Genomic DNA, 424,223 nt, shown 5'->3' with positions numbered 1-424,223 from the left:
TCTCCCCTTCGCTCCTCCAATCCCCCAGCTTAGTTTCTCCCCACCTCCCTTCTTCTCCTCCCCCCCCCTCCCCCTCATCCTCCTCCCCCCTCCTCCGCCTCTTCCTCCTCTCCCCCCCCCTTTCGCCTCATCCTCCTCTCTCTTCCCCCCCCCTTCGCCTCATCCTCCTCTCTCTTCCCCCCCCCCCTTCGCCTCATCCTCCTCTCTCCCCCCCTCTTCCCCCCTCCTTCACCTCATCCTCCTCTTCCCCCCCCCCTTCGCCTCATCCTCCACTTCCCCCCCCCCTTCGCCTCATCCTCCTCTTCCCCCCCCTTCGCCTCATCCTCCACTTCCCCCCCCCCCCTTCGCCTCATCCTCCACTTCCCCCCCCCCTCGCCTCATCCTCCTCTTTCCCCCCCCTTCGCCTCATCCTCCTCTTTCCCCCCCTTCGCCTCATCCTCCTCTTTCCCCCCCCTTCGCCTCATCCTCCTCTTCCCCCCCCTTCGCCTCATCCTCCTCTTCCCCCCCCCTTCGACTCCTCCTCCTCCCCCCCTTCGACTCCTCCTCCTCCCCCCTTCGACTCCTCCTCCTCCCCCCCTTCGACTCCTCCTCTTCCCCCCCTTCGACGACTCCTCCTCCTCCTCCCCCCCTTCGCCTCATCCTCCTCTTCCCCCCCCTTCGCCTCATCCTCCTCCTCCTCCCCCCCTTCGACTCCTCCTCCTCCCCCCCTTCGACTCCTCCTCCTCCCCCCTTCGACTCCTCCTCCTCCCCCCCTTCGACTCCTCCTCCTCCCCCCCTTCGACTCCTCCTCCTCCCCCCCTTCGACTCCTCCTCCTCCCCCCCTTCGACTCCTCCTCCTTCCCCCCATCCTCCTCCTTCCCCCATCCTCCTCCTTCCCCCATCCTCCTCCTTCCCCCATCCTCCTCCTTCCCCCATCCTCCTCCTTCCCCCATCCTCCTCCTCTTTAACTACAATGTCTGCATCATCCATCTCCTTTGTGAAGACAGAGACAAATTACTCACTAAGAACCCTGCTCACATCTTCTGCATTCACCCCTAGGTTCCCTTGTACGTCTCTGATAGGCCCTACCCTTTCTTTAGTTATCCGCTTGCTCGTAATGTACTGATAAAACATCTTTGACTGGCAGGTAAAATCGAGGAAAACCCAGCTAACTGGGTATTGGGGATAGTGTTGTGGCCCTTGCTGATCTGTCAGTCACAGTACCACACTGGGGGACTGAGCCAGCAGGAACAGGTGTCTATTTGAAGATTTCTAGTTGGTGTCAGATCCTCCAACCCTTACCAGTGGGTTTGGAATTGTGTGAAGATGTACATTGGTTTTTCCCCACACTCTCCTTTTGGATAAGACATTAAACTGAGGCCCGTCTGCCCTCTCAGGTGGAAGAGCAAGTGAGTTCTTGGGGCCAATATTTATCCTTCAAACAATATCAAAAGAACAGATAATCTGGGTCATTATCACATTGCTCTTCGTGGGATCTTGCTGTGTGCAAATTGGCTGCTGTGTTTCCTACATTACAACAGTGACTATACTTCAAAAGGACTTAGAAACATAGAAAAATAGGAGGAGGAGGAGGCCATTCGGCCCTTCAAGCTGCACCACTGTTCTATACAATCATGGCTGATCATCCAAACTCAGTACCCTGTTCCCGCTTTCTCCCCGTATCCCTTGATCCCATTAGCCTTAAGAACTATATCTAACTCTTCCTTGAATATATTTAATGTTTTGGCCTCAACTGCTTTCTGTGGTAGAGAATTCCACAGGTTCACCACTCTCTGGGTGAAGAAATCTCTCCTCATCTCAGTCCTAAATGGCTCAGCTCTTATCTTTAAACTGTGACCCCTGGTTCCGGCTCCCCCGCCATAGGGAACATCCTTCCTGCATCTAGTCTGTCCAGTCATAGAACATAGAACAGTACAGCACAGTACAGGCCCTTCGGCCCACGATGTTGTGCCGACCCTTTAACCTACTCTAGGATCAAACTACCTACATACCCTTCATTCTACTTTCATCCATGTACCTGTCCAAGAGTCGCTTAAATGTCCCTAATGTATCTGCTTCTACTACCACCGCTGGCAGTGCATTCCACGCACCCACCACTCTCTATGTAAAGAACCTACCTCTGACATCTCCCCGAAACCTTCCTCCAATCACCTTAAAATTATGCCCCCTGGTGATAGCCCTTTCCACCCTGGGAAAAAGTCTCTGACTATCCACTCTATCTATGCCTCTCATCATCTTGTACACCTCTAGCAAGTCACCTCTCATCCTTCATCGCTCCAATGAGAAAAGCCCTAGCTCCCTCAATCTTTCTTCATAAGACATGCCCTCCAGTCCAGGCAGCATCCTGGTAAATCACCTCTGCACCCTCTCTAAAGCTTCCACATCCTTCCTATAATGAGGCGACCAGAACTGTTAGAATTTTGTAGGTTTAATTGGCTGTGAAACACTGGGACACCCTGAGTTGGTGATGCTATAGAAATGCAAGGTTCTTTTCACCTGTTCCCTCTCCCGTTCTTTCCCTTCCTCCCTCTCCCCAGACATGTGCTGTTGACCTGCTTTTGTGCTTAATTCTGCTGTCTTCTCCATGTTCTATATTCCAGGACTCTGGTGCTTTTCTCTGTGTTGTTGACGACTCCAATGAGCACATGATGTCAGTCTGGGATTGCGCTAAGGGTACGAAGCAGGCAGAGATTAAGGTAGGTTTGTTTTTTTAAAAGGGTTTGGGGTTTGGGTCTTTGTGCAGTGACGGCAGGGTGTGCACTCGAGCTGAGGGTTAAGAGGGAAATCTCCTGGGGCGGTGACTCCGGAGAGGACCACACTTCACACAAGGGGCTGGTGTATCTCTCACCACCCAACCTCCTCACCCCTCGCAGGGAGGGGAGCAAGAGGTGGGACACCTGGGCTCTGTTAGTGAAGGGCTGCCCTCTGGTGCTGAGGGTGCTTGGAATGGGATTGCATGGCTCTGTTGTCCCCTTTGAGCTAAGGTAGGCTGGTGGGGAGGTGGGGGGAAGTCAGGGAGTAATCAGCCAGGATCTTCTCCCTCCCCAATCAATGTCTAGCGCAACCCTTACTCAGCACATGTGGTGGCCGAAGGAGGATTGGGATCAGCTGCGATGCCTCCCATGGTCAAATAGCCCATTATTTATGCTCATTGGGAAAGAGCAACGTTGGAGGGCAGATGGTGCCTATAGGAACTGTACCATTTGTGGTGGAGTGGACAGGGGAGTCGGTGAGATGTGAATTCAGACCCTGTTAACGAAGCTAACTTGGTGTAAGGTTTATGTTTGATCTGTCTGAGCTCTGTGCCGGGTCCAACAGCTTGCTGCCATCACAGAGCGGTGGGATAGGTTTATTTAGTTAGGTAACCCCTGGCAACGGGTAAACATTACAGAGATTTGAAGAGGTGGAACATTGAAGTTAGGTAATGTTGTTTCTATTCAAGGTGTGAAGCAGCTCGATTCTCCAAGTGGAATTCGTTCAGCTGTATGAAGGGAGGAGGGGTTGTCTGCTCTCGTGAGCAGCCTGACTTCTCTCAGTGACACCTGTGCATTGAGTGTGAACAATGCTGTTAGTGTGCACACTAGAACTTCCACACTATCGGGCAGTGACGGGTCAGATGCCCGCGATTTTCTGCCCATTAGCTTTGTTCGGGAGTCGGTGGGTCTTTCTAGAGGAATCCCAGTAGTCGTTGATCTGAATTCCTACTCCTTCTCATCCTTACACCACTCTCCGAGTCCCGTCGTTAACGACAGTGGGGAGCCTGGGAACAAGAGAGATGTGTGGGCACTGTGTGGGACTGAATGACCTTGTGTGTGATGCAAGCACATCACATGTGATGTAAGTTAACTTACGCACAGCAGAGATCAACTCTGTATGGCTTGCAGGGAACGCTGGGTCCCCGGCAGTGTGCGTACAAGAGGTCCTGGCAGTGAGAGAGTGTGTGCGTGTCTGTGTGTGTGTGTCTCTATTGAACAAGGATGTGATTCTCCCGGGATGTGAAGGTCCCCACAGTCAATGGCCAAGAGCTGCTGCCTCTCTGACAAAACCGTGAAGGACTTTGATAGGGTAAATAAAGAGAAACCGTCTCCACTTAGGGGAGGGTCAGTAACTGGAGGGGGAGATGAGAATATTTTTTACACAGCGAGTTATTGTGATCTGGAACGCGCAGCCTGAAAGGGCAGTGGAAGCAGATTCAGTTGTAACTTTCAAAAGGGAATTGGATAAATATTTGAAGGGGAAAAGTTTGCAGGGCTGTGGGGAAAGAGCAGGGGGGTAAGTGGGGAGTGATTGGATAGCTTTTTCAAAGAGCTGGCATATGCTTGATGGGCTGAATGGCCTCCTGTGCTGTGAGTCTAGGTTGGGGAATGGGAGAGATGGTGAATGTGCAGCAAATGTCTCTGAAATTATGTCCAGATATTGATCACCATCCCCTCTGTGTCCTCGCTCCGACAGACCACCAATGAGTCCGTGTTCGAGGTTGAGTTTCACCCGACTGACAGCTCGAGTGTTGTCACCTGCGGGAAATCGCACGTTTACTTCTGGACCTGGAGCGGCTCCTGCCTGACCAAGAAGCAGGGCATCTTCGGAGTGAGTGACGTCAGACAGTACTCCGTAACTAACAGTTACTCCTGACGAACTGAGCACTGAACAGGAATCACTGCCCCCAGGACTGACTGTGTTTGTGTGTAGACATTCCAGCTCTGCTTGACGCCCTGTTTTTCAGGCAGACATTTGAATTGTGTGGGGAAACAGCAGGAACCACTCCAGCTAGTGGGGGAAACAGGGGAGGGGGTGCCGTTCCTTTCTGGGTAGCCATGGAGCCGGGGTGGGGGGAGCCGCTCCAGATAGTGGGGGAACTGGGGGGCCACTCCAGATAGCCGTGGGTGGAGGAGATGCTTTGGCTACTTGGGGGAACAGAGGAGTCTGCTCTAGATAGCAGGAGGAATGGGGACTTCTAGATAGTTGGGAACGGGAGGGGTGATCATTGTGGATAGCGGAGGGGGTGGGGTGCTCCGGTTAGCAGGGGGGACACTCTGGGTAGTGGAGGAACAGGGTGGTGGGGGAGGGGTCTCACTCCCAATAACAGGGTGGGGGGGCCCGCTCTGGATAGCGGTGGAACAGGGTGGTGGGGGCGGGGTCTGGGGGAGGGGTCTCACTCCCAATAGCAGTGGGGGCTGCTCTGGATAGTGGAGGAACAGGGTGATGGGCACACTTTGATCTGTTGGTCGAGACTGATCAGAATGTGATTGTGATTATCTCCTTTGTGCGTTTGTTCTGTGTCTCACATGGAACTATGTCCCTCCCCACTGACTTGGCTTAGATTGCATTTGGGAGCCAGAGGGCAGCAGGAGCTAACTGACTCCTTCCCAGTGGGTCTGCTACCTACTGGGTCAGGGAGCAGCAGAATTGGACAAGGTCTGTACTCCTCACTGCTGTCACCCTGCTGGAAAGCCCATCAGTGTGGGGTGGTGGACAGGATCAGTCTTGGTCGTGATACCCTCATGCAGTCGAGTAGCCCCTGACACCTGCTGAGCTGTCCTGGCTTAATGGGCAGGCTGGTGAAGGGATATGTGAGGAAAATCCGCCCTCTATTGCCAGTACTGCAGAGACCGCACCTGGGAGTTTGTGGCTGAATTTGTTTCCTCCTTCATTTTACAGAAATACAAAAAGCCCAAATTTATTCAATGCTTTGTGTTCCTGAAAAACGGGGATGTATTGACTGGCGACTCGGAGGGGAATATCCTCCTCTGGGGTAAAGCAGCTGCAGACACCAAGACACTGGGCAAAGGAGCAAAAGGTAATTGGCAGCAGGCCCCAGAGCTGGGGTCTATACTTGTTTGTGTGAGTGACACAAACACACACTTCTGACTGACTCGTCAGAAATGAATCTCGCACACTTTCATCAAATGATGGGTGTGAGCATGTGTTTTACAATTAGCAGGGCTTAACAGCAAGATTTAGTGAATTGTTTCCATATGTCTGGATGTCTCTTTCATGGTGTGAAATCGGGTGGTTACAACATTGAACCTTCAGTGTTAATTTCACTCAGTGCGTAGCTCTCTCTCTCACCTCAGAAGGTTGTGGGTCCAAGCTCCATTCCAGAGATCTGAGCACTAAACCCAGGCCGACGCTGCCAGTGCAGTACTGAGGGAGCACTGTGCCATCGGAGGGTCAGTGCTGAGGGAGCGCCGCACTGTCGGAGGGTCAGTGCTGAGGGAGCGCCGCACTGTCGGAGGGTCAGTGCTGAGGGAGCGCCGCACTGTCGGAGGGTCAGTGCTGAGGGAGCGCCGCACTGTCGGAGGGTCAGTGCTGAGGGAGCGCCGCACTGTCGGAGGGTCAGTGCTGAGGGAGCGCCGCACTGTCGGAGGGGCTAATATTTATCCCTCAACCAACATCACAACAAAAAAATGATCTGGGTCATTACAATTTTGTTGTTTGTGGGAGCTTGCTGTGTGCAAATTGGCTGTCATGTTTCCTACATTACAACGGTGACTACACTTCAAAAATACTTCATTAACTGTTATACACTTTATGATGTCCAGAGAGGGTGAGAGGTGCAGTAGAAATGTGAGTTTGAGTGGTCAAGTCCCAGGATCCCCTGTTAACTCTCCTTGGTACTGTTGCAGAGACCTATCAGATCGCCAAACAAACCAAGGCCCACGAAGGCAGCATTTTCACACTCTGCATCATGAGAGATGGTACCCTGCTCAGTGGAGGAGGGAAGGACCGAAAAATAATCCACTGGAACCCCAGTCTGACAACTGAACGGGAGACCGAGGTGAGACAGATAAACAGAATTAAACTGAGAGGGGGAATGAGGGAGGGAATGAGTAAGAGGGAGCAAGAAGGGAATAAGGAGGGAGGGAGCGGGTGAAGGAGTGTTCAAGCGAAGGAGGAAGTGAGAGGAATGAGGAGTGGGTGAAATGAGTGACTGCACTGCAGAAGTACTTGATTTGTCTGTGAAGGGCTTTGGGCAGTCCTGAGGTTGTGAAAGTGACTGTGAAATGGGAGTTCTTTGTATTGCAGATCCCGGAGCGATATGGTGCAGTGCGTACTATTGTGGAAGGACGAGCTGAGGACCTCCTGATTGGAACCACACGGAATGCCATCCTGAGGGGAAGCTTCACTGAGCCCTTTACTCCCATTGTGCAGGTCAGTGCGTAGCAGAGAACCCAAGACTTCAGGCCTGCTAAAAAGCTGTTAATGCTGAGGAGTCAATTGGAAATTTCAAAACTGAGATTGATAGATTTTTGTTGAGTAAGGGCTTTCGGGTTAAAGAACCAAAGAAGTTAAAGAAAGTTGGGATGCAGATCAGTCGTGATCTAACTGAATAGTGGAACAGGCTGGAAAGTGGCTGAATGGCCCTCTCCTGTGCGTGTGTGTGCGCGTGCGTATGTGCACGTGGAGTACTGACCTGTGTTTTGTGGCTCACTTGCAGGGTCACACTGATGAACTGTGGGGATTGGCCACTCACCCATTCCGCGATCTCTTTCTGACATGTGCGCATGACAAGCAGGTGTGTCTGTGGGATCAGGTGCAGCACACACTGGAGTGGAGCAAAACGCTGGAGGTGAGAGGGGAAACAGTGTACTCGCTCAGTCTGACGTGAGCAGGGCCAGAAGATGTGCATGCCATTAGAAGAGGGACAGCCAGAGTCTAAAATTGGCCCGAGATCCTGAAATTACAATGAGAGCGATCCATCTGCATACTGGTGTCTGTGCTGTCCCTCCTGGGAACAGCCACTGTCTGTGTTTCTGTCGGCGCCTGTCTCTGTGCATCTCTCTCTCTCTGTTATAGCTGCATCTGTCACGACTTCTCTATTGATAATCCAACTCCTGGCTTCAATGGCTGAGATCATTTGACAACTTCTGGATTCTTTTCATGTGTTACGTGAGTGTGATGGATATGTTTCTTCTATATTTCAGATGGATATGTTTCTATGCATCACTCCTGCCCTCCATCCTATCAGAGTCCGCCACTTTCCCTGTGTCTGCAATTGCTTACAAACTGTTAAATCTCTTACTACTTCCAGTTCTGATCAAAGATTACTGACTTGAAACATTAACTCTGTTTCTGTCCTGACCTGCTGAGTGTTTCCAGAATTTCCTGTTTTTATCTATACTCCAGATCTATTTTTGTCCCTCTCTCACAGACTCCTTCTGTGCGTGCTCTCCTTTCTGTCTCTCTTTCTCCTTTATCACATTCCTCTTTTTCACCCACCAGCAGGAATCAGAAGGTAGTGAACAGGAGCAGGAACCCTGACCAGTTTCCCTAATCTGTGTCTGAGATGCTGAGGCTATTTATGCAGCAATAATGTTTTAACTTACTGCTCATTCCTGCACTCCTACCCTGGCCCTGCAGCTGCTTTCTGGCCTGCTTCCTTCTCCAGGTTACAATAAATTGCCTGATGGATTAGTATGTGGGACAGGGGGATGGTGGTGAGGAAAAACTTGCCAAGCCAGCTTGTGGCCAAGTCATCTGTGTGCAGTAACACAACAGGATATGAGCTCCCTCTTGTGGCTGAACCAAGCGGCTTCTCCCCAAGGTGCTGCCGTCAGGTCTGAATGACACCCATCTATTTTCTTCACTGCTGCTGTGTAGGGGTGGTGTCTGCTTGTTGCTCTCCCCGTTTTACTTTTGGTGCCGTGGCTCAGTGGGTAGCACTCTCACCTGACTGAGTCAGAGTGTCATGGGTTCAAGGCCAGCACCAGAGACTTGAGCACAACAATCCACAGGAACAGGAGGAGAGGCCATTTAGTCCCATCAGCCTGTCCCACCATTCAGTGGGATTTTTTATTTATTTATTTGTTTAGAGATACAGCACTGAAACAGGCCCTTCGGCCCACCGATTCTGTGCCGACCATCAACTACCCATTTATACTAATCCTACACTAATTCCATATTCCTACCACATCCCCACCTGTCCCTATATTTCCCTACCACCTACCTATACTAGGGGCAATTTATATTGGCCAATTTACCTATCAACCTGCAAGTCTTTGGCATGTGGGAGGAAACCGGAGCACCCGGAGAAAACCCACGCAGACACAGGGAGAACTTGCAAACTCCACACAGGCAGTACCCAGAATTGAACCCGGGTCGCTGGAGCTGTGAGGCTGCGGTGCCGCCCAGATCATGGCTGATCTGTGACCTAACTCCTAAATCCAAAGCAACGCATCCCAGTGCCAGTACTATGGGAGTGCTGCACCGTCAGCGGTGCAGTCTTTTGGGTGAGACATTAAACAGAGGTCCCATCTGCTCTTTCAGGGAATGTAGAAGATCCAATGACACTATTTTGAAGAAGAGCATGTGAGTTCTCCCTCTGTGTCCCGGCTATTTATTCCTTAAGCAACATCACCATATATATATTAAAAAAAAATTACCTAGTCATTATCTCATTGCTGATTATGGGAGCTTGCTGTGCGCAAATTTGCTGCCATGTCTCCTACATTACAACAGTGACTACACTTCAGAAGTACTTCATTGGTTGTGAAGTGTTTTGGAATGTCCTGAGCTTCCTGCTATATGGCCTGTGTGTTTAATGGTTCTACTTGTTCTACAGGAGACTGGGCTGTGTGCTGATTTTCACTGCAGTGGAGCAGTAGTGGCTGTTGGGCTGCAGACAGGCAGGTAACTTCCACATCTGCTCACTTTCAACCTGTGTCTCTGTATTTTCACCGTGCCAGCTGATACCAGAAGGGACCTTATCTTGTCTCTTACCTTCTGAGTGAAGACCCTCTGGTTCATTCTTTTCACCCGTCTGATTGCCCACAGGCTGACTGCAACTGGGTAGCGGTGGTGTTTGGTGATCACATACTGTCCCAATGGGGTGGATGAATTCAATCTGACTGAGATTTGCTCTCAGCATGATTCAATCTCCCCATGGTCAGGCCTGAATGTCAGTAGCAAAGGCTGGGTCAGTTATCTCGTTCAGGGGTGAGACTGATTCTCATTTCACCTACATAAGAAATATACTACTTATCTGTGTCACACTCTCTCTTTCTCTCTCCTCTGTTTCCCCCCTCCTCCCTCCATGTGATATTTTATTTATTTTCCTTTTCCCTGCAGGTGGATGGTTCTGGACTGTGAAACAAAGGACCTGGTTTCCAGTGCCATTGATGGAAACGAGCAGCTCTCGGTGGTGCGTTATTCCCCAGGTAACGGATTGCAACGTTCACTGTGGACTGTCCCTAACACTGACTCGCATTTTGGCACATCAGGATCTTGCTGTGTGGTAAAGCATGCAGATCCCCCCATTGACCCTGTGACCTTGTAACCGGCATGGTGGGTTGATTTGTAGTAATGGAGAGTCAGGGAGCTTTAGGTGGACTAGCTGATGGGGAGGGGGATTTAGTGTGCCTATCCAGTGCTGGGTCCACAGGGTGAATTGTTCCCCAGGTGCTGAAGTGATGCAGTTCCAGGGACAGTGAATAGTTTAGACCCACGTGAGACAGATTGGTTTTACCTTGCTGATGAATTGTTGTTAATTCCCCCCACCCATTCCATTCTGATTTTTCCCATACCCCACCTTTCTCTCCTGAAGAATCACTGGGTCATCCTCGATTACTCACCCACGTATGCGCCCTGACGGTGAGTGTCCACACCCTGTATGTTTTGCTGGGGGGCGGTGAAGGTATTGAAACCAATCAGGAGCAGGAACCCAGCTGACTTCCCTCCTCTGCTTCCCCCCAAGTTTTTGCATGTGTATTAATTTTTTTATTCCAACAGATGGTAATTTCCTGGCAATAGGATCACATGACAACTACATTTATCTCTACACTGTCACCGAGAGCGGTCGGAAGTATTGCCGGTTTGGCAGGTGCATGGTAAGACCAGTGGCCGCCAGTACCAGTTTATATTTAACTTGAATTTTTATGATGTATTTTGGTGCTTCCTCCTTTTTGTAATCATATTAACTCATTTTCTTCTTCTGCTTAGCCTAACCATGAGATACATTTAGATGGTATGTGCACTCGAAGCTCCTGGGCCACTACTAATGTCTCGCTATAACCAGCCCAGGAGCAATGCTTCGCATCTTTTATCCTTCGTTCTCCCCACCCTCCCCCCCCCCCTCCCCCTTTTTCTGTCTGGGAAATGCATCCTCAGCTCATCTCCCTTAGAGTTCCGCTCTAAGCAGAGGCAAAAGTGCTCCTTTTGTTCACTGCTCCGTCTACAAAACGTACATTTCCCCCCACCCTCGCCCCGCCCTCTCGTTTCCCTCCTGAGGCATTGACAGCAGCTTGGGATGCCCTTCTGCGGACTCATTTGGCCCTGACGCTTTGCCCAAGTAGCCATCCTTTATTGTGTATGTCTAGGTAGCAAAGTAGTGGCAATGTTATCTGGTCCATCACAGGCAGGAGAGTGACGCACCTTCCCTTAAGCGTAATCTCCCTGTTGTGGATTAAGCTATGACTATAAAATTTTACAGGGAACTGATTATTCACAGGGCAGAGGTCAGCTGGATTGATATTTGACCCTTGGTCAATGCAGAACAACAGTTTGTATTTATATAACACCTCTACTGTAGTCAAATATCCCAAAGTGCTTCACAGGAGAGTTAGCAAACAAAAGTTGACACCGAGCCACGTAAGGAGATACTCGTTCAGATGACCAAACAATTGGACAAAGAGGCAGGTTTTAAGGAGCATTTTAAAGAAGGGGTTTCAAAGGCCTGATGTGGTCTGGCTCCTGAATGGACATTCTTGACCCACTTTATTGTCTAAATGCAAGATGATGATGCTAGTGCATTATTGCCAGCATGAACTTGATGGGCCAAATGGCCTCCCTTCTGTGCTGTAAATGACTCTATGACTCTCTGTGCAATGGTTGGTGTTATTTGTGATCATGACTCAGCTGTAACCGTGTCCTCTCTGTTGCTTATTCAGGGTCATTCTAGCTTCATCACTCACCTGGACTGGTCTCAGGACAGCCACTTTATCATGTCCAATTCCGGAGACTACGAGATCCTCTACTGTAAGTGAAGAGCTTCCAGATCACTTGGGCTGCTGCTAACAGCAGGATTTGGGGAAGTGCAATGCCATCAAACCCATGTTATAAAGGAAGGTGGGCTAAAGTGTGGCGAGTCGAAGAGACTTAGCAGTTGGCAGGAAAAAAGACAGAGGGGCAAGGGGAGAGCCAACTGTGTAACAGCCCTGACAATCAAATTTTTCTGCAGCACCTGTGGAAGAGCCTGTCACTCTAGAATTGGCCTTTATAGCCACTCCAGGCGCTGCTCCACACACCACTGACCACCTCCAGGCGCTTACCCATTGTCTCTCGAGATAAGGAGGCCAAAGAAGGTGCTGCCTGAATGGTTTTGTGAATAAATGCACCACACAGTGTTGACTGCCCCTCCTAGTCTGTGGCAATGCAGTCAGGGCAGCAGTAATGGTGCTAGGCTGAGCTAGGGAGTAGAGGAAGGGTTCCTGCTGTGTGGGGATGTGAGGATCAGAGGTGATTCTTCTTGAAAAATCAGCACTCTTTCTGCCACACCTCTGCGAGAAATAATGCCTTCAGGATGGAGAGGGGGTGCGTTTACACGAAGTAGGAAAAGTAAAGGATCTCTTGTGGAGGGACCCAATGGCTCAGTGGGCAGTCCGGTAGGGAATGAAAGCTCCTTGAGTATTCTCCAGTCTGCTGAGTTTGTATGTTGCAGTTGATGGGGGAGTTCAATTGGCCTCCGTCTCTCCGATGATATCAGAGGATTCCCTCCCAGACCTGACTGGAAACAAAGTGGGAAACTTTGTCTTTTTAAGGAACCAAGCTCTGCCGGTGGTGACTCTGAGTGACTTGTGAGTGTTGACATACTGTTTTACAGGGCACATCGGGGGAGGATGTAAACTAATCAGGAACCGTTACGAATGCAAGGATCTGGAATGGGTCTCGTATACCTGTGTCCTGGGATTCCATGTTTTTGGTAAGAATCCTAGCTGTAGGTTTGGGGGGCTGGTGGTTGCAGGACAGGGAATGAAGGGAATCCCATGGCCAGTGGGTGGGGGGAGGAGAAGATTAGGACTTCCACTTCATTTTTGAGATTTATTGAAGCAGGAATTCATTTCAGTGCTAGGTGAATCTAACAGAAAGTTTAAGCAGCCCCGACTTCAAGCCTGCCCTAGTTATGGGGTGTACTGAAACCAGTCAGACATCCAGGTATGTTTCAGAAGCCAGGGCTCTGCTATTAAGATGTTTTCACAATGGAGTGTTACAGTCAGCTGCAGGCGCATTAGTCCCTTGCACTGTCAAATGCAAACCTGCCTTGGAGAGGGTGCAGAGGAGATTTACCAGAGGAACTAGGGATGAGGGACTTGTTATGCAGAGAGACAGGAAAAGCTGGGATTGCTCTTCTCACAGCAGTGATTTAATAGAGGTGTCCATAATAATTAGGAGTTTAGATAGAGTAAATAAGGAGAAACTGTTTCCAGTGGCAGGAGGGCTAGTAACCAGTGGACACAGATTTAAGGTAAGTGGTAAAAGAACCAGAGGAGGAGATGAGGAGTCAGAGAGCTATAATGGCGCAGAGGAGGCCATTTGTCCCATCAAGTCCATGCTGGCTCTCTACAGAGCAATCCAATCAGCTTTATCTCGGTAGCCCTGCAAGTTTATTTCCTTCAAGTGCCCATCCAATTTCCCTTTGAAATCATTCATCGTCTCCGCTTCCACCACCCTCATAAGCAGCGAGTTCCAGGTCATTACCACTCGCTGCGTAAAAAAGTTCTTCCTCACCTTCCCCCTGCATCTCTTGCCCAAAGCCTTAAATCTGTGTCCCCTAGTCCATGTACCATAAGCTAATAGGATTAGCTCTTCTTTGTCAACCCTATCTGAACTTGTCAGAATCTTGTACACCTCTATCAAGGGACTAATGCGCCTGCAGCTCCCCTCAACCTCCTTTGCTCCAAGGAGAACAAACCCAGCTTCTACAACCTAACCTTGTAGCTAAACTCCCTCATCCCTGGAACCACTCTGGTAAATCTCCTTTGCCCCCTGTCAAGGACCTTCACATCCTTCCTAAAGTGTGGTGACTAGAACTGGAAGCAATACTCTCGTCGTGGCCAAGCCAGAGCTTTATAAAGGTTCAGCATAACCACCCTACTTTTGTACACAATACCTTTATTTATGAAGCCCAAGATCCCATATGCTTTGTTAACTACTCTCTCAATATGTTCTGCCACTTTTAAAGTTCTATGCACATGAACCCTAGGTCCCTCTGTCCCTGTATACTCTTTAGAATTGTACCATTTAGTCTATATTGCCTTTCCCTATCCCTTTTGCCAAAATGCATAACCTCACCTTTCCCTATTAAATTCTGCCAATTGTCTGCCCGTTCTCCTGGCCTATCTATATCCTGTTGCAGTCGATTGTTATCATCCTCCCTGTCTGCCACATCTCCAGGTTGGTATCATCGGCAAATTTTGAAATTTTACTCTGTATTCCAATATCGGTCATTTATGTGTGTCAAAAAAAGCAGTGATTCTAGCAATGAACCTTGGGGAACACCACTGTTGCCATCCTCCAGTCTGAAAAACCTCCATTTACCACAAAATGCTTGTTTTCTGTCCTTAAGCCAATTTTTTTATCCAAGCTGACACTGACCCTTCGATTCCATGAGCCTCAATTTTGTTAACCAGCCTTTTATGTGGTACTTTGTCAAAGGCTTTCTTAAAATCCATATAGACAACATCCATTGCTTTTCCTTCATCAACTTTCTCTGTTACTTCATCAAAAAAGTCAATTAGATTAATCAAGCACAATCTACCTTTCACAAATCTGTGCTGGCTATCCCTAATTAACTCCGACCTCTCCAAGTGCCTTTTGATTTTTTTTCCTTGATTATTCTTTCTAAAACCTTACCCACCACAGATGTTAAACTGACCAGCCCATAGTTACTAGGAATATCCTTACACCCTTTCTTGAATAAGGGAGTCACATTTGCCACTCTCTGATCCTCTAGCACCTCCCCCGTATCCAGGGAAGATTAGAAGATTTATGGAAAGCCCTTCTGCTATCTCCAGTCCCACTTCCTTTAGAAACCTGGGATTTAAGCCATCCAGACAAGGCAACTTATCCATTCTAAGCATAGCCAGCCTTTCAAGTACATCCTGCCTATCAATTTTCACCCCATCCATTACCTCTACCATCTCCACATCTACTGATATTTTGTCAGCATCATCTTCCTTAGTAAACACCAGTACTAAGTATTCTTTAAGTATTCCAGCCATGCCCTGGGCCTCTAAGCATATATTGCCCTCTTTGTCCATAATAGACCCCACTCCACCTCCTACTACCCGTTTTCTATTTACATGCTGGTATGTTAACTGCCATTCTATTCTCATATTCTCTCTCTGCCAGTCATATTTTCCTCATTTGCCCCTCTCAAACTTACTTTATTTGGCCTGGTTCTCACTTGAAATATTCACCTGACATGCATCATATAACATCTTTTTTTGTTTCTCTATATTCTCTATCTCCCTCGACATCCATGGAGCCCTGGCTTTGGTTCCCTTATCTTTCGCCCTTGTAATGTACCTAGCCTGAGCTTGAAATATCTCCTTAAAAATCACCCATTGTTTCATGAGTTTTTCCTGTCAATCTTTGGTTCCATTTTACCTTCAGTAGATCCCCTCTGATCCCATTGAAGTTAGCCCTCTTCTAATTTAGAAGTTCTACTGTAGATTGTTCCTTGCTTTTCTCCATTGCTAATCTAAACTTTATGATACAATGATCACTCTTACTCCGTGTTATCCAACAGACACTTGGCCCGCCTTATTTTCCAGCGCCAGATCCAGCAATGCCTCCCTCCTAGTTGGACTGAGAACATACTGGTCAAGGAATTTCTCCTGAACACATTTCAGAAATTTCCCCCTGCCCTTTTCCTTTACTCTAACATTATCCCAATGGAAATTTGGGTAATTGAAGTGCCCCAGTATCACTACTCTATGGTTCTTGCACATCTCTCTGATTTCTCTACAGATTTTCTCCGCTATCTCTCTCACTATTTGGAGGCCCATAGATGCCCCCAGTAGTGTGCTCATCCCGTTCTTTGCTTCTCCACTCTAACCAAATGGATTCTGTCTTTGCCCCCTCAAGGATATCCTCTCTTTCCAACACTACAATGTCTTCCTTAATCAGTACTGCCACCCCACCTCCCTTTTCTTACTTCCCTATCTTTACTGAACACTTTGTATCCTTGAATATTAAATGCCCAGTCCTCATCATTTTTAAGCCATGTTTCTGTTATTGTCACTACATCATAGTCCCACTCAGCTATATGTGCTTGTAGCTTGCCGATCTTATTCACCACACTTTGTGCATTTACATACATGCATTGTAAACTGTCTTTGTGTTTCTCATAGTCTTCCTTAGTCTGCTCCTATCTCTAGTACTGTTCAACACTCTCACAGTATACACCTTATTCCTCTTTTCTACTTCTATATTCTGGTTCCCATCATCCTGCCAATTTACTTTAAACACTCCCTAACCAAACTAGTGAACCTCCCTGCGAGGACATTGGCCCCAGTCGTGTTGAGTTGCAGCACGTCCCTTTTTAAATAGGTGCCTTCTACCCCAGAACTGATTCCAATACCCCAAGAATCAGAAGTTTTCCCTTCTGCATCTTGCCGCAAGGTATGCATTCATCCTCTCTATCTTCTATATCTACTCCTCGCTAGTGCGTGGCACTAGGAGTAATCCAGAGATTAGAATCTTAGAGGTCCTACTTTTTAACTGAAAATCTGACTGCAGGATCTCGATACCTGCCCTCTCTATATCGTTGGTACCGACGTGTACCAAAACTTCGGGCTCACTCCCTTCCCCCTGCAGAATCTTCTGCTGCCTCTCCATGATGTCCTTTACCCTGACACCAGGGAAGCAACACACTATGCAGGACTCACGATGATGGTTACAGAAATGCCTGTCTATCCCCCTAACTATGGAATCTCCTGTAATGACTGCATTGCTACTCTTTGCTGTTCCCTTCTGTGCCATCCCTTACCCATTGATGCCATCATCTGGACTGCACTCCTTCAAGTTGTTAATTCTCCCACCGGTTTGAGAGTGGCACACACCTCGAAGACTCCTGCACTTTCTGCCTCTTCCTACTCTTCCGGATGGCCACCCATCTACTATCCTGAATTCTCAATGCCTGTGGGTGACCAGCTCCTGGAACATACAATCCAGGAAACTCTCCGGCTGCCTGATGCTCTGCAATGACTACAGCTGCCCCTCGAGCTTGGAAATCCTGAGCTTGAGCTCAAGCAGCTGGAGACAGTTCCTGCACACATGGTCCCCCAAGACACATGAAGTGTCCTGAAGTTCCTACATTGTGCAGGAATTACAAGCAACAGGTCTTAGCGCCCATCAATGATCTAAGAGAAGTATCTCTCTTCCCTCTTTTATAATCTAGTTGTTGTTTGGCATCCTTCCATCTATGAAAGATGATGGACATGCAGCAAACAATCTGTTTAGGTGGGGTGTCTTGGTGCACCTTTTGCTGATGCCTGTGAAGGCCAATCCTTGAGAGGCAGGTTCTGCCACATGTGCTGTACATGAAATTGCCAAATGACGCTGTGAGTTGTTGTTTTAACCAAATTGGAATTTATTAATTAATCTAAGCTGTAAATTTAATACTTTCTGGTGCTATTTTAAATGACTACCCTGGATTAGAGGAAGAAAAAAAATCTCTTTAAAAACTTACTAACCAATCACCTACCTGCTATCCTCTGATGCCACTCCTCTTTTTTTGTCTGGAAAACACCGTGGGAGGTCCACTCTTTTCCCCGTTCTGATTTATCAGCCTCTACTGCTGCCGGGTCTCACTGCCTCCCACTCCCGCGTTCGGACCGCTCCTTGTTTTGCGAAAGATCAGAACAGCGCCTCTTCCCTCATTGTGCTGAATTCTCTCACTGACCAAATCCCCAGAGTTATGTACTCCGTCGCAGCAGTACTCCATTGAGTTGGACTTCTTTGACGCAGTGAGTTGTTGTGATCTGGAACGTGCTGTCTGAAAGGGCAGTGGAAGCAGATTCAATAATAACTTTCAAAAGGGAATTGGATAAATACTTGAAAAGGAGAATTTGCAGGGCTATGGGGAAAGAGCAGGGAGTGTGGGATTAATTGGATAGATATTTCAAAAGTCAGCACAGGCACGATGGGCGAATATGTGATTCTGTGAATGAAAGCTGCTATGGTCTAGACTGTGAACTCTTTTTCAGTGGTTTGAGAAACGATGGGAGCCATTTCCTTTTGCTTTGTGTCTTGCTGCAGGAGTGTGGCCGGACGGTTCTGACGGGACAGACATCAATGCGCTGTGCCGTTCACACAACGAGCGTACGGTGGCCGTGGCCGACGACTTCTGCAAGGTTCATCTCTTTCAGTATCCGTGTGCGAAACCCAAGGTCAGTTGAAGCGGCTGGAAGTGTATGTTGGGAATTTAGGGGCAGTGGGTCAGAGAGATGTGCCTTTGTGACTTGTAGGAATAGGAGGCCATTCAGCCCCTTGAGCCTACTCTGTCATTCTATTAAATCACGACTGATCTGTACCTCAACTCCATTTACCTGCTTTCACTTCATAATCCTTCAATACCCCTTGCCCAACATAAATCTATTGATTTCAGCCTTGAAAGCTCCAACTGTCCTCCAGAATGCACAGCCTTTTGAAGGTGAGAGTTCCAGATTTCCATTACCCTTTGTGAGACAAAGGCTTGATCTGCAATCATTCCGTATGATTCTGTCTCTGCTGCTTGCTTTATAATGAACAAGGACAGAAACCCGTCTTAATACTTTCATCCTTCCCCTGATAGCAGTGTGATCGAGGAGTGGAGAGCCAGTGCACAGAAGAGTGGTGAATTAAGGCACAGCAGCACTGAGTGTTAGGATGCAGCCTTGCACTCTCTGGACACAGAGACCATGCTCATTGCGGTGGGGAGAGGCCAAGCTGCCAGAGTTTAGACTGACAGTGTTATTGGTGCAGGGCCAATACCTGCCCCTCCTGCCCAAGAGTAGTGCCTGCCACAGACGGAATTGAGAGAGAACAGAAAGGGAAACGTTTGCATGACCACAGAATACATCTTTCCTGTTTTGCTTTGTGTGGTGGAGAGGCTGTGGATGGAAACAGATCTTCATCCGCACACTCTGAGGAGAGTCTTGCACTATCCACCATTCCACATTTTAAGCAAAAGTAGCTTTATAATGGGATGATGTGTGCCCCCACTACCCCCCACCCTGGTTCAATGGGTATACACATTGCCATGTGTGGTACTGAGTCAGACAGACAGATTTTTAAAAATTCTTTCATGGGATTTGGGCACCCTTGGCATGTGCAGCATTTGTTGCCCATCCCTAACTGCCCTTGATAACTGAATGGTTTGCTTGGCTATTTCAGAGGGCAGTTAAGAGTCAACCACATTGCTGTGGGTCTGGAGTCACGTAGGACCAGACCAGGTATGGACGGCAGATTTTCCTTCCCTAAAGGACATTAGTGAACTAGATGAGTTTTTACAACAACGGATGATAGTTTCATGGCACCATTACTGAGACAAACTTTTATTTCCAGCTTTTTATTAATTGAATGTATTAATTAATTGATTTTAAATTCCACCAGGTGTCATGGTGGGATTTAAACCTGTACCCCGGGCATCAGCATGGGCCTCTGGATTACTAGTTCAACATTACCACTTTGCCACCATCGGGACAGTTCTGGCTCTGCGCTGAGTTAGCTGATCTCTGCGAGGGCGGACATAGTGGTTACTGCTATTGTGCAAGAAACCACAGTTTTCTGTTCCTGACCCAGTGACCCTTGCTGGAGATGTGGACATCTGGTGCTGAGGTTAGGCTGGACTCTGATGCCTTCCACAGTTCAATAGGCTGCTAGCACCGAAGGTCTGAGCCCATGCATATCAAGTGTACCAGAGGGCAACCAGTGCCTTTGGAACTGAACCAGGGGCTGACTGGAGCCTTTAGGAGAGGGGTAATAAAAAGGCTGCAATGAAGCATTGCAAACCGCTTTTCTTTCTGTGACTAGACTCTGTTCCCATCATTCCTGGAACTCCATGTTTTAATCCCTCCAATCAGGTTACTGCCTCTGCCACTTATCAGAGTCACAAATGATATCCTATGTGACTTTGACACAGGTAAACTTTCTCTCCTTGTCCTTCTCGACCTGTCTGTATCCTTTGACATTTGACCACACCATCCTCCTCCAATGCCTCTCCACTGTCATCCAGCTGGTTGGGACTGCACTCACCTGGTTCCATTCTTATCTAAACTTAGCCAAGAAAATCACTTGCAATGGCTTCTCCTGCTCCTGCACCGTTGCCTCTGGTGAACCCCAGGATCTACCTTTGGCTTCCTCCTCATCTACATGCAACCTCTCAGCGACATCATCCAAAAGCACAGCATTAGTTTTCAATGTATGCTGACAACACTCAGCTCTACCTCACCACCACATCTCATAACTCCGCCATTGTTGCTAAATTATCAGACTGCTTATCTGACATCCAGTATTGGACGAGCAGAAATTTCCTCCATGAAATATTAGGAAGACTGAAGCCATTGTTTTCAGTCCCTGCTCCAAACTCCATTCCCTAGCTACCAATTCCATCCTTCTCTCTGGCAGCAGTCTGAGATTAAACCAATTTGTTCACAACCGTGGTGTCACATTTGACCCCGAGATGAGCTTCCGACTTCATATTCATGCCATCACTAAGACAGCCTGTTTCCACCGCTCAACTTCATCCCTGTCTCAGCTCATCTGCTGCTGAAACCCTCGTTCATGTCTTTATTACCTTTAGACTTGACTATTCCAACACACGCCTAGTTGGGCTCCCACATTCTACCCTCCGTAAACTTGAGGTCATCCAAAACTCTGCTGCCCGTGTCTTAACTCGCACCAAGGCTTGTTCTTCTATCACCCTTGTACTCGCTGACCTACATTGGCTCCCAGTCAAGCAACATCTTGATTTTAAAATTCTCACCTGTGTTTTCAAATCCCTCTATGGCTTCACCCCTCCCTATCTCTGTAATCTCTTCTAGCCCATTAACTCTGAGATATCTGCACTTCTCTAATTCTGGACTCTTGTGCATCCCTGATTTTAATCGCTCCACCATTGGTGGCTGCGCCTTCAGTTTCCCAGGCCCTAAGCTCTGGAAGACCCTCTCTACACCTCTCCGCCTCTGTAACTCACTTTCCTCCTTTTAAGACACTACTTAAAACCTACTTCTTTGACTGAGCTTTTGGTCATCTAACCTAATATCTCCATATGTAGCTCAGTGTTACATTTTGTTTAATATTGCTCCTGTGTAGCACCTTGGGATGTTTTATGTTAAAGCCACTATATTAATATAAGTGTAGACTTTGTAGTTTTGCTATAATGATCACTGTGATAGTTGCTAAGGCTGTTTAAAGAAAGGCATACAAGATCCTGCACTTTTTAAATCGAGGCATAAGAGTACAAAAGCCAGGATTTATCCTATACATTTAGAAATCTCTGGTTAGGCCTCAGCTGCAGTATTCTGTCTAATTCTTGGGACTACACTTTCGGAAGAATGTCAAGGGCTTGGAGAGGATGTAGGTGAGATTTACTGGAATAGTACCAGGGATGAAGGCCTTCAGTTATCTGGAGAAGTTGGGATTGCTCTGCTTAGAGCAGAGAAGGTTAAGAGATTTATATATTTCTGGTCTCTAAACAAGTTTATTTGGTTTTAATGTAGTTGCAGTCATCACTCTGTGGCTGCAGGGGGTACTGCTGAGCTTGCAGGTTGTTCCTAACACTGCCCCGAGCAGGTACTCGGTGTCACAGCAGTCCATTGCAGTTCTGTCCATTGTTTACTGTTTGTATGGGCTTCATGAACTGGATTGACAGGGCTGCAAGTTTGGACATTACCATTTTATGTGATAAGGGGAAGGTGGGGGTGTAAAATGTGACGTAACCACAACTACTTGTATTTATATAGCACCTGTTAATGTAGAATGATGTCCTAAAATGCTTCACATAGATGTTACCATAAATAAAATGAAGGCTGATCCAAAGGAGATATATGGGATGATCTAAAAGTTTGGTCAAATAGATGGGTTTCAAAAAGCCTCTTCAAGGTGCAGTGGAAGGTGGAGGGAACTCCTGAGCGCTAGGCCTAGGCAACTCAATGGTGGGGTTGGAGGAGCAGAGCGTTCTCTGGAGGTTGTGGGGCTGGAGGAGGTTAGAGATAGGGAGGGGAGAGGCCATGGAGGGATTTAAACATAAGGATGAGAATCTTGAATTGGAAGCATTGGACTGGCAGGCAGTGTGAACAGGGCTGATGGGTGTGAGGGACAGGATAAAGGCTTTGGCTTGGTGGGGAACGGAACTGTGAAGAGGCAGCAGAGGCAATTGAATGCATGGTCTCAAACTTACTTAGGGACTAAAGATCACAATGTGTCTACTCCCATAAAACAAAGGAATGGGAGATGACAAGAGACATCACCATTGACCAGTATCTCCTGAGATAGCTATTGTTAGATTTATACAGGATATCGTCATGAACCTATTTACCCTATTGTTATGCATCCCTTACTTTTAATAAAAGTTTGAGGTCTAGGAAACATTGAAACATCTGGTTAATACCCTTTTAAATTAAGTCAAGGAGATAATAAAATGCAACTCTTTTATGAAATGCATATGACGTATAGGTACCAATTATTCTCAACCTACCAAGGACCCCTTCAGGAGATTGCAAGAGGTGCTACTTTGACTACTGATGCTAACTTCTGAGGCTTGATCAAAGTCCCCAAGGAGCTCCAGTGTATTGTATCTTTTTTTTTAATGTCTCTCCCTACCTACATCTAATTAATCTATCCCTTCAATATGTCTGCGCAATGTCCTCCATTTCTTCAAAAGCAAAATACTGCGGATGCTGGAAATCTGAAACAAAAACAGGAAGTGCTGGAAATACTCAGCAGGTCTGGCAGCATTTGTGGAGACAGAATCAGAGCTAATGTTTCAGGTTCTGACCTATCACAGACCTTCCCTTTTGTTGTTGTTCCCCCTCCTCCCCCTTTTCACTTGCTCAAAAACTATCACATTTCTAATTTCTGTCAGTTCTGATGAAAGGTCATTGACCTGAAAGGTTAACTCGGTTTCTCTCTCTACAGATGCTGCCAGACCTGCTGAGTATTTCCAGCATTTTCTGTTTTTGTTTTGAACCTCCATTTCTTGTTCATTGTACTTACTAATGAGAATCTGTGGGTATCAGTTATGACCCTGTATTTACAGCTGTTACCTGAAAAATTCTCAGATACTTGGAGAGTCTGACCCTTTGTTATTTTCCTTTGCTCATAGGCACCCAGCCATGTGTATGGTGGACATGGCAGTCATGTGACTAACGTCCGTTTCACGCACAATGACACGCACCTGATTTCGACAGGGGGCAAGGATACAACTGTGATGCAGTGGCGAGTGATGAACAGCAGCCTTGAACGCAGTACTTCCATCTCATCCACCTCTATATCCTCACTGGACATTCCATCAGGCAGCAATGCTTGAAGGGTTTAACAGGCAGACTCTCTCTCTAGCTCTCGTTTTTTTTTTTTCTCTCTCTCTCATTTGCCCCCACCCCACCCTCTCTGAACGTCAAAGGTGATAGGGTGCACAGGTTCACTGGTTATGCAGATACAAGGTGAGGTGTTTCTTGATGAGGACCATTCTGAGATTCTGTAAATACCCTGTACACGTTTCTCAGCTTCTGCCTTCTTTACATCCTCATCTTGCCCCTCTTATGGAGCAGTGGTGGGGGTAACCTTGATACTGGGTTTCATTGTAAAACATTTTTTAACATTGACTCTTTGAGAAGAAAAGGCGGGCTGAAGTTTAGTGGATTTGTGAATGTTCAATTGTAGAAATGCTGGGGAAGTGTGCTAGGGACACCTAGTGGTAAAAGGGGCAACCTTAGATTGTTCTGTTTGTTCATGCAAGTTGGAGTTGAAGGTTTAGCGTGCATCAGTGGGATGTAACCAGACTTCGAATTAGGCTCAGATCAAGGCAGTGGAATTGCAAAATGATGTAAAACAAGGTTTGATTGTGTGCAAGATGGGCTTGATATATAAAGAGTATTGCAATGAATGGGATGTCTGCCTTTTGCAGTTTTAGGGAGGCAATCCCGTGTGTTTGCACTTATTGAAAATAAGGTTAAGTAGCAGGGGATGGTGTTAAGAGCACAGTGTCGCAGCGGTGGGACGTGAAGGTTCGTTTTCCTCCCCAGTATGTTCAGCGTGGCTCCTAATGGGCAAGGAAAGAGTAGCAGCCAGCTGTTTCCCTGTAGGCAGAGGGAGGGACTTGGGTAAGCAGCTCCCGTGGTGTAACCAAGACACTTTTTTTTTGATTTGTTGTCTTAACAAACAATCTTTTGCAAATTTTTTCATTGTGGTAGTTTTCATTTTAAGTCTGTGAAGTAACTAGAGGCAAATGGACAGGTAAGCAAATGAATTACTCCTAGTCCTCTGCCATTCACTGGGTGCTACAGCTGGGTGAGACTAGACTGACCCTCCCCGACTCGCTGACCTCGCCATGCAGGTCATCGGCATCTCTGTGGGGAGTCGAGGGAGACCTGTGCTTGCATTCCAGCAGTCAAAGGCACTGCAACTCCATCTGATACCTTTCCTGGATGTCATTTTTAAAAGTGGTAGTTCTCTAGTCTTTTATAAATGTTGTGTTCTTGGAAGAATTGCATTTTTTTATGGAAATTAAATAATTGGAGCCAAGTATTGTTACAAGGACCAAAGCACCTTACTCACAGACTAGATGATTGTAAACAGTTCTGAACTGTACAGAAAATGTATTTTTTTCTTTGAAATAAAGCCTGAATTTAATCTTGTTTAAATGCTTGCCAGCATTTACAATTGCCTGCACCAGAGGACTGGTCATCTAGCTTCTTTGTTATTCAGGTTGACTTATCCTTGAGCTATAAGGCTGCAAAACCATACCCAATAGGAACAAGAAGCAGTCATTCAGCCTTTGGAACCTGTTCTGCCAGTCAGTTAGCTTGTGGCTGATTTTTATCCTTACTTGTCCCATTACCATCTCCTTTTGCTTTGCACCATCATCTCTTTATCATTTAATCTCTCTTGCTTTCCACCCTATCACAGACCTTCCCTTGTGTTCTTTCTTCCCCTCACCACGCTTCCTGTCTCTGTACCTGCTTAAAACTTGTACCTAGCGCAAAGGAAGATGGTTGTGGTTGTTGGAGGTCAATCATCTCAGCTTCAGGACATCACTGCAGGTGTTCCTCAGGGTAGTGTCCTAGGCCCCAACCATCTTAAGCTGCTTCATCAATGACCTTCCTTCAGTCATAAGGTCAGAAGTGGGGATGTTCACTGATGATTGCACAATGTTCAGCACCACTCGCGACTCCTGAGATAATGAAGCAGTCAGTGCAGAAATGCAGCAAGACCTGGACAATATCCAGGCTTGGGCTAATAAGTGGCAAGTAACATTCGTGCTACACAAGTGCCAGGCAATGACCATCTCCAACAAGAGAGAATCTAACCATCTCCCCTTGACATTCAATGGGATTACAATCGCTGAATCCCCCACTATCAACAACTTAGGGGTTACCATTGACCAGAAACTGAATTGGAGTAGCCATATAAATACAGTGGCTACAAGAACAGGTCAGAGGCTAGGAATCCTGCAGTGAGTAACTCACCTCCTGACTCCCCAAAGCCTGTCTACCATCTACAAGGCACAAGTCCGGGATGTGATAGAATACTCTCCACTTGCCTGGATGGGTGCAGCTCCAACAACACTCAAGAAGCTCGACACCATCCAGGACAAAGCAGCCCGCTGGATTGGCACCCCATCCACAAACATTCACTCCCTCCACCACCGACGAACTGTGGCAGCAGTGTGTACCAGCTACAAGATGCACTGCAGCAACGCACCAAGGTTCCTTAGACAGCACCTTCCAAACCCGTGACCTCTACCACCCAGAAGGACCAGGACAGTAGATACATGGGAACATCACCACCTGCAAGTTCCCCTCCAAGTCACACACCATCCTGACTTGGAACTATATCGCCATTGCTTCACTGTCGCTGGGTCAAAATCCTGGAACTCCCTTCCTAACAGCACTGTGGGTGTACCTACCTCACATGGACTGCAGCGGTTCAAGAAGGAGCTCACCACCACCTTCTCAAGGGCAATTAGGGATGGGCAATAAATGCTGACCTAGCCAGCGACGCCCACATCCCATGAATGAATAAAATACAAAAAAAACTCCAACTTTTTCCAGTTCTGACAAAAGGTGATTGACCTGAAACTTGAACTCTGTTTTTCTCTCTCTCCATGGATGCTGCTTGACCTACTGAGTATTTCCAGCATTTTCTGTTTTTATTTCAGATTGATTTCCAGCATCCACAATATTTTGCTTTTTATTTGAATTCCATGTACCTGCCTTGGTTCCGTAACCCTCAGCTTTTGAATCATAGAAATTAACAGCATGGAAGACGGCCATTCGGCCCATCGTGCCCGTGCCGGCTGACTAGGAGTAATCCGCCTAATCTCACTTTCCAGCTCTTGGTCCATAGTTTTGTAGGTTATGACACTTCAAGTGCATATCCAAGTCCTTTTTAAATATTATGAGGGTTTCTGCCTCTACCACCCTTTCAGGCAGTGAGTTCCAGATCCCTACTACTCTCTGCGTGAAAATAGTTCCCCTCTAAACCTTCCATCTCTTATCCTAAATCTATGCCTCCTGGTTATGGACCCCTCAACCATGCAGAATAGGGCCTTCCTATCCACTTTATCAAGACCCCTCAATTTTATACACTTAAATTAGGTCTCCTGTGTTCCAAAGAAAACAACCCTAGTCTGTCCAGTCTTTCCTCATAACTAAACTTCTCCAGTCCAGGCAACACCCTAGTAAATTTCCTCTGTACCCTCTCTAGTGCAATCATATACTTCCCATAGTGCAGTGACCAGAACTACATGCAGTACCCTAGCTGTAGCCTAACTAGTATTTTATACAGTTCCAGCATAACTCCCAGTTCTTATATTCTATGCCTCAGCTAATAAAGGAACGTATTCCATATGTCATTATCAACCTGTCCATCCACCTTCAAGGATCTGTGGACATGCACTCCATGTTCCTCTACACTTCTCAGTATCCTATCACTTATTATGTATTCCTTGCTCGTTTGCCTTCCCCAAATGCATTATCTCACACTTCTCTGGATTGAACTTCATTTGCCACTGTTCCACCCACCTGATCAGTCCATTGATATCTTCCTGCAGCCTACAGCTTTCTTCTTCATTATCAACAACACGGCCAATTTTTGTATCGCCTACAAATTTCTGAATCATACCCCCTTACATGTAAGTCCGAACCGTTGCTATATATCACAAACAGCAAGGGACCTAGTACTGAGCCCTGTGAAACTCCACTGGAAACAGCCTTCCAGTTACAAAAACACTCATTGACCATTACCCTTTGCTTCCTGCCTAAGCCAATTTTGGATTCAACTTGCCACTTTGCCTTGGATCCCATGGGCTTTTACCTTTGTGACCAATCTGCCATGTAGGACCTTCTCAAAAGCCTTGCTAAAATCCACGTACACAACATCAAAAGCACTACCCTCATCGACCCTCCTTGTTACCTTCTCAAAAAAATTCAACCGTGTTAGTCAGACACAACCTTTCCTTAACAGATCTGTGCTGACTGTCTTTGATTCATTCGTGTCTTAATGAGGATTTATCCTCTCCCTCAGGATCTTTTCCAATAATTTTCTCACTACTAAGATTAGGCTGACTGGCCTGTAATTACACGGTCTATCCCTTTCTCCCTTTTTAATTAATGGTACAAAGTTAGCTGTCCTCCAGTCCTCTGGCACCACACCTGCAGCCAGAGAGGATTGGGTAACGATGGTCAGAGCCTCCGTTATTTCTTCTGTTGCTTCCCTTAACAGCCTAGAATACATTTCATCTGAACCTGGGGATTTATCCACTTTCAAATGTTAAACCCCTTAATACTTCCCCTTTCACTATGTTAATTCGTGGGGGTGAGGGGGGGTGGTGGGGAGAGGAGAGTGTTCCGGATTTCCACTCCCCTTTGTGTGAAGAAGTGCTTCATGACATCACTCGTGAATAACCTAGCTCTAATTCTAAGGTGATGCCCCCTTATTCTGGACTTCCCCACTGGAGGAAATAGTTTCTCATTAACTAATTGATATGTTAATTTCTCCATCTCTCAATTCACAGTTCCGTTTGCTGGTGTGCAACATGCCAGTGCCGTGATCTTGGCACATTCTGTTCCTGGGTGGATGTCTGTGACCTCCACTGCCAAGTGTTTTCAGTAATTAAGTGAGCTGTAATTCAGTGATTAATCAGCCCCCGTGCTGATTTTTACATAGAATTACATAGTGTACAAAACAGAAACAAGCCATTCAGCCCAATGGGCCTCCTCCTACCCCTCTTCATCTCACCCTATCAGCAAACCCTTCTATGCCTTTCTCCCTTGTGTGTTTATCCAGCTTCCCCTTAAATGCATCTATGTTATTCGCCTCATCACTCCCTGAGGGAGGGAGTTCCACATTCTCCCCACTCTGGGTAAAGAGATTTCTTCTGAATTTCCTATTGGATTTATTAGTGACTATCCTATAATTATGGCCCCTAGTTCTTGTCACCCCCGCAGTGGAGATATCTCTGTCTACCCTATCGCACCACTTCATAATTTTAAGACCTGTGTTAGGTCAACCTTCTCTTTTCTCTCATCTGACGACAGGATTGGGCTCAGTTGTGATGTCCACCACGATGGAACAGTCTCATTCAATGAAGAATAGATACTTAGGTGAGGCAAGCTGCCCCAGTGGAACCCCACTCCAGCTCCCTCAGGAGGAGGGACGAAATTGGGTAGCTGATATGTTTTTAAGTTCCCAAATGGCTGCATATTGGGAGTTAGAGGAACCATCCGCTGTCCATATGCATTCAGGCTCTTAGGCTGGGAATTCGAATCATTGAATCTTGCAGCACAGGAAGAGGCCATTTGACCTATCATGTCTGTGCCAGCTCTTTGAAAGATCTATCCAGTTAGTCCCACTCCTCCCCGCCCCCCCTACTCTTTTCCCATAGACCTGCAAATTTCACTTTTTCAAGTATTCATCCAATTCCCTTTTGAAAGAATGCTTCCACCGCCCTTTCAGGCAGTGTATTCCAGATCACAACAACTCACTGCGTAAAAAATAAAATTCTCCTCATCTACCCCTCTGGTTCTTTTGCTCCATATTTATTCATTGAGATGGTGGAAGAGACCTTTCTGATCATCTGCTTGAGTCTACTATTGAAGAGCACTAAGTGAAAAAAAAACAAAAGCAATACCAGCGTGAAGAGATGCACATAGCAGTTTTACACAGCAAAAAAAAAAATATATATAGTAGTGTAGTGTCTGTTATTTGACAAGTATGCCACATGCCTGGAATAATAACCCAGAGAAGGTGAGTTCAAATCCCACCGTGGCCAGTTTGAGGATTGAATTCAGTTTTACAAAATCTGGAAATAAAAAGCTGGGATCAGTAAAAGTGACCATGAAGCTGTCCAATTTTTGTAAAAATCCAGCTAGCTCACTAACAACGCATCAGAAGTATTTAATTGGCTGTAAATGCTTTGAGATGTACTGAGGTCATGAAAGGTGCTATACAAGTGCAACTCTTTTGATCTCCTTAACCAGCCTATATGTGACTCCAGTCCCATGAAGTGGCTGAGCAAGCCACTTGAGTTGCCTCAAAATGTTCCAAGAAGGCGGCCCACCATCACCTTTGCAGAAAAACTCAGGGATGGGCAATAAATACTGGCCTTGCCAGCCATACCCACATCCTGAGAAAGAATGCATTGTTAAAAACCAGACAGGTGGGTGACAGCTATATCCAGAGCGATGTTTACTGACACTTGTCAAGTTTGGCAATGCAGAACAGCAAGTCGAGTTGATTTTTTGACTCTAAAAGGTTGTGTTAAAAAAGCATTTTCATTCCATTTCTGTGAGACCTTTGATTTGTGAGTGGCGCTGTGGGAGGGGAGTGAAACTTAATCTCTGAGGATCCTGTCTTTTGTGTTCATAACTCTATTACATAAGCACGACAGATAGGCAGGAGCAGCTTTCTAATGAGCCCTTTCAGGCCTCACTGGGAAAGAAAAAATGTCCTGCCACGAATGGTGCGTGGGCGTCTCATCCAAACAAGACATTAATCGTGGTATTCGGATGGTATTATTAAAAGATACTGAGTTCGATGAGATTTCCCACTTAACAAAGTGACCTGTCGTCCTTTTATAGTTTTCGAATGAGAAAGCTTTTTTTCTTTTTTGTGATGAGAGTGAGAAGTGTTTTTTTGAGGTAGTTTCCTTCACTGCCTGATTTTGCCTGCTTCTGTCAGAAATCCTGCTCCTCAGCCTGTATCAATCTCACTCTGTTATTGGGAGATATACAAGAATGGGCACAGAACACAGGCAGGACCCAAATTTGAATAATTTCCTTCCCCTCTCTTCCCAATTTTCTCTGTCCTTTCCTGAAAGATTGATTCCTTGTGACATGGTCCTCTGGCACCTTGCCAAAGTGACCATTATTCACATAGGCAGGTGATCTACCCACAGAGGAACTTGCAGCCAACCCTGACCTGACATCTACATACCTGCAGTACCAGGAAGAGTCAGTGGGTAGTGATCAAGAACAGGAACCCTGGCTATCTTGTTCCTATTCCTTTTCCACCCAGGCTTTGAAGCCAGATACAATGTTCTGATCTCCACCCCAGTCAAGATAAGTTGACTCAGTAAAAGTCAAATCTGGACACCGTCCTGATGTGCCTGACTCACTGTCTAAAGCCACTGAGGTATTTGGTATCAGTTTTTTAAGTTATTAATTTATTTTTTCTTCCACCCCACATTTTTGCCAGTTTAATGCACAGGAGTTTCCTGTGGGGGGAGGGGGGTGGAATTACTATTTAGTTTCCTTAGGGACGGATCCCTTCATTTACCTCAGTGACATTCGAGACTAACAAACTTGTTCTAATCGACAGGCATGAAACACTGCCTAAATTTGTGCTTTGGTTAGTCACTACGCACATATGCTGCACACCTGGGCTCAGAGTGGTGACAATCTCAGAGAACAATGTCGTGGGCAGTTAACACTACAACACACAACCCTTAAGTATAAAACCAATTACTTTTGAAATCCCTCAAATATAAACCATTTGCAGACAGCAGTTGCCACCTTATACCATCTGACAATTGATAGAAGCAGAGACTTGCAAATTCTGTTTTCAAAGAGGTCTGTATCTGCTGATGATGTAAAATGGGGAAAAGCTCTGGAAATTTTCAATCTGTGACATCTGTTCCCAAATGACATGAGCAGGGACCACCTCTTGATCTACAATAAAGTGCAAGGTAGTACAAGGTGTCAGCTTTGGCACATGAGTAGCACTCACTCTCTCACCTGAGTCAGAAAGGTGTGGGTTCAAGCCCTACTCTAGGAATTGAGCCCCATAATCCACGCTGACACTCCCCAGTTCCAATATTGAGGGAGCCCCGCACTGTCGGAGTGGCAGCGCTGAGGGAGCGCCGCACTGTCGGAGTGGCAGCGCTGAGGGAGCGCCGCACTGTCGGAGGGGCAGCGCTGAGAGTACTGAGGGAGTATCCACTGTCACGGGGCAGTGCTGAGGGAGCGCCGCACTGCCAGAGATGCCGTCTTTTGAATGAGACATTAAAACCAAGGTCTCCGTCTGACCTCTGAGGTGCACATAAATGATCCCACAGCCACTATTGGAAGAAGAGCAGAGGTATTCTCCCTGTGTCCTGACCAATATTTATCCCTCAACCAACATCAATAAAAGATTATCTGGTCAGTCTCTCAAAGCTGATTGTGGGATCTTGCTGTGCACAAATTGTCTGCTGCATTTCCTACATTACAACAATGATTACACTTTGAAAAGTACTTAACTGTCTGAGTTTTCTGGGATGTCCAAAGGATGTGAAAGCTGGTATAGAAATGCAAGTTCTTTCTCTTTAAAGCCCACATATTTTTATGATAATTCCTACATCAATAATGGACTTTTGCTGCTCGGGTTAGAACGTAGCATTTTTTTCAGACAACAACCTCAAAAAGCAGACCCTTTGTGGTCAACAGCTGGAACCGAGGGTCGGAGAGCTGTAATGCTAGAGATGCGGCTCGGGTCAAACTCCGTATGTTGGCTCAAAGCACTGAAGTGCTTCCCTGTTTGTGTGCTTTGCCAAACCCTCTCCCTGACTCAAGGATCCGCAGCAAGGTTCCAGAAACACTGGCTTTCTGATATTTCAGTCAATTGCCCAAATTTTGGGCGAGAGATGAAACAGTGAGTTTTGGTAGGTTATCAGACTATGGCTGAGCCACATCCTGTCCTCACTCGTCATCCGTATGCCTGTATTTCTCAGCAGGGCCACTGAATAGTAACACAGGAACAGCAGGAGGCCATTAATGTCCTTTAGGGAAGGAATTATTTGTCCTTACCCGGTCTGGCCTACCTGCCACTCCAGACCCACAGCAACATAGTTGACACTTAACTGCTCTCTGAAATGGCCTAGCAAACCACTCAGTTGAAAAGAGCAATTAGGGATGGGCAACAAATGCTGGTCTTGCCAATGACACTGACATCCCATGAAAGAACTTAAAAAAAAAATAGAGACCCTTGAGCTTGTTCCACCATTCAATCAGATCACGGCAGCTCTGTAACTCAACTCCATCTACCTGGCTTTTCTTCAAACCTCTTGATACCCAAACCCAGTCTCAGTTTTGAAAGCTTCAGTTGACCACCAGCATCCACAGCCTTCTTGGAGCAGGGAGTTCCAGATTTCCACTCCCCTTTGTGTGAAGAAGTGCTTCTTGACATCACCCCTGAACGGCCCTGGCTCTAATTTGAAGGTTCTGCTTCCTTGTTCTGGACTCTCCCACCAGAGGAAATAATTTTTCTCTATCGACCCGATCGAATCCTTTAATCATCTTAAACACCACAATCAGATCATCCCTTAATCTTCCATTCAACTTGCCATTCGCACAGGTTGATAAAGCTCAGAAGATGGCCATTCAGCCCATTTGTCTGTGCCTGTGAAGGCACTTTCCAGCTGACTTACAGCTTTAGACCCAGTGTCATCAGCACAATTTTTTCTGGAATGATGTTACTGCCCCCCTTTCCCACTCCTGTCCCGTGGCAAACGGACTGCACCCCTAAATGTCTCCAGCCCAGGTTGGGGTGGGTATCAGCTAACCCTGGGGCTATCAGTAGCTGTGACTGTCAGTCTGGGTGTGTGTGTCTTTGTCAGGGTGAGTGTGTGAATCCCTGTCAGTGTGCGTATGTCAGTGGGTGAGTGCTAGTGTGTGGGTGTCAGTTTTTATGAGTCAGTGTCAGGATGTGTGTGTCAGTATCAGTGTGTGGGTATCAGGCTATATATGACAATGTGTTTGAGTGTCAGTGTCTGTGTGAGTATGTCTGTGTCACTGTGAGTGTGAGTCAGTGAGTGTGAGTGTGTCAGTGAGTATGTCATTGTGTGTGCTTGTCTGTCAGTGAGTATGTCACTGTGTGTGTGTGATTATCAGTGTGTGTATCAGTCAGTGGGTGTCAGTGTGAGTGTCAATGCTAGTCTGTAACTGTCAGTGAGAGTCAGTGTGAATGTGTATAAGTCAGTGTGTGTCTATCATTGTCAGTGTGCGTGTCTATTGGTGTCAGTCTCACTCTGTCAGTGTCTCAATCTCACTCTGTCAGTGTCACTCTGTCAGTGTCTCAGTCTCAGTGTCACTCTGTCGTTGTCACTCTGTCAGTGTCTCAGTGTTGGTGCCACTCTGTCAGTATCACACTTAGTGTTGGTGTCACTCTATCAGTGCGTCAGTGTCACTGTCAGTGTCACTCTGCCAGTGTGAGAGTCACTCTCGGTGTCACTCTGTCAGTATCTCAGTGTCACTCTGTCAGTGTCAGTGACTGTCAGTGTTACTCTGTCAGTGTCTCAGTGTCACTCTGTCAGTGTCAGTGACTGTCAGTGTCACTCTGTCAGTGTCACAGTCACTCTGAAGGTGTGAGTGTCAGTATCTGTTATGACCGGATGAGAAAGAGGTCCAGGATTCCCTTTCAACCTTCACCTAATGTAACAGGTTTTATTTTTAATCACACTGTGGTTTGCTTTCCAATTATAAGAAACCAGCACAAACAGGACTTCTTAGGTTTAAAGAAGAAAGATTGAAATTTATTAATCTTAAACTCTAATTCGGTTGATGCCTACGGATACACGACGCACCAACGCTAGCATGCATACGTGATATACACATGCAAATAGAGACAGAAAAGAGCAGAAGAAATAAAGTGGAAATGTTTGAGGCAATATCTGAAGAGTTGTTGTTACAGTTCTTCGAGCTCACTGTAGAGTCCTTGATTGTAAGTAGGACTTGCTTTTCGTTGGGGCCCAGTATTGTTCTTAAACCTTTTTCACTGTAGGAGACTTTTCTCTCTTGGGGTTCATGTGTCTTCAGTAGGTTTTTGGAGTTCCATGAGAAAGAGATGGAAGCAGACAGGAGAGTCTGTGGTGAGCCAGCCAGGAGAGGTCTTTTCAATCCAGGAGCAAAAAGCTTTCCCCTAGGCTCTCAGTTCAAACTCTGCAACAGCTAGTTAGTCATGCGACTAACTGGTCTGACCATGTCTGTTTGTGGATTGAATTGGAGCAGGGAATAGCTCCTTTGTCTACAAGCACTGTCTGTTAATATGTAAAAAAAAAATTCCGCCAAGGTCTGGCAATTCTTGTAACAGGCCTTCTATTCTTCCCAGCAACAATTTGAAATTTAATGTCCATGTGGTGAAATTAATATGCCTCATTCTTGGCAGGTGGGGGCCTGCATGACACCTCCACACCCAGGGGAATGAAATGCGATTTGAGAAAAGGCACATTTCATTAAAAGGGTTGAGAAAAATGTAAGATACAGAAAAAACATGCATTTCTCTCATTCATAAATCCTAAAGCTTTTTAAAATGCCTGTCTTTTCTTGGTGCCAGTGCTGCTTTAATTTCTCCCTTTTTGGAATCCCAGTAAATATGTGGTTCTTTGGGGAAGTTTTTCTTCAGTTTGCCCATTCCCATGACTGCATAGGGTCTTTGTTCCTGTTGAGGTCTGCCAAGTGGGTGGTGGGGGGGGGGGGGGGGGGGGGAGGTGGAGTTAGATTTAACTAGCCCTAAATTGGAATTTTTTTCCAAGAGAGTCAGTAGTGGGCGGGTCTATTCTGAACTTTCAGTGCTTTTCCTGACTTATGCAAAGGCTTTTGACTTCAGGGGATGGGTGGTTCCCTTTTTCTCTGACTGTGGGGGACAATTCTTTGTTAATCTCCCCTTTGCTCTCTGGGACACTGCTGCCTGCAGGTATGTGTGTGGACTCTACTGCACTCCTCTGTGGCACTTCAACTAGGTGAGGCATCACACTCACATTTTCTCTGCCCCCTAGAGGTCTTTCTTTGCCTCTGCAGGTTCCTGTAAATGCTGTTAGCAATTCTGGTGGGGGGCTTCTTGTGTCTGCATTTACGTAGGAGGATGTGGGGTCTAACTTTTAAAATTTTCCGGGGTTGGCTGACCGGACAGTAGGGGTTTTCATCCAGGATTCCTCCCGAACTTCCTTTAACCTGCCCGCTTGGTCACTTTTTCCCCTTCCCTTTCTAAGCTTTTGTTTGCAGACGACACTAAGATTGGTGGAGTAGCAGATAGTGAAGGGGACTGTCAGAGAATACAGCAGAATATAGATAGATTGGAGAGTTGGGCAGAGAAATGGCAGATGGAGTTCAATCAGGGCAAATGCGAGGTGATGCATTTTGGAAGATCCAATTCAAGAGTGAACTATACAATAAATGGAAAAGTCCTGGGGAAAATTGATGTACAGAGAGATTTGGGTGTTCAGGTCCACTGTTCCCTGAAGGTGGCAACGCAGGTAAATAGAGTGGTCAAGAAGGCATACGGCATGCTTTCCTTCATCGGACGGGGTATTGAGTACAAGAGTTGGCAGGTCATGTTACAGTTGTATAGGACTTTGGTTCGGCCACATTTGGAATACTGCGTGCAGTTCTGGTCGCCACATTACCAAAAGGATGTGGATGCTTTGGAGAGGGTGCAGAGGAGGTTCACCAGGATGTTGCCTGGTATGGAGGGCGCTAGCTATGAAGAGAGGTTGAGTAGATTAGGATTATTTTCATTAGAAAGATGGAGGTTGAGGGGGGACCTGATTGAGGTGTACAAAATCATGAGAGGTATAGACAGGGTGGATAGCAAGAGGCTTTTTCCCAGAGTGGGGGATTCAATTACTAGAGGACACGAGTTCAAAGTGAAAGGGGAAAAGTTTAGGGGGGGGATATGCGTGGAAAGTTCTTTACGCAGAGGGTGGTGGGTGCCTGGAACGCGTTGCCAGCGGAGGTGGTAGATGCGGGCACGATAGCGTCGTTTAAGATGTATCTAGACAGATACATGAATGGGCAGGAAGAAAGGAGATACAGACCCTTAGAAAATAGGCGACATGTTTAGATAGAGGATCTGGATCGGCGCAGGCTTGGAGGGCCGAAGGGCCTGTTCCTGTGCTGTAATTTTCTTTGTTCTTTGTTCTTTTGCTAGCCATGTGCCTGCCTGTCCCCTTTTGTTCTTGGCAGGGGTCCCTTACAGTTCACCAGCCCTCTCTTGGAGGGTCCTCCTAACATTGGTACAGAATCTAGGGGTGCAAGTTTCACTGTAGGTTTGGGTTTTCCCTCAACCTGCCACATGTGGCAACACCTGCAGTACTCCACCATATCTTTGTGGAGTTCTGGCCAGTCGAACTGCTGTCTTATACGGGCTTTGGTCTTTCGTCTACCAACATGTATAGCCACTGTAGCCTTCTTAATATTACCTCTGTGGCACCACTGTCCACTCCTTGCTCTCAGGTCTGTGAGTAGAACTCCATTTCCGCATCAGTACCTCATTCTTTAAATAGTAGCAATCAGGGACTCCCTCTGCTTCACTTTCAGACTGGGCAGCCTGTGCTAACTCTCATAATAATGGTTCGGCTCGCTGAGCCTCAGCCAGGGAAAATCCATTTAATTCATTCCCTGGGTCTCCTAACTTTCCAAAGAAAGTTTCAGACAGACAGACCTGGTCATCAGTGTGTCAGTGTGAGTGTCACTCTGTCAGTGTGACTCTGTCAGTGTGTGTCAGTGTCACTCTGTCAGTGTCTCAGTGTCACTGTCAGTGTTACACTGTCAGTGTTTCAATGTCAGTGTCACTCTGTCAGTGTCAGTGTCCATCTGTCAGTGTCTCACTTTCAGTATCACTCTCAGTGTCAGTGTCCATCTGTCAGTGTCTCAGTTTCAGTGTCACTCTGTCAGTGTCAGTGTGCCAGTATCAGTGCCTGTGTTAGTGTGTGTCAGTGTCACTCTGTCAGTCACTCTGTCAGTGTCAGTGTCTCAGTGTGTGTCACTGTCACTCTCTCAGTGTCAGTGTGTGTCAGTGTGACTCTCTCAGTGTCAGTATGTGTCAGTGTCACTCTGTCAGTGTTACTCTGTCAGTGTCTCAGTGTCAGTGTGTATCAGTGTCACTCTGTCAGTGTCAGTGAGTGTCAGTGTCTCAGTGTCAGTGTTTGTCAGTGTCACTCTGTCAGTGTCTCAGTGTCAGTGTGAGTGTCACTGTCACTCTCAGTGTCATTCTGTCAGTGTCACTCTGTAAGTGTGTGTCAATGTCACTGACAGAGTCTCAGTGTGAGTGTCACTCTGTCAGTGTCACTCTCTCAGTGTGTGTCAGTGTCACTCTGACAGAGTCTCAGTGTCAGTGTCAGTATGTGTCAGTGTCACTGTCACTCTGTCAGTGCCTCAGTGTCACTCTGTCAGTGCGTGTCAGTGTTACTCAGTCGGTATCTCAGTATCAGTGTCACTGTCAGTGTGACTGTCACTCTGTCAGTGTCACTCTAAGTGTGTGTCAGTGTCACTCTGACAAAGTCTCAGTATCAGTGTCACTCTGTCAGTGTCACTCTGTAAGTGTGTCAGTGTCACTCTGACAGAGTCTCAGAGTCAGTGTCACTCTGTCAGTGTGTGTCAGTGTCACTCTGTCAGTGTCTCAGTGTCACTGTCAGTGTCAGTATGTGTCAGTGTCACTCTGTCAGTGTCTCAGTGTCACTCTGTCAGTGTTTCAGTGTCAGTGTCATTCTGTCAGTGTCTCAGTGTCACTCTGTCAGTGTCTCAGTGTCAGTGTCACTCTGTCAGTGACAGTGGCAGTGTCTCAGTGTCAGTGTCTCAGTGTCAGTGTCACTCTGTCAGTTAGTGTCTCAGTGTCAGTGTCTCAGTGTCAGTTCAGTGTCAGTGTCTCAGTGTCAGTGTCACTCTGTCAGTGACAGTGGCAGTGTCTCAGTGTCAGTGTCTCAGTGTCAGTGTCACTCTGTCAGTTAGTGTCTCAGTGTCAGTGTCTCAGTGTCAGTTCAGTGTCAGTGTCGCAGTGTCAGTGTCACTCTGTCAGTGTCAGTGTCACATTGTCAGTGTCAGTGTCACAGTGTCAGTGTCTCAGTGTCAGTGGAAGTGTCTCAGTGTCAGTGTCACTCTGTCAGTCTCAGTGTCAGTGTCACTCTGTCAGTGTCAGTGTCTCAGTGTCAGTGTCACTCTGTCAGTTAGTGTCTCAGTGTCAGTGTCTCAGTGTCAGTTCAGTGTCAGTGTCACTCAGTCAGTGTCACTCTGTCAGTGTCTTAGTGTCTCAGTGTCAGTGTCACTCTGTCAGTGTCAGTGTCACAGTGTCAGTGTCTCAGTGTCAGTGGAAGTGTCTCAGTGTCAGTGTCTCAGTGTCAGTGTCACTCTGTCAGTCTCAGTGTCAGTGTAACTCTGTCAGTGTCAGTGTCACTTTGTCAGTGTCAGTGTCTCAGTGTCTGTATCACTCTGTCAGTGTCACTCAGTCAGTGCCAGTGTCTCAGTGTCAGTGTCTCGTGTCAGTGTCACTCTCTCAGTGTCAGTGTCACTCTGTCAGTGTCACTCTCTCAGTCTCAGCGTCTCAGTGTCAGTGTCACTTTGTCAGTGTCTCAGTGTCAGTGTCACTGTCAGTTAGTGTCTCAGTGTCAGTGTCACTCTGTCAGTGTCACTGTCAGTGTCAGTTCAGTGTCAGTGTCTCAGTGTCAGTGTCACTCAGTCAGTGTCACTCTGTCAGTGTCTCAGTCTCAGTGTCTCAGTCTCAGTGTCACTCTGTCAGTGTCAGTGTCACTCTGTCAGTGTCAGTGTCTCAGTGTCAGTGTCACTCTGTCAGTGTATCAGTGTCAGTGTCACTCTGTCAATGTCTCAGTGTCAGTGTCACTCTGTCAGTGACAGTGGCAGTGTCTCAGTGTCAGTGTCACTCTGTCAGTTAGTGTCTCAGTGTCAGTGTCTCAGTGTCAGTTCAGTGTCAGTGTCACTCAGTCAGTGTCACTCTGTCAGTGTCTCAGTGTCAGTGTCACTCTGTCAGTGACAGTGGCAGTGTCTCAGTGTCAGTGTCACTCTGTCAGTTAGTGTCTCAGTGTCAGTGTCTCAGTGTCAGTTCAGTGTCTCAGTGTCAGTGTCACTCTGTCAGTGTCACATTGTCAGTGTCAGTGTCACAGTGTCAGTGTCTCAGTGTCAGTGGAAGTGTCTCAGTGTCAGTGTCACTCTGTCAGTCTCAGTGTCAGTGTCACTCTGTCAGTGTCAGTCTCTCAGTGTCAGTGTCTCAGTGTCAGTGTCTCAGTGTCAGTGTCTCAGTGTCAGTGTCACTCAGTCAGTGTCACTCTGTCAGTGTCTTAGTGTCTCAGTGTCAGTGTCACTCTGTCAGTGTTAGTGTCACATTGTCAGTGTCAGTGTCACAGTGTCAGTGTCTCAGTGTCAGTGGAAGTGTCTCAGTGTCAGTGTCACTGTCAGTTAGTGTCTCATTGTCAGTGTCACTCTGTCAGTGCCACTGTCAGTGTCAGTTCAGTGTCAGTGTCTCAGTGTCAGTGTCACTCAGTCAGTGTCACTCTGTCAGTGTCTCAGTCTCAGTGTCTCAGTCTCAGTGTCACTCTGTCAGTGTCAGTGTCTCAGTGTCAGTGTCACTCTGTCAGTCTCAGTGTCAGTGTCACTCTGTCAGTGTCAGTCTCTCAGTGTCAGTGTCTCAGTGTCAGTGTCACTCTGTCAGTTAGTGTCTCAGTGTCAGTGTCTCAGTGTCAGTTCAGTGTCAGTGTCACTCAGTCAGTGTCACTCTGTCAGTGTCTTAGTGTCTCAGTGTCAGTGTCACTCTGTCAGTGTCAGTGTCACATTGTCAGTGTCAGTGTCACAGTGTCAGTGTCTCAGTGTCAGTGGAAGTGTCACAGTGTCAGTGTCTCAGTGTCAGTGGATGTGTCTCAGTGTCAGTGTCACTCTGTCAGTCTCAGTGTCAGTGTCACTCTGTCAGTGTCAGTCTCTCAGTGTCAGTGTCTCAGTGTCAGTGTCTCAGTGTCAGTTCAGTGTCAGTGTCACTCAGTCAGTGTCACTCTGTCAGTGTCTTAGTGTCTCAGTGTCACTCAGTCAGTGTCACTCTGTCAGTGTCAGTGTCACATTGTCAGTGTCAGTGTCACAGTGTCAGTGTCTCAGTGTCAGTGGAAGTGTCTCAGTGTCAGTGTCTCAGTGTCAGTGTCACTCTGTCAGTGTCAGTGTCACTTTGTCAGTGTCTCAGTGTCTGTATCACTCTGTCAGTGTCACTCTGTCAGTGCCAGTGTCTCAGTGTCAGTGTCTCGTGTCAGTGTCACTCTCTCAGTGTCAGTGTCACTCTGTCAGTGTCACTCTCTCAGTCTCAGTGTCTCAGTGTCAGTGTCTCAGTGTCAGTGTCACTCTGTCAGTCTCAGTGTCAGTGTCACTCTGTCAGTGTCAGTGTCACTTTGTCAGTGTCAGTGTCTCAGTGTCTGTATCACTCTGTCAGTGTCACTCTGTCAGTGCCAGTGTCTCAGTGTCAGTGTCTCGTGTCAGTGTCACTCTCTCAGTGTCAGTGTCACTCTCTCAGTCTCAGCGTCTCAGTGTCAGTGTCACTTTGTCAGTGTCTCAGTGTCAGTGTCACTGTCAGTTAGTGTCTCAGTGTCAGTGTCACTCTGTCAGTGTCACTGTCAGTGTCAGTTCAGTGTCAGTGTCTCAGTGTCAGTGTCACTCAGTCAGTGTCACTCTGTCAGTGTCTCAGTCTCAGTGTCTCAGTCTCAGTGTCACTCTGTCAGTGTCAGTGTCACTCAGTCAGTGTCACTCTGTCAGTGTCTTAGTGTCTCAGTGTCAGTGTCACTTTGTCAGTGTTAGTGTCACATTGTCAGTGTCAGTGTCACAGTGTCAGTGTCTCAGTGTCAGTGGAAGTGTCTCAGTGTCAGTGTCACTGTCAGTTAGTATCTCATTGTCAGTGTCACTCTGTCAGTGCCACTGTCAGTGTCAGTTCAGTGTCAGTGTCTCAGTGTCAGTGTCACTCAGTCAGTCACTCTGTCAGTGTCTCAGTCTCAGTGTCACTCTGTCAGTGTCAGTGTCTCAGTGTCAGTGTCACTCTGTCAGTCTCAGTGTCAGTGTCACTCTGTCAGTGTCAGTCTCTGAGTGTCAGTGTCTCAGTGTCAGTGTCACTCTGTCAGTTAGTGTCTCAGTGTCAGTGTCTCAGTGTCAGTTCAGTGTCAGTGTCACTCAGTCAGTGTCACTCTGTCAGTGTCTTAGTGTCTCAGTGTCAGTGTCACTCTGTCAGTGTCAGTGTCACATGGTCAGTGTCAGTGTCACAGTGTCAGTGTCTCAGTGTCAGTGGAAGTGTCACAGTGTCAGTGTCTCAGTGTCAGTGGATGTGTCTCAGTGTCAGTGTCACTCTGTCAGTCTCAGTGTCAGTGTCACTCTGTCAGTGTCAGTCTCTCAGTGTCAGTGTCTCAGTGTCAGTGTCTCAGTGTCAGTTCAGTGTCAGTGTCACTCAGTCAGTGTCACTCTGTCAGTGTCTTAGTGTCTCAGTGTCACTCAGTCAGTGTCACTCTGTCAGTGTCAGTGTCACATTGTCAGTGTCAGTGTCACAGTGTCAGTGTCTCAGTGTCAGTGGAAGTGTCTCAGTGTCAGTGTCTCAGTGTCAGTGTCACTCTGTCAGTGTCAGTGTCACTTTGTCAGTGTCTCAGTGTCCGTATCACTCTGTCAGTGTCACTCTGTCAGTGCCAGTGTCTCAGTGTCAATGTCTCGTGTCAGTGTCACTCTCTCAGTGTCAGTGTCACTCTGTCAGTGTCACTCTCTCTGTCTCAGTGTCTCAGTGTCAGTGTCTCAGTGTCAGTGTCACTCTGTCAGTCTCAGTGTCAGTGTCACGCTGTCAGTGTCAGTGTCACTTTGTCAGTGTCAGTGTCTCAGTGTCAGTGTCACTCTGTCAGTGTCACTCTCTCTGTCTCAGTGTCTCAGTGTCAGTGTCTCAGTGTCAGTGTCACTCTGTCAGTCTCAGTGTCAGTGTCACGCTGTCAGTGTCAGTGTCACTCTGTCAGTGCCAGTGTCTCAGTGTCAGTGTCTCGTGTCAGTGTCACTCTCTCAGTGTCAGTGTCACTCTCTCAGTCTCAGCGTCTCAGTGTCAGTGTCACTTTGTCAGTGTCTCAGTGTCAGTGTCACTGTCAGTTAGTGTCTCAGTGTCAGTGTCACTCTGTCAGTGTCACTGTCAGTGTCAGTTCAGTGTCAGTGTCTCAGTGTCAGTGTCACTCAGTCAGTGTCACTCTGTCAGTGTCTCAGTCTCAGTGTCTCAGTCTCAGTGTCACTCTGTCAGTGTCAGTGTCACTCTGTCAGTGTCAGTGTCTCAGTGTCAGTGTCACTCTGTCAGTGTCACTCTGTCAGTGTCTCAGTGTCAGTGTCACTCTGTCAATGTCTCAGTGTCAGTGTCACTCTGTCAGTGACAGTGGCAGTGTCTCAGTGTCAGTGTCTCAGTGTCAGTGTCACTCTGTCAGTTAGTGTCTCAGTGTCAGTGTCTCAGTGTCAGTTCAGTGTCAGTGTCACTCAGTCAGTGTCACTCTGTCAGTGACAGTGGCAGTGTCTCAGTGTCAGTGTCACTCTGTCAGTTAGTGTCTCAGTGTCAGTGTCTCAGTGTCAGTTCAGTGTCTCAGTGTCAGTGTCACTCTGTCAGTGTCAGTGTCACATTGTCAGTGTCACAGTGTCAGTGTCTCAGTGTCAGTGGAAGTGTCTCAGTGTCAGTGTCACTCTGTCAGTCTCAGTGTCAGTGTCACTCTGTCAGTGTCAGTCTCTCAGTCTCAGTGTCAGTGTCTCAGTGTCAGTTCAGTGTCAGTGTCACTCAGTCAGTGTCTTAGTGTCTCAGTGTCAGTGTCACTGTCAGTGTCAGTGTCACATTGTCAGTGTCAGTGTCACAGTGTCAGTGTCCCAGTGTCAGTGGAAGTGTCTCAGTGTCACTGTCTCAGTGTCAGTGTCACTCTGTCAGTCTCAGTGTCAGTGTCACTCTGTCAGTGTCAGTGTCACTTTGTCAGTGTCTCAGTGTCTGTATCACTCTGTCAGTGTCACTCTGTCAGTGCCAGTGTCTCAGTGTCAGTGTCTCGTGTCAGTGTCACTCTCTCAGTGTCAGTGTCACTCTGTCAGTGTCACTCTCTCAGTCTCAGCGTCTCAGTGTCAGTGTCACTTTGTCAGTGTCTCAGTGTCAGTGTCACTGTCAGTTAGTGTCTCATTGTCAGTGTCACTCTGGCAGTGTCAGTGTCAGTGTCTCAGTGTCAGTGTCACTCAGTCAGTGTCACTCTGTCAGTGTCTCAGTCTCAGTCTCAGTGTCACTCTGTCAGTGTCAGTGTCTCAGTGTCAGTGTCACTCTGTCAGTCTCAGTGTCAGTGTCACTCTGTCAGTGTCAGTCTCTCAGTGTCAGTGTCTCAGTGTCAGTGTCACTCTGTCAGTCAGTGTCTCAGTGTCAGTGTCTCAGTGTCAGTTCAGTGTCAGTGTCACTCAGTCAGTGTCACTCTGTCAGTGTCTTAGTGTCTCAGTGTCAGTGTCTCAGTGTCAGTTCAGTGTCTCAGTGTCAGTGTCACTCTGTCAGTGTCAGTGTCACAGTGTCAGTGTCTCAGTGTCAGTGGAAGTGTCTCAGTGTCAGTGTCACTCTGTCAGTCTCAGTGTCAGTGTCACTTTGTCAGTGTCTCAGTGTCTGTATCACTCTGTCAGTGTCACTCTGTCAGTGCCAGTGTCTCAGTGTCAGTGTCACTCTGTCAGTGTCAGTGTCACATTGTCAGTGTCAGTGTCACAGTGTCAGTGTCTCAGTGTCAGTGGAAGTGTCTCAGTGTCAGTGTCACTCTGTCAGTCTCAGTGTCAGTGTCACTCTGTCAGTGTCACTCTCTCAGTCTCAGTGTCTCAGTGTCAGTGTCTCAGTGTCAGTGTCACTCTGTCAGTCGCAGTGTCAGTGTCACTCTGTCAGTGTCAGTGTCACTTTGTCAGTGTCAGTGTCTCAGTGTCTGTATCACTCTGTCAGTGTCACTCTGTCAGTGCCAGTGTCTCAGTGTCAGTGTCTCGTGTCAGTGTCACTCTCTCAGTGTCAGTGTCACTTTGTCAGTGTCTCAGTGTCACTGTCAGTTAGTGTCTCAGTGTCAGTGTCACTCTGTCAGTGTCACTGTCAGTGTCAGTTCAGTGTCAGTGTCTCAGTGTCAGTGTCACTCAGTCAGTGTCACTCTGTCAGTGTCTCAGTCTCAGTGTCTCAGTCTCAGTGTCACTCTGTCAGTGTCAGTGTCTCAGTGTCAGTGTCACTCTGTCAGTGTCACTCTGTCAGTGTCTCAGTGTCAGTGTCACTCTGTCAATGTCTCAGTGTCAGTGTCACTCTGTCAGTGACAGTGGCAGTGTCTCAGTGTCAGTGTCTCAGTGTCAGTGTCACTCTGTCAGTTAGTGTCTCAGTGTCAGTGTCTCAGTGTCAGTTCAGTGTCAGTGTCACTCAGTCAGTGTCACTCTGTCAGTGACAGTGGCAGTGTCTCAGTGTCAGTGTCACTCTGTCAGTTAGTGTCTCAGTGTCAGTGTCTCAGTGTCAGTTCAGTGTCTCAGTGTCAGTGTCACTCTGTCAGTGTCAGTGTCACATTGTCAGTGTCACATTGTCAGTGTCACAGTGTCAGTGTCTCAGTGTCAGTGGAAGTGTCTCAGTGTCAGTGTCACTCTGTCAGTCTCAGTGTCAGTGTCACTCTGTCAGTGTCAGTCTCTCAGTCTCAGTGTCAGTGTCTCAGTGTCAGTTCAGTGTCAGTGTCACTCAGTCAGTGTCACTCTGTCAGTGTCTTAGTGTCTCAGTGTCAGTGTCACTCTGTCAGTGTCAGTGTCACATTGTCAGTGTCAGTGTCACAGTGTCAGTGTCTCAGTGTCAGTGGAAGTGTCTCAGTGTCAGTGTCTCAGTGTCAGTGTCACTCTGTCAGTCTCAGTGTCAGTGTCACTCTGTCAGTGTCAGTGTCACTTTGTCAGTGTCTCAGTGTCTGTATCACTCTGTCAGTGTCACTCTGTCAGTGCCAGTGTCTCAGTGTCAGTGTCTCGTGTCAGTGTCACTCTCTCAGTGTCAGTGTCACTCTGTCAGTGTCACTCTCTCAGTCTCAGCGTCTCAGTGTCAGTGTCACTTTGTCAGTGTCTCAGTGTCAGTGTCACTGTCAGTTAGTGTCTCATTGTCAGTGTCACTCTGTCAGTGTCACTGTCAGTGTCAGTGTCAGTGTCTCAGTGTCAGTGTCACTCAGTCAGTGTCACTCTGTCAGTGTCTCAGTCTCAGTGTCTCAGTCTCAGTGTCACTCTGTCAGTGTCAGTGTCTCAGTGTCAGTGTCACTCTGTCAGTCTCAGTGTCAGTGTCACTCTGTCAGTGTCAGTCTCTCAGTGTCAGTGTCTCAGTGTCAGTGTCACTCTGTCAGTTAGTGTCTCAGTGTCAGTGTCTCAGTGTCAGTTCAGTGTCAGTGTCACTCAGTCAGTGTCACTCTGTCAGTGTCTTAGTGTCTCAGTGTCAGTGTCACTCTGTCAGTGTCAGTGTCACATTGTCAGTGTCAGTGTCACAGTGTCAGTGTCTCAGTGTCAGTGGAAGTGTCACAGTGTCAGTGTCTCAGTGTCAGTGGAAGTGTCTCAGTGTCAGTGTCACTCTGTCAGTCTCAGTGTCACATTGTCAGTGTCAGTGTCACAGTGTCAGTGTCTCAGTGTCAGTGGAAGTGTCTCAGTGTCAGTGTCTCAGTGTCAGTGTCACTTTGTCAGTGTCAGTGTCTCAGTGTCTGTATCACTCTGTCAGTGTCACTCTGTCAGTGCCAGTGTCTCAGTGTCAGTGTCTCGTGTCAGTGTCACTCTCTCAGTGTCAGTGTCACTCTGTCAGTGTCACTCTCAGTCTCAGCGTCTCAGTGTCAGTGTCTCAGTGTCAGTGTCACTCTGTCAGTCTCAGTGTCAGTGTCACTCTGTCAGTGTCAGTGTCACTTTGTCAGTGTCTCAGTGTCTGTATCACTCTGTCAGTGTCACTCTGTCAGTGCCAGTGTCTCAGTGTCAGTGTCTCGTGTCAGTGTCACTCTCTCAGTGTCAGTGTCACTCTGTCAGTGTCACTCTCTCAGTCTCAGCGTCTCAGTGTCAGTGTCACTTTGTCAGTGTCTCAGTGTCAGTGTCACTGTCAGTTAGTGTCTCATTGTCAGTGTCACTCTGTCAGTGTCACTGTCAGTGTCAGTGTCAGTGTCTCAGTGTCAGTGTCACTCAGTCAGTGTCACTCTGTCAGTGTCTCAGTCTCAGTGTCTCAGTCTCAGTGTCACTCTGTCAGTGTCAGTGTCTCAGTGTCAGTGTCACTCTGTCAGTCTCAGTGTCAGTGTCACTCTGTCAGTGTCAGTCTCTCAGTGTCAGTGTCTCAGTGTCAGTGTCACTCTGTCAGTTAGTGTCTCAGTGTCAGTGTCTCAGTGTCAGTTCAGTGTCAGTGTCACTCAGTCAGTGTCACTCTGTCAGTGTCTTAGTGTCTCAGTGTCAGTGTCACTCTGTCAGTGTCAGTGTCACATTGTCAGTGTCAGTGTCACAGTGTCAGTGTCTCAGTGTCAGTGGAAGTGTCACAGTGTCAGTGTCTCAGTGTCAGTGGAAGTGTCTCAGTGTCAGTGTCACTCTGTCAGTCTCAGTGTCACATTGTGAGTGTCAGTGTCACAGTGTCAGTGTCTCAGTGTCAGTGGAAGTGTCTCAGTGTCAGTGTCTCAGTGTCAGTGTCACTTTGTCAGTGTCAGTGTCTCAGTGTCTGTATCACTCTGTCAGTGTCACTCTGTCAGTGCCAGTGTCTCAGTGTCAGTGTCTCGTGTCAGTGTCACTCTCTCAGTGTCAGTGTCACTCTGTCAGTGTCACTCTCAGTTAGTGTCTCAGTGTCAGTGTCACTCTGTCAGTGTCACTGTCAGTGTCAATTCAGTGTCAGTGTCTCAGTGTCAGTGTCACTCAGTCAGTGTCACTCTGTCAGTGTCTTAGTGTCTCAGTGTCAGTGTCACTCTGTCAGTGTCAGTGTCACATTGTCAGTGTCAGTGTCACAGTGTCAGTGTCTCAGTGTCAGTGGAAGTGTCTCAGTGTCAGTGTCTCAGTGTCAGTGTCACTCTGTCAGTGTCAGTGTCACATTGTCAGTGTCAGTGTCACAGTGTCAGTGTCTCAGTGTCAGTGTCACTGTCAGTTAGTGTCTCATTGTCAGTGTCACTCTGTCAGTGTCACTGTCAGTGTCAGTTCAGTGTCAGTGTCTCAGTGTCAGTGTCACTCAGTCAGTGTCACTCTGTCAGTGTCTCAGTCTCAGTGTCTCAGTCTCAGTGTCACTCTGTCAGTGTCAGTGTCTCAGTGTCAGTGTCACTCTGTCAGTCTCAGTGTCAGTGTCACTCTGTCAGTGTCAGTCTCTCAGTGTCAGTGTCTCAGTGTCAGTGTCACTCTGTCAGTTAGTGTCTCAGTGTCAGTGTCTCAGTGTCAGTTCAGTGTCAGTGTCACTCAGTCAGTGTCACTCTGTCAGTGTCTTAGTGTCTCAGTGTCAGTGTCACTGTCAGTGTCTCAGTGTCACTCTGTCTGTGTCACTCTGTCTGTGTCACTCTGTCAGTGTCACTCTGTCAGTGTCACTGTCAGTGTCTCAGTGTCACTCTGTCAGTGTCACTGTCAGTGTCTCAGTGTCACTCTGTCAGTGTCACTGTCAGTGTCACTCTGTCTGTGTCACTCTGTCAGTGTCACTCTGTCAGTGTCAGTGTCACTCTGTCAGTGTCACTCTGTCAGTGTCACTCTGTCAGTGTCAGTGTCACTCTGTCAGTGTCTCAGTGTCACTCTGTCAGTGTCACTCTGTCAGTGTCAGTGTCACTCTGTCTGTGTCACTCTGTCAGTGTCACTCTGTCAGTGTCACTCTGTCAGTGTCACTCTGTCAGTGTCAGTGTCACTCTGTCAGTGTCACTCTGTCAGTGTCAGTGTCACTCTGTCTGTGTCACTCTGTCAGTGTCACTCTGTCTGTGTCACTCTGTCAGTGTCAGTGTTACTCTGTCATGTCACTCTGTCAGTGTCAGTGTCACTGTCAGTGTCACTCTGTCAGTATCACTCTGTCAGTGTCAGTATCACTCTGTCAGTGTCAGTGTCACTCTGTCAGTGTCTCAGTGTCACTCTGTCAGTGTCACTCTTTCAGTGTCTCAGTGTCACTCTGTCAGTGTCACTCTGTCAGTGTCACTGTCAGTGTCACTCTGTCAGTGTCACTCTGTCAGTGTCACTCTGTCTGTGTCACTCTGTCAGTGTCACTATGTCAGTGTCACTCTGTCAGTGTCAGTGTCACTCTGTCAGTGTCACTCTGTCAGTGTCACTCTGTCAGTGTCTCAGTGTCACTCTGTCAGTGTCACTCTGTCAGTGTCTCAGTGTCACTCTGTCAGTGTCACTGTTAGTGTCAGTGTCACTCTGTCAGTGTCTCAGTGTCACTCTGTCAGTGTCACTCTGTCAGTGTCACTCTGTCAGTGTCACTCTGTCAGTGTCTCAGTGTCACTCTGTCAGTGTCACTCTGTCAGTGCCAGTGTCTCAGTGTCAGTGTCTCGTGTCAGTGTCACTCTCTCAGTGTCAGTGTCACTCTGTCAGTGTCACTCTCAGTCTCAGCGTCTCAGTGTCAGTGTCACTTTGTCAGTGTCTCAGTGTCAGTGTCACTGTCAGTTAGTGTCTCAGTGTCAGTGTCACTCTGTCAGTGTCACTGTCAGTGTCAGTTCAGTGTCAGTGTCTCAGTGTCAGTGTCACTCAGTCAGTGTCACTCTGTCAGTGTCTTAGTGTCTCAGTGTCAGTGTCACTCTGTCAGTGTCAGTGTCACATTGTCAGTGTCAGTGTCACAGTGTCAGTGTCTCAGTGTCAGTGGAAGTGTCTCAGTGTCAGTGTCACTGTCAGTTAGTGTCTCATTGTCAGTGTCACTCTGTCAGTGTCACTGTCAGTGTCAGTTCAGTGTCAGTGTCTCAGTGTCAGTGTCACTCAGTCAGTGTCACTCTGTCAGTGTCTCAGTCTCAGTGTCTCAGTCTCAGTGTCACTCTGTCAGTGTCAGTGTCTCAGTGTCAGTGTCACTCTGTCAGTCTCAGTGTCAGTGTCACTCTGTCAGTGTCAGTCTCTCAGTGTCAGTGTCTCAGTGTCAGTGTCACTCTGTCAGTTAGTGTCTCAGTGTCAGTGTCTCAGTGTCAGTTCAGTGTCAGTGTCACTCAGTCAGTGTCACTCTGTCAGTGTCTTAGTGTCTCAGTGTCAGTGTCACTGTCAGTGTCTCAGTGTCACTCTGTCTGTGTCACTCTGTCTGTGTCACTCTGTCAGTGTCACTCTGTCAGTGTCACTGTCAGTGTCTCAGTGTCACTCTGTCAGTGTCACTGTCAGTGTCACTCTGTCTGTGTCACTCTGTCTGTGTCACTCTGTCAGTGTCACTCTGTCAGTGTCAGTGTCACTCTGTCAGTGTCACTCTGTCAGTGTCACTCTGTCAGTGTCAGTGTCACTCTGTCAGTGTCTCAGTGTCACTCTGTCAGTGTCACTCTGTCAGTGTCAGTGTCACTCTGTCTGTGTCACTCTGTCAGTGTCAGTGTCACTCTGTCAGTCTCACTCTGTCAGTGTCACTCTGTCAGTGTCAGTGTCACTCTGTCAGTGTCACTCTGTCAGTGTCAGTGTCACTCTGTCAGTGTCACTCTGTCAGTGTCAGTGTCACTCTGTCTGTGTCACTCTGTCAGTGTCACTCTGTCAGTGTCACTCTGTCAGTGTCAGTGTTACTCTGTCATGTCACTCTGTCAGTGTCAGTGTCACTGTCAGTGTCACTCTGTCAGTGTCACTCTGTCAGTGTCAGTGTCACTCTGTCAGTGTCTCAGTGTCACTCTGTCAGTGTCACTCTTTCAGTGTCTCAGTGTCACTCTGTCAGTGTCACTCTGTCAGTGTCACTGTCAGTGTCACTCTGTCAGTGTCACTCTGTCAGTGTCACTCTGTCTGTGTCACTCTGTCAGTGTCACTATGTCAGTGTCACTCTGTCAGTGTCAGTGTCACTCTGTCAGTGTCACTCTGTCAGTGTCACTCTGTCAGTGTCTCAGTGTCACTCTGTCAGTGTCACTCTGTCAGTGTCTCAGTGTCACTCTGTCAGTGTCACTGTTAGTGTCAGTGTCACTCTGTCAGTGTCTCAGTGTCACTCTGTCAGTGTCACTCTGTCAGTGTCACTCTGTCAGTGTCACTCTGTCAGTGTCTCAGTGTCACTCTGTCAGTGTCACTCTGTCAGTGTCTCAGTGTCACTCTGTCAGTGTCACTCTGTCAGTGCCAGTGTCTCAGTGTCAGTGTCTCGTGTCAGTGTCACTCTCTCAGTGTCAGTGTCACTCTGTCAGTGTCACTCTCAGTCTCAGCGTCTCAGTGTCAGTGTCACTTTGTCAGTGTCTCAGTGTCAGTGTCACTGTCAGTTAGTGTCTCAGTGTCAGTGTCACTCTGTCAGTGTCACTGTCAGTGTCAGTTCAGTGTCAGTGTCTCAGTGTCAGTGTCACTCAGTCAGTGTCACTCTGTCAGTGTCTTAGTGTCTCAGTGTCAGTGTCACTCTGTCAGTGTCAGTGTCACATTGTCAGTGTCAGTGTCACAGTGTCAGTGTCTCAGTGTCAGTGGAAGTGTCTCAGTGTCAGTGTCACTGTCAGTTAGTGTCTCATTGTCAGTGTCACTCTGTCAGTGTCACTGTCAGTGTCAGTTCAGTGTCAGTGTCTCAGTGTCAGTGTCACTCAGTCAGTGTCACTCTGTCAGTGTCTCAGTCTCAGTGTCTCAGTCTCAGTGTCACTCTGTCAGTGTCAGTGTCTCAGTGTCAGTGTCACTCTGTCAGTCTCAGTGTCAGTGTCACTCTGTCAGTGTCAGTCTCTCAGTGTCAGTGTCTCAGTGTCAGTGTCACTCTGTCAGTTAGTGTCTCAGTGTCAGTGTCTCAGTGTCAGTTCAGTGTCAGTGTCACTCAGTCAGTGTCACTCTGTCAGTGTCTTAGTGTCTCAGTGTCAGTGTCACTGTCAGTGTCTCAGTGTCACTCTGTCTGTGTCACTCTGTCTGTGTCACTCTGTCAGTGTCACTCTGTCAGTGTCACTGTCAGTGTCTCAGTGTCACTCTGTCAGTGTCACTGTCAGTGTCACTCTGTCTGTGTCACTCTGTCTGTGTCACTCTGTCAGTGTCACTCTGTCAGTGTCAGTGTCACTCTGTCAGTGTCACTCTGTCAGTGTCACTCTGTCAGTGTCAGTGTCACTCTGTCAGTGTCTCAGTGTCACTCTGTCAGTGTCACTCTGTCAGTGTCAGTGTCACTCTGTCTGTGTCACTCTGTCAGTGTCAGTGTCACTCTGTCAGTGTCACTCTGTCAGTGTCACTCTGTCAGTGTCAGTGTCACTCTGTCAGTGTCACTCTGTCAGTGTCAGTGTCACTCTGTCAGTGTCACTCTGTCAGTGTCAGTGTCACTCTGTCTGTGTCACTCTGTCAGTGTCACTCTGTCAGTGTCACTCTGTCAGTGTCAGTGTTACTCTGTCATGTCACTCTGTCAGTGTCAGTGTCACTGTCAGTGTCACTCTGTCAGTGTCACTCTGTCAGTGTCAGTGTCACTCTGTCAGTGTCTCAGTGTCACTCTGTCAGTGTCACTCTTTCAGTGTCTCAGTGTCACTCTGTCAGTGTCACTCTGTCAGTGTCACTGTCAGTGTCACTCTGTCAGTGTCACTCTGTCAGTGTCACTCTGTCTGTGTCACTCTGTCAGTGTCACTATGTCAGTGTCACTCTGTCAGTGTCAGTGTCACTCTGTCAGTGTCACTCTGTCAGTGTCACTCTGTCAGTGTCTCAGTGTCACTCTGTCAGTGTCACTCTGTCAGTGTCTCAGTGTCACTCTGTCAGTGTCACTGTCAGTGTCAGTGTCACTCTGTCAGTGTCTCAGTGTCACTCTGTCAGTGTCACTCTGTCAGTGTCACTCTGTCAGTGTCTCAGTGTCACTCTGTCAGTGTCACTCTGTCAGTGTCTCAGTGTCACTCTGTCAGTGTCACTCTGTCAGTGCCAGTGTCTCAGTGTCAGTGTCTCGTGTCAGTGTCACTCTCTCAGTGTCAGTGTCACTCTGTCAGTGTCACTCTCAGTCTCAGCGTCTCAGTGTCAGTGTCACTTTGTCAGTGTCTCAGTGTCAGTGTCACTCTGTCAGTGTCTTAGTGTCTCAGTGTCACTCAGTCAGTGTCACTCTGTCAGTGTCAGTGTCACATTGTCAGTGTCAGTGTCACAGTGTCAGTGTCTCAGTGTCAGTGGAAGTGTCTCAGTGTCAGTGTCTCAGTGTCAGTGTCACTCTGTCAGTGTCAGTGTCACTTTGTCAGTGTCTCAGTGTCCGTATCACTCTGTCAGTGTCACTCTGTCAGTGCCAGTGTCTCAGTGTCAGTGTCTCGTGTCAGTGTCACTCTCTCAGTGTCAGTGTCACTCTGTCAGTGTCACTCTCTCTGTCTCAGTGTCTCAGTGTCAGTGTCTCAGTGTCAGTGTCACTCTGTCAGTCTCAGTGTCAGTGTCACGCTGTCAGTGTCAGTGTCACTTTGTCAGTGTCAGTGTCTCAGTGTCTGTATCACTCTGTCAGTGTCACTCTGTCAGTACCAGTGTCTCAGTGTCAGTGTCTCGTGTCAGTGTCACTCTCTCAGTGTCAGTGTCACTCTCTCAGTCTCAGCGTCTCAGTGTCAGTGTCACTTTGTCAGTGTCTCAGTGTCAGTGTCACTGTCAGTTAGTGTCTCAGTGTCAGTGTCACTCTGTCAGTGTCACTGTCAGTGTCAGTTCAGTGTCAGTGTCTCAGTGTCAGTGTCACTCAGTCAGTGTCACTCTGTCAGTGTCTCAGTCTCAGTGTCTCAGTCTCAGTGTCACTCTGTCAGTGTCAGTGTCACTCTGTCAGTGTCAGTGTCTCAGTGTCAGTGTCACTCTGTCAGTGTCACTCTGTCAGTGTCTCAGTGTCAGTGTCACTCTGTCAATGTCTCAGTGTCAGTGTCACTCTGTCAGTGACAGTGGCAGTGTCTCAGTGTCAGTGTCTCAGTGTCAGTGTCACTCTGTCAGTTAGTGTCTCAGTGTCAGTGTCTCAGTGTCAGTTCAGTGTCAGTGTCACTCAGTCAGTGTCACTCTGTCAGTGACAGTGGCAGTGTCTCAGTGTCAGTGTCACTCTGTCAGTTAGTGTCTCAGTGTCAGTGTCTCAGTGTCAGTTCAGTGTCTCAGTGTCAGTGTCACTCTGTCAGTGTCAGTGTCACATTGTCAGTGTCACAGTGTCAGTGTCTCAGTGTCAGTGGAAGTGTCTCAGTGTCAGTGTCACTCTGTCAGTCTCAGTGTCAGTGTCACTCTGTCAGTGTCAGTCTCTCAGTCTCAGTGTCAGTGTCTCAGTGTCAGTTCAGTGTCAGTGTCACTCAGTCAGTGTCTTAGTGTCTCAGTGTCAGTGTCACTGTCAGTGTCAGTGTCACATTGTCAGTGTCTCAGTGTCACTCTGTCAGTGTCACTCTGTCAGTGTCACTCTGTCAGTGTCTCAGTGTCACTCTGTCAGTGTCACTCTGTCAGTGTCTCAGTGTCACTCTGTCAGTGTCACTGTCAGTGTCAGTGTCACTCTGTCAGTGTCTCAGTGTCACTCTGTCAGTGTCACTCTGTCAGTGTCACTCTGTCAGTGTCTCAGTGTCACTCTGTCAGTGTCACTCTGTCAGTGTCTCAGTGTCACTCTGTCAGTGTCACTCTGTCAGTGCCAGTGTCTCAGTGTCAGTGTCTCGTGTCAGTGTCACTCTCTCAGTGTCAGTGTCACTCTGTCAGTGTCACTCTCAGTCTCAGCGTCTCAGTGTCAGTGTCACTTTGTCAGTGTCTCAGTGTCAGTGTCACTCTGTCAGTGTCTTAGTGTCTCAGTGTCACTCAGTCAGTGTCACTCTGTCAGTGTCAGTGTCACATTGTCAGTGTCAGTGTCACAGTGTCAGTGTCTCAGTGTCAGTGGAAGTGTCTCAGTGTCAGTGTCTCAGTGTCAGTGTCACTCTGTCAGTGTCAGTGTCACTTTGTCAGTGTCTCAGTGTCCGTATCACTCTGTCAGTGTCACTCTGTCAGTGCCAGTGTCTCAGTGTCAGTGTCTCGTGTCAGTGTCACTCTCTCAGTGTCAGTGTCACTCTGTCAGTGTCACTCTCTCTGTCTCAGTGTCTCAGTGTCAGTGTCTCAGTGTCAGTGTCACTCTGTCAGTCTCAGTGTCAGTGTCACGCTGTCAGTGTCAGTGTCACTTTGTCAGTGTCAGTGTCTCAGTGTCTGTATCACTCTGTCAGTGTCACTCTGTCAGTGCCAGTGTCTCAGTGTCAGTGTCTCGTGTCAGTGTCACTCTCTCAGTGTCAGTGTCACTCTCTCAGTCTCAGCGTCTCAGTGTCAGTGTCACTTTGTCAGTGTCTCAGTGTCAGTGTCACTGTCAGTTAGTGTCTCAGTGTCAGTGTCACTCTGTCAGTGTCACTGTCAGTGTCAGTTCAGTGTCAGTGTCTCAGTGTCAGTGTCACTCAGTCAGTGTCACTCTGTCAGTGTCTCAGTCTCAGTGTCTCAGTCTCAGTGTCACTCTGTCAGTGTCAGTGTCACTCTGTCAGTGTCAGTGTCTCAGTGTCAGTGTCACTCTGTCAGTGTCACTCTGTCAGTGTCTCAGTGTCAGTGTCACTCTGTCAATGTCTCAGTGTCAGTGTCACTCTGTCAGTGGCAGTGTCTCAGTGTCAGTGTCTCAGTGTCAGTGTCACTCTGTCAGTTAGTGTCTCAGTGTCAGTGTCTCAGTGTCAGTTCAGTGTCAGTGTCACTCAGTCAGTGTCACTCTGTCAGTGACAGTGGCAGTGTCTCAGTGTCAGTGTCACTCTGTCAGTTAGTGTCTCAGTGTCAGTGTCTCAGTGTCAGTTCAGTGTCTCAGTGTCAGTGTCACTCTGTCAGTGTCAGTGTCACATTGTCAGTGTCACAGTGTCAGTGTCTCAGTGTCAGTGGAAGTGTCTCAGTGTCAGTGTCACTCTGTCAGTCTCAGTGTCAGTGTCACTCTGTCAGTGTCAGTCTCTCAGTCTCAGTGTCAGTGTCTCAGTGTCAGTTCAGTGTCAGTGTCACTCAGTCAGTGTCACTCTGTCAGTGTCTTAGTGTCTCAGTGTCAGTGTCACTCTGTCAGTGTCAGTGTCACATTGTCAGTGTCAGTGTCACAGTGTCAGTGTCTCAGTGTCAGTGGAAGTGTCTCAGTGTCAGTGTCTCAGTGTCAGTGTCACTCTGTCAGTCTCAGTGTCAGTGTCACTCTGTCAGTGTCAGTGTCACTTTGTCAGTGTCTCAGTGTCTGTATCACTCTGTCAGTGTCACTCTGTCAGTGCCAGTGTCTCAGTGTCAGTGTCTCGTGTCAGTGTCACTCTCTCAGTGTCAGTGTCACTCTGTCAGTGTCACTCTCTCAGTCTCAGCGTCTCAGTGTCAGTGTCACTTTGTCAGTGTCTCAGTGTCAGTGTCACTGTCAGTTAGTGTCTCATTGTCAGTGTCACTCTGTCAGTGTCACTGTCAGTGTCAGTGTCAGTGTCTCAGTGTCAGTGTCACTCAGTCAGTGTCACTCTGTCAGTGTCTCAGTCTCAGTGTCTCAGTCTCAGTGTCACTCTGTCAGTGTCAGTGTCTCAGTGTCAGTGTCACTCTGTCAGTCTCAGTGTCAGTGTCACTCTGTCAGTGTCAGTCTCTCAGTGTCAGTGTCTCAGTGTCAGTGTCACTCTGTCAGTTAGTGTCTCAGTGTCAGTGTCTCAGTGTCAGTTCAGTGTCAGTGTCACTCAGTCAGTGTCACTCTGTCAGTGTCTTAGTGTCTCAGTGTCAGTGTCACTCTGTCAGTGTCAGTGTCACATTGTCAGTGTCAGTGTCACAGTGTCAGTGTCTCAGTGTCAGTGGAAGTGTCACAGTGTCAGTGTCTCAGTGTCAGTGGAAGTGTCTCAGTGTCAGTGTCACTCTGTCAGTCTCAGTGTCACATTGTCAGTGTCAGTGTCACTCTGTCAGTGTCTCAGTCTCAGTGTCTCAGTCTCAGTGTCACTCTGTCAGTGTCAGTGTCACTCTGTCAGTGTCAGTGTCTCAGTGTCAGTGTCACTCTGTCAGTGTCACTCTGTCAGTGTCTCAGTGTCAGTGTCACTCTGTCAATGTCTCAGTGTCAGTGTCACTCTGTCAGTGACAGTGGCAGTGTCTCAGTGTCAGTGTCTCAGTGTCAGTGCCACTCTGTCAGTTAGTGTCTCAGTGTCAGTGTCTCAGTGTCAGTTCAGTGTCAGTGTCACTCAGTCAGTGTCACTCTGTCAGTGACAGTGGCAGTGTCTCAGTGTCAGTGTCACTCTGTCAGTTAGTGTCTCAGTGTCTCAGTGTCAGTTCAGTGTCTCAGTGTCAGTGTCACTCTGTCAGTGTCAGTGTCACATTGTCAGTGTCACAGTGTCAGTGTCTCAGTGTCAGTGGAAGTGTCTCAGTGTCAGTGTCACTCTGTCAGTCTCAGTGTCAGTGTCACTCTGTCAGTGTCAGTCTCTCAGTCTCAGTGTCAGTGTCTCAGTGTCAGTTCAGTGTCAGTGTCACTCAGTCAGTGTCTTAGTGTCTCAGTGTCAGTGTCACTGTCAGTGTCAGTGTCACATTGTCAGTGTCAGTGTCACAGTGTCAGTGTCTCAGTGTCAGTGGAAGTGTCTCAGTGTCAGTGTCTCAGTGTCAGTGTCACTCTGTCAGTCTCAGTGTCAGTGTCACTCTGTCAGTGTCAGTGTCACTTTGTCAGTGTCTCAGTGTCTGTATCACTCTGTCAGTGTCACTCTGTCAGTGCCAGTGTCTCAGTGTCAGTGTCTCGTGTCAGTGTCACTCTCTCAGTGTCAGTGTCACTCTGTCAGTGTCACTCTCTCAGTCTCAGCGTCTCAGTGTCAGTGTCACTTTGTCAGTGTCTCAGTGTCAGTGTCACTGTCAGTTAGTGTCTCATTGTCAGTGTCACTCTGTCAGTGTCACTGTCAGTGTCAGTGTCAGTGTCTCAGTGTCAGTGTCACTCAGTCAGTGTCACTCTGTCAGTGTCTCAGTCTCAGTGTCTCAGTCTCAGTGTCACTCTGTCAGTGTCAGTGTCTCAGTGTCAGTGTCACTCTGTCAGTCTCAGTGTCAGTGTCACTCTGTCAGTGTCAGTCTCTCAGTGTCAGTGTCTCAGTGTCAGTGTCACTCTGTCAGTCAGTGTCTCAGTGTCAGTGTCTCAGTGTCAGTTCAGTGTCAGTGTCACTCAGTCAGTGTCACTCTGTCAGTGTCTTAGTGTCTCAGTGTCAGTGTCTCAGTGTCAGTTCAGTGTCTCAGTGTCAGTGTCACTCTGTCAGTGTCAGTGTCACAGTGTCAGTGTCTCAGTGTCAGTGGAAGTGTCTCAGTGTCAGTGTCACTCTGTCAGTCTCAGTGTCAGTGTCACTTTGTCAGTGTCTCAGTGTCTGTATCACTCTGTCAGTGTCACTCTGTCAGTGCCAGTGTCTCAGTGTCAGTGTCTCGTGTCAGTGTCACTCTCTCAGTGTCAGTGTCACTCTGTCAGTGTCACTCTCTCAGTCTCAGTGTCTCAGTGTCAGTGTCTCAGTGTCAGTGTCACTCTGTCAGTCTCAGTGTCAGTGTCACTCTGTCAGTGTCAGTGTCACTTTGTCAGTGTCAGTGTCTCAGTGTCTGTATCACTCTGTCAGTGTCACTCTGTCAGTGCCAGTGTCTCAGTGTCAGTGTCTCGTGTCAGTGTCACTCTCTCAGTGTCAGTGTCACTTTGTCAGTGTCTCAGTGTCAGTGTCACTGTCAGTTAGTGTCTCAGTGTCAGTGTCACTCTGTCAGTGTCACTGTCAGTGTCAGTTCAGTGTCAGTGTCTCAGTGTCAGTGTCACTCAGTCAGTGTCACTCTGTCAGTGTCTCAGTCTCAGTGTCTCAGTCTCAGTGTCACTCTGTCAGTGTCAGTGTCACTCTGTCAGTGTCAGTGTCTCAGTGTCAGTGTCACTCTGTCAGTGTCACTCTGTCAGTGTCTCAGTGTCAGTGTCACTCTGTCAATGTCTCAGTGTCAGTGTCACTCTGTCAGTGTCACTCTGTCTGTGTCACTCTGTCAGTGTCACTATGTCAGTGTCACTCTGTCAGTGTCAGTGTCACTCTGTCAGTGTCACTCTGTCAGTGTCACTCTGTCAGTGTCTCAGTGTCACTCTGTCAGTGTCACTCTGTCAGTGTCTCAGTGTCACTCTGTCAGTGTCACTGTCAGTGTCAGTGTCACTCTGTCAGTGTCTCAGTGTCACTCTGTCAGTGTCACTCTGTCAGTGTCACTCTGTCAGTGTCACTCTGTCAGTGTCTCAGTGTCACTCTGTCAGTGTCACTCTGTCAGTGTCTCAGTGTCACTCTGTCAGTGTCACTCTGTCAGTGCCAGTGTCTCAGTGTCAGTGTCTCGTGTCAGTGTCACTCTCTCAGTGTCAGTGTCACTCTGTCAGTGTCACTCTCAGTCTCAGCGTCTCAGTGTCAGTGTCACTTTGTCAGTGTCTCAGTGTCAGTGTCACTCTGTCAGTGTCTTAGTGTCTCAGTGTCACTCAGTCAGTGTCACTCTGTCAGTGTCAGTGTCACATTGTCAGTGTCAGTGTCACAGTGTCAGTGTCTCAGTGTCAGTGGAAGTGTCTCAGTGTCAGTGTCTCAGTGTCAGTGTCACTCTCTCAGTGTCAGTGTCATTCTGTCAGTGTCACTCTCTCTGTCTCAGTGTCTCAGTGTCAGTGTCTCAGTGTCAGTGTCACTCTGTCAGTCTCAGTGTCAGTGTCACTCTGTCAGTGTCAGTGTCACTTTGTCAGTGTCAGTGTCTCAGTGTCTGTATCACTCTGTCAGTGTCACTCTGTCAGTGCCAGTGTCTCAGTGTCAGTGTCTCGTGTCAGTGTCACTCTCTCAGTGTCAGTGTCACTCTCTCAGTCTCAGCGTCTCAGTGTCAGTGTCACTTTGTCAGTGTCTCAGTGTCAGTGTCACTGTCAGTTAGTGTCTCAGTGTCAGTGTCACTCTGTCAGTGTCACTGTCAGTGTCAGTTCAGTGTCAGTGTCTCAGTGTCAGTGTCACTCAGTCAGTGTCACTCTGTCAGTGTCTCAGTCTCAGTGTCTCAGTCTCAGTGTCACTCTGTCAGTGTCAGTGTCACTCTGTCAGTGTCAGTGTCTCAGTGTCAGTGTCACTCTGTCAGTGTCACTCTGTCAGTGTCTCAGTGTCAGTGTCTCAGTGTCAGTGTCTCAGTGTCAGTGTCACTCTGTCAGTGACAGTGGCAGTGTCTCAGTGTCAGTGTCTCAGTGTCAGTGTCACTCTGTCAGTTAGTGTCTCAGTGTCAGTGTCTCAGTGTCAGTTCAGTGTCAGTGTCACTCAGTCAGTGTCACTCTGTCAGTGACAGTGGCAGTGTCTCAGTGTCAGTGTCACTCTGTCAGTTAGTGTCTCAGTGTCAGTGTCTCAGTGTCAGTTCAGTGTCTCAGTGTCAGTGTCACTCTGTCAGTGTCAGTGTCACATTGTCAGTGTCACAGTGTCAGTGTCTCAGTGTCAGTGGAAGTGTCTCAGTGTCAGTGTCACTCTGTCAGTCTCAGTGTCAGTGTCACTCTGTCAGTGTCAGTCTCTCAGTCTCAGTGTCAGTGTCTCAGTGTCAGTTCAGTGTCAGTGTCACTCAGTCAGTGTCACTCTGTCAGTGTCTTAGTGTCTCAGTGTCAGTGTCACTCTGTCAGTGTCAGTGTCACATTGTCAGTGTCACAGTGTCAGTGTCTCAGTGTCAGTGGAAGTGTCTCAGTGTCAGTGTCTCAGTGTCAGTGTCACTCTGTCAGTCTCAGTGTCAGTGTCACTCTGTCAGTGTCAGTGTCACTTTGTCAGTGTCTCAGTGTCTGTATCACTCTGTCAGTGTCACTCTGTCAGTGCCAGTGTCTCAGTGTCAGTGTCTCGTGTCAGTGTCACTCTCTCAGTGTCAGTGTCACTCTGTCAGTGTCACTCTCTCAGTCTCAGCGTCTCAGTGTCAGTGTCACTTTGTCAGTGTCTCAGTGTCAGTGTCACTGTCAGTTAGTGTCTCATTGTCAGTGTCACTCTGTCAGTGTCACTGTCAGTGTCAGTGTCAGTGTCTCAGTGTCAGTGTCACTCCGTCAGTGTCACTCTGTCAGTGTCTTAGTCTCAGTGTCTCAGTCTCAGTGTCACTCTGTCAGTGTCAGTGTCTCAGTGTCAGTGTCACTCTGTCAGTCTCAGTGTCAGTGTCACTCTGTCAGTGTCAGTCTCTCAGTGTCAGTGTCTCAGTGTCAGTGTCACTCTGTCAGTTAGTGTCTCAGTGTCAGTGTCTCAGTGTCAGTTCAGTGTCAGTGTCACTCAGTCAGTGTCACTCTGTCAGTGTCTTAGTGTCTCAGTGTCAGTGTCACTCTGTCAGTGTCAGTGTCACATTGTCAGTGTCAGTGTCACAGTGTCAGTGTCTCAGTGTCAGTGGAAGTGTCACAGTGTCAGTGTCTCAGTGTCAGTGGAAGTGTCTCAGTGTCAGTGTCACTCTGTCAGTCTCAGTGTCACATTGTCAGTGTCAGTGTCACAGTGTCAGTGTCTCAGTGTCAGTGGAAGTGTCTCAGTGTCAGTGTCTCAGTGTCAGTGTCACTTTGTCAGTGTCAGTGTCTCAGTGTCTGTATCACTCTGTCAGTGTCACTCTCAGTCTCAGCGTCTCAGTGTCAGTGTCTCAGTGTCAGTGTCACTCTGTCAGTCTCAGTGTCAGTGTCACTCTGTCAGTGTCAGTGTCACTTTGTCAGTGTCTCAGTGTCTGTATCACTCTGTCAGTGTCACTCTGTCAGTGCCAGTGTCTCAGTGTCAGTGTCTCGTGTCAGTGTCACTCTCTCAGTCTCAGCGTCTCAGTGTCAGTGTCACTTTGTCAGTGTCTCAGTGTCAGTGTCACTTTCAGTTAGTGTCTCATTGTCAGTGTCACTCTGTCAGTGTCACTGTCAGTGTCAGTGTCAGTGTCTCAGTGTCAGTGTCACTCAGTCAGTGTCACTCTGTCAGTGTCTCAGTCTCAGTGTCTCAGTCTCAGTGTCACTCTGTCAGTGTCAGTGTCTCAGTGTCAGTGTCACTCTGTCAGTCTCAGTGTCAGTGTCACTCTGTCAGTGTCAGTCTCTCAGTGTCAGTGTCTCAGTGTCAGTGTCACTCTGTCAGTTAGTGTCTCAGTGTCAGTGTCTCAGTGTCAGTTCAGTGTCAGTGTCACTCAGTCAGTGTCACTCTGTCAGTGTCTTAGTGTCTCAGTGTCAGTGTCACTCTGTCAGTGTCAGTGTCACATTGTCAGTGTCAGTGTCACAGTGTCAGTGTCTCAGTGTCAGTGGAAGTGTCACAGTGTCAGTGTCTCAGTGTCAGTGGAAGTGTCTCAGTGTCAGTGTCACTCTGTCAGTCTCAGTGGCACATTGTCAGTGTCAGTGTCACAGTGTCAGTGTCTCAGTGTCAGTGGAAGTGTCTCAGTGTCAGTGTCTCAGTGTCAGTGTCACTTTGTCAGTGTCAGTGTCTCAGTGTCTGTATCACTCTGTCAGTGTCACTCTGTCAGTGCCAGTGTCTCAGTGTCAGTGTCTCGTGTCAGTGTCACTCTCTCAGTGTCAGTGTCACTCTGTCAGTGTCACTCTCAGTCTCAGCGTCTCAGTGTCAGTGTCACTTTGTCAGTGTCTCAGTGTCAGTGTCACTGTCAGTTAGTGTCTCAGTGTCAGTGTCACTCTGTCAGTGTCACTGTCAGTTCAGTGTCAGTGTCTCAGTGTCAGTGTCACTCAGTCAGTGTCACTCTGTCAGTGTCTTAGTGTCTCAGTGTCAGTGTCACTCTGTCAGTGTCAGTGTCACATTGTCAGTGTCAGTGTCACAGTGTCAGTGTCTCAGTGTCAGTGGAAGTGTCTCAGTGTCAGTGTCACTCTGTCAGTGTCAGTGTCACATTGTCAGTGTCAGTGTCACAGTGTCAGTGTCTCAGTGTCAGTGTCACTGTCAGTTAGTGTCTCATTGTCAGTGTCACTCTGTCAGTGTCACTGTCAGTGTCAGTTCAGTGTCAGTGTCTCAGTGTCAGTGTCACTCAGTCAGTGTCACTCTGTCAGTGTCTCAGTCTCAGTGTCTCAGTCTCAGTGTCACTCTGTCAGTGTCAGTGTCTCAGTGTCAGTGTCACTCTGTCAGTCTCAGTGTCAGTGTCACTCTGTCAGTGTCAGTCTCTCAGTGTCAGTGTCTCAGTGTCAGTGTCACTCTGTCAGTTAGTGTCTCAGTGTCAGTGTCTCAGTGTCAGTTCAGTGTCAGTGTCACTCAGTCAGTGTCACTCTGTCAGTGTCTTAGTGTCTCAGTGTCAGTGTCACTGTCAGTGTCTCAGTGTCACTCTGTCTGTGTCACTCTGTCTGTGTCACTCTGTCAGTGTCACTCTGTCAGTGTCACTGTCAGTGTCTCAGTGTCACTCTGTCAGTGTCACTGTCAGTGTCTCAGTGTCACTCTGTCAGTGTCACTCTGTCAGTGTCACTCTGTCTGTGTCACTCTGTCTGTGTCACTCTGTCTGTGTCACTCTGTCAGTGTCACTCTGTCAGTGTCAGTGTCACTCTGTCAGTGTCACTCTGTCAGTGTCAGTGTCACTCTGTCAGTGTCTCAGTGTCACTCTGTCAGTGTCACTCTGTCAGTGTCAGTGTCACTCTGTCTGTGTCACTCTGTCAGTGTCAGTGTCACTCTGTCAGTGTCACTCTGTCAGTGTCACTCTGTCAGTGTCAGTGTCACTCTGTCAGTGTCACTCTGTCAGTGTCAGTGTCACTCTGTCAGTGTCACTCTGTCAGTGTCAGTGTCACTCTGTCAGTGTCAGTGTCACTCTGTCTGTGTCACTCTGTCAGTGTCACTCTGTCTGTGTCACTCTGTCAGTGTCAGTGTTACTCTGTCATGTCACTCTGTCAGTGTCAGTGTCACTGTCAGTGTCACTCTGTCAGTGTCACTCTGTCAGTGTCAGTGTCACTCTGTCAGTGTCTCAGTGTCACTCTGTCAGTGTCACTCTTTCAGTGTCTCAGTGTCACTCTGTCAGTGTCACTCTGTCAGTGTCACTGTCAGTGTCACTCTGTCTGTGTCACTCTGTCTGTGTCACTCTGTCAGTGTCACTATGTCAGTGTCACTCTGTCAGTGTCAGTGTCACTCTGTCAGTGTCACTCTGTCAGTGTCACTCTGTCAGTGTCTCAGTGTCACTCTGTCAGTGTCACTCTGTCAGTGTCTCAGTGTCACTCTGTCAGTGTCACTGTTAGTGTCAGTGTCACTCTGTCAGTGTCTCAGTGTCACTCTGTCAGTGTCACTCTGTCAGTGTCACTCTGTCAGTGTCTCAGTGTCACTCTGTCAGTGTCTCAGTGTCACTCTGTCAGTGTCACTCTGTCAGTGCCAGTGTCTCAGTGTCAGTGTCTCGTGTCAGTGTCACTCTCTCAGTGTCAGTGTCACTCTGTCAGTGTCACTCTCAGTCTCAGCGTCTCAGTGTCAGTGTCACTTTGTCAGTGTCTCAGTGTCAGTGTCACTGTCAGTTAGTGTCTCAGTGTCAGTGTCACTCTGTCAGTGTCACTGTCAGTGTCAGTTCAGTGTCAGTGTCTCAGTGTCAGTGTCACTCAGTCAGTGTCACTCTGTCAGTGTCTTAGTGTCTCAGTGTCAGTGTCACTCTGTCAGTGTCAGTGTCACAGTGTCAGTGTCACAGTGTCAGTGTCTCAGTGTCAGTGGAAGTGTCTCAGTGTCAGTGTCACTGTCAGTTAGTGTCTCATTGTCAGTGTCACTCTGTCAGTGTCACTGTCAGTGTCAGTTCAGTGTCAGTGTCTCAGTGTCAGTGTCACTCAGTCAGTGTCACTCTGTCAGTGTCTCAGTCTCAGTGTCTCAGTCTCAGTGTCACTCTGTCAGTGTCAGTGTCTCAGTGTCAGTGTCACTCTGTCAGTCTCAGTGTCAGTGTCACTCTGTCAGTGTCAGTCTCTCAGTGTCAGTGTCTCAGTGTCAGTGTCACTCTGTCAGTTAGTGTCTCAGTGTCAGTGTCTCAGTGTCAGTTCAGTGTCAGTGTCACTCAGTCAGTGTCACTCTGTCAGTGTCTTAGTGTCTCAGTGTCAGTGTCACTGTCAGTGTCTCAGTGTCACTCTGTCTGTGTCACTCTGTCTGTGTCACTCTGTCAGTGTCACTTTGTCAGTGTCACTCTGTCAGTGTCACTGTCAGTGTCTCAGTGTCACTCTGTCAGTGTCACTGTCAGTGTCTCAGTGTCAGTCTGTCAGTGTCACTGTCAGTGTCACTCTGTCTGTGTCACTCTGTCTGTGTCACTCTGTCAGTGTCACTCTGTCAGTGTCAGTGTCACTCTGTCAGTGTCACTCTGTCAGTGGCAGTGTCTCAGTGTCAGTGTCTCAGTGTCAGTGTCACTCTGTCAGTTAGTGTCTCAGTGTCAGTGTCTCAGTGTCAGTTCAGTGTCAGTGTCACTCAGTCAGTGTCACTCTGTCAGTGACAGTGGCAGTGTCTCAGTGTCAGTGTCACTCTGTCAGTTAGTGTCTCAGTGTCAGTGTCTCAGTGTCAGTTCAGTGTCTCAGTGTCAGTGTCACTCTGTCAGTGTCAGTGTCACATTGTCAGTGTCACAGTGTCAGTGTCTCAGTGTCAGTGGAAGTGTCTCAGTGTCAGTGTCACTCTGTCAGTCTCAGTGTCAGTGTCACTCTGTCAGTGTCAGTCTCTCAGTCTCAGTGTCAGTGTCTCAGTGTCAGTTCAGTGTCAGTGTCACTCAGTCAGTGTCACTCTGTCAGTGTCTTAGTGTCTCAGTGTCAGTGTCACTCTGTCAGTGTCAGTGTCACATTGTCAGTGTCACAGTGTCAGTGTCTCAGTGTCAGTGGAAGTGTCTCAGTGTCAGTGTCTCAGTGTCAGTGTCACTCTGTCAGTCTCAGTGTCAGTGTCACTCTGTCAGTGTCAGTGTCACTTTGTCAGTGTCTCAGTGTCTGTATCACTCTGTCAGTGTCACTCTGTCAGTGCCAGTGTCTCAGTGTCAGTGTCTCGTGTCAGTGTCACTCTCTCAGTGTCAGTGTCACTCTGTCAGTGTCACTCTCTCAGTCTCAGCGTCTCAGTGTCAGTGTCACTTTGTCAGTGTCTCAGTGTCAGTGTCACTGTCAGTTAGTGTCTCATTGTCAGTGTCACTCTGTCAGTGTCACTGTCAGTGTCAGTGTCAGTGTCTCAGTGTCAGTGTCACTCCGTCAGTGTCACTCTGTCAGTGTCTTAGTCTCAGTGTCTCAGTCTCAGTGTCACTCTGTCAGTGTCAGTGTCTCAGTGTCAGTGTCACTCTGTCAGTCTCAGTGTCAGTGTCACTCTGTCAGTGTCAGTCTCTCAGTGTCAGTGTCTCAGTGTCAGTGTCACTCTGTCAGTTAGTGTCTCAGTGTCAGTGTCTCAGTGTCAGTTCAGTGTCAGTGTCACTCAGTCAGTGTCACTCTGTCAGTGTCTTAGTGTCTCAGTGTCAGTGTCACTCTGTCAGTGTCAGTGTCACATTGTCAGTGTCAGTGTCACAGTGTCAGTGTCTCAGTGTCAGTGGAAGTGTCACAGTGTCAGTGTCTCAGTGTCAGTGGAAGTGTCTCAGTGTCAGTGTCACTCTGTCAGTCTCAGTGTCACATTGTCAGTGTCAGTGTCACAGTGTCAGTGTCTCAGTGTCAGTGGAAGTGTCTCAGTGTCAGTGTCTCAGTGTCAGTGTCACTTTGTCAGTGTCAGTGTCTCAGTGTCTGTATCACTCTGTCAGTGTCACTCTCAGTCTCAGCGTCTCAGTGTCAGTGTCTCAGTGTCAGTGTCACTCTGTCAGTCTCAGTGTCAGTGTCACTCTGTCAGTGTCAGTGTCACTTTGTCAGTGTCTCAGTGTCTGTATCACTCTGTCAGTGTCACTCTGTCAGTGCCAGTGTCTCAGTGTCAGTGTCTCGTGTCAGTGTCACTCTCTCAGTCTCAGCGTCTCAGTGTCAGTGTCACTTTGTCAGTGTCTCAGTGTCAGTGTCACTTTCAGTTAGTGTCTCATTGTCAGTGTCACTCTGTCAGTGTCACTGTCAGTGTCAGTGTCAGTGTCTCAGTGTCAGTGTCACTCAGTCAGTGTCACTCTGTCAGTGTCTCAGTCTCAGTGTCTCAGTCTCAGTGTCACTCTGTCAGTGTCAGTGTCTCAGTGTCAGTGTCACTCTGTCAGTCTCAGTGTCAGTGTCACTCTGTCAGTGTCAGTCTCTCAGTGTCAGTGTCTCAGTGTCAGTGTCACTCTGTCAGTTAGTGTCTCAGTGTCAGTGTCTCAGTGTCAGTTCAGTGTCAGTGTCACTCAGTCAGTGTCACTCTGTCAGTGTCTTAGTGTCTCAGTGTCAGTGTCACTCTGTCAGTGTCAGTGTCACATTGTCAGTGTCAGTGTCACAGTGTCAGTGTCTCAGTGTCAGTGGAAGTGTCACAGTGTCAGTGTCTCAGTGTCAGTGGAAGTGTCTCAGTGTCAGTGTCACTCTGTCAGTCTCAGTGGCACATTGTCAGTGTCAGTGTCACAGTGTCAGTGTCTCAGTGTCAGTGGAAGTGTCTCAGTGTCAGTGTCTCAGTGTCAGTGTCACTTTGTCAGTGTCAGTGTCTCAGTGTCTGTATCACTCTGTCAGTGTCACTCTGTCAGTGCCAGTGTCTCAGTGTCAGTGTCTCGTGTCAGTGTCACTCTCTCAGTGTCAGTGTCACTCTGTCAGTGTCACTCTCAGTCTCAGCGTCTCAGTGTCAGTGTCACTTTGTCAGTGTCTCAGTGTCAGTGTCACTGTCAGTTAGTGTCTCAGTGTCAGTGTCACTCTGTCAGTGTCACTGTCAGTTCAGTGTCAGTGTCTCAGTGTCAGTGTCACTCAGTCAGTGTCACTCTGTCAGTGTCTTAGTGTCTCAGTGTCAGTGTCACTCTGTCAGTGTCAGTGTCACATTGTCAGTGTCAGTGTCACAGTGTCAGTGTCTCAGTGTCAGTGGAAGTGTCTCAGTGTCAGTGTCACTCTGTCAGTGTCAGTGTCACATTGTCAGTGTCAGTGTCACAGTGTCAGTGTCTCAGTGTCAGTGTCACTGTCAGTTAGTGTCTCATTGTCAGTGTCACTCTGTCAGTGTCACTGTCAGTGTCAGTTCAGTGTCAGTGTCTCAGTGTCAGTGTCACTCAGTCAGTGTCACTCTGTCAGTGTCTCAGTCTCAGTGTCTCAGTCTCAGTGTCACTCTGTCAGTGTCAGTGTCTCAGTGTCAGTGTCACTCTGTCAGTCTCAGTGTCAGTGTCACTCTGTCAGTGTCAGTCTCTCAGTGTCAGTGTCTCAGTGTCAGTGTCACTCTGTCAGTTAGTGTCTCAGTGTCAGTGTCTCAGTGTCAGTTCAGTGTCAGTGTCACTCAGTCAGTGTCACTCTGTCAGTGTCTTAGTGTCTCAGTGTCAGTGTCACTGTCAGTGTCTCAGTGTCACTCTGTCTGTGTCACTCTGTCTGTGTCACTCTGTCAGTGTCACTCTGTCAGTGTCACTGTCAGTGTCTCAGTGTCACTCTGTCAGTGTCACTGTCAGTGTCTCAGTGTCACTCTGTCAGTGTCACTCTGTCAGTGTCACTCTGTCTGTGTCACTCTGTCTGTGTCACTCTGTCTGTGTCACTCTGTCAGTGTCACTCTGTCAGTGTCAGTGTCACTCTGTCAGTGTCACTCTGTCAGTGTCAGTGTCACTCTGTCAGTGTCTCAGTGTCACTCTGTCAGTGTCACTCTGTCAGTGTCAGTGTCACTCTGTCTGTGTCACTCTGTCAGTGTCAGTGTCACTCTGTCAGTGTCACTCTGTCAGTGTCACTCTGTCAGTGTCAGTGTCACTCTGTCAGTGTCACTCTGTCAGTGTCAGTGTCACTCTGTCAGTGTCACTCTGTCAGTGTCAGTGTCACTCTGTCAGTGTCAGTGTCACTCTGTCTGTGTCACTCTGTCAGTGTCACTCTGTCTGTGTCACTCTGTCAGTGTCAGTGTTACTCTGTCATGTCACTCTGTCAGTGTCAGTGTCACTGTCAGTGTCACTCTGTCAGTGTCACTCTGTCAGTGTCAGTGTCACTCTGTCAGTGTCTCAGTGTCACTCTGTCAGTGTCACTCTTTCAGTGTCTCAGTGTCACTCTGTCAGTGTCACTCTGTCAGTGTCACTGTCAGTGTCACTCTGTCTGTGTCACTCTGTCTGTGTCACTCTGTCAGTGTCACTATGTCAGTGTCACTCTGTCAGTGTCAGTGTCACTCTGTCAGTGTCACTCTGTCAGTGTCACTCTGTCAGTGTCTCAGTGTCACTCTGTCAGTGTCACTCTGTCAGTGTCTCAGTGTCACTCTGTCAGTGTCACTGTTAGTGTCAGTGTCACTCTGTCAGTGTCTCAGTGTCACTCTGTCAGTGTCACTCTGTCAGTGTCACTCTGTCAGTGTCTCAGTGTCACTCTGTCAGTGTCTCAGTGTCACTCTGTCAGTGTCACTCTGTCAGTGCCAGTGTCTCAGTGTCAGTGTCTCGTGTCAGTGTCACTCTCTCAGTGTCAGTGTCACTCTGTCAGTGTCACTCTCAGTCTCAGCGTCTCAGTGTCAGTGTCACTTTGTCAGTGTCTCAGTGTCAGTGTCACTGTCAGTTAGTGTCTCAGTGTCAGTGTCACTCTGTCAGTGTCACTGTCAGTGTCAGTTCAGTGTCAGTGTCTCAGTGTCAGTGTCACTCAGTCAGTGTCACTCTGTCAGTGTCTTAGTGTCTCAGTGTCAGTGTCACTCTGTCAGTGTCAGTGTCACAGTGTCAGTGTCACAGTGTCAGTGTCTCAGTGTCAGTGGAAGTGTCTCAGTGTCAGTGTCACTGTCAGTTAGTGTCTCATTGTCAGTGTCACTCTGTCAGTGTCACTGTCAGTGTCAGTTCAGTGTCAGTGTCTCAGTGTCAGTGTCACTCAGTCAGTGTCACTCTGTCAGTGTCTCAGTCTCAGTGTCTCAGTCTCAGTGTCACTCTGTCAGTGTCAGTGTCTCAGTGTCAGTGTCACTCTGTCAGTCTCAGTGTCAGTGTCACTCTGTCAGTGTCAGTCTCTCAGTGTCAGTGTCTCAGTGTCAGTGTCACTCTGTCAGTTAGTGTCTCAGTGTCAGTGTCTCAGTGTCAGTTCAGTGTCAGTGTCACTCAGTCAGTGTCACTCTGTCAGTGTCTTAGTGTCTCAGTGTCAGTGTCACTGTCAGTGTCTCAGTGTCACTCTGTCTGTGTCACTCTGTCTGTGTCACTCTGTCAGTGTCACTTTGTCAGTGTCACTCTGTCAGTGTCACTGTCAGTGTCTCAGTGTCACTCTGTCAGTGTCACTGTCAGTGTCTCAGTGTCAGTCTGTCAGTGTCACTGTCAGTGTCACTCTGTCTGTGTCACTCTGTCTGTGTCACTCTGTCAGTGTCACTCTGTCAGTGTCAGTGTCACTCTGTCAGTGTCACTCTGTCAGTGTCACTCTGTCAGTGTCAGTGTCACTCTGTCAGTGTCTCAGTGTCACTCTGTCAGTGTCACTCTGTCAGTGTCAGTGTCACTCTGTCTGTGTCACTCTGTCAGTGTCAGTGTCACTCTGTCAGTGTCACTCTGTCAGTGTCACTCTGTCACTGTCAGTGTCACTCTGTCAGTGTCACTCTGTCAGTGTCAGTGTCACTCTGTCAGTGTCACTCTGTCAGTGTCAGTGTCACTCTGTCTGTGTCACTCTGTCAGTGTCACTCTGTCTGTGTCACTCTGTCAGTGTCAGTGTTACTCTGTCATGTCACTCTGTCAGTGTCAGTGTCACTGTCAGTGTCACTCTGTCAGTGTCACTCTGTCAGTGTCAGTGTCACTCTGTCAGTGTCTCAGTGTCACTCTGTCAGTGTCACTCTTTCAGTGTCTCAGTGTCACTCTGTCAGTGTCACTCTGTCAGTGTCACTGTCAGTGTCACTCTGTCAGTGTCACTCTGTCAGTGTCACTCTGTCTGTGTCACTATGTCAGTGTCACTCTGTCAGTGTCACTCTGTCAGTGTCAGTGTCACTCTGTCAGTGTCACTCTGTCAGTGTCACTCTGTCAGTGTCTCAGTGTCACTCTGTCAGTGTCACTCTGTCAGTGTCTCAGTGTCACTCTGTCAGTGTCACTGTCAGTGTCAGTGTCACTCTGTCAGTGTCTCAGTGTCACTCTGTCAGTGTCACTCTGTCAGTGTCACTCTGTCAGTGTCACTCTGTCAGTGTCTCAGTGTCACTCTGTCAGTGTCACTCTGTCAGTGTCTCAGTGTCACTCTGTCAGTGTCACTCTGTCAGTGCCAGTGTCTCAGTGTCAGTGTCTCGTGTCAGTGTCACTCTCTCAGTGTCAGTGTCACTCTGTCAGTGTCACTCTCAGTCTCAGCGTCTCAGTGTCAGTGTCACTTTGTCAGTGTCTCAGTGTCAGTGTCACTCTGTCAGTGTCTTAGTGTCTCAGTGTCAGTGTCACTGTCAGTGTCTCAGTGTCACTCTGTCTGTGTCACTCTGTCTGTGTCACTCTGTCAGTGTCACTCTGTCAGTGTCACTGTCAGTGTCTCAGTGTCACTCTGTCAGTGTCACTGTCAGTGTCTCAGTGTCACTCTGTCAGTGTCACTGTCAGTGTCACTCTGTCTGTGTCACTCTGTCTGTGTCACTCTGTCAGTGTCACTCTGTCAGTGTCAGTGTCACTCTGTCAGTGTCACTCTGTCAGTGTCACTCTGTCAGTGTCAGTGTCACTCTGTCAGTGTCTCAGTGTCACTCTGTCAGTGTCACTCTGTCAGTGTCAGTGTCACTCTGTCTGTGTCACTCTGTCAGTGTCAGTGTCACTCTGTCAGTGTCACTCTGTCAGTGTCACTCTGTCAGTCAGTGTCTCAGTGTCAGTGTCTCAGTGTCAGTTCAGTGTCAGTGTCACTCAGTCAGTGTCACTCTGTCAGTGTCTTAGTGTCTCAGTGTCAGTGTCACTGTCAGTGTCTCAGTGTCACTCTGTCTGTGTCACTCTGTCTGTGTCACTCTGTCAGTGTCACTCTTTCAGTGTCACTCTGTCAGTGTCACTGTCAGTGTCTCAGTGTCACTCTGTCAGTGTCAGTGTCTCAGTGTCACTCTGTCAGTGTCACTGTCAGTGTCACTCTGTCTGTGTCACTCTGTCTGTGTCACTCTGTCAGTGTCACTCTGTCAGTGTCAGTGTCACTCTGTCAGTGTCACTCTGTCAGTGTCACTCTGTCAGTGTCACTCTGTCAGTGTCAGTGTCACTCTGTCAGTGTCTCAGTGTCACTCTGTCAGTGTCACTCTGTCAGTGTCAGTGTCACTCTGTCTGTGTCACTCTGTCAGTGTCAGTGTCACTCTGTCAGTGTCACTCTGTCAGTGTCACTCTGTCAGTGTCAGTGTCACTCTGTCAGTGTCACTCTGTCAGTGTCAGTGTCACTCTGTCAGTGTCAGTCTGTCAGTGTCAGTGTCACTCTGTCTGTGTCACTCTGTCAGTGTCACTTTGTCTGTGTCACTCTGTCAGTGTCAGTGTTACTCTGTCATGTCACTCTGTCAGTGTCAGTGTCACTGTCAGTGTCACTCTGTCAGTGTCACTCTGTCAGTGTGACTCTGTCAGTGTCACTCTGTCAGTGTCTCAGTGTCACTCTGTCAGTGTCACTCTGTCAGTGTCAGTGTCACTCTGTCAGTGTCTCAGTGTCACTCTGTCAGTGTCACTCTGTCAGTGTCTCAGTGTGACTCTGTCAGTGTCTCAGTGTCACTCTGTCAGTGTCACTGTCAGTGTCAGTGTCACTCTGTCAGTGTCTCAGTGTCACTCTGTCAGTGTCACTGTCAGTGTCTCAGTGTCACTCTGTCAGTGTCACTCTGTCAGTGTCTCAGTGTCACTCTGTCAGTGTCACTGTCACTGTCAGTGTCACTCTGTCAGTGTCTCAGTGTCACTCTGTCAGTGTCAGTGTCACTCTGTCAGTGTCACTCTGTCAGTGTCACTGTCAGTGTCTCAGTGTCACTCTGTCAGTGTCTCAGTGTCACTCTGTCAGTGTCACTCTGTCAGTGTCTCAGTGTCACTCTGTCCGTGTCACTGTCAGTGTCAGTGTCACTCTGTCAGTGTCACTCTGTCAGTGTCACTGTCAGTGTCTCAGTGTCACTCTGTCAGTGTCTCAGTGTCACTCTGTCAGTGTCACTCTGTCAGTGTCACTGTCAGTGTCAGTGTCACTCTGTCAGTGTCACTCTGTCAGTGTCTCAGTGTCACTCTGTCAGTGTCTCAGTGTCACTCTGTCAGTGTCACTCTGTCAGTGTCAGTGTCACTCTGTCAGTGTCTCAGTGTCACTCTGTCAGTGTCACTCTGTCAGTGTCTCAGTGTCACTCTGTCAGTGTCTCAGTGTCACTCTGTCAGTGTCACTGTCAGTGTCAGTGTCACTCTGTCAGTGTCTCAGTGTCACTCTGTCAGTGTCACTGTCAGTGTCTCAGTGTCACTCTGTCAGTGTCACTCTGTCAGTGTCTCAGTGTCACTCTGTCAGTGTCACTGTCACTGTCAGTGTCACTCTGTCAGTGTCTCAGTGTCACTCTGTCAGTGTCAGTGTCACTCTGTCAGTGTCACTCTGTCAGTGTCACTGTCAGTGTCTCAGTGTCACTCTGTCAGTGTCTCAGTGTCACTCTGTCAGTGTCACTCTGTCAGTGTCTCAGTGTCACTCTGTCAGTGTCACTGTCAGTGTCAGTGTCACTCTGTCAGTGTCACTCTGTCAGTGTCACTGTCAGTGTCTCAGTGTCACTCTGTCAGTGTCACTCTGTCAGTGTCACTCTGTCAGTGTCAGTGTCACTCTGTCTGTGTCACTCTGTCAGTGTCAGTGTCACTCTGTCAGTGTCACTCTGTCAGTGTCACTCTGTCAGTCAGTGTCTCAGTGTCAGTGTCTCAGTGTCAGTTCAGTGTCAGTGTCACTCAGTCAGTGTCACTCTGTCAGTGTCTTAGTGTCTCAGTGTCAGTGTCACTGTCAGTGTCTCAGTGTCACTCTGTCTGTGTCACTCTGTCTGTGTCACTCTGTCAGTGTCACTCTTTCAGTGTCACTCTGTCAGTGTCACTGTCAGTGTCTCAGTGTCACTCTGTCAGTGTCACTGTCAGTGTCTCAGTGTCACTCTGTCAGTGTCACTGTCAGTGTCACTCTGTCTGTGTCACTCTGTCTGTGTCACTCTGTCAGTGTCACTCTGTCAGTGTCAGTGTCACTCTGTCAGTGTCACTCTGTCAGTGTCACTCTGTCAGTGTCAGTGTCACTCTGTCAGTGTCTCAGTGTCACTCTGTCAGTGTCACTCTGTCAGTGTCAGTGTCACTCTGTCTGTGTCACTCTGTCAGTGTCAGTGTCACTCTGTCAGTGTCACTCTGTCAGTGTCACTCTGTCAGTGTCAGTGTCACTCTGTCAGTGTCACTCTGTCAGTGTCAGTGTCACTCTGTCAGTGTCAGTCTGTCAGTGTCAGTGTCACTCTGTCTGTGTCACTCTGTCAGTGTCACTTTGTCTGTGTCACTCTGTCAGTGTCAGTGTTACTCTGTCATGTCACTCTGTCAGTGTCAGTGTCACTGTCAGTGTCACTCTGTCAGTGTCACTCTGTCAGTGTGACTCTGTCAGTGTCACTCTGTCAGTGTCTCAGTGTCACTCTGTCAGTGTCACTCTGTCAGTGTCAGTGTCACTCTGTCAGTGTCTCAGTGTCACTCTGTCAGTGTCACTCTGTCAGTGTCTCAGTGTGACTCTGTCAGTGTCTCAGTGTCACTCTGTCAGTGTCACTGTCAGTGTCAGTGTCACTCTGTCAGTGTCTCAGTGTCACTCTGTCAGTGTCACTGTCAGTGTCTCAGTGTCACTCTGTCAGTGTCACTCTGTCAGTGTCTCAGTGTCACTCTGTCAGTGTCACTGTCACTGTCAGTGTCACTCTGTCAGTGTCTCAGTGTCACTCTGTCAGTGTCAGTGTCACTCTGTCAGTGTCACTCTGTCAGTGTCACTGTCAGTGTCTCAGTGTCACTCTGTCAGTGTCTCAGTGTCACTCTGTCAGTGTCACTCTGTCAGTGTCTCAGTGTCACTCTGTCCGTGTCACTGTCAGTGTCAGTGTCACTCTGTCAGTGTCACTCTGTCAGTGTCACTGTCAGTGTCTCAGTGTCACTCTGTCAGTGTCTCAGTGTCACTCTGTCAGTGTCACTCTGTCAGTGTCACTGTCAGTGTCAGTGTCACTCTGTCAGTGTCACTCTGTCAGTGTCTCAGTGTCACTCTGTCAGTGTCTCAGTGTCACTCTGTCAGTGTCACTCTGTCAGTGTCAGTGTCACTCTGTCAGTGTCTCAGTGTCACTCTGTCAGTGTCACTCTGTCAGTGTCTCAGTGTCACTCTGTCAGTGTCTCAGTGTCACTCTGTCAGTGTCACTGTCAGTGTCAGTGTCACTCTGTCAGTGTCTCAGTGTCACTCTGTCAGTGTCACTGTCAGTGTCTCAGTGTCACTCTGTCAGTGTCACTCTGTCAGTGTCTCAGTGTCACTCTGTCAGTGTCACTGTCACTGTCAGTGTCACTCTGTCAGTGTCTCAGTGTCACTCTGTCAGTGTCAGTGTCACTCTGTCAGTGTCACTCTGTCAGTGTCACTGTCAGTGTCTCAGTGTCACTCTGTCAGTGTCTCAGTGTCACTCTGTCAGTGTCACTCTGTCAGTGTCTCAGTGTCACTCTGTCAGTGTCACTGTCAGTGTCAGTGTCACTCTGTCAGTGTCACTCTGTCAGTGTCACTGTCAGTGTCTCAGTGTCACTCTGTCAGTGTCTCAGTGTCACTCTGTCAGTGTCACTCTGTCAGTGTCACTGTCAGTGTCAGTGTCACTCTGTCAGTGTCACTCTGTCAGTGTCTCAGTGTCACTCTGTCAGTGTCACTCTGTCAGTGTCTCAGTGTCACTCTGTCAGTGTCACTGTCAGTGTCACTCTGTCAGTGTCACTCTGTCAGTGTCTCAGTGTCACTCTGTCAGTGTCACTGTCAGTGTTTCAGTGTCACTCTGTCAGTGTCACTCTGTCAGTGTCACTCTGTCAGTGTCTCAGTGTCACTCTGTCAGTGTCACTCTGTCAGTGTCTCAGTGTCACTCTGTCAGTGTCTCAGTGTCACTCTGTCTGTGTCACTGTCAGTGTCAATGTCACTCTGTCAGTGTCAGTGTCACTCTGTCAGTGTCTCAGTGTCACTCTGTCAGTGTCACTGTCAGTGTCAGTGTCACTCTGTCAGTGTCACTCTGTCAGTGTCTCAGTGTCACTCTGTCAGTGTCACTGTCAGTGTCAGTGTCACTCTGTCAGTGTCAGTGTCACTCTGTCAGTGTCACTCTGTCAGTGTCTCAGTGTCACTCTGTCAGTGTCACTGTCAGTGTCAGTGTCACTCTGTCTGTGTCACTCTGTCAGTGTCTCAGTGTCACTCTGTCAGTGTCACTCTAACAGTGTCAGTGTAACTCTATCAGTGTCAGTGTCTCAGTGTCACTCTGTCAGTGTCACTCTGTCAGTGTCTCAGTGTCACTCTGTCAGTGTCAGTGTCACTCTGTCAGTGTCTCAGTGTCACTCTGTCAGTGTCACTGTCAGTGTCAGTGTCACTCTGTCAGTGTCTCAGTGTCACTCTGTCAGTGTCACTGTCAGTGCCAGTGTCACTCTGTCAGTGTCTCAGTGTCACTCTGTCAGTGTCACTCTGTCAGTGTCACTGTCAGTGTCTCAGTGTCACTCTGTCAGTGTCACTCTGTCAGTGTCTCAGTGTCACTCTGTCAGTGTCACTGTCAGTGTCACTCTGTCAGTGTCTCAGTGTCACTCTGTCAGTGTCACTGTCAGTGTCAGTGTCACTCTGTCTGTGTCACTCTGTCAGTGTCACTCTGTCAGTGTCACTCTGTCAGTGTCTCAGTGTCACTCTGTCAGTGTCACTCTGTCAGTGTCAGTGTCACTCTGTCAGTGTCTCAGTGTCACTCTGTCAGTGTCATTGTCAGTGTCACTCTGTCAGTGTCACTCTGTCAGTGTCACTCTGTCAGTGTCTCAGTGTCACTCTGTCAGTGTCACTGTCAGTGTCATTGTCACTCTGTCACTGTCACTCTGTCAGTGTCAGTGTCACTCTGTCTGTGTCACTCTGTCAGTGTCAGTGTCACTCTGTCAGTGTCACTCTGTCAGTGTCACTCTGTCAGTCAGTGTCTCAGTGTCAGTGTCTCAGTGTCAGTTCAGTGTCAGTGTCACTCAGTCAGTGTCACTCTGTCAGTGTCTTAGTGTCTCAGTGTCAGTGTCACTGTCAGTGTCTCAGTGTCACTCTGTCTGTGTCACTCTGTCTGTGTCACTCTGTCAGTGTCACTCTTTCAGTGTCACTCTGTCAGTGTCACTGTCAGTGTCTCAGTGTCACTCTGTCAGTGTCACTGTCAGTGTCTCAGTGTCACTCTGTCAGTGTCACTGTCAGTGTCACTCTGTCTGTGTCACTCTGTCAGTGTCACTCTGTCAGTGTCAGTGTCACTCTGTCAGTGTCACTCTGTCAGTGTCACTCTGTCAGTGTCACTCTGTCAGTGTCAGTGTCACTCTGTCAGTGTCTCAGTGTCACTCTGTCAGTGTCACTCTGTCAGTGTCAGTGTCACTCTGTCTGTGTCACTCTGTCAGTGTCAGTGTCACTCTGTCAGTGTCACTCTGTCAGTGTCACTCTGTCAGTGTCAGTGTCACTCTGTCAGTGTCACTCTGTCAGTGTCAGTGTCACTCTGTCAGTGTCAGTCTGTCAGTGTCAGTGTCACTCTGTCTGTGTCACTCTGTCAGTGTCACTTTGTCTGTGTCACTCTGTCAGTGTCAGTGTTACTCTGTCATGTCACTCTGTCAGTGTCAGTGTCACTGTCAGTGTCACTCTGTCAGTGTCACTCTGTCAGTGTGACTCTGTCAGTGTCTCAGTGTCACTCTGTCAGTGTCTCAGTGTCACTCTGTCAGTGTCACTCTGTCAGTGTCAGTGTCACTCTGTCAGTGTCTCAGTGTCACTCTGTCAGTGTCACTCTGTCAGTGTCTCAGTGTGACTCTGTCAGTGTCTCAGTGTCACTCTGTCAGTGTCACTGTCAGTGTCAGTGTCACTCTGTCAGTGTCTCAGTGTCACTCTGTCAGTGTCACTGTCAGTGTCTCAGTGTCACTCTGTCAGTGTCACTCTGTCAGTGTCTCAGTGTCACTCTGTCAGTGTCACTGTCACTGTCAGTGTCACTCTGTCAGTGTCTCAGTGTCACTCTGTCAGTGTCAGTGTCACTCTGTCAGTGTCACTCTGTCAGTGTCACTGTCAGTGTCTCAGTGTCACTCTGTCAGTGTCTCAGTGTCACTCTGTCAGTGTCACTCTGTCAGTGTCTCAGTGTCACTCTGTCCGTGTCACTGTCAGTGTCAGTGTCACTCTGTCAGTGTCACTCTGTCAGTGTCACTGTCAGTGTCTCAGTGTCACTCTGTCAGTGTCTCAGTGTCACTCTGTCAGTGTCACTCTGTCAGTGTCACTGTCAGTGTCAGTGTCACTCTGTCAGTGTCACTCTGTCAGTGTCTCAGTGTCACTCTGTCAGTGTCTCAGTGTCACTCTGTCAGTGTCACTCTGTCAGTGTCAGTGTCACTCTGTCAGTGTCTCAGTGTCACTCTGTCAGTGTCACTCTGTCAGTGTCTCAGTGTCACTCTGTCAGTGTCTCAGTGTCACTCTGTCAGTGTCACTGTCAGTGTCAGTGTCACTCTGTCAGTGTCTCAGTGTCACTCTGTCAGTGTCACTGTCAGTGTCTCAGTGTCACTCTGTCAGTGTCACTCTGTCAGTGTCTCAGTGTCACTCTGTCAGTGTCACTGTCACTGTCAGTGTCACTCTGTCAGTGTCTCAGTGTCACTCTGTCAGTGTCAGTGTCACTCTGTCAGTGTCACTCTGTCAGTGTCACTGTCAGTGTCTCAGTGTCACTCTGTCAGTGTCTCAGTGTCACTCTGTCAGTGTCACTCTGTCAGTGTCTCAGTGTCACTCTGTCAGTGTCACTGTCAGTGTCAGTGTCACTCTGTCAGTGTCACTCTGTCAGTGTCACTGTCAGTGTCTCAGTGTCACTCTGTCAGTGTCTCAGTGTCACTCTGTCAGTGTCACTCTGTCAGTGTCACTGTCAGTGTCAGTGTCACTCTGTCAGTGTCACTCTGTCAGTGTCTCAGTGTCACTCTGTCAGTGTCACTCTGTCAGTGTCTCAGTGTCACTCTGTCAGTGTCACTGTCAGTGTCACTCTGTCAGTGTCACTCTGTCAGTGTCTCAGTGTCACTCTGTCAGTGTCACTGTCAGTGTTTCAGTGTCACTCTGTCAGTGTCACTCTGTCAGTGTCACTCTGTCAGTGTCTCAGTGTCACTCTGTCAGTGTCACTCTGTCAGTGTCTCAGTGTCACTCTGTAAGTGTCTCAGTGTCACTCTGTCTGTGTCACTGTCAGTGTCAATGTCACTCTGTCAGTGTCAGTGTCACTCTGTCAGTGTCTCAGTGTCACTCTGTCAGTGTCACTGTCAGTGTCAGTGTCACTCTGTCAGTGTCACTCTGTCAGTGTCTCAGTGTCACTCTGTCAGTGTCACTGTCAGTGTCAGTGTCACTCTGTCAGTGTCAGTGTCACTCTGTCAGTGTCACTCTGTCAGTGTCTCAGTGTCACTCTGTCAGTGTCACTGTCAGTGTCAGTGTCACTCTGTCTGTGTCACTCTGTCAGTGTCTCAGTGTCACTCTGTCAGTGTCACTCTAACAGTGTCAGTGTAACTCTATCAGTGTCAGTGTCTCAGTGTCACTCTGTCAGTGTCACTCTATCAGTGTCTCAGTGTCACTCTGTCAGTGTCAGTGTCACTCTGTCAGTGTCTCAGTGTCACTCTGTCAGTGTCACTGTCAGTGTCAGTGTCACTCTGTCAGTGTCTCAGTGTCACTCTGTCAGTGTCACTGTCAGTGCCAGTGTCACTCTGTCAGTGTCTCAGTGTCACTCTGTCAGTGTCACTCTGTCAGTGTCACTGTCAGTGTCTCAGTGTCACTCTGTCAGTGTCACTCTGTCAGTGTCTCAGTGTCACTCTGTCAGTGTCACTGTCAGTGTCACTCTGTCAGTGTCTCAGTGTCACTCTGTCAGTGTCACTGTCAGTGTCAGTGTCACTCTGTCTGTGTCACTCTGTCAGTGTCACTCTGTCAGTGTCACTCTGTCAGTGTCTCAGTGTCACTCTGTCAGTGTCACTCTGTCAGTGTCAGTGTCACTCTGTCAGTGTCTCAGTGTCACTCTGTCAGTGTCATTGTCAGTGTCACTCTGTCAGTGTCACTCTGTCAGTGTCACTCTGTCAGTGTCTCAGTGTCACTCTGTCAGTGTCACTGTCAGTGTCATTGTCACTCTGTCACTGTCACTCTGTCAGTGTCAGTGTCACTCTGTCTGTGTCACTCTGTCAGTGTCAGTGTCACTCTGTCAGTGTCACTCTGTCAGTGTCAGTGTCACTCTGTCAGTGTCACTCTGTCAGTGTCAGTGTCACTCTGTCTGTGTCACTCTGTCAGTGTCACTCTGTCTGTGTCACTCTGTCAGTGTCAGTGTTACTCTGTCATGTCACTCTGTCAGTGTCAGTGTCACTGTCAGTGTCACTCTGTCAGTGTCACTCTGTCAGTGTCAGTGTCACTCTGTCAGTGTCTCAGTGTCACTCTGTCAGTGTCACTCTTTCAGTGTCTCAGTGTCACTCTGTCAGTGTCACTCTGTCAGTGTCACTCTGTCAGTGTCTCAGTGTCACTCTGTCAGTGTCACTGTCAGTGTCACTCTGTCAGTGTCTCAGTGTCACTCTGTCAGTGTCACTGTCAGTGTCAGTGTCACTCTGTCTGTGTCACTCTGTCAGTGTCACTCTGTCAGTGTCACTCTGTCAGTGTCTCAGTGTCACTCTGTCAGTGTCACTCTGTCAGTGTCAGTGTCACTCTGTCAGTGTCTCAGTGTCACTCTGTCAGTGTCATTGTCAGTGTCACTCTGTCAGTGTCACTCTGTCAGTGTCACTCTGTCAGTGTCTCAGTGTCACTCTGTCAGTGTCACTGTCAGTGTCATTGTCACTCTGTCACTGTCACTCTGTCAGTGTCAGTGTCACTCTGTCTGTGTCACTCTGTCAGTGTCAGTGTCACTCTGTCAGTGTCACTCTGTCAGTGTCACTCTGTCAGTGTCAGTGTCACTCTGTCAGTGTCACTCTGTCAGTGTCAGTGTCACTCTGTCAGTGTCACTCTGTCAGTGTCAGTGTCACTCTGTCTGTGTCACTCTGTCAGTGTCACTCTGTCTGTGTCACTCTGTCAGTGTCAGTGTTACTCTGTCATGTCACTCTGTCAGTGTCAGTGTCACTGTCAGTGTCACTCTGTCAGTGTCACTCTGTCAGTGTCAGTGTCACTCTGTCAGTGTCTCAGTGTCACTCTGTCAGTGTCACTCTTTCAGTGTCTCAGTGTCACTCTGTCAGTGTCACTCTGTCAGTGTCACTGTCAGTGTCACTCTGTCAGTGTCACTCTGTCAGTGTCACTCTGTCTGTGTCACTCTGTCAGTGTCACTATGTCAGTGTCACTCTGTCAGTGTCAGTGTCACTCTGTCAGTGTCACTCTGTCAGTGTCACTCTGTCAGTGTCTCAGTGTCACTCTGTCAGTGTCACTCTGTCAGTGTCTCAGTGTCACTCTGTCAGTGTCACTCTGTCAGTGTCACTGTCAGTGTCTCAGTGTCACTCTGTCAGTGTCACTCTGTCAGTGTCACTCTGTCAGTGTCTCAGTGTCACTCTGTCAGTGTCACTGTCAGTGTCACTCTGTCAGTGTCTCAGTGTCACTCTGTCAGTGTCACTGTCAGTGTCAGTGTCACTCTGTCTGTGTCACTCTGTCAGTGTCACTCTGTCAGTGTCACTCTGTCAGTGTCTCAGTGTCACTCTGTCAGTGTCACTCTGTCAGTGTCAGTGTCACTCTGTCAGTGTCTCAGTGTCACTCTGTCAGTGTCATTGTCAGTGTCACTCTGTCAGTGTCACTCTGTCAGTGTCACTCTGTCAGTGTCTCAGTGTCACTCTGTCAGTGTCACTGTCAGTGTCATTGTCACTCTGTCACTGTCACTCTGTCAGTGTCAGTGTCACTCTGTCTGTGTCACTCTGTCAGTGTCAGTGTCACTCTGTCAGTGTCACTCTGTCAGTGTCACTCTGTCAGTGTCAGTGTCACTCTGTCAGTGTCACTCTGTCAGTGTCAGTGTCACTCTGTCAGTGTCACTCTGTCAGTGTCAGTGTCACTCTGTCTGTGTCACTCTGTCAGTGTCACTCTGTCTGTGTCACTCTGTCAGTGTCAGTGTTACTCTGTCATGTCACTCTGTCAGTGTCAGTGTCACTGTCAGTGTCACTCTGTCAGTGTCACTCTGTCAGTGTCAGTGTCACTCTGTCAGTGTCTCAGTGTCACTCTGTCAGTGTCACTCTTTCAGTGTCTCAGTGTCACTCTGTCAGTGTCACTCTGTCAGTGTCACTGTCAGTGTCACTCTGTCAGTGTCACTCTGTCAGTGTCACTCTGTCTGTGTCACTCTGTCAGTGTCACTATGTCAGTGTCACTCTGTCAGTGTCAGTGTCACTCTGTCAGTGTCACTCTGTCAGTGTCACTCTGTCAGTGTCTCAGTGTCACTCTGTCAGTGTCACTCTGTCAGTGTCTCAGTGTCACTCTGTCAGTGTCACTGTTAGTGTCAGTGTCACTCTGTCAGTGTCTCAGTGTCACTCTGTCAGTGTCACTCTGTCAGTGTCACTCTGTCAGTGTCACTCTGTCAGTGTCTCAGTGTCACTCTGTCAGTGTCTCAGTGTCACTCTGTCAGTGTCACTCTGTCAGTGCCAGTGTCTCAGTGTCAGTGTCTCGTGTCAGTGTCACTCTCTCAGTGTCAGTGTCACTCTGTCAGTGTCACTCTCAGTCTCAGCGTCTCAGTGTCAGTGTCACTGTCAGTTAGTGTCTCAGTGTCAGTGTCACTCTGTCAGTGTCACTGTCAGTGTCAGTTCAGTGTCAGTGTCTCAGTGTCAGTGTCACTCAGTCAGTGTCACTCTGTCAGTGTCTTAGTGTCTCAGTGTCAGTGTCACTCTGTCAGTGTCAGTGTCACATTGTCAGTGTCAGTGTCACAGTGTCAGTGTCTCAGTGTCAGTGGAAGTGTCTCAGTGTCAGTGTCACTGTCAGTTAGTGTCTCATTGTCAGTGTCACTCTGTCAGTGTCACTGTCAGTGTCAGTTCAGTGTCAGTGTCTCAGTGTCAGTGTCACTCAGTCAGTGTCACTCTGTCAGTGTCTCAGTCTCAGTGTCTCAGTCTCAGTGTCACTCTGTCAGTGTCAGTGTCTCAGTGTCAGTGTCACTCTGTCAGTCTCAGTGTCAGTGTCACTCTGTCAGTGTCAGTCTCTCAGTGTCAGTGTCTCAGTGTCAGTGTCACTCTGTCAGTTAGTGTCTCAGTGTCAGTGTCTCAGTGTCAGTTCAGTGTCAGTGTCACTCAGTCAGTGTCACTCTGTCAGTGTCTTAGTGTCTCAGTGTCAGTGTCACTGTCAGTGTCTCAGTGTCACTCTGTCTGTGTCACTCTGTCTGTGTCACTCTGTCAGTGTCACTCTGTCAGTGTCACTCTGTCAGTGTCACTGTCAGTGTCTCAGTGTCACTCTGTCAGTGTCACTGTCAGTGTCTCAGTGTCACTCTGTCAGTGTCACTGTCAGTGTCACTCTGTCTGTGTCACTCTGTCAGTGTCACTCTGTCAGTGTCACTCTGTCAGTGTCAGTGTCACTCTGTCAGTGTCTCAGTGTCACTCTGTCAGTGTCAGTCTGTCAGTGTCAGTGTCACTCTGTCTGTGTCACTCTGTCAGTGTCAGTGTCACTCTGTCAGTGTCACTCTGTCAGTGTCACTCTGTCAGTGTCAGTGTCACTCTGTCAGTGTCACTCTGTCAGTGTCAGTGTCACTCTGTCAGTGTCACTCTGTCAGTGTCAGTGTCACTCTGTCTGTGTCACTCTTTCAGTGTCAGTGTTACTCTGTCTGTGTCACTCTGTCAGTGTCAGTGTTACTCTGTCATGTCACTCTGTCAGTGTCAGTGTCACTGTCAGTGTCACTCTGTCAGTGTCACTCTGTCAGTGTCAGTGTCACTCTGTCAGTGTCTCAGTGTCACTCTGTCAGTGTCACTCTTTCAGTGTCTCAGTGTCACTCTGTCAGTGTCACTCTGTCAGTGTCACTGTCAGTGTCACTCTGTCAGTGTCACTCTGTCAGTGTCACTCTGTCTGTGTCACTCTGTCAGTGTCACTATGTCAGTGTCACTCTGTCAGTGTCAGTGTCACTCTGTCAGTGTCACTCTGTCAGTGTCACTCTGTCAGTGTCTCAGTGTCACTCTGTCAGTGTCACTCTGTCAGTGTCTCAGTGTCACTCTGTCAGTGTCACTGTCAGTGTCAGTGTCACTCTGTCAGTGTCTCAGTGTCACTCTGTCAGTGTCACTCTGTCAGTGTCACTCTGTCAGTGTCTCAGTGTCACTCTGTCAGTGTCACTCTGTCAGTGTCTCAGTGTCACTCTGTCAGTGTCACTCTGTCAGTGCCAGTGTCTCAGTGTCAGTGTCAGTGTCTCGTGTCAGTGTCACTCTCTCAGTGTCAGTGTCACTCTGTCAGTGTCACTCTCAGTCTCAGCGTCTCAGTGTCAGTGTCACTTTGTCAGTGTCTCAGTGTCAGTGTCACTGTCAGTTAGTGTCTCAGTGTCAGTGTCACTCTGTCAGTGTCACTGTCAGTGTCAGTTCAGTGTCAGTGTCTCAGTGTCAGTGTCACTCAGTCAGTGTCACTCTGTCAGTGTCTTAGTGTCTCAGTGTCAGTGTCACTCTGTCAGTGTCAGTGTCACATTGTCAGTGTCAGTGTCACAGTGTCAGTGTCTCAGTGTCAGTGGAAGTGTCTCAGTGTCAGTGTCACCGTCAGTTAGTGTCTCATTGTCAGTGTCACTCTGTCAGTGTCACTGTCAGTGTCAGTTCAGTGTCAGTGTCTCAGGGTCAGTGTCACTCAGTCAGTGTCACTCTGTCAGTGTCTCAGTCTCAGTCTCAGTGTCACTCTGTCAGTGTCAGTGTCTCAGTGTCAGTGTCACTCTGTCAGTCTCAGTGTCAGTGTCACTCTGTCAGTGTCAGTCTCTCAGTGTCAGTGTCTCAGTGTCAGTGTCACTCTGTCAGTTAGTGTCTCAGTGTCAGTGTCTCAGTGTCAGTTCAGTGTCAGTGTCACTCAGTCAGTGTCACTCTGTCAGTGTCTTAGTGTCTCAGTGTCAGTGTCACTGTCAGTGTCTCAGTGTCACTCTGTCTGTGTCACTCTGTCTGTGTCACTCTGTCAGTGTCACTCTGTCAGTGTCACTGTCAGTGTCTCAGTGTCACTCTGTCAGTGTCACTGTCAGTGTCTCAGTGTCACTCTGTCAGTGTCACTGTCAGTGTCACTCTGTCTGTGTCACTCTGTCTGTGTCACTCTGTCAGTGTCACTCTGTCAGTGTCAGTGTCACTCTGTCAGTGTCACTCTGTCAGTGTCACTCTGTCAGTGTCAGTGTCACTCTGTCAGTGTCTCAGTGTCACTCTGTCAGTGTCACTCTGTCAGTGTCAGTGTCACTCTGTCTGTGTCACTCTGTCAGTGTCAGTGTCACTCTGTCAGTGTCACTCTGTCAGTGTCACTCTGTCAGTCAGTGTCTCAGTGTCAGTGTCTCAGTGTCAGTTCAGTGTCAGTGTCACTCAGTCAGTGTCACTCTGTCAGTGTCTTAGTGTCTCAGTGTCAGTGTCACTGTCAGTGTCTCAGTGTCACTCTGTCTGTGTCACTCTGTCTGTGTCACTCTGTCAGTGTCACTCTTTCAGTGTCACTCTGTCAGTGTCACTCTGTCAGTGTCACTGTCAGTGTCTCAGTGTCACTCTGTCAGTGTCACTGTCAGTGTCACTCTGTCTGTGTCACTCTGTCTGTGTCACTCTGTCAGTGTCACTCTGTCAGTGTCAGTGTCACTCTGTCAGTGTCACTCTGTCAGTGTCACTCTGTCAGTGTCACTCTGTCAGTGTCACTCTGTCAGTGTCAGTGTCACTCTGTCAGTGTCTCAGTGTCACTCTGTCAGTGTCACTCTGTCAGTGTCAGTGTCACTCTGTCTGTGTCACTCTGTCAGTGTCAGTGTCACTCTGTCAGTGTCACTCTGTCAGTGTCACTCTGTCAGTGTCAGTGTCACTCTGTCAGTGTCACTCTGTCAGTGTCAGTGTCAGTGTCACTCTGTCTGTGTCACTCTGTCAGTGTCACTCTGTCTGTGTCACTCTGTCAGTGTCACTGTCAGTGTCTCAGTGTCACTCTGTCAGTGTCACTCTGTCTGTGTCACTCTGTCTGTGTCACTCTGTCTGTGTCACTCTGTCAGTGTCAGTGTCACTCTGTCAGTGTCACTCTGTCAGTGTCAGTGTCACTCTGTCAGTGTCACTCTGTCAGTGTCACTCTGTCAGTGTCAGTGTCACTCTGTCAGTGTCTCAGTGTCACTCTGTCAGTGTCACTCTGTCAGTGTCAGTGTCACTCTGTCTGTGTCACTCTGTCAGTGTCAGTGTCACTCTGTCAGTGTCACTCTGTCAGTGTCACTCTGTCAGTGTCAGTGTCACTCTGTCAGTGTCACTCTGTCAGTGTCAGTGTCACTCTGTCAGTGTCAGTCTGTCAGTGTCACTCTGTCTGTGTCACTCTGTCAGTGTGACTCTGTCAGTGTCACTCTGTCAGTGTCTCAGTGTCACTCTGTCAGTGTCACTCTGTCAGTGTCAGTGTCACTCTGTCAGTGTCTCAGTGTCACTCTGTCAGTGTCACTCTGTCAGTGTCTCAGTGTCACTCTGTCAGTGTCTCAGTGTCACTCTGTCAGTGTCACTGTCAGTGTCAGTGTCACTCTGTCAGTGTCTCAGTGTCACTCTGTCAGTGTCACTGTCAGTGTCTCAGTGTCACTCTGTCAGTGTCACTCTGTCAGTGTCTCAGTGTCACTCTGTCAGTGTCACTCTGTCTGTGTCACTCTGTCAGTGTCAGTGTTACTCTGTCATGTCACTCTGTCAGTGTCAGTGTCACTGTCAGTGTCACTCTGTCAGTGTCACTCTGTCAGTGTCAGTGTCACTCTGTCAGTGTCTCAGTGTCACTCTGTCAGTGTCACTCTTTCAGTGTCTCAGTGTCACTCTGTCAGTGTCACTCTGTCAGTGTCACTGTCAGTGTCACTCTGTCAGTGTCACTCTGTCAGTGTCACTCTGTCTGTGTCACTCTGTCAGTGTCACTATGTCAGTGTCACTCTGTCAGTGTCAGTGTCACTCTGTCAGTGTCACTCTGTCAGTGTCACTCTGTCAGTGTCTCAGTGTCACTCTGTCAGTGTCACTCTGTCAGTGTCTCAGTGTCACTCTGTCAGTGTCACTGTTAGTGTCAGTGTCACTCTGTCAGTGTCTCAGTGTCACTCTGTCAGTGTCACTCTGTCAGTGTCACTCTGTCAGTGTCACTCTGTCAGTGTCTCAGTGTCACTCTGTCAGTGTCTCAGTGTCACTCTGTCAGTGTCACTCTGTCAGTGCCAGTGTCTCAGTGTCAGTGTCTCGTGTCAGTGTCACTCTCTCAGTGTCAGTGTCACTCTGTCAGTGTCACTCTCAGTCTCAGCGTCTCAGTGTCAGTGTCACTGTCAGTTAGTGTCTCAGTGTCAGTGTCACTCTGTCAGTGTCACTGTCAGTGTCAGTTCAGTGTCAGTGTCTCAGTGTCAGTGTCACTCAGTCAGTGTCACTCTGTCAGTGTCTTAGTGTCTCAGTGTCAGTGTCACTCTGTCAGTGTCAGTGTCACATTGTCAGTGTCAGTGTCACAGTGTCAGTGTCTCAGTGTCAGTGGAAGTGTCTCAGTGTCAGTGTCACTGTCAGTTAGTGTCTCATTGTCAGTGTCACTCTGTCAGTGTCACTGTCAGTGTCAGTTCAGTGTCAGTGTCTCAGTGTCAGTGTCACTCAGTCAGTGTCACTCTGTCAGTGTCTCAGTCTCAGTGTCTCAGTCTCAGTGTCACTCTGTCAGTGTCAGTGTCTCAGTGTCAGTGTCACTCTGTCAGTCTCAGTGTCAGTGTCACTCTGTCAGTGTCAGTCTCTCAGTGTCAGTGTCTCAGTGTCAGTGTCACTCTGTCAGTTAGTGTCTCAGTGTCAGTGTCTCAGTGTCAGTTCAGTGTCAGTGTCACTCAGTCAGTGTCACTCTGTCAGTGTCTTAGTGTCTCAGTGTCAGTGTCACTGTCAGTGTCTCAGTGTCACTCTGTCTGTGTCACTCTGTCTGTGTCACTCTGTCAGTGTCACTCTGTCAGTGTCACTCTGTCAGTGTCACTGTCAGTGTCTCAGTGTCACTCTGTCAGTGTCACTGTCAGTGTCTCAGTGTCACTCTGTCAGTGTCACTGTCAGTGTCACTCTGTCTGTGTCACTCTGTCAGTGTCACTCTGTCAGTGTCACTCTGTCAGTGTCAGTGTCACTCTGTCAGTGTCTCAGTGTCACTCTGTCAGTGTCAGTCTGTCAGTGTCAGTGTCACTCTGTCTGTGTCACTCTGTCAGTGTCAGTGTCACTCTGTCAGTGTCACTCTGTCAGTGTCACTCTGTCAGTGTCAGTGTCACTCTGTCAGTGTCACTCTGTCAGTGTCAGTGTCACTCTGTCAGTGTCACTCTGTCAGTGTCAGTGTCACTCTGTCTGTGTCACTCTTTCAGTGTCAGTGTTACTCTGTCTGTGTCACTCTGTCAGTGTCAGTGTTACTCTGTCATGTCACTCTGTCAGTGTCAGTGTCACTGTCAGTGTCACTCTGTCAGTGTCACTCTGTCAGTGTCAGTGTCACTCTGTCAGTGTCTCAGTGTCACTCTGTCAGTGTCACTCTTTCAGTGTCTCAGTGTCACTCTGTCAGTGTCACTCTGTCAGTGTCACTGTCAGTGTCACTCTGTCAGTGTCACTCTGTCAGTGTCACTCTGTCTGTGTCACTCTGTCAGTGTCACTATGTCAGTGTCACTCTGTCAGTGTCAGTGTCACTCTGTCAGTGTCACTCTGTCAGTGTCACTCTGTCAGTGTCTCAGTGTCACTCTGTCAGTGTCACTCTGTCAGTGTCTCAGTGTCACTCTGTCAGTGTCACTGTCAGTGTCAGTGTCACTCTGTCAGTGTCTCAGTGTCACTCTGTCAGTGTCACTCTGTCAGTGTCACTCTGTCAGTGTCTCAGTGTCACTCTGTCAGTGTCACTCTGTCAGTGTCTCAGTGTCACTCTGTCAGTGTCACTCTGTCAGTGCCAGTGTCTCAGTGTCAGTGTCAGTGTCTCGTGTCAGTGTCACTCTCTCAGTGTCAGTGTCACTCTGTCAGTGTCACTCTCAGTCTCAGCGTCTCAGTGTCAGTGTCACTTTGTCAGTGTCTCAGTGTCAGTGTCACTGTCAGTTAGTGTCTCAGTGTCAGTGTCACTCTGTCAGTGTCACTGTCAGTGTCAGTTCAGTGTCAGTGTCTCAGTGTCAGTGTCACTCAGTCAGTGTCACTCTGTCAGTGTCTTAGTGTCTCAGTGTCAGTGTCACTCTGTCAGTGTCAGTGTCACATTGTCAGTGTCAGTGTCACAGTGTCAGTGTCTCAGTGTCAGTGGAAGTGTCTCAGTGTCAGTGTCACTGTCAGTTAGTGTCTCATTGTCAGTGTCACTCTGTCAGTGTCACTGTCAGTGTCAGTTCAGTGTCAGTGTCTCAGGGTCAGTGTCACTCAGTCAGTGTCACTCTGTCAGTGTCTCAGTCTCAGTCTCAGTGTCACTCTGTCAGTGTCAGTGTCTCAGTGTCAGTGTCACTCTGTCAGTCTCAGTGTCAGTGTCACTCTGTCAGTGTCAGTCTCTCAGTGTCAGTGTCTCAGTGTCAGTGTCACTCTGTCAGTTAGTGTCTCAGTGTCAGTGTCTCAGTGTCAGTTCAGTGTCAGTGTCACTCAGTCAGTGTCACTCTGTCAGTGTCTTAGTGTCTCAGTGTCAGTGTCACTGTCAGTGTCTCAGTGTCACTCTGTCTGTGTCACTCTGTCTGTGTCACTCTGTCAGTGTCACTCTGTCAGTGTCACTGTCAGTGTCTCAGTGTCACTCTGTCAGTGTCACTGTCAGTGTCTCAGTGTCACTCTGTCAGTGTCACTGTCAGTGTCACTCTGTCTGTGTCACTCTGTCTGTGTCACTCTGTCAGTGTCACTCTGTCAGTGTCAGTGTCACTCTGTCAGTGTCACTCTGTCAGTGTCACTCTGTCAGTGTCAGTGTCACTCTGTCAGTGTCTCAGTGTCACTCTGTCAGTGTCACTCTGTCAGTGTCAGTGTCACTCTGTCTGTGTCACTCTGTCAGTGTCAGTGTCACTCTGTCAGTGTCACTCTGTCAGTGTCACTCTGTCAGTCAGTGTCTCAGTGTCAGTGTCTCAGTGTCAGTTCAGTGTCAGTGTCACTCAGTCAGTGTCACTCTGTCAGTGTCTTAGTGTCTCAGTGTCAGTGTCACTGTCAGTGTCTCAGTGTCACTCTGTCTGTGTCACTCTGTCTGTGTCACTCTGTCAGTGTCACTCTTTCAGTCTCACTCTGTCAGTGTCACTCTGTCAGTGTCACTGTCAGTGTCTCAGTGTCACTCTGTCAGTGTCACTGTCAGTGTCACTCTGTCTGTGTCACTCTGTCTGTGTCACTCTGTCAGTGTCACTCTGTCAGTGTCAGTGTCACTCTGTCAGTGTCACTCTGTCAGTGTCAGTGTCACTCTGTCAGTGTCACTCTGTCAGTGTCACTCTGTCAGTGTCACTCTGTCAGTGTCAGTGTCACTCTGTCAGTGTCTCAGTGTCACTCTGTCAGTGTCACTCTGTCAGTGTCAGTGTCACTCTGTCTGTGTCACTCTGTCAGTGTCAGTGTCACTCTGTCAGTGTCACTCTGTCAGTGTCACTCTGTCAGTGTCAGTGTCACTCTGTCAGTGTCACTCTGTCAGTGTCAGTGTCACTCTGTCTGTGTCACTCTGTCAGTGTCACTCTGTCTGTGTCACTCTGTCAGTGTCACTGTCAGTGTCTCAGTGTCACTCTGTCAGTGTCACTCTGTCTGTGTCACTCTGTCTGTGTCACTCTGTCTGTGTCACTCTGTCAGTGTCAGTGTCACTCTGTCAGTGTCACTCTGTCAGTGTCAGTGTCACTCTGTCAGTGTCACTCTGTCAGTGTCACTCTGTCAGTGTCAGTGTCACTCTGTCAGTGTCTCAGTGTCACTCTGTCAGTGTCACTCTGTCAGTGTCAGTGTCACTCTGTCTGTGTCACTCTGTCAGTGTCAGTGTCACTCTGTCAGTGTCACTCTGTCAGTGTCACTCTGTCAGTGTCAGTGTCACTCTGTCAGTGTCACTCTGTCAGTGTCAGTGTCACTCTGTCAGTGTCAGTCTGTCAGTGTCACTCTGTCTGTGTCACTCTGTCAGTGTGACTCTGTCAGTGTCACTCTGTCAGTGTCTCAGTGTCACTCTGTCAGTGTCACTCTGTCAGTGTCAGTGTCACTCTGTCAGTGTCTCAGTGTCACTCTGTCAGTGTCACTCTGTCAGTGTCTCAGTGTCACTCTGTCAGTGTCTCAGTGTCACTCTGTCAGTGTCACTGTCAGTGTCAGTGTCACTCTGTCAGTGTCTCAGTGTCACTCTGTCAGTGTCACGGTCAGTGTCTCAGTGTCACTCTGTCAGTGTCACTCTGTCAGTGTCTCAGTGTCACTCTGTCAGTGTCACTGTCACTGTCAGTGTCACTCTGTCAGTGTCTCAGTGTCACTCTGTCAGTGTCAGTGTCACTCTGTCAGTGTCACTCTGTCAGTGTCACTGTCAGTGTCTCAGTGTCACTCTGTCAGTGTCTCAGTGTCACTCTGTCAGTGTCACTCTGTCAGTGTCTCAGTCTCAGTCTCAGTGTCACTCTGTCAGTGTCAGTGTCTCAGTGTCAGTGTCACTCTGTCAGTCTCAGTGTCAGTGTCACTCTGTCAGTGTCAGTCTCTCAGTGTCAGTGTCTCAGTGTCAGTGTCACTCTGTCAGTTAGTGTCTCAGTGTCAGTGTCTCAGTGTCAGTTCAGTGTCAGTGTCACTCAGTCAGTGTCACTCTGTCAGTGTCTTAGTGTCTCAGTGTCAGTGTCACTGTCAGTGTCTCAGTGTCACTCTGTCTGTGTCACTCTGTCTGTGTCACTCTGTCAGTGTCACTCTGTCAGTGTCACTGTCAGTGTCTCAGTGTCACTCTGTCAGTGTCACTGTCAGTGTCTCAGTGTCACTCTGTCAGTGTCACTGTCAGTGTCACTCTGTCTGTGTCACTCTGTCAGTGTCACTCTGTCAGTGTCACTCTGTCAGTGTCAGTGTCACTCTGTCAGTGTCACTCTGTCAGTGTCACTCTGTCAGTGTCAGTGTCACTCTGTCAGTGTCTCAGTGTCACTCTGTCAGTGTCACTCTGTCAGTGTCAGTGTCACTCTGTCTGTGTCACTCTGTCAGTGTCAGTGTCACTCTGTCAGTGTCACTCTGTCAGTGTCACTCTGTCAGTCAGTGTCTCAGTGTCAGTGTCTCAGTGTCAGTTCAGTGTCAGTGTCACTCAGTCAGTGTCACTCTGTCAGTGTCTTAGTGTCTCAGTGTCAGTGTCACTGTCAGTGTCTCAGTGTCACTCTGTCTGTGTCACTCTGTCTGTGTCACTCTGTCAGTGTCACTCTTTCAGTGTCACTCTGTCAGTGTCACTCTGTCAGTGTCACTGTCAGTGTCTCAGTGTCACTCTGTCAGTGTCACTGTCAGTGTCACTCTGTCTGTGTCACTCTGTCTGTGTCACTCTGTCAGTGTCACTCTGTCAGTGTCAGTGTCACTCTGTCAGTGTCACTCTGTCAGTGTCAGTGTCACTCTGTCAGTGTCACTCTGTCAGTGTCACTCTGTCAGTGTCACTCTGTCAGTGTCAGTGTCACTCTGTCAGTGTCTCAGTGTCACTCTGTCAGTGTCACTCTGTCAGTGTCAGTGTCACTCTGTCTGTGTCACTCTGTCAGTGTCAGTGTCACTCTGTCAGTGTCACTCTGTCAGTGTCACTCTGTCAGTGTCAGTGTCACTCTGTCAGTGTCACTCTGTCAGTGTCAGTGTCACTCTGTCTGTGTCACTCTGTCAGTGTCACTCTGTCTGTGTCACTCTGTCAGTGTCACTGTCAGTGTCTCAGTGTCACTCTGTCAGTGTCACTCTGTCTGTGTCACTCTGTCTGTGTCACTCTGTCTGTGTCACTCTGTCAGTGTCAGTGTCACTCTGTCAGTGTCACTCTGTCAGTGTCAGTGTCACTCTGTCAGTGTCACTCTGTCAGTGTCACTCTGTCAGTGTCAGTGTCACTCTGTCAGTGTCTCAGTGTCACTCTGTCAGTGTCACTCTGTCAGTGTCAGTGTCACTCTGTCTGTGTCACTCTGTCAGTGTCAGTGTCACTCTGTCAGTGTCACTCTGTCAGTGTCACTCTGTCAGTGTCAGTGTCACTCTGTCAGTGTCACTCTGTCAGTGTCAGTGTCACTCTGTCAGTGTCAGTCTGTCAGTGTCACTCTGTCTGTGTCACTCTGTCAGTGTGACTCTGTCAGTGTCACTCTGTCAGTGTCTCAGTGTCACTCTGTCAGTGTCACTCTGTCAGTGTCAGTGTCACTCTGTCAGTGTCTCAGTGTCACTCTGTCAGTGTCACTCTGTCAGTGTCTCAGTGTCACTCTGTCAGTGTCTCAGTGTCACTCTGTCAGTGTCACTGTCAGTGTCAGTGTCACTCTGTCAGTGTCTCAGTGTCACTCTGTCAGTGTCACGGTCAGTGTCTCAGTGTCACTCTGTCAGTGTCACTCTGTCAGTGTCTCAGTGTCACTCTGTCAGTGTCACTGTCACTGTCAGTGTCACTCTGTCAGTGTCTCAGTGTCACTCTGTCAGTGTCAGTGTCACTCTGTCAGTGTCACTCTGTCAGTGTCACTGTCAGTGTCTCAGTGTCACTCTGTCAGTGTCTCAGTGTCACTCTGTCAGTGTCACTCTGTCAGTGTCTCAGTGTCACTCTGTCAGTGTCACTGTCAGTGTCAGTGTCACTCTGTCAGTGTCACTCTGTCAGTGTCACTGTCAGTGTCTCAGTGTCACTCTGTCAGTGTCTCAGTGTCACTCTGTCAGTGTCACTCTGTCAGTGTCACTGTCAGTGTCAGTGTCACTCTGTCAGTGTCACTCTGTCAGTGTCTCAGTGTCACTCTGTCAGTGTCACTCTGTCAGTGTCTCAGTGTCACTCTGTCAGTGTCACTGTCAGTGTCACTCTGTCAGTGTCACTCTGTCAGTGTCTCAGTGTCACTCTGTCAGTGTCACTGTCAGTGTTTCAGTGTCACTCTGTCAGTGTCACTCTGTCAGTGTCACTCTGTCAGTGTCTCAGTGTCACTCTGTCAGTGTCACTCTGTCAGTGTCTCAGTGTCACTCTGTCAGTGTCTCAGTGTCACTCTGTCTGTGTCACTGTCAGTGTCAATGTCACTCTGTCAGTGTCAGTGTCACTCTGTCAGTGTCTCAGTGTCACTCTGTCAGTGTCACTGTCAGTGTCAGTGTCACTCTGTCAGTGTCACTCTGTCAGTGTCTCAGTGTCACTCTGTCAGTGTCACTGTCAGTGTCAGTGTCACTCTGTCAGTGTCAGTGTCACTCTGTCAGTGTCACTCTGTCAGTGTCTCAGTGTCACTCTGTCAGTGTCACTGTCAGTGTCAGTGTCACTCTGTCTGTGTCACTCTGTCAGTGTCTCAGTGTCACTCTGTCAGTGTCACTCTAACAGTGTCAGTGTAACTCTATCAGTGTCAGTGTCTCAGTGTCACTCTGTCAGTGTCACTCTGTCAGTGTCTCAGTGTCACTCTGTCAGTGTCAGTGTCACTCTGTCAGTGTCTCAGTGTCACTCTGTCAGTGTCACTGTCAGTGTCAGTGTCACTCTGTCAGTGTCTCAGTGTCACTCTGTCAGTGTCACTGTCAGTGCCAGTGTCACTCTGTCAGTGTCTCAGTGTCACTCTGTCAGTGTCACTCTGTCAGTGTCACTGTCAGTGTCTCAGTGTCACTCTGTCAGTGTCACTCTGTCAGTGTCACTCTGTCAGTGTCTCAGTGTCACTCTGTCAGTGTCACTGTCAGTGTCACTCTGTCAGTGTCTCAGTGTCACTCTGTCAGTGTCACTGTCAGTGTCAGTGTCACTCTGTCTGTGTCACTCTGTCAGTGTCACTCTGTCAGTGTCACTCTGTCAGTGTCTCAGTGTCACTCTGTCAGTGTCACTCTGTCAGTGTCACTCTGTCAGTGTCTCAGTGTCACTCTGTCAGTGTCATTGTCAGTGTCACTCTGTCAGTGTCACTCTGTCAGTGTCACTCTGTCAGTGTCACTCTGTCAGTGTCTCAGTGTCACTCTGTCAGTGTCACTGTCAGTGTCATTGTCACTCTGTCACTGTCACTCTGTCAGTGTCAGTGTCACGCTGTCAGTGTCACTCTGTCAGTGTCTCAGTGTCACTCTGTCAGTGTCACTGTCAGTGTCAGTGTCACTCTGTCTGTGTCACTCTGTCAGTGTCACTCTGTCAGTGTCTCAGTGTCACTCTGACAGTGTCACTGTCAGTGTCAGTGTCACTCTGTCAGTGTCACTCTGTCAGTGTCTCAGTGTCACTCTGTCAGTGTCACTGTCAGTGTCAGTGTCACTCTGTCTGTGTCACTCTGTCAGTGTCACTGTCAGTGTCTCAGTGTCACTCTGTCAGTGTCACTCTGTCAGTGTCAGTGTCACTCTGTCAGTGTCACTCTGTCAGTGTCTCAGTGTCACTCTGTCAGTGTCACTGTCAGTGTCAGTGTCACTCTGTCTGTGTCACTCTGTCAGTGTCACTCTGTCAGTGTCACTCTGTCAGTGTCTCAGTGTCACTCTGTCAGTGTCACTGTCAGTGTCAGTGTCACTCTGTCAGTGTCACTCTGTCAGTGTCTCAGTGTCACTCTGTCAGTGTCACTCTGTCAGTGTCAGTGTCACTCTGTCTGTGTCACTCTGTCAGTGTTACTCTGTCAGTGTCACTGTCAGTGTCAGTGTCACTCTGTCAGTGTCACTCTGTCAGTGTCACTCTGTCAGTGTCTCAGTGTCACTCTGTCAGTGTCACTGTCAGTGTCACTCTGTCAGTGTCACTCTGTCTGTGTCACTCTGTCAGTGTTACTTTGTCAGTGTCTCTGTCAGTGTCTCAGTGTCACTCTGTCAGTGTCACTGTCAGTGTCTCAGTGTCACTCTGTCAGTGTCACTGTCAGTGTCAGTGTCACTCTGTGTCACTCTGTCTGTGTCACTCTGTCAGTGTCACTGTCAGTGTCAGTGTCACTCCGTCAGTGTCACTCTGTCAGTGTCTCAGTGTCACTCTGTCAGTGTCACTGTCAGTGTCAGTGTCACTCTGTCTGTGTCACTCTGTCAGTGTTACTCTGTCAGTGTAACTGTCAGTGTCTCAGTGTCACTCTGTCAGTGTCACTGTCAGTGTCAGTGTCACTCCGTCAGTGTCACTCTGTCAGTGTCTCAGTGTCACTCTGTCAGTGTCACTGTCAGTGTCAGTGTCACTCTGTCTGTGTCACTCTGTCAGTGTTACTCTGTCAGTGTAACTGTCAGTGTCTCAGTGTCACTCTGTCAGTGTCACTGTCAGTGTCTCAGTGTCACTCTGTCTGTGTCACTTTGTCTGTGTCACTCTGTCAGTGTCACTCTGTCAGTGTCTCAGTGTCACTCTGTCAGTGTCACTGTCAGTGTCAGTGTCACTCTGTCAGTGTCACTGTCAGTGTCAGTGTCACTCTGTCAGTGTTACTCTGTCAGTGTCACTGTCAGTGTCACTGTCAGTGTCTCAGTGTCACTCTGTCAGTGTCACTGTCAGTGTCTCAGTGTCACTCTGTCTGTGCCACTCTGTCAGTGTCACTGTCAGTGTCACTCTGTCAGTGTCACTCTGTCAGTGTCACTCTGTCAGTGTCAGTGTCACTCTGTCAGTGTCTCAGTGTCACTCTGTCAGTGTCACTCTGTCAGTGTCAGTGTCACTCTGTCTGTGTCACTCTGTCAGTGTCAGTGTCACTCTGTCAGTGTCACTCTGTCAGTGTCACTCTGTCAGTGTCAGTGTCACTCTGTCAGTGTCACTCTGTCAGTGTCAGTGTCACTCTGTCTGTGTCACTCTGTCAGTGTCACTCTGTCTGTGTCACTCTGTCAGTGTCACTGTCAGTGTCTCAGTGTCACTCTGTCAGTGTCACTCTGTCTGTGTCACTCTGTCTGTGTCACTCTGTCTGTGTCACTCTGTCAGTGTCAGTGTCACTCTGTCAGTGTCACTCTGTCAGTGTCAGTGTCACTCTGTCAGTGTCACTCTGTCAGTGTCACTCTGTCAGTGTCAGTGTCACTCTGTCAGTGTCTCAGTGTCACTCTGTCAGTGTCACTCTGTCAGTGTCAGTGTCACTCTGTCTGTGTCACTCTGTCAGTGTCAGTGTCACTCTGTCAGTGTCACTCTGTCAGTGTCACTCTGTCAGTGTCAGTGTCACTCTGTCAGTGTCACTCTGTCAGTGTCAGTGTCACTCTGTCAGTGTCAGTCTGTCAGTGTCACTCTGTCTGTGTCACTCTGTCAGTGTGACTCTGTCAGTGTCACTCTGTCAGTGTCTCAGTGTCACTCTGTCAGTGTCACTCTGTCAGTGTCAGTGTCACTCTGTCAGTGTCTCAGTGTCACTCTGTCAGTGTCACTCTGTCAGTGTCTCAGTGTCACTCTGTCAGTGTCTCAGTGTCACTCTGTCAGTGTCACTGTCAGTGTCAGTGTCACTCTGTCAGTGTCTCAGTGTCACTCTGTCAGTGTCACGGTCAGTGTCTCAGTGTCACTCTGTCAGTGTCACTCTGTCAGTGTCTCAGTGTCACTCTGTCAGTGTCACTGTCACTGTCAGTGTCACTCTGTCAGTGTCTCAGTGTCACTCTGTCAGTGTCAGTGTCACTCTGTCAGTGTCACTCTGTCAGTGTCACTGTCAGTGTCTCAGTGTCACTCTGTCAGTGTCTCAGTGTCACTCTGTCAGTGTCACTCTGTCAGTGTCTCAGTGTCACTCTGTCAGTGTCACTGTCAGTGTCAGTGTCACTCTGTCAGTGTCACTCTGTCAGTGTCACTGTCAGTGTCTCAGTGTCACTCTGTCAGTGTCTCAGTGTCACTCTGTCAGTGTCACTCTGTCAGTGTCACTGTCAGTGTCAGTGTCACTCTGTCAGTGTCACTCTGTCAGTGTCTCAGTGTCACTCTGTCAGTGTCACTCTGTCAGTGTCTCAGTGTCACTCTGTCAGTGTCACTGTCAGTGTCACTCTGTCAGTGTCACTCTGTCAGTGTCTCAGTGTCACTCTGTCAGTGTCACTGTCAGTGTTTCAGTGTCACTCTGTCAGTGTCACTCTGTCAGTGTCACTCTGTCAGTGTCTCAGTGTCACTCTGTCAGTGTCACTCTGTCAGTGTCTCAGTGTCACTCTGTCAGTGTCTCAGTGTCACTCTGTCTGTGTCACTGTCAGTGTCAATGTCACTCTGTCAGTGTCAGTGTCACTCTGTCAGTGTCTCAGTGTCACTCTGTCAGTGTCACTGTCAGTGTCAGTGTCACTCTGTCAGTGTCACTCTGTCAGTGTCTCAGTGTCACTCTGTCAGTGTCACTGTCAGTGTCAGTGTCACTCTGTCAGTGTCAGTGTCACTCTGTCAGTGTCACTCTGTCAGTGTCTCAGTGTCACTCTGTCAGTGTCACTGTCAGTGTCAGTGTCACTCTGTCTGTGTCACTCTGTCAGTGTCTCAGTGTCACTCTGTCAGTGTCACTCTAACAGTGTCAGTGTAACTCTATCAGTGTCAGTGTCTCAGTGTCACTCTGTCAGTGTCACTCTGTCAGTGTCTCAGTGTCACTCTGTCAGTGTCAGTGTCACTCTGTCAGTGTCTCAGTGTCACTCTGTCAGTGTCACTGTCAGTGTCAGTGTCACTCTGTCAGTGTCTCAGTGTCACTCTGTCAGTGTCACTGTCAGTGCCAGTGTCACTCTGTCAGTGTCTCAGTGTCACTCTGTCAGTGTCACTCTGTCAGTGTCACTGTCAGTGTCTCAGTGTCACTCTGTCAGTGTCACTCTGTCAGTGTCACTCTGTCAGTGTCTCAGTGTCACTCTGTCAGTGTCACTGTCAGTGTCACTCTGTCAGTGTCTCAGTGTCACTCTGTCAGTGTCACTGTCAGTGTCAGTGTCACTCTGTCTGTGTCACTCTGTCAGTGTCACTCTGTCAGTGTCACTCTGTCAGTGTCTCAGTGTCACTCTGTCAGTGTCACTCTGTCAGTGTCACTCTGTCAGTGTCTCAGTGTCACTCTGTCAGTGTCATTGTCAGTGTCACTCTGTCAGTGTCACTCTGTCAGTGTCACTCTGTCAGTGTCACTCTGTCAGTGTCTCAGTGTCACTCTGTCAGTGTCACTGTCAGTGTCATTGTCACTCTGTCACTGTCACTCTGTCAGTGTCAGTGTCACGCTGTCAGTGTCACTCTGTCAGTGTCTCAGTGTCACTCTGTCAGTGTCACTGTCAGTGTCAGTGTCACTCTGTCTGTGTCACTCTGTCAGTGTCACTCTGTCAGTGTCTCAGTGTCACTCTGACAGTGTCACTGTCAGTGTCAGTGTCACTCTGTCAGTGTCACTCTGTCAGTGTCTCAGTGTCACTCTGTCAGTGTCACTGTCAGTGTCAGTGTCACTCTGTCTGTGTCACTCTGTCAGTGTCACTGTCAGTGTCTCAGTGTCACTCTGTCAGTGTCACTCTGTCAGTGTCAGTGTCACTCTGTCAGTGTCACTCTGTCAGTGTCTCAGTGTCACTCTGTCAGTGTCACTGTCAGTGTCAGTGTCACTCTGTCTGTGTCACTCTGTCAGTGTCACTCTGTCAGTGTCACTCTGTCAGTGTCTCAGTGTCACTCTGTCAGTGTCACTGTCAGTGTCAGTGTCACTCTGTCAGTGTCACTCTGTCAGTGTCTCAGTGTCACTCTGTCAGTGTCACTCTGTCAGTGTCAGTGTCACTCTGTCTGTGTCACTCTGTCAGTGTTACTCTGTCAGTGTCACTGTCAGTGTCAGTGTCACTCTGTCAGTGTCACTCTGTCAGTGTCACTCTGTCAGTGTCTCAGTGTCACTCTGTCAGTGTCACTGTCAGTGTCACTCTGTCAGTGTCACTCTGTCTGTGTCACTCTGTCAGTGTTACTTTGTCAGTGTCTCTGTCAGTGTCTCAGTGTCACTCTGTCAGTGTCACTGTCAGTGTCTCAGTGTCACTCTGTCAGTGTCACTGTCAGTGTCAGTGTCACTCTGTGTCACTCTGTCTGTGTCACTCTGTCAGTGTCACTGTCAGTGTCAGTGTCACTCCGTCAGTGTCACTCTGTCAGTGTCTCAGTGTCACTCTGTCAGTGTCACTGTCAGTGTCAGTGTCACTCTGTCTGTGTCACTCTGTCAGTGTTACTCTGTCAGTGTAACTGTCAGTGTCTCAGTGTCACTCTGTCAGTGTCACTGTCAGTGTCAGTGTCACTCCGTCAGTGTCACTCTGTCAGTGTCTCAGTGTCACTCTGTCAGTGTCACTGTCAGTGTCAGTGTCACTCTGTCTGTGTCACTCTGTCAGTGTTACTCTGTCAGTGTAACTGTCAGTGTCTCAGTGTCACTCTGTCAGTGTCACTGTCAGTGTCTCAGTGTCACTCTGTCTGTGTCACTTTGTCTGTGTCACTCTGTCAGTGTCACTCTGTCAGTGTCTCAGTGTCACTCTGTCAGTGTCACTGTCAGTGTCAGTGTCACTCTGTCTGTGCCACTCTGTCAGTGTCACTCTGTCAGTGTCACTCTGTCAGTGTCACTGTCAGTGTCACTATCAGTGTCTCAGTGTCACTCTGTCAGTGTCACTGTCAGTGTCAGTGTCACTCTGTCTGTGTCACTCTGTCTGTGTCACTCTGTCAGTGTCACTCTGTCAGTGTCAGTGTCACTCTGTCAGTGTCACTCTGTCAGTGTAACTGTCAGTGTCTCAGTGTCACTCTGTCAGTGTCACTGTCAGTGTCAGTGTCACTCCGTCAGTGTCACTCTGTCAGTGTCTCAGTGTCACTCTGTCAGTGTCACTGTCAGTGTCAGTGTCACTCTGTCTGTGTCACTCTGTCAGTGTCACTCTGTCAGTGTCTCAGTGTCACTCTGACAGTGTCACTGTCAGTGTCAGTGTCACTCTGTCAGTGTCACTCTGTCAGTGTCTCAGTGTCACTCTGTCAGTGTCACTGTCAGTGTCAGTGTCACTCTGTCTGTGTCACTCTGTCAGTGTCACTCTGTCAGTGTCTCAGTGTCACTCTGTCAGTGTCACTCTGTCAGTGTCAGTGTCACTCTGTCAGTGTCACTCTGTCAGTGTCTCAGTGTCACTCTGTCAGTGTCACTGTCAGTGTCAGTGTCACTCTGTCTGTGTCACTCTGTCAGTGTCACTCTGTCAGTGTCACTCTGTCAGTGTCTCAGTGTCACTCTGTCAGTGTCACTGTCAGTGTCAGTGTCACTCTGTCAGTGTCACTCTGTCAGTGTCTCAGTGTCACTCTGTCAGTGTCACTCTGTCAGTGTCAGTGTCACTCTGTCTGTGTCACTCTGTCAGTGTTACTCTGTCAGTGTCACTGTCAGTGTCAGTGTCACTCTGTCAGTGTCACTCTGTCAGTGTCACTCTGTCAGTGTCTCAGTGTCACTCTGTCAGTGTCACTGTCAGTGTCACTCTGTCAGTGTCACTCTGTCTGTGTCACTCTGTCAGTGTTACTTTGTCAGTGTCTCTGTCAGTGTCTCAGTGTCACTCTGTCAGTGTCACTGTCAGTGTCTCAGTGTCACTCTGTCAGTGTCACTGTCAGTGTCAGTGTCACTCTGTGTCACTCTGTCTGTGTCACTCTGTCAGTGTCACTGTCAGTGTCAGTGTCACTCCGTCAGTGTCACTCTGTCAGTGTCTCAGTGTCACTCTGTCAGTGTCACTGTCAGTGTCAGTGTCACTCTGTCTGTGTCACTCTGTCAGTGTTACTCTGTCAGTGTAACTGTCAGTGTCTCAGTGTCACTCTGTCAGTGTCACTGTCAGTGTCAGTGTCACTCCGTCAGTGTCACTCTGTCAGTGTCTCAGTGTCACTCTGTCAGTGTCACTGTCAGTGTCAGTGTCACTCTGTCTGTGTCACTCTGTCAGTGTTACTCTGTCAGTGTAACTGTCAGTGTCTCAGTGTCACTCTGTCAGTGTCACTGTCAGTGTCTCAGTGTCACTCTGTCTGTGTCACTTTGTCTGTGTCACTCTGTCAGTGTCACTCTGTCAGTGTCTCAGTGTCACTCTGTCAGTGTCACTGTCAGTGTCAGTGTCACTCTGTCAGTGTCACTGTCAGTGTCAGTGTCACTCTGTCAGTGTTACTCTGTCAGTGTCACTGTCAGTGTCACTGTCAGTGTCTCAGTGTCACTCTGTCAGTGTCACTGTCAGTGTCTCAGTGTCACTCTGTCTGTGCCACTCTGTCAGTGTCACTGTCAGTGTCACTCTGTCAGTGTCACTCTGTCAGTGTCACTGTGTCAGTGTCACTATCAGTGTCTCAGTGTCACTCTGTCAGTGTCACTGTCAGTGTCAGTGTCACTCTGTCTGTGTCACTCTGTCTGTGTCACTCTGTCAGTGTCACTCTGTCAGTGTCAGTGTCACTCTGTCAGTGTCACTCTGTCAGTGTCACTCTGTCAGTGTCAATCTGTCAATGTCAGTGTCACTCTGTCAATGTCAGTGTCACTCTGTCAGTGTCACTGTCAGTGTCAGTGTCACTCTGTCTGTGTCACTCTGTCAGTGTTACTCTGTCAGTGTCACTGTCAGTGTCTCAGTGTCACTCTGTCAGTGTCACTGTCAGTGTCTCAGTGTCACTCTGTCTGTGTCACTCTGTCTGTGTCACTCTGTCAGTGTCACTCTGTCAGTGTCACTGTCAGTGTCTCAGTGTCACTCTGTCAGTGTCACTGTCAGTGTCTCAGTGTCACTCTGTCAGTGTCACTCTGTCAGTGTCACTGTCTGTGTCACTCTGTCTGTGTCACTCTGTCTGTGTCACTCTGTCAGTGTCAGTGTCACTCTGTCAGTGTCACTCTGTCAGTGTCACTCTGTCAGTGTCAGTGTCACTCTGTCAGTGTCTCAGTGTCACTCTGTCAGTGTCACTCTGTCAGTGTCAGTGTCACTCTGTCTGTGTCACTCTGTCAGTGTCAGTGTCACTCTGTCAGTGTCACTCTGTCAGTGTCACTCTGTCAGTGTCAGTGTCACTCTGTCAGTGTCACTCTGTCAGTGTCAGTGTCACTCTGTCTGTGTCACTCTGTCAGTGTCAGTGTTACTCTGTCATGTCACTCTGTCAGTGTCAGTGTCAGTGTCAGTGTCACTCTGTCAGTGTCACTCTGTCAGTGTCAGTGTCACTCTGTCAGTGTCTCAGTGTCACTCTGTCAGTGTCACTCTGTCAGTGTCACTCTGTCAGTGTCAGTGTCACTCTGTCAGTGTCTCAGTGTCACTCTGTCAGTGTCACTCTGTCAGTGTCTCAGTGTCACTCTGTCAGTGTCACTCTGTCAGTGTCACTCTGTCAGTGTCTCAGTGTCACTCTGTCAGTGTCACTCTGTCAGTGTCACTCTGTCAGTGTCTCAGTGTCACTCTGTCAGTGTCACTCTGTCAGTGTCTCAGTGTCACTCTGTCAGTGTCACTCTGTCAGTGTCTCAGTGTCACTCTGTCAGTGTCACTCTGTCAGTGTCACTCTGTCAGTGTCAGTGTCACTCTGTCAGTGTCTCAGTGTCACTCTGTCAGTGTCACTCTGTCAGTGTCTCAGTGTCACTCTGTCAGTGTCTCAGTGTCACTCTGTCTGTGTCACTGTCAGTGTCAATGTCACTCTGTCAGTGTCAGTGTCACTCTGTCAGTGTCTCAGTGTCACTCTGTCAGTGTCACTCTGTCAGTGTCACTGTCAGTGTCTCAGTGTCACTCTGTCAGTGTCACTCTGTCAGTGTCTCAGTGTCACTCTGTCAGTGTCACTCTGTCAGTGTCACTCTGTCAGTGTCTCAGTGTCACTCTGTCAGTGTCACTCTGTCAGTGTCTCAGTGTCACTCTGTCAGTGTCTCAGTGTCACTCTGTCAGTGTCACTCTGTCAGTGTCACTCTGTCAGTGTCAGTGTCAATCTGTCAGTGTCTCAGTGTCACTCTGTCAGTGTCACTCTGTCAGTGTCTCAGTGTCACTCTGTCAGTGTCACTCTGTCAGTGTCACTCTGTCAGTGTCTCAGTGTCACTCTGTCAGTGTCACTCTGTCAGTGTCACTCTGTCAGTGTCTCAGTGTCACTCTGTCAGTGTCACTCTGTCAGTGTCTCAGTGTCACTCTGTCAGTGTCACTCTGTCAGTGTCAGTGTCACTCTGTCAGTGTCACTCTGTCAGTGTCAGTGTCACTCTGTCAGTGTCTCAGTGTCACTCTGTCAGTGTCTCAGTGTCTCAGTGTCACTCTGTCAGTGTCTCAGTGTCACTGTCAGTGTCACTCTGTCAGTGTCACTCTGTCAGTGTCACTCTGTCAGTGTCTCAGTGTCACTCTGTCAGTGCCACTCTGTCAGTGTCACTCTGTCAGTGTCTCAGTGTCACTCTGTCAGTGTCTCAGTGTCACTCTGTCAGTGTCACTCTGTCATTCTCACTCTGTCAGTGTCTCAGTGTCACTCTGTCAGTGTCACTCTGTCAGTGTCACTCTGTCAGTGTCTCAGTGTCACTCTGTCAGTGTCACTCTGTCAGTGTCTCAGTGTCACTCTGTCAGTGTCACTCTGTCAGTGTCTCAGTGTCACTCTGTCAGTGTCTCAGTGTCACTCTGTCAGTGTCACTCTGTCAGTGTCACTCTGTCAGTGTCTCAGTGTCACTCTGTCAGTGTCACTGTCAGTGTCAGTGTCACTCTGTCTGTGTCACTCTGTCAGTGTTACTCTGTCAGTGTAACTGTCAGTCTCACTCTGTCAGTGTCACTGTCAGTGTCAGTGTCACTCCGTCAGTGTCACTCTGTCAGTGTCTCAGTGTCACTCTGCCAGTGTCACTGTCAGTGTCAGTGTCACTCTGTCTGTGTCACTCTGTCAGTGTTACTCTGTCATAGTAACTGTCAGTGTCTCAGTGTCACTCTGTCAGTGTCACTGTCAGTGTCTCAGTGTCACTCTGTCTGTGTCACTCTGTCAGTGTCACTCTGTCAGTGTCTCAGTGTCACTCTGTCAGTGTCAGTGTCAGTGTCACTCTGTCAGTGTCACTGTCAGTGTCAGTGTCACTCTGTCTGTGTCACTCTGTCAGTGTTACTCTGTCAGTGTCACTGTCAGTGTCTCAGTGTCACTCTGTCAGTGTCAATGTCAGTGTCTCAGTGTCACTCTGTCTGTGTCAGTGTCACTCTGTCTGTGTCACTCTGTCAGTGTCTCAGTGTCACTCTGTCAGTGTCTCAGTGTCACTCTGTCAGTGTCACTCTGTCAGTGTCACTCTGTCAGTGTCACTCTGTCAGTGTCTCAGTGTCACTCTGTCAGTGTCACTGTAAGTGTCTCAGTGTCACTCTGTCAGTGTCACTCTGTCAGTGTCTCAGTGTCACTCTGTCAGTGTCACTCTGTCAGTGTCTCAGTGTCACTCTGTCAGTGTCACTCTGTCAGTGTCACTCTGTCAGTGTCACTCTGTCAGTGTCTCAGTGTCACTCTGTCAGTGTCACTCTGTCAGTGTCTCAGTGTCACTCTGTCACTGTCACTCTGTCAGTGTCACTGTCAGTGTCTCAGTGTCACTCTGTCAGTGTCACTCTGTCAGTGTCACTGTCAGAGTCTCAGTGTCACTCTGTCAGTGTCACTGTCAGTGTCAGTGTCACTCTGTCTGTGTCACTCTGTCAGTGTTACTCTGTCATAGTAACTGTCAGTGTCTCAGTGTCACTCTGTCAGTGTCACTGTCAGTGTCTCAGTGTCACTCTGTCTGTGTCACTCTGTCTGTGTCACTCTGTCAGTGTCACTCTGTCAGTGTCTCAGTGTCACTCTGTCAGTGTCAGTGTCAGTGTCACTCTGTCAGTGTCACTGTCAGTGTCAGTGTCACTCTGTCTGTGTCACTCTGTCAGTGTTACTCTGTCAGTGTCACTGTCAGTGTCTCAGTGTCACTCTGTCAGTGTCAATGTCAGTGTCTCAGTGTCACTCTGTCTGTGTCAGTGTCACTCTGTCTGTGTCACTCTGTCAGTGTCTCAGTGTCACTCTGTCAGTGTCACTCTGTCAGTGTCACTCTGTCAGTGTCACTCTGTCAGTGTCTCAGTGTCACTCTGTCAGTGTCACTGTAAGTGTCTCAGTGTCACTCTGTCAGTGTCACTCTGTCAGTGTCTCAGTGTCACTCTGTCAGTGTCACTCTGTCAGTGTCTCAGTGTCACTCTGTCAGTGTCACTCTGTCAGTGTCACTCTGTCAGTGTCTCAGTGTCACTCTGTCAGTGTCACTCTGTCAGTGTCTCAGTGTCACTCTGTCAGTGTCACTCTGTCAGTGTCACTGTCAGTGTCTCAGTGTCACTCTGTCAGTGTCACTCTGTCAGTGTCACTGTCAGAGTCTCAGTGTCACTCTGTCAGTGACACTCTGTCAGTGTCTCAGTGTCACTCTGTCAGTGTCACTCTGTCAGTGTCACTCTGTCAGTGTCTCAGTGTCACTCTGTCAGTGTCTCAGTGTCACTCTGTCAGTGTCACGCTGTCAGTGTCAGTGTCACTCTGTCAGTGTCTCAGTGTCACTCTGTCAGTGTCACTCTGTCAGTGTCTCAGTGTCACTCTGTCAGTGTCTCAGTGTCACTCTGTCAGTGTCACTCTGTCAGTGTCACTCTGTCAGTGTCTCAGTGTCACTCTGTCAGTGTCACTCTGTCTGTGTCACTCTGTCAGTGTCACTCTGTCAGTGTCTCAGTGTCACTCTGTCAGTGTCACTGTCAGTGTCACTCTGTCAGTGTCACTCTGTCAGTGTCTCAGTGTCACTCTGTCAGTGTCACTGTCAGTGTCAGTGTCACTCTGTCAGTGTCACTGTCAGTGTCAGTGTCACTCTGTCAGTGTTACTCTGTCAGTGTCACTGTCAGTGTCACTGTCAGTGTCTCAGTGTCACTCTGTCAGTGTCACTGTCAGTGTCTCAGTGTCACTCTGTCTGTGCCACTCTGTCAGTGTCACTGTCAGTGTCACTCTGTCAGTGTCACTCTGTCAGTGTCACTGTGTCAGTGTCACTATCAGTGTCTCAGTGTCACTCTGTCAGTGTCACTGTCAGTGTCAGTGTCACTCTGTCTGTGTCACTCTGTCTGTGTCACTCTGTCAGTGTCACTCTGTCAGTGTCAGTGTCACTCTGTCAGTGTCACTCTGTCAGTGTCAATCTGTCAATGTCAGTGTCACTCTGTCAATGTCAGTGTCACTCTGTCAGTGTCACTGTCAGTGTCAGTGTCACTCTGTCTGTGTCACTCTGTCAGTGTTACTCTGTCAGTGTCACTGTCAGTGTCTCAGTGTCACTCTGTCAGTGTCACTGTCAGTGTCTCAGTGTCACTCTGTCTGTGTCACTCTGTCTGTGTCACTCTGTCAGTGTCACTCTGTCAGTGTCACTGTCAGTGTCTCAGTGTCACTCTGTCAGTGTCACTGTCAGTGTCTCAGTGTCACTCTGTCAGTGTCACTCTGTCAGTGTCACTGTCTGTGTCACTCTGTCTGTGTCACTCTGTCTGTGTCACTCTGTCAGTGTCAGTGTCACTCTGTCAGTGTCACTCTGTCAGTGTCACTCTGTCAGTGTCACTCTGTCAGTGTCAGTGTCACTCTGTCAGTGTCTCAGTGTCACTCTGTCAGTGTCACTCTGTCAGTGTCAGTGTCACTCTGTCTGTGTCACTCTGTCAGTGTCAGTGTCACTCTGTCAGTGTCACTCTGTCAGTGTCACTCTGTCAGTGTCAGTGTCACTCTGTCAGTGTCACTCTGTCAGTGTCAGTGTCACTCTGTCTGTGTCACTCTGTCAGTGTCAGTGTTACTCTGTCATGTCACTCTGTCAGTGTCAGTGTCAGTGTCACTCTGTCAGTGTCACTCTGTCAGTGTCAGTGTCACTCTGTCAGTGTCTCAGTGTCACTCTGTCAGTGTCACTCTGTCAGTGTCACTCTGTCAGTGTCAGTGTCACTCTGTCAGTGTCTCAGTGTCACTCTGTCAGTGTCACTCTGTCAGTGTCTCAGTGTCACTCTGTCAGTGTCACTCTGTCAGTGTCACTCTGTCAGTGTCTCAGTGTCACTCTGTCAGTGTCACTCTGTCAGTGTCACTCTGTCAGTGTCTCAGTGTCACTCTGTCAGTGTCACTCTGTCAGTGTCTCAGTGTCACTCTGTCAGTGTCACTCTGTCAGTGTCTCAGTGTCACTCTGTCAGTGTCACTCTGTCAGTGTCTCAGTGTCACTCTGTCAGTGTCACTCTGTCAGTGTCACTCTGTCAGTGTCAGTGTCACTCTGTCAGTGTCTCAGTGTCACTCTGTCAGTGTCACTCTGTCAGTGTCTCAGTGTCACTCTGTCAGTGTCTCAGTGTCACTCTGTCTGTGTCACTGTCAGTGTCAATGTCACTCTGTCAGTGTCAGTGTCACTCTGTCAGTGTCTCAGTGTCACTCTGTCAGTGTCACTCTGTCAGTGTCACTGTCAGTGTCTCAGTGTCACTCTGTCAGTGTCACTCTGTCAGTGTCTCAGTGTCACTCTGTCAGTGTCACTCTGTCAGTGTCACTCTGTCAGTGTCTCAGTGTCACTCTGTCAGTGTCACTCTGTCAGTGTCTCAGTGTCACTCTGTCAGTGTCTCAGTGTCACTCTGTCAGTGTCACTCTGTCAGTGTCACTCTGTCAGTGTCAGTGTCAATCTGTCAGTGTCTCAGTGTCACTCTGTCAGTGTCACTCTGTCAGTGTCTCAGTGTCACTCTGTCAGTGTCACTCTGTCAGTGTCACTCTGTCAGTGTCTCAGTGTCACTCTGTCAGTGTCACTCTGTCAGTGTCACTCTGTCAGTGTCTCAGTGTCACTCTGTCAGTGTCACTCTGTCAGTGTCTCAGTGTCACTCTGTCAGTGTCACTCTGTCAGTGTCAGTGTCACTCTGTCAGTGTCACTCTGTCAGTGTCAGTGTCACTCTGTCATTGTCTCAGTGTCACTCTGTCAGTGTCTCAGTGTCTCAGTGTCACTCTGTCAGTGTCTCAGTGTCACTGTCAGTGTCACTCTGTCAGTGTCACTCTGTCAGTGTCACTCTGTCAGTGTCTCAGTGTCACTCTGTCAGTGCCACTCTGTCAGTGTCACTCTGTCAGTGTCTCAGTGTCACTCTGTCAGTGTCTCAGTGTCACTCTGTCAGTGTCACTCTGTCATTCTCACTCTGTCAGTGTCTCAGTGTCACTCTGTCAGTGTCACTCTGTCAGTGTCACTCTGTCAGTGTCTCAGTGTCACTCTGTCAGTGTCACTCTGTCAGTGTCTCAGTGTCACTCTGTCAGTGTCACTCTGTCAGTGTCTCAGTGTCACTCTGTCAGTGTCTCAGTGTCACTCTGTCAGTGTCACTCTGTCAGTGTCACTCTGTCAGTGTCTCAGTGTCACTCTGTCAGTGTCACTGTCAGTGTCAGTGTCACTCTGTCTGTGTCACTCTGTCAGTGTTACTCTGTCAGTGTAACTGTCAGTCTCACTCTGTCAGTGTCACTGTCAGTGTCAGTGTCACTCCGTCAGTGTCACTCTGTCAGTGTCTCAGTGTCACTCTGCCAGTGTCACTGTCAGTGTCAGTGTCACTCTGTCTGTGTCACTCTGTCAGTGTTACTCTGTCATAGTAACTGTCAGTGTCTCAGTGTCACTCTGTCAGTGTCACTGTCAGTGTCTCAGTGTCACTCTGTCTGTGTCACTCTGTCTGTGTCACTCTGTCAGTGTCACTCTGTCAGTGTCTCAGTGTCACTCTGTCAGTGTCAGTGTCAGTGTCACTCTGTCAGTGTCACTGTCAGTGTCAGTGTCACTCTGTCTGTGTCACTCTGTCAGTGTTACTCTGTCAGTGTCACTGTCAGTGTCTCAGTGTCACTCTGTCAGTGTCAATGTCAGTGTCTCAGTGTCACTCTGTCTGTGTCAGTGTCACTCTGTCTGTGTCACTCTGTCAGTGTCTCAGTGTCACTCTGTCAGTGTCTCAGTGTCACTCTGTCAGTGTCACTCTGTCAGTGTCACTCTGTCAGTGTCACTCTGTCAGTGTCTCAGTGTCACTCTGTCAGTGTCACTGTAAGTGTCTCAGTGTCACTCTGTCAGTGTCACTCTGTCAGTGTCTCAGTGTCACTCTGTCAGTGTCACTCTGTCAGTGTCTCAGTGTCACTCTGTCAGTGTCACTCTGTCAGTGTCACTCTGTCAGTGTCACTCTGTCAGTGTCTCAGTGTCACTCTGTCAGTGTCACTCTGTCAGTGTCTCAGTGTCACTCTGTCAGTGTCACTCTGTCAGTGTCACTGTCAGTGTCTCAGTGTCACTCTGTCAGTGTCACTCTGTCAGTGTCACTGTCAGAGTCTCAGTGTCACTCTGTCAGTGTCACTGTCAGTGTCAGTGTCACTCTGTCTGTGTCACTCTGTCAGTGTTACTCTGTCATAGTAACTGTCAGTGTCTCAGTGTCACTCTGTCAGTGTCACTGTCAGTGTCTCAGTGTCACTCTGTCTGTGTCACTCTGTCTGTGTCACTCTGTCAGTGTCACTCTGTCAGTGTCTCAGTGTCACTCTGTCAGTGTCAGTGTCAGTGTCACTCTGTCAGTGTCACTGTCAGTGTCAGTGTCACTCTGTCTGTGTCACTCTGTCAGTGTTACTCTGTCAGTGTCACTGTCAGTGTCTCAGTGTCACTCTGTCAGTGTCAATGTCAGTGTCTCAGTGTCACTCTGTCTGTGTCAGTGTCACTCTGTCTGTGTCACTCTGTCAGTGTCTCAGTGTCACTCTGTCAGTGTCACTCTGTCAGTGTCACTCTGTCAGTGTCACTCTGTCAGTGTCTCAGTGTCACTCTGTCAGTGTCACTGTAAGTGTCTCAGTGTCACTCTGTCAGTGTCACTCTGTCAGTGTCTCAGTGTCACTCTGTCAGTGTCACTCTGTCAGTGTCTCAGTGTCACTCTGTCAGTGTCACTCTGTCAGTGTCACTCTGTCAGTGTCACTCTGTCAGTGTCTCAGTGTCACTCTGTCAGTGTCACTCTGTCAGTGTCTCAGTGTCACTCTGTCAGTGTCACTCTGTCAGTGTCACTGTCAGTGTCTCAGTGTCACTCTGTCAGTGTCACTCTGTCAGTGTCACTGTCAGAGTCTCAGTGTCACTCTGTCAGTGACACTCTGTCAGTGTCTCAGTGTCACTCTGTCAGTGTCACTCTGTCAGTGTCACTCTGTCAGTGTCTCAGTGTCACTCTGTCAGTGTCTCAGTGTCACTCTGTCAGTGTCACGCTGTCAGTGTCAGTGTCACTCTGTCAGTGTCTCAGTGTCACTCTGTCAGTGTCACTCTGTCAGTGTCTCAGTGTCACTCTGTCAGTGTCTCAGTGTCACTCTGTCAGTGTCACTCTGTCAGTGTCACTCTGTCAGTGTCTCAGTGTCACTCTGTCAGTGTCACTCTGTCAGTGTCACTCTGTCAGTGTCTCAGTGTCACTCTGTCAGTGTCACTCTGTCAGTATCTCAGTGTCACTCTGTCAGTGTCACTCTGTCAGTGTCAGTGTCACTCTGTCAGTGTCACTCTGTCAGTGTCAGTGTCACTCTGTCAGTGTCTCAGTGTCACTCTGTCAGTGTCTCAGTGTCTCAGTGTCACTCTGTCAGTGTCTCAGTGTCACTCTGTCAGTGTCACTCTGTCAGTGTCACTCTGTCAGTGTCTCAGTGTCACTCTGTCAGTGCCACTCTGTCAGTGTCACTCTGTCAGTGTCTCAGTGTCACTCTGTCAGTGTCACTCTGTCAGTGTCTCAGTGTCACTCTGTCAGTGTCTCAGTGTCACTCTGTCAGTGTCACTCTGTCAGTCTCACTCTGTCAGTGTCTCAGTGTCACTCTGTCAGTGTCACTCTGTCAGTGTCACTCTGTCAGTGTCTCAGTGTCACTCTGTCAGTGTCACTCTGTCAGTGTCTCAGTGTCACTCTGTCAGTGTCTCAGTGTCACTCTGTCAGTGTCACTCTGTCAGTGTCACTCTGTCAGTGTCTCAGTGTCACTCTGTCAGTGTCACTGTCAGTGTCAGTGTCACTCTGTCTGTGTCACTCTGTCAGTGTTACTCTGTCAGTGTAACTGTCAGTGTCTCAGTGTCACTCTGTCAGTGTCACTGTCAGTGTCAGTGTCACTCCGTCAGTGTCACTCTGTCAGTGTCTCAGTGTCACTCTGCCAGTGTCACTGTCAGTGTCAGTGTCACTCTGTCTGTGTCACTCTGTCAGTGTTACTCTGTCATAGTAACTGTCAGTGTCTCAGTGTCACTCTGTCAGTGTCACTGTCAGTGTCTCAGTGTCACTCTGTCTGTGTCACTCTGTCTGTGTCACTCTGTCAGTGTCACTCTGTCAGTGTCTCAGTGTCACTCTGTCAGTGTCACTGTCAGTGTCAGTGTCACTCTGTCAGTGTCACTGTCAGTGTCAGTGTCACTCTGTCTGTGTCACTCTGTCAGTGTTACTCTGTCAGTGTCACTGTCAGTGTCTCAGTGTCACTCTGTCAGTGTCACTGTCAGTGTCTCAGTGTCACTCTGTCTGTCAGTGTCACTCTGTCTGTGTCACTCTGTCAGTGTCACTGTCAGTGTCAGTGTCACTCTGTCAGTGTCTCAGTGTCACTCTGTCAGTGTCTCAGTGTCACTCTGTCAGTGTCACTGTCAGTGTCTCAGTGTCACTCTGTCTGTGTCAGTGTCACTCTGTCAGTGTCTCAGTGTCACTCTGTCAGTGTCACTCTGTCAGTGTCTCAGTGTCACTCTGTCAGTGTCACTCTGTCAGTGTCAGTGTCACTCTGTCAGTGTCTCAATGTCACTCTGTCAGTGTCACTCTGTCAGTGTCAGTGTCACTCTGTCAGTGTCTCAGTGTCACTCTGTCAGTGTCAGTGTCACTCTGTCAGTGTCTCAGTGTCACTCTGTCAGTGTCACTGTCAGTGTCTCAGTGTCACTCTGTCTGTGTCACTGTCAGTGTCTCAGTGTCACTCTGTCTGTGTCAGTGTCACTCTGTCTGTGTCACTCTGTCAGTGTCACTGTCAGTGTCAGTGTCACTCTTGTCAGTGTCTCAGTGTCACTCTGTCAGTGTCTCAGTGTCACTCTGTCAGTGTCACTGTCAGTGTCTCAGTGTCACTCTGTCTGTGTCAGTGTCACTCTGTCAGTGTCTCAGTGTCACTCTGTCAGTGTCACTCTGTCAGTGTCTCAGTGTCACTCTGTCAGTGTCACTCTGTCAGTGTCAGTGTCAATCTGTCAGTGTCTCAGTGTCACTCTGTCAGTGTCACTCTGTCAGTGTCTCAGTGTCACTCTGTCAGTGTCAGTGTCTCAGTGTCACTCTGTCAGTGTCAGTGTCACTCTGTCAGTGTCTCAGTGTCACTCTGTCAGTGTCACTGTCAGTGTCTCAGTGTCACTCTGTCTGTGTCACTGTCAGTGTCTTAGTGTCACTCTGTCTGTGTCAGTGTCACTCTGTCTGTGTCACTCTGTCAGTGTCACTGTCAGCGTCAGTGTCACTCTGTCAGTGTCTCAGTGTCACTCTGTCAGTGTCACTGTCAGTGTCTCAGTGTCACTCTGTCCGTGTCAGTGTCACTCTGTCAGTGTCAGTGTCACTCTGTCTGTGTCAGTGTCACTCTGTCAGTGTCACTCTGTCAGTGTCTCAGTGTCACTATGTCAGTGTCTCAGTGTCACTCTGTCAGTGTCACTGTCAGTGTCTCAGTGTCACTCTGTCTGTGTCAGTGTCACTCTGTCAGTGTCTCAGTGTCACTCTGTCAGTGTCACTCTGTCAGTGTCAGTGTCACTCTGTCAGTGTCTCAGTGTCACTCTGTCAGTGTCACTCTGTCAGTGTCTCAGTGTCACTCTGTCAGTGTCAGTGTCACTCTGTCAGTGTCTCAGTGTCACTCTGTCAGTGTCACTGTCAGTGTCTCAGTGTCATTCTGTCTGTGTCACTGTCAGTGTCTCAGTGTCACTCTGTCTGTGTCAGTGTCACTCTGTCTGTGTCACTCTGTCAGTGTCACTGTCAGTGTCACTCTGTCAGTGTCTCAGTGTCACTCTGTCAGTGTCACTGTCAGTGTCTCAGTGTCACTCTGTCTGTGTCACTGTCAGTGTCTCAGTGTCACTCTGTCTGTGTCAGTGTCACTCTGTCTGTGTCACTCTGTCAGTGTCACTGTCAGTGTCAGTGTCACTCTGTCAGTGTCTCAGTGTCACTCTGTCAGTGTCACTGTCAGTGTCTCAGTGTCACTCTGTCTGTGTCACTCTGTCAGTGTCTCAGTGTCACTCTGTCAGTGTCAGTGTCACTCTGTCAGTGTCACTCTGTCAGTGTCAGTGTCACTCTGTCAGTGTCTCAGTGTCACTCTGTCAGTGTCTCAGTGTCTCAGTGTCACTCTGTCAGTGTCTCAGTGTCACTCTGTCAGTGTCACTCTGTCAGTGTCACTCTGTCAGTGTCTCAGTGTCACTCTGTCAGTGCCACTCTGTCAGTGTCACTCTGTCAGTGTCTCAGTGTCACTCTGTCAGTGTCACTCTGTCAGTGTCTCAGTGTCACTCTGTCAGTGTCTCAGTGTCACTCTGTCAGTGTCACTCTGTCAGTCTCACTCTGTCAGTGTCTCAGTGTCACTCTGTCAGTGTCACTCTGTCAGTGTCACTCTGTCAGTGTCTCAGTGTCACTCTGTCAGTGTCACTCTGTCAGTGTCTCAGTGTCACTCTGTCAGTGTCTCAGTGTCACTCTGTCAGTGTCACTCTGTCAGTGTCACTCTGTCAGTGTCTCAGTGTCACTCTGTCAGTGTCACTGTCAGTGTCAGTGTCACTCTGTCTGTGTCACTCTGTCAGTGTTACTCTGTCAGTGTAACTGTCAGTGTCTCAGTGTCACTCTGTCAGTTTTACTGTCAGTGTCAGTGTCACTCCGTCAGTGTCACTCTGTCAGTGTCTCAGTGTCACTCTGCCAGTGTCACTGTCAGTGTCAGTGTCACTCTGTCTGTGTCACTCTGTCAGTGTTACTCTGTCATAGTAACTGTCAGTGTCTCAGTGTCACTCTGTCAGTGTCACTGTCAGTGTCTCAGTGTCACTCTGTCTGTGTCACTCTGTCTGTGTCACTCTGTCAGTGTCACTCTGTCAGTGTCTCAGTGTCACTCTGTCAGTGTCACTGTCAGTGTCAGTGTCACTCTGTCAGTGTCACTGTCAGTGTCAGTGTCACTCTGTCTGTGTCACTCTGTCAGTGTTACTCTGTCAGTGTCACTGTCAGTGTCTCAGTGTCACTCTGTCAGTGTCACTGTCAGTGTCTCAGTGTCACTCTGTCTGTCAGTGTCACTCTGTCTGTGTCACTCTGTCAGTGTCACTGTCAGTGTCAGTGTCACTCTGTCAGTGTCTCAGTGTCACTCTGTCAGTGTCTCAGTGTCACTCTGTCAGTGTCACTGTCAGTGTCTCAGTGTCACTCTGTCTGTGTCAGTGTCACTCTGTCAGTGTCTCAGTGTCACTCTGTCAGTGTCACTCTGTCAGTGTCTCAGTGTCACTCTGTCAGTGTCACTCTGTCAGTGTCAGTGTCACTCTGTCAGTGTCTCAATGTCACTCTGTCAGTGTCACTCTGTCAGTGTCAGTGTCACTCTGTCAGTGTCTCAGTGTCACTCTGTCAGTGTCAGTGTCACTCTGTCAGTGTCTCAGTGTCACTCTGTCAGTGTCACTGTCAGTGTCAGTGTCTCAGTGTCACTCTGTCTGTGTCACTGTCAGTGTCTCAGTGTCACTCTGTCTGTGTCAGTGTCACTCTGTCTGTGTCACTCTGTCAGTGTCACTGTCAGTGTCAGTGTCACTCTGTCAGTGTCTCAGTGTCACTCTGTCAGTGTCACTGTCAGTGTCTCAGTGTCACTCTGTCTGTGTCAGTGTCACTCTGTCAGTGTCTCAGTGTCACTCTGTCAGTGTCACTCTGTCAGTGTCTCAGTGTCACTCTGTCAGTGTCACTCTGTCAGTGTCAGTGTCAATCTGTCAGTGTCTCAGTGTCACTCTGTCAGTGTCACTCTGTCAGTGTCTCAGTGTCACTCTGTCAGTGTCACTCTGTCAGTGTCAGTGTCTCAGTGTCACTCTGTCAGTGTCAGTGTCACTCTGTCAGTGTCTCAGTGTCACTCTGTCAGTGTCACTGTCAGTGTCTCAGTGTCACTCTGTCTGTGTCACTGTCAGTGTCTTAGTGTCACTCTGTCTGTGTCACTGTCAGTGTCTCAGTGTCACTCTGTCTGTGTCAGTGTCACTCTGTCTGTGTCACTCTGTCAGTGTCACTGTCAGTGTCAGTGTCACTCTGTCAGTGTCTCAGTGTCACTCTGTCAGTGTCACTGTCAGTGTCTCAGTGTCACTCTGTCTGTGTCACTGTCAGTGTCTCAGTGTCACTCTGTCTGTGTCAGTGTCACTCTGTCTGTGTCACTCTGTCAGTGTCACTGTCGGTGTCAGTGTCACTCTGTCAGTGTCTCAGTGTCACTCTGTCAGTGTCACTGTCAGTGTCTCAGTGTCACTCTGTCTGTGTCAGTGTCACTCTGTCAGTGTCTCAGTGTCACTCTGTCAGTGTCACTCTGTCAGTGTCTCAGTGTCACTCTGTCAGTGTCACTGTCAGTGTCTCAGTGTCACTCTGTCTGTGTCAGTGTCACTCTGTCAGTGTCTCAGTGTCACTCTGTCAGTGTCTCAGTGTCACTCTGTCAGTGTCACTGTCAGTGTCTCAGTGTCACTCTGTCAGTGTCAGTGTCTCAGTGTCACTCTGTCAGTGTCTGAGTGTCACTCTGTCAGTGTCACTGTCAGTGTCTCAGTGTCACTCTGTCAGTGTCACTGTCAGTGTCTCAGTGTCACTCTGTCTGTGTCAGTGTCAGTGTCTCAGTGTCACTCTGTCAGTGTCTCAGTGTCACTCTGTCAGTGTCACTGTCAGTGTCTCAGTGTCACTCTGTCAGTGTCACTGTCAGTGTCTCAGTGTCACTCTGTCTGTGTCAGTGTCAGTGTCTCAGTGTCACTCTGTCAGTGTCTCAGTGTCACTCTGTCAGTGTCACTGTCAGTGTCTCAGTGTCACTCTGTCTGTGTCAGTGTCACTCTGTCAGTGTCTCAGTGTCACTCTGTCAGTGTCACTGTCAGTGTCTCAGTGTCACTCTGTCTGTGTCAGTGTCAGTGTCTCAGTGTCACTCTGTCAGTGTCTCAGTGTCACTCTGTCAGTGTCACTGTCAGTGTCTCAGTGTCACTCTGTCTGTGTCAGTGTCACTCTGTCAGTGTCTCAGTGTCACTCTGTCAGTGTCACTGTCAGTGTCTCAGTGTCACTCTGTCAGTGTCACTGTCAGTGTCTCAGTGTCACTCTGTCTGTGTCAGTGTCACTCTGTCAGTGTCTCAGTGTCACTGTCAGTGTCTCAGTGTCACTCTGTCAGTGTCACTGTCAGTGTCTCAGTGTCACTCTGTCTGTGTCAGTGTCACTCTGTCAGTGTCTCAGTGTCACTCTGTCAGTGTCACTCTGTCAGTGTCTCAGTGTCACTCTGTCAGTGTCACTCTGTCAGTGTCACTCTGTCAGTGTCTCAGTGTCACTCTGTCAGTGTCACTCTGTCAGTGTCTCAGTGTGACTCTGTCTGTGTCACTCTGTCAGTGGCACTCTGTCAGTGTCAGTGTCACTCTGTCAGTGTCTCAGTGTCACTCTGTCAGTGTCTCAGTGTCACTCTGTCTGTGTCACTCTGTCAGTGTCAGTGTCACTCTGTCAGTGTCACTCTGTCAGTGTCTCAGTGTCACTCTGTCTGTGTCACTCTGTCAGTGTCAGTGTCACTCTGTCAGTGTCTCAGTGTCACTCTGTCAGTGTCACTCTGTCAGTGTCTCAGTGTCACTCTGTCAGTGTCAGTGTCACTCTGTCTGTGTCACTCTGTCAGTGTCAGTGTCACTCTGTCTGTGTCACTCTGTCAGTGTCAGTGTCACTCTGTCAGTGTCACTCTGTCAGTGTCTCAGTGTCACTCTGTCAGTGTCTCAGTGTCACTCTGTCTGTGTCTCTCTGTCAGTGTCAGTGTCACTCTGTCAGTGTCTCAGTGTCATTCTGTCAGTGTCACTCTGTCAGTGTCTCAGTGTCACTCTGTCTGTGTCACTCTGTCAGTGTCAGTGTCATTCTGTCAGTGTCACTCTGTCAGTGTCTCAGTGTCATTCTGTCTGTGTCACTCTGTCAGTGTCAGTGTCACTCTGTCTGTGTCACTCTGTCAGTGTCAGTGTCACTCTGTCAGTGTCTCAGTGTCATTCTGTCAGTGTCACTCTGTCAGTGTCTCAGTGTCACTCTGTCTGTGTCACTCTGTCAGTGTCAGTGTTACTCTGTCTGTGTCACTCTGTCAGTGTCAGTGTCATTCTGTCAGTGTCACTCTGTCAGTGTCTCAGTGTCACTCTGTCAGTGTCACTCTGTCAGTGTCAGTGTCATTCTGTCAGTGTCACTCTGTCAGTGTCTCAGTGTCACTCTGTCTGTGTCACTCTGTCAGTGTCAGTGTCATTCTGTCAGTGTCACTCTGTCAGTGTCTCAGTGTCACTCTGTCAGTGTCACTCTGTCAGTGTCAGTGTCACTCTGTCTGTGTCACTCTGTCAGTGTCAGTGTCACTCTGTCTGTGTCACTCTGTCAGTGTCAGTGTCATTCTGTCAGTGTCACTCTGTCAGTGTCAGTGTCACTCTGTCAGTGTCACTCTGTCAGTGTCAGTGTCACTCTGTCAGTGTCTCAGTGTCATTCTGTCAGTGTCACTCTGTCAGTGTCTCAGTGTCACTCTGTCTGTGTCACTCTGTCAGTGTCAGTGTCATTCTGTCAGTGTCACTCTGTCAGTGTCTCAGTGTCACTCTGTCTGTGTCACTCTGTCAGTGTCAGTGTCACTCTGTCTGTGTCACTCTGTCAGTGTCAGTGTCATTCTGTCAGTGTCACTCTGTCTGTGTCTCAGTGTCACTCTGTCTGTGTCACTCTGTCAGTGTCAGTGTTACTCTGTCTGTGTCACTCTGTCAGTGTCAGTGTCATTCTGTCAGTGTCACTCTGTCAGTGTCTCAGTGTCACTCTGTCAGTGTCACTCTGTCAGTGTCAGTGTCATTCTGTCAGTGTCACTCTGTCAGTGTCTCAGTGTCACTCTGTCTGTGTCACTCTGTCAGTGTCAGTGTCATTCTGTCAGTGTCACTCTGTCAGTGTCACTCTGTCAGTGTCAGTGTCACTCTGTCTGTGTCACTCTGTCAGTGTCAGTGTCACTCTGTCTGTATCACTCTGTCAGTGTCAGTGTCACTCTGTCTGTGTCACTCTGTCAGTGTCAGTGTCATTCTGTCAGTGTCACTCTGTCAGTGTCTCAGTGTCACTCTGTCTGTGTCACTCTGTCAGTGTCTCAGTGTCACTCTGTCAGTGTCACTCTGTCAGTGTCACTCTGTCAGTGTCAGTGTCACTCTGTCTGTGTCACTCTGTCAGTGTCAGTGTCACTCTGTCTGTGTCACTCTGTCAGTGTCAGTGTCATTCTGTCAGTGTCACTCTGTCAGTGTCTCAGTGTCACTCTGTCAGTGTCACTCTGTCAGTGTCAGTGTCACTCTGTCTGTGTCACTCTGTCAGTGTCAGTGTCACTCTGTCAGTGTCACTCTGTCAGTGTCAGTGTCACTCTGTCTGTGTCACTCTGTCAGTGTCAGTGTCATTCTGTCAGTGTCACTCTGTCAGTGTCTCAGTGTCACTCTGTCTGTGTCACTCTGTCAGTGTCAGTGTCACTCTGTCTGTGTCACTCTGTCAGTGTCTCAGTGTCACTCTGTCAGTGTCACTCTGTCAGTGTCAGTGTCACTCTGTCTGTGTCACTCTGTCAGTGTCAGTGTCACTCTGTCAGTGCAACTCTGTCAGTGTCAGTGTCACTCTGTCAGTGTTACTCTGTCAGTGTCAGTGTCACTCTGTCAGTGTCACTGTCAGTGTCAGTGTCACTCTGTCAGTGTCTCAGTGTCACTCTGTCAGTGTCAGTGTCACTCTGTCAGTGTCTCAGTGTCACTCTGTCAGTGTCACTCTGTCTGTGTCTGTGTCACTCTGTCAGTGTCAGTGTCACTCTGTCAGTGTCTCAGTGTCACTCTGTCAGTGTCACTCTGTCTGTGTCTGTGTCACTCTGTCAGTGTCAGTGTCACTCTGTCAGTGTCACTCTGTCAGTGTCTCAGTGTCACTGTCAGTGTCACTCTGTCTGTGTCTGTGTCACTCTGTCAGTGTCAGTGTCACTCTGTCAGTGTCACTCTGTCAGTGTCTCAGTGTCACTCTGTCAGTGTCACTCTGTCAGTGTCTCAGTGTCACTCTGTCAATGTCACTCTGTCTGTGTCAGTGTCACTCTGTCAGTGTCACTCTGTCAGTGTCACTCTGTCAGTGTCTCAGTGTCACTCTGTCAATGTCACTCTGTCTGTGTCAGTGTCACTCTGTCAGTGTCACTCTGTCAGTGTCTCAGTGTCACTCTGTCAGTGTCACTCTGTCAGTGTCAGTGTCACTCTGTCTGTGTCACTCTGTCAGTGTCAGTGTCACTCTGTCTGTGTCACTCTGTCAGTGTCAGTGTCACTCTGTCAGTGTCACTCTGTCAATGTCACTCTGTCTGTGTCAGTGTCACTCTGTCAGTGTCACTCTGTCTGTGTCAGTGTCACTCTGTCAGTGTCACTCTGTCAGTGTCTCAGTGTCACTCTGTCAGTGTCACTCTGTCAGTGTCTCAGTGTCACTCTGTCAGTGTCACTCTGTCAGTGTCTCAGTGTCACTCTGTCAGTGTCACTCTGTCAGTGTCACTCTGTCAGTGTCAGTGTCACTCTGTCTGTGTCAGTGTCACTCTGTCAGTGTCACTCTGTCTGTGTCAGTGTCACTCTGTCAGTGTCACTCTGTCAGTGTCTCAGTGTCACTCTGTCTGTGTCACTCTGTCAGTGTCAGTGTCACTCTGTCTGTGTCACTCTGTCAGTGTCTCAGTGTCACTCTGTCAGTGTCACTCTGTCAGTGTCACTCTGTCTGTGTCAGTGTCACTCTGTCAGTGTCACTCTGTCAGTGTCTCAGTGTCACTCTGTCTGTGTCACTCTGTCAGTGTCAGTGTCACTCTGTCTGTGTCACTCTGTCAGTGTCTCAGTGTCACTCTGTCAGTGTCTCAGTGTCACTCTGTCAGTGTCTCAGTGTCACTCTGTCAATGTCACTCTGTCAGTGTCACTCTGTCAGTGTCACTCTGTCAGTGTCTCAGTGTCACTCTGTCAGTGTCTCAGTGTCACTCTGTCAGTGTCACTCTGTCAGTGTCTCAGTGTCACTCTGTCAGTGTCTCAGTGTCACTCTGTCAATGTCACTCTGTCAGTGTCACTCTGTCAGTGTCTCAGTGTCACTCTGTCAGTGTCACTCTGTCAGTGTCACTCTGTCAGTGTCAGTGTCACTCTGTCTGTGTCAGTGTCACTCTGTCAGTGTCACTCTGTCTGTGTCAGTGTCACTCTGTCAGTGTCACTCTGTCAGTGTCTCAGTGTCACTCTGTCTGTGTCACTCTGTCAGTGTCAGTGTCACTCTGTCAGTGTCTCAGTGTCACTCTGTCAGTGTCACTCTGTCAGTGTCAGTGTCACTCTGTCAGTGTCACTCTGTCAGTGTCTCAGTGTCACTCTGTCTGTGTCACTCTGTCAGTGTCAGTGTCACTCTGTCTGTGTCACTCTGTCAGTGTCTCAGTGTCACTCTGTCAGTGTCACTCTATCAGTGTCTCAGTGTCACTCTGTCAGTGTCTCAGTGTCACTCTGTCAATGTCACTCTGTCAGTGTCACTCTGTCAGTGTCACTCTGTCAGTGTCTCAGTGTCACTCTGTCAGTGTCACTCTGTCAGTGTCACTCTGTCAGTGTCACTCTGTCAGTGTCTCAGTGTCACTCTGTCAATGTCACTCTGTCAGTGTCACTCTGTCAGTGTCACTCTGTCAGTGTCTCAGTGTCACTCTGTCAGTGTCTCAGTGTCACTCTGTCTGTGTCACTCTGTCAGTGTCAGTGTCACTCTGTCTGTGTCACTCTGTCAGTGTCTCAGTGTCACTCTGTCAGTGTCACTCTGTCAGTGTCACTCTGTCTGTGTCAGTGTCACTCTGTCAGTGTCACTCTGTCAGTGTCTCAGTGTCACTCTGTCTGTGTCACTCTGTCAGTGTCAGTGTCACTCTGTCTGTGTCACTCTGTCAGTGTCTCAGTGTCACTCTGTCAGTGTCACTCTGTCAGTGTCTCAGTGTCACTCTGTCAGTGTCTCAGTGTCACTCTGTCAATGTCACTCTGTCAGTGTCACTCTGTCAGTGTCACTCTGTCAGTGTCTCAGTGTCACTCTGTCAATGTCACTCTGTCAGTGTCACTCTGTCAGTGTCACTCTGTCAGTGTCTCTGTGTCACTCTGTCAGTGTCAGTGTCACTCTGTCAGTGTCACTCTGTCAATGTCACTCTGTCAGTGTCACTCTGTCAGTGTCACTCTGTCAGTGTCTGTGTCACTCTGTCAGTGTCAGTGTCACTCTGTCTGTGTCAGTGTCACTCTGTCTGTGTCACTCTGTCAGTGTCAGTGTCACTCTGTCAATGTCACTCTGTCAGTGTCAGTGTCACTCTGTCAGTGTCTCAGTGTCACTCTGTCTGTGTCACTCTGTCAGTGTCAGTGTCACTCTGTCAATGTCACTCTGTCAGTGTCTCAGTGTCACTCTGTCTGTGTCACTCTGTCAGTGTCAGTGTCACTCTGTCAATGTCACTCTGTCAGTGTCAGTGTCACTCTGTCTGTGTCACTCTGTCAGTGTCAGTGTCACTCTGTCAATGTCACTCTGTCAGTGTCAGTGTCACTCTGTCTGTGTCACTCTGTCAGTGTCACTCTGTCATGTCACTCTGTAGTGTCAGTGTCACTCTGTCTGTGTCACTCTGTCAGTGTCACTCTGTCTGTGTCACTCTGTCAGTGTCAGTGTCACTCTGTCAATGTCACTCTGTCAGTGTCAGTGTCACTCTGTCTGTGTCACTCTGTCAGTGTCAGTGTCACTCTGTCTGTGTCACTCTGTCAGTGTCAGTGTCACTCTGTCAATGTCACTCTGTCAGTGTCAGTGTCACTCTGTCTGTGTCACTCTGTCAGTGTCAGTGTCACTCTGTCAATGTCACTCTGTCAGTGTCAGTGTCACTCTGTCAATGTCACTCTGTCAGTGTCAGTGTCACTCTGTCTGTGTCACTCTGTCAGTGTCAGTGTCACTCTGTCTGTGTCACTCTGTCAGTGTCAGTGTCACTCTGTCAATGTCACTCTGTCAGTGTCAGTGTCACTCTGTCTGTGTCACTCTGTCAGTGTCACTCTGTCAGTGTCAGTGTCACTCTGTCTGTGTCACTCTGTCAGTGTCAGTGTCACTCTGTCAATGTCACTCTGTCAGTGTCAGTGTCACTCTGTGTCACTCTGTCAGTGTCACTCTGTCTGTGTCACTCTGTCAGTGTCACTCTGTCTGTGTCACTCTGTCAGTGTCAGTGTCACTCTGTCTGTGTCACTCTGTCAGTGTCAGTGTCACTCTGTCTGTGTCACTCTGTCAGTGTCAGTGTCACTCTGTCTGTGTCACTCTGTCAATGTCACTCTGTCAGTGTCAGTGTCACTCTGTCTGTGTCACTCTGTCAGTGTCACTCTGTCAATGTCACTCTGTCAGTGTCAGTGTCACTCTGTCTGTGTCACTCTGTCAGTGTCAGTGTCACACTGTCTGTGTCACTCTGTCAGTGTCAGTGTCACTCTGTCAATGTCACTCTGTCAGTGTCAGTGTCACTCTGTCAATGTCACTCTGTCAGTGTCAGTGTCACTCTGTCTGTGTCACTCTGTCAGTGTCAGTGTCACTCTGTCTGTGTCACTCTGTCAGTGTCAGTGTCACTCTGTCAATGTCACTCTGTCAGTGTCAGTGTCACTCTGTCTGTGTCACTCTGTCAGTGTCACTCTGTCAGTGTCACTCTGTCAGTGTCAGTGTCACTCTGTCTGTGTCACTCTGTCAGTGTCAGTGTCACTCTGTCAATGTCACTCTGTCAGTGTCAGTGTCACTCTGTGTCACTCTGTCAGTGTCAGTGTCACTCTGTCTGTGTCACTCTGTCAGTGTCACTCTGTCTGTGTCACTCTGTCAGTGTCAGTGTCACTCTGTCTGTGTCACTCTGTCAGTGTCAGTGTCACTCTGTCTGTGTCACTCTGTCAGTGTCAGTGTCACTCTGTCTGTGTCACTCTGTCAATGTCACTCTGTCAGTGTCAGTGTCACTCTGTCTGTGTCACTCTGTCAGTGTCACTCTGTCAATGTCACTCTGTCAGTGTCAGTGTCACTCTGTCTGTGTCACTCTGTCAGTGTCAGTGTCACTCTGTCAATGTCACTCTGTCAGTGTCAGTGTCACTCTGTCTGTGTCACTCTGTCAGTGTCACTCTGTCTGTGTCACTCTGTCAGTGTCAGTGTCACTCTGTCTGTGTCACTCTGTCAGTGTCAGTGTCACTCTGTCAATGTCACTCTGTCAGTGTCAGTGTCACTCTGTCTGTGTCACTCTGTCAGTGTCAGTGTCACTCTGTCTGTGTCACTCTGTCAATGTCACTCTGTCAGTGTCAGTGTCACTCTGTCTGTGTCACTCTGTCAGTGTCACTCTGTCAATGTCACTCTGTCAGTGTCAGTGTCACTCTGTCTGTGTCACTCTGTCAGTGTCAGTGTCACTCTGTCTGTGTCACTCTGTCAGTGTCAGTGTCACTCTGTCAATGTCACTCTGTCAGTGTCAGTGTCACTCTGTCAATGTCACTCTGTCAGTGTCAGTGTCACTCTGTCTGTGTCACTCTGTCAGTGTCAGTGTCACTCTGTCAATGTCACTCTGTCAGTGTCAGTGTCACTCTGTCTGTGTCACTCTGTCAGTGTCACTCTGTCAGTGTCACTCTGTCAGTGTCAGTGTCACTCTGTCTGTGTCACTCTGTCAGTGTCAGTGTCACTCTGTCAATGTCACTCTGTCAGTGTCAGTGTCACTCTGTGTCACTCTGTCAGTGTCAGTGTCACTCTGTCTGTGTCACTCTGTCAGTGTCACTCTGTCTGTGTCACTCTGTCAGTGTCAGTGTCACTCTGTCTGTGTCACTCTGTCAGTGTCAGTGTCACTCTGTCTGTGTCACTCTGTCAATGTCACTCTGTCAGTGTCAGTGTCACTCTGTCTGTGTCACTCTGTCAGTGTCACTCTGTCAATGTCACTCTGTCAGTGTCACTCTGTCTGTGTCACTCTGTCAGTGTCAGTCTGTCAATGTCACTCTGTCAGTGTCAGTGTCACTCTGTCTGTGTCACTCTGTCAGTGTCACTCTGTCTGTGTCACTCTGTCAGTGTCAGTGTCACTCTGTCTGTGTCACTCTGTCAGTGTCAGTGTCACTCTGTCTGTGTCACTCTGTCAATGTCACTCTGTCAGTGTCAGTGTCACTCTGTCTGTGTCACTCTGTCAGTGTCACTCTGTCAATGTCACTCTGTCAGTGTCAGTGTCACTCTGTCTGTGTCACTCTGTCAGTGTCAGTGTCACTCTGTCAATGTCACTCTGTCAGTGTCAGTGTCACTCTGTCTGTGTCACTCTGTCAGTGTCACTCTGTCTGTGTCACTCTGTCAGTGTCAGTGTCACTCTGTCTGTGTCACTCTGTCAGTGTCAGTGTCACTCTGTCTGTGTCACTCTGTCAATGTCACTCTGTCAGTGTCAGTGTCACTCTGTCTGTGTCACTCTGTCAGTGTCACTCTGTCAATGTCACTCTGTCAGTGTCAGTGTCACTCTGTCTGTGTCACTCTGTCAGTGTCAGTGTCACTCTGTCAATGTCACTCTGTCAGTGTCAGTGTCACTCTGTCTGTGTCACTCTGTCAGTGTCACTCTGTCTGTGTCACTCTGTCAGTGTCAGTGTCACTCTGTCTGTGTCACTCTGTCAGTGTCAGTGTCACTCTGTCAATGTCACTCTGTCAGTGTCAGTGTCACTCTGTCTGTGTCACTCTGTCAGTGTCAGTGTCACTCTGTCTGTGTCACTCTGTCAATGTCACTCTGTCAGTGTCAGTGTCACTCTGTCTGTGTCACTCTGTCAGTGTCACTCTGTCAATGTCACTCTGTCAGTGTCAGTGTCACTCTGTCTGTGTCACTCTGTCAGTGTCAGTGTCACTCTGTCTGTGTCACTCTGTCAGTGTCAGTGTCACTCTGTCAATGTCACTCTGTCAGTGTCAGTGTCACTCTGTCAATGTCACTCTGTCAGTGTCAGTGTCACTCTGTCTGTGTCACTCTGTCAGTGTCAGTGTCACTCTGTCTGTGTCACTCTGTCAGTGTCAGTGTCACTCTGTCAATGTCACTCTGTCAGTGTCAGTGTCACTCTGTCTGTGTCACTCTGTCAGTGTCACTCTGTCAGTGTCACTCTGTCAGTGTCAGTGTCACTCTGTCTGTGTCACTCTGTCAGTGTCAGTGTCACTCTGTCAATGTCACTCTGTCAGTGTCAGTGTCACTCTGTGTCACTCTGTCAGTGTCAGTGTCACTCTGTCTGTGTCACTCTGTCAGTGTCACTCTGTCTGTGTCACTCTGTCAGTGTCAGTGTCACTCTGTCTGTGTCACTCTGTCAGTGTCAGTGTCACTCTGTCTGTGTCACTCTGTCAATGTCACTCTGTCAGTGTCAGTGTCACTCTGTCTGTGTCACTCTGTCAGTGTCACTCTGTCAATGTCACTCTGTCAGTGTCAGTGTCACTCTGTCTGTGTCACTCTGTCAGTGTCAGTGTCACTCTGTCAATGTCACTCTGTCAGTGTCAGTGTCACTCTGTCTGTGTCACTCTGTCAGTGTCAGTGTCACTCTGTCTGTGTCACTCTGTCAATGTCACTCTGTCAGTGTCAGTGTCACTCTGTCAGTGTCACTCTGTCAATGTCACTCTGTCAGTGTCAGTGTCACTCTGTCTGTGTCACTCTGTCAGTGTCAGTGTCACACTGTCTGTGTCACTCTGTCAGTGTCAGTGTCACTCTGTCAATGTCACTCTGTCAGTGTCAGTGTCACTCTGTCAATGTCACTCTGTCAGTGTCAGTGTCACTCTGTCTGTGTCACTCTGTCAGTGTCAGTGTCACTCTGTCTGTGTCACTCTGTCAGTGTCAGTGTCACTCTGTCAATGTCACTCTGTCAGTGTCAGTGTCACTCTGTCTGTGTCACTCTGTCAGTGTCACTCTGTCAGTGTCACTCTGTCAGTGTCAGTGTCACTCTGTCTGTGTCACTCTGTCAGTGTCAGTGTCACTCTGTCAATGTCACTCTGTCAGTGTCAGTGTCACTCTGTGTCACTCTGTCAGTGTCAGTGTCACTCTGTCTGTGTCACTCTGTCAGTGTCACTCTGTCTGTGTCACTCTGTCAGTGTCAGTGTCACTCTGTCTGTGTCACTCTGTCAGTGTCAGTGTCACTCTGTCTGTGTCACTCTGTCAGTGTCAGTGTCACTCTGTCTGTGTCACTCTGTCAATGTCACTCTGTCAGTGTCAGTGTCACTCTGTCTGTGTCACTCTGTCAGTGTCACTCTGTCAATGTCACTCTGTCAGTGTCAGTGTCACTCTGTCTGTGTCACTCTGTCAGTGTCAGTGTCACTCTGTCAATGTCACTCTGTCAGTGTCAGTGTCACTCTGTCTGTGTCACTCTGTCAGTGTCACTCTGTCTGTGTCACTCTGTCAGTGTCAGTGTCACTCTGTCTGTGTCACTCTGTCAGTGTCAGTGTCACTCTGTCAATGTCACTCTGTCAGTGTCAGTGTCACTCTGTCTGTGTCACTCTGTCAGTGTCAGTGTCACTCTGTCTGTGTCACTCTGTCAATGTCACTCTGTCAGTGTCAGTGTCACTCTGTCTGTGTCACTCTGTCAGTGTCACTCTGTCAATGTCACTCTGTCAGTGTCAGTGTCACTCTGTCTGTGTCACTCTGTCAGTGTCAGTGTCACTCTGTCTGTGTCACTCTGTCAGTGTCAGTGTCACTCTGTCAATGTCACTCTGTCAGTGTCAGTGTCACTCTGTCAATGTCACTCTGTCAGTGTCAGTGTCACTCTGTCTGTGTCACTCTGTCAGTGTCAGTGTCACTCTGTCAATGTCACTCTGTCAGTGTCAGTGTCACTCTGTCTGTGTCACTCTGTCAGTGTCACTCTGTCAGTGTCACTCTGTCAGTGTCAGTGTCACTCTGTCTGTGTCACTCTGTCAGTGTCAGTGTCACTCTGTCAATGTCACTCTGTCAGTGTCAGTGTCACTCTGTGTCACTCTGTCAGTGTCAGTGTCACTCTGTCTGTGTCACTCTGTCAGTGTCACTCTGTCTGTGTCACTCTGTCAGTGTCAGTGTCACTCTGTCAATGTCACTCTCAGTGTCAGTGTCACTCTGTCTGTGTCACTCTGTCAGTGTCACTCTGTCAGTGTCACTCTGTCAGTGTCAGTGTCACTCTGTCTGTGTCACTCTGTCAGTGTCAGTGTCACTCTGTCAATGTCACTCTGTCAGTGTCAGTGTCACTCTGTGTCACTCTGTCAGTGTCAGTGTCACTCTGTCTGTGTCACTCTGTCAGTGTCACTCTGTCTGTGTCACTCTGTCAGTGTCAGTGTCACTCTGTCTGTGTCACTCTGTCAGTGTCAGTGTCACTCTGTCTGTGTCACTCTGTCAATGTCACTCTGTCAGTGTCAGTGTCACTCTGTCTGTGTCACTCTGTCAGTGTCACTCTGTCAATGTCACTCTGTCAGTGTCACTCTGTCTGTGTCACTCTGTCAGTGTCAGTGTCACTCTGTCAATGTCACTCTGTCAGTGTCAGTGTCACTCTGTCTGTGTCACTCTGTCAGTGTCACTCTGTCTGTGTCACTCTGTCAGTGTCAGTGTCACTCTGTCTGTGTCACTCTGTCAGTGTCAGTGTCACTCTGTCTGTGTCACTCTGTCAATGTCACTCTGTCAGTGTCAGTGTCACTCTGTCTGTGTCACTCTGTCAGTGTCACTCTGTCAATGTCACTCTGTCAGTGTCAGTGTCACTCTGTCTGTGTCACTCTGTCAGTGTCAGTGTCACTCTGTCAATGTCACTCTGTCAGTGTCAGTGTCACTCTGTCTGTGTCACTCTGTCAGTGTCACTCTGTCTGTGTCACTCTGTCAGTGTCAGTGTCACTCTGTCTGTGTCACTCTGTCAGTGTCAGTGTCACTCTGTCTGTGTCACTCTGTCAATGTCACTCTGTCAGTGTCAGTGTCACTCTGTCTGTGTCACTCTGTCAGTGTCACTCTGTCAATGTCACTCTGTCAGTGTCAGTGTCACTCTGTCTGTGTCACTCTGTCAGTGTCAGTGTCACTCTGTCAATGTCACTCTGTCAGTGTCAGTGTCACTCTGTCTGTGTCACTCTGTCAGTGTCACTCTGTCAATGTCACTCTGTCAGTGTCAGTGTCACTCTGTCTGTGTCACTCTGTCAGTGTCAGTGTCACTCTGTCAATGTCACTCTGTCAGTGTCAGTGTCACTCTGTCTGTGTCACTCTGTCAGTGTCACTCTGTCTGTGTCACTCTGTCAGTGTCAGTGTCACTCTGTCTGTGTCACTCTGTCAATGTCACTCTGTCAGTGTCAGTGTCACTCTGTCTGTGTCACTCTGTCAGTGTCACTCTGTCAATGTCACTCTGTCAGTGTCAGTGTCACTCTGTCTGTGTCACTCTGTCAGTGTCAGTGTCACTCTGTCTGTGTCACTCTGTCAGTGTCACTCTGTCAGTGTCACTCTGTCTGTGTCACTCTGTCAGTGTCAGTGTCACTCTGTCTGTGTCACTCTGTCAGTGTCTCAGTGTTTTAAGGGGACAAACTCTCCCTTGCCGCCTGCCGGTGTCCCCGCGGTGAGGGGTGAGAGGTGAGGGGTGAAGGGTCGGGCCCGCGGTTGCCTGGGGTGACGGGTTTAACCCGTTCGGCGCCGGCTTCCCGGAACTGGCCTGACTGACGTCACAGGGGGATCGCGAGGAAGAGGAAGGGAGTGTGTGAGAGAGAGAGAGAGAGAGAGTGTGAGTGAGGGAGTGAGTAACCGGGCCGGTGGAGAGAGACATTACCATCCATACACTCACCCAGGTGGAGGGAGGCCGCGGGCGCCGGCAGCAGAAACTCGACTTCAACCGACTTTCAATTCCCAGAGAGAGAGAGAGAGAGGGGGGAATGGGGGTAAACTTCACTCCCGCAGCTGCCGTGTGAGGAGAGCGGGCGGGGGGCCGGGGCCGGGGGTCGGGGGCGGGCGGGGAGCGGAATATCGCGGCTCCGGTAGACGCGGCTGTGAGGAGAGGCCGTTCGGCCAGCCGGCGGACCGGCGACTGAAGCGGGGAACGGGCGCTCCCGGGGTCGGCAAAGCGGGGCCACTCACCCACTCCCGCCCGCCCGCCCGGGTCAACCTTCCAGCGGCGGCGGCTCGCGCTCCGGGGAGGAGTGAGGGGTGAGTGGGGGAAGGGGGGGGGGGGATTGCATCGATCGCTGCTGCTGGGAGAGGAGGGGGTGAAACCCTCTCCTCTGGAGTTCAGGATCCGAAAGGGGAGGAGGAGAAGCCGGGTAAAGGAATAAGGAGGAGAGAGAGAGAGTGAGTGAGTGAGTGAAGAGGAGGGGACGGGGAGGGGGTGGGGTGTGAGTGTGGGGGGGTGGGGGGGTGGTGGGTGGTGAAGTGTCCCTGAGACCGGAGCGGCGCCGGGCACACCGAGAGAGAGAGAGAGATGGCAGCCAACATGTACAGGGTCGGAGGTGAGTGAGAGCCCAACTGGGCACTGTCTGTCTGTCTGTGTTTGTGGGGTTTGAGGGGCTGGGGGAGAAGGGAAGTGAAAGCAGCAAGGAAGCAAACTTATAAGAAGAGGCCAGAGCTGGAGGAGAAGGAAATGAGTGACTTGAGGCAAATTGGGGTCTGAGACTGGGTGGGGGGAGGGGAGCAGCACATTGGGGTCTGAGACTGGGTGGGGGGAGGGGAGCAGCACATTGGGGTCTGACACTGGAGGGGTCGGGGAGGAGCACATTGGGGTTTGAGACTGGAGGGGGGTTGGGAAGGAGCACATTGGGGTCTGAGACAGGAGGGGGGTTGGGAAGGAGCACATTGGGGTCTGAGACAGGAGGGGGGTTGGGAAGGAGCACATTGGGGTCTGAGACAGGAGGGGGGTTGGGAAGGAGCACATTGGGGTCTGAGACAGGAGGGGGGTTGGGAAGGAGCACATTGGGGTCTGAGACAGGAGGGGGGTTGGGAAGGAGCACATTGGGGTCTGAGACAGGAGGGGGGTTGGGAAGGAGCACATTGGGGTCTGAGACTGGAGGGTGGGGGTGGGAAGGAGCACATTGGGGTCTGAGACTGGAGTGGGGTGGGAAGGAGTACATTGGGGTCTGAGACGTGGGGATGGGAAGGAGCACATTGGGGTCTGAGACTGGAGGGTGGGGGTGGGAAGGAGCACATTGGGGTCTGAGACTGGAGTGGGGTGGGAAGGAGTACATTGGGGTCTGAGACGTGGGGATGGGAAGGAGCACATTGGGGTCTGAGATTGGGGGGGTGGGAAGGAGCACATTGGGGTCTGAGATTGGGGGGGTGGGAAGGAGCACATTGGGGTCTGAGATTGGTGGGGGGGGTGGGAAGGAGCACATTGGGGTCTGAGATTGGGGGGGTGGGAAGGAGCTCATTGGGGTCTGAGATTGGGGGGGTGGGAAGGAGCACATTGGGGTCTGAGATTGGGGGGGGTGGGAAGGAGCACATTGGGGTCTGAGATGGGGGGGTGGGAAGGAGCACATTGGGGTCTGAGATTGGGGGGGTGGGAAGGAGCACATTAGGGTCTGAGATTGGGGGGGTGGGTGGGAAGGAGCACATTGGGGTCTGAGATTGGGTGGGTGGGAAGGAGCACATTGGGGTCTGAGATTGGGGGGGTGGGTGGGAAGGAACACATTGGGGTCTGAGATTGGGGGGGTGGGAAGGAACACATTGGGGTCTGAGATTGGGGGGGTGGGAAGGAACACATTGGGGTCTGAGATTGGGGGGGTGGGAAGGAGCACATTGGGGTCTGAGATTGGGGGGGTGGTGGGAAGGAACACATTGGGGTCTGAGATTGGGGGGGTGGGAAGGAGCACATTGGGGTCTGATTGGGGGATGGGTGGGTAGGAGCACATTGGGGTCTGAGATTGGGGGGGGGTGGGAAGGAGCACATTGGGGTCTGAGATTGGGGGGGGGGTGGGAAGGAGCACATTGGGGTCTGAGATTGGGGGGGACGGTGGGAAGGAGCACATTGGGGTCTGAGATTGGGGGTGGGCGGGTGGGAGGGGGCACGTTGGGGTCTGAGATTGGGGGGAGTGGTGGGAAGGAGCACATTGGGGTCTGAGGGTGGGGGTGGGAAGGAGCACATTGGGGACTGCGATTGGGGGGGGGTGGGAAGGAGCACATTGGGGTCTGAGACTGGAGGGGGGGTGGGAAGGAGCACATTGGGGTCTGAGACTCTGGGGAAGGAGCACATTGGGGTCTGAGACTAGGCGGAAAGGAGCACATTGAGGCCTGAGACTAGGCGGAAAGGAGCACATTGAGGCCTGAGACCAGGGGAAAGGAGCACATTGGGGTCTGAGATGGGGGGGTGGGAAGGAGCACATTGGGGTCTGAGATTGGGGGGGTGGGAAGGAGCACATTAGGGTCTGAGATTGGGGGGGTGGGTGGGAAGGAGCACATTGGGGTCTGAGATTGGGGGGGTGGGTGGGAAGGAACACATTGGGGTCTGAGATTGGGGGGGTGGGAAGGAACACATTGGGGTCTGAGATTGGGGGGGTGGGAAGGAGCACATTGGGGTCTGAGATTGGGGGGGTGGTGGGAAGGTACACATTGGGGTCTGAGATTGGGGGGGTGGGAAGGAGCACATTGGGGTCTGATTGGGGGATGGGTGGGTAGGAGCACATTGGGGTCTGAGATTGGGGGGGGGGTGGGAAGGAGCACATTGGGGTCTGAGATTGGGGGGGGTGGGAAGGAGCACATTGGGGTCTGAGATTGAGGGGGGCGGTGGGAAGGAGCACATTGGGGTCTGAGATTGGGGGTGGGCGGGTGGGAGGGGGCACGTTGGGGTCTGAGATTGGGGGGGGGTGGTGGGAAGGAGCACATTGGGGTCTGAGGGTGGGGGTGGGAAGGAGCACATTGGGGACTGCGATTGGGGGGGGGTGGGAAGGAGCACATTGGGGTCTGAGACTGGAGGGGGGGTGGGAAGGAGCACATTGGGGTCTGAGACTCTGGGGAAGGAGCACATTGGGGTCTGAGACTAGGCGGAAAGGAGCACATTGAGGCCTGAGACCAGGGGAAGGGAGCACATTGAGGCCTGAGACCAGGGGAAAGGAGCACATTGGGGTCTGAGACTGGAGGGGGGTTGGGAAGGAGCACATTGGGGTCTGAGATTGGGGGGGGGGGTGGGAAGGAGCACATTGGGGTCTGAGACTGGATGGGGGGTGGGAAGGAGCTCATTGGGGTCTGAGACTGGAGGGGGGGTGGGAAGGAGCACATTGGGGTCTGAGACTGGATCGGGGGTGGGAAGGAGCTCATTGGGGTCTGAGACTGGAGGGGGGGTGGGAAGGAGCACATTGGGGTCTGAGACTCTGGGGAAGGAGCACATTGGGGTCTGAGACTAGGCGGAAAGGAGCACATTGAGGCCTGAGACCAGGGGAAGGGAGCACATTGAGGCCTGAGACCAGGGGAAAGGAGCACATGGGGGTCTGAGACCAGGGGGAAAGGAGCACATTGGGGTCTGAGACCAGGGGGAAAGGAGCACATTGGGGTCTGAGACCAGGGGGAAAGGAGCACATTGGGGTCTGAGACCAGGGGGAAAGGAGCACATTGGGGTCTGAGACCAGGGGGAAAGGAGCACATTGGGGTCTGAGACCAGGGGGAAAGGAGCACATTGGGGTCTGAGACCAGGGGGAAAGGAGCACATTGGGGTCTGAGACCAGGGGGAAAGGAGCACATTGGGGTCTGAGACCAGGGGGAAAGGAGCACATTGGGGTCTGAGACCAGGGGGAAAGGAGCACATTGGGGTCTGAGACCAGGGGGAAAGGAGCACATTGGGGTCTGAGACCAGGGGGAAAGGAGCACATTGGGGTCTGAGACCAGGGGGAAAGGAGCACATTGGGGTCTGAGACCAGGGGGAAAGGAGCACATTGGGGTCTGAGACCAGGGGGAAAGGAGCACATTGGGGTCTGAGACCAGGGGGAAAGGAGCACATTGGGGTCTGAGACCAGGGGGAAAGGAGCACATTGGGGTCTGAGACCAGGGGGAAAGGAGCACATTGGGGTCTGAGACCAGGGGGAAAGGAGCACATTGGGGTCTGAGACCAGGGGGAAAGGAGCACATTGGGGTCTGAGACCAGGGGGAAAGGAGCACATTGGGGTCTGAGACCAGGGGGAAAGGAGCACATTGGGGTCTGAGACCAGGGGGAAAGGAGCACATTGGGGTCTGAGACCAGGGGGAAAGGAGCACATTGGGGTCTGAGACCAGGGGGAAAGGAGCACATTGGGGTCTGAGACCAGGGGGAAAGGAGCACATTGGGGTCTGAGACCAGGGGGAAAGGAGCACATTGGGGTCTGAGACCAGGGGGAAAGGAGCACATTGGGGTCTGAGACCAGGGGGAAAGGAGCACATTGGGGTCTGAGACCAGGGGGAAAGGAGCACATTGGGGTCTGAGACCAGGGGGAAAGGAGCACATTGGGGTCTGAGACCAGGGGGAAAGGAGCACATTGGGGTCTGAGACCAGGGGGAAAGGAGCACATTGGGGTCTGAGACCAGGGGGAAAGGAGCACATTGGGGTCTGAGACCAGGGGGAAAGGAGCACATTGGGGTCTGAGACCAGGGGGAAAGGAGCACATTGGGGTCTGAGACCAGGGGGAAAGGAGCACATTGGGGTCTGAGACCAGGGGGAAAGGAGCACATTGGGGTCTGAGACCAGGGGGAAAGGAGCACATTGGGGTCTGAGACCAGGGGGAAAGGAGCACATTGGGGTCTGAGACCAGGGGGAAAGGAGCACATTGGGGTCTGAGACCAGGGGGAAAGGAGCACATTGGGGTCTGAGACCAGGGGGAAAGGAGCACATTGGGGTCTGAGACCAGGGGGAAAGGAGCACATTGGGGTCTGAGACCAGGGGGAAAGGAGCACATTGGGGTCTGAGACCAGGGGGAAAGGAGCACATTGGGGTCTGAGACCAGGGGGAAAGGAGCACATTGGGGTCTGAGACCAGGGGGAAAGGAGCACATTGGGGTCTGAGACCAGGGGGAAAGGAGCACATTGGGGTCTGAGACCAGGGGGAAAGGAGCAGATTGGGGTCTGAGACCAGGGGGAAAGGAGCAGATTGGGGTCTGAGACCAGGGGGAAAGGAGCAGATTGGGGTCTGAGACCAGGGGGAAAGGAGCAGATTGGGGTCTGAGACCAGGGGGAAAGGAGCAGATTGGGGTCTGAGACCAGGGGGAAAGGAGCAGATTGGGGTCTGAGACCAGGGGGAAAGGAGCACATTGGGGTCTGAGACCAGGGGGAAAGGAGCACATTGGGGTCTGAGACCAGGGGGAAAGGAGCACATTGGGGTCTGAGACCAGGGGGAAAGGAGCACATTGGGGTCTGAGACCAGGGGGAAAGGAGCACATTGGGGTCTGAGACCAGGGGGAAAGGAGCACATTGGGGTCTGAGGCCAGGGGGAAAGGAGCACATTGGGGTCTGAGGCCAGGGGGAAAGGAGCACATTGGGGTCTGAGGCCAGGGGGAAAGGAGCACATTGGGGTCTGAGGCCAGGGGGAAAGGAGCACATTGGGGTCTGAGGCCAGGGGGAAAGGAGCACATTGGGGTCTGAGGCCAGGGGGAAAGGAGCACATTGGGGTCTGAGGCCAGGGGGAAAGGAGCACATTGGGGTCTGAGGCCAGGGGGAAAGGAGCACATTGGGGTCTGAGGCCAGGGGGAAAGGAGCACATTGGGGTCTGAGGCCAGGGGGAAAGGAGCACATTGGGGTCTGAGGCCAGGGGGAAAGGAGCACATTGGGGTCTGAGGCCAGGGGGAAAGGAGCACATTGGGGTCTGAGGCCAGGGGGAAAGGAGCACATTGGGGTCTGAGGCCAGGGGGAAAGGAGCACATTGGGGTCTGAGGCCAGGGGGAAAGGAGCACATTGGGGTCTGAGGCCAGGGGGAAAGGAGCACATTGGGGTCTGAGGCCAGGGGGAAAGGAGCACATTGGGGTCTGAGGCCAGGGGGAAAGGAGCACATTGGGGTCTGAGGCCAGGGGGAAAGGAGCACATTGGGGTCTGAGGCCAGGGGGAAAGGAGCACATTGGGGTCTGAGGCCAGGGGGAAAGGAGCACATTGGGGTCTGAGGCCAGGGGGAAAGGAGCACATTGGGGTCTGAGGCCAGGGGGAAAGGAGCACATTGGGGTCTGAGGCCAGGGGGAAAGGAGCACATTGGGGTCTGAGGCCAGGGGGAAAGGAGCACATTGGGGTCTGAGGCCAGGGGGAAAGGAGCACATTGGGGTCTGAGGCCAGGGGGAAAGGAGCACATTGGGGTCTGAGGCCAGGGGGAAAGGAGCACATTGGGGTCTGAGGCCAGGGGGAAAGGAGCACATTGGGGTCTGAGGCCAGGGGGAAAGGAGCACATTGGGGTCTGAGGCCAGGGGGAAAGGAGCACATTGGGGTCTGAGGCCAGGGGGAAAGGAGCACATTGGGGTCTGAGGCCAGGGGGAAAGGAGCACATTGGGGTCTGAGGCCAGGGGGAAAGGAGCACATTGGGGTCTGAGGCCAGGGGGAAAGGAGCACATTGGGGTCTGAGGCCAGGGGGAAAGGAGCACATTGGGGTCTGAGGCCAGGGGGAAAGGAGCACATTGGGGTCTGAGGCCAGGGGGAAAGGAGCACATTGGGGTCTGAGGCCAGGGGGAAAGGAGCACATTGGGGTCTGAGGCCAGGGGGAAAGGAGCACATTGGGGTCTGAGGCCAGGGGGAAAGGAGCACATTGGGGTCTGAGGCCAGGGGGAAAGGAGCACATTGGGGTCTGAGGCCAGGGGGAAAGGAGCACATTGGGGTCTGAGGCCAGGGGGAAAGGAGCACATTGGGGTCTGAGGCCAGGGGGAAAGGAGCACATTGGGGTCTGAGGCCAGGGGGAAAGGAGCACATTGGGGTCTGAGGCCAGGGGGAAAGGAGCACATTGGGGTCTGAGGCCAGGGGGAAAGGAGCACATTGGGGTCTGAGGCCAGGGGGAAAGGAGCACATTGGGGTCTGAGGCCAGGGGGAAAGGAGCACATTGGGGTCTGAGGCCAGGGGGAAAGGAGCACATTGGGGTCTGAGGCCAGGGGGAAAGGAGCACATTGGGGTCTGAGGCCAGGGGGAAAGGAGCACATTGGGGTCTGAGGCCAGGGGGAAAGGAGCACATTGGGGTCTGAGGCCAGGGGGAAAGGAGCACATTGGGGTCTGAGGCCAGGGGGAAAGGAGCACATTGGGGTCTGAGGCCAGGGGGAAAGGAGCACATTGGGGTCTGAGGCCAGGGGGAAAGGAGCACATTGGGGTCTGAGGCCAGGGGGAAAGGAGCACATTGGGGTCTGAGGCCAGGGGGAAAGGAGCACATTGGGGTCTGAGGCCAGGGGGAAAGGAGCACATTGGGGTCTGAGGCCAGGGGGAAAGGAGCACATTGGGGTCTGAGGCCAGGGGGAAAGGAGCACATTGGGGTCTGAGGCCAGGGGGAAAGGAGCACATTGGGGTCTGAGGCCAGGGGGAAAGGAGCACATTGGGGTCTGAGGCCAGGGGGAAAGGAGCACATTGGGGTCTGAGGCCAGGGGGAAAGGAGCACATTGGGGTCTGAGGCCAGGGGGAAAGGAGCACATTGGGGTCTGAGGCCAGGGGGAAAGGAGCACATTGGGGTCTGAGGCCAGGGGGAAAGGAGCACATTGGGGTCTGAGGCCAGGGGGAAAGGAGCACATTGGGGTCTGAGGCCAGGGGGAAAGGAGCACATTGGGGTCTGAGGCCAGGGGGAAAGGAGCACATTGGGGTCTGAGGCCAGGGGGAAAGGAGCACATTGGGGTCTGAGGCCAGGGGGAAAGGAGCACATTGGGGTCTGAGGCCAGGGGGAAAGGAGCACATTGGGGTCTGAGGCCAGGGGGAAAGGAGCACATTGGGGTCTGAGGCCAGGGGGAAAGGAGCACATTGGGGTCTGAGGCCAGGGGGAAAGGAGCACATTGGGGTCTGAGGCCAGGGGGAAAGGAGCACATTGGGGTCTGAGGCCAGGGGGAAAGGAGCACATTGGGGTCTGAGGCCAGGGGGAAAGGAGCACATTGGGGTCTGAGGCCAGGGGGAAAGGAGCACATTGGGGTCTGAGGCCAGGGGGAAAGGAGCACATTGGGGTCTGAGGCCAGGGGGAAAGGAGCACATTGGGGTCTGAGGCCAGGGGGAAAGGAGCACATTGGGGTCTGAGGCCAGGGGGAAAGGAGCACATTGGGGTCTGAGGCCAGGGGGAAAGGAGCACATTGGGGTCTGAGGCCAGGGGGAAAGGAGCACATTGGGGTCCGAGGCCAGGGGGAAAGGAGCACATTGGGGTCCGAGGCCAGGGGGAAAGGAGCACATTGGGGTCCGAGGCCAGGGGGAAAGGAGCACATTGGGGTCCGAGGCCAGGGGGAAAGGAGCACATTGGGGTCCGAGGCCAGGGGGAAAGGAGCACATTGGGGTCCGAGGCCAGGGGGAAAGGAGCACATTGGGGTCCGAGGCCAGGGGGAAAGGAGCACATTGGGGTCCGAGGCCAGGGGGAAAGGAGCACATTGGGGTCCGAGGCCAGGGGGAAAGGAGCACATTGGGGTCCGAGGCCAGGGGGAAAGGAGCACATTGGGGTCCGAGGCCAGGGGGAAAGGAGCACATTGGGGTCCGAGGCCAGGGGGAAAGGAGCACATTGGGGTCCGAGGCCAGGGGGAAAGGAGCACATTGGGGTCCGAGGCCAGGGGGAAAGGAGCACATTGGGGTCCGAGGCCAGGGGGAAAGGAGCACATTGGGGTCCGAGGCCAGGGGGAAAGGAGCACATTGGGGTCCGAGGCCAGGGGGAAAGGAGCACATTGGGGTCCGAGGCCAGGGGGAAAGGAGCACATTGGGGTCCGAGGCCAGGGGGAAAGGAGCACATTGGGGTCCGAGGCCAGGGGGAAAGGAGCACATTGGGGTCCGAGGCCAGGGGGAAAGGAGCACATTGGGGTCCGAGGCCAGGGGGAAAGGAGCACATTGGGGTCCGAGGCCAGGGGGAAAGGAGCACATTGGGGTCCGAGGCCAGGGGGAAAGGAGCACATTGGGGTCCGAGGCCAGGGGGAAAGGAGCACATTGGGGTCCGAGGCCAGGGGGAAAGGAGCACATTGGGGTCCGAGGCCAGGGGGAATGGAGCACATTGGGGTCCGAGGCCAGGGGGAAAGGAGCACATTGGGGTCCGAGGCCAGGGGGAAAGGAGCACATTGGAATCTGGAGTTTAGTCGAAATAGATTCTGAGATTGGCTGTATGAAACAAACTAAGTCTGTGTTCAGGTGTTGTTGAAAATGTGGTGTGAAGTTGGGGTATTGAGTAATTCGGTTATCCGAGATGGGGTTATGGTCTGCAATTGGGCGATGAGCAAAAGGAGTTCAAATGTTGGGTAATCTGCCAAATAAAATGGAGTCACAGCCAAAAAGGGAATTGGAGGTGGGGAAAAGGTGTCGGAGATTTGGGAAAGTTGGAAAAAACCCCACTAGGCAAGAGTAGGCAACAAGAGGGTCTGAAAGTGGGGCAGAGAAAGAACAGAATCCAGTAAATGTAAAATAAGTCTGAAGATTGGAGGCTAAAATTGCCAGAAGCTTGCGAGCATGCAGTTATTAGACCATGTGGGCCAGTATGGCAGAGAGGTGAAACTGCTGGGGTGATCATTTCAGGATGAAAGTACAGAGAATTCAGGGTGGAGGGGGCATGTACAATGGTGGGGGGAGGTAGAGAGAGAGAAAGTTACAAGTTTATAAAGCAGTAGATCAGCAAGGCAGAGCAAGAGTTGGAAAGCTGATGAGAATCGAGGAAGCAGCAAGCCAGAGTCTTTAGAACTCCATGAACTCTGGAGAGGAATTCAAGAGTTTTGTGTGTGTTTGTGGAATATGATAGAGTAAGGTTGTCTTTTGAAAGAATCCTGTCACAGATCCAAGCCAATTATCATAAAACAAGGTACGAGTTCCCTACATTCAGAATAGTTGTGGCTTCGAGTGACCAGCCCTGAATGTTTTAATGTACCTGATCTCTTTCCACCACCTAAATCCAAACAAAATAAGAGTGTCTTAAGAGTCTGCCAGGTATGGGGGAAGTGGGTGGGTGGGAAATTAAAATGCTCACTTGGCAGAGACAACTTGACAAAGCTTGGGTGGGCTTCACAGTCAAGAGGGTGTCTGCAGTTTGACCAAGTTAAGATTATATAATCGGCCCTCGGTGGTATTGCAGCCTGAGCTAAGGCCCCAGTGATCCACAAGAGAGAATCGGGAAATCGAGGGGTCGTTGGCTTTGATCCATGATGGGATTCCAAAGATGAGGTGCACGTGAAGACTAAAACAGCCTGGCGTCATTTCAATCTGTCGGCCTTAGTCTGAAAGGATAAAATAATAGACTCTCTTAATCTGAGGCCATTGATTAGAGAGAACTGGATTCCCAGGCTGCTTTTTCCTTTTCTCCAAGGCACTGGATTTGTGGACTGTAATTGGTCATGCAATGCTATGATGCTTTCTCCTTTGGAATTTTGGCCTTTATTGCTGGGGGGTTGGAGTTTAAAAATAGGGAAGTCTTGTTACAACTGCACCGGGTGTTGGTGAGGCCGCACCTGGAGTACTGTGTACAGTTTTGGTCCCCGTATTTAAGAAAGGATATACCGGCATTGGAGGCAGTTCAAAAGAGATTCACTAGGCTGATTCCTGGGATGAAGGGGTTGACTTATCAAGAACGACTAAACAGATTAGGCCTTTATTCATTAGAGTTTAGATGGTGATCTGATTGAAACGTGCAGGATTCTGAGGGGGCTCGATAGGGTAGATGTTGAGAAGATGTTTCCACTAGTGGGGGAATCTCAAACTAGAGGATATAGTTACAGAATAAGGGGGCACTCATTCAAAACTGAGATGGGAAGGAATTTCTTCTCTCAGGGGGTAGTGAATGTCTGGAATTCTCTACCCCAGAGAGTCGTAGAGGCTCGATCACAAAGTATTTAAAGAGGAGGTCGATAATTTTTTGAAATATCGGGGAGTTGAGGTCTGGGCCAGATCAGCCATGATCGTATTGAATGGTGGGGCAGTCTTGAGGGGCTGAATGGCCTACTCCTGCTCCTATTTCTTATGCTCTTTCCCCACCCCACCCCACCAACAAAACCATCGCTTGCATTTCCTTTTATTAGTTCTGGGGGGGGGGGGGAGGAAGCTTGGGTTCTTTTTACACATGGACATACATGACTACCATGTACTCTCCCAGGAGAAGCAAAAAACCCAGGGTCAATAAGGGGAAATAATAGGCTAGAAGCTTCCTCTCCGCACCCCCCCCTTTCCAGGATTGAAATCCTGTCTAGGAGATCACATGGATCGAGTGTTATCCATGAAGCCCTTGCCTTCTATATGATGCAATCTTGGACCCAGAGAAGAACCAGTCCGACTCCCTCCTGAAGGCAGGGACGCATTTAAAATACTTCTTGGTAATTTAATTTTTCTCCTCTCACCCTTCTCCAAGGTGTGTGGTTCCACAGATTCCTGTCATGCTCCCCCACTCTTTGCGAGCTTTGCTGAGCATACGCAGCTTGCATTTTTAATGCAACCTTAACATAGCAAAAAGCCCCAGGGTGCTTTGCAGTGTAATCAGACAATTTGACACTGAGCCATGTAAAGCAATATTAGGACACCTGACCAAAAGCTTGGTCAAAGAGAGAGGTTTTAACAAGTGTCTTAAAGAGGGAGGGAAAGAGAGAGGCGGAGAGGTTTAGGGAGGGAATTTCAGAGCTTTTGGCCCCCAGGCAGCTGAAGGCACGGCCGCCAGTGGTGGAGTGATGGCAATTGGTGAATGCTCAAGAGGCCAGAATTGGAGGAGTGTAGAGATCTCAGAGGGTTGTGATCCTGGAGGAAGTTACAGAGATAGGGAGGGGCGAGGCCATGGACAGATTTGAACACGTAGGAGAGAATTTTAAAATCGGGGCCAGATTAGGAGTCCACGTAGGTCAGGGAGTGCTGCGAACTTGGTGTCAGTTAGGATGCAGGCCAGCAGAGATTTAAATGGGCTGAAAAGGGTGGAAAGCAGGAGTCCAGTAGCTCAGGCCCAATCTTGCCCGACTTGAGCATAGGTGTACCTTTCACCCAGGATCACTGGCTCATGAACCATTTTATTCCTGTCCTCCTTAGAACAGGAATAAAAAGGCTGATTGTAGTATTCCTGCTGCTGCTCTGGCTGAAATTGACTGGCATAATGCAAACCTAAACATCTAAGCTAGGCTTTGGTAGCCTAATTGGTCTGTTGCACATCAGGCTGTACACTTACACACTAAGCAGTCCAGAGAAGTGGTTGCATTGTCTTTCATTTCTTTTGAAACAGTCCATCCACATGTCATACCGCTTCAGATGTTTGGCCATTGTGGAAATCGTACTGCGGCATGTGTATACTTGACATTTCTAATGTTTGCAGGAAAGAAAAAATCTCCTGTTTATACAGTGTCTTTCACAACCTCAGGACGTCCCAAAGTGCTTTGTAACCAATTAAGTAATGTAGGAAAAGTGGCAGCCATTTTGTGCACAGCAAGCTGCCACAAAAAGAACTGTGATATTGACAGATAATCTGTTTGTTGATGGCTAAATATTAGCCGCAGGGCACCGATGCTAACTCCCCTGCTCTTCTTCCAATAGTGGCCATGTGATCATCGTCCGCTTCCTGGGGGCCTCAGATTAACATCTCATCCAAAGGACGATCTTTCGGCCAGTGCAGTGCTGCACCTTGGTGCAGCCCCTCAGCCAGGGCGGCGCTCCCTTGGTGTGGCCCCTCGGCCAGGGCACACTCCCTCGGTGCTGTCCCTCGGAGAGGTCCCTTGGCCAGGGCGGCGCTCCCTTGGTGCAGCCCCTCGGCCAGGGCGATGCTCCCTCGGTGCTGTCCCTCAGAGAGGTCCCTTGGCCAGGGCGGCGCTCCCTTGGTGTGGCCCCTCAGCCAGGGCACACTCCCTCAGTGCAGCCCCTCAGCATTGCCCCTCACCCCACCCTGGGAGCGTGTTGGTATTTACAGGGGGTCCCCGGGAGTGTCAGTATCTGCAGGGGGTCCCCGGGAGTGTCAGTATCTGCAGGGGGTCCCCGGGAGTGTCAGTATCTGCAGGGGGTCCCCGGGAGTGTCAGTATCTGCAGGGGGTCCCCGGGAGTGTCAGTATCTGCAGGGGGTCCCCGGGAGTGTCAGTATCTGCAGGGGGTCCCCGGGAGCCTGTCAGTACATGCAGGGGGTCCCCGGGAGCCTATCGGTACATACAGGGGGTCCCCGGGAGCCTATCGGTACATACAGGGGGTCCCCGGGAGCCTGTCGGTACATACAGGGGGTCCCCGGGAGCCTGTCGGTACATACAGGGGGTCCCCGGGAGCCTGTCGGTACATACAGGGGGTCCCCGGGAGCCTGTCGGTTCTTGCAGGGTTCCCCTGGAGCCTGTCGGTATTTACAAATGGTTTGTGGGACCCTTGAAACATAGTGAATAATTGGAAACCACTGCTGTTGGTGTTGACAGAATTCCAGGTAACCCTAGATAAGGCCTTTATTTCCCTCTTTGCACATAATCCATTCTAATATTTCCCAGGTCAACAACAGGCCTTTTTAAAATGCAACCCTTTTTGGCATTGCTAGAGGTCTTTCTGGAGTCAAATCTGTTGCACTAGCAATGGGCCTTTGTTTAACTGAAGCATTCGAAACAGGGAGAGCCCGGGTTTCATGCTCTCCCTGCTTGTTGGCCAAACTCGGATGGAGCAGCGATGGGGCGTAGCTGGTTTGAGTCTTCCCCTGACAGCTGTAGGTTCATACTGCACAGAAGTAGGCCATTTGGCCCATCGTCCCTGTGTGGTTTTTTGAAAGTGATATAGATCCAATTAGTCCCACTCCCCATTGCACTTTCCTCATGGCCCTTTTCAAGATGGAGAGGTTTTAATAGAGTAGATAAAGAAAAATTATTCCCTCTGATGAGTGGGTCGATAACCAGAGGTCATAGATGTCACCAAAGGGGAGATGAGAAATGTTTGCACTCGGTTATCAGAATCTGGAATACGCGACCTGAAAAAGGTGGCGGAAACTGATTCCATAAATAATTTTTAAAGGGACTTGGGCAGATCATTGAGGTTGAGGAACTTATAGGGTGACTGACAGTAAGTGAGGGTTTGGTAGTAAGTACAGCTGCTCTTTCAAAGAGCTAGCACTTGCGCGGTGGGCTGAATGGTCTTCTGTACTGTAAGTTTCCATGATTCTGAGTTTATATCCAATTCCTCTTTGAAAGTTACATTTGAATCTGTTTCCACTGTCCTTGCAGGCAGCGTGTTCCAGATCACAACAACTTGCTGTATTTTTAAAAATTCTCTTCGTCTCTCCCTCTAGCTCATTGTCAATTATCTTAAATCTGTGTCCTCTGGTTACCGACATTCCTGGCACTGGAAACAGTTTCTCCTTATTTACTCTATCAAAACCCTTCATAATTCTGAAAACCTCTGTTAAATCTCCTTTTAACCTTCTCTGCTCTAAGGAGAACAATCCCAGTTTCTCTAGTCTCCATATTAACTGAAGTTCTCGTTCCTGGGATGATTCTAGTAAATCTCCTCCACACCCTCTCCAAGGCCTTGACATCCTTCCTAAAGTATGGGGCCCGGAATTGGACACAATACTCCAGCTGGGGCCTAATTGGCTCAGCATAAGTTCCTCTCTAAGTTGACTCCAACTGGGAGTGGATGTTGGGAGCAGGGCGGGTTCTGGCTGACATTATACCCATGCTTGACAGTCGAATGTTGACTCTATCCTAGGCACATTTGAATGGTCACTTGGGCGAGAATGGGTGTTGCTTGTGGAACCATGAGTCACTGCCTTGGAAAGCAGAGGAAACGATTGTAGGGGCGGGAGGAGGGGAATGCATGTGCAGCCCGCAGTAATTTGTGCGTTTATGAAATACAGAAGTGCTTCCGTTCCACTTGTTGCTTTTCCCCATGTGTGACACTGAATGCGACAGTGGGGTGTTATGACAGAGCTGTGTGTGTGGGGGGGCGGGGTGCAGGGCATGCTATGTCACTGCTTCAACAGCATGGGGTGTGTTGTGATGGTTTTGTTCTGAGGGGCAGTGAAGTCTGAAAGAGGGCTTCCTGTAATTGTCACGGCACGTGAAATGGTTGATTTCTTGTGCAGCACAGGCCCCTTTTGGAGGGCTCAGAACATCCTGAAGCAAACGCAGGATGAGTCGAGGCGTGTGTATGGGTTTTTTGTGCCCATGTTGCTATGTGCCTGGGTGTGCTGGAGCACCTGTTTCCCGAGGTGTGGGATGGGATGGTGACTGTCCCTGTAGAGTCATCTTTATTGAGCCCAGCCAGCTGTTGGCTTTCATTTCTGTTTTTAAAATAAAGAACCACACACTCTGTCTTTTGTTGCTCTCCATACCCTCAGCTGCTGCTGTACAGACAACCTGTGAAATAACATTTTCTTGGTAATTTTTTTCTTCCATTTCCTTCATGCCCCATTTTCTCTATTCTCCTGAAGATTTTGGTGGGTTATTCCTTTGGCACCTCACGTGCCATTCATGTGCAGGCTGAGACAGTGTGCGTCAGCAGGCTGTTCAACTGTTGAGGGCATCGCAGCTCAGCCTGAGCCTGCATTCACCTCCAAAACCATGTACCCACGGAGGCCACTAGATTGTGCTCGGGGTGGTGGCCCTGGGTGGATATTCTTCCTAACCTCGTTCACCAAATCCACACACCACCCTGCCCCAGTGAAGGGCACTGATCCCAATTGTATCAAACAGAAATGCCCAGACCAAGATCAGCTAACTCAACATAGACCTAGACTGAGTTGTGAAACTTCCTGTATGCTTCAGTTCCCTCCTCTGCAGTACACTTGGTTGAAGTGTTGTGAGGGGACGATTATTTTTAATGTACTGTCAGTTGTTACATTTCTCATTTAAAAAAAAAGTTTTGTCCCTTTCTATAGTCACTGTGCCACCCTTAGGTGACTTTGCTCAGACATTGTGTGCTGTGCACAATGTCTGGCTCACCTCACTAAAGCAGCTGTAATTGCTTCTCTGTCCAGCGGTGAGGATGTGAAAGGGAGCAGCCCAGAGGAGCACAGCTCAGGTTTCCATACCGATAGCTCACAGCTTGAGTCAAAAGATTGCGGGATTTGAGCCCCATAAACCAGGCAGACACTCCCAGTGCTAGCACCAAGTGAGTGCTGCACTGTCGGAGGGTCAGTACTGAGGGAGCGCCGTACTGTCGGAGGGTCAGTACCGAGGGAGCGCCGCACTGTCGGAGGGTCAGTACTGAGGGAACGCTGCACTGTAGGAGGGTCAGTACCGAGGGAGCGCTGCACTGTCGGAGGGTCAGTACCGAGGGAGCGCTGCACTGTAGGAGGGTCAGTACCGAGGGAGTGCTGCACTGTCGAGGGTCAGTACCAAGGGAGCGCTGCACTGTCGGAGGGTCAGTACTGAGGGAACGCCGCACTGTCGGAGGGTCAGTACCGAGGGAGCGCCGCACTGTCGGAGGGTCAGTACCGAGGGAGCGCCGCACTGTCGGAGGGTCAGTACCGAGGGAGCGCCGCACTGTCGGAGGGTCAGTACCGAGGGAGCGCCGCACTGTCGGAGGGTCAGTACCGAGGGAGCGCCGCACTGTCGGAGGGTCAGTACCAAGGGAGCGCCGCACTGTCGGAGGGTCAGTACTGAGGGAACGCTGCACTGTAGGAGGGGTAGTCTTATGGATGTGACAGTAAGCCAAGGCTTAGTTGGCTTTCAAAGGTCCTCTGGAACCTGTCACAGGAGACAGAGTGTTCTCCTGTTATCCTGGCCAACATTCAACCCCCTAGCAACACCTCTTTTCAAAAAAAACTTGGTCAACTATCCTAATGTCTCTTTAGCTTGGCATCAAATCTTTGTGTGTGAATTACATTCCTCTGAAACGGCTTGAGACATTTGACTGTTAAAGGCACTATATCAATGGATGTGGTTGTTGGTTAGGGCACTTCCTCTTCCCAATCCAGGATTGTTCTTCGATTTAAAAAGAGTAGATGAGTGGATTCTGAGTCTCTGGCACCTTTGTAACACTTTGCTGGGTCAGGGTGTGTAAGAGTGTTTCCCAGATGACTCACCGTGCTAGCTTGTTTATCCTCCACACTCATTGCCCCTGGAAAAAACGCTGGCTCAGAGGAGAAATTCCCTTGTGGAGAATTAGTGTGAACTCATTCAATGTCGAAAGGCCATGATTGAGAATTCAGATTATCTACTGGGTCCAGTTACATCAGCCTCTAGGTGTATCTTGCTGGCCTTGACGTTTGAGTATTGGTTGGATATTCGACCATGGGCAGGCAATCACAACTGAACTTTATCCTGCCCTTGCCCAGTGTCCACATGTGCATGCATTTCCTCCATTAAATTATTTTCTCCCATCTTCTGCCTCCGTATGTTGTACCCCTTCCCAGGCCAAGTGTCATAGAATTACATAGCACAGTGGGAAGTCATTCGGCCCATCGTGCCTGTGTTGGCTCTTTGAATGATCTATCCAATCAGTCCCACCCCCCCCCCCCCCCCCCCCGGCTCTTTCTCCATAGCCCTGCAAATTTCTCCTTTTCAACTATTTATCCAATTTCCTTTTGAAAATTACTATTGAATCTGCTTTCACTGCCCTTTCAGGCAGCGCGTTCCAGATCACAACAATCTGCTACGTTAAAAAAAAACTCATCTCCCCTCTGGTTTGTTTTACCGATTATCTACAATCTGTGTCCCTCTGGTTACTGACCCTCCTGCCACTGGAAACAGTATCTCCTTATTTACTCTTTCAAAACCCTTCATGATTTTGAACACTTCTATTAAATCTCCCCTTAAACTTCTCTACCCTTAAAGAACCACCCCAGCCCCCCTCGTCTCCACAAAACTGAAGTTCCTCATCCCTGCTATCATTCAACAATGCAACATTTTTTTTTTACATTTCTGTGAGCTGATCTATCAAGGTGTGGATCTGGAGTGTGGCAGGAGGGATTAGTAGCTAACCTAGTCTGTCATTAAGGCCACTGCTCAGATACTCTATGGGGAAGTGGTCTGAGTGGGCCCTGATGTCAATTAGAGGCTAATTATAGTTGGAGGTTTCTTGAGGTTGACAGCCACTTGGCTACTCTTCTCACTATATCAGCATCCCTTCAAGGTCAAAAAAAACAGCAGGACATAACTGTTTCTTGCTCTTTTTGTATCTTTTTAAATGATTATTCAATTGTGATTGTGTTTCATACAAGGTCGACTAATGTTTTTAGATAAATGATGGAGAGATAGGCTGGGAGAGAGATGAGCAGCTTGAGAGAGGCAGAGGAATGAATGGAAAGAATGCAGCAGAGGTGTGCAAATAATGGCCTATTGAACACATTGACCCACCATCTAGCTCTCAGACCTGGCAATTCAGTCCTTTATACACTAATATTTTTTCCTGGTTATTTTGTCCTGCGGACTTTGTGGACCCAGAGATAAGAAAAGAGGTACTCTGGGTCTTCCTGCCTCTCTGGGGTGGATTAAACCCTAAACTGGCGGCCCACAGTCTTGGTCAACAGCAGCTTGAGATATCAGCAAGTGAATGGAAAAGTGGATTTTGATCTTTGCAAAAGTGGTTTGTGAGGCTTCATGTCACGTACTTAAACAACCAAAAAGTTGGTAAGATATACAAGCTGCGGATAGTTTCCTCCCTCATCTCATCGGTTTCTCTACTTCTCCCGACTCCACTAAAAACTCATCTCTATGACCAGCTGTTGGCTAACCCACCCCCTGCAGTGGTTCAGTGGGTAGCACTCTGTCTCTTTCTCGCCTCTGAGTCAGAGATTCAAACCCCGTGTCAGAGTTTTGAGTACAAAATACAGGCCAGCAATCCCGATGCAATGCTGAGGGAGCACTGCACTGTGGAGGGTCAGTGCTGCAGAGGGTCAGCACTGACAGGGCACCTCGCTATTGGAGGGTCAGCGCTGAGGGAGCGCTGCGCTGCAGAGGGTCAGCACTGACAGCACCGCGCTATTGGAGGGTCAGCGCTGAGGGAGCGCTGCGCTGCAGAGGGTCAGCACTGACAGGGCACCTCGCTATTGGAGGGTCAGCGCTGAGGGAGCGCCGCGCTGCAGAGGGTCAGCACTGACAGGGCACCTCGCTATTGGAGGGTCAGCGCTGAGGGAGCGCTGCGCTGCAGAGGGTCAGCACTGACAGGGCACCTCGCTATTGGAGGGTCAGCGCTGAGGGAGCGCCGCGCTGCAGAGGGTCAGCACTGACAGCACCGCGCTATTGGAGGGTCAGCGCTGAGGGAGCGCTGCGCTGCAGAGGGTCAGCACTGACAGGGCACCTCGCTATTGGAGGGTCAGCGCTGAGGGAGCGCTGCGCTGCAGAGGGTCAGCACTGACAGGGCACCTCGCTATTGGAGGGTCAGCGCTGAGGGAGCGCCGCGCTGCAGAGGGTCAGCACTGACAGGGCACCTCGCTATTGGAGGGTCAGCGCTGAGGGAGCGCTGCGCTGCAGAGGGTCAGCACTGACAGCACCGCGCTATTGGAGGGTCAGCGCTGAGGGAGCGCTGCGCTACAGAGGGTCAGCACTGACAGGGCACCTCGCTATTGGAGGGTCAGCGCTGAGGGAGCGCTGCGCTGCAGAGGGTCAGCACTGACAGCACCGCGCTATTGGAGGGTCAGCGCTGAGGGAGCGCTGCGCTGCAGAGGGTCAGCACTGACAGGGCACCTCGCTATTGGAGGGTCAGCGCTGAGGGAGCGCCGCGCTGCAGAGGGTCAGCACTAACCGGGCACCATAAGAACTAGGAGCAGGAATAGCCCCTCAAGCCTGCTCCACCATTCCATACGGTCATTGCTGATCTCATCTCGGCCTCAACTCCGCTTTCCTGCCCGTTTTCCATAACCCTTCAACCCTTTATTAATTAAAAATCTGTTTATCTGCTCCTTAAATTTACTCAATGTCCCGGCATCCACCGCACTCTGGGGTAGTGAATTCCACAGACTCATGACCCTTTTGAGAGAAGTAATTTCTCCTCATCTCTGTTTTAAATCTGCTACCCCTTATCCTAAAACTATGACCTTTTGTTCTAGATTGTCCCACCAGAGGAAACATCCTCTCTACGTCTACTTTGTCAATCCCTTTAGTCATCATATATTCCTCAATTAGATCTCCTCTCATTCTTCTAAACTCTAGAGAGTAAAGGCCTAAAGTGCTCAATCTCTCTTCATCAGACAAACCCCTCATCCCTGGAACAAATCTAGCTATCGGAGGGTCAGCGCTGACGGGGCACCGCACTGTTGGAGTCACAACCTTTAGATGAGGCTTTAAACTGAGTGCCCTGTGGGACCTCTCTGGTAGTCATAAAAGATCTCGTGGTCACTATTGGAAGAAGAGCAGGGGAATTCTTCGGTCCTGCAGCCAATATTTATCCCTCAACCAACATCACTAAAACAGATGATCTGGTCATTATCGTATCTGTGTGGAATTCCACATTTCCTACGTTACAACAGTGACGACACTTCAAACTGAAGTACTTCATTGTGCAGTGTTTAGGACTTCCTAAGGTTTAAAAGACTCTGTAGAAATGAGAATCTTATTCTATTTTTTTCTTCCTCTTCCTTTTATTCCTTCTTTCTGACTCTGAAATGACTTGGTCATGTGTTTTATCTACATGAAACATGCTGTGCAAGATGTAGTAGTGTATACAGTCAATGTGCTCGTTGGCATGCCACCCCTGCAGTGTGACTTGTCTTCCAAGTGACCCCATTTTTCAGTGGATTGGAGCTAGGGTTTGAGTTTTCTGCTGTGTTCACTCACTCTAAAACATTTCAGTCGAGCCATCATAGTTTTATGACTTAGTAAACTGGGGTGGGATGTGTCCTTCTTATTTTGTTGCCTAAAAATTAGATGTGCTGGCAATAGGCCAGGAAAGGGGGCCAGTTTACGCTTATTACTTTCATTAGGAGGTGTCTTGCATCAGCACAGGCACAACCCCTCTCCCCCACTCCTAGCTGCTAGGCAGCCTGTCTGAGGGGCACAGATCAGCACCGATGTGGGTCTGGGTGCTGGAGAACCAGCATGCAGTGGGCCATACTGTCGCCATTTCTGCTGTTTCCGATGACAGCTCAGTGATGAATTTATTGTGCAAGTGTGTTTATCTGGTGTCAGCTGTGACTCGATGAGTAGCACTCTTGCCTCTGAGTCAGAGGTCATGGGTTCAAGTCCCACTGCAAAGTCAGAACCATTTAATCCAGACTGACTGAGGAAGTCAGCCTCACAGCTCCAGCGACCCGGGTTCAATTCTGGGTACTGCCTGTGTGGAGTTTGCAAGTTCTCCCTGTGTCTGCGTGGGTTTTCTCCGGGTGCTCCGGTTTCCTCCCACAAGCCAAAAGACTTGCAGGTTGATAGGTAAATTGGCCATTATAAATTGCCCCTAGTATAGGTAGGTGGTAGGGAAATATAGGGACAGGTGGGGATGTGGTAGGAATGTGGGATTAGTGTAGGATTAGTATAAATGGGTGGTTAATGGTCGGCACAGACTCGGTGGGCCAAAGGGCCTGTTTCAGTGCTGTATCTCTAAAACTAAAAACTAAGTGCTGCACTGTTGGAGATGCCATCTTTCGGATGAGGTATTAAACCTGGGCCCCATCTGCCCTCAGGCGGGCACAACTGAAAGAGCAGGGGAGTTCTTCCCCGTGTCCGGTGTCCTGGAGCCAGTATTTATCCCTCAACAGCATCACTGAAACCATTATCTGGTCTGCTGATGTCCTCAGGATGTCCCAAGCACTTTACATTGGCCCTGGGATCCTTTATACCCACCTGAGAGGGCAGATGGGGGTCTCCGTTTAACATGTGATCCGAAAGGCGGAAAACTGAAGAGGGCCATGATAAAAGGTTTCAACTCAATGGGTGAATGCTTTATCGGAGGTATGACTGAACTGAATAGGCCAGGAAGGTCCCAGATTAGATCCCTAATAGTGGGGTGTTAGCTGACCTCAATTTGGCAGCTGTAGGAACACAGTCACTGGCCTTAGGGTTCCCGAGAGAGAGAAAGAAAGGGAAACTGGTCACAGGTCTTGCTCCTGACCTCTGATCAAGTGACCCCGCCCCCCCCCCCCCCACCACCACCACCAAACCTGACTCGTCCCGGTTGGAAAGTCCTTGTGAAGTCAGGGTGGAGGTGGCATTGAGCTTGACTGTCTTGTGCCCCACCAGCACCCCCCCAAGAGTGTAATGTGGAAACTGAGGCTCGCGCTTGAGGAATGGCAATAAGGTGAGGTGCCAGTGGGCTTCCTGTGCATCCTCAGCAAATTGCCACTTGCTGAGGAGTAGAGGGGAGAATACCTTCCCATTCTCCTGAGTAGCTGTGATGCTGGTGAAGGAGAGAGTTTGGAGATCACTGTTCATTCTGTGAGTGGACAAAGGGGAGAAATCACTTTATTTATATTATGCTTTCTAATCCTGTACTTCATCTCTTCCAGATTATGTTTACTTTGAAAACTCCTCGAGTAATCCGTACCTTATCCGAAGGATAGAGGAACTGAACAAGGTACAGAATTTACATTGCTTAGTAGGGATTCGGTGTGTGATGAGAGACCTGCATCAGCACAGCAAGAAATGTTGTGGCTGTGTGGGGTGATGTATTTTTTTCCATCTCCTGCCTGTATAATTTCCCAGGTGAGACGGCTGGGAGGCAACCTTCCCCCAAGTGCCACCCTGAAACCAAGCACTGATTCCCTCATCAAGTAGAGACCATGTAGCCCTCCAGAGAAGGAAAGAGAAAGACACAGTGCATCAACAGTATTGTGTTTTCAACAAACATTGAAATTTAGCTCTGCTTGATCCTCACCTGGTGACCACATCGACTTTTCCAAGCAAGGGTCACTTGGTATTGGGAACCTCGGATTGTTTCTTTCTTTCATCTTCTAAACCAGGAAAGGTGAAGAAAGAACTTGCATTTCTCCAGCTCCTTTCACCACCTCAGGACTTCCCAAAGGGCTTTACAGCCAATGAAATGCTTTGAAGTGGGTTCTTATAGGATGATGTCTTTCGGATGAGACGTTAAACCAAGGCCCCGTCTGCCCTCTCGGGTGGGTGTAAAAGATCCCACGGCCACTATTGGAAGAAGAGCAGGGGAGTTCTCCCCGGTGTCCTGGGGCCAATATTTATCCCTCAACCAACATCGCTAAAAACATCGCTAAAATCTGGGTCATTATCACGTTGCTGTTTGTAGGATCTTCCTGTGCACTAATTGGGTACTGCAATTCGTACAACAGTGACTATTCGTGAGTACTTCAGTGGCTGTATTGTGGTTTAAATATCTTCAGACCTTGCTTAAAAAAAACACCAGTTCTGATGACAGGTCACATAGACCTGAAATGTTAATTTTGTTTTTCTCTCCACAGATGCTGCCTGACCTGCTGAGTATTTTCAGATTTTCAGCATCTGCAGTATTTTCCTTTTGTATCATTGTTTGTTTGTCTTGTTCCAATTAAACTTTATAAGGTGAATGCATTGATAGAGTCCACGTCTGTAGCATCATGTTCTTCTCCTCTTCCACCCAACAGACAGATACACACCCTCTGCCTTTGCCTCCCATCTCTGTCAGCTCTATCACTTTCTGTCCCTCTCACTTCTCTCTGCCTTTGCCTTTGTTTGTCACTTTCTGTGTCTGTCTCTCCCTCCTCCTTCTCCCCCCCCCCCCCCCCCCCCACCCCACCACCTCCGCAGTGATTAGTGTGTTACTGCTGCTGAAGATCCATTCATAAGATGCTAACATGCTGAAGTTTGAATCTGGGGGCTTTTCTGATCTGTGTAGCTTATCTCTTTCACTGCCTGTACAAGCTGGTCTATCAAGGCAGCGGAAAATAAGGTTTTAATATAAGAAGTAAGACTGGACTGGGAAATTTTAAATTATTTGCTGTTCATTTTGTAGCTAATGTTTTCCTGGTGACTCAGCTGGTTACCATTGGCCTCAGTGCCCCTGAGATAGGAAGGGGAATGTTTACCAAATACTCCACTATCCACGAACCCTACACATGTGTACACTGGGTGAAGCCAGGATTAGTGATATCTTATGGCAAAGCATAGGCAAGCTGCTGGAGGGTACCTGCTGCTTCTGGTGCCAAACACTCTCAGCCAACACCTTTAGGAGAGGTGAACATTGACTGACTAAATTAACGCCCTTCGTTATCGAGTGAAAGGTTAAAGGAAAAAAAATTAGCATTTCGTTGGTGCCTTTCACGACGTCCAGACATCCCAAAGCACTTTACAGCCAATGAATTACTTTTTGAAGTTTAGTCACTGTTCTAATGGAGAAAGTGTGGCAGACACTTGTTTACAGCAAGTTCCCCAAACTGCAATGTGATAAAGATTTGCTGATCTGGTTGAGGGATAAATATTGGCCCCAGGACACCGGGGAGAACTCCCCTGCTCTTCTTCCAATAGTGACCGTGGGATCTTTTACACCCACCCGAGAGGGCAGACGGGGGCCTCAGTTTAAAAACTCATCCAAACGATGGTACCTCTGGCAGTGCAGCACTGAGAGTGTTGTCCTGTTTTATGGCACATAAGTATCTAGAGTGGGGTAACAAGGGAAGCAAACAGACCTGAAAAGTCTGAGGTTGCTCTGTGCCAAATTAAGCTGATCTTGGCCGAGTGCTACAATTCGCTTTGGTGCTCCTGAGCTAGGGCGTGGAAAATTATCCATAGGTCACTGTCCAGTGGTCTCTGTGGAAAGTGGGCAAGGAAGATGAGGGATCCGGCTGAGTTATGATGCTGCCCATGGTCGAGCAGCCTGTTGACTTGTCTGGGCTTTTGGTTATACGAAAAGCACTTGGCTATAGAGCACTATCTCAGCACATCTCAGGGAATTTAAAAAAAAAATTTACATCAAAGGGGTTGCTTTGCTTTTGATCTAGAGTAACATTTGTTCATGAATTACATTGATCTGTTTCTGTGCTATGGATTCTTTCAGCCCAGCTGCTCCATGCCAGTATTTATGCTCCATACAAGCCTCCTCCCAACCTTCTTCATCTTACCCGAACAACATATCCTTCTCTTCCTTTTTCCTTCATGTATTCATCTAGCTTCCCCTTAAATGTATCTATATGATTCGCCTCAACTACTTCTCTGTGGGAGCGAGTTCTGCATTCTCACTGTTTGCTGGGTAAAGAAGATTCTCCTGAATTCCCCATTGGATTTATTAGTGATTATCTTATGTTGCTAACCCCTAATTCAGGAGAAGAAATGTTTTACCTATATCAACCCTATCGAACCCCTTTATAGTTTTAAAGACCTCTATCAGGTCACCCCTTGACCTTGCTCCAGTCTGTGCATTCTTTCCTGATTAGTTATAACTTCAGTTTTGGTGAGCACTTTAATGGCTCACTTATTTGCTCTCGACCACTGTCTCTCTACTTTGCTGCATGCAGTCCCTCCAGTCACCATCTCACTGCTGCTCTAATGCCAGCTGACAATGTTCCCAATTGACTTGCTGCCTGGCTTTGTTATTCCTGCAGTGAAGTAGGATGAGTGGGAAGCATGTCGATTGGGAATTTATTTCCTGGGGAGTTGCCTTGATCTTGCTCCAACCATTTTGTGGCACTACTTGTCATCAAACCCTTTCCATTCTGGATAAAGTAAAACTTTTGGACTCGGACCTGAACCCAAACCTCAAAAGCGGTCTCCCACTGCACTTTTCCATTTTGTGAACCAGCTAGCCGTTCACTTCTCTGGGTAAAGGCCCATTGAGTGCTGAATAAGGGAGCAGTTTTACAGCTCATGTTGACTCTGAACTGGAGTGAGACTCATGTAGGATTCTTGCAGCCAGCAGAGACGTAGAGAATTGCATCCTCACTGGTTAATGACCAGATAATCTGTGTTCGTGATGTTGGTTGAGGAAAAATATTGACCCAGGACATTGGGGAGCACTTCGCTGCTGCTCTTCCAAGTACTGCCAGTGGGAACTTTGACATCTGCCTGAGATGGCAGAAGACGCCTCAGTTTAAGGTCTAACCTGAAAAAATGGCTCATCTAAAGTTCAGCACACCCTTGGTACTGCACTGGGAGTGTCAGCCTGGATTATGTGCTCAAGTCTATGGAGTGGGGCTCAAACACAAAACCTTTTGCCTCGGATGTGAGAGTGCTACCCACTGAGTTGTGTATATTGAGTGGACGAATTACACCGTGTGACTTTACCGATGCTACCTCACGCAGCAATCTAACTGTATTTGATTTTGTTTTAAGCAGACCGGCAGTGGCAACGTAGAAGCCAAGGTTGTGTGTCTGTATCGCAGGAGGGACATTTCCAGCAACCTCAACGGACTAGCGGACAACCATGCACGTGAGTACCTTGCACTTTATTTGGGATACATGGGAGGCTAGGGCAGAATAGTCCCGCAGAATCAATGTTGTAAGGAAGCTCAAATATCATCTGAACCAGAGGTGAAATTATTTTTAGCGGAGTTGCATCCATGTCCTAAAGTTAAGGCTAGCCTGTTAATGCCGTGAAAAAGGCTTTATTTAACCCCAGAAGGATTTCATAGCTGACATGTGATATTAAGCTGCAGTTTATTGAGACAAATAATGCACTCTGCCAGTGTTTCTATGGTGTAAACAGGAATTTTTAAACTTCTGGGCACCACGCATCAGGGAGGATATGTTAGCCTTGGAGCAGGTGCAACAGAGGTTCACAAGAATGATGGGGTTAAATTATGAAGGCAGGTTGCACAGACTAGGCTTGTATTCCCTCAAGTAAAGAAGATTAAGGGGTGATCTAATTGAGGTGTTTATGATGATTAAAAGATTCGATCGGAAAGTAGAAAGAAACTATTTCCTCTGGTGGGGAGAGTTCAAAACAAGTGCGGCAAACCTAATAAGATCATAAGAAATAGAATCAAAGAATTATAGAAAGTTTAAGGAGCAGAAAGAGGCCACTTGGCCCATCGTGTCTACGCCGGCTGAAAAATGATCCGCCTATTCTAATCCCACCTTCCAGCATTTGGTCCGTCGCCCTGCAGATTACAGCACTTGAGATGCATATCCAGACTCCTTTTGAATGAGTTGAGGGTCTCTGCCGCAGCTACCCTTTCAGGCAGTGAGTTCCAGATCCCCAACACCCTATGGGTGAAAAGGTTTCTCCTCATCTCCCCTCTAATTTTTCTACCAGTCACTTTAAATCTATGCCCACTGGGCACTGACCTCTCTGCTAAGGTAAACAGACCCTTCACCTCCACTCTATCCAGGCCCCTCACAATTTTGTACATTTCAATCAGATCTCCCCTCACTCTTTGTTCCAAGGAGAACAACCCCAGCCTATCCAATCTTTCCTCATAGCTGCATTTTTCCAGTCCTGGCAGCATCCTCGTAAATCTCCTCTGTACCGTTTCTAGTACAATTACATCCTTTCTGTAATGAGGTGACCAGAACTGCACAGTACTGAAGTTGTGGCCTAACCAATGACTTTTCAGTTCCAGCATATTCTCCCTGATCTTGTATTCTATACCTTGGTTAATAAAGGAAGGGATTCCATATGCCGCCTTAACCACCTTATCGACCTATCCTGCTACCTTCAGGGATCTGTGGACATTCACTCCAAGGTCCCTCACTTCCTCTACACTTCTCAGTATTTTCCCATTAATCATGTATTCCTTTTCCTTGTTTGACCTCCCCAAATGCATCACCTCAAACTTCTCCAGGTTGAGTTCCATAGGAGCAGGAGAAGACCATTCAACCCCTCGAGCCTGTTCTGCCATTCAATAAGATCATGGCAGATCTGATTGTGGCTTTAGCTCCACTTTCCTGTCTGTCCCCCATAACCCTTGACTCCCTTGTGGATCAAATATCTATCTAACTCAGCCTTGAATATATTCAATGACTCAGCTTCAACTGCTCTCTGGGGAAGAGAATTCCAAAGATTAAGAACCCTCAGAGAAAAAATTTCTCCTCATCTCTGTCTTTGATGGGAGACCCCTTATTCTGAAACTCTGTCCCCTAGTTTTAGATTCCTCCACAAGGGGAAACATCCTCCAAGCATCTACCCTGTCAAGCCCCCTCAGAATCTTGTATGTTTCAATATGATCACCTCTCATTCTTCTGAACTCCAATGAGTATAGGCTCAACCATTCTTCGTAACACAAGCCCTTCATCCCAGGAACCTTAAAATTGTTAGGAAGCACTTCTTCACACAGGGTAGTGGAAATCTAGAATTCTCTCCTCCAAAAAGCAGTAGAGGATGAAGGAAATTTTTGTTTTATTCATTCATGGAATGGCTAGGCCAGCATTTATTGCCCATCCTTAATTGCCCTTGAGAAGGTGGTGGTGGTGAGCTGCTTTCTTGAACCGCTGCAGACCATGTGTGGTAGGTACACCCACAGTGCTGTTAGGAAGGGAGTGCCAGGATTTTGACCCAGCGACATTGAAGGAACGATATAGTTCCAAGTCAGGATGGTGTGTGACTTGGATGTTCCCATCCACCTGCTGCCCTTGTCCTTCTAGTTGGTAGAGGTCGCTGGTTTGGAAGGTGCTGTCTAAGGAGCCTTGGTGAGTTGCTGCAGTGCATCTTGTAGATGGTACACATTGGAAATTTGAAAATTTCAAAACTCAAATGAATAGATTTTTTGTTGGGTAATGGTATTAAAGGTTAGGAACTAAGATGGGTCGATGGAGTTAAGTTACAGATCAGCCATGAACAAATTGAATGGCGGAACAGGTTCGAAGGGCTGAATGGCTTCCTCCTGTTCCTATGTTCCCAGTGCTTGTCATTGCTCGTAGGAGTGTTACGCTATATCTTGCATTTCGTTGTACAGTGTCTTCTGTTCAGGAGGACCTGCATTCCTTTTAAGATTGCACAAACGCAGTAAGCAAAGTCAATACTAGATTAATTGGTCCAGGAACTTCGCAAATGTCTGAATCTCAGTTTCAGCTCAGAAGCACCAGCATTCAAAGACCATTTCCCATCTGTAACAAAGTGTAATGTCTGTGTGGGCAAGATGCATCATTTTTTAAAAAATAATGAAGTTAACTATATAAATGTATAGATGTGGCACTGTTTATACTCCAGTGACAGTTATTTTTCTCTGAAATCACTTCATCTCGACTCCATTCTATTTTCCAATTTTTAAAAAGAAATTCTGCTGAATATAATGTAAAACCAAAATCACTCCTCACTGTTGGCAATGTGAAGAAAGGGTTTTCATTCCATTGAGCAGTCATCTAGTTTATCATGCTGTCCCTTCAGTAAAAACAGGAGAGGCTCCAGAAGAGTGCTCAATGTAAGGGTGGTGGCTTGAGTGAAATGCTGACTGTAGGTCAGCAAGTTCTGACCAGTTATGGACCGTGGTTTTATGGCGGGAAAGAGTTTTGCAATTGTCGCTTTTGATTCTGCTCTTTAAAGTTGAATGATAAGAATTTTGAGAAGTTACAAGAGGATGAGAGCAGGGCCAATGGTTAGACTGCATCACTGGAACTTCTGCAGCTTTCCCATGTTATTCCAGATCCCTCATACTGTCAGCCACAGTAGCTCCTCCCATTCTAGTTGCCTCTTCTCACTCAGCCCCACCCCCGTATCCCTCCCTCTATTCCCATCTTCTTCGTGTTTGTATCAAGCTTCCCCTTAAATGCATTAGTGCTTTGTGCTTCAGCCACTCCATGTGGCAATGAGTTCCATATTCATACCTTACGTGATGTTAATCCAGCTCCCTCACACTCACATGGTAACCTCTCATTCCAGCGTCCCATGTTACTGACTGTATCTCTACCAATAATCCAGCTCCCTCACACCGTCATTCAATAACCCCTCTCCCCCCAGCCCCCTGTGTTACTGACTGTATGTTTACTCGTAATCTAACTTCCATGCCCTGTAACTCAGTAACTCCTTCAAATTTGTTCCCAATTTATATTAGCATCACTGTTCAAACCGAATTATCTTTCAAAAGATCAGGAACAAATGAATATTTCTTTGACATGTTTTAAGTTGCGATAGGGAGGGGGATAGGAAAGGAGGGAGCCTGGCAATTTTGGTCAAACAAACTATTACAGCTGTGAGAAAGGATGTTATTTTGGAAAGTTCATCAAATGAGGCCATGTGGATTGAGTGAACTAATAAAAAATTTGGGAAGATATGGTAAATCAAGAGTTAGAGACAAGACAAGAGAGAAAGGTATTAATATGGGAAATGATAAACAGACCGTGATAGGAAGGGACAGAGTGTACAAATCTAAGAGCAAATCAACAGATAAGGCTAGAGGTTACAAAAATATTAAAAGGACGAAACTAAAGGCTCGGTATCTGAATGCATGTAGCATTCGAAACAAAACAGATGAACTGAAAATGCAAATAGAAATAAATAAGTATGATCTGATAGCCATTACAGAGACATGTCTGCAGGACGACATAGATTGGACCTGAATATTGAAGGGTACATGGCATTTAGGAAGGATAGGAAGCTAGGAAAAGGTGGAGGGGTAGCTCTGTTAATTAATGATGGTATTAGCACAATAGAGAGGGATGACCCAAGTTCAGGAGACCAGGATGTAGAAGCAGTTTGCGTAGAGATGAGAAATCATAAAGGCAAGAAGTCACTTGTGGCAGTGGTGTACAGGTCCCTAACATTAACCACACTGTAGGACGGGGTATAAAGTAAGAAATAATGACAGCTTGTCAGAAAGGTCCAGCGATAATTATGGGGGATTTTAACCTACATATTGACTGCAAAAGTCAGATGGGCAGAGGCAGCCTAGATGAGGAGTACATAGAATGTTTTGGGGGTAATTTCTTGGAACAATACGTTCTGAAGCCAACCTGAGAGCAGGCTATACTAGACCTGGTATTGTGCAACGGGATAGGATTAATTAACGACCTCATAGTTAAGGCATCCCTAGGTAGCAGTGATCATAATATGATTGAATTTTACTTTCAGTTTGAGGGAGAGAAGAGTGAGTCCAAGACTAGTATTTTAAACTTAAATAAAGGCAATTATGAGGGCATGAAAGCAGAGCAAGCTAAAGTGAACTGGCAAATTAGCTTAGGGATAGGTCAGAAGAGATGCAGTGGCAGACATTTAAGGGAATGTTTCAGAATACACAGGATAGATAAGAGAAAGAAAATTTCTAAGGGTGGGGCCCGCTATCTGTGGTTAACTAAAACAGTTAAGGATAGTATCAAACTTAAAGAAAAAGCCTATAATTGTGCAAAGATGGGAGGCGGGTCAGAAGATTGGACAGAATATATAAAACAGCAACGAATGACTAAAAGATTGATAAGGAAGGTAAAATTAGAGTACGAGAGAAAGCTAGTTAGAAATATAAAAACAGTACGAGTTTCTATAGATATTTAAAAAAGAAAAGAATTAACAGTGAGCATTGGTCCTATAGAAAGTGAGTCTGGGGAATTAATAATGGATAATAAGGAGATGGCAGATGAATTGAACAGATATTTTGCATCGGTCTTCACTACTGAGGATACAAGTAACATCCCAGTATTAGCTGTAAGTCAGGAAGTGGAAGGGAGGGAGGAACTCGAGAAAATTACAATCACCAGGGAAGTGGTACTGAACAAATTGTTGGAGCTGCAGGCTGACAAGTCCCCGGGTCCTGATGGACTTCATCCTTGGGTGTTAAAAGAAGTGGCCAGTGAGATAGTTGATGTGTTAGTTTTAATTTTCCAAAATTCCCTAGATTCGGGGAAAGTTCCGTTAAATTGGAAAATAGCAAATGTAACTCCTTTATTCAAAAAGAGAGGGAGACAGAAAGCAGGAAACTACAGGCCAGTTAACTTAACATCTGTCTTAGGGAAAATGTTAGAAGCTATTATTAAAGACGTTATAGCAGGGCATTTAGAAAAATTCAAGGTAATCAGGCAACGTCAACATGGTTTTGTGAAAGGGAAATCATGCTTAACCAATTTATTGGAGTTCTTTGAGGCAGGTACATGTGCTGTGGATAAAGGGGAACTGGTGGATGAATTGGACTTAGATTTCCAGAAGGCATTTGATAAGGTGCCACATCAAAAGTTATTGTGGAAAATAAAAACTCATGGTGTGGGCGGGTTACATATTGGCTTGGATAGAAGATTGGCTAGCTAACAGGAAACAGAGAGTAGGCATAAATGGGTCATTTTCTGGTTGGCAAGATGTAACGAGTGGTGTGTCACAGGGATCTGTGCTGGGCCCTCAACTTTTTACAATTTATATAAATGACTTGGATGAAGGGACCAAAGGTATGGTTGTTAAATTTGCTGATGACACAAAGATAGGTAGGAAAGTAACTTGTGAAGAGGATATAAGGAGGCTACAAAGGGATATAGATAGGTTAAGTGAGGGGGCAAAAAGACCTGGGAAGTTGTCCACTTGGCAGGAAGAATAAAAAAGTATATTATCTAAATGGTGAGAGATTGCAGTGCTCTGAGATACAGAGGGATCTGGGTGTCCTAGTGCATGAATCGCAAAAGGTTAGTATGCAGGTAACAGCATGTAATTAGGAAAGCTAGTAGAATGTTATAGTTTATCGCGAGGGGAATTGAATACAAAAGTAGGGAGGTTATGCTTCTGTTATACAGGGCATTGGTGAGACCACATCTGGAGTACTGTGTACAGTATTGGTCTCCTTATTTAAGGAAGGATGTAAATGTGTTGGAGGCAGTTCAGAGAAGGTTTACTAGACTAATACCTGGAATGGACGGGCTGTTTTACGAGGAAAGATTGGACAGGCTAGGCTTGTATCCGCTGGAATTTCGAAGAGTAAGAGGTGACTTGATTGAAACATATAAGATCCTGAGGGGTCTTAACAGGGTGGATGTGGGAAGGATGTTTCCCCTTGTGGAAGAATCTAGAACTAGGGGTCACTGTTTAAAAACCAGGGGTCGCCCATTTAAGACAGAGATGAGAGAAATTTTTTTTCTCTGAGGGTCGTGAGTCTTTGGAATTCTCTTCCTCAAAAGGCGGTGAAAGCAGAGTCTTTGAATATTTTTAAGGCAGAGGTAGATAGATTCTCGATAAGCAAGGGGGTGGAAGGTTATCGGGTCGGTGGAAATGTGGAGTAATCAGTTCAGCCATGAACTTATTGAATGGCGGAGCAAGCTTGAAGGGTCCAAATGGCCTACTCCTCCTAATTCGTATGTTTGTAAAAAGGGGCAATCACACTGCTGTGAATGTACTATGGACCCCCAAACAGTCAGAGGGAGATAGAAGAGCAGATATGTAGGAAAATCTCTGAGAAGTGCAAGAACAATAGGGCAGTAACAGTAGGGGATTTTAACTACCCCGATATTAACTGGGATAGTTTTAGTGTGAAAGGAATTGAGGAGCAGAATTCTTGAGGTGCATTCAGGCGAACTTTTTTGCCCAGTATGTGGCAAGTCCAACAAGAGAGGGAGCAGTTTTAGACTTAGTTTTAGTAAATTAAGATGGGCAAGTGGAAGGAGTGGCAGTGGGAGAGCATTTTAGCGGTAGCAATCATAATTCAGTCAGTTTTTAACATAATTATTGAAAAGTACAAGGATAGAACAGGAGTTAGAGTTAGGGGCAAGGCCAATTTTACTCAGCTGAGGAGTGATTTAGCAAAAGTGGACTGGAAATAGCTACTTGAAGGTAAATCAGTGTCAGAGCAGTGGGAGGCATTCAAAGGGGAGATTCTAGTGGTTCAGGGTAAACCTGTTCCCACAAAGAAAAAGGGTGGGACGCCCAAATCTAGAGTGCTACAGATGTCAAGGAGCTTACAGGGTCAGATAAGGCAGAAAAGGAAAGCTTACGTCCAACACTGAGAACTCAATACTACAGAAAGCCGAGAGGAGTACAGCATGTGGAGAGGTGAAATCAAAAAGGAAATTATTAGGAAAGCTAAGAGAGGGCATGAAAAAATATTGGCAAGCAAAATCAAGGTGAACGCAAAGATAGTTTATCAATACATTAAGAGTAAAAGGATAACTAAGGAGAGAGTAGGGCCCATAAAAGACCAAAAAGGTAACTTATGTGTAGGGGCGGAAGATGTTGGTATTGTTCTTAATGAATACTTTGTGTCTGTCTTCATAAAAGAGGGAACAATGCAGATATTAAAGTTAAGGAAGAGGGGAGTGAAGTATTGGATGTGATCAACATAGGGAGAGAGGATGTATTAATGGGATTAGCATCCTTGAAAGTTGATAAATCACCAGGGCCAGATGAACTGCACCCCAGGCTGTTAAAAGAAGCAAGAGAGGAACTAGCATAAGGTCTGACCATCATTTTCCAGTCCTCACTGGATACAGGTGTGGTGCCGGAGAGTTGGGGAACTGCTAATGTTGTACCTCTGTTTGTTTAAAAAGGGAGCGAGGGATAGACCGATTAATTACAGGCCAGTCAGTCTAACCTCAGTAGTGGGCAAATTATTGGAATCTATTCTGAGAGGCAGGATAAACTGTCATTTAGAAAGGCACAGATTAATTAAGGATATTCAGCATGGATTTGTTAAGGGAAGATCTTGTCTCACCAACTTGATCGAACATTTTGAAGAAGTAACAAGGAAGGTTGATGAGGTCTACATGGATTTTCGCAAGGCTTTTGACAAGGTCCCACATGGCAGACTGGTTTTTAAAAAAATAAAATAAAATCCCATGGAATCCAGGGAAATGCAGCAAGGTGGATACAAAGTTGGCTCAGTGGCAGGAAACAAAGGATAATTGCTGACTGATGTCTTAGTAACTGGAGGGCTGTTTCCAGTGGCGTTCCACAGGACTCCGTATGGGTTCCCTGCTTTTTGTGATATATATTAACTATTAAGACGTAAATGTCGGCATGATCAAGAAGTTTGCAGACGACACAAAGATTGGTCGTGTGGTAGATAGTGAGGAGGATAGCTGTAGGCTGCAGGAAGATATTGATTGTCTGGTCAGATGGGCAGAAATGTGGCAAATGGAATTTAACCTGGAGAAGTGTGAGGTGATGCATTTGGGGAGGTCAAACAAGGCAAAGGAATACACGATTAATGGGAAAATACTGAGAAGTGTAGAGGAAGTGAGGGACCTTGGAGTGAATGTCCACAGATCTCTGAAGGTAGCAGGACAGGTTGATAATGTGGTTAAGAAAGCAAATGGAATCCCTTCCTTTATTGGCCGAGGTATAGAATATAAGAGCAGGGAGGTTATGCTGAAACTGTATAAATCATTAGTTAGGCCTCAACTTGAGTACTGTGAGCAGTTCTGGTCACCTCATTACAGAAAGGATGTAATTGTACTAGAGAGGGTACAGAGGAGATTTACGAGGATGTTGTCAGGACTGGAAAAATGCAGCTATGAGGAAAGATTGGATAGGCTGGGGTTGTTCTCCTTGGAACAGAGAAGGCTGAGGGGCCCGGATAGAGTGGAGGTGAAGGGTCTATTCACCTTAGCAGAGAGGTCAGTGACGAGGGGACATAGATTTAAAGTAATTGGTAGAATGATTTGAGGGGATCTGGAACTCACTGCCTGAAAGGGTAGTTGAGGCAGGAACCCTCAACTCATTCAAAAGAAATCTGGATATGCAGCTCAAGTGCTGTAATCTGCAGGGCTACGGACCAAATGCTGGAAGGTGGGATTAGAATGGGTTGTACATTTTTTAGCTGGCGCAGACACGATGGGCCAAGTGGCGTCTTTCTGTGCCGTAAGCTTTCTATGTGGTGTTTTTGTAACTATTTTATGATATGGTATTGTTATTGGGGTTGCATAGGTGGGACCTGAGCTGTAACTCATATTTTGCTCTCTACTTGTCTGAGTTTTGATTTGTTATGCAATTAAGAACCGTTGTGTGCTTCACATGTGCCAGAATCTAATGGCGGTGTCAGAACGTGCTTTTAAAAGTCTCTGAACGTTTACTGAACGGAGGTTTAGTCTTATTTAAAAAATAAATTTCCATGTTAACTCTCACTGGCAAAGAAAAGTGCTGTGCTAGTTATGGAGATGAGCTCCTTGTGTTGCCAGTGCTCCTAATCTGTGGCTCTACCATCCCTCAAATGCTAGCGACTTTGTTCAGGACTAGTATCTTTGTGGTAAAGCAGTCAGTTACAGTTTCCGTGTGAACACTTCTCTGTGAACATTCCTTCTTATCGAGCTCGGACATTGAAGCTTCCCATGTGGGGTAGGGGATCCTCCGGTTTTAACTGGAGCCCATAAGGCTGGACGTGGTAGGTCTCTGATCTCACTGGCTCAAGAGGTCAGTTTGCTGATGTCGCAGAGTACTGTCAATTTCAGAAGAGGTGCCCGTCAACATTTAACGACACTCCTTCTGCGTGAATCTGCCCTTGTAGGCTTTAACACTGATCAGAGAGCAAGGTAAAAAAAAATTTGAGTGGTGAATAAATTCTCCTCTACATTTCCCCTCATTGCTTATCTTTCCTGAACAATCTTGCATCCCCACCTACTAGGTGATGTGAGGTCATGACCTGTGGGGAAAATTCTACCTCTGATCTAATTACCTCCGTACCATGAAGCACCTAGCCCCTGTTCTGCACCAGCCACATGAAGGAAAAGCTGTGACTAGGAGCTTGCTGAGTGGGTGGCACAGCTGCATCAAACTCCAAGCTACTTTGTCACTGTGTCACCAGTGAGAGAACGGATGGTTTAAGTGATCAAATCGAGTGGTGATGAAGCAGTAAGTCGAGGTGTGGGTGGTATAGAGGTGTCAGTCACGGCTCAGTAGGTAGCACTCTTTCCTCTGCGTCAGAAAGTTGTGGGTTCGAGCTCCACTCGAGACAACACAATTCAGGCTGACACTCCCTGTACCACTACTGAAGGAGCACTGTACTGTTGGAGCTGCTGTCTTTCAGATGAGACATTAAACTGAAGCCCCATCTGGCTCCTCAGCCAGACGTAAAAGATCCCACGACAACTAAACGGGCCATTATCATGTTGCTGCTTGTGGGATCATGCTGTCTGAAAATTGACTGTTCTGTCTCCTACATTACAACAGTGACTACACTTCAAAAATAAATTAGTTCATTGGCTGTTAAGCGCTTTGGCTGGTGAAAGACGCTGTATAAACAGGAGTTCACTGATTTGTCAGAGGAGACAGTGGCAGCGCAAAAACTGCTATGCTGAGCTGTGGAAAGGGTTCACCATGCGCTGTGTTAGCGGAATGTGAGGGATAGATGATCAGGAGTGCCTCACGAGTTGATCAAAGGCCTTCTGAACCAAGAAGAGCGGCAGCTGAAAATGTGGCAAGTGGGTTTTGGGAGGGGGTGGGGGTTGTTGGTCGTGGTGTGTTTGTTTCAAGAGGAACTGCACAGGGTGCATTGCCCAATCTCTTTGGAGAATTGGTTGCTGCCTGAGGCGGGGTGTTGGAATGTTTAATTGCAGGGGAGCCTGCTCTTAAAAGGCAGCCTGTTTGTGAAGCCTCTCCACGGCCCTCCACTCAATGCAGCCCTTTCTTGTGGTTTACTGCTAGTCATTCCTGAGGGAAAAACAAAAATGCTGGATCCACCCTTTGGCTGTGGAAGGGGGCAGGTGGCAGGCTGCCCACATAGTGTACTCAAGGTCTAGGCTGGGCCTTTGTGGTAGGGAGGAGTCGGCAAACAGATGGCAAGGCAAGTCTCTTGTTTGCCTCTGGGGGGTATGGAGGTTCCTCCAACAGGCTGGTGGGTGAGGGTATTACTCAGTTCAGCCGCACAGCCCAGCAGACTCCACACCACCCTACCCCTCCGCCCCCATCCAAGGCAAAAAAATGTGCTGGTACCCTGCTTCTGATTGCTCTCTAGAGATTCACGGTTTCCCCCATTCCCCCAGCGCCACCTCTGCTGTATCCTGCTTTTTCTTGGAAAAGGATGGGTGTCAAGCGAGGAGGAAACCATACTTGGCAGTGGTGCCTCTCACATGGTTGAGCAGCCCATCAGCCCACAATCAGCAGGTAGGCTCACACATGAAGAATGGGCCACATGGGTGAGGTATGAGAGGGTGGCTATGGAAGAGGGTTGCCAGCATATGTAATTTTTCCCATTTTAATATGACAGTGTCCTGATGAGATATGAACTAGATAATCTGTTAGTGATGTTGATCAAGGGATAAATATTGGCACCAGTGCACCAGGGAAACTCCCAGGCTCCTCTTTCAGCACAGGCCTCGGCAGCGCGACATTCCCCTCAACACCGCTCCTCTGGCAGCAGCGCGACATTCCCCTCAGCACCGCCCTCACGGCAGCGCGACATTCCCCTCAGCACCGCCCTCACGGCAGCGCAATATTCCCCTCAGCACCGCCCTCACGGCAGCGCGACATTCCCCTCAACACCGCCCTCACGGCAGCGCGACATTCCCCTCAACACCGCTCCTCTGGCAGCAGCGCAACATTCCCGTCAGCACCGCCCTCACGGCGGCACGGCATTCCCCTCAACACCGCCCTCACGGCAGCGCGGCATTCCCCTCAACACCGCCCTCAGGGCAGCGCGGCATTCCCCTCAACACCGCCCTCAGGGCAGCGCGGCATTCCCCTCAACACCGCCCTCAGGGCAGCGCGGCATTCCCCTCAACACCGCCCTCAGGGCAGCGCGGCATTCCCCTCAACACCGCCCTCAGGGCAGCGCGGCATTCCCCTCAACACCGCCCTCAGGGCAGCGCGACATTCCCCTCAACACCGCCCTCAGGGCAGCGCGACATTCCCCTCAACACCGCCCTCAGGGCAGCGCGACATTCCCCTCAACACCGCCCTCACGGCAGCGCGATATTCCCCTCAACACCGCCCTCAGGGCAGCGCGACATTCCCCTCAACACCGCCCTCACGGCAGCGCGATATTCCCCTCAGCACCAACACTGGGAATGTTGGCCTGGTTTATGTGTTCAAGTCTCTGGATGAGGTTTGAACCCAGGACCTGGCTCCAAGGTGAAATGCCGGTTACTGTGCCGTAGTTGATGCCCAAGAAGTGTAATGAGTTGTTCTTGCTAAAGGCCTTCTACCCGACCCGAACGCGACAGGACCAGACGACATGTCGGGGTCGGGTCGGGCTGCTCTTCTGGGTCCCACCTTTGGGCTCTGGTCCGGGATGTCTAGCAGGGAAACTCTGAGTCTGTGCAGTGAGCGTCGCTATGACATCATCACACTCCTGCTGCAGCTTCCTGAAGATTGGGAGTCGGAAGGTAGGTAAAGGGAACATTGCTGGGGTCGGGCGCGGGGGGAAAATGGAGGGACTCGCGTTGGGCTCGGGTCTGATGTGGTTCCGTCACGTTCGGGTCGGGTTTTTTTTGTCACTTGAGCAGGCCTTTACTTCTCGCATCCTGAATGATCATACCCCTTCAGACAGAGAAAAGATCTCATAGCTGCTTGCGGGAATCTTGCTGTGTGAAGAATAGGTACCATGTCTACCTATGTAACTGTCAGTGCACGCAAAAAATATTTGTTGTGTCAAGTGCTTTGTAATGTTACATCGTTGAGATACAATAACCACATATTAATTGTTTTATGGTGATCAGGAGCAGGAACACTGCCTGACCTCCTCCTACCCCACCCCACCCACTCGCCATTCCCAATAGATACTGGGCTAATTGCAATGATAGAGAGAAACTTTCCTCTGGTGAGATGAGTCCAGAACAACTGAACCTTCAAATTTAACTTTAACCTTAACCTTAAAATTAGAGCTAGGCTGTTCAGGGGTGATGTTGCAATGCACCCCTCACTATAAAGGGGCGTGGAAATCTGGAATTCTTGGCTGCCCCCACCCTCCTCTTCCCCTCCCACCCCCACCCCCCCCCAAAAAACTGAACTGCTGTTAAAGGGTCACTTGAAACTTCCAACCTTGAGGTTGATATATTTGTGGAAACAAGGTTGGTTAAATGGAGTTAAGGTTCAGATTGGCCATGATCTCATTGAATGGCCTTCCCCATGTTCCTAAGTCATTTCACAGCCACTCTGACTGAGACTAGCCCATAGGCAGCATAATTCGTTTTTAATTTGTTTTAAAACCCAAGGATCTTTCTTCTGCCACATTGCTGTGCAAGAGCTGGGTAATGTGGCTGCGATTTTATCAAAAGTTTTTTTTAATGTGTGTCCATATGTATGAATTTGGCCTAACCATCAGCCTCAAGAAAACGAACATCATGGGGCAGGATGTCAGAAATGCTCCATCCATCAATATTGGCGACCACGCTCTGGAAGTGGTTCAAGAGTTCACCTACCTAGGCTCAACTATCACCAGTAACCTGTCTCTAGATGCAGAAATCAACAAGCGCATGGGTAAGGCTTCCACTGCTATGTTCAGACTGGCCAAGAGAGTGTGGGAAAATGGCGCACTGACACGGAACACAAAAGTCCGAGTGTATCAGGCCTGTGTCCTCAGTACCTTGCTCTACGGCAGCGAGGCCTGGACAACGTATGCCAGCAAAGAGCGACGTCTCAATTCATTCCATCTTCGCTGCCTTCGGAGAATACTTGGCATCAGGTGGCAGGACTATATCTCCAACACAGAAGTCCTTGAAGCGGCCAACATCCCCAGCTTATACACACTACTGAGTCAGCGGCGCTTGAGATGGCTTGGCCATGTGAGCCGCATGGAAGATGGCAGGATCCCCAAAGACACATTGTACAGCGAGCTCGCCACTGGTATCAGACCCACCGGCCGTCCATGTCTCCGTTATAAAGACGTCTGCAAACGCGACATGAAATCGTGTGACATTGATCACAAGTCGTGGGAGTCAGTTGCCAGCATTCGCCAGAGCTGGCGGGCAGCCATAAAGACAGGGCTAAATTGTGGCAAGTCGAAGAGACTTAGTAGTTGGCAGGAAAAAAGACAGAGGCGCAAGGGGAGAGCCAACTGTGCAACAGCCCCAACAAACAAATTTCTCTGCAGCACCTGTGGAAGAGCCTGTCACTCCAGAATTGGCCTTTATAGCCACTCCAGGTGCTGCTTCACAAACCACTGACCACCTCCAGGCGCGTATCCATTGTCTCTCGAGATAAGGAGGCCCAAAAAAGATATGTAGAAATTAATATAAAACTCTGAGCACAAAGCGGAATGTCTGTAACCTAGTGCAAACCCTCAGCTGCTTCTGTGCTGCGTGTTTTCCCTTAACTTGAAATAAGACAGTTGACGTGCTGTCACAGACTTGTGCAGTGATGCTACAGTTTTTAAAGAGAGCGTCTCACAGTACAGGAAGCTAGAGGTTGTGATGTGTGAGGCCTTAACTGGTCTACATGAAGCTCATATGCACTTTGTGTGTGGACTGTCTGTAGGTTGAGGCCCACGCTGGGAATCGCTACTTTTAGCATCATTCTCAGGCTCGTTAAGGGTTAATAGAATAAAGGACTTTTTTTTTTCAAACGTACATGTGGAGGCGGGATGGGTGGGGTTAGGGCACAAATCATAAGGGGTTTCAAGATCTCACCGGCAGGGGCTGTGCCTGACTTTGTGTGCCCAATCTGTCAGCTACAGGAACATAAAGGGTTAAAGACACATTTGTCAAGAGGTTCCGCCCAGATTAAACAGGGTTTCCTGATCAAGGTCAGCACGGGCCTTTGTTGCTCTAATGTCCGTATTTTTAAAAATCCCCTTCCTTAATATAAACGTGCCTGGCACGGTTACACTAGTGAGCTGTCAGGCGAAAGCATGAAGTTTGAAGGGGGGAGGGGATAACACTCCATTGTTACATTAACCTCTCCTGGATTTATAAATTAAAAAAATCTGCTCCATTAGCAGGAGCCAATTGCTTATGGTGATCAGGTTTGATTGCTAACCCAATTGTTTTCCAAACCCCCGGGGCGCCGCCCCCCCCCCCCCCCCCCACAACCCCCCCACAACACCACCTACCCTGTCTTCCCTCTCCGGGGTTCTGCTCAGCCTAGCCTTTCATATCCATGTCGGGGAGGGACCTCAATCCAGGCCTCACCCAGAGTACGCAGCTTTTCCAGCGTAATAGTGATCAGGAGTTGGAATCTTGCACTGGCTACTTTTTCCTCTAATCATCCCCCTTTCTCCCCCTCAAAGCCCTGGGGCTCTGAATCCAATTATTCTGCCTCTCACCAAAGTGCTACTCTTCCTACTTCAATTTAAAAATTGATGATTTTTTAAAATTTACTATTCACTATGTGGGTGTCGCTGGTAAAGTTGACGTATTGCCCTCGAGGTGGTGGTGAGCCACCATCTTGAACTGTTGTAGTCTGTGTGGTGAGCAGTTTGGTATAGCTGAGTGACTTGCTGGGCTGTTTCAGAAGCAGTTAAGAGACAAGCACATCACTGTGGGTCCAGAGCTGTTTCAGAAGCAGTTAAGAGACAAGCACATCACTGTGGGTCCAGAGTCATGTATAAACCTAAAGGGCCTTCAGTGAACCAGATGTACGTTTATGACAATCTGGTGGTTTCATGGCCACCATTACTGCTGCTAGCTTTTTACTCCAGATTTATTTAATGAATTGAATTTAAATTTCCCAGCTGACATGGTGGGATTTGAAGTCATGTCTCCAGATTACTCGTCCACTAAAGTAACCACTGTGCTATTGTACCCGAAAGCATCGGTGCTTTGGAGCAACTCTTTCTTGCTGGTGTTTTATGTTAGAGATCCCAATTGGGAAGGGAGAAGGAATGTCAGAGTGAGTCAACCCCCATCCTCTTATGAGTACTTACAGCACTGTGTAGAGGAAGAGCCCCTGCTTCTCACTGCTTGGGTGCTGGAGTGAGCCAGTGTTGAGAGCGCAGAGGCATGCTATTGCACTTTTTGCCTTGTGGTGTGGATTGTTAGGTCTGCATTCTCTTTAGAATCAAAAATGCTAATACTTGAAATAACCAAATCCAAAGAAGGGTCTTCTATTTCTACAGTGTCTTTCACCACCGCAAAGTGTTTCAAAGCATATTAAGTTCTTTTGCAGTGTAGTTACTGTTCTAATGTAACAAATGGGACAGCCAATTTGTGCACAGCAAGCTCCCACAAAGAGCAATGAGATAATGACCAGATCATCTATTTTTTTTAATGAAGTTGTTTGAGGGATAAATAGTGGCCATGGGGTCTTTTACATCCACCTGAGGCGGCAGACAGGGTCTGAGCTTAACATCTCATCTGAAAGACAGTCCTTACTACAGTGTAGCACTCCCTCAGTGCTGGTGCTGGGAGTGTCAGCCTGGATTATGGGCGCATGCCTTTGGAGTAAGACTCAAACCCTCAACTTCTGACTCAGAGTGGAGAGTAAGAGAGTGTCATCCACTGAGCCACAGCTCACACCAGCAGTGGGAATCTGGGATCTTTCTGTGAATGGTCCTGTACTATGCCACATTATAGTGTGTTCCACCATATCAGTGAATCAGACAATATAAAGATTCTGGTATGTTGTAGAAGTGTCCCAAGTCTTTCTCAGTCTTACATCTGTGATCTGTCTATATTACACACAAACTAAGATATTCCTGACCATGTCCTGTGGAATTATGTTTTAAATTTAATTCTCTTGTAAACTGGTAACTGTATCCAAGACAATACAATGTTGAACCTGCAAAGTGGATTCATATATTTACGGACTAGAGAGGACAAAATGACTCTAGAAACATTTTTTCAAGGATGATTTAAGAATTGAGGTTTGTAGCGATCAGAAAGACTGAACGGGCAATGGCTTTTTCCTTTAGAAAAGAGGAGACTGAGGGGTGGCCTGATAGAGGACTTTAAAGTTATGAATACTATCACTAGGGTAGACGCAGAGAAGATGTTTCTACTTTTTGAGGGAGACCAGAACTAGGAGCCATCAACATAAGACAGTCACTAATATATCCAATAGGGAATTCAGGAGAAACGTCTTTCCCCAGAGAATGTGAAACTCGCTACACAGGGAGTAGTCAAGGCAACTAGCATTTAAGGGGAAGCTGGATAAACACAAGGGAGAAAGGAATAGAAGTATATGTTGATGGGGTGCAATGAAGTAAGATGGGAGGATGCCCATATGGAGCATAAACAACTAGTACCTGTTGGGCTGAATGGCCTGTTTCTGTGCTGTAAATACTCTAATTCCTGTTTCTCTATCGCTTTCTCTCTCGCTTTCTCTCTCGCTTTCGCTCTCGCTTTCGCTCTCGCTTTCGCTCTCGCTTTCGCTCTCGCTTTCGCTCTCGCTCTCTCGCTTTCGCTCTCGCTCTCTCGCTCTCGCTTTCGCTCTCGCTCTCGCTCGCTCTCTCCGCTCTCGCTCGCTCTCTCTCGCTCTCTCTCCTCGCTCTCTCTCGCTCTCTCGCTCTCTCTCGCTCTCTCTCGCTCTCTCTCGCTCTCTCTCCTCTCGCTCTCTCTCGCTCTCGCGCTCTCTCGCGCTCTCTCGCGCTCTCTCGCGCTCTCTCGCGCTCTCATCGCGCCTCTCTCGCGCTCTCTCGCGCTCTCTCGCGCTCTCTCCGCGCTCTCCTCGCGCTCTCTCGCGCTTCTCGCGCTCTCTCTCGCGCTCTCTCTCTCCTCTCTCGCGCTCTCTCGGCTCTCTCTCGCGCTCTCTCTCTCTCTCTCTCTCGCGCTCTCTCTCTCTCTCGCGCTCTCTCTCTCTCGCGCTCTCTCTCTCTCTCGCGCTCTCTCTCTCTCTCGCGCTCTCTCTCTCTCTCGCGCTCTCTCTCTCTCGCGCTCTCTCTCTCTCTCGCGCTCTCTCTCTCTCTCGCGCTCTCTCTCTCTCTCGCGCTCTCTCTCTCTCGCGCTCTCTCTCTCTCGCGCTCTCTCTCTCTCGCGCTCTCTCTCTCTCGCGCTCTCTCTCTCTCGCGCTCTCTCTCTCTCGCGCTCTCTCTCTCTCGCGCTCTCTCTCTCTCGCGCTCTCTCTCTCTCGCGCTCTCTCTCTCTCGCGCTCTCTCTCGCTCGCGCTCTCTCTCGCTCGCGCTCTCTCTCGCTCGCGCTCTCTCTCGCTCGCGCTCTCTCTCGCTCGCGCTCTCTCTCGCTCGCGCTCTCTCTCGCTCGCGCTCTCTCTCGCTCGCGCTCTCTCTCGCTCGCGCGCTCTCTCGCTCGCGCTCTCTCTCGCTCGCGCTCTCTCTCGCTCGCGCTCTCTCTCGCTCGCGCGCTCTCTCGCTCGCGCTCTCTCGCTCGCGCTCGCGCTCTCTCGCTCGCGCTCTCTCTCTCTCGCTCGCGCTCTCTCTCTCGCTCGCGCTCTCTCTCTCTCGCTCGCGCTCTCTCGCTCGCGCTCTCTCGCTCGCGCTCTCTCGCTCGCGCTCTCTCGCTCGCGCTCTCTCGCTCGCGCTCTCTCGCTCGCGCTCTCTCTCTCTCGCTCGCGCTCTCTCTCTCGCTCGCGCTCTCTCTCGCTCGCGCTCTCTCTCTCTCGCGCTCTCTCTCTCGCTCGCGCGCTCTCTCTCGCTCGCGCTCTCTCTCTCTCGCTCGCGCTCTCTCTCTCTCGCTCGCGCTCTCTCTCTCTCGCTCGCGCTCTCTCTCGCTCGCGCTCTCTCTCTCTCGCTCGCGCTCTCTCTCTCTCGCTCGCGCTCTCTCTCTCTCGCTCGCGCTCTCTCTCTCTCGCTCGCTCTCTCTCTCTCGCTCGCGCGCTCTCTCTCGCTCGCGCGCTCTCTCTCTCGCTCGCGCTCTCTCTCTCTCGCTCGCGCTCTCTCTCTCTCGCTCGCGCTCTCTCTCTCTCGCTCGCGCTCTCTCTCTCTCGCTCGCGCTCTCTCTCTCGCTCGCGCGCTCTCTCTCGCTCGCGCGCTCTCTCTCGCTCGCGCTCTCTCTCTCTCGCTCGCGCTCTCTCTCTCTCGCTCGCGCTCTCTCTCTCTCGCTCGCGCTCTCTCTCTCTCGCTCGCGCTCTCTCTCTCTCGCTCGCGCTCTCTCTCTCTCGCTCGCGCTCTCTCTCTCTCGCTCGCGCTCTCTCTCTCTCGCTCGCGCTCTCTCTCTCTCGCTCGCGCTCTCTCTCTCGCGCTCGCGCTCTCTCTCTCGCGCTCGCGCTCTCGCGCTCGCGCTCTCTCTCTCGCGCTCGCGCTCTCTCTCTCGCGCTCGCGCTCTCTCTCTCGCGCTCGCGCTCTCTCTCTCGCGCTCGCGCTCTCTCTCTCGCGCTCGCGCTCTCTCTCTCGCGCTCGCGCTCTCGCGCTCGCTCTCTCGCGCTCGCGCTCTCTCGCTCGCGCTCGCGCTCTCTCGCTCGCGCTCGCGCTCTCTCGCTCGCGCTCTCTCGCTCGCGCTCTCTCGCTCGCGCTCTCTCGCTCGCGCTCTCTCGCTCGCGCGCTCTCTCGCTCGCGCTCTCTCTCGCTCGCGCTCTCTCTCGCTCGCGCTCTCTCTCGCTCGCGCTCTCTCTCGCTCGCGCTCTCTCTCGCTCGCGCTCTCTCTCGCTCGCGCTCTCTCTCGCTCGCGCTCTCTCTCGCTCGCGCTCTCTCTCGCTCGCGCTCTCTCTCGCTCGCGCTCTCTCTCGCTCGCGCTCTCTCTCGCTCGCGCTCTCTCTCGCTCGCGCTCTCTCTCGCTCGCGCTCTCGCTCGCTCGCGCTCGCTCGCTCGCGCTCTCTCTCGCTCGCGCGCTCTCTCGCTCGCGCGCTCTCTCGCTCGCGCGCTCTCTCGCTCGCGCGCTCTCTCGCTCGCGCGCTCTCTCGCTCGCGCGCTCTCTCGCTCGCGCGCTCTCTCGCTCGCGCGCTCTCTCGCTCGCGCGCTCTCTCGCTCGCGCGCTCTCTCGCTCGCGCTCTCTCGCTCGCGCTCTCTCTCTCTCGCTCGCGCTCTCTCTCTCTCGCTCGCGCTCTCTCTCTCTCGCTCGCGCTCTCTCTCTCTCGCTCGCGCTCTCTCGCTCGCGCTCGCGCTCTCTCGCTCGCGCTCTCTCTCTCTCGCTCGCGCTCTCTCTCTCTCGCTCGCGCTCTCTCTCTCTCGCTCTCGCTCGCGCTCTCTCGCTCGCGCTCGCGCTCTCTCTCTCTCGCTCGCGCTCTCTCTCTCTCGCTCGCGCTCTCTCTCTCTCGCTCGCGCTCTCTCTCTCTCGCTCGCGCTCTCTCTCTCTCGCTCGCGCTCTCTCTCTCTCGCTCGCGCTCTCTCTCTCTCGCTCGCGCTCTCTCTCTCTCGCTCGCGCTCTCTCTCTCTCGCTCGCGCTCTCTCTCTCTCGCTCGCGCTCTCTCTCTCTCGCTCGCGCTCTCTCTCTCTCGCTCGCGCTCTCTCTCTCGCGCTCGCGCTCTCTCTCTCGCGCTCGCGCTCTCTCGCTCGCGCTCGCGCTCTCTCGCTCGCGCTCGCGCTCTCTCGCTCGCGCTCGCGCTCTCTCGCTCGCGCTCGCGCTCTCTCGCTCGCGCTCGCGCTCTCGCTCGCGCTCTCTCTCGCTCGCGCTCTCTCTCGCTCGCGCTCTCTCTCGCTCGCGCTCTCTCTCGCTCGCGCTCTCTCTCGCTCGCGCTCTCTCTCGCTCGCGCTCTCTCTCGCTCGCGCTCTCTCTCGCTCGCGCGCTCTCTCGCTCGCGCTCTCTCTCGCTCGCGCTCTCTCTCGCTCGCGCTCTCTCTCGCTCGCGCTCTCTCTCGCTCGCGCTCTCTCTCGCTCGCGCTCTCTCTCGCTCGCGCTCTCTCTCGCTCGCGCTCTCTCTCGCTCGCGCTCTCTCTCGCTCGCGCTCTCTCTCGCTCGCGCTCTCTCTCGCTCGCGCTCTCTCTCGCTCGCGCTCGCGCTCTCTCTCGCTCGCGCTCGCGCTCTCTCTCGCTCGCGCTCGCGCTCTCTCTCGCTCGCGCTCTCTCTCGCTCGCGCTCTCTCTCGCTCGCGCTCTCGCTCGCTCGCGCTCTCGCTCGCTCGCGCTCTCTCTCGCTCGCGCTCTCTCTCGCTCGCGCTCTCTCTCGCTCGCGCTCTCTCTCGCTCGCGCTCTCTCTCGCTCGCGCTCTCTCTCGCTCGCGCTCTCTCTCGCTCGCGCTCTCTCTCGCTCGCGCTCTCTCTCGCTCGCGCTCTCTCTCGCTCGCGCTCTCTCTCGCTCGCGCTCTCTCTCGCTCGCGCTCTCTCTCTCTCTCGCTCTCTCTCGCTCGCGCGCTCTCTCTCGCTCGCGCGCTCTCTCTCGCTCGCGCGCTCTCTCTCGCTCGCGCGCTCTCTCTCGCTCGCGCGCTCTCTCTCGCTCGCGCGCTCTCGCTCGCTCGCGCGCTCTCGCTCGCTCGCGCGCTCTCGCTCGCTCGCGCGCTCTCGCTCGCTCGCTCGCTCTCATGCTCTCGCCCGCGCGCTCTCATGCTCTCGCCCGCGCTCTCTCATGCTCTCGCTCGCTCTCTCTCTCTAGGAGAGTTTGAAGAAGACTCGAAGCAGCCAGTGCTGGTGGATCAGGAACGGCACCAACTGAAACACAGAGAGCTGTTCCTCTCACGTCAGTTTGAGTCTCTCCCTGCCACACACATCAGGTAATTGAGGAGCTTCGAGAGATGATCATCGATTGCACCAATGGGAGTTGAGTCCAACAGTTGGGCAGAATCTCACTCTGTGTCTAGTAACGAGTGTGTTATTGTGAGGTTCCTAGTCAGTTATTTGAAGCAATTTAAAAGCAAAATACTGCGGATGCTGGAAATCTGAAATAAAAGCAAAGTGCTGGAAATATTCAGCAGGTCTGGCAGCATCTGTGGAGAGAGAAGCAGAGTTAACGTTTCAGGTCAGTGACGCTTCATCAGAACTGAAAGGTCACAGACCTGAAACGTTAACTCTGTTTCTCTCTCCATAGATGTTGCCAGACCTGCTGAGTATTTTCAGAAGCAATTTGTTTGTTTTACTTAAGCTGGTGCCAGAGGTGAATAATTTCATGAGAGACATTTCACACAGCACAATTTGAAGCCATTTGTTTGTAGCTATGATTACTTCCATGAGGCATTGGGTTTCCAATCTCACCAACGGGGAGTCATAAAATAAAGGCGCTTGCTGGAAGGAACGTTCCTTCCTCCTCAGTGGAACCAGTCACTGCTCCTAATCGTTATCCAGTAACCCTTACTTTTAGACGAAGATATGAAAAGGATGGACAGGAAAAGACCAGCTTGGACCATCCACACAATTGTGAAGCATTAGAATACAGACACACCCCACCCAGCTCTGAGCCATGTCATCTCCTGTAAGAGACGGAAAACTAGATAAAAACCTAGGCCAATCGCAACTGGGTATTTCGTCTCTGATCTCCTTAGACAATCAAAACTCACCCTGGCCCTGATTTATATTATGAAGATGCCTGCCTCTTGTACCAGGTGATCTCCACTCCAGCCAGAAACAGGCTCAGCTCTCACTTGAAGATATTCAGCAAATCGGTGTCCACTGCATGAGCCAGTAGCCTGTTCCAGAAATCCACTATTCTCTGGGGGAGAAAAGCCACCCCTGACATCTCACCGAGTTCTGCACTTGCATAATGTAAGTGTGACCCTGGTCCACTCCAGCTTATCCAGTTAAAGTAATTGGTTTGCATAAATCCAATCTAATCCCTTCATAATTTTATAAACCTTGATGCAATTGTTTGGGTTGAGGCTTCTGTAAGCTATACAGACACAACTCATTGAACCTGTCTGGGTAACTCTTTAAAACTGAGAATTAATCTAGCACCCTTTCCAAAGCCTCAATATCCCCCCAACGTGTAGAGAAATTAAAACTGGACGCCATATTCTAACTGAGGCCCAACCAAGATCTTGTACAAGGACAAAATGGTATGTTTTGTTTTGTAGTGAGTTGTCCTGAGAGTACAACTCGAACCCAGTTCATTATAATTTCATAGCATTCGTCATAGACCTTTAGAGAGTGAAGCACTAAAAACCCCTTTCATTGCTGGCTTTAATTCCTTTCCCTGCAGGGTGTACATAGGCATTTGATCTCTCCATGTGCATAACATGATCACTTGCTAAACTCTGACCCAATCCCTCAGCACTTCTCAATCTGCATGCCCTAGTAGAGCATCCTCTACAGTCCTAACTCTTGCATGCATCGAGTTATTGTCCACAAACTTGCAGATCATTCCCCCAACGCCTACATCTAGATGATAAGTGAAATAATAAATAGCAAAGGTTCTAAAGCCGAACCCTGCAAGACACACTAGTAATCTGCCTCCAAGCAGATCTGAATCCATCAACAACTGCTTTCTGCCTGCAGGCATTCAGCCAATTCTCAGTTCACCACAGAAGATCACGCCGGTCTTGAAGGTGGTACTTTTATCTAAACCTTTCCGAGAGTCCAGGTAGACAATGTTTGATCAGGTTACCCTCATCCACTAATCTTTGAACAATTCAATCAGACATAACTCATGACATTCTTTACCAGAAGCTATGTTGGGTGCACCTGATCTGTCCTCCTCTGTCTATGATCATATAGTGCATCCCTAATCATATCTTCAACCATTTTACTGATAAACTAATGAACCTATACTTATCAAGTTCTGCCTTATCCCCCTTTTTAAAAATTGGAACTGTGTTAGCCTCCTCCCAGTATAAAGGAACAGTCCCTGACTCCAGCGAGTTATTAAAGATCTGGGAAAGGGGTTCATACATCACCTGCCACATCTCCCTGAGGCCCCTCAGGTAGACGATATCTGGGCCAGCAGCTTGATCTAGTTTATGGTTCCTCATTCTTTCTAGATCGATATTCTCATCCATTTCAATAACACTTTTACTATTAGCACTGCTGTCAGTTAAGCATTATCTTTAAGATTGTGAAGACTGAAACAGAAAGATTTATGGTTCAGACAGAGGCCATTCGGCCCATCATGTCTATGCCAGCTGAAAAAGAGCTATCCAGCCTAATCCCACTTTCCAGCTCTTGGTATGTAGTCCTGTAGGTGACGGCACCTCAGTTGCATATCCAAGTGTTTTTGAAATGCAATGTAAGTTCTGCATCTACCACCTTTTCAGGCAGTGAGTTGCAGACCCCTATCACGCTCTGGGTACAAAAATGACACCTCGACTCCCCCACCCCACCCCCCCCAAATTCTTCTACCAATTACTTTCAACCTAAGTCGTAGTTATTGCACTCTCTGCTAGTGGAAATAGCCGATGCAAAGTACTCATTTAGTATCTCTCGTGTTCCCTGAGAGTCCTATTCTAACATGTCCTTGCATATCTTTCAATGGATCAATATTGGATTCAACTGTGATGCTTAACGTAGCTAAATAACTTGCTGACAATCAATGTCTAGGCTGACATATGAACCATAGTTTCCTAGACAAGATGCAGGTATGTACCCGTTGAATCGACAAGAGGCAACACCCTCCAGAGGGAAGAGAAGGAAACGAGGTAAGTTGCTTGGTGTCTAATTGTGCCATTGTTTTGTTTTTCAGGGGGAAGTGCAATGTGGCATTGCTGAATGAGACTGAGAAGCTGAGCGAGTACCTGGATAGAGAGGTAATTCTCAGTTTATGGTCACGCTGTCATGTGTTTAGTACAGCTTAGGGACTGTAACAGTCATTCTGCGTTAGTCTTAAATATTACCCCAATGCCCGCCTCCTCCAGCCCTCCAAGATCTCCGTGCTCCCCCAGTTCTGGTCTCTTGTGCATTCCTGATTTCAATGACTTCACCTTTGGTGGCCATGCCTTCAGTTGCCTGAGCTCTGGAATTCCCTCCCTAAACCTCTCTGCCTCTCTCTTCACCTTTTAAGATGCTCCTTAAAACTGACCGCTTTGGTCAAACTTTAGCACACCTGTCCTAATATGTTCTTATGTGCCTTAGTGTCAAATCGTTGTCTGATGACACTCCTTAGGACGTTTTACTCTGTTACGGGCGCTATATAAATACATGGTGCCGTTGTTCCTGCATCTGATCTAATGCTGATCTCTCTCCTTTGACTGGAGCGGTGTTGTGCAACACAACTTTGTCTCTTGCCTAATGTAATTCTCCATCATCCTTCAGCAAATCAGTATGGTCATTATTGCCACTGGGCATATTGGTGTTATACATTAAAGGAGAGATCACCATATCTATTTCTTTCATGACCCTCTTAATTCATCACCTCAAAGATGACCCACCCAGGGCTTCACCTTCATGTTAATCAACTCTCAATGCTCTCCACACATGTCCCAAGTTTGAAAGTTATAAAATGTGTCCTCTTGATTGTACTGCTGGCTGTTAACTTTCATGCTCAAGTGCATACAGTTCCAAAATGACAGATGCCCACTACTATCTCTTAATCATAGTGACATGATGCTATAGTATCGATCTGTCATTCTGTGATCGTTCTCTAAAGTATACATCCTCAAAAGTGCTTGTTTAGCTTTCAGTTCTTTCTGTGCTGCTTTAGGACTGTTTCTACTACTCCCTGGTGTTCGACCCCTTACAGAAGACACTGATTGCTGACCAGGGGGAGATTAGAGTTGGGCCCAAGTACCAGGCAGACATCCCAGATAAACTGGCAGAAGGTAATGTTGCAGAGGATGGTGCGTGTGTGCACGTGTTTGTGTGTCCTTCTACATTGCCCCATTCACAAAAGAATGCCCTTTAGTGTAATAGCCATCCCATGGTCTCTCTCAGATTAGGGAGAATTTGTGTGTTGTGGGAGTGTGTGTGTGTTGGTGACAGAGAAGAACAGATCCTGCTGGAATCCGCCTCATTCCCTTCATTCCTCTTATTTTTCATTTTGCTATTGTAGGCGAGTCCGATAACAGGAACCAGTTGAAAATGGAAACAAAGGTATGGGACCCAGACAATCCGCTGACAGATCGGCAAATCGACCAGTTTCTCGTTGTCGCTCGGTAAGTCTTCGGCTTTAAAAAAAAAAATGAAAGAAGTTGCATTTACCTTGTGCGCTTCACAACTTCGGCATCTCAAAGTGCTTTACAACTGACAGTGCAGCACTCCCTCAGTACTGTACCAGGAGTGTCAGCCTGGATTGTGTGCTGAAGTCTCTGGGGCTTGGGCTCACAATGTCGGAAGGGAAAACGCTACCCATTGAGCCATGGCTGATGCGTGGATTTGTTGTAATCTAGGCTCCAACTCACTGTATCAGGCATCCTGGGCTGGGGGAGGTGGAGGGTGGGAGATTTTTGGAGCAGCATTGGTTGGGGGCAGGTCACTTGACCTGTTCCCTTGGCTGTGAATGGAGACCAAAGAAGGATGCAGTTGAGATTTTTTTTTTCTTTAAAATGGTTGAATTTGGAGGCTCCTGCTGTGGACTGTGATTGTGTTTCCTGTGTTACTTAACTCTCTCGTTTTCTTTTGACAGGGCAGTGGGAACATTTGCCCGTGCTTTGGACTGCAGCAGCTCGATCAGGCAGCCAAGCTTACACATGAGCGCAGCCGCAGCATCCAGGGACATCACTCTGGTAATAGGCTTGGCAATCCGGGAGGGATCTCAGGACTGTAGTCATCAGCGATGTTTAATGTACAGTTTTTGGAACAGTGGCCAATGGATTTGAGATTGTCCCAGACTCTGCAATTGGCCACCATGAACATCTAATGGCTGCTAAGTCTTGGGCCACCCAAACTCTGTAAATAGCCAGCACAAAAACCAAATGGCTGGCAGTCTGGGGATCTAAACTCCTGCATTATTTTCAGTTATTCTTAGTGCCTTTTCTTTAATCAACCCAGTCTCATATCCCTTCCCCCTGACCACGCCGCTCCAGTGTAGTGATCACTGCAAACTGCGGTGCAGGAATTAAACAGCTGTGCCTCATTCTCTCGCTTGCTGCAGTCCTTGGATCACTTCTGCTTTGTTCCTATAAGAGCTCGGGCTGAAACAATCCAAAGACCTATAATCACTAAATCAGATTATGTGAAAGCAACAGTTCTCACTTAAAATATCTTCATTCTAAATCTGCGGAGATCGAGCATCCGGTTGGTGTCTTGTTTGATCACAACGAGCAGTTTAATAGGGCGACCTGCTGGTCATCTGTGTGTTCTAGACCTCCACCAAGTAACACTTCCATACTGCTTGTATTCCAGTTCCACGCCATGGATACGCTACAACGTAACTGCTACGACCTCGCCAAATCGATGTCAACTCTAGTTCCGCAGGGAGGCCCTGTACTGTGTCGGGATGAGATGGAGGAGTGGTCATCTTCCGAGGCCATCCTTTTTGAAGAGGCACTAGAAAAATACGGCAAGGATTTCACAGACATCAGACAGGACTTTGTAAGTCCCCTCTCTTTGATCCTTTGCATCATGCGCAGTGGCTAAGAAGGCCTCCTGCATAAAGTATGGCAGCTGTCGAACCAACCATGATGAATGAGGGAAAGACGGAGGCAGGGAAACCCTTTGCCCTCCTTTCCCCTCCCCTAACATTAAATTACATTACCTCTAGAGTTGTGTCTCCATCAAGCACAACAATTTACGTTTCTATACTACATCTTTAATGTAGTAAAAAGTCCCAGAGCACTTCACAGGAACATGTCAAACAAAATTTGACACCAAGCCTCGTAAGGAGCTATTAGGACAGATGAGAGGTAGGTTTTAAGCAGCGTCTTAAAGGATCAGGGAGAGGTTTAGGGATGGAATTCCAGGGCCCAGGCAGCTGAAGCCACAGCTGCCAATGTTGGAGTGATGGAAATTGGGGATGCACAAGAGGCCAGGATTAGAGGAGGTTAGAGATCTCCAAAGGTTGTAGGGCTGGTGAAGGTTACAGAGATGGGGAGGGATGAGGCCATGGAGAGATTTGAAAACAAGATGAGAGTTTTAATATTGAGCTGTTGCAGGATCAGGAGCCAGTGTAGGTCAGTGGACACAGGGAGGATGGGCAAGTGCGAGTTAAGATATGGGCAGCAGAGTTTTGGATGAGCTGAAGTTTATGAAAGGTGGAAGATGGGAAATCCTGAGCTGCCTCTGCTAAGAGGACTTAAGTAAACTGACTGGTTAAAGAGCATGAGTGTGAAACATTAGATAAGATAAGCATAATGAGGGAGGAAGTGCTTGAGGGTCTGACATGCCTGAAAGTGGATAAATCGCCAGGACCGGATGTTTTGCATCCCAGGCTGTTAAAGGAAGCCAGGGAGGAAATAGCAGATGCACTGAGGATCATCTTCAAATCCACACTAGATACAGACAAGGTACCAGATGATTGGAGGTCTGTGAATGTTGTACCATTGTTTAAAAAGGGTGCGAGGGATAGGCCAAATAATTATAGGCTGGTCAGTCTGACCTCGGTGGCGAGTAAATTGTTAGAATCTATTCTGAGGGACAGGATAAACTGCCACTTAGAAAGGCACGGATTAATCAGAGATAGGCAGTATGGATTTGTTAAGGGCAAATCATGTCTTGCTAACTTGATTGAGTTTTTTGAGGAAGTAACAAGGATTGATGAGGGTAGTGCAGTGGATGTGGTCTACATGGATTTTAGTAAGGCACTTGACAAGGTCCTGCATGGCAGACTGGTCAGTAAAATGAAAGTCCATAGGATACAGAATTGGCTCAGTGACAGGAAACAAAGGGTAGTAGTCGATGGATGTTTTTGTGAATGGAAAGCGGTTTCCAGTGGAGTTCCACAGGGCTCAGTGTTTGGTCCCTTGCTGTTTATGGTATATATTAATGATTTGGACTTAAATGTGGATTGGGAAATTTGCTGATGACCGAAAAATTGGCCGTGTAGTTAATAGTGAGGAGGAGCGTCATGGACTCCAGAATGATATCAGTGGTTTGGTTGAGTGAGCAGAAAAGTGGCAAATGGAATTCAATCCAGAGAAGTGTGAGGTAATGCATTTGGGGAGGGCAAATAAAGTGAAGGAATACACAATAAGCGGGAGGATATTGAGAGGGGTAGAAGAAGTGAGAGACCTTGGACTGCATATCCACAGGTCCCTGAAGGTGGCAAGACAGGTAGACAGAGTGGTGAAGAAGGCATATGGAATGCTTTCCTTTATTGACCGAGGTATCGAATACAAAAGCAGGGATGTGATGCTGGAACTGTATAAAACGCTGGTTAGGCCACAGCTGGAGTATTGCGTACAGTTCTGGTCACCACATTACAGGAAGGACATAATTGCTCTGGAGAGAGTACAGAGGAGATTTACAAGAATGTTGCCAGGGCTTGAGGGTTACAGCTATGAGGAAAGATTGGATAGGTTGGGGTTGTTGTTCCCTGGAATTGAGGAGACTGAGGGGTGACTTGAATTCACTGCCCGGATTGGTGGTGGAAGTAGAAACTCTCAATTCTTTTAAAAGGTACCTGGACATGTACCTAAGGTGCTGTAACCTGCGGGGCTACAGACCAAATGCTGGAAGGTGGGATTAGTTTGGGTGGCTAGATTATTCGGACGGCATGGACACAATGGGCTGAATGGCCTCCTTCTGTGCTGTATTTTGTTCTGTGTTCTACTCCGCACATGGAGTCAGTCAGCTAAATATTGGTGACTACTGCCTGGTTGCCAGCGGACAGAGAGGGAGGGGGAAGGCATCCTGTCTCTCTAAATGATTACCTTATTTGCCGCCATAACAGTCACTGCACTTCAGGGTAATTCATTGTATCTGAGACCTTCTGGAAGGTGAGATAAGGCACTGCATGCCATTCTTTTCTCTCTTGCTCTTTTACACACCTTCACTCATGTTCACTCTCTCTCCCATATTCACTCTCTCTCATATGCTCACATGCGTGCTCTCATACCGTCTCACACTATATCTCTCCTTCTTACTCATGCTATTGCTCTCCGTGTATATGTCTCATCTTTTTCTTGCTGTCTGACTCAAACTCACTCTCTTTTTTCCCCCTCCCTCTCTACCGCACTCTCACTCACTTACGTTCATATTATTTGTCTCCTTGTTGCAGCTACCCTGGAAGTCACTGGCCAGTATAGTCCAATTTTATTACATGTGGAAGACCACAGACCGATACATCCAACAGGTGAGAAGGAGCTTTCAATCCAGTAACATACTGAACGTACAGCTAAAATAGGTATATTCTACAAACTGGTCTTCGACAGCTCTTGGTGTGAAAGGGATCAAAGGATACGGGGGGAAAGCGGGAACAGGTTACTGAGTTGGATGATCAGCCATGATCATAATGAATGGTGGAGCAGGCTCGAAGGGCCGAATGGCCTACTCCTGCTCCCATTTTCCATGTTTCTATGAATGTTTGCCATTAATGGGCAAGGTCACCATGCTTGCACCCAACTTGACAAATGATGCTCATGAGATTTTGCTTTGTGTCAATGCTTAAAACATAAGAACACAAAAAAAAATAGGAGCTGGAGGGAGCCATTTGCCCTTCGAGCCTGCTCTGCCATTCAGCAAGATCATGGCTGATGTATCTCAGCTCCACTTTCTCATATTATCCCCATAATCCCTTAATTCCCTTCGTACTCAAAAATCTATCAAACTCGATCTTGCATATACTCAACGACTGAGCATCCACATCTCTCTGGGATAGAGAATTCTAAAGCTTCACAGCCCTTTGAGTGAATCTTCTCATCTCAGTCCTAAATGGCTAACCCTTTATTCGAAGACTATGACCCCCATGTTTCAATTCAATTGCCTCTCATTCTTCTCAACTCCAGGGAATATAAACCTAATCTACTCAATCTCCCCTCATAGCACAATCCCCTCATCCCAGGCTTAATGCAAAAAAGGGATTCTTTCAGTCGCAATTACTGGGTTTATTTTGGTAATTCCTCCCACGCATTCACCTTTTATTTAGGGCTGCCTTGAGTCTGTCATGTATCTTCTACTGAGAGTAGAGGTGACGGGCAGTGCCAGATATCAGTCTGTACCTTCTTCAGCCATGCCCAGCTTCTGGACTATGCCCCCTTGGGCAGGCATACTGTGTATGATATTGACCAAGCAAACTGTTCTTCTCTGTTTTCCCACTCCCCATCTGCTTCCCTTCAGCTGAAAATGCAGAGCCCTCCTTAACCTTCTCTGAAGTAGCTCCGTCCTGCACTGTCAATGCCCAAGTTGGCCTCTGCAAGCTTGCGCAGGAACTGTTCCGAGCTGGGATCTCCAGCAGTGTTGTGAACTGCTGTGTGGGGACTTGGTCGCAATTGTGAGGCAGTGTGTCACTTCATAAACTTTCTTATCCTTGAATAGACTTCCTTTCCTTTTGTTACAGAAAAGGCTGAAAGTAGCTGAAGCCGACAGCAAACTGAAGCAGGTCTACATTCCTACCTAGTAAGTGGCCATCCGCCCTGTTAGTGTAGTGTGTGACCACTCTGGCAGGTAGTAAATTTTTAAAAACAAGAATGACTACATTTCTATAATGCCTTTTACAGCCTCAGGAGATCCCAAAACACTTCACAGTCAATAGAGCCCTTTTGAATTTTGTCATTTTTGTAATGTAGGAAACCTGGCAACCAATTTGTACACAGCAAGATCCCACAAACAGCAATATGATAATAACCAGATAATCTGTTTTATTAGTGATGTTGGTTGAAGAATACGCGTTGGGCCCAGGATACCAGAGAGAACTATCCTGCTATTCTTTGAAATAGTAGCAGTGGGATCTTTTACATTGACTTAAGATGGCAGACCAGGTCTTGATTTAATGTCTTGTCTGAAAGACTGCCCCTCCGACAGCGCGGCCCTCCCTCGGTGCTGCCCCTCCGGCAGCGCGGCCCTCCCTCGGTGCTGCCCCTCCGGCAGCGCGGCCCTCCCTCGGTGCTGCCCCTCCGGCAGCGCGGCCCTCCCTCGGTGCTGCCCCTCCGGCAGCGCGGCCCTCCCTCGGTGCTGCCCCTCCGGCAGCGCGGCCCTCCCTCGGTGCTGCCCCTCCGGCAGCGCGGCCCTCCCTCGGTGCTGCCCCTCCGGCAGCGCGGCCCTCCCTCGGTGCTGCCCCTCCGGCAGCGCGGCCCTCCCTCGGTGCTGCCCCTCCGGCAGCGCGGCCCTCCCTCGGTGCTGCCCCTCCGGCAGCGCGGCCCTCCCTCGGTGCTGCCCCTCCGGCAGCGCGGCCCTCCCTCGGTGCTGCCCCTCCGGCAGCGCGGCCCTCCCTCGGTGCTGCCCCTCCGGCAGCGCGGCCCTCCCTCGGTGCTGCCCCTCCGGCAGCGCGGCCCTCCCTCGGTGCTGCCCCTCCGGCAGCGCGGCCCTCCCTCGGTGCTGCCCCTCCGGCAGCGCGGCCCTCCCTCGGTGCTGCCCCTCCGGCAGCGCGGCCCTCCCTCGGTGCTGCCCCTCCGGCAGCGCGGCCCTCCCTCGCCGCTGCCGCTCCGGCAGCGCGGCCCTCCCTCGCCGCTGCCGCTCCGGCAGCGCGGCCCTCCCTCGCCGCTGCCGCTCCGGCAGCGCGGCCCTCCCTCGCCGCTGCCGCTCCGGCAGCGCGGCCCTCCCTCGGTGCTGCCCCTCCGGCAGCGCGGCCCTCCCTCGGTGCTGCCCCTCCGGCAGCGCGGCCCTCCCTCGGTGCTGCCCCTCCGGCAGCGCGGCCCTCCCTCGGTGCTGCCCCTCCGGCAGCGCGGCCCTCCCTCGGTGCTGCCCCTCCGGCAGCGCGGCCCTCCCTCGCCGCTGCCGCTCCGGCAGCGCGGCCCTCCCTCGCCGCTGCCCCTCCGGCAGCGCGGCCCTCCCTCGCCGCTGCCCCTCCGGCAGCGCGGCCCTCCCTCGCCGCTGCCCCTCCGGCAGCGCGGCCCTCCCTCGCCGCTGCCGCTCCGGCAGCGCGGCCCTCCCTCGCCGCTGCCGCTCCGGCAGCGCGGCCCTCCCTCGCCGCTGCCGCTCCGGCAGCGCGGCCCTCCCTCGCCGCTGCCGCTCCGGCAGCGCGGCCCTCCCTCGCCGCTGCCGCTCCGGCAGCGCGGCCCTCCCTCGCCGCTGCCGCTCCGGCAGCGCGGCCCTCCCTCGCCGCTGCCGCTCCGGCAGCGCGGCCCTCCCTCGCCGCTGCCGCTCCGGCAGCGCGGCCCTCCCTCGCCGCTGCCGCTCCGGCAGCGCGGCCCTCCCTCGCCGCTGCCGCTCCGGCAGCGCGGCCCTCCCTCGCCGCTGCCTCTCCGGCAGCGCGGCCCTCCCTCGCCGCTGCCGCTCCGGCAGCGCGGCCCTCCCTCGCCGCTGCCGCTCCGGCAGCGCGGCCCTCCCTCGCCGCTGCCGCTCCGGCAGCGCGGCCCTCCCTCGCCGCTGCCGCTCCGGCAGCGCGGCCCTCCCTCGCCGCTGCCGCTCCGGCAGCGCGGCCCCCCCTCGCCGCTGCCGCTCCGGCAGCGCGGCCCCCCCTCGCCGCTGCCGCTCCGGCAGCGCGGCCCCCCCTCGCCGCTGCCGCTCCGGCAGCGCGGCCCCCCCGGATGCTGCCCCTCCGACAGTGTTGACCTACCACTGAGCCATTCTGACACCTGTGAAAACATAGTTCAGCAAGTCTTGGTGCCTTCAGGTAAGGAGAGATTATCGGTTGCAGAACAGGGGAGTCTGATTGAAAAAGTTCTGATTCAGCGGTTCCTGCATCAAAATGAATGATCGCCTGGGACCTCGAATCAGGAATGATAACACAGAAGGAGCCCATTGAGCTGTCTACATAGTCCCATCCCCCTGCTTGTTCCTCATACTTTGTAACATTTTTATTTTCTTTCCTTTTCAAAGCTATTACGGATTCTGCTTCCCTCATCGTTTCGGCCCAGTTATTCTTTGTTCTAACAACACCGAGTTTACAACACAACAGGCTATTTGACTCAACTGATCTATGCTGCTGTTAGTGCTCCACACGAACCTCCTCTTGCCCTATCAGCATAACCTTCTATTCCTTTCTCCTGACCTTGACGTCCTCTGTGTAGGACACGCAGCCTGGACATGATATTCTGACTGCAACCTAACTAATCGTTTGCACAGATAGATCGCTCTTGCAACTTGTCCTCCCACTTTAAAGATTTGTCCAGCTGAATCATTATCTCTCTGCTCCTCTACTCCCTTCCAAGCTGTATTATTTAATGTGTCGCTCTTCTCATTTTTAAAAATTTCTTTCATGGGACATGGGCATCGCTGGCAAGGCCAGCATTTGTTGCCCATCACTAATTGCTTTTGACAACTGAGTGGCTTGCTAGGCCATTTCAGAGGGCAGTTCCTGTGGGTCTAGAGTCACATGTAGGCCAGACCAGGGAAGGATGGCAGATTTCCTTCTCTAAAAGGACATTAGTGAGGCAGATGGGTTTTTATGACAATCGATAGTTTTATGACACCATTACTGAAACTAGCTTTCAATTCCAGATTTTTTAAAATTAATTAAATTTATTAATTAATTGAATTTTTTTAATTCCACCAGCTGCCATGGTAGAATTTGAGACCATGTCCCCAGAGCATTAGTCTGGGCTTCTGGATTACTAGTTCAGTGCCATTACCACTATGTCACCATCTCCTCCAAAATGTATTATTCTGCATTAAATTTTTTCAGATATCTATCTGCCCATCTGTCTTTTCTAAAGTCCTAACATCTAACCACACTTCCTATTTGTGTCATATGCAAATTTTATAGTGTCCCCCTATACCCTGGATTATTTCTATAAATATCAAGGAGAGCAATGATTCCACCACTCTTTGCATTGTTCCAGTCTCAAAAGCATCCATTAACCATTTAGTCAACTTGCTCTCCTGGGCAACCTCCCATCTTCCATCCTCTGTAAATTTTAGCTCATCCAAAACTCTGCTGCCCATATACTAACTTGTACCAATCCCATTCATTCATCATGCCTGTGCTCACAGCCTCATTTGTACCCCTCAGATTTAAAAGTCTTATCCTTGTGTTCATGCCCCTTCAAGGTCTCGCCCTTCCTTATCTCTGTAAACCCCTCCAGCTCTACTCTTGGTAATCTTTACATTCCTCCAACTCTGGACTCTTGTGCGGCCCTGATTTCCATTGCTCCACCATTGGTGGCCGTACCTAAACTCTCTGACTTACCCTCTAAACCTCTCCACCTCGCTCTCCTTTCAGATGCCCCTTAAAACCCACTTCTTGGACTAAGCTTTTGGTTGCTGTCCTCATATCATCTGTGGCTTGTTAAAAATTTGGCTGGTTATGCTCCTATGACGCAGCTTGGGATGTTTTACTGAATTAAAGGCACTATATAAATGCAGGTTGTCATCCTATCTGTCCTTAAATTGCCAATGCTTTCTAAGTGAATATCAATTTTATTCCATATTGAGGCCTCTGGAAGCTTATTCACCAGCGATGTTGGGCTGACTGGTCTACCAGCTTTGGGTATATGAGTTGCACATTTTTACTTGCTGAATGTTTCTTTGTGTGCTGTGTAAACAACAGAGGTGAGATAATTTTCTCTCTTTTTCTCTGCCTGACCCCTCTCTCCCTCTCAGGCAATCTCACTTTCTTCAAATAATCCATTTATTTTCTTGTTCTACAGCACGAAACCCAACCCTAATCAGATTATATGTGTTGGGTCAAAGGGGGGGATGATGAACGGAGCGACGGGATACCAGAAATCTGCTGCTGGCCTGACCTGCGAGAGCTGTCACAGTAAGTGGAGACAAACTGCTGTCTGTTTCAGCATGGCTGGCGTTCACATGCAATCTGGTGTTGAGCAGGATCACAACCAGGCCAGAACTTCTGCATTTTTAATCCATTTAAAGCTGGTGCAGGAGCAGAGAGGCTTGGGGGTTCACATGCACAAATCTTTGAAGGCAGTGGGACAAGTTGATGAGGCTGTTTTTTTGTCCCCTAATTCTAGACACCGCACTTTAGGAAAGATGTCGAGGCCTTGGAGATGGTGAGGAGGAGATTTACTGGAATGGTCCCAGGAATGAGGGACTTCAGTTAATATGGAGAGACTGGAGAAGCTGGGATTGTTCTCCTTAGAACAGAGAAGGTTAAGGGGCGATTTAATCGAGATGTTCAAAATTAAGAAGGGTTCCGATAAGAGTAAATGAAGAGAAACTGTTTCCAGTGGCAGGAGGGTCGGTAACCAGAGAGAGACAGATTGAAGAGAATTGGTAAAACAAGCCAGAGGAGAGATGAGAATTTTTTAATGCAGCAAGTTGTTGTGATCTGATAGGGCGGTGGAAGCAGATTCAATAGTAACTTTCAAAAGGGAATTGGATAAATACTAGGGAAAACATTTGCAGGGGGATGTATGGGGAAGGAGCAGGGGATGTGGGTCCAATTGGATAGCACTTTCAAAGAACCAGCACAGGCTTAACACGATTAATCTGTATTACTGAACTCTGTGACTGACTTGCTAAATTGGAAACTATAATTTACCGTATTTACCTGCATATGGCCTGCAATGTAATCTTGTACATGGAGAACACCCCTGAGCTTCTCTTGACAATTATCAACATGTGACCTATATTCAAGCAACTATAGTAGACAAGGTTCAGCAAGAGCTGGGACTAGTATTTATTTATCGGACTAGGAACATCTTGTTCTAAAAAAGCGGGGAGTCTCTGGGATTATGTCTTATAATTTCACTTGGTATTCAGTGAATGCATATGTGCTGCAGGATGCCATGTTGAGTGTTGCAGTTGAAGGATGTTGGGTCCTTACTCTGTGCCCATCCCAGCCTCTGCTTCCCTGGCTTAGGTGAGGGAGCAGGAAAGAGCCAGGCTTCCCCACTCCTGATCTGCTGTCTAGTCATTGTAAAATCTGAATGTTGGGTGAACATGGGGTGGCGGGGAGGAGGATCCCAGTGCTGTTGTAATGCTACCTGTGGTCAAATAGCTCCAGACACTTACTAGTTAGACTCCCCTAGGAAGATTGCAGAGAACTCTATCATGGTGAGCTTGGTACCTATTTAAAGAGGGCAGAGGAGTGGAAAATGTTGTGGTTGATTAATGCACAAAGCCATTGTTTTCTTGGTTGCCAAAATACTAACCCCCGTTGAACTGCTCTGTTCCTCCAGCCACGCAATCTCTACAGTGGTATGCCTGGGGTCCTCCCAATATGCAGTGTAGGCTTTGCGCTTCCTGTTGGATCTACTGGAAGAAGTACGGTGGCCTAAAGACACCAACAGCACTGGACGGGGAAAAGTCACGACCACCTTCAGTAAGACTGCAACGAAATTTCTACCACTTTTTTTCCAGAATAAAATTCAGCTGTTTCTTTTCCTTTGTACTGAGTAACGGGCATGCGGTCGGTTAATACTTTAACTACCAATTGATCTTCCATGATATTGCTAATTGGTAAGAACTTTCTCCCTGTAACTGCCTTTCTGCTTATCTTTCACTTTTTTTTTGACTCCTCTCTTTTTGCCTTGCACGCTTTCTGTCTCTCTTTCTCCTCTATCATTCTGATTGCCTCATGCTCTGTTTTTGTCTTTCTCTTTCTCCTCTCTAGCTATCTTTCTGACTCTCCAGCTGTCTCTGCCTCTCTCTCGCTCTCTCTCGCTCTCTCTCGCTCTCTCTCGCTCTCTCTCGCTCTCTCTCGCTCTCTCTCGCTCTCTCTCGCTCTCTCTCGCTCTCTCTCGCTCTCTCTCGCTCTCTCTCGCTCTCTCTCGCTCTCTCTCGCTCTCGCTCTCTCTCTCGCTTTCTCTCTCTCTCTCTCTCGCTCTCGCTCTCGCTTTCTCTCTCTCTCTCCCTCTCGCTTTCTGGAGTGTGCACTCTCACTCCTCCGGAAAGCTGGGAAGAAAGAGAAAAGGAGAAAAGAAAATCTGGAAATGCAGATCAGTCCACACCTGACTAAAAGAAGACTGAAGTTACTTTCTGGTGAAGGTGCATCCCTAAACCGTTAAACTCTTTCAGATACAGAGCATCCTGCTGTACACTTCTGGCATTTCATTTTAGATTTCCAGTGCTTGAAATTTTTTCTCTTTATCTTCCTTGTGTGTTTTTTTTGTCATTATCTTAAAGCTCATTCCCTGAATTGCAGCCTTTCAAACTCTCCATGCTTTTTGTTTTGTTTTTAGGAGCCAAGGTCAAAGGGGCCGTTTGGCCGCCAGGATCCTCAGGGTTTGCTGTCGTATAACAGCTCCAAACTCCTAGCCAAAAACCGGCAGACGTTCCTCCTTCAGACAACCAAGCTGACTCGCATTGCTCGGCGGCTCTGCGATGACATCCTGCGACCGCGGAGGGCGGCGAGACGCCCGTATATCCCCGTTAACATTGGCGCCATCAAAACAGAGTGTAAGCAGGTCTCGCCTTTCAAGGGGTAGACAGGCTTCACCCACTTTAGATAAAAGATGTCCCTTCATTCGCAAAATTTCTTGCCATTGATTTCAGTAGTAACTTAATGAGGCTGAGCAGGCTGGGGCCCTTTTCTCTAGAAAAGGAAAGGCTGAAGGGGAACCTAATCGAGGTCTTTAAAATTGAAAGGGTCAAAGTAGAGAAGATGTTTCCACTTGTGGGGAAAACTAAAACTAGTGACCATAAATATAAGATAGTCACTAATAAATCCAATAGGGAATGCAGGAGAAACATTTTTCTTTTACCCAGAGCATGTTCCTATTTGAGGCATGAAAATTCTGTCCTTTCTGTAAGACAGCCTTGAATGAAAAATGATTGATTTGATTTAACATGCCCACACCACTGTGTACGCTGTAATCAAGTAATTCACCCTGACCCAGGAGCTTTGGTGAGAGAGTTAGGGGTACTTGAATCACAAGCTTTCACGGGAGAATTAGGATATTGTAGGGACAAGCTTTGGTGAGAGAGTTAGTGTACTGGAGGAATAAGAACAGGACGTAGCCATTCAGTCCCTCGAGCCTGTTCGGCCATTCGATTTGATCACAGCTGATCTGCAACTCAACTCCATATAACTGCATTTGTTCCATGCCCCTTGATATATAACAAAAAAATCTATCAACTCTAGAAGCCGTGATTCCTTTCTACCCACTCCCCCCTCTCCCCCCCCCACCCCCCACCCCTCTCCACCACCTCTCCAAACACCACCACCACCGTTGCTGAGATTTGACCCTGGTTCTGTTTTCCCCGCAGGCGCTGTCAGACTTCCAAAGGCAGCAACAAAACCACTCAGGATCCGGCCTGCTGCACGGCCAACGTTAGCTAATATCATGAAGGAGTTGGGGGAGTTAGGTAAGTCGCAAAGAAAAGTTTGAACCATGAGGTTCGGAACTTCCTCATCCCTTTTTATTTTCTCATCCTCTCGCCATTCTGGGACAGTGCACTTCCTGACCTTGTCTTTGAGTTATGGGATTTGTGAGCTCAAGCCTAGCTCCTGTCTTTGATCATATATTTTTATTTATTTAGAGATACAGCACTGAAACAGGCCCTTCGGCCCACCGAGTCTGTGCCGACCATCAACCACCCATTTATACTAATCCTACATAATCCCATTCCCCTCTCACATCCCCACCTTCCCTCAATTCCCCTACCACCTACCTATACTAGGGGCAATTTACAATGGCCAATTTACCTATCAACCTTCAAGTCTTTGGCTGTGGGAGGAAACCGGAGCACCCGGTGAAAACCCACGCGGTCATAGGGAGAACTTGCAAACTCCGCACAGGCAGTACCCAGAATTGAACCCGGGTCACTAGAGCTGTGAGGCTGTGGTGTTAACCACTGCGCCACTGTGCCGCCCGATATTAATCTAGGCCCCAAAGTCCCAGTGCACTCAGCGGAGTGCTACATTATTGGAGGTGTTGTCTATGACAATTAAATGAAGTATTTTTTCATTCAGTGGCTAACCCTTTAAATCCAGTCATATTAATAAGTAATTTAGGAGGAAAAAAGGAAGCAGGTTCAGATTCTGTACCAATAGGACTGCAAATTTCATCAGTTACTTGCTGGAGAGAGGAATCATTCAAACTGAAGCAGTACTGTGTGATGGTTTAAGTTTGTACAGGACTAACCCCTTGTATTGAATTTACATGGTCGGACATTCAAAAATCCAGAAAGATTCAGTAATATTCTGGGATATAAAAATGCAGATTTTGTTCTGAATGTTGGAATCGGTTTAAAATCGTTTGGAAAAGGGTAAGTGTGGTTCAATGTTAAAGGAGCAAAAACAAGTGGTCTTTACTTAAAAGCTATTTGTAAAGTGTTAGTTTAGTTATGCAGTGCAGCACTGAGGGAGCGCAGCTCTTTCTCAGTGGCAGCACTGAGACAATGTTACACAGTCAGAGGGTCAGTACTGAGGGAGTGCTGTGCAGTTGGAGGGGCAGTACTTAGGGAGTGCTGCACTGTCAGGGAGAAGACAGGACTGAGGGCAGCTGCACTATTGGAGGGTCGGTACTGAGAGGAGTGCTGTATGTTGGGGGTGGGGGGGGGGGGGGTGGTGCAGTGGGTGCAGTACCGAGGGAGCACCACTCATCAGGGGGTTCTGTCTTTTGGGTGAGGCATTAAGCCAAGGCCCCATCTGCTCCCTCGAGGTGGATGTACAAGATCCCACAGCCACTATTGGAAGAAGAGCAGGGGAGTTCTCCTGGTGTTCTGTCCCTGAACCAACGCTGCCCAAAAATAATGATGATTTAGTTGCAATTAATTTGTGCACAAAACGCTGTGACGCGTTCCCACATAGCCGCAGTAATGAATCGGATGTATGTATAAATGCAGGGTTTTTCCTCCTTCGAAGTATTTCACGCTGAGTATGTTTGATTTGCAGCTGCACGTGGTCCATTGAAGCCTAGGATTCTGAAAGGTAGTGAGACAAACAGAACCATCCTAAATATCAACCGTGGGGTGCTGTCTCTGCTAGGAAAACGCACCTTCAGCAAACAAAACGGGGTTGAAGGTAAGTTGCAAACTTGTGGCAACGACTCGTGAAGTGTTTGCAGGCGAGCTCGCCAAAGGTCAGGATTCTGTTGGAGTCATCATGGACTCGGCTCCTGTCTGACCTAATGAAATTGTTGTTGCTATGTAGTAGTGTTGGAAAGGATGGGTTTGTTAACCTCTCCAAACAAAAAGGTTTGTAAACATTGAATATTAGGTGTCACAGATTTATTAAGTTTGCAGTACTTAAGGTAATACTAATGTTGTGACCTGTGGAGAAGTAGGACGAGAATAAACAGTGCACTCCTCCCACCTCGGTCGTAACATATTAATATTTTAATACCGAGGGGGGAGGAGTGCACTGTTCATTCTAGTCCCACTCTCCACAGGTCACAACATATCTCAAAATGTTTCCACTTACTATACAGTCAATTATCTGCTCTGTTTTTCCCAGAATAGAACACACTAATCAGGTTTCTTTAATGAACAACAAAATTATCAATTTATTATAAAATAAGTCTTAACTAGTAATGAAATCAAGCATAAACACACAGATTTAAATTTTAAAGTGCCCTTTTTACCTTCATCCCTTCACGTACACTCACGCACACAAACACACATATACACCGGTTAACCAAGAAAATAAAAGGGATTTTAAAAATAAATTCAGAGCTCTGTTACAGACAAGAAAAAACACAGGCAGATTTACTTGCTCATTTTGAAGAAAACAGCAGAGGAGATATGTTGTTCCAAAACTGGCATACAGTCTAACTGCTGAGTACACGTAGACAGGTCACTGAGATCTTTTAGAACAGTTTTCAAGCGGCGTTGAGAAATAATTTTAACAGGCTTTCTTCAAAGACAGGAAACGAGATGAATTAACACAGTGGACTTCTCTGGGTCTTTAGAGAGTTTCTGGAAAGTGAGCTGAGTTGTAGCCCTCTCTCCTTCCTTGACTCTTCAGCAGCAGACTTGAATTTAGCTCACTCCAGAAGGTAAAACACACACTGACACCCAACCAAAAAGCTTGTGAGTTTTCTGCCCATCCCAGATGCTCTCTGCCGTGGCTGGGTTTGTCCAATCAAGGGTCGCTTGTAACTTGTCTGCCCCTGTTACCAGAGTTTCTGTTCTATCTTTAACTTGAAACATGTGACAACCATGTAACATTGTTGCCAAACTGGCTCCCTTGATGACTCTCGAAAAAAAACTGGTCCAACATTTATTCAGTTTGACTATGAATTCCTTTAAACATATTTTAACAAAAAAAGAGAATCACTTTATAACACTTGCAACAGAGCTTGTGTGTTTCTGAAGACTCAAAGATTGTTGCATATCTGAGCTCAATATTTTAGTGTTTTGCCAATCCAACATATGTGTTCCAACACTCATCGTTTACACCTTTTTGCCAAAGGTTAGAATGCCAGGAGAGATTATACAAACTCGGGCTACATTCCATGGAGTTCAGAAGGTTAAGGAGTGATTGAATCAAAGTTTTGAAGATATTAAGAAGAACAGATAGGGTAGATAGAGAGAAACTATTTCTGCCAGTAGAGAGCCTAGGACCAGCAGACATGGTCTAAAAATTAGAGTCAGACCTTTCAGGAGTGAAATGAGGAAACAATTCTACACACAAAGGGTGGTAGAAGTTTGGAACTCTCTTCCACAAATGGCAATTGATGCTAGATCATTTTAAATCTGAAATTGTTTAGATTTTAGTTAACCAAATGTGGTGAAGGATATAGGGCAAAGACGGGTATGTGGAGTTAGGTCACAGATCAGCCATGATCTCATTGAAGAGTGGAACAAGCTCGAGTGGCTTAGTTTTTATGTTTCTTTCCTCGTGCCAATCTCCGCAATCCTGAATTACATAATACAACTTCATATATCGAGAATTTTAAGAAGCCTGTCCTTTATCAATAAGTTCACTTTTAATGAGTTATTTTCCATAGACTGGTACAACTCCCTGATTTTGTTATCCTGTCAATAGTTTCACTCTAGTTACATATAATTGCTATTCCACCAAGTGAAGCCACTAATTTTTTTTTTTATTTAGAGATACAGCACTGAAACAGGCCCTTCGGCCCACCGAGTCTGTGCCGACCAACAACCACCCATTTATGCTAACCCTACAGTAATCCCATATTCCCTCCCTACACTAGGGGCAATTTATAACAGCCAATTTACCTATCACCTGCAAGTCTTTGGCATGTGGGAGGAAACCAGAGCACCCGGAGAAAACCCACGCAGACACAGGGAGAACTTGCAAACTCCACACAGGCAGTACCCAGAATCGAACCTGGGTCCCTGGAGCTGTGAGGCTGCAGTGCTAACCGCTGCACCACTGTATCATTAAATCTGTATCATTCCATACCAATCCCCTGCTTCTAAAAAAAAAATGTTTCCTTTTGCAGAACTTCTCAACTGGTTAAAGCTCTCTGCAATATATGGATCAGTGTGCACTGGAATATCATTTAATTAAACTGACCATTGCTTTTAAGGTCAGTCTTAATTCAACAGCTCAGTGGTCACTGCATCGAAATTGACTTGTACTTCCTTAACGGCAAAAACTAAAGGTTACTATTATCATGCAGAGAGAAATCGATAGCAGTATAACATTAGCAGACTTCAGGGCTGTCTGTTTTACCCTTCCCTTATCGTATTTTAACAGTAGTAAGGCAGAATATCCTGCAGTGCTAGGATTGGAACACAAATCTCTCTCTCTCTCTGTCTGTATGTCTCTGTCTCTCTCTCTCCATCTAAACAAAAGAGATGGCAACCTGAACTGCCTGATTACAGATACTTATTTTTAAGTGACTGCACAGCCTCTGGTTTGTGCCGCTTGGAGTGAGAGTTGGTTCATTGTCCGTTGTGTCCAGGTTTGTGCATGAGGCAGCGACAAAGAAAATAACCAGGATGCTGAGGTATACGCACAAGTCAAATTGCTGGAAACCTTATGGGAGTCGTGCAGTGCCCTGGTTGGCGGCAACTCTGGTGGCAGCGATGTAAGGGTAGGATCTAAACTCTAGAGGCAGTACAGAACAGAACCGCTGGCCTCCTTGGGGTTTGAGCCCTGCGCAAACTCGTATCCTCCTGTTGATCCTCCAAACTTTGGGGCCTCCGATCCAGGCCGTAAGTGCAGGGATTGATTGGTGTGCGTGGTTTAATCAGGGCCCCTCAGTTAAATCGAGCACTTGAAACAAATTGCATGCTTTGATTCCCCAAACAGAAAGGGACTCACCAGCATTGTCTTGTTGGAGAGATCTCACCTCACCTTCCATACAATTTTTAAATGTGTCTTTTAGCGGGTTGGACTGAGGAGGGTGTCAAAGGTGGATTTGAGGGAATGATAAGAGGATCTTTTAATCTGTTTACCTTTCTTAGTAATTTGCTTTGTTTTTTTGCTTAAGTGCTAACATTTCTTTTCCCATTTTTCCCTGCTTTTCAGGAGCCCCAAGTCCCATTCATATAAGGCAGATGGTAAGTGTTGGACGACTGTCAGCATAACTTTGTGCAATGTGTTACATAGAAACATGGAAAATAGCAGCAGGAGTAGGCCATTCGGCCCTTCGAGCCTGCTCTGCCATTCATTATGATCATGGCTGATCATCCAACTCAGTAACCTGTTCCTGCTTTCGCCCCATACCCTTTGATCCCTTTAGACCCAAGAGCTATATCTAACTCCTTCTTGAAAACATACAATGTTTTGGCCTCAACTGCTTTCTGTGGTAACGAATTCCACAGGTTCACCACTCTCTGGGTGAAGAAATTTCTCCTCATCTCAGTCCTGAAAGGTTTACCCCGTATCCTTAGACTATGACCCCTGGTTCTGGACTCCCCCACCATCGGGAATATCCTTCCTGCATCTACCCGGTCAAGTCCTGTTAGAATTTTATAGGTTTCTATGAGATCCCCCCTCACTCTCCTGAACTCCAGCGAATATAATCCTAACCAACTCGATCTCTCCTCATACGTCAGTCCCACAATCCCAGGAATCAGTCTGGTAAACCTTCGCTGCACTCCCTCTATAGCAAGAACATCCTTCCTCAGATAAGGAGACCAAAACTGCACACAATATTCCAGGTGTGGCCTCACCAAGGCCCTGTATAATTGCAGCAAGACACCCCTGCTCCTGTACTCGAATCCTCTCGCTATGAAGGCCAACATAACATTTGCCTTTTTTACCACCTGTTGGACCTGCATTGTTACCTTCAGTGACTGGTGTACGAGAACACCCAGATCTCACTACATATTCCCCTCTCTGTTTATAGCTGTTCAGATAATCTGCCTTCCTGTTTTTGCTACCAAAATGGATAACCTCACATTTGTCCACATTATACTGCATCTGCCATGCATTAGCCCACTCACTCAACTTGTCCACATCACCCTGAAGCCTCTCTGTATCCTCCTCACAACTCACCCTCCCACCCAGTTTTGTGTCATCTGCAAATTTGGAGATATTACGTTTAGTTCCCTCAGCTAAATCATTAATATATATTGTGAATAGCTGGGGTCCTAGCACCGATCTCTGCGGAACCCCACTAGTCACTGCCTGCCATTCGGAAAAAGACCCATTTATCCCTACTCTTTGTTTACTGTCCGCCAACCAATTTTCTATCCATCGCAATACACTCCCCCAATCCCATGCGCTTTAACATTACAAGCTAATCTCTTATGTGGGACTTTGTCAAAAGCCTTCTGAAAGTCCAAATCAACCACATCCACTGGCTCCCCCTCATCAACGCTACTAGTTGCATCCTCGAAGAATTCTAGTAGATTTGTCGAGCGTGATTTCCCTTTTGTAAATCCATGCTGACTCTACCCAATTCTACCACTGTTCTCTAAGTGCTCTGCTATAAAATCTTTGATAATGGACTCTAGAATTTTCCCCACTACCGACGTCAGGTTGACTGGTCTATAATTCCCTGCTTTCTCTCTCCCTCCCTTTTTAAATAGTGGGGTTACATTAGCTACCCTCCAATCTGTAGGAACTGTTCCAGAGTCTATAGAATCTTGGAAGATGACCACCAATGCATCCACTATTTCTAGGGCCACTTCCTTAAGTACTCTGGGAGATTTATCGGCCTTCAATCCCATCAATTTCTCCAACACCATTTCTCTACTAATACTGATTTCCTTCAGTTCCTCCCTCTCACTAAGCATTGTGTTCGCCAACATTTCTGGTATGATATTTGTATCCTCCTTTGTGAAGACAGAACCAAAGTATGCATTTAGTCGGTCAGCCATTTCTTTATTCCCCATAATAAATTCCCCTATTTCTGACTGTAAGAGACATAGATTTGTCTTCACCAATCTTTTTCTCTTCACATACCGATAGAAGCTTTTACAGTCAGTTTTTATGTTCCCCGCAAGCTTGTTCTCGTACTCTATTTTCTTAATCAATCCCTTGGTCCTCCTTTGCTGAATTCTAACCTGCTCCCAATCCTCAGGTCTGTTGTTTTTTCTAGCAAACTTATATGCCTCTTCCTTGGATCTAATGCTATCTCTAATTTCCCTTGTAAGCCATGGTTTGGCTACCTTACCCGTTTTACTTTTGCGCCAGACTGGGATAAACAATTGTTGCAGTTCATCCATGCGCTCTTTGAATGTTTGCCATTGCCTATCCACCGTCCTCCCTTTAAGTAATGTTTCCCAATCCTTCATGGCCAACTCGCGCCTCATACCTTCGTAGTTTCCTTTACTAAGATTCAGGACCCTTGTCTCAGAATCAACTACGTCACTCTCCATCTTGAAGAATTCTATCATATTATGGTCGCTCGTCCCCAAGGGGTCTCGCACCACTAGATTGTCAATTATTCCCCTCCCTACACAATACCCAGTCTAGGATGGCCTGTTCTCTAGTTGGTTCCTCAACGTATTGGTCCAGAAAATCATCCCGTATACACTCCAACAATTCCTCCTCTACGGTATTGTGACTAATTTGATTTGCCCGATCTATATGCAGATTAATGTCACCCATAATTACAGATGTTCCTTTATCGCATGCAATTTCCTGTTTAATGCCATTCCCAACATCACCACTACACGTTTGGGGATCTAGATGCAACCCCCACTAACATTTTTTGTCCCTTAGTGTTTCTCAGCTGTACCCATACAGATTCCACATCGTCAGAGCTGATATCTTTCCTCACTATTGCGTTAATTTCCTCTTTAACCAGCAGTGCAACTCCACCGCTTTTTGTCTGTCCTTCTTAAATACTGAATATCCCTGGATGTTCATTTCCCATCCCTGGTCACCTTGCAGCCATGTCTCCATAATCCTGACTATGTCATTCCTGTTTACATCTATTTGCGCGATTAATTCATCCACTTTATTGCGAATGCTCCATGCGTTAAGGCACAAAGCCTTAAGGCTTGTCTTTTTAACATTACTTGTCCCCTTCCCACTATTTTTCACTGTGGCCCTGTTTGATTCTGACCCTTGATTTCTCGCCTTTCACTTTTCTTATTCCCCTTACTGTCTTTTGTTCTTGTCTTTGATCCCCCCTCCTCTGACTCCTTGCAAAGGTTCCCATCCCTCTGCCATTTTAGTTTAAACCCTCCCCAACCACTCTAGCAAATACACCCCCTAGGATATCAGTCCTGGTCCTGCCCAGGTGTAACCCGTGCAGTTTGTACTGGTCCCACCTCCCCCACAACCGGTCTCAATGCCCCAGGAATCTAAAACCCTCCCCCTCACACCATCTCTTCAGCCACGTATTCATCCGATATATCCTGCTATTTCTACTCTGACTCGCACGTGGCACTGGTAGTAATCCTGAGATCACTACCTTTGAGGTCCTACTTTTCAACTTACTTCCTAACTCCTTATATTCTGCTTTTAGGACCTCATCGTTTTTTATACCTACGTCTTTGTACCAATGTGTACCACGACCACTGGCTGTTCACCCTCCCCCTTCAGAATGTCCTGTAACAGCTCTGAGACATCCTTGACCCTTGCATCAGGGAGGCAACATACCATCCTGGAGTCTCTTTTGCAGCCACAGAAACTCCTATCTATTACCCTTACAATTGAATCCCCTATAACTATTGCATTCCCACACTTTTTACCCCTCCCCAATGTAGCAGAGCCAACCGTGGTGCAACGAATTGGGCTGTTGCTGCTTTCCCCTGAGAGGCCATTCCCCCCAACAGTATCCAAAGCAGTATATCTGTTTTACAGGGGAATAGCCACAGGAGATTCCTGCACTGCCTGCCTAGTCCTCTTGCTCTGCCTTGTGGTCACCCATTCCCCTCCTGCCTGTGGGTTCTGAGCCTGCGGTGTGACCACCTCTCTATACGTGCTATCCACAATACTCTCTGCCTCGTGGATGCTCCACAGTGTCCCCAGCTGCCGCTCCAGCTCCGAAACCCGGGCTTCCAGGAGCTGCAGCTGGAGACACTTCCTGTACACATGCTGGTCCCGGGCACTGGAAATGTTCCTGGCTTCTGACATGGAGCATGAGGAGCGCAACACGGCTTTGAGTTCTCTTGCCATGACTTAACCCTTTAAATTAAATTAAACCTTCTGGAAAATCTTAATGTCCAATAATATCAGTTACTCGAGGGCCCTTCTTCCCTGGTCCTCGTTACTACAGAACTCCCTAAAAAAAAAACAACTACTTACTATATTTGAAAGAAACTTTAAACTTTTTTTACCTGAGATACTTACCCAGCTATTTAGAGCTATTCCCTAACAGCAGTGACTCACCAACCGATCACCTTGCAGCTCTCCTGTGACGTCACCGTTGGCTTTTTTTCAAATTCTGGCGCACTGTTGTGACATCTCAATAGACTGACCTGGAAAACCAGCAGCTATGGCGCTCAATATACAGAGAAGTAGATGATAAACGGTGAATCTCCTCCCTCAGTATCATGGTTCCATTTTAATTAAATGGATTATCCATCACCTTTAACTATTCAAACATAGAGCATGTCCTACAATGTAGACAATAAGGCAGAAATTATTGAGCTTCGGATGATACAACGGATCCAAGCTAGTCACTGAATTATCCTGTTTACTGACCTTATCTCTGCATAATCAAGCTCCTTCACAAAGTAACCCCTGCTCCCCACCTGCCCCCAGCACCCTGTGTTACTGACTGTATCTCTACTGATAATCCAGCTCCCTTACACTCACTCAGTAACCCCCCTCCGCCCCCCCCCCCCCCCCAGTTCCCTGTGTTACTGACTGTATCTCTATCTGATAATCCAGCTCCCTCACACTCACTCAGTAACCCCCCCTCCGCCCCCCCCCCCCCCAGTTCCCTGTGTTACTGACTGTATCTCTACTGATGTTAATCCAGCTCCCTCACACTGTCACTCAGTAACCCCTCTCTCCCCAGCTCCCTGCGTTACTGACTGTATCTCTACTGATAATCCAGCTCCCTTACATTCACTCAATAACCCCTCTCTCCCCAGCTCCCTGTGTTACTGACTGTATCTCTATCTGATAATCCAGCTCCCTCACACTGTCACTCAGTAACCCCTCTCTCCCCAGCTCCCTGTGTTACTGACTGTATCTCTATCTGATAATCCAGCTCCCTCACACTCACTCAGTAACCCCCCTCCGCCCCCCCCCCCCCAGCACCCTGTGTTACTGACTGTATCTCTACTGACGTTAATCCAGCTCCCTCACACTGTCGCTCAGTAATCCTCTCTCCACCCCCACACCCCCCCACCCCTGCAGTGTCCTGTGTTACTGACTCTATTTCTACTGATAATCCAGCTCCCTCTCACAGTCGGTCTCAGTATCTCCTCTTGGCCAGCATATAATGTATTTTCTTTCAACAATCAATGAAATTCAGTTTTGGAAAGATTGCAGAATCCAAGCAGTTTGTTTTGTTAAACAGGAGCAACAATAGTGGCACAATGGATTAAATCCTTTTATGTTAACCTGTTTAAGAGTGCACTATGTACAAATTGTTTAGCATGCATTGCCCCCGAAGGGAATTTCCTTCTGGGGTGAGTTGGTGTTTTCACACCCAATCAAAGGAAACACCTTGGAAGTCAATATTCTGCTTTCACACTCGATGTAACCGTGGGACCGACCTGATTCTGGCTTGCAGGAATATGGCTTTTCAATGTGACTTATATCTGTTTCTAAATTGATGAGTGGTGTGCTTGCACACGCTTGTAGAACAGAGCAGTTCCAAGCTGAGCGCAGGGCTCTGGGAGAGGCAGGGGATAGACCTGCCACAGACCGTCCTTTCCAAAAGCAAGTTGGTGCATTATTGTGCACCTCTCATCATACTTCTCTGTCATACTGTTGAAAATTAAGGATCTTGCAGAAGAATAGCAATGACCTTTTTAACATATAATTTTTATCTGCTCAACTAGGTTAGAGTGTAAAGAGCTAAAATTGGCCTCTGCACCCCTTGCTTGGGGGAGTGTCAAGGTTGCTGCACTTTTCCAATGATGTTTATATGTGTTGCTTCAGGAAAGCTTTGCCATTCAATTGAGATATCTCCCACAGTCAAACAACCTGCCTCCTCTCACTGTCTCACCCATGCTGTACCTGCTCTGGGAGTGTTTGATGGTACAGTGTAAAGGGAGCTTTACTCTGTATCTAATCCCATGCTGTACCAGCCCTGGGAGTGTTTGATGGTACAGTGTAAAGGGAGCTTTACTCTGTATCTAATCCCATGCTGTACCAGCCCTGGGAGTGTTTGATGGTACAGTGTAAAGGGAGCTTTACTCTGTATCTAATCCCATGCTGTACCAGCCCTGGGAGTGTTTGATGGTACAGTGTAAAGGGAGCTTTACTCTGTATCTAATCCCATGCTGTACCAGCCCTGGGAGTGTTTGATGGTACAGTGTAAAGGGAGCTTTACTCTGTATCTAATCCCATGCTGTACCAGCCCTGGGAGTGTTTGATGGTACAGTGTAAAGGGAGCTTTACTCTGTATCTAATCCCATGCTGTACCAGCCCTGGGAGTGTAAGGTGCTGCCAGTGATTCATGAAAAATAGTAGGCCTTGTATTCTTCACTTCAATTAGCAGAAAATCAAAATTCATAATTCTCCTACCCATTAGCCAATACAATACAATTTTCTCCATGTGGCTAATGAGGATATGTGGTCATGCCCAGGAGCATTTCTGCATTATTATTCCTTTTAAAAGGGTGTGCAGGAACAGACAGCTAGGGATTTCCCTACAATCTTTGAAAGTAGCAGAACAAGTCGATAGGCTGTCCAATTCTGGGCCCCATAGTTTAGGAAGGTTGTGGGGGCCTTGGAGAGGGTGCAGAGCAGGTTTACCAGAATGGTCCCGGGAATGAGGGACATCAGACGTGTGGAGAGACTAGAGTAGCTGGAGTTGTTCTCCTTAGAGCAGAAAAGGTTATGGGGAGATTGAATAGGGATGTTCAGAATTTTGATGGCTTTTGATAGATAGGGAGAAACTGTTTCACTGAGAGGAGGGTCAATAACCAGAGGACACAGATTTAAGATAATTAGTTTTTTTTAAAAAAACAGAGGGAGATGATAATTTTAAAACACAGTGAATCATGCTGATCTGGAATGTGCTGCCTGAAAGGCAGTGAGAACAGCTTCAATAGCAACTTTCAAAATGGAATTGGATAAATACTTGGAAAAGGAAAATATGCAGGGCTTTGGGGAACAAACAGTGGGAGAGGGACTAATTGTTCTGTGTTCAGTTTTGGGCACCACACCTTAGGAAGGATATAATGGCCTTGGAGAGAGCAAAGGTTTACCAGGATGACACATAGACTTCAAGCGTTAAATTACGAGGAAGGATTATACAAAATAGGGCTGTATTCTCTAGAGTTTAGAATGTTAAGGGGTGATTTGATTGAAGTTGAAGATAATAAGTGGAACAAATAGGGGAAATAAAGAGAAACTATTTCCACTGCTTGGGGAGTGTAAGACTTAGGGACAGTCTAAAAATTAGAGCCAGACCTTTCAGGAGTGAAATTAGGAAGTTAGAAGTTTGGAACTTTCATAAATGGCAGACTGTTGGGTCAATTATTAATTTTAAATCTGAGATTGAAAGATTTTTGTTATGCAGAGGTATTGTGGAATATGTAATATAGGTGAGTACATGGTCACAGATCAGCCTTGATCTCATTGAATAGGGGAAACAAGCTCGAAGGCTGAACAGCCTCCTCGTCGAATTGGATAGCTCTTTCAAAGAAACAGCACAGGAACAATGGGCAAAATCTCTGCTGTGATAATATGTATGATTTCAAACATGCTCTCAATTCCTGTACTCAGTTAGTGATCCAAAGTTTCATATTTAAGGGAGGAAGTGTTGCTTTTTTGATCAAGTTGGAAGTATCAAAGTAAATGATCAAGCAATAAGAAAGATGCTAAGGGTGCTGCACATTGGTGTGATTGTTGATTTCACGTTAGCCCTCCTGAAACAAAACTGACAAAATGTTTGTCATGTTTAGTATGAATTCAGGCAGGATCAAAATTAAAATGGTGTGGGTAGCTGGCTGGGCAGACTGGGCAAGTTAATCTGATGAGTTGCTGGTCACAAAAGCCCCAGGTTTGATCCCTGGTCTGTGCCTTTCAATCAGGGAAGGGGTGCTGCTGTATGTTTACAATCATTGACCTCAGTGCCCCCGGATTAGGGGCTGGTGGGGGTGGTGTCAGTGTTCAGTTATCAGCACTGTAAAATGTGCAGGTATTCATGTTGAGTAAACTCTGAAGCTCTCCACAGTCAGATAGTCTTCTTTTGTCCCTCGCCCACGTGCCCTCTCCCTCTCTGGCCCTCAGTCCCTCTCCCTCTCTCCCTCTCTGGCCCTCAGTCCCTCTCCCTCTCTGGCCCTCAGTCCCCCTTCCCCCCCGCCCTCGCCCCCTCTCTGGCCCGCACCCCCTCACACTCATTCCCTCTCCTTTCTCTCTTCATTCCCTATCTTTCCCCACCGCCCCCCCCCCTACTACTTCACTCTGTCTCCTCTGTCACTCACTCATTCGCGCCTACGCATGAACTGTCTCATTTTCTCTCCCTCTTCTCCCCCTCTTTCTCTCTCCCCTCTCCTCCCTTCTTACATTTCCGTCCTTGATTCTAGTGTCCCAGAGTATCATGTCTCAATTTTATCTGAATTCACCTTTTTAAAAAAAAATCTGGATTCTGGGACCACACTTCAGGAAGGATGTGAAGGCATTAGAGAGGGTGCAGAAAAAATTCACGGGAATAGTTCCAGGGGTAAGGGACTTTAGTTATGTGGATAGATTGGAAAAGCTGGGACTGTTGTCCTTGGAGAAAAGAACTACATCGGGCCAAGTAGCTGTGACACCTCTTTAATCTCTCGCGAGACAGAACAAGAAGGTTTGAGATTCATTAATAAGTTCTGGTCACCGCATTATAGGAAGGATGTGGAAGCTTTGGAAAGGGTGCAGAGGAGATTTACTAGGATGTTGCCTGGTATGGAAGGAAGGTCTTACGAGGAAAGGCTGAGGGATGTGAGGTTGTTTTCGTTAGAGAGAAGGAGGAGGAGAGGTGACTTAATAGAGACATACAAGATAATCAGAGGGTTAGATAGGGTGGATAGTGAGAGTCTTTTTCCTCGGATGATGATGGCAAACACGAGGGGACATAGCTTTAAGTTGAGGGGTGAAAGATATAGGACAGATGTCGGGTAGTTTCTTTACTCAGAGAGTAGTAGGGGCGTGGAACGCCCTGCCTGCAACAGTAGTAGACTCGCCAACTTTAAGGGCATTTAAGTGGTCATTGGATAGACATATGGATGAAAATGGAATAGTGTAGGTCAGATGGTCGGCGCAACATCGAGGGCCGAAGGGCCTGTACTGCGCTGTAATGTTCTAATTCTAATATTACAGAGATTTGATAGAGGTATTCAAAATCATGAGGGTTGTGGACAGAGTAGATAGAGAGAAACTGTTCCCATTGGCGGAAGAATTGAGAGCTGGAGGACGTCGATTTAAGGTGATTAACAAAAGAAGCAATGGCGACATGAAAAGCTTTTTTTTAATGCACTGTGTGGTTAGGATCTGGAATGCACTGCCTGAGAGTGAAGTGGAGGCAGGTTCAAACATGGCTTTCAAAAGAGAATTGAATCATTATCTGAAGGGAAAAAAATTGCAGGACTACAGGGAAAAGGTGGAGGAGTGGGACTAGGTGAGCTGCTCTCGCAGAGAGCTGAAACGGATACGATGGTCTGGATGGTCACCTGTGCTGTAACCATTCTATCATTCTGGAATTTTGGTGGATACTGTCTCATTTTTATCTATCTGAAGAGTGTTGCACAACGTAACAGCTACTTAACCAATGAAAAAACAGACTAGAATTCATGTTCAGTTCTGCCTTGATGTCGTCGCTTTGATGGATATCTTCCAGAAGGGATAAAAAAAACTCATCAACATGTAACACGTGCCTTGCCAGTTAGCTGACTCTGTTTATGGGTACTGATTGGGCTAACACTTTAATTAATATAGTCTTAATAATTCACCCTCTTAGAACTAGCAAGAAAAGAAAGCTCTAATTTTGGTGAAATGCATTGTGACTGTTGCAGACGACTAGCCCCCACTCAGCCAGTGGCAGACCCTTTTCTGCTGGGATGAAGACAGAGCGAGGTGGCACTGAGCCAGCATTTAAACGGCAGAAATTGAACCCTGGAGATGCCCCTGACCCGATTGTCTTCGTGGCAACAGACCATACCAGGTGTGTACCATGAGATTGAGGGGAGGGAGGGGGCTTAGGAGAAGAGGGGGACAGTCAGATCTGATGGAAGGGAAAGATCCTCGACTTCCTTCCTTGAATGTGGCAATGGGTGAATTGAATATTGGGTGGGTAGAGGTAGAGGTGGAGGTTATTCATTGACCCAGCCACACAAAGCCATTTTAGCTGGGTTATGAGGTTACGGCCAGTGGGTTTTTCCCGACTTCCGATGTGGAAGTCGCCCCTTTTGAGCTTAGTTTTAATGTCCCCTTCATTATAAGGGCAGCAGTTTGTACACTAGAGTCAATTTTTACAACTGAACCCTTGCCCATGGCATGCAGTCCCTGTAGAACCGCAATGAACACGATGAGGCCATTCAGCCCCTCGATACCTGTTCTGCAATTCAGTTAGATCACGGCTGATCTCTACCTACACTCCATTTACCCACCTTTTCTCAGTATCCCTTGATACCCTTGCCTGGCAAGAGGGCACTGATTTAACATACAAACATATGAATTGAGAGCAGGAGTAGGCTGCTCGGCCCCTTGAGCCTGCTCCGCCATTCAACAAGATCACGGCTGATCTCATTGTAACCTCAACTCCACATTCCCACCTACCCCCGATAATCTTTCACCCCCTTGCTTATCAAGAATCTATCTACCTCTGCCTTAAAAATATTCAAAGTCTCTAATTGGTAAAAGAGTCAGAGGGGAGATGAGAAATGTTTTGCTGTGATCTGGAATGTGCTCCTGAAAGTGGAAACAGAGTCAAATGTAACTTTCAAAAGGGAATTGAATAAATACTTCAAAAGGAAATAAAATGCAGTATTATGGTGAAAGAGCAGGGGGATTGGTTCAAATTGGATAGCTCTTTGAGAATGGGCACAGGCATGATGGACTGAATGGCCTCCTGTGCTGTAAGATTCCATGATATCTAGAGCAAGCACATAAGTAACTCGCGCTCACCCTAGGATAAACAAGTGCAAAATATGGCCATCGAGATCAGAAGGTAGAGTCTCCCTACACAGCAGATATTTGGGGATATTTTTAAAGTCGCTAGTTTTTAAAAGTAGTTCTGTGTTGCACAGGCGATTCCTAGGTTGCTCCCATAAATATGTAGCTTGCACCCCTAGGGTTCAGATTGTACTGTAGATGTGATGGCTGTTGATGCTGTCAGTTATTCCGGGTTCAGTTCCAGCCTGTGCTAACTCGAGCAGCATTCTATTGTCACAAGTGCTCACTTACAGATGCCCATTCTTCACACGTGTGAGGCTAAAGAACGAGTGCCAGCAGGCAATTCAGTTGTGGAGGGGACATAAAAACAACAGCATTTTGCATTTATACACTGCCTTTAACATAGTAAAACATCCCACAGCACTTCATAGGAGCATAATAAGATGGGAAAAAATGAACACTGAGCCAGAGGAGGAGAGGTTGGGACACGCAACTAAAAGTTTGGTCAAAGAGGTCGGTTTTAAGGGGTGTCTTAAAGGAGGAGAGAGAGAGGCGGAGAGGTTTAGGGAGGGAATTCCAGAACTTAGGGCCCAGGCAGCTGATGGCACGGCCACCAATGGTGGAGCAATGGGAATCAATGACCTTTCATCAGACCTGGTTCTGATCAGTCCTTATCAGTTCTGATGAAAGGTCATCGACCTGAAACATTAACTCTGTTTCTGTCCACACATGCATCCTGACCTGCTGAGTATTTCCAGCATTTTCTGTTTTTGTACCCATTCACTCAGACTTAGCAGTAGAGGTCACTCAATCACAGTCAAGCGAGGGAACCCTGGCTGCTTTTTCCCCCTCCCTCACGTGGAGATGCTGTGGTCAATTGTTGCATCTAAACCATGCAACTGAGGTCAGCTAACGCAGCACAGACCAGATATCAAACCTGTCCCAGTCGCTGTGGCTTGTAGGACAGTATTTCCCAACTCAGCCATTGGGCACGTGTTATGTCAAACTAACTCCTATTGAGAAGGTAGCCAAATGACAGTCACCCTATGGCAGGGATGTGAGGTTTGTATGGAGACGTATAAATAAAACCGAAGCACAGAAGGATGCCATTCAGCCCGTTATGTCTCTCCTGGCTCTTTGCAGGAGCGATTCAAAGCTCTTCCAACTGCCCACTCTTCCTGGCAGGTCTTTATCCAGTCTTCCTTTTACCAATTGCAATGGCCTCTGCCTTAACCATTCTGTGTGCATAACATCCCATGCTACAACAACTCTCATTGTGAAGAACTTCCTCCTAACCCCTTCTCCCCCCACCACCCAACTAACCACCCCCACCCCCATCCCCCTGACCTCCCAGCATCAGTGATTTCCCAGCCAGAAGTTACAATCTTTCCATATTCACTCCATTAGATCCCTTCACCATTTTAAAAACCTCTATAAACTCTTCTATTTCTTTTCATTCATGGGACGTGAGTGTTGCTGGCAAAGCCAGCATTTATTGCCCATCCCTAATTGTTCTTGAGAAGTTGATGGTGAGCTGCTTTCTTGAACTGCTGCAGTCCGTATGGTGTAGGTACACCCACAGTGCTATTAGGGAGGGTGTACCAGGATTTTGACCCAGTGACAATGAAGGAACGGTGATATATTTCCAAGTCAGGATGGTGTGTGACTGGGGAATTTTCAGGTGGTGGTATTCCTATGCGCCTACTGCCCTTGTCCTCGTAGATGGTAGAGGTCATGGGTTTTGGAAGGTGCTGTCAAAGGAATCTTGGTGAGATGCTGCAGCCGCCTTGGCTCCAGTAAAAACAGTCCCAGTATCTCATCCTCTCCTCATAACTGTAGTTCCCCATCACTGGCATTGCCCTGGTGACTCCAAGCCAAGCCTTATGTCCTCAGAGTTTAATGTTTCTTCTATAATGTGATGCCCTAAACAGTGCACATCGTCTAACTGGAGCCTAACCTGTGCTTTCTACAAATTTATCATTAATTATTTACTCTTGTACTTTATGTCCCATTTATAAAACCCCAAATTCTGTTGGCCCTTTTTTATATGGCCTCATCCACGTACACTTTCAAGCATTGGGTTATGTAGAAGTCCTGACTACATTGGAGGGAGCAACCTTGGTTGGCTAAATGGCTTTTCCCCATTCCATGGTTTCTTGCGTTAAAGGCTGCTCTGCCTGACCATGGGAATGGCTGCTAAAACTCTTAACGCCATCCCATGTTTGGATGTAGTGATAATCACTTGCTGATTTAGGCATTAAACTGTGGAGAATTTGTGACTTGTCCATCAGTACGTGCTCCCAGCTCCGCCACTGGTGAAACATGTGTCCTTGTTACAGTTATCTCCAGCTGCCCCCGGATATATCAGCCATTATTTAGGGGGACAAATTGCAACAGAGAATTGAACCAACAAAAAAGTCCAGTTTCTTCTTATAAGTATGACCTGCCAGCTTAGGAACATTGGAGCAGGAGTAGGCCATTCAGCCCATCGTGCCTGCTCCACCATTCAGTTAGAATATGACTGATCATCTACCTCAATTCCACTTTCCTGCACTATCCCCATATCTATCCAGATATCTATTGATTTCTGTCTTTAATATGTTCAGTGATTGAGCTTCCACAGCCTACTAGGGTAGAGAATTCCAAAGATTCACAACCCTCTGAGTAAAGAAATTCCTCCTCATCTCAGTCTTAAATGGCCTACCCCTTATTCTGAGACTATGTCCCCTGGTTCTAGTCTCACCAGCCAGGGAAACGTCTTATCTCCACCCACCCTGTCACTCCCTGTAAAAATATTGTAAGTTTCAATGAAATCACCTCTCATTCTTCAAAACTCTAGAGAATACAGGCCCAGTTTCTGCAATCTCTCCTCATAAGAAAATTCCGCTATCTTAGGGATTAGTCTGGTGAATCTCCGTTGCACTACCTCTATGGCAAGTATATCCTTCCTTAGATAAGGAGACCAAAACAGTACACAATACTCCAGGTGTGGTCTCACAAAGGCTCTATACAATTGAAGCAATACATCCTTACTCCTGTACTCCAATCCTCTTGCAATGAAGGCCAACATACCATTTGCCTTCCTAATTGCTTGCTGTACCTGCATACTAGCTTTTGGTGACTCATGAACAAAGCCACCCAGGTCTGTTTGGAGACCAACATTTTCCAACCTCTCACCATTTAAGAAATACTCTTTCTGTTTTTTTTCTACTAAAGTGAATAACTTCACACTTGCACCCATTATATTCCATCTGCCATGTTCTTGCCCATTCAATTAGCCTGTCCAAGACACCTTGAAGCCTCTTTGCATCCTCCTTACATTCCCCCCTAGTTTTGTGTCATCAGCAAATTTGGAAATATTACAATTGGTCCCCAAATGCAAATCATTTATATAAATTGTAAACAGCTGTGGCCCCAGCCCCGATCCTTGCAGTACCCCACTAGTAACAGCCTGCCATCCTGAGAATGACCCATTTATTCCGTCTGTTTCCTGCCTATTAACCAATTCTCAGTCCATAACCAGTATATTACCCCCAATCCCATGTACTCTAATTTTGTTTACTAACCTCCTGTGTGGGACCTTATCAAAAGCCTTCTGAAAGTCCAAGTACACCACACCCATTGGTTCTCCTTTATCAATGCTACAAGTAGCATCCTCAAAAAAACTCCAAGTTTGTCAAACATGATTTCTCTTTCATAATTCCATGTTGACTCTGCCCAATCATATCATTATTTTCTAAGTGTCTAGTTATCACATCCTTTATAATAGATTCTAACATTTTCCCTACTACTGACATCAAACTAACATCTCTAGTTCTCCATTTTCTCTCTCTCTCCTTTCTTAAATAGGGGGATTACATTTGCTACTTTCCAGTCTGCAGGAACCTTTCCAGAAGCTATAGAATTTTGAAAGATAACCACCAATGTATCCTTATCTCCATAGCCACCTCCTTCAACACTCTGGTCCAGAGGATTTATCAACCTTCAATCCAGTTAATTTTTTGAGTATTACCTCTTTATTAATACTAATTTCTTTCAGTTTCTCATTTTCACAAGTCCTTTGGTTCCCTAGTATTTTTGGGATATTTTCTGTATCATCCTCAGTGAAGACAACCACAAAGTAATTGTTTAGTTTCTGCACAATTTCCTCATTCTCCCCCACAAACGCTCCTGTCTCCGCCTGGAATGGACCTACATTTGTCCTTGTTAATCTTTTCTTTTTCACAATCCTAAAGAAAATTTACAGTCTTTATGTTTCTCGCTAGCTTACATTCCTATTCTCCCTTCCCTTTCTTTATTAGTTTCCTGGTCATCCTTTACTGGATTTTTTTTCTGGCACCCTTCTAAGCCACTTCCTTGATCTAATGCAATCTTTTGTTAGCAACAATTGATTCATCTTTCCTATTGGCTTTTTGTGTCTTAGAGGAATGTATATTTGTTGTAGACCATGTAATACTTATTTAAATACTAGCCATTGCCTGACTACTATCAAATCTCTTTTCCCAATACATGTACCCAACTTGCCCCTCACACTTTCATAGTTTCCTTTGTTCAAATTTAAGACCCTAGTTTCAGAATGAATTATATCACCTTCAAACTTAATGTATAATTCTATCATAATATGGTCACTATTTCCCAAAGGCTTCTTTACGGCAAGGTTATTCATTAGGCCTTTCTCATTACATAATACTAAATCTAAAATAGCCCAATCCCTAGTTGGTTCTACATACATATGAATTAGGAGCAGGAGTAGGCCACTCTGCCCCTCAAGAAGATCATGGTTGATCTGAATGTAACCTCAACTCCACATTCCTGCCTACTCCCAATAACTTTTCACCCCCTTGCTTATCAAGAATCTATCTACCTCTGCCTTAAAAATATTCAAAGACTCTGCTTCCACCGCCTTTTGAGGAAGAGAATTCCAAAGACATATGACCCTCTGAAAGAAGAAATTTCTCCTCATCTCTGTCTTAATGGGCGACCTCTTATTTTTAAACAGTGACCCCACGTTCTAGATTCTCCCACAAGGGGAAACATCCTTTCCACATTCATCTGCAACTTCAGAAACCCATCTCATACACACTCCAGGAATTAATTTTTCACAGCATTAGTGCTGATTAGGTTTATCCAGTCTGTATGTAAATTTAATTCGCCCATTATTACTGTATTACCCATGTTACATGCACCTCTGATTTTTATACCATGCCCAACATTACCATGACTGTTTGGTGGCATATAAACAACTCCCACCAATGTTTGCTGCCCCTTGCTGATTTTTATCTCCACCCAAACTTGTTGGTCATCTTGGTCCTTCAATCTAAGATCCTTTTTCACTAATGTACTAATCTCATCCCTTATTAAGAGTGCTACCCCACCTCCTTTTCCTTTCCGCCTATCCTTCCTAAATGACGAATATCCTTGAATATTCAGTTCCCAGTCTTGGTCAACCTGTAACCACGTCTCTGTGATGGCAATTAAATCATATACATTTACCACTGTTTGCGCCTTCAAATCACTCACCTTGTTGCGAATGCTGCGTGTATTCCGATAGAGTGCCCTTAACTTTGTCTTTTTAAATTATTCTGCATTCTGATCCTATTTGATGCTTGCTTTAGCTTCGTCTGTCTTCTAATTTTCCTTCCTATTTTTCTACTTCCTGTTACCAGTTTTGCTTCCCTCCAATCTGAGCTCCCTCTCAGGTTCCCATCCCCCTGCCAATTTAATTTAAACCCTCCCCAACAACATTAGCAAATCTCCCTGTGAGAATGTTCATCCCGGTCCTGCTAAGGTGCAACCCATCATCTTGTATAGGTCCCACCTGCCCCGAACTGGTCCCAATGCCGCAGATCTGATGCCCTCTCTCCTACATTAATTCTCTAGCCACAAGTTCAATCGCTCAATCCTCCTATTCCTATGCTCACAAGCATGTGGCACTGGGAGTACTCCTGAGATTACTGCTTTTGAGGTTCTGCCTTTTAATCTCTTTCCTAGCTCCCTAAAATCTGTTTTCAGGACCTCATCCCTCTTCCTACCTATGTCATTGGTACCAATGTGGATCACGACCTCTGGCTGTTCACCCTCCCCCAGAAGAATGCTTTGTGATATTCTTGACCCTAGCACCAGAGAGGCAACATACCATCCCGGAGTCACATCTCCAGTCGCAGAAACACCTGTCTGTTCCCCTAATTTATGAGGAGATTACATAAAGTGGGCCTGTATTCCCTAGCATATCAAAGAATGAGAGGTGATCTCATTGAAACTTACAAAATTCTTAGAGCATGAGAGGATATAGATAGGATGTTTCCTCTGGCTGGAGTCTAGAACCTGGGGACACAGTCTTAGAATAAGGGGCAGGCCATTTAATACTGAGATGAGGAATTTCTTCACTCAGAGGGTGGTGAATCTTTGGAATTCTCTATCCCAGAGGGCTGTGGAAGCTCAATCATTGATCGTGTTCAAGACAGAAATTGATAGATTTATGGGTACTAATGACATCAAGGGATATGGGGATAGTGGGGAAAAATGCCGTAGAAGATGATGATCAGCCATGATCTGTTTGAATGGCGGAGCAGGCTCAATGGGTTGAATGATCTACTCCTGCTCCTAATTCCTATGTTCTCCTGTGCAGCTGAGCCACCATGGTGCCACAGACTTGGCTCTTGCTGCACTCCTCTGAGGAACCATCGCCCTCACTAGTATCCAAATGGAAAACCAGTTAACAAGTGAGATCGTCTCGGGAAAAAAAAGTGGCCATGTGGTTGATAGCAAGGGGTTAGCTGTAGGCTGCAGGAAGATATTGATGGACTGGTCAGGTGGGCAGAAAAATGCCAAATGGAATTCAACCCGGAGAAGTGTGAGGTGATTTGGGGAGCTCAAATAAGGCAAAGGAATACATGATAATGGGAGAATACGGAGAGGTGTAGAGGAAGTGAGGGACCTTGGAGTGAATGTCCACAGATCTCTGAAGGTAGCAGGACAGGTTGATAAGTGGTTAAGAAGGCAAATGGAATCCTTTCCTTTATTAGCTGAGGTGTGGAATATAAGAGCAGGAGGTTATGCTGAAACTGTATAAATCATTGGTTAGGCCACAACTTGAGTACTGTGTGCAGTTCTGGTCACCTCATTACAGAAAGGATGTAATTGCACTAGAGAGGGTACAGAGGGGATTTACGAGGATGTTGCTAGGACAGGAAAAATGCAGCTATGAGGAAAGATTGGATAGGCTGCGGTGGTTCTCCTTGGAACAGAGAAGGCTGAGGGGCGATCTGATTGAAATGTACAAAATTGTGAGGGGCCTGGATAGAGTGGAGGTGAAGGGTCTATTCACCTTAGCAGAGAGGTCAGTGACTAGGGGGCAGAGATTTAAAGTGATTGACAGAAAGATTAGAGGGGAGATGAGGAAAACTGTTTTCCACCCAGAGGATGGTGGAGGTCTGGAACTCACTGCCTGAAAGGGTAGTTGAGGCAGAAACCCTCAACTCATTTAAAAGGTGTCTGGATATGCACCTCAAGTGCCGTAACGTGCAGGGCGACGGACCAAATGCTGGCAGGTGGGATTAAGCTGGGTGGCTCGTTTTTCGGCCGGCACAGACACGATGGGCCAAATGGCCTCTATCTGTGCCGTAAACTTTCTCTGATTCTATGACTCCTGCACTACCTGCCTGGTTCTCTTAGACTGCTTGGCACCACCTCTCTAAACATGCTATCCACGTGGCCTCTGCCTCGCAGGTGCACAACAGTGACTCCAGCCACTGGTTGAGTTATGAAACCTGGAGCTCCAGATCTGCAGCTGGTGACATTTCCTGCAGATGTGTCTATCTGGGACACGTGATGCCTCTATGACTTCCCACATGAACAAAGAACAAAGAAAATGACAGCACAGGAACAGGCCCTTCGGCCCTCCCGACACCCTCCCACGCATAGAGATAGTCGGTTCCATGCAGGTCCACCACTGCTCCCAACTCCCTCCCACACATAGAGATAGTCGGTTCCATGCAGGTCCACCACCACTCCCTCCCACACATAGAGATAGTAGGGTCCATGCGGGTCCACCACTGCTCCCGACACCCTCCCACACATAGAGATAGTAGGTTCCATGCAGGTCCACCACTGCTCCCGACACCCTCCCACACATAGAGATAGTAGGTTCCATGCAGGTCCACCACTGCTCCCGACTCCCTCCCACACATAGGGATAGTCGGTTCCATGCAGGTCCACCACTGCTCCCTCCCACACATAGAGATAGTACGTTCCATGCAGGTCCACCACTGCTCGCTCCCACACATAGAGATAGTAGGTTCCATGCAGGTCCACCACTGCTCCCGACACCCTCCCGCGCATAGAGATAGTAGGTTCCATGCAGGTCCACCACTGCTCCCGACTCCCTCCCACACATAGGGATAGTCGGTTCCATGCAGGTCCACCACTGCTCCCGACACCCTCCCGCGCATAGAGATAGTAGGTTCCATGCAGGTCCACCACTGCTCCCAACTCCCTCCCACACATAGAGATAGTCGGTTCCATGCAGGTCCACCACTGCTCCCAACTCCCTCCCACACATAGGGATAGTCGGTTCCATGCAGGTCCACCACTGCTCCTGACTCCCTCCAGATAAATGGAAGGCCCTGAGTCTGGGTGTTCTTTATCCACTCCAGGTAGTAGGTTCCACGCATGTCCGCCACCACTCCGACTCCCTCCAGGTAGGGATGCAGTAGATAACTGCCTTTCTGAAGAACAAATGCTCTAGATATAAGGGAGTTAACATAGAAATAGCTGCTTGGATTTGGTAGATGGCAGAGTATTAAAGCATTTTCAAATTGTATTATCCAAAATTCTTGTGCTTTCTCAGATCATGGTACAGAGTGTAAGCTGCTTGGTGTCAGCAGAGATGTACACTCCGGGTCTTGGAGTCTTCCTGGTTTTTCCTGCCTCCAGCTGGTTAATTGTGTGCATTACAGTCTGTTATTAGCTATTAGTCTGCAGCAGGTGATGTATTCTTTATCGGGATGAAAATTAACAGCAGTCGTTTTGTCTGGAGCCTCACCCTGTTGCCAATTCTCCATTTTTTGCAGTTTGCTCAATCCAGCTTCTCCTGTCTTGATATTTATTTCTTCCTTTGTAACTGTTCTCCCCCCACACCCTTTTTCAGGACTTGCCTCTTTGTCAGCAGATCTCTTCCTCTGGTTTGAGAGCGTGCTGAGGTGGGCTGGCTGATGAGTTATTTATTTCCCTGTTACTGTCCTGTATCAGACAACCCCTCCCCAGTGAGGCTGGAAACCTCTCATGGGGCTAATTGTGGGAGTGAGCTTGTAGTTCACAGTGATTCAGGGTGCCAACACTTGAGGATTACCCTGGACTCTCCAGGAATCGAAGGTTCATCTCTAGGACATTGCTACAAGCAGCACCCAGGAGATAAATCATGAGGGCAGTAAACAAACTACGTGGCTTTTGTTTTTCAATTCTTTAAACACTTTTTAAGGTTAGGATAGTACATTGGACGAGTGCCTTTAGAAAGAGATCATCCTTTGGATATGCAAGTAATATATACATATGCCATTTCCACACATAGTTTTACACGGGGTCATTGGGTGTGGTAGTGTCGTGATTATGTTACTAAACTACTAACCCAGAGGCCTGCGCTAATAATCCAGAGATTGAGAGTTCAAATCCCACCATGGACAGTTTGAGAATTTGCATTTAGTTTTTTTTTTAAAACTCTGGAATTAAAAAGCTGGTATCAATAAAACTGATCTTAGGCTGTTGGATAACGGTTAAAAACTGGACTGGTTCACTTGAGGGAAGGAAATGTGCCATCCCTATCCAGTCTGGGCCTATATGTGACTTCAGTCCCGTTAGATTTTCTTTTTGTTTGATGGGATGTGAGCACTGCTGGTTAGGCCAGCATTTATTGCCCATCCCTAATTGCCCTTGAGAAGGTGGTGGTGAGCTGTGTTCTTTGAGCCACTGCAGTCCAAGTGGGGTAGGTAGACCCACAGTGCTGTTCGGAAGCGAGTTCCAGGATTTTGACCCAGCGACAGTGAAGGAACGACGATATGGTTCTAAGTCAGGATGGTGTGTGACTTGGACGGGAACTTGCAGGTGGTGGTGTTCCCATGCATCTGCTGCTCTTGTCCTTCTAGGTGGTAGAGGTTACGGGTTTGGAAGGTGCTGTTGAAGGAGCCTTGGTGAATTGCTGCAGTGCATCTTGTAGATGGTACACACTGCTGCCACTGTGCATCGGTGGTGGAGGGAGTGAATGTTGAAGGTAGTGAATGGGGTGTCCAATCAAGCAAGCTGCTCATTCCTGGATGGTGTCAAGCTTCCTACGTATTGTTGGATGGAACCTCACTCATCCAGGCAAATGGAGAGTATTCTATCACACTCCTGACTTGTACCTTGTAGATTGTGGACAGGCATTGGGGAGTCAGGAGATGGATTACCTGCCACAGAATTCCCAGCCTCTGACCTCTTGTAGCCAAAGTATTTATGTGGCTGCTCTAGTTCAGGTTCTGGTCAATGGTAGCCACCCCCCCCTCCAGGATGTTGATAGTGGGGGATTCAGTGATGGTCATGCTGTTGAATGTCAAGGGGGGATGGCTAGATTCTCTCGTTGAAGATCGTCATTGCCAGGCACTTATGTGACGCCAATGTGGTTGGCTCATAAATGTCCTCTGAAGCGTCAAAACGGCTAGCAGTGGTTCCAGAAGAAGGCAGCTCACAGCAACAAGGGATGGGCAACAAATGCCAGCCTTGCCTGCGATGTCCACATCCCGAGAATGAATTATTTTTAAGTGATTTAAGAGCAAGGCTGTCGCTAGTTGCAGTGGCCATGGCACTGAAGACTAGCTAGCGAGGCCCAGAACGCTGGGACCCTCCGGGTCGGGGTATGGCCCAGTGAGGGTGACTGTACAACCTGAGCCATTGATGGAGCTTTTTTTAAGTGCCTTTTCCATTTTCTCCCACCCACAGCCCCCCAATTCCCATCTTAGGCCCCCCCCCCCCCCCAGCACATCCATTGCGGGGTCTTACTTTCACACTGGTGTCATCCTCCAATCCGCATCCTCCATACTCCACAGCAAAGCTGCCCGTCTCGCTGAGTCCCAGAAAAGCCACATGTTCACACAGGTGATGGTGTCCTGATGCTGCTGACAGTCAGTGCCGCACTTGGTTCCCAAGTTCCACCATTTAATTCTACCCTGAATCTAAAACTGAAACAAGCTAACCACTTAATGCTATCCCTCCAAAACAAAAACCTATTCACCTGCAGGGATGGATGGGTGGAATCCTGGTGTGTAGAGAATACAAATCATCCAAAGAATGAAGATTACCCCAGTTAGATAATCTATCTCTCCAGCTGCTGGTTTTGGGGTGACTTTGAAAAAGAAAAATTATGTCCTGTTGTTCCCTGTCTTGCTTTTTCCCACCAGGCAAATTGCCCAAGATAGGAAATTCACCATTTTCAGGGATCTCTGCTGCAGACATCTCATGGAGTAGCAATGGTGCACAAGCTCACTTCACTGTGTTGGGGTTTTTAACATAAGATTAACTCCTTTTTGTTTCTCTCTCTTGCAGGATGATTCGGAAAGCTTTGAGCCAGTCGGAGATGAGGAGAGCTGCACGGAGACCATCTGTGCAAGTTAAAGTGAAACTCACTAGTTCAACTCGCTCAACTGCCCTAGAAGAGCCCATTGTCCTGGAGGACTGAACATTGATCTTTTTGCCATGCATATGTGTGTGCGCACACGCGCACACACACACACACACACACACGCACACACACACACAAAAACATGTATGCCCTTCTCAAATCTTCAGGGAATTCACATGGAAACAGAAAATATCCTCACAACTTCCCCCTTTCGGTTTTCTGACTGGACTGTGGGGCTGCACTCACTGTCTGCTCTGCCAATCAGAGCATACCTGATAAATGCACGATGTGTAAAGCAATGTATATAAATCATACTGCCTGATTCCGAGCTTTTTTAAAATGTTATTGCATTTTCCCTGATCTCTTTTTCCCCCCCCCTTTTTACTCCTGGAGGGTATAATTGTAAACCCTTAATAATGAATTTCTGGATGATTGCGTTTCGGGAAGGACTTGTAATGACTTTTTAAAAAAAATAATACTGAGTTGAAAGGTAGAATTGACCGGTTTGATATCAGGATTATTGATATGTGGTGATGACATTTTGTGTGCTTTTTTTTTTTTTTCTTCCTGCTTTTTAAACTCCTGCTTGCCCAGACTACCCAAGAAAGGCTTCCTTCCACCTGTTCGGTTGTGGGTCGAACGGTTCCAGGGTCTTTTTATTTTTTTGGACTGCGCTGTCTGGAACCTTTTAGAGAGATAAAACCGGAAACCAAGATCTTTTTTTTTGTTTAAAAAAAAAAGAATTAAAGTTGTTTTTTTTTCCACTCTACCTATTGTCTCGTGATGCAAAGGCATTGATTGTTGCGATTTGAGAAGGGTTCATAGAAGGTCATTCAGCCTATCGTGACTGAGCCCAGTTTTTAGGTGAATTCTGCATTAGCATTGTGCTGACCCTCAAAACGCAATTTCCTGATTCAGCTCCTCCTATGTGGTTTAAGTGTTCGTCTACATTCAAAATCACCACTTACTCAGTGGCAGGATGTGAAAACCTAGGATAAGATGGGGTTCTGCGAATCTTACTACCATTTTCCCTCTCTCTTTGTTTCCCTCATAGGAACAGGAGGGAGCCTTTCAGTCCCTATTCCTCCATTCAGTTAGATCATTGCTGATCTGTATCTTAACCCTATCAACTGCTTTGGTCCCTTAATCCCCTCACCCAACAAAAATCTGATCAATCGCAGTTTTGAAATTCTCAATTGGCCCCCAGCCCCAACAGCATTTCTGGGGGAGAGAGTTCCAGATTTCCACTCCCCTTTGTGTGAAGTGCTTCCTGTCATCACCCCTGAATGGTCCTGGCTCTGTAAGGTTCTGCCTCTTTGTTCTGGACTCCCTCCAGCAGACAAAATAGTTTCTCTCTATCGACCCGATAGAATCCTTGAATCATCTTAAGCCCCTCAATTAGATCATCCCGTAATCTTCTATGCTGTTCTGTTTTAATAGCAAATAGGACATATAATTCCTTATCTGTGGTGGGCCCTGCTCGGGTTCAGCTCATGATCAACATGGGGGGAACAGCAGGTCAAGAAAAGAGAGATTTGGGGAGCTTGCAATATTTTAATTTAAAAAAAAAAGAAATCTGCACAATTTGCTTGAATCGTGATTTAAATGTTAGCTGTCTGCTTTTAGAAGCTAAGACATTGACCTTCCTGTGTCTCAGTGGTGGGGACTGTCTCTCGTGATGTACGAGAGGCTGGCTGGGGCAGACTGGATGGTGAGAACAACACCAACTACTTTTATGTAGCACCTTTAAAACAGTAAAATGTCCCAGGGTGCTTCACAGCGTAAATAAAACAAAATTTGACACCAAGCCACATGGGATAGGGCAAGCAATGAAAAGCTTGGTCAAAGAGATAAATTTTAAGGAGTATCTTAAAGGTGGAGAGGTTTAGGGAGGGAATTCCAAAGTTTAGGCCTCTGACTGAAGGGGAGGAAAGTTGGAAGGGAGCAGGGGGTGGGGAGAGGGCAAGGGTCAGTCTTGTGCTGTAGGTAGAGTGTTGACGCTTTGCACTCACATCGTCATGGGCTCATTGTTAAATGAACTTTTCTCTTTTAGTTCTAGAAAGTTCTGGAATAGAAGTGGGGTGTTTCTGACCCCACCTTCGTTCTACACACTATTGTGGCTTAGTTCTCATGCTGGTGATTGTGGAGAGGAGAGGGAGTTTGATATATTAAAACCGATCATTTTACTTCCTGCTGTTGCAACTTTTCAAGTAAATCCTGACATGCAGTCACTTGCTGTAAATATACTTGGCAGCTTGTGTAGAATCCTCACAGAAACGGGCAAGTACAGGGTTTGTCAGAACTTTTATTTAAAGTCCCAATAGTGTTTCCTGCAACTATTGAGCAGAAACTATTTGCTAGTTATTGATTAGTGTAACATTCGGTGCAGTTACCATGCCAAATCCACCAGGACTTGATTTGCTGTCCAAGAGAGCAGTTTAAAAAATGATTCCCAGAAGCAAGCATTCCTTTCTTCCAACTAAAAGTCGCATCTTGTGAGCACACTAATCCAAATAATGCAGAAACATAGGATTTTGCAGCATAGGAGACCATTCGGCCCATCATGTCTGTGTTGGCTCTGTGAAAGAGCTATCCAATTAGTCTCTTTCCCCGTACCTGTACAAATTTTTCACCTCCAGATCACAACAACTCACTGCTTAGAGAAAATCTCCTCATCTAAGCAGCACATTTCTAGACTGGTGTGAAAGCTGCGTTTTTTAAAATGTCCTCATCTCCCCTCTGGCTCTTTTGCCAATCAACTAAAACCTGTGTCCTCTGGTTACTGACTCCTGCCAGCGAAAACAGATTCTCCTTATTTACTCAATCAAATGTTCCTTCAACCTTTTCTGCTCTAAGGAAACCAACTCCAGCTTCTCCAGTCTCTCCATATAACTGAAGTTCCTCATTCTAGTAAATCTTCTCTGTACCTTCTCCAAGGCTTTCCTAAAGTATGGTATGCAGAAATGGACACAATACTCCAGCTGAGGACTAACCAATGATTTATAAAGGTTTAGTACAACGTTCCTGCTTTTATACCCTATACCTGTGTGTGTTTTTTTTTAAGTGCCCTTCTCAACTTGTCCTGCTACCTTCAAAGATTTATGAACATAAACCCCAGGTTTCTTCCTTCCTGCGCTGGTGGCATAGTGGTAATGTCACTGGACTAGTAATGTAGAGGCCCAGCTAATGCTCTGGCAACATGGGTTCGAATCCCACCACAGCAGATGATGAAATTTGAATTCAATTAATAAATCTGGAATTTAAAAACAGTTGGTGAAATGGTCTAATGGTGAAACCATTGTCAATTGTTGTAAAAACTCATCTGGTTCACTAATGTCCTTTAGGGAAGGAAATCTGCCGTCCTTACCCGGTCTGGCCTACGTGTGACTAGACCCACAGCAATGTGGTTGACTCTTGCATGCCCTCTGAGATGGCCTAGCAAGCCACTGAGTTCAAGGGCAATTAGGGATGGGCAGTTAATGCTGGCCTAGCCAGCAATGCCCACATCCCATGAATGAGTAAAAAAAAAGACATTTTCTTTTTCCCCACTTTCCTACTTGCCTGCAGATGCTGACTGGCTAAGATCCAGTTTGTTTCATGGGTGTCCGTATGTATTCACTAGCTCACTCTAGTGGTCATTCTTGAACTGAGAGCGTAGGCAAGAGAGTGGGCATGTGATGGTGGGGCCAAACATAACCACCCAAAGTACATTCAAGTGGGCCAAAGTCAGGACCCTGGCCGGTGGGATTTCCTTCCTGATGCTCACCTCCTCTCCCCCCATCTTATCCAATGGGCCAAGCGTTGCCCTGTCATCAGCTGTCCCTCAATTTAAGGATGATTTAATGTCACTAGTTTCTAGCATAGGTCTTCATGTGACTGAACAGGCCGATTCTCGACCTGCAGATCTTTGGGCACATGGGGCAGGACGTCCCACGAAGTAGTGGGATCCAGAATGAAGGATTGGCTTCCTTTTCTTTCCTTCTCTACTGCTGCTCTGTTTCATCATTAAGGTGTTTTGGCTCAAAGCATGATGCTTGATGGACAAGTTATTGCTATTTTGAACAATTGGTAGCAAGCCTGCCACGCTTCAAAGAGAGCTTCAGAGTGTCATTGAAGCTTTTTCTTTGTCCTCCCCTGGAATGCTGGCCATTTGAGAGTTGAGAAAATATGACCTGGCCAAACTCACCAACCACCAAACTGGGGACCTACCTTGTCTCTGGCTCAGTACCTCAGGGGCTAGTGGATTAACAGATTTATTCCTCAATCAACCACAACAATATTTTGTATTCATATAGCACATTAAATATAGTGAAACATCCCACAGGAGTGTCATTATTGGCACTGAGTCAAAGGAGGCGATATTAGGACTGGTGACCAAATGCTTGGTCAAAGAGGTAGCTTTAAAGGGCATCTTAAAGGAGGAGAAAGAGGTTTAGGGAGGGGATTCCAGAGCTTTAGAGCCCAGGCACCTAAAGACACAGCCGCTATTGGTGGGGCAAAGAGAGTCAAAGATGCCAGGATTGGAAGTGTGCAGTGATCTCAGAGGGTTACTGAGATAGGAAGGGGGTGAGGAGGCCATGGAGGGATTGGAACACAAGCATAAGAATTTTAAAATTGAGGCGTTGCTAGAGTATGAGCCAGTGTAAGTCAGCGAGCACAGTTTGAGATGGGGGGGGATACAGGTAGCATAGTTTTGGATGAGTTCATCCAACATCTGGATGGGATATTAAAGGGTTTGGAGAGTGGGATTAGACTATGTGGGATATTAAATATATGGAAACCATTTGAGAAGTTTGATCTTTGTGAAATTTATGCGACATTCATGTAAGAGTGTTCGGTTTTTAGTATATCCTATTCTGTGCTGGTTTTTATTTTCTGTTTAATCTTTCACGGAGGTGGGAAATTGCATCTTGGGACAAATTGATTAAAACAGTGGAGTGTGTTTCTTGCACTTTGAGTTATTTGGTCATACTTCATGATTTAGCTACATGCCACAGGAGAAAGCATCATTACAGTTAGAAAGTAATCCTTAACACATGGGATAGATTTTCAATATACCACTTGGCATGAAAATTGCTTTGCAAATTCTCCACCTGTTCTAGATGTTTCCCAATTTTAATTTCTATTGCGATAGAGGGCAGCTGTATGTGCATGGACAATGTCCCCCATCCTGTGGAGGATGTCAACAAGGGCAGCATGTAGATAATCAATGGGGGCGTGAGGGGGGCAATGACAAATCATCAACCAACTCTCACTGTGCAAAGAAGGTTTTGCATTTAGACAGAGCCTTTCACCTCCTTAGGATGTCCCAAAGCGTTTTACAGCTAATGAAACACTTGTTGAAGTTTGTCACTGTTGCAAGAAATGTGGCAGCCAATTTGCGCACAGCAAGATCCCACAAACAGCAATGTGATAATGACCCAGATCATCTGTTTTTAGTGAGGTTGGTTGAGGGATAAATATTGGCCCCAGGACACTAGGGAGAATTTCTTCCAGTCACAGCCATGGGATCTTTTACAGTCACCTGAGAGCAAAAGGGGCCTCGGTTTAACATCTCATCTGAAATATGGCACTTCCAACAGTGCAGTGCTCCCTCAGTACTGACTCCGACAGTGCAGTGCTCCCTCAGTACTGATCCTCCGACAGTGCAGTGCTCCCTCAGTACTGACTCCGACAGTGCAGTGCTCCCTCAGTACTGACTCCAACAGTGCAGTGCTCCCTCAGTACTGACTCCGACAGTGCAGTGCTCCCTCAGTACTGACTCCAACAGTGCAGTGCTCCCTCAGTACTGACTCCGACAGTGCAGTGCTCCCTCAGTACTGATCCTCCGACAGTGCAGTGCTCCTTCAGTACTGACCATCCAACAGTGCAGCGCTCCTTCAATACTGACCCTCCGACAGTGCGGCACTCCCTCAGTACTGACCCTCCGACAGTGCAGCACTCCCTCAGTACTGACCCTCCAAAAGTGGAGCTCTCCCTCAGTACTGACCTTCCGAAAGTGGAGCTCTCCCTCAGTACTGACCCTCCAACAGTGCAGCACTCCCTCAGTACTGGCAGCGGAGTGTGTCAGCCTAGATTATGTGCTCCACTCCCTGGAGTAGTACTTGAACCCACAATCAGTGGTGAGAGTGTGATATTCACCAAGCCAGGGCTGACACCACCTAGGGAGAGGAGAGGGTCCGAGGACAGATCGTCAGAGTAATCTCAACATTAATTGTGACGTACTGTCTGCATTGGGAGAGGGGAGGATTTGAGGCCTGCAATGGACTTCCCACAGAGCTGGATAGTTGTCAAGGTGTTGGAGGCCCTATCCAAATGCGGCAGAGACACCAAACAGGGATAATGCACCGCGGTCAGATTGGGGGATAATTGATCACCGGTTCGAGGTTTAAATGTGTTGTGTTGTGGCGCAGTGGTTAGCACCGCAGCCTCACAGTTCCAGCGACCCGGGTTCAATTCTGGGTACTGCCTGTGTCTGCGTGGGTTTCCTCCGGGTGCTCCGGTTGCCTCCCACAAGCCAAAAGACTTGCAGGTTGGTAGGTAAATTGTCCATTATAAATTGCCCCTAGTATAGGTAGGTGGTTGGGAAATATAGGGACAGGTGGGGATGTGGTAGGAATATGGAATTAGTGTAGGATTAGTATAAATGGGTGGTTGATGGTCGGCACAGACTCGGTGGGCCGAAGGGCCTGTTTCAGTGCTGTATCTCTAACTAACTAACTTAAATGGCGGCTGCTTGTATTCACACACAAGTCTCTGCTGCTTCTGGGTGCCGAAGGACACTCTCGTTAAAGGGTTTAAAAACTTGATGTTTATGTAACTTTGCTGTCTGTCTTATATTTGCATATTTCATCATTTATTTGCCTGAAGTCAGAGTCTGGAATTCCAGTGAGTTGTTTGATGTCAAAGCAAGTAGAGTGAGTCAGCCATTTTGTTATGTTTGTCACCATTTTGTTGTTTCTCTACCACCTTGTGTGTTTAATAAACTTAGTCTCATCTCATCATACTAATTTCCATAATTGCAAGTGAAATATTTCTTGCAAAAATGTGTGTGGGACTTTATTTTTTTAAATTTCTTATTTTATTATTTCTCTAAGAAAACCTCTCTCTAATGGTTTTCTTGGTCTTTTTCTCTCAGGTATAGACTTTGCTACTGCAACGTTCGACGGATGGAGACTACCTCAACCCAAGTTGTCAACAGGCTATCTGACCTCGGGGGGCATCACATGTCAGCCCAATCCTGCTCTCAACCAGTGGCTACCAACCGCACTTTCTTAGCAAGGATCCCTGGATAGTGTTCAGAAGCAGGAATCTTGTCTGCTTTTTCCCCTCCTTATTCAAGGGTCAGTTATAGTGCTCCCTACTTTGCCCCATCTGGCATCATTGAAGGCTGGGGGTTGAACCTGGTTTCTTCCTGCTCTGTAAGGCTCAGTCAGTAGCTGTACTGAGGTAAATTCTGTTTAGAAAGAGAGAGCTCATGCAAGTGGGGAATAAAACAGTTTTTAAATAAATAAATAAGTTCCACGCTGAAAATAGAAGGTTCAGAGGGGAAATGAAAAAACAAACACGAAGCAAAGGGAGAGTATGAGAAAAGACTGGCAGCTAACATAAAAGGGAATCCAAAAGTCTTCTATAGGCATGTAAGTAATAAAAGGGTGGTAAAAGAAGGATTGGGGCCGATTAGGGACCAAAAAGGGGATTTACACTTGGAGGTGGGGACATAGCTGAGGTACAAACTAAATGAGTACTTTGCATCTGTCTTTACCAAGGAAGAAGATGCTACCCAAGTCATAGTGAAAGAAGAGGTAATTGAGACTAACAATTGATAAAGAGGGGGTTTAGATAGGCTGGCTGTACTTAAAGTTGATAAGTCACCAGGACTGAATGAGATACATCCAAGGATTCTTAGGGAAGTAAGGATGAAATTGCAGAGGTACTGACAATAATCTTCCTTAGATACGGGAGTGGTGCCAGAGGAGTCGAGAATGTAAATGTTACACCCTTGTTTAAAAAAGGGGGTAAGGATAAACTCAGCAACTACAGGCACTCAGTTTCACCTCGGCAGTAGGAAACCCCGTAGAAAAGATAATTCAGACCAAAATTAACAAGTCACTTGGACAGATGTGAATTAAATAAGGAAAGCCAGCATGGATTTGTTAATGGCAAATCGTGTTCAACTAACTTATTTGATTTTTTTGAGGAGGTAACAGAGATACTTGATGAGGGTTGATGTGGTGCACGTGGACTTGCAAAAGGCACTTGATAAAGTGCCACATAACAGGCTTGTCAGCAAAGTTAGAGGAATAACAGAGACAGTGACAGTATGGAATTGAAATTGGCTGAGTGACAGGAAGCAGAGAGTAGGTTGTTTTTCAGACTGGAGGAAGGTACATAGTGGGGTTCCCCAGGGGTTCAGTGTTAGGACCCCTGCTTTTCTTGATATATATTAATGACCTTGACTAGAGTGTAGAGAGCACAATTTCAAAATTTGTGGATGACACAAAACTTGGAAGTATTGTGAACTGTGAGGAGGATAGTGTTAAACTTCAAGAGAACATAGACAGGCTGGTGGAATGCCTGGACAAGTGGCAGATGAAATTTAGGGCAGAAAGGTGTGAAGTGATTCATTTTGGTAGGAAGAACGAGGAGAGGCAATTTAAAACAAAGGGTACAATTCTAAAGGGGGTGCAGGAGCAGAGGGACCTGGGGGTATATGTGCACAAATCATTGAAGGTGGCAGGGCAGGTTGAGAAAACGGTTAATAAAAAATACAGGATCCTGGGCTTTATAAATAACAGCACAGATTACAAAAACAAGGAAGTTATAATAAACCTGTATAAAACCCTGGTTTGACCTCAACTGGAGTTTGTGTCCAGTTCTGGACACCACACTTCAGGAAGGATGTGAGGGATTAGAGAGGGTGCAGAGAAGATTCACGAGAATGGTTCCAGGGATGAGGAACTTCAGTTACATGGATAGATTGGAGAAGCTGGGGCTGTTCTCCCTGGAGAAGAGACAAAAAAGATGAGTTCAAAATCATGGACAGAGTGACAGGTTGTTAAAGGAAGCCAGGGAGGAAATAGCAGATGCGCTGAGGATCATCTTCAAATCCTCACTAGATACAGACAAGGTACCAGATGATTGGAGGTCTGTGAATGTTGTACCATTGTTTAAAAAGGGTGCGAGGGATAGGCCAAATAATTATAGGCCAGTCAGTCTGACCTCGGTGGCGAGTAAATTGTTAGAATCTATTCTGAGGGACAGGATAAACTGCCACTTAGAAAGGCACGGATTAATCAGAGATAGGCAGTATGGATTTGTTAAGGGAAGGCCACGTCTTACTAATTTGATTGAGTTTTATGAGGAAGTAACAAGGATTGTTGAGGGTAGTGCAGTGGATGTGGTCTACATGGATTTTAGTAAGGCATTTGACAAGGTCCTGCATGGCAGACTGGTCAGTAAAATGAAAGCCCATGGGATACAGGTGAATGTGGCAGGTTGGATCCAGAATTGACTCAGTGACAGGAAACAAAGGGTAGTAGTCGATGGATGTTTTTGTGAATGGAAAGTGGTTTCCAGTGGCGTTCCACAGGGCTCAGTGTTGGGTCCCTTGCTGTTTGTGGTATATATTAATGATTTGGACTTAAATGTGGGAGGCATGATTGGAAAAGTTGCTGATGACAGAAAAATTGGCCGTGTAGTTAATAGTGAGGAGGAGCATCATGGACTCCAGAATGATATCAATGGTTTGGTTGAGTGGGCGGAAAAGTGGCAAATGGAATTCAATCCAGAGAAGTGTGAGGTAATGCATTTGGGGAGGGCAAATAAAGTGAAGGAATACACAATAAACAGGAGGATATTGAGAGGGGTAGAAGAAGTGAGAGACCTTGGACTGCATATCCACAGGTCCCTGAAGGTGACAGGACAGGTAGATAGAGTAGTGAAGAAGGCATATGGATTGCTTTCCTTTATTGGCCGAGGTATAGAATACAAAAGCAGGGATGTGATGCCGGAACTGTATAAAACGCTGGTTAAGCCACAGCTGGAGTATTGCGTACAGTTCTGGTCACCACATTACAGAAAGGACATAATTGCTCTGGAGAGAGTACAGAGGAGATTTACAAGAATGTTGCCAGGGCTCAAAAAGTTGCAGCTATGAGGAAAGATTGGATAGGCTAGGATTGTTTTCCTTAGAACATATAAACATGCGAATATACGAATTAGGAGCAGGAGTAGGCCACTCGGCTCTTCGAGCCTGCTCCGTCATTCAACAAGATCATGGCTGAACTGATTACTCCACATTTCCACCTACCCCCGATAACTTTTCACCCCCTTGCTTATCGAGAATCTATCTACCTCTGCCTTAAAAATATTCAAAGACTCTGCTTCCACCGCCTTTTGAGGAAGAGAATTCCAAAGACTCACAGCCCTCTGAGAGAAAAAATTTCTCCTCATCTCGGTCTTAAATGGGTGACCCCTTGTTTTTAAACAGTGACCCCTAGTTCGAGATTCTCCCACAAGGGGAAACATCCTTTCCACATCCACCCTGTCAAGACCCCTCAGGATCTTATATGTTTCAATCAAGTCACCTCTTACTCTTCTAGATTCCAGCGGATACAAGCCTAGCCTGTCCAATTTGTCCTCATAAGACAACCCACCCATTCCAGGTATTAGTCTAGTAAACCTTCTCTGTACTGCCTCCAACGCATTTACATCTTTCCTTAAATAAGGTATATACACAGTATTCCAGATGTGGTCTCGCCAATGCCCTGTATAGCTGAAGCATAACCTCCTTACTTTTGTATTCAATTCCCTTCGCGATAAACGATAACATTCTATTAGCTTTCCTAATTACGTGCTGTACCTGCATACTAACCTTTTGCGATTCCTGCACTGGGGCACACAGATGCATCTCAGAGCTCTGTAGCCTCTCACCATTTAGATAATATGCTTTTTTATTCTTCCTGCCAAAGTGGACAATTTCCCACTTTCCTACATTATACTCCATTTGCCAGGTCTTTGCCCACTCACTTAACCTATCTATATCCCTTTCTAGCCTCCTTATGTCCTCTTCACAACTTACTTTCCTATCTATCTTTGTGTCATCAGCACATTTAGCAACCATACCTTCAGTCCCTTCATCTAAGTCATTTATGTAAATGGTAAGAAGTTGAGGCCCCAGCACAGATCCCTGTGACACACCACTTGTTACATCTTGCCAACCAGAAAATGACCCATTTATGCCTACTTTTTGTTTCCTGTTAGCTAGCCAATCTTCTATCCATGCCAATGTGTTACCCCCTACACCATGAGCTTTTATTTTCTACAATAACCTTTGATGTGGCACCTTATCAAATGCCTTCTGGAAATCTAAGTACAATACATCCACTAGTTCCCCTTTATCCACAGCACATGTAACTCCCTCAAAGAACTCCAATAAATTGGTTAAACATGATTTCCCTTTCACAAAACCATGTTGACGTTGCCTGATTACCTTGAATTTTTCTAAATGCCCTGCTATAATGTCTTTAATAATAGCTTCTAACATTTTTCCTGTGACATATGTTAAGTTAACTGGCCTGTATTTTCCTGTTTTCTGTCTCCCTCTCTTTTTGAATAAAGGAGTTACATTTGCTATTTTCCAATTTAACGGAACTTTCCCGAATCTAGGGAATTTTGGAAAATTAAAACTAACGCACCAACTATCTCACTGGCCACTTCTTTTAACACCCTAGGATGAAGTCCATCAGGACCCGGGGACTTGTCAGCCCGCAGCTCCAACAATTTGTTCAGTACCACTTCCCTGGTGATTGTAATTTTCTCGAGTTCCTCCCTCCCTTCCATTTCCTGACTTACAGCTAATACTGGGATGTTACTTGTATCCTCAATAGTGAAGACCGATGCAAAATATCTGTTCAATTTATCAGTCATCTCATTATCCATTATTAATTCCCCAGACTCACTTTCTATAGGACCAATGTTCACTTTGTTAACTCTTTTCTTTTTTAAATATCTATAGAAACTCTTACTATCTGTTTTTATATTTCTAACTAGCTTTCTCTCGTACTCTAATTTTACCTTCCTTATCAATCTTTTAGTCATTCTTTGCTGTTTTTTATATTCTGTCCAATCTTCTGACCTGCCTCCCATCTTTGTGCAATTATAGGCTTTTTCGTTAAGTTTGTTACTATCTTTAACTGTTTTAGTTAACCACGGATGGCGGGTCCCACACTTGGAATTTTTCTTTCTCGTTGAAATGTATCCATTCTGTGTATTCTGAAATATCCCCTTAAATGTCTGCCACTGCATCTCTATTGACCTATCCCATAACCTAATTTGCCAGTTCACTTTAGCTAGCTGTGCTTTCATACCCTCATAATTACCCTTATTTAAGTTTACAATACTAGTCTTGGACCCACTCTTCTCTCCCCCAAGCAGAATGTAAAATTCACACATATTATGATCGCTGCTACCTAGGGGCGCCTTAACTATGAGATCATTAATTAATCCTATCTCGTTGTACAATACCAGGTCTAGTATAGCCTGCTCTCTGGTTGGCTCCAGAATGTACTGTTCCAAGAAATTATCCCGAAAACATTCTATGTACTCCTCATCTAAGCTACCTCTGCCCATCTGATTTTTCCAGTCGATATGTAGGTTAAAATCCCCCATAATTATCGCTGTACCTTTCTGACAGGCTGTCATTATTTCTTCCTTTATACCTGATCCTACAGTGTGAGTAATGTTAGGGGCCTGTACACCACTGCCACAAGTGACTTCTTGCCTTTATGATTTCTCATCTCTACCCAAACTGCTTCTACATCCTGGTCTCCTGAACTTAGGTCATCCCTCTCTATTGTGCTAATACCATCATTAATTAACAGAGCTACCCCTCCACATTTTCCTAGCTTCCTGTCCTTCCTAAATGTCATGTACCCTTCAATATTCAGGTCCAATCTATGTCGTCCTGCAGCCATGTCTCTGTAATGGCTATCAGATCATACTTATTTATTTCTATTTGTGCTCTCAGTTCATCTGTCTTGTTTCGAATGCTATGTCCATTCAGATACAGAGCTGTTAGTTTGTCCTTTTAATATTTTTGTAACCTCTCGGATTATCTGTTGATTTGCTCTTAGATTTGTACGCTCTGTCCCTTCCTGTCACAGTCTGTTTATCATTTCCCACATTAATACCTTCCTCTCTTGCCTTGTCTCTACTCCTTGATTTACCACATCTTCCCAAATTTGATCCCTTGCCCCCATTATTCAGTTTAAAACTCTCTCGACTTCCCTAGTTATGCGGCTTGCTAGAACACCGACTCCAGCACTGTTCAGATGTAGACCGTCCCAACGGTACAGCCACCACTTTCCCCAGTACTGGTGCCAGTGCCTCACGAACTGGAACCCACTTCTACCACACCAGTCTTTGAGCCACGCATTAATTTCTGGAATCTTATTTGCCCTATGCTAATTTGCAATAATCCAGAGATTATTATCTTTGAGGTTCTGCCTCTTAATTTGGTGCCCAGATCCTCATACTGACTATGTAGAACTTCTTACCTTGTCCTGCCTATGTCGTTGGTACCTACATGGACCATGATGACTGGATCCTCCCCATCCCACTGTAAGTTCCTCTCCAGCCCTGAGCAGATGTCCCGAGCCCTGACACCGGGCAGGGCACACGGCCTTCTGGACTCTCACTCTCACTTAGAACAGAGGGAGCTGAAGGGTGACTTCATTGTGGTTTACAAAGTTGTGAGGGGCTTAGATACAGAAGACAGGAAGGACCTGTTTCCCCAGCGGAGAGGTCAATTACCAGGGGGCACAGATTTAAGGTGACTGGTAGAAGGATTAGAGGAGATATGAGGAAAATCTTTTCACCCAGAGGGTGTTTGGTGTCTGGAATTCACTGCCAGGATCGGTGGTGGAAGCAGAAACCCTCAATTCTTTTAAAAGGTACCTGGACATGTATCTGAAGTGCTGTAACCTGCAGGGCTACGGACCAGGTGCTGGAAGGTGGGATTAGATTGGGCGGATGTTTTTTCGGCCGGCGCAGACACAATGGGCTGAATGGCCTCTTTCTGTGACGTAATTTTTCTATAGTTTTAGTAGATAGGGAGAAACTGTTCCTGTTGGAGGAAAAGTTGACAACATGAGGAAAAACGTTTCTTTACGCCATGAGTGGTTAGGATCTGGAATGCAGTGCCTGAGAGTGAGGTGGAGGCAGATTCAATCGAGGCATTCTAAAGAGAAGTGGATAATTATCTGAAGAGAAAAAAAATTACAAGGCGACAGGGAAAGGTGAGTTGCTCTGTACAGAGCCGGGACAGATAAGAATGGTCAAATAGCCTCCTTCTGTGTTGTAACCATTCTATGATTCTAAGTCATCAGATGTGTAAGGCTCAATCATTGAGGTTGAGAGCATAGAACAAGGCCATTTGGCCCATTGTTCTTCTGCCAGCTCTCTCCTTAGTCCCATTCCCCAGTTGCTTTCCCTCCTCTTTCTCCCGTCTGACCTGTGCTGCAGTTCAGCGTCACTACTGTTTGTAAAATCTACGATTCTATCTGTTTTGTTCTCCTGTGGCTTTAGATTCAGCATTCCTGAAATGTTTCTTGTATTTAAACTATGGATGTAAAATCTGTGCTCCAGGTGAGGCTTGAACTCACAACCTCAGCATAGCTCACAAGTTGCACTGTTGTATAAGTACCGTGCGCTAACCAATTGCGCCACTGGAGCACATAGTTTTGGTTTAATTCTGTTCATGTATAACAGGCTCAAGTGGCTGTACATCATCTTCCAATTCTAGTGTAACAACTCGAGGGGCTGAATGGCCTGCTTTTATTATTTGTTCAGTTTCTGGTCAATGGTAACCTCCAGCATGTTGATAGTGGGGGATTCAGTGATGGTAATGCCACTGAATATCAAGGGGAGATGGTTAGATTCGCTCCTGTTGGAGATGGTCATTGCCTGGCACTTGTCAACCCAAGCCTGAATATTATCTCAGTCTTGTTGTCTCAGTGTTGTAACAGGTATAAAAGGGCTGAATGGCCTCAACCTGGTCTTCTGACAGTTTTAAATCTGAAGCCGTTATGCTTTTGGAGAGGGTGGGGGGCACGGGTTAGACATTCGAACTTTTATAAACTGCTGAAAATAATTGCATTTGGAAGATAATGGAGATGTTTGATAGAATTACTATCACATTTACTCCCTTTACCAGCTGGGTGTGCTGGCTGCCAATGGAGTGTGTGACTGGGATCATAAACAGTCAGAGCTGCAGGACCCAGTATTTTACTGAAGTGGTAAGTGTTTTATATCATCTCTGATCTCAGGGTAGGGCTGTCACTTTAATGATGTGGGACGGGGCACTTGTGGTCTGTTGTGCAATTTTATGACAATGCATTTAATGCCAGACCCTCTGCCCCATTATCTGTACATAGTCACAGTCCAGTAAAACCTATGCTCTAGGTGAGGCTCAAACTCACAACCTCACTAGCTGCATTGCTATGTAGATACCACACACTAACCAATTGCATCACTGGAGTAGATAATGTTTTATATCCTCCTGTTCCTATGTAACTGGCTTGAGAGGCTAAATTGCCTCCTCCTGTTCTTGTCTAGCAGCTTAAGCTACTGAATGGCTTCCTCCTGTCCCTATGTAATAAGCTGGAGGGGGCTGAATGACCTCCTATTACTGTGTAACAGACTCGAGAGACTGAATTTTAGTATTGGTACAGTATATTAATAGTGGTCATCTCCCTCCAAAACAAGTATACCGTTTTGGATACTGTTGAGGGAGATGGTTCACCAGGGGAAGGCAGCAGTAGCCAGGTCCATGGCACCGTGGCTGGCTCTGCTGTTCAGAAGGGCGGGAAAAAGAGTGGAAGGGCTATAGTCGTAGGGGATTCGATTGTAAGGGGAGTAGATAGGCGGTTCTGTGGTCGAAAACGAGGCTCCCGAATGGTATGTTGCCTCCCAGGTGCACGGGTCAGGGATGTCTCAGATCGGCTGCAGAACATTCTAAAGGGGGAGGGTGAACAGCCAGTTGTCATTGTGCACATAGGCACTAATGATATAGGTAAAAAACGGGATGAGGTCCTACAAGCAGAGTTTAGGGAGTTAGGAGCCAAGTTAAAAAGTAGGACCTCAGAGGTAGTAATCTCAGGATTACTACCAGTGCCACGTGATAGTCAGAGTAAAAATGAAAGAATAGTCAGGATGAATGTGTGGCTTGAGAGATGGTGCAGGAAGGAGGGGTTCAGATTTTTGGGACATTGGGACCGGTTCTGTGGGAGGTGGGACTATTACAAATTGGACGGTCTACACCTGGGCCGGACTGGAACCAATGACCTTGGAGGTAGTTTTGCTAACGCTGTTGGGGAGGGTTTAAACTAATGTGGCAGGGGGATGGGAACCAATTGAGGTCAGTTGACAGTAAGGAGGTAGTAACAAAAGCCTGTAAGGAACTAGATAATGAAGTCAGTGTGACTAAGGGGAAGAGCAGGCAGGGAGCAGATGATGAATATAAAGGGACTGGTGGTCTGAGGTGCATTTGTTTTAATGCAAGAAGTGTAGTAGGTAAGGCAGATGAACTTAGGGCTTGGATTAGTACCTGGGAGTATGATGTTATTGCTATTACTGAGACTTGGTTGAGGGAAGGGCATGATTGGCAACTAAATATCCCAGGATATCGATGCTTCAGGCGGGATAGAGAGGGAGGTAAAAGGGGTGGAGGAGTTGCATTACTGGTCAAAGAGGATATCACAGCTGTGCTGAAGGAGGGCACTATGGAGGACTCGAGCAGTGAGGCAATATGGACAGAACTCAGAAATAGGAAGGGTGCGGTAACAATGTTGGGGCTGTACTACAGGCCTCCCAACAGCGAGCGTGAGATAGAGGTACAAATATGTAAACAGATTATGGAAAGATGTAGGAGCAACAGGGTGGTGGTGATAGGAGATTTTAATTTTCCCAACATTGACTGGGATTCGCTTAGTGTTAGAGGTCCAGATGGAGCAGAATTTGTAAGGAGCATCCAGGAGGGTTTTCTAGAGCAGTATGTAAATAGTCCAACTCGGGAAGGGGCCATACTGGACCTGGTGTTGGGGAATGAGCCCGGCCAGGTTGTTGAAGTTTCAGTAGGGGACTACTTTGGGAATAGTGATCACAATTCCGTAAGCTTTAAAATACTCATGGACAAAGACGAGAGTGGTCCTAAAGGAAGAGTGCTAAATTGGGGGAAGGCCAACTATACCAAAATTCGGCAGGAGCTGGGAAATGTAGATTGGGAGCAGCTGTTTGAAGGTAAATCCACATGTGATATGTGGGAGGCTTTTAAAGAGAGGTTGATTAGCGCGCAGGAGAGACATTTTCCTGTGAAAATGAGGGATAGAAATGGCAAGATTAGGGAACCATGGATGACAGGTGAAATTGTGAGACTAGCTAAGAGGAAAAAGGAAGCATACATAAGGTCTAGGCGGCTGATGAAAGACGAAGCTTTGAAAGAATATCGGGAATGTAGGACCAATCTGAAACGAGGAATTAAGAGGGCTAAAAGGGGTCATGAAATATCTTTAGCAAACAGGGTTAAGGAAAATCCCAAAGCCTTTTCTTCATATATAAGGAGAAAGAGGGTAACTAGAGAAAGGATTGGCCCACTAAAGGACAAAGGAGGAATGTTATGCTTGGACTCAGAGAAAATGGGTGAGATTCTAAACGAGTACTTTGCATCGGTATTCACCGAGGAGAGGGACATGACGGATGTTGAGGTTAGGAACAGATGTTTGATTACTCTAGGTCAAGTCGGCATAAGGAGGGAGGAAGTGTTGGGTATTCTAAAGGGCATTAAGGTGGACAAGTCCCCAGGTCCGGATGGGATCTATCCCAGGTTACTGTGGGAAGCGAGAGAGGAAATAGCTGGGGCCTTAACAGATATCTTTGCAGCATCCTTAAACACGGGTGAGGTCCCGGAGGACTGGAGAATTGCTAATGTTGTCCCCTTGTTTAAGAAGGGTAGCAGGGATAATCCAGGTAATTATAGACCGGTGAGCCTGACGTCAGTGGTAGGGAAGCTGCTGGAGAAGATACTGAGGGATAGGACCTATTCCCATTTGGAAGAAAATGGGCTCATCAGTGATAGGCAACATGGTTTTGTGCAGGGAAGGTCATGTCTTACCAACTTAATAGAATTCTTTGAGGAAGTGACAAAGTTGATTGATGAGGGAAGGGCTGTCGATGTCATATACATGGACTTCAGTAAGGCGTTTGCTAAGGTTCCCCATGGCAGGCTGATGGAGAAAGTGAAGGCGCTTGGGGTCCAAGGTGTACTAGCTAGATGGATAAAGAACTGGCTGGGCAACAGGAGACAGAGAGTAGCAGTAGAAGGGAGTTTCTCAAAATGGAGACGTGTGACCAGTGGTGTTCCACAGGGATCCGTGCTGGCACCACTGTTGTTTGTGATATACATTAATGATTTGGAGGAAAGTATAGGTGGACTGATTAGCAAGTTTGCAGACGACACTAAGATTGGTGGAGTAGCAGATAGTGAAGGGGACTGTCAGAGAATACAGCAGAATATAGATAGATTGGAGAGTTGGGCAGAGAAATGGCAGATGGAGTTCAATCAGGGCAAATGCGAGGTGATGCATTTTGGAAGATCCAATTCAAGAGTGAACTATACAGTAAATGGAAAAGTCCTGGGGAAAATTGATGTCCAGAGAGATTTGGGTGTTCAGGTCCACTGTTCCCTGAAGGTGGCAACGCAGGTAAATAGAGTGGTCAAGAAGGCATACGGCATGCTTTCCTTCATCGGACGGGGCATTGAGTACAAGAGTTGGCAGGTCATGTTACAGTTGAATAGGACTTTGGTTCGGCCACATTTGGAATACTGCGTACAGTTCTGGTCGCCACATTATCAAAAGGATGTGGATGCTTTGGAGAGGGTGCAGAGGAGGTTCACCAGGATGTTGCCTGGTATGGAGGGCGCTAGCTATGAAGAGAGGTTGAGCAGATTAGGATTATTTTCATGAGAAAGACGGAGGTTGAGGGGGGACCTGATTGAGGTGTACAAAATCATGAGAGGTATAGACAGGGTGGATAGCAAGAGGCTTTTTCCCAGAGTGGGGGTTTCAATTACTAGAGGACACGAGTTCAAAGTGAAAGGGGAAAAGTTTAGGGGGGATATGCGTGGAAAGTTCTTTACGCAGAGGGTGGTGGGCACCTGGAACGCATTGCCAGCGGAGGTGGTAGATGCGGGCACGATGGAGTCTTTTAAGATGTATCTAGACAGATACATGAATGGGCAGGAAGAAAAGAGATACAGAACCTTAGAAAATAGGCGACATGTTTAGAGAGAGGATCTGGATCGGCGCAGGCTTGGAGGGCCGAAGGGCCTGTTCTTGTGCTGTAATTATCTTTGTTCTTGTTCTTTGTTCCAGTGGTAAAGTAGATTCGTTTTGGTAAAGTTTAGTATTAGCAGTAGTAAGGTTATTATTACTATTGGTAGGGTTATTAATCATAGAGTCATAGAGTTATACAGCACAGAAACAGGCCCTTCGGCCCATCATGTCCATGCCAGCCATCAAGCACCTATCTATTCTCACCCCATTTTCCCGCACTTGGCTCGTAGCCTAGTATGCTATGACGTTTCAAATGCTCATCTAAATACATCTTAAATGTTGTGAGGGTTCCTGCCTCTACCATCTCTTCAGGCAGTGCGTTTCAGATTCCAACCACCCTCTGAGTGAAAAATGTTTTCCTCAAATCCCCTCTAAACCTCCTGCCCCTTACCTTAAATTTATGCCCCCTGGTTATTGACACCTCCACTAAGGGAAAAACTTGCTTCCTATCTAACCTCTCTATGCCCCTCATAATTTTGTACACCTCAATCAGGTCCTCCCTCAGCCTTCTCTGCTCTAAGGAAAACAACCCTAGTCTATCCAGTCTCTCTTCATAGCTGAAATGCTCCAGCCCAGGCAACTTCCTGGTGAATCTCCTCTGCACCCTCTCCAGTGCAATCACATCCTTCCTATTGTGTGGTGCCCAGAACTGTACACAGTACTCCAGCTGTGGCCTAACTAGTGTTTTATACAGCTCCATCATAACCTCCCTGCTCTTATATTCTGTGCCTCAGCTAATAAAGGCAAGTATCCCATATGCCTTCCTAACCACCTTATCTACCTGTGCTGTTGCCTTCAGTGATCAATGGACAAGTACACCAAGGTCCCTCTGACCCTCTGTACTTCCTCGGGTCCTACCATCCATTGTATATTCCCTTGCCTTGTTAGTCTCCCAAAATGCATCACCTCACACTTTTCAGGATTAAATTCCATTTGCCACTGCTCCGCCCACCTTACCAGCCCATCTATATCGTCCTGTAATCTCAGGCTTTCCTCCTAACTATTTACGACACCACCAATTTTTGTGTCATCTGCAAACTTACTGATCATACCTCCGATATTCACGTCTAAATCATTAATGTACAACATGTGGTATAAAGGCCTGCTCGGGTCTGCAAAAAAACCCCCAAGCCGAGCCCGACAGAACCACATCCGACCCCAGCTTGACCCGACCCGACCCGACCCAATTCGACCATCAGTTAACCTACTTTCCGTTTTCCACTTTGTTGCTGATCTGCACAAGCTTAAACTAACTGTAACAAAACCACCTTTCAGGTTCAAACATTACATTAATATTGGAGCCACTTACCTGTGATAGAGCGTGTCCAACCCGGCCCGAGCCCAGCCCGAATGCCAGACCCGGAAGGGCAACTCGACCCGACCCAAACCCGACTCGTCATCGGGTCCTGTTGGGTACGGGTTAGGTAGCAGGCCTTTACTGCGGTACCCCACTGGTCACAGGCTTCCAATCACAAAAACAGCCCTCGACCATCACCCTCTGCCTCCTGCCACTAAGCCAATTTTGGATCCAATTTGCCAAATTGCCCTGGATCCCATGGGCTCTTACCTTCTTAACCAATCTCCCATGCGGGACCTTATCAAAAGCCTTACTGAAATCCATGTATACTATAATCAACTGCTTTACCCTCATCTACACATCTAGTCACCTCCTCAAAAAATTAAATCAAGTTAGTTAGACATTATCTCCCCCTGACAAAGCCATGCTGACTATCCTTGATTAATCCCTGCCTGTCCAAGTGGAGATTAATCCTGTCCCTCAGAATTTTTTCCAATAATTTTCCCTCCCACCGGCCTGTAATTACCTGGTTTATCCCTGCTACCCTTCTTGAATAATGGTAACACATTCGCTGTCTTCCAGTCCTCTGGCACCTCTCCTGTGGCCAGAGAGGATTTGAAAATTTGTGTCAGAGCCCCTGCTATCTCCTCCGTTGCCTCACATAACAGCCTGGGATACATCTCATCTGGGCCTGGGGATTTATCAACTTAATTAGTAGCAGCAGGGTTTATTAGTGCCAGGATGTAGTTGTAGTACCAAGATTTATTATCTAATAGGTAGATGAAAGGCAGGGATGCTCCATCGTCTGCAGTGCACACCCTGTGCTATGTGGGAACTCCTGGATGCTTCTCAGGTCCTGGATAACCATATGTACAGGAAGTGTCGTCAATTGCAGCAGCTGTAGCTCCAGGTTTTGGAACTTAAATTGCAGTGGCGACACGGCGGTGCATTTTGGAGGATGGGAGCTTCGTGGATAGCACATTTATTGATGTGGTCACCCCACAGCTTAAGAGTATGCAGGGAGAGAGGGAATGGGTGACTACCACCAGTCAAGAAGAAACAGGCAGGTAGTGCAGGAGACCCCTGAGTGCATCTCACTCTCCAACAGATATTCAGATCGAAATACTGAGGAAGGTGATGGCTCATCTGGGGAGTGCAGCCAGAGCCAAGGCCATGGCACCATGGGGGGCTCAGCTGCACAGGGGTGTTCAGGGAAGACTGGAAGAGCGATAGTGGTAGGTGATTCAATAGTCAGGGGAACAGGCAGGCGTTTCTGTGGCTACGGACAAGAATCCAGGATGGTGTGTTGCCTCCCTGGTGCCAGGGTCAAGGATGTCACTGAGCGGCTGCAGAGCATCCTGAAGGGGGAGGGTGAACAGCCAGCAGTCGTGGTCCACATCAGAACCAACGACATAGGTAGAAAGAGGGATGTGGTCTTGCAGAAAGAGTTTACTAAACTAGGTAAGAAATTAGCAAGCAGGATCTCAACAGTAGTAATCTCTGGATTACTCCCACTGCCATGCTCAAGTGAATATAGAAATAGAAGGATAAGACAGATGAATGCATGGCTGGAAAGATGGTGCAAGAGGGAGGGCTTCAGATTCCTGGGACATTGGGACCGGCTCTGGGAAAGATGGAACTGGGACCTGTACAGGCCGGACGGGTTGCACCTGAACAGAGCGGGGACTGAGTTCCTTGTGGGACGTTTTGCTAGTGCTGTTGGGGAATGTTTAAACTAGTTTGGCAGAGGGATGGGGACCTGAGGGTAGACTCAGCTGAGACAAAATCAGAAATGAAAATGGAAGGTGGAAAATTAATGGATTAGTCTGGAAGATAGAGGAAACGAGGGTTAGAAAATAAATAAAAAAGAGTTTGGCAGGGCTGAAGGGTATCTATTTCAATGTAAGGAGTACAGCAAATAAAGCAGATGAGCTGAGGTCACAGATAGACCTGTGGCAGTATGATATCATAGCTATTACAGAAACATGGCTTAAGGAGGGACAGGAATGGCAGGGGGATAAGAAAGGAGGGGGAGTGGTAAGTGGTTTAAGAAACAACTACAGCTGTGAGGAGGGATGATATGTTGGAAGGTTTATCAAATGAGGCCGTATGGAGTGAGCTAAGGAACAAAAAAGGGACAATCACACTGCTGGGAGTGTACTGTAGACCCCAAACAGTCAGAGGGAGATAGAAGAGCAGATATCATAGAACATTTACAACACAGAAAGAGGCCACTTGGCCCATCATGTCTGTGCCAGCTGAAAAACATTCCACCCATTCTAATCCCACCTTCCAGCATTTGGTCTGTAGCCCTGCAGATTATGGCACTTGATGTGCAGGCAAATCTCTCAGAAGTTGAAAACAATAGGGCAATAATAATAGGGGATTTTAACTATCTCAGTAGTAACTGGGATAGTTTTAGTGTGAGCAGAATTGAGGGAGCAGAAATCTTGAAGTACATTCAGGAGAACATTTTTGGCCAGTATGTAGTTTTAGACTTAGTTTTAGGAAATGAAGATGGGCAGGTGGAAGGAGTGGCAGTGGGAGAGCCTTTTGGTAGTAGTGATCATAATTCAGTTTTAACATAATTATGGAAAAGAACAAAGATAGAACAGGAGTTAGAGTTCTCAATTGGGGCAAGGCCAATTTTACTAAACTGAGGAGTGATTTAGTGAAAGTGGACTGGTAACAGCTACTTGAAGGTAAATCAATGTCAGAACAGTGGGAGGCATTCAAAGGGGAGATTCAAGAGGTTCAGGGTAAACACGCTCCCACAAAGGAAAAGGGTGAGACGGCCAAAACTAGAGTTCCGTGGATGTCAAGGAGCCTACGGGGTCAGATAAGGCAGAAAAGGAAAGCTTATGTCCGACACCGAGAACTCAATACTACAGAAAGCCAAGAGGAGTACAGAAAGTGGAGGGGTGAAATCAAAAAGGAAATTAGGAAAACAAAGTGAGGGCATGAAAGAATATTGGCAAGCAAAATCAAGGTGAACTCAAAGATAGTTTATCAATACCGTAAGAGTAAGAGGATAACTAAGGAAGAGAGTCGGGCCCATAAAAGACCAAAAAGGTAACCTATGTGTAGGAGTGGAAGATATTGCTATGGTTCTTAATGAATACTTTGCGTCTGTCTTCACAAAAGAGGGAGACGATGCAGATATTGTAGTTAAGGAGGAGGAGTGTGAAGTATTGGATGTGATAAACATAGAGAGAGGAAGCATTAATGGGATTAGCATCCTTAAAAGTTGATAAATCACCAGGGCCAGATGAAATGTACCCCTGGCTGTTAAAAGTAAGAGAGGAAATTGCAGAGGGTCTGACCATCATTTTCCAGTCCTCACTGGATACAGGTGTGGTGCCGGAGGATTGGAGAATTGCTAACATTGTACCTTTGTTTGTTTAAAAAGGGAGTGAAGGATAGACTGAATAATTACAGGCCAGTCAGTGTAACCTCAGAAGTGGGCAAATTATTGGAATCTATTGTGAGACACAGGATAAACTGTCACTTAGAAAGGCACAGGTTAATCAAGGATAGTCAGCATAGATTTGTTAAGGGAAGATCTTGTCTGACTAACTTGATCGAATTTTTTGAAGAGGTAACAAGGAAGGTTGATGAGGGTAGTGCAGTTGATGTGGTCTACATGGATTTTAGTAAGGCTTTTGACAAGGTCCCACATGGCAGACTGGTTAAAAAAAAAAGCCTATGGATCCAGGGAAATGCAGCAGGGTGGATACAAAATTGGCTCAGTGGCAGAAAACAAAGGGTAATTGTTGACGGCTGTTTCAGCGACTGGAGGGCTGTTTCCAGTGGTGTTCCACAGGGCTCAGTACTGGGTTCCCTGCTTTTTGTGGTGTATATTAACAATTCGGATGTAAATGTAGGGGACATGATCAAGAAGTTTGCAGACGACACAAAGATTGGCCGTGTGGTAGATAGTGAGGAGGATAGCTGTAGGCTGCAGGAAGATATTAGCAAAATACTGCGGATGCTGGAAATCTGAAACAAAAACAAGAAATGCTGGATTCACTCAGCAGGTCTGGCAGCATCTGTGGAAAGAGAAGCAGAGTTAACGTTTCGGGTCAGTGACCCTTCTTCGGGTTCCGAAGAAGGGTCACTGACCCGAAACGTTAACTCTGCTTCTCTTTCCACAGATGCTGCCAGACCTGCTGAGTGAATCCAGCATTTCTTGTTTTTGTTGCAGGAAGATATTGATGGTCTGGTCAGATGGGCAGAAATGTGGCAAGTGGAATTCAACCTGGAGAAGTGTGAGGCGATGCATTTGGGGAGGTCAAACAAGGCAAAGGAATACACGATTAATGGGAAAATACTGAGAAGTGTAGTGGAAGTGAGGGACCTTGGAGTGAATGTCCACAGATCCCTGAAGGTAGCAGGACAGGTCGATAAGGTGGTTAAGAAAGCAAATGGAATCCCTTCCTTTATTAGCCGAGGTATAGCATATAAGAGCAGGGAGATTATGCTGGAACTGGAAAAATCATTGGTTAGGCCACAACTTGAGTACTGTGTGCAGTTCTGGTCACCTCATTACAGAAAGGATGTAATTACACTAGAGAGGGTACAGAGGAGATTTACGAGGATGTTGCCAGGACTGGAAAAATGCAGCTATGAGGAAAGATTGGATAGGCTGGGGTTGTTCTCCTTGGAACAGAGAAGGCTGAGGGGAGATCTGATTGAAATGTACACAATTGCGAGGGGCCTGGATAGAGTGGAGGTGAAGGGTCTATTCACCTTAGTAGAGAGGTCAGTGACGAGGGGGCAATTTGGTAGAAAGATTAGAGGGGAAGTGAGGAAATTTTTTCCCCCAGGGGCTGGTGAGGGTCTGGAAGTCACTGCCTGAAAGGGTAGTTGAGGCAGAGACACTCAACACATTCAAAAGGAGTCTGGATATGCACCTCAAGTGCTGTAACCCGCAGAGCTACGGACCAAATGCTGGAAAGGTGGGATTAGGCTGGGCGGCTCGTTTTTCAATGGGTTCAGACAGGATGAGCCAAGTGGCCTCCTCCTGTTCCTGTGTAAAAGGTTTGAGGGGCTGAATGGCCTCCTCCTGTTCCTGTGTAAAAGGTTTGAGGGGCTGAATGGCCTCCTCCTGTTCCTGTGTCAATTATAAGCCTGAAGCAGTTACGTTTTTGGAGTGGGTGGGGGCGGGAAAAACATTTGAACTTTGATGAACTGGTGGGAAATAACTACATGAGAAAAAAAAATTGGAACATTATCAGATGTGTTTGATTAGAATAACAGCCCCATTTATTCCCTTTACCTGCCGGATTGTGTCACAAGTACTCCGCTACTAATGGATTATAAACTCCTTAAAAGCGACAGGACCCAGGTTCTTAGTGAGGCGCTAAAGTGTTGAATGTGAGAAGTATTTGCGCCTGGTGTTTTATACATAAGGTCTGATCTCAGGGCTGGGCTGCTCCTTTCAGAAACCAGGTAAAGGGTTAGGGTCAGGCACTGAGCAAGGTGGGAGCGGCTTGTGCTGGGTGAAGTGGGCAAGGTCTTGCAATTTGATTGCAATGTTGCCGATTGTAAAGAGTGCAGTTAATGTCTGACTATCGGCCTGTAATTGGGTTTGATTGTAGCTCCAGTGGCGCAATCGGTTAGCGCGCGGTACTTATACAGCAGTACAGTTTAGTCGAGCTATGCCGAGGTTGTGAGTTCGAGCCTCACCTGGAGTATAGATTTTACACCATTAAACCATCATGAAATTAACTGCAGCCAGCAACGATCTTTGACCTTTCTTTCCCCCGCCCCCCTCCTCAATCTGCCAGCTTGCATTTTATATTTCTGTGATACTTTCTTTTTTAAAGCCACGTGTGTTTGAAGTTTTTCCTTTGGCTGCAACGGGAGAGGAAAATAAAAGGTCGGGAGGGATGCGAGGGAAGGAGCAAGAGAGCTTGAGAGGATAAGAGGGATATAGGAAAGGCGAACGGGGAAAAGAAAGTAGCAGGAGGAAGGTGGCAGAAATATAGAAATAAAGACTTGCATTTATGCAGCGCCGTTCACTGCCATGGGACCTCTCTGCAGCCAATCAAAATGCGCTTTGTTTAAATGCACTGTTGGAATGGAGGAAACGCGGCAACCAATTTGTGCACAGCAAGATCCCACAAACTGTACAATACAGACATTGATGTGATAAACGACCAGATCCTGTCTTTTTCAGTGATTTTGGTTGAGGGACAGAGAGACAAAGGCAGACAGGATTAGTAAAGGAGGAGAGAGAGAGAGGCGGAGAGGTTTAGGGAGGGAATTCCAGAGCTTAGGGCCCAGGCAGCTGAAGGCACGGCCGCCAATGGTGGAGCGATGGGAATCGGGGGACGGACAAGAGGCCGGAATTGGAGGAGCGCAGAGGGGGTGATGGGTGAACGGGGACTTTGTGCGTGTTGGGATAAGGCCGGCCGAGTTTCAGAACGACTTCAAGTTTATGTCCTAAATTCCCCTCTGCCCTATCAAACACTTTGTTCTCTTCATCCTCTCCTTCACTTGCTTTAAAACCTAATTCTTTTCTAACCTTTGCCAGTTCTGATACAGGGTCACAGACACGAAACGTTAACTCTGCTTCTCTCTCCACAGATGCTGCCTGACCTGCTGAGTATTTCCAGCACTTTCTGTTTTTATTTCAGATTTCCAGCAACTGCAGTATTCTGCTTTTATTATTATGTCAAAAAATTAGTTTGGGAGGCCAAACCTGCCCACTACTCAAAGGTGCTGATGCGTAGACAGGATCAGCCTAGCTGGTGATGCCCAATGGTCGAATAACCCATTGACATTCTTCACCCCATTGTAAGAACTGTCACCCGGGGGGAGGGCAAAACATGGCAACTGTGCCCTAGGAATAGGGAACGCATGCAGGAGAGACTTGTAGGATAACACAGCACAGCAAGAGGCCACACGGCCCATCGTACCTGTGCCAGCCCTTTGAAAGACCTATCCAATCTAGTCCCATTTCCCCTCCATAACAACCCCCCCCCCCAACCATCGTCTCTCTGAGCAATATATAATCTATACCATCACATAACTATTTATTTTGATGCTTTATTGTTCAATAAGAGAGCCCCTAAGGTGGGGTGGGGAGGTAATATGAGGCTGGTTGCTAGGGCAATGATGTAATAATAGTTAATTCCCACCCGTTGCTATAAATACTAGTGAGATAGGCCCAGAGGCAGCCAGTGAGGCCAGTCCGGATATGGAGGGAGCTGGCAGCATGGTGACACTGTCCCTTTAACAGAGGCAGCGAGCGCGAGAGGGAGAGAACCCGCTGTTGCGAATTGTAGCCTATCCCCCACCCTCCCTTTGCTCCGCCCCCCCTCCCTTCCCCACGTGGGGGCCGGCACCAGCGCGCCTGCGCCTTCCACCCGCTCTGGGCAGACGCCTGTCCATCAGAAGCGCGAGCCCGGCGACGCGGCCGCTGATTGGCGGCATTTGAATTTGGCGGGTTCAGGGCGGGCTCCGCCCCCTTCACGCCCTCCTGCTTTTTTTTTCTGGCCCCGCCTCCCAGTCTGGCCCCGCCCTCCCCCCCTGGTGGAGTTCCCAGGGCGCGAGTGGATACATTGTATATGTAGCCAAACAAAAAAAAAAGATACATTGCGGGAAGCGGAGCCGGAATATTAAATATTAGTGAATTAAAGTGTAGAAAGTGCAGAGAGCTTCAGAAAAAGAAGATTGAGAGGAATCAGAGCAGCAGCAGCCCGACCCCGGCGGAGATGAACGGCGCCAGGCTGGAAGAACTTCTCCTGCAGGTAACAGTGAGGAGGGGAGACAATCCGCGCCACAATCCAAATATTGCAAAAGATTGACTCCATCTGCAGCAAAGCCCCCGTGCATTGGCTGAAATGCAGCCCCGGGACGCCGGCAAACTCTTGCACTTTAAGCGCGGGAGCCTCCGGAGGCGCCAGAAAAGGAACTTGCAAAGTGAAAGTTTGACTGATTTGTTTTTCCTCTTCTGGTTTGCAGTTTGTTGTTATGCTGTAAATTTCTGCTACTTCCATTTAACCAAAGTGTGGGGCTTGGCCTTTGTTTTTGTTTTGATGCTGTGTTCTCTGTGTAAGAGGGCTGGGCTGGTTTGTTTATGAGCCCAGCCTGTGGTCCATGTGCAAACTTCCCTGAAGTCAGTATCTCGGGATAAACTGCTGCCTGTCTGATAGAGAGAGAGAGAGAGAGAAAACTCTGCTCCGAGTACTGTGTAAATTTAGCCGTTTGCTGCTTTTAATGTCACCTTTTAAGAATTGAGGGTATATTGAAATTAAAATGTCTAAAACTGTTAATAAAGAAATAACCTACGTCTCTCCAGCTCCTTTCACCCCCTCACAGGACGTCCCAAAGCCCCTCACAGACAATGAAGAAGTTTCTGAAGTGTGGTCACTGTTGTAATGTAGGAAACAAGGCAGTTAATGTGCGCACAGTAAGATCCCACAAACAGCAATGTGATAATGACCCGGATCATCTGTTTTTACTGATGTTGGTTGAGGGATAAATATTGTCCCCAGGACACCGGGGAGAACTCCCCTGCTCTTCTTCCAATAGTGGCCGTGGGATCTTTTACACCCACCCGAGAGGGCAGACGGGGGCCTCGGTTTAATGTCTCATCTGAAAGACGGCATCTCCGACAGTCCGGCGCTCCCTCAGTACTGACCCTCCGACAGTGCGGCGCTCCCTCGGTACTGACCCTCCGACAGTGCGGCGCTCCCTCGGTACTGACCCTCCGACAGTGCGGCGCTCCCTCGGTACTGACCCTCCGACAGTTCAGCACTCCCTCAGTACTGACCGTCCGACAGTGCAGCACTCCCTCAGTACTGACCCTCCGACAGTGCAGCACTCCCTCAGTGCTGACCCTCCGACAGTGCAGCACTCCCTCAGTACTGACCCTCCGGCAGTGCAGCACTCCCTCAGTACTGACCCTCCGGCAGTGCAGCACTCCCTCAGTACTGACTCTCCGACAGTGTGGCACTCCCTCAGTACTGACCCTCCGACAGTGCGGCACTCCCTCAGTACTGACCCTCCGACAGTGCAGCACTGCCTCAGTACTGACCCTCCGGCAGTGCAGCACTCCCTCAGTACTGACCCTCCGGCAGTGCAGCACTCCCTCAGTACTGACTCTCCGACAGTGTGGCTCTCCCTCAGTACTGACCCTCCGACAGTGCGGCACTCCCTCAGTACTGACCCTCCGACAGTGCAGCACTCCCTCAGTACTGACCCTCCGACAGTGCGGCACTCCCTCGGTGCTGACCCTCCGACAGTGCAGCGTTTACTCTGAGTGTCGATCTGGATTATGGGCTCAGATGTCTGTATTGGAACTTAATCCCCATGGCCTTCTGAGTCGGGAAGAGGGAGGGAGAGAGAGAGAGAGAGTGTGACCCACTGAACCAAGTTTGCCGATTGCTCGAGACAAGATAAGCTGAATGGGCTCTCTGTGTTGTTTTGATTTCTGATCGATACGCCTGCTAATCTCTCTCTCTCTGTCTGTCTGTCCCTCTCTTTGCTTCCCCTCCAGACATACCCAGCTGACAGCCTGTTACTGTGCGTCCCGCAGTGGGACACCCCCTTCCAGCGTAGCCGATGCTCTCCTCAGGACTTCTCGCTGTCGGCCAGCCTATGCCCCCAGTTCCAGATGATGGGGGTCACCACCTCAGGGTTCCGCACCTACCCGCACCTGTACAAGACCGAGCTGTGCCGACGCTTTGCTGAGTCTGGGGGTTGCAAGTACGGAGACCGCTGCCAGTTTGCCCATGGACTCCACGAGCTGCGTCTGCTGCCTCGCCATCCCAAGTACAAGACGGAATATTGCCGCACCTTCCACACGCTGGGCTTCTGCCCCTACCAGACCCGCTGCCATTTCATCCATGAGGAGGGGGAGCGTCGCATCCCCCCACCCCAGCTGGACACTCCTGCCCGCCGGCCTCACTGCGGGCAACTGGGTGGGGGCATTAGCGCCTGGCACCCTGTCCCCCAGGCCAGGGCTCGCTCGCCGGCCTCTGATGGGGTCTCCTCCTCTGCCTCCGAGACCCCCGAGCGTTGCCCCGGTAGCCCCTCTCCCCCCGCAACCACTGCCACCTCTTCCTGCTGCCACAACAACAACAACAACTTCATCACCAACTGTGGCATCACGGAGCTCCTGGTTCCGCTGGCACTGAAGCTGCGGGCACTGGAGGGCTCGGAACCCATCTCTCCCACCGGCTCATCCCTCTCCTCCGAACGCCAGTCTCCCACAGCTCCAGATTGCTCTCTCGACCCCAGGGGCCCTGGCGAGGAGGTCGGGGGTCACCAGTCGGATCCCCCGTTGAGCGCAGAAGCCGGAAAACGTCTTCCTGTCTTCAGCCGGATCTCGACGAGGAGCACCTGAGTGTGATGCACAGTGACTCTGTCAAGCTGAGGACTGTTAGACTGTGGCTGTAGGGTAGATATTAATTATTTTAGTTGGGTCGTTAGTTTCTTAACTTAAAAATGTTGTTAATTATTTGTAGCAAAGCTCCCCGTGCGATTAAAGGTGAGGAGAGTTGCGTTTGTTCATCTAGTGTTGCTTTGAAGTTTTGCTTTTTTTTTCTGTTTGTGTCCCAGCGTGAAAAATTTGTAACTGGTGGAGGGAGGGAACGAGGGAAAGGGACTGGGGAGTGGGGGAGAATTTTCACAGTGAAGCAAATATTGGATAATCCCAACTACCTCTTTTCTCTAACTTTGAGATGTGAAGAATTTTGTTGAAGGGGAGGATCCCTCCCCTCCCTCTCCCTTCCTCCTACCCTTTCTGTCTTGGGTTTTGAGGCCTTTAGAGTTTGGAAGGGTGAGCAGCACGGTTGGGGGGAGGTTTGTGGGGAATTGCTTTCCAAACATTGGCTGGGTGGGAGGCAGTGCGGGAGGAGGAGACTGATTCTGTCCCAGGTCCTGAGGCACACTTGCGGCCCTGATCTAGATTTGCAGCTGTCCCCAGCTGCAGGTCCCCTGACTCCCCCCAGTGTTGGTCGGGTACCAGCGAGTGATTCAGGGAAAGGATCACTTGTCAATGAAAGGATTTTAATCCTTGCACGTCTCAAATCGCCCGGTCAGTTTGTCTTTTAAAACTGACAGCGAGCGTGTGCGTCTGTATATATTTGTAGATTTTTAAAAATCTCTAATCAATGTTTCAATGTTCCCTTTGTGACTTGTGAAACTATGGAAACCTTATGGTCATTGGATGGGGGAGGTTTTATCAGTTTTTCCCGTTTCCACTGCGGGTCAGGCTCTTGCAGATGAATCTGGGCAGCCGATGTCGGGTTAGAACACTCGGGTTGGGGAGGGAGTTGATTCTAGCTGCTGCTGGGGTTGGTTAACCTGTCGAGGGGGAGCTGTCCGTACCCTGGTAAAGTGTTGGTGTGTGATTAAATCCAGCAACGGACTGGGAATTGGCTCCCTGGAATCCGTTAAACACAAACGGAGATTCTCCAAACTCTGAGGGGTGTCCCTGCTCGGGTGGTGGTCTCAGGGTCTTGGGAACCCCCCCAACCTCCACCCAAGTACAGGGGCTGAGGAAGTGATTACCCACTTACTGAGGAGAAACTTTCGCCGATGGAGTGAAACGAAAGTCTTCCTCTCTCCCCCATTCTGCCCAAACTGGGAAGCTTCCCCTGGAACAAATGGCACTATTGTACAAAGGGAGGTGGGTGGGGGGTGGGGGGTGGTGGTTGTTCAGCTTTGCAGCCAGGGTCAGGGATTACCCAGGCTCGTGTTGTGTGATCCCACAGCCTCTGGGTCACCTTATACAGTTGATGGGAGTGTGTTTCTTTAAGAGTTTTGTCTGTACGTTCCACCTCCCAAAAAAAAAACCCTCCCCACCCCCCACCAAACAACAGAGACAGAATGATGGGTGACCACTGTGATAATCGAGGGGCTTACGGGGCCTCTTTTGCGGCCCTATTACCTGGGGCTTCACGATCCCCCACCTGATGGTTGTGGGCTGGAACCAGAGGTTTTAATAGCACAGGGAGGGGATGATGGGGAAATACGAGTGCTGGGGAAGCTGCTAAACTGTGAACCCCCAGATCTTGGAAAGGCTGAGCTGCCCAACGAGATGATGCTAAATGTTCACTAGGTTGGCGTAGCAGCCAGGCCTGGACGTTTATAATTAATTTATTATAATATCATAATCTATTAAATCGAGTGAGCTGGAATCTTGTACACTTTGACCTGATTTAATTACCCGCTCCCTCCCTGACCCTTCCTACCTCGTGGTCATTTCTCCCACTTGCTTCCCCCTTCATTTCTCCATTAACCTAGTGACCCGCCACACACACCCACTGTGTCTGTATCCTGCTCCCCTGTGCTCCCAGAGGTAGCTCTGCAGGGTTTTCTGTGACGGATACTGTCCGGACACGGACCCCCTCCCAACAGCCCCTGTGCAAGGAGCTTGCTCTGACCCCTTCTCCCCAGGTCTGCTGTCTGTTGGGCAGCTCACTTGCACAGGTTGTGAATCTGGATCGTAATCCTCCCTGACAGCGAGCAGAGGAAAGGTTGAGTGTTGATAAGACCTTTCGACAGGAGCCTTCAGCTGCACGGAGGAATGTAGGGAGCATTTTAAAAACATCCACCTTCCCTTTTTTCTTCGTTTCTTTCAGGCATGTGTCTCATTTTCCCCTTCCCCTCCCAAACAGAGCCCCTGGCACGGCGCTGCCTCCTGTGTGTAACCCTCCGCAGAGCAAGTCGATCTGAATTGTCCCAGGCCAGTTGTAAAACTGACGGGAAGAATGGAGCAGAAACTCTTGACACACCAACTTGTGGCCTTTCAATGATGAAGCAGCTAATGTGGGATCTTCCTTGTTTAAACTGGTTGCAGTTCCAGTTCCTGCCTTTAGGGAGTGCTGTTGTCTGAACCCACTAGCGACACCTACAGACAGACAAAGTTTGTGCTGAATTTTTAAATACTGAACAGAACTGAACCATTTAGAACAAAACTTGATGCAGTTGGTTCCTTATCGTATATTTATTTTAAAGAAAAAAGAAACACTCAATTGTGCCGTGTCCTTTGCTGAGAGATGGGGTTGATTTAAAATTCTTGGGACAGTGTTTGGAGTGTTTATTTAAAAAAAAAATTAGGGAAAATGAACTTTCCCTTTTCAATTTGCCTGAAGGTTTGTGATTTTTAAAAAAAATAAATAAATGAAGTATTTGAGGAAGATCTTGCAAAGCAAGCTCCAGTTACTTGTCCTCTGGTTAATGGGATTTGTTTAGCCCACTGTGTGGGACCCTTGACTGTTCTTGTCGGAAGCTGGGAGTTTGGGAAGGGATCAGTGTGTTGCTCAGTGACCCTTTGGCCAGTTTTTGGTTTTACTAAATATATGTTTTAAATGGAAGATAATTTGGTTGCACTAGGGCGTCCTCATCATTACAGCTGATGGAATATCTAGTAGGAACAGGAGGAGGCCATTCAGCCCCTCAAACCTGTTCTACCGTTGAGTTGGATCATAGCTGATCTGTATTTTAGCCACATTTACCAGCCTTGGTTCTGCTCGCCCGTTGAGAGAGAGTGACGTCTCGGTCTCCCGCACAAAGTTGACAGGTGAACATTAGCGAACAGAAACGCTTGATCCTTGTTTTTTTTTTTAAAATACTGTGCAGTCGGATTCCTGAGACGAGGGTTATTCTTTTCATGGCCCAAAATCTCATTGGTTTCGGACGCTGAATTATTCAGCCCCTCCCTCCCTCCCTCCCACTCAATCCCCTCCTCCTCCCTGACCCCCCCACCAAAAACAGAGGTGGAGAGGTGTCAAACTGAAGATTGCTTCCAGTTCCAGTGTACTTCCAAGTGATTTAGTTTGCAAGTAACCTGGTGGAGGATTATTTGAATATTGCTGTTCAGACTTCTCACTGATGTGTGTCTGTCACTGGCTGTAAGGTTAACTGCTGCCCACATGGGAAGGGGGTTGGGAGATTGCAATTCTCTTCAACCCCCTTCCTCGGGACAGAAGGAAACTTGCAATAATTGGGACAATCCCTGCCTTCAGTTGGTTTAATCCAACCCTAAACCCAATCTAGTGCAGCCTGGGGCCACTAACAGATTCCAGGAGCTGTCTCTGAGCAGCAGCGCTGGCTTAAACCCCAACCAAAGGGGTGACGAGAGATGCTTTTCCCAGTACTAAGATCACACCCTGAGCTTGGAGGGAGACAAATCTCCATCCCCTAAATTGAGAGCTGGCTGTCGAGATGCCGTTGTCGAATTATAGACTGATTTACGGAATGTGTTAATCGTTCTACTCTCTGTGTGTTTTTACATTTATATTCTAATGATTAATTTAAAAAGATAATTGTATTTATTGTTAAGAGACAGAATCTTTTTGCTGCCCTGATTCCTGGCCTTGTTTCTGTTTCCATGATTTGGACATTTCCACTAAAATGATCAAATAAAATGAAATTCATCCAATCGTTGACATTCCCAAAGCGTCTGCTTTTTTCCTCTCTGGGAGGGGGAGGGATTATTTCCACTGATTGGAGAATGGGGATCAAGGGTTCTCACTGGAATAACCAAGAAGGAAGATTCGTGAACCAAGCTATTAGACCATGGGATGCTTCACTGCAAGGAGCTGAGGCAGTGACTGGAAGATGGGATAAATATTTGACATAGATCTGGAAGGAATCGTATTACAGGAGAGAACACCACAGGCAGGAGCGACCGAATGGCCTCCTCCACTCACCTTTATTCAGTAGGTAAGAAATATTGGTGCTGAACATAGATACAGGAGACCCAATCTTTGGTAAGACTAGTGTTCGTCTGTCATCTCCATGCTCTGAAACTCTTCCCCTAAACTTGTCCATCTTTCCATCTCCTCCTGGTCCACCAAGATCTGTTTCATTGATGTCGGGTTCCTCCAATCCCAATATCTCCAGATCTCAGAATAAGTTTTACGCTCCTGTGAATCGCCTTGGGACGTTGAAGGCTTTCAGCATGTTCCATGCTAGAACCATCTTAAACCTAGACCCCGCTGTTCTCAGCTGTTTCCAGTAGTAAAGCCACTTTTCCCTTGTGTGATGCAATCATTTCTGCCTTCACTGCTTTGTGGCAAATTGGATAAACACTTGAAAAGGGAGTTATTTGCAGGGCTATGGGGGATGTAGTGGGACTAATTGCATAGTTCTTTCAAAGAGCCAATACAGGGACGATGGGCTGAATGGCTGCTCCTGGGCTGTAATGTTCTGTGATTCGCTGGGCCATTTTAATGAATTGTGACCTTGACGCGTTGCCGATTCCTCGGCCAAAGAGTTGATGAGGATGATCTGGATTCGGGGCTGAATCTCGGAACGTTCTGAGTTGGGGAGGAGAGAGTGGGCCCACCTCGCCCGCAGACCCCCCTCAATTGCCCACCCTCATCCCTCACACTCAACCCATTCGCCCTCAACCTCTCCCACCCTCATTCCCCCCCCACCCTCGCCCGCCCCTACCCTCGCCCACCCCTCCCCCTCGTCCCCCTCACCCACCCCTCCCCCTCGTCCCCCTCGCCCACCCCTCCCCCTCGTCCCCCTCCGCCCACCCCTCCCCCTCGTCCCCCTCGCCCACCCCTCCCCCTCGTCCCCCTCCGCCCACCCCTCCCCCTCGTCCCCCTCGCCCACCCCTCCCCCTCGTCCCCCTCGCCCACCCCTCCCCCTCGTCCCCCTCGCCCACCCCTCCCCCTCGTCCCCCTCGCCCACCCCTCCCCCTCGTCCCCCTCGCCCACCCCTCCCCCTCGTCCCCCTCGCCCACCCCTCCCCCTCGTCCTCGTCTCCCTCGCATCCCCATCCCCCTCCCCTCGCATCCCCCTCCCCTCGCATCCCCCTCCCCTCGCATCCCCCTCCCCTCGCTTCCCCCTCCCCTCGCTTCCCCCTCCCCTCGCTTCCCCCCCTCATATCTCCCCCCTCATATCTCCCCCCCTCATATCTCCCCCCCTCATATCTCCCCCCCTCATATCTCCCCCCCTCATATCTCCCCCCCTCATATCTCCCCCCCTCATATCTCCCCCCCCTCATATCTCCCCCCCCTCATATCTCCCCCCCTCATATCTCCCCCCCTCATATCTCCCCCCCTCATATCTCCCCCCTCATATCTCCCCCCTCATATCTCCCCCCCTCATATCTCCCCCCCTCATATCTCCCCCCCCTCATGTCTCCCCCCCCTCATGTCTCCCCCCCCCTCATGTCTCCCCCCCCCTCATATCTCCCCCCCCCTCATATCTCCCCCCCCTCATATCTCCCCCCCCTCATATCTCCCCCCCCTCATATCTCCCCCCCCTCATATCTCCCCCCCCTCATATCTCCCCCCCCTCATATCTCCCCCCCCTCATATCTCCCCCCCTCATATCTTCCCCCCTCATATCTTCCCCCCTCATATCTTCCCCCCCTCATATCTTCCCCCCCTCATATCTTCCCCCCCTCATATCTTCCCCCCCTCATATCTTCCCCCCCCTCATATCTTCCCCCCCCTCATATCTTCCCCCCCTCATATCTTCCCCCCTCATATCTTCCCCCCCCCTCATATCTTCTCCCCCCCCTCATATATCTCCCCCCCTCATATATCTCCCCCCCTCATATATCTCCCCCCCCCCTCATATATCTCCCCCCCTCATATATCTCCCCCCCCTCATATATCTCCCCCCCTCATATATCTCCCCCCCCTCATATATCTCCCCCCCTCATATATCTCCCCCCCTCATATATCTCCCCCCTCATATATCTCCCCCCCTCATATATCTCCCCCCCTCATATATCTCCCCCCCTCATATATCTCCCCCCCTCATATATCTCCCCCCTCATATATCTCTCCCCCCTCATATATCTCCCCCCCCTCATATATCTCCCCCCCTCATATATCTCCCCCCCCCACATATCTCTCCCCCCCCACATATCTCTCCCCCCCCACATATCTCTCCCCCCCACATATCTCTCCCCCCCCACATATCTCTCCCCCCCCACATATCTCTCCCCCCCCCACATATCTCTCCCCCCCCACATATCTCTCCCCCCCCCCACATATCTCTCCCCCCCCCTCATATATCTCCCCCCCCCACATATCTCTCCCCCCCCACATATCTCTCCCCCCCCACATATCTCTCCCCCCCCACATATCTCTCCCCCCCCACATATCTCTCCCCCCCCACATATCTCTCCCCCCCCCACATATCTCTCCCCCCCCCACATATCTCTCCCCCCCCCACATATCTCTTCCCCCCCCCCACATATCTCTCCCCCCCCCCCCACATATCTCTCCCCCTCCCCCAGTCCATGGTCCGCTGCCCCTTTAAATCCTCAGGCATCCTTTCCACATGACGGACATTCCGTCTGGGCCAATCAGAGCGCCGGCGGCAATCCCGCCCTCCCGAGGTGGTCAGTGATTGGTTCGCGGTCGAACCGGAAGGAGTTTCCCTCACCGCCCTGAACTGTTATTGAGGGAGTGAAAGGAGCGCGAGCGGGGGGTTTGGTCACTAGTTAGTGAGAGTTTATCACTAGTTAGTGAGAGTTTATCGCTAGTTAGTGAGAGGGCAACCAGTCCGCGGAGGTTTGGTTAATACTAGTTAGTGAGGACTCGGTGTGGAAGGAGTTGACTATTTAATGTCAGGGTCTAGTTACTGAGTGGTGAGAGATGTATTAATAGTTAATTAATAGTTAACTAATAGTTAGCAGGGTTTATAACTGCTGCTTTTAACCAGTGTCTCTGAGTCATGTCCGACAGAGAGGAGAGGAAATTCGCCGACATCACCAAAGAATCGGTCAAATTGATGGCGGAGAGTTTGGGCCTGGAGCTGGGGGAGGAGGTCAGCTCCCTCCTGGCTGAGGATGTGTGTTATAGACTGAGGGAGACCGCCCAGGTAGGAGATTAACCCATAACCCAGTGAGAGAGATTAACCCGTAACCCAGTGAGAGATTAACCCATAACCCAGTGAGAGATTAACCCATAACCCAGTGAGAGATTAACCCGTAACCCAGTGAGAGATTAACCCATAACCCAGTGAGAGATTAACCCGTAACCCAGTGAGAGATTAACCCATAACCCAGTGAGAGATTAACCCATAACCCAGTGTGAGAGATTAACCCATAACCCAGTGTGAGAGATTAACCCATAACCCAGTGAGAGATTAACCCGTAACCCAGTGAGAGATTAACCCGTAACCCAGTGTGAGAGATTAACCCGTAACCCAGTGAGAGAGATTAACCCATAACCCAGTGAGAGATTAACCCGTAACCCAGTGAGAGATTAACCCATAACCCAGTGTGAGAGATTAACCCGTAACCCAGTGAGAGATTAACCCGTAACCCAGTGAGAGATTAACCCGTAACCCAGTGTGAGAGATTAACCCGTAACCCAGTGTGAGAGATTAACCCGTAACCCAGTGTGAGAGATTAACCCGTAACCCAGTGTGAGAGATTAACCCGTAACCCAGTGTGAGAGATTAACCCGTAACCCAGTGTGAGAGATTAACCCGTAACCCAGTGTGAGAGATTAACCCGTAACCCAGTGTGAGAGATTAACCCGTAACCCAGTGTGAGAGATTAACCCGTAACCCAGTGTGAGAGATTAACCCGTAACCCAGTGTGAGAGATTAACCCGTAACCCAGTGTGAGAGATTAACCCGTAACCCAGTGTGAGAGATTAACCCGTAACCCAGTGTGAGAGATTAACCCGTAACCCAGTGTGAGAGATTAACCCGTAACCCAGTGTGAGAGATTAACCCGTAACCCAGTGTGAGAGATTAACCCGTAACCCAGTGTGAGAGATTAACCCGTAACCCAGTGTGAGAGATTAACCCGTAACCCAGTGTGAGAGATTAACCCGTAACCCAGTGTGAGAGATTAACCCGTAACCCAGTGTGAGAGATTAACCCGTAACCCAGTGAGAGAGATTAACCCGTAACCCAGTGAGAGATTAACCCATCACCCAGTGCGAGAGATTAATCGACAACCCAGCGCGCGAGAGATTAGTCGACAGCCCTGCCTGGGAGCGATTAATCGACAGCCCTGCCTGGGAGCGATTAATCGAGAGCCCGGGGTATGAGGAGGGGTGGAAAGTTTACTGTCTGCACCGTCTGCTCAGTGTGAAGAAGGCAGGGTGACCACAGTGATCACAACATCCCTCCAGAGTGACAGCACTGACCTTCAATGTATCTGTAAAGCAGCCGTCTCTCACCGGCCTCATTGTTGCCTCTTTCAGAATAGCGCCCAGTTCATGAAGCACGCCAAGCGCAGGCGTCTGACTGTCGAGGACTTCAACCGGGCACTGCGATGGGGTAACATCGAGGTAGGTGTGGGGAGGGTGGCATTGCTGGGGTACTGAGGCTGAGTCACCCACCAGATCCTACCAGATTGAATCAGTTTAGGGGCGGGGGTGACCAGGGCTCCCAACTCCTAAAAGAAAGACTCCCATTTCTCCAGTGCCTTTCACCACCTCAGAACAACGCAGCCAATGAAGGACTTTTTCGAAGTGTAGTCACTATTGTAGGAACTGTTGTACTGTTCCCTCAGTACTGCATTGGGATTGTCGGCTTGGATTATTGGCTCAAGTGTCTGGAGTGGGGGCTCGTACCCATGACCTGACCTGGAGGTGAAAGTGCTACCCACTGCTGCTGGGGTTGTGCCTCTGAGGCTGTCGGACTCGGCTGTGATGTCCAATGTGGTGAAATAGCCGGTTGACTCTCACTGTGCAGATTGACCTGGGTGAATAGCGAGCATTTTATCTTTAAGTTGGGGTTGGCTTGATGGCTAGACTGATGCAGAAAGACAGCAACAGCATGGGTTCAATCCCTGTGGTTACGACCAAAGCGGGAGGAGTGCACTGTCTTCCTCTCGTTCCACTTCTCCACGGGTCACAACATATATTTAAATGTTTACCCAGTTACTAATGCAGCCAATTATATACTCTCTTTTTTAATTTCAGAATAAAATCCACCAACCAGGTTTCTTTAACAACCAACATTATTAATTTATTATAAAACAGGACTTATATAGTAAAGATGCAAAGCACTAACACACAGATTGAAAATATGAAAGTTCCCTTTTAGATTAGCTCAACACACACACACCGGTTAAAGAAAAAATAAAGAAGTTTTCTCTGCAGAGATCTCTTTACGAAAAAGACAAAAAAAACTTTGGTCAAATACTTGTTAATTCTTGAAGGAAAAGGATAAGATACGGAATGGTATCAGTTGTTCCTTTATTCTGGCATCCAAATACACGTAGACGGCTGTACTGGGATCTTTTTGGAGCAGTTCTCTTCAGGCAATGTCGAGGATTAATCTGACAGGCTTTCCAGGAGCAATGAGGCATCAGGGGTTTCAGCTATCACACACTGATTGTCAGGGTTTCTTAGAGGGAAAGGATGAAATAAAAACAAGAAATGCTGGAACCACTCAGCAGGTCTGGCAGCATCTGTGGAAAGAGAAGCAGAGTTAACGTTTCGGGTCAGTGACCCTTCTTCGGAACTAGGGAACAGGGAAAGGATGAGCTGGTTTCTTCTCTCTTAGCAGGCTGACCCCCAACTGACTCAAAATAATATCCAAAATGAAACCAACTCTTGACCACCATAAATCTTGACATGTCACATCTCTGGAAACAAGCCCTCCTAGTCATCAAGGCTCCTGTTGTTTATTTTGCTTAAGACATGTGACATCCGGTAAGGGTTGTTTTCAAACAAAAAACTCAAGTCCTTCCAGAGACCCTTTTTTAAAAAAAAAAGTCCAGCATCTATGTAATCTCTTCGGTCCTCCAAAGGAATCCATTTCCACAATTTTAAAACCCGAGTTCTCACCATCTATTAAAAAATGGAAGTACTTTTATAACACTGTACCGGTTGTGCTAGTTCATGGAGGCCTGACTCCTCATCCTGCCCCGCACTTGCGGAGCGATGCCCCTCAAGCTGTACGTTTCCGACTGTCCGTCTCTAATGGAGAGAGATGACTACAGCTAGAACAGTTTTTAATTTGATGCTCCTCTCGCTAGTAACTGCCCTGTTTGTGTTGCTGTTTTCAGCCTGTGTGTGGTTATGGTGCCTCAGACACGCTCCCATTTCGCTGTGTTAAGGAGGGAGAGCTGTTTGTCGTGGAGGATCGGGAGGTCAACCTGGTGGAGCTGGCCCTGGCCACCAACATCCCCAAAGGCTGTGGCCAAACCGTAGTCCGAGGTAGGGAGGCTGGTGGGAGTGGAGAGGGGGATGGGGGGGTGGCGGGGGGTGAGGGGAGTTGAGGTGGTGAAAGCAGGGTTGATGTTTTGGCGTGTTGATAATGTGCTGACTGATATCTCTCTTTCCTGTCTTTCTGTTGCTGCTTCTCCAGTTCAGGTCTCCTATTTAGACAGTAAAGGAAACCAGGAGCCTCAGGGAGTGGGTGAGTATATGTCACAGACTGCTTCCTTACTCAAACAGGCAGGACGTTGAATGTAATTTCTAACTTAGCAGAAATTATTAAATAATACAGCACAGAAACAGACATTCAGCCCATTCAGTGGCAGGAGGGTCGGTAACCAGAGAGACACAGATTGAAGATAATTGGTGAAAGAACCAGAGGGGGAGATGAGGAGAATTTTTTTTACACAGTGAGTTGTTGTGATCTGGAACGCGCTGCCTGAAAGGGCGGTGGAAGCAGATTCAATAGTAACTTTCAAAAGGGGAATTGGATAAATAGTTGAAAAGGAGAAATTTACAGGGCTGTGGGGGAAAGAGCAGGGGGGGAGTGGGACTGATTGGAGAGATCTTTGAGAGCCAGCACAGGGACGATGGGCTGAATGGCCGCCTCCTATGCTGTGTGAATCTGTGAAAAGTAATTGACTAAGACTGTTTTGTTCCGCTACAGTCCCTGTGGCAGTTTCCACCCTCTCCGATGAGCTCATGAAGTATTACCAGCAGGTCACAAGGGCAGTTCTAGGCGATGACCATCAGCTGATGAAGGTGAGAGGTCAGCATGCGGCTGAGGGGAAGATGTTCAAACATCTACTGAGAGCAACACAAACCAATCAAACTATTAATACCCTGTCTCTAACCCTCGTACTGTACCTGTCCTGGGAGTGTTTGATGGGGACAGTGTAGAGGGAGATTTACTCTGTATCTAACCCCCGTACTGTACCTGTCCTGGGAGTGTTTGATGGGGACAGTGTAGAGGGAGATTTACTCTGTATCTAACCCCGTGCTGTACCTGTCCTGGGAGTGTTTGATGGGGACAGTGTAGAGGGTGCTTTACTCTGTATCTAACCCTCGTACTGTACCTGTCCTGGGAGTGTTTGATGGGGACAGTGTAGAGGGAGATTTACTCTGTATCTAACCCCCGTACTGTACCTGTCCTGGGAGTGTTTGATGGGGGACAGTGTAGAGGGAGCTTTACTCTGTATCTAACCCCGTGCTGTACCTGTCCTGGGAGTGTTTGATGGTGGACAGTGTAGAGGGTGCTTTACTCTGTATCTAACCCTCGTACTGTACCTGTCCTGGGAGTGTTTGATGGGGACAGTGTAGAGGGAGATTTACTCTGTATCTAACCCCCGTACTGTACCTGTCCTGGGAGTGTTTGATGGGGGACAGTGTAGAGGGAGCTTTACTCTGTATCTAACCCCGTGCTGTACCTGTCCTGGGAGTGTTTGATGGGGACAGTGTAGAGGGAGCTTTACTTTGTATCTAACCCCCGTACTGTACCTGTCCTGGGAGTGTTTGATGGGGACAGTGTAGAGGGAGATTTACTCTTTTTTTTTTTTTTTTAACCCCCGTTTTTTTTTTTTTTTTTTAAACAAGGTGACCTTTATACCCCAGGCCCCTTTTATATTTTTCACATCGACGGGGCCTTTATCCCTCAGGCCCCCTTTATGTACATATTTACAGTTTTAAAATAACTTTATTAAAACAGATAAATAAACAAAAAACTCAAATTAAAATGCCATTCTCGGCGTCGACGATGCACTCCAGTCCCTGCGGTGCCCACCGGTCGCGGAAGGCCTCAAGCGTACCGGCGGACACCGCATGCTCCTTTTCCAGGGACACCCGGGCGCGAACGTAACCGCGGAAGAGGGGCAGGCAATCGGGGAGGACGGAACCCCCGACGGCCCGCAACCTGGACCTGTGAATTGCCACCTTGGCCAGGCCCAGGAGCAGACCGACGAGGAGATCCTCCTCCCGGCCCAAGCCCCTCCGCACCGGGTGCCCAAAGATCAGGAGCGTGGGACTGAAGTGCAGCCAGAATTTGAGGAGCAGCCCCTTCAGATACTCAAATAGAGGCTGCAACCTCGCACACTCCGTATAAATGTGGAACACGGACTCGTCCAGGCCGCAGAAAGTACAGCTGGCCTGGGAGTCCGTGAACCTACTTAAAAGCCTATTGCACGGGACTGCTCTGTGCAGCACCCTCCACCCCAGGTCCCCGATGTAAAGGGGGAAGACTCCCGCGTAGAGAGACCTCCATCGGGGTTTCCCCTCGCCGCCAGTTGGCAACGCGGACCGCCAGGGCGTGTCCGGCCGGCTGACGAGGGCGAGGAAGTGGAAAGTGTGCAGGAGCAGCCCGTACAGGAAACCCCTCCGCGCCGATTGGAATGGCACGGAGGGCATTCCCGAGAGGCGGCTCGGGTTGTGCGGGACCGGCTCCCGAGGAGGGTTTCGGGGCCTGGGTCCGATGAGCAGTTCCGGCCCAGCGGGGGTCAGCTCGGCCGGGATCGCTCCGCACTCCCGAGCCCCCTCGCCACCCGCAGTGAGGGGCGTCCCGGGGGTTTCGGCTACTCCTCCGCCCGCCGGACCGTCCCCGGAGTCGGCCGCCCGGACAGCCGAGGCGCTCTCCTCCGCCGGCGGGGGAGCGCCCTGACTGGAGGCGACCATGTTCCAGACTCGGAAAAGATCCCGGTAAAAGACAGGCAACTCCCTCAGAGAGGCGCGGCTAACGGACTCCACCGGGAGCTGCGTGTCGTCTTGAAGGCAGTGACACTGGCGGAAAAAATACGTCGCCAGCGCACACCATCTGGGAGGACGCTCGACGTACAGGTATCTCTGCAGGGTCCGAAGGCGGAGAGTCGCAGCCTGGGTGCGGACGCACACCAGCGACTGACCGCCCTCCTCGATCGGGAGACTCAGGACCGCGGCAGAGACCCAGTGTTTCCTCTTGCCCCAGAAGAAATCGACGAGTTTCTTCTGGATCTTGGTGGCAAATACAGGGGGCGGGGCCAAAGTGACCAACCGGTACCACAGCATGGAGGCCACCAGTTGGTTTATGACCAACGCTCGGCCCCTGTAGGAAAGCACTCGGAGCAGTCCTGTCCAGCGCCCCAGCCGAGCGGTGACTTTCGCCTCCAACTCCTGCCAGTTTGCCGGCCAGGCTTCCTCAGCGGGGCTAAGGTGGACTCCCAGATAGAGGAGGTGCGTGGTGCTCCACGCAAAAGGTGTCATCTCCTCCGGCAGGGAGTCCACCCGCCACTGACCAACCAGGAGTCCGGAACATTTCTCCCAATTGATCCTCGCGGAGGACGCGGCAGAAAAGGTCTGCTGGCAGTCGCGCATCCTCCGCAAGTCAACGGGATCTGTGATTGCGAGGAGCACGTCGTCGGCGTAAGCCGAGAGGACGACCCGCATGGCCGGCTCGCGCAGAGCCAATCCCATCAACCTCCTGCGAAGCAGGCACAGGAAGGGCTCCACGCAGATGGTATACAATTGGCCGGACATGGGGCACCCCTGACGCACTCCTCTCCCAAATCGAAGGGGCGCCGTCAAGGACCCGTTAACTTTGACTAGACACTCTGCGGCGGCGTATAAAAGTCGGACCCGGGCCACGAAATGCGGCCCGAGTCCGAAAGCGCGCAGAGTCCCGAAAAGGTAATCGTGATCCACCCTGTCGAACGCCTTCTCCTGATCGAGGGAGAGAAAGGCGACCGACTGACCAGTCCTCTGGGAAAGATGGATCAGGTCCCGGACCAGGTGGATGTTGTCCTGGATGGACCGGCCCGGGACCGTGTAGGACTGGTCGGGGTGGATCATGTGGGCCAGCACGGAGCCCAGGCGGGTAGACATAGCCCGGGCAAAGATCTTATAATCCGTGCTGAGGAGGGAGACCGGACGCCAGTTTTTAAGCAGGCGGAGATCGCCCCTCTTCGGCAGCAGGACGATGACCGCCCTGCGCCACGAGAGGGGCATCTCCCCGGTCGCCAGGCTTTCCCCCAGGACCCGCGCGTAATCGTCCCCCAGGACGTCCCAGAACGCCCTGAGGAACTCCACGGTCAACCCATCCAGCCCTGGGGATTTGCCCCTCGAGAGCTGGTGGAGGGCGCCAGTCAGCTCCGCCAACGTGAGCGGAGCCTCCAATCCTTCGGCGCCCTCCGGGCTGACCTGCGGCAGGTCCTCCCACAAAACTCTGCGCGCATCCTCGCTGGACGGATCCGGAGAGAACAACGCACTGTAATACGTCCGGACCAGGAGGCCCATTCCCTCCGGATCCGTGATGGAGGATCCGTCGTCGGCCAGCAGCTCGACGAGCTGCTTACGGACCCCCCGCCATTTTTCCAGCGAGTAGAAGAAGGGTGAGGCGCGGTCCAAATCTTCCAGGATCTGGATCCGCGACCTCACGTACGCGCCACGGGACCCTATGAGCTGCAGGTTCCTCAGCGCGCCCTTCTTCTCTTTGTACGCCTGCCACAGGGCCGGGTCCGCGACGGCATGACCGAGGCGGGATTCCAAGTTGAGCACCTCCCTCTCAAGGCGCCCGATCTCGGCTTCCCGCCTCTTGGTCGACCCCTTCGCGTACTCCTGACAGAAGACGCGGATGTGAGTCTTGCCCACATCCCACCATAGCCTCAAGGAGGGGAAGCCCCCCTGCTTCCTTCTCCAGTCGGCCCAGAATCGACGGAACGAGTCCCGAAATCGCACGTCCTCCAGCAGCCGGTTGTTAAAGTGCCAGTACGCGGACCCCGCCCGCGTGCGGAGCGGAGTGAACTCCGCCCACACCAGGCGGTGGTCCGAGCACGGCACCAGCCGCATGGAGGCCGCCGAAACGCGGGAGACGTACGCCTGCGAAATGTAGAGGCGGTCGATTCGCGACCCCCCTCCTCCAGACCTCCACGTGAAGGCGCTGGAGTCGGGATGGAGATTCCGCCAGACGTCCACCAAGTTAAGGGAGCTGATCAGTCCCCTCAACTTCTCCACCGACGCTTGGCCGCGCTGGGGACCGGAGCGATCCCCCACCTCGAGGGTGCAGTTAAAATCCCCCCCGAGGATGATGCACTCGCCGCTATCGATGGAGCTCAAGAGAGCGGACACTTCTTCAAAGAAGCGCGCTTGCAACGCGCCGGGCCTGGGCGCGTACACGTTCACAAAGTGGAGCGGCACGCTACCCAGGCGAACGGCGAGGTGGAGCAAGCGGCCCGGCACTAGCTCCTTGACCCCCAAGATCTCCGGCTGAAAAGTCGGGGCCAACAAGATAGCCACCCCACTAGAAATAGGGGTGAGGTGACTCATGTAGACCCCACCCTGCCACTCCAGGAGCCAGGTGGCTTCGTCTCCCGGAACGGTGTGGGTTTCCTGCAGAAAGCTCACCGCGTATCTCCCTTCCCTAAGGACTGAGAGATTGTGAAATCTGCGGTGAGCCCCTCTGCTGCCGTTGATGTTGAGGCTGGCTATGGTTATCTTCATGTCAAAGGTACTTAAAACCCGTCACCAACAGCTCACTGTGAGGAGGGAGTGGAAGTGCACCTGGCCCTCCACTCCCCCAGCAACCCATTGAGGAACACATTAAAACGGCGCCTCTCAACCAGTTTCACGTCCGCGCGCTTACCCGCTATCTTAAGGGCGGCACGGACGGACTGGATGATCAGCGCCAGATTCGACCAACGGTCGAGGGCCAGCTGAACTTTATTGCGGCAACCCCTGCAAGCCGCGAGGAAATCCCGGAGTTCCGCCGTGGGGATGAGAGGAGATTCGGTGGGAGGCACGAGGGACTCCACCACCTCACTGGCGATGGAATCAAGATCATCCTCCGTGCCCCGCACCGAATCCCCATCCTCCTCCGGGTCGTCACCGCCAGCGGCCAACACATCCACCACACACTGTGGGGCGGACGTCCCGGCCGCGCCAGCTGGTCCCGCCTCCGTCACGATCCCACCCCCAGGATCGATGGCGGAGGAGTCCTCTCTGGGTTCTATTGTGAAACTGGAGCCTGTAGGCACCAGCGGCTCAGGACCCCCCTCCACCTCCGTCCCCAGGGCAATGAGTGGTCCAGGGGAGACAGAAGTTCCCGACTCCGGGAAACCAGCCGGAGCCGAGATTGGAGGCGGAGGGAGGAGGCTATCTCCCGCTCCGCCAGCACCCACAGGCCCAGCAGGTGGGGCAGCATTCTCAGTTATAACTGGGTCGGGTGTCTCCTGGTTGGTGGTGGACTCCGGCTGGGAGGCCCGACCCTCTGGGGCCTCGCCCTCCCCTTCATTCAGGACACCCGACCCAGTAGCAGTGGCAGAATGGGCGGCTTCCCCAGGCTCCCCCACCACAAGCAGGGCCCCACTTACTCCTTCAGGAGGGGCCTCATGTACCGGGGCCATCCCCTTCCCTCCATCCTGAGGAATTGGGAGCACCTGCCCGGACTTTGCAGCCTTGGTGGTGGCGGTAGGGGAAACCTGGGGACCCGAAACAGGAGACAGCTCCCCTCCAACAGATGGGCCCTGCGCCTCAGGGCCCCTTGTTACCTCTGTGGAGGGGTGCCTTCTCCTCTTTTTCCCAGTTGTGTGCGGAGGCTCAGAGACCTCCATATCATCAGAGGCCTCCACCTCCACACTCTCCTTTTTTTTATTCACCCTGGGCCTGAGCCCAGCCCTGGGGCAAGTTGACTTCCCGAGATCGGGCCTTGGGCTGAGCTCAGGCTCGGGTAGTGTCACGATATCCAGGGGACGCGCCTCTCGATGTTTATTTCTCCTCCGCGCCTTCCTTCCACTTGGACGGTCACCCCCCTCCCTGCCGGAGGCCGTGAAAACCACAGCCTCCGGTACCGACTGAATGGTATCTGGTGGTGGTGTAGTGGGGGTGGGAGGAGGTGCAGCGTCGCCACCCTGGGCCGCTGAGTTGGAGTTGGCAGCCGGGAGGTTGGGGCAGTTCTTACGAACATGCCCCACCCCCTTACAGACATGGCACCGCACCCCGTCCAAGGTCCAGAAGACGCGGTAGGCCGTCCCCTGGAATTCGACATTGAAGTGGCCCTCTGTCACCTCCTCCCGCGCCAGCTGCATGAATAACTGGCGGCGGAAGGAGTAGACGTGTCGGAGGCTGTTCTCCCGAAGACCGAGCGGGACTGGGGTGAGCCCCGTCTTTACCTCCCCCAGATGGTGCAGGTGGGGAAGGAGGAGCTCACCAGGGATGAAGGGTGGGACATTGGATAAAATGAGCCTTTGCGCAGTGGCCTCCAGGGGGTCCACTGGCAGAAAGGTCCCGCCCACGGTGAGCCCCTTGCTCAGAGCCAGGGACACCGCCCGCTCGGTCTTCAGGAAAAACACTGCCTTCCCGTACATTTTAGAGGCTGCAACAATGGCCGAAGGGCCGACAACCTCGGCCATTGCTTTCACGCATGCCTCTATAGACATGTTCGGGTGGACGTAGCTCTTGACCCCATGCTTCGTTGTTAATAAAGCAAAAGGTGACGGGGCAACAGGTGCAGCTGCAGCAGCCGCAGCAGCATATGAACGGGAAGGCCCCGCCACCGGCGAAGAGGGGCTTGCCATGGGGTCTAAGAGCTACGTCCACCCCCAAGAAACAAAACAAATTTACACAATTTTAAAAAAAAAAGCAAACTTTAAACAAGGTGGAGTGGGAGTAGAGGAGGATGGGGTAGGATGGTAAAGGAAATGGGGAGGATAGGTGACTGAGGCGACTGAGTGGAGGAAGGGAGAGAAAGGCTGAAAAGGATGTTTGATCCAACTGCCAGTTGGAGCACCTTTATAACAATTAGTCCAAAACTGTTTGTTGTCTTCCAGTTGGGCGAGGCTTCTTCGCCCGGGACGGCTGGAGCCGCCCGGTACTCTCCTCTTCTGATTTTAACAAGACAGTCTTCACCCGGGCAACTCCAGCTGTCCCGAGCAGGCAGTTGGGGTGGGGAGGGAGCTCCCTGTGTGCAAACACCAATACAAACACAGGGGCCCCTACTGGATTGGCTGCCCCACCCCTGAGTCTTCAGGCCTCTTCTCCCTCCCCCAAACAGTTTAAACTTAATAGTCTTTCAGGTGCCCTGACACCCACCTCTCCAGAAAAATTGCAGCCTTCCTTGATGGTTTCCCTCCACTCTGTATTCACCTTTCTCCAGTCTCTCTCTCTCTCCAGTTGGTGCAGTCTCCACTCAGTATTCACCTTTCTCCAGTCTCTCTCTCCAGTTGCTGCAGTTTCCAGTCTCCACTCTCCTCTCCCCAATTGCTGCAGCACAGGTGCAGCTGCTCCCCCTGATTGCTGGCAGGAAGTGCTCCAAATTGACCAGCCAATCCCAGTGCTGTACCTGTCCTGGGAGTGTTTGATGGGGACAGTGTAGAGGGAGATTTACTCTGTATCTAACCCCGTGCTGTACCTGTCCTGGGAGTGTTCGATGGGGACAGTGTAGAGGGAGATTTACTCTGTATCTAACCCCGTGCTGTACCTGTCCTGGGAGTGTTTGATGGGGGACAGTGTAGAGGGAGCTTTACTCTGTATCTAACCCCCGTACTGTACCTGTCCTGGGAGTGTTTGATGGGGACAGTGTAGAGGGAGATTTACTCTGTATCTAACCCCCGTACTGTACCTGTCCTGCGGAGTGTTTGATGGGGACAGTGTAGAGGGAGATTTACTCTGTATCTAACCCCCGTACTGTACCTGTCCTGGGAGTGTTTGATGGGGACAGTGTAGAGGGAGATTTACTCTGTATCTAACCCCGTGCTGTACCTGTCCTGGGAGTGTTTGATGGGGACAGTGTAGAGGGAGATTTACTCTGTATCTAATCCCGTGCTGTACCTGTCCTGGGAGTGTTTGATGGGGGACAGTGTAGAGGGAGATTTACTCTGTATCTAACCCCGTGCTGTACCTGTCCTGGGAGTGTTTGATGGGGACAGTGTAGAGGGAGATTTACTCTGTATCTAACCCCGTGCTGTACCTGTCCTGGGAGTGTTTGATGGGGACAGTGTAGAGGGAGATTTACTCTGTATCTAACCCCGTGCTGTACCTGTCCTGGGAGTGTTTGATGGGGGACAGTGTAGAGGGAGCTTTACTCTGTATCTAACCCCCGTACTGTACCTGTCCTGGGAGTGTTTGATGGGGACAGTGTAGAGGGAGATTTACTCTGTATCTAACCCTCGTGCTGTACCTGTCCTGGGAGTGTTTGATGGGGACAGTGTAGAGGGAGATTTACTCTGTATCTAACCCCCGTTTTTTTTTTTTTTTTTTTTTTCTTTTTTTTTCAAGTAATGCTATCTCCTGAGCAAACAGCTCAAAACCCTCAGAGTGTTTGATGGGGACAGTGTAGAGGGAGCTTTACTCTGTATCTAACCCCGTGCTGTACCTGTCCTGGGAGTGTTTGATGGGGACAGTGTAGAGGGAGCTTTACTCTGTATCTAACCCCGTGCTGTTCCTGTCCTGGGAGTGTTTGATGGGACAGTGTAGAGGGAGCTTTACTCTGTATCTAACCCCGTTTTTTTTTTTTTTTTCTTTTTTTTTCAAGTAATGCTATCTCCTGAGCAAACAGCTCAAAACCCTCAGAGTGTTTGATGGGGACAGTGTAGAGGGAGCTTTACTCTGTATCTAACCCCGTGCTGTACCTGTCCTGGGAGTGTTTGATGGGGACAGTGTAGAGGGAGCTTTACTCTGTATCTAACCCCCGTACTGTACCTGTCCTGGGAGTGTTTGATGGGGACAGTGTAGAGGGAGCTTTACTCTGTATCTAACCCCCGTACTGTACCTGTCCTGGGAGTGTTTGATGGGGACAGTGTAGAGGGAGCTTTACTCTGTATCTAACCCCCGTACTGTACCTGTCCTGGGAGTGTTTGATGGGGACAGTGTAGAGGGAGATTTACTCTGTATCTAACCCTCGTGCTGTACCTGTCCTGGGAGTGTTTGATGGGGACAGTGTAGAGGGAGCTTTACTCTGTATCTAACCCCCGTACTGTACCTGTCCTGGGAGTGTTTGATGGGGACAGTGTAGAGGGAGATTTACTCTGTATCTAACCCCCGTACTGTACCTGTCCTGGGAGTGTTTGATGGGGACAGTGTAGAGGGAGATTTACTCTGTATCTAACCCTCGTGCTGTACCTGTCCTGGGAGTGTTTGATGGGGGACAGTGTAGAGGGAGATTTACTCTGTATCTAACCCTCGTGCTGTACCTGTCCTGGGAGTGTTTGATGGGGACAGTGTAGAGGGAGTTTTACTCTGTATCTAACCCCGTACTGTACCTGTCCTGGGAGTGTTTGATGGGGACAGTGTGGAGGGAGATTTACTCTGTATCTAACCCCGTACTGTATCTGAGCCATTGTGTGTGCGTGTGCGTACGTGTGTACACGTGTGTACGAATTGTCCTCATTGTGATGAGGATGTGAAGATGCATTGTTTATAAAGGTTTGTTCTCACTGTGCCATCCTTTCTGCCACAGGTGGCTCTTCAGGACCTCCAGTCAAACCCAAAGATCGCGGCTCTGCTGCCCTACTTTGTCTACGTGGTCAGTGGGGTAGGTATGGTGCTTGACCTGTGGGTGTCCCAGTACTGAGGTCAGTCTCTGTGGAGCTGCACTTCTACCATGTGCAGGGTCACTGGGCCTGTGTCCTGCACATGCTCAGTTTCACCATGTATCAGATCAGTAATTTCAAAATGAGAAAGTCTCCCAAGCCAATGAAGTGCTTTTCCAGTGTAGTCACTGTTGTAATGTTGTAAACACTACATTTAGATCCAAGTCAGGATGGTGTGTGCCTTGGAGGGGAACCTGGAGGGGTACTGACCCTCCAACAGTGTAGAACTCCACATGAATTAGGAGCGAGAGTACATCCCTTGGCCCATCGAGCCTGCTGCACCATTCAGAAGAATCATGGCTGTTCCTGCTGATCTTATGATTGAACTCCACTTTCCCGCCCGCTCGCTATACCCCTCAATTCCCTGAAAGACCAAAAATCTGTCTATCTCAGCCTTAAATATATTTAATGATGGAGCATCCACAACCCTCTGGGGTAGAGAATTCCAAAGATTCACAACCATTTGAATAAAGTAATTTCTCTTCCTATCAGTCTGAAATGATCGACCCCTTATCCTGAGACTGGGCCCCCGTGTTTTAGATTCCCCGACCAGCAGAAATAATCTCAGTGTCTACCCTATCCAGCCCCTTGAGAATCTTATACGTTTCAATGAGATCATCTCTCATTCTTCTAAACTCCAGAGAATACAGACCCAAGTTACTTAGTCTCTCATCGTAGGACAACCCCTCATCCCAGGGACCAATCTAGTGAACCTTCGCTGCACTGCCTCCAATGCAAGTGTGGAATCAGAGGAGATAGGGGAAGCGTTAAATGAATATTTTGCGTCAGTATTTACAGTAGAGAAAGAAAATGTTGTCGAGGAGAATACTGAGATTCAGACTAGTAGGCTAGATGGGATTGAGGTTCACAAGGAGGAGGTGTGAAAATAGATAAGTCCCCTGGGCCAGATGGGATTTATCCTAGGATTCTCTGGGAAGCTAGGGAGGAGATTGCAGAGCCTTTGTCCTTGATCTTTATGTCGTCATTGTCGATAGGAATAGTGCCGGAAGACTGGAGGATAGCAAATGTTGTCCCCTTGTTCAAGAAGGGGAGTAGAGACATCCCTGGTAATTATAGACCTGTGAGCCTTACTTCGGTTGTGGGTAAAATGTTGGAAAAGGTTATAAGAGACAGGATTTATAATCATCTTGAAAAGAATAAGTTCATTAGCGATAGTCAGCACGGTTTTGTGAAGGGTAGGCCGTGCCTCACAAACCTTTATTGAGTTTTTCGAGAAGGTGACCAAACAGGTGGATGAGGGTAAAGCAGTGGATGTGGTGTATATGGATTTCAGTAAGGCGTTTGATAAGGTTCCCCACGGTAGGCTATTGCAGAAAATACGGAAGTATGGGGTTGAAGGTGATTTAGAGCTTTGGATCAGAAATTGGCTAGCTGAAAGAAGACAGAGGGTGGTGGTTGATGGCAAATGTTCATCCTGGAGTTTAGTTACTAGTGGTGTACCGCAAGGATCTGTTTTGGGGGCCAATGCTGTTTGTCATTTTTATAAATGACCTGGAAGAGGGTGTAGAAGGGTGGGTTAGTAAATTTGCGGATGACACTAAGGTCGGTGGAGTTGTGGATAGTGCCGAAGGATGTTGTAGGGTACAGAGGGACATAGATAGGCTGCAGAGCTGGGCTGAGAGATGGCAAATGGAGTTTAATGCGGAAAAGTGTGAGGTGATTCACTTTGGAAGGAGTAATAGGAATGCAGAGTACTGGGCTAATGGGAAGATTCTTGGTAGTGTAGATGAACAGAGAGATCTTGGTGTCCAGGTACATAAATCCCTGAAAGTTGCTACCCAGGTTAATAGGGCTGTTAAGAAGGCATATGGTGTGTTAGCTTTTATTAGTAGGGGGATTGAGTTTCGGAGCCACGAGGTCATGCTGCAGCTGTACAAAACTCTGGTGAGACCGCACCTGGAGTATTGCGTGCAGTTCTGGTCACCGCATTATAGGAAGGATGTGGAAGCTTTGGAAAGGGTGCAGAGGAGATTTACTAGGATGTTGCCTGGTATGGAGGGAAGGTCTTACGAGGAAAGGCTGAGGGACTTGGGGTTGTTTTCGTTGGAGAGAAGGAGGAGGAGAGGTGACTTAATAGAGACATATAAGATAATCAGAGGGTTATATAGGGTGGATAGTGAGAGTCTTTTTCCTCGGATGGTGATGGCAAACATGAGGGGACATAGCTTTAAGTTGAGGGGTGATAGATATAGGACAGATGTTAGAGGTAGCTTCTTTACTCAGAGAGTAGTAAGGGTGTGGAACGCCCTGCCTGCAACAGTAGTAGACTCGCCAACTTTAAGGGCATTTAAGTGGTCTTTGGATAGATATATGGATGAAAATGGAATAGTGTAGGTCAGATGGTTTCACAGGTCGGCGCAACATCGAGGCCGAAGGGCCTGTACTGCGCTGTAATGTTCTAATTTCTAATCCTTTCTTAAATGTGGAGACCAAAACAGCACACAATATTCCATATGTGGTCTCATCAAAACCCTGCACAATTGTAGCAATACTTCCTTATTCCTGAACTCCAGTATCCTCGCAATAAAGGTCAATATGCCATTTACCTTCCTAATTGTTTGCTATACCTGCATGTTAACTTTCTGTGTTCCTTGTACAAGCACACCCAAGTCTCTTCAAACATCGACACAAGTTCCGCACCTTTTCAAAAATATTCTGTTTTTCTATTCTTGTGACCAAAGTGAATAACTTCACACTTCCCTACATTATACTCCATCTGCCATCTTGTTGTCCACTCAATTAACCTGTCCATATCTTTGTAGCCTCTCTGTGTCCTCCCCACAGCTTACATTTCCACCGAGCTTTGTATCATCAGCAAACTTAGATACATTACTCTCCGTCTCTTCATCCAAGTCATTAATATAGATTGTAAATAGCTGAGGCCCCAGCACTGATCCTTGCGGCACTCCACTATTTACTGCCTGACAACTTGAAAATGCCCCGTTTATGCCCACTGTCTGCTTCCTGTCTGTTAACCAATCCTCTATCTACGCTAATTGGATTGCGGGGGACTCGAAACCTCGACTTTCTGACTCGGGCAAGAGAGTCATGGCTGACGTGTAAGTGTGCTCTCTTCAGAACTGCGTAGCACAGAGGAGTGATGCGGGAGTGGGGGAAGTCTCTAGTCGTTGCCTTACATCTAGACCGTGACCCAACCACTTGCACCCTGCCCCCCCCCCCCCCCCCCCTCCCCCTCCAGTTGTTGTGAGAAGGTGGTGGTGAACTTACTCCTCTAGCTACTGGTGTCTGGTTTGACAAACCGAGTGGTTTGCTCGGCCACTGCAGTTCTACAGTTATAGTTCAGCCATTAGAGTCAAGCATGTTGGTATTGGTATGGAGTCAGGTATAGGCCCAGTCTGGGTACAGGCAGCAGCTTTCCTTCAGTGACAGTCGGACAGTTCATTATCACTTTTACTGATCCCAGATTTTTAATTACAGATTTTTGAAACTGTTGTGCTGGGGTTTAAACTCTGCTTCCCTGGATTATTTTATTAGTTTCGGCCTGTGCGTTACTAGCCCAGTATTAACTGCTGCTCTCCTGTATCCTGGTTCTGTTCAATCCCGGCCTGGCTTAGTACCGCACAGGGCCCATGCACCTGTCTGAGGGGAGGGAGAGATGAGGAGTGACTCCCTCACAGTGGGAGGCTCCTGGTTTCAATACTCGTGGTGATCACCCTTTTCTGTCTTCGTTTGAACAGGTTAAGTCGGTGAGTCACGACCTAGACCAGCTGAATCGGCTACTGCACATTGTGAAGAGTTTAATCCGCAACCCCTACCTCTACCTGGGCACCTATATCAAGAGCCTGGTCTCCAGTGTCATGTACTGTATCCTGGAGCCTCTCGCAGCCTCTATCAACCCATTGAATGATCACTGGACCCTCCGAGACTATGCTGCTTTACTGCTCAGTCATATCTTCTGGTGAGACACATCGATGCTTCCTCCTCAGTTCAGATGTGGTGTTTCCCTTTATGTTGTGTTCTCTGAATATGCAAGACCACCATTTCATAGACTCTCACAGCACCGAGGGAGGTCATTCGGCCCATCGAGCCTGTGCTGGCTCTTTGAAAGATCTCTTCAATCAGTCCCACTCCCCCCTGCTCTTCCCCCATAACCCTGCAAATTTCTCCTTTTCAACTATTTATCCAATTCCCTTTTGAAAGTTACTATTGAATCTGCTTCCACCGCCCTTTCAGGCAGCTCGTTCCAGATCACAACAACTCACTGTGTAAAAAAAAAACAAATTCTCCTCATCTCCCCCTCTGGTTCTTTTACCAATTCTCTTCAATCTGTGTCTCTCTGGTTACCGACCCTCCTGCTACTGGAAACTGTTTGTTCCTCCCTAGGTACTCATCAAAGCTTACTATCTTGTATTGATATTCCCGAGTTCTGGTCTCCCCCACAAGTGGAAACATCTTCTCTACGTCGACTCTATCGAACCCCCTTCATCAGTTTAAAGCCCTTGATCAGCCCTGTCACGACCCAGTGAGAAGGGGTCGAGGGTTCCCTCTCAGCCTTCACCTGGTCTTACCGTAACAGGGTTTTATTTTTAAACACGTCGTTGTTTTAGCTTCCCCCTCAGTGAATCCTTGTTCACTGCTTTCCAATTGTAAGACAAAGAAACCAGCCAAACGGGTTTTCTTAGGTTTAAAGAAGAAAGGCTGAACTTTATTAAACTTAAACTCTAATTCGGTTGACCTACGGATACGCGACGTGCCCATGTGAGCATGCATACGCGATACATACATGCAGAAAAGAGCAGAAGAAATAAAAGTTAGAGGCAATATCTGAAGATGGTTTTAATTACTGCTCTTCAAGCTCACTGTTGAGTTCTTGATTGTAGGAAGATCTTGCTTTTCGTTGGGGCCCAGTATTCTTCTTGAACCTTGTTCGATGTAGGAGACTTTTCTCTCTTGAGGTTCACGTCTTCAGTGGATTTGGAGTTCTGTGGGAAAGAGATGGGAGCTGATAGGAGAGGCTGTGGCGAGCCAGCCAGGTGAGGTCTTTACAGTCCAGGAGCAAACAGTCTCTCTCGCCCTGTCAAACCGTCTGTACAATTCAAAAAAAAAACTCAGGTTGCCCGGCAGGTTAGTCATGTGACTAGCTGATTTGACCACATCTGTTTGTGGATTTGGCCATCTTAGCAGTCATCCTGGAATGTGAGCTTCTTCACCTTCAGTGTTTGGTGATCAAAGTCCATTATGGGTTGAAAGCGTCAGGGAATGGTCCATTGTCTCCATAAGCACTGTCCATTAGTATGTAAATGTTTTTTTCCAGCCATGGCTGATCTGTTTAACAAGTCATTTCCTCACTCCAGCAACAGTTTATACAATGTTCATATGACAAAATTAATATGCCTCATTCTTGGCAGGTGGGGTCTGAATGACACCCCCTCAGCCTTCTCTTTTCTCAAGAAATGAGCCCCAGCCTGTTCATTCTTTTCTGGTAGTTACAACATCACAGTTCTGATATATCATCCTTGTAATTTTTTTCCCACCTTCTCCAGTGACTCTATATCCTTTTCAGAATACAGAGATCGGAACTGTGCAAAGTATTCCAAGTGTGGAAATGGAGACCAGAACTATGCACAGTTCTGTACACTGTGGCCTAACCAAGGTTCGATAAATGTTTAACACAGTATCCATGTTGTTTGAAGCCTGGTGTGTTTTCTGCTGGTAGGTGGCACGGAGATTTGGTGAGTGGCCTCTACCACCAGATACTGCTGACCCTACAGAAGGTGCTGATCGATCCTGTCCGACCCCTGTGCTCACACTACGGAGCGTTAGTGGGACTGCATGCGCTCGGCTGCAAGGTGAGGAGCTCTGACTCGCAGACTGCGCGGTGGCCAATGAGGGGGGTGTGACCACCTCAGTCCCCTGTCCCAGCAAATTCACTGTCCCCATCAAACACTCCCAGGACAGGTACAGTACGGGGGTTAGATACAGAGTAAAGCTCCCTCTACACTGTCCCCATCAAACACTCCCAGGACAGGTACAGCACAGGGGTTAGATACAGAGTAAAGCTCCCTCTACACTGTCCCCATCAAACACTCCCAGGACAGGTACAGCACGGGGGTTAGATACAGAGTAAAGCTCCCTCTACACTGTCCCCCATCAAACACTCCCAGGACAGGTACAGCACGGGGGTTAGATACAGAGTAAAGCTCCCTCTACACTGTCCCCATTAAACACTCCCAGAGATTTGGGACAGGAGGAGACTTTCAGTACCTCATTTTGGACTGGATTTGAACCCAAGGATGAAAATCTGAGCCATGGATCCTCCCAGTGTTTGGTGCTTGTGTGCTCGATGTGATTGAGAGACAGAGGGAAGGACAGCAGTGGACATCGTCCAGCAGTAACATTTCTTTGGACTGTGTGTGTGGATTCAGGAGGACTGCTTACTGGGGACTGAGTTCCCAGTGAGTCCCCATGGGTCAGTGTGTCTGTTGGTTATTTTGCACGTGCGTGTACTCGGACCCTGGCTGACTGGGTCGCCTGTCCCCCTCGATTATCTTGTCGCCTCTCTCTAATGCCTCCTTGATTTGCAGGGCAAGCAGCCAGTGGTATCTTGGCTGAGCGTCTGTGTCTAACAGTTTCTTGTGTTGCCAGGCAGTGGAACGTGTCCTTTACCCCCATCTCCACGCGTATTGGCCGAACCTTCAGGCAGTGCTGGACGACAACTCTGTGTCCAACGCGCAGGTCAAAGCGGACGGTCACAAGGTCTATGGAGCCATCCTGGTAGGTACCAGCTTCAATAATGGCCAATACCATTACAGGGTTGGATTGGGTCAGGCTGGCCGTGGTAAATTGCTTTCCTCGCTTCCCACCCCCCACCACCACCAATCAGGCCGTGTTGTTCCGCTAACCTAATCCATGGTCTGTTTCTCTAGGTGGCAGTCGAGAAGCTGCTGAAAACCAAGGCGTCGGTGGAGCTGCCGGCCGATAGCGGGAGTGGTCAGAGCTCCCCGGGAGGGAGCCCGCTCCGAGAGCCTTACACCGAGTTCGGTTTTGGCATCGCCAGCCACCTGCTGCAGGCAGGCGGAGTCCCGGGGCTCGATCAACCCCCCTTAGCTGCCTCTCCGCCACAGATGTACCGTGAGCTATACGCCTTCTTTGGAGACAGCTTGGCACTCCGCTTCGGGACGGGTGGTGGGATCTCTTCGGCTGCTGTGTCCGCCATGGGCAAGGAGTTCAACAACCAATCGGCCGCGCTGGTTACTGACCCGAAGGCCCAGAGGGGAGCGGTCAACGGCACAGACCAGGGGCGCAAGATGCCACAGCTGACCATGAGCCTGGCGGTCAGCCCGGTGGAGGAGGGAAGCCCCATGGCGGAGCAGCCTGCCCGGCCCTCGCTGCAGCGGGCAAACCTCACACCCAAGCCCAAGTCGTCGGGGCGCCAGCCGCACGAGCGGGGCCTCCTCCACCAGTGCGGCGCCCTAGGGGTCAGGGAGGCCTTCCAGAGGTCACGGCTTTCAACCCGTGTAGGACACTCAACCTTCCTGATCGCTGGGCGGCAGATGGGCAGGAGGGTCAAAGGTCGCCTCTTCCAGACCACCTTCCCCCTCTACCACGGTCCCAGCCTGGCGTCCAAGTACGGGCAGAGGCTGCCCATGATCGGGCGCATCAACAAGCCAGTGAGAAAGTGGCTGAGGGCTGACTACTCCCTCTACCTTCCCATTTAACTCAGTCCCAGCACCAGTGGCCAACTGTGGGCCGGGGGGTGGGTGCAGGGAAACTGGGATTGGGATACTGGGGAATATCCGGAGGATTCCAGCAACGCTCTGACATCTCCCACCACCGCACACACAGACACTTTCTGCCCACCCCCACTTCCTCCCTCTCACACACATACAGGTGTTTTCTGACCCACTCTCTCACTCTCCGACCTGCCTGCCCTTCTCTCGCTCTCACACACACACACATTCTGATTCCCCCCCCCCCCCCCCTCACACACTCTCACTCACACACATACATTCACTCACTCTTTCCAACTCCCTCAAACACACACTTCCAACACAATCACCCCAAGAGTAGCGGTGTATTTATAAAAGTGTCCCCGCTGCTGCATATTTGGAGACAGCAGCCTCTCGGATCTGCCTAGGCCTTTGTCCGGGGGAATTCCGGGGATCGGGAATGTGATTTGCAGCAGAGGTTCTGAAGGGAAAGGCGGCCTGCGTCTGGGAGAAAGCTGCTGTTTTGACTGGAGCAGCAGATGGTAATAGAGATGCTGACCATTGCTGTACTTCCCTTCCCCCCCTCCCACCCTGGCCTCCAGCTTCTGTTTTGCAGCCCCGACTCCTATCCTGTGTATATAAATTTGTTGGAAGTCAGGGGGAAGGTGTCTGCCCTTGGTGGGTGCAGGGGAGTTCAGACTGAGGAGGGGCTGACTCAATGCGGTTTGGATGTGCTGTGACTATCAGTCAATCAGTACCTACTATGTAGTCTGTTACCTCCCTTCCCAGTGACACTGCTGGTTGAGATGTGACCTCATTGCCATACAGCCCACTGACCCAAGTCTCCTCCTGTCTGAGGAAACCTTTCAGCCCTGGCAAAGATTGAATTTACTTTGTTTTGACTGACAGGAAAAGACAGAACTTGGATTTCTGTAGCGCCTTTCACCACCTGAGACCTCCCAAAGAGCTTCATAGCCAATGAAATACTTTTTTGAAGTGTGATCACTGTTGTAATGTAGAAAACGCAGCAGCCAATTCACACACAGCAAGATCCCACAAACAGCAATGTGATAATGACCCAGATCATCTGTTTTTAGTGATGTTGGTTGAGGGATAAATATTGTCCCCAGGACACCGGGGAGAACTCCCCTGCTCTTCTTCCAATAGTGGCCGTGGGATCTTTTACACCCACCCGAGAGGGCAGACGGGGCCTCGGTTTAATGTCTCATCTGAAAGATGGCACCTCCGACAGTGCGGCGCTCCCTCAGTACTGACCCTCCGACAGTGCGGCGCTCCCTCAGTACTGACCCTCCGACAGTGCGGCGCTCCCTCAGTACTGACCCTCCGACAGTGCGGCACTCCCTCAGTACTGACCCTCCGACAGTGCGGAACTCCCTCAGTACTGACCCTCCGACAGTGCGGAACTCCCTCAGTACTGACCCTCCGACAGTGCGGAACTCCCTCAGTACTGACACTAGGGAGTATGAGTGTGGATTATAGGTTCAAGTCTCTGGAGTTCTGCCCTCGTCTTCGTTCCTGGGCTACAGGTTTGTGTCGTGTGTTGAATTGGAGGACTCTGTCGACTGGTAACACCACCTCATTACGATGGATCCCCAGTATCTTAACTGAGGTATGTCATGGAAATAAATTGCCAGGGATGCAGCCATTCAAGTTGGTGGCTGAGAGAGATTGACATTTCAAGAGGGAGCTCCTTCCCTCCCCTCTTTATAGAAGGGATTGACTGATGAAAGAACTTGAAGCTGAAATATTCACCTGTCGTCTGGTCCTACTTGGAGTTTTTTTGTATCTTATTGTAAAATGGTTCGTTATGTACTGGTAAAGGCTGATAGACTAAGTACACCTCAGTTGTATTATTAAACAAGACTTGTTCAATCTCATTGTATATAAATATAATTCAGTATATTAGCTTATATAATACATTTGGATTGACTCTGTAAGTGTGTAATGTTTTTGCTGGCTTGGTTTTGCACAATGTGTGATTGGATGTTAAAATGCTGCAGTTTCTGATCGATAGTCTGGAGCTGACCCACGTTGTACTGAGCTTTCAGCACGTGTTTACTTAACAGTTCGAATTGGCCAGAAAGGGCCGTGCCTTTAAAAAACAAAATACTTGGTACATGCATTATACTACATAACAATCCTCTCTTTATAAAACATAGTGTCCTAATCGCACCATGTCCTGTTCACCCATCATCCCTGTATTCACTGACCTACACTGGCTTCAGTCCCACAACACCTCCATTTTAAAATCCCTGCCCTCCTGTTCAAGTCCCTCCTCGCCCCCTCCCTATCTCTGTAACCTCCTCCAGCCCCTACAACCCTCTGTAACCTCCTCCAGCCCCTACAACCCTCCCTATCTCTGTAACCTCCTCTAGCTCCTACAACCCTCCCTATCTCTGTAACCTCCTCCAGTCCCTACAACCCTCCCTATCTCTGTAACCTCCTCCAGCCCCTACAACCCTCCCCATCTCTGTAACCTCCTCCGGCCCCTACAACCCTCCCTATCTCTGTAACCTCCTCTAGCTCCTACAACCCTCCCTATCTCTGTAACCTCCTCCAGTCCCTACAACCCTCCCTATCTCTGTAACCTCCTCTAGCTCCTACAACCCTCCCTATCTCTGTAACCTCCTCCAGTCCCTACAACCCTCCCCATCTCTGTAACCTCCTCCAGTCCCTACAACCCTCCCCATCTCTGTAACCTCCTCCGGCCCCTACAACCCTCCCTATCTCTGTAACCTCCTCCAGCCCCTACAACCCTCCGAGATCTCTGAGCTCCTCCAATTCTGGCCTCTTGACCATCCCCCGATTCCCATCGCTCCACCATTGGCGGCCGTGCCTTCAGCTGCCTGGGGCCCTAAGCTCTGGAATTCCCTCCCTAAACCTCTCCGCCTCTCTCTCTCCTCCTTTAAGACGCTCCTTAAAAGCGACCTCTTTGACCGAGTTTTTGATCGCCGGTCCCTAATATCTCCTTATGTGGCTCGGGGTCAAATTCTGTCTGATTTACGGTCCTGTGAAGCACCTGGGGATGTTTTACTGCATTTAGGTGGTCTGTAAAAATGCAAGTTAACTATCATGTATATTATTTATATATATATATATATATACACACTATATGCACATATTTTTATATACATATATACACACACGCACCCATATATTTTAAATATATATATATATATATATATATTTAGACTAATTAATTGTTCAGTAAATGGCTCATCAAAGTTCAGCCAATCAGATTAATCTTCTGGAGCTTTGCACAGATGCTGGGACTGTAATTGATTAACAGTCTGCTTCAGGTGACACTCCAGTTCTGGGCCAGTGTATGGACATGAAAGCTCCTCATTCAGCAGGTCTCTGACAGGAACCGTTTAGAGGCTGTTCTGACGTTCAGGTAAGCTTGCTCTCCTTGTAATGTTCATTTTTAATGTATTGTTAGTAATTTTATGTCCTGTAGTAAAGTTCAGAAACTTAGAGAAAGCACAATGGTGGTGAAAGCCTTTGAGAAATGTTTGAAGTGTAGGCTGATATTTGACTTTGGAGTGCATCACTTTGAAGCTTGATCCTCTCTCCTGATAGTCACTGGATAAAAGTAGGAGCAGGAATCCTGAACGTTTTCACCCTCTTCTAGTCTCGGGAATGCCTATGTTATGCTGCCTGGCCTGCAATCCTCTTTACTCAGGATAGTCTGGGGCTGGAATCTGCTTCAGCTTTACCAATGGAAATAGCAGAGCTATCTTTTTCAAGCTTTTCAATTCCAAGCTGGGATATTCATTATTACTTTGTATTCTTTCTCCTGTGTGGTGCTTAGTACTGTGGGCCATCATCCTCTGTAGCTGGGTTATGTAACAGAGGTCAGACACCTCTGCTGTCCTGTGTCCTAACTCACACCAAATGTGCTGTAACCTGCAGGGCTACCGACCAAATCCTGGAAGGTGGGATTAGGCTGGGAGCTTCTTTTTTTTTCTGGCTGGTGCAGGCATGATGGGCCAAGTGTCCTCTTTGTGTGCTATAAACTTTCTATGATTCTAAGTCTTGTTCACCCATCACCCCCTGTGCTCGCTGACCTACATTGGCACCCAGTCCGGCAATGCCTCTTTTAAAATTCTCATCCTTATGTTCAAATCCTTCCAGACACCTTGCCCCCTCCCTATCTATCTCTGTAACCTCCTACAACCCTCCCTACTTCTGGAACCTCCCCCAATTCCGGCCTCTTGTCCATCCCCCGATTTCCATCGCTCCACCATTGGCGGCCGTGCCTTCAGCTGCCAGGGGCCCTAAGCTCTGGAATTCCCTCCCTAAACCTCTCCGCCTCTCTCTCCTCCTTTAAGACGCTCCTTAAAACCAACCGCTGACTGAGCTTTTGGTCGCCTGTCCCCAATATCTCTTTATGATGCTCGGGGTCAAATTCTGTCTGGTTTATGCTCCTGTGAAGCACCTTGGGGATGTTTTACTGCTTTAAAGTTGTGATATAATTACATGTTATTGCAGGGTGATATTTAGGGAGGGATCCCAAGCTGGCTGCTGGGAATGATGGGTTTCCTGGGGAGAGAGCAAAGGCAAAGAACATAATCCACATGGGAAGGTTTGAGAAAGGAAAAAACTTATTTTAAAGACTGAAACTGTTCAGTGAAAAATGAGTTGCATTTATATAGCACCTTACACAGCCAATGAACACCTTTTATTTCAAGTGTGACTGCTGTTTGTAGGCTAAATAAAAACCAAAACCACAATAAAGCAGGAGTGCATGAACCTTTTCTCTGGGTGAGGCATTCTGTGCTGTGGAACTACAGTTCAGTGAGTCAGTCAAGCTTGTGATCAGGGGGTCACTGGGTGGGGCTAAGGATCAGGGGTTAGTGGCTCAGTTAGGCTTGGGGTCAGTCTCCGGGTCAATTGATCTGTCAGGGTCAGGGGATCAGGGCTGCTCTGGTCAAAGGGTTTTACAGGAGACGGTGGTAATGTTATTGGACTGGAAAGGAGGCACTGCTAGACCTGGTCCTTGGGAATGAGGTGGACCAAGTGTCAGTTGGGGAAGATTTAGGGGACAGTGATTCTTTTATCATAACATTTAGGTTGGCTACAGAAAAGGACAAAGAACAAACCAAAGTAAGAATAATGAACTGGGGGAAAGCCAACTTCAATGGGGTAAGAATGCATCTGACCCAGATAAATCGGAATCAAAGGTTGGCAGGCAAAATGATAACTGAACAATGGGCGATCTTTTAAAGAGGAGATGCTTTGACTGTGCCCAAACTATATTCCCACAAAGGGGAAAGGTAGGGCAAACAAATTCAGAGCACCCTGGATGACGAAAGAGATGGAGAAAAAGTGTGCTTATGAAAGTTTGGGTTCCGCCAGGACCTCTCAGCTCCTGACCTCATTACAGCCTTGGTTCAAACATGGACAGAAGAGCTGAACTCAAGAGGTGAGGTGAGAGTGACTGCCCTTGACATCAAGGCAGCGTTTGACCAAGTATGGCATCAAGGCAGCCTCGCAAAACTGAGGTCAAGGGGGAAACTCTCTGCTGGTTAGAATCATATCCAGCACAAAGGAAGATGGTTGTGGTTGTTGGAGGTCAATCATCTGAGCTCCAGGACATCACTGCAGGAGTTCCTCAGGGTAGTGTCCCACGCCCAAGCATCTTCAGCTGCTTCATCAATGACCTCCCTTCAATCATAAGGTCAGAAGTGGGGGATATTTGCTGATGATTGCATGCTCGCACCTCAGATACTGAAGCAGCCCATGTGCAGCTGCAGCAAGACCTGGACAACATCCAGGCTTGGGCTGATAAGTGGCAAGTAACATTCGTGCCACACAAGGGCCAGGCAATGACCATCTCTAAGAGAGAATCGAACCATCTCTTGATGTTCATTGGCAGTACCATCGCTACCTACATTGCCAGCATCATTACCTCCACCACATGGACTGCAGCGGTTCACAAAGGCAGCTCACCACTTTCTCAAGAGTATTTAGGGATGGGAAACCAATGATGACCGAGTCAGTGACGCCCACAACCCATGAAAAAAACAAAAAGAATTGGAGGTGCGTGCAGTACCGCCTCTGCACCACAGGAGGGCGCTGGCGGGTTGTCTGACGACACCACCTGGTGGCCATATGTGTTTATTGCACTTCCGGGTTAGGCCCGGATCCAGGGCCTGAGTCTCGGGGTGGGAGTTCCCTGCAGCCTCGGCCTAAAGCTGCATGTAATGATTTTTAAACTTGGTTCACTGAGTTTCAGGGTCTGTAAAGGGGGGGAGGGGGAGGTTGCGGTTGGTGCAGAGGCTGTCACGCCCTCGCTGTCACGCTTGGTCCCTGTGCCAGTCGTGCCCCTTCTGTACCTGTTAATTCGTCTTAGCCTCAGTTACAAGCAAGTTGTTACCTTTTGTTATTCTTTGCATTGACCGCTTTTAGGAAGGTTGAATGATGGAACGAGGTCCGCGTTGGGCAGAACCTCGCAGAGGGGGCACAGGGCATCGGCACGGCAGACGACCGAAGCAGGTGGGTTTGAGTTTTGAGCAGCAGTGGTTCTGTCGGTATCAATGTCTGAGGCTCACTCACCGGTAAACATTCCATTTAAACATTGGCAGGATCCAGATGTCCAGTTATCCAAAGCCCTTTCCTACATCCTACGACACGGAGCGACTGAACTGGGATTTGTGATGGGCAAAGGTAAAGAGCTACTGATTGAGAGAAGGGAAACAAGGGGATACGGAGCGAGAGAGACGGGACGGTTATTGACTCAGAGACCCTGAGTGCTTCACCTGCTGAGCTGACTGTTCTTGACTTTCCTGCAGATGGGTTCCTGAATGTGGATGAGATTCTGCAACACCCCCACTACAAACGTTACTCAGAACAGGACATTCAACGAGTGGTGGAGACGAACAGCAAGCAGCGTTTTACACTGCGCTTGCACCCCGAGACTGGGATGCTGCAGATCCGAGCCAACCAGGGCCACACTCTTCAGGTAACCTTAATATTAATTGTGGGTGCAGTGTTGGTGGTCAGGGAAGCAATTGGATCAGCAGCATGGGTAGCTGATGGGTCCCAGACCATTAGTGAAGATGGTGAGATTTGACCTGAAGTAAGTTTGTCAGCCTTGTCCCTGTTTTCAGTGATGTGAGCCCATCACCACACACCGGCCCACTTCATGGCAACACAAGTCCAAAGCTGGTGATAATTTTCGTTGATGGGGACAGTGTAGAGGGAGCTTTCCTCTGTATCTGACCCTGTGCTGTACCTGTCCTGGGAGTGTTTGTTTGAGGGGAGGGCAGTGTAATAGTTTCTCAGCTGTGGTGAACGTGCTTTAATAAAACTAATGTTGCCGTAATCTCTGGTTTGTTTATTTTGATCTGTAAGGTGGCGGAGTTGGAGCTGATCCCGATCTCCCTGGATGCTGGGAATGTTCCAGACCAGGCTGTCCATGGCACCTACCTCCGACATTGGCCCTCCATTAAGGCCCAGGGACTGCGATGCATGTCCCGCGCACACATCCACCTGGCACCAGGACTGCCTGAGGAAGGGGAGGTTGTGAGTGGTGAGTGGGGGTCAACGGCAGGGGTGGTGTCAGAGGTTCGGGACTATGATGGGATGTATGTAGTATCCACACCAATGGCTGCAGTTACTGAGTAGGCTCCTCCACTGTTAGAATTGTCTATCTTGCATTGTTGCTTAGTGTGTTTCAATAAAGTGCTGTGATGATGTTACACCCTCTGCCTGTCACCTTTCTTCCAACCCTGCAGGTATGCGGAGTAACTGTGATGTGGCCATCTTCATTGAGCTGAGCAGAGCTCTGAAGGGTGAGTTAGGGCAACATGTGCTCACTCTTGTTTTAAAGACCACTTCCCCACATCCTTCTCGGGAATGATTTTTTTTGTGGAAATGTTCTTGTTTTGCAGACAGGATTCCATTTTACTTCTCCACCAATCAGGTGATTTTAACTCCAGGGAATGATGAGGGTGTTTTGCCTCGAAAATACTTCCAGAAAGTTCTGCAGTTAAAACCAACCAGTGAGTTCTTGAAACGGGACAGAAAGTGATCGTAACAACCAAGGCACATTTTTGGGAGGGTAGTTGTGGTGGAACAGTAAAACATTTGTCGTACATTCAGGGAGTGTGGGGTTGAGTAGTGTGCAAGAGCCTGCTATGTATCTGTACAATTCCAAAAAATTCACAACCATTTGAGTGAAGAAATCTCAATCGTAAAAGATCAACCTCAGGGAGGCTATACTGTCACCTGGCAGTTACCCAGCCACAGGGAAGGGCATTGCAAATTTGGTTGAATTTTTCAAGGTGAGCAGATGACAGTTAACCAGTTGATGTAGTATACATGGACATCAGTAAGGCCCTGCCTGGGTACTAGCCCATGGGATCCAGGGCAATTTGGATCCAGCATTGACTTTGTGGCAGGAGGTGGTCGCGGGTCATTTTTGTGAGTGGAAGCCCGTGACCAGTGGTGTGCCACCAAGACCCTTGTTGTTTGTAGTGTACATTAATGATTTAAACGTGCATATAGGAGGTATGATCGGTAAGTTTGCAGATGACACGAAAATTGGTGGTAATGCAGTGAGGAGGAAAGCCTTAGATTACAGGATGATATAGATGGGCGGAGCAGTGGCAAATGGAGTTTAATCTGAGAAGTGTGAGGTGATGCACTTTGGGAGGACTAACAAGGCAAGGGAATATACAATGGATGGTAGAACCCTAGGAAGTACAGAGGGACTTTGGATGTATGTGTCCATGGATCACTGATAAGGTGGTTGGGAAGGCATATGAGATATTTGCCTTTATTAGTCAAGGCACAGAATATAAGAGCAGGGAGGTTATAATGGAGCTGTATAAAACACTAGTTAGGCTACAGCTGGAGTACTGTGTACAGTTCTGGTCACCACACTATAGGAAGGATGTGATTGCACTGGAGAGGGTGCAGAGGAGATTCACCAGGATGTTGCCTGGGCTGGAGCATTTCAGCTATGAAGACAGACTAGAGTTGTTTTCCTTAGAGTGGAGAAGGTTGAGTGGGGACCTGATTCAGGCACACAAAATTATGAGAGGCATTGATAGGAAGAAACTTTTTCCCCTTAGTGAAACTGTCAATAACTAAAGGGAAGGATTTGAAGAAAAATGTTTTTACCCAGAGGGTGGTTGGCCTGAGGGAACACACTGCCTGAAGGGGTGGTAGAGGCAGGAACCCTCACAACATTTAAGTATTTAGATGAGCACTTGAAAGGCCATAGCATACTAGGCTATGCTGGAAAATGGGATTAGAATGAATAAGGGCTTGTTGTTGGCTGGCACGGGCCTGTTTCTGTGCTATGTAACTCTGATGGAGGGTGTGTGTGTCTGCAGCAGGCTTGCTTTGCAGTGCTATGCTTTATCTTTCAGGACAGTTGCTGCCCTTGGACTGATGAGAAAAGCTTCACGCAACAGGGTCAGATAAAGTTATTAAAATCTCTTGTTTTCATCATCTGGTTCTATTATTGTAACAAAGCAAAGAGGTTTATTTCATTGTCAGACAAGGTTGGTTAAGGATAGAGATATGAATAGAATGTCAGTTCAATTCTAATGGGTGATTTGTCAGGGACAGTAAACAAGCCACACACAGTTTAAATTTTTTAATTGTATCCATTTATCAAAAACATCCAAAACAGGAGATCAATCATCACTAACTGACATTTTAAAAACTTTTCCTTCAACTGCTCAGTAACTTTGAGGTGGAGGCGGAGGGCAGGAACGAGTGGAGACCCAGTTGAGATGAGGTGTGAAAAGCTGGAGGGAGGGGGAGGGGGGGGGGGGGGCGGGTGCAGCTGCTTTAAACACCCAGACCGAACATTACACCCAGTCCCTGCACCAGGGCACCAGCAGCTACTGAGTGGAAAAGGAAGGAGGGGAAGAAGGAAGGGAGAGTGTTTGGGGAAAACACACAAGACAGGGCACTAACAGAACACTCAAACCCATTGGAAAATCCAAGCAGAAAAATAATTCACTCATTCTGTTTTGCAATTTCACTGTGAAGTCGGATACATTTGGACGATAGAGTCATTACTCACATACTCGAACTGTGTATGGGGATATTCATAAAAACTAGAGTGCAGGGCTAAATCAAAGAATTAAAACTGTCCGCACACAATCTCACCAAGAAATCACCATCATGATCAGACTTTGTCGTCGAGCAAATGTTGCTAAATTTCCTGAACCACCAGGCGATGGTTTTGCCTCAGAGAAATACCAGGTACTGAGAATTCTGAGGCTGGGCTTCATCTAAAACCCAAAACATTTTTCTAGCACCCCCCCACCAACTTACAGCTCAGAAGGGGGGGGGGGGGGGGGCGAAGAACAGGAATACTTACAGGGATGAAATTTGGCTACTGATTTGCTCACAAAGGGATGGGCAAGCACGGTCAGGGACATCACTCACAGGGTGGGGCAGAAGAAAGTGAAAGCACCCACGCACCACCCAAGCAGGTGTCATGCTCAGCATCAACTCCCTGACATTAAATCCTACTGTGAAGGCACCCGTCCTAACGTGCAGCAGTCAGGGCACCTGCGGGAATCCAAGAGCTGGCTTCAGCCTTGCTACTGCTCAGTGAATAAAAACTGCCTGCAGCTAAGTGGCAAATAAGGATGAGCAAGAGAGCTCGTGCAGAGGGAGGAAGAGACAGAGTTTGAGAGAGTGTGTCCATCAAGGCAGGACATGAGAGTTAATGCTGGAACAGAAGCAGTGCAAGGCAGCCACACAGGAAGAAAGCATGGCGAACCACACGCAGTGTGTCCTGGAGAAACAAACAGTCTTGCAGCTTAACTGCATGTGGCATCAGCAGGGTTAGAAGAGAAGGTTTGCAGTAACTCCAAGGCAGGCTTAGTTTTCTTGCTGCTGGCTAGTTGAAGAAATTATAGGAGGAAGTCGAAGGGAATGTGGCAGCTCCCAAACTCCATTCATAAACTTCAACAGTAAAACCCCAGCTTTCAAATCCCCATTGTTTGCCCAGATGCTGATTAGAACAGCTGAGTAACCCTACTGGAGAGAGAAAAAGAGAGAGAGAGATCGATTGCAAGAGAAGAGAGATGTGGCGAGTGGACAGTGGATTATCGGATATACAAGGTCCAGTCAACAGCGATGTTCACAGCAGGTTTCCGAATTGTTAGGACTGAGGTCTCTGCGTTGTGTTCAAAGTCTAGGCTCAATTCACTTCCATCTGCAGGAGAATGATAAACATCTCAGACAACAGATCACCTGAAAAAAAATTCGAAACTGGAACTGCAGCACTGGGTTCCTTACCTGAGAGTTTAATGACAACAGAAGAGGGTCTTCTCGCTCCCAGAACTAACACTCTCTCTATCCATGCAGCAGTATTATAGTGGCCATTGGGATCAGCACATCTGGAATAAGATTAAACAATTCAACACCGAGCTTGATACAGTGGATTGATGCAGGGTTCGACAGTCTGGGTGTGTAACTGGAGGAGACAAAGTACCTTTGCTCAGAGCAACTTCAGTCCGAGCTGTTACTCGGCCACCCAGGCAGCTTCCAGCAGTGGTGGCAGCACAAGGAGGCTCGAACTGGTGTCAGCTCACTAGGATAAGTGGCAAAGAGCTGAGCAGCTCTCACTCCGTCTCTGAGCAGCGCCACGTGGCCCCTCTCCCTCCCCTCACTCCGTCTCCGAGCAGTGTGGCCCCTCTCCCTCCCCTCACTCCGTCTCTGCCCAGTGTGGCCCCTCTCCCTCCCCTCACTCCGTCTCTGCCCACTGTGGCCCCTCTCCCTCCATCTCTGCCCAGTGTGGCCCCTCTCCCTCCCCTCACTCCGTCTCTGCCCAGTGTGGCCCCTCTCCCTCCCCTCGCTCCGTCTCTGCCCAGTGTGGCCCCTCTCCCTCCGTCTCTGCCCAGTGTGGCCCCTCTCCCTCCCCTCACTCCGTCTCTGCCCAGTGTGGCCCCTCTCCCTCCCCTCACTCCGTCTCTGCCCAGTGTGGCCCCTCTCCCTCCCCTCACTCCATCTCTGCCCAGTGTGGCCCCTCTCCCTCCCCTCACTGTCTCTGCCCAGTGTGGCCCCTCTCCCTCTCCGTCTCTGCCCAGTGTGGCCCCTCTCCCTCCCCTCACTCCATCTCTGCCCAGTGTGGCCCCTCTCCCTCCCCTCACTCCATCTCTGCCCAGTGTGGCCCCTCTCCCTCTCCGTCTCTGCCCAGTGTGGCCCCTCTCCCTCCCCTCACTCCGTCTCTGCCCAGTGTGGCCCCTCTCCCTCCCCTCACTCCGTCTCTGCCCAGTGTGGCCCCTCTCCCTCCCCTCACTCCATCTCTGCCCAGTGTGGCCCCTCTCCCTCCCCTCACTCCGTCTCTGCCCAGTGTGGCCCCTCTCCCTCTCCGTCTCTGCCCAGTGTGGCCCCTCTCCCTCCCCTCACTCCGTCTCTGCCCAGTGTGGCCCCTCTCCCTCCCCTCACTCCGTCTCTGCCCAGTGTGGCCCCTCTCCCTCCCCTCACTCCATCTCTGCCCAGTGTGGCCCCTCTCCCTCCCCTCACTGTCTCTGCCCAGTGTGGCCCCTCTCCCTCCCCTCACTCCATCTCTGCCCAGTGTGGCCCCTCTCCCTCTCCGTCTCTGCCCAGTGTGGCCCCTCTCCCTCCCCTCACTGTCTCTGCCCAGTGTGGCCCCTCTCCCTCCCCTCACTCCATCTCTGCCCAGTGTGGCCCCTCTCCCTCTCCGTCTCTGCCCAGTGTGGCCCCTCTCCCTCCCCTCACTCCGTCTCTGCCCAGTGTGGCCCCTCTCCCTCCCCTCACTCCGTCTCTGCCCACTGTGGCCCCTCTCCCTCCCCTCACTCCGTCTCTGCCCAGTGTGGCCCCTCTCCCTCTCCGTCTCTGCCCAGTGTGGCCCCACTCCCTCCCCTCACTGTCTCTGCCCAGTGTGGCCCCTCTCCCTCTCCGTCTCTGCCCAGTGTGGCCCCTCTCCCTCCCCTCACTCCATCTCTGCCCAGTGTGGCCCCTCTCCCTCCCCTCACTCCGTCTCTGCCCACTGTGGCCCCTCTCCCTCCCCTCACTCCGTCTCTGCCCAGTGTGGCCCCTCTCCCTCTCCGTCTCTGCCCAGTGTGGCCCCTCTCCCTCCCCTCACTCCGTCTCTGCCCAGTGTGGCCCCTCTCCCTCTCTGTCTCTGCCCAGTGTGGCCCCTCTCCCTCCCCTCACTCCGTCTCCGAGCAGTGTGGCCCCTCTCCCTCCCCTCACTCCGTCTCCGAGCAGTGTGGCCCCTCTCCCTCCCCTCACTCCGTCTCTGCCCAGTGTGGCCCCTCTCCCTCCCCTCACTCCGTCTCTGCCCAGTGTGGCCCCTCTCCCTCCCCTCACTCCGTCTCTGCCCAGTGTGGCCCCTCTCCCTCCCCTCACTCCGTCTCTGCCCAGTGTGGCCCCTCTCCCTCCCCTCACTCCGTCTCTGCCCAGTGTGGCCCCTCTCCCTCTCCGTCTCTGCCCAGTGTGGCCCCTCTCCCTCCCCTCACTCCATCTCTGCCCAGTGTGGCCCCTCTCCCTCCCCTCACTCCGTCTCTGCCCAGTGTAGCCCCTCTCCCTCTCCATCTCTGCCCAGTGTGGCCCCTCTCCCTCTCTGCCCACTGTGGCCCCTCTCCCTCTCCGTCTCTGCCCACTGTGGCCCCTCTCCCTCTCCGTCTCTGCCCAGTGTGGCCCCTCTCCCTCTCCGTCTCTGCCCAGTGTGGCCCCTCTCCCTCCCCTCACTCCATCTCTGCCCAGTGTGGCCCCTCTCCCTCCCCTCACTGTCTCTGCCCAGTGTGGCCCCTCTCCCTCTCCGTCTCTGCCCAGTGTGGCCCCTCTCCCTCCCCTCACTCCATCTCTGCCCAGTGTGGCCCCTCTCCCTCCCCTCACTCCGTCTCTGCCCAGTGTGGCCCCTCTCCCTCCCCTCACTCCATCTCTGCCCAGTGTGGCCCCTCTCCCTCCCCTCACTCCGTCTCTGCCCAGTGTGGCCCCTCTCCCTCTCCGTCTCTGCCCAGTGTGGCCCCTCTCCCTCCCCTCATTCCGTCTCTGCCCAGTGTGGCCCCTCTCCCTCTCTGCCCACTGTGGCCCCTCTCCCTCTCCGTCTCTGCCCACTGTGGCCCCTCTCCCTCTCCGTCTCTGCCCAGTGTGGCCCCTCTCCCTCTCCATCTCTGCCCAGTGTGGCCCCTCTCCCTCCCCTCACTCCATCTCTGCCCAGTGTGGCCCCTCTCCCTCCCCTCACTGTCTCTGCCCAGTGTGGCCCCTCTCCCTCTCCGTCTCTGCCCAGTGTGGCCCCTCTCCCTCTCCGTCTCTGCCCAGTGTGGCCCCTCTCCCTCCCCCCACCGTCTCTGCCCAGTGTGGCCCCTCTCCCTCCCCCCACCGTCTCTGCCCAGTGTGGCCCCTCTCCCTCTCCTCACTCCATCTCTGCCCAGTGTGGCCCCTCTCCCTCTCCTCACTCCGTCTCTGCCCAGTGTGGCCCCTCTCCCTCTCCTCACTCCGTCTCTGCCCAGTGTGGCCCCTCACTCCATCTCTGCCCAGTGTGGCCCCTCTCCCTCTCCTCACTCCGTCTCTGCCCAGTGTGGCCCCTCTCCCTCTCCTCACTCCGTCTCTGCCCAGTGTGGCCCCTCACTCCATCTCTGCCCAGTGTGGCCCCTCTCCCTCTCCTCACTCCGTCTCTGCCCAGTGTGGCCCCTCTCCCTCTCCTCACTCCGTCTCTGCCCAGTGTGGCCCCTCTCCCTCTCCTCACTCCGTCTCTACCCAGTGTGGCCCCTCTCCCTCTCCTCACTCCGTCTCTGCCCAGTGTGGCCCCTCACTCCATCTCTGCCCAGTGTGGCCCCTCTCCCTCCCCCCACCGTCTCTGCCCAGTGTGGCCCCTCTCCCTCTCCTCACTCCGTCTCTGCCCAGTGTGGCCCCTCACTCCGTCTCTGCCCAGTGTGGCCCCTCACTCCATCTCTGCCCAGTGTGGCCCCTCTCCCTCTCCTCACTCCGTCTCTGCCCAGTGTGGCCCCTCACTCCGTCTCTGCCCAGTGTGGCCCCTCTCCCTCCCCTCACTCCGTCTCTGCCCAGTGTGGCCCCTCTCCCTCCCCTCACTCCGTCTCTGCCCAGTGTGGCCCCTCACTCCGTCTCTGCCCAGTGTGGCCCCTCTCCCTCCCCTCACTCCGTCTCTGCCCAGTGTGGCCCCTCACTCCATCTCTGCCCAGTGTGGCCCCTCTCCCTCTCCTCACTCCGTCTCTGCCCAGTGTGGCCCCTCACTCCATCTCTGCCCAGTGTGGCCCCTCTCCCTCCCCTCACTGTCTCTGCCCAGTGTGGCCCCTCTCCCTCCCCTCACTCCATCTCTGCCCAGTGTGGCCCCTCTCCCTCCCCTCACTGTCTCTGCCCAGTGTGGCCCCTCACTCCGTCTCTGCCCAGTGTGGCCCCTCTCCCTCCCCTCACTCCGTCTCTGAGCAGTGTGGCCCCTCTCCCTCCCCTCACTGTCTCTGCCCAGATTGGCCCCTCTCCCTCCCCTCACTCCATCTCTGCCCAGTGTGGCCCCTCTCCCTCCCCTCACTGTCTCTGCCCAGTGTGGCCCCTCTCCCTCCCCTCACTCCATCTCTGCCCAGTGTGGCCCCTCTCCCTCCCCTCACTGTCTCTGCCCAGTGTGGCCCCTCACTCCATCTCTGCCCAGTGTGGCCCCTCTCCCTCCCCTCACTCCATCTCTGCCCAGTGTGGCCCCTCTCCCTCCCCTCACTGTCTCTGCCCAGTGTGGCCCCTCACTCCGTCTCTGCCCAGTGTGGCCCCTCTCCCTCTCCTCACTCCGTCTCTGCCCAGTGTGGCCCCTCACTCCGTCTCTGCCCACTGTGGCCCCTCTCCCTCCCCTCACTCCATCTCTGCCCAGTGTGGCCCCTCTCCCTCCCCTCACTGTCTCTGCCCAGTGTGGCCCCTCTCCCTCTCTGCCCACTGTGGCCCCTCTCCCTCTCCTCACTCCGTCTCTGCCCAGTGTGGCCCCTCACTCCGTCTCTGCCCAGTGTGGCCCCTCTCCCTCTCCTCACTCCGTCTCTGCCCAGTGTGGCCCCTCACTCCATCTCTGCCCAGTGTGGCCCCTCTCCCTCTCCTCACTCCATCTCTGCCCAGTGTGGCCCCTCTCCCTCCCCTCACTCCATCTCTGCCCAGTGTGGCCCCTCTCCCTCTCCTCACTCCATCTCTGCCCAGTGTGGCCCCTCTCCCTCCCCCCACTGTCTCTACCCAGTGTGGCCCCTCTCCCTCTCCTCACTCCATCTCTGCCCAGTGTGGCCCCTCTCCCTCCCCCCACTGTCTCTACCCAGTGTGGCCCCTCTCCCTCCCCTCACTCCGTCTCTACCCAGTGTGGCCCCTCTCCCTCTCCTCACTCCATCTCTGCCCAGTGTGGCCCCTCTCCCTCCCCCCACTGTCTCTACCCAGTGTGGCCCCTCTCCCTCCCCTCACTCCGTCTCTGCCCAGATTGGCCCCTCTCCCTCCCCTCACTCAGTCTCTGCCCAGTGTGGCCCCTCTCCCTCCCCTCACTGTCTCTACCCAGTGTGGCCCCTCTCCCTCCCCTCACTCCGTCTCTGCCCAGATTGGCCCCTCTCCCTCCCCTCACTCAGTCTCTGCCCAGTGTGGCCCCTCTCCCTCCCCTCACTCCGTCTCTGCCCAGTGTGGCCCCTCTCCCTCCCCTCACTCCATCTCTGCCCAGTGTGGCCCCTCTCCCTCCCCTCACTCCGTCTCTGAGCAGTGTGGCCCCTCTCCCTCCCCTCACTCCATCTCTGCCCAGTGTGGCCCCTCTCCCTCCCCCCACCGTCTCTGCCCAGTGTGGCCCCTCTCCCTCCCCTCACTCCATCTCTGCCCAGTGTGGCCCCTCTCCCTCCCCTCGCTCCGTCTCTGCCCAGTGTGGCCCCTCTCCCTCCCCTCACTCCGTCTCTGAGCAGTGTGGCCCCTCTCCCTCCCCTCACTCCATCTCTGCCCAGTGTGGCCCCTCTCCCTCCCCTCACTCCGTCTCTGAGCAGTGTGGCCCCTCTCCCTCCCCTCACTCCATCTCTGCCCAGTGTGGCCCCTCTCCCTCCCCTCACTCCATCTCTGCCCAGTGTGGCCCCTCTCCCTCCCCTCACTCCATCTCTGAGCAGTGTGGCCCCTCTCCCTCCCCTCACTCCATCTCTGCCCAGTGTGGCCCCTCTCCCTCCCCTCACTCAGTCTCTGCCCAGTGTGGCCCCTCTCCCTCCCCTCACTGTCTCTACCCAGTGTGGCCCCTCTCCCTCCCCTCACTCCGTCTCTGAGCAGTGTGGCCCCTCTCCCTCCCCTCACTCCGTCTCTGAGCAGTGTGGCCCCTCTCCCTCCCCTCGCTCCGTCTCTGCCCAGATTGGCCCCTCTCCCTCCCCTCACTCCGTCTCTGCCCAGATTGGCCCCTCTCCCTCCCCTCACTCCGTCTCTGCCCAGTGTGGCCCCTCTCCCTCCCCTCACTCAGTCTCTGCCCAGTGTGGCCCCTCTCCCTCCCCTCACTCAGTCTCTGCCCAGTGTGGCCCCTCTCCCTCCCCTCACTCAGTCTCTGCCCAGTGTGGCCCCTCTCCCTCCCCTCACTCAGTCTCTGCCCAGTGTGGCCCCTCTCCCTCCCCTCACTCAGTCTCTGCCCAGTGTGGCCCCTCTCCCTCCCCTCGCTCCGTCTCGGCCCAGTGTGGCCCCTCTCCCTCCCCTCACTCAGTCTCTGCCCAGTGTGGCCCCTCTCCCTCCCCTCACTCAGTCTCTACCCACTGTGGCCCCTCTCCCTCCCCCCACCGTCTCTGCCCAGTGTGGCCCCTCTCCCTCCCCTCACTCCATCTCTGCCCAGTGTGGCCCCTCTCCCTCCCCTCGCTCCGTCTCTGCCCAGTGTGGCCCCTCTCCCTCCCCTCACTCCGTCTCTGCCCAGTGTGGCCCCTCTCCCTCCCCTCGCTCCGTCTCTGCCCAGTGTGGCCCCTCTCCCTCCCCTCACTCCGTCTCTGCCCAGTGTGGCCCCTCTCCCTCCCCTCGCTCCGTCTCTGCCCAGTGTGGCCCCTCTCCCTCCCCTCACTCCATCTCTGCCCAGTGTGGCCCCTCTCCCTCCCCTCGCTCCGTCTCTGCCCAGTGTGGCCCCTCTCCCTCCCCTCACTCCGTCTCTGCCCAGTGTGGCCCCTCTCCCTCCCCTCGCTCCGTCTCTGCCCAGTGTGGCCCCTCTCCCTCCCCTCACTCCGTCTCTGCCCACTGTGGCCCCTCTCCCTCCCCTCACTCCGTCTCTGCCCAGTGTGGCCCCTCTCCCTCCCCTCACTCCGTCTCTGCCCAGTGTGGCCCCTCTCCCTCCCCTCACTCCGTCTCTGCCCAGTGTGGCCCCTCTCCCTCCCCTCACTCCGTCTCTACCCAGTGTGGCCCCTCTCCCTCCCCTCACTCCGTCTCTGCCCAGTGTGGCCCCTCTCCCTCCCCTCACTCCGTCTCTGCCCAGTGTGGCCCCTCTCCCTCCCCTCACTCCGTCTCTGCCCAGTGTGGCCCCTCTCCCTCCCCTCACTCAGTCTCTGCCCAGTGTGGCCCCTCTCCCTCTCCGTCTCTGCCCAGTGTGGCCCCTCTCCCTCCCCTCACTCCGTCTCTGAGCAGTGTGGCCCCTCTCCCTCTCCGTCTCTGCCCAATGTGGCCCCTCTCCCTCCCCTCACTCAGTCTCTGCCCAGTGTGGCCCCTCTCCCTCTCCGTCTCTGCCCAGTGTGGCCCCTCTCCCTCCCCTCACTCAGTCTCTGCCCAGTGTGGCCCCTCTCCCTCCCCTCACTCAGTCTCTGCCCAGTGTGGCCCCTCTCCCTCCCCTCACTCCGTCTCTGAGCAGTGTGGCCCCTCTCCCTCCCCTCACTCAGTCTCTGCCCAGTGTGGCCCCTCTCCCTCCCCTCACTCCGTCTCTGCCCAGTGTGGCCCCTCTCCCTCCCCTCACTCAGTCTCTGAGCAGTGTGGCCCCTCTCCCTCCCCTCACTCAGTCTCTGCCCAGTGTGGCCCCTCTCCCTCCCCTCACTCAGTCTCTGCCCAGTGTGGCCCCTCTCCCTCCCCTCACTCCGTCTCTGCCCAGTGTGGCCCCTCTCCCTCCCCTCACTCCGTCTCTACCCAGTGTGGCCCCTCTCCCTCCCCTCACTCCGTCTCTGCCCAGTGTGGCCCCTCTCCCTCCCCTCACTCCGTCTCTACCCAGTGTGGCCCCTCTCCCTCCCCTCACTCCGTCTCTGCCCAGTGTGGCCCCTCTCCCTCCCCTCACTCCGTCTCTGCCCAGTGTGGCCCCTCTCCCTCCCCTCACTCCGTCTCTGCCCAGTGTGGCCCCTCTCCCTCCCCTCACTCAGTCTCTGCCCAGTGTGGCCCCTCTCCCTCTCCGTCTCTGCCCAGTGTGGCCCCTCTCCCTCCCCCCACCGTCTCTGCCCAGTGTGGCCCCTCTCCTTCCCTTCACTCCGTCTCTGCCCAGTGTGGCCCCTCTCCTTCCCTTCACTCCGTCTCTGCCCAGTGTGGCCCCTCTCCTTCCCTTCACTCCGTCTCTGCCCAGTGTGGCCCCTCTCCCTCCCCTCACTCCGTCTCTGCCCAGTGTGGCCCCTCTCCCTCTCCTCACTCAGTCTCTGCCCAGTGTGGCCCCTCTCCCTCTCCTCACTCAGTCTCTGCCCAGTGTGGCCCCTCTCCCTCTCCTCACTCCGTCTCTGAGCAGTGTGGCCCCTCTCCCTCCCCTCACTGTCTCTGCCCAGTGTGGCCCCTCTCCCTCCCCTCACTCCATCTCTGAGCAGTGTGGCCCCTCTCCCTCCCCTCACTCCGTCTCTGCCCAGTGTGGCCCCTCTCCCTCTCCTCACTCAGTCTCTGCCCAGTGTGGCCCCTCTCCCTCTCCTCACTCCGTCTCTGAGCAGTGTGGCCCCTCTCCCTCCCCTCACTCCATCTCTGAGCAGTGTGGCCCCTCTCCCTCCCCTCACTCCGTCTCAGCCCAGTGTGGCCCCTCTCCCTCCCCTCACTCCATCTCTGAGCAGTGTGGCCCCTCTCCCTCCCCTCACTCCGTCTCAGCCCAGTGTGGCCCCTCTCCCTCCCCTCACTGTCTCTGCCCAGTGTGGCACCCCCCTGCCCTCCTCCACCACTGACTCCCAGAAATTAATGGCCTTATCACAGCAGTCAGCCCCAGTAACCCTTTTAATTTTGAACAGTAATCCACTAGACAATTACCTGGAGCTAAGGGAATTATTAACGAAAATAAATTTCCTGTGTACATATTCCTTTCTCTTTTCAAAGTTGAAAGTGTGGCCATCATCGACAAACAGATCCCCTTCAGCGGCATTCTGGAACAGAAGATCACACATTAGCACTGGGAAGACCAGCGTCCAGGCAGTGCCACATCTTTGAAAGTCTCGTCCTGAATCCACGCTGCAGGGCATTCTCCCCGACCCACCCCAGACCTGTTTATTCAAATGTTCCATACAGATGATATATTATCAAGTCCTGGCTCAGTGGGTAGTTCTCTTTCCGGAGCCAAAACGTCCACTTGAGCCCTTTAATGCAGCTTGACAATGAGGTACCGTGCACAGGGAGCTCCCCCACACCGTCAGAGGGATCGTGCACAGGGAGCTCCCCCACACCGTCGGAGGGACCATCTTTTGGGTTGAAACTCAGGTGAATGTAAAAGACCCCATGGCCACTATCGTCAGTGCAGGGGAGTCTCCTCAGTGTCCTGGGCCAATATATATCTCAGCCAACAGATGTACCACCACAGATTTGAAAAGTAATATGATAAAATTAGATCTGAATTCCACTATGTATGACACACAAACACAATCAGGAAGAGACAAACTATGTTAACAGTACCTGTGCATTCAATGCTACATAAAGTGTGTAGGGATCATTCTGCATACAGGACGACGATCTCCGAACACGTTCTTTTCGAGGAATGATGGTGCCTCCACGCTGATAGACTGGAATCTGAACAGCAGTCGGGGGCAGAAGATGATTTCAATAAAAGGCAAGAGTAGAAGCAGAGCTTTAAATGTTGGATTCCTTATTGAATACATAACGCATGGTGATTGCACAGTGAAAGGATTTTGTGCTGATGTGTTAACTTTGTGCTCAAGGGTAGAGATGGTGTTTTACTTTGACTATGGATGTAAATTGAAGTCCCTCTATTCGGCCCCACTCCCTGTCCCAGGTCTCAACCTGACAAAAGAAATTGGTTCAAAACTCATTTGATCTTCCCTCTGATTGGCCCACAAACACTTTTCATTGGCTGAAAGCACTTTAAAGCCTTTCCCGCCCCCACATTCAAAACTCAGATTCACAGTCCAATTAATGAATGATTTTCAATGTCTATTTAAAACAGAATGAGATGCACCAGCAGACATTAAAATGGCGCAGTCCCTCACACCTCGGTCTCAGTACAGGAGTGCGGTCCCCGGGGTCCCCCGCACTGCGGTCCCAGTACAGGAGCGGGGAGTCACCCGCACCGCGGTCCCAGTACAGGAGTGCGGTCCCCGGGGTCCCCCGCACCGCGGTCCCAGTACAGGAGTGCGGTCCCCGGGGTCCCCCGCACCGCGGTCCCAGTACAGGAGCGTGGTCCCCCGCACTACCAGACCAAACAGACTACAACCAAGGGGTTAAAGTTTGCCTTCACCCAACAAGTGTAAAGAGACAAACAGGATTTGCTTACCGTGCTAATGGTAACAGGAACGTACAGATTCAGTGAGCCAGTGTGCTTCTGGTGGCTGTGTACATCATACCAGAACTGCCAAAGAATTAACAGGAAACAGTTAGCACGTCTCAATGTTGTAGAGGGGGGGGGGTGGGGGGGGGGGCGGATGTGAATAGGAACTATATCATTTGGTGAGAACCTCACCTGCCCTTTTCCCGGCAAGTAAACCTGAACTCCTCGAGCCTCTTGTTCCAGCACAGGCCGAATTAGCAGTGCATTACCTGGACCAAAAACAAGGTCAGCATTAAATCAGTCCACCACCACACACCCTCGACCAACAGTATAAAGGGAAACACCTCAGCTCGCTCAAAAAGACTAAAAAAAGTCACTTTTTGCTTCAGACATCTGAAGATGTATAAGCACAAACTTCATTGAATCATAGGATGAAACAGGGTAGGAGACCAATCAGCCCACCATCCCTTTGCTATCTCTTTGGTACAGCTATTCAGTTAGTCCCACTCACCCACAGAGCAGATTCACCAGAATGATCCCCGGGATGAAAGGGTTAAATTCCGAGGACAGGTTGCACAGACTGGGCTTGTATTCCCTCGAGTGTAGAAGATTAAGGGGTTGATCTAATCGAGGGGTTTAAGATGATTAAAGGATTCGATCGGGTCGATAGAGAGAAACTATTTCCTCTGGTCGGGGGGGAGTCCAGAACAAGGGGGCAGAACCTTAAAATTAGAGCCCGGGCCGTTCAGGGGTGATGTCAGGAAACACTTCTTCACACAAAGGGGAGTGGAAATTGGGAACTCTCTCCCCCCAGAAAGCTGCTGAGGCCGGGGGTCAATTGGAAATGTCAAAACGGAGATGGATAGATTTATGTTGGGTGAGGGGGATTAAGGATTACAGAACCAAGGCGGGGAGATGGAGTTCAGATACACATCAGCCGCGATCTAACTGAATGACTGAACAGGCTCGAGGGGCTGAACGGCCTCCTCCTGTTCATAACTGGGGAGAGGGAGTAAAGAAGGAAGATGAAAGAGAGAGTACTGAGTTAGAGGTGCCACTTACCGAGCATGTACTGGTCATCAAGGCTGAATGTATTGACGTCATCAGGGAACTCGACCCACATTGCTCTGAGGAGTTTAAAAATAATTGCGTTTTACACTGCAGTTTTCTTCCAGACTTACTGTCCTGATATAGATGTTGAACACTCACTCACTCACTTCCTTCAGATACTGAAAAGGGTAATAAAGACTTGTATTTCTCCAGCACCTTTCACCACCTCAGGATGTCCCAGAGAGACATTACTGCCAATGAAGTACTGTTGTATTGTAGGAAACGTGGCAGCCAACCTATACACAGCAAGATCCCACAAACAGCAATGTGATAATGACCCAGATCATGTTTTTAATGATGTTGGTTGAGGGATAAATATTGGCCCCAGGACTCCCCTGCTCCTTCCTATAGTGGTTGTGCCCACCCGAGAGGGAAGACAGGGCCTCAATTTAATAGCCCCTCGGCCACAGTGGCGCCCCCCCGCTAGGGCGGCGCTCCCTCAGTGCTGGCACCAGGATTGCAGACCAGGATTATGGGGCTAAAGTCCACGTAGCGGAAATGGGGTTTAATGCAATTTCCTGGATGGCAAAATTGAAATAAAACTTATTCTATGCTGGAGTTCCACAGCAGGGTGAACTTACCCTGACATTTCAACAAACTGCTATAACTAAACCCGCAGGCGGCACTGTGCCCATTAAATGCAGCTCTCCATGGCGTCTGCCCAGCTTTGCACTTTAAAACAATGAGGCTCTCCTGAGCCCACTTACACACGAACATTCGAATTAGGAGCAGGAATCATCCACTCGGCCCCTTGAGCCTGCTCTACCATTCAATAAGATCACGGTTGATCAGATTGTAACCTCAACTTCACATTTCCACCCTACCCCGCCCAAACAACCTTCCACCCCCTTGCTCATCAAGAATCTATCTTTCTTTTGGGCCTCCTTATCTCGAGAGACAATGGATACGCGCCTGGAGGTGGTCAGTGGTTTGTGAAGCAGCGCCTGGAGTGGCTATAAAGGCCAATTCTAGAGTGACAGGCTCTTCCACAGGTGCTGCAGAGAAATTTGTTTGTCGGGGCTGTTGCACAGTTGGCTCTCCCCTTGCGCTTCTGTCTTTTTTCCTGCCAACTACTAAGTCTCTTCGACTCGCCACAATTTAGCCCTGTCTTTATGGCTGCCCGCCAGCTCTGGCGAACGCTGGCAACTGACTCCCACGACTTGTGATCAATGTCACACGATTTCATGTCGCGTTTGCAGACGTCTTTATAACGGAGACATGGACGGCCGGTGGGTCTGATACCAGTGGCGAGCTCGCTGTACAATGTGTCTTTGGGGATCCTGCCATCTTCCATGCGGCTCACATGGCCAAGAATCTATCTACCTCTGCCTTAAACATATTACTCTGCTTCCACCGCCTTTTGAGGAAGAGAATTCCAAAGACTCACTGCCCTCTGAGAGAAAAAATTTCTACTCATCTGTCTTCAATGGGCGACCCCTTATTTTTAAACAGTGACCCCTAGTTCTAAATTCTCCCACAAGGGGAAACATCCTTTCCACATCCACCCTGTCAAGACCCCTCAGGATCTTATATGTTTCAATCAAGTCACCTCTTACTCTTCTAAATTCCAGTGGATACAAGCTGGGTCTGTCCAATCTTTCCTCATAAGACAGGTATTAGTCTAGTAAACCTTCTCTGAACTGCTTCCAATGCAGTTCACGAAGTGTCTTCTTACTGCTCAGCCACTTTGAAATGAAGCAGTGTCTAAATGGGAGTCTGTCAGTCATTCTCCCCTGCCTGCTTGTGTCCCAGACAGCAGCACTGACAGGCTAACACCCAGTGAACCCAGAGGGAGAGGGGAGCTCACTACACAGACATCACCAGAAAGAAAAGTGCTGGGAAGGAGAGAAACCACAGATAAAACACATTAGGATGATCTGACCAACACCAGAAAGGCATTAATTCACCATGTGAGCTAGTGAACACTTGACATTTACTAGAGTGAGGGTCTGAGTGACAGGACATTACCTCATGACGGGCTCTCCTGTCCTGTAAGCATGGTAGAAAAACGTGTACCAGAAGGGCAGCAGAGCATAGCGTTCCCGAATCGCCGCACGGATCAGTTGCTTGTTGTCCTCTCCGAAGAGCCAGGGCTCCCGTCTCGGGGTGTCCAGGTGAGCGTGGGCTCTGAAGAATGGCTGGTAGGCTCCAGCCTGGTACCAGCGCACCAGCAGCTCAGCACTGGGGTGCTTGAAGAAGCCACCGACGTCCGCTGCAAAGTAGTGGGGACACGTTCAAGGCAACACCCGGGACCAAGTTCCCCAAAGGAAGGAAATCCTAAACCCTCCCCACCCTGACCCTCACAAAGAACAATTACATAGAATTTCCAGCCCAGGAACAGACCTTCGCCCCAATGCATCCGTGCTGGGGTTTGTGCTTCTACCCCTCTTCATCTCACCCTATCCTTCTATTCCTTTCTCCCTCGTGTGTTTATCCAGCTTCCCCTTAAACGTATCGATACTGTTGACCTCAACCATTCCCTGTGGTAGCGAGGGTGGGGCGTGGGGGGTGGGGGAGGTAGAGACTGGCGTCACTCCGTCTCTGAGGGTGGACACACTTGGCCAGCAGCGAGATTGCAAAGTGAGACTCCGTGGAACAGGGCTGCGAACTGTCAACTTGGAGAAAGACGAGATAGAATTGCATCTGGTAGCTCAATGGCGAATAAGCTGACAAGAAGCCGGGAAACTGGGAATCCCCAGGTTTGATCTTCAGTCATTAGAGTCAGCGCTCGGTACTCTTTTAATAAAATTATCATCCACCTCAACAGTCAGCAAGTTCAACAGCTCACCCAAAGGGACATCATTTGCACATAGCAGCAGTAAATACTGAATCAGGGGTCAGTCTAGATCCAGAGTTTAACGTCAGGTGCAGGGCTCAAACAACTCTCTGCCTCCTCCCCGACCACAGAAACCCCCCAGTGCAGCGACACTACCAACCTCCGCAGAAAGAGATGCCAGCCAGTCCCAGAGACAGACACATGGGCAGCGATACCTTCAGGTGATCCCACTCGGCAGAGTTATCCCCCGTCCACACAGCCCCTGGAGAAAAAAAAACAGCAGAGAGGAATCACAGCCTTGAAGGAAATGTTACCACTCACGTCACAACCTCGAGCCACCTACATCTTCGCTCATGGTGATGGCGAGGCTAAAAAATAAACAAGTGTGGAATGTAACCTGCAACCCTCCAAGTTACAGCACTGTGCCACTAACAGACCATTACCAGCTCACTCACTCTCTCTCCCCTTGCTCCCTGAAGTTTTTTGGGCTCTTTGTGTGTCGACCAAGGCGAGAGACTTGTATCCTAGGGCTCTTGGTGCAGAGTGGGGAGGCGGTCAAACACAGCGCACTCTCTCTTCCAGTCCAACAGTATGCCTCAACTGAACACTGCAGTGGATAACCACTATCCCAGAGAGATCATCCCTCCCACGCCAGACCATAACCCAATGAGATTGTGCAGAATTGCTAGCACAGTCGCAGGCCATTCGGCCCATCTCTTGCACATTGTTGACGCTCCACATGAGCTTCCTCTCACCCTATCACCATATCCTTCTATTCCTTTCTCCCTCATGTGTTTATCCAACTTCCCCTTAAATATATCAACACTATTCACCTCAACCACTCCCTGTGGTAGTGAGTTCCACATTCTCCCCACTCTCTGGGGAAAGAGTTTTCTCCTGAATTCCCCACTGGATTTATGAGTGACTGTTTTATATTGATGGCCCCGAGTTCTGGTCTCCCCCACAAGTGGAAACATCTCGATGTTGACCCTATCAAGTTGTAACCTCTCAGTTCTGGTATCAAACTTGTGAATCTTTTTCGCAGCCTCTCCAGAACCTCTGCAACCTTTTTACAATAAGGCAACCAGTCCTGTTCACAGGAACTCCTAGTGTGACCTAACCAAGGTTCAGTATGTTTATGTTAAACACAGTCTGCCTTCAGTTCTACTCCTTTAGAAATGAAGCCAGTGTTGGTTTGCTTTTTAAAAACAAAATGGCCTTGCTTCAATACTTTTAATGATTTCTAGATCCCTTTGTTCCTCCACCTGAATTCACTTATACTTGCACCTCGTACTTGCTGGCTGAGTGAAAGAACTTTCAAGCTCTCTCTATGGGAGCCGGGCTTCTGAGCCAACTCCCACTGAAACAAGCTGCATGAACTCGGCACACATCAGCCATCCGCAGGCTGGTTGGAAACACACCGCATACTACCTGGTGAGAACCACCCTCTTACCGTAACGCTGGGATCCAGCGAAAAACCCTCTTGTTAGGACAAAGGGCCTCTCTGTGCCTGCAGACCGCTGGATCTGGCCATCGGCTGTAGCCATTTGCTGCAAAACAAGCAGAGGCAAAAGAGATTATATATGGACAAAGGTCAACAGCTATTAGCATTCTGCAATATGAACACAGAGACTGGAGGCGACCATTCAGCCCCTCCCACCATTCAAACAGATCATGGCTGATCTGTATCTCAACCGAAAATTAACACATCTTCTCCATATTCCTCAAAACCCGTAACCAACAAAAATCAATCTCAGTCTTGACATTTCCAATTGACCCCCGGCCTCAGCAGCTTTCTGCGGGGAGAGTGTTCCAGATTTCCACTCCCCTTTGTGTGAAGTGTTTCCTGACATCACCCCTGAACAACCCTGGCTCGAATTTTAAGGTTCTGCCCCCTTGTTCTGGACTCCCCCCGACCAGAGGAAATAGTTTCTCTCTATCGACCCGATCGAATCCTTTAATCATCTTAAACCCCTCGATTAGATCAACCCCTTAATCTTCTACACTCGAGGGAATACAAGCCCAGTCTGTGCAATCTTTCAGCCCCGGTATCATTCTGGTTTATCTACCCTGTACCCCAAAGGCCAATATATCCTTCCTCAGGTTTGGTGTACACTGCTGCCACCATGTGTCAGTGGTGGAGGGATGGTGGATGGGGTACCAATCAAATGGGCTTTGTCCTGGATGGTGTCGAGCTTCTTGAGTGTTGTTGGAGCTGCACCCATCCAGGCAAGTGGAGAGTATTCCATCACACTCCTGACATGTGCCTTATAGATAGTGGAGGCACTCTTGAGGGAGTCAGGAGGTGAGTTACTCACTGTACAATTCCCAGCCTCTGACCTGCTCCAGTGGCCATGGCATATATGTGGATGGTCCAGTCAAGTTTCTGGATGGGCAGACTATTCCAGAAATGCGTACAAGAGAAAAAATATGCCCAATAAATGGTAAATTTATTAAACCCCTCTGCTGTGGGAGCCAGGTTCATTCTTCAGGTACAACCCCCAGTACTCACCACATAGAACGCGTAAAGGTTGTGAACATCCCGGTGTTCAAAGCCACTTATGTGGACAGCATCCTTGTGCATGGTGACCTCAGGCCCATTGAACACCGAAGGCTCGTTCATATCATTCCAAGTGTAGAGATTGTCCATGGAGCCCTTAAACACGAAAGGCAGAAAAAAAACAAACACAAGGAGTTACCAGGATGTTGGAGATTCTCAAAGCAGGTTGCAACATTCCGACTCAGGAGGGATCCCAAAATCTTACAGCATAGCAGGAGGCCATTCGGCCCATCTTAGCTGTGCTGGTTCTTTGATAGAGCTATCCAATTAGGCCCACTACCCGCAAATATTTCCTTTCACTAATTAATTCAAATGGAGTGTGCTGGACACACATGCAGCCTGTTAGTTTGAGGATTTTGAGGGGACAGCATTTCAGCACCAGTTTTAAGAATGAACCTACATTTCTCCAGCACTGGCGTCAGGACCTCCCAAAGCGTTTTACAGCCAATGACTTTTTCTTCTGAAGTGCAGTAATGCAGGAAATGTGGCATTCGAAATGCATCACCTCACACTTCTCCAGGTTAAATTCCATTTGCCACATTTCTGCCCATCTGACCAGACCATCAATATCTTCCTGCAGCCTACAGCGATCCTCCTCACTATCTACCACACGGCCAATCTTTGTGTCGTCCGCAAACTTCTTGAGCATGTCCCCTACATTTACATCCAAATCGTTCATATATACCACAAAAAGCAGGGGACCCAGTACTGAACCCTGTGGAACACCACTGGAAACAGTCCTGCAGTTGCTAAAACACCCATCAACAATTACCCTTTGTTTCCTGCCACTGAGCCAATTTTGTATCCACCCTGCTGCATTTCCCTGGATCGCATGGGATTTTATATTTTTTAATGTGGGACCTTGTCAAAAGCCTTGCTAAAATCTATGTAGACCACATCAACTGCACTACCCTCATCAACCTTCCTTGTTACTTCTTCAAAAAGTTCGATCAAGTTAGTCAGACAAGATCTTCCCTTAACAAATCTATGCTGACTATCCTTGATTAATCTCTGCCTTTCTAAATGACAGTTTATCCTGTCTCTCAGAATAGATTCCAATAATTTGCCCACTACTGGACGTTCTACTGACTGGTCTGTAATTATTCAGTCTATTCTTCGCTCCCTTTTTAAACAGAGGTACAGCATTAGCAATTCTCCAAGTTGGATGAGGCATAATTCTTTTAGAAAGTATAGGACAGCTTCCTCCAACACAGATTCATCACAAGTTCCAAAGTCTGATCCCAGGTCTGTGCTATGTTAGCTGTGGTCGGCTGGAGCTCGGTGATAGTTCTCTCCATGACCCAGAGATCAAAGTATCAGTTAGGACTCCCACTCCCGGATTCTTGCTAAGGTACAGCTCCATGCCTGCTTGCCATAAACTGGGCCGACATTCACAACGCAGTACAGAGAGATGCTGTATTGTTGCACAGCTGTTCTTGGAAGAACAGGGGAGTTCTCCCCATTGTCCTGGGCCAATATTCATCCGTCAACCAACATCACTTCACAGAAAATGATGATCCGGTTGATGTGGGAGCTTGCTGTGCACGAACTGGCTGATGGGCTTCCTACAGCAATGACGACATTTGCACTTCATTGGCTGTGAAGCACTTTGGGATGTCCCACAATCATGAAAGATTCTCCACACAAGATGGATAGATCAGAGCTGGAATAGAATATTCTACCCATAGGAAAATTACAGCACAGAAAGAGGCCATTCAGTCCATTGTATTTGTGCTGGCCGAATAAATGAGTTGCCCAGTCTAATCCCAAGGCGGACTGCAAGGTGTGATGGAGCGAGATGGGAAGAGACGATTGAAGCAGGGATGTTGGGGAGGCAGTGGGGTACTGTTCGGGTGAATGGAGACGGCTATTGAAGGGTGAGGATGTCGCTGTGCAGTGACGTCAAGTGCATATTCATACAGGAAGATTGGCAAATGTCCGCAAGCACTGAAGACATCAGTGATCGCTCTGCGGTGGAAAAGGTCAAAGCTTTTAAAAACCCAATCGATCTCTACCCCACCCTCCCCCACTCACTCCACACCTCGTCATCATTCCCCACTCCTCACTCTACCCCCCCCACCCACTCACTCCACACCTCGTCATCATTCCCCACTCCTCACTCTACCCCCCTCAGCCACTCACTCCACACCTCGTCATCATTCCCCACTCCTCACTCTACCCCCCTCAGCCACTCACTCCACACCTCGTCATCATTCCCCACTCCTCACTCTACCCCCCACCCACTCACTCCACACTTCGTCATCATTCCCCACTCCTCACTCTACCCCCCACCCACTCACTCCACACCTCACCATCATTCCCCACTCCTCACTCTACCCCCCTCAGCCACTCACTCCACACCTCGTCATCATTCCCCACTCCTCACTCTACCCCCCACCCACTCACTCCACACCTCACCATCATTCCCCACTCCTCACTCTACCCCCCACCCACTCACTCCACACTCTACCCCCCTCAGCCACTCACTCCTCACTCTACCCCCCTCAGCCACTCACTCCTCACTCTACCCCCCTCAGCCACTCACTCCTCACTCTACCCCCCTCAGCCACTCACTCCTCACTCTACCCCCCTCAGCCACTCACTCCTCACTCTACCCCCCTCAGCCACTCACTCCACACCTCGTCATCATTCCCCACTCCTCACTCTACCCCCCTCAGCCACTCACTCCTCACTCTACCCCCCTCAGCCACTCACTCCTCACTCTACCCCCCTCAGCCACTCACTCCTCACTCTACCCCCCTCAGCCACTCACTCCTCACTCTGCCCCCCTCAGCCACTCACTCCTCACTCTGCCCCCCTCAGCCACTCACTCCTCACTCTGCCCCCCTCAGCCACTCACTCCTCACTCTGCCCCCCTCAGCCACTCACTCCTCACCTCGCCATCGTTCCTCACTCCTCACTCTACCCCTCTCACTCACTCCACACCTCACTCTACCCCTCCAGTCACTCACTCCTCACTCTACCCCCCTCAGCCACTCACTCCTCACTCTACCCCTCTCACTCACTCCACTCCTCACTCTACCCCTCAGCCACTCACTCCTCACCTCGCCATCGTTCCTCACTCCTCACTCTACCCCTCTCACTCACTCCACTCCTCACTCTACCCCTCAGCCACTCACTCCTCACCTCGCCATCGTTCCTCACTCCTCACTCTACCCCTCTCACTCACTCCACACCTCGCCACTGCTCCCCCCCAGATCGAAGCTCAGTTCCCTGCCGTGGAAGGGCAGCATGCCCTGCTCAGTACTCAAAAGCCACTTGAGTCCTGGAACCTGCTGGTGTGTTAACTGACCTCATATTGATCATGGGCAAACATGCTGGCCCACCAAGATCGCATCTCAGGGTTGGTGAAGTCTGGATACCCGGCGGAGCCTAGGGCAAAGAGACAAGTATTGAATTGTGACGTTAGCTAATTCACTGCACGCCTGTCATCATGAACTTACACCATCCACATCTCCAAACCAACATTTCAAGAACAAAGCACAGCTCATCTAGTCCCCACAAATTTCCACAGGTGTACATGGCAGGAAGTAATGGATATCAGAAGTCAGTGAGTAATGTCTAAATAGTTAGAGGTAAATTTGAGGAGGAGCTCGAGGTGCAGTGTAAATATCATCCTGAACAATATAACTGCAGCATTGGAGGAGTGAGACACCACACAGTGACCTACTCAGACCATACATAGTTCAAGCTGCAAGGAGGGAGTGTAGTAAACAGCCAAAGTCCCTAACCTGAACCTACAGACTCGACTATTGCAACACTCTCTTGGTCAGCCTTTCACCTTCCACCCTCTGGAATCTTGAACTCATCCCAAACTCTGCTACCCCCTATTCTAACGTGCACCAAGTCCTGTTCAGCCATCACCCACTCTGCTCGCTGACCTACATTGGCTCCAGATCTGACAACGCCTCGATTTTAAAATTCTCATCCTTGTGCTCAAATCCCTCCATGGCCTCGTTCCCTCCCTATCTCTGCAACCTCCTCCAGCCCCACAACCCTCCCAGGTCTCTGCGTTCCTCACGTTCCGGATTCTAGTGCATCACCATCACTTGTGGCCGTGCTGCCTGGGTCCTAAGTCTAGAATTCATTCTCCAAGTTACTCTTCTCCTTTAAGATGCCCTTTAAAACCGATTCTTTGGCCATGTGTTTGGTCACCTGCCCTAATATCTCATGTAGCTCAGTGTTAAATTGTCGGATTTACGCTCCTATGAAGCAGCTTAGGGATCTTTTCCTACTTTAGCAGCATTATATAAATGCAAATTGTTGTTAAGGTACTGAATCCCTAGCGCCCGAGAATGGAGACATCAGGAAAGACAGAAGGTTGAGGCAAACAGGAGTCAGAGCATCAATATAAGACAGGAAATGGTATAGAAAAGGTTACCGTGAACTCTCAATTACCTGGCCAGCACCAGCCTTCATAATCACTTCCATCCTTGGTTTTAATGTAGAAGTTTCTAGACTGGATGGTGGTGTGAATCCTGTAGCCACTGTCGATTTTAATGTGGGGGTCGACTATACTGACCATCTAGAGGGGTGATTTGGAATTAGCAATCTATAGGCGGTGAAGCTTTCCAAAGAAAATTTGCAATTCTTTCCCACACCCCACCGTTCCACTTTTTATTCCGTTACCTTCCGCTTCTTGGAGGCCAGCTTTTGCAGCATGTCCTTCGGATTTGGGAACTTATTGGGATCCCAGGTGAAATAGCGCTTCCCATCCGTGTGCTCAATGTCCAGCCAGATAACGTCATACGGGATATCGTGCTCGTCGAAGCCGCTGTCCACACTCTGCACATCATCCTCATCGTTGTAATTCCAGCGGCACTGGTGGTAGCCGATGGCAAAGAGCGGGGGCAATGCCTGCGTGCCTGGATGGGGAGAAACGGTAACAGCAATCAGCAGTCCAGCCACTGGGATTCATCCATCTCCATCCAGAGTGCAGATCTCATAGAATATCCAGCACAGGAGGCGGTTGTTCAGCCCCTTGCCCCTATACTAGCCCTGCGGAGTGAGTCAGTACACACTCCATTCAGATCCAACTTCTGTCTTCACAATCTAATATATGGCAATATAAACTAAATGGTACAATTTTAAAGAGGGTGCAGGGACAGAGAGACATGGGGGTGTATGCACACAAATCTTTGAAGGTGGCAGGACAATTTGAGAAGCCCATTAAAAAGACACATGGGATCTTGGGTTTTATAAATGGAAACAGAGTACAAAAGCAACGAGGTTAAGCTAAACCTTTCCAAATACTGGCTGGGGCTTCAGCGAGAGTACCGTGTCCAATTTAGGAAAGATTTCAAGGCCTTGGAGAGGGTGCGGAGGAGATTTACTGGAATGGTCCCAGGGATGAGGGACTTCAGTTAATGTGGAGAGACTGGGAGAAGCTGGGATTGCTCTCCTTCGAGCAGAGAAGGTTAAGAGGAGATTTAATCGAGGCGTTCAAAATCAGGAAGGGGTTTTGCTGGAGTAAATAAGGAGAAACTGATCAAAGGGAGTTGGAGAGGGATGAGAATTGAAGTTTTTATAATGACAATGATCTGGAACGCGCTGCCTGAAAGGGTGGTGGAAGCAGATTCAATAGGGAACTGGATAAATAGTTGAATAGGAGAAATTTGCAGGGCTATGGGGGAAAGAACAGGGGGGAGAGGAACTAACCAAATAGATCTTTTGAAGTGCCAGCACGGGCATGATGGGTCGAATGGCCTCTTCCTGTGATGTATCAGTCTATCAATCTCAAGCATGATGTAGGAGCAGGTGGGGAAACCACATTGGGTTCAAGTCCAAGGACCCATTTCCTCTGGTGGGAGGAGTCAAGACCAAAGGGGACATCATGTTAAAGTTAGAGCTGGGCCCTTCAGAAGTGATGTCAGGAAGCACTTCATCACATGAATGACAGAACAGGCTCAAGGGACTGAATGAAGGCCTCCTATTGTGGAATTAACAACTGTGCATCAGTAATGCACTCTGAATGTTACATATTCTCCACACTTTCTTCCCCTCCCTGCTTTATTTCAGACATTCGGGCAGGGTCAGGATTCCTGCCTTCGCAGCAAACTCCTGTGTGATGTACCTGTAAGTGAGGAGTACTGCTTGAAGACATGAAATGGAGATGGACCCAGGAGCACAAAAACATCGATGATTCCACTCTCCGAAATCCAATGGACATCAGTCTGCGGAATTTCATTCGCTCCCTGCACATAATCCAGCATCTTCCCAAACAAAGTCTGTGAAGAGATCAGGTTCCGTTAGTTCAGAGACCAAAAATTACACAACACACGACCAGCTGCTGTTCCAATCTCAGCTGTGGGAGGAGGGGCCTGGACATCTTTCCACACTCGTCCCTCCCTCCTCCGCAACTGATAGTTCTTCACTCAAAATCTCGCAAAGTTCACACTCGGGAAGTCGTGCCACACTCCAGAATTTCCGCTGTGGACATAAGCGCATTTGTATGTGTACTTGTCAAGCACTGCAGGCAAAGTGCAAGTCGGTCTGGATAAGGTGGCATATATTATACCACAGACAGTCTGTCATTCACATCAATATCCTAGATATTATACCACAGACAGTCTGTCATTCACATCAATATCCTAGATATTATACCACAGACAGACAGTCTGTCATTCACATCAATATCCTAGATATTATACCACAGACAGACAGTCTGTCATTCACACCAATATCCTAGATATTATACCACAGAACGACAGTCTGTCATTCACATCAATATCCTAGATATTATACCACAGATAGACAGTCTGTCATTCACACCAATATCCTAGATATTATACCACAGAACGACAGTCTGTCATTCACATCAATATCCTAGATATTATACCACAGACAGACAGTCTGTCATTCACATCAATATCCTAGATATTATACCACAGACAGACAGTCTGTCATTCACATCAATATCCTAGATATTATACCACAGACAGTCTGTCATTCACATCAATATCCTAGATATTATACCACAGATAGACAGTCTGTCATTCACACCAATATCCTAGATATTATACCACAGAACGACAGTCTGTCATTCACATCAATATCCTAGATATTATACCACAGATAGACAGTCTGTCATTCACACCAATATCCTAGATATTATACCACAGAACGACAGTCTGTCATTCACATCAATATCCTAGATATTATACCACAGACAGACAGTCTGTCATTCACATCAATATCCTAGATATTATACCACAGACAGACAGTCTGTCATTCACATCAATATCCTAGATATTATACCACAGACAGTCTGTCATTCACATCAATATCCTAGATATTATACCACAGACAGACAGTCTGTCATTCACATCAATATCCTAGATATTATACCACAGACAGTCTGTCATTCACATCAATATCCTAGATATTATACCACAGACAGACAGTCTGTCATTCACATCAATATCCTAGATATTATACCACAGATAGACAGTCTGTCATTCACATCAATATCCTAGATATTATACCACAGAACGACAGTCTGTCATTCACATCAATATCCTAGATATTATACCACAGATAGACAGTCTGTCATTCACACCAATATCCTAGATATTATACCACAGAACGACAGTCTGTCATTCACATCAATATCCTAGATATTATACCACAGACAGACAGTCTGTCATTCACATCAATATCCTAGATATTATACCACAGACAGACAGTCTGTCATTCACATCAATATCCTAGATATTATACCACAGACAGTCTGTCATTCACATCAATATCCTAGATATTATACCACAGACAGTCTGTCATTCACATCAATATCCTAGATATTATACCACAGACAGTCTGTCATTCACATCAATATCCTAGATATTATACCACAGACAGACAGTCTGTCATTCACATCAATATCCTAGATATTATACCACAGATAGACAGTCTGTCATTCACATCAATATCCTAGATATTATACCACAGACAGACAGTCTGTCATTCACATCAATATCCTAGATATTATACCACAGTCAGACAGTGTCATTCACATCAATATCCTAGATATTATACCACAGACAGACAGTCTGTCATTCACATCAATATCCTAGATATTATACCACAGACAGTCTGTCATTCACATCAATATCCTAGATATTATACCACAGAACGACAGTCTGTCATTCACATCAATATCCTAGATATTATACCACAGTCAGACAGTGTCATTCACATCAATATCCTAGATATTATACCACAGACAGACAGTCTGTCATTCACATCAATATCCTAGATATTATACCACAGACAGTCTGTCATTCACATCAATATCCTAGATATTATACCACAGAACGACAGTCTGTCATTCACATCAATATCCTAGATATTATAGCACAGTCAGACAGTCTGTCATTCACATCAATATCCTAGATGTTATACCACAGATAGACAGTCTGTCATTCACATCAATATCCTAGATATTATACCACAGACAGACAGTCTGTCATTCACATCAGTATCCTAGATATTATAGCACAGTCAGACAGTCTGTCATTCACATCAATATCCTAGATATTATACCACAGATAGACAGTCTGTCATTCACATCAATATCCTAGATATTATACCACAGATAGACAGTCTGTCATTCACATCAATATCCTAGATATTATACCACAGACAGACAGTCTGTCATTCACATCAATATCCTAGATATTATACCACAGATAGACAGTCTGTCATTCACATCAATATCCTAGATATTATACCACAGACAGACAGTCTGTCATTCACATCAATATCCTAGATATTATACCACAGACAGTCTGTCATTCACATCAATATCCTAGATATTATACCACAGACAGACAGTCTGTCATTCACATCAATATCCTAGATATTATACCACAGATAGACAGTCTGTCATTCACATCAGTATCCTAGATATTATAGCACAGTCAGACAGTCTGTCATTCACATCAATATCCTAGATATTATACCACAGACAGACAGTCTGTCATTCACATCAATATCCTAGATATTATACCACAGACAGTCTGTCATTCACATCAATATCCTAGATATTATACCACAGACAGACAGTCTGTCATTCACATCAATATCCTAGATATTATACCACAGATAGACAGTCTGTCATTCACATCAATATCCTAGATATTATACCACAGACAGACAGTCTGTCATTCACATCAATATCCGAGATATTATACCACAGTCAGACAGTGTCATTCACATCAATATCCTAGATATTATACCACAGACAGACAGTCTGTCATTCACATCAATATCCTAGATATTATACCACAGACAGTCTGTCATTCACATCAATATCCTAGATATTATACCACAGAACGACAGTCTGTCATTCACATCAATATCCTAGATATTATACCACAGTCAGACAGTGTCATTCACATCAATATCCTAGATATTATACCACAGACAGACAGTCTGTCATTCACATCAATATCCTAGATATTATACCACAGACAGTCTGTCATTCACATCAATATCCTAGATATTATAGCACAGTCAGACAGTCTGTCATTCACATCAATATCCTAGATGTTATACCACAGATAGACAGTCTGTCATTCACATCAATATCCTAGATATTATACCACAGACAGACAGTCTGTCATTCACATCAGTATCCTAGATATTATAGCACAGTCAGACAGTCTGTCATTCACATCAATATCCTAGATATTATACCACAGATAGACAGTCTGTCATTCACATCAATATCCTAGATATTATACCACAGACAGACAGTCTGTCATTCACATCAATATCCTAGATATTATACCACAGACAGACAGTCTGTCATTCACATCAATATCCTAGATATTATACCACAGTCAGACAGTCTGTCATTCACATCAATATCCTAGATATTATACCACAGACAGACAGTCTGTCATTCACATCAATATCCTAGATATTATACCACAGACAGACAGTCTGTCATTCACATCAATATCCTAGATATTATACCACAGTCAGACAGTCTGTCATTCACATCAATATCCTAGATATTATACCACAGACAGTCTGTCATTCACATCAATATCCTAGATATTATACCACAGTCAGACAGTCTGTCATTCACATCAATATCCTAGATATTATACCACAGACAGACAGTCTGTCATTCACATCAATATCCTAGATATTATACCACAGTCAGACAGTCTGTCATTCACATCAATATCCTAGATATTATACCACAGACAGACAGTCTGTCATTCACATCAATATCCTAGATATTATACCACAGACAGACAGTCTGTCATTCACATCAATATCCTAGATATTATACCACAGACAGACAGTCTGTCATTCACATCAATATCCTAGATATTATACCACAGTCAGACAGTCTGTCATTCACATCAATATCCTAGATATTATACCACAGACAGACAGTCTGTCATTCACATCAATATCCTAGATATTATACCACAGACAGTCTGTCATTCACATCAATATCCTAGATATTATACCACAGTCAGTCTGTCATTCACATCAATATCCTAGATGTTATACCACAGACAGTCTGTCATTCACATCAATATCCTAGATATTATACCACAGACAGACAGTCTGTCATTCACATCAATATCCTAGATATTATACCACAGACAGTCTGTCATTCACATCAATATCCTAGATATTATACCACAGTCAGACAGTCTGTCATTCACATCAATATCCTAGATATTATACCACAGACAGACAGTCTGTCATTCACATCAATATCCTAGATATTATACCACAGACAGACAGTCTGTCATTCACATCAATATCCTAGATGTTATATCACAGACAGTCTGTCATTCACATCAATATCCTAGATATTATACCACAGACAGACAGTCTGTCATTCACATCAATATCCTAGATATTATACCACAGACAGACAGTCAGTCATTCACATCAATATCCTAGATATTATACCACAGTCAGACAGTCTGTCATTCACATCAATATCCTAGATATTATACCACAGAGTCTGTCATTCACATCAATATCCAAGATATTATACCACAGACAGAGTCTGTCATTCACATCAATATCCTAGATATTATACCACAGACAGTCTGTCATTCACATCAATATCCTAGATATTATACCACAGACAGACAGTCTGTCATTCACATCAATATCCTAGATATTATACCACAGACAGTCTGTCATTCACATCAATATCCTAGATATTATACCACAGACAGACAGTCTGTCATTCACATCAATATCCTAGATATTATACCACAGACAGTCTGTCATTCACATCAATATCCTAGATATTATACCACAGACAGTCTGTCATTCACATCAATATCCTAGATATTATACCACAGACAGACAGTCTGTCATTCACATCAATATCCTAGATATTATAGCACAGACAGTCTGTCATTCACATCAATATCCTAGATATTATACCACAGACAGACAGTCTGTCATTCACATCAATATCCTAGATATTATACCACAGACAGTCTGTCATTCACATCAATATCCTAGATATTATACCACAGACAGACAGTCTGTCATTCACATCAATATCCTAGATATTATACCACAGTCAGACAGTCTGTCATTCACATCAATATCCTAGATATTATACCACAGACAGACAGTCTGTCATTCACATCAATATCCTAGATATTATACCACAGACAGACTGTCATTCACATCAATATCCTAGATATTATACCACAGTCAGACAGTCTGTCATTCACATCAATATCCTAGATATTATACCACAGACAGACAGTCTGTCATTCACATCAATATCCTAGATATTATACCACAGACAGACAGTCTGTCATTCACATCAATATCCTAGATGTTATATCACAGACAGTCTGTCATTCACATCAATATCCTAGATATTATACCACAGACAGACAGTCTGTCATTCACATCAATATCCTAGATATTATACCACAGACAGACAGTCAGTCATTCACATCAATATCCTAGATATTATACCACAGACAGACAGTGTCATTCACATCAATATCCTAGATATTATACCACAGTCAGACACTCTGTCATTCACATCAATATCCTAGATATTATACCACAGACAGTCTGTCATTCACATCAATATCCTAGATATTATACCACAGACAGACAGTCTGTCATTCACATCAATATCCTAGATATTATACCACAGATAGACAGTCTGTCATTCACATCAATATCCTAGATATTATACCACAGACAGACAGTCTGTCATTCACATCAATATCCTAGATATTATACCACAGTCAGACAGTGTCATTCACATCAATATCCTAGATATTATACCACAGACAGACAGTCTGTCATTCACATCAATATCCTAGATATTATACCACAGACAGTCTGTCATTCACATCAATATCCTAGATATTATACCACAGAACGACAGTCTGTCATTCACATCAATATCCTAGATATTATACCACAGTCAGACAGTGTCATTCACATCAATATCCTAGATATTATACCACAGACAGACAGTCTGTCATTCACATCAATATCCTAGATATTATACCACAGACAGTCTGTCATTCACATCAATATCCTAGATATTATACCACAGAACGACAGTCTGTCATTCACATCAATATCCTAGATATTATAGCACAGTCAGACAGTCTGTCATTCACATCAATATCCTAGATGTTATACCACAGATAGACAGTCTGTCATTCACATCAATATCCTAGATATTATACCACAGACAGACAGTCTGTCATTCACATCAGTATCCTAGATATTATAGCACAGTCAGACAGTCTGTCATTCACATCAATATCCTAGATATTATACCACAGATAGACAGTCTGTCATTCACATCAATATCCTAGATATTATACCACAGACAGACAGTCTGTCATTCACATCAATATCCTAGATATTATACCACAGACAGACAGTCTGTCATTCACATCAATATCCTAGATATTATACCACAGTCAGACAGTCTGTCATTCACATCAATATCCTAGATATTATACCACAGACAGACAGTCTGTCATTCACATCAATATCCTAGATATTATACCACAGACAGACAGTCTGTCATTCACATCAATATCCTAGATATTATACCACAGTCAGACAGTCTGTCATTCACATCAATATCCTAGATATTATACCACAGACAGTCTGTCATTCACATCAATATCCTAGATATTATACCACAGTCAGACAGTCTGTCATTCACATCAATATCCTAGATATTATACCACAGACAGACAGTCTGTCATTCACATCAATATCCTAGATATTATACCACAGTCAGACAGTCTGTCATTCACATCAATATCCTAGATATTATACCACAGACAGACAGTCTGTCATTCACATCAATATCCTAGATATTATACCACAGACAGACAGTCTGTCATTCACATCAATATCCTAGATATTATACCACAGACAGACAGTCTGTCATTCACATCAATATCCTAGATATTATACCACAGTCAGACAGTCTGTCATTCACATCAATATCCTAGATATTATACCACAGACAGACAGTCTGTCATTCACATCAATATCCTAGATATTATACCACAGACAGTCTGTCATTCACATCAATATCCTAGATATTATACCACAGTCAGTCTGTCATTCACATCAATATCCTAGATGTTATACCACAGACAGTCTGTCATTCACATCAATATCCTAGATATTATACCACAGACAGACAGTCTGTCATTCACATCAATATCCTAGATATTATACCACAGACAGTCTGTCATTCACATCAATATCCTAGATATTATACCAGTCAGACAGTCTGTCATTCACATCAATATCCTAGATATTATACCACAGACAGACAGTCTGTCATTCACATCAATATCCTAGATATTATACCACAGACAGACAGTCTGTCATTCACATCAATATCCTAGATGTTATATCACAGACAGTCTGTCATTCACATCAATATCCTAGATATTATACCACAGACAGACAGTCTGTCATTCACATCAATATCCTAGATATTATACCACAGACAGACAGTCTGTCATTCACATCAATATCCTAGATATTATACCACAGACAGACAGTCTGTCATTCACATCAATATCCTAGATATTATACCACAGATAGACAGTCTGTCATTCACATCAATATCCTAGATATTATACCACAGACAGACAGTCTGTCATTCACATCAATATCCTAGATATTATACCACAGACAGTCTGTCATTCACATCAATATCCTAGATATTATACCACAGACAGACAGTCTGTCATTCACATCAATATCCTAGATATTATACCACAGATAGACAGTCTGTCATTCACATCAGTATCCTAGATATTATAGCACAGTCAGACAGTCTGTCATTCACATCAATATCCTAGATATTATACCACAGACAGACAGTCTGTCATTCACATCAATATCCTAGATATTATACCACAGACAGTCTGTCATTCACATCAATATCCTAGATATTACACCACAGACAGACAGTCTGTCATTCACATCAATATCCTAGATATTATACCACAGATAGACAGTCTGTCATTCACATCAATATCCTAGATATTATACCACAGACAGACAGTCTGTCATTCACATCAATATCCGAGATATTATACCACAGTCAGACAGTGTCATTCACATCAATATCCTAGATATTATACCACAGACAGACAGTCTGTCATTCACATCAATATCCTAGATATTATACCACAGACAGTCTGTCATTCACATCAATATCCTAGATATTATACCACAGAACGACAGTCTGTCATTCACATCAATATCCTAGATATTATACCACAGTCAGACAGTGTCATTCACATCAATATCCTAGATATTATACCACAGACAGACAGTCTGTCATTCACATCAATATCCTAGATATTATACCACAGACAGTCTGTCATTCACATCAATATCCTAGATATTATACCACAGAACGACAGTCTGTCATTCACATCAATATCCTAGATATTATAGCACAGTCAGACAGTCTGTCATTCACATCAATATCCTAGATGTTATACCACAGATAGACAGTCTGTCATTCACATCAATATCCTAGATATTATACCACAGACAGACAGTCTGTCATTCACATCAGTATCCTAGATATTATAGCACAGTCAGACAGTCTGTCATTCACATCAATATCCTAGATATTATACCACAGATAGACAGTCTGTCATTCACATCAATATCCTAGATATTATACCACAGACAGACAGTCTGTCATTCACATCAATATCCTAGATATTATACCACAGACAGACAGTCTGTCATTCACATCAATATCCTAGATATTATACCACAGTCAGACAGTCTGTCATTCACATCAATATCCTAGATATTATACCACAGACAGACAGTCTGTCATTCACATCAATATCCTAGATATTATACCACAGACAGACAGTCTGTCATTCACATCAATATCCTAGATATTATACCACAGTCAGACAGTCTGTCATTCACATCAATATCCTAGATATTATACCACAGACAGTCTGTCATTCACATCAATATCCTAGATATTATACCACAGTCAGACAGTCTGTCATTCACATCAATATCCTAGATATTATACCACAGACAGACAGTCTGTCATTCACATCAATATCCTAGATATTATACCACAGTCAGACAGTCTGTCATTCACATCAATATCCTAGATATTATACCACAGACAGACAGTCTGTCATTCACATCAATATCCTAGATATTATACCACAGACAGACAGTCTGTCATTCACATCAATATCCTAGATATTATACCACAGACAGACAGTCTGTCATTCACATCAATATCCTAGATATTATACCACAGTCAGACAGTCTGTCATTCACATCAATATCCTAGATATTATACCACAGACAGACAGTCTGTCATTCACATCAATATCCTAGATATTATACCACAGACAGTCTGTCATTCACATCAATATCCTAGATATTATACCACAGTCAGTCTGTCATTCACATCAATATCCTAGATGTTATACCACAGACAGTCTGTCATTCACATCAATATCCTAGATATTATACCACAGACAGACAGTCTGTCATTCACATCAATATCCTAGATATTATACCACAGACAGTCTGTCATTCACATCAATATCCTAGATATTATACCACAGTCAGACAGTCTGTCATTCACATCAATATCCTAGATATTATACCACAGACAGACAGTCTGTCATTCACATCAATATCCTAGATATTATACCACAGACAGACAGTCTGTCATTCACATCAATATCCTAGATGTTATATCACAGACAGTCTGTCATTCACATCAATATCCTAGATATTATACCACAGACAGACAGTCTGTCATTCACATCAATATCCTAGATATTATACCACAGACAGACAGTCAGTCATTCACATCAATATCCTAGATATTATACCACAGTCAGACAGTCTGTCATTCACATCAATATCCTAGATATTATACCACAGAGTCTGTCATTCACATCAATATCCAAGATATTATACCACAGACAGAGTCTGTCATTCACATCAATATCCTAGATATTATACCACAGACAGTCTGTCATTCACATCAATATCCTAGATATTATACCACAGACAGACAGTCTGTCATTCACATCAATATCCTAGATATTATACCACAGACAGTCTGTCATTCACATCAATATCCTAGATATTATACCACAGACAGACAGTCTGTCATTCACATCAATATCCTAGATATTATACCACAGACAGTCTGTCATTCACATCAATATCCTAGATATTATACCACAGACAGTCTGTCATTCACATCAATATCCTAGATATTATACCACAGACAGACAGTCTGTCATTCACATCAATATCCTAGATATTATAGCACAGACAGTCTGTCATTCACATCAATATCCTAGATATTATACCACAGACAGACAGTCTGTCATTCACATCAATATCCTAGATATTATACCACAGACAGTCTGTCATTCACATCAATATCCTAGATATTATACCACAGACAGACAGTCTGTCATTCACATCAATATCCTAGATATTATACCACAGTCAGACAGTCTGTCATTCACATCAATATCCTAGATATTATACCACAGACAGACAGTCTGTCATTCACATCAATATCCTAGATATTATACCACAGACAGACTGTCATTCACATCAATATCCTAGATATTATACCACAGTCAGACAGTCTGTCATTCACATCAATATCCTAGATATTATACCACAGACAGACAGTCTGTCATTCACATCAATATCCTAGATATTATACCACAGACAGACAGTCTGTCATTCACATCAATATCCTAGATGTTATATCACAGACAGTCTGTCATTCACATCAATATCCTAGATATTATACCACAGACAGACAGTCTGTCATTCACATCAATATCCTAGATATTATACCACAGACAGACAGTCAGTCATTCACATCAATATCCTAGATATTATACCACAGACAGACAGTGTCATTCACATCAATATCCTAGATATTATACCACAGTCAGACACTCTGTCATTCACATCAATATCCTAGATATTATACCACAGACAGTCTGTCATTCACATCAATATCCTAGATATTATACCACAGACAGACAGTCTGTCATTCACATCAATATCCTAGATATTATACCACAGATAGACAGTCTGTCATTCACATCAATATCCTAGATATTATACCACAGACAGACAGTCTGTCATTCACATCAATATCCTAGATATTATACCACAGTCAGACAGTGTCATTCACATCAATATCCTAGATATTATACCACAGACAGACAGTCTGTCATTCACATCAATATCCTAGATATTATACCACAGACAGTCTGTCATTCACATCAATATCCTAGATATTATACCACAGAACGACAGTCTGTCATTCACATCAATATCCTAGATATTATACCACAGTCAGACAGTGTCATTCACATCAATATCCTAGATATTATACCACAGACAGACAGTCTGTCATTCACATCAATATCCTAGATATTATACCACAGACAGTCTGTCATTCACATCAATATCCTAGATATTATACCACAGAACGACAGTCTGTCATTCACATCAATATCCTAGATATTATAGCACAGTCAGACAGTCTGTCATTCACATCAATATCCTAGATGTTATACCACAGATAGACAGTCTGTCATTCACATCAATATCCTAGATATTATACCACAGACAGACAGTCTGTCATTCACATCAGTATCCTAGATATTATAGCACAGTCAGACAGTCTGTCATTCACATCAATATCCTAGATATTATACCACAGATAGACAGTCTGTCATTCACATCAATATCCTAGATATTATACCACAGACAGACAGTCTGTCATTCACATCAATATCCTAGATATTATACCACAGACAGACAGTCTGTCATTCACATCAATATCCTAGATATTATACCACAGTCAGACAGTCTGTCATTCACATCAATATCCTAGATATTATACCACAGACAGACAGTCTGTCATTCACATCAATATCCTAGATATTATACCACAGACAGACAGTCTGTCATTCACATCAATATCCTAGATATTATACCACAGTCAGACAGTCTGTCATTCACATCAATATCCTAGATATTATACCACAGACAGTCTGTCATTCACATCAATATCCTAGATATTATACCACAGTCAGACAGTCTGTCATTCACATCAATATCCTAGATATTATACCACAGACAGACAGTCTGTCATTCACATCAATATCCTAGATATTATACCACAGTCAGACAGTCTGTCATTCACATCAATATCCTAGATATTATACCACAGACAGACAGTCTGTCATTCACATCAATATCCTAGATATTATACCACAGACAGACAGTCTGTCATTCACATCAATATCCTAGATATTATACCACAGACAGACAGTCTGTCATTCACATCAATATCCTAGATATTATACCACAGTCAGACAGTCTGTCATTCACATCAATATCCTAGATATTATACCACAGACAGACAGTCTGTCATTCACATCAATATCCTAGATATTATACCACAGACAGTCTGTCATTCACATCAATATCCTAGATATTATACCACAGTCAGTCTGTCATTCACATCAATATCCTAGATGTTATACCACAGACAGTCTGTCATTCACATCAATATCCTAGATATTATACCACAGACAGACAGTCTGTCATTCACATCAATATCCTAGATATTATACCACAGACAGTCTGTCATTCACATCAATATCCTAGATATTATACCAGTCAGACAGTCTGTCATTCACATCAATATCCTAGATATTATACCACAGACAGACAGTCTGTCATTCACATCAATATCCTAGATATTATACCACAGACAGACAGTCTGTCATTCACATCAATATCCTAGATGTTATATCACAGACAGTCTGTCATTCACATCAATATCCTAGATATTATACCACAGACAGACAGTCTGTCATTCACATCAATATCCTAGATATTATACCACAGACAGACAGTCAGTCATTCACATCAATATCCTAGATATTATACCACAGTCAGACAGTCTGTCATTCACATCAATATCCTAGATATTATACCACAGAGTCTGTCATTCACATCAATATCCAAGATATTATACCACAGACAGAGTCTGTCATTCACATCAATATCCTAGATATTATACCACAGACAGTCTGTCATTCACATCAATATCCTAGATATTATACCACAGACAGACAGTCTGTCATTCACATCAATATCCTAGATATTATACCACAGACAGACAGTCTGTCATTCACATCAATATCCTAGATATTATACCACAGACAGTCTGTCATTCACATCAATATCCTAGATATTATACCACAGACAGTCTGTCATTCACATCAATATCCTAGATATTATACCACAGACAGACAGTCTGTCATTCACATCAATATCCTAGATATTATACCACAGTCAGACAGTCTGTCATTCACATCAATATCCTAGATATTATACCACAGACAGTCTGTCATTCACATCAATATCCTAGATATTATACCACAGTCAGACAGTCTGTCATTCACATCAATATCCTAGATATTATACCACAGACAGACAGTCTGTCATTCACATCAATATCCTAGATATTATACCACAGTCAGACAGTCTGTCATTCACATCAATATCCTAGATATTATACCACAGACAGACAGTCTGTCATTCACATCAATATCCTAGATATTATACCACAGACAGACAGTCTGTCATTCACATCAATATCCTAGATATTATACCACAGACAGACAGTCTGTCATTCACATCAATATCCTAGATATTATACCACAGTCAGACAGTCTGTCATTCACATCAATATCCTAGATATTATACCACAGACAGACAGTCTGTCATTCACATCAATATCCTAGATATTATACCACAGACAGTCTGTCATTCACATCAATATCCTAGATATTATACCACAGTCAGTCTGTCATTCACATCAATATCCTAGATGTTATACCACAGACAGTCTGTCATTCACATCAATATCCTAGATATTATACCACAGACAGACAGTCTGTCATTCACATCAATATCCTAGATATTATACCACAGACAGTCTGTCATTCACATCAATATCCTAGATATTATACCACAGTCAGACAGTCTGTCATTCACATCAATATCCTAGATATTATACCACAGACAGACAGTCTGTCATTCACATCAATATCCTAGATATTATACCACAGACAGACAGTCTGTCATTCACATCAATATCCTAGATGTTATATCACAGACAGTCTGTCATTCACATCAATATCCTAGATATTATACCACAGACAGACAGTCTGTCATTCACATCAATATCCTAGATATTATACCACAGACAGACAGTCTGTCATTCACATCAATATCCTAGATATTATACCACAGACAGACAGTCTGTCATTCACATCAATATCCTAGATATTATACCACAGACAGACAGTCTGTCATTCACATCAATATCCTAGATATTATACCACAGACAGTCTGTCATTCACATCAATATCCTAGATATTATACCACAGACAGACAGTCTGTCATTCACATCAATATCCTAGATATTATACCACAGACAGTCTGTCATTCACATCAATATCCTAGATATTATACCACAGACAGTCTGTCATTCACATCAATATCCTAGATATTATACCACAGACAGACAGTCTGTCATTCACATCAATATCCTAGATATTATAGCACAGACAGTCTGTCATTCACATCAATATCCTAGATATTATACCACAGACAGACAGTCTGTCATTCACATCAATATCCTAGATATTATACCACAGACAGTCTGTCATTCACATCAATATCCTAGATATTATACCACAGACAGACAGTCTGTCATTCACATCAATATCCTAGATATTATACCACAGTCAGACAGTCTGTCATTCACATCAATATCCTAGATATTATACCACAGACAGACAGTCTGTCATTCACATCAATATCCTAGATATTATACCACAGACAGACTGTCATTCACATCAATATCCTAGATATTATACCACAGTCAGACAGTCTGTCATTCACATCAATATCCTAGATATTATACCACAGACAGACAGTCTGTCATTCACATCAATATCCTAGATATTATACCACAGACAGACAGTCTGTCATTCACATCAATATCCTAGATGTTATATCACAGACAGTCTGTCATTCACATCAATATCCTAGATATTATACCACAGACAGACAGTCTGTCATTCACATCAATATCCTAGATATTATACCACAGACAGACAGTCAGTCATTCACATCAATATCCTAGATATTATACCACAGTCAGACAGTCTGTCATTCACATCAATATCCTAGATATTACACCACAGTCAGACAGTCTGTCATTCACATCAATATCCTAGATATTATACCACAGAGTCTGTCATTCACATCAATATCCAAGATATTATACCACAGACAGAGTCTGTCATTCACATCAATATCCTAGATATTATACCACAGACAGTCTGTCATTCACATCAATATCCTAGATATTATACCACAGACAGACAGTCTGTCATTCACATCAATATCCTAGATATTATACCACAGACAGTCTGTCATTCACATCAATATCCAAGATATTATACCACAGACAGAGTCTGTCATTCACATCAATATCCTAGATATTATACCACAGACAGACAGTCTGTCATTCACATCAATATCCTAGATATTATACCACAGACAGACAGTCTGTCATTCACATCAATATCCTAGATATTATACCACAGACAGACAGTCTGTCATTCACATCAATATCCTAGATATTATACCACAGACAGACAGTCTGTCATTCACATCAATATCCTAGATATTATACCACAGACAGACAGTCTGTCATTCACATCAATATCCTAGATATTATACCACAGACAGACAGTCTGTCATTCACATCAATATCCTAGATATTATACCACAGACAGACAGTCTGTCATTCACATCAATATCCTAGATATTATACCACAGACAGACAGTCTGTCATTCACATCAATATCCTAGATATTATACCACAGACAGACAGTCTGTCATTCACATCAATATCCTAGATATTATACCACAGACAGACAGTCTGTCATTCACATCAATATCCTAGATATTATACCACAGACAGACAGTCTGTCATTCACATCAATATCCTAGATATTATACCACAGACAGACAGTCTGTCATTCACATCAATATCCTAGATATTATACCACAGACAGACAGTCTGTCATTCACATCAATATCCTAGATATTATACCACAGACAGACAGTCTGTCATTCACATCAATATCCTAGATATTATACCACAGACAGACAGTCTGTCATTCACATCAATATCCTAGATATTATACCACAGACAGACAGTCTGTCATTCACATCAATATCCTAGATATTATACCACAGACAGACAGTCTGTCATTCACATCAATATCCTAGATATTATACCACAGACAGACAGTCTGTCATTCACATCAATATCCTAGATATTATACCACAGACAGACAGTCTGTCATTCACATCAATATCCTAGATATTATACCACAGACAGACAGTCTGTCATTCACATCAATATCCTAGATATTATACCACAGACAGACAGTCTGTCATTCACATCAATATCCTAGATATTATACCACAGACAGACAGTCTGTCATTCACATCAATATCCTAGATATTATACCACAGTCAGACAGTCTGTCATTCACATCAATATCCTAGATATTATACCACAGTCAGACAGTCTGTCATTCACATCAATATCCTAGATATTATACCACAGACAGACAGTCTGTCATTCACATCAATATCCTAGATATTATACCACAGACAGACAGTCTGTCATTCACATCAATATCCTAGATATTATAGCACAGACAGTCTGTCATTCACATCAATATCCTAGATATTATAGCACAGACAGTCTGTCATTCACATCAATATCCTAGATATTATACCACAGACAGACAGTCTGTCATTCACATCAATATCCTAGATATTATACCACAGACAGACAGTCTGTCATTCACATCAATATCCTAGATATTATACCACAAACAGTCTGTCATTCACATCAATATCCTAGATGTTATACCACAGACAGTCTGTCATTCACATCAATATCCTAGATATTATACCACAGACAGACAGTCTGTCATTCACATCAATATCCTAGATATTATAGCACAGACAGTCTGTCATTCACATCAATATCCTAGATATTATACCACAGACAGACAGTCTGTCATTCACATCAATATCCTAGATATTATACCACAGACAGTCTGTCATTCACATCAATATCCTAGATATTATACCACAGACAGACAGTCTGTCATTCACATCAATATCCTAGATATTATACCACAGACAGTCTGTCATTCACATCAATATCCTAGATATTATACCACAGACAGTCTGTCATTCACATCAATATCCTAGATATTATACCACAGACAGTCTGTCATTCACATCAATATCCTAGATATTATACCACAGACAGACAGTCTGTCATTCACATCAATATCCTAGATATTATACCACAGACAGTCTGTCATTCACATCAATATCCTAGATATTATACCACAGACAGACAGTCTGTCATTCACATCAATATCCTAGATATTATACCACAGACAGACAGTCTGTCATTCACATCAATATCCTAGATATTATACCACAGTCTGTCATTCACATCAATATCCTAGATATTATACCACAGACAGTCTGTCATTCACATCAATATCCTAGATATTATACCACAGTCTGTCATTCACATCAATATCCTAGATATTATACCACAGACAGTCTGTCATTCACATCAATATCCTAGATATTATACCACAGACAGTCTGTCATTCACATCAATATCCTAGATATTATACCACAGACAGTCTGTCATTCACATCAATATCCTAGATATTATACCACAGACAGACAGTCTGTCATTCACATCAATATCCTAGATATTATACCACAGACAGACAGTCTGTCATTCACATCAATATCCTAGATATTATACCACAGACAGACAGTCTGTCATTCACATCAATATCCTAGATATTATACCACAGACAGACAGTCTGTCATTCACATCAATATCCTAGATATTATACCACAGACAGACAGTCTGTCATTCACATCAATATCCTAGATATTATACCACAGACAGACAGTCTGTCATTCACATCAATATCCTAGATATTATACCACAGACAGACAGTCTGTCATTCACATCAGTATCCTAGATATTATAGCACAGTCAGACAGTCTGTCATTCACATCAATATCCTAGATATTATACCACAGACAGTCTGTCATTCACATCAATATCCTAGATATTATACCACAGACAGACAGTCTGTCATTCACATCAATATCCTAGATGTTATACCACAGACAGACAGTCTGTCATTCACATCAATATCCTAGATATTATACCACAGACAGACAGTCTGTCATTCACATCAATATCCTAGATATTATACCACAGACAGACAGTCTGTCATTCACATCAATATCCTAGATGTTATACCACAGACAGACAGTCTGTCATTCACATCAATATCCTAGATATTATACCACAGACAGACAGTCTGTCATTCACATCAGTATCCTAGATATTATAGCACAGTCAGACAGTCTGTCATTCACATCAATATCCTAGATGTTATACCACAGACAGACAGTCTGTCATTCACATCAATATCCTAGATATTATACCACAGTCAGACAGTCTGTCATTCACATCAATATCCTAGATATTATACCACAGACAGACAGTCTGTCATTCACATCAATATCCTAGATGTTATAGCAGACAGACTGTCTGTCATTCACATCAATATCCTAGATGTTATAGCAGACAGACAGTCTGTCATTCACATCAATATCCTAGATGTTATACCACAGACAGACAGTCTGTCATTCACATCAATATCCTAGATATTATAACACAGACAGTCTGTCATTCACATCAATATCCTAGATGTTATACCACAGACAGACAGTCTGTCATTCACATCAATATCCTAGATATTATACCACAGACAGACAGTCTGTCATTCACATCAATATCCTAGATATTATACCACAGACAGACAGTCTGTCATTCACATCAATATCCTAGATATTATACCACAGACAGACAGTCTGTCATTCACATCAATATCCTAGATGTTATAGCAGACAGACAGTCTGTCATTCACATCAATATCCTAGATGTTATACCACAGACAGACAGTCTGTCATTCACATCAATATCCTAGATGTTATACCACAGACAGACAGTCTGTCATTCACATCAATATCCTAGATATTATACCACAGACAGACAGTCTGTCATTCACATCAATATCCTAGATATTATACCACAGACAGACAGTCTGTCATTCACATCAATATCCTAGATGTTATAGCAGACAGACAGTCTGTCATTCACATCAATATCCTAGATATTATAACACAGACAGACAGTCTGTCATTCACATCAATATCCTAGATGTTATACCACAGACAGACAGTCTGTCATTCACATCAATATCCTAGATATTATACCACAGACAGACAGTCTGTCATTCACATCAATATCCTAGATATTATACCACAGACAGACAGTCTGTCATTCACATCAATATCCTAGATGTTATAGCAGACAGACAGTCTGTCATTCACATCAATATCCTAGATGTTATACCACAGACAGACAGTCTGTCATTCACATCAATATCCTAGATATTATACCACAGACAGACAGTCTGTCATTCACATCAATATCCTAGATATTATACCACAGACAGACAGTCTGTCATTCACATCAATATCCTAGATGTTATACCACAGACAGACAGTCTGTCATTCACATCAATATCCTAGATATTATACCACAGACAGACAGTCTGTCATTCACATCAATATCCTAGATATTATACCACAGTCTGTCATTCACATCAATATCCTAGATATTATACCACAGACAGACAGTCTGTCATTCACATCAATATCCTAGATATTATACCACAGACAGACAGTCTGTCATTCACATCAATATCCTAGATATTATACCACAGTCTGTCATTCACATCAATATCCTAGATATTATACCACAGACAGACAGTCTGTCATTCACATCAATATCCTAGATATTATACCACAGACAGACAGTCTGTCATTCACATCAATATCCTAGATGTTATAGCAGACAGACAGTCTGTCATTCACATCAATATCCTAGATGTTATACCACAGACAGACAGTCCGTCATTCACATCAATATCCTAGATATTATAACACAGACAGACAGTCCGTCATTCACATCAATATCCTAGATATTATACCACAGACAGACAGTCTGTCATTCACATCAATATCCTAGATATTATACCACAGACAGACAGTCTGTCATTCACATCAATATCCTAGATATTATACCACAGACAGACAGTCTGTCATTCACATCAATATCCTAGATATTATACCACAGACAGTCTGTCATTCACATCAATATCCTAGATATTATACCACAGACAATCTGTCATTCACATCAATATCCTAGATATTATACCACAGACGGACAGTGTCATTCACATCAGTATCCTAGATATTATAGCACAGTCAGACAGTCTGTCATTCACATCAATATCCTAGATATTATACCACAGACAGTCTGTCATTCACATCAATATCCTAGATATTATACCACAGACAGACAGTCTGTCATTCACATCAATATCCTAGATGTTATACCACAGACAGACAGTCTGTCATTCACATCAATATCCTAGATATTATACCACAGACAGACAGTCTGTCATTCACATCAATATCCTAGATGTTATACCACAGACAGACAGTCTGTCATTCACATCAATATCCTAGATATTATACCACAGACAGACAGTCTGTCATTCACATCAATATCCTAGATATTATACCACAGACAGACAGTCTGTCATTCACATCAATATCCTAGATGTTATACCACAGACAGACAGTCTGTCATTCACATCAATATCCTAGATATTATACCACAGACAGACAGTCTGTCATTCACATCAATATCCTAGATATTATACCACAGACAGACAGTCTGTCATTCACATCAATATCCTAGATATTATACCACAGACAGACAGTCTGTCATTCACATCAGTATCCTAGATATTATAGCACAGACAGACAGTCTGTCATTCACATCAATATCCTAGATATTATACCACAGACAGACAGTCTGTCATTCACATCAGTATCCTAGATATTATAGCACAGACAGACAGTCTGTCATTCACATCAATATCCTAGATATTATACCACAGACAGTCTGTCATTCACATCAATCTCCTAGATATTATACCACAGACAGACAGTCCGTCATTCACATCAATATCCTAGATGTTATACCACAGACAGACAGTCTGTCATTCACATCAATATCCTAGATATTATACCACAGACAGACAGTCTGTCATTCACATCAATATCCTAGATATTATACCACAGTCAGACAGTCTGTCATTCACATCACTATCCTAGATATTATACCACAGACAGACAGTCTGTCATTCACATCAGTATCCTAGATATTAAAGCACAGACAGACAGTGTCATTCACATCAGTATCCTAGATATTATAGCACAGTCAGACAGTCTGTCATTCACATCAATATCCTAGATATTATACCACAGACAGACAGTCTGTCATTCACATCAATATCCTAGATGTTATACCACAGTCAGACAGTCTGTCATTCACATCAATATCCTAGATATTATACCACAGACAGACAGTCTGTCATTCACATCAATATCCTAGATATTATACCACAGACAGACAGTCTGTCATTCACATCAATATCCTAGATGTTATACCACAGTCAGACAGTCTGTCATTCACATCAATATCCTAGATATTATACCACAGACAGACAGTCTGTCATTCACATCAATATCCTAGATATTATACCACAGACAGACAGTCTGTCATTCACATCAATATCCTAGATGTTATACCACAGACAGACAGTCTGTCATTCACATCAATATCCTAGATATTATACCACAGACAGACAGTCTGTCATTCACATCAATATCCTAGATGTTATACCACAGACAGACAGTCTGTCATTCACATCAATCTCCTAGATATTATACCACAGACAGACAGTCTGTCATTCACATCAATATCCTAGATGTTATACCACAGACAGACAGTCTGTCATTCACATCAATATCCTAGATATTATACCACAGTCAGACAGTCTGTCATTCACATCAATATCCTAGATATTATACCACAGACAGACAGTCTGTCATTCACATCAATATCCTAGATGTTATAGCAGACAGACAGTCTGTCATTCACATCAATATCCTAGATGTTATACCACAGACAGACAGTCTGTCATTCACATCAATATCCTAGATGTTATAGCAGACAGACAGTCTGTCATTCACATCAATATCCTAGATGTTATACCACAGACAGACTGTCTGTCATTCACATCAATATCCTAGATATTATACCACAGACAGACAGTCTGTCATTCACATCAATATCCTAGATGTTATAGCAGACAGACAGTCTGTCATTCACATCAATATCCTAGATGTTATACCACAGACAGACAGTCTGTCATTCACATCAATATCCTAGATATTATAACACAGACAGACAGTCTGTCATTCACATCAATATCCTAGATGTTATACCACAGACAGACAGTCTGTCATTCACATCAATATCCTAGATATTATACCACAGACAGACAGTCTGTCATTCACATCAATATCCTAGATATTATACCACAGACAGACAGTCTGTCATTCACATCAATATCCTAGATATTATACCACAGACAGACAGTCTGTCATTCACATCAATATCCTAGATGTTATAGCAGACAGACAGTCTGTCATTCACATCAATATCCTAGATGTTATACCACAGACAGACAGTCTGTCATTCACATCAATATCCTAGATGTTATACCACAGACAGACAGTCTGTCATTCACATCAATATCCTAGATATTATACCACAGACAGACAGTCTGTCATTCACATCAATATCCTAGATATTATACCACAGACAGACAGTCTGTCATTCACATCAATATCCTAGATGTTATAGCAGACAGACAGTCTGTCATTCACATCAATATCCTAGATATTATAACACAGACAGACAGTCTGTCATTCACATCAATATCCTAGATGTTATAGCAGACAGACAGTCTGTCATTCACATCAATATCCTAGATATTATACCACAGTCTGTCATTCACATCAATATCCTAGATATTATACCACAGACAGACAGTCTGTCATTCACATCAATATCCTAGATATTATACCACAGACAGACAGTCTGTCATTCACATCAATATCCTAGATATTATACCACAGTCTGTCATTCACATCAATATCCTAGATATTATACCACAGACAGACAGTCTGTCATTCACATCAATATCCTAGATATTATACCACAGACAGTCTGTCATTCACATCAATATCCTAGATATTATACCACAGTCAGACAGTCTGTCATTCACATCAATATCCCAGATATTATACCACAGACAGACAGTCTGTCATTCACATCAATATCCTAGATGTTATAGCAGACAGACAGTCTGTCATTCACATCAATATCCTAGATGTTATACCACAGACAGACAGTCCGTCATTCACATCAATATCCTAGATATTATAACACAGACAGACAGTCCGTCATTCACATCAATATCCTAGATATTATAACACAGACAGACAGTCTGTCATTCACATCAATATCCTAGATATTATACCACAGTCAGACAGTCTGTCATTCACATCAATATCCTAGATATTATACCACAGACAGACAGTCTGTCATTCACATCAATATCCTAGATGTTATAGCAGACAGACTGTCTGTCATTCACATCAATATCCTAGATGTTATAGCAGACAGACAGTCTGTCATTCACATCAATATCCTAGATGTTATACCACAGACAGACAGTCTGTCATTCACATCAATATCCTAGATATTATAACACAGACAGACAGTCTGTCATTCACATCAATATCCTAGATGTTATACCACAGACAGACAGTCTGTCATTCACATCAATATCCTAGATATTATACCACAGACAGACAGTCTGTCATTCACATCAATATCCTAGATATTATACCACAGACAGACAGTCTGTCATTCACATCAATATCCTAGATATTATACCACAGACAGACAGTCTGTCATTCACATCAATATCCTAGATGTTATAGCAGACAGACAGTCTGTCATTCACATCAATATCCTAGATGTTATACCACAGACAGACAGTCTGTCATTCACATCAATATCCTAGATGTTATACCACAGACAGACAGTCTGTCATTCACATCAATATCCTAGATATTATACCACAGACAGACAGTCTGTCATTCACATCAATATCCTAGATATTATACCACAGACAGACAGTCTGTCATTCACATCAATATCCTAGATGTTATAGCAGACAGACAGTCTGTCATTCACATCAATATCCTAGATATTATACCACAGACAGACAGTCTGTCATTCACATCAATATCCTAGATGTTATAGCAGACAGACAGTCTGTCATTCACATCAATATCCTAGATATTATACCACAGTCTGTCATTCACATCAATATCCTAGATATTATACCACAGACAGACAGTCTGTCATTCACATCAATATCCTAGATATTATACCACAGACAGACAGTCTGTCATTCACATCAATATCCTAGATATTATACCACAGTCTGTCATTCACATCAATATCCTAGATATTATACCACAGACAGACAGTCTGTCATTCACATCAATATCCTAGATATTATACCACAGACAGTCTGTCATTCACATCAATATCCTAGATATTATACCACAGTCAGACAGTCTGTCATTCACATCAATATCCCAGATATTATACCACAGACAGACAGTCTGTCATTCACATCAATATCCTAGATGTTATAGCAGACAGACAGTCTGTCATTCACATCAATATCCTAGATGTTATACCACAGACAGACAGTCCGTCATTCACATCAATATCCTAGATATTATAACACAGACAGACAGTCCGTCATTCACATCAATATCCTAGATATTATAACACAGACAGACAGTCTGTCATTCACATCAATATCCTAGATATTATACCACAGATATACAGTCTGTCATTCACATCAATATCCTAGATATTATACCACAGTCAGTCTGTCATTCACATCAATATCCTAGATATTATACCACAGTCAGTCTGTCATTCACATCAATATCCTAGATATTATACCACAGTCAGTCTGTCATTCACATCAATATCCTAGATATTATACCACAGACAGACAGTCTGTCATTCACCTCAATATCCTAGATATTATACCACAGACAGACAGTCTGTCATTCACCTCAATATCCTAGATATTATACCACAGACAGACAGTCTGTCATTCACATCAATATCCTAGATATTATACCACAGACAGACAGTCTGTCATTCACATCAATATCCTAGATATTATACCACAGACAGACAGTCTGTCATTCACATCAATATCCTAGATATTATACCACAGACAGACAGTCTGTCATTCACATCAATATCCTAGATATTATACCACAGTCTGTCATTCACATCAATATCCTAGATATTATACCACAGACAGACAGTCTGTCATCCACATCAGTATCCTAGATATTATACCACAGTCTGTCATTCACATCAATATCCTAGATATTATACCACAGACAGACAGTCTGTCATTCACATCAATATCCTAGATATTATACCACAGACAGACAGTCTGTCATTCACATCAATATCCTAGATATTATACCACAGACAGACAGTCTGTCATTCACATCAATATCCTAGATATTATACCACAGACAGACAGTCTGTCATTCACATCAATATCCTAGATATTATACCACAGACAGACAGTCTGTCATTCACATCAATATCCTAGATATTATACCACAGACAGACAGTCTGTCATTCACATCAATATCCTAGATATTATACCACAGACAGACAGTCTGTCATTCACATCAATATCCTAGATATTATACCACAGACAGACAGTCTGTCATTCACATCAATATCCTAGATATTATACCACAGTCAGACAGTCTGTCATTCACATCAGTATCCTAGATATTATACCACAGTCTGTCATTCACATCAATATCCTAGATATTATACCACAGACAGACAGTCTGTCATTCACATCAATATCCTAGATATTATACCACAGACAGACAGTCTGTCATTCACATCAATATCCTAGATATTATACCACAGACAGACAGTCTGTCATTCACATCAATATCCTAGATATTATACCACAGACAGACAGTCTGTCATTCACATCAATATCCTAGATATTATACCACAGACAGACAGTCTGTCATTCACATCAATATCCTAGATATTATACCACAGACAGACAGTCTGTCATTCACATCAATATCCTAGATATTATACCACAGACAGACAGTCTGTCATTCACATCAATATCCTAGATATTATACCACAGACAGACAGTCTGTCATTCACATCAATATCCTAGATATTATACCACAGACAGACAGTCTGTCATTCACATCAATATCCTAGATATTATACCACAGACAGACAGTCTGTCATTCACATCAATATCTTAGATATTATACCACAGTCAGAGTCTGTCATTCACATCAGTATCCTAGATATTATACCACAGTCTGTCATTCACATCAATATCCTAGATATTATACCACAGACAGACAGTCTGTCATTCACATCAATATCCTAGATATTATACCACAGACAGACAGTCTGTCATTCACATCAATATCCTAGATATTATACCACAGACAGACAGTCTGTCATTCACATCAATATCCTAGATATTATACCACAGACAGACAGTCTGTCATTCACATCAATATCCTAGATATTATACCACAGACAGACAGTCTGTCATTCACATCAATATCCTAGATATTATACCACAGACAGACAGTCTGTCATTCACATCAATATCCTAGATATTATACCACAGACAGACAGTCTGTCATTCACATCAATATCCTAGATATTATACCACAGACAGACTGTCATTCACATCAATATCCTAGATATTATACCACAGACAGACAGTCTGTCATTCACATCAACATCCTAGATATTATACCACAGTCAGACAGTCTGTCATTCACATCAATATCCTAGATGTTATACCACAGACAGACAGTCTGTCATTCACATCAATATCCTAGATATTATACCACAGACAGACAGTCTGTCATTCACATCAATATCCTAGATATTATACCACAGACAGACAGTCTGTCATTCACATCAATATCCTAGATATTATACCACAGACAGACAGTCTGTCATTCACATCAATATCCTAGATATTATACCACAGATAGACAGTCTGTCATTCACATCAATATCCTAGATATTATACCACAGACAGACAGTCTGTCATTCACATCAATATCCTAGATATTATACCACAGACAGACAGTCTGTCATTCACATCAATATCCTAGATATTATACCACAGACAGTCTGTCATTCACATCAACATCCTAGATATTATACCACAGACAGACAGTCTGTCATTCACATCAATATCCTAGATATTATACCACAGACAGTCTGTCATTCACATCAATATCCTAGATATTATACCACAGACAGACAGTCTGTCATTCACATCAATATCCTAGATATTATACCACAGACAGACAGTCTGTCATTCACATCAATATCCTAGATATTATACCACAGACAGACAGTCTGTCATTCACATCAATATCCTAGATGTTATACCACAGACAGACAGTCTGTCATTCACATCAATATCCTAGATATTATACCACAGACAGTCTGTCATTCACATCAACATCCTAGATATTATACCACAGACAGACAGTCTGTCATTCACATCAATATCCTAGATATTATACCACAGACAGTCTGTCATTCACATCAACATCCTAGATATTATACCACAGACAGACAGTCTGTCGTTCACATCAATATCCTAGATATTATACCACAGACAGACAGTCTGTCGTTCACATCAATATCCTAGATATTATACCACAGACAGACAGTCTGTCGTTCACATCAATATCCTAGATATTATACCACAGACAGACAGTCTGTCATTCACATCAATATCCTAGATATTATACCACAGACAGTCTGTCATTCACATCAATATCCTAGATATTATACCACAGACAGTCTGTCATTCACATCAATATCCTAGATATTATACCACAGACAGTCTGTCATTCACATCAATATACTAGATATTATACCACAGACAGACAGTCTGTCATTCACATCAATATCCTAGATATTATACCACAGACAGACAGTCTGTCGTTCACATCAATATCCTAGATATTATACCACAGACAGTCTGTCATTCACATCAATATCCTAGATATTATACCACAGACAGACAGTCTGTCATTCACATCAATATCCTAGATATTATACCACAGACAGTCTGTCATTCACATCAATATCCTAGATATTATACCACAGACAGACAGTCTGTCATTCACATCAATATCCTAGATATTATACCACAGACAGACAGTCTGTCATTCACATCAATATCCTAGATATTATACCACAGACAGACAGTCTGTCATTCACATCAATATCCTAGATATTATACCACAGACAGACAGTCTGTCATTCACATCAATATCCTAGATATTATACCACAGTCAGACAGTCTGCCATTCACATCAATATCCTAGATGTTATACCACAGACAGACAGTCTGTTGTTCACATCAATATCCTAGATGTTATACCACAGACAGACAGTCTGTCATTCACATCAACATCCTAGATATTATACCACAGTCAGACAGTCTGCCATTCACATCAATATCCTAGATATTATAACACAGACAGACAGTCTGTCATTCACATCAATATCCTAGATATTATACCACAGACAGACAGTCTGTCATTCACATCAATATCCTAGATATTATACCACAGACAGACAGTCTGTCATTCACATCAATATCCTAGATATTATACCACAGACAGACAGTCTGCCATTCACATCAATATCCTAGATATTATACCACAGACAGACAGTCTGCCATTCACATCAATATCCTAGATATTATACCACAGACAGACAGTCTGTCATTCACATCAATATCCTAGATATTATACCACAGTCAGACAGTCTGTCGTTCACATCAATATCCTAGATATTATACCACAGACAGTCTGTCATTCACATCAATATCCTAGATATTATACCACAGACAGACAGTCTGTCATTCACATCAATATCTTAGATATTATACCACAGACAGACAGTCTGTCATTCACATCAATATCTTAGATATTATACCACAGACAGACAGTCTGTCATTCACATCAATATCCTAGATATTATACCACAGACAGACAGTCTGTCATTCACATCAATATCTTAGATATTATACCACAGACAGACAGTCTGTCATTCACATCAATATCCTAGATATTATACCACAGACAGACAGTCTGTCATTCACATCAATATCTTAGATATTATACCACAGTCAGACAGTCTGTCGTTCACATCAATATCCTAGATATTATACCACAGACAGTCTGTCATTCACATCAACATCCTAGATATTATACCACAGACAGACAGTCTGTCATTCACATCAATATCCTAGATATTATACCACAGACAGACAGTCTGTCATTCACATCAATATCCTAGATATTATACCACAGACAGTCTGTCATTCACATCAATATCCTAGATATTATACCACAGACAGACAGTCTGTCATTCACATCAATATCCTAGATATTATACCACAGACAGTCTGTCATTCACATCAACATCCTAGATATTATACCACAGACAGACAGTCTGTCATTCACATCAATATCCTAGATATTATACCACAGACAGACAGTCTGTCATTCACATCAATATCCTAGATATTATACCACAGACAGTCTGTCATTCACATCAACATCCTAGATATTATACCACAGACAGACAGTCTGTCGTTCACATCAATATCCTAGATATTATACCACAGACAGACAGTCTGTCATTCACATCAATATCCTAGATATTATACCACAGACAGACAGTCTGTCATTCACATCAATATCTTAGATATTATACCACAGTCAGACAGTCTGCCATACACATCAATATCTTAGATATTATACCACAGACAGACAGTCTGCCATTCACATCAATATCTTAGATATTATACCAGTCAGACAGTCTGCCATACACATCAATATCCTAGATATTATACCACAGACAGACAGTCTGTCATTCACATCAATATCTTAGATATTATACCACAGTCAGACAGTCTGCCATACACATCAATATCTTAGATATTATACCACAGACAGACAGTCTGTCGTTCACATCAATATCCTAGATATTATACCACAGACAGACAGTCTGTCATTCACATCAATATCCTAGATATTATACCACAGACAGACAGTCTGTCATTCACATCAATATCTTAGATATTATACCACAGTCAGACAGTCTGCCATACACATCAATATCTTAGATATTATACCACAGACAGACAGTCTGCCATTCACATCAATATCTTAGATATTATACCACAGACAGACAGTCTGTCGTTCACATCAATATCCTAGATATTATACCACAGACAGACAGTCTGTCATTCACATCAATATCCTAGATATTATACCACAGACAGTCTGTCATTCACATCAATATCCTAGATATTATACCACAGACAGACAGTCTGTCATTCACATCAATATCCTAGATATTATACCACAGACAGTCTGTCATTCACATCAATATCCTAGATATTATACCACAGTCAGACAGTCTGTCATTCACATCAACATCCTCGATATTATACCACAGACAGACAGTCTGTCATTCACATCAATATCCTAGATATTATACCACAGACAGTCTGTCATTCACATCAATATCCTAGATATTATACCACAGACAGACAGTCTGTCATTCACATCAATATCCTAGATATTATACCACAGACAGTCTGTCATTCACATCAATATCCTAGATATTATACCACAGACAGACAGTCTGTCATTCACATCAATATCCTAGATATTATACCACAGACAGTCTGTCATTCACATCAACATCCTAGATATTATACCACAGACAGACAGTCTGTCATTCACATCAATATCCTAGATATTATACCACAGACAGTCTGTCATTCACATCAATATCCTAGATATTATACCACAGACAGACAGTCTGTCATTCACATCAATATCCTAGATATTATACCACAGACAGTCTGTCATTCACATCAATATCCTAGATATTATACCACAGTCAGACAGTCTGTCATTCACATCAACATCCTCGATATTATACCACAGTCAGACAGTCTGTCATTCACATCAATATCCTAGATATTATACCACAGTCAGACAGTCTGTCATTCACATCAATATCCTAGATGTTATAGCACAGACAGACAGTCTGTCATTCACATCAATATCCTAGATATTATACCACAGTCAGACATTCTGTCATTCACATCAATATCCTAGATGTTATAGCACAGACAGACAGTCTGTCATTCACATCAATATCCTAGATATTATACCACAGACAGTCTGTCATTCACATCAACATCCTAGATATTATACCACAGTCAGACAGTCTGTCATTCACATCAACATCCTAGATATTATACCACAGTCAGACAGTCTGCCATTCACATCAATATCCTAGATGTTCTCGCACAGACAGACAGTCTGTCATTCACATCAATATCCTAGATATTATACCACAGTCAGACAGTCTGTCATTCACATCAACATCCTAGATATTATACCACAGTCAGACAGTCTGTCATTCACATCAATATCCTAGATATTATACCACAGTCAGACAGTCTGTCATTCACATCAACATCCTAGATATTATACCACAGTCAGACAGTCTGTCATTCACATCAACATCCTAGATATTATACCACAGTCAGACAGTCTGTCATTCACATCAATATCCTAGATATTATACCACAGACAGTCTGTCATTCACATCAATATCCTAGATATTATACCACAGACAGTCTGTCATTCACATCAATATCCTAGATATTATACCACAGACAGACAGTCTGTCATTCACATCAATATCCTAGATATTATACCACAGTCAGACAGTCTGTCATTCACATCAATATCCTAGATATTATACCACAGACAGACAGTCTGTCATTCACATCAATATCCTAGATATTATACCACAGTCAGACAGTGTCATTCACATCAATATCCTAGATATTATACCACAGACAGACAGTGTCATTCACATCAATATCCTAGATATTATACCACAGACAGACAGTCTGTCATTCACATCAATATCCTAGATATTATACCACAGTCAGACAGTCTGTCATTCACATCAATATCCTAGATATTATACCACAGTCTGTCATTCACATCAATATCCTAGATATTATACCACAGACAGTCTGTCATTCACATCAATATCCTAGATATTATACCACAGACAGACAGTCTGTCATTCACATCAATATCCTAGATATTATACCACAGTCTGTCATTCACATCAATATCCTAGATATTATACCACAGACAGTCTGTCATTCACATCAATATCCTAGATATTATACCACAGACAGACAGTCTGTCATTCACATCAATATCCTAGATATTATACCACAGTCAGACAGTCTGTCATTCACATCAATATCCTAGATATTATACCACAGACAGACAGTCTGTCATTCACATCAATATCCTAGATATTATACCACAGACAGACAGTCTGTCATTCACATCAATATCCTAGATATTATACCACAGACAGACAGTCTGTCATTCACATCAATATCCTAGATATTATACCACAGACAGACAGTCTGTCATTCACATCAATATCCTAGATATTATACCACAGACAGACAGTCTGTCATTCACATCAATATCCTAGATAGTATACCACAGACAGACAGTCTGTCATTCACATCAATATCCTAGATATTATACCACAGTCAGACAGTCTGTCATTCACATCAATATCCTAGATATTATACCACAGTCAGACAGTCTGTCATTCACATCAATATCCTAGATATTATACCACAGTCAGACAGTCTGTCATTCACATCAATATCCTAGATATTATACCACAGTCAGACAGTCTGTCATTCACATCAATATCCTAGATATTATACCACAGACAGACAGTCTGTCATTCACATCAATATCCTAGATGTTATACCACAGTCTGTCATTCACATCAATATCCTAGATATTATACCAGTCAGACAGTCTGTCATTCACATCAATATCCTAGATATTATACCACAGTCAGACAGTCTGTCATTCACATCAATATCCTAGATATTATACCACAGTCAGACAGTCTGTCATTCACATCAATATCCTAGATATTATACCACAGACAGACAGTCTGTCATTCACATCAATATCCTAGATATTATACCACAGACAGACAGTCTGTCATTCACATCAATATCCTAGATATTATACCACAGACAGACAGTCTGTCATTCACATCAATATCCTAGATATTATACCACAGACAGACAGTCTGTCATTCACATCAATATCCTAGATGTTATACCACAGACAGTCTGTCATTCACATCAATATCCTAGATATTATACCACAGTCAGACAGTCTGTCATTCACATCAATATCCTAGATATTATACCACAGTCAGACAGTCTGTCATTCACATCAATATCCTAGATATTATACCACAGACAGACAGTCTGTCATTCACATCAATATCCTAGATATTATACCACAGACAGACAGTCTGTCATTCACATCAATATCCTAGATATTATACCACAGACAGACAGTCTGTCATTCACATCAATATCCTAGATATTATACCACAGTCAGACAGTCTGTCATTCACATCAATATCCTAGATATTATACCACAGTCAGACAGTCTGTCATTCACATCAATATCCTAGATATTATACCACAGACAGACAGTCTGTCATTCACATCAATATCCTAGATGTTATACCACAGACAGTCTGTCATTCACATCAATATCCTAGATATTATACCACAGTCAGACAGTCTGTCATTCACATCAATATCCTAGATATTATACCACAGTCAGACAGTCTGTCATTCACATCAATATCCTAGATATTATACCACAGACAGACTGTCATTCACATCAATATCCTAGATATTATACCACAGACAGACAGTCTGTCATTCACATCAATATCCTAGATATTATACCACAGACAGACAGTCTGTCATTCACATCAATATCCTAGATATGATACCACAGACAGACAGTGTCATTCACATCAATATCCTAGATATTATACCACAGACAGTGTCATTCACATCAATATCCTAGATTCCACTGTCACCACTGATATCAAAACACATGCACACATCTCTGCCAAAACTGTCTCTCAAGACTGAGACCGAGACAGACAACAATTCCCCCCCCACCCCTCACACAAAGGGTAGCAACAATGGGAAATTCTCTCCCCCAAAAGGCTGTGGATGTTGGGGGGTTGTCAATGGAAGAGTGCGATTGATGGATTTTTGTTCATCAAGGGATATGGAGCAAAAGGTACATCAACAGAGGCAAGATCCAGACTGGCCATGACCTCACTGAATGGTGCATCTGGCTCGAGGGGGTAAACAGCCTCTGCCTGTTCCCGTGTTGTGAGGCAGCCCCAGGTCTGTCGCATACCGATGCCCCTTATGGTGAAGCTCTCCAGCACCTCTATCCTGGGCAGGATCCAAGAAACCGAAACTGATAGGTGAACCATTCCTCATTCCTAGCTTCTGACACTGCTCCCTCTGTTTTGTAAACTAGCGATCCTCAATCACCTTAATCTCCAAATGCACCGTCCGACATATTCTTTCTGCTCCCTGTGAAGTCGACTTACCACAGAGTCTCCTGCACTGACCTCATTCCTTCCCCAGAGACTGAATACTGTGACAATCTCCCACCAGCTTACTGTCCTTTTACTGTGTCTCCAGTTTTGAAAGACTGGCATTACCCGATTATTACTTCTCAATTAACCTCGTCAGCAACCTACTCCTCCTGTTCCAAACTACGGATCTCAATTCAAAAGATAGATTTGCAGCAGCCCTTTGATATATTGGGGGAGCGGTGGGGAGCGGGGCAGTGGTGGGGAGGGAGGCAGGGAACTGCCCGATTTACACACTACGTTTCGCAGGGCCAGTGACTGTGGAAGGAGGGTTACCCACCTTGCCTGCTGTGTTGGAGCTGATGTCGACCCACGTCTCGGCAGCATTAAGCCAGAAGATTCCCAGCGTCCTGCGGATGTTGTGTGCCAGCAGAAGAGGAACAGCCCCGTACAAAGCCATGGGGTTAGATATCTCGTACTGGAACACATCGAGGTTATACAGACGGTACGGGTCTCCACCACTGACCAAGTAAAAGGGATACCAAATTATAAATTACTCTCTCACACAGAATTTAAACCCAACCACTTAATGTGACTCCAAGCACGTGATAAGCTACAGCTGGGAGCTGCCATCCACAAACCCCCCATGCACGTGAAAGTTCTTGATCAGAGTCCGGTAACAGTTAGGGAGACAAAGGAGAAAGAACTTGCATTTCTACAGTGCTTTTTATTACCTCAGGGCTCTACCGCCAATGAAGCACTTTTTATTTGCAGTGTCGTCACTGTTGACGGAAACACAGCAGTCAATTTACACACAGCAAGATCCCACAAACAGCAATGTGATAATGACCCAGATCATCTGTTTTTAGTGATGTTGGTTGAGGGATAAATATTGGCCCCAGGACACCGGGGAGAACTTCCCTGCTCCTCTTCCAATAGTGGCCGTGGGATCTTTTACACCCACCCGAGAGGGCCCTGGTTTAACGTCTCATCCAACAGGTGGCACCTCCAGTCGTACAGCGCACCCTCAGTATTGGAGTGTCAGCCTGGATTATGGGACTCAAGTCTCTGAAGTGGGGCTGGCTGGAACCTATGACGTTCTGACTGAGGCGAGTGCTATGCACTGAACCACAGCTGGTACTAAAGGTGAAGAGTTACATTCATGGCCAGTCAGCACGGGGGTTTCTCTACAAACCTCCTAAGCCGAGCTACCCTCTACTCAAGCATGTACAATATTCAGACATTGGGCAAAACGCCCCACTGCAGGTCAGCGTTTAATACCCACTGGCTCTGCACTGACAGTTTGCAGAAGGAAATATTTCCCAGCCTCAGTGGCTGGCACTCACTCTGTAGTTTTGAGTTTCAGGTTATCGGCATGCTCAGGGATCCCATACACGTGTTCAAAGCCAGGCAGAGAGAAATCCAGGCCAACAGAGGATGGACCTGAGGGGACAAACCGATATGTTAGAATGCACACATCTTATCCCTTTACACAATCTGAGGTCTGTGCTCCAGCACAATACTGGGAGCAGCCCCCTCACATTAACAATATGGAACCTAGAAGCAAACAAACTGAGGTATACAACTGGATCAGGAATTCGGATTGGCACATTACAGTCATAGAGTCATCGAGAGATACAGCACCGAAACAGGCCCTTTGACCCACTGAGTCCGTGCCAACCATCAGCCACCCATTTATACCAATCCCACAATAATCCCATTTTCCCTCTTACATCCCCACCTTCCCTCAATTCTCCTACCACCTACCTACACTAGGGGCAATTTTTTTTTTTTAAAACAATGGCCAATTTACCCATCAACCCGCAAGTCTTTGGCATGTGGGAGGAAACCGGAGCACCCGGAGGAAACCCACACGGTCACAGGGAGAACTTGCAAACTCCACAAAGGCAGTACCCAGAACTGAACCCGGGTCGCTGGAGCTGTGAGGCTGCGGTGCTAACCACTGAGCCGCCATTACACATGCTCCCTTGTAAAAGGTACTTGTTCTCCCGATCTCGAGATTAACCGTGCCGTGCAACAGCCCATCCAGTGACAAAAGCACAGACACTTGCTCATAGCCCATCTCTGGTGCCAGTCTAGGTGCACCCCCCACCCCAGCATGCTGCAGTCATTTATAACCCTTGCCCCACCCCACAGGCAACAGCCAGAATTCTAGGCAACTCCCATACACCGAATAGCGACCAGTCAATACACAGCTTCAATTGCTGCACAATCCCAGGGAGGTCACGTCCCTTCATAACACATCGCTGCACTTCAGACCCCATATGGGATCATGTAACAAGGGGACATTTTATCTGTTAAAAGGAGCTGCGTTTATACAGCGCCTCTTACATCCTCAGGATGTCCCAAAGTGCTTTGCAGCCAGGGAAATACTTTTGTAATGGAGGAAACATGGCAGCCAATTGCCGCACAGCAAGATCCCACAAACAAATGTGACCATGACCAGATAATGTGTGTTTTTTTTTAAAAAAGTGATATTGAGGGATAACATTGGGCCCCAGGACAGTGGGGAGAACTGCCCAGTTCTTCTCCCAAACAGTGCACGGGGCATTTCATCCGAAAGATTGCCCCTCCGACCATGCAGCACTCCCTCCGTACTGCCCCTCCGACCATGCAGCACTCCCTCCGTACTGCCCCTCCGACCATGCAGCACTCCCTCCGTACTGGCACTGGGGGTATCGACCTGGATTACGTGCTCAAATCACTGGAGTGGGACTTGAGCCCACAATCTTCTGACACAGCCACAAGTGCTACCCACTGAGCCGATGCTGACACCTAAACTGTACTAACTCAGGAATGTTCACGATAGGTGCAAATGGTCAATTTCTGAAGTGAATTGTTCATGTGCGATGCTGTCGTTAACTTGATTGCAGAATCAGAATTCTGATCAGTTCCCCTGAACCAATACGTACAGCTTCAAGCAGTAATCACTAATGCTTTCTTTCTGGGTGACCTATAAAATATTACCATTGGGTTTGGAGTCCGTGTGAGTTTTAAATGTTTCCTCCCACATTCCAGCCTCATCATCTTTCTCTTCACTCTCCTTCACAGAATCTTTGTCTTCAGGCTGTTGGAAGAAATTATATACACAATTACACCAAATGCACAGTCCCGGATCAGGCCATTCGACCTAACTGGTACATGATGACGTTTTTACTCTTCTATCAGCATATCCTTCTATTCCTTTCTCCCTCATGTGTTTATCCAGCTTCCCATTAAATCGATACTGTTCACCTCAACTGCCTGTGGTAGCGAGTTCCACATTCTCCCCACTCTCTAGGGACAGAGGTTTCTCCTGAATTCCCCACTGGACTGATCAGTGATTATCTTATACTTGCGGCCCTGAGTTTTGGTCTCCCCTACAAGTGGGAAGGTTTTCCCCACATCTACCTGGGGTCTATATGCTTTAAACTGCATAGACTTAAAGGTGCCCTGATAGATGTCTATAAATCATTAAGTGGCTGAACGGTGTCTCTACTGATAGATTGGAGAGGATGGAGGGAGCGCGGCGACCCCAGTTTAAACTGTGTAAGAGTAGGAACAGACTGGATGTTGGGCAGTTTTTCATGGAGTGTCTGTGGAAGGCCCTGCCGGTTGGGGCTGGTGCAGTGGGTGTCCAATCTCTGCCTTCAAGAGGGAACCAGGCCAGTTCCTGACTGGGGCAGAGATCACACTAGCTATAAAAGGCAAGCATCTTTATAGGAAACACTGGACTTATATCGCCTGAGGGGGCGGGAGAGGGTTTCCCCAGAGTTTATTTCCTCTTATTAGCCGTAGGGTTTTTCTCCCCCACCTTTGTCTCTCCAGGCGATTACAGCTCAGCATTACACCCCAACCTCACAGCTCAGCATTACACCCCAACCTCACAGCTCAGCATTACACCCCAACCTCACAGCTCAGCATTACACCCCAACCTCACAGCTCAGCATTACACCCCAACCTCACAGCTCAGCATTACACTCCAATCTAAAATACATGGCTGCAGGGGATTGGGTAGGAAGTGTCAAGTCATGATGCTGTGGCCACCAGGAGTGCTCGTCATTCCCTGTCTGTTAATTCTGTAAGGAGGGATGTGTGCAGAGCTGGTTGTGCACACGGTTACCATCTCGGTACACACAATGTGCCCTTCATGTCCAGTAACTCAGACTTACCTGCTCCACTTGCTGCGTTTCTTCGTCACTGGGCTGGTTCTCTTCTCTCACTTCCTCATTTTCCACATCCTCCGTTTTCTTCTCCTCACTAAAACATGGGAAAGCAAGATGGTACAGTCCTGCAGCTTTAATCACATGCTGAATTTTGATTCTCTTGATCCTCTATTGTGGAGGCAGTTTTAATGGGATACTCCAAACTGCCCACTTAGTTTGAACTGGACACTCCATTAAAGAAACCAGCAATCTCTCCAGCTCACTAATGCTGCTAAGAATTACTACAAGGCAGTCTGCACAGCTAGAGTCATGAAATCTGAGTATTGCTGTGTCTGACACCAGATAGGGATGGAGCAGGGGTTGGGATCGGGATCATGGCCAGAACTCTGGGCTATTTAGTGATGATTCATCAAAACCCTCAACCTTCCATGAACAGTCCACAATTCATCAATGCTCTCCACAACCCCTCACAGCTGAACCACAGAGAATCTGAGCGTACTCTATTCTGGTTAACCATGGCAGCTTTATCCTTTCAATCCCAGTTCCCTGCCTTTCCCCTCCATATTACGATGAAGAAAGCAGGAAAAATAAAGGGCTTCTGGTGTCCTGTTCATCCCCAGGACTGTTTCTGAACAGATGACTTAAAGATAAGGCTGTGGTTTTAAACGGAACAAGCAACAACCTAACAAATCTACAGGTGGTTTTCTGTGCTCAAGCTAGCTGGATGAGGCATTAGTGGATCTGAACCTCAATCCCTTTCACAGTCTCTTTCATTCAATAATGCAGCTGAAGTGAACAATTAGCAACTCGCAGCAGAGAGAGATGCACCAGTGAGGGAGGAAAGAAAAAAAGACTTGACAAGTGAGCTTTGAATTCAAACAGCAAGCCCTATGGATTTATTTCTGAAGTAGCTGGAATAAATTAGGGTCACAGTGAAAGCAGCGCACACTCCCCCGTTTCCTATACTCCCATTGCTGTTAGAAACTCCCACTTGCCTGGATGGATGCAGCTCCAACAACACTCAAGAAGCTCGACACCATCCAAGACAAAGCAGACCGCTTGATTGGCACCCCATCCACAAACATTCACTCCCTCCACCACCGACGCACAGTAGCAGCAGTGTGTACCATCTACAAGATGCACTGCAGCAACTCACCAAGACTCCTTCGACATCACCTCCCAAACCCGCGGTCTCTACCAACTAGAAGGACAAGGGCAGCAAATACGTGGGAACACCACCACCTGCAAGTTCCCCTCCAAGCCACACACCATCCTGACTCGGAACTATATCACCGTTGCTTCCACTGTCCTTTCAGATCACAACAACTCACTGTGTAAAAAAAAAATAAAATTCTCCTCATCTCCCCCTCTGGTTCTTTTACCAATTCTCTTCAATCTGTGTCTCTCTGGTTACTGACCCTCCTGCCACTGGAAACAGTTTCTCCTTATTTACTCCATCAAAACCCTTCCTGATTTTGAACTTCTCGATTAAATCTCCCTTATCCTTCTCTGCTAGCTGTCAGATGGTATACTGGCATGTTAACCCTCTAAATCCCCCTTTTTGTTCTGCATGGCACTTCCCCTCAATTGGTGAGGGACTTTGGAATTGATGTGAGGGGAAAAAGGGAGCAGGGAATGAACAAGAGAAGTGCACAGTGGCAGTCTGCAGAGAGAACACTGACTTCTTGCTTTGTAAACGCTCTGCTGCTCTCAATGCCTCATTACTGCAATAGACTCAATGCCAGCTTGTTAATGCCATCATTTGCCAGCTGGTCAGAAACAGTGCTCCACTCACAAAGGGTATAACTGGCCAACAATACTACAGAAAACCCTCCTTGTTCTTTTAATCCCCATCCCCTCCCTCTGTCCTCAAATGAAAAGAGCAATAGCAACATCAGAGGCTGCTTTGGAATTCTTGGTTTACAGGGCTCTGCTGGAACAGCTACGAAGCCTTTCAGAGAACTGGCTCCAAGGGGAATTTCTATGCCCCACACTACTGCTGTTAAACTTCAACTACAAGTGCTGTAAATAGAGGAACTCTAATTACTGACAGCCTTGACCTCAAACTACTGATCCACTCAAAAATGCAGATGGCAGAACTGAAGTTAGTAATAGAGCTGGCAACTTTTTATACAAGTACATCCCATCAATGCAGATCCTGGTCCTTAAAATTGTCCTGTACACGCACAAGCATCAAGGACTGAAAATTCCACAAATGCGCACAGATTTGGAGGTGGGGTTTAACAGCTTTTGGGGTACAGCAATTCCACAATAAGATTTGTTTATAAAGAACCCTTACCCATCAAGAGCCCAGCATATTCAATAGAAGGCTTTCAGAGTGTCACACTTTGAAGACACGAATGTAAATTTTTGGCTCCAGATCAGAGAAGAAAAGAAAAAAAAAGCAGAATTTGCAAACTTCCCTCAAAACAGGAATTAAACTCTGACTGTGCTTCCTGACATTATGTCTTCCAGGGCAGAACAGCCCTCACACCAGAGTGTGAGAAATGTCACAAGACACCCATTAGTAAAACAACCCCTAACATCATTCCCTTTCAAATAGGGGAATGGGAGCGGAAGAGGAATTGGAGAATAAGTTCAGAAACTTGCAAGACACATTCACATGTAGTTAAATTTCAGGACAGCTGTCACAGGATGATGGTGTTGCTCACACTGTCAAAGCGAGGACCTCTGCCACACTCTGGTATTTCACTCCTGTTACTGTTCCTCATGCAGTAACGTAGACAGCAAGTGTTAGTTGTGCAGTCGAATATGGACCATGACACTATCTCAACAGCCTCACTTCCCAGCAAGTGTTATCCTGGTCAAGCTTCCTTCTCTCTCAGTCTCAGAGAATCCAGGCTAGGTGCTGCCTCCAGCTGTCGCTGCCAACACAAGACTAATAAACATGGCAGCGACCAGGAATCAAACCTGAAGCATGCGAGACTCAGTAACGCTACCACACGGTGCTACACTGCATAGACATCTTCAATCCATCATGCCTCAGAATATTAGAGAGAATTTTAAAAGGTCACACTCAGCAAAATGTTAAGCAAACTATAGCTTTTGTTTTATTATAAAAATACCATGGGGTATTGCAGCTTGAAGCTGGAGAGAAGTACCAGGCAGCTATCCCTTAGGGAATACCCCCTCAATCAGGTCAATGTAGCTAATCCACTTTAACAGATTTAAACACAACTATCAGAAGTTGCCATTTCGGCTGATTGATTCTGTTCCTGTGTTGGTCACAGCAGGTTTGGGCCAGGGGTCATTTCCAGGTTCATTCTCAAGTTACAAAACAGCTAGAAGCAGCAGATTCCCATTTTTATTCTTAGGGTTGCAGCGATAACATTGTACAAGGTTGAGCTGTCGTTTCAGTCACTGCGTCCAAACTGGCTCCTTTTCTGACTTAATCGCTCCTCGTGTTTACGACCTGAAACCAACACTGGCAACTGCAGATCAACCGAGCCCAGATCAAGGAAGTGTCACAGTGTGGCAGTGAGGCAGGGGGTGGGGTTCATACCAATGAATCTTCCACTCCTAGAAAATGAGTACAGGCTCAGCTGGGATAGAAGTCATGGCACTAATTTAGGGAGGGGGATAAATCAACCAGAGCTCCCACCCCTTACAGCTATCCACTGAGACATGCACTTGGTGACATTCCCCCTGCTGACTAGACACAAATAGTACCTTCCATACTGAAGGGCACCAATGGAACCATTTCCCAGCAAACAGTCAACATCCTTAGGGTGAGGGCAAGGAAGGACGGCAGGGAACAAATACATATCAGCAGGAAAGGCAGGGGAAAAGCAATGAAAGGGTGCAGTCTCTCAGGACCGCTGTTCTACATCTCCCAGCAACTCGGGAATAAGCAGCATTAGCAAATGGCAGAAGCAGGTGTTTTACTCTCAATTAAGAGAAGTTGGCAAGAATTACTCTGAAAAGTAAGCAAGATTTAATAAACTAGCTGCAATATAACAGCATACAGAGCAGCAGAACAACCAGGCAGAACGAGCTGGGAGGCAAAGCTATTGCAGAGTCCTACGCAGTCAGCAAGATCCAGTCTACCCATGAGGAAGACACCTTGTATTGCCAGAACATAACCCCAAAACTGATTTAAAAGCACACAGACAATCTGAGAAAGCCCCGCGCCCCCATTCTACATTAGTGCAATATTGTCAGTACCAGAGCTCAGTTCTGAGGCTGAAAATGTGGTGGTATTGTTTCTAGTTAAAGCCACGCTGCAGTTCCTTTTCTGTTGTGATCAAGATGACTAAACTACAAGCCCGCTCTCAGCTTCAGCTGAAACAAAAGATTATTTTTTCTGCAGCAGCTGATGCAAGGATACAAGTTAATTCCTCCTTGATCCACATAACATGAAAATATGGACACATCCAGGTCCTGTAGTCCACCAGACTGCATGTAACATAATCCAGAGAACAACAAACCCACACTTCCCAGGGTTTTCACTCTTCCTCTACCTAAGAGTGGAGTAACTGGCCTCCATACAACAGTACAGACACCATCAGGACCTGTCCGGTGGTCCCCACCTCCCAGAGTGCCGGGGTACCACACGTTACCCTCCTCCACACAGTCAGCTAGCAATAACATGCAGCAGCAGGAGACAGCAGGCTAGAGGGGGAAGCAAGGACCAGATAACAGCACAGCACAGGAGAGAGTGTAAGTGACAGCAGTCAGGAAATAAGCATCTCCCTCCCCTGGTTCAAGTCCTGAGTCACAACCAGTAACATTAATGCCACTTTCCCTCACCTCCGTAAAAAGGTAGAAAATGCACCAAGAGGAAATGACCATGGAAAAGTGGGGAAAGCAGATGGCTAGCCAACAATCAGAAGCACAAGAGTATTATCAGGGCACTGGGGAGGGACTGCAGATGGTGGAATCATCACATCAAATTAGCGACCTTCAGTCTGGTTATGTTTTAGGCAATCACCAGGATTGGACACTGGGGGTAGGGAGGGGGGAATTTTTATGTAATTTTGCCAAACAGGGATATCATGGCACCAGATGGAGTGCCAATTTTACACCCTACCCAACATTTCACTCTGTCGGTCAGTGGGGCGTAATCAAGTGGGGTGAAAACCAGTGCTGCAGCCCATCCTTCCCTCAAAGGGTGGGTTAAATTAAAATTGCCCCTTTAGAAGTCACCTTTGTCAACACACTACTTCCTTGAAGTAATCCTGAGCAGCATGCAGTTATCTCAAGTTATTTATAAAATTAAAAATCCAGCAACCCAGGGCAGCTAAGAAATACCAGATGCATAATGGATTTTTTTCCCCTCTGTTTAGCATTCTCTGATCTCGAGAAGGGTTGGTCCTTCATTATGCTACAACCACTATTGCAATAGCCCCTGGGGTAACTATTCAACAGACTCCCACCTCCCTGTGGTGGCAACACACAGACTGGTGTCCACTAAGCAGCTCCCACAAGCGAGACTGGGAACTTGATGTGTGAATTACTGAACTAGCTCAAAGACACAGCTAATCTGACTCCCACCACCTCCTCAACACACTGTACCGTCAAGCATCGGGGAAAGCACTTTTTGGCCATTAAAAGTTTGTAATGTAAATATTTAGAGCTGTATCCTATGCTTTGTCAGCCCCTCTCAAAGCACAATGCAAAAAAAGCGTACATGCATTTGAAATAAATGGAGGAGTGACATGCACTGAGTATAGCATAGCTTGTGAGAATCAGGGGGCTTTGGATCAAAGATCTCTGCCAAACCTTTGGTGGGAGGGGGGTGGGGGGGGGGGGGGTGATTTCCTCACCTTGTAGCTGGGTCTGTTATAGACTAACTGTTACACATTGATTAGTCAATAAATCCATCATCACAGGTTCAGGCAATGGCAGGTGAACAAGATGGACTTGATTTTTTCTTACTTGGTAACTCCTGACTGTGAAACGTTAAATTCCTCCTGCTCGATTAGCCTATGGAAATTCTGCACGTGATTCATACTTTTGAACAAAATGAACAGGTCTAAGTTTTGGCCTGTTTTCAAAGGGGAGATTTCCACATCAATGAGCCGTACGGAGCTTTACTGGTTTCCCATTGCTGCACATCACCAATATCGTTGCAACCCTAAGCAATAGTATCATTAGGTGCACAAACAGGACTAAAAAGACAGTGTTGGTGCGTCATTTACCTAATGAACACGTTCTTGATCTTACTCCACATGCTACCGACAGTGCTACTAATTTTTTCCGTGTAACTGAGGGGAGTTGCAAAGGGGGAAGAAACAAATGGAATAAAATAACAAAAAAAAACAAACAAAATGAGTTTTAGTTGATGTAGTTCAGAAGACAGTAAAATAGCAAGTGGTTATTACAATGTTCTCTACTAGTAATAAAATCTGCCCATCTCCTGCACACCACAGCTACTGGGATCCATTGTACCACTTGAGACTGAAAGGAAGGGAGCTAAAGATTAGGGGGCACTAAACTGTCCAGTTCCCATGAACAGACGGATTGAAATCTCCCAGTGCAGTGGTTTTCAATGACGGGGTAAAGAGGTTCTACAGGGAAGAATAGGAAGAGCTCAAAAGGCTTGACAATTACAGCAATCACTGAAGCTACTCTCCCAATGGAACAGACAGATACGGTTCCACAGGTATCAGCAGCCCTCTGGTACCTGACTCCAGTAGTACACCAAACGGCAGCTTAGAGCAACAGCATAATCTTCAATCAGTGGGGAAAACCTTAGCCGAGTCCCATCCCACCCACACCCAATATCCACACTGCTTAGTAGGGAAGCCAGACTGGTTACATCCCCACCCACAATATTTTCCTGGGCTTCAGACTGCAGCCCCCTAGCCACTGACTGATCCAAGGTCAACATTGAGCGCTGTAGGAATCAAACTGAGCACCTTCTGATCAGTATGGCCTTATGAATAGAGGGCATATGGGAGTTGAAGAGATGACGTGACTGCTCCAATCACTGGGAAGGGTTTGAGGAGAATTCCAATAGCTGAAGTATAGAGAAAGACCAGTAGACCCCTTTCCAATAACAAATCTACATACAGACAAGACATTCTAAAAGACAGCAAGTCAACATCTCTCTATTCTTGATAAAATGGGTGAGAAAAATCCACCAATCACAGGAACAGCCCCGATGTTCGTACGGGGAACACATGGATGTGATTCAGAGGGCCCAGGCAGCTGAAGGCACGGCCGCCACTGGTGAAGTAATGAAAGATTGGGGACGGTCGAGACAAGAATTGGAGGAGAGCAGAAATCTAGCAGTTTAGAGCAGATAGGAATTGGCCAGGCCATAGTGGGCTTTGAATCCAAGGATGAGAATTTTTTAAATCAAGGTATCGTTTAACCAGGAGCCGGTGTAGATCAGTGAGCACGGTGCGGAGCGGGGTGGTGGGTAAATGGCACTTGGTTTGAATTAGGACATGGGTAGCATGCCAGCATACCATCTAACCGTAAAGTCGTCTCTTTCCCTTTCCCCTCCAGCTCTGCTGAAGTAGTAGATTCTCTAGATATTAATAAGGAACCCAAGTGAAAGGATTAAGTAGGTAACTGCCCCACCTCAAAGCTGCTCAATCACAGATGTGAGCGCACATCAGACACTCTGCATTGATCATTAACAAAAGTTGGGGGGGGGGGGGGGGGTGGGGGGGGTGAAAAAAAAGAGTATTTCTTTTAAAATGAGAAACGCTTCTGTTGTTAAAAATAAAAGCTGTCTGCTATCAGAGGGAGAAAGGTCGCAAGCTGGAAAGAAAACAGAAGTAACCAGCACAGATTTCAAAAGGGACAAACCTCATTTGAAGTGAGGTGGTACCAGACATGGTAGATGGGGGAAAGCCTTTAACAAAAGTACAATGTGGGAGATTACCAGAGAAGATTAAGGGGAAGGACAGAAAACTAGAGAGCCAGGGCGCAGTTTTTCCACCCCCCACCCCCCCCCCACCCCCTTAGAGTGATTGGAGGGGGCTGGCGCCGGGGGACCTTTTGCAAACTATGACAATGATTTAGATATAGACCCAGAGTGTTGGAATTTACAGACACCCAAGATTAAAAACAGTGAAGGGAAAAACTGAGTTAATGAGGGAATGGGCTAAGAAGTGTCAGATGGAATTCAGTGCAAGTGTGGGGTGACGCATTTTGGTAAGGAAAACTGCGGCGATTACAGTGAAGGAAAGCAAAACAGACTTGCAATTATATCGCACCTTTCATGACAAGATGTTCCAAAGCACTTCATAGCCAATGAAGTATTTTTGAAGTGTAGTCACTGTTTTAATGTAGGAAATGTGGTAGCAACTTTGTGCACAGTCAGATCCCACAAACAGCAATGAGAGTGTGACCAGATAATCTGTTTGTGATGTCGATCGAAGGATGACTGTTATCCAGGACTCTGCCCTTCTTCCAACAGTGGCTGTGGAATCTTTTTTACATCCACCTGAGGGGGCAGACAGGGCCTCAGTTTAACGTCTCATCTAAAAGACAGCACCTGTGAGAGTGCAGCACTCCCTCAGTACGACACTGCAGTGTCAGCCTTGATTTTTATGCTCAAGTCCGGAACAGGGCAGGAACCCACCAGCGTCTGCCCGACTCAGACGAGAGTGCTACGTGCTCAGCAGGCTCCAAAAGTTGTGGAAGGGCTGGTTGGGGATGCAGAGGACATCGTGGCAGGACCGTGGGTGGAAACCGGTTTATGGGACATTAAAGGCAGCATCTCAGGGTGATAAGGCCATTAAAACAAAACCAATGGATTTCTAGGTTTATCACAAGAGAATATAAAAGTCTTATTGTTACCTCTTGACCATGTAAAAGCTGAACAAGACCTCAGTCAGAGTATTGCAAGCTCCACACTATAGGAAGGATATTGGGACTTTAGAGCTGGCACAATACAGATTCACCAAGCTGCTGCCAGATCAGAGGAAATACAGACTCAAAGACAGACTTGAAAAATTGGGGCTATTTTCATAGGAATGATGTGAATAATGGGCCAATATGATAGAAGGGTTATAAAATGATGAAAGGATGGGATAGTGAAGGTAGAAGCAGACTGTTCCCAGCAGTTCAGGAGTCTAGAACAAGGTCACATGGATACAAGATTGAAATGCAAGTGATTTAGCACACAGGGCAGAATCTTTACACAGAGGGAGCAGTGAGGCTCTCGTATTCACACACAGGTTTAGTGGTGGAGCCAGAAGCTGTGCCAACATTCAAGATTAGATTGGACAGCTGGATGAAGGGACACGGGAATAGGACATGGTTAAGAGTGTTTGATCACACAGAGAGTAAACACATATGGACTAGTTCAGCTGAATGATGTTACAACACAGCAACAGGACATTGTATTTTAATGAATGATGAACAGTTCAAATGGTTAGATTATGGCTGGGCCACGACAAGCCAATATTTCAGAAATAAAGAGATTCGCAGAAAGTTATAATTGAACAGTCACTGTTAAGGAGCTGGAGTCCTCCTGCATCCAGAAACACTGCAGATACTGTTTCATTGGGTCAAATAGGATGTAAACAAAACAATGAAACAAAACTAAAGTAAACTCCCTGCATTTCAAGTTCCCCAGTCTAAAGGGGGTTGGGGGCGAGTGGGGGGCTGGCGGGGAGGGTAAAGAGGAGAGAATAGGAAATAGTTGGTGAATTTTTCCCACCCTGGCCTTCACTTTAACTGAGGCAGGCGGGTACTCACGAGTCCTTCCTTTTCCGCAAGTGCTCAAACATCATCAGCCCCCGAGAGTTGATACTCAGCAGCAGCTCATTCCCTGTCATGATGTCCATCCTGAATGGTTTGGAGGTGATGATCAGCTTGTACAGATTGTTGCCAAAACCCAGTTCCACGCTGCCTTCGTCCTTCCCCATAATCGTCAAGCTGAAAGCCGGAAAGCGTAAGTTTATCTTCAGCAGGAGTGGCTGTATTTAAAAACTAACCCAATCCCATCTCAAATTCCAGCTGACAGATGCACAGGGCAGAGGCCTGCGAGTCGGTGGTTTGCCCTATCGACCAGGGAATTGTGAGGTCATTCCCAGGGGGACCCACACACACACAGCACAAGATGGTGGAATGCCATCCACATTGCTTATTTGGTTCAGAACAAGTTTTGGAAATATTATTGACCTTTGCTTAAACAACAAACACAGACAGCATTAACAAGATAAAACAGAAACTCCAAGGTGCAAAGCAGTTTAACAAGATACACTGGGCAAGACTCTTCATATCGGCATATGGGACAGTGTGTAAAAAAAAAAGCTTTACTCTGTATCTAACCCCGTACTGTACCTGTCCTGAGAGTGTTTGATGGGGGACAGTGTAGAGGGAGCTTTACTCTGTATCTAACCCCCGTGCTGTACCTGTCCTGGGAGTGTTTGATGGGGACAGTGTAGAGGGAGCTTTACTCTGTATCTAACCCCGTGCTGTACCTGTCCTGAGAGTGTTTGATGGGGGACAGTGTAGAGGGAGCTTTACTCTATATCTAACCCCCGTACTGTACCTGTCCTGGGGAGTGTTTGATGGGGACAGTGTCGGAGCTTTACTCTGTATCTAACCCCGTACTGTACCTGTCCTGGGAGTGTTTGATGGGGACAGTGTAGAGAGAGCTTTACTCTGTATCTAACCCCGTACTGTACCTGTCCTGGGAGTGTTGGATGGGGACAGTGTCGGAGCTTTACTCTGTATCTAACCCCGTACTGTACCTGTCCTGGGAGTGTTTGATGGGGACAGTGTAGAGAGAGCTTTACTCTGTATCTAACCCCGTACTGTACCTGTCCTGGGGAGTGTTTGATGGGGACAGTGTCGGAGCTTTACTCTGTATCTAACCCCGTGCTGTACCTGTCCTGGGAGTGTTTGATGGGGACAGTGTAGAGAGAGCTTTACTCTGTATCTAACCCCCGTACTGTACCTGTCCTGGGAGTGTTGGATGGGGACAGTGTAGAGGGAGCTTTACTCTGTATCTAACCCCCGTGCTGTACCTGTCCTGGGAGTGTTTGATGGGGGACAGTGTACAGGGAGCTTTACTCTGTATCTAACCCCCGTGCTGTACCTGTCCTGGGAGTGTTTGATGGGGGACAGTATAGAGGGAGCTTTACTCTGTATCTAACCCCCCGTGCTGTACCTGTCCTGGGAGTGTTTGATGGGGACAGTGTAGAGGGAGCTTTACTCTGTATCTAACCCCCGTGCTGTACCTGTCCTGGGAGTGTTTGATGGGGGACAGTGTACAGGGAGCTTTACTCTGTATCTAACCCCCGTGCTGTACCTGTCCTGGGAGTGTTTGATGGGGGACAGTATAGAGGGAGCTTCACTCTGTATCTAACCCCCCGTGCTGTACCTGTCCTGGGAGTGTTTGATGGGGACAGTGTCGAGGGAGCTTTACTCTGTATCTAACCCCCGTGCTGTACCTGTCCTGGGGAGTGTTTGATGGGGACAGTGCAGAGGGAGCTTTACTCTGTATCTAACCCCGTGCTGTACCTGCCCTGGAACTGCTGAATACCAGAACTGTTTTCATTCCTAGACACTCAGTTTAAAGAGTGCAACATTCTTAGTTTTTAAGATTATTTAATAAATACAGCTGTTTCAGTTAGTGGAATTATTTGATTATGAGGGGTGGAATTATGTTTAATAATTATATGCATGAAAGGAATGAAAACAAGCAGTCTAGCAACTTACGGTACAGTAGGTGGGTCTTGTATTAATACATCCTGTACTTCATATCGCGGTTTCAATGGATTCAACTCATTAATTTTAATCCTGGTCATATTCGCTTGTAGGCCATACACTTCAAGTAGGAGTGGAACCTGAAAGAGACACATGCTGATGCCTGTATACAAACTCCAGCAGGGCTTGGCAATAGAAAGAAAGGGAGTCAGACGTTGCTCGAGGTAATTATCTTCCCCTCCCCACTTTTGTTTTCTGCCTTCCTTTGAGGATGTGATGCATGTTGAGGTTCGGCTCCATTCGCACCCGCGAGGTCAAGGGTTAAATATGCTCGCATTACAAACACAAGTACTTGACCAGTTTGACCCAGAACCGTTATCGGTCACTCTCCTTCCCTTCACTGCTTAGGCCTTGTTCCCTTTCCATTTCTGGCTACTGTTTTAAAAAGGCAGTACAAACACATATCCGGAGAAGGAAGTGATCACAGGGAATGGGAGGCAAAAGCAAATCTTCCTGGAAAATGATCAATAGATTTGATTATCCAGGAGGAGCGGGACATGAAATTCTGATGGAAGATTTTGAAACTGATGACAGGTCTTTGTTCCTTCTGCCAGGAGTTGGAAAAAGGGGATGGAGTAAGCATGCGTGATCTCGATAGTAAACGTTAAGGGTCTCCTCCTAAAACATCCATCTCTCTTTTCAAATGTTTCCAAATCATAGAATAACACAGCACTGGAGACGACCCTTTCGGCCCATTTACCTGTGCTGGCTCTTTGAAACAGCTATCCAATTAACCCTTCCAAGCAGTGCATTCCAGATCACAACTCACTGCAGAGAAATATTCCTCACCTTCTCTCTGGTTCCTTCACCAAGTATTTTAGAATTGGATTACCAATTCTCCTGCCGGTGGAAAGAGTTTCATCTATCTACTCTAGCAAAACGCTTCCAATTCATCATGGGCTCTCGGTTATTCGTAACATTATTTTAAGACATAGTCTACAAACAGATCTGATTGGACCCAGGTGAGGTAATTCAGCATATTTCACACAAACTTCTGCCAAACATCTTGACCCATTAAAGGCAGTTTTACACATGCACACTCACACGTACCTTATTAACTTCATTAATCAGCTGCAGCTTGACATTTTTCTCAGTTACCACCAAGGAATTGAGCAGAGCGCGGTAGGGAGAATTCTCTGGCTTAATATTCCTCTGTCGCCTGGGGAAGAACACGCAAAGCTTACATCAACCACTATTTGTATTGCAGTCCAATTAGTTCTTAAACAAACCTCCCTTCCGCCCTTCACCCAAGACGCTGGTGTGGCAGTGGGCAGCCTCCAGCAGTTCAAACTGTGAATGTGTGAACCACGGGAAGGCGAGTTTTGGGGAATTGGGGAGTCGGGGGCACTCCTACCCTCAACACTGAAGTCCACATGTGTATTTTCCCAGCAAGTCATTGGACCTTCTTTCTGGCTCAGGAGTCAACTTTAAACTCCCAAACATACCTTTGATCAGTACTCGAGAAGAAAAACATTGCATTCATACAACAGTAAAACGACCCAAGGCACTTCACAGTAGTAAATGAGAAAATTTGACACTGATCACATAAAAAGCTCATCAGAACAGGGGTTCGATAGTTTGGTCAAAGAGGTAGATTATAAACAACATCTTAAAGGAGCAGAGAGAGGCAGAGAGATTTTAGGGGCAGGGGCAGAAATTCCAGAGATTAGGGCCCAGGCAGCTGAAAGCACGGCCGCCAATGGTGGAGCGATGGAAATCGGGAATACGCAAGAGACCAGAATTGGAGGAGCGCAGAGATCTCGGAGGGTTGTAGGAGGTTAGAGATGGAGGAGGTACACAACTGACAGTTTAAAAAAAAAAAGATATTGCCAGGACAGGAGTCAATGTAGGTCAATGAGCACAGAGGGTGATGGGTGAATGAGAATTAGGATGTAGACAACAGAGTTTCAGATCAGCTGAGGTTTATAGGGCGGGGGCGGTGGCAGTGGTGGGTGCTCGGCCAGGAGAACATTGGAATGTTGCCCAGGAGTGAAGACAGGTAGAGATGGGTGAACAGGAGTTGTGATTGAACAGAAGAAAGTGTTCTAACTGGCATATTGTGCCAGCTCACACTGCTGACAAGTTGGTCACTCAAATTTTCGGCTACATGGCAGAACATGGCTTGAAAGCAATGGGTGACTTTGTTTAACACATGGATCCAGAAAGATTCTGACCCTTGAACTTGCTCAGCACTTACTTGCAGAACGCACTTTGTTCACAGGTTTTAAAATTACTTCTGTCCACAGCTTCTGTTGTTATGATACAAAGAGTCAACCAGGTCAGGACTATCCATCGTAGGCTGTTAAGGGAGACAACAAGTGAACATATTCATCATCTGACTGATCAAGTGTAGGATGACCACTTTCACTAACACACACAGTTTAGAACATTGCAGTCACAAAGGCCTGGGGGCAGAGTCAGATGCAGTAGCAATGTACAAGTGAGCATAGCAGAGGGACGCCCTCAAAGTCTGAGCCACGTGCTACTTAAAGACACAGAGGTGTCTGTGTTCATCATGGGTGTACGTTGCACAAAAAAAACTTGCATTTTTAATCACACCTTTTGTAAACCTCAGGATCTCCCAAAGTGTTTGATAGCCAATGAAGGACTTTATTTTCCCTTTAGTGTAGTCACTTGTTACATAGGAAATGCAACAGCCAATTTTCACACGGTGAGCTCAATGAGATAATGACAACTTATCTGTTTTAGTGATGTTGGTTGAATGATAAATATTGGCACCAGGACACCAGGAAGAACTCCCCTGCTCTTGTTCCAATAGTGACCAAGAGGTCTTTAATATCTACCTGAAATGGTTGACGGGGCCGCTCAATTTAACGTCTCATTTGAGAGACAGCACAACAGTCCTTAAAAATGGGAGCGTTGGCTTGGATTATGTGGTCAACGACTCTGGAATGGAACTCAAACCCACAATCTTCTGACTGTGGATGCATTGAGCCACAGCTGATTATATGCAATAAAGTCAATCATTGGGTCAAAAAAAAATCCCTCTGCGCTGCAGTAATTCAAATGAATCCAGGGGTTTCACTGCCATTTAAGAGGAGGCCCATTGCCCATTATAAACCAAGGCTCACTGCTCCCAGGGTGGGTTGCCAACTCCAGTAGTCCACATTCCTGGAGGTGTCATGCCATCATGAGCTCCTGTTTCACCAAACCTTTCACAACTCCACCCCCAGCCATGAACAATATTTTAACAAAATAAAACTATTCGAAGTAAGTAAAAGCAGACAGTGTTAATCATATGTCTGCTGGGTTGTGCAGAGCTGTGGCCCTGGAGCCTCCCGGACAATCCTGGAGGGTTGGCAACCGTCCTCCACGGTGGAAGCAGGAAGCCCCATTCACACTGCAGGTGGTTGAATTAAAACCTCGGCAAACACCGGCTCCCAGTCACAATGTTCGCCCCACTGCCGCTCGCGGTGATAAAGCGCCGCAAAATGTCCACAAATGCAAATGTTTTAATAAAAACAATTCCTCCCCGCTTCACCTCAGCATCACCACCGCCAACGACGCCATCTTGGCTGAGCTCGAGTAACGTCGACGCGGGTTTAACCTTTACCCTCTGCTTAGCCCCGCCCCCTATCCTTTCCAAGCGCGCGGCATTTCCAATTGCGTCAGCGCCGACACGTCAGCTGAATCCGATTGGACGAGCAGCGATAGAGGGCGGGGTTAGAATAGTGCGACCGTTCGCTGCTAGGGGGCGGGGTTGACTTTGACGGCTGCGTTCGGTGGTTGCCAAGGGGCGGGGTTAAGGCTTTGATTGACAGCTTTGTGTATCAAGACCTTTTTTGGGCTCAGAATTGTAACTAAAAGAAAGAACGAAGTTTTAAAAAAAAAGATCTAAAGGCGGAAGTGAGTTGGAGCATGATTAGTGAAATAAAAGTGACAAATCAGAGGCAGCCCTAGCCTGTGACAGCTTAAAAGAAGCAGTTACACTGAAATTGCAGTGGGACGTGGAATTCCCTCCCTGAACTTCCTCCTTTATAAGATACTCCTTAAAACCTACCTCATCAACCAAGCTTTTGCTCACCTGCCCTAATATCTCCTTACGTGACTCAGTGCTAAGTATTTGTTCAATAATGGTCCTGTGAAGGTTTTATTATGTAAGTCAGGATGAATGTTGGTCAAGGCATTTATGTTATAATAATTTCATGGGATCTTCAATCCCCACCAGAATGGGCAGATGGGGCCTTGGTTGTGAAACCTCATCCATAAAACAATCCTGCATTACCTCAGCTCTGTGTAGTAGCATTAATTTGTCAGCTTGATTTATATGCTCAAGCCATTTTGGGGGCTCCAACTTGTCCATTGGATACAAGAGTTGGGACGTCCTGTTACAGTTGTACGTAACATTGGTTAGGCCGCATTTGGAGTACTGTGTGCAGTTCTGGTCGCTGCACTACAGGAAAGAGTGATTAAGCTAGAGAGGGTGCAGAAAAGATTCACAAGGATGTTGCCTGGTTTGGAAGGCTTGAGTTATAAAGAGAGATTGGATAGGCTGGGTCTGTTTTCCCTGGAGCGAAGGAGGCTGAGAGGGGACATGATAGAAGTATATAACATCATGGGAGGCATAGATAGGGTAGATAGCCAGAGTCTGTTTTCCATGGTAGGGGTGACTAAAACTCGAGTGCATAGGTTTAAGGTGAGAGGGAGGAGGTTTAAAGGGGATCAAAGGGGTAAATTTTTCACACAAAGAATAGTGGGTGTCTGGAATGAGCTGCCTGAGGAGGTGGTGGAGGCAGGAACAGAAGCAACATTTAAGAGGCATCTGGACAGGTACTTGAATGAGCAAGGCAGAGAGGGATATGGAATTAATGCAGGCAGGTGGGATTAGTATAGATAGGCATTATGGTCGGCATGGACGTGGTGGGCCGAAGGGCCTGTTTCTATGCTGTACGACTCTATGACTCTAACTCACAACCTCTGAATCTTGCCTTGCCAGGCCATACTGTGAAAGAGGAGTTGAGAGAGATTTGAGGTAGTCCTAAAGTTGCATATAATCCTTCCTCTTCTATTGGCAGCACGTTACGTTTACAAAATGACAAATAATTCCTTCCATACTTAGCAAGTTAGGGTTAGGGCATTACACCACTTGTATTCTGGGCCAAGATACCTTTGCAGTAATAAATACAGAAATCTCTTAAGAATGATGGAAGCAGGGGCAGGGGGATTCTACATTCTTCAGCTGGTGAAGTCAGTTTCACGCCCAAAAAGTTTATTCTTCAGCATTTTATTTGATGCACAGTGACCACAGCCAAGGCTCAGGGGTTCCACTCACGTGGCTGAGTCAGCAGGTAGTGGGCTTGTGTCACACTCCAGAAACTTGAGCCCCATAACTCAGACGGACACTCCCAGTGCAGTACTGGGGGAGCGCTGCACTGTCAGAGGGTCAGTACTGAGGGAGCGCCGCACTGTTGGAGGGTCAGTACTGAGGGAGCGCCGCACTGTCGGAGGGTCAGTACTGAGGGAGCGCCGCACTGTCGGAGGGTCAGTACTGAGGGGGTGCCGTACTGTCGGAGAGTCGGTACTGAGGGAGCGCCGCACTGTCGGAGGGTCAGTACTGAGGGAGAGCCGCACTGTCAGAGGGTCGGTACTGAGGGAGCGCCGCACTGTCGGAGAGTCGGTACTGAGGGAGCGCCGCACTGTTGGAGGGTCAGTACTGAGGGAGCGCCGCACTGTTGGAGGGTCAGTACTGAGGGAGTGCTGCACTGTCGGAGGGTCAGTACTGAGGGAGTGCTGCACTGTCGGAGGGTCAGTACTGAGGGAGCGCCGCACTGTCGGAGGATCAGTACTGAGGGAGTGCTGTACTGTCGGAGGGTCAGTACTGAGGGCGTGCCGCACTGTTGGAGGGTCAGTACTGAGGGAGTGCTGCACTGTCGGAGGGTCAGTACTGAGGGAGTGCTGCACTGTCGGAGGGTCAGTACTGAGGGAGTGCTGCACTGTCGGAGGGTCAGTACTGAGGGAGTGTCGCACTGTCGGAGGGTCAGTACTGAGGGAGTGCTGCACTGTCGGAGGGTCAGTACTGAGGGAGCGCTGCACTGTCGGAGGGTCAGTACTGAGGGAGCGGCGCACTGTTGGAGGGTCAGTCCTGAGGAAGAGCTGCACTGTCAGACGGTCAGTACTGAGGGAGTGCTGCACTGTCGGACGGTCAGTACTGAGGGAGTGTCGCACTGTCGGAGGGTCAGTACTGAGGGAGTGCTGCACTGTCGGAGGGTCAGTACTGAGGGAGCGCTGCACTGTCGGAGGGTCAGTACTGAGGGAGCGGCGCACTGTTGGAGGGTCAGTCCTGAGGAAGAGCTGCACTGTCAGACGGTCAGTACTGAGGGAGTGCTGCACTGTCGGACGGTCAGTACTGAGGGAGTGTCGCACTGTCGGAGGGTCAGTACTGAGGGAGTGCTGCACTGTCGGAGGGTCAGTACTGAGGGAGCGCTGCACTGTCGGAGGGTCAGTACTGAGGGAGCGGCGCACTGTCGGAGGGTCAGTACTGAGGGAGCGCTGCACTGTCGGAGGGTCAGTACTGAGGGAGCGCTGCACTGTCGGAGGGTCAGTACTGAGGGAGCGCTGCACTGTCGGAGGGTCAGTACTGAGGGAGTGCTGCACTGTTGGAGGGTCAGTACTGAGGAAGAGCTGCACTGTCGGACGGTCAGTACTGAGTGAGTGCTGCACTGTCTCTGTTGCACTTTCGAGCAGTAACAGGAACTCCGGCTGATTATTCCATTCTCTAAATGGGAGGGGGTGGGGGGAGGTTGGTGCTGATGCCAGGAAATATAAAAACAGACAGCAAAATCTTCTACAAATATATAAAAAGGAAAAGAGTAGCTGAAGTGAGCATTGGTTCCTTAAAGGGTGAAACTGGGGAATTAATAATGGGAAACGAGGAAATGGCAGAGACTTCGAACCAGTATTTCATTTCTCTCTTCATGGAAGAAGACACAAAAAATATCCCAAGAATAGTAGAAAATCAGGAGGCAAAAGGGAGGAACTTAAAACAATCACTGGAGAAAAAGTAATGGGAATACTAATGAGACTAAAGGCTGACAAGTCCCCTGGACCTGATGGCCTGCATCCTCGTGTCTTAAAAGAAGTGGCTGCAGAGATAGTGGATGCAGTGGTTGTAAAGTTCCAAAATTCCCTAGATTCTGGCAAAGTCCCAGCGGACTGGAAAACCACAAATGTAATACCCCTGTTCAAGAAAGAGGGACAGAAAGAGGAAACTATAGGACAGTTGGGAAAATGCCAGAATCCATGATTAAATAGGTAGTAGCAGGACATGTAGAAAATCACAATCCAATCAGGCAGAGTCAACAGGGTTTTGTGAAAGGGAAATCGTGTTTGAATAATTTATTGGAGTTCTTTGAGGATGTAACAAGCAGGATAGATAAAGGTGAACCAGTTGATGTAGTGTATTTGGATACTACACAAGATGGGAGCTCAGGGTGTTGGGGGTAATATATTAGCATGGATAGAGGATTAGCTAACATAGAGTCATAGAGAGATACAGCACTGAAACAGGCCCTTCGGCCCACCGAGTCTGTGCCGACCGACAGCCACCCATTTATACTAATCCTACATTAATCCCATATTCCCTACCACATCCCCACCGTTCTCCTACCACCTACCTACACTAGGGGCAATTTACAATGGCCAATTTTCCTATCAACCTGCAAGTCTTTGGCTGTGGGAGGAAACCAGAGCACCCGGCGGAAGCCCACGCGGTCACAGGGAGCACTTGCAAACTCCGCACAGGCAGTACCCAGAACTGAACCCGAGTCGCTGGAGCTGTGAGGCTGCGGTGCTAACCACTACATAACAGAACAGGAATCAGAGAGTTGGAACAAATGGGACATTTTCTGGATGACAAGCTGTAACTAGTGGAGTGCCACTATTTAGGGATCAGTGCTGGGCCCTCAACTAAAGGCCGGCTACCCGACCTGAACCCGATGGGACCCGACGACGTGTCGGGTTTGGGTCGGGTTGGGTCGCACTTCCGGGTCCGGCATTCGGGCTCGGGGTGGGTTGGGCCGGATCGGACACACTGTGTCACCAACTCAGGTAAGTGACTCTAATCTTCATTTACTATTTGGACTTTAAAGGTGGTTTTGTTACAGTTATTTTAAGCTTGTGCAGGTAAGGAACAAAGTGAAAAATGGAAGGTAAGTTAACTGACGATCGGGTCGGACGTGGGAAAAAATGTAAGGACTCAGGCCGGGTTGGGCTTGGATCGGGTCGGATCTTATTTGCAGACCCGAGCTGGCCTTTTATTTACAATCTTATATTAATGGCTTGGACGAAGGTACTGACTGTATTGTAGTTAAATTTGCTGGCGTTACGAAGACAGGTAGGAAAGCATGTTGTGAGGAGGACGCAGAGTCTGCAAAGGGATATAGATAGGTTCAGTGAGTGGGCAAAACATTTGGCAGATGGGAGTGTAATGTGGGAAAATGTGAGGTTGTCCACTTTGGCAGGAAAAATAGAAAAGCAGAATGTTATTTAAATGGAGAGAGAGACTGCAGAATGCTGCAGTACAGAGGGATCTGGGTGTCCTCGTACATCAATCACAAAAAGTTAGCCTGTAGGTACAGCAAGTAATTAGGAAGGCAAATGGAATGTTGGCCTTTATTGCTCGGGCGGATGGAGTATAAAAATAGGGACATTTTGCTGCAACTGTAGAGGGCATTGGTGAGATCACACCCAGAGCACTGTGTACAGTTTTGGTCTGTTTACTTAAGCAGGGATATGCTTGCGTTGGAAGCAGTTCAGAGAAGGTTCACTGGGCTGATTCCTGGGATGAAGGGGTTGTCTTATGAGGAAAGGTTGAGCAGGTTGGGCCGATACTCATTGGAGTTTGGAAGATTAAGAGGTGATTTTATTAAAACATATAAGCTTCACAGAATCACAGAAGGCCATTCGGCCATCGTGTCGGTGCTGGCTCTCTGAAAGAGCAATTTACCTGGTGCCACAACCCCACCTTCTCCCCATAACCCTGCTTTTCAGGTAACTATAAAATTCCCTCTTGAAAGCCTCGATTGAAGCTGCCTCCACCACACACTCAGGCAGTGCATTCTTCTAAACCCCAATGAGTTTAGACCCAACCTTTCTTCATAAGACAACCCCTTCATCCCAGGAATCAGTCGAGTGATCCCCCTCTGGACTGTTTCCAATGCAATTATATCCTTTCTGAAGGGAACTTGTTCAGCTCGATGATGTGAAACAAGCGGAACACACACACACAAATGTTTATTTAAACTCTCAAACTTTTTTTTTCAAAACTGCAAATGGAACAATTTACAAAAGAGAAAGGTTAATATTCACAAGTCACTCATACTCACAAGAGTATTCGACCATGGGGGGCTCCACATCAAAGGCCAAACCTGTGTTTGTTGGCAGTCACATGTCAGCACTTCCCAATGTGGAAAGCCACTGGATAGAGATCAGAAGCAAGGGTCTCGCACAACACAAAGGGCAATCACGTTCACTGGCAGCACCCACATATGCCACCTCAACCCATATCTGACATCATCACCACTGCACGTGTCAATTATCAACACCAGTGATGTGCAGGGGGGATTAAATTTGAAAATTACAAACGTAGGGTTCAAGCAGGAGTCTCCAAGTCAAACAAGGGAGCCAGAAAAAATCATTGCTGTCAGCTCGCTGAGTCAGGGCTTCCTTTCAGAATCATGATCCACTAACTTTGCCTTTAGGAAGTCACTGCTTTAAGGGCAGAACATTCGGACAGTCAGCTAGGAAATCTGGAAGCAGTGGGCACAGCAGAGAGTGACCAGATTTGGAGACTGCTGTCTTCTGTTAAATTTTTAAAGCCCGCACAACGAAACAGCACGGAGCTGAAGGCGAGAGGCGATACAGTGGGGCCCGCATCGGTCAGACTTGAAAGCGGCCGCACAGGTGTCCGAGGCGGTCAATGTTCTTGTGGAGGACGCTGTGGAGGACATTCAGGTACTTGCTGATGTCACCATCCCGCGAGAAGTCCCGATAGAACTGGCCCTGCTCGGGGTCGAAGGTGAATTTCTGGGGCAAGGGGCCGTTGTCCTTCATGTAGTCCCAGACACTGAGTAGCAGCAGGTGGACCTCGAAGGGAGTGAGCAGGTGGAAGATCTCGTGCATGTTGCTGAGCACAGGTGGCAGAAGCTGACCCTCGCCCATGCAGGAAACCAGAGTGCAGGAGGCCTGCAGCTGCCAGGGTGTCGAGGTGGTCAGGGAGTCCCGGGAGGCCTCCCAGTGGGCCATCAGGGTGGCCAGGAGGCCCCGCAGCAGCACTGAGCAGTAACACAGAGCGGGCCGGCCCAGGGCCACAAACTGCAGCAGTGAGAAGAGCAGCGGGTTCTCCTCGAAACGGTTTCGGATCTGGAGGTCTCGCTCCACAGTGTTGTGGGTGTGCTCCTCCGGTGGCCAGGCCAGCTCGCTGTTGGTGACGTCAGGGCACAGGCCCTCCACCAGGGCGACAGCCACCGCCTTGGCTGCCTCAGGGTTGATGGGGGCCGGGCCTTGCCGGGTCTGGCCGGGGTCAGGCTCGGCCAGTGGCCTCCCGCCGCTGCCGCACCGCACCACCAGGCTCAGCAGCTGATACAGGTTGTGCACTGCCTCCTCTGGGCCCGGCCTGGACACGCTGGAGGCCGGCTTCAGCCCGCGGCCAATCACCCCGGCGTGGAACACGGCCCAGATGCTGCCGCCGAAATTGACGGCGGTGCCGAACTTGCGGTTGACGTCGAGCAGGGTGTCGGCAGTGGGGCCAGCCGGTGCCAGGACCGGCACCTGCGCCCAGCCGCCAAAGAGCGCGGCGTTGCCGGCATGCGTGGCCGATCTGACCAGCTGCTGGAGGACAGCGCGGAGGGCGGCTGGCGACACGGCGCTCAGGCGGGCCAGTAGGCGGGTGCAGTCCGAGGCCGCCGCGCCGCGGCCCCGCCGCAGCACCATCAGGAAGTGCCCGACCGCCGAGCGCACCAGGCCAGCCAGTTGGGCGGGGCTCAGGGCAGCCGGCAGAGGAACCGCTGACAGGAGCAGGGCCGCTGCCTCCGAGACCTGGGGGTCAGAGTGCGGCAGCAGCTGGCCCAGGTCACGGACGTGGCCGGACAGGGCCTCGGCCAGCCTGGCGGCGATGGGGGAGGGCCCCTCGCCCTCCTGCCCCTCCCACTGCAGCAGGGTGGCCAGGTTGCCCAGCAGACGGGCCGCCTGGCTTTCGGGGAGGCTGGCTGAGTGCAGCCTCGCAACGCAGCGCTTGACGGTGGCCGGCAGCAGCCCTGGCATGGAGGCAGACAGCCCGCTGTGGAGCTGAACCGCCAAGGCCAGCTCCTCCGGGGAGTGGGCCAGCACCAGCAGGTGGCACAGGGCCTCGGTGGCACAGCTTTGGCCACAGTAGACGGAGAGCAGGCCCAGCAGCTGGTGCTGCCAAAGATGTCGCTTACGCTCCAGCCTCAGGGTCTCCACACACAGGTCCCTCACCCGCCCCTTCAGTTCGTCAAAGAAGGGCACGGCCCGGGGCTGGGGCTCACTCAGGCTGGCCGAGGGCCGGTTGTACACCAGCTTCTGCAGGTTGAGCAGCAGCAGCTGGATGATCCGGTGGCAGGCCTCCCTCACGCTGTCCCGTACGGCCAGGCCCGGCGTGGTGATTACAGAGGCCGGCATGGCGGTGTTGACCAGGAACTGCAGGATGCGGTAGGCCCCGGGGCCGGTCTGACAGATCAGGTGGACCACCAGCCCCACCAGGTTCTCCGAGTCGTCCCGGCTGAGGCTGGCAAAGTGCTGGTACAGCTGGTCGAGGACGGGGGGCTTGAGCGAGTCGATGAGCTCCCCCGAGACGGTGCTGAGCAGCATGGGTGACATGGCGGCCAGCTGCAGCAGGAAGGGGACGGTGGCCTGCTGCTGGGGGTCCCTGGCCGGGCCCAGGCTCTCGTGGAACATCAGCAGCAGCTCCTGCTTGATGCTGTCCGAGTGCCGGGTGGCCAGGTGACCCAGGATTCCCACCACCGAGGCCATCTTGGGCACCCGCTTGTCAGCCGAGGAGGGGAAGAGTGGATCCACCACCGAGGCAGCCCCGTGCATACAGAAGTCCTTGAGGCCGCAGGATAGCACCCGGCTGATGATAGTGTTGGGGAAGGAGGAGCCGATGTGGGCCACCACCCAGTCAAAGTGGGGAGAGTGCTGGACCGAGGTGTCCAGGAGGGCGTCGACACAGGCATCTGGACAGCTGCTGATCATGGAGGACAGACACTGGACGTAAATCTCCATCAGGACCCGCGTGGCCTTGCAGGACATCCAGAGCTGCAGCAGCTCGTTCAGGCTGCTGGCGTGGGGCACCTGGTGCCGGCCAGAGTACTTGCTGCTCAGTTGACCCATCAGGTCGATGGACCAGGCGGAGACCAGGGGAGCCCAGGCTTTAGGGCTGGAACGCACAAACTCTGAGAGGACGCTCTGGATCTCCTGGGTAACATCGTCCAGACCAGGGCTCCCCAGACGTCCTGTTCCACTGCCGACACCACCGCCCCCTTCCTGGTTAAGGTCCAGGATGTAGCCGCTGACGTACTCGTCGAAGACTCCACGCAGATGCTCCAGGACGGCCCCGCGGGCCGGTGGCAGGTTACGCAGCAGGAGGATACCACACCGGGCGTGGTCCTTCACCGTCAGTTTGTGACCATGGACTGGGTCGATCCCGCTGATGAAGGCCTTCATCTCCTGCAGCAACTCTTGGGAACTGGAAGGCAGAAGGAAAAGGAAGAGATATTAGCACCCAGAAGGCCATTCGGCCCACCGTGCCTGTGCTGGCCCTTTGAAAGATCTATCCAATCAGTCCCACTCCCCCACCCCTGCTCTTTCCCCCACAGCTCTGTAAATTTCTCCTTTTCAACTATTTATCCAATTCCCCTTTTGAAAGTTACTATTGAATCTGCTTCCACCGCCCTTTCAGGCAGCGCGTTCCAGATCACAACAACTCACTGTGTAAAAAAAATTCTCATCTCCCCCTCTGGTTCTTTTACCAATTCTCTTCAATCTGTGTCTCTCTGGTTACCGACCCTCCTGCCACTGGAAACAGTTTCTCCTTATTTACTCCATCAAAACCCTTCCTGATTTTGAACGTCTCGATTAAATCTCCCCCTTAACCTTCTCTGCTCTAAGGAGAACAATCCCAGCTTCTCCCAGTCTCTCCACATTAACTGAAGTCCCTCATCCCTGGGACCATTCCAGTAAATCTCCTCCGCACCCTCTCCAAGGCCCCGATAGCCTTCCTGAAGTGCAGTGCCCGGAATTGGACACAATTCTCCAGCTGGGGTGAACCCAGTGATTTATAATGTTTAGCGTAACTTCCTTGCTGTTGTTCTCTGTACCTCTATTATAAAGCCATGGATGTCATATACTTTCTCCTTAAAAACAGCCTCTCTATTTAATTGCAAGCAAATCAGAGCACTGTCAAATTTTGTCTGTATGTAGCTCACTCTCTCTCTCTCCTCTCAGTCAGAAAGTTGTGGATTCGAGCCCCACTCCAGAGGATTGAGCACAAAATCCAGGCTGACACTACGAACACAGGACTGAGGAGGAGCCACCCAGTCGGAGGGGAAGGACTGAGGGGCCACTGCAGTCGGACCCCAAACGCCATGTTCAGTCCAGACCCAAACCTGGGGTCATCAATGTAAAACAGTCACTCATAAATCCATTCGGGAATTCAGGAGAAACATCTTTCCCCAGAGAGTGGGGAGAATGTGGAACTCACTACCACAAGGAGTGGTTGAGGTGAATAGTATCGATATATTTGAGGGGAAGATGGATAAACACATGAAGGAGAAAGGAATAGAAGGTAATGCTGATAGGGTGAGATAGACAGGGGTGGCAGGAGGCTTGTGTGGAGCAGAAACCCCAGCATGGAAAAGGTGGGGCAAATGTAGATGGGATATTCAGAGAGGATCACAAGATGGGCAGCGATGGGCAACATAGCTGGACTTGTCAATGACACCCACATCCTGTAAATGAACAAAAAAAAGTGACTGGAAGCAGGAATCTGGACTGATGTCTTTCCTTTCTCGCTCATCGGGATTCTACGGTCGGGAAAGCAAGACAACACAGAGACCATTGCCTCCTTGGCCAAGACCCACATTGGTGGTAAAGTCAGTAAAGGTGCACAGACATTGGTCCTTTTAAAGTCATTTTGCCCCTACACTTACTCGGTTAGAACACGCTCAATTTCTCTGTCCACATTTATATAATGGGAAATGTCTATGTAAACCTGTAACAAGGTAATTATGACTTCCCGCCAGCAGTGGCGCTGCCGCTCAGTTCCCCGCTCCAGATGGCGGGAGCTATCCGGGCATGGGCGCCACGCATGCGCAGCAGCCGAACAGCGCCCCGGCGCGCACGCGCAGAAGCCGAACAGCGCCCCGGCGCACATGCGCAGACTCGCCTGATCGCGGCTCGGGGGCTTGCGCTTCCCTCCATTGCGGTCGCCGCCATCATCGCCGGGGGACGGTCCCCGGGAGCAAACACAGTGAGATTGAGAGGGAGACACGGGCCGAGCCCAGGGACTGGACGCGGTGCCCACCCAGTGCCCGCGGCGCGGCGGCCACCGCTCGCACAATCCAAGGCCCGGAGAGCCCGCGGACAGCGGCCGGAACCTACGCCTCAGCACACTTCCGGCATCGGTCTGGTGGTCACACTCAAAATGCGCCGGCTGGAACAGCACGGTTCCCCACCTCTGGTTCCGGAAAAGGGACTCCACTGGGCGGGGCATATTATTGCCATGGAAGCCAAAAGAAATTGAACAAGCTTGGGCAGGGCCATGTAGAGGAAGGAAATGCATTGCCTGAAAGGGCAGTGGAAGCAGAATCAATGATAACTTTCCACAAGGGATTTGGCTACAACAACAATAACTTGCATTTATCTAGCACCTTTAATGGAGTAAAACATCCCCACGGTGCTTCGCAGGAGCGTAAATCAGACAGAATTTGACCCCGAGCCACATAAGGAGATTTTAGGGACAGGCGACCAAAAGCTCGGTCAAAGAGGAAGGATCTCGTTAAAGAGTGCTTTAAAGCAGAACCACAGCAAGTCCCAAAATGCATTAAGGACAAAGTACTTTATGAAGCGTAGTCACTGTTGGAATGTAGGAAACGCAGCAGCTAATATGAGTGCAGGAAGATCCCACAAACAGCAATGTGATAATGAGAAAGGCATTTGTATTCTTGTGAAGTAGGTTGAGTGATATTGGCCCTTGGAGGCTGGGGGAGAAGTCACCTGCTCGTCTTTCAATAGCGGCCCCGGGAGACTTTACGTTCAGCTGAGAGGACAGATGGAGCCTCGGTTTATTATCTGAGCTGAAAAACTGACCCTCCGACAGTGCAGCACTCCCTCAGTACTGACCCTCCGACAGTGCGGCGCTCCCTCAGTACTGACCCTCCGACAGTGCGGCACTCCCTCAGCACTGACCCTCCGACAGTGCAGCGCTCCCTCAGTACTGACCCTCCGACAGTGCGGCACTCCCTCAGCACTGACCCTCCGACAGTGCGGCGCTCCCTCAGTACTGACCCTCCGACAGTGCGGCGCTCCCTCAGTACTGACCCTCCGACAGTGCGGCGCTCCCTCAGTACGGACCCTCCGACAGTGCAGCACTCCCTCAGTACTGACTCTCCGACAGTGCAGCACTCCCTCAGTACTGACCCTCTGACAGTGCGGCGCTCCCTCAGTACTGACCGTCCGACAGTGCAGCACTCCCTCAGTACTGACCCTCCGACAGTGCAGCACTCCCTCAGTACTGACCGTCCGACAGTGCGGCGCTCCCTCAGTACTGACCCTCCGACAATGCAGCGCTCCCTCAGTACTGATCCTCCGACAGTGCGGCGCTCCCTCAGTACGGACCCTCCGACAGTGCGGCACTCCCTCGGTACTGACCCTCCGACAGTGCAGTGCTCCCTCAGTACTGTACTGGGAGTATCAGCCTACATTATGGGGATCGAGTGTCTGGAGTGGGGCGCTCAAATGCACAAGCTTCTGACTCAGAGGCGAGAAGTTGCCTACGTTATTTTAGTGGGAACTGGTTAGAAATGTGGCGGGGGTGTGAAAATACACCCAGGTCGTCTCTTACAAAGTTTTAATTGCTGGGCCTGACCTGTGTGCAGGGAACCTGTTGCTGATTGCTTCCTTTATGGACAGCAGGTGGCAGTGTTGCACTACTTCAAACCATCCCTCTGAGCCAGGTGGTGCAGGAAGCAAAGCTCGATTACAGGGTGGGGAAGGGAAGATGGTTTGGAGGTCAAACTGGGCACATTGATCCACAGCCCAGCCCTGATGATGTTGCCAGTGACGCACTTTACCCACATCGAACATGATTGAGCGGGAGGCTGATTAGTTTGAAGGATAATAGAATATTAATCCAGGGATTAGCGCTCCATTTAAAACTGTCTTTGATCAGCTTTACCGCTCCTGGTTTCGCAGCTAACAATTCTCGCTCACCTTCCCGAGGAAGGATCCTCTACCTTCACAGGGCAGATTTCAATAGGCAAAGTGTGCTGGTCAAGAGCGAGAGGCAGCGAGAGAGAGAGAGACAGAGCACGACACGTCCCAGCCTGGTCAATCTGCTACTACAATGTCGAAAGCTCAAGTGGAGGCCCTGTTGAAGACGGTGGAGACCCTGCTCCAGGAGGCTGAGCAGACCAAGGCTGGGTGCAGGCGACAGGCGGAGGAGGCCAAGTTGGCGGTGGAGGGGCTGCGGGGGGAGAACCAGGAGCTGAGCCAACGGTGCGCACAGATCGAGCAGCAGATGGAGGAGATGAAGAAGACAGTGGGTGAGCTGCTCGACACCAAGGTGGCCTTCGAGGCCAGGGAGAGACAGGTCCGCAAGCTCAGCAAGCAGCTGTAGGTGGCTGATCGACTGGAATGGGCGGCACGCCAGCATCACCCCCCCCCCCCCCCCCCCACCCCACCCAGGTATCCCCAGCTGACGGGAGCACACTCTGTAGCACCGACGAGACCCCCTGCAACCCACCCTGTGCTCCACACAGCCAGTAAACAGCCTGAACTGTGAAGGCTGACCAACAGCCGTCAGTCTGACGGGAAACAATTTCTCATCCATTCAGCTTCCTATTTTACAAATGAGGACAAGCATTTCTTCAGCAACTTTCAACTTGTCAGGACCTCCCAAAGCGTTTACACCAGACAAAGTACTTTTCTTTGAAGTGTAGTCACTGTTGTAATGTAGGAAACGTGGCAGCTAATCTGCACAGCAAGATCCCACAAACAGCAATGTGATAATGACCCGGATCATCTGTTTTTAGTGATGTTGGTTGAGGGATAAATATTGTCCCCAGGACACCGGGGAGAACTCCCCTGCTCTTCTTCCAATAGTGGCCGTGGGATCTTTTACACCCACCCGAGAGGGCAGACGGGGGCCTCGGTTTAATGTCTCATCTGAAAGACGGCACCTCTGACAGTGTGGCACTCCCTCAGTACTGACCCTCCGACAGTGCGGCACTCCCTCAGTACTGACCCTCCGACAGTGCGGCACTCCCTCAGTACTGACCCTCCGACAGTGCGGCACTCCCTCAGTACTGACCCTCTGACAGTGCGGCACTCCCTCAGTACTGACCCTCCGACATTGAAGCATTCCCTCAGTACTGACCCTCTGACAGTGCGGTGCTCCCTCAGTACTGACCCTCCGACAGTGCGGCACTCCCTCAGTACTGACCCTCCGACAGTGCAGCGCTCCCTCAGTACTGACCCTCTGACAGTGCGGCGCTCCCTCAGTACTGACCCTCCGACAGTGCGGCACTCCCTCAGTACTGACCCTCCGACAGTGCGGCACTCCCTCAGTACTGACCCTCCGACAGTGCGGCACTCCCTCAGTACTGACCCTCTGACAGTGCGGCACTCCCTCAGTACTGACCCTCCGACAGTGCGGCACTCCCTCAGTACTGACCCTCCGACATTGAAGCATTCCCTCAGTACTGACCCTCTGACAGTGCGGTGCTCCCTCAGTACTGACCCTCCGACAGTGCGGCACTCCCTCAGTACTGACCCTCCGACAGTGCAGCGCTCCCTCAGCACTGACCCTCCGACAGTGCGGCACTCCCTCAGTACTGACCCTCCGACATTGAAGCATTCCCTCAGTACTGACCCTCTGACAGTGCGGTGCTCCCTCAGTACTGACCCTTCGACAGTGCAGCACTCCCTCAGTACTGACCCTCCGACAGTGCAGCACTCCCTCAGTACTGACCCTCCGACAGTGCAGCACTCCCTCAGTACTGACCCTCCGACAGTGCAGCACTCCCTCAGTTCTGACCTGGATTATGGGATGTCGAATCCCTGGACTGTGTATGTGGCTCAAAGCCACAGGATATGATTTTGAGAAAATGCCACTGACTGAGCCACAACTGACATCTTGTCTGTCTCAGTTCTAAAAGCTGAAATGTTATGTTGTCTCCTTGCTGTGTATCTCATACTCTTATTTCATTCAGAAATATGAATGTAATGTAGGGATGGGTGAGAATGATATTTCTTTTCTGTAAGACTGAGTTTGCATTTGTCTGAAAGTAGTTTTATGATTCTATATCCGGGCAGTCTGTGTGTTAATAAAAGCAGATTATTAACAGCTTCTGTCTGTCTCATTTCTCCATTAGCCGGGGACAGAATGTGTGTTTAAGCAGCTTCTCCCTCGTCTGGTCGTCTGCATCACACTCCAGATTATTCCAATCCCCTGCCAGTAATCTCCCGCTAAATCACTGACATCCAGTCTACTGAGCACAACATGTCAGTAAGATTAATGCTGATGGAGAATGAGCCGTGGGTCATGATCAGATTAACAGAAAGTGAGAGCAGCAAGAAGACAGAAAGAAAAACACCCAAGAATATTGCTAGAACAGAGAGACAGAGTGAGTGAGACAATGAGAGAGAGTATGAGTGGCCGAGAGAGAGAGAGAGAGAGAGAGAGACAGTGGCCGAGAGAGAGAGAGACAGTGGCCGAGAGAGAGTGACAGAGAGAGAAAGAAAGACAGTGACCGAGAGAGAGAGAGACAGTGGCCGAAAGAGAGAGAGAGAGAGAGTGACCGAGAGAGAAAGAAAGACAGTGACCGAGAGAGAGAGACAGTGGCCGAAAGAGAGAGAGAGAGAGACAGTGGCCGAAAGAGAGAGAGAGAGAGAGAGAGAGAGAGACAGTGGCCGAGAGAGAGAGAGAGAGACAGTGGCCGAGAGAGAGAGAGAGAGAGAGACAGTGGCCGAGAGAGAGTGACAGAGAGAGAAAGAAAGACAGTGACCGAGAGAGAGAGAGAGACAGTGGCCGAAAGAGAGAGAGAGAGAGAGAGAGACAGTGGCCGAGAGAGAGAGAGAGAGACAGTGGCCGAGAGAGAGAGAGAGAGACAGTGGCCGAGAGAGAGAGAGAGAGACAGTGGCCGAGAGAGAGAGAGAGAGACAGTGGCCGAGAGAGAGAGAGAGACAGTGGCCGAAACAGAGACAGAGAGAGAGACAGTGGCCGAGAGAGAGAGACAGTGGCCGAGAGAGAGAGACAGTGGCCGAGAGAGAGAGAGAGAGACAGTGGCCGAGAGAGAGAGAGAGAGACAGTGGCCGAGAGAGAGAGAGAGAGAGAGAGAGACAGTGGCTGGGAGAGAGAGAGAGAGACAGTGGCTGGGAGAGAGAGAGAGAGACAGTGGCCGGGAGAGAGAGAGAGAGAGAGAGAGACAGTGGCCGAGAGAGAGAGAGACAGTGGCCGAGAGAGAGAGAGAGAGACAGTGGCCGAGAGAGAGAGAGAGAGACAGTGGCCGAGAGAGTGTGGCCGAGAGAGAGAGAGAGACAGTGGCCGAGAGAGAGAGAGAGAGACAGTGGCCGAGAGAGAGAGAGAGAGACAGTGGCCGAGAGAGTGTGGCCGAGAGAGAGAGAGAGAGACAGTGGCCGAGAGAGAGAGAGAGAGACAGTGGCCGAGAGAGAGAGAGAGAGACAGTGGCCGAGAGAGAGAGAGAGAGAGAGAGACAGTGGCCGAGAGAGAGAGAGAGAGAGACAGTGGCCGAGAGAGAGAGAGAGAGAGAGAGACAGTGGCCGAGAGAGAGTGACAGAGAGAGAAAGAAAGACAGTGACCGAGAGAGAGAGAGAGACAGTGGCCGAAAGAGAGACAGAGAGAGAGACAGTGGCCGAGAGAGAGAGAGAGAGACAGTGGCCGGGAGAGAGAGAGAGAGAGAGAGACAGTGGCCGAGAGAGTGTGGCCGAGAGAGAGAGAGAGACAGTGGCCGAGAGAGAGAGAGAGAGACAGTGGCCGGGAGAGAGAGAGAGAGACAGTGGCCGGGAGAGAGAGAGAGAGAGAGAGAGACAGTGGCCGGGAGAGAGAGAGAGAGAGAGAGACAGTGGCCGAGAGAGAGAGAGAGAGAGAGAGACAGTGGCCGAGAGAGAGAGAGAGAGACAGTGGCCGAGAGAGTGTGGCCGAGAGAGAGAGAGAGACAGTGGCCGAGAGAGAGAGAGAGAGACAGTGGCCGGGAGAGAGAGAGAGAGACAGTGGCCGGGAGAGAGAGAGAGAGAGAGAGAGACAGTGGCCGGGAGAGAGAGAGAGAGAGAGAGACAGTGGCCGAGAGAGAGAGAGAGAGAGAGAGACAGTGGCCGGGAGAGAGAGAGAGAGAGAGAGAGACAGTGGCCGGGAGAGAGAGAGAGAGACAGTGGCCGAGAGAGAGAGAGAGAGAGACAGTGGCCGAGAGAGAGAGAGAGAGAGACAGTGGCTGAGAGAGAGAGAGAGACAGTGGCCGAGAGAGTGTGGCCGAGAGAGAGAGAGAGACAGTGGCCGAGAGAGAGAGAGAGAGACAGTGGCCGGGAGAGAGAGAGAGAGACAGTGGCCGGGAGAGAGAGAGAGAGAGACAGTGGCCGGGAGAGAGAGAGAGAGAGAGAGACAGTGGCCGAGAGAGAGAGAGAGAGAGAGAGACAGTGGCCGGGAGAGAGAGAGAGAGAGAGAGAGACAGTGGCCGGGAGAGAGAGAGAGAGACAGTGGCCGAGAGAGAGAGAGAGAGAGACAGTGGCCGAGAGAGAGAGAGAGAGAGACAGTGGCTGAGAGAGAGAGAGAGACAGTGGCCGAGAGAGAGAGAGAGACAGTGGCCGAGAGAGAGAGAGAGAGAGACAGTGGCCGAGAGAGTGTGGCCGAGAGAGAGAGAGAGACAGTGGCCGGGAGAGAGAGAGAGAGACAGTGGCCGGGAGAGAGAGAGAGAGAGAGAGAGACAGTGGCCGGGAGAGAGAGAGAGAGAGAGAGACAGTGGCCGAGAGAGAGAGAGAGAGAGAGAGACAGTGGCCGGGAGAGAGAGAGAGAGAGAGAGAGAGACAGTGGCCGGGAGAGAGAGAGAGAGAGAGAGAGACAGTGGCCGAGAGAGAGAGAGAGAGAGACAGTGGCCGAGAGAGAGAGAGAGAGAGACAGTGGCTGAGAGAGAGAGAGAGACAGTGGCCGAGAGAGTGTGGCCGAGAGAGAGAGAGAGACAGTGGCCGAGAGAGAGAGAGAGAGACAGTGGCCGGGAGAGAGAGAGAGAGACAGTGGCCGGGAGAGAGAGAGAGAGAGAGAGAGACAGTGGCCGGGAGAGAGAGAGAGAGAGAGAGACAGTGGCCGAGAGAGAGAGAGAGAGAGAGAGACAGTGGCCGGGAGAGAGAGAGAGAGAGAGAGAGACAGTGGCCGGGAGAGAGAGAGAGAGACAGTGGCCGAGAGAGAGAGAGAGAGAGACAGTGGCCGAGAGAGAGAGAGAGAGAGACAGTGGCTGAGAGAGAGAGAGAGACAGTGGCCGAGAGAGAGAGAGAGACAGTGGCCGAGAGAGAGAGAGAGAGAGACAGTGGCCGGGAGAGAGAGAGAGAGAGAGAGAGACAGTGGCCGGGAGAGAGAGAGAGAGAGAGAGACAGTGGCCGAGAGAGAGAGAGAGAGAGAGAGACAGTGGCCGGGAGAGAGAGAGAGAGAGAGAGAGACAGTGGCCGGGAGAGAGAGAGAGAGACAGTGGCCGAGAGAGAGAGAGAGAGAGACAGTGGCCGAGAGAGAGAGAGAGAGAGACAGTGGCTGAGAGAGAGAGAGAGACAGTGGCCGAGAGAGAGAGAGAGACAGTGGCCGAGAGAGAGAGAGAGAGAGACAGTGGCCGAGAGAGAGAGAGAGAGAGAGAGACAGTGGCCGAGAGAGAGAGAGAGAGAGAGAGACAGTGGCCGAGAGAGAGAGAGAGAGAGAGAGACAGTGGCCGAGAGAGAGAGAGAGAGAGAGAGAGACAGTGGCCGAGAGAGAGAGAGAGAGAGAGAGACAGTGGCCGAGAGAGAGAGAGAGAGAGAGAGACAGTGGCCGAGAGAGAGAGAGAGAGAGAGAGACAGTGGCCGAGAGAGAGAGAGAGAGAGAGAGAGACAGTGGCCGAGAGAGAGAGAGAGAGAGAGAGAGACAGTGGCCGAGAGAGAGAGAGAGAGAGAGAGACAGTGGCCGAGAGAGAGAGAGAGAGAGAGAGACAGTGGCCGAGAGAGAGAGAGAGAGAGAGAGACAGTGGCCGAGAGAGAGAGAGAGAGAGAGAGACAGTGGCCGAGAGAGAGAGAGAGAGAGAGACAGTGGCCGAGAGAGAGAGAGAGAGAGAGAGACAGTGGCCGAGAGAGAGAGAGAGAGAGAGAGACAGTGGCCGAGAGAGAGAGAGAGAGAGAGAGACAGTGGCCGAGAGAGAGAGAGAGAGAGAGAGACAGTGGCCGAGAGAGAGAGAGAGAGAGAGAGACAGTGGCCGAGAGAGAGAGAGAGAGAGAGAGACAGTGGCCGAGAGAGAGAGAGAGAGAGAGAGACAGTGGCCGAGAGAGAGAGAGAGAGACAGTGGCCGAGAGAGAGAGAGAGAGAGAGAGACAGTGGCCGAGAGAGAGAGAGAGAGAGAGAGACAGTGGCCGAGAGAGAGAGAGAGAGAGAGAGACAGTGGCCGAGAGAGAGAGAGAGAGAGAGAGACAGTGGCCGAGAGAGAGAGAGAGAGAGAGAGACAGTGGCCGAGAGAGAGAGAGAGAGAGAGAGACAGTGGCCGAGAGAGAGAGAGAGAGAGACAGTGGCCGAGAGAGAGAGAGAGAGAGACAGTGGCCGAGAGAGAGAGAGAGAGAGAGAGACAGTGGCCGAGAGAGAGAGAGAGAGAGAGAGACAGTGGCCAGAGAGAGAGAGAGAGACAGTGGCCGAGAGAGAGAGAGAGAGAGAGAGAGAGACAGTGGCCGAGAGAGAGAGAGAGAGAGACAGTGGCCGAGAGAGAGAGAGAGAGACAGTGGCCGAGAGAGAGAGAGAGAGACAGTGGCCGAGAGAGAGAGAGAGAGACAGTGGCCGAGAGAGAGAGAGAGAGACAGTGGCCGAGAGAGAGAGAGAGAGAGACACAGTGGCCGAGAGAGAGAGAGAGAGAGACAGTGGCCGAGAGAGTGTGGCCGAGAGAGAGAGAGAGACAGTGGCCGAGAGAGAGAGAGAGAGAGACAGTGGCCGAGAGAGAGAGAGAGAGAGACAGTGGCCGGGAGAGAGAGAGAGAGAGAGAGACAGTGGCCGAGAGAGTGTGGCCGAGAGAGAGAGAGAGACAGTGGCCGAGAGAGAGAGAGAGAGACAGTGGCCGGGAGAGAGAGAGAGAGACAGTGGCCGGGAGAGAGAGAGAGAGACAGTGGCCGGGAGAGAGAGAGAGAGACAGTGGCCGGGAGAGAGAGAGAGAGACAGTGGCCGGGAGAGAGAGAGAGAGACAGTGGCCGGGAGAGACAGTGGCCGAGAGAGAGAGAGACAGTGGCCGAGAGAGAGAGAGACAGTGGCCGAGAGAGAGAGAGAGAGAGACAGTGGCCGAGAGAGAGAGAGAGAGAGACAGTGGCCGAGAGAGAGAGAGAGAGAGACAGTGGCCGAGAGAGAGAGAGAGAGAGACAGTGGCCGAGAGAGAGAGAGAGAGAGACAGTGGCCGAGAGAGAGAGAGAGAGAGACAGTGGCCGAGAGAGAGAGAGAGAGAGACAGTGGCCGAGAGAGAGAGAGAGAGAGACAGTGGCCGAGAGAGAGAGAGAGAGAGAGAGACAGTGGCCGAGAGAGAGAGAGAGAGAGAGAGACAGTGGCCGAGAGAGAGAGAGAGAGAGAGAGACAGTGGCCGAGAGAGAGAGAGAGAGAGAGAGACAGTGGCCGAGAGAGAGAGAGAGAGAGAGAGACAGTGGCCGAGAGAGAGAGAGAGAGAGAGAGACAGTGGCCGAGAGAGAGAGAGAGAGAGAGAGACAGTGGCCGAGAGAGAGAGAGAGAGAGAGAGACAGTGGCCGAGAGAGAGAGAGAGAGAGAGAGACAGTGGCCGAGAGAGAGAGAGAGAGAGAGAGACAGTGGCCGAGAGAGAGAGAGAGAGAGAGAGACAGTGGCCGAGAGAGAGAGAGAGAGAGAGAGACAGTGGCCGAGAGAGAGAGAGAGAGAGAGACAGTGGCCGAGAGAGAGAGAGAGAGAGAGACAGTGGCCGAGAGAGAGAGAGAGAGAGACAGTGGCCGAGAGAGAGAGAGAGACAGTGGCCGAGAGAGAGAGAGAGAGAGAGACAGTGGCCGAGAGAGAGAGAGAGAGAGAGAGACAGTGGCCGAGAGAGAGAGAGAGAGAGAGAGACAGTGGCCGAGAGAGAGAGAGAGAGAGAGAGAGAGAGAGACAGTGGCCGAGAGAGAGAGAGAGAGAGAGAGAGAGACAGTGGCCGAGAGAGAGAGAGAGAGACAGTGGCCGAGAGAGAGAGAGAGAGACAGTGGCCGAGAGAGAGAGAGAGAGACAGTGGCCGAGAGAGAGAGAGAGAGACAGTGGCCGAGAGAGAGAGAGAGAGACAGTGGCCGAGAGAGAGAGAGAGAGACAGTGGCCGAGAGAGAGAGAGAGAGACAGTGGCCGAGAGAGTGTGACCGAGAGAGAAAGAAAGACAGTGACCGAGAGAGAGAGAGAGAGAGACAGTGGCTGAAAGAGAGAGAGAGAGAGAGACAGTGGCCGAGAGAGAAAGAAAGACAGTGACCAAGAGAGAGAGAGACAGTGGCCGAAAGAGAGAGAGAGAGAGACAGTGGCCGAGAAAGAAAGACAGTGACCGAGAGAGAGAGAGAGAGACAGTGGCCGAGAGAGAGAGAGAGAGAGAGACAGTGGTCGAGAGAGAGAGAGAGAGACAGTGGCCAAGAGAGAGAGAGAGAGACAGTGGCCAAGAGAGAGTGACCGAGAGAGAAAGAAAGACAGTGACCGAGAGAGAGTGACCGAGAGAGAAAGAAAGACAGTGACCGAGAGAGAGAGAAAGACAGTGACCGAGAGAGAAAGACAGTGACCAAGAGAGACAGTGGCCGAGAGAGAGAGAGAGAGACCGAGAGAGAAAGAAAGACAGTGACCGAGAGAGAGAGAAAGACAGTGACCGAGAGAGAAAGACAGTGACCGAGAGAGAGAGAGAGACAGTGACCGAGAGAGAGAGAAAGACAGTGACCGAGAGAGAGAGAAAGACAGTGACCGAGAGAGAGATAGACAGTGACCGAGAGAGACAGTGACCGAGAGAGACAGTGACCGAGAGAGACAGTGACCGAGAGAGACAGTGACCGAGAGAGACAGTGACCGAGAGAGACAGTGACCGAGAGAGAAAGACAGTGACCGAGAGAGAGAGAGAGACAGTGACCGAGAGAGAGAGAGAGACAGTGACCGAGAGAGAGAGAAAGACAGTGACCGAGAGAGAGAGAGAAAGACAGTGACCGAGAGAGAGAGAGAAAGACAGTGACCGAGAGAGAGAGAGACAGTGACCGAGAGAGAGAGACAGTGACCGAGGGAGAGAGAAAGACAGTGACCGAGGGAGAGAGAAAGACAGTGACCGAGGGAAAGACAGTGACCGAGAGAGAGAGAAAGACAGTGACCGAGGGAGAGAGAAAGACAGTGACCGAGGGAGAGAGAAAGACAGTGACCGAGGGAGAGAGAAAGACAGTGACCGAGGGAGAGAGAAAGACAGTGACCGAGGGAGAGAGAAAGACAGTGACCGAGGGAGAGAGAAAGACAGTGACCGAGGGAGAGAGAAAGACAGTGACCGAGGGAGACAGTGACCGAGGGAGAGAGAAAGACAGTGACCGAGGGAGACAGTGACCGAGGGAGAGAGAAAGACAGTGACCGAGAGAGAGAGAAAGACAGTGACCGAGAGAGCGAGAAAGACAGTGACCGAGGGAGAGAGAAAGACAGTGACCGAGGGAGAGAGAAAGACAGTGACCGAGGGAGAGAGAAAGACAGTGACCGAGGGAGAGAGAAAGACAGTGACCGAGAGAGAGAGAAAGACAGTGACCGAGGGAGAGAGAAAGACAGTGACCGAGGGAGAGAGAAAGACAGTGACCGAGAGAGAGAGAGACAGCGACCTAGAGAGAGAGAGAGAGACAGACAGCGACCTAGAGAGAGAGACAGACAGCGACTGAGAAAGAGACAGACAGTGACCGAGAGAGAGTATGAGTGACAGTGAGAGAGAGAGAGAGAGAGAGAGACAGTGGCCGAAAGAGAGAGAGAGAGAGAGACAGTGGCCGAGTGAGAAAGAAAGACAGTGACCAAGAGAGAGAGACAGTGGCCGAAAGAGAGAGAGAGAGAGAGACAGTGGCCGAGAAAGAAAGACAGTGACCGAGAGAGAGAGAGAGAGAGAGAGAGAGACAGTGGCCGAGAGAGAGAGAGAGAGACAGTGGTCGAGAGAGAGAGAGAGAGAGAGAGACAGTGGCCAAGAGAGAGTGACCGAGAGAGAAAGAAAGACAGTGACCGAGAGAGAGAGACCGAGAGAGAAAGAAAGACAGTGACCGAGAGAGAGAGAAAGACAGTGACCGAGAGAGACAGTGACCGAGAGAGAGAGAGAGACAGTGACCGAGAGAGAGAGAGAGACAGTGACCGAGAGAGAGAGAGAGAGACAGTGACCGAGAGAGAGAAAGACAGTGACCGAGAGAGATAGAGACAGTGACCGAGAGAGATAGAGACAGTGACCGAGAGAGATAGAGACAGTGACCGAGAGAGAGAAAGACAGTGACCGAGAGAGAGAAAGACAGTGACCGAGAGAGAGAGAGACAGTGACCGAGGGAGAGAGAAAGACAGTGACCGAGGGAGAGAGAAAGACAGTGACCGAGGGAGAGAGAAAGACAGTGACCGAGGGAGAGAGAAAGACAGTGACCGAGGGAGAGAGAAAGACAGTGACCGAGGGAGACAGTGACCGAGAGAGAGAGAAAGACAGTGACCGAGGGAGAGAGAAAGACAGTGACCGAGGGAGAGAGAAAGACAGTGACCGAGGGAGAGAGAAAGACAGTGACCGAGGGAGAGAGATAGACAGTGACCGAGGGAGAGAGAAAGACAGTGACCGAGAGAGAGAGAAAGACAGTGACCGAGAGAGAGAGAAAGACAGTGACCGAGAGAGAGAGAAAGACAGTGACCGAGGGAGAGAGAAAGACAGTGACCGAGAGAGAGAGAAAGACAGTGACCGAGGGAGAGAGAAAGACAGTGACCGAGGGAGAGAGAAAGACAGTGACCGAGAGAGAGAGAAAGACAGTGACCGAGAGAGAGAGAAAGACAGTGACCGAGAGAGAGAGAAAGACAGCGACCTAGAGAGAGAGAGAGACAGTGACCGAGAGAGAGAGAGACAGTGACCGAGGGAGAGAGAAAGACAGTGACCGAGAGAGAGAGAAAGACAGCGACCTAGAGAGAGAGAGAGACAGTGACCGAGAGAGAGAGAGACAGTGACCGAGAGAGAGAGAGACAGTGACCGAGAGAGAGAGAAAGACAGTGACCGAGGGAGAGAGAAAGACAGTGACCGAGAGAGAGAGAAAGACAGTGACCGAGAGAGAGAGAAAGACAGTGACCGAGGGAGAGAGAAAGACAGTGACCGAGGGAGAGAGAAAGACAGTGACCGAGGGAGAGAGAAAGACAGTGACCGAGAGAGAGAGAAAGACAGTGACCGAGGGAGAGAGAAAGACAGTGACCGAGGGAGAGAGAAAGACAGTGACCGAGGGAGAGAGAAAGACAGTGACCGAGGGAGAGAGAAAGACAGTGACCGAGGGAGAGAGAAAGACAGTGACCGAGGGAGAGAGAAAGACAGTGACCGAGGGAGAGAGAAAGACAGTGACCGAGGGAGAGAGAAAGACAGCGACCTAGAGAGAGAGAGACAGACAGTGACCGAGGGAGAGAGAGAGACAGCGACTGAGAAAGAGACAGACAGTGACCGAGGGAGAGAGAAAGACAGTGACCGAGGGAGAGAGAAAGACAGTGACCGAGAGAGAGAGAAAGACAGTGACCGAGAGAGAGAGAAAGACAGTGACCGAGGGAGAGAGAAAGACAGTGACCGAGAGAGAGAGACAGACAGCGACCGAGGGAGAGAGAGAGACAGCGACTGAGAAAGAGACAGACAGTGACCGAGGGAGAGAGAAAGACAGTGACCGAGGGAGAGAGAAAGACAGTGACCGAGGGAGAGAGAAAGACAGTGACCGAGGGAGAGAGAAAGACAGTGACCGAGAGAGAGACAGACAGCGACCGAGGGAGAGAGAGAGACAGCGACTGAGAAAGAGACAGACAGTGACCGAGAGAGAGAGAGAGAGAGAGAGACAGTGACCGAGAGAGAGAGAGAGAGAGACAGTGACCGAGAGAGAGACAGCGACCGAGAGAGAGCGAGAGAGACAGCGACCTAGAGAGAGAGAGAAAGCGACCGAGAGAGAGAGAGACAGTGACTGAGAAAGAGAGACAGACAGTGACCGAGAGAGACAGTCAGTGAGCGAGAGAGAGAGAAAGACAGCGACCGAGAGAGAGAAAGACAGCGACCGAGAGAGTGTGACCGAGAGAGAGAGACAGTGACCAAGAGAGACAGTGGCCGAGAGAGAGAGAGAGAGACCGAGAGAGAAAGAAAGACAGTGACCGAGAGAGAGAGAAAGACAGTGACCGAGAGAGAGAGAAAGACAGTGACCGAGAGAGAGAGAGAGACAGTGACCGAGAGAGAGAGAGAGACAGTGACCGAGAGAGAGAGAGAGACAGTGACCGAGAGAGAGAGAGACAGTGACCGAGAGAGAGAGATAGACAGTGACCGAGAGAGAGATAGACAGTGACCGAGAGAGACAGTGACCGAGAGAGAAAGACAGTGACCGAGAGAGAGAGACAGTGACCGAGAGAGAGAGAGAGACAGTGACCGAGAGAGAGAGAGAGACAGTGACCGAGAGAGAGAGAGAGACAGTGACCGAGAGAGAGAGAGAGACAGTGACCGAGAGAGAGAGAAAGACAGTGACCGAGAGAGAGAGAGACAGTGACCGAGAGAGAGAGACAGTGACCGAGGGAGAGAGAAAGACAGTGACCGAGGGAGAGAGAAAGACAGTGACCGAGGGAGAGAGAAAGACAGTGACCGAGGGAAAGACAGTGACCGAGGGAGAGAGAAAGACAGTGACCGAGGGAGAGAGAAAGACAGTGACCGAGGGAGAGAGAAAGACAGTGACCGAGGGAGAGAGAAAGACAGTGACCGAGGGAGAGAGAAAGACAGTGACCGAGGGAGAGAGAAAGACAGTGACCGAGGGAGACAGTGACCGAGGGAGAGAGAAAGACAGTGACCGAGGGAGAGAGAAAGACAGTGACCGAGAGAGAGAGAAAGACAGTGACCGAGAGAGAGAGAAAGACAGTGACCGAGGGAGAGAGAAAGACAGTGACCGAGGGAGAGAGAAAGACAGTGACCGAGGGAGAGAGAAAGACAGTGACCGAGAGAGAGAGAGACAGCGACCTAGAGAGAGAGACAGCGACCTAGAGAGAGAGAGAGAGACAGACAGCGACCTAGAGAGAGAGAGAGACAGACAGCGACTGAGAAAGAGACAGACAGTGACCGAGAGAGAGTATGAGTGACAGTGAGAGAGAGAGAGAGAGAGAGAGACAGTGGCCGAAAGAGAGAGAGAGAGAGAGACAGTGGCCGAGTGAGAAAGAAAGACAGTGACCAAGAGAGAGAGACAGTGGCCGAAAGAGAGAGAGAGAGAGACAGTGGCCGAGAAAGAAAGACAGTGACCGAGAGAGAGAGAGAGAGAGAGAGAGAGACAGTGGCCGAGAGAGAGAGAGAGAGACAGTGGTCGAGAGAGAGAGAGAGAGAGAGAGACAGTGGCCAAGAGAGAGTGACCGAGAGAGAAAGAAAGACAGTGACCGAGAGAGAGAGACCGAGAGAGAAAGAAAGACAGTGACCGAGAGAGAGAGAAAGACAGTGACCGAGAGAGAGAGAGAGACAGTGACCGAGAGAGAGAGAGAGACAGTGACCGAGAGAGAGAGAGAGACAGTGACCGAGAGAGAGAGAGAGAGACAGTGACCGAGAGAGAGAAAGACAGTGACCGAGAGAGATAGAGACAGTGACCGAGAGAGATAGAGACAGTGACCTAGAGAGAGAGAGAGACAGTGACCGAGAGAGAGAGAGACAGTGACCGAGAGAGAGAAAGACAGTGACCGAGAGAGAGAGAAAGACAGTGACCGAGAGAGAGAGAAAGACAGTGACCGAGGGAGAGAGAAAGACAGTGACCGAGGGAGAGAGAAAGACAGTGACCGAGGGAGAGAGAAAGACAGTGACCGAGGGAGAGAGAAAGACAGTGACCGAGAGAGAGAGAAAGACAGTGACCGAGGGAGAGAGAAAGACAGTGACCGAGGGAGAGAGAAAGACAGTGACCGAGGGAGAGAGAAAGACAGTGACCGAGGGAGAGAGAAAGACAGTGACCGAGGGAGAGAGAAAGACAGTGACCGAGGGAGAGAGAAAGACAGTGACCGAGGGAGAGAGAGAGACAGCGACTGAGAAAGAGACAGACAGTGACCGAGGGAGAGAGAAAGACAGTGACCGAGGGAGAGAGAAAGACAGTGACCGAGAGAGAGAGAAAGACAGTGACCGAGGGAGAGAGAAAGACAGTGACCGAGGGAGAGAGACAGACAGCGACCGAGAGAGAGAGAAAGACAGTGATCGAGGGAGAGAGAAAGACAGTGACCGAGAGAGAGAGACAGACAGCGACCGAGGGAGAGAGAGAGACAGTGACCGAGAGAGAGAGAAAGACAGTGACCGAGAGAGAGAGACAGACAGCGACCGAGAAAGAGACAGACAGTGACCGAGGGAGAGAGAAAGACAGTGACCGAGAGAGAGAGAAAGACAGTGACCGAGAGAGAGAGACAGACAGCGACCGAGGGAGAGAGAGAGACAGCGACTGAGAAAGAGACAGACAGTGACCGAGGGAGAGAGAAAGACAGTGACCGAGGGAGAGAGAAAGACAGTGACCGAGGGAGAGAGAAAGACAGTGACCGAGGGAGAGAGAAAGACAGTGACCGAGAGAGAGAGACAGACAGCGACCGAGGGAGAGAGAGAGACAGCGACTGAGAAAGAGACAGACAGTGACTGAGAGGGAGTATGAGTGACAGTGAGAGAGAGAGAGAGAGAGAGAGAGAAAGCGACCGAGAGAGACAGTGACTGAGAAAGAGAGACAGACAGTGACCGAGAGAGACAGTCAGTGAGCGAGAGAGAGAGAAAGACAGCGACCGAGAGAGAGAAAGACAGCGACCGAGAGAGAGAGAGAAAGCGACCGAGAGAGAGAGAGAAAGCGACCGAGAGAGAGAGAGAAAGCGACCGAGAGAGAGAGAGAAAGCGACCGAGAGAGAGAGAGAGAGAGAGACAGTGACCGAGAGAGAGAGAGAGAGAGACAGTGACCGAGAGAGAGACAGCGACCGAGAGAGAGCGAGAGAGACAGCGACCTAGAGAGAGAGAGAGAGAAAGCGACCGAGAGAGAGACAGGCAGTGACCGAGAGAGAGAGAAAGACAGCGACCGAGAGAGAGAGAGAAAGACAGTGACTGAGAAAGAGAGACAGGCAGTGACCGAGAGAGAGAGAAAGACAGCGACCTAGAGAGAGAGAGAGAAAGGCAGCGACCGAGAGAGAGAGAGAAAGACAGCGACCGAGAGAGAGAGAGAGAGAGAGAGAGAGAGAGAGAGAGAGAGACAGCGACCGAGAGAGAGAGAGAGACAGACAGCGACCTAGAGAGAGAGAGAGACAGACAGCGACCTAGAGAGAGAGAGAGACAGACAGCAACCTAGAGAGAGAGAGAGACAGACAGCGACCTAGAGAGAGAGAGAGACAGACAGCGACCTAGAGAGAGAGAGAGAGAAAGAGACAGCAACCTAGAGAGAGAGAGAGAGAGACAGTGACTGAGAAAGAGAGACAGGCAGTGACCGAGAGAGAGAGAAAGACAGCGACCTAGAGAGAGAGAAAGACAGCGACCGAGAGAGAGAAAGACAGTGACCGAGAAAGAGAGACAGGCAGTGACCGAGAGAGAGAAAGACAGCGACCTAGAGAGAGAGAGAGAGAAAGACAGCGACCGAGAGAGAGAGAGAAAGACAGCGACCTAGAGAGAGAGAGAGAGAGAGAGAGAGACAGCGACCGAGAGAGAGAGAGAGAGAGACAGCGACCGAGAGAGAGAGAGAGAGAGACAGCGACCGAGAGAGAGAGAAAGAGACAGCGACCTAGAGAGAGAGAGAGAGAAAGAGACAGCGACCTAGAGAGAGAGAGAGAGAAAGAGACAGCGACCTAGAGAGAGAGAGAGAGAGAAAGAGACAGCAACCTAGAGAGAGAGAGAGAGAGAGAGAGAAAGCGACCGAGAGAGAGAGAGACAGTGACTGAGAGAGAGAGACAGTGACTGAGAGAGAGAGACAGGCAGTGAGCGAGAGAGACAGGCAGTGAGCGAGAGAGACAGGCAGTGAGCGAGAGAGACAGGCAGTGAGCGAGAGAGACAGGCAGTGAGCGAGAGAGACAGGCAGTGAGCGAGAGAGACAGGCAGTGAGCGAGAGAGAGAGAGACAGGCAGTGAGCGAGAGAGACAGGCAGTGAGCGAGAGAGAGAGAGACAGGCAGCGAGCGAGAGAGAGAGAAAGACAGCGAGCGAGAGAGAGAGAAAGACAGCGACCTAGAGAGAGCGAGAAAGCGACCGAGAGTAAGAGAGAGAGAGACAGCGACCGAGAGAGAGAGAGAGAGAGACAGCGACCGAGAGAGAGAGAGAGAGACAGACAGCGACCTAGAGAGAGAGAGACAGACAGCGACCTAGAGAGAGAGAGACAGCGACCTAGAGAGAGAGAGACAGACAGACAGCGACCTAGAGAGAGAGAGAGACAGTGACTGAGAAAGAGAGACAGACAGTGACCGAGAGAGACAAGCAGTGACCGAGAGAGACAAGCAGTGACCGAGAGAGACAAGCAGTGACCGAGAGAGAGAGAAAGACAGTGAGCGAGAGAGACAAGCAGTGACCGAGAGAGACAAGCAGTGACCGAGAGAGACAAGCAGTGACCGAGAGAGAGAGAAAGACAGTGAGCGAGAGAGACAAGCAGTGACCGAGAGAGACAAGCAGTGACCGAGAGAGAGAGAAAGACAGTGAGCGAGAGAAAGACAGTGAGCGAGAGAGAGAGAAAGACAGTGAGCGAGAGAGAGAGAAAGACAGTGAGCGAGAGAGAGAGAAAGACAGTGAGCGAGAGAGAGAGAAAGACAGTGAGCAAGAGAGAGAAAGACAGTGAGCAAGAGAGAGAAAGACAGTGAGCGAGAGAGAAAGACAGTGAGCGAGAGAGAAAGACAGTGAGCGAGAGAGAAAGACAGTGAGCGAGAGAGAAAGACAGTGAGCGAGAGAGAAAGACAGTGAGCGAGAGAGAAAGACAGTGAGCGAGAGAGAAAGACAGTGAGCGAGAGAGAAAGACAGTGAGCGAGAGAGAAAGACAGTGAGCGAGAGAGAAAGACAGTGAGCGAGAGAGAAAGACAGTGAGCGAGAGAGAAAGACAGTGAGCGAGAGAGAGAAAGACAGTGAGCGAGAGAGAGAAAGACAGTGAGCGAGAGAGAGAAAGACAGTGAGCGAGAGAGAGAAAGACAGTGAGCGAGAGAGAGAAAGACAGTGAGCGAGAGAGAGAAAGACAGTGAGCGAGAGAGAGAAAGACTGAGCGAGAGAGAGAAAGACAGTGAGCGAGAGAGAGAGAAAGACAGTGAGCGAGAGAGAGAGAAAGACAGTGAGCGAGAGAGAGAGAAAGACAGTGAGCGAGAGAGAGAGAAAGACTGAGCGAGAGAGAGAAAGACTGAGTGAGAGAGAAAGACAGTGAGCGAGAAAGACAGTGAGCGAGAGAGAAAGACAGTGAGCGAGAGAGAAAGACAGTGAGCGAGAGAGAAAGACAGTGAGCGAGAGAAAGACAGTGAGCAAGAGAGAGAAAGACTGAGCGAGAGAAAGACAGTGAGCAAGAGAGAGAAAGACTGAGCGAGAGAGAGAAAGACTGAGCGAGAGAGAGAAAGACTGAGCGAGAGAGAGAAAGACTGTGAGCGAGAGAGAGAAAGACAGTGAGCGAGAGAGAGAAAGACAGTGAGCGAGAGAGAGAAAGACAGTGAGCGAGAGAGAGAAAGACAGTGAGCGAGAGAGAGAAAGACAGTGAGCGAGAGAGAGAAAGACAGTGAGCGAGAGAGAGAAAGACAGTGAGCGAGAGAGAGAAAGACAGTGAGCGAGAGAGAGAAAGACAGTCAGTGAGAGAGAGAAAGACAGTGACCGAGAGAGAAAGACAGTGACCGAGAGAGAGAGAGAGACAGTGACCGAGAGAGAGAGAGAGACAGTGACCGAGAGAGAGAGAGAGACAGTGACCGAGAGAGAGAGAGAGACAGTGACCGAGAGAGAGAGAGACAGTGACCGAGAGAGAGAGAGAGACAGTGACCGAGAGAGAGAGAGAGACAGTGACCGAGAGAGAGAGAGAGACAGTGACCGAGAGAGAGAAAGACAGTGACCGAGGGAGACAGTGACCGAGAGAGAGAGAAAGACAGTGACCGAGGGAGAGAGAAAGACAGTGACCGAGGGAGAGAGAAAGACAGTGACCGAGGGAGAGAGAAAGACAGTGACCGAGGGAGACAGTGACCGAGAGAGAGAGAAAGACAGTGACCGAGGGAGAGAGAAAGACAGTGACCGAGGGAGAGAGAAAGACAGTGACCGAGGGAGAGAGAAAGACAGTGACCGAGGGAGAGAGAAAGACAGTGACCGAGGGAGAGAGAAAGACAGTGACCGAGGGAGAGAGAAAGACAGTGACCGAGGGAGAGAGAAAGACAGTGACCGAGGGAGAGAGAAAGACAGTGACCGAGGGAGAGAGAAAGACAGTGACCGAGGGAGAGAGAAAGACAGTGACCGAGGGAGAGAGAAAGACAGTGACCGAGGGAGAGAGAAAGACAGTGACCGAGGGAGAGAGAAAGACAGTGACCGAGGGAGAGAGAAAGACAGTGACCGAGAGAGAGAGAGACAGCGACCTAGAGAGAGAGAGAGAGACAGACAGCGACCTAGAGTGAGAGAGAGAGAGAGAGACAGCGACTGAGAAAGAGACAGACAGTGAGCGAGAGAGAGTATGAGTGACAGTGAGAGAGAGAGAGAGAGAGAGAGAGAAAGCGACCGAGAGAGACAGTGACTGAGAAAGAGAGACAGACAGTGAGCGAGAGAGAGAGAGAAAGACAGCGACCGAGAGAGAGAGAGAGACAGCGACCGAGAGAGAGAGAGAAAGCGACCGAGAGAGAGAGAGAGAGAGAGACAGTGACCGAGAGAGACAGCGACCGAGAGAGAGCGAGAGAGACAGCGACCGAGAGAGAGCGAGAGAGACAGCGACCGAGAGAGAGAGAGAGAGAAAGCGACCGAGAGAGAGACAGTGACCGAGAGAGAGAGAGACAGTGACCGAGAGAGAGAGAGAGACAGCGACCTAGAGAGAGAGAGAGAGAGACAGCGACCGAGAGAGAGCGAGAGAGAGAGACAGCGACCGAGAGAGAGCGAGAGAGAGAGACAGCGACCGAGAGAGAGAGAGAGAGAAAGCGACCGAGAGAGAGAGAGACAGTGACCGAGAGAGAGAGAGACAGTGACCGAGAGAGAGAGAAAGACAGCGACCTAGAGAGAGCGAGAGAGACAGCGACCGAGAGAGAGCGAGAGAGACAGCGACCGAGAGAGAGAGAGAGAGAGACAGCGACCGAGAGAGAGAGAGAGAGAGACAGCGACCGAGAGAGAGAGAGAGAGAGAGACAGCGACCGAGAGAGAGAGAGAGAGAGAGACAGCGACCGAGAGAGAGAGAGAGAGAAAGCGACCGAGAGAGAGAGAGAGAGACAGCGACCGAGAGAGAGCGAGAGAGACAGCGACCGAGAGAGAGAGAGAGAGAGACAGCGACCGAGAGAGAGAGAGAGAGAGACAGCGACCGAGAGAGAGAGAGAGAGAGACAGCGACCGAGAGAGAGAGAGAGAGAGAGAGAGAGAGAGACAGCGACCGAGAGAGAGAGAGAGAGACAGCGACCGAGAGAGAGAGAGAGAGAGACAGCGACCGAGAGAGAGAGAGAGAGAGACAGCGACCGAGAGAGAGAGAGAGAGAGACAGCGACCGAGAGAGAGAGAGAGAGAGAGACAGCGACCGAGAGAGAGAGAGAGAGAGACAGCGACCGAGAGAGAGAGAGAGAGAGAGACAGCGACCGAGAGAGAGAGAGAGAGAAAGCGACCGAGAGAGAGAGAGAGAGAAAGCGACCGAGAGAGAGAGAGACAGTGAGCGAGAGAGAGAAAGACAGTGAGCGAGAGAGAGAAAGACAGTGAGCGAGAGAGAGAGAGACAGACAGTGACCAAGAGACAGAGACAGACAGTGACCGAGAGAGAGAGAGAAAGACAGTGACAGAGAGACGGTGACGGACGGACAGAGACTCTGACGGACAGAGAGACGGTGATTGAGCCACAGTGAGAGAGAGTGATCTCCCATTTTCTGGGGGTCTCCACTCTTTCCTCTCTCCGCCCTCAGGCATAGCACAGTACAGAATAGCAGGGCGGGGTCTCAGAGTTCACCAAACACAGCAGCCACAGCTAAAACCTCTGGAAATAATCTTCCAACGTGAGAACATGAGACTTTTATTGATTCCTAGTGATTACAGCGAGACTTCAGAGATAACAGTTCATCACCAGTGAGGGGGTCTTGACACTTGCTCCTTGTCTCCTGACTGCACTCATTCACACTGGGCACTGAGGGTGATGACAGAATCAAATCCATTCCCCCAGAGGAACTGAGCCAGTCTCAGGCTGGGCTCTGCTCCTGGGAGCTCCTGAGGTCAGTTCTGGGTGTGGGTCGTGAGGGGTGCGGACAGAGACAGACACATCACACAGTCCCAGCTGTTCAGATCAGTCTCTGGGTCTCCAGCCAGAAAAGCTCCACATCGCCACTCACTGCCAGCTCCTGCACTCGTTCCAGGCACAGGGCCCCGGGGCTGTAGTCTGCACAGTGAGTCCCGTTCACTGCAACCCGGAACCCATCCACTTGGCACAGAACCAAAATCTAACACAGGAAACACATGGAAACAGACACTGAGCAGTGCAAATACATACTCACACAGGACTGCACATATTAAAGGGTATGGGGAGTGAGGGGGGAGAGTGGGATTAGACTGGGTGGGATATTAAAGGGTGTGGGGAGTGAGGGGGGAGAGTGGGATTAGACTGGGTGGGATATTAAAGGGTATGGGCAGTGAGGGGGAGAGTGGGATTAGACTGGGTGGGATATTAAAGGGTACGGGAGTGAGGGGGGAGAGTGGGATTAGACTGGGTGGGATATTAAAGGGTGTGGGCAGTGAGGGGGAGAGTGGGATTAGACTGGGTGGGATATTAAAGGGTGTGGGGAGTGAGGGGGGAGAGTGGGATTAGACTGGGTGGGATATTAAAGGGTGTGGGGACTGAGGGGGAGAGTGGGATTAGACTGGGTGGGATATTAAAGGGTGTGGGGACTGAGGGGGAGAGTGGGATTAGACTGGGTGGGATATTAAAGGGTGTGGGGAGTGAGGGGGGAGAGTGGGATTAGACTGGGTGGGATATTAAAGGGTGTGGGGAGTGAGGGGGAGAGTGGGATTAGACTGGGTGGGATATTAAAAGGTGGGGGGAGTGAGGGGGAGAGTGGGATTAGACTGGGTGGGATATTAAAGGGTGTGGGGAGTGAGGGGGAGAGTGGGATTAGACTGGGTGGGATATTAAAGGATGTGGGGTGTGAGGGGGGAGAGTGGGATTAGACTGGGTGGGATATTAAAGGGTGTGGGGAGTGAGGGGGGAGAGTGGGATTAGACTGGGTGGGATATTAAAGGGTGTGGGGAGTGAGGGGGGAGAGTGGGATTAGACTGGGTGGGATATTAAAGGGTGTGGGGACTGAGGGGGAGAGTGGGATTAGACTGGGTGGGATATTAAAGGGTGTGGGGAGTGAGGGGGAGAGTGGGATTAGACTGGGTGGGATATTAAAGGGTGCGGGGACTGAGCGGGAGAGTGGGATTAGACTGGGTGGGATATTAAAGGGTGTGGGGAGTGAGGGGGAGAGTGGGATTAGACTGGGTGGGATATTAAAGGGTGTGGGGAGTGAGGGGGAGAGTGGGATTAGACTGGGTGGGATATTAAAGGGTGTGGGGAGTGAGGGGGAGAGTGGGATTAGACTGGGTGGGATATTAAAAGGTGTGGGGAGTCAGGGGGAGAGTGGGATTAGACTGGGGGGGGATATTAAAGGGTGTGGGGAGTGAGGGGGAGAGTGGGATTGGACTGGGTGGGATATTAAAGGGTGTGGGGAGTGAGGGGGAGAGTGGGATTAGACTGGGTGGGATATTAAAAGGTGTGGGGACTGAGGGGGAGAGTGAGATTAGACTGGGTGGGATATTAAAGGGTGTGGGGACTGAGGGGGAGAGTGAGATTAGACTGGGTGGGATATTTAAGGGTGTGGGGAGTGAGGGGGAGAGTGGGATTAGACTGGGTGGGATATTAAAGGGTGTGGGGAGTGAGGGGGAGAGTGGGATTAGACTGGGTGGGATATTAAAGGGTGTGGGGAGTGAGGGGGGAGAGTGGGATTAGACTGGGTGGGATATTAAAGGGTGTGGGGACTGAGGGGGAGAGTGAGATTAGACTGGGTGGGATATTAAAGGGTGCGGGGACTGAGGGGGAGAGTGCGATTAGACTGGGTGGGATATTAAAGGGTGTGGGGAGTGAGGGGGAGAGTGGGATTAGACTGGGTGGGATATTAAAGGGTGTGGGGAGTGAGGGGGAGAGTGGGATTAGACTGGGTGGGATATTAAAAGGTGTGGGGAGTGAGGGGGAGAGTGGGATTAGACTGGGTGGGATATTAAAGGGTACGGGGACTGAGGGGGAGAGTGGGATTAGACTGGGTGGGATATTAAAGGGTGTGGGGAGTGAGGGAGAGAGTGGGATTAGACTGGGTGGGATATTAAAGGGTGTGGGGGGTGAGGGGGAGAGTGGGATTAGACTGGGTGGGATATTAAAAGGTGTGGGGAGTGAGGGGGAGAGTGGGATTAGACTGGGGGGGATATTAAAGGGTGTGGGGAGTGAGGGAGAGAGTGGGATTAGACTGGGTGGGATATTAAAGGGTACGGGGAGTGAGGGGGAGAGTGGGATTAGACTGGGTGGGATATTAAAGGGTGTGGGGAGTGAGGGGGAGAGTGGGATTAGACTGGGTGGGATATTAAAGGGTGTGGGGAGTGAGGGGGAGAGGGGGATTAGACTGGGTGGGATATTAAAGGGTGTGGGGAGTGAGGGGGAGAGTGGGATTAGACTGGGTGGGATATTAAAGGGTGTGGGGAGTGAGGGGGGAGAGTGGGATTAGACTGGGTGGGATATTAAAGGGTGTGGGGACTGAGGGGGAGAGTGGGATTAGACTGGGTGGGATATTAAAGGGTGTGGGGACTGAGGGGGAGAGTGGGATTAGACTGGGTGGGATATTAAAGGGTGTGGGGAGTGAGGGGGGAGAGTGGGATTAGACTGGGTGGGATATTAAATGGTGTGGGGAGTGAGGGGGAGAGTGGGATTAGACTGGGTGGGATATTAAAAGGTGGGGGGAGTGAGGGGGAGAGTGGGATTAGACTGGGTGGGATATTAAAGGGTGTGGGGAGTGAGGGGGAGAGTGGGATTAGACTGGGTGGGATATTAAAGGATGTGGGGTGTGAGGGGGGAGAGTGGGATTAGACTGGGTGGGATATTAAAGGGTGTGGGGAGTGAGGGGGGAGAGTGGGATTAGACTGGGTGGGATATTAAAGGGTGTGGGGAGTGAGGGGGAGAGTGGGATTAGACTGGGTGGGATATTAAAGGGTGTGGGGACTGAGGGGGAGAGTGGGATTAGACTGGGTGGGATATTAAAGGGTGTGGGGAGTGAGGGGGAGAGTGGGATTAGACTGGGTGGGATATTAAAGGGTGCGGGGACTGAGCGGGAGAGTGGGATTAGACTGGGTGGGATATTAAAGGGTGCGGGGACTGAGCGGGAGAGTGGGATTAGACTGGGTGGGATATTAAAGGGTGTGGGGAGTGAGGGGGAGAGTGGGATTAGACTGGGTGGGATATTAAAGGGTGCGGGGACTGAGCGGGAGAGTGGGATTAGACTGGGTGGGATATTAAAGGGTGCGGGGACTGAGCGGGAGAGTGGGATTAGACTGGGTGGGATATTAAAGGGTGTGGGGAGTGAGGGGGAGAGTGGGATTAGACTGGGTGGGATATTAAGGGGTGTGGGGAGTGAGGGGGGAGAGTGGGATTAGACTGGGTGGGATATTAAAGGGTGTGGGGAGTGAGGGGGAGAGTGGGATTAGACTGGGTGGGATATTAAAGGGTGTGGGGAGTGAGGGGGAGAGTGGGATTAGACTGGGTGGGATATTAAAAGGTGTGGGGAGTGAGGGGGAGAGTGGGATTAGACTGGGTGGGATATTAAAGGGTGTGGGGAGTGAGGGGGGAGAGTGGGATTAGACTGGGTGGGATATTAAAGGGTGTGGGGACTGAGGGGGAGAGTGGGATTAGACTGGGTGGGATATTAAAGGGTGTGGGGAGTGAGGGAGAGAGTGGGATTAGACTGGGTGGGATATTAAAGGGTGTGGGGGGTGAGGGGGAGAGTGGGATTAGACTGGGTGGGATATTAAAAGGTGTGGGGAGTGAGGGGGAGAGTGGGATTAGACTGGGGGGGATATTAAAGGGTGTGGGGAGTGAGGGAGAGAGTGGGATTAGACTGGGTGGGATATTAAAGGGTACGGGGAGTGAGGGGGAGAGTGGGATTAGACTGGGTGGGATATTAAAGGGTGTGGGGAGTGAGGGGGAGAGTGGGATTAGACTGGGTGGGATATTAAAGGGTGTGGGGAGTGAGGGGGAGAGGGGGATTAGACTGGGTGGGATATTAAAGGGTGTGGGGAGTGAGGGGGAGAGTGGGATTAGACTGGGTGGGATATTAAAGGGTGTGGGGGGTGAGGGGGAGAGTGGGATTAGACTGGGGGGGATATTAAAGGTGTGGGGAGTGAGGGGGAGAGTGGGATTAGACTGGGTGGGATATTAAAAGGTGTGGGGAGTGAGGGGGAGAGTGGGATTAGACTGGGTGGGATATTAAAGGGTGTGGGGAGTGAGGGGGAGAGTGGGATTAGACTGGGTGGGATATTAAAAGGTGTGGGGAGTGAGGGGGAGAGTGGGATTAGACTGGGTGGGATATTAAAGGGTGTGGGGAGTGAGGGGGGAGAGTGGGATTAGACTAGGTGGGATATTAACGGGTGTGGGGAGTGAGGGGGAGAGTGGGATTAGACTGGGTGGGATATTAAAGGGGACGGGGAGTGAGGGGGGAGAGTGGGATTAGACTGGGTGGGATATTAAAGGGTGTGGGCAGTGAGGGGGAGAGTGGGATTAGACTGGGTGGGATATTAAAGGGTGTGGGGAGTGAGGGGGGAGAGTGGGATTAGACTAGGTGGGATATTAAAGGGTGTGGGGAGTGAGGGGGGAGAGTGGGATTAGACTGGGTGGGATATTAAAGGGTGTGGGGAGTGAGGGGGGAGAGTGGGATTAGACTGGGTGGGATATTAAAGGGTGTGGGGAGTGAGGGGGGAGAGTGGGATTAGACTAGGTGGGATATTAAAGGGTGTGGGGAGTGAGGGGGAGAGTGGGCTTAGACTGGGGGGGATATTAAAGGGTACGGGGAGTGAGGGGGAGAGTGGGATTAGATTGGGGGGGATATTAAAGGGTACGGGGAGTGAGGGGGAGAGTGGGATTAGACTGGGGGGGATATTAAAGGGTACGGGGAGTGAGGGGGAGAGTGGGATTAGACTGGGGGGGATATTAAAGGGTACGGGGAGTGAGGGGGAGAGTGGAATTAGACTGGGTGGGATATTAAAGGGTGTGGGGAGTGAGGGGGAGAGTGGGATTAGACTGGGTGGGATATTAAAGGGTGCGGGGAGTCGGTGGGGGAGAGTGGGATTAGACTGGGTGGGATATTAAAGGGTGCGGGGAGTCGGTGGGGGAGAGTGGGATTAGACTGGGTGGGATATTAAAGGGTACGGGGAGTGAGGGGGAGAGTGGAATTAGACTGGGTGGGATATTAAAGGGTGTGGGGAGTGAGGGGGGAGAGTGGGATTAGACTGGGGGGGATATTAAAGGGTACGGGGAGTGAGGGGGAGAGTGGAATTAGACTGGGTGGGATATTAAAGGGTGTGGGGAGTGAGGGGGGAGAGTGGGATTAGAGTGGGTGGGATATTAAAGGGTGTGCGGAGTGAGCGGGAGAGTGGGATTAGACTGGGGGGGATATTAAAGGGTGCGGGGAGTGAGGGGGAGAGTGGGATTAGACTGGGTGGGATATTAAAGGGTGTGGGGAGTGAGGGGGGAGAGTGGGATTAGACTGGGTGGGATATTAAAGGGTGTGGGGAGTGAGGGGGGAGAGTGGGATTAGACTGGGTGGGATATTAAAGGGTGTGGGCAGTGAGGGGGGAGAGTGGGATTAGACTGGGTGGGATATTAAAAGGTGTGGGGAGTGAGGGGGAGAGTGGGATTAGACTGGGTGGGATATTAAAGGGTGTGGGGTGTGAGGGGGAGAGTGGGATTAGACTGGGTGGGATATTAAAGGGTGTGGGCAGTGAGGGGGGAGAGTGGGATTAGACTGGGTGGGATATTAAAAGGTGTGGGGAGTGAGGGGGAGAGTGGGATTAGACTGGGTGGGATATTAAAGGGTGTGGGGACTGAGGGGGAGAGTGGGATTAGACTGGTTGGGATATTAAAGGGTGTGGGGAGAGAGGGGGAGAGTGGGATTAGACTGGGTGGGATATTAAAGGGTGCGGGGACTGAGGGGGAGAGTGGGATTAGACTGGGTGGGATATTTAAGGGTGTGGGGAGTGAGGGGGAGAGTGGGATTAGACTGGGTGGGATATTAAAGGGTGTGGGGAGTGAGGGGGAGAGTGGGATTAGACTGGGTGGGATATTAAAAGGTGTGGGGAGTCAGGGGGAGAGTGGGATTAGACTGGGGGGGGATATTAAAGGGTGTGGGGAGTGAGGGGGAGAGTGGGATTAGACTGGGTGGGATATTAAAGGGTGTGGGGAGTGAGGGGGAGAGTGGGATTAGACTGGGTGGGATATTAAAGCGTGTGGGGAGTGAGGGGGAGAGTGGGATTAGACTGGGTGGGATATTAAAAGGTGTGGGGAGTGAGGGGGGAGAGTGGGATTAGACTGGGTGGGATATTAAAGGGTGTGGGGACTGAGGGGGAGAGTGAGATTAGACTGGGTGGGATATTAAAGGGTGCGGGGACTGAAGGGGAGAGTGGGATTAGACTGGGTGGGATATTAAAGGGTGTGGGGAGTGAGGGGGAGAGTGGGATTAGACTGGGTGGGATATTAAAGGGTGTGGGGAGTGAGGGGGGAGAGTGGGATTAGACTGGGTGGGATATTTAAGGGTGTGGGGAGTGAGGGGGAGAGTGAGATTAGACTGGGTGGGATATTAAAGGGTGCGGGGACTGAGGGGGAGAGTGGGATTAGACTGGGTGGGATATTAAAGGGTGCGGGGACTGAGGGGGAGAGTGGGATTAGACTGGGTGGGATATTAAAGGGTGCGGGGACTGAGGGGGAGAGTGGGATTAGACTGGGTGGGATATTTAAGGGTGTGGGGAGTGAGGGGGAGAGTGGGATTAGACTGGGTGGGATATTAAAGGGTGCGGGGAGTGAGGGGGAGAGTGGGATTAGACTGGGTGGGACATTAAAGGGTGCGGGGAGTCAGGGGGAGAGTGGGATTAGACTGGGTGGGATATTAAAGGGTGCGGGGAGTGAGGGGGGAGAGTGGGATTAGACTGGGTGGGATATTAAAGGGTGTGGGGAGTGAGGGGGGAGAGTGGGATTAGACTGGGTGGGATATTAAAGGGTGTGGGGAGTGAGGGGGGAGAGTGGGATTAGACTGGGTGGGATATTAAAGGGTGTGGGCAGTGAGGGGGGAGAGTGGCATTAGACTGGGTGGGATATTAAAAGGTGTGGGGAGTGAGGGGGAGAGTGGGATTAGACTGGGTGGGATATTAAAGGGTGTGGGGAGTGAGGGGGGAGAGTGGGATTAGACTGGGTGGGATATTAAAAGGTGTGGGGAGTGAGGGGGAGAGTGGGATTAGACTGGGTGGGATATTAAAGGGTGTGGGGAGTGAGGGGGAGAGGGGGATTAGACTGGGTGGGATATTAAAGGGTGTGGGGAGTGAGGGGGAGAGTGGGATTAGACTGGGTGGGATATTAAAGGGTGTGGGGAGTGAGGGGGGAGAGTGGGATTAGACTGGGTGGGATATTAAAGGGTGTGGGGACTGAGGGGGAGAGTGGGATTAGACTGGGTGGGATATTAAAGGGTGTGGGGACTGAGGGGGAGAGTGGGATTAGACTGGGTGGGATATTAAAGGGTGTGGGGAGTGAGGGGGGAGAGTGGGATTAGACTGGGTGGGATATTAAAGGGTGTGGGGAGTGAGGGGGAGAGTGGGATTAGACTGGGTGGGATATTAAAAGGTGGGGGGAGTGAGGGGGAGAGTGGGATTAGACTGGGTGGGATATTAAAGGGTGTGGGGAGTGAGGGGGAGAGTGGGATTAGACTGGGTGGGATATTAAAGGATGTGGGGTGTGAGGGGGGAGAGTGGGATTAGACTGGGTGGGATATTAAAGGGTGTGGGGAGTGAGGGGGGAGAGTGGGATTAGACTGGGTGGGATATTAAAGGGTGTGGGGAGTGAGGGGGAGAGTGGGATTAGACTGGGTGGGATATTAAAGGGTGTGGGGACTGAGGGGGAGAGTGGGATTAGACTGGGTGGGATATTAAAGGGTGTGGGGAGTGAGGGGGAGAGTGGGATTAGACTGGGTGGGATATTAAAGGGTGCGGGGACTGAGCGGGAGAGTGGGATTAGACTGGGTGGGATATTAAAGGGTGCGGGGACTGAGCGGGAGAGTGGGATTAGACTGGGTGGGATATTAAAGGGTGTGGGGAGTGAGGGGGAGAGTGGGATTAGACTGGGTGGGATATTAAAGGGTGCGGGGACTGAGCGGGAGAGTGGGATTAGACTGGGTGGGATATTAAAGGGTGCGGGGACTGAGCGGGAGAGTGGGATTAGACTGGGTGGGATATTAAAGGGTGTGGGGAGTGAGGGGGAGAGTGGGATTAGACTGGGTGGGATATTAAAGGGTGTGGGGAGTGAGGGGGAGAGTGGGATTAGACTGGGTGGGATATTAAAAGGTGTGGGGAGTCAGGGGGAGAGTGGGATTAGACTGGGGGGGGATATTAAAGGGTGTGGGGAGTGAGGGGGAGAGTGGGATTGGACTGGGTGGGATATTAAAGGGTGTGGGGAGTGAGGGGGAGAGTGGGATTAGACTGGGTGGGATATTAAAGGGTGTGGGGAGTGAGGGGGAGAGTGGGATTAGACTGGGTGGGATATTAAAAGGTGTGGGGAGTCAGGGGGAGAGTGGGATTAGACTGGGGGGGGATATTAAAGGGTGTGGGGAGTGAGGGGGAGAGTGGGATTAGACTGGGTGGGATATTAAAGGGTGTGGGGAGTGAGGGGGAGAGTGGGATTAGACTGGGTGGGATATTAAAGGGTGTGGGGAGTGAGGGGGAGAGTGGGATTAGACTGGGTGGGATATTAAAAGGTGTGGGGAGTCAGGGGGAGAGTGGGATTAGACTGGGGGGGGATATTAAAGGGTGTGGGGAGTGAGGGGGAGAGTGGGATTGGACTGGGTGGGATATTAAAGGGTGTGGGGAGTGAGGGGGAGAGTGGGATTAGACTGGGTGGGATATTAAAGGGTGTGGGGAGTGAGGGGGAGAGTGGGATTAGACTGGGTGTGATATTAAAGGGTGTGGGGAGTGAGAGGGAGAGTGGGATTAGACTGGGTGGGATATTAAAAGGTGTGGGGACTGAGGGGGAGAGTGAGATTAGACTGGGTGGGATATTTAAGGGTGTGGGGAGTGAGGGGGAGAGTGGGATTAGACTGGGTGGGATATTAAAAGGTGTGGGGACTGAGGGGGAGAGTGAGATTAGACTGGGTGGGATATTAAAGGGTGTGGGGAGTGAGGGGGAGAGTGAGATTAGACTGGGTGGGATATTTAAGGGTGTGGGGAGTGAGGGGGAGAGTGGGATTAGACTGGGTGGGATATTAAAGGGTGTGGGGAGTGAGGGGGAGAGTGAGATTAGACTGGGTGGGATATTAAAGGGTGTGGGGAGTGAGGGGGAGAGTGGGATTAGACTGGGTGGGATATTAAAAGGTGTGGGGAGTGATGGGGAGAGTGGGATTAGACTGGGTGGGATATTAAAGGGTGTGGGGACTGAGGGGGAGAGTGAGATTAGACTGGGTGGGATATTTAAGGGTGTGGGGAGTGAGGGGGAGAGTGAGATTAGACTGGGTGGGATATTTAAGGGTGTGGGGAGTGAGGGGGAGAGTGAGATTAGACTGGGTGGGATATTTAAGGGTGTGGGGAGTGAGGGGGAGAGTGGGATTAGACTGGGTGGGATATTAAAGGGTGTGGGGACTGAGGGGGAGAGTGAGATTAGACTGGGTGGGATATTTAAGGGTGTGGGGAGTGAGGGGGAGAGTGGGATTAGACTGGGTGGGATATTAAAGGGTGTGGGGAGTGAGGGGGAGAGTGGGATTAGACTGGGTGGGATATTAAAGGGTGTGGGGAGTGAGGGGGGAGAGTGGGATTAGACTGGGTGGGATATTAAAGGGTGTGGGGACTGAGGGGGAGAGTGAGATTAGACTGGGTGGGATATTAAAGGGTGTGGGGAGTGAGGGGGAGAGTGGGATTAGACTGGGTGGGATATTAAAGGGTGTGGGGAGTGAGGGGGGAGAGTGGGATTAGACTGGGTGGGATATTAAAGGGTGCGGGGACTGAGGGGGAGAGTGCGATTAGACTGGGTGGGATATTAAAGGGTGTGGGGAGTGAGGGGGAGAGTGGGATTAGACTGGGTGGGATATTAAAGGGTGTGGGGAGTGAGGGGGAGAGTGGGATTAGACTGGGTGGGATATTAAAGGGTACGGGGACTGAGGGGGAGAGTGGGATTAGACTGGGTGGGATATTAAAGGGTGTGGGGAGTGAGGGAGAGAGTGGGATTAGACTGGGTGGGATATTAAAGGGTGTGGGGGGTGAGGGGGAGAGTGGGATTAGACTGGGTGGGATATTAAAAGGTGTGGGGAGTGAGGGGGAGAGTGGGATTAGACTGGGGGGGATATTAAAGGGTGTGGGGAGTGAGGGAGAGAGTGGGATTAGACTGGGTGGGATATTAAAGGGTACGGGGAGTGAGGGGGAGAGTGGGATTAGACTGGGTGGGATATTAAAGGGTGTGGGGAGTGAGGGGGAGAGTGGGATTAGACTGGGTGGGATATTAAAGGGTGTGGGGAGTGAGGGGGAGAGGGGGATTAGACTGGGTGGGATATTAAAGGGTGTGGGGAGTGAGGGGGAGAGTGGGATTAGACTGGGTGGGATATTAAAGGGTGTGGGGGGTGAGGGGGAGAGTGGGAGTAGACTGGGTGGGATATTAAAGGGTGTGGGGAGTGAGGGGGAGAGTGGGATTAGACTGGGTGGGATATTAAAAGGTGTGGGGAGTGAGGGGGGAGAGTGGGATTAGACTGGGTGGGATATTAAAGGGTGTGGGGAGTGAGGGGGGAGAGTGGGATTAGACTAGGTGGGATATTAACGGGTGTGGGGAGTGAGGGGGAGAGTGGGATTAGACTGGGTGGGATATTAAAGGGGACGGGGAGTGAGGGGGGAGAGTGGGATTAGACTGGGTGGGATATTAAAGGGTGTGGGGAGTGAGGGGGGAGAGTGGGATTAGACTAGGTGGGATATTAACGGGTGTGGGGAGTGAGGGGGAGAGTGGGATTAGACTGGGTGGGATATTAAAGGGGACGGGGAGTGAGGGGGGAGAGTGGGATTAGACTGGGTGGGATATGAAAGGGTGTGGGCAGTGAGGGGGGAGAGTGGGATTAGACTAGGTGGGATATTAAAGGGTGTGGGGAGTGAGGGGGGAGAGTGGGATTAGACTGGGTGGGATATTAAAGGGTGTGGGGAGTGAGGGGGGAGAGTGGGATTAGACTGGGTGGGATATTAAAGGGTGTGGGGAGTGAGGGGGGAGAGTGGGATTAGACTAGGTGGGATATTAAAGGGTGTGGGGAGTGAGGGGGAGAGTGGGCTTAGACTGGGGGGGATATTAAAGGGTACGGGGAGTGAGGGGGAGAGTGGGATTAGACTGGGTGGGATATTAAAGGGTGTGGGGAGTGAGGGGGGAGAGTGGGATTAGACTGGGTGGGATATTAAAGGGTGTGGGGAGTGAGGGGGGAGAGTGGGATTAGACTAGGTGGGATATTAAAGGGTGTGGGGAGTGAGGGGGAGAGTGGGCTTAGACTGGGGGGATATTAAAGGGTACGGGGAGTGAGGGGGAGAGTGGGATTAGACTGGGTGGGATATTAAAGGGTGTGGGGAGTGAGGGGGGAGAGTGGGATTAGACTAGGTGGGATATTAAAGGGTGTGGGGAGTGAGGGGGGAGAGTGGGATTAGACTGGGTGGGATATTAAAGGGTGTGGGGAGTGAGGGGGGAGAGTGGGATTAGACTGGGTGGGATATTAAAGGGTGTGGGGAGTGAGGGGGGAGAGTGGGATTAGACTAGGTGGGATATTAAAGGGTGTGGGGAGTGAGGGGGAGAGTGGGCTTAGACTGGGGGGGATATTAAAGGGTACGGGGAGTGAGGGGGAGAGTGGGATTAGATTGGGGGGGATATTAAAGGGTACGGGGAGTGAGGGGGAGAGTGGGATTAGACTGGGGGGGATATTAAAGGGTACGGGGAGTGAGGGGGAGAGTGGGATTAGACTGGGGGGGATATTAAAGGGTACGGGGAGTGAGGGGGAGAGTGGAATTAGACTGGGTGGGATATTAAAGGGTGCGGGGAGTGAGGGGGGAGAGTGGGATTAGACTGGGTGGGATATTAAAGGGTGTGGGGAGTGAGGGGGAGAGTGGGATTAGACTGGGTGGGATATTAAAGGGTGCGGGGAGTCGGTGGGGGAGAGTGGGATTAGACTGGGTGGGATATTAAAGGGTACGGGGAGTGAGGGGGAGAGTGGAATTAGACTGGGTGGGATATTAAAGGGTGTGGGGAGTGAGGGGGGAGAGTGGGATTAGACTGGGGGGGATATTAAAGGGTACGGGGAGTGAGGGGGAGAGTGGAATTAGACTGGGTGGGATATTAAAGGGTGTGGGGAGTGAGGGGGGAGAGTGGGATTAGAGTGGGTGGGATATTAAAGGGTGTGCGGAGTGAGCGGGAGAGTGGGATTAGACTGGGGGGGATATTAAAGGGTGCGGGGAGTGAGGGGGAGAGTGGGATTAGACTGGGTGGGATATTAAAGGGTGTGGGGAGTGAGGGGGGAGAGTGGGATTAGACTGGGTGGGATATTAAAGGGTGTGGGGAGTGAGGGGGGAGAGTGGGATTAGACTGGGTGGGATATTAAAGGGTGTGGGCAGTGAGGGGGGAGAGTGGGATTAGACTGGGTGGGATATTAAAAGGTGTGGGGAGTGAGGGGGAGAGTGGGATTAGACTGGGTGGGATATTAAAGGGTGTGGGGAGTGAGGGGGGAGAGTGGGATTAGACTGGGTGGGATATTAAAAGGTGTGGGGAGTGAGGGGGAGAGTGGGATTAGACTGGGTGGGATATTAAAGGGTGTGGGGAGTGAGGGGGGAGAGTGGGATTAGACTGGGTGGGATATTTAAAGGTGTGGGCAGTGAGGGGGAGCGTGGGATTAGACTGGGTGGGATATTAAAGGGTGTGGGGAGTGAGGGGGAGAGTGGGATTAGACTGGGTGGGATATTAAAGGGTGTGGGGAGTGAGGGGGGAGAGTGGGATTAGACTGGGTGGGATATTAAAGGGTGTGGGGAGTGAGGGGGGAGAGTGGGATTAGACTGGGTGGGATATTAAAGGGTGTGGGAGTGAGGGGGAGAGTGGGATTAGACTGGGTGGGATATTAAAAGGTGGGGGGAGTGAGGGGGAGAGTGGGATTAGACTGGGTGGGATATTAAAGGGTGTGGGGACTGAGGGGGAGAGTGGGATTAGACTGGTTGGGATATTAAAGGGTGTGGGGAGAGAGGGGGAGAGTGGGATTAGACTGGGTGGGATATTAAAGGGTGCGGGGACTGAGGGGGAGAGTGGGATTAGACTGGGTGGGATATTTAAGGGTGTGGGGAGTGAGGGGGAGAGTGGGATTAGACTGGGTGGGATATTAAAGGGTGTGGGGAGTGAGGGGGAGAGTGGGATTAGACTGGGTGGGATATTAAAGGGTGTGGGGAGTGAGGGGGAGAGTGGGATTAGACTGGGTGGGATATTAAAAGGTGTGGGGAGTCAGGGGGAGAGTGGGATTAGACTGGGGGGGGATATTAAAGGGTGTGGGGAGTGAGCGGGAGAGTGGGATTAGACTGGGTGGGATATTAAAGGGTGTGGGGAGTGAGGGGGGAGAGTGGGATTAGACTGGGTGGGATATTAAAGGGTGTGGGGAGTGAGGGGGAGAGTGGGATTAGACTGGGTGGGATATTAAAGGGTGTGGGGAGTGAGGGGGAGAGTGGGATTAGACTGGGTGGGATATTAAAGGGTGTGGGGAGTGAGGGGGAGAGTGGGATTAGACTGGGTGGGATATTAAAGGGTGTGGGGAGTGAGGGGGAGAGTGGGATTAGACTGGGTGGGATATTAAAGGGTGTGGGGAGTGAGGGGGAGAGTGGGATTAGACTGGGTGGGATATTAAAGGGTGTGGGGAGTGAGGGGGGAGAGTGAGATTAGACTGGGTGGGATATTAAAGGGTGTGGGGAGTGAGGGGGAGAGTGGGATTAGACTGGGTGGGATATTAAAGGGTGTGGGGAGTGAGGGGGAGAGTGGGATTAGACTGGGTGGGATATTAAAGGGTGTGGGGAGTGAGGGGGAGAGTGGGATTAGACTGGGTGGGATATTAAAGGGTGCGGGGAGTGAGGGGGAGAGTGGGATTAGACTGGGTGGGATATTAAAGGGTGTGGGGAGTGAGGGGGAGAGTGGGATTAGACTGGGTGGGATATTAAAGGGTGTGGGGAGTGAGGGGGAGAGTGGGATTAGACTGGGTGGGATATTAAAGGGTGTGGGGAGTGAGGGGGGAGAGTGGGATTAGACTGGGTGGGATATTAAAGGGTGTGGGGAGTGAGGGGGGAGAGTGGGATTAGACTGGGTGAAGATACGCCAGCAAAGATTCAATGGACTGAATGGTCTCATTCTGTGCTAGAATGTTCGATGACAGTGTGAGCTCCATCTTGCGTTCCATACTTTACCTCGAAGTAGCGAGCAGGATGAAAGGAGAAGATGGGAGTCTCGTCTTCCTCCCGAGCCCAGACCTGGTCCAGCAGTGAACTCCTGAGCAGAACCTTCTTCTCAAAGTCAACGCTCAGTCTGAGTGGGACATTACCGGAATATTCCTCCCGCAGCAGCACCTGGAACCTGAATTCAAACACAAAGATGAAAGATAATTCTTATTTTCCTCCCTCCCCATCACTGAGGGAGTGCCGCACTGTCGGAGGGTCAGTACTGAGGGAGTGCCGCACTGTCGGAGGGTCAGTACTGAGGGAGTGCCGCACTGTCGGAGGGTCAGTACTGAGGGAGTGCCGCACTGTCGGAGGGTCAATACTGAGGGAGTGCCGCACTGTTGGAGGATCAGTACTGAGGGAGTGCTGCACTGTCGGAGCTGCCATCTTTCACAGACATTAAACCGAGGCCCCCGTCTGCCCTCTCGGGTGGATGTAAAAGATCCCACGGCCACTATTGGAAGAAGAGCAGGGGAGTTCTCCCTGGTGTCCTGGGGACAATATTTATCCCTCAACCAACATCACTAAAAACAGATGATCTGGGTCATTATCACGTTGCTGTTTGTGGGATCTTGCTTTGTGTAAATTGGCTGCTGGTTTTCCCACATTACAACAGTGACTACACTGGAAACGTTCTCCATTGTCTGTGAGGGGATTTGGGACGTTCTGATGGGGGTGAAAGGAGCTGGGAGATGGCAGTCGTTCTTTCCCACATGAACTGACGAGTGAGTAGTCAGTCACAGCTTGTGTCTCTCACCTTGTTCTCATTTTGTCTTTGACACGAGTTATCTTTGACACAGACACACACACACACACTCGCACGCACACAGACACGCACACAGACACGCACACGCTCTGTGTTATGTACGCAGGGGAAGCTGACAGAAGTTTCTGGAAGACACTTACACACGTGGTTCTTGGTGAAGCTGGCCTCGCATCGTGATCATGTGACCTGCTGCTAATCCACTTTCAATCCGCCTCAGGAGCGGAACGGCCTGGGGAGCAGAGGGCAAAGGTCAGCGCCTAATCCCTTCGGGGGAGGGGGGGGGGAGATGACAAGCACCCCCCACCCGCCCCTCCCCCAACTGCCCCCTCTCACGGTTGTGGCAGGCACTATATAAATACAAGCTCTTTATCGACTGAATGTTGCACAGGGCAAGTCCGATCCCACACAGAAATCATCCCTCCCTCCTCGGACACACTGCAGTGAGATTACACCATGTACAGCACAGAAACAGGCCATTCGGCCCATCCGCTCCGTGCTGGGGTTTCTCCTCCACACGAGCCTCCTCCCACCCCCTCTCCATCTCACCCTATCACCATATCCTTCTATTCCTTTCTCCCTCATGTATTTATCCAGCTTCCCCTTAAATATATCGATACTATTCACCTCAACCACTCCCTGTGGTAGTGAGTTCCACATTCTCACCACTCTCTGGGAAAGGAGTTTCTCCTGAATTCCCCATTGGATTTATTACTGTCTGTTTTATATTGATGTTCCCCTTGTTCTGGTCTCCCCGACAAGTGGAAACATCTTCTCTACATCGACCCTATCGAACCCCCTTCATCATTTTAAAGCCCTCGATCAGGTCACCCCCCCCTCAGCCTTCTCTTTTCTAGAGAAAAGATCCCCAACCTGTTCAATCTTTCCTGATAGTGATAACCTCACAGTTCTGGGATCATCCTTGTGAATTTTATTTTACACCTTCTCCAGTTCCTTGATATCCTTTTGATAATATGGAGACCAGAACTGTTCACAGTAACTCCAAGCGTGGCTGAACCAAGGTTTGATACAGGTTTATCAGATGTCCCTAGGTTCAGTCATATTCCATGTGCCTGTGTGTCGACTGCTTGTCCAGTACTGACCAGGTTAGGATCCTTTCGTGAAAACAGCTGAAAGATAAGGAGACAGAGAGAGAAAGGATTACAGTGCACGTCAGAGAATATCGAGCTAACCATAACATAACAGAAACTCAATCCCATCCACCCCTTCCTCCCCCACCCAGTGTAGAGGGAGCTTTACTCTGTATCTAACCCCCGTACTGTACCTGTCCTGGGAGTGTTTGATGGGGACAGTGTAGAGGGAGCTTTACTCTGTATCTAACCCCCGTACTGTACCTGTCCTGGGAGTGTTTGATGGGGACAGTGTAGAGGGAGCTTTACTCTGTATCTAACCCCCGTACTGTACCTGTCCTGGGAGTGTTTGATGGGGACAGTGTAGAGGGAGCTTTACTCTGTATCTAACCCCCGTACTGTACCTGTCCTGGGAGTGTTTGATGGGGACAGTGTAGAGGGAGCTTTACTCTGTATCTAACCCCCGTACTGTACCTGTCCTGGGAGTGTTTGATGGGACAGTGTAGAGGGAGCTTTACTCTGTATCTAACCCCCATACTGTACCTGTCCTGGGAGTGTTTGATGGGGACAGTGTAGAGGGAGCTTTACTCTGTATCTAACCCCCGTACTGTACCTGTCCTGGAACTGTTTGATGGGGACAGTGTAGAGGGAGCTTTACTCTGTATCTAACCCCCGTACTGTACCTGTCCTGGGAGTGTTTGATGGGGACAGTGTAGAGGGAGCTTTACTCTGTATCTAACCCCCGTACTGTACCTGTCCTGGGAGTGTTTGATGGGGACAGTGTAGAGGGAGCTTTACTCTGTATCTAACCCCCGTACTGTACCTGTCCTGGGAGTGTTTGATGGGGACAGTGTAGAGGGAGCTTTACTCTGTATCTAACCCCGTACTGTACCTGTCCTGGAACTGTTTGATGGGGACAGTGTAGAGGGAGCTTTACTCTGTATCTAACCCCCCGTACTGTACCTGTCCTGGAACTGTTTGATGGGGACAGTGTAGAGGGAGATTTACTCTGTATCTAACCCCCGTACTGTACCTGTCCTGGGAGTGTTTGATGGGGACAGTGTAGAGGGAGCTTTACTCTGTATCTAACCCCCGTACTGTACCTGTCCTGGGAGTGTTTGATGGGGACAGTGTAGAGGGAGCTTTACTCTGTATCTAACCCCCGTACTGTACCTGTCCTGGGAGTGTTTGATGGGGACAGTGTAGAGGGAGCTTTACTCTGTATCTAACCCCGTACTGTACCTGTCCTGGGAGTGTTTGATGGGGACAGTGTAGAGGGAGCTTTACTCTGTATCTAACCCCCGTGCTGTACCTGTCCTGGGAGTGTTTGATGGGGACAGTGTAGAGGGAGCTTTACTCTGTATCTAACCCCCGTACTGTACCTGTCCTGGGAGTGTTTGATGGGGACAGTGTAGAGGGAGCTTTACTCTGTATCTCACCCCGTACTGTACCTGTCCTGGGAGTGTTTGATGGGGACAGTGTAGAGGGAGCTTTACTCTGTATCTAACCCCCGTACTGTACCTGTCCTGGGAGTGTTTGATGGGGACAGTGTAGAGGGAGCTTTACTCTGTATCTAACCCCGTACTGTACCTGTCCTGGGAGTGTTTGATGGGGACAGTGCAGAGAGAGCTTTACTCTGTATCTAACCCCCATACTGTACCTGTCCTGGGAGTGTTTGATGGGGACAGTGTAGAGGGAGCTTTACTCTGTATCTAACCCCGTGCTGTACCTGTCCTGGGAGTGTTTGATCGGGACAGTGTAGAGGGAGCTTTACTCTGTATCTAACCCTGTGCTGTACCTGTCCTGGGAGTGTTTGTTGGTGAGACAGAGCAGCTATAGTGCGGGTCAAATCTGCTAGTAATATTCCCCAAAGTTATCATTAACCGTTCCACAGAAGTGACTGTCCAGGGCTAAAGGCAGACTCACCACTTGTGACAGAGACCGGGTTTGATGAGGGTGGTAGGGCTGTCGGAAGAACAGACAGAAGCTGGTTAGAAAGGAGATGTCACACATCATCAAACCAGAAAGGAATTGAGGAATATCAGCAGCTGTCCCAACCTTGGCACGCACAGAAACAGAGAGAGACAGAGACGCACGCGCACTCTCGCACTCGCACGCTCACACAGACACACCCACTCAGTCCCTCTCTCTCTCTTGCACCCTCTATCTCACAGTGAGTTACTGACATACATACACACACTCTCACAGTGAGACACAGCAACACTCAATCACTCAGTCAGTGAGACGTGGGCACTTGGTGACACACACACAGACAGAGCGACACCCACAATTTTGAACATCTCGATTAACCTTCTCTGCTCTAAGGAGAACAATCCCAGCTTCTCCCAGTCTCTCCATATTAACTGAAGTCCCTCATCCCTGGGACCATTCCAGTAAATCTCCTCCTCACCCTCTTTATTTAATTGATAAAGTTTAACATAACTTCCTGGTGTCCGTACTCGATGCCTGTGTTGATAATGCTCTGAATGATGTGCCTTTTCAAACTGTCAAATATTTTATCATGTGTGAAGCTGCAGCTCGATGTACTCACGTTCTCGGTCAGGAATCCGATCACTTTGATGAAGACAGGGCCAGCAACTTGCAGAGTGTCTACAAGGCCCAGCGGAAACCGGTATCTGAACTCCAGCAGCTGGTTTCCATTGGCAACCACCTTGTGGGGAGAAGTTAGAAGTTAGAAATTCTGGATCCAGGTCAGTAAAATCCCTCAGCCTCCAGATCGCAGCCCCAGGCCAGGCAGTGACAGGAGAGGATGATGGTGCAGAGAGAGAGAGACAGAGAGCGAGAGAGGGACGGAGAGCGCGAGAGGGAGGACGCGGCAGAGTGACGGGGAGTGACAGGGACAGAGACAGAGAGAGAGAGACAGAGAGAGAGAGACAGAGAGAGAGAGACAGAGAGAGAGAGACAGAGAGAGAGAGAGACAGAGAGAGAGAA

General features: G+C 48.7%; 8 protein-coding genes and 2 non-coding genes across 19 annotated transcripts in view; 6 read left to right on the top strand and 4 right to left on the bottom strand.

Moving 5' to 3' along the window:
- Positions 1-2,568: 2,568 nt before the first annotated feature.
- On the top strand, positions 2,569-24,842 carry LOC137355908 (echinoderm microtubule-associated protein-like 3). The gene is made up of 13 exons (XM_068021531.1): positions 2,569-2,696; positions 4,453-4,587; positions 5,659-5,797; positions 6,627-6,778; positions 7,027-7,152; positions 7,439-7,570; positions 9,563-9,630; positions 10,069-10,157; positions 10,729-10,826; positions 11,886-11,973; positions 12,818-12,916; positions 18,259-18,389; positions 23,306-24,842. Exons 1-13 carry the CDS (start codon positions 2,646-2,648, stop codon positions 23,507-23,509), a joined length of 1,512 nt encoding a protein of 503 aa, XP_067877632.1. The 5' UTR covers positions 2,569-2,645; the 3' UTR covers positions 23,510-24,842.
- Positions 24,843-129,488: 104,646 nt separating this feature from the next.
- Positions 129,489-223,225, top strand: mta2 (metastasis associated 1 family, member 2). Of its 4 annotated transcripts, none has more exons than XM_068021528.1 (19): positions 129,489-129,596; positions 151,514-151,581; positions 155,283-155,376; positions 177,066-177,183; positions 180,078-180,141; positions 181,035-181,152; positions 181,383-181,485; positions 181,956-182,055; positions 182,675-182,863; positions 185,487-185,561; positions 186,765-186,823; positions 190,954-191,066; positions 192,448-192,590; positions 193,450-193,666; positions 194,477-194,575; positions 196,107-196,235; positions 199,659-199,690; positions 209,711-209,859; positions 222,381-223,225. In XM_068021528.1, exons 1-19 carry the CDS (start codon positions 129,569-129,571, stop codon positions 222,511-222,513), a joined length of 2,031 nt encoding a protein of 676 aa, XP_067877629.1. In that variant the 5' UTR covers positions 129,489-129,568; the 3' UTR covers positions 222,514-223,225. The 4 variants fall into 4 exon arrangements, with proteins under 4 accessions (XP_067877629.1, XP_067877628.1, XP_067877630.1 ...); XM_068021527.1 differs by having other exon boundaries at positions 155,280-155,376; XM_068021529.1 differs by lacking the exon at positions 209,711-209,859 and having other exon boundaries at positions 155,280-155,376.
- A 13,872-nt stretch (positions 223,226-237,097) lies between these two features.
- Positions 237,098-237,192, bottom strand: trnai-uau (transfer RNA isoleucine (anticodon UAU)). Its single transcript has 2 exons — positions 237,155-237,192; positions 237,098-237,133 (listed from the first exon to the last, which is right to left on the bottom strand). It is a non-coding gene; the product is annotated as a tRNA-Ile (tRNA).
- An 11,554-nt stretch (positions 237,193-248,746) lies between these two features.
- Positions 248,747-248,843, top strand: trnai-uau (transfer RNA isoleucine (anticodon UAU)). Its single transcript has 2 exons — positions 248,747-248,784; positions 248,808-248,843. It is a non-coding gene; the product is annotated as a tRNA-Ile (tRNA).
- Positions 248,844-250,666: 1,823 nt separating this feature from the next.
- LOC137355905 (mRNA decay activator protein ZFP36L2-like) lies at positions 250,667-257,539 on the top strand. 3 transcript variants are annotated; one of them, XM_068021524.1, is made up of 2 exons: positions 250,667-250,904; positions 252,656-257,539. In XM_068021524.1, exons 1-2 carry the CDS (start codon positions 250,869-250,871, stop codon positions 253,502-253,504), a joined length of 885 nt encoding a protein of 294 aa, XP_067877625.1. In that variant the 5' UTR covers positions 250,667-250,868; the 3' UTR covers positions 253,505-257,539. The 3 variants fall into 3 exon arrangements, with proteins under 3 accessions (XP_067877625.1, XP_067877627.1, XP_067877626.1); XM_068021526.1 differs by lacking the exon at positions 250,667-250,904 and adding an exon at positions 250,965-251,076; XM_068021525.1 differs by lacking the exon at positions 250,667-250,904 and adding an exon at positions 250,965-251,082.
- Positions 257,540-260,509: 2,970 nt separating this feature from the next.
- On the top strand, positions 260,510-283,552 carry taf6l (TAF6-like RNA polymerase II, p300/CBP-associated factor (PCAF)-associated factor). Its single transcript, XM_068021518.1, has 10 exons — positions 260,510-260,960; positions 262,301-262,387; positions 264,115-264,265; positions 264,417-264,467; positions 264,933-265,027; positions 274,677-274,751; positions 278,529-278,749; positions 280,508-280,640; positions 281,437-281,565; positions 281,718-283,552. The coding sequence occupies exons 1-10, from the start codon at positions 260,814-260,816 to the stop codon at positions 282,507-282,509; spliced, it is 1,881 nt and encodes a 626-aa protein (XP_067877619.1). The 5' UTR covers positions 260,510-260,813; the 3' UTR covers positions 282,510-283,552.
- Positions 283,553-285,746: 2,194 nt separating this feature from the next.
- On the top strand, positions 285,747-291,983 carry trpt1 (tRNA phosphotransferase 1). 4 transcript variants are annotated; one of them, XM_068021520.1, is made up of 8 exons: positions 285,747-285,915; positions 288,933-289,019; positions 289,109-289,190; positions 289,316-289,485; positions 289,878-290,055; positions 290,261-290,317; positions 290,417-290,527; positions 291,907-291,983. In XM_068021520.1, the coding sequence occupies exons 2-8, from the start codon at positions 288,942-288,944 to the stop codon at positions 291,954-291,956; spliced, it is 726 nt and encodes a 241-aa protein (XP_067877621.1). In that variant the 5' UTR covers positions 285,747-285,915; positions 288,933-288,941; the 3' UTR covers positions 291,957-291,983. The 4 variants fall into 4 exon arrangements, with proteins under 4 accessions (XP_067877621.1, XP_067877620.1, XP_067877623.1 ...); XM_068021519.1 differs by lacking the exon at positions 285,747-285,915 and adding an exon at positions 288,654-288,724; XM_068021522.1 differs by lacking the exon at positions 285,747-285,915 and adding an exon at positions 288,654-288,724 and having other exon boundaries at positions 291,902-291,981.
- A 135-nt stretch (positions 291,984-292,118) lies between these two features.
- ganabb (glucosidase II alpha subunit b) lies at positions 292,119-371,511 on the bottom strand. 2 transcript variants are annotated; one of them, XM_068021533.1, is made up of 25 exons: positions 371,422-371,511; positions 370,117-370,218; positions 368,970-369,078; positions 367,872-367,999; positions 365,901-366,080; positions 362,381-362,446; positions 356,226-356,313; positions 355,042-355,141; positions 353,400-353,496; positions 352,394-352,574; positions 316,630-316,783; positions 315,186-315,421; positions 314,955-315,081; positions 313,849-313,928; positions 310,488-310,631; positions 309,429-309,525; positions 308,136-308,237; positions 307,168-307,411; positions 305,152-305,216; positions 304,282-304,358; positions 304,096-304,170; positions 303,261-303,374; positions 302,625-302,737; positions 293,796-293,896; positions 292,119-293,712 (listed from the first exon to the last, which is right to left on the bottom strand). In XM_068021533.1, the coding sequence occupies exons 1-25, from the start codon at positions 371,448-371,450 to the stop codon at positions 293,603-293,605; spliced, it is 2,919 nt and encodes a 972-aa protein (XP_067877634.1). In that variant the 5' UTR covers positions 371,451-371,511; the 3' UTR covers positions 292,119-293,602. The 2 variants fall into 2 exon arrangements, with proteins under 2 accessions (XP_067877634.1, XP_067877635.1); XM_068021534.1 differs by lacking the exon at positions 362,381-362,446.
- Positions 370,130-382,581, bottom strand: ints5 (integrator complex subunit 5). The gene is made up of 3 exons (XM_068021535.1): positions 382,342-382,581; positions 377,264-380,643; positions 370,130-370,218 (listed from the first exon to the last, which is right to left on the bottom strand). The coding sequence occupies exons 1-2, from the start codon at positions 382,392-382,394 to the stop codon at positions 377,817-377,819; spliced, it is 2,880 nt and encodes a 959-aa protein (XP_067877636.1). The 5' UTR covers positions 382,395-382,581; the 3' UTR covers positions 370,130-370,218; positions 377,264-377,816.
- A 22,106-nt stretch (positions 382,582-404,687) lies between these two features.
- The window catches only part of LOC137356013 (galectin-12-like), a 49,719-nt gene continuing 30,183 nt past the window's right edge, over positions 404,688-424,223 (bottom strand). The window contains exons 7-12 of the mRNA XM_068021714.1: positions 423,823-423,942; positions 423,198-423,236; positions 421,284-421,310; positions 420,324-420,412; positions 419,388-419,553; positions 404,688-405,124 (exon numbers count right to left, since the gene is read on the bottom strand). Coding sequence (XP_067877815.1) covers positions 404,966-405,124; positions 419,388-419,553; positions 420,324-420,412; positions 421,284-421,310; positions 423,198-423,236; positions 423,823-423,942 — 600 coding nt within the window. The 3' untranslated portion in view covers positions 404,688-404,965. The remainder of the gene's footprint in view (positions 405,125-419,387; positions 419,554-420,323; positions 420,413-421,283; positions 421,311-423,197; positions 423,237-423,822; positions 423,943-424,223) is intronic.

Source organism: Heterodontus francisci, chromosome 44 (genome assembly GCF_036365525.1).
Source record: "Heterodontus francisci isolate sHetFra1 chromosome 44, sHetFra1.hap1, whole genome shotgun sequence".
Classification (NCBI taxonomy): domain Eukaryota; kingdom Metazoa; phylum Chordata; class Chondrichthyes; order Heterodontiformes; family Heterodontidae; genus Heterodontus; species Heterodontus francisci.
The sequence above is the reverse complement of the archived record's forward strand: the minus strand, read 5'-3'. Positions and strand labels throughout refer to the sequence as shown.

Excerpts from the sequence above, each read along its gene's own strand:
- LOC137355908 (XM_068021531.1), top strand. The coding sequence starts at position 2,646 with ATGATGTCAGTCTGGGATTGCGCTAAGGGTACGAAGCAGGCAGAGATT. Across the intron at positions 4,588-5,658 it reads AGAAGCAGGGCATCTTCGGA|AAATACAAAAAGCCCAAATT; the intron begins GTGAGTGACGTC and ends TTCATTTTACAG. Across the intron at positions 9,631-10,068 it reads GTTGGGCTGCAGACAGGCAG|GTGGATGGTTCTGGACTGTG; the intron begins GTAACTTCCACA and ends TTTTCCCTGCAG.
- mta2 (XM_068021527.1), top strand. The coding sequence starts at position 129,569 with ATGGCAGCCAACATGTACAGGGTCGGAG. Across the intron at positions 185,562-186,764 it reads CAGACCGATACATCCAACAG|AAAAGGCTGAAAGTAGCTGA; the intron begins GTGAGAAGGAGC and ends CTTTTGTTACAG. Across the intron at positions 196,236-199,658 it reads CAAACAAAACGGGGTTGAAG|GAGCCCCAAGTCCCATTCAT; the intron begins GTAAGTTGCAAA and ends CCTGCTTTTCAG.
- LOC137355905 (XM_068021524.1), top strand. The coding sequence starts at position 250,869 with ATGAACGGCGCCAGGCTGGAAGAACTTCTCCTGCAG. Across the intron at positions 250,905-252,655 it reads TGGAAGAACTTCTCCTGCAG|ACATACCCAGCTGACAGCCT; the intron begins GTAACAGTGAGG and ends CTTCCCCTCCAG.
- taf6l (XM_068021518.1), top strand. The coding sequence starts at position 260,814 with ATGTCCGACAGAGAGGAGAGGAAATTCGCCGACATCACCAAAGAATCG. Across the intron at positions 262,388-264,114 it reads TGCGATGGGGTAACATCGAG|CCTGTGTGTGGTTATGGTGC; the intron begins GTAGGTGTGGGG and ends TGCTGTTTTCAG. Across the intron at positions 278,750-280,507 it reads CTGCTCAGTCATATCTTCTG|GTGGCACGGAGATTTGGTGA; the intron begins GTGAGACACATC and ends TTCTGCTGGTAG.
- trpt1 (XM_068021520.1), top strand. The coding sequence starts at position 288,942 with ATGATGGAACGAGGTCCGCGTTGGGCAGAACCTCGCAGAGGGGGCACA. Across the intron at positions 289,020-289,108 it reads ACGGCAGACGACCGAAGCAG|GATCCAGATGTCCAGTTATC; the intron begins GTGGGTTTGAGT and ends AAACATTGGCAG. Across the intron at positions 290,528-291,906 it reads TCTGCAGTTAAAACCAACCA|TTGCTGCCCTTGGACTGATG; the intron begins GTGAGTTCTTGA and ends CTTTCAGGACAG.
- ganabb (XM_068021533.1), bottom strand. The coding sequence starts at position 371,450 with ATGGCGTCGTTGGCGGTGGTGATGCTGAG. Across the intron at positions 356,314-362,380 it reads ATCAAGAACGTGTTCATTAG|TGAGGAGAAGAAAACGGAGG; the intron begins GTAAATGACGCA and ends CCCATGTTTTAG. Across the intron at positions 293,713-293,795 it reads TGTTGTCATTAAACTCTCAG|ATGGAAGTGAATTGAGCCTA; the intron begins GTAAGGAACCCA and ends ATTCTCCTGCAG.
- ints5 (XM_068021535.1), bottom strand. The coding sequence starts at position 382,394 with ATGATGGCGGCGACCGCAATGGAGGGAAGCGCAAGCCCCCGAGCCGCG. Across the intron at positions 380,644-382,341 it reads AGCCCCCGAGCCGCGATCAG|TTCCCAAGAGTTGCTGCAGG; the intron begins GCGAGTCTGCGC and ends TCTGCCTTCCAG.